At 37.5% G+C, this 446,223-nt stretch overlaps 27 protein-coding genes and 2 long non-coding RNA genes across 85 annotated transcripts; 17 read left to right on the top strand and 12 right to left on the bottom strand.

Moving 5' to 3' along the window:
- Positions 1-5,033: 5,033 nt before the first annotated feature.
- On the bottom strand, positions 5,034-16,171 carry LOC110831655 (heat shock 70 kDa protein 14). Its single transcript, XM_022067896.2, has 10 exons — positions 15,971-16,171; positions 14,649-14,729; positions 13,640-13,877; positions 11,286-11,484; positions 10,560-10,721; positions 9,206-9,464; positions 8,069-8,284; positions 6,017-6,178; positions 5,683-5,741; positions 5,034-5,177 (listed from the first exon to the last, which is right to left on the bottom strand). Exons 1-10 carry the CDS (start codon positions 16,028-16,030, stop codon positions 5,105-5,107), a joined length of 1,509 nt encoding a protein of 502 aa, XP_021923588.2. The 5' UTR covers positions 16,031-16,171; the 3' UTR covers positions 5,034-5,104.
- Papst2 (adenosine 3'-phospho 5'-phosphosulfate transporter 2) lies at positions 14,649-24,828 on the bottom strand. Of its 2 annotated transcripts, none has more exons than XM_087352526.1 (7): positions 24,407-24,828; positions 24,000-24,121; positions 23,042-23,304; positions 21,967-22,157; positions 21,077-21,258; positions 19,270-19,494; positions 14,649-14,729 (listed from the first exon to the last, which is right to left on the bottom strand). In XM_087352526.1, exons 1-6 carry the CDS (start codon positions 24,587-24,589, stop codon positions 19,314-19,316), a joined length of 1,122 nt encoding a protein of 373 aa, XP_087208652.1. In that variant the 5' UTR covers positions 24,590-24,828; the 3' UTR covers positions 14,649-14,729; positions 19,270-19,313. The 2 variants fall into 2 exon arrangements, with proteins under 2 accessions (XP_087208652.1, XP_021923595.1); XM_022067903.2 differs by lacking the exon at positions 14,649-14,729 and adding an exon at positions 16,558-17,934.
- Positions 24,829-24,872: 44 nt separating this feature from the next.
- On the top strand, positions 24,873-31,013 carry LOC147873193 (uncharacterized). The gene is made up of 2 exons (XR_015536125.1): positions 24,873-24,948; positions 30,012-31,013. It is a non-coding gene; the product is annotated as an uncharacterized LOC147873193 (long non-coding RNA).
- LOC110831657 (F-box only protein 32) lies at positions 26,554-42,841 on the bottom strand. 3 transcript variants are annotated; one of them, XM_022067899.2, is made up of 9 exons: positions 42,547-42,841; positions 39,112-39,165; positions 38,227-38,382; positions 33,163-33,242; positions 32,693-32,742; positions 31,460-31,646; positions 30,610-30,782; positions 30,004-30,257; positions 26,554-29,180 (listed from the first exon to the last, which is right to left on the bottom strand). In XM_022067899.2, exons 1-9 carry the CDS (start codon positions 42,681-42,683, stop codon positions 28,982-28,984), a joined length of 1,290 nt encoding a protein of 429 aa, XP_021923591.2. In that variant the 5' UTR covers positions 42,684-42,841; the 3' UTR covers positions 26,554-28,981. The 3 variants fall into 3 exon arrangements, with proteins under 3 accessions (XP_021923591.2, XP_087208650.1, XP_021923592.1); XM_087352524.1 differs by lacking the exon at positions 42,547-42,841 and adding an exon at positions 42,164-42,513; XM_022067900.2 differs by lacking the exon at positions 38,227-38,382 and having other exon boundaries at positions 42,547-42,840.
- Positions 42,842-42,934: 93 nt separating this feature from the next.
- Ccdc56 (Coiled-coil domain containing 56) lies at positions 42,935-43,911 on the top strand. Of its 4 annotated transcripts, none has more exons than XM_087352529.1 (2): positions 42,935-43,076; positions 43,640-43,911. In XM_087352529.1, exon 2 carries the CDS (start codon positions 43,648-43,650, stop codon positions 43,909-43,911), a length of 264 nt encoding a protein of 87 aa, XP_087208655.1. In that variant the 5' UTR covers positions 42,935-43,076; positions 43,640-43,647. The 4 variants fall into 4 exon arrangements, with proteins under 4 accessions (XP_087208655.1, XP_087208656.1, XP_087208654.1 ...); XM_087352530.1 differs by having other exon boundaries at positions 42,943-43,158; XM_087352528.1 differs by lacking the exon at positions 42,935-43,076 and adding an exon at positions 43,202-43,344.
- Positions 43,912-43,970: 59 nt separating this feature from the next.
- Positions 43,971-48,127, top strand: mtTFB1 (mitochondrial transcription factor B1). The gene is made up of 5 exons (XM_022067904.2): positions 43,971-44,258; positions 44,799-44,995; positions 45,940-46,097; positions 46,516-46,669; positions 47,602-48,127. Exons 1-5 carry the CDS (start codon positions 43,971-43,973, stop codon positions 47,861-47,863), a joined length of 1,059 nt encoding a protein of 352 aa, XP_021923596.1. The 3' UTR covers positions 47,864-48,127.
- On the bottom strand, positions 46,855-110,693 carry LOC110831654 (tRNA dimethylallyltransferase). Of its 2 annotated transcripts, none has more exons than XM_022067894.2 (7): positions 110,519-110,693; positions 92,870-93,007; positions 91,341-92,425; positions 58,928-59,066; positions 54,623-54,738; positions 50,047-50,257; positions 46,855-48,940 (listed from the first exon to the last, which is right to left on the bottom strand). In XM_022067894.2, the coding sequence occupies exons 1-7, from the start codon at positions 110,660-110,662 to the stop codon at positions 48,662-48,664; spliced, it is 2,112 nt and encodes a 703-aa protein (XP_021923586.1). In that variant the 5' UTR covers positions 110,663-110,693; the 3' UTR covers positions 46,855-48,661. The 2 variants fall into 2 exon arrangements, with proteins under 2 accessions (XP_021923586.1, XP_021923587.1); XM_022067895.2 differs by having other exon boundaries at positions 54,623-54,735.
- Positions 110,694-112,800: 2,107 nt separating this feature from the next.
- Positions 112,801-127,234, bottom strand: Myc (bHLH transcription factor Myc). 6 transcript variants are annotated; one of them, XM_022067872.2, is made up of 6 exons: positions 127,045-127,233; positions 126,412-126,967; positions 122,475-122,660; positions 121,436-121,540; positions 117,541-118,075; positions 112,801-115,774 (listed from the first exon to the last, which is right to left on the bottom strand). In XM_022067872.2, the coding sequence occupies exons 2-6, from the start codon at positions 126,965-126,967 to the stop codon at positions 115,618-115,620; spliced, it is 1,539 nt and encodes a 512-aa protein (XP_021923564.2). In that variant the 5' UTR covers positions 127,045-127,233; the 3' UTR covers positions 112,801-115,617. The 6 variants fall into 6 exon arrangements, 5 of the variants coding, with proteins under 5 accessions (XP_021923564.2, XP_021923567.2, XP_021923565.2 ...); XM_022067875.2 differs by having other exon boundaries at positions 121,436-121,537; XM_022067873.2 differs by having other exon boundaries at positions 122,475-122,657.
- A 53,042-nt stretch (positions 127,235-180,276) lies between these two features.
- LOC110831622 (CYFIP-related Rac1 interactor B) lies at positions 180,277-203,506 on the top strand. Of its 4 annotated transcripts, XM_022067827.2 has the most exons (10): positions 180,277-180,481; positions 190,703-190,825; positions 193,163-193,284; positions 193,921-194,023; positions 194,619-194,755; positions 195,783-195,986; positions 197,771-197,850; positions 198,199-198,325; positions 199,324-199,394; positions 200,658-203,506. In XM_022067827.2, exons 2-10 carry the CDS (start codon positions 190,741-190,743, stop codon positions 200,722-200,724), a joined length of 996 nt encoding a protein of 331 aa, XP_021923519.1. In that variant the 5' UTR covers positions 180,277-180,481; positions 190,703-190,740; the 3' UTR covers positions 200,725-203,506. The 4 variants fall into 4 exon arrangements, with proteins under 4 accessions (XP_021923519.1, XP_087208457.1, XP_087208458.1 ...); XM_087352331.1 differs by lacking the exon at positions 180,277-180,481 and having other exon boundaries at positions 190,090-190,825; XM_087352332.1 differs by lacking the exons at positions 180,277-180,481; positions 190,703-190,825 and adding an exon at positions 192,318-192,443.
- Positions 203,507-204,157: 651 nt separating this feature from the next.
- Positions 204,158-206,372, bottom strand: Cnep1r2 (CTD nuclear envelope phosphatase 1 regulatory subunit 2). Of its 2 annotated transcripts, none has more exons than XM_022067843.2 (4): positions 206,204-206,372; positions 205,915-205,986; positions 205,179-205,313; positions 204,158-204,480 (listed from the first exon to the last, which is right to left on the bottom strand). In XM_022067843.2, exons 1-4 carry the CDS (start codon positions 206,229-206,231, stop codon positions 204,335-204,337), a joined length of 381 nt encoding a protein of 126 aa, XP_021923535.1. In that variant the 5' UTR covers positions 206,232-206,372; the 3' UTR covers positions 204,158-204,334. The 2 variants fall into 2 exon arrangements, with proteins under 2 accessions (XP_021923535.1, XP_021923536.1); XM_022067844.2 differs by having other exon boundaries at positions 206,103-206,227.
- A 131-nt stretch (positions 206,373-206,503) lies between these two features.
- Nhe1 (Na[+]/H[+] hydrogen exchanger 1) lies at positions 206,504-218,894 on the top strand. Of its 6 annotated transcripts, none has more exons than XR_015536062.1 (8): positions 206,504-208,085; positions 209,036-209,347; positions 210,132-210,274; positions 211,289-211,369; positions 212,627-212,770; positions 215,593-215,724; positions 215,917-215,996; positions 218,487-218,894. XR_015536062.1 is itself a non-coding variant. In XM_022067826.2 (7 exons), exons 1-6 carry the CDS (start codon positions 206,795-206,797, stop codon positions 215,701-215,703), a joined length of 2,082 nt encoding a protein of 693 aa, XP_021923518.2. In that variant the 5' UTR covers positions 206,504-206,794; the 3' UTR covers positions 215,704-215,724; positions 215,917-218,894. The 6 variants fall into 6 exon arrangements, 2 of the variants coding, with proteins under 2 accessions (XP_021923518.2, XP_087208450.1); XR_015536061.1 differs by having other exon boundaries at positions 218,114-218,894; XR_015536064.1 differs by lacking the exon at positions 215,593-215,724.
- LOC110831625 (uncharacterized) lies at positions 214,847-222,104 on the bottom strand. 3 transcript variants are annotated; one of them, XM_022067838.2, is made up of 3 exons: positions 221,772-222,104; positions 219,101-219,595; positions 214,847-215,746 (listed from the first exon to the last, which is right to left on the bottom strand). In XM_022067838.2, the coding sequence occupies exons 1-3, from the start codon at positions 221,893-221,895 to the stop codon at positions 215,742-215,744; spliced, it is 624 nt and encodes a 207-aa protein (XP_021923530.1). In that variant the 5' UTR covers positions 221,896-222,104; the 3' UTR covers positions 214,847-215,741. The 3 variants fall into 3 exon arrangements, with proteins under 3 accessions (XP_021923530.1, XP_021923529.1, XP_087208463.1); XM_022067837.2 differs by having other exon boundaries at positions 214,847-219,595; XM_087352337.1 differs by lacking the exon at positions 221,772-222,104 and adding an exon at positions 221,453-221,697 and having other exon boundaries at positions 214,847-219,595.
- A 293-nt stretch (positions 222,105-222,397) lies between these two features.
- On the top strand, positions 222,398-245,990 carry LOC110831623 (methionine adenosyltransferase 2 subunit beta). 9 transcript variants are annotated; one of them, XM_022067834.2, is made up of 7 exons: positions 222,398-222,521; positions 224,105-224,243; positions 232,812-232,977; positions 235,130-235,317; positions 238,171-238,323; positions 239,540-239,733; positions 240,564-242,622. In XM_022067834.2, exons 3-7 carry the CDS (start codon positions 232,877-232,879, stop codon positions 240,825-240,827), a joined length of 900 nt encoding a protein of 299 aa, XP_021923526.1. In that variant the 5' UTR covers positions 222,398-222,521; positions 224,105-224,243; positions 232,812-232,876; the 3' UTR covers positions 240,828-242,622. The 9 variants fall into 9 exon arrangements, 8 of the variants coding, with proteins under 8 accessions (XP_021923526.1, XP_021923528.1, XP_087208461.1 ...); XR_002543648.2 differs by lacking the exons at positions 222,398-222,521; positions 224,105-224,243; positions 232,812-232,977 and adding exons at positions 234,375-234,704; positions 244,960-245,018; positions 245,432-245,990 and having other exon boundaries at positions 240,564-240,834; XM_022067832.2 differs by lacking the exons at positions 222,398-222,521; positions 224,105-224,243; positions 232,812-232,977 and adding exons at positions 234,375-234,704; positions 244,960-245,990 and having other exon boundaries at positions 240,564-240,834.
- Positions 225,481-233,739, bottom strand: Vamp7 (Vesicle-associated membrane protein 7). 2 transcript variants are annotated; one of them, XM_022067841.2, is made up of 7 exons: positions 233,373-233,739; positions 232,992-233,212; positions 231,380-231,517; positions 230,162-230,252; positions 229,644-229,711; positions 229,006-229,098; positions 225,481-228,083 (listed from the first exon to the last, which is right to left on the bottom strand). In XM_022067841.2, the coding sequence occupies exons 2-7, from the start codon at positions 233,193-233,195 to the stop codon at positions 228,015-228,017; spliced, it is 663 nt and encodes a 220-aa protein (XP_021923533.1). In that variant the 5' UTR covers positions 233,196-233,212; positions 233,373-233,739; the 3' UTR covers positions 225,481-228,014. The 2 variants fall into 2 exon arrangements, with proteins under 2 accessions (XP_021923533.1, XP_021923531.1); XM_022067839.2 differs by having other exon boundaries at positions 233,444-233,705.
- Positions 240,862-249,076, bottom strand: waw (Translation factor waclaw). Its single transcript, XM_022067821.2, has 9 exons — positions 248,310-249,076; positions 247,800-248,068; positions 246,872-247,111; positions 246,403-246,530; positions 245,164-245,301; positions 244,294-244,508; positions 243,387-243,515; positions 242,670-242,753; positions 240,862-242,006 (listed from the first exon to the last, which is right to left on the bottom strand). Exons 1-9 carry the CDS (start codon positions 248,973-248,975, stop codon positions 241,881-241,883), a joined length of 1,995 nt encoding a protein of 664 aa, XP_021923513.1. The 5' UTR covers positions 248,976-249,076; the 3' UTR covers positions 240,862-241,880.
- Positions 249,077-249,085: 9 nt separating this feature from the next.
- Hip14 (palmitoyltransferase Hip14) lies at positions 249,086-268,340 on the top strand. 4 transcript variants are annotated; one of them, XM_022067824.2, is made up of 13 exons: positions 249,086-249,104; positions 249,570-249,634; positions 251,128-251,256; positions 252,316-252,515; positions 252,715-252,924; positions 253,742-253,904; positions 254,694-254,825; positions 257,658-257,858; positions 258,944-259,105; positions 260,282-260,438; positions 260,894-261,025; positions 261,700-261,806; positions 262,696-268,340. In XM_022067824.2, the coding sequence occupies exons 2-13, from the start codon at positions 249,581-249,583 to the stop codon at positions 262,963-262,965; spliced, it is 1,917 nt and encodes a 638-aa protein (XP_021923516.1). In that variant the 5' UTR covers positions 249,086-249,104; positions 249,570-249,580; the 3' UTR covers positions 262,966-268,340. The 4 variants fall into 4 exon arrangements, with proteins under 4 accessions (XP_021923516.1, XP_021923514.1, XP_021923517.1 ...); XM_022067822.2 differs by lacking the exon at positions 249,086-249,104 and adding an exon at positions 249,159-249,344; XM_022067823.2 differs by lacking the exon at positions 249,086-249,104 and adding an exon at positions 249,384-249,402.
- Positions 268,341-270,411: 2,071 nt separating this feature from the next.
- Positions 270,412-278,839, top strand: Tcs3 (Probable tRNA N6-adenosine threonylcarbamoyltransferase Tcs3). Of its 5 annotated transcripts, none has more exons than XM_022067885.2 (7): positions 270,412-270,573; positions 271,405-271,529; positions 272,762-272,983; positions 273,299-273,518; positions 274,229-274,407; positions 274,711-274,942; positions 277,523-278,839. In XM_022067885.2, the coding sequence occupies exons 2-7, from the start codon at positions 271,415-271,417 to the stop codon at positions 277,557-277,559; spliced, it is 1,005 nt and encodes a 334-aa protein (XP_021923577.2). In that variant the 5' UTR covers positions 270,412-270,573; positions 271,405-271,414; the 3' UTR covers positions 277,560-278,839. The 5 variants fall into 5 exon arrangements, 4 of the variants coding, with proteins under 4 accessions (XP_021923577.2, XP_021923578.2, XP_021923580.2 ...); XM_022067886.2 differs by having other exon boundaries at positions 270,415-270,663; XM_022067888.2 differs by lacking the exon at positions 270,412-270,573 and adding an exon at positions 270,890-270,913.
- Positions 278,840-279,703: 864 nt separating this feature from the next.
- On the top strand, positions 279,704-295,986 carry LOC110831648 (uncharacterized). Of its 3 annotated transcripts, none has more exons than XM_087352320.1 (13): positions 279,704-279,876; positions 280,476-281,386; positions 283,905-284,037; positions 284,404-284,490; positions 284,570-284,718; positions 285,657-285,980; positions 286,666-286,824; positions 288,453-288,706; positions 289,969-290,340; positions 293,142-293,233; positions 293,314-293,440; positions 294,555-294,767; positions 295,351-295,986. In XM_087352320.1, the coding sequence occupies exons 2-12, from the start codon at positions 280,494-280,496 to the stop codon at positions 294,749-294,751; spliced, it is 2,787 nt and encodes a 928-aa protein (XP_087208446.1). In that variant the 5' UTR covers positions 279,704-279,876; positions 280,476-280,493; the 3' UTR covers positions 294,752-294,767; positions 295,351-295,986. The 3 variants fall into 3 exon arrangements, with proteins under 3 accessions (XP_087208446.1, XP_087208444.1, XP_087208445.1); XM_087352318.1 differs by having other exon boundaries at positions 284,570-284,724; XM_087352319.1 differs by having other exon boundaries at positions 279,704-280,203; positions 284,570-284,724.
- Positions 295,987-296,516: 530 nt separating this feature from the next.
- Positions 296,517-302,461, bottom strand: LOC110831614 (RNA-binding region-containing protein 3). Of its 5 annotated transcripts, none has more exons than XM_022067813.2 (6): positions 302,330-302,461; positions 301,551-301,708; positions 300,940-301,071; positions 299,171-299,952; positions 298,028-298,193; positions 296,517-296,745 (listed from the first exon to the last, which is right to left on the bottom strand). In XM_022067813.2, the coding sequence occupies exons 2-6, from the start codon at positions 301,694-301,696 to the stop codon at positions 296,583-296,585; spliced, it is 1,389 nt and encodes a 462-aa protein (XP_021923505.1). In that variant the 5' UTR covers positions 301,697-301,708; positions 302,330-302,461; the 3' UTR covers positions 296,517-296,582. The 5 variants fall into 5 exon arrangements, with proteins under 5 accessions (XP_021923505.1, XP_021923504.1, XP_021923506.1 ...); XM_022067812.2 differs by lacking the exon at positions 302,330-302,461 and adding an exon at positions 301,971-302,285; XM_022067814.2 differs by lacking the exon at positions 302,330-302,461 and adding an exon at positions 302,010-302,285.
- Positions 302,462-302,478: 17 nt separating this feature from the next.
- Positions 302,479-314,571, top strand: LOC110831613 (uncharacterized). 3 transcript variants are annotated; one of them, XM_022067810.2, is made up of 13 exons: positions 302,479-302,578; positions 303,800-303,837; positions 304,200-304,421; positions 305,354-305,479; positions 306,253-306,364; positions 306,959-307,147; positions 307,756-307,935; positions 308,223-308,395; positions 309,022-309,132; positions 309,627-309,688; positions 309,855-309,914; positions 312,412-312,657; positions 313,365-314,571. In XM_022067810.2, coding segments are annotated over exons 2-13 (2,052 nt in total). In that variant the 5' UTR covers positions 302,479-302,578; positions 303,800-303,835; the 3' UTR covers positions 313,934-314,571. The 3 variants fall into 3 exon arrangements, with proteins under 3 accessions (XP_021923502.1, XP_021923501.1, XP_021923499.1); XM_022067809.2 differs by lacking the exon at positions 302,479-302,578 and adding an exon at positions 302,631-303,438; XM_022067807.2 differs by lacking the exon at positions 302,479-302,578 and adding an exon at positions 303,451-303,679.
- Positions 314,572-317,343: 2,772 nt separating this feature from the next.
- LOC110831617 (uncharacterized) lies at positions 317,344-334,296 on the top strand. Its single transcript, XM_087352323.1, has 13 exons — positions 317,344-317,399; positions 317,539-317,629; positions 317,938-318,168; positions 318,275-318,400; positions 318,482-318,593; positions 320,364-320,552; positions 320,633-320,812; positions 321,355-321,527; positions 323,091-323,201; positions 324,241-324,302; positions 325,292-325,351; positions 330,690-330,932; positions 332,199-334,296. Coding segments are annotated over exons 2-13 (2,145 nt in total). The 5' UTR covers positions 317,344-317,399; positions 317,539-317,627; the 3' UTR covers positions 332,855-334,296.
- A 2,184-nt stretch (positions 334,297-336,480) lies between these two features.
- Positions 336,481-338,127, bottom strand: ATPsynD (ATP synthase, subunit D). The gene is made up of 4 exons (XM_022067819.2): positions 337,906-338,127; positions 337,653-337,821; positions 337,436-337,573; positions 336,481-336,667 (listed from the first exon to the last, which is right to left on the bottom strand). Exons 1-4 carry the CDS (start codon positions 338,025-338,027, stop codon positions 336,566-336,568), a joined length of 531 nt encoding a protein of 176 aa, XP_021923511.1. The 5' UTR covers positions 338,028-338,127; the 3' UTR covers positions 336,481-336,565.
- Positions 338,128-338,263: 136 nt separating this feature from the next.
- LOC110831615 (uncharacterized) lies at positions 338,264-363,490 on the top strand. Its single transcript, XM_022067816.2, has 11 exons — positions 338,264-338,599; positions 342,293-342,394; positions 344,004-344,293; positions 346,060-346,390; positions 347,634-348,378; positions 350,850-351,081; positions 351,712-351,920; positions 352,791-352,938; positions 353,919-354,123; positions 355,685-355,995; positions 357,191-363,490. The coding sequence occupies exons 1-11, from the start codon at positions 338,382-338,384 to the stop codon at positions 358,633-358,635; spliced, it is 4,236 nt and encodes a 1,411-aa protein (XP_021923508.1). The 5' UTR covers positions 338,264-338,381; the 3' UTR covers positions 358,636-363,490.
- On the bottom strand, positions 361,874-364,944 carry LOC110831641 (uncharacterized). Its single transcript, XR_015536066.1, has 3 exons — positions 364,813-364,944; positions 364,613-364,708; positions 361,874-362,838 (listed from the first exon to the last, which is right to left on the bottom strand). It is a non-coding gene; the product is annotated as an uncharacterized LOC110831641 (long non-coding RNA).
- Positions 364,945-365,207: 263 nt separating this feature from the next.
- LOC110831640 (putative ATP-dependent RNA helicase DDX17) lies at positions 365,208-381,317 on the top strand. Of its 3 annotated transcripts, none has more exons than XM_087352326.1 (12): positions 365,208-365,387; positions 366,320-366,604; positions 369,364-369,705; positions 370,187-370,298; positions 370,857-371,225; positions 372,565-372,737; positions 373,411-373,521; positions 374,338-374,399; positions 375,352-375,411; positions 379,818-380,054; positions 380,280-380,522; positions 381,056-381,317. In XM_087352326.1, the coding sequence occupies exons 2-12, from the start codon at positions 366,519-366,521 to the stop codon at positions 381,058-381,060; spliced, it is 1,800 nt and encodes a 599-aa protein (XP_087208452.1). In that variant the 5' UTR covers positions 365,208-365,387; positions 366,320-366,518; the 3' UTR covers positions 381,061-381,317. The 3 variants fall into 3 exon arrangements, with proteins under 3 accessions (XP_087208452.1, XP_087208451.1, XP_087208453.1); XM_087352325.1 differs by lacking the exon at positions 381,056-381,317 and adding an exon at positions 380,813-380,999 and having other exon boundaries at positions 365,210-365,387; XM_087352327.1 differs by lacking the exons at positions 366,320-366,604; positions 381,056-381,317 and adding an exon at positions 380,813-380,999 and having other exon boundaries at positions 365,212-365,387.
- Positions 381,318-383,151: 1,834 nt separating this feature from the next.
- LOC110831644 (uncharacterized) lies at positions 383,152-393,807 on the top strand. 5 transcript variants are annotated; one of them, XM_087352321.1, is made up of 12 exons: positions 383,152-383,296; positions 383,465-383,549; positions 383,831-384,019; positions 384,098-384,223; positions 384,308-384,419; positions 384,507-384,695; positions 386,898-387,077; positions 387,587-387,759; positions 389,367-389,477; positions 390,731-390,852; positions 391,058-391,297; positions 391,538-393,807. In XM_087352321.1, the coding sequence occupies exons 2-12, from the start codon at positions 383,521-383,523 to the stop codon at positions 392,221-392,223; spliced, it is 2,157 nt and encodes a 718-aa protein (XP_087208447.1). In that variant the 5' UTR covers positions 383,152-383,296; positions 383,465-383,520; the 3' UTR covers positions 392,224-393,807. The 5 variants fall into 5 exon arrangements, with proteins under 5 accessions (XP_087208447.1, XP_021923563.1, XP_021923561.1 ...); XM_022067871.2 differs by having other exon boundaries at positions 383,825-384,019; positions 391,058-391,291; XM_022067869.2 differs by having other exon boundaries at positions 383,825-384,019.
- A 1,474-nt stretch (positions 393,808-395,281) lies between these two features.
- Positions 395,282-410,013, top strand: LOC110831646 (ATP-dependent RNA helicase p62). 2 transcript variants are annotated; one of them, XM_022067879.2, is made up of 14 exons: positions 395,282-395,418; positions 395,594-395,681; positions 396,484-396,696; positions 398,305-398,427; positions 400,327-400,438; positions 400,979-401,167; positions 402,801-402,980; positions 403,790-403,962; positions 404,734-404,844; positions 406,940-407,001; positions 408,012-408,071; positions 408,448-408,687; positions 409,289-409,390; positions 409,759-410,013. In XM_022067879.2, coding segments are annotated over exons 2-14 (1,578 nt in total). In that variant the 5' UTR covers positions 395,282-395,418; positions 395,594-395,679; the 3' UTR covers positions 409,770-410,013. The 2 variants fall into 2 exon arrangements, with proteins under 2 accessions (XP_021923571.1, XP_021923570.1); XM_022067878.2 differs by having other exon boundaries at positions 395,327-395,450.
- A 2,405-nt stretch (positions 410,014-412,418) lies between these two features.
- LOC110831642 (tonsoku-like protein) lies at positions 412,419-439,711 on the top strand. 2 transcript variants are annotated; one of them, XM_087352317.1, is made up of 24 exons: positions 412,419-412,690; positions 413,172-413,299; positions 413,525-413,654; positions 414,305-414,473; positions 415,248-415,365; positions 417,436-417,543; positions 418,122-418,236; positions 418,431-418,582; positions 418,782-418,928; positions 419,795-419,981; positions 420,270-420,392; positions 421,289-421,443; positions 423,336-423,572; positions 424,582-424,702; positions 425,214-425,545; positions 428,704-428,849; positions 430,386-430,490; positions 430,846-431,130; positions 431,869-432,044; positions 433,079-433,257; positions 435,641-435,769; positions 437,020-437,179; positions 437,501-437,747; positions 438,667-439,711. In XM_087352317.1, exons 1-24 carry the CDS (start codon positions 412,678-412,680, stop codon positions 438,995-438,997), a joined length of 3,993 nt encoding a protein of 1,330 aa, XP_087208443.1. In that variant the 5' UTR covers positions 412,419-412,677; the 3' UTR covers positions 438,998-439,711. The 2 variants fall into 2 exon arrangements, with proteins under 2 accessions (XP_087208443.1, XP_021923559.1); XM_022067867.2 differs by having other exon boundaries at positions 417,352-417,543.
- Positions 439,712-440,447: 736 nt separating this feature from the next.
- On the top strand, positions 440,448-445,905 carry EMC8-9 (ER membrane protein complex subunit 8/9). 2 transcript variants are annotated; one of them, XR_002543656.2, is made up of 6 exons: positions 440,448-441,010; positions 441,208-441,284; positions 441,412-441,481; positions 442,259-442,353; positions 443,121-443,362; positions 443,905-445,905. XR_002543656.2 is itself a non-coding variant. In XM_022067868.2 (5 exons), the coding sequence occupies exons 1-5, from the start codon at positions 440,798-440,800 to the stop codon at positions 443,284-443,286; spliced, it is 621 nt and encodes a 206-aa protein (XP_021923560.1). In that variant the 5' UTR covers positions 440,448-440,797; the 3' UTR covers positions 443,287-445,905. The 2 variants fall into 2 exon arrangements, 1 of the variants encoding a protein (XP_021923560.1); XM_022067868.2 differs by having other exon boundaries at positions 443,121-445,905.
- The last annotated feature ends 318 nt before the right edge of the window (positions 445,906-446,223 follow it).

The raw sequence follows: 446,223 nt of genomic DNA, 5'->3' as shown, positions 1-446,223 counted from the left end.
AGTGAATTCCTATACGAAATGATGGTGTCTGCCAACTGAAAAAAGTGAACAATGAGCACTTCAAATTTTCCTTGGAGAAATACATGACTGATGCCTGTTATGAAAAGAATTACATGTACTGTGGGCGAAAATAAGATTTGGGTTTCAGTTGATGAAACAACGGATGTCTGCGGCAGAATCTAGCAAATGTCGTTATTGGCACACTCTTTGCTAATCGCCCTGGTGACTTATTCTTTCTTGATACAGTAAACCACTCCTCTTTCGCTGTAATTTTCGATAACGCCATGAAATATTTGTGATGTCTCAAGTTACAAGACCATATTGTGCGACAATCTAAGATTTTCATATGAGATCTTGAAAATGCAAATCGTTATATATTGTAATGATGCCATAAAGGAGAATGAAGAAAGGTACTTAATATTTTCAATTTTGTTTATTTATTTATTCATTTGTAATTAATGAATTTGAAATGCATGAAAGGCACTTTCTTAAAATTTATCTTATTTTTATAGGAGCACGTATACTCAACATCTGATGCTGATCCAAAATGAGACATTTACAACTTAAAGAGTCTGAGGTTTTTGATTAAAATTGCAAGGAAATCAAGTAATGTAATAGTTGTACATGTATATGTAAATAAATAGCATGAATGAAATACAAAACGTTTTTTTTAAATTTTAGCGAATATTTTTTCATAACAAATTAGGTCATATTTTGCCTTTTTTGGGTCATATTTCGCTATTTTGGGGGGCATATTTTCATGCATATTTCTCGGGTTTTTTAGGTCATGAACATCCAAACCCTAGTTATCACTGCCAAACTAAACGGTAAATACAAATTTAGCACGGCTGGCATGTTCTTGTTTCACATTCTACAAAAAAAAAGAACACAAAACTGTAATTTTTCAAAGATCTGTTACCATGCACAATTTCTGAGTCCAGTATTAACGAAGTTCTGTTGATATCAAATCCACCCCTGCTGTGTTCTTATTAGACTAGTGAATGTAGTAAATCAAAAAATACTAGGTTGGGGTGGCAGCACAAAATTTCATAAAAATCTCCAAATGTTTCAAAAGTTGAAAGGGAACACACACACGCACGCAAACAGCATGGTGAACTTCTTTTTAAAGTAAAGGAAAGTACGCTAAACACTACCTCAACAATAAAGCTTTTGGGGTAGTCCATGAAATTCAGTCTAGTATATGTCCTTTTCAGGCAGGAGTCCACAAAAACAGTCTGATAGGACCTAAATTATTCAACATTTACAAGTGGCCTATATTATACACTAAATGACAACGAGATTTATAAATGGCGACAAATGATTGAAATTTCAAGCCAGTTTATTTAAAGAGATTCGCATATTCCTCAGAGGTGTCTTTTTCATTGTTGAGTTGCTATTTTTTATTAATTATTTGCTTAAAATTAAATACTGTCACTGTTCGATCAAGTAGCGTACAAGTGGCTGCAAGAAAATTAAAGTCAGTCAGAATATGACTAAAGAGAAAAACCCATCTCTGACTGTTAAAAGAAAAAACTTGTCATTTAATCCACAAGCAGTTACTAAGCTGGCTAAATAACTATCTGGTAGTACAACCTAAAAGATGAACGTAGTTGCTATTGGATATGATATTGGAAACAAGTTTAATCCAGTTCATACCGTCGTCCCTCAATCCTCAATCTCATGGCTACTTGTTAAGGAGTTTCCCCACCAGAATTCTTTATGCAGATTGGGTTTGTACCTGAGTACTGGCTGTCATGGGAACATTGCATGATTGACAATCACTCCTATGAAGGATGTATTAATTACACTCAATGGTTGTGTAATTTGTAGCAACATGATTCTAATCACAGCAATGCTAAAGGATACTTCCTACTGTTTATCTGAACTTTCTGTTAAACCAGTGGAAATATTTCAAGGTAATTTTCAATCATACATAGTAACAATGTGGTTGCAGATTTCCTCTTTCAGCATTCTTAGCATAAACCACACAAAATATACACATAAACTCAGATTCACGCATTAAGATTTAAGAGTTCATTTTACATTTTTGGTATGATGTACATGTACAAAGGAAAATAATGTGAGTATATGCAAGTGTAGTATGATAAGCTTTGCAACAATAAGTTTATATTTGCAGCAAATAAAAATCAAGGTGAATCTTCTTCCTTAGAGATTTATGCTTTACATGGGCTATCTGATCATGGTGAATGAGGAATGAAAATCCGCAAAGAACACAATTGGAAAATTTGGATACAGTTTCCCACTTATTTATTTTTATAAGTCCTCAGAACCGTGAGCACAATGCTGAAGAGTTCAATACACATGACGATTGCAGAGTTCTTTATACTATGAAAATCATCCACCACGAGAAAGTCTGTAACATTCTTGCCTCCCCCACTCCTGGACCAGAACTTGATCTTAATGGACCTAGTTGGGGGACAGATCAACTTTTACATTTAATTGATGTTCATAATCAGTCTACTTATAACAAACTTCAAATAGCAGAGTTCTCCATGAGAAACTCAATTGTGACCCTGCTAGTTCAGTAATTCCTTGCCTTATGAAACCAAAAGGTTCACTACCACATAAAAAGAGCTAGCAAGTGAATCAAAGAACCCAGTCCATATTGTCACTCATATTACCTTAAGATCCATCTTAATATTATCCTCCCCTCTATATCTAGTTCTCCCAAAAGTCTCTTCCTTTCAGGTTTTCACTTGACAATTCTTAATACATTTCTCATCTCTCCCATGTATGCTACATACATCAATCTACTCAGTGTAACATCTCTATTGTTTATTAGATTTGTGAATGATATAAATAGCATTTACGCAAGTTTCTCTGCTGTTAATTAGCTGTCAGTATCAGACCTTTATGTGCAACAAATGAATATTGAGACAAATGTGGATGTAAAACAGAAAAGTTGCTTTTGGAAATTCTCAGTACATCTTAATTAGTGGCATAACTGGGTTGACAGGAAGGCCCCAGTTGGTGCTAATCGGCAGACAATTAGTTGGACACCACAAAAACACCAGCCTCGCTAAATAAGTAGTCAGGAGTCACTTCTGCAACTCATACTAATTGATGGACAAGATAAACATTCCATTATATCACTAGTGAAACTAACTGCCCCACTGGCATTTTCCACCTGATAACATGCAAGAGTATGATTATGAAATGTGGTCATGAAGGCATAACTTCAGCACTAGATGGACATCAGCAGTTAGGATCATTCTCCAGCCAGCTCACCCAAGATTTAACATCATGTCAGGAAGACATACAGCAGGCCTGAAGGCAAAGCTCCACAAGTTCTTTCTTTGGTATTATACAATGATGAGCGGTTAGCTTTTTTTATACTTTGCCACCTATTCCGGTGGGGAAGAACCCTTGGTAATGACTGGATAGGTAGATCTATCTTAGATGTGACGAAAAAGAGATCAAGTTAGGAAATACATACACATCCTAACAATCCTGCCAGAATCTGACGATCATGAACAGCACCACTGATATCAGATGTCTAAAGTCAAGTAACTATGGCAGATCGGGAGCAGAGTGTATGGCACCATCTGGATGAATGATGTCATAAAGGAGAACTCCCTACATGGTTGTGCAGTGTGCAGTCATTTTTACTCAAAAATACATGTAGGCCATCAACCAAGCTTTGTTGTCTCTTTTTAATCAAAACTGGAATAAGCTGACAAATATTAGTAAGTCAAAGTATCAGGTTTCATGAAAATCCATTCAGTGGTTCTCAAGTTACCACAAGTGGACAGACAGAAAGAAAGACACTAAAAAGTGCATTTTTGCAACCTTCAGTTGTGAGCATGTCATTCCAATATCCATAGCCGGCATCAAACTCTGGTCATCCATGTCAAACCTCATTGCTGCATCATGGTTTGCACTATTAACACATTCAGTAATTTGCAGCTAGTTGATAAACTGATAAACATAAATGTGGAGAGTAGGAGCTGGACAACCAGGGTTAGACTTTCGAGAAGAAATCTTCATTCCAGGGGCGCAGCATTCATGTTAACCATATTACCCTGGCTTACACTTTAAAAAATAAAGTCTTATCTTGCTTACATGGTTCAGAGATACTCCAAACACCAGAACACAGCAGAACTAACCACAACCTTGTCAGCTGAGCCAACACGGTTAACATGAATGTTCTGCCCTGCTTCACTGTATACACAGCAGCTGTCTGTCAGCCTCATCCAGCCTCTTTTCAGTGGGTAATGTGGTTTCTTTTTCTGGAAGCAGCAGCATAAAAATGACCACTCACTTGAATACGTTATAATTGCAGTTGAAACTTTTTGAATATAGAACTGGAAAGGAAGTTCAGACACAAAGCTACAAGGGCACAAGTGATTAAAATTTTGCACACTTCACTGACCTTGACAGCCATACATTTCAAACACAAATCTATTGCTGCAAAGCTGATCACATTACACATACAACACTCAAAAGTGGAAAATAATTATGTTCTTTCTATCCTATTAAATATTCGCCATGTCAAAAAATGTATAAATAAAAGTTATAGGCTTTGATGAGACCTATACTTTATGAAAAGAAATATTATTTTAAATGATGAACCATTCGAGAAATTTAATAAAGTTAAATTAAAGAATAAAGTACACATCACAATTAAATTCATATGGTAACTAACGATGTTGATTCCTAATACCAAAATCCACTGAAATCTCTCCAGCAGTTATGGAGTAAAAAATGTAGACTAATGCAACCAAGCTGTTATGCACTCTTTTTGTAAAAATAATATACAAAAACTTGATTAAAACTTCATTCATATGTTGGTTAGACGCATTTCCTCCACACCATGTCTAATGCTACTTACATCACTAAGACTGTATCCTCTTCTATTGGGAATATTTATCTTTCAATAAATATGCAACATATGACATTTTACCCACCCTATTTACTTCAAGCCCTATTATGTATACGTTGATAATATCACAGACTCTGCAGGATCCAGCCATCTCAAAGCAACAGACTCCCAATCTCATAACTGCTAACCATATGTAAAAAAATTATTTATTGCTTACAACCAACAACACAATTACATACATGCAACCTAAAGCTCATACCATCACACCTCCAGCTTCCATGTTTGTTTCTTCTGGCTCTTGTGATCCGTGACTATAACATGCATCCCACCAACACTGCAACAAAAGAGCCAATATCTCTAAGCAAGACGAATGGATTGGGATTAGCTCATTCTAACGGATCCCACGGAGCAGGTGCTCCCTTCACTATAACTGAGGACAAGGACAGATCAAGTTCTCAAAATGTGTTTTATAACATCACACGATGGGCAAGGTCCAAAAACCTGACAATTCAAGACAAATTGTGTGTAGCATGGAAAAGTGTTGGAGGCGTTGAAATGTTTTATTATAAATTGCATTAAACCATTAATCAAATCTTCTTGGGCCAGCAGCCATGTCACTTGGTTAAACTCTGCCAAAATTTCAAGGGCCTTCAGCCTTGAAAATGAGACCGAGATGGCAATACAAAATTGATTGAGAAACTACAAATTTTAATTTACAGTATTTCAAATAATCCAATATCAAATTAAAGATGCATCACCCTAGATCAAATCTATATTTATTTTCCATCAGATCAGCAAACAAGCTACCATATTTATGCTGAGATGTCAATAAAACTTACCTGTTTAGGCTCACCTCTATACTGATCTTTGTTGGCCCTACAATATCAAACAAATGGACCTGAAATAGGAAACAAAATATTACGTTGCAAAGAAATTTAGATTATCACACATAATTCATCTGCATCTGAAAAGTCTCCCAAATATGAAGCAAGTGTGCTTCACACCAGGATTCCAGAAACAGTTGCACCCTCACCAGGTGCATTAACAGTGAATAGTAATAAGTACAAAAATATCTGTATGAAGCATACTGAAAGATAATGGGAGAGTGGAATTCCATAAGGGGCTAGCAGATTTAAGTTGTATGTCTATAGGTATCACAATAGCAATGGTCACCTTGCCAAACAGAAGTGGCGCTCCACAAGAGTTCCCGTCAGTCTCATACAGTTCCACTGTAACATCTGACTGCTCTGATGTGATGGTGTGTGTCTGTATGCGCTTTACTGGGACAGGCGTCAGCGCTGGAATAATGCACTTGAGTCCTATTTCTTCAGACACCTAAAATTAAACCAACACCATAAAATACATTATTTACTAGTATCTTTTGATTTATTGTTATGTAATTTGATGGCAATGTTTCACCTGCAAGGGTTAAATAGCAATGAATGTGATTCAAAGATAAGCGTGGATTGTGTGCAGGTGAGGACTTGGAAAAAGACAGTCTGCATATTTGAAGGTAAAAGTAAAGTAAAGTTTGTCCCACTATACACCATGTAGGCGTTTGGGGTGAGTGGAGGTATAGCTCCTCTCTTCCTTGACCTCGGCACTAGATGGGGGTGAGTGGTCAGCATCACGCCCCAGCCGGCTTTACCCCCAGGAAAGGACCCCGGTACCCATTGTAGAGGAGGCTGGGTGGGCCCCAGAGCCGGTCTGGACGCAGAGGCTAGAGGAAAAATCCTCTGCCCCCGTCGGGGATCGAACCCCGGTCGTCCAGCCCGTAGCTAGTTACTATACTGACTGAGCTATCCCGGCTCATGCATATTTGAAGGTACTCTTAAGAATTGCATTGAGAGTGAGGAAAATTACAAGGAAACTTAAGCCAGGATAGTCAACAGATTGCCCAAGATATGATTCAGGTACTTCCCAAATAGATGTCAATGTGTGCTGCCACAGCAATCTGCTTGGTTAGTCCCATCTGTGTTACTTATCATAAAAAACTGAAGGAAACGTTTTAAGCACCATCAGTTTTCAAATGCTTTCATTAAATACAAACCATGTTTAAAACTCTCAAATAAAATTAATAAATCTTAATAAAATTATTTCTGTGTTCTATATCACTGTATCTAATTCAATATTAAGCCATCATACACAATTTTCATTACCTACACCTGAAATTTTAATGTTTCAGTCTGTAAAGGCCATCTTCAGAGACCACTTTAATCTCCACAGCAAGCCACAGAATCCACATAAAACTTGTTACACATACTACTTTCTAAAGTATTGTATTTTTTTTATAAAAGTTATAGAATCAAATTCTATACCTTCTATGCCATCACCTTTTTCATACTAGATCGTTAACCCTTCAAAGCAGAAGCCTACCGAAATAACTTAAAAATTCCGTTTTTACTACAAGAAAACAATGCATCTCTATTACAAATACCAAATGGTTAATGCTGTTTAAGAAAATAACTGTTGTCAGTTTTGGAGAATCAGTGAGTTATTGTATGGTACAGTATGTGGTACACATAGTTATCACTGGACTTTATTTATTATAAAACTTAATAATAATTCTTCTATTACATGTTCAGTAGTTTTCACTCCAAAACTTGAAAGAAATTTTTTGGAACAGTACATGAATTGGGAAAATCTATAGCTATTCCTTACCACTGTTCATAAAATTTGCCCTCATACTGAAAAGAATTCTCATTTAACATTATCTGTTGAACTTGTAATATTTCTAACATATTCTGCTGTTCCCTTTATTTTGTTTTATCATTTCCCTAGTCATTTTTATACTGTTCACAAGTATGCCTTACATACAGATCCTTTATGTCCAATAATACATTTTGTGTTCTGGCCCTAACGTTTTGAGAAATGTTAATTGTTCTTACCTGAATATAAGACAGTTCTCATTCTCAAAACTTGAATTCATGTAAAAGTAAATTCCTTCCCTGTTTTAATACCGAGTCAAATTAGTTATGATAAATATGATGATTTGATCTGTGTTTCGCAGAAATTAAGGGTTACAGCAAACAAACAAGGAACAAATTGAAATCACCTTACAGCTTCTCATGTTGACCCTCAAATATCAGAATTCATCAAACTCTGTTGAGTTTAAAGAAAAAATAAGAAGAACAGCCAACATGATCAAGAGATATACTCTCATTTTATATATCTCCTGCAAAGAAGTTTTAATGCAAATATGACAGCTTCCATGTTCAGGCTTACCTTAACACATATAGGCTTGGAAACAGCAGGAACTTCTATGGCAAGATGTTCACAGTCTGGATCAAACGGACGTGCAAGGTAGCTGCCCTGCCTGGCTGCACCTGTTGCAATCACTTCATCAGGAGAGATCCCACTCAATACCTCAGACTCAGGGAAGAGATCCCCCACTGCCTGCTGCAGCTTGGGCATCTTCATGGCTCCACCACTCAGAATCAACTGCACACATTTCACAACAGAAAATTCAGTATCAACGACAAAGGAATAATTAATGGGTTTATCTTCAGCTCAGCTGCATCAGTTCTTCATGACTGTCAGCACCTTAAATAATTCAAAATCCAACTTAAACTATCTTTGTAGGATTTGATGTTCTTATGGTGGCAAGTATGAAGAAGGCTGTCTTCTGGGTTGTAGTGCCGTGTAGTCTGGTAAAAGTTTACAGATGTTTCAGAGGTACTTTCTGTCTTCAGGATGATTGTCCCGATGATGGAGGCAGCAAGTACCTCTGAAATGTTGGTAATCCTATACCAGGCTACACAGTGCTACAACCCATAAAACAGCCATCTTTAAATTATCCTGTCTGTGGCATCTCCACACACAAGACTTAATTTTAACATGACCATGAACGCACCCTGGATCTCGTTTGTGAGAAAAGAATGCTCGACATGAAGGATGATTTGCATTAATGTAGGGTATTTAAACTGCACTACACTGGAACTTCCTGGACAAAAAATAGTCACCCTTTGGAAAGGCCACTAAGAGAAATTGTGATAAAAAGTGTTTTAAGATATTTACACTACAAAATGCTGCCTTTGTCATCATCATGGGTATCACCATCTTTAACTTTTGTGCCACTGGTATATTGGTTAGCATTCTAGCTTAATATTCACGAGGTCCTCAGCTGATCGCAAACAATCGCCACTAATATTAAAATAAAAGAGTAATAAATTTGTCAGAATAAAGACAACCAAATATCTGAAGAGAAGAAAAAATGTATCTAAGACAACAATGTTCAACATAAAACACATAAAACCTTCGATTTTGATAAAATTTTCTTAATTAAAATAAGACACAAAGAAGAAATGTAGTTAGTATAATGAACACCTGCTTCAAACCTTCTACACTTAGACTGTCACCTACCTTGGTAATAAGTTTGCTACTAAGTCCAGACTTCTTTAACACTTCATGTACTGGCTGCATGTACTCAGAAAGATGGGATGTGATAAGGTTCTCAAAGCGAGCCCGTGTAATGTTGTAACTGAAGTCAACACCTTCACAAAGTGATTCCACAAAGCAATGTGCAGTGCTCACTGTTGAAAGTATATGTTTGCAGGTCTCAGCAGTACTACGCAGTTTCACCATTGAGCGACGACTCTCCTGTGGATCCAACTTCCAACGACTGCAGATGACAATAGAAAATGTACCAACTCTTTCCTGAATCCTGCAAACTCATGGTATTTCATATTTCTACATGCAACTGATTAATTCTTGTGATATTTCATGACACTTCTTCGAACTGCATAAGGTTATACATAAACTAATGGTAGGTTTATTGTAAGGGATGATTTGGAAAGGACATCAAAGAAAGATGTCATGGCCTATTATGAGGCATTATTCCTGGTAAACTTTGAAAAATCTGTCAGCAGATCTGCAACTGACCAAAGCAAATTTAGTGAACACATGTACACATGCATAATCCTAAGAAGTCTTAGAGAAATAATGGAAAGACAGGACAGAAAATCCCCCCCCCCCAATTTTGGGTTCATCCTTAATTACAAATACATTTAAGACTCTGACTTCCTCTCACAAAACGATTCTTCTTTTGCCTACAAATAATGTCATTGTGCAAGGTTATCTTACCTGAACCTTGATATGTTAACTGAACCATTAAGATACAGTAAAGAGGAAACCAAAACCTGCCTGCCAAAAAATGTTTCTGGCCCCATGTCTATGGGCCCAACCAATAAGAATGTGTTTAACACATATCAGGAAATAAACTACAAATATGGAAAACAGACAGTATGAATATTTATTATTTTCTGTTACTTGGAAAAGACATTTCTTTCAAAAATAAAAAAATAATTAAACCCAACTTACAAAAGAATATGTGCAGAATAGCAGAATGGATTATATGAGCAAGAAAATGCTGGGAAAGAAAGAAGAAAAGGAAGAAAATAAGAAAGACAACTAAAAACATGTGCTGCCCAGTAATAGTATATTGTATATTCTCATCATGAATTCTTGACTTTTAATTGTATCATAAATACATGTGCTATGTACTGTGCAATATGTTTCTCTGAAATCAAACATCCATGTTAAGAAAAACTGTTAAAAATTTAAATATGTTCTTGTCCCTTGGTATTTTATAACAAGTAAGTTTTACTGCACTTCTAATATTGTGACAAAATAACGGGTAAAATGTAGCCTAACATAATTAATATTACATTATTTCAAACAAACACAACTTTATACTAGACCAGTAATGCTTCCTTACTGTCTGAATTCGCCTGCAAGATAGTCAGCAAGTATCCTCGTGAATGTGTTGCCTCCCAGGTTTGATTTGTGCACAGTCCCAGATATGGTGTACATGCCAGCACTGACCTGAACCACCGTCACATCCAGTGTCTCACCACCCAGCCGGTACACCAGGCAATGACTGCAACCAAAATTTTCACAGCATATGCCATCTTGTCTACTCAGACACAAGACAACATTGACGTTTAAAACATATCTAATGCAGGACTGCATTCAACGTAATACGTATACTGGCTCACAAACATTCTCAAGAAACTCACGGAGACTGTGACTAGATAAATTCCTAGCAAAGATTCTGAAATTATATTTTAAATTGAAATAAACGAGGAACCTAATTAGTTTTATGGACATGCTGTATTTGTACGTCATTTAAACTATGCAGCTGTATATTATTCAACTATGTTTCAAAATGTTTAATAACATGAAATGTAAATTAATAACAGACTGATATGTTTTCGCTATCAAACAGCACCTCAATATATATGGTGCTACCTTCTTGCAGTTCTTAAATTATTATTTCAGACACATTAACCTGAATATCCTGACCATTACTTTTAACACTGGAAATCTGTTACTTCCCCTGGAATCACTCTGGTACAGTAACTAGAAAAAAGTTTTGTTATAAGATATCACTCAGACACCAATGTATTAACTAACAGAGAAACTGTATATGCTGATCACATACTGTTCCTCATCCAAGTTGGACAACCCCACTCCATAAGCAAGGACAGCAGCCGATGGTTCACTGATCACTTGCAGAACCTCAAAGCCCGCCTCCTCAGCTGACCGCATCACTGTCTGACGACTGTTCTGCTGGAAGTGCAAGGGGATTGCCAGCACTGCTCGCAAATCTGCCTCTGAGCGTACAGCACTGCTTGCAATATCTAAAACATAACTTTGCTTTAACAATAAAAATAAAATGACAGAGGTTTACTAAATCCTACTGTTGCATTAACATATACTGTGAAATTTGGAAATAGTTCACATGAAAGAATAAATATCTCCAGCTGCTGTGTCAATCACCTTTACTCCCTGAGCTGTAAAAATACATTCTTGTTGGTTTGTGTAGTGTTACCCTCCAATATGAATAATCTGAAGTTACATGTAATTTTTTTTTTTTTTATATCTTAATTGCGTCATGCTTGTGTTCTTCAATATAATAATTTTATTCACCGTCTTTACACAAGCTTATAGATTGTTAAAATCACATAAAATTATAACATTTCTTCATTTGATATTGTTACATTTTAAAATGACGACATGTTTCGATGTTCATCCCATCATCGTCAGGTCTATCAATTAAAATCTAAAATCTGTTGCACTTGCTGCCCTGCGTATACTGATTTGTTCTACCCATTAGATTTTATTTGTTTAACCTTCAGGCTTCTTCCATTAAATTTGGAGGCTGCGTCTAGATGCCTTAAATCTGCAAAATCAATTTTAATTTTCATATCGTGATTCGGGATAATGACATAGGAAATGGAATAATTTTAAAGAATTATTACGCAATATATCGTAATACAAGCAAAAGAAAAGTAATCACAAAATATTTAAAGTATTATAACATACCGGGTTGTGTGTGATGTGCGTGTCCGATATTACGGAACGGTAGACTGCAACTAAGCTGTGTGTATCGTGTGTGGCTATATATATATATACATAGAGACACCATAGAAAAATATCATATACAAAGAACACATAAACAAAATCTTGCATTAAACGACAGTAACATCTACACAAACAATCCGATCTTTAATATTCTACAGTCCATCGACCCAACCCCCTGAACAACTTTCACTTAATATATATAGCCACACACGATACACACAGCTTAGTTGCAGTCTACCGTTCCGTAATATCGGACACGCACATCACACACAACCCGGTATGTTATAATACTTTAAATATTTTGTGATTACTTTTCTTTTGCTTGTATTACGATATATTGCGTAATAATTCTTTAAAATTATTCCATTTCCTATGTCATTATCCCGAATCACGATATGAAAATTAAAATTGATTTTGCAGATTTAAGGCATCTAGACGCAGCCTCCAAATTTAATGGAAGAAGCCTGAAGGTTAAACAAATAAAATCTAATGGGTAGAACAAATCAGTATACGCAGGGCAGCAAGTGCAACAGATTTTAGATTTTAATTGATAGACCTGACGATGATGGGATGAACATCGAAACATGTCGTCATTTTAAAATGTAACAATATCAAATGAAGAAATGTTATAATTTTATGTGATTTTAACAATCTATAAGCTTGTGTAAAGACGGTGAATAAAATTATTATATTACATGTAAATGTCACATGACTGCCATGCCATTGAAAGATTCATGTATTGGGCACATAAGCTGTTAGAAAATTGTAAAAAATGTCTTGTAAATATAATACTGAGTTCCTAACCTTGACATTTAAGAATCTAATGATGTGGGAACAATATTTTGTTTTTGTTAAAAATTATGAACATGGCACCACTGTGGAATTAGCATTCCTATCATAATACACTCACATTACAAATCTGTATCAACTGTAACTGCAACTTCAGTTATGGATTACAGATTTGTACTACAGTTCACATCAAACAATCTAAAAAACACAACTCCACATTACTTGAACATCAGGTGGTATAACCACCCACATGGTAAAATCTATTCTTACATCAAGAACTGCAACAATCTATCACACACTCCCATGACCATGGTTGTAAGATCACACAGTGAAGATAACTATACAAGTTGTGAAACAGAGCGACTTGCAACAAATTTAAACAGTGACAGACTACAGGCGGTACAAGAATGCAGTGATTCAGAAACACTTACGGGTTACAGCTACTTAAAGATGTTGTGAGATACAGAAAAGCAAAAAATTCATGACAGTAATGCAGTTAGTTTTTGTCCTGCACTTCTTTCAAATCATGATTGCACTAATAAGTCTTCCAGCATCTTGGTAAACAGACAATACTGGTACAATCTGCGGGCTCAAAGCATTAAAGGAAAGGTAACGCCATATTATTCTGAAGATGCTACTTACCATACATTTTCTTAAAGATGCAGACGGCCACATCTTCGGGCGTAAAACTGCACAGCTTGTCCCCCCTCTTTATCTCATATCTCACAGATCCTTCTTCATGCTTCATCTTACATGCACTTGCATTCACCATCTCCTCAAGTTCAGTCTCTTCTATTTTCTCATTCAGTAGCTTCTTGTTGTGTATTACAGTTGAGGGTCCATTCCTTGCAAGGCCAGACTTTGCAGCCAACCCAACAATCTGCAAATTACACAATTAGGACATCTGAAACATTGCCATGCTCATATAACTGTCCTGTACTATTTTTAGAAACTTAAAGATCATGATACATAACACCACAATTTTACCTCCTATTTAAAATGAGTCTGAAACTTAGTTCCTCATTCTGATAGGAGAAAAGCAGTTGAGCATGTCTGAGAAAAAATTCTGAACAATATATTACACAAAAAGAATGATCATAGAAAAGAGCATTAAAGCAAAACTTAGAAAAGGGACAAAACTAAAATGTTATAAAGTGGCATTTATGACACTGGACATGAAACCTGAGTACATAAGAACAAAAATGTTAGTAGAATTCAAAAATTACATCCTTATGAATATTCAAAGGATGTACCATCAAGAGCAACAACAACAATAAAGACAGGTGGAAGAAACTAAATACTTATTCACTACATGGAACATCGCAAAGGAAGAACATTAACTACCTGAACATAATTAACAATAAACAAACTCCCAACATTTTATCTTTAATACAAACCAAAATGATGTAGAAATTTAGTAACACCATTTTAAAGATGGCATTAAGTTCAAACTTGCTTCAGCCAAATCATCAGAGGATAAAGATTTATGTAGGTCCACATACACTTTTCACACTTCAGAACATGAATTTTCTGGGCTCCTTATGCACAGGGGAAGGTTGAAGCCTGACGGACAATTGCTTCCTGTGGCTGCATTTTACCATAATACTGGTACATCAAATTCTGTGCAGAGCAGCACAAACATCAGACTTACCATTTCTGATTCATTAAATGCCACCACTGCAGGCGTCACTCGGTCTCCAGAATCATTTGCAATCACCTCAATTTTAGAATCCTACACAGAAAATAATAAAAATTTTAGAAGGTTTAATTATTATTAGTACATTCAAACCACTTCAGTTCACCAGGAAGATATGTTTGTAAACTTCATAAATGCTGGACTGAAGCTGGTACAGGCTGTCTTTCAAAGGCAGTAGAATATTTTAGTATCACATACAATTATCTCAGAACACCCTCTTGGTGAGAAGTTGCACAGATCAAATACCAGGGTTGGCTGTCCTGATATAATATTTTACAGCTTCACAAAACTATACATCACAATGACCAAGCAGCTAAACCTCTTTAGCATGCACCCACATGATGTAACTATCATACTTGTCTTATATTTTTGTTCAACATTCACCAGATCCATTATAAATTAAATGTAAAGAACAGTACTTTGAAGTAAACTACAGTGACATAACGTAATCCAACTTACCACAAAATTAAAGTGTACTGAAGAAATACAAAACTACTAATACATCAACGAACAAGAAAATAACATGTTTATTTGAACTTCAAAACTACAAGTGCGGAAATAAACCTGCAGGTAAAAGATTTTTAATAACTGGTCTCATACTGTAAAAATCTATTGGTTTTCTTTAATCGCTCCAAGACAATGTTGAAAAAATAAGTAAGGCTGACTATTTCAAAACCATACTAAAATCACAACCATGGTAGATGTAAATTCCATGTCAAGAGATATGAGTTCTGTATTTTTTAAAACACAAAACTCTTTATGTGTTCTTTTCTGATTCAACTAGTGAATTATGTTTTAGCATTGTCCATCTTTGTACTACAAATTTCTGCATTTGCCTGCATACTAAACCAGTTCAAATCAATTAGCACATTAATATAGTTGACATTCATACACAGCGCATACTCAAGTCTTTCCAACCGATATACTTAATCTCCTGCAAAGAAACGTTTAACATTCTCTAAACATAAATACATTGTCACTCGGCACAGCAGAAAAATCTAGAAAGTGGCCACAATGGATAAATAAGTAAACTACGCCGCAAACCAACTAGGATACGAACAAAAATAATATTGAGGCTACCAATGATACAAAATATTTTATTAACCATAAACCTCGTACTGAATGTCGTGTGACACAACAAATATAACCTACAAATAGACAAGAACAATTTTGTCCCATCTGAACTGACACAACAACTTCAAAAATACTCCAAAGTATTATTTAATCCATTATTAATTACTCCCACTAATAAATTACGTCATTAAACAAATAAAAACCTTAAATAATGCCAGGCATGCTGACGTGTTCCCAATGTGAATTCCAAATACAGCCGCCATTTTTTGTGGTCACTGGACACTTCTATCAAGAAAAATTGCATAAACAAGACATTTGACCGGGAAAACACCAACCACCAGAGAGTATGGCATTAGGTCGGCAGGTGCATTTTCGTAATTCTTGTCATTATGAAACTAAATAATGCCTGCCTTTAAAATAACACAGCTTCTATTTTTAAGCCCCACATTAAAAACTGCAATAATGGCAGCCTTTGGTGTCTAAACCTGTTAATTAGTTCCGAACTTAAATACTCTTATAATTGCAGTTCGTTACAGAAGTGTCAAATTCTTGCAAACATAATATACACACACGACATAACAAGATCTCTGTATGCTAATCTTACTAGGTATCATAAAGATACTTCAGTGCTCTTCCATCTAGCAATCAAAGCTTAAGTCATGCCAATCAATTCAAGCCAGCATTGAAAGAATCTCTCTTATCTCACTCCATCCATTCTGTACAATAATTTTCTTCAATTGGAAATCATTAAATATTGTAATTATGTAAAGAGCTGTAACAACTACATACATATATTTGAATTTATATTTTATTTGTAGTAAGTGTTGGTATTCATATTATGACATGTTTCACACATTTGGCTTGAATTATGACGTCTCATAGTCACTGATGACATACAGTATAACCTGTGTGAAACAGAACATGGATTAAAGAGAAATTTGCTTTTATTGGAGAATTTGTCTGGTCCTATGAGTATGCAGTAAAAACCAATATCAAGTTACATATTATGAATACAAAGCAATTAATACACAAGTCATAATGGGGAATTAATGTACAATGGAAAATATTTGCCTATGATATTGTTTCTGTTCATGTAATTTTATTATGTACTGTTTTATAAAATCATTTGAGAATGTCCATTCATCACAAACTGAAAAGCATTAAGCACAACAATCTGCAAAATGTGCATAATACTTAATTCACTAAAAGAAATGAAACTTATGTACTTCTCAGTAAGTGTAGAGTACATAATTTCTGACATGTAATATACATCGCACAAAAGACATTCAATATGTACTGTGCTACAGTACCTGTTAAATGCAAATCTCTTTGAAAGATGAATACTTAAGTCCCTTAGAATTCCATTATAAGTAAATTTTGTACTGTACATTCCTGCTTAGTTACACTTAAAAATAAACAAGTATTGGTGAGAATCCAAGATAAACTTTCCTTCGTACACTTCCACATAAAATAGCATTGTGAGATATGAGGGTCATATGGCAGTAAAGACATCACTGCAGTTTTGTGGGTTCTGTTGTTGTAAGGACTTGGAAGTGGATACAGATGTTTCAGGAAAAATACTGAACCCCTAAAGATAGAGAGAGTATGTTTCTCTGAAATGATGATATACAAGTCCACACAGCATCACAAACCCAAATAACACTTACAAGGCAAACACTGTTATTTATATGAGGTGTTAATGTGGTGTGAACTCAGATTTTGGTCTACATGGCAACAGTACCACAACTAAGAAGACCAAAATCTGAATTGTACAATATTTATTCACAGAAGAGTATTATCTCAAATTTCACACAAGTGCAGGTGGAGAAGTGATATTAAGTTAAACTAAGTTAAAATTAATAGTAAAATTATTTTACAAGATGAATCACACAACCTACAGTCAAATTTGAAATAATGGATAGATGAGTTTGGCCCCATATGAGTTGTGATTCCTTCTTTGTGCCCAGTTACTTGATGCAGGAAGCTGTGTAGATATAATTTGCCTTGCAAACATACAGTTTCCTCTTGTTTTTCTGATAAACAGCAGTTATGCCTCCTTATAATAATAATAATAATAATATAGGGGCAACAGGAACTGTCTCCAGGTCGCTCAGGAAATATTTGGCCAACATCCCAGGCGAACACGACGTCAGGGAACTTCAGAAAACTGCAATTTTGGGAACGTCATACATCATTCGAAAGACGCCGTCGTAAAATAAAATAATATAATACATGTAATACATATTAAAAACAAAATGTATCCCAGAAATAGCTGCTGCCCTATGTACCTTAGGGACAAGGTCTGTCTCGGGTACATAGAAGTACATACCCCATAAAGTGGTGAAGAGATGGGATAATAATAATAATTGCGTGAACAACCTGTGTCCAAATCCTCCACTTTTCTTGTTGCCTGGTATTCTGTTCTGCTTGACATCTGCATTGTTATGTCATATTATGAACAACATCCACTACAAAGCTACTATAATTTCATCCAAACACACACACAAACATTGCTTTTTTGGGATGTACTACCAAAATACAATACAGTTTCATGCAGTGGTAATATGTTGGATATTCTTGAGGTATATGAAAGCATATATACTTCCCAAAACCTCTAATTAGCCATACTTGTCCTGTTGGGTGGTTCATGTTCTATTTAATGCTGAATAGGGAAATTTTTGAGTGATGCATTGGCAAGGATGTATAAGGAAGTGATAGTGGCCTCATTTAAGGTAATGTCCAAGTGTTTGCCTGGGATGACTAAGGAACACAAAAAGAATTCTCAGTGAAGATATCCATCCTCCGGGTAGATTTTAACCTCAGACCTCCAGAATACCAAGCAGGAGTGATAACATCTCTACTACAAAGTCAATAAATTATTTTTTGAAAAGTTTGTCTGTAAACAGTCAAAAAATTGTAAAATGGTGAAACACTTCATTTGATGTAACATGTGGCATGAGGTACACACCATTGTTTAAGGTACTATAAAAAACTTACAGAATTATTACATCCCTGCTTTCAGTTTTCCTATCACATGATGCTTTCTTTACTAAAACAATATTATCATTATTTTCATAGTTCTTCCATGTGAGTGTCAGGATAGTACTTCAGACCACACAACCACATCTTACCCCCTTCCTTTCCTGTTCACTAAACAAAATTATTGTGTCATCTCATTTGATGCTAAATAACTCTGCAGATAATATACCAATCAACCATTGTTATCTGACCCACTTCTGACTTACTGCATATCATAATAAACTTTCACTCTCACTCAGTTCAGAGATGCTGAAACAGCTTGAGAGCTTCAAACAGGCCATCACCACTTCCTTCTCAATCCTTTCCACCAAAATCCACAATCACCTACTAATCTCATTTAATGCAGACACAGATCTGCAGTCATCAAAGAAATGCAAAGCAAACCTACGAAGAATTCATTAACAGTTTTTTGTCTCTACATGCTGTTAAATCCTACAGTATCTAATACTTTTCTCACACTTACAATCCCACCAATGGAATGTTGATCAAGCAATGTGTGTGTGCTTCCTAGACATTAGAAAGCATATTTTTATCCACAGTGTAACTCGGAACTTTAATCTTCAGTAGAGTCCGTTGAACAAATCTGTGGAACTTGTTAATAAAACTTTGCAAATCCATCTTACTCTGATTCTTGCTATAAATGTTCAGATAAATACCAGCCACAATGATCAAACCAGACCATAAATACCTGCAACATAACAACAATTTGTTACGGCTTTAACTAGCAGAAAACACTGCCACACTCTTTTATGTGCCAATAAACCAATTAAGCTGATGAATTAGATCCTGCTATGCCTGCTAAATTCCAATCTGTTTGAAACTTAGAGATCAGTTTTGTATTGTGCGTAATATACATGTATTTTAACAGATCACAGAACCATGTGAAACACTTTATTTTCAACACTCTTGAGCACAAAGGTATATCCTATATTATTCAGGAAAAAAGGTAACCAATAAATTGAGCAACAAAAGGATTAATAAAATGGATTCTCTGCAAATATAAAACTCTTTGGAGTAGATTTCTAGTATACTTACACTAATTAATTGTCACTGTAGAATTATACCATAATACCACCATATACCACTGAAAGACATTAAATAACATCACTCTTTATTATGCTACCCAGAACCAAACTAATATTTGCATCATACAATGTCCCAACCCAAACTCTCTTTTGCACAACCCCACCACTTCTGTATGCCAACTGAATTGCATTCTACCATTTACTTCACTCTAATCCATGACATAAACCAGTAACTCACAAGTGTGGACACCACTTGTTTTCATAAATAATAAAGATAAATCAGATGAAAGCACACTCAAGATATTATCAACTTTCATTACAATCTTGGGATTTTTTCTGAATACCCTGAATAAACTCAGTACCTAAATGTCTTCACACTTGCAATGACTGACCCTCCACATATATGTGGAAGCATCAGCAACAAAAAGTTATTTAAAACTGAATGCAATACTGGTTGTTTTTATGAGTATACAAGATTTAAGTTGTTATAAAATGTTGGGACTTTTCATTATTCAAATGTTTCTACAAAACCACTGACTGAAGATCCTTACATATTATGAAATAGTCTCATCACAATGTTATTTAAAACTGAATGAAACAATCAGCTGCTTTTGCAAATAATAGTCAGACCAGATCCAAAGGGTTTTTAAGTATTATTCTAACACTGGTATTTCCCTTTTTCTACACACCATGAAGGAATTCCATCAACAATGCCCCAATTTTAATATTCTGTCTCTTAGCAGTTTTATATGAAACTTAACACTATATAATTCCACTCTATCCTACTCCCTACTGCACTATCATATATCAACAACCATCCTATTTGACTAACTGCACCATACTCTAAACCCTAACTAACTAACTAGATGGCTTACAGAACCCGAAGGTTCATCACCAAATTAACCAAAGCCCTCAACTGGTCCTTGTTTAAACTCTAAACTTCATAAATCTCACATTTTCAATCCAAATATGTACCAACAGTGTCGACAGTAAATGTGTTGATACCTTCCATGCTACATACAAGACAGCTCACTTAAAAGTGATGGCCTTTGTGATCTGAATTAATTAGTGTTTGAAAGTTCATTAATGCAAGCAAGTCACAGATCTTTCATCAGTTAAAGCTAAATATCAATGGATTTTAAATCATAAAAAATATACCTTACCATAGAAATACATAACAATACAAAGTTTCTTTAAATAAACTCGACATGGAAAGTTAATGAAAGTATTCAGGCTCAAACTTACTGGAATGTAAAAGGCTTGGAGAAGAACATGAAGGAGATGATGATAGAGACAGCTTTGCGACACGTGGTGACTGTTGCAGCTGTGAAGGCCCCACAGGTCTTCACAAGAGTCAAAACAATTTGTATCCCTAGGTACCCTGACACTGAAAAGATCAGTCCGTACCCGTAAGTCTCCAACAAATGCTGCAAACCAGATTGTAAACTCAACTAATAAATTGGTCATAATCAATAATCTGCTCATGGTGCAACACATTCACACACAAGCATTCTAATGTTCACTTTCAATTCAATCATGTGTCAATCAAAACATACAGATTATAATCCAATTTGTTATTTTTATCTGTATTGGGATTATTAACATTCAGTTCATAATCATTTATCTTCCCATTTCCTATCCAAAACTTTAAAGACTACAATATTAAAAATTATAACTTTACCTACTATTTTATATGATTGTCAAACTTGATTTCTCTCTCTAAGGAAACAACAAAAATGGAGGGTGCTTGGGAATAAAGTGTTGAGGAAAATATTTTTACCTAAAGAGTAAATAACACAAGGATAGAGAAATAATAAGGCACTTCATAATTTGAACTCTTCACATAACACTAGCCTTTATTCCTATCACTCTTTTCCAGAGCATAGGGTCCCCTTTTGGTGGTTTCCTTGGTATTTTGATGTGTGCGTTTGTGAGTAGTGAGTGACCAGCCCACTGACTACACACAATTTCTACTCAATCCTGATTTTTTACTGCCAAAGCTATCTAGTAGTAAATCAGGAGAGACTTGGATGAGAAATGGCCACTGAATCAAAAAGTAATGTTACAATGCTCAATGCCATACTATAAACATTACCAACTTATCACCGCAGCAACGTCGTGTTGGCTAAACCCACCATGGAGCAGAATGCCATTCCTCTGCCAAGGTCACCAGTGACAAACATGATGAGGAACAGATACACAAATCCAATGGAGTACGAGTACAGGACAACCTCAGTGTTCGTTGCTTTGTATGCTTTCATCGACTTCTCCTGAACATTGCCGATTGCTGCATCACACAGCAATGCACTTGAAATCATCATTACACCTGCAAACACACAAATTACTGGATTCATTACTGCAATATACTTAGATCTTATACACAGGTATCCCCAAAAGACGTACGCCCACGCGCGCGCACACACACACCCAGCTGTAATCTGTTGACTGACTTACTGTATATATGTCCAGCTCAGACAAGTCTGGTTCACATCCTCTCATGTTGGAACCCCATGCTATATTCAGAGTGGGTTTACTACCCCAAAGTCTCAAATTTCTGTCAAATCATCAACAGATTTGTAACTAGCAAACTTCATGGCTTAGGGTTCAGTCTGTCAAGAAATTTCCTGGTTTTAAGGAACTCAAAGGCTCATTACAAGTACCAAGTTTACAATGGCCAACCATTCTACATTTCCCTGAGCTAATTCAAGCTAGTCCATGCCTTCACACCCTATTTCTCTAACAACCATTTTTATATTACCCCCTTACTCATATATTGGACTCTCACGTGGCCTATTCCCTTCAGGTTTCTTGGCCAATATTTTATATGCATTTCTCATTTCCTCAACCCCTTATTAATCATCTTTTTTTAGTTAATCTTCCTAACAATAATACATGAAAGGTATAAATCATGTAGCTCTTCAATACACAATTCTGTCTATCCTCCTATTATATCCAAATATTCTTCTCAGTACTAAGTTCTCAGACAATTTGTGTTCTTCCCTTAAAGTGATGGACCAAATCAAAAGGATTTTACCTGTACAATTACTTTTAAATTAGGTATTAATTACTGATGCAACAAATATTTATATGAACAGCATAGTTGATTTCTAACCTAAGATTTTATTTTTTTAAAAATACATGCTGAAATTAAATCCCAGATTATCAGCTGGTTAGAACACTCAAAAAACAAAGGAAGTGGGGATGACATACCTATTGTACTGAAGTTTGGTGACACATGACTGTCAGCAAGAGTGAAGAGGGTCAGTCCCAGACACATGCAGCCCGCAGCCAGGAAATCAAGCCTGCCATAATGCTTCTGCTGTATCAGGATGCCCCCTACAAGCACTGGAATGAGTTTGCAGCACTTGAAGATCACCTGTGTGGGGTAATTAAGATGACCCAGTGAAGAGTTGGAGAATCCCATAGTGCCAAGCGTCAAGAGAGCTAGCAGCAGATAGGTTTTCAAAGGAATCCTGCACACACAAAACAAATTATTAAGTCCTAGATCAACAATGCCATTTCAACAACAGAGGTCACATGGCATTGATTAAGATGAAAAAATATTATGAATGGTGAGTAAGAATTTGGAAGGAGGCAATCATGGTCCACTTCAAGGTATGATCTTGGCATTTTATTTATAAACTGGGTAAAATCATAGATAACCTCAATCAGGATAGCTGGTAACCCATGAAAGGTACATACTTAGTAAAAATGTAGATCACTTCAATAACAATACAGTTATGTGGTAAATGTTATCCAATTACATGCTGCAATTCAATTTCTGAACTGCATCTCAAATTAGATCTACTGCTATCTTGACTTATCTAATATACTAGAAACTAGTATTCCTACTATAATAGCATATCTACGTAAAGTTTAGATGGCTAAACTCCAAATAAAAATAAAAAGTAAAAAAACTACAAAACACTGACTAGCTATTAATACTTAGTTCTTGTCCTGCCAGATTGGGTTAGGTTAATTTTAGTTTATGTTATGGTTGTGTCAGGACTACAAAGCATAACTTAAAAACACATTTTCTAAGAAGTTTGGTGGTAGATAATGTAATATGGGTATATGCTACAGAAACTCAATTACATGGTAAAGTCATTTCCAATTTGCTACTGTTCATAAGATTTTCTACATCAGTGACTGAATCAATGCAACTTACATTCTTGATGATACCTTCTTTCCCATCATCTCAACATATCCAAACAACGAATAGTATGCAAACTGGACCAGTGTTAGATACCATCCAAATGGCTTGAACCCCTCAAGAGTAAAAATTAATTCCTGTTAAGAAAATCAATATTCAATTACTAAATTAGACTTAAATCACAAGAGTTGGAAGACACATTAATTTGCTGGTTCCTCAACAGTCCTAATATTTATATCTCCCATTACACCAACCCCAAGTGGCAACTTAGTAGTTTTCAGAATATCTGTATTCCTCTTAAACATATCATAATGAGTTATTCCATTATATAATATTATATAATACTAGTTGAATATTATCTCACACAATGTCTAATACAACAATGCAGAGAACTGAAAGCCCCCTAGAGATAATTACTGTACCTGCATATAGCCATACATCAAGTAAAACACAAAAACGCCAGTGCTGCATATTAGAAATTGAGGTACTGGTCTAAAATCGCTGATATCGTAAAATAATATTTTAACTTCCGAATTTATTTTCTCGTTCTTATCGATATTTGCATCCCCAACGTGTACCTTCACATCCAAATTATTAAGATTCATTTCCTTAATTTGTCTAACATACACTTAAAACCCGTAATTCTAAGAATTTGACAAGTCAATTAATAACATAGGCATTATCACCGCCACATCAACCTCATGTTTTGATCATGAAACCTTCTAATGCCAACACAACACTAATAACACATCATCATGTTCCTGGGCAAAGATTAAAACAGAGACATCTATCAATCCTACTATACAGCACGTAAAACCATACGTATCCTAATAGTATAATAATATAAGTTCTTGTAGTAGTAGTTATTGTAAATCGTGATAAGATGTCTCCACGTATGTTACCAACTTTCCCTATATGAGGTAAAACAGAGTTGTCCAGATTCACCTACGAAAACAGCACACAGGTAATACCAGCAACAGATGATCTAGGTTGGTATTAACCAACACATGACCTGCTATAAATACATGTGAATACACTTGATTTCATAGCTGACTACAGGCAGTATCATAGTTTGTTTTAACAAACTCTGTACAGTCACTTACAGCAAAAGTCAAAAACATTTGCATAAAGTTTGTAAAAACCCACTCTATCTTAAGTATAATGTGAAGCTTTCATGGCAGATGTCATTAATAAAATCTCATGCTATCAGATGTCAAATAGTTAAAACTTGTCAACATATCAAAGACTGTCTCTGTCCTCATCCTCAGGGCTATTCATGATGAACAGATCTGCAGATGAGGATAGAGATGGTAAGTTTTAACCATTTGACTTGGCTGATAGCCAAAGAAGATTTTATTAATATATACATTATATGCAATTTTATCTCTCCATTAATAGTTGATCCATAATATTTACCTGGAAATTCCTTGCATCCTGTTGAATGACGAGCAGATCATACTTCCTCTAGAGCATAAACATGTGCGTTTTCCTTACTGTCAAAGAATGTGCTGCATTCAGCACGGCATGAACAACACATTCATACTGCAGTGCCAATGTACCTTCAGGGTTGTGGAAAAAAAAAATTGAACCCTTGATTCCTTAAACTGGAAAATAACTTCATGTCTCAAGAGCAAAGAGTTGAAAGATTATTTTAAGTTATAGTGATAATGTTGGTTGGAAAATTACTTTTAAATGCAAGAAATGGTTAATTACAACAGAAATCAGTTATAGGATGATTGTAACTACAAATTCATCCTGCAACAGAGTGAGAGGTAAATGGGATAGACAAAATAAATACTTAAGTATGAAACAGTAATGATGATACCACATTAAGGCAGGCTATGTGTTGTTGAACTGTATGTTTGTTAATGACAGGCTCCTGCTCAACAAACTATATCAGCATTAAATTAGCTAGCAATTTTGTTATGTAATTTACATACAGATCAGGACTTTTCAGTGTAAGTGCTTATAAAGTTGGCAAATTTGCTTTGAAAATACATATATCATATTCATAAAAAACATACATGTCAGCTCTAGATGCCAGAGTGCTCAATATGCAATTCAAAGTCAGCCAATGATGGTGCATAAAGATCATACTTATATGAGATTTCAGTTTCTCACAGCAAGGAGTATGCTGATGGCTGTCTTCTGGGATGTTGAACTAGGAAATCTGGTAGATATTAACCATTGTTTCAGAAGAGCTTGCTGCCTCCATCATCAGTGTTAAAATGTAAGCAGCAAGCTCCTTTGAAACATCTGTTAATTTTTACCAGACAACACAGTGCAACATCATAGATGATAGCCATCTTCATATTTTTCCCTTGCTATATCACTAATCAAATAAAGGTGACATACTAAACTTCTATTTTACTCCATTCTTTATTATAATTTAAAGGCCACTTAAAATTTAGGCTCCTTGCCTAATCTTCATATAATGGATGCATGGATTGATAGACAAACAAACAAAAGAATGGTTGAGCAGTGCTTAAAAAAAGAAATCACAAAAATATTGGAAAAGGATGGGACTTTGATTTGTACAGGAGCCTAGAAATTTTACAAGCATCCCATATAAAGGGCAAAGCTTCTATTTATATAAAAACAGTACAGTAACAGCAAACAAAATTCTTAAATCACAATATAAAATCACATATGATGGTTCATTTATTTCATTCATACCATGTAAAGGACAAAGTTTCTATTTATAGAAAAGTCAATATAGTAACAGCAAACAAAATTTTTAAATTACAATAGCAAATTACGTATGATGATTCATTTGTTTCACTCATAACTGTACATGTTGTGCTTCATATCTCCTGGGTTCAAAAACACAATAAATTAACATAAAAAAGAGCTGCCAACTTTACTAACTGACTAGCACAACACAGATGACACTCAACCTAACCAGTAAGTTTTTTTGTTAAAGTTAAAAGCCAACAGCATATCCTTATGTAAGTAAAATGCTTCACAGAAAGAAGTCTTCACATGTACACAATTGAACATATGCACTAACCTTAAGATAATGACTGATCCACATTACCTGCAACACATATCACGTGTCACCCACTTAACCAGGAAACAGAAACATAGTTTTTAACCATTGATGCATATGATTTCATAATGACTGGCAATGGTTCCCAGCTTTTTGTAAGTCCTGACATCTATATTCAGAATTTCAGATTTCTGAGACACATGGATATAAATATACAAGGGGAACAAATATAACTTTGGAAACGTTTATGACACCCAAATTGGGAGTTGCTGCCCTAGATAATAAGGTTTTCTTACAGTCTCATAATTTTAATAAACATGATCAAATCTAGTCCACAAAACATCTGACAATTCATGGCATTCACTGTCTTCATCATATGATTTGTAATTGGTAAAAATGTCATAATGATTTAATCAGTAGTAGCATTCTCAGTTTCCTTCACAATGTTGTTGCAATGGCTCACTTTGTTTATTTGTTTCATAAACAGAAAATCTGAAGTGCATAAAACCTCAGTTTATTTCTGTGCAATAACCAAAGAAAGAGACACTTAGCGGGTGTTCCACTCTCATTCACACAAAAAAATTATGTAAATAAGTACCTATCAAACATAAAATGGAGTACATTCCTAAAAATGCATCAACATACCTTACAGACTAATTAGCAAACACCATGGAACAGGGCCTCTCTTGAGAAGCTAACAGTTGCTCAGCTAGTTGAGAATTCCCTGTGTTTTGTGAAATTCAAAGGTTCATTACAATATGCATGACAGCTTGCTACCTGTCCCTATCCTGAATCAGATGTATCCTATCCACATAATCCCACCCTGTTTTCAATATATTTTGTAATATTATCATCCCATCTATACCTTGGTCTCCCAAGTGGTCTTTTCTCTTGAGGCTTTCTAACCAATAAGTACTATTTACCCTGTTCATCTCATCTTCCTTTATTTGGTAAAGCATACACATTAAGAAGCTCCACATTATGCAATTTTCTCCTGCCTCCTCTCACTTCCTCCCTCTTAAATTCAAATATTTTCCTCAGCACTGTTCTCACACAGCCTCAATCTACGTTCTTCCCTCAATGAGACAGATCAAATTTCACATCCATACAAGACAATAAGTAAAAATTATAGTTTGTTACATTTTAATCTTTAGAGTTCTAGGTAAAAGATGGGAAGTTACTAGTTTCTCAGTGGATCCTGGAATCCACCTGTACCTGAAACTTCATCACAGGCATCACAGAAATGACCTGTTTATCATATCATCACAGGAAATGGAAAAAGAGGCAAGAGCTGTTCATAAGTTTGTGATTCCAGAGTTAAGAATGTAAAGAAGCCAACTGTGTTGATCATAATAACTATCAGGATACTGTCCGCTGAATAATCAAACAAGACATACATTTCAGACACTGGTTCTGGCTCATTTCTCAGGTGGAAGGATTAGGTCCCAACTTTGGGGGTCCATTAAAAAAAAGGTAGTCCTTATTAGCAGACTTTGACATTTCATAAGTTTGGCCTCTGTAAATAAACCAACAAAGAAAGGCACAGGTCCTTAAAAATAAACAGGGCATGCAAGAAATCAGGATTAAAGGTAAGAAAAGTAGACAAACAAACAAAGAGCAGGGGATAAAAAGGGGAAAAAAGAAACAAATATGGGGAAAAAATGCCTGCTGCAAAATTTTCTGTCACAGAGAGTATAAACCCCTTCCTTTAACATGGTAAAAGATATAAAGCAGTAACCTTTTCTTACACTTGTATTCAAACAAAGGCCAGCTGTAACCTTCAACATAAGAGCACTGAACTGTGTAGCTATTAAGAATGGTGAAGTCGCATACAACAAATTCTGTTGAATAAATACTTTTGCTTCTCCCAAATAACCATTTACCTTCATTAGATGTTCTTCTCTATGTCAACATCTGTGACATAAAATACCTTACAACCTCTTTAACAAAAGTATTCTAGCATATTGCCAGAAAGAGCACATAATGGTGTACAACATAAAAATACCTGTCACAGAGAGAAGAACTTTAGGAAGGCTTGTGGCGGTATGGGCACATGCAGCGAGCTCTTGTCCACATTTTCCAGCTTCTCCTGGAACTCTGGATCTTGATCTGCAATGCAAGGGTGTCCAATGGATTTCCAAAATAGGCAGCGACAGTTGCGGCATAGTTGGATCATCTCTGCATATTCTTCACGCAGACCAAATGACCTGTGGACCATGTAGGTCTTTAGAACTTGACCTGTATGCAACAGTCATGTCTGACACCTTCAGTACCTTCTGAACCACTGCAATAATTTCATAAAACCCAGTGTAAGAGTCATCTCCTAAAAGTCACCCATATACTTTGTACTTTAAATGTTTCTTTGTACATCCAATGATAGTGATTTTTGAGTATGACCACCAGATGATTCTATGAATTATATGAGGGATCAGAGGTAACAAGATTTAAGGTGTTTTCAAGTTTGGTTTTGAAACTGCTGACCTACCTCATCCCACCTACGTTCCAATTTCCTAAGCACTTTGTAATTATCATTAATGTTCCTCTTGAAGTAAGACGCCATGTTTAAGACACACATAAAACAACTGGCAAATTTTTGTTTTGTGTCACCTACCTTTAGTATTTTAAAAATCAATTGGCATAATAATTTTTTAAATGAATAATAACAGCATTTGGAAATGCTTCTTCTCCTTATTTCTTTATAAGACCTGATTCTATATGTCTGAACTGTTGTCAGGTATTTAAGTTTTTAAACATTTTTGAAAGAATGATTACATATAATTTTATTATATGGTACTGTTAAGTTAAGTTTTGTGACAAGATAATACATTTAGTTTCATCTAAATCTATTTTTAGACAAATTCCTTTGCTGGCCTGTAAGAGAATTTCTGCATTATTATCTTATAATATTTATATTCTCCCTTACAAATCAGCACAATCAAGTACCTACAAATATTAATATTGTGAGGCAAGTTTGTGTATAAATTCTTTGAGATTGAAGATATACATCATAAATACAAATGGTTTCCTCACTTGCGCAGTTTGTGGTAGATACGCTGCCAGTCTATCTGTGGTGAGCAGGACTGTAGCACAAAGTCAATCTGCTGAGGTGTGAAGTGGAAGCGGCACAGCTCCCGCCAAATGCGCTGTTCATCAACAAGATGTCGCATCACACTGTATGCCTTCCCACTGCTCTCAAGATCCTTGTGATCAGCAAGGCGGAGCAGAACCTCACGCACACACTCTTCAGGTAGGTTCTGAAGCTTTGGGAACACATCATCTCCTGGCTGCAACACATCAGCCACAATAACATTCAGGAGACAAAAGATTAACTTTTATAATGTAAACTTTTAATTGTACCTGAAGGAGACAGTTGCAGTGACAATTGAGTGTGACAAAATTATTACAGCTCCATGCTGTTCAAATTTAAAATAACATTTAATGTCATTCCTGTCCAAAATGACATCATTGTGGCAATAAGTGCAATTGACAAGTGAATTATTTGTTATTTTGATATACATTGCCATTTGAGGTCTGTTTTATTCACTCCCTTTATTACATTTGTCTAACTATAAACGAAAGTAATTCAGTTTCTGTTTGACAAAATGAAATGTTGGTAAAATTTAAAATGTCTTTTACCTCTCTAATCTGTATGTGATTTGCTATGGACAGTATGCGATTGATAGTGCGTAGATGCTGCTCCCATAGAAGGGTGCTGCCTAAAGGACGACCCCAACAGGCACAGTCGACCATGACACGCAGCTGGTGAAGTAGCTTGTTCAACATGTGAATGTTCTGCTGACTAGCTGACACTGCAAACAAATGCAACAGTAACTGTTAAACGTTTTCAGAACCCAAACACAGAACTTTACCAGTCTGGGCATTATTTATTCTTTACATATTAATACCCAGATGTTTAAATTCTACATTTCACTGACATGTATGTGTGTAAGTTATCTACTTCAGTTTGCATTTCTGTCATGAGAAGATGCTGGAGATGAAAAATATATATGAGGATGAAATATAAATTTATTTTAACTGATTATATTTCAATCATTTATGAAACCATAATTTCCTACAATTTACAATTCCTGATTAGCTGGGTCTTAAAGGGTTAATACTTCTATATTTAACACTTCTCTGTGTTCTACATAAACTATAAGTTTGCATTTTTAAGGCATATGATAAAATCTCATGATGTTCATGTATGTACAAAATTCACTTTGACAGATTAATTTATTAAATTCATTTAATACAAGAGTTTCCTTTTCCAATTGAAAATACCTGTGTAATTCTCTTTAGATGGTTGTTTGGCCCACAGGTTTAACATTCCTTTTAAACATCTAACAGAAAATTTGTTTAAGTAAAGGAGTGAAGAAGTGAAACGCTTGCAGTACGGTGTAAAGCATTAAATCCACTGACTGTTAAACATGGAGGAACATCCAGTAGAAATGCAAAGTAGAGTATCTGCTGCACAATATAACCAAACCTTGGTATGCAACTTCCTCCAGCATGTTGAAGAGCACTTTCTGAGCACATCCTGACAGCATTGTCAGCTTCTGTGTGATAAGGAGATCTAGCAGCTTGCAGATGTAGTTAAATCGACGTACATCATGCACAGCACTTCGGAAGTCAAGGCGCTTAAACGCATCACTTAAGCCATTGAACCCTGCAATCTGCAGACATACAAAAGATACAGGTAAAGAAATTATAAAGTAAACTTTCTGTAGGGCATGCAGGATTACTGAAAGAAGTCCTAAGCTTTCCTTACTTAAAATCAGATTAATATAACGAGCAATATTTGACAGTTAGATATTCATGTCAGGTTAGTATTTTGTTTTTGTACATTTCCATTAAAATTCCAGCTTATAAAATTCACTTAGCATTTACAGATAAAAACTGATCAAAAACATGTCAACCTTATGGTCTAGGGGTAAAATGCTGATCTCCCATCTAAGGACTGAATCAAGTGCAGTCTGTGTGTGTGTAAAGAAAAGAAATAACAAAACATGATTTCAACCTTTCAGGATCATATATTTTTTAACACATGACAGCTCAAAAGGTTCAGTTTGTTTCATTACATTTCAATAACTGAAACTTGATTGGAACATAACTTCCAGATTGCTGGGGCACATATGACAAATAAATCCATTTTACTGTCCATTTGTTTCATAAATAATTAACAACCAAGAGTCATGTAAATTATATTAAGATTTTAGGGACTGTTTGCTTCAGCCCAACATTCAGCCTGGAAGGATTAATATTAACAAATTCCCTTAAGCTTCACAAAACTAGCTCTCTGATAAAGGGTCTTCTTTGAAGAGCTTATAGTTACACATCTAGTGAATAAATTCCATATGAGGCAAGGAATTTCTATACAAGCTGAGTGGCTATCAGTTTTTCAAGAAGGGCTATACTCCATGGAGTCAGCCAATCCGTGAGACAGTCAATTAGCAAGTTAAATAGTCAGTCAAGTGAGATTTATAAGTGAAGTTTAAACTATTTTTAACTGTCTATGTTACAAACTAAAGCCATATTTTGGCATTTCTGCCACACAAGCATTACAATGAAACAAAATAATTATCATTAATATCATAATTTGTAAAAGTCTTCAAATTCTGAGAATCTTTCATTTTCTGTTTCACTGGTTAAGTTCTAATCACTACTGAACTTATTACAATTGTGGGAACACTAATGCCGAAATGACGAGTGATGCTCTCACCTCTCGTGTACACTTGATAGTGATGTGACAATGTGGCTGCACTGCACCATCTGGAACAGCATTAACATGATTCAGACACAAAAATAAAGATTTTCCAGGATAGCCAAGCAAACCAAACAATGCTCTAATTGCTCGTGCAGATGAAAACTCGCACTTCCAGAATAGAGTTAATTTAGATTAAATGTAATATCAGATACATCTTGAGTGTGTCTGTAGATTTTGTGGGTTTGTGCAGGTGCATGCACAAGTGTGCGTGTATTAAACTTTACAATTATGTTTTGTATCTCATTTGTGGACCAAAAGAGGATTAACAAATACTCTTTCGAAAAGTCCAATACAAAAATTAGAAGGCATAATAAATATGTCATTTAAACTTCACTACATGAATAGGAAACGATGAGTGCACAATAATACTCCTTCGAAAATTACAGCACAAAAACAAGTCGGCCTACTACGTCGTTTGGACTTACCTGCGCCTGTTTTCTTGCTGTGGAACGCTTGCAATCCCAGGTTGTCCGACATCAAGTTCTCTCTGTCTTCCTCATCAAGCCTGCGATATAATAATGAACATGATATATCAAGGTGGTTTGCTCCAGCTGAGAAATCTCTAAATACGTTCTTTGTTATTTCCTAATATTCACTTATGCTCATTCATTACAAATACACATCTTTCTCTGCACACTAGAAAATTACCCGTCAATAATGACGGGAAAATCTAAAGCAGTACTAAAAAAACAGCAAGGAAAACGCAATATACTACTGAGACAGTTTTCAAGCACGATGGATGGGTTGAAAACATCAGGTTTATTAGCAACCTCTAAATATTTTTTGCTTCTTACATGACTTTCGAATCCTTCAACTGAAAACAATCACCAATCACACCACACATATTTAAACATTGTATTTATTCATAAGTTTGCAATACAAAATCAAGGTCCTCTGAACATACACTGTTCTTGCAACAAACATTTTACAAAAGAAGTGGATCAGTAGAAAAGAATGAAACAATTTTTAAAACGCATTCGCTTGTTTGTTAATGAGGAGATTAGTAAGAAGATGAGTTGGAAAGAGTCAATTACGAATCTAATGTTGAAAAGATAAGCTTATGTTTTTGCGTTGCCTGCAGTCTAATAATGATTTAAAATTGGTTACCAACCACACTTGTTTATTATATAGATAGATAATCAACAATACAAAACAACACACTGTGTAGTAAATGGGTAAACATTTATTTTTACATGTAGGCTGGATGGAAAGTATTTTGGAGTGACAGCAGGCTGGAAAACTTCGAGAGTAAAATTCCGTAGTTAAAAACTGTTGTATTTACACTGACAGGACATATTTAAACACACGCCAAATGCATAAAACCGCGCTATTATTAGTGTTATCAAGAAATACGAGTCTGCTAGTTCGACTTCGTTTAGTCAAAGTAATTTCTGCAGTAACTGTTTACTTCTAAACAATAGAAAGTCACATTAATAATAAAATCTCTGGTAATGATAAGCAAAGCCGTTATCAGCACATACATTAACACCTACTGAGTGCTTACTTCTCTCGGCTCCAGTTTTTTCCTAAACTATGCACAGTTTGCTGTGTGGGTCTCCTAGTACCCCTCAAAACAATTTGTTCCATGGACGGATTTGACGTCTCATTGTCAGGATAGGGCAAAACAAATTAAAATTCATCGCTCTGATGGTGGACTCAGTACGTACCTCCGAAACGTCGGTAAACCTCTACGACACTTCACGGTGCATTAACCCAGAAGGTTGTCATCTTCATACAAGGGCTGTCATTGTGTCCAAGCACCATGCTATTAAAGATAATAGAGAGAGAGTGGAGACAAAGCTCCGTGTATTCTTAACGATGGCATGAGCTGAGTGGTCTGCTTCAAGGTCCAGAAACTTTTTCATCGGTTAACGAGTTTTTGATGGACCGTGAATATAGGGATGAGTGATCCACAACATTGGTATGGCAACAGCGGTGTCTCTGTCGGGAATCGAACGCCAGCTGTCCAACCCATACTTTACTCAGATGGACCCTTCGGTGCTCTTTTATATTTGATCGATACACACCAAAATAATCCCTCAACACCAAATTCCATTGAAATCTGTTAAATAGTTTTCGACATGAGATAACGCGGACGGGCAAACATGATCTCTGTCAATGATTCGTTCATTTCAAACACATAGTGTAAATTGCACATGCAGATGATACCAGGTACAAATATGCAAATTAGGCTCCGAAACAAAACACAGACCGAAATAGCGGTTGGGCGACGGGTGAACGACCGAAGGGAGACGTGAGAGGGGCAGACATAATTCACACTGTGCATCGCCTCTGGCGTGTGTTCCGGGTTCCGTCTGCATACCAACGACACGTGAATTGCAGGCGGTCCCCGCTTTTACGGCGCAAATGTTCCTGCAAAATCAATCGCAAATTAGGCCCTCTTTCGCTGGTGCCAGGACAAAGTCTTTTCAAGAAGTCCTCACAAATCAGGTTAACTGATTTCTTTAAAATATCTACGCAGATTATTTTATTTAGTGTTCTGTCTGACGACAGGTCCATATGAACAGGATCCTTCCATCCTTTTCTCGGACTGGGACCTGTTCATATACGTTCTTGGCAGATGATCCAGAAGTGGTTTGCCATTGCCTTCTTCTGTGTGTGAATGGAGTAATTGTTGGGATGCCACGGAGAAACCGGGGAAGCCCCCGGAGGAAAACTCCGAGTTTCCTAGACCATGGCCTTGCCCAACACAAGTTATAAATTCGGGCACCGCCGGGAATCGAACCCGAGACCCCAGGATTACAAGGCCAGGAATTTTTATTTTGTTAAATTACAGATGCCACAAAATATGCCCTAAAACTACAATCATATTGCAATCGTGATTTTTGGACCAACACCCCTTCACTCTGACACAGCGAGTTTTCCAATAGAAGTCTGATGTTTTTGGTTACAAGACAGGATCCTTTTTTTTACAAATGAGAGTGGAAATGAGATATTCGATCAAACACAACATACACACGCACAATTCCATTGTGCTATAAACTAGTGAGACAGACGTTTAAATTCAGTTAGGTACTTCAGAAATTTAGAAATTCCTTAAAACCGACAAAACATTTCTATATCGATATTCTTAATGTTTCCGATATCGATACGGAATTCCATATCGACTTATATCACTATAATATACGACTACGTACTATGCAGCAAGGCTAGTGATTTCCATTGCAGTTCCAAGTTGAAAACAATGGGAAATAAACATGGTAAGAAAGAGAGAAAATAGGAAAAGGATAAAGATATTAAAAAATCAGGACTTCGTATTTCAATTGGACTCTTCCACTCGTAAGCATGTAAAACGAAGAGAAAGTAGTACAAAGGAAACATTAAAATCAGGATTTTTAGGCCAGTACTTCGAAATAGAACATGAATGGTCGGAAATTGCTGAAATTGTGTATGGACATCGTGTCAAACGTAAGTAATAAAAATTCATACTCTTTCGTGTCACAACATTTGTAATAAATTCACACGAAAGCATCAAAGTCGCGAGATGCAAGAAACGCGCACAGAATTCATTATACGTAAATAAAGGTGTTACAATTGAATCCAAACATATTCAAGTGACGCATATTAACAAAGACAACAATTAAATATGCAATATGAAATGCAAAGATCAAAAACGTTTTCGAAAATTATGAAACTGTCCGTAAGCATTGAATGTAGCATACAGATGGCAGCATGTGTACCAAGACTTTCCGAACTGGAATGGTGATGGCGTGCTTTGGTAGTGACTCGAAAATAAGATTGTTCTATAATGTAATAACATTGAAATATCTGAGTGTTTAATTTCCCGCAATCGATAATATAACAAATAAGATGCCTAAACATAGATAATTTGCGTCACGTCACTGCGCATCAACTTCTGCGCAGATGCCCCCTTAACTTAACCTAAGTAACCCAACTCAACCCAACAGGTGTATTAAGCGTCACCTCAACATGGCGACCTGCGCACGAAATTTCGAAATAGACCATCGATAGTCGGAAATTGCTGAAATTTTGTATGCACGTCGTGCCAAAGGTAAGTAATAAAAATTCATACTCTTTCGTGTCACAACACTTTTAATAAATTCACACGAAGGCATCAAAGTCGCGAGGTGGAAGAAACGCGTAACCGGCCACCATCACTAATATCCGACTTTGCCAACAAGGTGTTACGCACTCGATATATTTTAAAATAAAATTTGAACATGTGTATTAATAATACTTAAGCGTAAGCAGACCACATATGCAATTCAACAACTACAATTGCGTAAAATCATCCATACGTGACGTGTGCCAATTGTGTTGTGAGGTCCACAAGTAGGTAACCAATGTGAAAACTTTGAAGTATATAGCTATGGTAGTGCTCAAACACAAGATTGTTCTATACTTTAAGAACATTCAAATATTTGAGTGTTTAATTTCCCACAATTCATAATAGAACTCATACGATGCCTTAACATAGACAATTTGCATCACGTCTCTGCGCATCATCTTCTGCGCAGATGCCCCATTAACCTAACCTAACCCAACAAGGGTATTCTGCGTCAGCTGAACATGGCGACCTGAGCACGAATTTTAGAAACAGACCATGCATTGTCGGAAATTCTTGAAATTTTGTTTGGACGTCGTGCCACAGGTAAACAATAAAAATAAATACTCTTTTCTATCACAACACTTGTAATAAATTCACACGACGGCATCAAAGTCGTGAAGTGGAACAAACGCGAAATCGGCCACGATCACCAACATCCGACTTTATCAACAAGGAATTATGCACAAAGACGTTTGTTTATATTTTCTATCTGGTGCCTATACGTGTAAAGATAAGTCACAGCACTACCAAAGTCACAAAATGAGTTCAGAAACATGTTTATGGCGAAGAAACAGATAGTGACTACGGTTATGTAAGCGCGATGTAGCTTCATACGAAAGGATTCGCGCACAGAATTCATCATACGTAAATAAAGGTGATGCAATTGAATCCAAACACATTGAAGTGACGGAAATTATAAAAAATAACAAATAAATATGCAATATGGCTTGCTGTTTCGGTCAGGTAAATTAATAACCCGTAACGTAAAGACATGCACAAGTGACGTGAGCAATTGTCTTTCGAGGTCAACAAGAAGGTAACCAATGTAATATCTTTGAAGTGTAAATTCATGGTATTGACTCGAACACGATTTTTTCTATATTGTAAGAACATTGAAATATTTTAGTGTTTAGTTTCCCGCAATCGATAATAGAACTCGTACGATGCCTTAACATAGACAATTTGCATCACGTCACTGCGCATCACTTTCTGAGCAGAGGAACATCTTCTTCTTCTTCTTCTTCTTCTTCTTCTTCTTCTCTCTCTCTCTTTTTACCAAATCACTTGATCTGTAATTACACGCAAACCATTGTAATACTCATACATAGTTCAATTCCGCCTGTTGGCTACCGCCCCTCTCAGCGCGGATACTCTCCTTTAGATCTTTATATATCCTGACCTGTTCATATGTCCCGTCGCTCTGCTTTGTATCATGCTGCGAGGAGAACACGCATGTTTCGCGTGCTTTCTTTCTGTTATTTTGGCATGAACGCTACGGATGCTACATTGCACGTTGGTGGAAATACATCGGTTCTGGATATCATGGAATATTAACCTACCGAAAAATATTTCAAATAATGAGATTTTTATGTCAATTCACGTGCCAGGCTCTGTTGTGACCGATATGGACCGCTCAATACAAAACTGTCTAAATTCCTCCCAATTATGTTCATTTTAACATATTCTTCAGGTATTTTTGTTCTAAATATAGATTTTCAACTTGATCTCATAGTCATTAGCTAGAACTCAAGCTATTTAAACCTACATCTGAAACAGACCTGAGTACGATCAACAGCATTTAATATTGCTGCAGTGCATTTTCTTTAAAGAATTAGAATAGAATAAAACAGGGCAGAACAGAATAGAATATAGCCAAATAAGTAATTAAGTGGATACTGTAAAACTGTAACACATAAAGGGAGAAAATTATGGCACAGGAAAATTCACAAAGTGATGAAAAGAAATGATTTCAAGGAACGAGAGTGAAATTATAAGCAGTTATCAGACTTTCTAGATGCAGTGGAGAAGAATATGGAGCGGCAAAAAGTAAAAGGAGCAGGAAAGAGAGGTAATGAGGCGGAGAAGAAGATAAAATGAGGAAATGGACAAAGATGATTTAATGCAGAAATAGCGTGAATGCTTAATTGCATCACAGACCCCAGCTTTACTATTACTGATTACCCAGGGAAAATGTTATCGCTGGCGATGCGTACAGCAATGCAACCCTTAGCCCCACACTCTTGCATCTTCTTCACATGCGGTAATACACCAGGCCTCTACTTACCATCTGCCACTGAAGCTGATTTGCTCTGTACTGAAGCTGCCAAGAGAACTGCATCTGAAACAGAAACACGAAGGACTTACTCGGAAACAAGAGCTGGTAGATATGTTATAAAGGAAACGCAACAATACATACACAATTCTGAGTAGCAACATAAGATAAACGGATTTGAGGTTTTCACGGCGGTGAATCTGAAGATGGCTGTCTTCTGGGTTGTTAATGCGCCGTGTAGTCTGATAGAAGTTTGCCGACTTTTTCAGAAGTCCTTTCTGCCTCCATCACGATGCGATGATCGCCTTGATGATGGAGGCAGCAAGGACCTCTAAAACGTCGGTAAACTTCTATCAGACTACACGGCGCATTAACAACCCAGAAGACAGCCATCTTCATAAGACAAACGACTTCCAAGACCTAAGCGTAGAAACCGGACAATATTAGAAAAAAAATATTTAGAGAAACAGTTTGTGAAGATGACTGAAATGGTTGAATAGACCCGGAACAGGATCTAGCGGTGAGCTCGTATATACTTCAAAATTAATCATTCAAAACTATTCTGTATTTAAACGCTATGAAACGAATGCACTTAATAACTTTCTGTTTTAATTGATCAAAGAAGACAATGTATAGACCTGGTAGTTTTGATTTTCTCACAAGGTATCCCAAACAAATTTTTTTATTCATTATCCGATTTCTCAATATGTGCTGCCTGTCCCAAATGTGGTATCCTCCATGTAGCAATGCTAACAATATCAGACCAAGGCGAAGAAAAGTTATGAACGCCGTTTACTTTTCGTTTACCTACATCTCTCGGTAACACTAGAGTCCCTCGATTCTCATTTGTCTGCCCTCGATTTTAGCTATCTCAGGTGGATCGATGGCGCTGCCATAGCAACGTGAGAAACAAAGTCAACTCGCGGATAAACAGAAGCTACGAGGTTCGATCTGATGACCTGTCTGAACTCCCAAAGTTTTGAAGCAACAGGGTCAAATAGCTTACACGATCGTTACAAGAAAGTAACACCTTGCCTAGCTACTGAGTCGATTGAAATGCATGGTTACTTATGACGAACAACACATTCAACAAACGAAACCCCACTTGAAAACTATCTTCAACTCCTCTGGTTTGCAGAAGCATTTTCCTCCTGGTTATACAGAGGGAAGTATCACTCTGTCACTCATATATTCAAACATGAAATTCTTGTACACAGGTTACGGGAAATTACAGGATAAACTTTTAATAACTGTCAAGAACATAATTTCAGTGCAAAAAGGACCTTTTATTTGTGGGCCTCGGAGTGAATCTCCCGTAGCTGGTATGGAAAAAACTAAATAAATTATTTTAAACAAAACAAAGAATCAACTCTATGCGGAACATGTAATTTGCATAGGATCAAGGAACAACGTACGTATTCAAAACTTCATTAGGAGAAACTCGAGAAAAGAGACCACTTGGAAGAAGTAGAGATAGATGGAAGTGCAATATTGACATGGATCTTTTAGAATTTGACTAAGCACTCGACCACAACGTTCAGTGTATCTTTGAGAAATATGGTGTTAAATGTGAACTGAACTGAACTCGTTCAGGAGTACGGTCCAGTGGCTACCTTCTGTGAACACAGTGATGAATATTCGTGTTCATAACAACAGTAAATGTACTGACCACCTGCTTTACCATCAACTGATCCAGTGTAATCAGGCCATGTGCCATGCAGTCAGTGAATATATAACTCCAGAACTTCATGTAGCCTAGAAAAAATGCAAGTAAGTCCTTTGAACATACAGAGTGTTCCAAATAGATATATACACACATTCAACAAATGAAATAAAGACATTTTAATAAACCAAAACATTACATACGTCAGTTATGGTACTTGGTAAATAAGCAAATCTAGTGTAGGTGTTCAAAATGACCACTTTCACCTCCGCGATGCTGAGACAACAATGTAATAATAATCCATTGTTCTCTCTATTAAGTCAGATAAGCAGATTTCTCATTCAGTATACGAAGAATGAAGGACACAACAGTTCAACCGAACCAAGAGACCCCTTCAGTCAGCATATTTTACTTTTACTCTTTTGCTTTTTGTAAAATGACGCCGTATTTTTATTTGTGTTTCTTAGACGTTTGTTTTGAGAACTACAGTGCAATGACATTTTAGTTAGAGAATGCAGTGTGAAAGAACGCAGAAGCAAGAATCGTGATTCTTAAAGGTCCTATTACATATTTGCCTGAAATAACAGAGTAAAATTACTTTTAAAAAACATTGGTCCATGTGGCCAACTTCTAGGTCAGATTTTGAACTGGATACATCTAGAATAAGAAGCATAATTATAACCACTTGATCATCTGTCTAGCTGGGGTCTGTACATAAGCTACTTATAGAGCATTTTATAGAATGTAACTTCAGTGTGTTTGGTTTTCCAGCAGTAACATTTTTTGTATTTGTCATTTTTTCTACGACACACCTTTGGATGAAACAGAGTGGGGCGGACAGGTGCAAAGTTTTTGGGTACCACTTTGTCAAATTTTCGAAACAGAAAACATCATTAATTTCTCCGGCGTTTTCTCGTCAAGAGGAACTTCTTTTCTTTTTAAGCTATTTCCGTTTAAGACGCGCCTTTTGGAAGGACGATAGTGGGACGTCTGGATTTTGGCTATTGTATATTAATATATTTGCCGCAGGAAGTTAGTAGCATTTTTGAATAAACTGCCACGGCGTTTTGATAAATCGTCACCATTTCTAGAGGCCGGCCCTGGATTCGATAAGAATGAGTGAATGTGGTCCCTCGTCTTTAATGTTGAGGACCCCCCCGATTTAAATTCGAAGCCCGCTTCAAATGCTGGTCTGTGTAAAGTCAGTCTTTCGTTTTCGGAATTTATCTAATAAGTTGTACGTAAACAATTCTAATCAACCTATTTAAATGATCGCGGCTCGCCGAGACAAAGGGATTACTCTCGCAGACTATTGGTCTGTCGTTGTGACGTCACTTCCCAGCTGAAGGTCGCCCTTAGACCCGAGGTCACAACAAAATCGCCTCACTTCCTATTACTTACGTATAAGATTCAATATCGAGAGACATGTTATGAATTCTTGCTCCACAAACACAAATCCTTTTTCATGCAGCCTGGAATTCACGCTATATACTACCAACGCATTTGAAACTATACAAAACTGCATCCCACACCTCTTTAAAAACAATTCACAACTGGTATATTTCAATAATAGTTTACCTGGTACAGGGGTCAATAAATTCAAACAACTTCAAGGTCAATGCAAACAGAATACTACATACTCTTAAAATAGATGTACTTCCTTTCTCCTAATTTAGTTTTATCTGAGTATGAAGAAAATTCAAAAGTTATTTTCTTGATAAACACCATTTTGACTTGGAAAGAACACATTATATCGATTCAATCAGCTGAGATAGTAAACAAACCTCGTAGTCGTCGTATCCATGTTCTCTTGCTGTATCCCTTGACGACCACATTCTAGGATCTTCTTCTTTTCCCAACCTTCTTCTGTTTTTACCCATTCTTCTCCTGGTGAACGCCAATCTTTTGATATGAAAGGCATAGTCTTGTGTTTTGCTAATTAAGAAGTCACCAGGAACACAACGTACTTTAGACACATCAAATGTAAAACTGTACTACCAAAACATTAAAGCGCATGGCTTTGTTGTCTGGTTTGACGTCTTCCAATCAGCTGACAGAATCATATGTTCGCATCACCGTCCATTTTCACAACAAATTTCTCCTTTTGCTATTGTTGCTACATCTACTGAGAGAAGTGAAAATATTTGCAACGCATGTCCCGTCACCTAGTGGCTAACGGAGGAATTATACCTTCTGGTACTTGTGGACAACAAAGAGGAAGTATATCTGGAGTGAATTCTGTTCTACGTAACACACAAATACTAACTGAAAGTTGAAACACCTGATCACGCATATTGATTTCATCATAAAATATGTAAGACTAACTAATTTCATGAAACTCTCATGCAACGTATTATGAATTGTGCACACGGATTTGGCATCGCTACGACATATTGGTTGGTGCAATCAGGTCATTGATTAACTACAATGAAGAAGACTAAATGTCTCATTGTGTGATATTTATTTTTCCTAATCCCTGACCAATTTTACAATTATCACGAGAGATATTAGTAATCTATGTCGTCTGTGTAATGTTGGTGTTTGTTCTAAGCAATAATATTCGTGAATATTCTTATTATTTGGTAGGTTGAATATCTGTTTCAAGAGCACGACCTCAAAAAAAACCGAAGTGAATTACGTATTCATTGTTTCAAACACATATTTTTTTCCTAAGGTAAAAGAAAGTAGTGTAGCTTGAATGTACGTTTAGTAACTTGCAAATTATTTGTAAACATGGTAAAACTTAGTTTTTGGAATTTTTTATTATTCATTCTGCCAAGTAAATCATATGTGCATTACAAATTGTTATTGTGTGACCGGACTACTGAAGAATTATAACCTGTGCCAAAGCTGATAAGTATTTCTATGCCTCTTCAGGTCATACAATGGGAGTAAATGAGCAGATGAAAAAGGTTGATCTTATGAAGGATAAAGCCAATATTTCTCGTACCACAATTGACTACATGAAAGTTGTCGAAAAGGAAAACCTGCGTAGAGTTCAAGCACTACAAAAGCTGAGGCAAAGAAACATAGGAACTGGTTTGATGCTGGGTGCTGGTGTACTTGGAATATACTTTTACACCATTTTCGCCGTTAGGCAAGAAAAGTTCCTTGACGATTTTGACGAACCAGCCACAACAAGCAACTAGTTCCCGAAAAAATCTTAATTCTCTAACTGTAGATATAATCACTCAGAATTATTTTAAAAATGACTATAGCACGCAGTGTGCAGGAGACCATGAGGCTTCCACCATTACCTACAATTAGAGATATATTAAAGCTTTATCGCTTGCAAGCCTTACGGCAGTTGTCACAGAATTTTCTGCTGGACCAACGGCTGACAGACAAAATAGTGAAGGCAGCTGGAAACATTAGCAACAGTGAAGTATGTGAAGTTGGACCTGGCCCTGGTGGAATAACTCGCTCCATCCTTAACAAAGGACCAAGTAAACTTATTGTCATAGAGAAGGACAAACGCTTTGCACCTGCATTAGATGTGAGTTCAAACCAGTGTCATTAGAGGGATTTGGGGTTAAATTTTACAACTTAAATTACTACATATCTTAACAGAAATGTAATCAGTATTATTCCTCTCTTGTCTTAATAGTATTTTCAGATTATTGTTCTATTTGTTGACTAACATCTGAAGTTATACTGGCAAAGTAATTTATTATATTTCTCTAACAAATAGACTTCTTGATATTAAGTTTATTTTTCATTGTGTTTTTGTTTATACAAAGCATAAATTGTGAATTGTAAGTTGATGGTAGATGACTTCAGGTGGGTGAATGCTAGACAGATATGATCACCAGAATATGGAGTTTTTCCAAATTATACATCTACCTGTCTAACCTTTCAAACCTGTCATTGAATTTGTTTTTGTAATAAAGGTTAATTACAAAAGAAAACTGTCAGTTGTATAATTTAACATGTATATCAGCAGCACATCTGAAATGTAAATATGGCAATAAAATGTAGGTCCTTTCTGCCATTACTGTTAGAATTAACTTTGCTCAAAATGTCACCTTCTGTTCAGCTCTTGGTTGAGTCATCTCACCAGCGCATGCAGGTTATCCTGGGTGACGTAATGAACTTTGACATGAGCAAAATGTTTTCTGAGGACAAGAGGAGGGATTGGGAGGATCGTCCACCACACATACACATCATTGGTAATCTTCCATTTAGTGTCTCAACACCACTTATCATCCGCTGGCTCCAAGCAATGTCTGAGAGGTATGTCATGAATTTCATACTGCTGTATGTCAGTGTACAAATTCTTGAGATAGATACAGGATCTACTTTGAGCAGTTCATAGCTATTTAGTTGGTATAGAAATCTCATGCTTTAGAGCAGGGGTGGCCAACCCGCGGGCCGCATGTGGCCCGCCTTGAACATTTTTCCGGCCCGCGAGATTCATCACACTTTTACAAAATATATTTATTTTATAATGGCCAAAGTAGTGAAAACCAATGTATTAAAAAAATACATTATTTGTGCATCTTTACAATGTACGCTTAGTATCATTATTATTATATTATCTATGTTTACATGTAAGAATAATAGTAAACACAATAATAATAACTCATTATGTTTCAATTTTTCACTCCAAAAAAATGTCTATAGTGTATCTAAATCTAATATGGGGATATATAATTTTATATGTGGCCCGCAGAGTTATGATGCATTTCCAAAGTGGCCCGAAAGATCATTTGGGTTGGCCACCCCTGCTTTAGAGGAAACCAACATTCTGTTACTAAATTTACAAAACTGAATCCTATCCGAAGCAAGTTGAATGCTATCCACAAAAATATATCAATTGTCTCATAAATACTTCTCAGATACAACATAAAATAAAATATGCAAATGTTGAACCATATTTTGTTTGTTGAATATTTAGTTATATTAAAGGAAACATGAATCATGAATGCATTGTAAAAGCTTTGCAACAAATCAATAATAGTTGTTGAAGCTTTTTTTTAAATGCTTTTAGAAATATATGTACATGCTAGTCATCCCTTGCAGTTTCCTAAACAAAATCTTATGTGGTTTACACAAATCATTGATTCACTGTTATGTTACAAGGTTAAAAAAATCACTTAATAATGAGCTGACTATAGAACTCAACCTTGTACTTACTAGCACATGTTTCAAGTCAGATTTTTTTTTCCTCCTTCCAGACAAAATGCTTGGTCATACGGTCGTACTCGGCTTACATTAACATTTCAGAAGGAAGTGGGAGAAAGAATGGTTGCTGACATCATGTCAGAGCAGCGCTGTCGACTATCTGTCATGTGCCAGAATTGGTGCACAGTGAAGCATAAATTCATTATACCTGGTAAGTTGTACCAATATCCAAACATGTAAGAATTAACAAACAAATACTGAGGAACTGGTCATATTGATTTCACTGTAGGATTTGTCATTTATACAGTGAAGAATATTCGCATGGAAGATTACTCTAAAAGTGATCCTTGTATTCAGGAGGTAACTAATTCAAATCTGTGAGGTTAACAGCTATCCTGACTGATATATTCATGGTTTTCCTCAGTCTTCACACAGATTTTGAAATTGAATCTTTAAACAGGTCAGAATCAGCTCCTTCCAAATTCTTATCTATTCACTCTTATGTATCATTTTTCCATGCTGTGTGACTTCTACAGTTGAAACTTTGTTGCTAGATAATCTAAGAATCAACAGGCTGCTATAATTTGAATCATGTATACAGTTCTTAGCAGTGTACCGTGATGTTCCAGGAAAGGCTTTTGTTCCAAAACCAGAAGTGGATGTTAGTGTTGTACACTTCACACCACGGATTCAACCACAGATTCCTCTGCCATTCAAACTGATTGAGAAAGTTGTGCGCAACATATTTGGTTTCCGTCAGAAGTACAGCATTCGAGGGGCAGAGTGAGTGCATGTACTGAAAAATATAAAGAATCTTTAGATTGAAGCATACACATGGTCATCTTCTGTATTCTGGTATCAACACATGAAGATTTAATTTCTTTCTGCATGTATAGACAACATCCATACTACACCACATACAACATTTGGTAACATCTATTGGTCTTAAGGAAGAATGTTGCTCCATATCATGGGATAATGCAGGCTTCTTAAAATGGCCATGTTTTAATTTCTTAAGATGTTACAGTACAGCAAAATGTATGTTGAACATTTATGAATGCAATATTTGGTTATGTTACCACGGAGCTGGTCAAACACCAAAACAATCAGAAAGAAACATAAAATAAGCAAACAAACAAACTATTAACACTATAAAAAAGACACTAGTGCCAAACGCGTTTTGACCTCAAGAGATCATCAGTGGCAACAGGTAAATTAATTCATTTGATCAAAATGGTTTAAAATTGGTTTATAAAACAAATCATGAAGTGGAATATTTTACAAAAGCTGCTATTATCAAAAAATGTAAACCTGGACCATACTTTATTAGTGGGCTGGGGTACATTGACATTGGGTTTAGGTGTTTTATTAGGTTATAGGATCTTGAGATATCATTAAAGTTGTAACCGTTGTTGTATCCTATTTCTTGGATGAGTTTAGTTTCTTTATCAAATTCTTCTTTGGAGAGTGGTATTTTGTGCAATCTGTTCGATCACAAAGAAAGGAAGAAGACATTAGTAGTGTTCAAAATAAAATGTTTAGTTTCTAAGAGTAAACAAGAAACAAAATAAGTTTCTGGTTGTGAAATAATGTTTTATCTTTGATAAAATAATAAAGCTTATAGAATAGGCATAAAACAAGCTGTGCAATTGAGAAACACTGCTTTGTGTTGTCCTTACACTGTTTGAATTAAATATAAAATTACATTGCTGCAGGAAGTTGTTCCCAGTCCCAGTACGACAAAAACTTGGCACGGAGATGTACCATCTTGCAGAAATTGATCCCACAACACGACCATTTCAGCTCACTGTTGAAGAGTTTGGGAGACTGTGTCATGCATACTGCAAGATATGTGACCAGGATCCTAGGCTTCATAAGTACAACCATCGAGCAGCCAGAGAAGAACGTGAAGACTTTGACAGCTTGTACGAAGAAGAACAAGCCTTATTGGAAACTGTATCACAGACAAATATGTGATGGACACTAAATTAGTGATTGTAGAAAAATTTTCTGAATACCTTGTGTCACCTTGAATGTCAAGTACTTGGGTTTCAGAATTTGTGAGTCTGTGATTGATGAAATTTTGTTTCTTCGTACAGATATCACATAAAAAATTAGGATACTAAATGCATAGTGGAGTCTCTGTTCATCCACTTGGTCATTACATTGTTTTTATGGAATCAAAATTGTCATTGCTGTATTTATTCACAAAAGCCTGCTAATAAACACTGTTAAACTGAATTCACTCCAATTCACAGTTTCAAAACCAATTTCCCTATGATCTGTTTTAATGACAAAATCCCATACCCTTGCCAGGAATTCAATATCAGTGAGCCACTACAGTGGCTGAGCTATCCAACTCAGAATGAAAGTCTTTAAATTTTAAATTGTAGACTGTTCATATTAACCCTTCTGTGTAAAGGAATTTTCATCATGCTGCAGGAGTAGTTTCCACAGGCAGTACATCCAATCTACTAATCCACACCATTCAATTGTCATTTACTCAGCAAAAAATTGATTATCTTGTGGATACATTACAGAATTTGTGTAAGTAGGATTTGAGGTTTGCATAGTGGTGAGTCTGAAGATGGCTGTCTTGTGGGTTGTAGCACCATGTAGTCTGGTAGATATTTGTCAATGTATCAGTGGTCCTTGCTGCCTCCATCATCAGGAGTAGTATATGGCAGCAGCATAATGTGCATTGCACAACACTGCTCTGAAGGGAGGTGTGTATGCGTGGAAAAATAAATCTGCCTCGAACAAATAACTGTAACATCAGTCTTTATGTAGTTGCTTGCGTTGTAACATTCTGCGATGCTTCTTGGAGTGCAAGTGATCATTCCACTGTATGTCTCCGATAAACATTCTATCACACACATCACAATGGTGGATTTTCAAGTCATTCTTAACAGATCGCTCAGTGACAGGCAGAGGGTCAATCCCAGCAGGTGCCCAACCTTTCAGATAGCTTTCAACTATCTGCAGTGCAGGCCCCAGTACATGTTCATTCCAGAGGTTTGGATCAGTAGCATCAAGTCCATACACAGGTGGAACCTGAGTGAAAAGAAATGGAATCTGAAGTAGTTGATAATACAACAGTGACTCTAGAAAGGTTTGCTCTGATTGACTACATGTATTTTCAATTAATTATTGGCCTTGGTGGTCTGAATTTATTGTATTGTAAATAAACAACCCTTTCAGTACATGCTTGGTCTCCCACAATTGGAATTGAATTTATTGATTTGTAATCTTTCAGGCATTAAACAATTATATTTTCCACTAATGTTAACAATGTTTTACCTCTATCATAGGACAGTGGCTAATAGCAATATAGAATGGCATACATGCCAGTTATGGACGACTATGGTTCATGCACTTAATGAATTGTCAAGATTCTACCTGTGAGTTTAAAAATTACCAAAGCAATGTGTACAACTCCTTGTCTGCTAAGTCATCATTCTTCATACATTTATACATTTAGAAAACTGCAGTTAATATTAGTAGGATGTTTATAAATTCTTTCCTGATATATAAGTAAGTAGTATATGGAAGTTACAGTTTTGAAAGATCTCTTCATTTTCATCATTTCTACGTTCATGAATTAGGCCCCCAGGCCTATTCCAAAAGTGACTCAGACATGAGGTAGGACACTGGATGAGAAATGCAGCCCATTACAAGTTGCACAGAACAACAAAGAATAAAAGTGAACAAAGATCCAAGTGCCCAGTGCAATTTGAACTCCCATGTACCTGTGGCCAAAAACTATATGCACCAGAAACCACGCTCCCAACAGTAATTTAGCAAGTTGTATTCTGTATTGCAGTATTTACTTTAATCTCCAGAACGTAAAGTCCATTCCATAAATAAATTCCATTTCACTGTAACAATTGTATCACTGACAACAGAATACACAAATCTCAAGTCTCCTTCCGTCTCTAGATATTTAATACATGTATACTCAACTTTCGAAACATTTTGTATTGCTGCTAACAGCTGTCCTGTGGTTATGGTGAAAACAGTGTACAACAAAACTGGCTACTTCTGGCAGAACATTTGTAACAACAGAAGAGACAGAGTTTTGCAGTTGGAAAAGAAAAGTAAATATTGTATTGTTCAATATAGCTGCATGATCTGTCAACCATAACAGTCACCATCTTCACCTGTCGACTGGGCCTGCACAGGAAACGGTTAGTGATCCAGCGCAGCTGGCGTCGTGCATATCGTCTGGTAACAAGTTTCAGTGCATCCACTCCCACATGGAACAATTTGGAACCCTTTTCAGAGTCACGGTCCTCTTCACTGAGTACCAGGTACTCATGGAACTCCTTGAATCCTATTGACTGGAATATACCCTTCGTGTAGTCTGCCTCACTGCGGGCAAAATGGCTTCATTTTACTCTATTTGGAATTACCCAATTTGAACAAGTCATTGATATTCAAACTGTGTTCAAGGGTTCCACAGATAAGCTTCTCTAACAGCTGTTTAATAATGAATGTTATTTCATTCTTAAAACTCAGAGTCTTGTTATAATATTTTATGCTTTAAGACAAGCATAAAAATGTGAGAATTTTGAATGCTTTCCAACTGGATAATTTTACATGTAAAAAAAATACTGAACCTATCATGACACCTATACTTCTGACATTACTCCCAGTATACTGGGAATTTATAGAAACATTCCTTTTATAAATCACTGCACTAGAAAAACTACTTAAATCTACCAGCTACTAAATGAAACAAAATCCAGTCATCACATAACCTCATTCAAGCAAGCAAAAGCATTTCTGTTGTCCGTTTACTACCTGTTGCACAACTCTCTGCAACACATCAGAAATAGTTTTCAGCTGGTTAAGAAAATCTTTGTTCCTTGGCATAAACATATTTTCCAAATGAGTTCTTTGCAACCTGGCATCCTTAAATAATTTTGATGTTAATTTATTACATATATAAATTTATAATTGATAAAGAGCTGAACTGTGTAGATACTACCTACACTGACCTGAGTCATAAATGTTACAGTTGATAAATATAATCAAAATTACAGACATTACACTACCCTTAAAGAAAATTGCTGAATTTATACATTGTTAAAATAAAACATGTTTCAAATAAAAGTTTTAAATCTTTATTTTATGTCATGAGCCAATGAATGTCCTTTTATTTACAAAACTTGATGAGTTCTAATTGTGGTTCATGCAACACTGGACTACTGTGTATCAAAACTATGTCTGCCCTTCAGAAATCAATGCAGACACCCAGCACCAAATTTCGTATTTTCCACAGACATATTTCGAACATGAATGGAATGGCAATCACATGCCTCCCCATTATGCGTTCATTTATGCTCATCTCAGAACAACAGGTGCCTCTACAACACTACTATCTCAGCCTTCCGGCTTGCTAATGGTATACTGCATTCCAGCGTTTTTGGCCGCTGAACTTTGTGAATTAGAACCTCGGAGTGAGTCACTTACCAGAAGTTTGCTGGAAGGGATGGCAGCAGGTCGCGTACAGTACACTCCAAATAAAATATCACCACGTTATGTAACACAGGAAAGGCGATTTCATTACACTACACATCACTAGAAAATTAACACTGCAGAGTGTAGTAGATAATTTTATCTTCTTCACAACGCTTCGGTCCCCTTACAATTCTTCCACTCCTCACAGTCATTCGCCTTCTTACATATCACTCCATTCAACACTACCGCTTCTACTGTTCACTCCATTATCTTCAATTTTAATACGTTCAATAGCGTCTTCGAATATGCCTTCTTGCTCATAATAAATTTTGTTCTAATTTTTCCACATGCTGACATACATTATCCCATTCCTCTTGCCAAATTTCTTCGAATCTCTGATGACACAGATCCTCGACGTCCTTAACTTTAAATGTTGTGTTCTTGCTTGCAAACCATTGTTTTCAACTGCTCAAATAAGTTCAATGGGGTTTAAATCGGGATGTTACGGCGGAAGTACGTTCTTTGTCTGCTAAAATCTGATCACATAATATTTGTGCTTTGACTTATTTAATTTGATTAAATCGTACAGTTCAGCTTTCAACACGTCACAAAATCGGTTGTTTATTTCCAGTAGCCAGGCTTTCATTTCGTCCTTCTTTGACTAAGACGTCGGTGGTTTGTCTGCCTGAGTGTTGTGATACGAGGCATTATCAATGACCAGAAAGGAGATTGCAACGAACAGGTGGCATGTTGTTAACACAGCACAGTCACAAGGCAACAGTTATCAGGCTTCCACACTGCTGCACTGACACAGACTGTACTGACCGACGGAAACTCCTTCCTTCCTTCATTGCGCGGTCCGCATACTGAGCTCTCCCTACAAGGTCAGCGGCCATAATCGGTGGATCCAGTTCTACCGAGGACGTTGGGGTATGAGTCTGATGGTGTCAATAACGGTGGTGCTTCTCAAGGCCGTGAGGGTACAGGTGCAGGCGATCATTGCCGCCAACATTTGCATCAGAAAGAGGGCAGCACATGACAGAGTGCATAAAAAAGGACACGAAGGGGATAAAAACAGCTAGAAAGAATAAGGGGCAGAAATAATGCAAGAAACAAAGAAAAAGAGTAAAACAAAGGAAAACGGAATGAAGGAAAGAGAATATTTGTATGTACAAAATCCCTTGACGAAAAAGGGAATGACTGAACAATGACAGATATGGAATGAAAGTAAAGACGGAGGGAGTTAGCGGAGGAAAGAAACAATCTGCCACTGGTCAGTTCACTCCAGTGCCAATGCGTTTGAAACCAGTTTAATATTCTACATCCACGTCCTGTGATCTGTTCAGCTTAAGTCTGTCAATCAAGACCGGGAAAGCACCCCCCACCCACGTGTGCTCCATGTCACGCTGATCTCATTTCTTTTCTTTTTTTCTGAAAGCTTGCTGAAAGTTAACAAAGAAATTTGTTCGTATCTTCAACCCTCATCCAATCTTTCCTATCACCCCTGTCGTATCTTTGTAGCCATTCTCTGATGCTCAGTTTGGTGTGTTCTAAGACGTCAGGAAAAAGAATGTACATGGTATTGCTATCTCCTGGAATATAATGAAATTACATAGTGCTCACTGGCAGTGCAAGCTAGCAACGAAACAAACAAACAAACAAACAAAAAAACATGGCTTTCTTTTTACACGTAAAGTCTAGATTCATTAGTTTCACGCAATTAACTGTTGTCCTATCCCTGTTACTACAAATACATTGTTTCTGTAGTGGAGTCGATCATGTTGTGAGCTTGTTTGCATTTACAGAGAAAATGGGAGGGAGGTTATGCAGTAACAGTCGGTTTGGCAATCGGCAGAGATATTACGCAACCTGCAATTTGAGGTATATACAATATTGTGCAATGTACGTGAAATCTGGATTGAACTTGACGGTTTGGTTCGTGCATTATTTAAATAATGCAATGAATTGCAGGCGTTACTTCACGTTGATGAGTCGCAGGTTTAACTATGCCGGTTCAACTGCTGTGGTTACATCTTTAGTTCTCGGCAAGAAGAACGTAAATGAATACAATTACGTGTGACTTAGCCCACAAAAAATTCAAAGCACCCGGTAACCTTGCGGAGCTTCGAACAGTGCCTCACGAATATGTCCAAGCAGGTGTTCTAAGAAAGAGGCCACAGTCACATATCCTTAACGTCTTGTGGGCTATCGTATTATACAATTTTAAGGAACTTTATGAGAATTTCCTAAAAATCTTCCAAGGGCACTGTCGCTGATTCTAATAATACTCGTACTCAACACTTTTCTTTAAAAATGTGTCGACCTGTTATTCTGATTAATTATTCAATTAACATTATGTATTTAATTCAGAAAGTAACGTTTTTTCAAGAAGCAGTGAGATTTCCTATTACAGACATTTACGCTTACGCTAGCCGCCAAAACAACGACAAGCCGAGGATTGGGCACCCCTGCACTACAACTGCTCGGTTCATTATTACTGTACAGACAGCAGTTAATGGAATTCGTGCCACTCTGGATGGGCTTCATCACATGTCGTTCTCAGCAAATGCACACGGGTGACTCACACCGCAGGAAAGTCTTAACTGTAAGTTAATTTACGCCACTCGTACCATATTTTCAAACACATTTTCCGATATACAGTATAACGCGCGCACTATTGTGATGCCATTCAAGCACAGGGATGGTAGGTTCAAAGTCTACTTCCGGCATGGGTTTTTCAGTATCTCACTGTGTCATCCTGTGATGACTGAGGGTGGCGAAGGTCTTACCCCCTGCGTACATAAATAAATGTTTCGATTGTTGCGCTACAGGGATAAGACGAAGAGACACTTACTAACGGAGAAAATGGAATACAGAAAGAATTAATATGGAGGCGAAGAAGGCGAATAAGAAGGAACAAAAACATTGCAAAACTAATATGGATGAATAAAGTGACGAAGACGCCTTTACGTATTTAAAATTTACAGTGGGAAATGTCATCCTGGTAGTGTTAAAATTTTGTTGCATTTGACCTGATAAAAGACCAAGGAAGGAAAATTGGTAGCCCACACTTGTTGGATGAAGTTATATAAACATACATAACCCAGTCTTATCCAGCCCACTGCAGTACAATGGGTACCAATTCGACTGTGTATCTGAGTATGACCTACCTAGTTCTAAGCAAAAATGCAGTTGTTTACGTTTCTTCCGACGTCCCATTTAGCTGATAATGTACATGTGAACACATCCGAACCAGGTACCTGGTCTACTTACGTGCTTGTAGCAAGCCGCTCCTTGTTATAGCGACGATGAAAATCCAGCAGCTCCTGCACCAATCCCTGCTCCAACATGGTGTCCACGCGCACGTCTAAGCGTTCGTCAAGAACCTTCTGCAACGAACAATTAATTCTAAGAAACAACTTAACGCCATTTTGATGATCACGTTCTTGATCACTAGATTTTGTGGGATCTCTGTACAATTCTTTTATCTCATTTCACTGGCAAATCACTCAAATGTTCGTTGAAATGTTTAACAAGAAGTCCAAACAGAAAACTGGAAGATGAACAAATTTGTGTAAAGTTTAAAAAACAGGTTTTCGTGTAAAAATTTTCAAATATTTAAGAGCCTAATTTTCTCTCCTCTTTAAATTGGCTTTACCACAAGAATGTTGCAATAAGACATAACATCGTTGTTATACTTTCATTCTAGGCCTGTTGCCCTCACGCAGAAAGTGCACCGTAAGGCATGGTGAAAGCAGAGACACTTTCTGCAGCTTAAGTAACTGATATTTAAATTCAGGTGAGACCGCAGAGTTTAGAGGCTTGGGCCCTGTATCGAGGAATGAGGTGGCAAGATATCATAAATTGTGAATTATAAAGTCTTGGAGTGAACTGGTCATGCCCTATTTCAAAATAACCTACTATTCTTATATCTGCTTCGTTTGACTTAGGAAAGCCAAAAATCCTCAGACAATATTCGAACCAGGTGCCTCTACAGTGCTGTCTCTCCCCCAATGCCAAAGATGGCTCAAAACTCCTTGTGTTTCGCGACTCATCGCCCTGATTACGGAGGCAGCAAGCACCTCTGGAACGTCTGCGAACTTCTACCAGACTACACGGCACAACAACCCAGACGACAGCCATCTTCAGACTCACCGCCGTGAAAAACCTCAAATCCTGCAATTACGCTGATCACGTATCAACTTAGTCAATTAATAACATTAGGTCTACACACTTTCACTAAGCGTTGCAATATCAGAGACCACAACTGGGTACTTAAGGGTTAAAGTGTATTCATACTGGTTCATGGGACATTTATCGACGCTGTATTAGCTGCACATCGAATAGAGAATCGGTAGTGGCCAATTTGAAAGCAGTTCCGAGACTCAGTGATAAGTGTTTCGGTCGAGATTAGGCCGCTGCTCTGCAGGTTGGTTCGAAATGATCATGTAATTTTATAATTCTCTTGTAAGCTTATTTATTCATAACCGGTTCATAAACATGCACTTTCATGAATGGAAACTGGTATTCTCCCATGGAAATAAGCAATGACTTGTAGTTTTGATATGACACAGCATGTTAACCGTCGCATTAAGAAATTGCAAATGGCGCTGCCGCTGGTTTAGTTTCCTGAATGCTAAAAGAATGGCGACGGGACGCATGTGAGGCGTGTACAACAACTGTGACCACAATAAAAATTTCGCTACGTACATTTTTATGGTTTATACATCTTATTCGCCCTATTTGTTTAATTGTTTTTCTTTTTAACCCTTCTATTTTCTGTGTTCTTATCCGAGCCTCTCTTCCTCTACATTTTTATTTTTTATTTCCATACCATTACGTTATTCTGCACATATTTTGTCAACTGTCGTTCTTCTCTCAGATATGTCTCCGTAATTTTTCTTCTCCAGAAAACACGGTATATTCAGGTGAACAGTCGTGATTATTGCTACTAAAAGATACTCTCGCAGCGTGGATTCATTAATAAAGTACTCGTTCTAATCACATTTTACTGTAAATATGGATAGCCAGCAAAGTAAACCCAAGTTCTACGTCTTGCAGATAGAAGCCAGAGACTGAGGTTTTGAAGATGCCCGGGTATTTCGAGCCGGAAGCAGACAGTAGCGTCACCATGTTGCCTGGTGTCAAGACCGCGCTGCTGATGGAATCCTGGCAAAGCCGTAACTAAATATGTCTCTCGGCGCCGTCACACGCCTTCTCATGTTCAGGGCTGCTATAGTTATGGTTATCTTATTAGGTTAATTACTTGATCGATCAGACAATAGACAAGTAGACAAAAGTCAATTGTGAGGTTACCGGTATGTGTAAACAACACGCAATGTAGTCGTTTACGGGTTTGGAGGTAAAGTTTCATATATTACAGACCTAAGCTTTTGTTGAGACGTGAGTAGCCAGTTTCACGCTTTACTGTTGAGAAAAGAGAGAGCATTGGTGACCCCCGGGCCAAAATGGACGAGACAGAAAAAGAAATTTCGTGCTCCCGTCTGAAAATTGAACCCCGGGCATGCAGCCAGTCAGTTACAATGGTGACTGTACCGAATTCCAGGAGACATAACCCATTAACGGACTGCTGTTAGTGTAGGAATGTTGGTAGGTTCTGTTCGCAGAAAAGTTTTCCTCGTCTGGACTGAGTTCCAGGAAAAGAACGTTCCGTAGGCGTGTTCTTAAATTGACTCTGAGCATTCTGAAATATGGAGCGCTAGCGGGCATATAAGACAGAGAAGTCTACGCTTTCTGATCGGCACACGATTTCTCCTCCCCCAGGGCTTGCGGCTGTTTGATTGATCAATGGGCTCCATTACATGCTTATACTTGAATGTCACCATAAACAATTCAAATCCTTAACAACAGTTGAAAGATCTGAATCTGCTTTCTTTACAACTTTGCAATCAATGGCCTTGCTGTTCATTTGTTGGAAAAAATTACGTTACGAAACAAATGAGACCACATTTACTCCGAGACCAGCCAAGTGTAGGTCAGACACAAAGCCCCAAAGTTGAGACCGAGGTTATGATTATACGCTGCTTGGTCAGCTCTATCGCATACCACATGGGGCCGTAACAAATGTCTACTGAGCAACGGTGAAATGATGACGAGAAGGGGAAGGCCGAGGCACTCGCAGCAAAACCTGTTCCAGTGCCACTTCGTCCGCCACGAACCTCACTTGGACTGAACCCGGATACCCACGGTGAAGCACCACCATCTAGCCACCAGAGCTATGGCACAGCCAGTCACACTTGGCCTCCACTGGTATATATTCAAATGAATATTCATAACTCGAAAATTTTTAAAATAAATTCCATCTTCAAATGATCTTGCCTGCTATATGTCGTGTACAAATTTTTGTACGATACGCAGTTTATGACAATACAGTTAACTTGTTCAGTGTGCGGAATTCGAACTGGGTACTTCCATAACGCGAGTCAGACAAGTCACCGTCTCGTTGACCTACTCAGTGGCTGGAATTCCCACCGATAACTCCCTTTCGAATTAGAGTCAGACCACGGCTATGCCAAATCTGTGGTCTGTCCTGAGATTCGAAACTATCGTTTCAATTCCTGCCCTGCTTCCTGCAAGGCAAAAGAGTAAAAACGCGCAGAGAGCTCTGGGTTTCCCAGGTCTCGGAGACACGCCGGCCGTACCGCTCCATTTGTCTACATGTAGCCTTGGACAATAGCACTGCCGCTGTCTTCATGACCAGCTCTAACGGCATTGTAAACTATGAAGCATTACCGGACACCACAAAATAGCAGAATAAAGGAATGCATATACATTTTGAGAAAGCAGCCTTTGGTCTGTACACCAAATTGGGCATGCTGAGTTTATTTCATCCTTAAACGAAAAGAAAATCCAAAGTGATTCATCTGTGGTTCGAATAACTGAATCTGGCATTAGACAAACGATAAATACAACAAACGTAGGACAATCGTGTGGCAAAGTAAGGTACAGTCGTCCCTGGTACTTGTTAGCACCGCGCCATGAAGACGTAGGGGCAGTAGAGGTATAACCACCCTCTTTCTTGATCATGGCACTAGAGAGAAGTGAGTTGAGTTTTGTATCCTGACCAAAACGTCCTCATACACAAGCGGCAGACCCACTGTAAATAAATCTGACCATCGGAAAGACTAACTGTTTTTTCCTTCCCCGTAATCAGGGTTCCAGCGGCAAAACGTCTTCTTTGGAACTAGCGAACTGTCTGTCCCCTGACTAAGCTAATATATGAAAACGATGAGCCCAATGTAAGGGAATTTGACTAGATCTAAAAACAGGTTCACTGTAAGAAAAGTGGAGCATATTAACAATTAAAAGCCAGGTGGTAACTATGTGTAACACCTACGTTAATAATCAAGTCTGCATTTAGGCTACAGATACATTCTTAACCTGGATACTGAAAGCATTTAAATAGTCTTCATGCTTCGGCCGCCTTATCCCCCCCCCCCCCCCAGTATCCACAGATATGATGAGTAACTGATAAAGCAATGCAGCCCAAGTTAATTTATATGGCAGCATTTACAAACAAGCAATCCGGCTGAACCTCATGAACCACAAAATCCACACCTGATCGCACTGCAACCATAGTATGCATGAGTGCGGGAAACGTAGGGGGCCACCCAGCTCACTACCGCCATCTGCCGATCGCTGCTCCCGCAAGATGGAGCTGTGCGTGCGGCCAGTCTGTGCATACACCTGCAGTGACCTGTGAAAATGGGAGAACCATTTCAAAAGTGTGTAAAAGAAAACGCCTTTTGTCTAATGGAAAATAAAATAATTTAATTTTAAATCATGAATTATTACAAAGATGTGAAAGTGTACGCTTCCTTTACGATTCTGTATGTATCATTAGCCTTGATTTTCATTTACGCAGACAAAAATCTTATGTTGAAACATAATGCAGAGTCAGAAATTACTCTTATTTATACTTTAGAAAATCCATAACACTTAAATATGTTTAAAATAAAATTGTGAACCTTAATAAGACGTATTTTATTTTATGTGCCGAATTATTTTACGATAAACCACATTTCTAAAAGACTAATGCGTTCAGTTTGAGCTTTAAAAAAGCATGTTCTATACCGGACCAAACAAACTAAAATTACTTTCGGGGAACACATTTTAGTGTAAACGCCCAATACCAAGTTTCTTCGAAAATCCATTGTCTTTTTTATATGAAACATAATGGATAAGCCAAAAAATCCCGTTTTTGTGCACAGAACAAAATTTCAACGATGAGCTCAACACATAACCGGCGTGGGGAAAACACACTCGGAAGATCAATGAGATGTTAGCATAATTTTGAAACGAATATTCCAGAAATACAGGCCTATTCTGAAAACGGGAACTGGATAAAACTGTCTTAGGACTAAATCCCATGGCAAACCAATACGATCCGCCACTGACATACTCTGTAATGAAGGACACCACAAAGAAATGTGAATGCATTTTTCCACCCACACAGAGTAGCAATTAAGTAGGAGTGTCTGGGAAAAACTGCTTCGAGTACCATATGGCGCCATTAATTGTGCAATGACTTTCACTTGGCACACGTCCCGACATCGAACTTGGTTCGTCGTGAATCACGGCGAAGTTAAAATTCTCAGTATACAGCATACGAGGTGCGATCAGAAAGTTTCAAGACTGTGTCAATAGAGGGCGAACCGGATGTAGTACGAGCTTATGCCTTTAGGGGGTGCGGCCTACATTCATAGTGAATCAGTGTGCCAGCCGGCATCATCGAATTAGCATTTGTTTCTTAGTTACGGGCGTTTTGGTAGTGCATTACACCGACCCTCCTGCGATTTCGGAATGGCGTGTGCATCAAATTTTGCCAAAGACTCGCCAAAACGGCTACGGAAACCTATGAAATGCTAAAGCAAGAATTTGGGGAGTCCGCAATGGGTCGTGCACAAACTTTTGTGTGGCATTCACGTTTTAAAAATGGCCGAAGCCCTGTCGATGATGACGAGCGTTCTGGACGACCATCTTCGAGCACAACGCCCGAAAATGTTACGAAGATTCGGCAGGCCATTCACGAAGATCGACGTCGTACCATCAACGACTTGTGCGACATTGTTGGGATAGGCTACGGGACCTGTCAGCTGATTCTAAAGGAAGAACTCCACATGCGACGCATCCTGTCTGAGGACCAGAAGCAGAATCGATTTCTCGTTTGTCAGGAGCTCAAAGATCTTGCAAGAACCGACCCCAACTTCCTTTCTAAGCTCCGTGTGACTTCTTCCTCTTCCCAAAGATGAAAATTCAGCTAAAGGGAAGGAGATTTGAGACGATAGAAGAGATTCAGGCAGAATCGCAGATGGTGCTTGACAGGCTGACAAAGAAAGATTTCCAGGGATGCTTCCAGGCTTGGCAGCGGCGCTGGGATCGTTGTGTTCACTCCCAGGGGAACTACTTCGAGGGTGATGGATGAATTTAATACCTGAGATAAGTGTACGGGTTTTTATACGCGCAGTCTTGAAACCTTTCGATCCCACCTCGTACAGCGGCGGTTCGTCACTTCAGTCCAGCCAAAGTGACAGGACTTAAAAAAGTGCCCACAGTATGCACATAGTTTATTACTATTACTGCCTACCAAATGAAGTGGAATGGCTGGAAAGAGGGCCAGAAAGTGCGTCTCTCTTCAGTGTCAATAAATATCGAAACAAGTGACAGATCATTCATGGGCTCGTCTTATTTGCTGTCATAATAGATCTAAACAGTGTGTGTTGTTATTTATGTTCTCATTTGTAACTGACTGCATATCTTATTTACACTTACGTATGCCACTTGGTCATAGATTTCGAAGCCTCAAGAGCAAATCAGAAGTCAGTCAATCACTCAGACTACGTAGCATAATTGTTTAATTTGTAGTTCTAAGCGTTACTACCCCTTGCACTCTTTTTAAAAAGGCTTTATGTATAAAAACCTTCAGTTATATCTGTAACTATGAATTCCAGTACTTTTAAAGTAAATCTCAGCCCGCAGGCCGGCTGGCTACCTTGACTAAGGATTTTCGTTGTGCCCTCAGACCTTCCAGGCAAATAGTATCTTAAATTAAGCCACAACCGCTTCCTTTCACATCCTTTCCAATTCATTAATCACCCTACCACTTTATGCTGTACAGTTTCAGCCACTGACATCGTCCCTAAATAAAATAGACCGGCATCACAGACTATCTGGCTCATTTAACTACGTTTTTTCAACTACACAGATTATTAGCATCAAATGGTAGCATGAAGATGACTGTCTTCTGATTTGTAGCGTCGTGTAGACAGGTAAACGTTTACCGACGTTTCAGAGGTACATGCTGCCTCGATCAACAGGGCAATGATGAGGAAGCAAGGACTTTTGAAATGTCGGTATGAGCTTCTACCAGACTACATGGCGCTGCAACCCAGAAGACAGCAGCAATTTTCATACTCGCCCCCGTGAGAACCTCAAATACTATTCTGTAAAATTGTAACATGTTTATGTGATTGGTAAATAAGCAGACATGGGGAACGAAGCAGACGTGACCTCTTTTTAAGTTTATGTACTATAACAGTTATATTCCTACATATCTAAGTGATGTATTGCCCCGAAAACAAAATCAAAACGTGCATAAATTACCGGACTTCTGCACAGGCGGGTCTGGGCTGTCAAATAAGCTGACAGAACGATGACTCGAAGGATAAATCCACCAGCTGCAGTGCCACTTTATTCACTGGACTACGCTGGAATGAATCCCCTATCTCCTGCCTGAGACGGTACAGCCTAAACACCTGAGCTATGGGGCAATCTGCCATTTATGCATACTAACAAAAGCCCGCTCCAAACACTTGTGTGGTCCATAAGACAAGCAATGTTCCACAGACTTCTCGAACATAACGTCACATGACGTGGCTACAAGCCAAGTCATTGGGACACACCTACAGATGTGAACGTTTCCCTCATTCTTTACGCGAAGTGCATCAAAATGCAGAAACGTGGACACCAAGTCCCTACTGACATATTTTATCCCTCAAATTGCGTAACGGACTTCGATTAAATCTGACGTACTAGGGATTCCACACTAAATGCTGGAGCGCGAACTTAATTTTGGTCTCTATCCGTCTAGCATGAACCACAGATTAGGGGCGGAACGATCATGTTAACCGCGTTAGCCCGGCAAACAATTTTAAAAACAAAAAACAAAAATTAAACGTCTGTCTAACTTCGTGGTTCAGTGGCACGCCGCGAGTGTAAGCCTCAATTAGCTGGCTAACAACGCCAGGCTGCCTGAAGCTGGCTAACGGTGCATTTTATCTGATCGGTTCTGCTGTGTTACAGTGTACGGAGTACCAATGAACCTCGAAAGTAAGACGGAAGACTACTTTACTATTCGTTTTTCAAAGTGTTAGCCGGGCTAACACGGTTATCAAATCCTTTGCATGAAATAAAAATCCACCTTTCATATGTGTATTTATAAAAATCTGTCCAATACAAAATTCGGATCTCAATGAAGATACTCAACATTTTCCGGGCCACTTTTGATATAATGTATGAACAAACTCCGATACAGCGCCCCTCGTAATGAGCCCAAGAAACCCGTTGGACAGAAATTCCTTTTGTAATTTAGAATGGAATCACCCGGTAAAGCGCCATCGAGTGAAGTCCGATACACCGTAATACCATTTTGTTTCCACCTGCAACTCCATGGTAAATTCAGTTGTAAAAATTCTGCACACCAATGTCTGCCTTAACAAATTAAATCAACCCAGGCAAGAGGAGGACAATGGACTTTATTTGGGGTCAGAGGTGTAAATGGCGACATTCCAAATCCAGGCAGTTACTGCAAATGAACCTGCTACTAGGACTGGCGTCAATCTGAAAATGGAACAGCAACAGATAATTCAAACACTTCAGTTTGAATGCAACGGTCGGGCTAGCCAAGTGTAATGACGTTAGGTAAACACACCTAGAGGTGCGTTTTATAGCAATCAGATGTATTTGTGACGCGTAGGATAAGCGATTAATGTTGCTGAGAGAAAGACATGTACGCGCCTTCATTATTCTGGTGCAGAGCAGTAAAATGTTGCCAGCTATTTCGCCCATTTATGGGGTAAACTAATAATTCGGCGTTGTGTTGGAGATACTTTAGGCGTAAAAAAAGAAATGGGGGAAAAGGAGACATGTGAAAGTTTGAAACAGCTGAAGGATTCTAAAGTTGAAGATCTTAGGGTTTCGTTAGTTATTTGGATTGGGCAAGCGCATAAAATATTGAAACAGAAAGTGATAAAAATATTGAGGAACAAACAAAATTTCTTGAACATCAAATTAGTGACAAATTTTGAACACAAAACTTTTGTTTTGCCCCAAAAACTTAAATGAAGATAAACAGGCCTGCTGAAAAGTTGGTAATATTACAAAGTACAGACTCTTTCTCTTTTCCAGTTCCAAACTCAGAATTTCGCACACCATATGAAACTTAAATACATTAATTTATAAAAATAACCCCCCCCCCCAAAAAAAAAAGCTTTTTTCTGCTACCCCCGCTTTAACGCTCGCCAGTATTGTTTGTGGACAGTGAGGATCTGTGACGGGCTTTCACACCTAAGCGTTACGATTTAGAAACAAGGCTTCACTTTCTTGAGAAGAAACTGACTTTGCCACAGCAACACTCAAGGTTACAAACACATTTCGTAATCTCGATGTCATTCCCTGCAACATGGCGCTACGCGGCTAGTCGGAGGAGGAAAACGGGTTCGGTCTAGCTGTGGCAGTGGGTGACGTTACTCATGAACAGAAGTGGAAAGCAAACGGAAGATTCGAGTAGCTTATTTCCTCGCTGTGCGTACCGTATCAAAAACATTTCGCCATTTATGCTGTGACATACAACTGAAAATTGAAAATTATAAGTCCTCAACGAAAGTTCACCGGTTTCATTAGCTGCATTAACGAACTAAAAGAAAACTCGTCTATGCTATTACGACTGAACATCTTAAAGAGCGTTATCGGCCATGAGCATTTATAAACTTGCAACGGGATGAACGCAGAATTTCGGAGCTTAACGTCGTAATGTCACAAACTAACCCAGCAGGAGACTGTCTGTTAACTAAATAACGAACTATATAACTAAACGCCTAAGGCACTGACTTGCCTAGTAACTGAATATTTCATTGACTACAACAATTATTAAACTAGACAAATGACCAATTCACAAAGTAATTAATTATACGGCTAAGTAACTGCATGAATACCTGATGATGTGACTTCACAGTACAATGTATTCCTTCAACAGTTAATTAATTCCCCGCTTTTACAGAACTCATAGGTTAATAACTATGCTCACAAAAGCCTGACAATGGACCTTACCCCGAATCAGTTAAATATAGTTCACAATTTCACAGCCTCCCACTTTTCACTGCTGCGATACAGAGAGGCTATATAACTGTGAACTAAACTGCTAACGGAAAGACCGCCCCAGTGCCACTTTTCCCACCACAAATCCCTAGGTGCGAACCAGGGCCGTTGAGGTGAGAAGCCGGCGACTAACCGCCAGAGTTATGGAACGGCCTACTACGATCTTCCCCAACCAAGCCACGAGTTAAGACTGTGACGCAGGTCCCGAGACACGTGGCAGGTAAAAATATCGCGACCGAATTAAGGTGTCTGCTGGGTCAGCGGGTCACTTCCAGTCACGTGGATTAAATGATGCGTGGGGCGGGGTACACGAATTAAATGACCTCCCACGAAAAGTTGATAGTCGCCCAGCAAGATATTTCCTGCTTTTTGGGAACTCAAATGTACACAAACGTCTGCCAATAGACCTCATCGTGAGACAGATTAATGTGATATTGGAGGTTCTCGTGGCGGCGTCAAAACCAGGAAGACCATAATCGACAGATTAATCTAGTTCTGTTTCTCTAGGATCAATTTTAATATACAGATCTGCCAAGGTGGCCTCTTTCTTTCTTATGGAAATCTGACCAACATGTACGTCTCATCTCGCATATGCGAACTACACGTTTCGTGAAAATTCCCGATTGTTAGTTTATTCGCAGAAATAATGGTGTTTTCCAGAAAGTCTTGAATGGTATCACTCGATGGGTGAATTCTGAGAAATGCTACAGCAGCACCACTATAGTATCTGTCAATAAAAACTCTTCTGCTTACGTAAGCATATTTAACTCGTTTGTCATGTACGAAGAAAACACACATCAAGCCAGGGCAGAGGCTGGGAATGCACGAGTCTTGGCTCTGCTTCCCTGTACACCATTCATGTCGTAGCCCTGAGCCATAGGCAAATTCACCTCGAATTTCTGTGATACAGGATCGTTACTTCGACAGCTGAACTTCTGCAAATTTAAAATATACCTGAAGTCAGGATGGATTTAACTTATAACGTAACATGTTCGAACGCAATTCTTTGTGATTTTGCATAATTAATTTGCCTACATTGTTGCAAAGTCAATCACTCTAAAAACTGAAATATTATATTAATATAAATTATTTGAAAAAGTTTAAATCAAAAGTTACAGATATTAAGAAAATTATATTTCATGTCAAGGGCGCTTTTGTGAAGAGTTTGTTTATAGTTTCATGCATAGCATGGGTAATAATGAGCCGATACTGACAAAATTAAATTCTCCAAAACAAATTTTAAAATATACAACTGCTTTTTCACATTTCGTCCGGTACGTGGCCATCGGAATCTCTAAGAAATTTTGCTGTTCAAATATGTGAGAATAAATGGACATAAACTCTCTTATTAACAAACTAACAGAGTGAGATCTGAGGTTCTCACGGCGGCGAGTGCGAAGATGACAGCCTTCTGGAATACCGCGCTGTGTAGTTTCACTCATCGCCCTGATGATGGACACAGTATGCACATCTGAAACGTCGGTAAACTTCTAAGAGACTACACGGCGCAATATCCCAGGAGGCTGTCATCTTCAGCATACAGTTCTGATGGAACAGACGTCCGGACCACTCTTTACTACAATGTCTGGGACAGTACCCGCCCACAGGTTGGGGTCCTTCAGCTCTGGCGTTCAGTCTCGTAATTTATGACTTGATAAAAATACATTACATTAAAACGGAGGATATCAGAATATCGGCACTGCAAGTAGCTACTAGGCAGTCCCATGCACATTTTATTGTGCTGGCGCTCGTCCGACTCCATTTTCAACTAAACAAAGCCGTCTGCTGCTCCCGGGAACTCGGCCATGCTATTATTATTCTCCTGGAAATAGTTACATACAGCGGTACTAATATGGTGTAGGGCCGGGTTCGAGGCCAGTCATTTCCAGCATCTGCCTCCAAACCTGTGTCCCACGGACATATCCATTCTTTCATGGTTTCCTGGGTCATTCAACGACACAAACGCATATTTTGAATCAACAGGGACCAAAATGAAAGCACCATGACAATTTTAGAATAAAACCACAATGAATTTCATCCATATTTCACCAGTAGTCATGGGAGAGGAAACGTGGATGGACATGCCTTCCTTACCTTCAGGTCCAAAGAACGCAGAGAAATTTTACTCTACGCACAGCACATTTTATTATCCACAAATACACAATTGACCTTTTAATGGTAATAAACGTTATATCGGCGCATAAAACAAACATAAAACCAGAGGCTGCAACAACCTACTTTCCTTTCATAAGGTAATAATACAGAGTACAAACCTGTCGTGCTTTGATTTCCACTGCACAAACCATGAGGACGAAAGAGAGGAATAAATAAATAAATAAATAAATTGAAGTTAGACAAAATATGGAGGTGACCGACAAAACAGACAATAATATAAATACACGTGTATAATACAGTGTGTACTGGACGCACGCTAAGTTGATCAGCTCCAGATGCTTCGTCAATGCAACTGTCATGAATGCATTTATCGGCGGCGTTATATAAGCGTCGTAAATTCGGACTGTCGTAAAGTGAACATTCGTAAATTTCAAAGAAGAAAATGTAATGGGAAGAAGCGGGAGTATAAGAAAAATCTAGATTCGAAAATTGCTCTATGAAACAAATATAAATCGGAGATATGTTAGCACTATGACTACAGAATGGCAACGAGCAATGTCCGGTCTCGAACCCAGGATGGCTCCTTTAATGACGGTACCTCAAGCAAAACGGCTAGACCAATTTCACAGCGCTAAGTCATTTAATAACTCAAATTAGATAATATAAAGTTTCTTAATTAAGAGAGGAGTAAAACGCATATCCTTCCTGCGGTGAGTCGAAAAATTTACCTCCAAATAGTAAAGTTAAGTCGTACTGCCATATTGCCTTATCTCAATTCAGCCTGCATCTTCCATGTACAGACTACTAAAAACTTACACATGATTAGGCACTGAACGTTAAAACTAGAAATTGTTCTCAGGATTTCACCACAATCTCCAGTTTACATGAAACTCAAAACGTTGTTCATCGACCAAAACGTCCCGCAATATAAAAAATGATATGTGACATACACAACAACTCAATGAGGTCTATAAACATTATTTGAATCATTTTCCACTACCGTGTATAACGAGATAAGAGGACAAACATTTTACGACTATGCAGAGTAGAACAGCCGGGCATGTAGCGCGCATGGATTGGACAAGAGGTGTGCACCGGGTACTGGTTGGGAAACCTGAAGGGAAGAGACCGCTGGGGAGACCTAGACGTAGATGAAAGGATAATCTGAGGCGGGATCTATGGGAGATAGGAGGTGAAGGAGACTGGATTTTGTTGGCCCAGGACAGGGTCCGGTGGAGGGCTTTGGTTAATTCGGTGATGAACCTTCGGGTTCGGTAAGCCATCTAGTTAGTTAACACAAACGAGAACCTAGGCTAATGTGTATTTACAGAGAATCAGACACGTGTGTACTGTATAATTGCAGTTCACGCATAGTATAGATTGATATGGCCGATATGAAGTTCGCTGGATAACTTTTGGTGTCGAGCACCAACACCAATTTCAATCGAATCCGTTGTTCGGTTTCACAGGTAAAACAAGCGGAAAGTAATACTGAAAACTGAATAGTACTGGAGACACATGAAAGATTAGTCTGTTCAAAAAGCGAACTGTAATAGACGGTGGGGTGAACCACGAAGTCTGTATAAGTTCAACGAACCGGCAGTGTGCGCAATACTACTGAATTTTCTGTGCGGTCCGCACAACCAGCAGGTTTGTTGTTCTGATGAGCTGCAAGGTGAGCTCGTGAAGTATGGGACCTTATCAGAAGAGGCATGAGAACCTTGGCATCGGTAGCTGGAAATAAAAAGTCTGTGAAGAATGGAACAGTCTAGCAACGACGGAGGGCTGAACAGCCAATAAGAGCCCAAAACTGCGTCAGTAAACAAATGACAGGGCCACAGTCTGCTTATCGCGCGTATTTGCGACTGTTCGCAGTTTGATTAAAGGGCGTACTATCGCGTGAGTCAACATACAGCGGCTCCCTGACGCCAAGCTACTCGAGATAAGACAACTGGGACTCGAACCCGGGTCTCTTAACAATAGCTACATAGAACGCAACAAACCTTCAATTTGACTGAATGAAAACCCTCCCGAACATGTGGGCAAAGACGTGGACAATCCGTAAACAGGGCTGGATGGCGTCAATTGGATTCATCTGATTTAGGATACTGGCCTGTGGCGGACTCATGGGGACAAGGTACACCACGTTCATACCGGTGCAGTTTTTGCGCAAATGGCGCGAGCAGCGGCCTAGTAACAACGGAAACCTTGACTCAATTGTCACGGGGGAGGTTGGGTAAGAGTATAACACGGGGTGGACCTGCTTCTAATTTCATTTTTGTACCACAGTACGTGATCGTTGTTGGGTTGCATTTTAAATGGTACAATCTGTACTTCGAGATCTTATGAGGAAGCGATTGGATTCTTCGTAACACGACGCGTTACATAACTGCATACCTTTCCAGGTAAATGCATTATGAGCACAAACAACACATCGAGTCCGGCCTTCAAAGACCGTGAGAGGGTGCACAGAGATCAACATAATGCTGTCAACGGCGTTTCTCAGTCGTTGGTACGCGCAGCGAAACTTGAACGTTGGTCCACAAAGTGTTGTTAGCGGAATGTTAAATATTTTACCAAGGCTGAATGAACACTTTTCATTTCATTTCAGATGACTGTCGAGTGTTTGTTCAATTCTCTACGGAGTCTCACCACGAACACTTTCTTTCCGTTGTTAGGGGTCTGACAATACGAAAAAAATCAAACATTTGTGACAACATATATTACTGGTCAATAACGTTGTGTTGGTCTAGCGGTTAGAACGCTGGCCTTGTAATCCTGGGGTGTCGGGTTCGATTCCCGGCGGTGCCCGAATTTACAATTTGTGTTGGGCAAGGCCGTGGACTAGGCAACACGGAGTTTTCCTCCGGGGGCTTCCCCGGTTTCTCCGTGGCATCCCAACAATTACTCCATTCACACACAGAAGAAGGCAATGGCAAACCACTTCTGGATCATCTGTCAAGAACGTATTTGAACAGGTCCCAGTCCGAGAAAAGGATGGAAGGATCCTGTTCATATGGACCTGTCGTCAGACAGAACACTAAATAAAAAATAACGTTGTGACAATGTTACGAACATACATTCCTGTTCAACAATGTTCTATTGTCTAACAAATATATAACCGTTTTTCCAAAAGAAAATAAGTATCCCTACACTGTAGGGTTACCGAAATAATACCCATTAAATAAAAGTATTTTGAAAATAGGATGTCATGCAATCTACGTACATAACAATCAAGTATTGGTTTGTGGTCACTGGGAATTAAGGAATTTCGGGCCTTGTGAGAATATTTATGAATATGTGTGTTATTATAACCTTTGCCATGGTAACACTGTAAAGGGATTTTGGGCCTTGTGGGATAATATCAACTGCGTGTTTATAAATTTAGATATTCCATAATTCTTGACGGGCAATTTACTGGTAGTTTTTACCTGCAAATGTTCGAAGTAAGTGATAGTGACATCTTAGATTTTAATAGCATGTAAATAATGTTATTTCTATATATACAATAAATATGTTTCGAAGCGACAGTAATGGACCTACTGTCTGCATTTAGATACAGACTAAACTGTTACTTGTTCTGCACATGAGACAGAAAAGTAGCTGCTATTTAGCCGGTTAGTAAATCCACAACCAATATTGTAACAGATGCAGTAGTTATACACATTAAACATTTATTTTTAAAGAAACTACTGCTCCTCTAAAGTACAAAATTATAATCGAACGTTGCGATTACAACTCTCATTTCAAGAGATCCCGGTACATACAGACACGCTCCGACCGGTTTCTGGTTTTTCGTGTTTTCTCCGTCCCTCCAGTCAGACAAATAAGCCACGACCGAATCCTTCCACATCATTTCATAACCATTCTTTCATTTCATTGTTACTGTTGCAATGGGGTGAGAATGTGTCCCTGTGGAACTGGACTTCTAGTGAATATGGAGCAGCGGGAGAATTATGACTTGTAAAAGACAAAGAAGTCGGAGGAAAACTTCCCAGTGTCATTATGTCCACCAAATATCCCACAGGCACCACCCAGGGTGAGACCCGGGTCTCCGAAGCGACTTAACGCCTAAGATACAACACGGCTCCTTCTGTTTTAACACGATATAGATAATGCACTTGAATAAGGAAAGAATCAATCATATAAAGTTGTCATAGTTAAGACACTCCACAACCAGGTGTCGCTCAGAGGATTACGAGGTGCGATCGGAAAGTTTCCAGGCTGCGCGTATTATAATAAAAAAAACCCGTACACTTATCTCAGGTATTAAATTCATCCATCACCCTCGAAGTAGTTCCCCTGGGAGTGAACACAACGATCCCAGCGCCGCTGCCAAGCCTGGAAGCATCCCTGGAAATCTTTCTTTGTCAGCCTGTCAAGCACCATCTGCGATTCTGCCTGAATCTCTTCTATCGTCTCAAATCTCCTTCCCTTTAGCTGAATTTTCATCTTTGGGAAGAGGAAGAAGTCACACGGAGCTTAGAAAGGAAGTTGGGGTCGGTTCTTGCAAGATCTTTGAGCTCCTGACAAACGAGAAGTCCTCAGACAGGATGCGTCGCATGTGGAGTTCTTCCTTTGGAATCAGCTGACAGGTCCCATAGCCTATCCCAACAATGTCGCACAAGTCGTTGATGGTACGACGTCGATCTTCGTGAATGGCCTGCCGAATCTTCGTAACATTTGCGGGCGTTGTGCTCGAAGATGGTCGTCCAGAACGCTCGTCATCATCGACCGAGGTTCGGCCATTTTTAAAACGTGAATGCCACACAAAAGTTTGTGCACGACCCATTGCGGACTCCCCAAATGCTTGCTTTAGCATTTCATAGGTTTCCGTAGCCGTTTTGGCGAGTCTTTGGCAAAATTTGATGCACACGCCATTCCGAAATCGCAGGAGGGTCGGTGTAATGCACTACCAAAACGCCCGTAACTAAGAAACAAATGCTAATTCGATGATGCCGGCTGGCACACTGATTCACTATGAATGTAGGCCGCACCCCCTAGCGGCAGAAGCTCGTACTACATCCGGTTCGCCCTCTATTGACACAGTCTTGAAACTTTCCGATCGCACCTCGTATAAACATTGCATAACGCGCGACCAAAACAGATAATTATTATCACATGTTTATTTTCGTGCAATGAGTCCCGGAAGCCTATTTTCTCAGAGATGTTTTATCTTCCAACAGTGGGTGCATCACTACACAACTGAGCAGATAAAGAAAACGCCATCAGTGGGCTAATACGATGGACTACTGTTGTCTTCTATGGGGTTGGAGGGGATGATACTGGTACCAGTTTTAAGAACAAGGATGCAACTTACTTAACATAAGTAATGACTTATTTTATCGTCTTTCTGTATTCTTTTCCTTTGTACCTTCCTCCCCTTTGTCTTTCATTCTCTCCTCCTTTCTTCCTCCTGTTTTGCTTTGCATCGGCTTTCCTTTCACTTTTCCTTCCTTCTTTCTGCAATACACAGACTCCAAACCCGTTGTTCGCGAAATTTTAATCCTCACTATATTCATGTTTATTTATCACAGATGTAAATATAACCTGTAACTGACATAACAAGCTGACTGAGAAGCCTCAAACGGTCATAAATCCTTATATCAAAGCTAATTAAGAAGAGATGTTACACTTTTTTGAGACATAACAATTATTTTACATGTAATTCCCGAAACATACTGAATGTTGTACGCAGGTCTATTAATTACGTCTTTGAAGTAGTTCTGAAATTAAAGCCTCATCAGGGCGTATATGAGCTATATTTCATGCACTGGCAAACACAGGTACTAAAAACCTTCATAATTTGAAATCTGAATTTCAGGTCTCTTAAAAAGGAGAAGTCTTTGTATGAGAATATTGTCGTGTTCATAATACACGATTAGCCTACGCGTTTGAAATAAATACTGCGTCCACTGCAAAAGAGCGCGTGCTGACTTACTCTGAGACCAGGGGTAGCCTACGTCAACTTAAAAAGGCCCCGAAACGCTGACAAATAAAAGTGTGTAAATCGTATCGGGTAACTTCATTACAAACCCCTCCCACCTGAATATAAAATTTCATCGAAGTACTTCGAGTAGTTTCAGAAGTGAAACATAAGTTTGGATACACTGAAATACCTTTCCATTATGGGTTAATTTTATGAGCTTTGTGTAAGTTCCTCACAGAAGAATGCATCACGATTCTCAACTGTCACGCGATAACTAGGAACAGATAATTCGGAACGCCATCCCTGATGGAGAAATGTTAGAGCTGTAATTTTATTTACGAAAGAACGATGATAGATCAAGTGATGAGATTTTATAGCATCTAATTTGATATGGTGATATGAATAACTGATTGGGAGAGAACCAGAAGGATGCGGAAATGGATTGGGTGGACTCAAGAAAACTTCCAATAAATCTTTCAAAAAATGGCGATGTTCGAATCCGATACTTCCGGAATAAGAGTCAAAAGAAGATTGGTGGCTGCGGAAAACTGGTCGATGTGAAAATATATATTCGCTCGATGGAACCGACACGTCAGAGAGCCACTGGGCAATGAAAAGATAACATGACTCGGCACACAAACATCCTCAAAACAACTCACTCACACGTGAAATTTCGCATCATAAATAATGTCACACGCCACATTTAGCAGCCCCAACTCTACACGACCACTAGAGCTCACGCGCAATAGGAAGATGCTATTTTGTATGGTTGTTGTCGTGGCCCTGAGAAGGCCAGCACAGTGGAACCTGCTTCTTTGCCCATGAAGCCTGACTCTGAATTAATTCTGTGACAACCTTTCGGACATACGGTAGGAGCCAGAGGGCCTATGTCTTGCAAAAGATGGGATCGTGAGTTCCAATCCCATTCTGGGCACGACCATTTATCTTCCGTCTTGTGACATTAGAGGTCTTGCGATGGGTTTATCATACATACTACAAGGTCCCCTACATCATGACTCAAGAGGCTGCATACTATAAGAATTAATTCCGAGGTTGAACGAGTCATGTAGACAAGATTGGAAGACAATAATCAAGAAATAGACGAGAATGAGCAGGATAAGAACAAGAGAATTAAACGCAGAGGAAGAGAAGGATGGAAGGAAGAATTACAAGGGAATAAGGATAAGAAGTGGAAGAAAGAACAGGACAAAAATAGAAAGAAAATAGGAGTAGGAAATTACGGAAAAGGACACACAAACATTGTGAAAGTATGTAGGCTCAATTTTGCAACTTTGTTGCAAATGCGCCTAATAACATCAAAGGGAGAACAAAATAGTCGGATTAAAACAAGAATTAGAAGAATAGTAAAATTAGAAAAGTACACAGAAGAAAGAGAATATGGAAAGTGTAAGAATAACAAGAAGAAGAATGAGAATTAAAAGAAATTGGAGGAGAATACAAAATAAATATATTAAAAGGTACCTTGAATTTTAAATACGTGAAGGAGTTCCATAATTATGTAAGTCAAGATTTGTGAAAGATTTCTAACAGAATGAAACACCTTTGCAAAGTTCGCGCATAGGCGACACTACAAGTCCGACATCTCCTTGAACTTAATGGATTTGAAGGCCTTCAGTTTCTGCTTACAACAGTTTCACTTAACAAAGATTAAGTAAGTGGTAAATGACACATATTACGTAATGAAAAACTTCATGACTTACGCAGCTCACTAGGTACAGGCATTATCAAAGTTAAGATGGGGCGAACATTTAGCTCGGATGGGAGACAAATTAAATAGCTACGGAACATGGAATTTTGAAGGGGACGCCTTTCTCAAAGCGGTAACCGAGAAGACCTAGAATGGCAGGATAGCAAAACATTCCGGGAGCGCCAATCGGTGTGAAGATTTGTTGGCAACTACTGCAACACTGAAAATAGATTCCCAAAGTTAAATACAGCTACTACCGAAGTGCGCTATTGGGTGTGATCCTGAGTAACATATATTTAATTACCCCTAACTCACGCATGACACCTGCTGCCTATATTGCGTGTGTATTTATTTTTTTATGCGTGCTCTATGGCCTGCATGTCTCCTTCATTTTGAATTAATCAGCCTAAAATGCTATTGTGAACAACTCAAGCTGAGAAGTTTTTGTTATAATACTAACATAAAAGTCCGCCACTGAACACGTTCTACTTCTTACCTGCTGCATATTTGCGTTGAATTCCGTTTTCATCTTATTCTCAAAACCGAGTCTCGGTATTTCAAGTGATCGCTTCGTGTGTTATTCCCGTTTCTCTAAAACGAACTACATGTCCCACTGTAACCTTAATTTCAATAACTTCGCAATACTAAGTGACCTACATAAAACACAAAGATCTTCGTTACATAAGTTCAGAGTCCTGAATTATTTTTTATTTCAATTTTACATTTCTGAAATCAGGGTGCGTCTTGCATTTTATGGTGTCTTTAAAAATCGAGAAAATACGGTATTTGTACCAAGGTGTAAAGAGGGTGAATTTCTTATACTACTTCAAAGACTGCAAAGATTCCATGAAACACGAGCGTTATTTCAGCATCGCAAACTGCGATTACAACGACGAGGGCGAGGGCACGCATGGGGCATAGGGCAAAGGTTGCCTTCTTGAGTGACCCAAGATTTTCTGCCCTAGACCTGACCGGGACACGTCCTCCCCATAGGATTCCTATCGAAAGAACAGTTTTTATATTTCATCCACAGTGACCTGACTGCGACCTGACCAATGAGGTGCCCCACAGCATGAGCCACCTTAATTATACGAATGAAATGAATGTCCCATACGTGCAAGCCATAGTAAAACTTTTGTCTTCTGGGCTGTACCGCCGTGTGGTCTGGAAAAATTTACTAACGTTTCAGAGGTCCTTGCTGCCTCTATCAGGACGATAAGCTGTTGTCTGTCTGCAGACACAGATGCATTAAGCAAAGAAGGCCCTAGGTTCTTCCTTTACAGATTGTTCCATAACTAGTATATTTGACCCAGTCATGGCGTTATAACGATCACATCTGGTCTAGAAAAAAATGTCACTGCCCGATAAAAAAAAAGAAACAAGTCAACGTACTATAACCGCTGCTGATCGCCCCAGAAAATTGTATTTCATTCAATCGGCATGAAAGCTTCAAAGCAAACATAACTTATCATTAAACCTAAATTGGGAAAGACGTAGTTGTAAGATACTGTGTCGTGTTTCAAGGATCACAGTAATCGACTGGAAGGGCCGAGGAAAATTACCACAAACCTTAAGATAGCGGTTCTCGGAGTACACATACAGTAAAGTATCAAGTGACTTTTATTTGACAAGACAAAGTTCAAACTTGGCTCTTAGTGTGTCCCAACTCTAAATATATATGGTGTAGATTAATGACTGAGCAGAGGGCAATTCTGTATCACACATCTGCAATGTCAACAGTCTGAAAGTACCCTTTGACACTTAGACTGCTGACTGTGCAAGAGAAGAGTTCAAGGATGAATTTCATTCACAATAAGACAGAATCGGTTGCTTGAATGTAGGTCCCACACTTGTGGCCGTTATCTAGCAAGGTGACAAAACAGTCCCATAACTTATTTCCGTTTTCTTCTGAAAAATAATGAAAAGAATATACAACGTTGTGTTTATTTTAAATACTTCCGTTTATACAGACAGATCCATATCATAACAGCAGACCTGAAATATCCCAAAGTTGCTTATATTTGTGGGAAATATGACTGAAAATGTCTTGAACCGGGATTTTGCACTCTGTTTTTACTAGTGCTACGTTTTGACCTTTATTTTCTTATTTCGTAATGAAAATCAAGAAAAAGGGATGATTATGTCCATGTGTCATCTTTGTATATGTCCCATCATAATTTTCTTTTAAACCCAACATCGCGGTTGGATGGATGGTACTTTTCGTATTCGGGAAGTCTTGCATTCATATCTGGAGGTTTAAGGAAAACCACAAAATCCTCAGTCAGGATAACCGGCAATAGAGACGATTAGGTTAATGCTCTTATAGTGCCTTATAATAGGCCACCAACGCCTCCTTCCACTTCGCATCATGTTACGATTTGACTCATCATTAAGTAAAACAGGAGTCAACAAATTACTGATTTTCATGACATTCCGCTGTAGACTACCGGCGAATGTGCTCGGGTAAGAGCGTCACTAGCGCCATTGTGTGTTTCATAGCGCAAATTATTATTATTATTATTATCCCATCTCTTCACCACTTTATGGGGTATTTACTTCCATGTACCCGAGACAGACCTTGTCCCTAAGGTACATAGGGCAGCAGCTATTTCCGGGATCCATATTGTTTTTAGCAAGTGCCATATGTATTATATAATTTTATTTTATGAAAGCGTCTTCCGAATGATGTATGAAGTTCCCAAAATGGCGGTCTTCTGCAGTTCCCTGATGTTATTATTATTATTATTTTATATAATGCTTTAATTAGGTCAAAGCTTGAGTATGCCTCGGTCGTTTGGAATAATCTTACACAGACAGATTCTAATAAATTAGAAAATATTCAAAGAAAATTTGTCAGTTTGTGCAATTACCGATTTTTTCAGTTTAATATCCCACGCAAATATGAATTGATCCTATCTACTTTAAATTTTAGAACACTTTATTCCAGACGACGACATCTCGATGCGTTATTTCTTGTTAATAAATTGCCATTCCATTATGGACGCTGTTGGTTTACGTGTGCCGGCGAGGCAAATAAGAGAATTTTCTACTTTTAGTGTGAGCAGTGCACTAAGGCATAGTCCTTCAGCCAGGTGCGTCATCGCTGCAAATGACGTATGTAAATTTTTGGACGTATTTAGCATAAACATTGTCTCCCTTGAGACCACGTTCTCAATAAGGGAAATGATCTAGATAGGTTGTCTTGATAGATGATCTAGCTTCGTTATCTGTTTTTTATATCTCTTTAACGTTTTACAATTATATTAGTGTTCCCTAGGTGGATTACTTGTTTTTATTTATATTTCTTCATTTATTTTGCTTTGTGTATAATACTGTTTCTTTTTTGGGCTTGCTTGTATTTGGCTGTTATATTTAATATTGTACATGTATAAGTTTAGTTAATCTGTTTGTGTACTATTTTTCATTATTATTTCACTATTATTGTATGTATTATCAGTGTTTGCCTGTTATTGGCTTCTTGCTGTTGGCAAACACGTAAATAAATTAATTGAATTGAACTGAATTATAACTCTCTATTTTATAACTTCCAGTAATGTTTACATGAAATTAGAACAAGCACGACATATTTCGATGTGCTAGTAGTGCAACATGTTACTTCCCTGGCCGCATACGTCACAGGGACTCGCGTACAATACCTCAGTAGTGTAGTGTATTGTGTAAATATGCAGGGGTTGACGTATGCTTTGTGGTAGCCGTTCATGATCACACCACTCCCTGGAGGACTTCCCGTGGCGCGAAATCATTAATCCTTTCGCGCAGGTCCCCTTGCCTTGAAAGTCATCATACAGGCCCCTGCGCCTAGGTACCATTCCAGTAACGGAACATAAAGAGATAAAGAACCAAGCATCCAGTGGCTCGTCTCTTTACAGACCGCTTTAGACCCAAACGAGGACTGGGGAAGAATCACTATACCGCCGGTATCTGAACCAAGATCGCCCACTAAATAAGCTATTACAGTTCATAAACAGTGGTAGAATGAAACATCTGGATTAGGATCTATGTCACTACTTGATCACCATGATTCTGGTATTCGATACCAGTACCAACACGAACTGAAGCAGGCATGCAAGATACGTGCTTTACGCAGCATAATTAACAGTTTAGGTTTCCCAAGAAACGTAGGTTGATTCACGAAGTGTCAATGATTAACACTTTACAGCGCAGTCGTAAATAATTGTATTCTATCCTTTACAAACAAAAGTCAGTTTATGGTTTTCAGAATAAACGGCCATGGTTCTTTAAACATTAACCGACTAATCTTTGTAACAGAGATGTGGTGTGTGTCCTTGGAGGTAGGAACCTAGCTTTCGGCCTACATTCCTTTTTTTAAAGAAAGAAGAGGTTTATGGGTATTAAAATGATATGTCAGCGTTTATCGCAAACTGTAAAATAGGTCCCCCCCCCCAAAAAAAAAGGTTGGTAGTGCCTACATTCCAAAAGATACGTGGCCATTTCCTCAATATCTGTCACATTATCCGAAACCTTGCAGAAAATGTCACCTGTAGACCTTGCAAGAGAGGTCATTGAGCGTTCTCTTATTGCCATCGTGACAGGTTCCGTCAGCGATACAGTATTCAATACCTCCACCTCACCCGAATTTTTCTGTAAGGCTACGACCGAACGATACGGTGTAGTGTTTCAAATTCTTGAGGTCAAGGTTCGTTTCTCGACTACAAATGCCGAGAGCTTTTGTTTTATCTTATAAATCCTAGAATGTTTTCTTAAAATAACCCGTCCAGAGGCAAGCCATCAGGAAAAGAGAATTTCGCAAATGACAGTTTTCTAAACCCGTGTTTTCCAAGTGGCAGTCTTGGCCCCTTTAGGGCCGAGAAATCTTTCCAGGAGGGGCGCCGAAAAATGGACTTAATTTGAATCTTAAATAAACAATAAATCAATAACAATTACATTATATTAAATTACAAACACCAATGAAGAATGAAAACCTTCCAGGATCGTCGGTATATTTTATATGGCGAATCACATTTTAAGGCATTTTGGAGGTTTCAGGGCGAGGGACCTCAAACGTTTTGCACAGGCTAAAAGTGTTTTGAAACCACTGTTCTGAACAATATTGGTATGAGGGTGACGGAAACAATGGCGTTTAATCTTATTCTAGTTTTTATCCTCCTTCTGCATGCTCTTCCTATCTTTCAACCCCTTCTCTACTTTCCCTTCTTTCTAATAAAGCTAAGTAGGGTCTACATAATTTAGTGAGAAAGGCAAGGATATAAGTCACTCAGAAAACAGAGATGGATTTGGGAGGACAACATTAAGATGTATCTTGCGGACGGAACTGGCTCAGGGTCGTGTCCAGTGGCTTAAGTACTAGTAGCGCTAAACAATTCGGGTTACATTACTATTAATTACGTAGACAGTTAGCTAACTGGTTCTTTTATTAGTGGTTATGTAGCACTGAACGCGATAAGAAATTATTATACCTGCATACTGTGAGATTTCAAGGTAAATATTCCGGCACTCCTCTGGACTGACCGGTTTAAACAACGAAGACTTCAGTCACGTATCCAATGTGTCAGCCGAATCATGAAAAAAGTTTCTTCCGGACAGAAATCGGAAACGCGACTTAATCTTATCCGTCGTTTTTCCTCGGTTATTATCGCGTCTTGTGCCTTGTTCCTCTGGAGGATATCCAGCGGAGGGAGGTACTGGAAGCGTGTCCACCACCTTCCTGGTCACGCTATTATCTTTCCAGACTTCTTGATTATCACATGGCCTTTTCATAATTGTCCGGATATTCAGGGTCGTGAAGATTGGGGGAACCGGATAGGTCTCATTCTATCTGAATTTCGTTGGCAACTCCAGCATCCTTTGGTGGGTAATTCCAGTAACGAACACAGTGGCGCGGTGAGACGCACGTTCAAATTCTCGAGGTCTTCAGATCGGATCTCGGTCTCGAGACAGGTTATTCTCATTCAGGTCTATCTGAGATTATCCTGAATTAGTTCCATCTATTTCACATCCCCACATCTTAATTTATTAAGGTCGGCTGTAATAGTATCATCTCATTCATGTTTACGTCTTTCAGTGGGCTTTTCCCTCATACTACGATCTCCCTACGGATAGGCCGCATTCGTGTACTGGACTTCTTGCCACTAGAAACAACCCCAACTTTGTATTATTTTTTCAGTTTCATAACACCATAAATATAAGCATGACGACCGTGCGAACTTGTGAGTTGGCAGCAACACTAGCACCATTTAGTACAGGATCCTGAAATTTTTTATAGTGATATTAGAAAAAAAAATCAGTTTTTGTTTAAGGCAACTCCTTTTCTTAGAATGTAAAAGCATCGACATGACGGCCAAATTAGCCCTGAATATAATATCTATTTTTCTTCAGGTTTTATAATACCAACTAGTAAAGAATTGGAGGCAGACATGTGAAATTTTGTTTGGAATTAGAGCGTTTATATACCTAAACACTCTGTATGAATATTTTTATGCGTTAACAGTACTATTGGAAGCGCAGTGGTGGGAAGACTTTGATAAATTTAACATGGTTTAAATTTTATGTAAGATTTGAGGTTTTCACAGCAATGAGTATGAAGATTTCTGTCTTCTGGGTTATTGCGCTGTGTAGTCTGGTCGATGTTTACCAACGTTTCAGAGGTCATACTGCCTCCGTCATCAGGGCGATGAGTATGAAGATTTCTGTCTTCTGGGATCTTGTGCTGTGTAGTATGGTAGATGTTAACCAACGTGTCAGAGGTCATACTGCCTCCGTCATCAGGGCGATGAGTATGAAGATTTCTGTCTTCTGGGTTGTTGCGCCGTGTAGTCTGGTCGATGTTTACCAACGTTTCAGAGGTCATACTGCCTCCATCATCAGAGTATGAAGATTTCTGTATTCTGGCTTGTTGCGCTGTGTAGTCTGGTCGATGTTAACCAACGTTTCAGAGGTCATACTGCCTCCGTCATCAGGGCGATGAATTAGTATGAAGATTTCTGTCTTCTGGGTTGTTGCGCTGTGTGGTCTGGTCCATGTTAACCAACGTTTCAGAGGTCATACTGCCTCCGTCATCAGGGCGATGAATTAGTATGAAGATTTCTGTCTTCTGGGTTGTTGCGCTGTGTAGTCTGGTCGATGTCAACCAACGTTTCAGAGGTCATACTGCCTCCGTCATCAGGGCGATGATATGATGTTGGTTGACATCGACCAGACTACACAGCGCAACAACCCAGAAGACAGAAATCTTCATGGTTTAAATTGGTACAAATGCAGATAATGCGCTTATATTTCACACTTTCTTAACCTCGGCACTAACTGGAGGTGAGTGGTTAGGTTCACCCCCTCATTTCTTTATTCCCGAGGAAAGAATCCCGGTATCCAGAGTGAGCTCCAGAACCCGTATGGACGTTGTGGTGAATTCCATAGCCTAGTCACTGCCTGTGGACATGTAGGATGCAGAATTTTTCTGATATTTGTTGTTTGCCTCACTCTATAGCCTACAGCAGACTGAAGCATCTAAAAGACAGTTAACATCACAATCACCACAAACATTTGCATTTTATCAGAACCTTCGTCTAAATACGGACCTGTGTCAGCCATGTTCCATATTCTGGGATTGCGATCAACGGAACCACACGTCTGTCTGTCTGAAGATGGAAGCAGGGAGAATGGACTTAAAATAGACCACGATCAAACCAAGCACTGCCGCCAATACCACGCGAGGTTCTCCATTACAATAAATCGACGTGACACTGCCAAATGCCATCAGCCTTGGCACTAGTTGGACCGTGGCCACACACGTGGTGTGATGGCGGCAAGTCCACTGGCTTGTCCCGTACATCACAGTGGGTCTCGTTTGAACGCGCGTGCAACACGACAATAACACTAACAAGTCTCCTGTTTCTAAAAAATGTTTTTTTCCAAAATGTTCCCCCAAACAAAATTATGTACGCATTACTTGTTTCGCCATCCCAACTGTAACACCGAAAGTGAGAATGAAAACTCTCATATGACACTAATTCTATGTTCACACATTCAAGTAAAAATAATAAGAGGCAGAAGTATTAGTGGCACTTGCCGCAATTATGGCTCACGTAGTGTAACACGTGCTTAAATATGAATCTCGATAAGATTACAGCAATTTCAACATCTGTGCATGATTGGAGACGTGCAGCTTTGCGCACTTGGTAATATCTTTGTGGCATTATTAAACTATAATCACGACACCGCCTTGATACGTAACACCAGATGCCTCCGAACTTCCAAACAACTGTGCGTCTTGAACAATAAATTCTAAATGTTGGCGGACTGGACTACAAGGCCAGAAAATTCTTTTGAAAACAGCGTCCAATATAAAAACCTAGGCTATGTTCGCATGCCCACTTGTGCGTACTGCACCCCCTGCGAACACTCCCTAGTAATTCCCCAGAACCCTAGTCCCAACTGGAATTTTTTACTTAGCGGGTTGCTTTACAACCCAGGCCCTTCCCAAGATGCTTGGTTCGTTAGGGCCTCGCCCGTGCCCTTACTGTTTCTAGAGCTCTGCCCCAAGGCTTTCTATTCTGTGCCTAGTCCACCGGGGATGAAACCATTTTCTGCCCTCCCAGGGCTTCGACCACAATGGATTGGAGCGCCACCGGTCCCCAGAAGCCTTTGGCCCTTCCGAGCAGCCTCAATTTCGTGCTATGCACTCAGGGCTTGCCCTCAGTGGCACTGCCTCGATGGCCTTTCCTTCGCTGTTCTGAACACCCCTGGGTCTCTGTCATCTCAAGTTAGATCATCCAGGCCTCAGAAGGATCTGAAATGCCCCCAAAGGAATTTGCCACCAGGGCGGCTTGGCCATTTCAGGGGATTACGCCTAGGTAATGCACCCAACAAATACATTAAACAAGAATTAGTTAAACCTGGGGCTTTGCCCCACAGGCCGCCTTTCATTGCCTCACCCACCAGACCTGGATACCCCTGTGATTCCACCATCTTGGTTACAATATCACAGTGAGAATGACCGAAGGTCATTGTTGGACCACACTATTGCCCAACAATGGCCTTGGATCACATTAGTACAAAAATGAACTACGTGATAAGGAAAACAGTTTTGAAATGTCAGCTTCTCCAAAGAGTAAACTTATTCGCTCTTATTTTTTTTCCAATGTGCATTAATCCTAATCAGACATAAATAGAAAACAACAATTTTCATAAACTTTTCTCTGTAATGGAAAGCGACTACGAAACGCATTTAAAACGACCTGTGATAAAAGTTCTTTGTCAGCAACATTTTAATCGCAACCCAAAATTTCGTATTCCTTATAATCAGAATCTACTGTAAATGTTCATGTGATTCCCGAACGCCTTGATTTTAATATTCAGCAAAATATCGAATAAAATGTTAAAACTTGGTGCAATCTTGCAGACCTGGTTAATTAGCTCTGCGGGCCATAATTTGCAGAGTCCTGCGTAAGATAACTAATTCTGGTTCATGACTGACAGTCAGAATATACGAGTCTCAAGAAACAGACAGCTTCCACATTCTTTCACGCCACTTTCACTTCTCTGCACTGCCATTGTACCGCCAGTTTGCTAATAGCGAGGCGTTCGGCGTAATAACAGACACTCATCTGCAAATGGGCATCAGATATACTGCAAAAATAATTTGTATCATTTAAAAAAAAAGAATTATTTTGCTTATAAAGAAAAATACAAAAATTGTAACTGAGGGAAAGAAACAAAGTAAATAAATACACAAAAAGTAATGAAAGAATGAATCTAAGAAAGACACTAACAAAGAAGAGAAGAATCGGCCTTTCAAGGTTATAAATTAAAGGTAAAGAAAGTAGTCCCTATGATGAATTAAGTACCACGCCATGCAGGAGCGAAAGTACAGCTCAACGCATTCATAACTTCGTACTAAGTGGGGGTGAGTGGTAAGTTTCACAACCTGACCGCTTTGCTCCTGGGGAATCAGCTTCCGGTATCCACTGGGTGGGTGGCCTTAGCCTAGGGTGAAAATTGTTCTCAGATCAAGAATTTGTGTAATTCATAATTTAACATTTCTACTAGCCTCTATTTTCAAATTCAAGTATATAAAAGGACAGTGGCCTCATATTCTCCCCAGAACTTCTTGTTCCTCGTTATTAGACCAGAAAACCATTCAACAGAATGTATTCACAATGGAAATTTTACTCCGCCTGTCCTTTGACTATTATCAGTCCAAATAACAAATGACAGCTTCAGTTGGCAGACGCCCCGTCGGCTATTGTAGGATGTCTGCATATTCAACTGACACCAGGCCCGGAGCGCACTTTCACCAGCCCGCGCCACGCCCATATGCAATGTTCAAGCACACGTCATGTCCCACAACTTTGCTACAATGTTTCTGGATACAATGATGAGTATTATGAACTGTGAAAAATGACGGTACAGTTGAGCCGGTCAGTGACTACTGAATTCAAATCCTGTTGTGTTTAGACACGTTGTTTTCAACTTTCTTCCACTGTCGGCATCCTGAACACACATTCCATACTCTGTAACATCCACATCACATTGCCTATCATTGCAAATTTCTCAAGAAAACACAACACTTGACAGTCCTGAACTGATATAAATAAATCACAGCAGTGAAATGAGTAATATGGAGAGAGCCGAGTAAATCAAAAACATAATTAATCCCAATAAAAACAATTATTATTTATTAGTGTTCTGTCTGACGACAGGTCCATATGAACAGGGTCCTTCCATCCTTTTCTCGGACTGGGACCTGTTCATATACGTTCTTGGCAGATGATCTAGACGTGGTTTGCCATTGCCTTCTTCTGTGTGTGAATGGAGTAATTGTTGGGATGCCACGGAGAAACCGGGGAAGCCCCCGGAGGAAAACTCCGAGTTGCCTAGACCACGGCCTTGGCCAACACAAGTTATAAATTCGGGCACCGCCGGGAATCGAACCCGAGACCCCAGGATTACAAGGCCAGCGTTCTAACCGCTAGACCACCGTGGCGGTCTAATAAAAACAATTAGGTATTTAAATTTCTGAGGCTTCCTTTGAAGGTGTCTACGGCAGCCCTGGATTTCACGGCACATCTGTTAGCAACCACTGGTCTAGACCAACCCTGGGCCGCCCTCAAATTTCTATAAAATTGACATTGCCTGTTTCCTGGGAGGTGAAATGGCCGAAGCGTGATAAGGCATGTAAGAAACCTAACTCCGCTTTATAATTGGGATTCCATACTTTTCTCACAGAAACCTATAACCTGCTTACTTCTCTTTTTAAAGAAACGCAGGCTTAATGGCACGTTGTGCCCGCGTGTCCTCTTGATAATTATTTTAATAAAGCGGCAGATTTTCATGAAAAATAGTGTGCATGTCGTGAATGCTATCCGGAGAAGTCGGGCATGTCTGTCTGTCTGTCTGTCAGCTTCTAGATTGCCGAATTTACGTAAGAACTGATGAAATGGTGTATAAGACGAAAGCCTACTCTAAAAGTTGTCGAGTGACTTTCGTTTTGAACCGTATCGGTCCAACATAACCTTAAAATCACATAAAGTACAACTTGACCTTTATCAGTTTTCTAAAAACTGCTGTCTTATCATACAAGAATTAGAGCACGAAAAAAAATAATAGATTTTACGAGGCTCTGCAACTTTTGCCTGAGACATTTTACGAAGCAACGTATATTAAAAGAAATTTTATAAATACACACGAAATCTTTGCCTGAATGCGATTGCTATTTATTGGCTTTACAAAAACGCCTCGAAATGTGAATACAAACGACGTACTGAAGGATAGCATTTGGGAAACGTACGTATACAGTACTGAAGTACAGCTCATACTTCGTTTTGTGCTATAAGTCGCTTAAAACTAGTATCTACTGTGTGTATAGCCCGATTTGATACTTACTTAGCATAAATTAGTGATTGTTATGGACCGACAGAGAATAGAAACTAGGTATGTTTGACAAATTTTAGTTCAGACACTCTCCCACACTAAACACTCACAGCCTTCAACCTTACATCCCTTAAGTGATTTTGAAGATGGGGCATAACGAAAACTCGAAAAGGAGGTTCTGAACAAAGGTATATTTCATAAATGCCAACCGATAATCTTCAGTCTGTGGGCAAGCACAACAGAAGTATACAACTTGTAAACTCGAAAATGTCAGCTGTTTATACCATGCTTCGTAGTCATACTCATGAGATCAATAAGATGCAGATCTACATTCCGCAGAGCGTACTTCGAGTCCTGGCGAGGACAAAATGCGCTGTTTTCCCTTCCACAGATCGAAGTTACACAAAACGTAACTGTGGATGGCAGTTTTGTATCCAGGGCCACTTAACTAACATATACAGCCCTCTGCCTCGTAATTCGCTGTAAGTTGTATCTCGTAGAAGACATGATAATTAAGAAAGCGTAGAAGGTTGGAGTGTAAACTATCCGGCCGTTATTATCTCTCATAAATAACGGCCTGAAGCTCGTCTGAGGAAGTGTCCAACCCTGCTTGGATTCGAAACGAGCACTACCTAATTCGGAGAGAGGGTGGTATATTTGTTTGCTTCTGTGCTTATTCAGCGTTGCCTGCCTTTAAACGTCCATTAGTAACTGTCACACGACGGAAAACTAAATACGCAGAAAAATACGTACAAATAACTGCACAATTCTGCACGGCCACAAACTTTTCTTTCCTAAACAGCAACAAACGTTGCGTATTTCTTGAATACATACTGTTTCAAGACCAAATCCAGGTAAACTTAAATCGGTACAGTAGTAATATCACGTCATTCGTTTTGGGCCGCCCGGTAAATAAACTAGATTAATGGATGCTCTATGAAAGTCATTTAAAACAATTAAAAATTGCACGCACTGTTTATTCCATGACCTTTGTACGCTTTTCCTTTTCATTTGGAAGGAAGGTCGAAAAGGTTCGACCAGCTATGACAACGCCGGCCGGCTCCGCACGATTCATTGACGTGCTAGTGGCCTTGCAGTGGGCCTCGCCCCCGTGACATTTCCCCACACGTGTGTCACATCACGAAGTGCGCAAGGTTTCTCCTGACGACAAAGAATACTGATCATGTCCTTCACGCAAAACCGATAGCGGTCCGAATTGAAGACCTTGAGAGAGAGACAACGGCAACAGTTTTTGTCATATTTCCTACGCCTAATCGATTCAATGGGACAGAGTCCTTCTTCAGAAACTAGAAGTCGCTCTGATAATCAAGAAATTACGAAGTGAGATTTCAGGTTCTCAGGGCGGAGTATGAAAAAGGCTGTCTTATGGGTTGTTGTGCCGTGTACTCTGGTAAAAGTTTACCGACGTTTCAGACAGGCTTTTTGCAGGCCACGGAGTCACAACAAAGACTACCATTAAATCTTCACCGCCGTGATAACCTCAAATTTCACGTAGTAACACAGGTAATTAGGATGTAAGTTTTCTAATTAGAGGTCAGCTTTTTAAGTTAGCCTAGGTTGTGTGTCAGTTACTTAGTAAGTTACTCAGTTACAAAGTCCGTTACTTAGTAAGACATTCAGTTACCTACCAATGTTACTGAGACTGTTATATAATCAGGGGCGTAAGGGGCGAACAAACCCGAGTTTCAATATAACAAAGAACACTTTGTGCTGATATTTTCAGGTGTGCTGAGGGCCAAGTCATTAACCCGACCCAATTCCTGAGCCTTATCGGCAGTCATACTGATACGATTCGGCACACCTTGTAGTGATAAAGAAATGGCCTGCGAACAGCTTTTCCGGAAATTCTGTGATAACGAAGTGTACACCCTCACGTCCTGAGTTCATGATCAGGGACGATATAAGATACAAAATCCTACACCACGTGTACTTAAAGTGTGTACTCCTCTTTGTTTCAGGTTCTTCCAAAAGGTCGCTTTCGAGATCGTTACAGTTATAAAGATATTCTCCTGGACAGCATCATACCATAAAGACGTGGAGGGTGAAAACATGCCATCGCAACAAACAGAAATCGAACTCAAGCTAAACAGTCTACACCCAGAGGTAACAAGTTACATAAAGTTTGATACACCGAAGGCATTTAAAATATTTAACTTCTTCAACGAGCTCATCCATGTAACACGCATGGGGAAATTGAAAATTCCACACAAAATTTTGGGCGGAACATTTCATATGAGGGAAAAAAGACTAGTGCACTTGGCGACCTAGGCCCAGATACATTAACCTTCACCCCTGAAGATGGAGGCAATATGTTCCCCCGAAACGTTGGAAACAATATATGAAATTACAGGCCGTCACAACCCAGAAGACTAAAATCGACGTCTTCATCAACGTGAAAATCTCCAATCTTTGATGAACCACTATCAAACCGGGTAATTATTTGACCAGATAAATGGATCTCACATGATTAAGGCAGATACTGCAGCATAGAAGTCGATGTTATTCTGAGTGGTAACGACATCTATTCTTGCAGGTAGGCAGCCAGCAACGTTTCGGGGAAGCATACTATATCCACCTTCAGATCTCATTGTATCACGGAGTAGAGTCACTTTTCCTCATCAAAGCGCTGTGCCTGAATTCCAACGGCCGCACTTTGGTCACACGTGCCTGAAGATGACCTTCCTTTAATCAGACTGATAGCAACAAGTTACATAAATCCGCTTGAGTTTGGATACGATACTCCCTCCAAGGACCGATACTCCAAACTGTTTGCTATTTAAATTCACGTCAGAGAGAACTGGGACAGGTCAATGAATCTCCTTTGAAGACGCACACATAACCACAAGACGTTATTTAACAATTGTATTTCAACTGCATGAGTCAGTTTTTTATATACTTCGACAGAGAAACATAAATCACAAACATTTGAAAACAAAGCGTTTAGGAAAATGTTTGGGCCAAAGAGGGCAATTTATGATCCCGCATTACAAAGCTAAACATCATGGCCGAGTAGTGAACACTTCTGTTTCGTATCCAGGTTCAAATCTTGACCCAGAGATCGGCTATCCTGACTGAAGTTTTCGTGGCGGTGAGTTTGAAGATGGCTGTCTTCTGGGTTGTTGCGCCGTGTAGTCTGGTAGAAGTTTACCAACGTTTCAGAGGTTCTTGCTGCCTCCATCTTCAAGGCGGTGAGTTTGAAACCTCAAACCCTACACAGCAGGTTTTTTTCTAAGTTGCACGACTATAGCTAAGCTAAGAACTCTGCAGTGCTTTGTGTCGATACACGAACACAGCTGGTCTGTTCAGCTGCCGAGTTCCCTCTTTTGCAGAGGAGATGCGGTGTTTATTGGCGCACATTCGTTCACACCTCGTACATGAACCAGGAAGTCGGACAAGAAATGGTTTCGAGATCCACGGCCAGTCAATCGTAGCGATTCTCTACTGAAATCTCGGGATCTAAAACAACGCGGACAAGCTTACAGGTTACACTTCTTGGTGCCCGCGTGAGGACGTCAGTTCGCCTTTAACTCCTGCAAGTGATGGCTTGTCTTGCAATACAGCCCATTTTGTCTTTCGCTGGATAATGGCGTGAGAGCCTGGAAGTTAGTTTCAATCCCCATGCGAGACCCGCACGTTTTTCCCGTTCAGTCACTGCGGTCGAAGCCGGGCGGACAGATTTGCAGTCAGCAAAGCATTTGTTAGTCTTCAAATTTACTGATATAAAATACTATTTGAGAAGTTTCTTATATTATGGAATCAACTAATTCGACAATTTGATGAAATGTAAGAAACGCGTCGAAACTCAAAAGTAATATCATTAAGTGCACCTTCGGCGTGTGTAATGGTGCAGGAGGAAACGTTAAACAAAAGTAAACACTATGTACAGTGTGCATGAAGACTGTGGCCTCAGAAGTCCAACCCCCGTGTAACAATTTCCTAAACTCTTTCCCATGACAGAAAATTTCCATACAGGAAGCTTTCACATCAAACAGCCGAAACGTCCGAAACCTAGCTGTGATAGTGTGTACCATTTACGGAGACTCATCAGAATCAGTGTCGTTAACATCTGAACAATTAAAAACAAGTGGGACTTTGTGTACCAACCGACTTTCTCAATTAATATCAAGTCAAACTGGACTATGAAAGGTACACATTAGTGCTAACGGTAAAAGAAGAAAGGTAATGTGTTACCTGCACAATGATCAAGTCGGCCTAATTGCTCGTAACACAGAGAACCTTGCACAGGAAGAGAGAACTGAGTCTGCTGAAAGCACAGCATGAAGGCGACGGCGACTGTATGTTCTTAAGATTCCGAAAGAAAATAGTTACTGAAGGTGCAATTTACGCTACTGAAGTTATTAGTGACAGAAATGGCGTTTCCGTTCGTGTTCGAAGTGTGATAATTCCATGAGCTCCATGTCAATGACGGATTAATGATTACTGAAGAACAGACGAATCCTACAGCACGAGGACTAGGCCCTATATTACTGAAGTAGCGACGTATATTAATAAAAGTAATGAATGTACGTAGTAAAATATTTATATTCGGTTCGAATCCCACTCAAGACATGGATGTTTGTCCGCGTCTTTGTGTGTAGAGGCCTTGCGACGAGCTGATCACTCGACCAAGGAGTCCTACCAAATGTCCCATAGATCAAGCAGACCCTGCCAAAGCGGGACAAATTCTAAAGAGGAAAAAAAATATATTGGACACGCGTCTGGCAGCACGCTTTGCTGGCCCGAATGATGAAACGTATTCTTAAGCAAAAGACGCATCAGTGGGTGACAGTAATACCAGTTACCATTCAGTCAAAAATCTTTTGTCTTTAAGTCTCCCACCCAAAAGTGTAAGAATTATCTAAAGTGCAGGCTATATATTACCAAACGATTTGAATGATTCTGTACAGCAAACTGGACCAGACTGGAGAGGAAGACTGTTGACTGATTCTACTCACCTTATGATCTTGCGTTTATTGTTGGGATGAAGACTTTGTGCCATGTCAGGGTCCACCGCTTGTAGCCTCTCATACAGCTGCGGACTTGGCAAATGTTCCAGGGCGGCCTCATCCATCAAATCCACAGTAACACCCTGCACTCTCAACTTCTTACTTTCTGTGTTCTCGTCATTCAGTGCCTCCAGCATCCTCTTCCTGTCACGCTCATACACTAGCTCAGTATCTACCTCAATTTCTGGATTCTTGTTATGCAAGCTTACTACCTGCTCATTAGTGACACTTTCCACTTCCTCCATAACTTCAGTTTTACAGCACACTTTTACGTTGGTACGCATACTACTTAATTCTGCACTACCCACCGGGCAGCCGTCGAGACTTTTCTCTCTGAGCATACTTCTGCTTTCATCAACATGGTCTCTACCAACATTTCCACTATGCGACTGGCTCTGTATGACTGGCTTTGGCATATCACCACCACGGTCTATGCCTTCCTCAATGTTCTCGTTTCGAGTAAGCTCTATATCATTCTTTTCACAGAATACTGAATTCTGGGTTTCGGTAGAGTCAGAACTACGACAGTCCACTTCTTTATGACACTCGGTACTCTTCAGATTTGGCCCCTCTAAAACACAGTTCACTTCTTGCCCATCTTGTGCCTGCCTCTCTTCACTGTGCACTTTTATTTGACATCCAGTATCAAAGGGTTTCAACCCCACGCCACATGCTTGACACTTGATATTTTGGACCTCGTCACCACAATCCAAAGCTCTCTTTCCACACTTCGAAACAAAACTACGTTTATCAAGATCCTCATTTTGACAGGTGACATCCTGGAGCTTATCACCACAGCTATTACCATCAAGCACTATCTGCTTTACAGACAATGACTCAGTATTGTCAGCGACATGTTCTTTCAGTGTTCCACCATCACTTGAACCATCACTGTGTGTTTCCTCATCGTCACCGGGCAACTTCATCTGTTTTACTGGATTCTCCACTAGAACTTTCCACAACAGTGACTCGATATAATAATTGGTGCCTCCCACAATCACTGGTAATTTACCATCCTGCATCAACTTCTCTATCTATTTTTTTTAGTTAAGAACAATAATGCAAGACGAAACCAATGAAAAACTTCTCATCAATACATTTGCATCCCACAGACGTACAATTTGACGCAAAACAGTTTAGTGATTGTCTACCGACTGCAACGAGCAAAAGCAGGGATTTTTCTGTTCGAAATCACTGTGTGTAGACTGAACAGGGAAAATATTACTAAGAAGTAAGATGACGTAGAAAGCCTCAGGAGGGTCACTAGTCCCATATGTAGATAAGGGAAGACAGAAACAGAGGTGGTAATAAAAAAGAGACACGCAAACAGTCGCAACAGATTCATTCCATAACCTTACCAAATTATATTCGTACAAATCTTATTTATCATTATATGCAACATAATCTCTACAGTTAATATGTATTTACAAATTAAAGATTACGTGTTAGTGGTGTATGTACTTGAACAATAAGGATACTACAGGCAGAGCTCTGTTCCGGAAATCTACTACGGTGAAACGTTGCAGCGGCTCCACGATGTCCAACAAATGATGTGGCGCCAGAAGTCGTTCTTCGGCCGTCACTTTATTCGTAATTATATCCAGCCCTTTGTACACCTACAAAGCAAACACAAATGCACAGTTATTAAGTGTTTTGCAGAACAGTGTGCATGGCCCAGGGGAGGAAACTGATTTTCAGAACTAGGTAGACGTCCTAGATCAGTAAAAAAAGCTCGAGGAACTGACCAACATAAATAATAACAGGAATTACTAAATTGCTGGTTCGGGAAATGGCCTTCGTTAAAAAAGTGCTAAGGAGATAAACAGACCGTGCCTGCCAGCACCTACGCCCATTCCACATTCCAAGTCATGTGTTGTTAACATTATACAAATGAATCTGACCATTTGTGATACAATTTCCAACCTAATCGATTGGTTAAACAAAGTATATAGGCTGAAGGAAATCCAATTGTCGGCTGTCAGCTACAGCAAAATTAACATTTCCAAATGTAATTATCCACTTTGTGACCAATTATTTTCTCAAACAGACCACTATCATAAACATATGACTGCCTCGCGAACAGACGGAATTTTATAGAGCCGGGCTCATATCTATCCAAAGACGAATTCATCTTAACAGGATCCAAACAAAACTGAAGATAGAAGACACTTGAGTACGAAACAGCACGCTCGTCCCCAACCATTAAAAACAAAGCAATGCCACCTGTTTTAACATTCAGTCATTCTGCGTTCTGCACACAGAGTGTATTTATAGGTTTCCTGTTTCTAAGAATACACAGTGACTCCTTATCTGATTAGCATTAACCAAATTATTTTGTGATGAAAACTTTTTCTTCTGTGAAGTAAAATATAGATTAGACAAAATTAAATAAGCCTTGTGATTTAAACTGCTAAGAATTAATATACTGCGCTATATTCCATAACTGCTGGTTGATTCCTCCATCCCAACAATATGAGCAGTGCCACTGTAATAATACGACCCTCTTAACAAGAAAGGGGCTCCAACAACAAACTTTTAACTGCAGTCATACAGCAGAAACGGAAGCTTCGACGCTCCTACTAATTAAAGCCACCATTGAAAACTGAATCACTTCAATCAAGGCGATATTTAAAACACAACCATTTCAATACTATCCTCTCCTTCCTGGTCTTCCAAGGGATCATTTTCAAGTGGTCTCCACAACAAAACTCTACGCGAACTTATTTCCCCCATTAAAGCTACACCAAAATTACAAACATTTGTATTTCCTTTCTTTTATCAATACTTATAGAAACAAAACCATAGTTCGTGATTGAAAAATTCCTTCATCTCATGGTTTTTCTCATTCCATTCACTTGCATACCGCATCTGAACAGTAGGCAACATTTATTTCGCCTACATGATGATGCGATAAGCAGTTCAAAAAGTCTTCTTGACGGGAAACATTCGTACAACCCCTGTGCAACACACAAGTCATAATGAACAAGAAGTCCGGTAATGGAAGTCACTGAAGTGTGACGGTGAATGCGATCTTCGTTCCCGAGAATGTGGATTCGAACTCGAGCAGAACATAATGGTTTCTTTCCGTCGTCGTCTCAGACACCGTTAAATGTTCTGACAAGCATCAAGACTCGCCGAGATGAAGATGGGGCGACTATGTAAAAGATTATATACGAGAAGCATCATAAATGAACGAAAGAAGCAAGTTAGGAGATGGGAGTACAGTAATAAAATACATACAAAGATGCGAAGTTCCGGGAAAATTCGGTATGGAGGCCAATGGCGGTAATGAACAATCGAATTTTATCAGGTAATTATTGCCTACTTACGGAAAACCCTGCACCATGCAGATAGTAAGGTTAACATTAGAGAGCTCTGCATATGGAGAATGTGGTAGCGACATGTCTCCATCGCAGTATCCGGTGCCAAACCAGACCACGAAGGAGATATGCAGATAGGCAGTTTTCGTGGTATTCTTCGTTATCTCCAGGCAAATTTCAGAGCAATGCTTTAGAGCAGGCCAAGACCACTTCCTACACACACACGCCTTACGATTCAGAATTCAGAATTAAATTACTACAATTCAAAGAACCCGCTGGAATGTCCCAAGCAAAACCATGAAGTTTCTCAGTCAAGGTAACCAGTAGGCCTTGCTATGGCCAAGACTGGAACGATGTACTTCCTAAACGTGTTACTCTTGTGTCAACCTTCTAGATTAGATAACTGAAGAGACGGGTCGATTCTGAAAGCATTCCCTAAATAATGAGACCTTCAAAGTTTAAATAGTCCCTAAAATGCTAATCCTACCAGACAAGCCGTGTTTCTCCAACATGCTTCCCGAAACAGCAAATAACATCTTTCGTATTCGAATACAAATAGTGTTGTAAGTTGATACATACTAATAAAATAATCAAATAAATTATACTTAATGACAGAGAGCAACGATCTGATTTGGTCCAGGCTTAATAATTAATTTCACACTAAGAAACTGGACACTGAAGTTCATGACTCGTGCTTTGGACTCGATCCCTGGACTTGTGTGAATAATTGGGCAGTCGATGAACTGACCAGAGCGGGTTCAAGGCGGACCACCACAACAAACACTGCTGCAGTCCCTTATGCAGGAACAGTTAACGATGGGCCCTGTCCTAATCCAGCTGTGCCCACTTCACATACATAAAACACAATTTTAAGATCGGTCTCAATTCCAGTAGGTTCCTCCCTTGACATGTGCCACCACTTCTTGTCGATGTTGGTCGACGTCTTCACCGCCAAGAGAACCTCAAATTCGTTAACTACTGTTTAGCAAATATAACATTCAACGAATTGTACACAAAAGGGAACGCGCCCACAGTTTCGGCGTTCACCGACAGACCTGTATGAGGGACTCACACCAGGAATCGAAGACCAAGCTCAAAAATTGGGGGAAAAAATCTATTATACTGTTTTCACGTTTTAGATCACGGGTCCTCGCCGTCTCTCGTCTGACACAACTCCTCGGCTCTTCCAAACTTCCAACGCTACTGTCCCATCCCCAGAACAATTCCTTTTATGTTTCTTAAAAAAATAATATCAGTAATTTCTACTTCATCTATTTATTCATTTATTTCTTTATTTCAACAAGCTCAATGTTATAATTTACACTGAAAACATTATATTTCATAGGTCTATGCATAATAAATATAAACAAAACACTAAAACAAATATTATATACAACTTAAACCAATGCAGAATAGTATCAAGCAAAATAAAGAAAAAATCTAACTTGATTATTATTATAATTATCACAAACAGCGTGATAAACAATATTATTATTTTTAATTGTTAATATGAGGGTTTCCACTGCTCTTTTACTACCAACTGTGGCCCAAAATGTTTCGCTCCACCCTTCAAATGTACAAAAGCCAATGAAAGGAGAAGGATGAGGGAAAAAAGATAAGTAAAACAGTTTAATAATCAGGGATGAAACCCACTGAAACGCTCTGAGAAATCAAAACTTAAATTTCCTTCCATTAAAGGCAAAGACAAAGTTGACTCCGTGCCTCCATTGGTACAACGGACAGTGATAGAGATGAGGGGTTTAGCTTCATGTTCAGACAGCATTAACTCGAGGAAAAGTGTCTCATTACCCACGAGATAGGAGATTGGCTGGATCCCACAGTAGTGGCGAAGACAAAAAATCCTCCTTTCACGGGAATCCATTGTCGATCGTCCAGCCTAAAGGTACTCAACAACAAACAAATCTCTCTCAACAGACCCCGAAGTTTGAACACAACCGATCCTGGATAGTTTCATCCAGTTTAGCGATATCCTGCCGCACTAACATCCTGGATATTTAACTACAAAACTCTTCTCATATGGGCTAAGTACTCTCATCATACTATTGACAGTCACACATCAGACGATTCTGAAAGAACCGCATTACATCCTCCTGCAGTGGAATTTCCCCATACCTGTGCCACGTCTGCAAGAACTACCTGTTACTGACCACACGAAATTCTGACTGGGCTCGACTCCCGACTGCGGATATTCTGTCACTGACTGACAAATTTCAACGGGACAGTCGGACACAAGGAAATAATTGCTAATAAACTTATTTATAATTCTGTGTTATTTAATTTGAATGTTCATCAACATCGTCAGAGAAATGTACCCCTGAGACGAATGATCTAGTTCAGACAATTAAAACCTATTTCTTTACCGTTAATTTTAATATTGTTTTTCCATCTATGTTGTTTGTGCACTATAGAGTTTGCTGTCATTGTCATTAACAGAGCGAGAATAGAAGTCAATAAAATTCTCCTTTTCCACCTTTTTTACCCGTCCTTGCTACCACATCCCCATCTTAAAATTATTCTCGTAAATAGGTCTACCTGCTGGATTTAAACTACTTTCTAAATTATAAACGTAATATTTAACGGTGTCAGTAAAAACTAGCACAGCATTTCGTATCATAAATCTAATTTCTTTTAAATAAATATCGCTCAAAACATCTCATTATAGAATAAAAATATAATTCAGGCTACGTCTTGCGTAATTTTAACAGTTTCCCCGAGGTCTGTATTCTTTCGTATCTTCACAGTGAGCGCAAGCAACCCGGAATTGGCCTTTACACAACAAAGATTTTCAATGCAGGACCTGCATTTTACAAATGTAAGGAACAGAAGGAACTTATAAGGACGACCCCTCATCCAAATGAGATTTCTGATGTTTACGATTCATTGCTTCGGTTTAGTTACCGTACCGCCCATGGGCAGGGCATTTCCATAACGTTGCCTTGGAAATTTTTTATTCGATTTAAAGTTTAAAGCGTAAATAAATATAGGGATCAGTCTGACAACTTATCAGATATTTAATAACCCGGATTCTATTGGCCGTCCAAGAATGTTTCCGGCTGCTAGGAACCGCTGAAGCAACAGACACGCTTATTTGGAGCTCTTGCGACTGAATACTACTGACTACTGAAACTTCTCCTCATTCAGGAAACAGAGGCTGGCTGACTGACTGACTGTTATTTTACTTGGTTTAAATTACTTCTGAAGTTATGTAGGTTTATCATCGAATAACAAAGGTGGGTTGGTTGTAAATTACAAACTGAAAGTTGTAGGACGAAGTGATCGTAGCCTGTTTTAAGACAGGCTGACTCCAAAATTTATCCAGGTGGTTTGAGCAGCACTTTTTCATCTCCTTTGGTCAGATATTTGATAGTCAATTAAGGGCAGTGGTCATGGCGTATGTTACGATACCACAGTTGTACGAACTGAAGAAAACCACGCGTTTCCTACGATTGGTTTGGTACAACGGTAACACCCTACTAGACTTTTATTCTGTTTGTATGACGATCAAATCTCGTCGGACCTACCGACTAGCATCACTGAAGAGTTTTTGTTTTGTTTTTTTCTCCAGCGTCTATTACCAAATATCTGAAAAGTACTTTCAACCTAGTCACAACTATCCCCTTCCAATTCCTTACCTACACAACGTTTATGATAACTAAAAAGTGACAAATCTGAGGCTCATTGAATTGTTATAAGCCGGGATTCGAATCAGGGCCCTTGTATATGGGAATAGAGACGCCGAACAGATGTAGAAATGAGATCACAAATCTGCCCGCTTCGGCGCTACAGTGTTTTCGTACATCGATCTAGGTTAGCTGACAATCCAGTCTAGACTGGTTTGCCCATTCATGGGAGATCCTGGTTTTCGTCAGCCCATTGTTACTTTGTTTCTTTAGCTGTTACGTTAATCGCTTTTACTATCAAGCTTATGGTGACTTTGATGGATACTCTGAAGATTACAAGTTGAACAGGAAACAACAGGGAGCTCAGCAAGAAAATGTTTCCTGGCTTCAATGCATGCTGTTTCCCAACTTCTAGGTAACTTTCTATCAACTTCGTGTATTTTACCACACCAAGAAAAATTACTAAATAACTAGCGACATTTTCAAAATTCTAGAACAGCCGGTTTACAGGCTCAGAGTTGAACGCGGGGGTTCCCAAATACAAAGCAGGAGTGCTAACCACTCGGCCGTGACATTTGGTAAATCGATACACATCAATTAGGTGCAAAAATCACGAGGCATAAGACAGACGGAACATGCAGCACGCATAAGAGAGATAAGAAATGCATTTAACATTTTAGTTGGAAAAACCTGACGGAAAGCAACTACACGGAAGACCAAAGCGTGAGAGGACAATATTAAAATTAATGTTAAAGAAACAGAGTATGAGGTTAGAGAGTGAATTCAAGTGGCTCTAGACAGAGTCCAGCGACAGACTCTTGTAAACACGGTAATGGAGCTTCGAGTTCCACAGAAAAATGGGAGTGCCTACAAAATGAATATAATGAAAAATATTGTCCCAATTATACGTGGAATCCATGGAAGCAGCTTCTCAAGAAATGTTTTATACCTGTTCCAAGGAATGAGTATATGATTTGCTTTTAGCATTATTAGACTGTTTGCCCAGTAAGATGACGTAGGTACATAACGATGCGATTAGTTATCTTTCTTAAAAGCCAATATCGATATAACAACATAAATTCTTTCATACGCCCTTGAGGATCAATTTGAATGGTTAATGTCCAATATCGGTGAGTGTGACTTCTCTTCGATGTGTATACCACACAGAAACGTTAATTTTTATAATGTAAAAAAAGTTTGCTTGTAGTTAGCCTAGAAACAGAACAAATTAGATTCTTAATTTATTTGACGTATACTGTAAATGTGATACAGATAGGGAGGGTACCGGTCAGTCCTCGGAGAAGCCGCTGATGTTTTATCTGTACATGTTCACAAAGGTCGACAACCGCAAAGTAACCGCGGTTGTACCGCCCGAGACGGCCAAGGTCCTGCGCCACATCTGTGTCCAGACTTTCAGGAGTCCACCCAGGCGGGGACTCTTTCCAAGACAGCAAAGCGATTGACCGAGCAGGCTGGCAGAGCCTTGTATTCCGGAGGTATCTGCTTCAAATCTAGACCCGTCCGTCTGTGCTGAACTTTTTTCTGATTTATCTCAGTCCATTAAACCAAATGGTGGGATAGTACATTTAATTCGGCCATTGCTGCTTATTTCTAGATCTTTCCAATTAGGATATATAATTGAGCATTACATTGTGAGAAATGAATTAGGCATGACCAAAACGGTTAAATTGTTAATGTCACATTCTATTATAATGTCAGTCTTATAGTACTGCCAAACTTATAATGCCATAATCCGTTTACAGCATTTAATTGATTTAAACCTACCGTCTGAAACTAGGTTACGAGTCATTTCAGTCCACAATTCTGTTTCTGTTTTACATCTATCATTACTGCGGAGTTATATGCTATAAAAATGTGTTAATTCTTAAAATTATTAATAAAATACTTGTTGCTAACATAACATTATACGACACTAGTTATATATGTTGTGATGTTTATTACAGCGAATTCGTCACTAGGTGAAGTTCAGCACGAAATAAATACAGACTTTTCAAATGATATCTAAGCAATTACGTGCTAGGCCTAATAAACGTAAAACTAACTTTGCTACTGAAGCAAAGAGAAATATACCATAAAGGTTAAATTACCGAGTGTACAATTCGTGACACTTGGTTTTCCAAATCTTTGCACCTGCACGCAAGTGCTGAAAATGGCGTCTCAATTTGATAAGGCCAGGTGTCTGCTACGATTTATCAAGACTTTGTCGTTCATTACGGTACAATGGAGATTTCATTCGGCTTTCAGGAAGGAACCACCTTCAAGAACTCAATTTATAAATTATATATTTCTGTGTGGAGAGTGGCCGCATTTGCAGAGAAAAATTACTGATATTCAGGCGGATGCAGTCCGAGCGGTTTTCGTTCGCAGTACAAGCAAATCAGTCCTGTATTTCTGTCAGTAACTGGTGAACACAATCAACTCCACGCTGCAAGGTTTTGGGCAATGACATTCAACTGTAAATGACCTTTTCTCTTACGGAATCCGAAGGTTCCGCCGTGGCAAAGGAATAAAATCCAGCGCAACCTATCTTCAACAAAACCAACACATTTCACATAACTGCGACGTATTTATCAAATAACAATTTTAATATTAGCCTTATACAGTAGGGCCCCGCTTTACGGCGCTCCGCTTTACGGCGATTCGCTAATACGGCGCTCAACAGCTGAGTCAGAGAAGTGCGTCCGGCGCCATTTTCTCGTCGCTGATTCAGTCTGTTTACAGCTTTTGTGCGCTCCGCGTCTCTCTGTATTTCTGGCAATTTTTTTAGTTATTACAAACTGTATATTTATATAATATTTTTGTGTTACTACAGTGTAATTACAATGGCGTCAAAGGGTAGTAGCGATAAAAAGAGGAGTCGTAAGCCTCTTACTTTAAATGCCACGTTAGAGATGATTAAACTTCGTGAACAAGGCATGTCTATGGCTTCCAAACCATCACCAAAATGAATAAGATTCGTTGAAGAGTCAGATGATGAAGATGCGCCATCTCCTTCATCCTTCCTACTATAAGCATATCAATTTTCAAATTTATATTCACCAATCACTATAAGCTGAGGACAATGTGTGTATTACTGATATTCATTTAACTTTCATATCATTTTCTTAGGCCTAGCGCTATTGTGCACTTACTATATGATAGTGTAACATCTTATTAGGCTTTGATATGCATTTGCAAGTGAAATAAGGCAAAGATCCGCTTTTCGGCGATTTTCGCTTTACGGCGGGGGTCTGGTCCCTAACCCGCCGTATAAGCGGTGCCCTACTGTATATAAGCCTGGAGTTCCCCGATCTTATGCAACCTGGAGTGAATTTCCGCGTTCACAAAAGATTGCCATGTTAATCCAATCCTCACTTTCATACCCCATTTTAATACAGATTTAATATTATCCCCTCGTCTATACCTTTGACTCCGGTCTCTAAAATTCTCTTCCTTCGAGATTTGCCAACCAGAATTTGTGCGTATTTCTTATGTGTCTCATGTGCGGTACATGTTCCGACCATCTACGCGATCTTCCCCTATCAATACAGAGCACATCTTATAGAACTCCTCATTTTGCAATCCTACCAAATCCTTTGTTACCGAATACACCTCAGGGACGAAATACTTCTGTCAGGAATCTGTTCACAAACCCATCAGTAACTTCCGAATGATTAACTGAATTGTTTAGAAAATGAAGATAATCGGAATTGGTAAATCAAGGTAACTCATATAAACTGAAAATTTCTATAACTTTTCGAATATAATCCAGGTAAATTTGGCGTTATTACCAACAATTTCTGAATTGGCGCAGGAACCGGTAACAAAAACAACGCTCACAAAAAGAATACTCGAAAAAGGTCCCTCGGTACCCATTATTCAACCTCCCCCACCCCACCCAAAGAACAACAGATATGCTACTATTTCGACAGTAAATCAAACTTTGTCTTTGCACTGGAGCATAAAATTCAAAACAACCTCTTCTACAAGTACTGAAACTGTCTCCTGCAATACGGCTAAATCTGTTACAAACTTTTTTAAACGCCGTGTAACATCGGAATTCCCAAATTGTCTTCCACCCAAAAATATAAAAACACATTTAAAATAGCGTGGCGAAACTTAAGATCAGAAGGGAGACAGAAATAGAAATGGACCAGCGGGGATGAAACGGCTGGACCGAATTCACTGTCAAGAAGTCGATGTCGGCAATCGTATCGTTCCACTGAACCGAAAAAGAACTGGAATGCGTGCAACGAAAGAAGAATGGAAACGCGTACTCTTTGGAGTACTTTGATATTCTAAGCAGGTTGTTTCGTTGATAACCACAACTCAAAGTAACTGAGGAGTTACAGCCCTCTTACTCGAATTAAATGACAAATTAAATAACGGTTTGCAATGTAATTGTTGCGATAATGTAATCCGAGGTAATTACGGAGAGCCAACAATTATCTCTGTTCCAATTCTGCAACAATGCGTCCCAACAGTAGCCCAAGTTCCCACTAATGCAACAATGTGTTCCCACAATGATACCGGGCCATGCCTAGTTCCTAGGAAAAATGTGACGGACATGGGCGGATCCATGAAGTGTTCTTGGCTCACGCTCCAACCACGCTGACACTGACAGAACTAATATCACGAACTAGAGAGCAATGACGCAACGAGCTGGATCTGGCATTGCAAGCATTTCAAGACAAAGTGGAAAGGACCTATTTCAGTTCGGTTGATTGATTCTTGCGTTACAAACTCCATGGTTCTTGCGAAGCTAACAGTACGTTCAGCAAATTAGAAGTTCCCAGCCTTTTGTAGAAATAGAAGGTTCACTGCCAACAACCAGCCACCAATCCCTATCCTGAGCCAAATGAATCCAATCCGCATCCTGTCAATCCATTTCCTTAAGATCCATTTTATTATCCCTTACCTAGACCTAGGCAACACGGAGTTTTCCTCCGGGGCTTACCCGGTTTCTCCGTGGCATCCCAACAATTACTCCATTCACACACAGAAAAAGGCAATGGCAAACCACTTCTGGATCATCTGCCAAGAACGTATATGAACAGGTCCCAGTCCGAGAAAAGGATGGAAGGATCCTGTTCATATGGACCTGTCGTCAGACAGAACACTAAATAAATAAACCTAGACCTAGGTCTTCCGAGCGGTCTCGCCTTCCGGATATAGGCATTTGATACGACACCGTAGCTGGAAGATCGGTCTGTCAGAGGGTACTACATACACAAGGTAACAAAGAAACGCGTGCGTCCATGCCCTAACCGGGATTCAAACCTGTACCCCCAGTACTCGAGCTTCCAAGAAGACTGCATGCCTTTGTTACTTCATCCGGTAATTCTCAGAATCTTTCCAGGATAACCACAATATTTACAGTCGTATTATGGCCGATACACTCAGTAAAACTTTGTTCTAAGTTCTAGTTCTGGTCTACTTGACGGCCCAGTTCTCAAAAAATACATGCGACCTTCGTGATTCGCTTATTCAATCCATGCAGGATACGTATCACAGTACAGTGCAGCTGACATGACCGTTTTGACACGTGGGCCCGGTTTAACCAGTTCCTTAGCATTTCACGGCCGAGACAGTTTTCTCGCGTGACAGTAGCCGATAGTGTTTCTAATTGGCCGTTATCTCTCAGATCGCAGCACGATGCAACCTGCATCCGGTGTTCAACATCCTGCTCATTAACGTCCCGTGGTAACTCTGATCATTATTATTCATAAGATTACCAAGATGTGATTGTTTAGGTTCAATACGAACTGTCTGCCCGAAGACTCTCATCAACACCCACCGCTGGATATGATCCTGGGTCAGTTTCACCGATTTCACACCCTATTACCTAACGTCCATCTTCAAATGATCTCATCTGTGATTTATTACAGAGTTAATGACTAACTAGATAATTAATCTCTCTTCTAATAGACTTCGCCAGTGCGTTCATTGATAAAGTTGAACGAAACTGTTACTTTCCAGCTCCCGGCTGAAACTGCATAACACCGCCAAGCGCTACAAAGTTTTCCATCTTCGTGGAGTAGGGCGAAGTGTTTCGAAGGAAGATTTCCTCCTAAACTGTATAATCTAGTTTCGCATCTGTCCGTCTTCTGTACCATAATTCAATATAAGAGACGGAACTTAAGTGCTAACTACTTAACTGAGACGTTCGGTACAATCCAGGATGGGTAGTCAGTTCTGTACAAAATCCCACAATCATTAGTAAATTCGTTCGCTGAAGAATTCACACAAAGCGGTTGCAGTACTTGTGAATGTTCACCATTAGCGATAAGTTGTTAAGAGGCGAGGATCGGACGGGAATTTATGGGAACTGCGGGCCCCCTTGCCGCAGCCCCGCTGTTCCTACAGCTGGCCGTCACTGACCGAACCAAGGCCATGTGTCGCGTCGGTTTAATATAGCCTGGCCACTGATCGCACCAAGGCTGCATGGACGACCGGGACACGAACCTAAACTCATCATGCAAGCCCCATGTACTGAAAACCAGGGATGTTTGGAACGATACTTCCCTGATCCCCGTCCCATCTTGACGAATGAAACATACGGTACACTAAATCTTCTCGTCTATCAAGGCCAATTGCTTAGCTACTCCGCTCAAATCTCAAAAGACAAACTTATCAACTTTACTAAAATACAGATTAACAGCCCACAGCCTTCACTTGGCTGGGTTGGACACAACTTCTAGATTTGAATCCCTATTCAGTCCATACAGTTCTAATCACGTTCATCCCCTTTCATTCCAAGAATAAGGCACTGAGTAAAATCCATTACATTACAACAATAAATTAATTCACCAAGTCGACAGAATAAAAACAAGGAAACACTTCAGAATAGAATGAAGTACAGAACCAAGGGTGATCCCTGGGTAACTGAATACACTACAGATTTTGTGAACCGATACGAACCAAAATGAAATCTTCGATATAGAACAGAATATAATGTATTTACATTCCACAGATCCTTCATAGGCCTAAGCCAAGGAAGCAGAACACATCACAGCACAAATAAAATATTTGATTCTAATCCAAATATAAATTACAGAGTTATGACATTGACTTAGTCAACTACAGCATTACCGCAAAAAATAATTACACAAGAAAGCAAATCTACTACTGCTTACATATATTTATTCCAGCTGAGAATTTTTAGTCGATGTAAATTCCACTATGGAGTAGGAGTTAGATGGGAGATAATCTTTTGGTGCTGGCTTGAACTTATTTATATAGTGATTGAAACTTTTTATAATGGGTAAGATTAATAAACAGCTTAATTCCAGTACTTAAAACTCCTTTTCAATATTTACTGAGGTTAGTGTCTGGGACATGAAGGTTATATTTGTATCTCGTACTTATTCTGAGGATATCTGAGTTTGTTTGAAATTTTTCTATGTTGTCCACTAAAAATTATAATAATGAGAGCAAAAATTCACTGGCTAGTGGAAGAATATTAAAATTCTTGAACAATTCCCCACAAAGGCTATGATTTGGTGCATGCCATTCTTCTAATGATTTCCTTTTGAATGTAAAACACGTTTTGCTGTCTACTGAGTTTCCCCAGAAAATAATTACATATGATATGATCGAATGGAGGTAAGCAAAGTAGACTAATGTTAAAGTGTCTGTTTTCATGATTATCGAATATGTTTTTTATAATAAAATCCAGTGTGAATCCCGCGTATGCATTGTAATAAAATTCAGCAGGCATCCAAGGCGTTTGCTCGAACGCCACAATCTTAATGATGAGCAGCTCGAAGTGTCATCGAACCTCTAAGCAAAGACCAGCCTGCAATGTCGTCATCTGCGACTAGCCCAGCTCTGGAAACCTACTGACTGAACAAAGCGGCATTTAAATGCTAAATAGCTGAAAAGCTCTCGCCCAATAAAAACATAATGGAATATAGAAGAAGAGCACGTCCCAGACACTTTACGACGTATATAAGCAGCTGGGCTACCAGTCATACATACTAGCCTCTCCATTAACCCTTGAAGGTAACGGTGAAGATGCTCCTATATTTAATTAAGTTCTACATTTTAAAGATGCCGAGGGGATGGAGGGAAAACTACATTTTTTTTAAAATCCGTACTAGATGGAGATGAGTTGTCACCTTCAAGCCAAAGTAGAGGGAAGTGTCACCGATGGGTAGGCTGCCACAGCTGACCGGGTCGCGGTGGCGAACCCTTCAAAGACGGGATTTCTTACATTCTTTAGCGCATGCCACTTCATATGCAAAAGAGGATCCCAAGACGGGTGCCATTAATACATTTCGACAATGAGGATGAATCTTTATATTTTTTAGGCCTCGTCTCTCAGTACTGGCTTTAAATTTAAGTGCCCATATACCAGTCATTCTTTAAATTATTAAAACAGTAATGAAGACAGCAGAAGAGACGAACAGACATATCGGTTAGACACAGAGACACGGTGGCGGATGGATGACTAGAACTAAAAACACGTGCTCCTTCCGAATACTTAAAAAAACACCGTATTCGACTATAATATGAGATGGTTCGGTTCTTGCTTTCTGTTTACTTCAATGATCTCATCGCCCTGAAGATGGAGGCAGCTAGGACCTCTGAAACGTTGGTAAACTTCTACCAGACTACACGGCGCTACAACCTAATAGACAGCCATCTTCGTACTCAGCGCCGTGAGAACCTCGAATCCTATCGACTGCTCTTCGTAACGTTGATTTCTTGTTGAATGGGTGGCAGAAACAGAATCCTTAAATATTATTTACACGACCTTCGACCGTTAAACATGTAACAATTATACTTATAAAATGCGATGTTTTAACAGCGACAATGTAGACTTGTCGGCCCTTACGTAGCTATGAGAAGTTTACGATCCCTTCATACGACCATTGAATTCGTAGTTATATCACAATAATTTCTTTTGACCCTTTGAAGCCGGAGTTCGTCTAAATAACATATAAGAATGAAGTCCATATCGCAAAGAAAACACTACACTTCGCTATTACAAAGATAAACGTTGTTTAAGAAATTATCGCTGTCTACAGTGAGAATCATACGAAACGCAACACAAAATGAAGAGTTATTGATTGCTGAATCAGGTGGGACATACAGTTACCACTGGGCTTAAAAGAGTTAATGTACATTTCTTTCTTATCTAATCTCAGTTCGACAACGCGATCAGTGGGGAAGGTTCCGGTCTGGCTAGAATTTCCCAGCCAGACCACTAAAACTGGAGAAACACAAGCGTTTTACTACATAACACAACTGAGACAAAAATTATTAAAATATCGTAGCATCGTGGTGCGATAGTTGGGGGGGGGGGGGGTGTTAATAACGCTGCATTTCCGTACGACCAGACCTCTAGACTGAGTGTGATCCAGTAGACCTAACCGAATGAATCTATTACCATTTGCCGTTCGTGAATACAAACGAAATACACTCTAACAGCACTTCTGCTACCCAGGATCGGCAAGCTATGCCAGAATTAGATTGATTTTTATTGCATACACACCGCCGACTAACTGCAAAGATCATGTGACGTCGAATAGAAATAGGAAAATACCACGAATGGTGAGTAGGTAAGTCTGTGCATCCTGATGAAAATCATGGACAACCTGAGTTGGGATACACGAGAGACCAACCGATAATTCGAACTGGAAACTCCCACACACAATTCGGACGCCTTCCCAACTCATTTGGTATGGTGATAATGACAAATGTTGCCCCTACACCATATCACGTCAACATCTCTGAAACAAGTTGAAAGTAATGAGCCTCACGCTCCGACCATTTATACCAGAGTGGAAGTAATAATGTAACCTTCCTTTCTCGGGAGGGAGTGCGCTCGGGCACTGCATGCGCAGTTTGGCAAGTGTCTCGGCAGCCTTGAGCGCGCGGTTAAAGACCGGGACGAAAAAAATCCTCAAGGTAATAGCAAAGTCAATGACAGACATGTCGACATGCAGGGCATGTCACACCAACACACAACGCGATGGGAGGAAGTGCGTGGAGCTTGACTTAGCGCCCCCTCTACACCCTCATGCCATGACGTTTAGGTACACATAAATTACCGGACCTTGCTTATGTAAAATTCGCAGTAAGGTTCGAGACAGAAACACAACGAACTTCAACGTGAAAAAGTTTAAGCACTTGGAAGGCCAATGTAATTAACTGAATTATGCATATTAATAACTGGAGGAAAATAAATCACTTATTCCATTTATATCAAACTCCAATAAAATGAAAAGGCAAAGCAGTCTCTGTGCTTCAATAAGCACTATGCAATCAATGTAAAGGTATGAAAGAGTGGAGACATAGCTCCATGCTTGACAACAATCACTTCAGAATCATTTATAACTCAGTACTGTATCTAAAGATGAAAATATCAACAACCAAACATGTATTATGTTAAATTCTCCATACAGAAAACTCTAACACTAGGTTTTGCAGTCCATAGCAGATCCAACTATAAAACTACATTCATAATGCTGCTTTACAAATGTCTGAAACTCAGTCTCTCAATCTAACAAGTACCAACAGAAACTGGAAGTGGGCCAGAATTAAGTATTGGCTAAGACATCTTGACTCAATCATATAGTAACAAAGAAATGGGGAAAAATACACAATAAAGAGCTTCAATAATATTTACCTTCACATAATGCTATTAAGGCCATTAAATCCAGTGGGATGAGATGTGGAAAATGAGAAATGCAAACTCTACTGAGACAATCTGGAGGGAAACTTAGGCAACTTCCACACAGATAGAAGACAAAATAAAAACTGATCTGTATAAGAGAGAATGATGTTGTGAATTACATTGCACTGGTTCAGGATTGGATCAAATGGTAAGTTTTTATAAACATAATGAACCTATGTTAGACTATGTTCTTCAGGTTTTTAATGCTATGTAGACTTATCAATGTTTCAAAGAAACATACTATTTCCATCTTCAGCCCTGTTTCTCTGAAACACTGTTGTCTACCTGCAAGTCTATATAATATCAAAGCCCAGAAGAACAACATCAAACTGCAAGCTACCTCAAAATTATGAATTTCTTGACTACATAAATAAATATGAACTGTCCAAGGAGATTCTGTACCCAGGAGTGGGTCAACATATGAAATAATTTAAATGTAATTTAATGCATAAAATTAATTGATATTTTGAAGCAGTGTTTCTATACACATCTTTTAAAACATACTGGCATGTATCTGCAAATAAGTAACAACTTTGTAAGGAAACAAAGAGAACAAAATGTTCTAAGCAAAATTATTAACTATTCATGAGCAGAATTTTTCTTGAGCTCATTTTGTAGCATATATGCTACAATCTTCACTAAATTCCTCAAGTTGATCATATACTGAGAGGGTTCGCTTTATTTCATATCTTCACATAGTATTTTTCTGTTACATAACATCCTCTTGAGGATATGTTTGTATCCACTTCTGCATCTTTATAAGTTTACAAACCAACACTTTGTAACATAATATTTTTCAAGCCAACACATTTCAAGTTCAATCACATTTCTTGAATAAATAAATATATACACATACTTCTTTTATTTCTAGTTTGCAACTGGGAAAAGTTTTATATACTACTTGTCACATACAGCATCAAATATGTGAACACTAGAACCAAAAGCACAAATAATTTAATTTTCTGGCTCTATGATGACCCCACATTACATGTCTTACTCATCATTAATCAGTGTGCATGCACATGCTACCTGCTATCTCAATACAGGCCCAGTTTTCTACCTCTCTTCGGTCCCCATGCAGTCTGCACAGCATTATGTATGTACAAGAATTCACTGACCTCCTCAATAAAGTATTTTAATAGAAAGGTCTTGCATTTTATTATATATCAAACCTGAATCAAGAATAGTAAATGAACTGTTTACTAGCTACTTATAATGCATAATTCAGACTAATACAGCAGGCCTGAATAAAAATGTCTGTACTTGGTAGTTGCAACTATGTATTTAAAACAACATTCCTCGATGCGTGACCACAAAATGTAACACACGAAAACCTAGTATCCATCACTAAACTTGTTGCTAATTAAAATATAACGATACACATTACAATACGAACACAGCGTTTTTCACTTTGTACTTAACTTCACCAGCTTCAATGTACTCCGAAGACTATACCTATAAAATCAATATGCATGCACTGACCTGCATTGAATCTGCACTCAGAATTTCTCCTGCAAATTTCCTTGCAATTTCGATTCCTAACTTTGATTTTCCAGATCCCGTAGCACCCAGAATAACGATAACAGGGATACGAGAACGCATTTCTCCTTCACTAAAGGCTGCCATATTGCATTTGTCGTGTATGAGAAATTTCAGGCAACCTATTCGTAGCGCGACGTATGAAAAATCCATGATGCAAACGATTGTATAAAAAGCCAACAAGGCCGGCATAGAAATTTTACGTATGGAAAGTCATACTTTCTTGGAGATTGTAGATAATTCCCAATAGTATAACCGGAAATAAATGTGCTAGAAATCTCGTTTAATAAAGTTATGAGTTTAGGTGCTTAATTATAGTAACTAATAATTTGAATCTGATGCAAGAATTGGAGGCAACACGGAACCAACAAACCATGCGTAATAATTTAATGATCTAGAATCTAATTGCTGTTACCATCATTTTCGTAATCCACAGGTGCGTTGTCCATAGATGTCTTTAAAATCAAGAACCAATGCTTATATTTCCATACCATAGCCACCGAAACAGAAAACTTTGTAATTTTTCTAATCTGTGACATCACCATCTGCAGCCACGGAAATTGTGGAATAAATAACAATCTTAATGGAATTTGTAAGCTTATAATTTTTCTTAATGGTTTTAGGATGTTAAACAGGATTGAAATGGAGATGGCTGTCTTCTGGGTTGTTGCGCCATGTTCAGACTCACCGCCGATGAAACCTCTAATCCTATTAGGATTGAAATGGTTTGATTCTTGTTCTTAGGTTTTCGCGGGTGGTGTTGCACAGCTTCGGCTTTTGGGGATGAGCGGGTGGAACGTTAGAAGATTATTCAGTGTTTCGTCAAACACTGCAGTTGCCATTTTCTGGGTGTTTACGTGGGTGAATATACGGGTGAAGACCTTATATAGGGCAGGTAGTAATAGATGGCGAGTTGATTTGATGGTGCTGGTAGGTGGAGCGGACTGCAGTGTGTGCTGAAACGTTGGATAATTTTCAGCAATCGACACGGCTCATCCTCGAAAGACGAAGTTGTGCACTGATTTACAATGTCCAAAGGCGATTTTGGGATTATCGGTGTTTAACCATAAGAATGGTATACTTCCATACTGGTACACAGCAATGTAAATACGCGAATAAAGGCGTCAGTTGAATAGGAAGAAAACGTCTTACCTAACTTTAGTCAATATGAACACAGTGGGCCACAATTTGCCAAGTGCGTGAGAAGTTGGATCTTAGCCCAGCTCATTCAACTGAATGATTTGCAAGTAGCGTTCTTGAAATTAGCCTCACAACATTCAGTCAGCCGTATTAATAGCTTTCAATGACACGGGTGTTCCACAGAGCGAGCAGTGCCCTCCGAAGAGGCTGGGCATCAAGTTGCATTTCTCCCAGCATGGCAACGAGTCTTACGTAGTTCTGGAAATATCTGTGCTAATGCTTTCATGGTTCAATGTCAAATGGAGTAATAGCTCTAAAATATTTGCCCGCTCAGTGGCCAAGGACTAAATGACTGGAATTATATTCCTGGCCGGAAAACTTTTTTAAAGCCATGTCGGGCAATGATGATAAAACCATTGTGTAACAGATCACATAACATTTTAATGCCGTTGTCGTGTATTTAGGCCACTTATATTTCCTCACATTAATACTTTCATCCAACCCGCTCTAACACCACATGACCCACCTTCAAGAGTACAGTACCAACTGACGCCAGCTAGTGTTAACTCTCCTTGGTTGGCAGTCAATGCTGCGTGATATCTTCCAACAGGTTTCTAACGTAGTGCTGAAGTCTAGAATCCGTCGAACGTCACCTGCATATACTCGTGGTGTTCCCCACACTTCTATAGGTTTTGTCTAACTACAATACAGGTAACACTAACATGAGGAAACAGTTCAGTCCATGGATCTTCTGTTCTAGGAATGCCCAGATTAGATCCCAGAAGTAAAGTGGCAGCAGCTATAAAATGTACGCACAAAAATCGGTCAGTTGAGGGCAAGGTGTCTTTAACATTTTTAAGCTGTTGTCATTCTGATACAATCCTGAAAACTACGATTTCACGGGATAATTATGAATCACTGAAATAGAAAAGGGCTGAGGTGGAATCACAATTCTGGATCATTAAAATTATAGTTGTAGCAGGCATGAAAAAGTTCATGTTACTTGCGAAAGAATTAATGCTAACAAGCAGAAGTGTGACTCCCCTAACTACGAGGATGGATGATATAATAAAAACAACAACCAGTGTTCATTAATCGTGTATTGATGCAGGAACTAAACCAATGAAACTAACTTACAGTAATACTTCACTCTCCTATGCAGGCCACTACTATAAAAAGTGCCTTTGTCAGTTGTCACAAAATTAGCATATCTTTCATTATTACTTATGTTTAGTTTCAGAAAAGTTTATAAATATGCAGAAATGTGCCCAACATGATTTACCTTTTAAAATTATAAAAGAACATATAATTTTCAAACTTTCTTAAAACTAAAATGTTTTTAATAAACAAAACTGCATCTGACCACAAAATGAAGAAGACAGGCAATACAATCCAAATCACGATGTTGGTCTTCAATTACTTGGTACATCAGATTGGTGAGATTCAGGAATAATATGCTAGACAAGAGTTACCACCTACTAAAAATAGTATTCAATATTAATGCTCATGAAACACTCTAGAATTATGTGGGTCAATTCTAAAATGTTTTAAAATAAATGATGATGCAAGTGTACATAACAATAAAAGTGGAAAGCCAGTGGAAGACTTGCATGAATTAATTTATAAACCAGTAAAATGTACTCATACAAAATTCCTTGCATATATTTCTTTCTTAAGAGGCCTCAATAATAAATTTCTTCCAGAGCCTCGTGGTTGGCTCAAACACCACCAATGAAAAGCAGCATCCAACAACATGAAAGTCATTTTGTTTCCACATGACTAACAACACCAAAGGCAGCACAAGGTACTGCAATGCTCGTATTTCCCTGTGAATAATGTGGATCAATAGTATGACTCCTTCAGCTGCTCTACATATATTAAAACAAGTTCTTTTCCTTTTGCTTCAAGCAACACTGGATACTTAAGCAGGAAAGGTGGCAACCCTGAACCATTAAGATACTCCATTCCACCTGTCTTTTTCTCTAGAAGTCACAAAGCTGCAAGGCACATTTCACTCACAAACATATCAAAATTTGTACATACATTAATAAGTTACAATTTCTGTAGTGCGATGCAAACCCTAATTTAATATGCAATCTGCAGAAAACAAAATAATATACAGTGGACACTCCCTTAACTGGTACTCTCTTAAAAAGCTCTTCAGGTTAAGATTTTTCCTATGGGAGTCCTCAGTTACAATAAAAACAATAATGAAGCCGACAGTCAGGCTTTTCTTCTATCCATACAGATGGATAAGAAATGGAGGGACCGTATGCAGAAAAAAAGGCTCTTTACTTAATTATACACATTTATATACCCGAGAATTGCCAGTGACGATTTTTCAGTACGTGCGTATGTGAATAAATGACAGATTATCAATTTTTTTATTAACCTCTCCACCATGCAGATCCATCTATATACCAATTAAACAGGAGTCCACCGTACGCTTAAATTAGAAACAAGCATACTTATATAATGGGCTGTGTTGGAGTTGCCATGGCGATAGAAACCATCACTGATACCTGTACAGAAAGTTAAACCTAAACAAGTAACTCCCCAGTGTAATTAAAAGTTACTTTTATCAAAAAGTACAAAATACTGTGAACATGAACACAAGCAATCAAATAATTCCCCAATCTACCTTAACATTCACAGTAAATATAAAATCTGTACACAGGACACAAGGTAACATAAATAGTATATTTCGTATAATTATTTTTATACATATATAAAAGAAAACTAGCATTTAATAGACTATACAAGGTTCAAACAAAACGTATGCTGTCGCTTTCAACAAATGACATATTTGCCAACTATGGAAAGTGATAAGATATAATAAGCCATGTGTGAAATTGAAAAAGATGATAAAAAGACAACTGTTAACATACCTCAATCCTTGCACTGCTTGTCGCAGTTGGATATAAATGCATGTAGAAGCTGTGGTGCTCACTACATAGTGTGTTAAATCGCCTACAATTTGCTAACATACTTTGGCATCTAGCATGTTGACTAAAGTTACGTGTCCCCACTACACTTACTTATTCCCAACACTTTTATCAAAGCAAAATTTTGCTGGGCAAATTTGTGACAGATCAGTTTGTCATACAAAATTTCTCAATAGGAAAGTAACCCACTGGACAAGACAAAGATGGCTCTCACCAATGTAAGAAAGTAACGCAAGCAATGCCTAATTTGATGCCAAAATATGTACAGATTTATAAGATAATCTAATCTGAATTTGGTACATAAAACTTTCAAAACACTCAAAACCAAACTTTAAAAAAAACTTATAAAATAAAAATGTCACTTTATTTCAAATCGCATAAAATGACATGTTACTACAATAAAGTAAATTTTCCCTTCATTTGTTCTGACATCTTGATTAATGATATAAAACTAAAGTGGGGGACATTTTCAAAATTAGCAACAAATAACCTGCTGATGTACCTAATTTGCAATTTCAAACCAAATACACCTCTTGTCAGTTCTAGGACTGCCCAACAGGCATTCTAGATTTGAGTCACAAAACTTCAGAATAAATTACACATGAACTGCTTTTATTTATTTCTACCTATTATTAAATTCTCATGCTGCTTTTCCTTAAAAGCTGAGCAATGTCTGATTAACCATCCTCAATGTTGGGCAGTCCCAGATTATATCACAAGCAAGATAAATATTTATTTACATTCGCGTTATCGCGTGCTGCTCCGAGATTTAAAATGTGTTAATATTACGCATACGACTGCTCTACTGATTATGGGAAGGGAGGAACGATGTTGTACTATCAAAATACACTTTCCTTAGTATTACTGTGGAATGTATCAATATTACGATGCACATGCATTCCTACACAGGGGAATGCGTCTCTGTATGGGAATTCTGCACCTCTCGCTTACTGTACGCTACCTTGGTTTTGAACAGAACCTCTGGTTATTTCTGTGTTCTAAAGCAAATTTCTCATTCTTTCTGCATTCTAAAGCCAATTTCTGTCTCTTTCTGCGTGCTGCGAACATCCACTGTGTTGCAGCCAGTCTTCGCTGGTGTGTTGCAGTTCTGGATCTGAAAGTTGGGACAATACTCATGGTAGCCAATCAACCCAAGGAAAACACCCAGTACTGCCACTCTACAGTTAATCCCCTTGACTTCGTGACAAGTAACAATTATTTTGATGGTTTTACATACCAATTTCTTGAAGGTGTTTGTTCAACGATAATTTTAGAACTTCTAGATATGCGACACTGTCATGTTTTGTGCCGTGCAGCGACAATTTGTTCAAACTATCAGATATTTAGTACAAACCTTGTGGAATTGGCATTAATATGCTGGGAATAATCAGCCGGTACATTAGTAAATCACAACAATTTTCCATTTCCAGGAAAGTCACTGGTACTCTTATATTACTTAAAGGCATAAATGAAGTCAGAAACGACGGCTGCACAGAACTGATGTATCGCATCATGCGACAACTTTTACTGAACAAATCTCATGCAATCCTATCTAGAGCCATGTTATGTCAGAAACCTTGGTTCTGATTCTAGAATTATGATGAAGTTATCAATTCAATCCTTTTCACTGCTACATTTTCCAAGCACTGTAAAAACCAACCATACACGTTTTTGTGCAAATACTTTCGATTTGGGCAGGGAAGCATTTGCAGAATTCAGAACTTCGTACACATATGAACATATTAAAGAGACTGATGAGAGGAACAAAATTTAACAAATTCAAAACTGTTACTTATCTGGGGTTGGCATACCAACATCCTAAGTAGACAATGAGGTTATTAACGTGAGAAATGAAAGAATTACTCTGCACTAATCCATTTTGTACTATTATATGTAAACAATATTGGCATAAAGGGCACTAAATTGTTGAAAGAGACAAGACACGGCGTATAATGAGGGAAAACTTCAGAATGCACCAAGAACAAACTAAAGGTGTAGTCATTTTAATGTCCAAGCCAGACAGCACTAAGAGGCAACCCTTAGCGTGACCATTGCCAGTAGGTTTAGATGATTCGACCAGTTATTAATACCTTCGCTTAATTCTGATTTGAACAGATATTGAAACTTCATTTAACTTTACTGTGTGAACTGAACGATTTTGGGTCGATTATTATGTGTACATTATCAAGTACTAAACACATTTACATGACTATTAGCAATCCTCACCTATTTCACATTAACCCATTCACACTGGGTTGCAGTTCTTGTGTGTTGCTGTATCGGGGGGGGGGGGGGGGGGATTTTTTTATGAAAACTGTGTATACTACCTGGAAAACTTTCTGATACTCCCTTCAGGGCCACTTGCAACAGCTACAACTTGCATAAAGACTGAAAGTGTACAGACAACTTTTTCAATTGGACAGAACTAGGGAAACATAGTTATTTCAAGGCATACTGTGACCCATGGGCAATACCCACATGTTAGGATCTTACCAATGAATCAGGGGCTGAACATCTGAATGACTTTTCAAACACACAGACTCAACAAAACAAAGGCTTCTCTAATGTCCTTCCCAATATTACCACAGGGGATGTTTTGAGTTAGTCTAGCCTGAGCTGTGACTGAGCACAGTTCTTTCAGTGCCTTCTCCACACATAGTGTAGTCCCCTAACTTCTCCCACCATATGTAAGACATAACCCAACAGGCATGACTAAACAGCAAGACTATACCAACTTCATACACAACTCAGTCACTGGTTATAACTAACAAATGGGACTACATGACAATAATCGTGACAATAACTAATGCCTGTATCTCACGTACCCAGGCACGAAATTCCCAGATTAAGAGTAACGTCTCGGAACAACACTCCCATTACCTGCTGCCCATGCGTTTCTTGCGAGGTGATTTCTCCACATTGCCTCTCATCTTGGCATTCTGAAAGCGCAGTTCCTTGAGGTGCGCTGACAGCTCCCTCTGGCGTCTATACAGTTCCTCGCTCAAACGCGACACGCGCTCGCCCTCTGTGCCCAGCTGTCGGCAGTACGCAGCGGCCTCATTCAATATCAGCACCTTAGCTGCGCGTTCGTTATCAGCAACGGCGGGCACCAACGAGCGCAGCACCGATATGGCGTCGCGCATGTCCACCCTGCGCTTTCTCTCCATGTCGTTGTGCTGGTTGCGTCTGTCGCTGGAATCTTCTTCTTCTTCTTCTTCATCTTTACGCGATCGTCGCCGTTTGTAAGTACGTTTCTCGTGATCAGGGGCGCATCGTTTGTGGCCACGCGACGCTCCATGGTGAATGGCGGACGCCACAGTGCGTTGCAGGTGCTGCCGGTCCCTGGCGCTGGGGTTAGTGGGCAGACCGGCAAGCCTATCTCGGTCTGCCACAGACACAACGTCAATCTCTTCCTCTGCAACACACACACACACGATACTACATATGCAACTGCAACCCTGAGAGAGATACAAATAAAATAAACAAACAAGAAAGTAATAAAATGGAAGGTGAAATGACTACTAGCAAAACCATCGACATGACGTCCATAAATGATTAATACAGACAAGGGATGCTAATATATTCACATATATAACCTAAATTCCTTAGACGCTTTTCAGTATCGCCGGGTTGCGTTCAATAGCAAAAAAGAGTACATAATATTCCAAACAGTAATGTTTTTGGTTATCTCAATGGCACTGGAATTATTTATTTCAATTGTAAATCTGCTATTGCAAACCTAATCAACGGCCCGAAATATTACCACGCACAGAATCGCGAATTTTATAAAACATAAATTACATCCAAATATGTTTCAAATAAATGTTTCACAATCATCAACGAAAGTACAAAAAATTCTGCAAAGAACCTCAGTATGACAACACAACCAATTCCCAGAGGAAGAAAGCAGTCGACCCAAGATAAGAGAATAACGGAACTACAGTGCAGTTAATTAACGAGTAAGAACAAAATCTTTACGAGATCCATCAACACATATCTAAGAAACAAGTCATTTATAAACACGAATTTCCGCCATTTAAAAACAAATGTGTACCCTATATGTGACTTATTCTAAAGTTTTGTAACAAAATACACTTCATTAAATTTTCAAAAGCGTCTGAAAGGCAAATCACAAAAGTGTGTTCAGGAAAACACTAAAGCAGGAAGAACGCTTGTATTACATGACTGGATGTACGTTAATTATGCTTTATTGTTGCCAAAGATAATCCAAGACCACAGATACAGTACATATGTTTTGTTTATATGCCCGTAAATACATACAATACCAAAAAATGTTTCAAACCCATATAGAAACACGAGTCGCTTCTGAGGAATTTGCTGCAACTGGATAAAGTTGCTGTTGTATTGGATCAGTAAGGACCGAAATTAAAGTCGCCCAATAACTCGTAGTGCAGATTCCCAATTCCAAAACCAATTAGAAATCTGGAAGGTAGTTTCAGACAAAACTTTGGGCGGTAATAAATTCCACATATACTCTCGTTTCATGCACTTCCGGCATATGGGCCAACGATATAACCATCGTAATTCATATTGTGTACTGAAGGCACGCAATGGCAAGCATGTCTGCTCCAAGACCGGAATGGGAGCAAGGTTACTAGTCGGGAGGGTGTGGTCGCACTATGCGGCAGGAGACGAGATCGATACAGTCGCGGGTCGACGAACCATGGCATTGAACTTCAGGCATCAATCGTGGCCTACTGCAATCGCAAATAAAAGACATTCCCACAAAACACGCGAGCTTGCACACAACTGTTAAAAATATAACCAGTATCGTCAGAAACAAATATACAGTTTGACTTAACTTTCTTTCAGTAATAAAATAATTAACAAACTATATGGCTTACAGAACCCGAAGGTTCATCACCGAATTCACCAATGCCCTCCACCGGACCCTGTCCTAGGCCAACAAAATCCATCTCCTTCAACTCTTATCTTCCATAAATCCCGACTGAGATTATCCTCCCGTCTACGTCTAGGTCTCCCCAGCTGTCACCGGATGCTTCAAGGTCACAACAAAATCATGCCCGAACACGAAAAACGCAGCCCAGGCGAATATGACAGTTTAGAACTAACCGCGTAGCAAAGCTACTATTACTTGCACCTGCGCTGAAGAACGGTGAAGCGCTTTTCTGGTTTTAAAGCACGCAATTTTATAATGAATACCATAATTCAAGCTACTGAAAAGGCGAGAGTAGCATGTTGCAACAGACATGTCTTACATGTGGGGAAGACAAGGGAAGATGACGTTCCAGAATAGGCTACAGCCAGATCAAGAACTACAACACCGCCTGTAGTTAACGAAGCAATGCTTTGAAAATCTTCTAAATCAAATACAAAACCTACTAATCACTCTGAATTCCCTTAGAAGCTTCACTGTTCCTTTATTTTGTTTATGTTATCTGTTCTTTAGCTTCTCAGCATGTATCTGCCTACGTTAAACTGCAATATTGCTATTCAATTTCCAATCTGTAACTGACTACCATTATAATGTTTTTATTATTATTTAATAATTAGGAGTGGTTTCCATTTACCATAATAAATTTCCTATTTATCTTTACTTATTAAATACAATAGGAATTTAAAATCGGGGAACAAAAACCGTAATATGGGTCGCAGTTAAATATGGTTACGAACCACAGAGTTAGAGAGTTTGGACAGGATTAAACTGGCTCACCTAAGTTTCAGTGGTGGGCTCTTGTGAACACGGTAATAAACTTTCCAGTCATATAGAAAGGTGGGTAACGTGTTGACAGCCTGAACGACTATCAGCTTCTGAAGATCTCCGGTCTGTACAGAATTACCCAAGTACAAGAAAATATTTTCTTAACCAAATTTTTTTATACATTCCCGTGTCCCGCCCACCCCATGAATTCATTTTTGTAAAATTTTCAGTCTTCCAAGCAAAAGGTTCAAATTCATTGGCTGCCAGTGCAGCAGCCTGCCTGCCCGCCGGCCGGGTCGACGCCCTAGCTTCACGGCCCCATCGATCCAGACGCTCGTCGTTATGACGTCACGTCCTGCGGAACACTGCGCCGCCTCACAATCTCTTCCTCAGGCTCTCCCGCTACGGGCACCGCCAAAATTAGTAGAGGAGACCATGCGTGTTTTCATATTGTCTATCTCCCATTTATTTTTAAGTTCAGGCACAAAAGTACTGTTGACAATGTTTATCCAAATATTGCATTACGAATTGTTACGAACTCTGGTGTCCACAAGGTCACATTATAATTGGCAGAGGCATGCAATGTTTCTTACATCGAACAATGTTTAAGAGAAAATGTTACAAATCTTAATAAAGTCTAAACAAAGGGACGAACCAGTTGTTTATATAAAAAAGTTTTTGAGAAAAATACCATGTGAAGAAAGGGTTATGCTGGACCGACAGTCTGCAACTCTGAACTTCCTGGTCTAAATCCCTGTATAAATGTTTATTGAAATTGGTTCAGTGGCTTCCTTTTGGGTACGAAACACACGCATTATGCGTTCAACTCATGCACTTTGATCAAACATATCAAAACAATGGCTACACCCCTTACTACGAACTGAGCACAACTCTCAACCCGAACTCAAAATACTAAAAACATGCAGTCATGCCATGTACAATACTTCCCACCGAATTAAGAACTGGAACCAGCCAATAGCTGATTTCCACTCCACACAAACTTACTGACCGTTTAACGACGCTTTCCAACCTTCCTACAACCCCTGAAAACGAATTTACTACGCATGCGTGTAAATCATGAGTGCGACAAACCTTCGTCATCACACACTTCCAGAATCGGAGGAGACTGATTGTAGTAAGGGGTCTGACACTCAACTTCGACGGGGTTCTCCGGCTTTCTTCCGCTAGGATTTCCTGCTGCAGAGAAATCAGAGTATCTCAAGTGAAGAATCGAAGGGCCTGAGATATGTCTCCTCCGGAGGACGCACTAGGGACAGAGGGTGAGCGAGCAAGAAATCATGAAAGGTAAACGAAGGAAAAAAAGAGAAAGCGCAGAGATACAAAAGAACAAACTTCATGGAACCGGGGCCTTCCTCAGACGCTGATAATCCCTCAGCTAGTGAAGAAATACCCCAGCTTTCACGGAACCCAAAGATCCATTACTATGTTCACAACAGTGACGCTCACCCAGTCCATTCACCCTATTTAAAATCAATTTTCTATTATCCTGCCCTCTACACCCAGGTCTTCCAACTAGTCTCTTCCATTCAAACTGCCTGACCAGAGTGTACAAATCTCTTCTCTCCCATGCGTGCTACATCATCCGCCTATTTCATACTCCTTGATTTGATCACCTTAATAGAATTAAGTATGATTTATTAAGCTCCTAATTAAGAATTTTCTCCAACCTCGTGTTATTTCCTCTTAAATCCAAATATCAGCAATGTGACCTAAAACGCCTTCAATCTATGTTCCTCCATTAGTGTGACAGATGAAGTTCCGCACCTCACAAAAGGCAAAGGAGTGATGGATAAAACTAAAGAAGAAGAACTGTGTAAATATTTTCTTGATTGTTCTGCTATGAAGCAAAACATGCTTTGAGCGGGAGTTGACAGGAGGCAACCTCGTAAACACATGGCGTCATGACAGCATCTGCCGCTGAACAAAATTGAACACAGGACAGAAACTCAAAACCGAAACGACCTCGAGCCAAATAATTAATTATTTTCTCTAACGAAACCACTTATAAAAAGTCCATATACAACTTCACATGTAATTCTGTCCAACTCGGAAGAGACATATCGTTCTAATCGTTTCAAGGTCACGTGACAGGAGGAACGAATCTACAAACCTTTCGGCTTCTTTCTCTCGTTTCTGCCATGGGGTCGCGTAGATCCATCGCAAGCCAAAGAATCATAGAAGCTACGGGTCTTTCTTCTTCTGGTCGAAGCCCTGCGCTCTTCAAATTCCCAAGAAACGGGACTGTCAGGGTAAGTGAACTCGGGATCCTTGCTGCTGCCCCACCTACCCTTCCCTGCTACAGACAAGCATGCGCGCCTGAGTAAAACACTGCCGGGCCTTAAACCAGATTAAAGTAACAAATAAATACAGTAGCTAATAGTATATTTGTAGTCTAGTCGTCAGGGCTCCAGAAATACAAATAGTGTCAATATTAATTACAACGAAGACTAAAAATTGCATCGATTACACGGACAGTCAATATTACATGTAACTACCACTTCAAATAATTTTATGCAAATTCCCCTCACAGCACAGCGAGGGCGGGAATTTGTGCCAGTGCTGGAGGGGGAATATAAATCACGGCTGAAGATTACAGAGCAATAATAATTTAAGCATCTATTTAAAGACTGCGAAATTATTATAATCATTTCGTAGTCTTCAAATAGACGCTTAAAATCAACTCTTCCGTAATCGTAAGTAGTCTTAAGTGAATATGTTATATTCGACACCAGTCGCCGGTAACTCGAACATGACGAATGGGCAGATTATTTCTGGAGCACTGATTGTTACAGTAAAGGTATAGCTCTCCGTGTGCCTAACCAGCACACCACGGGAAGTGGAGATAATGATCCACGCATTCCTAACCTTGGCACGGCCAGCTACTCGCTCCTGCTGCTTAATCCCCGAGGTAGACAAGTGGCTGGTTGGACCTCAGAGCCCGTCAGGAAGCAGTAACGGCGACAACGAATTCGGCCATCCAGAATTGGAAAGGTCACGGAACAAAGCGGACGTGTACAAATTTAATGTATTATCCCAGAATTACCTGAAGGAACTCCGGAAAACCACAAACCTTACACCATATCTGGTCTCCTAACAGAGATCTGAACCGGTGCCTCCCGAACAGGAATATCTCGACCGCGACGTTCGGTCTTACGTTTCATGGAAACACGTACACTGGTTCAAAAATTATTGACGGGCACAAACACGAACCCCCACTAAAGAGAGTAGGAAAATTGCAGGCTGATTTCTAACATTTTTAATTAATATAATAAAATTTACAAACAAAATTAAACGCAATAAATATATACATGTATAATAATACTGCTACTAAAATAGCATTAAAAATAACAGCTTTCAACCAGTTCATTATGTGTTCGACAAAATCAAGAAAGCCAATTAAGCAAACTTTAAATTGATGAAAGACTCTCGGGTTACAAGCCGCGTCAGGTGGCCGAATGTTGAATAAACCATATCCTCTGCCACGTTTCGAGAGAAATCTCTGCTCTCATCCTCAGGGCTTCGCTTTAAACTTTAAATTTACTAAAAACATAAGATTCCTGACCATCACTACAACGGAAATGAATGGACCTGTACCATAAAAACAATACACGAATGCACATAAAATGACCGACCTTGCGGCGTAGGTGCTGAACAGGAAAACATAGAAATAATAAATTGGCAACAATGTGTGTTGTATATTCGGAAGAAACAATGGCCGGTCTCCATTTTACTACTCGCGTAGAAGTAACTTGCAACAATCTGAAGTGAATCTGTAAAACCAGTTTGGTTGCAAGCCGGAATTTCCTGTACTTGTTCCGCATCGAACCTAATATTGGGTTCGAATCCCAGTCATTGCCCTCTCACGTGTTACGTAGTTTCAAGGATAGGGCAGCGCTTAGCGACAGTTACGCTAATGCAAAATGACCATGACTCGCGGTGACCCTATTTCGTCAAGTTATCCGTGACGTTCGTGCTTAACCGCGCAACCTCAGGGCTCGGTTGTAACATACTCTAACACTAAAAATAATTTCTTTCTTCAGTCAAAGTGTGTTGTGTTTGGTTTTCACAATCTAAGACATTAATTTACGTTATGGTAACGACAGATCTTTTCACTTAAATCCTTGATCCACAGCACGAGGGCTGGCCAGCGGAATTGGTCAGCATTTAACATAACCACGGCCTCGCAGATAAAACAATTGGGTGTCGGTAGACCGACTGCACGTGTTCTATGGGTTGCCTAACCTCCTGGGGACGCAAGGAGTTGGGACTTTTGGTCGTACACAATATCCACGCTACTTCAAGAATTATTTAAAATCAACTGATTTATTTTATTAGACTGAATGTTTGTGATTTCAATAATGAAAGAGATCAATAGATTGGGAGCGGGGTGTCGTTAACGTGGCCCAGGTTCTCGGCAGCCTCGAGGACCAAAGTGTTACTTTATAAGGCAAGCAGCAAAATTAAATGTTAATTAAAGGGTATTTTAATATTACAGCATCTCTCCGTCCCTTGATTTCCCAATTTGTGTGCCTGGGGCTGTTTATGAGTAACTCAGCCATTGGGAGGTCGAAGATCTCCCAAATGATATTTAAAAATAGGTCCCTACCTCCAAGAAAATGCACCGCCAGTTACAAAGATCAGTCAATTAAAATGCAGAACAGTTGTTTATTGTGATAACTAATTCAAATGAGTACATACTTTGTGGCTGAACTGCAGTTATTTAACGCTAAAGCAGATGGTACAGTTACCGGTGGGCAGTAGTTACATGCTTGTTCTTAACGGGTAAACAATTGCAGATCACATCCGTATCAAATGAAAGGAAAATTAGCGGTATCTGGAGGTCTGCGATTTAGGCTACCAGGTCATCAGACAACTCGCAATTCGTGTGACAGCACAAAGATGAATGATTGAGAAAAACAAGCTGCCCAAGAGACAAGACGGTGTCCTAGAAAGTACTGCACTGGTATGAAAGTTACCCCCAGGGGGTATCAAATGTCAGCAGAACGAATGTGGAATTCGATCAGCAAACCGCAATGAGGCAACCCTTGAAAACCATAGTGAACACGTGATAGGGATGTAACTTCTCTGAAAATACCAAATGAATGGAAACGTCGATGAAACGGCTGTCTCATCGATGACATGCCAGAGGGGATTTAAATACATCTGTCATGGCAAACAAGCCCTCAGTCGCAACAGATTAATTGTGAACTAAACTAGTAGCACTACCGACTTTGCTCCACGCCAGACGTGATGTTGAAACTGTGCAATTATATATAGAGTAAAAGCTGACATGAAGAAACTTCGCAGTCACTTTTAATATTGCAATATCTTGTCGATATTGGAAACTACGTCAGTAGGAAATTAACATAAATTAACAGCACCTTAAATCTCGTAACTTCTGTCATTCTTTATATTCCCTATTCATTAATAATTACTGGTTGCAATTACTGATAATAGTTAAAAAATTTCTCAGAAATTATTAACAGTATGGAAAACTTAGTGAAGGTGTTTCTTTTTCATTTGTTAAATAAATTCCAGTTCATCAAGCATTCATACTGGATCAAGTATTCCATTATGCAACGGTGATTAACAACAAATATTTTCGCAGAATATACATTCCCAATCGATAACTTTCTTTTGGAGTAATCCACATCATGCATATCGAAACGAACCCAAGTACTGCAACATTGAATTCGGTTACAATTTTATATCATCCTGTGATCAGACATAACTATTTCAATAAAACAACCCGTTTTAAATGCCACCAGATGTTTAAATGCCACGACGTATGTGTGATACGTGGCGGTATAAAGGCCGGCCCCGAATGAGCGTAACGACTTTCCCGCGCTTTATACTCTTTCGCACGCAGACGTTGTCTAGGAAACGGACAGGGGCGTGGTGACGCAATACTGTAACATTTTTTGCCAAGAAGTTAATTACGTCTAACCCGTAGGTAAATTAGTGCTGTGGAATGACTATTAAATTAAATCTGCATGTTCTATCTGCGTTACATGCACTATTATTACCGCAATTACAGTGGTACTCACCCGAATCAGAAGGTGTCTGGACGCCCAAGCGATCCAACATCACGGGACTCTTGCTTATGTGATAGCTGTGATCCGTATAGAATGCGGGGACTGGGGAAGGCGGAGGTGAAAGGGTCTTAAATTCACTCCTAGTCCTCATGACCTGTCCGGTGACCTCAGACACAGACACGGCTACAGATAGGTCCTCGTTATCACATACAGTACCACACACAGGGGATTCATCTTCCTCAGATTCCGAGGGAGTTTCTGGGCGAGGGGACGTGGTTGGAGCCTTTGCACGGTTAGTCCTCAAAAGGCTGCGGCTAGATTTAACAGGGCGCACAGTTACTGTGACAGCAACCACAGGCTCTATCACGTAGCACTGCTTCTGGTGCTTCCCGCTGCTACAGGTGCCGGACCACATGCAGTCGTGCCGGCCAGCCATCACGTGACTGGGCACCACCTGAGGACGCTCCATCATGCCGGCGACAGCAAACACCGTATGAGACCAGGAATAGGCATTAGGAATGCCAAATTTGTCCCATATTTCGTCTGACGGGTACAGCTTGTCACACATCTGTAACACGCCACGTATAAGATGCCACGTAACGACAACCATGACAGCTATATCTCGAGGAAAAAGCTGGTACTTACCTCGGTATCACCCTTGACACTAATAACGCACTAATAAGTACACTACTTTTCTCCAAGTGGCTAACAAGAACGTAGATAACAAACAACTGCAACTATACGACGAACAGACAGAACGGTTGCAAGACATATTCCTGAGACACAACACGCGCGCAACCAAGCTCACTGCGAACCACCGACTGAAGAGCTAGCTTGCCGGTAAGCTGACGTACCCGCGCGCCATTCCAATGTATCCCTCCACGTACGACGCCCTGTCACCGGCCTATGATGTAGGTCATCGTCTGGTGACTAAACCGTTCCATACCCTATTTACAATACTATAATCCGTCCCAATAATGCTATTCACCAATTTGAAACATTAATTCTTGGCTGTCGATGTGTACTTGTAACACAAATATGATGGATAACCGGCGAACTACTTTTTTATTGCTGCACGCTGTGTAGCTCGGCCATAGTAGTAGGAGGAGGCCCTGGAGCGAGCCTTAGCGTAGGGATGGCCATGAACGACTCGTCAGTTGTGGCATCTTGGAATTTGCTGCTTCCGCACGGAATACCCAAGGTCAATGCGGAGCTATTTCGCCCGTCGAGGCGCCTTGGGGAGGGGTTGAAGTCAGACTGTTGAGAAACTTAAATCTTCAGTGTCCACGTCAATCGATTATTACTCTACTGCAGCGGTCTTTCTCCCCTTCTTTCTTTCTACCTATCTTTCTTCCGTACATTTATACCTTTTATGTTTTTCTTTCGTTATGAGGTTAGTGAGAAACAAGCCTGTGGGGGGGGGGGGGATATTTTGTATCAATATTCTTTATCTATGGTTGTGGCATGATAACATTTAGTTTCTAGTTTTGAGGGTGGTAGAGAACATCTTCACCGAAGAAAGTTTTATCTAGAAGGTTATGAGATAACTGTATAATGAGATGATATTTTTCAAAATTCTAGCCAAAAACCTTAAACGAAATCGGCAACTTGAGAGATGAGACGGTAATATTAAAATTGTTATTTAAATAAATGCAACTTCTGGGTTTGACTGTATCATGCTGGCGCTGGATACGATCTGCTATAAACATTTGTAGGTGGAAATCAGTTCCGAAATGTAGAAGTACATGTGATGATATTATTAAAATGGTTTTAAAAGAAGGTATTCAAAGAGCTAGTGATGAACCTTCATTTCTCATTACAGTGTATTTCTTAATAGCCAGACATAGATATATAACTGTCAGCTTTATCACCGTCGAGTTAAATGTATCGTCTGTTGTAAAACGTAAGTCTAGTCGCGCGCATATCTCACGGACCTATGTTTACACCAAAAATTACTATTTTCTTTCGTTGGTCTCTCGCTCAGCACCATATATTGACAAATTTCACAAACGTGGGAAAGTGTGATTTTAGGTTCTCAAGGCAAGTATGAAGATGTCTGTCTTCTGGAATATTGCGCAGTGTAGTTTCGTAGAAATTAACCGATGTTTTAGAGGTGTGTATCACCCTAATGACAGAGGAAGCACACTTCTGAAACGTCGGTCAGCTTCTACGAGACTTCACTATGTTATATTCTAGATGAAGGGCTTGAAAGGTTTATACAAGATGGAATCAAATAGAGTAAGGTATCTCACCCTTTTTCGCTGGCGTAACACTAATTCTAATTTAGCACACTAAATGTACCACTGACCAAATGCGTTCAGAGAAACCTTATTTATGACTATTATCTTCTGATGTTCTTGTTAGTTTGCGTACCACCAAAGATAGGCGTTCCATAGGTTGAGAAACGCTGAACTAGAGGGCATCACACCACAAAATGACTGATTACTAAATTTTTACGCTTATGTGCTTTGACAAATGTGTTCATACACCCTAGACAGAAAGCCCAGTTGGCCCCACAGCCGGTCTGGACGCGATATTGAATTATTGGGTTATTTCGACTCGTAGTCAGTCATTCGGTTTGTTAGTCAGCCTATTAGTTCGTTGTTTAGTTAACTATTCAGTTATTTGGGTAGGTAGAACTGAAATTATTCAGATTCCAAATTAATTTCTTGTTTGGCATTTAAAAGACAATAAGTCATTTTGTTGCATAACATGTAATTAGTCTGTGCAACAGTTGTGTAGATAGTTTGTCTATCGGATAGTTATGAAGTTAGTTAAACACTCATATCTTATTATACAATAAGAACTCAGTTGCGTAATATTGTATTAATACGAATGAATGTAATGAGTATTAAGTTCCTTATTCATATCGATATTATCGCTTTTGCGTCGTGATGCATCATTATCTTATGCAAGATATTTCTGGTATATGACTTTTTCTAGGCTATATAGCTCTCTGTGCGAGTCTAACAAATTTTCTCTTATTGTGCTGTGACCAGACCTGCTCTGGGGCCCGAAAATGCAAATCTGTATTATTTTGGGGGGCGTAATGCGGCCGGGGCATCAAGCCCACAACTCATCTTCATCTCGTGACGAAAAAAAAACGTTGAGTACATTTTCCGCTTCAACCCCCCCCCCCCACCAAGGACTGCATGTGCTCACGTTTTGATAAGCATCTGGGACATCTTTACCTTTACCCTTTACCTCACTTCACCAATTGTCCCAGTACCTAGAATTGTAGGATTTGATTCTCTTTCTCATTTAGCTATAAGATCTACTACTCAAATGCTGCTTTTTACATGGAAACCTTCCGTTTTAGCTAAGTGGGTCCCTTGTCAAGCAGAAGCGAATAAATAGAAGCCAGTGGTGGACAACGAACACTACTTAGTCCTTCATTTGGTCCCGAACTTAACGCTGCATTCATATCGGACTGTTGAACCCATGAAAAATAATTTCCTTCAGCTGAGAAACAGAATCGGAAATAACTGAAAGACACGACTCATGGACTTTCAACCCTCTGGCGAAGTCACTTCTAATACAAATATAATTTCTGAACGGTACCTACCCTTCTTTGTGAGTCATAGACACTTGTAGCAAAATATTACTGACATGAAAATTTCTCTCAAATAATCACAAAGTCCATACCAGTTCTGTAAAACTGATTACTGTGAATGACTTGCAAATATTATTTGCTGCAAACGAAGAATCCCCAACACTTAAATCACAAAGATTAAAAGCAAGCTATTTTGATGAGAAAATTGCAGCGATTGGTGTGTACGTAACTTAGGCTACAGAAAAAGAACGTCTTAGACAATTTCAATCATATCCCGACATTTAGGAAAGCCGTAATCCAGCCTAGATAAAAATTTCATACAATTCTCCAGTACCTGGTCGATATTGCATCAACGGTCTTCCTAGGCTGTGCGGCAATAGATTAAAGATATAAGAGAATAGTCACGTATTGACACGCGGTGCTGCCATATTGCTGATGACCTCACACGTGTCGTATGACCCTGAACGAGATTTAGTTGGCGGGAAACTGCCACACTTCCGGCAGGGCTGTACAAAAGAGAGTCTTCACGTAGCCCTCCGGTTTATGAATATTATAGGACACCGCCGGATCCAGAGTTCGACGAAATCCGTTATCCTCTAAGGACCGCGATGATCAGAAAAAAGTGCAGTTTGAAGGAGAGGCGAACAACAGGAACCTTTGAAATAACGTAAAGATGAAGTTTAAAACTTTGTGATGATAGTGTGACTATGTATACAATTATTCCGTTATTTCTCCTTCAGACTTCAGGTGTTTCTTGAATTTGTCCGCTGTCTGTAATTCCTAACAAAATGCGACGTTTCCGAAACTGAATCTCTTTCCACCCTTCCACACATAAAAAGGTTGGTAGTACCTACCCTGTTGGACCCGTTAGAAATAACTAATTTCAGTAACTGGACAACCTTGGTCGGTCACCTGAAGCAGGTATATACCTTTACGATCAGGTTTCGTCAACTGAAGATATCTTCCGCTTGGGCACTGTTTAGATGCCAGGCGATGTATAAAGTCCAAGAACCCAGAAATACTAATTGAATTGTGGCATTAAAGTGACTTTTGTTGTAGCTTTACTTGATTGCAACAACGTTCAAAATAAATAAGAGTGTCACACTGCATGCAGTGTCTTTGTGTCTTTGAGTAGATGAAAGCTGTTCTTAGGAATTAACCTGTTACGGAAACCAACTAATCAGTAGGTCTAAGTCTTGTCACATTTATAATACTGCCAAGTTGCGGACCCGCCGTCTTACACTGGTCTAAATTATATTTCTTCACGTACAAAACAATTGTTTCTAAATATATATTAAATCTTGTCCGTCTAATCACAATAAATTCTTATTAAATATTAAAATATTACAATAATTAACATTTAAAATATTTAAAATATTAAATGATGTTCTTTATCGAAATATACATGTACATATACAGAACAACATCGAATATGTTATTAAAATGGAATAAAATCTGGAAAAGAACATCGTTTCATATCTGATAAACATCTGATAAAAATGTATGCTAAAATAATATATAGAAATTGTATTTAAAAAATTGTATTTAAGTTATTATTGATTTGAATCTTTATATAATTATATACACCTGAAGATAGTTATTTTAAGAACTGAAACATGTCGTGAAAAATGATGATCTAATGTAAATAGAATATTTCGATAAAGAACATCATTTAATATTTTAAATATTTTAAATGTTAATTATTGTAATATTTTAATATTTAATAAGAATTTATTGTGATTAGACGGACAAGATTTAATATATATTTATTATATCACAATATGACGCAACTTTACCATCTTAATTGTTTCTAAGTTTAATGAACAGAGTGGACACTACATTTTATATACAATAAACTATATCGTAAACATAGCTCATAGTTATATGCATTGTGTCGAGGTAGTTTTCCTTCTAATTCTTAATCCGAATGTTCTGTTATTTAAGTTCACCTGTTTTCTTTTTTCTACAACGAAACGAAACAGGCGCTTATATGACTTACGGGAGACAATGAATTTTAACTGGCAGTTGAGGTTCAGGTTCAGGACCGATGGTTTATGTAATGACTGCACATTTTGTGTATCTTTAATTATAATTGATCTAATAATTATTAGATGTTGATGAATGGTGTAACGGAAGGGTTATGAAAGGAAGCTATCATGACCTATTTTAAAGTACTATTCGAGCATTTGTCTTGACGAAATAAAGAATATTGCAGAAATATAACAGGCACATCCGGTTTATAATCTAAAATTCGATCCGAGGATCAACCGACTGCGTTCTGCGAGATTTAGTTCATAAGGAAACAATAGGGTAAAGGGAGCTTGGAAAAGAACGGACATTATTGTCACATTAAAAAGCAATTATTTAACTCAATACTATTACTCTGTATATATGTTGTAAACAATTATAAGCATAGAAGGTTCTATTAACTACATTTGCTGTAGACGTAAAGGGCAAACCGGAGACCGATTTACCGTAACTGAAGTTTTCGTGGTTTTTCTCAGTCCCTCTAGACAAATGTCGGGATAGTGCCTTAATGTAAGCCACGATTGTTTCCCTTCCAATTAATTATCCTCTCATTCGTTGCTATGTGGTCTGAGATACTGAAAATGTCGTTAAATATTATATAAATAAATACATTAAACAAGCAAATGCTGACAATTGGAGAAACAGAAGTGGGCATGAGAAAAAATCTTGATCCTGCTACTTGATGAGACGATCTGTCGCCAATGCAAATCGCGCATAAGCAATTTGTTTCCAGTTCGGAGATCTAGGTGTAGATAAAAATGAATCCGAATGTAGAGAAACTGGACGACGAGATATGTACCGGCTTTAACTGGATCAGGGCAGGGAGAAGTAAACCATCGTCTTCCTTGCTATTGCCGTCTCATGCTCATAAGCATCCTGTGCCATTATGATGGCAGCCCTGCACCTGGCTTTTTACCATTGTTGCGTGGAACACCTGCGTCATAACTGTAACACCACAAGATGTTGGCAAACTGAAGCCACTACAACGCAAGCAACAAGTAGCAGTTCAAACATTACTGCAATGTGGTCAACGGTTAACTCTTTAGTTATTAGCCAGTAGGAGAGTTTTCCAGGTACAGATCCAAGATTTGTGATCGCAGATCAGTCATCTCCTTCAACAACAATCTGAGACATTTTAATAGAGCTCTCATCTTCACAAGCCAGAATTCATGTTTCATGATTTGTTACAGAATTAATGGCTAACTAATTCAATTCTACACGCATACCTGAAAGCAAAACACTATTGTTAAAGAAACCTAATTAGAATATAACCATGAGACAAATTAATCAGTTTTGAAATTAAGTCCGAAAAATTTAACGTAGTCAAAATTCGTACTTAAGTACCTAATAACTTCTCAAGAACAAGGTATCGATCTTATGCCCATTTGAACACGAGTCCAAAACGGTAACTCCTGAACTGAAATGTATTTCATCATTCACCTTTATCTGAATGCAGTGTTAACAACACGCGATTTCTAAGATTTCAATTGTTAGTTATTTGTTTCTTTAACATCATAAACGTTTTGTTTTATGAATAAACTTCTCTTAAATTTATAGCTTACGAGATACGCCGACATATCTATTTAATATATTGCATGCATTAAATACTTTGTAAAATGAATATATAGGAATCTGTTTTAAAATTTGCTATCGTCTCATCACTCAATTTCTGATAAAAGTGTCAGAGTAGAAAGTAGTTAACCTTAAATGCGATCAAAGTTACTCGGAACAGCAGGAATGAATTCACATGTACGGTGGACGTATATGGAAAAGGTGCTCTTTGGTAATGTTTGCACCTTTCCATTCCTATTTTCGAGGGTGCAACTTGGCCTCTCACTTTGAGGGATGTACCAATCGTTACTCAGGAGAAGGGCTTTGACCTTGGCAGAGTGGACCCACGCGAAAGTCCGATGACAGTAAAACCGTGGCTAGAAATGTAATCAGTTGAAACGTCTTTATTAAAACACTGTTATGCAGATTGTTAATTTGTTCATCACCACAATATTCATCTACACTGTCACAGGTTATTTGAGAACGAGGTGCTCAGAGGAATATTTGTGGGTGAGAGATACGAAATATATTTACCCCAGGGATGAAGAAAAAAAAACTTTTTAATCTCCATAATTTTTATTCATCATGTAATATTTTTAGGATGAGATAAAAATGACATACAGCATGCATTAAAGTAGACGTAGAGCAAATATTCTGTGTAAAATCTGACGGGAAGAAACAGTTTGGGAAAAACAGACGTTCCAAAATATGTCAGCATTGTATTAATACAGAGTATGAGTGTGTGTGTACTGGATTCAATTGGCACAACGCAGAGATCAGTTGTGGATCCTTAGGAACACTGTGATGCACCTCGCATTTTCGTTACAACAAGGAATTTCTTAAAGAGCAGAAAAAATAACAGTCACTTAAGAGATATCCTATACCATTTACATACTGTACGCCTGCGTACTTAACGCGAAGTTAGCTTTGACTTTTACCTAATATGCAATTTAACTACTGCCCAAAAATAAATTACGTCAAGAATGAAATGCAGTTTTAAAAGACTGCTTCAAATACTCACAATTAATTAGGTGTACACGACTATTGAAATTTATAATGTGGAAAATAAGTGGAACTGTATCCATGGGCTAGATTTTCTTTAAGTTAAAGACTGCAGCTGTATTCATGCAAAAACGAATAATAGAAACAGCTGATTTTATTGTAAAGTCGTTATTTGCAAGCTTTCAAGAAGTTTTGGTTTGTAGCCATTGTCAATATTATAACAATTCTGTCATTAATATAACAGTTGTTATGTTAAATGCCATATGGTTTGAACAATATACCTTTGCACAATAACGCCATGTTAATGTTATAACCTTATGTCTACAACACTTTTTTCTTGTTGTAATTTGTTGTCTTTATGTTTTGATAATGTGAACAAGTTTATATCGATGTTCCTCAGTAGAAGAAAATTTTAGCATTTCAAGTCGCATACGCAATGGGCTAGGAACATAGACCTCGATTAATTGTAAGGAACGATCATTAAGGACTCTGTAGAATTGGTTAATACAGCATAATCTATTCACATTTTGAATATAATTTAATGGTACACAGAATTCTGTTAGCTTTAATTACATTGTTACATACTGTCATTTGTCGTTTGGGGGTGAAATAGGAATCATTAAAGCAGCATTAACTTCCACGTAGAATACATGAAAAATACACAAAACATTGAAAGATAACTTGAATAATAATTCGCTCGTAATTCTTTTTTGATGGAGCATTTTAATACTTTCTGAGAGCACGGTTTTTCATTCTTTTGAGTTAGTTTTTGTGTTTAGGTTCATAAAAAAATACATCGCTTGGGTTGTCTTCCAGAATATTTGGTGGGTTTTGTGCAAGAAAGATGTAACTAAATGCTTGTTAACATACTAGAAACAAGTATAAACTGAGTAATTTAAGTAGCTGTAAGTTAGAATTGCATCCACAGTTATATTATAAGACCGATTTTAACTTCTTTTTCCAAAAAGATGATCAGAATAAATACTGTATCCAACACGATCGAAAGAAACTTGCTTGCCATTTTCTTGTAGATACCCCCCTTTTGTACGAAACGGCAAAATTGAGTGTAAGCTTGCAGTGAAAAGCGAACGCTGCTGAAAAACAGGTTTAGTTCATATTGTAAAGGACACAAAATCCTTGACTGAAAACAACCGTCGTTTTGCCAGATGGTCATATCATACAGGTGGTCGCAAGCAGAGGGTGAATTTGATACAGCCCATTCTGTTATCACAAAACGAAATCATTAAATCATTGTCAGTTTACTAAAAAATATTAATTCATATTTCTTGCGATTTGTGAACATTTTTGTTGCAGTACGAAGATCTTGGTGATGTTATTAAGTCAGTATTGTTAGAGTGGGAGAATGAAATTAAATCATGTTGCTCCTACAGGGAGACAAGGCCGTCTCTTGAAAGACAAAAAGGAGGAACATTATCATTACACGCTTTATTTCACGACACTATCAGTAGCTCAGATTATATTGCATCGAATAATAGATTAATAATTAGTTAGCGTGGTTGTGGCTGGAAGTAGTTGTGATCTGATGTAATCACTATCTTGGCATTTGACTGGAGGGACCAAGGAAACACGGAAATCTTCACTCAAGGTAACCGGTTTCCGAGCCGAGATTTGAAATCGGGACGCCCCCAATTCGACGAAAGAATTCTAACCACTCTGTCGAACTTTCAGTGTAAATAACAGAACACTAATACAGAGCGTTCCAGTTGAAACGTAACCCTAACTACAGCAGTATTTGTGTGACGTCAGTATAAAGTTATTATTTAGCCTTTATTTGTTAGGAAGAAATTTCAGATGCATATTTATAGCAGATACTGAAAGTACTCACCATATTCTCGAAGACAGTCATCCAGCACTCCTCTTAATGTTTCCTGCGAAGTTTTTCTGGGACTATATTTTTAACAGTCTGTTCAGTATTGTTTTTTCATGAATAGCAGAGAACGATTGTGATGGAAAGTAACGTTAATGAGTGAACACACTCTGTTCTTGAATTAATTTGTCGTATCCCTGGCAAGGAATCGATGGATCCTTGACTCCCCGCGTCAGGATACGAACTGTAGATTAGCCGAGCGGTTGCTATCTTGATCAGGTGGCCTGCCTCGAAGCTACTGAGTAAGGCAGCGTTTAAGGGTGAGCCCAAGAACAATCTTCAGTCGAATATATACAGATTCCTTTATTATGAATTATTAAAATTAAGATGGTTATACAGAATTACTTATGCTGAGACTCCTGGATCCTTGATTACCAAATCTTGAAGACCCGCTGCAGCGTAACTGCCTCCGATAAAGTACGAAAGCTTGTCCCACGATACTAATTTTCGAAGGGTGTATAAAGGCCTCCCAAAACGGACCTCCCATGACTTAATTACTAAAGAGTTCCCGGTTTCGTTGTTTGCTGCTTCAAAGATCCACCGTCTAACACTTACAATATCATTGCAGAATCTTCTGGGTTGTGTTTAAATTAATCGTGTTGTTGTTTAGCGATTGACTGGTTATCTAAATACAGTCATAGCAGTAAATAGCCATAAACGTCTCCCAATGGATGGCAGCGTTGACACACATTGCCCTGGTTCCTTATTGAAATAATCTCCCAAGAGATTCTCAATAAGTGGTCCGCTGTTCGGACGCGACAAATTATATTTTCACCTGCACAGCTTTTGTGCATCTGACGTGAGCAGCGGCCTAGCAACAAGGTATGACCTTGACTCGATCACCAGGAGGAAAATTGGGAGAGTTTATTACACAGGGGTGGACTTCATACTAATTTCATTTTTGATCGCAGTACGTGATTGGTGTAGGGTTGCTTTATTCTATATTAAACTGATTTGTATACTGTGAAGATGAGACTTAGACGCAGTTATTTACAATACTCAACATCCAAGTTCTGCTGTCAGAGAATTACACCTACATAGTTGGTTAACTATTTAGTTACATTGACAGATACGTATTTGGTTCGAGAATCAGCTTAACTGGATAATTGTTACTGGGTTAAAGAACTAATAATTTAATTAGTAACCCAGTCCATCTACGTATTATCTAGATTTTTGTGATATTTGGTCAAGTTTCAGTACCACTTCACGAAAAAGCAGGAGCTATGTTGGCCTGGTACTAACTACATGAAGCAGAGGACATTTTTGAAACCTGATAGTCTTTCAACCAGTCAAGAAATTTCTCGTATTTTGTGCTACCCCAACGTTTATTACCGTGTTCACAAGAGCCCGCCACAGGTTCCCATCTTGAGCCAGATGAATCCAGTGCACAACCTGATACCTTAAGATCCGTTATAAAATTATCCTCCCATAAACTCCTAGATATTCTGAAATGTGCCTTTCATTCAGACTTTCTAACCAGAACGTACGTGTTTCTCATCTCCCCCATGTATGCTGCATGTTTCTCCATGTATCATACTTCTTGATCATCATAATTGCTAATAATGTTTGGTGAAGATTCCAAATTTTGGATCTGTAGTGACCAAAATTAAATGACACGTGAGGCGACTTTCTCTCTGTACGTTAATTTTATGCGCTTGGTACAAAAAACGCATAAAACAATTTCTGGCCCTGTATTAATATGAGCGGTGAATAACATCCAAAATTACTGTTCTCAAAAGTAAAAGCTACAAAATCCTACAACAGCCACAATTTTGACAATCTTGACAGTTCTGTATGTTCTTTGCACCCCAACAAGCAGAATCTTTGTACGCATGTCTGTGTATCTGTTCTTTCGTACCCAAGCAACGGAAGCCTGAGGGGTGGAACTTTCTTTCAACCCAACAATAAACCATGTGCATTGAATATTCTTTCAGTTTCTGAATGCGTACTGCATCGTCAAATGAATAGTGAGGCTTGAAGTTTAGGTCTTGTGGAGTATAGTCAATGAGAACTTCTTTACAAATTATAATTTTTTTTAAAGTAGACATAGAAGTAATTACGGGAAAAAGAACGAATAATGGAATAAAGAATTAAATAACAAAATAATAGGGTTATGATGATGTGGGATGGATTCATCTGGCTCAAAACCAATGGCAGGTTCATATGACCATGGTAATGAACCTTTGGGTTACATAAAATTAGGTGAATATCTTGACTAGTTGAGAGACTATTAGCTTCTCATTAAGTACTGTGTTCCTTGGGGAAATAAAAAGATTGAGTTGAAATTATACAGAGTTTTGTCACAAGGGAAAACAATTCTAAGTGAATGGCTTAAGTCTTTGAGAAAATTACTGAAGCGTTCTCATTACTCGTGACTACAAACAGAATGCGCTCAGTAATGGCGGATGTTAGTTGTTCCATAGTTTAACGACCTGATGACGATTTAACTAAATATCAGTAGGGTATTCATTTTAATTTTAACAGACTTGTGGATTGTCAGATGGGCACATGGTTTAGGTGAACAGAGTCTATTTATGCGGTTCTGTTTGCGAAACTGGGTTTCTTTAGAGGGACTTTGTATTAGTGTTGCGGGTGCTTAACAGACCCCTTGATTTTTTTTGCCTCGCTTTTCGCAAAATCAGTACAGTAAGATAATAAAAAGAAGGAACCACCAGAGGAAACAACTACCTGCAAAGCTTCTTGCCAATAGGGCCTCTGCCTCACTTTAGACCTGATCTTTTCTTCATGTTTAATTATATTGTATCAAATGCATAATAGAGTCAGACTCAGTAATCGAAAAAGCAAATTCCAAGCATTGGATTGCATTTCGTAAACAACGTGTGGCCGAGTAGTTTCATACCACTGTTGTTATTGGAATAATAATCCGAATACTTTCATCCGATTGCTGCAATTCGAATAGAAATCCCGAATGAAAACAATCTAATGACTTATTCGATTATTTCATTCTTCTCTCCAATAAACAAATATTCGATAGTACGTACGAATCATTTGATTGTACCCATCCCTATCAACAAGTCGATATACACTATGGCCGACAGTTACAAGTTTATCAATATTCCATTCTATTTTGTCGAGACGTTTCTTTTGTCATTCGTGTCAATCGTAACATTGTGCATGGCTCTTTCCCACATAGCCTGTGCTTCTTGAGACATGATTTGTTCCGAAATACTTTAAAATCTGAAAACGGAAATATTACTCTATCTATAACCTAAATTGAAAACACCCTGTTGGTAGCGCTAAGTCGTAACCCGACTACTATTCTGAACTAACTCTAAACAGTCTACTAGCGCAGGCCGCAGTGCTGTAATTCAACTTGTTGCCGTTGGCGCATTAGTTATTAATGTGATAGGACTGAACGTTGTTTCAACGCGGAAGTGAAAATTTTGCTGGAATTTTATAATTTGACGTGCGGTGTGTGATTATTTTCTGTTCCTGCTTTTGAATTACAACCCATACTCATCAATGTAAGTTGTCATTTTTCGTATTTCAATGTTGCTGTAGCCATTTGGACATGTCTCTGCCTGCCAAAACCTAAAACTGGTGCCAACAGTTCTCCCTACTATGATTCCTTCAGTTCTTTCCCTTCAGGAAATTATTACCCTAAACATTTTCTATTTATGTGAGCCGTGTTTGGCCTATTCTGCTTTTAGGAAACGCAAATATCCCTTTATATGGGTTTCTTTTTATATATAAAGACAATCGACTTGGTACAAAACTTTATGTATGATACTGACATATGTCGTTATACATTGAATGAATAATTCAGATATATTCAGACAGCTAACAGGATTGATTGAGTACAGAAATTTTTAGGCCTAATTGTTAAGAAAAGTGTAATGGAAACCTAACCAAAAATTCTTGCTCATGGGTAACATGAGAGGGATAGACGACATGGCAGACCTAATCACAGGTTCAAAGATGATATTGAAATTGATCTTGCAGGAGTGGGTTGTGGGTAGGGTCCAATATTAGGATTCTGTGAATATGAAGTCGAACCTTTTGGTTCTGTTTTCAAACTTTTGAAAGCTATAATTTATCTGTTGATATATGTGTAAGACCTAGTTTCACACTCATAACGCCGTTCGACTGTGTGGGTTGTGGAACCCCTAATTGCTGTGCCAGTGCATGGCTTCCTCAGACACTTCATTCATGGCGTGTGATGACGTCACGTGAACAGCCATGACCCTCGTCTCAAGGTTCCGGTTATGCAACTCGGTTCAGTATGTCGCAGCGACATTTGGAGGATAATTCGTGTGAAGCGCAGAGAATTTGTGGTACGAATGTTTCATGCATCGATCTCAGCGGGGTTTTTTTATAAGTCAAGAGCAGGAGACGTCACAGAAATGTACTGAATGCTAATATGTCAAAGGTTTTTACTGCTTTGACCAGATGTATGATGATTCGATGGGATACCCGGTTCTTGATACATGTTTTTTACTCATGAATTTCTCTTGGAGTGAAAGATCAGATTTTACATTCATACAAAATAAATGGTGACGTGATTTTGATTTAATCTCCTTGTGAACAATAGGTAGACTAAGAATTTTTTACGAAATATTAAAATTCTCTTTTCAATACTGTACTTTTCTATTACAGACCATTAACTCAACTGACTGCTGAAAGCATAAAATATTCTAATTCACCCGCACTATGTTTCGGCACAATGCATCGTCATCTGGCCGAACTCTGTCTTAAATAGTAGAATGCGCCAACATTTAGAATTTACCTTAAAATTTAAGTCGAATGGATCTATTTACATGCAACAACAATTATTTGTATTTAAGGATCTTTATTTTGTAATTCGCCTACTAGATAGAGGCATGAAGACCAGTGAACATACTGAAACTACGAAAAAGACCATTTTATGGACACCTTGATTTACAAAAACAGAAGAAAAAAAAATGGAGAGATCCTGAATGACATATGAAAAATGTAAATCCCATTTTTAAAATTGTTTACAACAACTTTAAAAAATAAATCGTGATCAACTATCTACAAGTGACCTACCTCAACCTAACATTACTCTACTAAATTGCAAAATATATAATGGCTTTTAAAATATCAGGAATATAATTACATAAATATCACATACCTGACATGTAATACCACCGGTTAAATAACAGACATCATTTGCATCGACATATGCCAGCATAAGGACACATAATAGTCACAATAATAGTACAACCTTCACATACTTAATATTGAAAGTGAAAAATATAGACTTTCGTATAAAAGTTACACATATTTTAAAGATTTTGTCCATATATTACAGGTTGTTTCAAAAATATGTATAAACATATACTACGGAATATCAGTTGCTCGCTGCTGCCACCTGTGCCGCGAAGCTAACGGTGGTCATTTGAATACCTACACTAAATTCAGAAATTCACTAAGTGTCCACGTACGTAATGGTTTAGTTTATTGAAATATATTTATTTCATGCGTTGAATGTGTGTATACATCCTTCTCGGACACTTGTACATGGTGCAATGTAACAAATAGACCTTACGTGATGAAAATCCATAGACGTACTAAAATTGAAGATCGTGTTTTGCTTACTGAGGTCAGTCAGCTTTTTAAACAATAATCATGGTTTTTTATTGTTTACTTAGTATGACATTTTATTGTGTATGTTTTTTGTCCAATATTAAACTGTTTTTAGTATAATTATTATTTTACTTATCTATAACATTTAGTTTTTTACTTATGAGTTATTTTGCAGTAAATCAATATTGTACAGTTATGTTTTCAGTTCTTTGTTTGTTTGCTTTTGTATTGTAATGTCTGTATTGTTGTTAGTGCTCGGCTGTTATTGGCCTTTTTGGCTGTTGTCAAGCACTTTAATAAATGAATTGAATTGAATTATGACTGCACATAATTAGATCCATTCGACTTAAGTTGTAAGATTCGAATTTTCCGATTAATATAGATGTTGGCCTCAAGATAATAGCATTATGTGTGAAACATGCTGTCAGTGAATTAGAATAATCTGTGGTTTTAACAGTTAGTTTTGTTGGTGGTATATAATAGAAAAATCAACATATGAGCCTCCTTAGTCTTTGTCGTTTATTCTCTCAGCTCTTTATTGTCATACTTTTTCAATTAAAATGAATCGGGATATCTTATTAGCACAGTGATGTCGGAACGTCTTCAGGCTTGTGTTTACTTATTATATGCTTTTGACTTTTTTTCCCGGACGACCGAAGTACATTTTTCTATTTGATGGAAACTGAGGCTTTTTCTCTGGTGGTAAATCTGTCGGGGCTTGAAGCCGACAACTCATTCCCAGCTATTTCCGAAGTTAAAAGAGTTCACTTCTTCACTTCTGCATACGTTTTCACAGCATGATGCTTAATTAAGCACAGAGACAACTTTTTGCTTTGCTCCTTCAATGAGAACGCTGCAAAGAAAATCTAAAGCTTTACATGCCCGGCCGGTACTTTTGTTTCGGAACAGCTGGTTCACGGTTCAGTGGTTGTGAACAGTGTGAGTTACCCATCCTGTAAGAGGGTACAAGAGCTCTGTCGTAAAACCCCTGCCGCTTGAAGGCGCCAGGGGCCTTCAATACCTTTGCTTTAAGGACAGTTAGATTTTGAAAACTTGGAAAACCCACTTGTTTGTCTACTTGTATAATACATGCTTCCAAGGTTTGTGCAGTTTCACTGTTTCTGCTGTCGGTCTTACAAGGTTTAAGGAATTTAAGAAATGGTATGGTGAATTTAAAGGTTCTTAAGGGATTAGTTTATTTCTTTTAACATAAACACAAATAGCAGTAAGCACATATATTTAACCATCTCTTGGTTTTTTGTAACACCAGTGTTTTCATAACATTAATTTTAAGATATAAATTAATTTTAAAATACCTACTTTTAACAGTTCTGTTATCACACAAAACATTGAAATGGAATATTCCAGCATCATATTCTGGAGATGACACGACTGCTTTCTTCCACATTCTTGCCATATTTTTTTCATAATCATCCCTGCATTTCTAACAACTGGAGACAGCTGGAAGTGTCTATGAAACATAATTTGTACAGTAACAAACGTGGTGAAAGCGTTTGAAATAAAGAGTGTGTGCGCCTTGAATACTTTCCATATGTTTACGGTACCAAGGCTCGACACTATCCTGAGCCAGCTCTATCCATCTCGCATTCTCAATCTTATGTTCGTGTCTATTTTAATTATATTTTCCCATCTTTTTTGGTCATCCAAGTAGTCCGTTCCCAATGACTCTCTTTCTGTATGCATTTATCTTTCTTCATCCTTGCTTCATGCCCAACCTACCGCTACCTCCTAGAAGTTATTGCCCCAAAATTACTAGGTCTTCTTATTTTTCTGAACATGTTTACAAACCCGTGTATTATTGGTATTTAGGTCTATATTGTTATTCCCGCAGAGTACGAAATAACGTTTCTATCCATACAAAGAATGTAAAGTTCCAGGCTTCGGTTTCTCCACATCGTATTATGAGATTTTACACTTGAATAATTAATGATCGTGCACACGACTTAAGTGTTATGAGAGTCACGTTGAGCCAGAACTTTGGTTTTATAAGTGAGCAGAGTGCAGGTGTGGACTGGACCTGCTGATTGTAAGCTCTTGTATATATTTGAACGACCAGCTGTAGGCAGCCTCATTTTTTGTACCAAGCAGTATTTGTTCATTTTAAATACGCCACGCCGCCATTGGTGCCGAAATACCCTTCAATCGCCTTATATTGACCATATTCATGAGACATGAGAAATAATACAATGTTCTGTGGTTCACGCGCTGCACAACATGACGTGTCTTCGGGATTTGGGTAGGGGAGACGTTTTCCAAATATGAAGGGCAGAAGCTAAATTGAATACGTAGGCGTCCATGGCCCTGAAGGGTTGGTTCTAGGGATGCGGTGATGGGCGATGAGCTAGCATTTTCACCGTAAAATAAGTATTTTGTTTACCATCATCCTTCTGAACTTCAAAGTATTTGATTCCAGCCTTGAGATTTAGGAATTACTCCTCGTTATTAGGCACTGCAACAAATGCCTGGGACTTTGACAGTCTCTTTAGCACGAATTAGGAAATGAACCAGAACATAAATTGTGGTTCCAACAGTTTGATGGTTAAAATTTGTTACCCCTAAAGACAGAGCCAACCCATAGTATCATACTACCTTTTTTTATATAAAGAAATAAAAAAACTGTATGTAGAGATTGCGAAGATGTGAGGTTTAATTGGCTCAGAATAAGTTGAATATGCTGGTTTTTTAAACTCATCATCGCAGTAAACAATGTAAAAATATTCACCATATTTTTAAATGCGTAGTTAGCCATTTTTCATAGCAAACTAGTGTTAATATCCGTTTACTGGAGATACCAATCTTGTTATTACAAGGGTTAATCTTCTTATATCGTTTTAGAAATTATTTCTTGTGGTGTTACTTACACATTCGTTGTACATTTTAAATAGTTCAGACGCATTTGTAGAAAGGAAATGTTCTGCAGATTTGTTAACATTTTGGAAGTCTATAATTTTTTTCTTCTCAAAGGTGATGAACTGTGTTTTGTGCCCCACGCAAATTAAGGCCTTTACTGGGCCGTTACGAACCAAAATCTATATGATAACATAACATTTAGTGTAGGTCCTCACTACCTTACTAACGAAGCAACTATTTCAGACTCCGCGATGCAGGTATTTATTGAGAACTGTGTAGTTGTTAAGGTGGTCAAGAAATTCCTCCTCATACTGAAGTTAAATCTTCATTACTGTGTTCATAAGAGCCAGTGTTTGGGCTCTGTTCTGCCCCAGTTGAATGTTATCTGTTTTTTCACACCTTATTTTCTTATGATCCAGTTTAATATTATTGTCCTATCAACGCGTAGGTCCACCAAGTTGTCCCTACCTTTGGGGATTTTCGTTAAAAATGTGTGTATTTTTAATTTCCGCTATTCGTGCTACTGGTTCCACTAATACTAGTTTTCTCTTTGTTTATTTGGAATTGGCAGTAGAATTGCGTATGCAAATAGAAAGTACAATTGTAGTTAGATATTATATTTGGTTGACAGTACAAATTATGTATTCCGTCGTTGTGTTTTTAACCTCCTGTTATACAATTTCTCTGTTATGTCCTTTTTTCCACTAAGCCCTCATGTGATCCGTTCAGTAGAATTAGAGATAAATAAAACATGATAACACAGGGACGTGTCGCCATTAGCCCGAGCATTTATTTTACGCATTTCCTGCAAAGAACGCATACAAAAGCTGCATGATTAATTTATTATAACACGCATTAATATACGATATAGTTTTATGGTTACGTTTCCTGTATGATTTGGCCTGCAGTGACAGGTGCTTTATTTATTGTGGCTGAATTCAAGAGGCGTGATGATGAGTGAATTCGAAAGAATCCCGTGCTTTTAAAGTGTTATAACTTTTGAGGGGCCTGTAAAAAAGTGAAAGTACTGTTGTTACACTGTCTCTGACTATGTTGTGCCTTCTCTCTCTCTCCAAAATAAAGGGCAGGAACTCCTGCTGCGCTGCTTTTCCCTTGTTAAAGAATCATCCCTTGTTATTATACGGGCTGCGTTTGTAGTCTGATGAATTAAGAGCGGGCTCTGTGATTCATTCATGTTTCTCCCTCCCCAAAGAGCCAAGATGATGAGAATATGTTTAAAATCTGCGAAAATCAGCGGAAAAGCGCTATGCGGGTCCATAGAAAATCATCGAATCGTGGTGGTGGAGCGACCAGCCTTTGAAGTTTGTGTTCTGTAGATTTCGACTCCTGTTCTGGACCCGGGAAGCGACGCGTTCCTGACTGACATTTTTTCTCTTCCGTTTAATAGGTCACAGGCGCTTTCTAGTTCTTTCCATGTTCAGTATTACGAGTCATCCCACAATTACAAGCTTTGAAGATTTCATAAATATCGCTTACACTATACATAATTCAGTTGCCGAATACATATGCAATACTGCATCCTTCGGTGTGGTTTTATTCATAAGCGCTAGCTTAATAATCAACTTCACTACTATCTTCTGTATCACTGATCGTCATCGTTGCATGGTTAGCAATCCTGCTTCGGGTTCGGAAGGTCCCGCTTTCAAATCTCTGTTCGGAGACCGACTATCCCAACTGAGGATTATCGTGGCTTTCCTCAGCCCTTTCTTAAATTATAATACTACCGTTTCCTTTCACATCGTTTCCAATTCATTAGTAATTAATTATCTGGCCATTCGACGCTATTCACGTTATTGATAGAGTCGTTAAAACCGTAAATGAGCAAATTTGTATGTAAGATTTATCTGACGGAAATCACAGAACAGATAGCATCTGTGTTTACGTTGAAGACAGAGAACCAGAGTTGATGTCACTTCGGCTTGGGGAATGAACCGCGTCGAAGGGCAAGAACCAAACAGCTTTGTCCAAAGGTTATAGAAACCCTTTCCTTTTACATGAGGACGATACCTGAGCCAACCTCTCTCATGAGTGGGGCTAGTGAGAAGTTCTCATAACAGTGCCAGATTTCGAAACATCATACATACGCCATTTTTATCCAGAAAATGTACAAAGTCCAAAGGAAATATTCTTCTGCCTCTACTAAATTGTTTGTTATAATTGATTTGGTAATCTGGACAATTCACTTACATCTTCGACAAATATACAATTTAGTAAAGTGATGGTCTACAGGTTATAAGACGCGAGGTTCGAGAGGTTTCGATCCATTCGATCCACTGACCAGTGGTATCGTGCTTTCGTTACCCACACATAAATCAACATTTATTTGTAACTAACGTTTACCGATATAATTTTCATGCCATAAGGCTGATGGGTTGGTTAAACCACAAAGAAAAATAAAACGTTTATTTCTTCAAGAGAAAGTGTAGTTGCTTAACTGGTCAAGCAATAGACTACGTGGTCTTTTATGGATACCGACGACTCATGACCGTCTTCACAAAAGCATCAAACTTCACTTTATACATATGAGGAGTCAGTTGAATACATTCCCCACCTACAACCTCAACTGCACAAAGATTTAGGTTGTGGTCTTCTGAGTTATAATGCCACGTAGCTTTATCGGCAGTTGTCATCATTTAAGAGGTTTCTTTCGCCACAATCCTGAAGATGGGACGATAGGTTCCTCCGAAACATTGTTAACCATCTGCATGACAAAACGGCACCATGACCCAGAAAACCACAATCAAAAATTTATCGCCATGGGATTTTCTGTCCATTTTGCAGACCTCTGCATGCGACAGTCAGTTTTCTTGATTTCTTAATCTTAGCAAATTATGAAGCTCCACAATATATATTTCTTCCATATTCCGGTGCTGACTCGTAACCGGCCACGGCTCGTTTTGAAGCTGTCGCCATTGTGAGAACCCTTCATCCCCATGCCGTGAGAACTAGAAGACGCGGGGCACTGCAGGTCCTCCCTCCTGCCCTGCCAGCGAAGGGTGCATTGTGCGTGTGGGAACACGTGCGTGTAAAACCGGCCACTTGCAACTCTTGAAGCGTCTGTCTCCACAGGCAGCACGGAGGGAAACGACTTGGATGCCTCAACTGTTTCGGTGCTAAGAATGGGATGTCTCGTTAAGAAACGCCGTCCAGTTCTTCTCTGAACTAAATTTCACAAATCTAAAAAGGTGTACGCCAACTGGGAGCGCGCATATTTTTCTAAATTAGTTTATTGAGTTTTTACGTTATATCAATTTTGCATTCTTTAAAACTAATATAGATATGTAACGGGAAAACCACTCTTTTTTTCCATTATATTGAATTAGTTAGGCCTGAATTATATTAATCTTTCTGATGGAAAAATGAAAAGATATCTCTCTGAAGTTGGTTACACACCTCTGCTTCACAAGTCCCTACTGTCATTCAAACGTTGTAATATTTACACTAAATGAATATTGCATAGTTGCTGAACAATCACGTCTTTTCAGTAAACCTTACTTAAGTGCTCAAAATAACTGATTAGTAGGCGCGTTTGCAGGTTCAGGTTGCAAAAATACGCTTATTAGTTCGGCCATTTTTGTCTATTTGTCTGTCCGTCTTTAACTCCGCGTTCAATAAACCGAGAACCGTTTAATGAATTTTTAATTGTAGTTTTACTACAATAAAACTGGACAAATATAATGGGTACTTTACATGAAAACAAAAATATGTCTGCGCACAAAAGTGACTGGATGGGGAGTCCCCAGCCAACCGCGAAGTCATGTGGCAAATGTATTTTCTTTCAAGCCACACAAAGAAAATCAAATGCATGCCAGAATTTAGCTCCGTTACGTCAGCGCATAAAATACAATATTGTAAAGCAATTCACACAAACGCCCAACAAATATTTTACTTGTACTGTGATAAATATTCGTAACATCGGAAAACTGCCCCAAAAAGGGGCTTAAAGTATTTTATACGGAACTCCTATGCCTTTAATTAAAACTCTCCCCCAAGCGCCTACATGGCGTATAGTGGGACAGCTTTACTGTACCTAACTAACCAATTCTTACATCGAAGAAACACATCCCTCTGAAGTGGTGCTGTAAGAACAGGCGGGATGCTGAACAGGAAGAACGCCATAAACTGAATGGTTCCTCTGCTCACTGTGAAGGTTTTACAACAAAAGACACCGAAAAGCTGCGAGTCAGGGAACGTAAATTTACCCTGACTAGGGAAAGCGACTAGCAGTCAACGTTTTGTCGAAGAGAAGGACAATACTTCGACAAAAGTTGGCTTCCAATTATTCGCCTTCTCTTGCTCAATCCCCTCACTCTTCAAAATGACTTATTTTCCTCATCCTTTAGTATTCTCCTTCTCTTTTCTCCTGCTTGCTTCTTGTACTTAATTTTCTTTCTGCTCGTTTCTATCCTTATTATGCGTCTTGTTATTTGTTTTATTTTATTCTTTTTATTAATCTTTCTTTTCTTTTCGTCCGTTATTTTTTCTTATACTTTTACTTTTCTCTTTTAGGTTCTTTTCTCTTACATTCGAATCTCTATATTTCTTCTTCTTCTTGCCTTCAGTCTTATCCATTTTCTTCTTTCTTCCCATTAGTGTTCATATTCTTCCTTTCCTCTGCGGTTTCCACATCAAGGTGGAGTTTCCTGACGATTTAAGATAACTATCAAATATGGCCCTAACCGAACTAAACCATATGAAGGTTCGAACCAACGTCACACCGCAACATACTCATTTGCTCTGTAAAACGTATACAACAATAATATAAATATCTGTTATCCCAGGACGCGGAACTCCGGACAGTAGACACGCTTGCCGCAAATAACCCAGCTTTGATCGGCCAGTCACCTGTCTGAACCAAAACCCAAGTGCGACGAACCCTCGAACTAAAACAAAACAGTGCAGACCCGTCGAAATGTTACGTTATATTGTTTTTCTGATTGGCTGAGAACATTTAATTGTTTCAGGCTCTCTTTGTAGCTGCTTTTGAACGTTGTGAAAGCCGGCATCTCAGTCAGAGGGATTTTAAGATCGAAGTGCTGTAGAAAATATTTGGACCTCGGAGAGACACTCTATTCATACAAAAATTTCTATCAAATCATCTGTTTAGAGACCTAAACTTAAATCGGAAGTTAAAACTGAATGGATCTTGGAGAAACTAAATGTGGAGGAATAGACTGGATCAGGATAATATCTGATGGTTGGCTTCTGCGAACACGTTAGAACCTTCATGCCATTATGAATTAGGTTTTCAAAATGTTTGTTGTGATAAATGTCTTCAGTCTCAGGACTCTTTGTTTACTGTGAACTAAATTTGACAATTACTGCACTGATGTCTTGTATGTATGTGTTTTATGCGATGTTACGATCCCTTCAATCAGCGCTCAGCCTCGAAACAGCATAGACATGATAGCCAGACGCATTGCTGTTGTTCTGTTTTGCCAGTGAATCCCACGATGGTTCGTTCTTCCGGTAGTCTACTGGAAGGAACACCACAAGCTTGCGACTCCAGGCTTTCACGTTTAGAATTTAAATGAATAGCTGAAAAGTAAGCTACATTTTCCCGCCCGACCTGGGGCCTTCTACGTTAAATGCAGACGGGGCCAGGTGTCATTAAATCGCGAAGCTACAATATGTTGAGCTCGAAGATGGAAGACAGAAATAGCGGCAGCTGTTCTCTGTCCGCCTACACCAGGTGATGTCTGGCAGCCTTCCTGTTGGCCGGGTAGGCAGGGCAAGACTTTCTTGTGATTTAAGTATGGAGGACAGAGACTGACAGGACATACAGAAAATGAGAGAAAACTTGAAATATTTACATTTTATAAAAAAATCTAATGGGATGAGAGTTTGCGAGGGGTTAGGGACAGATTGGAGGTCAATACGGATCTAATGGAAATAGGTCGCAAAGATATGAATTGGAATATAAGGGGTCAAGGTAAAATGAAAAGGCGACTGGATGAAAAACTTACGGATTCCTTAACAGAGTTGAACGTATTCCAGATACTGTGAAGATAAGGTGTTAATTCAGTCTCTTGGGGAGAGGAGACCTTGCGATTCAGCGGCAAGTGCGAATAGGAGGCAAGTCCACAGAATGAGCTAAACGAGAAGATAGACTAATTGGAAAATAAAAAAAACTATACACTCATTCTCACGAGGTTTGAAAAACCACAAACCACATCAGAACGATACTTTGCCTGTAATTAGATCTAGTTATTCAGAAAACATCCGAGGGAATTCCGATGTAGGGCTCATGTTGTCTTTTTTTAGATGTTTCACAATACAACCTTTGTACGTGAAAAATACATTTTATTATATGTTAGTGGAAAAGTCATGTTAAGATTTAACGCTTTCAACAATTTTCCCTGTGTCCAAGAAACTTGTCATGAACGTTTTTGCCATTGGAGACCACAACAACAGCCTGGACGAATGGGGTGCAATTCCTTTCAGTGCAGGATTTTTTTTCCTACAACGTATAGACAGGTTAATGTCAAAATCTGCCACCCATCCAATAGGTACCGGCGTTACTTCTTGGTGGTTAAAGCGGCTGGAAGCTCCAGCCGCTTTACTCCACTCCCCGCACTTAAGTCGACTTAAAGTGGTGAATATTTGACCACACTCGAGAAAAATAAAACAGAGGAGATTAAACTCCAGCATCCGGAATAATTTTTCATGACATACTTAATATCTTTCTAGTATTTGTCATGGAAATATAAGTGCATGATCAGAATTGTTCTTCTCATAATTCGAAGGTAATATATTTAAATCGATGTTTGTGACGTACCCATTGGGTTGCCTAATTTTGAGCATTTCCAAACGATTGTCAGTTGTTCGGCCACGGTCTTGAGTACTCCCTTTCCGCGTTGTCATTTCAACGCTTTGTCGCAGAGTGTTGTGAGATGTCCTTGTCCCAGTCACCATGGGAAACAGATTATGTACACACATACGTGTTGACCTAATTGTACCACGTTTGTCATTACTTGGCGGTACAAGATGGTTCTTATTTTCGGACTGAAGAGATCAGGAATAACTTAACGTAAGTTCTCAGGCAGGTATGGTTTCCTGAACAAAAACAACATGGAAAAGACATAAAAATATTACAGTTGTTTTTGTTCCCCATTTTCTTGTTATTTTTCTCTTTTCCCTTTTCGTCAACTTATTGTCACTTCCTCATTTTTTCTCATCTTCCTCTCATTATTTTTAACCTCTTTGTTCTTTATTCTGTCCCTTTTTCCTTTCCCCTCCTCCGCCTCCAATTTCTTCTGCTCAGTTTCACACACCTCCATTTTCTCCTACTTTTTAATCTCTTCCATCATCATCATCGACAACTTTTCTTCTTCTGATCTTTATTCTTCTCCAGCCTTTGGTGCATTTTATGCCAGATATAATCCCTAAAAAGAAAAACGGACAGGTGCAACATTGGGGTGGCGCTTAATTTTGTTTCTGCTGTCTAGGTGTATGGAATGCGCTTATGTTAAAGTCATTAGCTTCACGGCAAGGCGACATCAGAAGATTGGAAAATTTTAGCGGCGCACGCATAATAGGTAAGTTACTGTATCAGTGATCTCGAAATTAATTACATTTATGTTGATATGATACAGAGTCATATAATTCTGAGATACTTGAGGTTTTCACGGCGATGAAATTGTCAGTTCTGACCTTCTGGTTGTGGTGCTGTGTAGGCTTGTTCCGCAACGTTTTTGCACCCGCGGCACATCCTAATTTATCAAAGACACATGACTCCATACCATAAAATTTTGCCCCCCCAAAGGGGGGTTTTAACTATACAGGCTACAAATATGTATTATCAGAGCGATGATGGAGGCAGTAAGCACCTCTGAAACGCTGGTAAACTTCTATCAGACTACACGGTTCTATAACCCAGAAGACATCCATCTTCGGACTGGCCGCCGCGAGAACCTCAAATTCTATTGGATGCAGTTTAGGAAAGCAGCTTCCCAACTTAAGAACCTAAACAAACAACACTGTTAATACGAAAGCTGACCTGTGAAGAAATCCTGAGCTTGTTTAATTCATTCACACACTAGATACGATTTTCCTAGGATTCGTTTTAATATTGTCATCCCGCTGTTCAGTCAGTGTCACCAGTTAACAACTGCAGTGATATATTACTATAAAGTCAAGGTCAGTCGTGCTGAGTGTGTGACCGATACGCTAGAGATCCAGGTGACATCCCTTGTGTCGTAACTTCGAGCAATTTTGTGGAGTTGTGCAATTCATCGCAATACAACCATCGGGCCAGTTTGTGTTCACCCAACTGGCGGTTTGCAGCAAGAAGTAGGGTCTATATAGGCCTGTAGGATTTTATTTGGAAGGGGCTGTTCCAGCTGAAGGTACTTCCCTTGGGCCTAACACATATTCATGTAACGTCACACAAATTTTGCCCCAGTTTCACAAAATATCTCTTTTAAAAATTAATTTTACAAAGACAATTATGCTTATGCCGTACACGATATTTCATATGACTTACGTTCCAATTCCATATCCCACAAAATTATTAATTTTCCTTAACTGTAAGAAAGAGTGCAAATCATAATAGCACCAGAAGGAACTGTCCACTAGACATCATCGATGACCATTTCATGACCCTGCAATACAGCGCGGTGAGGAATTCGTATAACACGATCTGGTAGTTATTAAAAGGGCCTATAATAAATTATGCAGGACGAAAATCTGTAATCCATTTTGGTGTCTGAATTTTGCAAGCCAAAAATAAACTGCATCCATGTACAATTTAAGTCTGTCCATATCGTAACTTTACTTCTAGGTTGCTTCAAGTGTAAAATTATCCTTTAACATAGTACACACGAGATATGTCTCTTAGATGCAATACCCCTTCAAGCTTAAATTTATTTTGTCTCTAAAAACAGTTAAACTTAACTATTATAAAATAGAACAGCATGTAAAGGCATTGAAAGTCCTGAAAAATTGGTTGTGAGTTTGTAGCCTAATAGTTTTGGAACGCGGAAGATTGAGAAATTCGTAGGGAAAGAGTAGCCAGTAACCCGGCAGATATTTTCGAACCAGGTGCTATTCGAATGCAAGTAGTCGGTTTGTGCCAGGGCAACTTCAAGGATTTCGTCTTCCCTTTCAGCAGTTTGTAGGAGGGAAAAGAGAGAGAGCAAATTCTATAATTTTCCACAAAATAACCAAACTTTAGCTTTCTCGTTTGCTACGCAGCTCGTAGTCAGTCACACACTGCACATTCAATTACTTTTCAATTTATGGATATTTACTTACAATGGTCATCGTTATCATCTGCACCCTGGACGGCTGCCTCACTCTGCGTTCTAGTTAACTCTTCTGAGGCATTACAAGGCGTTGTGAAATATGGTCTTATTACCTCTTTAGACTTACGTCCCCTTACACATAAGTACTTACTGTCTGTTGAAGGCGATTATATGTAACACCTAAATGATCCTTTACTAAAGTATCGCGCTGTGAAGTTATGGAGATATCGCCTTATGCATATTTTACCTGCCGCTGTGTGAAGGCAAGCAGCCAGCCTCATGTTCCGACCACTCTACCTCTAGGAATGAACTCCCGGAACCCGTTGGGTAGGAAATTGGGGCTCGTCTTAGTTCTGCTCTGGTGCGCTACAAATGGAATATTATTTCCCTTGCTAGGAATCAAACCCCGTTAATTAATATGAAGCTAGTCACTGCTCGGCTGTCGTGACCTTTTCTTAAAGTCTCCAAGCCTGATTCTCAGACCCAGTTGCATGTGAGGCGCTACAGGCTGAAACATTGATATTGTTTCCTAAGAATGAAGTGTTCTGTAGCCTGTCCTTCGTGACAGAGCACTTCAGTGCAACATGGATTCACTCTCATTAAGAGACTAATTTTCTAATTTTCTGAACATGCCTCTCAGTTGAAATGCGCGGGAAGACAGACGGTCAGACATGGCCTTCACGAACTTCATACAAAATTTAGATTTTATTAAGTTCTGCGATTTTTAATTTAAACCCGTGACCGAGGTCCTAGGATTATGGTTTGTATACCAGTGAATTGTAAGGTGTATTATTATCGTCTGTATGTCCAACTTTTGGTGCAAGCTATTTAGTTGGTATTTATAACTTATATAAAACAGACTTCCTTCTCACGGTCTAATAAATATATTTTGTTCAGACACCCGCGCATCGTTATGTTTTTTCACCCATAATTTCCTGTCCATTTGTGGTGAATTGTAAAGCCGTGTTTGAGTTCTGCCAATACGTTTACCCTAATGTCCCTCAAAATCGCATTTCCATCAACAGCGTTAGGCGTTTCTGCTTCACATTTCTCACAGATTATTTGTATTGGATATCCGGAGGTTGTTAAATAATTCTGGTACATGACTCCTATTATAATAGGAGTCATGTACCAGAATTTGTCAGCCGCAGGACCTGATTCCGAGGTCTAGAATCCATGGAGCTTTACCTCTAGGTTCCTTACACACCTTTGTGTTTGGTGCTAACGCAACTGGATTTTAGTCTGCGTACCTTCCAGTTTTGCTTTTTTGTTAGCGTAACTGGGTTCTGTTGATATTTACGCATGGTATAATAAGATATATGAACTGCCACAGCGCAGGAGGCAGTCCTTGGGAATGGTCATAAAATGGCTACACGTGTGAGTACACCTCACACACATTTCCTTGTGCTAATAATACGCACCTGTCATAACGAAGTTCATTAGGAAAGTGAGTCTTCAAAACAATATCTAGCTCCACAAACACTTCCGGCTGTAGTGTCACAGTTTTCCTCTGCGTGCCACGAAATGTTTTCTCTTTCGTCAGTTCTTTCTTTATTCCTCTTTTATTTTATTTTTTGTTTATTTTTGTTATCTCTCTCTCAGCTGCGGCTCTGGGATTCACCCAATATTCTTTCGAAACGGCCGACACTGTAACACACCGCTCGATCCCAGGGCTCGTGAACCCGTCAGCATTTACGGAGACACACGAGAAGGAACGCGAGTAGCGAGTACTAGCCAAATTTCTATTACTCTGGAAGCCCCTTTGACGAAAGTTCTTTAGTCGGAAGGAAATGCGACCAGAGCAGGAAGTTTGTAGCAAACGCTGTCGATTGAAGATGCGTAAGTTCTCCCACCTAAACGCCTTCGTCTCGAACCTTAGTACAGGATTGGCGAATTGCTTTTACCAAAGTTACCCAGATTCGCTTACCTAGAGATGTTTACAACAATCCGAATCATAGTTGGATTGTGCGTGGGTGCAAGTGCCATATGCACAAATGTACGCTCCCCAATTTTTACCAGCTAAGCAAACAACAGACTTTTGTCGGCCACAGAGCCATAAATTGCATTAATTTACATAGTGGAAAAACACTGTCAGTGTAGGCAGATGGCATGAGGCAAGCAGGTGACGCGCTAGTGTTATATTTGGGAGGTACCGTGTTTGGTTTTCGGCCCGATTACCCTGGCACCCTAGAATAAACTTGATATGATAATGCTGAAGATGAATGTGGTTCTCAGTAGAGGGGGAAAATGTTAAAATGGGATCTGAGCCACTGGTGCACGTCAGATGGTTGAAAATTCGCACTTGGTCCAACCGGTCACGAACCTGAGATCTACTGTGCAATAGGCCTGCGCATTAAAAGAGCACAAGATTCCTTCATAGACAAGTGTGGTTTAAAGTAAGTGTGGTGCTTGGTTTCATCCATGTGTTCCTCTTGGGATGGAGCGGAGAGTGACAAATTAGGCCTTGTACGTAGTTCCCAGTGGTCGCGGTACACACTACCGATGTTCCTATAACCGAAAAGTGAGCCACTGATGCAGTGATTTGTGAAAGACGTGGTGACAGTACATTAAAGCCGATGCAAGCCGTCAAAACACACTTGGAGTCTGGAGAATGTTGCGCGTTCTACAAGAGTGAAGTAGCGTACTCCTGTTTCGTCCAAACGTATTTTTTTGTGGTTTTTATATCTCATTGGTCTTACTGTTCATTCATTGCAAACAAAAATATGTCTGCAAAGTTAGTTACACCCAGCACACAGGATCATAAATTATGTTTCCTTACATTTTATTAAATATTCATCGTACAAAGAATCCTTTCGCAGATTCGATACGAAATTAAAAATTAATTTATTTTAGTACATGTTTTGACAAAATAACCACACATTAGTCAGGCGTATTATTTTAACGTAATCGCCCTGTATTTCTTTGCATTTGACCCACAATTTTCTTGATTCCATCAGAGTAAAATATTTTTCGCTATGATTTCAGCCATTCTTCCACTCTTGTTTCCATGGCTGATGTTCATTTCGATGTAATTACCATTAATATTGAGACAGGATTAGTTAAATGATTTTCTTTAGCTCTAAATGAATCCAGACAAGACGGGCGTAATACTTTCAAACAAGAAGTCTAATTCTTAGGACGAAAAGGGTTAAAATAAATTACAGTCGGTTCCTTCCATACCCCTCCCAGTTTGTAAGTCACAGTCATACTCCCATTTTCTCTAATGTCTGCTACTGGGAGAGAGGATCTTTGTAGGCACATGAAAGGTTTCCACACATTGTACAGTCTGCTCCAATAATAATGTGTCAAGGGCTAGACCACGCCCTCCCAAGTCATCGACCTGTGACACAGGTTCCTCTGACTATCGAGATTTTCCCTGCGAAAACCGGCCCACTGATCTGGAGCGCTTCGGTTTGAACTGAGCAGCGCTAAAATCTCCTGGGTCGCACTCCAACTCAGTCACATGTTTGGGATTTCATTTCGATAGATGTCTGAAAAACAAACCGAAAGCAATTGCAACTACATTTAGGTTCTATTTGTCTTATTTTAGTCGCATTATTCATATACGAGCTCCAGTTGTAGTTCGGTATACAGGTAACGTATAATTTAGCTGTTGCCATGTGCGCTTCAACGAATCTTGGGAAAATGTACTTGTAGCTTCCGATATTCGATGTTGGTGCTGATTGATGGAGCGGCAACACCATCAAATCCAAATCTCCACCTACTGCCTGCCCTATATACGGTTTCCAAAAGCGCCCAAAGACCGCAATTACTTCCTGAAGATATAAATTGCAATGTTTGCCGAAATGGTGCATAATTTTGAGCATTTGACGCTGTTCATCATCGAAAGCCGAAGTTGTACATTAAATTACTATTCAAATGTAAAAGGAGGACGAGAAATTGATTCTCATTTACCTATAGATTTATCGAAAACTGGGCATTCTGCGATGACCGCATGACGTTATCGAAATACGTGCGCCCACCAATCGAGCTGGGACATGATGACAGCACGCAGGCTAATATAAGTTGTGTCCAAGCTTGATTATTTACAGTTCTTCACAAATACATTTTGAAAAATGAAATCGGTAGATGACTACAATTTATGGTCGCGTCGAATAGATCTGTATTAAGAAATATTTCTGTTCGTGAGAGTGAGTACCCTGATTTTAAATTATACAACATGTGGGAGCTAGATTGGTTTTTATTAAGTGTTTGTAACAAGATTTATTTAGCGTTATAACTTATCATTAGACCTGTCCCAAAATTTAAATGTTTTAATTATCTTCTGTTTGTGGTAATTTAACACATAATAATTTATTTTTATAATTCAATTTAATTCATTTATTCCCAATAATGGTAGTGTTTTCTATGCTTCATAACAGAAATTACTTGTATACTTTGATCATGGTACAGAGCATTCTTTGAGCAATTGATCGCCGGTCCAGAAATTTCCTCAGAATGTGTGCCTAGAGTTTAACATTGTTGGCTGCTCACAGTCTCCCGTTATTGAACGATCTTGAATCATGTAGTTTTTTCTACTTTTTGCTAGTTGCATGGCAAATGTACCATAACAGGCCAAGATCATGGCCAATTCTGAATTAGAAAAAAATTGTGTGAAGATATGAGCATATATTGTTCAATGAGCAACTGTCAGGAAATCGGACTGATTAAGAATCGTAATGTGCAATGCAGTTGCAGTTGACATAAGTGTTTATTAAATGACATAAATGAGCAGTTTATTACTTCTTGTTATAATAATCACTGAGCGTTTTTTGCTGATAAGTGTGTTATTGCTGTTTACTCTTATAATCAACGCGAGAGCATTTCATAGATTAAGTAAGTGAGTAGTGTAAGGTATTTCATGACGGAGAGCTTAGTGATTTATGCAAGTCATAGCTGTGCATGGGAGATATCTGGGGAAACATCTGGAAAGCAACCATTCGGAAGACCAAGGAAGAGACGGAAGGATAATATTAAGTGGCATCATAGGGAAATAATTGGTGATGACAGGAAATGGATATATGTTTTCAGGATCGTCTTCAGTGGTAAGCTTAAGTATCGGCGGTGTTGAACCTTTGAGTTATTCCACTAAAGACAGTTAATAAGATGTAAATATAGCTAAATGGTTTTATCAGAGTGATTTTTACAGGATCTCCAGTGTTTGCTCAAACTATATCCGTAAATCATGATTTAGTAGTACTGTGATTATCGAGCCGGTTGGTGTAGACTGGCATTCGGACGTAGCGGGTTCGAATCTCGGCCGTGTTGCCGACCATCCTTTTTTCCCCTTAGGTTTTGCAGTCTCGCCAGTGAAACTTCGGACAAGAACTATCAATTAAACCGTGGCTACCCACTTAAATTCTACTACCCAATACGTGTCATTTATGATCGTATGTCTGTCTCATTCGACGCTGTATGAATATTGCACGGTTGAGAAAACCTTCGTTAAAGTAACTTAGAATCAGACACTTAACGCCTGTGTTGTTGAGTAGGACAACTGACGGTGCTGAGAAACACACATCCTTGTGCCTAGAAGAGATTCGAACCCTCAGTATGGGCGTTCGCGTGGCGCTTTAACCTTTATAAGACTAAACTCGTATAAACAAGTTAAGACTGTTGTTCTCATTTCCAAGAGAACGCGCCACGTTACCGATACAGATTTTAGTATTTTAATTATCTTACGAAAAGTGTTGCTGTTTATTCTGAAAATTATACAGAACCAATAAATGGCATATAAAGGGTTAAATCGCTCAGTTGTTTGGTTCAACTTCTGATACGAAACAGGTTGTAGGCGAGAAGTTGCTGGTGATGTGGCCGATAAGCGAGGAGAGAAATCTTTAATTTACAAGTAGGATTGAGGGCAGAATAGGCCTAGAGAATTGACATATAATCCATTTTGTCTCTGTTATATATACAGCTTTCATAAGACTGCTTTGGACGGAGAAAGTGGCGGTAGCATTTTATACTCAGAGAAAAAATGCAAAAGACAGGCTCACGTAATTACAGGCTTGTTGCAGTCTGGAATTAGTTTCAGGTTATTTTTATTTGTGGTTTATTTAACGACGCTGTTAGTGGCTCTTACTATATAGCGTCGAGTGATAGGATTAAAATTAAAGGAATAGAATGTAGTGATCGTGGCCTAATTTAAGGCGCTATCTTGTTATGTGCCTGTATGAAGTAAGAAAAACCACGAAATATCTTATATGAAGCGGGGATGCTGAACACTCGGCAGTGACGTTTAGTAATTACTGGTCTATTACGAAAACTGCAGTCCTTGGATTTGTAAGGTATTTTTGTTTGTGTGTCAAGAACAATCTTCGTGTGGTAAGAATATAATTTACTCTAATCTTCTGTGAAATATTTCTTTGAGTGGAGATAGAACAGTTCAAGGCGAAATGTTCTTTTCTCTTCTGTACCATACCTACTGCAAATAAGGATGTCCGGAAACGCCTGCACTGCCCCGTGCAAACATTTAAATTTCATTGACTTTATTTAGATTGTCAAGCATGTTGTTGAAGGATCGCCGAATAGAAGAATGTTTCAAATGAAAGTTGCTCATTTTATGTGATACAATGCAGATATTAGGACATGGTCACCCCATTATGCTTTCACTTTGTGTATAAAATCGAGTATGAAGGGTCAACATGACTCCGTATGCCTCAAATTAAGTGCTGGTTTAATTCTAATTCTTAACCTGGAGAGAAGATTGATTGGAAGATACTTGTTGCGAACTCAAACTGGTCTTTCGGAAGTTACGAAGCCGGCTGGCTGGAAGTATCACGCGGAGAGGTCCGGATCCAGTCACGAACTTACAATCACAGTGCTCGGACTCCGAGGATGACCCGATCACTCCTGTCTCGCCGACAACTTTCTTATTTATTCCATTTTTCTCTTTTATCTTTTCCCCACCAGAAATTACAAGAAAATTTTTATGTACGTTTCTTAAAAACATTTTTGAATATCCACGACTACATATTTAAAAATATGAAAATTTTTAATCGTCGTCGCCATGTTTGCAGTTTTTCAACGAAAACTAAACACGCTGAAAATTTTGTTTCTAATTATTTGTCTCCGAATTGAAAGTATTATCTCCATCCACAGTTGCTGTACAAGTTCAAATGGGCTATGTCGCTGAACACACACAGGCCTCTCCAATAACAACCGTCAGCTTGCTAATGGAATTTCCCCTCCAACGCAGTCATTCAAAACGTTTATAAGATTTCAATTTATGGATTCATTAATCTGTTCATTCCTGCACTTACTCAGTCAATCGTGAGTAGATCACTCACATACTCATTCGTTCAGTCAATAATTTACTTATTCATTAATTCACAGTTAGTCAGTCATTTGCTTCGTCGATATGAATGACAGAGTGGCAGGAATAAGAAAGTACTCAGCAAGTATAGAAACAATTTATTGTTGTAAAAAACGATAGTATAGCGGCTTTAACAAGGCTAGTTCGATCGCATATTTTTTATTTTATTTAGTGTTCTGTCTGAGGACAGGTCCATATGAACAGGATCCTTCCATCCTTTTCTCGGACTGGGACCTGTTCATATACGTTCTTGGCAGATGATCCAGAAGTGGTTTGCCATTGCCTTCTTCTGTGTGTGAATGGAGTAATTGTTGGGATGCCACGGAGAAACCGGGGAAGCCCCCGGAGGAAAACTCCGTGTTGCCTAGACCACGGCCTTGCCCAACACAAGTTATAAATTCGGGCACCGCCGGGAATCGAACCCGGGACCCCAGGATTACAAGGCCAGCGTTCTAACCGCTAGACCACCGTGGCGTTATTCAATCGCATACAAAACATAATATTTATGTATAACAAATAATTAAGCAACAGTTGAAACTAACGAGAGAGGGAAGAGAAAGACACAAAGTTTACAACACAGAGACATTCTACAGCTTCGTATCACTGAAGATCACTTTTATGAGGTAATATGTACAGAAGGGCAGCACGACGAAGTCTCAGAATAGAAAGGACAGAACAGAAAATATCTCCAACAATTTTACAGAAAATCTGTATACGTAAACAGTTATGAGCACCTTACTTACATAGGTATTGTAAATAAGAACATACTCGTATCTCCATTATTTTGGCCATGAACATCTCTACTCACTTTCGGAAGGAAATCGAGCAGGCGCCTGTCCAGTCCAGCCGGTGCAGTTCTTCTTCACATTTGCTGACACCGCTACATCGTCATCATTTCTCTAAGGTCCCCTGCGCTGTACCGACACTTTAATTACAAACTGCGAGACGTTTCGAAAATAAGCGTGCAATAATTATAATCATTAACAGACATAAAAACCAGTTTTTGCACGTGCATCTCATAAACCGCACTGAGAGCAAAATATGCGTGCGAAATTTCCACTTGTCTTACACCTATTATGATTAAGTCCGATTAACCAGCCACCAAATATTCCTCATCATTCAACACGCAACTCAAAAAAGCATCATATTCTTAGCACTGCTTTCTGTGCTAATTATTTAATAATACAGTGCTTATAAGTATGATGATGAAATACGACATGTTTCGACCTTATTTCGCCATCTTCAGGTGAATAACTTGAATATTAACTAAACTACAACAACAATATTATCTTTCCTTGTTCAGTTTTTCTTAAGCTCCTTCTTATTTTAATTTCTAAGTAAACGATAGGCGAATCAACTGGCAATCGAGCGCCCCTACCCCAATGAATCCGTCACTCATTGTCAGTTTATGAGTGTTGACAACCCTCACCGCATTTCACACGGCAATTAATGAAGGTGCAGAGCGTGACCTTTCCCACTGCATCTCTGGTTGAGGGCTGATCCACCCGCATACCAGCACGTGGCACCCCCAGCTGTTGAATCATGACGTCACCAAAGGGGAGAGTGACTTTACGCGTGCTGATATCGCAACCCCCATGATGTTACTGGGGTTGGTTCTAGTGACGCAGGGTGTTATTCAATTGAATGACTTCAGGTGGCATTATTCACGGTCATTTTCAGCATTTATAGCTCCAAATGGGGAAATAAAGAATGTAGATTAGTAGTTTTGAAAGGAAAGTGACAAGAATAAAATGGACCTATGAGAGAAGAATTAAAAGGAGGTTGGTGGAAATTGCGACATGTGGTGCACTGTTTACCAAGGTCGTCAGATCGATTAAATCGATGAGGGTTGCGTGGTCAGGACATGCAGCACTAATGTGGGAATGAGAGCTGCTTTCGCAACATTTATGGGAAGACTTCAAGGATAGGAAACCACTTCTGTAAGAGATTTTGACGCAGATGTAAGAATACTATAAAACTGGATGTTAATGCGGTGTTATGTGAAGGTGGAACTAGATTCATTTTGCCCAGTGAACTATAAGGTCTACTCGGTTAAGGAAGACTCTTCCATTAATTTCTGTAACATCATCTAGTTAGTTCGTAAGCGTAATGACTCGGGACATGTCAGTCAATAAAATGCCTACCTTTAGGTTGGACGTTTTGGGGCCGGGGAGTCCGTTACTGATATGGGCAATAGTTTCGGTTTGCCATCTCTGTATCTAGACCGCCAGCGGTCTCGGGGGTAAAGTGGCTGGAGCGTGACATCAATCACTCACCTCCGAGATCTAAAACTACGTAAAAATTTGCACTAGTCCCGTCTGAGTCCTTGTGGCATTTTGCATAGGGTACTGTCAGGAGGAAAATAAGTATAGCCTGATGTCAGCATAGCACAGGGCATCTCACCAAGCCTCGTTTGTCTTAGGCCAACCTCACCTTCACTCAGTGCACCCCATTTTCACAAACGAGGCAATAACGACCTAGTCATGTCGGGATAATCATCATGTTTGAATATGAGGTAATTGCACTGCAATCAACAAACTCAAATGACAGTAATTCAAATTGAATTTATTATAGGGGTAGAGTCGTATGTACCCAGTGCAGTTGAGTGGGATGTAACCCAATTGGAAACCTAGTGTCTTTCAAGCAATGAGCCGTGAAGTGTTTCTACGTTTGTCGACATGTTTTAACCGAAATTCTTTCTCCCATTTTAGCAACAACAGTAAAATATATTTCGCTCCTGTTTTGACATTTGATTGGCCTGTTGTGCATGTTGCACTGCATAATACAAATAAGTTAATTATTAAATAAAAAACACACAAACAATTACAAAGAACAGATTTAGCGTATGTATTCGTATATACTTAAATTAGCAGCATTTTATCATGGATTTCGTGAGATGTAAAATTATATTTTAGTTTGCCTTCATATGCAAGTGGTTTGAGCAACTGTGAAGCAACAGATTCGTTTCAAATGAACAATAACTTCATCCGCATTTTGAACATGGTCGTATGGACGCTACAATAGAACGACGGACGGGCAAACTTCTGAATGGAATTGACTCAGTGGATGCTGTTTTGTCACTTCCGGTCTCTCTCTCCGGCTTCTGTAGCGATGAATTGGCGAGAAACTCGTCACATGTCCCTGCGACATACCAGACTGCTTATTGCTCTCGTATTGCACACTGACCTTCATTCAGCGAGTAGCTAAGAAACAGCGATGTTCAGCACTCCTGCTTCTTGATTTTAAGGTCCCGTGTTACAATCTCGGCTCATAGGCCGGTTATCCTGACTGAGTATTTTGTTCTCAAAGTTACTCCCTTCGGTATGCATTTCGATTCTAGGTCTCCAGATCCAATGGTGCGACATTCTTTTCCATGTGTGAAGCGTCAAACATTGAAACAGGTCTTATGGGATGGTTTAGCTTCCAGTTGTTGTTACACGACGTCTCACTGCTTCGTGGGATCGTCCCGCACCGGAAATGTCGGCGAGCATTCATGGAGTCGCGTTACATGCCGATCCAACCCTTTCCGTGCGATTTATTGTTTAAAGAAACATCTGTTAGTATGCTTCTATGGTAACTTAATAGTTTCTTTTGTGACATCTGAGGTTCTCACAGCGGTGAAGATGTTGGAATATATACTTTTCCTTGCCGGTATTTTAGTGGATACCATCGTTTCAGTCTTCGTCTTAATGTTGTCACTGACCTCAAATATCAAATAAATTCACACTAGAATGACCAATAATATCAATAGCAATATCACCTGAGCAACATGGAAAGAGTCAAGAACTTAAATATAAGCATCTTACTCCCTCTGAATTATTCTCTAAATATGTTTGGCATCGCAATTGCCCGAGATGATTTTGAGGTTTTCACGGCGCTGGGTGAAGATGGCTGTCTTCTGTTCAAGATGACACACTGTTTTAGAATTACACTGAATATAGTTTATTTTCTGAAGTCTATATAGTAGCCTACCTGTAGTAGCAATCAACGCTAGTATTCAAAGGATTTTGAGTTTGAATAGCAGTGTTGTCACTAATCATGAAAATAAAGTTAACAGACGCATGGATTTCCTTCATCTCGCCAGTGGATACTAGGGTAGTACCAGACATAGGCCACGACCACTTCATTCCGCATACATTCTAGTTTATTTTACGTAACCATCCCACCATGCATGACCTATGCAGTTGAGAAAGCGTCGTTAAATAACCAAAGGACGAACCGAAACAAGACGATGAGAATGGAAGCTTCAAACAAGAAGTCCCTTAGCAGAGTATTGCCCTCAGATACTCCAGTTGGCTGATGCTCACAAGATGGAGGCAGATGGCCAACACTATTAGACATCTGTGGGGTACATTGCCCTTGCGTCTTAGCTGACTCCTCCATTGTTCGAGATTTCGGGTTATTTTCCCTCATGTACTTTGTCTTTTTGAGGACGGAGAATTTTTTTTTTTTTTGCGTTTTGTGTTTTGCATTTCTGGTTGGTTTCGATGTTCATTTATCGGTGATACAATTTTTTGTTCTTGTTGATAAAGCTAATGAACAGCACTCGACTAACGTCAACTGCAGAAATGTATCATCGGAAGAGAGACAATGTTTCGTATTTCGTGATTGTTGTTCCCCAGTTGCGATGTCATGTGTGTTTACTGCCTGCTTCCTGTATCCCTTTATCGGGTGGTACTTAGGCACAAGGACACTTTATTTGTACTCGTACTATCAGAAGCCTAGGAGTGGAAATATTAATTCGGCAGTTCAAGCCACTTCTACATTCGTTTATAATTTATTTTAGTATTACCATCTGTTTGGGTCACAGAACGGTAAATTTTAGAGGATTTCCTACATATATTTTCTGAGCATTTCTTGTCTCTTCCAAGCGTCCTAAACGTTACGCTTGTCTCTACCTTTTCTTAATTAAATCATCCAAATAAAATTATAAGTGGTGTTCATTGTGAATTCTTCTCTGCACCATCCCTCGTAACGAAGTCTTATGGTGAAGGCTGTCTTCTGGGTTGTAGCGATCGCCCTGATCGTGCAGGCAGTGAGGACCTCTGAGACGTCGGTAAACTTCTACCAGATTAAATGGCGTTACAACCCATATGACAGCCATCTTTGTACTTACCACCGTGAGAACCTCAAATCAAGTTTTATGATGATTAGTGTGGGCGGAGGACCATGCCTGTTTATAACATACCAAAAATGTACCACATATGGGCAATCTAAAATCGAGTTATAATTGTGCGGCTCAGTTAATTATATAGCGCTTTATAATTTATTTAAAAAATAACTATCATAGTCGGTGTCCGTAAAAGCTAAATCCATATTCATATTTGCTGGGAGGCTCACTTGCTGTCACGGCCATTCTGTGTGTCCATGTGTCATTGTGATCTCATCTGTGGGTTCCTCAGTGTTGAAAATGATACACTAGGTTATATTGGTTATACAATAAAAACAATACAGTTTATTAAACTAATTAAGATATCTTTTTAATTTTAAACAATATTTATATAATTGTGTGTTCCATTCATACTCGTAGTTTATAACTAATTAGTTTATAACTACGTTAAATTTATTTTATATGTGCCAAAGCTTCGCCATGCCGTTATATTTGTAATTGTCAAATCAATTCAATTCATCTGTTTATGTGCTTGACAGCAGCCAAACAAGGCCAGTTGCAGGCATACAGAAAATACTGGAGCAGAATTCGCATTCATTGACAAACGAGAATGAAATATAGGTTTTGCGCTATAATCATGTTGTTTTTCATTCTAAAAAGTTAGCAAGAGTTGCTTATTTATGGAATGTGTAGGTCTGTTGGGTCTGGAAAAATTTCAGGACGCTACATGAAGTGATATAGTGTTGTTCCCACCTAACAAAGTTAAGACGGTCGTCATATTGGAAACAAATGAAGAACGTACAAAGGTGGATTGGCCTCTGTCTAGCAGCATGATCGTAAAAAGAAACTTCATTGGTTCTGACGATTTCCGTGGAAAAACGCACATATGAGTGTGATTGTACTGTGTTATGAAATAATAAAATCCGAATAATAATGCAATAGGCATGTATGTTTGTAATGGCAACAAAATGTTGACAACTATTGTCCGAAACTTATTATATTACGGTTTATTTAACGATGCTGTCAGTAGTTCGGATTATATAGCGTCAACTGATGGCATGATTCATTAACATTGAATTGGAGAGGACGTGGAAAGAAGTGGTTGTGGCCTAATTGAAGGCATTGTCGTAGCATTTGCCTGGAGGGACTGAAGAAAATCACAGAAAACTTCAGCCGATCTCCGGGCGATATTTGATCTTGAGATACCCTTTTTATGAAGAAGTAATTCTAGCACATTTTCATTTTTATTTTATTTTAGACTGTGATATTCCTTTTCGACGAAGTTTTCATATGAGAGTTATCCGTTCTAAATACGACTATGCTGGGGCCACAATAGCTAGTAACTTGTAATAATGGATACTCGCCTTCAGGCCTTCGTGTTTGTCTTGCACAAGTTCTCCGCATATCGGTGGCACGTGGACATTTTACGAAAGACAGCTGCTACCTACAGTAATGATCACAAACCGGAGATTATCAGCATACAATGATAACAGCAACATCTGGAGGACGATATATTTACTACGTCCGTCATTAAAACAGTTCTCATGTCCTCAATATTACATTGTTCATTGTTTTCAAGAACTGAGGTTAAATTATAAAAAGGAAACTTAAGAAAACACAGGGGTGGAAAGGTGTGCACGAGTTTCCAAACTCGTTCTTTGCGGTTTCTCATCCATTATTGGTCTTCTTGTTTCTTTATTTCCGATAGTATTGTTGGCAGACATAACCTACAGTACAGATATTACTCTGAATTATTCTCTGTGTTGTTGACAAATAAATGCATAGTAACCTATCAAAAAGCTATAAACAGTATTTTAAGTAAAGTATGTACCAGAAGTACAAATTTTGAAGTTTTTCATTACACAGTTTTCTCCAGGCTCAAGCTCGTGTCACTTTCTCCGTCTTCGGGTGAAATATTTTCCTTGGCATCTTCTTCCTGTTCCCAAATGTCCTTAGCCTATGTTCTTCCCCTAACATAAGAGACCTAAGTTCTACTCCCATATCAATCAACAACTAATTATAGATTTGTATATTTAAACAATATTATCAGAACCTTTTCTACCACAGTCTTTCCCAGGACGATTTGTAACTCAGTTTTTTTTACGATAATTCCTAACAAGTTCTGGAATCAAATGTCATCTATGGTAGATATGTCGTTAATGTTGTCTCGTTGTTGATAACGCTTCTTGAATTTATATTTCTTCTAGTCATTCATATCTGAAAAACACCAGCATCATAATTGCGTCTAGACGTGTCCCATTCTAATAAAATCACAAATTACGGCCTATAGACACCATTACTAGGGTTTTCAAGGCTGTGTGGGAGAGTATTGAGACAATGTATGACCTCCAAATCCTCGGTCGACCATATGACGCACGCGGTAGGATAGGCCACAACAGCACGGCCTTCTTGACTACACAATTATCTGTGCTTGGCCTGGAGTCAAGACGGGGTTGAGTGAGGAAGGGTTGAATGTTCGTTCCTCAAACTTTAGCTGCTGAGTTTACGGACCTCGTGATCATCACTGTCTATGCCTAACCACTATGCCATGAAAGCAGAAGTGATAAGTGCTTCTGCTTCGTTTTCAGAAGGTCCCGATCTTTTGACACCAACGACACTTAATGGAGGGTCCTGAAATGTTGATTGATCGAAGATCTTCCAGAAATGTCAGACTTTTTTTGAGGGTGTAGTTTTTAGAAAGTAAATCAACAACATGGCTATCGCACGAAATTTGAAAGGGTTATATTTTTTTCTGGTAACAGTGACTAGTACAACGTTTGTCATTCAGCCTTTCCCATGAAGCTGTTCTGAAATGTAAATCTGTCTTCAGTACGTCACATCCAGTGTGTATGTATGTATAGAGCATCAGATCTTGTAAAGCCAAGCGTGTGCAAGTATGCATACACGCTTAGCTTGTATGTATGTATGTAACGGTTCTCAGAAAACACAGGAATGAGTATTAAATGACGAGAGCAAGAGTGCAATATAATATTAAAATGTAGCTATTCTTGAAACACCAATCAATAACTATTATGGAAAATGGAAAATAATGAATATGTAGCTACATTCTGAAACGCGTATCGTCGCTAATGTTTACTTGTGTCTTCAAGCAGAATGTACGTGACTGAGTCAAAGGACAGACTATATGGACAGTCACACACAATTCTCTAAAACTCTTCCAATCAAGGATGTGAAGCGATAACATGCAGCGTGCCCAGGTAATAAGCTCAGTTCCTTGGAATGAAATGCTTTCTGAGTTACAGTCACTTCTTTATGTGTCCATATTATGTAGCTTGAACAGCTGGAGAAATACACGTAAACGTAAATGAAAACTGTGGTTTGAGATTGGGCAGTTTGGGTGACTTTCCCACAGGCCCAGGCGGCTAGACGAACTGTCGAAAGGAAGGTGCTGAACGGAGCAAAAAAGTGAGATCTGCAGCTGCTGCACCTTGTTCGGCTACCGGGTGTATGAAAACCTGAATCATATCACGTCGGTCAGACTACACGGCGTAACATCGTGAAAACCTCAAATCCTACTTGACATCGACACACGCATTTATGCTTTTGAGGGAAAATGGTTCCACAGACAACGCTAATGGTCAACGCTAAATTATCAAATCAGGCGGATAAACAATCAGGAAGGTGAAAGAGGAGCCATACTGGCTGGATCAAGAGACTACAGACTAAATATGTTTTCTCTTTGCCACCACCCTAGCACAACCCCTGTCCTGGGGGATGGTGGTCCCCAATCGAGTCTGTACATGATGAAAAATAGATCTGCACCTTCTGGGAAACGAACCCAGTCGCTCTTCCTCATGGCTGGTCAGTAGCTGTTTCCCTGGCAGAGCGACTACGTCTTGATCGTCGCATGGTCGAAATTATGGGCCTAAATATCTCCCATCTTTAAGGGGCCAGTCGTGTGAGTTCAGTAGTTGCTGCTGCCCGTCACGTGACGTGGAACATCTGCATGGCGAGCACGTGTCCAACACATAATCTCACGGATTCGAGTCCCAAGGACACAGCGCCAAAAGTTCCCGCGCCAGTGACACAAAAACTCAGTGCCGTCGACTGTTACGTATGCAAGCTGCAAGACAAGTGAAATTGGTGTTGAGGAGTCGAGTGTCGTTTCCCTGTGGGAGAGGAACATTTCCTCCAGAAACTCGACAATTTAAGGCGTACTCCACACGCAGACTTGACACTAGCTTTGTTACGATTTCAGTGCCGCCTAATTAAGAGAGGAATAATCAATATGAAACTTGGTATAAAAAGTTGTTATCTTGAAGAAGAACATAGTATAAACTCTATTTGACGCTAGTATATGATCACGTCAGAATGCAGATCAAAATTGCGATTTAAATACATTAATAAATGTATCAAAGTTGAATTATTTTAGAATTGACAGTACATTCACAAAGAAGTTAACAGCCAGAGACAGAGATCGAGGAATGATTTTGCTATTCAAATGGCAAGCGACTCGGTCTGTCGCCCTGCCTAAAGCGACCCCTACACGGTCAATATTATTGTGCAATATTCAGTTTTGTACAATAATATTGATCGTCTATGTTACGAATTGAAAGGTTGTGCAATATATTGTGTCAATCAAAAATGGTTTGATATTTATTGCACAATGTGGAAAAGGTTGTATCATCTGTAGGCAGTATTGCGCAATATCGTTCAGTTCTGTCCCAGACGTAGTTGCGTGAACGTCGATGCGGTCTAAAGTGAAAGATGACGAACGAAAGTTCATTTTGGAATTTATAGAGGTTTATCACTCGTTGTCGGCTTTGTAGAATGTTAAGAGTAAGGAGTACAGCAACCGAAACAAAAAAATGAACAATACGACCTACTCGTTGAAAAATACAAAGAAAGACGTCCGGAAGCTGAAAAACAAGAAGTGATTAAAAAAATCAATTCTTTGCGCACTAATTTGCGCAATAACGTAGTGTAATAGATAAACGCTGACTTGGAGAGATAGCATCTCGCAAGGTAGTATTTCTTTTCTGAATTCGAGAGGTAATCATTCTTAGCAGTTCATCAAAAGATTCACCATCTAGACGCAGAAAGTTCCGAAAGTCGCCTGGTTCACTCACTCTTAGGTCATTTAATAAGTTCTCATGAGTGTACTCATCTCTTTTTTTGAACCATTCCTTCATCCATCTTCGCTTTCTCCTTCTTCTTCAGACACACAGCCACAGCGATGGCTTCTGTGTCACTTAACATGTTGACTGCACAACAATCAAATGTACACTGAAAATCGGCAGCTAAAATATTGGACAATAATATTGTACGGTCTGGAGCACCTCGCAATATTATTGTGCAATAATATTGATCGTCTAGGGGCCGCTTAAGGGAAGCTGATAAATTGAGGGTGCTTAATAACATGCTAAGTAGAATATGGCGCTAACAAAGAGGAAGTGGAAGGAGGATGGAAAAAATTACTCAACAAAGATTTCCATGATTTTTAACGCCCTGCAAATATTTTAGAGATCGAATGAAAGAAAATGAGACCTACAGAACTTGCAACAATCATGGGGAAACAGAAACCTGAGGGGATGAGACTGTTTTCGACACCTGAACACACAAAGATTACGTTATGAGAAGATGAACTGCATTCAGCTGGCTCAGAAAGGGGTCCAGAGACGATCTTGTGAACACTGAGTTGCATAAGAGGCGGGGGAATTTCTTGACCAACTGAGCGACTACTAGCTTAACAAGAACTGTCATGCATCGTGGAGTCAGTAAAAAAGCAATAGAATTTGGAAGAAGGATGTCTTACTTACGAAGAGGTGCCACTGGAGTCTGAAAACCAGGAGTCAGGGGTACCAAAGTTGATGAACATTGGCTTCACTGTACCGTGATCTTGATGTGGTTATTTTCTGAATTTATCTGTATAATTAATAGCTTATAAAATGTTGCGTAATGCGAATGGTAAGAAAGCAAGTGCGCCATGTTCTTCTCCACGTGTTCTTTCACGAACTTGAAAGTGTGTCACTGGGATGGTTGCATCACTTCCGTCTTCCGACTCCTGTTTTTGCAGAATGTAGCCAGCGAACATTATGTAGACAAGTTCGTGGCGTGGGGGACAAAGCTTCAGGCTGAGCATATTTAACGGGGTGACGGAGAGCGTAATTAGAATGAATGTGGTCTTGAACAATTCAACATAAATACTTTTCATCCCCACAATACTTCCTGAAGTTCCATCCTGATGGTGTGCACCCATTTTAGAATTCCGATTTTGGCGAGAGGCGGATGTTTTAGAACGTTATTAAAAATAATTTGTAGCATATACTTTCAAAAATTCGCCCATTTATGCCCAAATCTTTTTTTCCCTAATCAAATTCTGTCTGAGAAGTGTTTTTTTTCATGTCGTCTCAAACATTGTATGGGAGGGGGAGAGACGTCGAACCAGTGAATTCACAGTTTAATGATATCTTCTTCAGAACAGACGAAATAATTCGACGAAAGTAGCCATTTGGAAGACAGAGAAGGATAAAGGCTGGTAGGTTTAAGATGTGTCTTGAGAAATTGAGCTGTGATGCTAGAAGTTCGATAGAAGTGACTCAGGATCATGTCTTTGGTGTCTGGCAGGTTAGATATTTAATTTCTGTGTTTTTATTACAGTACATTGCCTGTAACCCCCGGCATATCTTCAGTCATAACACGGAAAACCCACAACAGGATCCACACCGGCCATGGTGTATGCTCAGACGTCCTTAACAAATGGGGAAATATACAAACAGCCAACTGTGACTGTGGTGCGAGTCATCAGACCATCAAACATATTGTACAGGAATGTCACCTGAGGGCATATCCAGGGGAATAATCGGATTTCCTCCTGGCCTCTCCACCAGCGCTTGAATGGATTGCCAATCTTGACCTAAAATTATAGTATTGTATTCTAGTATATTATATTTGTAATGTCCATCGTATTCTTATATTTCATGTGTTGTAATATAGCCATAAGATAAAAAAATCTTCAGTCCTAACGGTAATATGCATGTGTGTGCATAAAATATTTCAGTTGCATGTAGGATATATATTTCTAAACACAGCATGCTGCACGAACCCCCTGAGGTACGAGAAACTATAATTTTATTAATTGTTTTGTGAATTGTCTTGGTTGTACTTTTTGTGTTTAACATATGTCAAGTCGTAAACCATCTGGCGGATATTCCAAGAATTATCTAACACAAAGCAATTGTTAACCAATCACGTCAGTGACGTGTTATGTATGACTGGCGGGAAATTGTGGTTCGGCTATTAACTTTCCAAGCAAAACAAGGTGCATACACCTCTTTATATTTCTTTCTTTCGATCCCTGGACGAGACTGTATAATCTCTTTGTATATTTGTCCGTCTATATCGATGTATCTACAGATTTTAGTCCGAAAGTAGTTAACAGTATCACCTACATTGCATGGATCTGAAACGAAACGTAAAGCAAGGATTATAAAAAATGAAGGTAACAAAACATAATTCTCGTTAAGAAATGCATAAGAAAATATCTATGTTTTTAAGAGATTTTTTACTGTTTGCGAAAAGGCATAAAGTGCGTTTTAAAATCTGTACTCTTGCTTCGCTGCCAACAATAATTTTTCTTCTGTGCCCTCTAAACAAAGAAAGGAAAGAGAGCTAGACGTAGCAATACGTTCGCGCGGGAATGTATTGTTGAATGCATCTGCTGTGGCACGTGCGGTTGGCAGGTGAGTGACTAGGGAGCCATCTGGTGTGCAAGCTATGCAAGAACGACACAAGTCCACAACAGTCCTAAACAACGTACGAATACACACACTTCAGTTGACATTTTTGCAAACAATCGAACTCAATTTCTTACATCCTGACGAAACACGTTTTTCAGCTACATTGGTTGTACACTGACGAACAAAAGATTATTATGAAATTAATAGCAATTAAAGTACGGTGCCACGAGGGCTTACAGAGGCATGCAGGTGAAGTTTACGCATTCTTAATCTCGGAATTTGACTTTAGGTCGTTGTCCATTTCACGCTTCAGCCTTTGTATTAACCAACGTAACACGTATTTTATAATCCTCAGGCCTGATCTCTTGCTATGAGGGAAGAACACACATGAAAACAAATTTCATTATGGTCTAAACCAAGGAAGGCGGAGAAGGAGGTAGGATAACAGTAAGATGGATAAGGTAGTATATTTGCATCATATTGTGAATTAGGTTAATATTTTAATATTTTCCGTCAAATCACAATTTTAATAAGATAATAAAATATAAAATATTTAAAATATCATTTCACGTTCCGCATCGATGCGGAACGTGAAATGATATTTTAAATATTTTATATTTTATTATCTTATTAAAATTGTGATTTGACGGAAAATATTAAAATATTAAATAGTAAGATGGATGTTAGGGAAATAGGTTGTAATGACTGGAGGAGATTCGAACTGGCTCAGGATGCTGCTCAATATTGGGCTTTGATGTTGAAGTTGGTGACTGGGTTTTTGCTACCTGACATCTGGGTACTTCCTCCCACATAATGGTGTGTTGTGTGTGTTGCAATTTGAAAATCTGGCTACTGTTTTAATGAAGAAACAACAACTAAAACGATAATAAATCCATGGTGCAAAGGCTTTCTGTAAAAAATTATAGTTATTCAACTGGTCAAAAATTGCATTCTTTGAGGGGAACCTAAAGTTTATTAGCGTGTTCCCAGAAGTCTACTACTGGACCATGTCTTGCGCCGGTTGTGTGTAGTTCTCGCCCGCGACTTTGTTTCCGTAATATCTACTTTAATATTTTACACCCGTCTACGGCTCCCCCCCCCCCCCAAATGACATATTCTGATTAAACGTCTCGACCAAAAACGTATATACTTTTTATTTCCCAGTGTGTGCATCACTTTTCTCGAGTCTCAACGTCCTTAATGATAATAAACAATATGGAGATCTGTGCACCCCTGGCGCGTTTTAATTATCTCGTATTAGGCCAGTTGAGTGTCCACTGCTTCCTCCAAGCTCTGTTGGCGGGATTTCCAAACACCTGCTCCTTGTAGAAATCTAAAACAACATCCTATTCTTTGTCGTGCAAGGACAGCCTTATTTCCATAACAGTCATCAGCGTGGCCAACGTTTTGCAATTTTTGAAATCGCCGCGAAAGCTTCAAATGTAGCATTTTCTACCCATTTATGAATACTTATGCTCGTGTAGGCTTCTCCACTAAACGTATGAACTGAATTGCATTTACTCCGAGACCAGCCAGCTGCCGGGTCAGAGATGAAGCTGCTGACATAGGGCAGAGACTGTGATAATGTGCTGTTTAATCAGGGCTATCTTACACTCATGGGGCAGTGGCAGATGAATATGAAGATGGCCGTCTTCTGGGTTGTTGCGCCGTATAGTCTGGTAGAAGTTTACCGACGTCTGAGAGGTCTTTGCTGCTTCAATCATCAGATCGATGATTCAGAGGTCCATACTGCTATGAGTGATCGCCATGATGATGGAGGCAGAAGGGTCCTCTGAAACGTCGGTAAACGTCTACCAGACTACACGGCGCAACAACCCAGAAGACCTTCAGGCCCGCAGCCATGAAAACCTAAAATCATATACAGATGAATATGAAATAATGGTGGAATGATGATAAGAGAGGAAAACCGAAGAAGTCGGAGATAATTCTGCTTCAGCGACATTTCGTCCGCACGACCCCCACCGCTTGAAGTCATTCGTGACTGAATGTGGGTCTCCGTAGTCGGAAGCTGGACTAGTGAATGGAAACGAGAATACTTAGTTATATAGTCCTACTGCAGGTTGACATTCTGGTGAATATCTATTGTTCTTGTGAGATCAGATTTTCATGGCGGGGAGTTTGAAGATGGTTGTCTTCTAAGTAGTTGCGCCGCGCAGTTTGATAGAAGTTTGCCGACGCTTCAGAGGTATTTTCTGTCTCCAGGGCGACCATCGCCCTGATGATTGAGGTTGCACGCACCTTATGAAAGGTCGAAAACTTCTGCCAGACTACACAACAGCTAACTTCATAACATCTTTGCTTTCTGATACGAAAAACAAGTTGCACTCTAAATATTTCTTCTGTCGTGATACGATACGAATACAATGTAATTTGATAAATTACAATTTATTTTGAACTACAACCGGTTCGCAGATTCAAAGACATGTGAGTATGGTGTATTGTTAAATGAACAGAATTACAAAAAAGACGTTTCGAAGGCTTGAATCTTTCGAGACAGGGACTAACTCTGCCTTCTATCATCTGGCCCCAACTAAGCACGTATCACCAGAGGACAAAGACAGATTTCAGTTTCCGAGGAGTCGTTCAAATTAAATTAGGGCGATGGATAATGTCCAAGAAGTTTATTTTAAATCCGAAACAATATGTCCGTGACAATTGTCCTGTCTCAGACATGAGATATTCGCGCTTGAAGGATCGAGGCGATTTCTCAGAAGCCGAAATTAAAATGTCATCAATCACAGAAATCATCCCGAAAAATGACCCTGTAAGGATAAAACTCTCAGTCAGAATAGCCGGTCTTCAAGCCGAGAATTGAACCCCAGAACGCCCAGAATTCGAAACAGGAGTGCCACACTCAACCGCGACTTTCGGTTCTCTGTATTTCCATGATTTGCCACTGCCGAAATGGCATCTCCCCTTGAATACCAAACTTACTCCTTCGCTAAAACTCTGAAGGTTCTTAGGGTTTATCCGTGTCTAAGAATAGAACCGACGCTTACGGTACTTTTAAAGCCTCTCACGTTAAAGAAGAATTCAGTTTGCCTTTTAGGCCTATGTCGGAGCCCATAAGTGGTTATAACAGTGAGACTGCCAGAGTTGCTTTACTAATACAAAAGAGTCGATCCCTTTTGTTCTGAAAAATACCGTAGCCATAAGAACTAAACATGGAACTAATATAATCTGAAAAGTTTTAAAGTAAATGTGGAAAGGATTTGAGGTTTTCACAATGGTTAGTCCGAAGATACCTGTGTTCTAGGTTGTAGCACCGTGATGGTGGAGGCAGCAAGGACCTTTTGTGTCTTATTGTGTTTGTGTCTTATTATTTTGTTCTTATTGTATAAACCTATTTACAGTTAATAATAAATAAATAAATAAACACTGGTAAACTGCTGCCACACTACACGACGTTACAACCCAGAAGACATCCATCTTCTAAATATGGAAAGTTTGTGAAGAAAGGCTGGTTCAAACTGAACGTATCCAGTAGTAGATGGTAGATGGTATAAAGTGTAGATCTCATCAGGATCTGCAGCTTTTGAGTTGTTGTTTTTAAAGGACTTCACGACGTGAGAATTCAGAATGCCTTCACTCTTATGGCAGGAACGTCTGACAATTCACTACAAAACTGACTACTCAGTGTCACAACCTAGAAGCCCACAATCTGAACGGATGTTTCGAGATGTAGCATATTGTACGAAATTAAAGGAAAATACGAACAACAAGAAACATTTTCAAACAAAAACCACTTTTGACGACGTTAACAGAATTGTCAACACTGAACCGTATTATATCTACTGTTGAATAGTTTTGTTAGCAGTTTTGCAGCGTAGAAGCTACGCTTTGGTTAGCTCTGTCAGCAGGAAGGTTGTGTCCAAAACAAATGATGATCAAGACGAAAAATCGAAGTAGCGCTTAAGGAAGGTCTGCACTGGAGACAGACATGCTGCTGCAAAGGGCAGGAGATAGTCTCCGTGGGGCGCATTTCACGCCTACAGAGAGGATAGGGTTCCAGTCTCTCCCACATCGCGTCATCAATCATGCGACCTGCACCTGTCGCCTGGCAGCCTTGTGGAGGCCAACGACCCGCGCGCACTGCCCTATTTCGGGAGACAGTTGACCCACAAACACTACCACCCGGCTAATATCACTCTGGGAAACGTTACAGGTGCACTGGGAAATTTTAAATTGTTTTTGTTGTTGACAGGTCAGTCATTTGGTGACTAAAGACTGGCTGAACAACCAACCACGGTTGGATTTCTGGCAGGGGCAAGGGTTTTTCCCTTTTCTGTCCCGACAAGACCTGCTCATGAGCCCACCCAACTCCATTAGCATTGGGACCAGGGTTCTGTCCTCGACGATAAAGCGGCCGGGTTGTGAAACTATTCTTACTCGTCTTCGTCTAGTGCCGAAGGTGATGCGTGAGGCCAAACCTCCACTCTCGCATAAATCTGCATGGCGTGTTGCTTAGAACCAGGGATGACATAACCTTTTATACTGAATTGAAATCTTTGCATTAAGTACATTTATTAAAAATTATTGTTATCTTCGTTATTTGCTATGCACAGGGCAGTCTCCCGGCGGCGAGCAGAAGTCTATAATAGTTATTCCTATTAATGGATTTTGATTCAGTTGTGTTTCGCTGTCAAACTGATGACAATATGGAGGTTTTCACGGCGATGATTCTGAAGATGGCCGTCTTCTGGATTGTTGCGTCGTGTAGTCTGGTGGAAGTTTACCGATGATGGAGGCAGCAAGGATCTCTGAAACGTCGGTAAATTTCTACACGACTACACCGCGCAACAACCCATAAGACAGACATCATATTATATATTAATTTTTGTCTCATGGCGACCAGTTTGTCAGTAATGAATGATGTTAACGAAGTTTTAAGTCAGTTTCTGGGCATCAATACTGATGTTGAATTTTTAGCTAATTCTAACAGTTAATAGCTTACTTCGATATTATATGGGCATTTTTGACACACGCACCTACAAAGAAATTTAATTTATATAATAAATAGTGTAAGAATTGTAATTCTCGTGGTGAAGTAAATGTTTGGTTACGTGAAACGCGTGTTCTGTCTTCGCACTAGTGACAATCAACATTCTTTTTCTGATGCACAGATTACCTAGTGGAAGTGGTTCGTCATAAATATGCCTGTTCCTTGGCGATCGGATTCCGTGTTCTTGCAACCGGTTCATCAGAGTGCTGGAAAAATCAATGGCTATAATCCCCTCGGTAATTCGGTTGATGTTGTTACTTATTGCATACGAGCATCTATTGGCAAGATTCTTGGTTTTTCTGCCCATCACTTTTCACACACTCTGGGGCAGACGAACAAAAAAACCAAGAACCCAACATAACACACTGGGATGCTAGACTACAGGCATTGGCAAGACATATTAAGAAAGGTGGACAACGTGATGAAGGACGTCTTCGATGCATTGCAAGTATCGACCAAGAACACCCAAGTCATTCCTGTTATCCACAACAATATATGCCGGTCGAAGGGCTGCTGTGAGCTTTGTGATCTACAATGCGTAGAGAACCATCACTGACCGCGTACGAATGACTACGTAACTGACCGCATATACAGAAGAAAACTAATGCTGATCGGAAACAGCCACTTTGCCGGATCTATGTGAGGACGTGTCTTCCTGTACAGATGGCGAAAGGAGATCCGTTCCTCGAAACGTGATTTTAGAGACATTTTGAAAGAAATGTCAACAGATGATGGACAAAAAGGCTTTCAATAGACGGTGACAAAGTGCGAAATAAAGACGTAACTATTATAATACTATTGCAAAGTCATTCAGACACCAACAAATTGTGCACACCTAAAACTTTATTTCTCTTCTAACAGATGTCGCTAGTTGCCAAGTCCAGTGGCTGGTCGAAAGTAATGCAGCTTTGTTTTCATCCGACAGGTGGCAGGGGTTATAACAACGCTAGTATTATCTATGATCTAATCTGTTAGTGGGAAGTTCAAACACCATAACACATTGCAGTTATGATCAATTTCAGTTCAGTGTAGTGTCGCATGTGAAGCAAAGTTCTCGTACCAGAACGTTGTTTTCAAGTGTGATGCAAAGTGACAGTGTTCTTGTATGTGAGATATGAATTATTTGTTGTTTTATTTAACACGCATTAAGGAGAAAGTCAGAACTTCAAACAGATAAAGTAACAGGGAACTGACAACGTACCTATAAGTAAGTAGCTTCACAAGTTATGCCTATCACTTAATATTAGGGCGATAAAGTTAAGTTTAACAATATATGTATGTGTTATGACCAAAGCGAATAAATCGGGTATATGAATAATGACCAGTGAGTGAGTATACGACACCAGCTGGGAATTACACGTAATTTCAGTTAGTACTCACAGTTGCCAATTATCGTAACATATACACCATTTAGGTTAAAAAATCTAAAGAGAAGAGACGGCTTGGGGGGGGAGGCCTAGTGGTGGATAGACGACATTAAAATGGCTGCAGGAGAAACAGATATGTGAACTGGGTCTATACAGAGTCTAATGAGGAATGTTTAATTATCTGCGTGACTCTCAGCTGACAAAGGAAAACTCCGTACTGTGACCTACGGCAAATTTATATTGGGAACGTTTACTGGAAGCAGATGCTTGAAGCCACTAAACTCTCGCAGAGTAATTTTGTTAACTTGCTACTGTGTAGGATTTGAGATTTTCACGGCGGTGAGTTTGAAGATGGCTGTCTTCTGGATTGTTGCGCCATGTAGTCTGGTAGAAGTTTACCGACGTTTTAGAGGTCCTTGCTGCCTCCATCATCAGGGCGCCCTGATGATGGAGGCAGTTGCTGGCCTTCAAGTTGAAAGCTAAGTCGGAGAACAGTGTTCCCTTTTTTTTCACGTGACCGACAAACTTAGCAAAAACTGTCTGATAGAAGCTCCATGAAGTGCGTGTAAATGTTTAAAGAAAGTTTTATGTACTTAGGGCTTTCTTTAAACTTTCTTTAAAAGAAAGTTTAATGTACTTAGGGAGAAGAATGAGATGGGTTGGGCATGTAGCGCGCATGGATGGGACAAGAGGTGTGCACCGGGTACTGGTTGGGAAACCTGAAGGGAGGAGACCGCTGGGGAGACCTAGACGTAGATGGGAGGATAATCTCAGGCGGGATCTATGGGAGATAGGAGGTGAAGGAGACTGGATTTTGTTGGCCCAGGACAGGGTCCGGTGGAGGGCTTTGGTTAATTCGGTGATGAACCTCCGGGTTCGGTAAGCCATCTAGTTAGTTAGTTAATTATGTACTTAGGTTCCAGAAATATAATGTATTTTCTTTTTTTCCTGATGGTTAATTTATTATAGAAATTTATGAATTTTGTCTCATGATAATGAATCTAAAACTTTTTGAGATGGTGAAGAGTCATTTAAATAAAAATTTCCTTGGATATTATCCATCGTCTAGTAAAATATAAAACGACGTTTCGGAGATGGGACTCTATCTCCGAAACGTCGTTTTACGTTTTATATTTTATATTTTACTAGACGATGGATAATTTGTCTCATGATAATGAAATGCTAATGTTTTCCAGCAGGTCTGTAGTTACCCTGCCACAATCTCTCCTCTTACTATCGTTGTTGTTTCACTTTCCCTCCAATATTCTTATCTGCCTTCCATTTCCTTCTCCGCTTGCGTTGGCCAAGGCTCATCATAATGAACCAGTAATCATAGATAAACTACCGGTACCTATCTGGCAGTTGAATCAAACTGTTCAACTACTAAAGCCCACCAACTACAACTAACTTCACCAGCCTATCGAAATCTCAATTTCACTCTCCAAATAAGAGCAGGTGACCCATATAGTCACGGAGCTAGATTCTTGTTACGTAACAGGCCACTCCGAAATTTCTCATTGACTTCATCCCTTTAATTCTAAAAATGTTTCAAGTTATATGTTCGAGCCTATTGACGTTTATGAATGAGAAGCCAATTGTTAAAGCTAAAGTATACAGTTGTTTCGCTGAAATACATTATGTTACTCTCGCTACGGGTTCCAGACTTTCGGCAGTAAAGCCATCATGTGCAGTTTTCGAGCTTATTAAAACATTTCAACACGTTCTGTATGTATTTCAATAAGGATGTGGGAGAGCGTTCTGAATTTTGGGTGATATTGCTTATATTTCCAGTACCTCTGCCCCTTCTGTTTTAATTTTCTTTGCTCCCTGTAGACACAAGGCGTACCATGGCATTTTGTGTGTTCTTTACAATCATCTCATAAAACGAGCCCATAATTAGATTATGTGTGTTTGTCTGCCTGCAAGTTTTATCTTCAGAAGAACACTTAATGGTTTATTGGATGTGGAGAAATCAGCGTCGTCAGACAAATTTAATTTTAGTTCGTATTGATCTGATAATACGCCATGCTACCGGTACATGAAACTTAAATAGAATGCTTTCATATTTACCAATCACAATAAGCGGTACAGCAGTTTAATTACGCTGAATCCTTCGTCTTTTGTATTATATTTAAAATTGTGAAATATTAAAATATACAGAGCTGTAATGAAGAAACGATACTACTTCGGAGATGTAGGCGTAGATGGGAGTATAATATTAAAATGGATCTTAAATATGGTGTAAGGCAGTGGACTGCATTATCTAGCCTATGGCAGGTTCCAGTGATGGGCTTAATTTACGACAAACTGTAAACGATACAGTTTATTGTAATTGTGGACTATTTTAAAGCAACATTCTTTTATTTTTGTAGGAACTGAGGGGAGGAAAAAAATCATCATAGATAAAATCTGCATAATAACTTTTTTAAACGGATTTTTAGAACACGTCCTTCCCTGAAATTCGTTCTTAGATACACAGCTGATGTCAACACGAACCAGGATCTCTTGCATTAAACGGCAGTTTTAACATTAATAAAATCCGCGCTATGGATACAGAACGGAACTGACTCAGTTATTTTTATTGCAGCCACGACGTCTCAGAACGCGATGACATCATTCGTGGCATAGAACTTGCAGTCTGGTGCCCTTTATTATTATTATGAGTGGTTATTAATTTTTTTTCTAAGCAAATTACCTTCTTCATTGTTACGATGTACTACATCTCCGCGGAACTACGGTCCTTATCGGGCCAATTGTCCGGCCCGATACGATACACGCGTGAATATGGATCAGCGGTGAAATGATGTTGACAGGGGTAAAGAGTAGACCTCAGATAAAATCGTGCCCCAGTGTCACTATTCCATAAAAATGCCATATAGATTGCTCTGAGTGTGAACCCGGGCCTCCGCGGTGACAAGTCGGCAACTAACTACCTCTGCTGTAATACGGCTTGCCTAAGGTCGGGAAACATTTCAAGAAGGCACTGGAAAACTACTTTCTGTTGAACTAGTTATGTTGGAGGACGCTGTGTCGAAATACGATTGTATTCGGGATGGCCTGCCTTCGAATCCTGGCACGGTAACTGGCCAGTCTAAGACTTTCTGTGCTTTGACTTTGTCTGGGCGAATGCTGAGCTGTGCCTTATAATAGGCCACGTGCGCTTCCTTGTCTATCCATTCCAATTCATTTCATCTGTCATTCAATGCTATGTAACTACAGAGCTGTTACAGCGTCTTTAGATGGCTAAAGCAAGAGAAACTGTATAGAAAAGTGAGCGAATAAATAATAAATTCATAATCCTAAACGCACTATTATATTGATGTTTGTAAAATAAATCAACAGTAGGAAGGTCATATTTGTTTGGTCACGGGCATACTTCATTTCCTGAATGATTTCGATTAAGTTGTGTGAAGGGTGTACACTTTAAGCTTTTAAGCCAGGCTTAGTTTTCTGATATGTCTAAAGTTATTTCTGATAGATTTTATGCAGTGCAAATCAAAACCAGTGAAAACTGGGAACAGAAATAGATCACTAATTTGTGTAATTACTGATGTATAGATAATTCCTGCTAGCCTTACTGTGTAAATGGAAGTATTTTAAGGAAGTGGATGTCATCATTTCTTTCCGGAACGTCTGTAGTGAGTCGACGCCATCATCGTAAGATTCTTCATAAAACATATGATCACTAAGATAAACTTTCTCAGGGAAATCCCAACGACATTATTCTCCAAGTTAGCGCCGTGCAACTGATGGCCCGCGGGCCGAATCACTTTTAATCCTGATCGTGAAATTATTTGTTAATTTATTACTAGTTACTACAACTCCATTTATTTATTTTATTACGAAAGATTAAAAAATAATTACTTTTATGTTGTCCGCTGCCTTACGTACAAGTGCCACATATGGTATTTACTCTATGACTACCGTAAAATGCAAGTTTTCCGGGTAAAATTGTGTCAGATACAAGCTGTTGCAGGAGCAGATTTAAAATATTATGTAACATTATGGTAATTTGTGTAGCTGCATTTCAGTAAAATTTATATTTGATCATACACTGTGGTAATTTGTCATTTCTGGATAAGTAATGTCACGATGTTTGTATAAATAACGAATATTAGCTATTAGTTTAAAAGAAATTGTGCTAAGAGGGGTTTCGTGGACCTTGGATCAACGGAAAAACTATTTATGGCCCGAGAGAAGAAAAAGTAGGACCAGTCTACTCTAAATAAATCTGTTTGGTCCACTCAATAATGATGAGGGGAGAGGACTCACAAGAAATGTTTGTAAACAATAAGCACCGAACATCGCTTCTTAATTGGAAGGTCCTGATTCCGATCCTCAGTCTGTTCTCGGGCGTTGTCAACAGTGCTCAAAACGGAGACCTCTTTACCACTTTCCTAGTTTCGTCCGGGAAGTGACGTCACACAATTTCCGTTCTGTTAACACAGTCCTCCATTTCACACATCATCTGACTAGTTAACACCATCATTCATTCCCTGGAGCTTCCTCTTCACTGACTACCTGACTGTCAATGGCTTGTGAACTGGCGACACTTAGTTACAGTCACCAATTACACACACATAAAAAAGTCCAGAATAATCAGATTTAAGGCGTTATTGAGTTTTGTTCCGATTCTGGGATTTTTTTTTCTGTGTACCCCGAATAAACTGTTCTTAAATATGTTGACGTATCCAAAGACGGAAGCTCCTTTCTTCATATTATGGAACAATCACATCAAAATGTTATTTAAAACTGAATGTCACCACCAGCTGCTTTTACGAGTAATATGAAAGTCAAAAGTAATCACACTATTTAAAGTGTCATTAAGTTTGTTTGCATTTTTTCTGATTAAACTCATGCTAAAATGACTGACGTACAGTGACTGAAAGATGATGTTACGTTTTAGCTTGGTGAAGTCTCTTCAAAAATGAGAGAACGAGAACATGAGACATTCTGGGAGACAGTGTTTTAGTTTTTCAAAAAAGGCAAAGGTAGGGAGATGAAGTGTCGAGTGGAATCCACGGCTCGTACAGCCCACAGATCCCACTCCCACTGGTCATTTTCTGCATTGCATGTAATTAATGACCCCTCTGTTTTTATTTTCCTTTCCTATGTCTGCTCTTAATCTCTGGCACTTTCTGTTCTTATGCGAACCGAGGTATTGTTCCAGCACTTCTTTCTGTCTGAACTGAGGCATATTCTCCAATAAATCAGGCTACATACCTCATTGGTCCTGAAGTTCGTTTGTTGCAGCGCCTTTCAAGTCCACTGAATGCGAAGATCTTTCCTGTTATCACTGGACGCTAAATGACCTTTGAAGACTGAGAAATGTTTGATGTAAAGTATTTGCCTGCATGAGACCCACAGCGCATCTCATGCAGCCATGTTCTGTACGGCCACCCATCTGTGATAAAATTTTATTAGCATGTTGAAATTAAGGATGGTGGGCTGGGCAGGGTGTGTAGCACGCATGGGGAAAGATAGATGCATATACAATTTTGATTCGGAAATCTGTAGGGAAGAGAAGTAAACATAGATGAGAGGACAGATCTGAGATCTGTTTAGGATGGGAGGGTGTGAATTGGATTCATCTCTCTCAGGATAGGGAAATTTGGCGGGTTCCTGTGAAAAGTGTAATGAACTTCTGGTTTTGTAAAAAGCGAATGACTTCGTAACTAGTTGAGTGAATATAAGCTGTTGAGAACTCCGCTCCATGGAGTTAGTCGAGCCGTTTCTGATACATTTTAGAAATTTTGTTTTGGGATTTTTCACTAATACGAAACAAAATTAAATTCGTTCAGTGGTTTTGGAGGTGAAGCAAGCGGATAGGCTGGCGGACATGATCTCATGTACTCTGTAAAGTACGAGAGCTGCTGGCAATCCGAGCATTCGTGGGTTGTGAAACTCCCTTGAACCCACTGACGAGCAATGAACCGAAGTTTATTTTCGGAGTTTAGACGCTGTTTGAGATCAAAAATCTGCTTAGAACTGGGCACATGCCGTGTTTCAACTACACACCGTGTCGTTTTTAAGACATGGTTTCTGAAACTACGCTCCATAGAATGGATTGTGGGTACATTGCTTGCTCATTGAATAAGTTAAATTTGTTTGAATTACAATAAATAAAATGACATCGTCAGAAGTATGGAAACTCAGAATCGCAAATATTTTTATCACAATGTTACCAGTTGTAATACATCACAGACAATGAACAGTGTTCAGTGTAACAAATCTTTATTCTTGGTGCATTTAACGACGTTTTGTCAACTGATTAGATCATGCGGCGTCTTATGATAGGACGATGGTGAATGATGAATTGGAATAGAAGCAATCATGGCCTATTTTGGCGCATTATTCCGTCATATGCCTTTAAGGACTGAGGAAAGCTACGAAAGGCCTTCGGGCACAGATTTGAACCTGTTAATTAATTTCAGACGCTCGTTATGTAGTAGCCTGCAATGGCACGAAGCTTTCCAAGATATTTCATATTATAAATAAAGTGTACTATATAATAATATTTTCCTTACAAATATATTTCTTGGTTTACATAACCACGGCGTGATCACTTGCTTTGAATGTAATACGTTCATAAGGCTTTTCTCCGGAGGCTTCTCCATTCAATGAAAGCATCTAAATGAATAAACGATTCCTGCAACAACAACAATGCAGTCTTTGCATTTTCTATCATTCATTTGCCTTCATCTTCATATATTACAACTGTAAATATATTTCTCATAAAGCTAATTAACAACTCTTAATGAATTCACATATCAATTTTAGGTCGAATAAATGAAGTTGCGTGAACAGTTCCTTCAGACATAATTTTTATTTTCATTACAACCTCACAACTGGCATTTTAATGATTCTTGCCTGCATTTCGTTAAAAAATATATTTCAAACAAGTTACAGATCTCAACGAGTTTTGTACGTTGTTTCACGTGCCGTTCCACGTTGCACAGTAAGCGACCTGTGTGTGATTGGTCCTGTGAACAAGACTTTTTTTCTCCAGTCCCTACCCAAAAATGTGTGGCTACTGACATGTGGTCAGATTTTAGGGTTACCTGTAACACCTATTTCGGAGTTCTTAACATCAGTGGGTGGTTTACAGCTTCTAGTCTCAAAATGTTTGGGACAGCATGGACATGACGGAACGTAGTATTGTAGTGGTTAGCGTTTAGTTTGTGTTTGGGAGGTCCCGATTTGATGTGTCTGCCCCGCAGGCTATTTGATACAGGTATTTTGTGACCTTTCTCTATACCTATAGGATAACAATAGTATTAAAATATATTAAAATTGTCCGTCAATCACAATAAAGTAATATAAGATAATTAGATGGTTAAAATATTATCTTTTGTTCCGTATCGAGTACTCGATTTACATATGGAACATTCTCGACATGTTTCGGCTTTCATAGAGCCGTCATCAGGTGTATGTTATAAACTCTTAATTCAATTACTAATATTTAATTTTCTTATCATTTCTTCATTTTTCACATTGTATCAACATTTGTTGTTGTATTATATATCATTGATACAATCGTATTGTCGGAGTGATGTTAATGCTGCGTATATTGGTCTGTGAATTAAAGGATTCAAACCATTAATGGAATTGAATATAGAAAACAAAATAAATAATGAAAGTAAACGTATAAACTTACCAGAGAAGTAATATCGAAGTTGTAAGAGGAGAGATCAGAAGTACATCGTATCGGAGCGAGGTTGGTTATTGACTGCTTATATTACTTTATTGTGATTGACGGACAATTTTAATATATTTTAATACTATTTTTAAATAAAATCACAATATGACGCACCTACAATATCCTATAGGATAACGTTGAAATAATATGTTAAAAGGGGCCACGGCTGTGTACTTCCACATCCTTCCTTATTTAGTACACAATCATCATCCCATTCGACGCTGTGTAACACATACAGTTGAGAAAAGCCTATAAATAAATGAACGGACATACTTCTGTTGTTCTTGTCCTTAGGTTTTCGCGGCTGAAATTCAATGTACAACTTCGTCTTTTCGTGATTAACGGCGTCGAATGTTGAAAATTATCCGACGTTTCGGCAAATATTGTGTATTTACCCCGAAGTTGGCAATTGCAATGTTTGCCGAAACGGATAATTTTCAAGACTGCACATACTTCATTGTTGTATTTATTATGTCCCTGGTTTGTACAGCAGTGTGTACTGTACTTTCTGTCAGCTCTCTATGCAGTCTTCCCGACATTTATTGGATAATTGCTGTCGACAGGATGTTGGTGGGAGAACAGGCATTCATACGCTCTGTCTCTCTTACTCAGACTTCTGAAATCTGAATCTTACTCGTTCTACAACTTCGGTTTCCGTAGATTATTTAATGACAATCTTTCATTTGCAGAAAAATGTGACGGTGATGAGCCCTATTCGTTTGTTTCTTGCTAGGCCTATATAAAATCGCACATTTTTAACTGTGCTGAAAGATGATCGTGAATTGGTAAAGATGTGGAAGGAAGCTATCGTCGTTTATTTTAAGGTACTTTTTAGATTATGCCTTGAGAGCCTGAAGAATATCACACAGTCAATCAGGATAGCGGGCCTTCCAGTTGAGAATCAAACCTGGGTGTCCGTAAATGGTTAGTAAGGGTGCTAACCACTAAAACATGACGTTCAGAATTATGAGGAAGGTATCTATCGCTGCTTAAATGAAGATAATTCAATGCAATTGTGAACGAACTGAACAGTATTACACTGCCGTGATTTGTTCAAAGCTTTTCCCAAACTTTACTAGGAAAGAGAGTAATGACGAAAAATCTCAAGCAATACAGATTTGAGCCGTATGCGAGTTAGACCTGTGTGCAAACACATTCTAATTGATTGAGTGTTCGCTTATTTTACAATATGATATCTGCTGTTGATATTATTTAGTAACTTATCGACAGGATGTTTACAAATAATGAAGCACGATGATTGTGGAAAAATGTCATGTCCTGTGTCAATATTTTATTGGATGTACTGAGAAGACCCACGAGTAAACCTCATACGCCAGTAGTAGTAGAGAGCAGCAGGATATGTCTCCCGCGTGAACCAACGGTCTCAGTGCCAACTCTGCGCGCTGCGGGAGTCCGCAGTATGCTTCTGAAATATTCATCCGTAACGACTGCCATGTTTTGATATTACATTTAATATCAGGTTTTTGTGATGTTTATGACTCTTCGGTTCCCATATCAAGGACTTCTCTGTCAGATTGATCAAGGACGTCCATACCATACAGTTAGTGTTACTCACAGATGAGACCCCGCACTACACATGGTGGGGAAGGCCCGTTGAAATTCAACAGGGAATTAATTCTTTTGTTTCTTCATACCTTATCATATTATGTTTTCATTTATCTCTTTCGTACCTTTATTTCCTTCAGACATACATCTAAAAATACTTCTAAAATCTGTCTAATGGTAACATACCATCTAGTACCATTACTGAGAACATTGTTATAACACACAATGTTAAGTGCACAATCAATCATGAACAATCATAAACCATATCCTATGTGTCTTTGTCTTGTGTGTGTGTGTAAATGCGTGCGTAATTAAGCCTGTTTCAGCTTTTACATTCGAATTGTCCGCCGTTTCTCCGTAGATGGCAACAGCATAGAGGTAGGGAGAAACAAAAACGTCCCCACAAAGCGCGGTGCAAGACACTAGCAGCAGACGAAGTTGGAGGGTTGAAGAGTTTTGTGTGAAAGGGGTGCTTTCTTATTCACGAATATGAACGTGTTTTTGTAAACAAGTATTGGTAGTTGTAGCGATTAGTACAGGATCGAAGGAGTCCTATATGAGGATCAGTGTTGAGAGCACTTAGGAAGCATGAATTTGACAGATTAAGGAAAGTCGGTGGGCGTGTTATCTTATCAGCCACACTGAAACCCGTTTGTGGAATAAATTATTCAGACGCAACACTTACTGCATCTATTACTAATAGATAACGTAACAATTCTTTACGGCTATATATTACATTGACATAGTTTGGAAATGTTCTGATTTGAAGTGCCTGCGTGTGTAAAACTATTTACAGATATGAGAATGATGGAACAGTAGACCAGTGAGGTGACCATGGGCAAGTTGTTGAGCCTTCTGGCTCGCGATGATTCCAATTGCTGCTCTCCTCAGAAGTACGACGTGTTTCTGGACTTTGAAAGTGAGTGGGTAGTATGGATTCTTGTTTTGAAAAGTGAGAACTAAGTCAGTAATAGTTATTACGGGATTTGGTTGTGCAAAAGGCTTATGTGTGGCCTAACCTAACCACAAAGAAACTGATAAACACCAGTCCCTTCTATGCCGTAAGACATTATGTTGCGGACAAGTGGTTGTCACTTCGTATATCGATGATCACAGGTTCAAATCCCGGTCCGGACACCACCTGTCCTGATCTTAAGTTTTTCATAGTTTTACTCAGTGCCTTCACAAGAAAGGTGGAGGCAGTACCTTGAATCAGACCATAACTACTTCCTTCCATATCTGTTCTGATTCATTAATGTCATTCAGCATTGTGTGGTCTGAGTTACTGTCATCATCGTTAAATAAACTGCAAACATATTTTGAGAGTAGACTTGCAATAGTCTGTGTCTGATGCATACGCCTGCTGTATCTAAATAGTAATATTAAAATCTTAAGTGGCAATAAATTGCATGCTTGGTTCTTATTCGGAAGGGCCCAGGTTCAGATCTCAGGCTAGAGACTGCCTATACTGACTTGAGTCTTTTTTTGTGGTTTTCTTCAGTCCCTATAAGCAGATGCAAGGATAGTACCATAAATTAGGCTGTGACCACTGCCTTCCATATCCTTTCTCATTTGTTATTCATTGATCATCTTATTATTTAATGCTGTATAAAGCACATAATTAAATAGACCACAAGTAAATAAATAAATATGCTCTTCTGTTCTGACATTGATATGCTATTTGCTGATAGATATTTGTAGCTATTTTTGTGAAAAGGTAAATCAGATGTCATTAATTGTGTTTGGGGATATACTTATATTTTTCAACAAATCTGAATACATTGACAGATAATGTTGTTGTGTGTAAGTTTAGTTCAAGTAATGTTATATCTGTGTGATTAGTAAACACAGATTTTACTGCAAGTTTGGCAGTAGATAGAGTCATACAGGCTCACTCTAAAGGGATTTTAGCTTATGGTCATTCTGTTGTAAAGTTTTTCCTGTTTTTGTTATAAACTGTGATAATGTACAGAAGTCAAACATGATATTTTAGCCTGCCAAACCCACAATACCACTCTAGGTTATGAGCCTGTTTTTGTGCTTCATGTACAGTAGTTAGCTGTTTAGATCAGAATATTAAATAACAATAACATAAAATTTCAAATGTAGACTATACTGTACCTAATTAAGATTGTATTTTTAACAAATCTTGTAGCATGATAAAAATCAAAATTGTGTTTATATTTTATGTGACCACTATCTAGGCCTTATGTTCATTCTGTCATAATGTGACTTCATTACCAATATAGTGAGACAGGTCTGTTAAGTTATGAATTCCTATACAGATTTAAACCAATTATTATGTGACTAAATTATTGGAAAGGCACTGCAAGCTTGTAAAAAGAAGTCATAGCAATTTAAAAAAAGAGCACCATTAATATAAGTGACTGTTGTCAATTTTTGCTTGCCAGGTTGCAAAATCATCTTGTTTGGGACAGACTGCTGTATTTTTCAAGCCCTGGACATTAGGTTAATTGACACTGTTTAACTGAATAGGTTATACAGCATCGATTGAGATGGGAAGAAAATCATGCATGGTGAGTAGATAAGAATTAACAAGGTGGCAGCTATGGCATATTTCATGGTACTGTACTGGCATTCATATGTATTGACTGAGGAAAACCAGGATGTCCATAACCTAGCTGAGATTCAGATATCCGACAAGATTATTGCTGCTGCACCATTTTGATCTGTTTGATATCAATATTGTCAATAATGGCAGTCAGTAATGATTTCGTTTTAGGCAGTTGGGTTTTGTTAAGTCATGACTTCATTGTCATACTGTTGCAAATGTTGGATCCTTCTTCATCATATCTTTTTAACTAAATTTTTGTTCAAAAAGAATTTTTTTTTCATGTTATATCAAACATTTGATGGGGATTAGGACTTGTTTATTTATTTTCCAACATCTTATAGAGGGTTCTTGGTTCATCTCTTAGCCAGGATACTGATTTTCCTGACTGAGGCTTCATGGGCTTCCTCAGTCCTTCTAAGGAAATATCAGTATAGCATCTTAAAATAGGCTTTGGCCAGATCTTTTCCATCTCACATCAGTTTCTCATTTCACATTCAATGCTATATAACCTATGAGTTGATTCAACAGCTTTAAATAACAGTAAAAAGTAAGCAGATAGTGTGCTCTGATCAGTCTTTATTAAGTTTATGAACAAAATGAAAATGAATCAAGTGTGACTATTTGGGACCAGAATTTGTTATACAGCATTAGCAAGAAGCTGGATTGTGTTACTGTCGTTAGATGCCCAACCAACAGACGGGGAGCAGGAGACATTTGAGGAAGTACAGCGTGTGCTGAGAAACTCAGAGCCAATTCTGGAGGAGATACAGTGCTACAAAGGAGCAGGGAGAGAGATCCGAGAAGTGAGTATCACAGGCACAGCTGATTTTGGCTGGAAAACTTTGTGAATGAAAAGCTAAAAGCAAGTTACTAGTCATAGCATTGGTGGTCCATATAAAGTCACTACAGATGAAAGATGAGGGTCACAGCTGTGGTGGTAATGTTGCACAGAGAAAGTTTTCTATTCTGTTTTTGTACCTGTAGAATAGAATTTCAGTTGGTAAATTGGCCATGGTACTTCAACTATGTCTTACAAATATACTTCCACTGCTAATGAGCCTACTCTTTCACTGTTTTCAGTACATTTGTCACTACTATTGCTACTTCTGTTAATGCCATTATCCTGAATTATTGTTTATGAACATTGGGCCAACCTTCCATGCAGTACTTCCAGGGTGCAGTCAAATATGATATGTGCAAAGACTATATAGGTTATGTCTTTTTCTTAGTACTTCCTTGTTTTTCTCATTCACAGCTGAGGCTCTGAACAACTTTTCTCAGCCTTAAGCAACTTGCTTTAAAATAGGTACTGTTTTTTAGTTTCACATGCATCTTGGTAATTGCTGGGACAATACTCTCCTGATCGTAGAAAGTATATGTGTCTCACACTTGATACAGTGTCATTAAATAAGAAATTAATCGTGCTTTTTTCCCCTTAGGCAATCTCCACTCCAACAGAGGAGTTCCAGAAGAAGGCTTGGCAGGCTGTGATGCCGCTTGTCTCCAGGTTGAAGCGATTTTATGAATTCTCTACTGAGCTAGGTGAAACTTCTGTTTTTAATCCAATTCATAACTGAATGTAACCCCACACTTTTGTGATGCTGTTTAATAAACAGTTATTTTATTTTACTTAATGTGAAGACAGTAACTTGGATGTGTAGCCAATATGTGAAGTGATTAGTACCATTGCCCTCTTACATCATGCAGTCTACTGAAACTATATTCTGTAACAGATGCCACTAGAAAGTAGGAAGAAAACAAATACTTTTGGTCTCAGAGGCTGGGAACAACAATTTACATATTTGTGTCCTTAAGTATTTAGGCCAGGAGAGGGTTAAAGCTGGAACTTTTTTTCTACAGAAAATTTTGACTTCCATGATAGGTATTTTGCTATGGGCCAGTGTGCCCTACTTGTAATATCTTCACGATTTTTTATTTTTCTGTTTTTTTTTATTCTTTTGGCTAAAGGTTGTGATTTTTAATTCATTTATGTTCAGTCCTTCATATAAAATGGGTAATGTTAGTGCTTCATGGATCATTTGGAATTTGTCATGGCAGAATAGGCTCCTGGTCCCCCCCCCCCCCCCCCCCCCCCCTCCGGATGTTCTACTTACATGTTCTGTACATCTGTTTGCAGAGGTGGTAGTTCCCAAAATTCTGTTCCAGCTATGTTCTGGACCCATGACACCCACACAGCATCTTGAAACTCAACAGGCCCTTGTTAAACAGTTTGCTGAGATTCTTGAATTTGTACTAAAATTTGATGAATACAAGGTATGTTCTTCATTGATATATGACTGTAAATTGTAATAATAAACATTTTTAACTTTGAAGTTTCAGTTTTGATATTCTGGTACTTCTTTCTTGTATACATTCATATTATCAGATTGTTTTCACATTTTTATTTATCTTTGTACTTGAGTGATAATAATGATGACATGTGAAGATAGGTACTGTGTAGAGCCAGACATTATTTTTTCTTATATTTAGTTAAATATCCAACATGAGCTTTCATTTATGTTATTTAATAATCCTTTTGTACAGTGAATTATTTCTCAGAAAAATTTCTTGATTTCAGATTCATGTAGAGATTATATTGGACTGACACAGTGCAAATTACATTAAATCGTAAACTTTTAGTATAAATTCTCATTGCCATACTTTATTGTATCTGTTGAATTCTCACAAAATTTTATTAAGATTATAAAGTCAAAGAGGATGAAATTGGCAGGGTATTTAGCACCAATGTGAGAAAAGGGAAATGCATACAATTTTTTTTTTGGAAGACCTCGGCCTAGATAGGAGGGTAATATTGAAATGAATCCTAAGGAACTGTGGTGGGAGTGTGTGAACTTGATTTATCTGATGCAGGGTAAGGACCAGTAGTAGACTTTTGTGAATATGGTAATGAACTTCTGGGTTCCATAAAAGGTGGAAAATATCTTGAATAGCTGAGCAACTATTAGCTCCTCAAGAAGGACTCTGTTCCATGTAGTTTATTGTTGAGCACAGTGGTTTCTGACAATATGTGATACTAGCACATTAATTTTGCATGCTCTTTGCAAATAACTCACATTAATGTATATGATAATTTGCAAGATATATGTTCAAAATATGATCTCAGTCTCAGTGCTGTCCAAAAGTCCTTGTATTTTAATTCTTTGCCCCAATATGTTCCTAGAGTGACTGAGAAAGGCCATGCAGGTCTTCAATCAGAATGGTCATATGTTGTCTGAGTTTTGGACTTTGTGAATTTGAAGTAGGTGTGCTTCTTTGAGAGATGAACTGTTTGTTTCTGCAGATGAAGACACCAGCTATTCAGAATGACTTTAGCTACTATAGACGCACCATTACAAGGCAACGCATGTCAAGCTACAATGGTTTTGAACACCATGACACAAGAGAAGTGACCAATGAGCTGGCTAACCGCATGTCCCTCTTCTATGCACATGCTACTCCAATGCTGAAAGTTCTCAGTGAGGCCACATCCATGTTTGTCAAAGAGGCAAGTGCAGACTGACATTGCATTCACTGCTGTAACCATATAATGAGTATTGTTATATGATTGTGTTGGTGTTGCTTTACCCTCACTCATATTGGTTGGCAAGCTGATGCAAGGGATGTAAGTTACTTAAGTGTTATAATAAATGACCTAAGAAAGATAAAGTACACTGTGAATGCAGAACATAACAAGCAACTTAATGTTTTATACCTCATACATATTGATGAAAGACTCTCATGTTATGAGCTGTGTCAGGTGACTGAATGGTGAATACACCATATCTTCTGCAGAAGTTGCCGTGAAAGCTTCACCTCACACATATTGTTAGGGTAATCATATGGTGGAGATTAAGAGTGATATGTAGCTCAGATGTGGGAAGGAATATATGCTTATAGAAATTTGGTGGGGAGACCTCTTTGAGAGTGTCAATATAATGAAACTGAGAAGGAAATTGGGAGAAGATATGTTGTGAAGGGTAGCACTAGATTGAATTAGCTCAGGGTCGTGTCCATTAGCATACATTGTTATTAGCAGTATTGAACCTTTGGGTTCTGTTACCAGAGTGTTATTAAATAGTCATCATTTGGATTGTTGGATACCTGTAGGTAGTTTGGGTCATTAGTTATGCATCAGTTGGGATATTGGTTGGTTACTTATTTTTTCACATGGTGGTTAGTAAGAAATTAATTTGTTATTTAGTTACTGGTTCAGTTTGATTCAGCAGTCAGTTAGATGGTCAACTAGTTTCCCAGGCAGTTGGGTTGTTGACATTTATGCCATTACTTGCATCTTTCAGCCCACTCCCAGTACAATGCTGTTCAATAGTCATAAGTTTAAATATTTGCTGTGAAGGAAAGGGCAGAATTGCTGATAAGGTACTATCTATTTATTTGATAACGGATGGTATATACCTGTACAAGGGTTTGTAGAGATTCATGCACAACACTTCTTCAGTAGATGATATTTCTTGCATTGTATTTGCATTCTCTACCATATTTTAATGCTGCTGAAATAGGAAAGTAGACAATTTCCAATAAATTTTGAACCTGATTGCTCATTCAGCAGACCTCAACATTTGAGCATCATTAAATAACTTAATCTCACTTTATGTTATCTTATTCTAAATATACAAAAGATTTCTTTCTAAATGCTTTTGGCTGCTCTGTATCCCATGTTAAAAAAATAGTGATAGTGGAAAATGTTAGTAATGAATTTCAGAGTGAATATAACTTTAATAAGAGGGTACATAAAACCCATTCAGTAGACCACTTGAATTCTGCAATATATATTTGCACAGACATAATTATTATAAGGTGTATTGTTTTTAGCAAACAGTTTAAATACTATGGATTAACATAATTAAAATTCCTTTAAACAGAAGAAACATAGTTCTGACTGGTGACTGATTGATGGTGTTGCTTTTATTTAAATGCATACACTTGAATAGAAATTAGACAAAAATTATAATGCTACATTTCACAAGAATCTGTTTCATTGTTGAAAAGTTATTAGAATAATATGCTTACAGACCTATTCATACCATAAACTTATCTTTGCTTGTCGTATAAAGGAAGTAGAATGAAAACTGGCATTGCTAAGTATTACTTATGGTATCATAAGGACATATGCTATATGGTGGTGAAACATTTCAAAAAATACCTAAATAATATAGAGACATACCTATAAAACCTAAAGTGTGATCACCATATATGTCCACAGTATAAATTAAATGGAATATAGCTTCACTTCTAACTTGGCTGTTTTTTTTTTGTTTTTTTTACCTCCAGAATTCAGACATTCCAATTGAAAATACAACAGAGACTCTAAGTACAATGGCCAAAGTTTGCTTGCGCATGCTGGAGAGTCCGTAAGTAGAATGTGTTTTTTTCATAAGAAACTTATTGAAAAGTCACACAACCCACAAGAAAAATGATGTGATTTTGTTAACTTATTTACTCTGCTTTTTTTGCAACATTGGAATATGATTTATACACAATCACAGAAGATGGTGGAAGTTACATTCCATTCAAGTTTTACAATATAAACTCAGTACTGATCAATTCTTAGCAGCTGTTTCCATCTCATGAAGATGAGTGATGAAGTGCAGTAAAACTTGTTTTAAGACTAGTTCCTGAGTAAGATTTGCATGACATTTTGGTCACCCTATGTTATTCTCTGTGGTACTTTGTATATAATATTTGAAACACTTTTCCAGAAACTTGATTGCTCAGTTCCAGCGAGAGGAAACACAGCTATTTGTACTTCGAGTTATGGTTGGGTTGGTCATCCTGTATGATCACGTTCATCCACAAGGAGCATTTGTTAAGGCTTCCAATGTAGATGTAAGTATACATGTATGATACAGTCTTTGCACTGCTTTATTTTTAAGATGATTCCTTTCTTCTGGAGGTTGTATATTTCAGTCAGCAAAGTGACTGGCTGAATGACCAGGACCAATTACCAGCAGGAGCATGGCACTCTCTTTTCATACAACATTTGGACACTCTTTGGTCCACCCTGGGGGTAAAGAGAATGTATGTTGAATCTTGCATCCATGCCCCTCCACAAGGAAAACTTTACCTTTCTAGGTGTTCCTTACAGTTGTTTATTTTTATGGCTTAATTCCAGGAGAAACAACAAGAAGATTTTTAAATTGAAGTTATGTATGAATTTGATATCAATAATTACAAGTGATAATTGACTGAAGTGGCTGAATTATCTGGTAACAGAACCTGAAGTTCAGCTAGTTATACTAGTGTGAAGGTGATTTGTTCTCTTATGACAGTTTAGCATCCAAAATTTCGCTCTTGTGATTTAAGTGAAACAGGCAATGGCATTTATTGTAACTATTGACATTACTTCATTCCTTTCATTTATGTAAGTTTGGGATTCCTAATGCTAATCCAGTGTCTGAAAACGGTGTAAACTATATTAATTTTTTTAAAATAAGTAGAGTTCAGGTCTAAAACAAGAGTCATCAGAATACACATATTTTCCAAATATGTTCACTGTGGTTTTTGTCTTTGTGTTCCTTTATTGGAGACCCAAATCTGTTTTTCCCAAGTTAATATATATACCATTAAAGAAAATATATTGCTTTCAGATTATCATTTTTGTAACACTTTTGTATTTAATGTCTAATGTTATTCTGTGTTTAGCAAAGGAATGACCAGTTTGGTTAGGTTTTGTTGAGTGTTGATAGCAGCTTGTTCCCCTGAACTTCCAATGTCTCTTATTACCTTGGTCTTGCCAACTGTTGAATTTTTTGAGAAATGTAATCCTGTAATTGACAATGAACTGCTGTATACAGCTGTTTCAGTTTTTGGTTTTCTGGTGACAGGTGAAGGGATGTGTGAAGCTACTAAAGGAACAACCAGCTTCCAGATCTGAAGGACTCCTGAATGCATTGAGGTGAGTTTCTGACATGTCAGTTAGAGAATACTGGTACAAAGTGAAATCATGCAAAACACTGCATCATTTTCATCATCCATTTAATTTTTCAATGAGGGAGAGTCATTTTATGACAAACAAAGCCTTCAATATTATTGTGTCCTCCCATAACCACATCTGTTGTACTTGTACTGTCTTTTCTCTCATTTTTATATCTATCTGTTCCTTACCCTTGATTTTCTTAATGGTGTTTTATCTTGTATCTACATTTTCCAAACTCTCAACAGAACATTATTATTGTCCATTATTATAGCACTGGCATTAATTTGAAAATGGAAACATTACCGAGTTGAAGCTGCTTACAGTAACATGATATTCCAAGAAGTCTTCTAGAACAGTTACAGATCCACCCCTCATTATGCTGTTTTACAAGGTAGTGGACTTTCCTGTAATGAAAGTCTTTTCCACACACTTTGAGTCACTAACATACAGTGTGCAAAAACACTTCAGTTTGAAAACAGTTGCTAGTCTGGTCATGGTAAGGAAGTTAAGTACAACGCAGATACGAGTTTGTACTGCATAGTCACAATCAGTTTAATTTGTCTGACATGGCAAAAAGGGCAGTGTGAAGTGGTGCGTGGAGGGGGGGGGGAGACGTGCCTACAATTACAATATCGTGGTGCAAGCAAGCAAAATATTGCCATCGATTTCTTCCTTTTATGGGGTAAACCCATCAGTTGGCACTGTGTTGATGTGAAACGAAAAGCACCTCTGCTTTAATACCAGTATTGGTGGTAGACAAAATGTGGTGCTATAACAGGGTTTGATTGATGTAACTTTTATTAAGGATTTCTTTTTTGTTCTTTGTAAAACAACATGGAACCTGTACAGAGTCTATATTTTGCATTCAGTGTGATGATGATGGCTTATGAACCATTACAGATATGAAATTTTGTGTGGAGAACATAATTTATGTACAAATTCTAATTGAACTGTTGTTTATGTTAATGGTGTGAAAGTCTGAAATTATATTTGAAAAATATCACATAGTCACAATCTGTAATTGTGGAAATTAAGCACAGAAAATGATCACCAAATATTATAATCATTCATTCATAGTTCTTGCTGTCTTCATCATATAGTCTGAAACATTGATTTGAATAGGCTATCATAAATTCCTCCCAGAACTAATTTCTTAATACTTGGCACTTTTTACGTAGTTTGAGACAGGCACTGAATTGGCTAATTTTATACTGTTGAAATGTTACTGAATGTTTCTTTCAGGTATACAACGAAACATTTGAATGAAGAAGCAACTCCAAAGAATATCAAGAACCTGCTGGCTGCATGAGAGGGGTGTATGTAGGTAGAACAATTTGATGTGGGCTTCAGAAGCCTTGGATCACGTGACACAAAGTGTTTTAATGTTGAGACACATCACTGCCTTAGCGCACGTTTTGTACAGATTATACAAAAGTAGAAAATTGGCAGTTGCAGCAACACAATATTATATTGGCCATTTTTAACAAAAGTAGGCAGTGAGGATAAATGGATAAACCACTATGTTCCATTATAGCTGGCTCAGTTATGAACATGCCCATTATGTAAGCATGTCTAGTATAACATTACCAGTCATTTGTGATGGTGTTTGTTCCTTGATGGATTTATTGGTACAATATTTACATCTATGTCATAAGAAATGAAAATAACAAAAATAATATTCTTGTTGCTGCATTTCCATTTTGTCATCTTTTGCTCACGGACATGTATACTGGCTTTAAAGCACTGTCATATCGTAACTTTAGAGATAAATAATTTATTTGAAATCAGTTTGTTAACTTAAGGATGCTCCAGTTCATTGCCATTGGAATTCTGCATGCATTGCCTTATGTGAGGCATACAAAAGCTGTTGGTATCTTGGAGTAGCAAATAAGTGTTGAAAAATGCAATGATGAAGTAAACATATTGTCAGATATATGTACAGTTACACCAAAGAAATTTATGAAATTTCACATTTTAAGTTCTGTGTTGGACTCTTCATAACAGTTTGGAAATTATAGCCTGTCTCAGTTGAAAATTGCAATTTTAGAATTAAATGAAAAATTGATATTGTCCTGAAGCATGTTAAAATAAAAATAACATGAAGTTGAACCTTAGTCACTCCTTAGTTCAGAAAGTCACATTCCAGTCTAACTTTGGACTGAATCTGACAGTTTTAAAATTTGGATGAAATAAACTGGACTTGATGGGATAAGTAAAAATTAATGACCTCAAAGGATAAAATCTTTACTGATATGTCTTGCAGTTCCAGTAGCTGTAAGAATTAAAGAGTGAAGGTTAAACTGTGATAAAGTTTACAGTTGGTATTTATCAGTGTATACAAGTTCAGTAAAAGGAAAATATGAGTATGTTTAGTCAGTTTAAGGATATCACAAATGCAAAAAATGGGAGAACAACAAAATATCTGACAATGTCTATCCACTTCTGCATTCCTGTTGAAGTTTCAAGAAATAATTTTGGTTTACTGATAAACCACCAGCTACAACTTTTTTGTGTAAACATTAAATGTTGATTTTTGCTATAAATGTTTTGGTTTTCATAGGCTATCTTCAGGGGCCCTACACATACCTTCAATCAGGCATGAAGTTCACATAAATTATAAATTATTAATCTAGTATAGTAATCAATAATTTATGTAAGTGCCATGGCCACTTGACGGTATTGTGAAGTCCCTGAAGATAGCATATTATGGCCAAAACATGTATGGTGATAAGCAGCATTTAATGTTTATTTAACAAAGTTGTCGTATCTCATGGTTTAGTAACCTAGGGGGTCAGTATAAAAATGGAGAAAGTGTAGGAAGTAAAATGTTTTGCATTGTGATACCATCCCTTATCATTAAACATGAATTAATGGAACAGAAAAGTTTCATCTGAGCATTAGCCAGGTCAGATCCTGGCAGGCCTATCAGTATATTCATTATTTGCTCAGTAAAGTCACTAGCAGGAAAAGGTAAAGGTTAAATGTAATAAAATGAAAATAAGGACAAGTTAACTAAAATGAAGAATATCAGAAGAGATCAACACATATCAATATAAAAGGTTCATAATAAACTCATAAATGAACAGTTAATTTGTAATGTGTATGTAATATAAAGATTGATATTTTGGGCTTCAGTATTCATAAATTATATTTTACAAATATAATAAATTCTTCTTGGGCTATCAGCCGTGTAAGGTGGCTTAATGAGAACCGTCTTTGTCCTCAGGACATGAAAGCTTCAGATCATATATTTTACAAAATAACTAACAAAACTTTATGACGGTTTAAGGAAAATGACCAGAATGGAAACAGATTAAGATGGGGACAGCAGTTTAGAAAATATTTTGCAGATACTGAAGGAGGACTACTGTGAGAAATTGAGGAGGAAGAGTTGTGGCAAGGCTGAGATAGATTGAGAGGTCCATTCAAGATGAAGATGTCTTTCAAAGAAGATTAACAACATTATGGTTAATATAATTTATTCCATAGTTACACTCCATCAGTCAACAGACCTGTGTTGTGAAAACTAGGCCAGTATGATTACGAGTACTATTCGTACAATAGTATTTTATAGTACATGCATAATATTCGTGCATATTTGATTGCATGTTGCTATCATGAGTAAGTTCTTGACCTTAAATGAAATTGGCCCTGCCCTAGGGATGGAGAGCAATGTGCTGGAGCATCGTACAGTGTTACTGAGGTGTTACTGTTGAACCAGACATTATTTTGTAGCTGGTATAACTATAATTGTATGCTTTCTTAATTTTCTAGATTTTATATAATAATGGATTGTTCTTTCATCTAGATTTTATTTGCAATTAGAATGACAATATCGACTGTTTTTTGTTGCAAGACTAAGTCATAAATGAATGAAAAGAAAGTATCTTGTCACCTAATATTTTGATGAAATGTTGAACATTTCAATTTTAAAATTTTGTAATATTTGTAGTTTTTAAACTAAAAAAGTGGAGATATTGCAGTGACATATCTGATTAACAACATGTTTTTGTATGAGTGGTGATTCTTTCATTTCTGTAATGATGTGTAGAAGTGTACAACTAGACATACAGTAAAGCCACTTCAGTGTATTTCAGCCACCAGCCCATTGCAAAGCCTTTGACCTATTTATGACTGCATAATACAAAAAAATGTGGACACGCCGAGTGGAATTCAAACCACAACCAAGTGATCAAAGACCATGCACCTTAGATTATTGTGAAACTATCCTACCAATTATGCCTAGGTTTCTCCAGTAAGCATTCTGTATGCATTTCTTATTTATCCCATTAATGCCGTATGCCTAGCCTATCTCATCGATTTAATTACAAATTATGAAGTTTGTAGTCCTTTTTACTTCCTTGTGAACTAGCCGTGCATGTTCTTCCTTCAGATTAACATACCAAATTTCTGATAGCAATCTGGCAAAACCTTACTTTTGGCTTAATAAGACCACAAAAGAACCATTTTATATGAAAGCTTAAAACAGTTAAATTGTTACATACCTGATTTATAGCCATATAGAGTGGATCAAATTAGGTTTATTCTGGAATAATGCTTTATCAGTTATATAGGTTATACACATTCACAATCAGATGGAAAATGATGGGATAAATCTGAGTTATGTATTGAGGATGTGGAAGAAAGCATTTGCCGGGGAAATATAGAAAACCTCAGTTAGGACTGAGATCTGTCTGGATCGTCCCCAAATAAATATCAGGAAAGACAACATACTCATGACAGAAGTTCCTTCACTACTGTTTAATACATTAAAATTTACTGTACATGTGATTAATTTATAAAGTATTTACAATGTATTGGGAGTATGCACTGTAGCAGTCCATTATTGTCATCAGCAAATCATGGTGTAAGATGAACAATTTCAGTTTAAATAGATGAAGTGATTGGTAAAACTAATTTTAAGTGGTGGTAGGCCGAGGTTTGAGGATCAGTTTCCCTGTGTCATCACATGACATATTGAAGTCCCCTAGTACAGTTCTTGTTCGTGCTGTGATGATGGATGGAGCTATAACCCGCTTGTGAACTCCGAGGATAAACAGCACCACTGAAACAGAGCATCCCCTAAACTTTTTTAATCTGTGGCACTCTTTTGGCTTTTGAAGCATTCCATAGAACACAAAACCAAAAATAAAAGTTGAAGTGAAAAATAGGATCACTGATTATGAATATTTCGGCTTCTCTTATCACAGATAATTTGTATACAGGAATCAATCTAGTGTACCTGATCATGATAAACTCCTTCTTTTTCCGGTTTAACAATGTTTATACATTTTCTGGTACCCTTTTACGGGTCCTCAACTTATTTAGTTGGCTTATCTATAGACATTTTTGTAGGACTCCTTGGACGAGGGATTGGCCCATCGCAAGACCTCTACCTGTACACAGGATAGCACAACACAGAAAAATGCAGACAAACATCCATGGCTTGAGTGGGATTCGAACCCACGGTCCCAGCGACTGAGCAGCACAAGGCCCACGCCTCAGACCGCATGGCCACTGAGGACCCCGATAAACTCCTTCTAAAAACATTAATCAATTTGCCAGTTAATGTAAGCCAAATTGTTTAGGAAGGATGAGGATATAAAATAACAAGATGGTAAGAAGAAACTGTTATTACAGAAAATAGTGAAAATGTGTTTTTCCAGCATAACAAGAGTCAATAAATCACTATGACTTTGAATAATACAACTGCTGCATGAGCCTCTAACTCTTGTAATACTGTAATCTCAATTGTTGAATTACCAAGGCAAATGCTAGCAATGGCAAAGAATGGATGGTTCCAGAGAGACTGCATGAAAGACACTGCTGATGTGTGTGGATCAGTCAGCCAGTGCCATGCCCCTACAGCTGTACACACTGATATTACGGCAAGAAGAACTGTAACACAAAGAAGACAACTTGCATGGCATATCAAGGCAATCAACTGATATGATGAATTTATTAATCATATGGTATTTAAATCTGTTGGCCATGTCCTAAGCAAGTGTTGGTATCTTGATTAATGACCATTTATTGTTATGGGATTTCTACCTTACATTTTACCATTATAGAATAGATGTGAATATGAAGACAAAAAGTCTGGAAAACCACAATTTTTTTGGATAACTGGCATGCAGACTGATAATAACCTGAACACTCCTGAATATGAAGCACGGGTTCCAACTACTGCACTGCATTATACAATGATTACCTGCTTGATTATAATGATAATTGATTTAAAACTTCAGACCAGGTACAATGAATCATCTACTTAAGAGTTTTTGTGGCACATAGAACAAATATTCAACCTGGATAAAAGTTCAATTTAAAATACCAACACATTTGATTATGATTTACTTTTTATGTGATTAAACTGATGCAATAAAATGAAATTACAGTTAATTGTGATCATAGTATTATTAATTCATACTGAGGTCTTGGACTGCTCCCTTCTCAGCCTTCTATGTCAACATAATAACCACTTATACTTTCATCTTACTTCTCCATCTATTTGTAGAAGGTTGTAGACACCCTATAACTTCTGTAAGACGTCGTTCGAACGCCTTTAAGTCTAAAAAGAAGAAATTTATAAGAAACATTAATAGTGACTGGGAAGGACAATTAGTGAATTAAAAATATGGGATGCATTGTTTACATTCAGTAACTATTTCAAAAGTGAACACACACTCAAAACATGCATAATCCAAAATCTGTAACCATATAATTCTCAGAGGCCAAACTTCGATTGTTCACAACTAAATGCATATTCGTCACAGATCAATCCTAACCTTCACACGCAGTTTGCTCCAATGACATACTGAATTTCACAGCTCTAGTGTATATTTTTAGAGCCTAACAATTATTTTAAATATAAAAATTAATATATGTTTTATCTCGTCAGCAATCTAACGTCATTTTTCTTATATCTAAGAAAACTAGCATTGAGCTCAATACACTTCATACCGACTTTTATAACCAAAGATGGTACATGCACAGATGTATTAAGTGTTTATGCTCTCGCGAATTTCTTGCACGTTATTCTCTGCTTCTGAAGCTGAAAATGAAAATTTAATCTTTATTTTTCCAGTTAGAATTAACATCTTTGTGAACAGAACTGTTGTACTTTCGTAACACTTCTGAGCTAATGCAATTTTGTTGTAATACTTTTCCTTTTTTCACGTATGGTTTTAGGCAATCACGTGGTTCTGATATAGATTATAGATTAAATCTATGGATTAAATTGTCCGTTTCATATGCGTTATATACGTGAATAACGTATGCCTGATTATTTTATTGTCACAGTTTTATTTTGTAAATAATAATTAGTGCTGTGAAGTGTTTTCATATTTTAGAAGTAAAAATTTATTTCATATTATAAAATGAAAATGTGTGTGAAAAACTCGTTTCCATTTTATAGCAGCCTTTATTTATGTTGCGTATGTTTAGTTTTCGTAATTTATTTTGCAAGTTCTTTGTCTCGTGCATCTGATTACCTTCCTCGAAAGGTACTAAAATGTCATGGACATTGGGTCGAGTCTCAGGATGAGAAAATAGGCGAAGGACTCGTTGAGAGTTCATTTCCATATGAACCATATGCAGGTCACAGTGTTATAATAAGTAAACGGTCTAGTGAAAAAATTGACACTAATAGTACGAAAAATAAAAGGATACAGAAAAATGAACGGATATCCAAGGCTGACGATGATAATAGAATCAACGGTTCAGCAGTACCATCAGTGTATGTTGATCCAAGCAACAGTTCCATCAGTTCTGTTGTTTCATCAACCATTTCTGAACAGTCAACAGCAGATATGACAAACACGACGTCAACAACAACTTCTCCCGGGGAGCCTGTGCTACCAGACAAGGGTTCTGCTGAAGATGAACACAACAGTTCAATGTCTATCTTCTTTGTGCTTTGTGTGTTGGCATTAGGCATCATGCTTATCCACTTCATGCTGCAAAAGAACTTTCAGTATTTGCCAGAAAGTATTGCAATTGTTTTTCTGGGCGGTCTCATAGGTCTCATACTTAATCTTATGTCAAATCAGAATATTGCAAATTGGAGGAAGGAAGAGGCCTTCTCTCCAACAGCTTTCTTCTTGGTTCTTCTTCCTCCAATTATATTTGAGTCAGGCTATAACTTGCATAAGGGCAATTTCTTTCAGAATATAGGTTCTATCTTAGTATTTGCAATTTTGGGCACAACTGTCTCAGCCTTGGTCATTGGTGCTGGTATCTATGTGTTGGGATTGGCAAAAGTTGCTTATCAGTTGAGCTTTGTTGAGAGTTTTGCATTTGGGTCATTGATATCAGCTGTAGATCCTGTTGCCACTGTTGCCATATTTCATGCTATGAATGTGGATCCAGTACTCAACATGCTTGTGTTTGGTGAGAGCATTCTAAATGATGCTGTTGCAATTGTGCTGACAACTTCTATTCTTGAGTCTAGTAGCCCAACAATGACATCCTCAGAGGCACTGATCACAGGCTTTAACAGGTTCTGCCTCATGTTCTTTGCATCTGCTGGAATTGGGGTTATGTTTGCATTGTCAAGTGCACTGCTGTTGAAACATGTGGACCTGAGAAAGAATCCTTCACTGGAGTTTGGGATGATGCTGGTTTTCACATATGCACCCTATGCTCTTGCTGAAGGCATTCATTTGTCAGGTGAGTATTATCATATTTTGATAGCTGTTTATTTGATTTCTCACAAATGTAGGAATCAACTTTAACATCTAGTAACTCACATGACTTCCATCTCCCAAAAGGAAAGGTTTTTTTTGACTTAACACTAACCTAAATGAAATGAAAGTAACTAAACCAATCTGTCTTAACCTGTTTCCAGATTTATGCTTGTGGGAGGAATATAAAAATATGTCCAAATGCTTGCATAAAATTGTTATGTCTTAAACATAATGGTATTGCAAACAGCTTTGGACTCATTCTATCATATTTCTTTTTCTCTCATTATATTCTATCCTTGTTTCTGAGACTTCTCATAATTTTGGAAGTATTTTTACTGTCAGCTTGCTAGGCCTGTCACAGCTTCATCAGAGCCCCATGAGACTTTGTTTTGAGGGTTACTTTTGGACCCTCTTAGCTTCCATGGTTGTGGTGTGTATCACCTCAACAAGCAGTCCCCTGTTTGATGTAAATCCTCCCACAGCACAGACATGGAGGTTAGTCACTTGGAGGCCTGCCAAGAAACTGAAAAGAAAGACTGTGGGAAGCTAGAATAGCTTGGAGGTACATATTACATTGATTCATGTAGAATGGAAAGGATGCTAGAAGAAGAAAAATAAGAATGTTGTTTTGAATAACCTCTTCCCAGGCCTGTCTGACTCCATCTGAGTCTTCTTTTATGTTGTCTTGCATACCAAACTTGGCATATTTTCCATTTCCCATCTGTATACATGTACAACAATTGATCTGAGATATTGGTTCTACACTGTCTATCATAGTGGTTTAATGTATCTAAATATGCATAAAAGAAATCTATCTTCTGTAGTACTAGTGTGAATTCCTTAGTGAATTTGGCACTTATGATAAATATCATGTGTAACTGGTCACCATACTGTAAAAGTGTACTGTAATCACACCAGTTTATGTTGTTACAGGCATTATGGCAATTCTGTTCTGTGGAATTGTCATGTCACATTACACTCACTTCAACCTCTCCACAGTAACCCAGATCACCATGCAACAGACGATGCGTACTTTGGCATTTATTGCAGAGACATGTGTCTTTGCATATCTTGGATTGGCATTGTTCAGTTTCCAGCACCGTGTGGAGCCAGCATTGGTTGTGTGGAGTATTGTGCTATGTCTTATTGGCCGGGCTTGCAATATCTTTCCACTTGCTGTCCTGTGTAACCACTTTCGAGAACACCAGATCACCCGTAAGATGATGTTCATCATGTGGTTCAGTGGTAAGTGAAGCTGAAGGAGTGGTTCATGGTTTTTTCTGTCCTTTTGGATGAATATTTAGGTACAGTAAACTTTGGTTATTTCCTGTCTCCTCTCTAAAATCCTAAAGATTAAAATATAATTTGGGAATGCAGTTTCATGACAGTAGTACCAGTTGTTTTATGTGGATGTGAAACTTGTTGTAAAGAAAATAAAGGGCTAGTACAAAATTAATGGCAACACTGGTATTAAATTAAAAATATTTTTGTCCAAAGCCAACACTTACAAGCCTTTAGTAAAGTTTCCTACCTTGTCACAGATGCACTGCCACACATTTGGAAGATGTCTGAAGCCATTTACAGGCACCTTTTTCATTATGTCCATGATTACCTGCCCTACCATTATTAAAATTGTGATGGGGAAAGTAAATTCAGGCCAAATGGAGCTGAAAGTTGTCATGGTGATCAAACACAATGACAACTATCAGTTCTAAGAACTGAGAAAAGTACAGTCAAAGTACACTTGGTGTGGCATGTCTACATGGCCACTGAGAGGCAGGTAAATATAAGCTGGTGTGTATTATTCTGTGCACCTGTGCAAGAACTGCAATGTACAAATATTTCACAAATAAGCAAAACTGTGATGAGCAAACCTGTGAGTGAGGCAGGTCAAAAATCAGTTATGCAACCATTGTTTGAAGGTATTTGAGAGAAGCTCAGAAAAATTGTTTATGCCTTTATTATAACAGCATTAAAATACAAGGGTCAAGTTCACGCATAGAGCTTATGTCTCTAATCACTGTTGCAGGGTTGCGAGGTGCCATCGCTTATGCACTGTCTCTTCACCTGCAGTTCAGTGATGAAACGCGACATGTGATTGTGACTACAACACTCATTATTGTGCTCTTCACGACTTTGGTGTTTGGTGGATCTACCATGCCTATAATGAAGGTGAGCACTGTATTATGTAAGATATGTATGTGAAGTTCAATTTTAATCAGTCTGCATGTTTTTGGTCTTCCATTCCAACGGCCCTGATTTTGAGATTAGTTGAATCATTCACAGTTTTTCTGCATCCTTTACCCAGAATCAACTTGGAAGATTTAATAACTTCATAAAAGGAGGTCTTCAGGTTGAGGGATAAGGAATTGGTCTCTTATGTTAAAGGTTCTGGTTCAAGACTGGCCTGATACAGTACAAAGTTGTCCCATCCTTCACCTTTGACTGAGTAAAAATTTTATGAATGTGGGGAATACCGCCATGGTTCAGGACTTCCTTTTTGCTCTTTTGAATGCTTCCATATGCACACACAGTCGAGCAGATATTACAAACTTAATAATCTATTTCTGTGCACAATTTATACTGTATTAGTATATATTCTACTACCTGATTCTTGTTGAAATGTTAACATCACAGATCTAACCTATTTAGGTTATAACAATGCTAACACCATAACCTGAAAATGTCATTAACTTCAAGAAAGCAAGATGCTTTATACTATTATTTTATATTTCAACTTATGTCATTTTAATCTTAATCACTATAAAAAACAATCTGCACAAGTTGAAATTACATATCTCAATCAAAATAGTTCTCCTGTGATAAACATGTTAGTTTTTGTGAAACCCAGGCAGTGGATCTATATTGTCAGTCAGTACACCATTAAATGTGTGAATGTATGTGGATATATATGTATATGTGTAGTAGGTCATTCTTATATGTGGAATTTTAACATGTAGTGGTTCCTATCTGAAGAGGAGCTGGTGTGGTTGAAACATGTCACAGAGAAAACTTTCTGAATATAGTTGTATAGACAGTTTATTATTAATAGTTTTGTATGTTCTCAAAAATGAATGGATTACACTTTTACACTAATTTTAGTGTCATATTGATGATAAGGATTGTGCTGATGTTATGAGGTGATGAAACACAGCAGCTGTTCAGATGTGACATTTTTTTTCACAGCTGCTCCTAGCAGACAAGAAGGGATGCAGTCATCGGAGGAGACGAGAGAAGGAGATAACTCTCAGCAAGACCAAGGAATGGGTAAAATGCGATAAACTAATCAGATCTGTGCAGTCTTTTCTTGAATAGTTGAGAGTCACTCAGCCAGCTAGTCAGAAATTCCTCTGTTTTCATGGAACCCAAAGCTTCATTACTATGTTCATATAATCCTACCATTGGATCCTATTCTGAATCTAGTTCACACCATAACACTGTACTTCTTTAAGGTCCATTTTAATATTATCCTCTAATTTACCATTATTTCTTCAGTGGTGCCTTCCATTGATTACAGTGAGTTAATCAGGGTCTGCCTTGTTAACACACAACAGAATAGATTGCTGTCTTCTGGGTTGTTGCGCTGTGTAGTCTGGTAGATGTCTGCAACAACCCAGAAGACAGCAATTTTCAGACTCACCACTGTGAAAACCTCAAATCTTACACAACAGAATAGTCAGCAGATTACTCAAAATCACAAGGTCTGCTTCATTTGACAAACTACAGAACTAAGAATTTTAGAAATCATGAAGGCCATGATAAAAGTGAAGTTAAGAAACCACATTTTGAGTGAGATCATCCATAGTACAAGATTTCTGTTTTACCCCAGTGATTGGAGAATATTGAAGGTAAAGATATTGGCTAGCAGGAGATATGTATGGCTTAATGTGGTAGCTGCACTAAGGCAGGGGTCTGGCATTCCTTGCACCCACAAAGTTTTGACTGTCACAGGTTAGGGAATGGGTAGGCATTAGGAAAAATCTTTATCTGACTAATCCAAAAACTGTTACCTTCTGCATGGAAGGCCAGCCACTTACCAAGGTTGCGAAAAATATGCTCTGCAGCAATACATAGATGATGAAAATATATCACTTTCTCAGTTTTTACTTTTTTACATGATATAAAGTATTTTAATAAAAGAGAAGTGCAAAAATGTGATGAAAATGCAAGTTTTGGGGTCTGCAGACAAAGTGTTTATTACTTTCATATCCAGTACTGACATGTGGTAACAGTGAGTGACCAAAGTGTAATGTCACTTTGATGCATGCCTTAGCATTTTCAGAAAACCAATAATAGTTTAGGATGTTTTGTCCAGATTAATTATTAATAATGCTAGTTTGTCTTGGATATATCTATAAAGTATGTTCAGTTACTGAACGTAATTTATACACTATGTATGTATCATACTATTTCTGAAGTGTAGAATTTTTCTGACATTTTGTGGATAGATACTGAGTAAAAATAATCACATATTCTCAGGTTAAATCATGTGTTTCTTTGCTACAGAATGTGTTCATGTTGCAGGGTCAAGCAATAGATTCAGAACATTTGTCAGAGTATACAGAAGAAGAGATGGAGGTGAATTTCATCCAGTCTCACATCAAGGGTTTTGCAAAATATGACCTCAAATACTTCATTCCTTTCTTCACACGGAGGTTCACACAGCAGGTAGGAGAACTTATTGTTTACATGCAAACTATCTTTACTTGAGAGTTGTCCTCTTTTTCAAGTTCTCAGCTTAGGACATGATTCTTAACCTGTGGCCCTCTATATCTTTTGTGTGACCCACATGCACTTTTATAATATCATGTATGACTAAAGATATTTATCTGATATCAGAAAACATGGCTTCTGAATGTTGTAAGTATTTGGCAGTACTTAATACTTTTAAGTGAACAGTTGTTTAAAGTTTAAACAACTGTTCAGCTTAAAGGAGAAAGCCAAACAATTAACTAGGACTGAAAGAAATTTGGAGTGATGCATGCAAATTGCAACACAGAAATTGATGTTGAAAAATTACTGAAGCAGAGAAGCAGCAAATGTCTCACCAACAACTGATTTTGTTAAAGTTAATGAGTACCATATGATCTTGTTTGTTGTAGTAGGCCTAATTTCTCAGTAACTGGAAGTTTTGAACATAACAACAAAAAAACCCATTCCTTTGCTATGTCTATTTACAACATATAAAAATTTTGCATGCAACATTGTAGGTATGTTTATGATCTGTCTCCATACCTGAATACTTGAAAAGGTTGGTGAAGCAACACATGTTGTAGTGTGAAGTCTCTAAATTAATGTAATAATATATCTGGCAAACTTTGTTAAAATCTTTAGTACCCATCTTGTAACATGTTTAGTAGTACTTGAGAGAAAGTTGGATATCCTTTAAAACTCTTCTCTCTGCAAGGAAACTTTGGTTGCTGGGCTACCATAATGCTTAGAAAGGTGAAGCAGTTTTTGCATCTGTTAAATTGCCATTTCTTTTATTAGTGTTCCAGATGTGTGTCCAAATATTTTCTTTGGCACTTGGTTTTAAGATACTTGTAATTTCTTCATGAACCTCATTCCAATTTGTTATTATTTAATCTTGAAGTACTTTCAAATTACTTGTTGCATATAGCTACACATTTCCTTTCAAAAATAAAGAAGGCATTTTTGGGGTTCTGTAGTGATAGGATTTTATTGTTTATGCAGCTATGAAATATTTGAGGAACACTTTCTGCTATGCAATTAAGCATCTTTTGTTTTCCTGGTTGTTATCTAAAAACACATGTAAGGATTAACATTTTAAAAAATATAATTTTATCGTTTGTTTGATATGGGTGTGAAAATTCATCCAAAACATAAAGATAAGAAAACAAATTGAAAGAATCTGAAAAGAAGGATATTTGGACCAAAGTGGTTTCAATGATGGAAGAATGGAGAAAATTGCATAGTGATGAGCTTTACCAAATATTAGGATGTAAATTAAGGAAAATGAGGACAGGCATGTAGCATGTAAGGGATAGATAAGAAATACATACAAAATGTTGGTTGGGAAGCCTTATGGGATGAGACAACTCAAAATATCTAAGCATACATGGAAGTAAAGTATTAAACTAGATCCGACGGACAAAGGGTGGGAAGGTGTGGACTGGATTCATTTGACTCAGGATAGGGATTGGTGCTAGTTTATTTCTAAGTATAAACAACAATTATTTTTCAAAATATTATTGATCAACTGATTTTTGTAACAGTGTGTTCATTTGCATATAGAAAATGTTTAAATATTGTGTAAACAAGCTTTATGCTTTGAAGGAATTAATATATTAATAGATTTGTCTGCATTTCTTGCTTGACCTTATGTGTATTATATGTCTAGCCCACCACAGGCAATATGATGGTGGTTCCAAATTTTACCTGGAATTCTGATCGTAACTTCTCTATAAATTATCTTGCCTGTTTCATATTAGGCAGTCTTCTGAAAGTCAGAAAAGTAGACTGCAAAAATGACATTAATTCATAATGTGTTCAAGAAACAGAAAATTCTGGGTTAGATTTGAGCCCCTACATATCTATTAAATGTAAACAAAGAGTTTGAGGCAGGACTCATAAAGCCTACTTTTATACTCTACAGACTTCCAGTACTGTAAATGTTTTGTTTAGATAATTCTATAAACTTACGTTAATTCAACAATATAGTACAGTGTAGGTCAAGAGTTGAATGCTGGGTTCGTGCATAGCTGGTCGTAAGATTGAATGCTATTCATGTATGACTTTTTATTACTTGAAGTTGTAATTATGTTACATATTGTGTTAGTTTTATGAATAACTTATTACTTATGTAGGCCTACAGATTCTACCTACATTAAATTTATCAAATATAACTTCAATGTTTGTACAATCATCACATTTGCAATTGATCATAAACAATATTTTATTCATTGTTTGTAGGAATATTTATAATCTAGCTTCATACAGCATTTTACTCTCCATTGGTCCATTAAGCTAAAAGAACATTTTTGTATGTCATACTATTGTTTTATTACATTCTACAAAATAATTAACATAACAGGCTACACAATATTTTGAAGACCTATTATGATATGTCATTTCAGGACCCTGTATTAAGAGGTGCTAGTGCTGTTTCCATCTCATGAATTTGAGTGTCCTCCATATTGTTATTGCTGATGGCAGGAAATTAAAATGAGGTTGGGGTGGCCTCCAGTGGCATTATGTTCATACAGTATTTCATGAATGTCTGTAATCTAGTCCAGACATTCAAAGGAAGCTTAACAGCCCATTCTAAGGGTCAGAAATTTATAAAAATATCTTCCATCTGTAGACAGTTCTTCCAAGATTTATTCTTACTCTTGTATGTCATATAAGGAATCCTGTTTACAATTTATCCAATAATTTTATATTCTAATACTGTGCCAGTTACTTAGTGAATTTCACTTTTTCAGTTGCCACTCATGATGTTGCAGTATTGCCAGTTCTTTTGATTGTAGGAACTGAAGGACTGCAAGAGCCAGATGACTGACCTGACAAATCAGTGGTACCAGGCCATCCGTATCTCTCCGACAGAAACGGATGAAGAAGCTAACACTTCATTGCCCTGATGTTGCTACTATTGCTGTCAGGTGGCCTATTGCAGTTTTTACTCTGTAACATGATGTGATATTTATAAGCTTGCAAATGCTGTTCATTGATGTGATATTCATGTTTTCTGTCTCAGAGATTTACGAGTGTAATATACCAGACAGTATTTTATAGGGTGTAAAATATATACCCTTCAACTTATACCCTTTGTTTGATGCTTTCATTGCTGCTAGGGGTGGAGGTCACAGTGACAGAAGAAGATGGGTACTCTGTGTTATGAAAGCCTAGAGTGATGGGAGAGAGGGACATGAAGGTAAGGTTGTCCTTGCAACTAATCACCATACATGGAGGTGTGTAGGGAGCATTGAGGTAAAACACTGCATATTTTAGACCTTAGCATCACACTCATTTTAACCCCTGTGAAAGATGCTGGATCAGTAACCACTGGAAAGAAGGGTGAATGATCCCCAAAACTAGACTTGACATAATTATGAAGAGAAAAATCTCTGCCTCTGTCAATAATTGAAGCCCACTCACCTGTCCCTTTGCCACTCGCCAGGAAGGTAGTGATAAATGGTATTTACAAAGTGGTTTAATAACAACTATATGATACACAAGTCTTCAAGCAGTTGATAGTTATTCTGCTGATCAAGAAATTTCAGTAACAACAGAGTCCATCATTGGGCCCTATCCAGTTCACAGTATTATATTCTGTTTCTCTAAGATGCATTTTTATACTATGCTCCTAAATGGCCTCTTACCATGAGGGTCTTCTACCACAACTTTCTTGTTTCCTCATGCAATGCTGCACTTTCCAATCATATTTCTTAATGAAATCACTTTAAAAATTCAGTGAAAAGTATAAACTGTAAAGCTCCTCACTATATAGGTGAGATTGAGTCTGTGGAATGCATAGGGTTCACAGATTGTTAATGCTTTGTACCAAGAAATTTATAATCCCAGAAAACATTTGTACTGTATATGGCATTTATTTCTAGTTTCTCACCAGGATCAGTATCCTGAGATTTATATTTTCCTTATTTTCTCAAGGTAGGTACTTCTTTCTAAATTTTTCATAATCATCCACTTGTTTGATGCTTTACAACCTTTGCATTTGAAAGTGTGTTGTTAGTTAAAATAATAAACAAATAGAAACTATGTATCTTTAAGGTACACTTTATCTGGCATCTCAAGTTTGCATATTTTAAAAGCACAGAAAGTGAAGTTAAACTGAAAGAGAAATCTATAATTAGAGATTGGGAAACTATGTGGCCATAATGGAGGATGCCAATTTTTGTGATTAGTTTGAGCCAAAATGCACTGTTATCTAACAAAAGTACCTGCCTGCGTTTCATTGTCATTGCCATAATCCAGGCACATCTGTGAGCTAATCAGGGGCTGTAATTTTTCCTTCTCTGATCTAGAGTAAGTGGATACAATGTTAGTTCATTAGAATATTAGCGGGGAAACCTCATGGAAGGGGGCCTCTTGGACTACTGAGAAGATGGAATGATAATATCGAGATTGATGTTGGCTTATAAATAAATATAGGTTGTGAGGCTGGAAAATGGATGCAACAAGCTTAGGATATGTTCATTAGTAGGCACTGAAGCTATTAACAGAAGGTTAATAAAATATTAAATTAAGCTTAACCTATGGTCTCATACCTTGAAGGAAAAATGTTGATTACAAATGTTTGAAAACAAGGTGCTCAGGAAGATATTTAGACCTAGGAAGGATGAAATAAGTGGGGAATTTAGAATATTGCATAATGAGGAGCTGCATGAATTGTACAGGTCACCTAGCATAGTGAGGATAGTGAAATCTAGGAGGCTCTGATGGGCTGGACATATAGCAAGGGAGGAGGCAAGGGGTGCATACAGAATTTTGGTAGGGAATCCTGGAAAATGACCACTGGGCAGACCAAGGAGGAGATGGGAGGATAACATCAAGATGGATCTTAGGGAGGTGGGCTGTGAGGATGGCAAATGGATGGAGTTGGCTCAGGATCGTGGCAGGTTTTGTTGTTGTCAGTGTTGAACCTGTGGGTTCTGCTACCAGGGAGTTAGTTTGACCTACGTTCACTGATAATGCCTTCAAAATAAGTACACAACATGTTATGGTTGATTGTTACCACTGCCTGCTTTGTATTCTGGAGGTCGTGTGATTTGAGTTTGTGTGGAGACCAGCTATATGCACTGAAAATTTTTGTGGTTTTTTTCTATCCTTCCAGTCTCATAGTACATTAAAACAGGCCACAATCACTGCTTTCTAAATATTTTCTATTCATCATCCACAAATAATCCTACCATTCAATGCCACATAACTTGTAGAGTTGAAAAAGTATGTTAAATAAATCCATCAAAACATGGATGGCATTTTTGATTGATGGCAGAACATTCAGATTTCATTATAGCTGAAATTTCAAAGTTTCAGTCCATGCTACAGACAGTGACTCCAACAGAAACAAATGTCACAGCATACTTGCATCTGTACCCACTCAAAATAATCACCAGAATTAAGACATATTTCCCATTAAGATGGGATATCACATGCAGTGATGTCATACTCCATCATGAACAGGACCGTACTGTGATTCTACAGTACTAACATAAATTCCTGGAGCATCATCATCCACATCTATTGTGACAAAGGTGACCACATGCTTCCATAGGTCATATAGCATAGAAATGCATGTGCCCTTGTGGCTGACAGTATGAGACTTGGCATGGTGGAAGTTGGAGACTCTTGAAGGTCCACCATATTTCCTTGACATGTGATTTTGATCTCTTTACAAACACAGAAGAATCTATTCAAGTGAAGTAGTTTCATTCAAGAGAAGACATTCATCAAGTAGCAGTTATCTCATGTGAGCATGAAGATAAGTCAGTCTGTTAATGACATCAGTTGCCTTTTGTGAGTTTTCAAAAACATTAAACAAATGGGTGAGTAATCTATTGAAGGGTTTTATAATTTCCCTTGGATGCTAATAAAACTAAGTCATGTACCACCAAGGCATGACAGCAAAATTTCAATGACATCCACAAAGGTGGCACTCATTTGTTATTGCTACAAATAAATTTCCAAAGAATATGAATATTTTATATTGAAACAAAATATTAACATTTGTTGAATGTAAAAATTAATTCAAACAGTTTGTTGTGTATATTGGACATGACTTTGTAGAGAAATAAACTAGTGTTGATAACCATTTCTAATGCAATGGACAGAGAAAAACAAACTTATGTAAAAGAGTATAATGTGTGAAAAACAAGTATAATACCTAGTAATTTTGTGGTGATGAGTTAGACCAACTGTCATTAACATGAGCATTAATTTTAGCCTAATTAACCTGTCTCCCCTTGCTTTTGACCTCAACAGTGCAACTTACAGTTTGAGACAGTTGTGTGATATTACCTTGAAAAACATCTATACATTTCTCAATATCATTCAGTGTTGTGTATCTGTGTAGTCCCTTGTTCAGTGGGCCACAAGTAGTGGTGGCAAGTTTGCAACCAGACAGGTTACCATAGTACAGATTCAATGAGATGACATCTCCAGTACCAATGGTTTGACTCCCAACATCTTGTCTCTTTTGTAAGCCTTCTAACAATTCCCCAGTCAAAACTGTCTGGCATTCAACATCTTGTGTGTTCTGAAATTCATCTGACATTCTAACATGTGGCTTGACTGATGGTGGACTGGCAGTTTCTGTGATATCAGACTTTATTTTCCCATTGCTGACTTTCTTCAAAACATCTGATGCTGAATGCTGAATGTGAACGCAACTTTCCCATGCAGAGTTCATGTTTTGTAATTCAGATGTATCCATTTCTTCACTTGACACAACTTTACCAATATTATTGGCTTTGTTTCTAGTTGAATAAGTTGGATTTTGGGAACCATGACCTCCTGCAGAAGAAACATAGCAATAGGTAATTTATTACCATACAGGGACTGATAAGAGAAGATGAATATCAGCTGTAACATATCATGAGATAGCAGTTTACACCAGTGTTTCTCAACATTATTACATGACAGTAAAGCACAGACCATACGGACAGATGATAAAAATGTTTAATATAACTTTAAACATGTTTCATGAGACAGGAGTAATTATAATGTTTGACCACAAAGAAGTGAATATGTAATAAATTTCACCAATAAGAGACTATACATAACATTATAAAAGAAATTGGACAGATAGAAAGGAGAGAGAGGAAGAAATAAAAGGATAAGCAACAATTCAATTAGAAACTCCATCAGCTGATTTTGTATACAATACAGAAGGAAACTAGAAAGCACACAAGGTTTGAATGAAGTTCTCATGGCTGTAAAGAATGTTGGCTGTGGTCTTCTGGGTTGTGATGCGACATAGTCTTGTACGTGGTTACCATTTTGGAGGAACATACTGCCTCCATTTTGTATGCTGAATACAGAGACAATATGTTTCTCTAAAACACTGCCAACCACCTACAGGACTACATGGTATCACAACACAGACCTCAATCAACAAAGGAAAGAATATGTTGAAGCAATGATTTGTGATAGGTTCAGACAAAAATTAAAGAGATGTGAAGGATTTGTCTTTCTATAATTATGTTCCGTATGAGGGTTATAGAGACAATATATGGTTGCCTCTTATGTAATTTAATAACATTAAACTGCTAGTGTGAGATTTCTTGGCTTTGAATGAGATGAGATGATTATGTAAAATGACTACTTACAAAACAGTTGTGGCCTGCTTAAAGGGACTAATTTTGACAGCCATCTGAAAGGGTGTTATAATACACTTTGATGCTAGTTATCACTAGCATTATGTAACAGATAATGAGATGAAAAGACTGGTGAGACTGCTGCCAGATCCTGTCCCTAAATCAGTGCTTTTACCAAGGATAAAAATACATGATTACTTACAAATTCTGACTGTTAATGAAACTTGGACATGTGATGGTACAGACAGGATGAAGATAAAGGAACAATACCTTCTTTACAGGAGATGCAGGAAATGTATAACATTGGATCAGATACATTCCCAAAACTTCCTAAACAGATTCTGGCTCATATGCAAGATATTTGAAACTCGTGAAGTGAATGAATGTTTGAGTGAAACTCCAGTTCTAACTTTCTTCTACTCTAACAAGTATGTTTTGGTTTCTTGTCTATTAACACACCACTTATTCTTACTGTATTGACAAGAATCTGAATAATGTTTCTGTAATGAACTCAAACCCTGAGTGATCATGCACAGTGGAAAGGCTGTACCCCAGCATAGCAGGCAAATACTCTTGCAGTACTAGCATTCAAGAGTTCCTGGACTTCAAAAGTCTGCCCATTTACTCATATTTTCAGTTTTGTTGGGAATTTGCACTATATTAAAACACTCAGGTGGGTATTTTCCATATCTTTTGAGTTATGAACCATAATGCCACTTCTATGGCAACTCTTGCTCATGGAGATGTGGGTGCAGAGTATTTGTCACACTGCACTGCTGGGGGATGAATGGCTATAATGACCATTTTGTTAAAGCATAAGTCATCTGATAAACAAACATTAAAAGTCTATGTGTCACCTGGGGTCAGAAGTACAGTATATTTTCACTAGCTGTAACAAATTAAATTAAATTTGAGACTGCATTATGTTCCTAAATGCTGCAAAACAAAGGAGTCCATGGGTAAAGGCTATAACACGTGTGTGGTAACATACAAAACCCACTAGAAAAAAGTAATAAATATTAATAACCTACTTCAAAATGTCTAGTAATCTAACCTATTATTAGAAACAACACAGTAAAACAATTATCATCAGTCACAACAGTATCTTTGGGAGAGATGCCCTTTGATTTCTCAATCATTGTGTTCTCATAAGCTCTGGCAATTACTGTCTATAACACAGACATGTCCATAACTGAATCAGAAGACAAGCTAGATGGCCACATAACTCGGTAACAATTCCAAAGAAGCGAAAATCAAAATAATTCTCAGCATGAGTACAGAACAGGGCTGTAACAGCGTAGTGACCCAGTATTACGAAACATTACGTTCCTTCATAAATGTCTGAGATATTTACATTCTAAGAAAAAAATTACCTGGGCTTTGGATGTCAATTACTTGCACAGATGTTCTCTCCTGTTTCCAAGACGGAGGTTTTAAATTATATAAATAAAGTTCCTCGTCACCTGATGACGAAGAAGTTTCAATATCTGTCGCCATGCTTTACGTGTTCTCTCTTCAGATACGTTAGATAATAAGTGATAAAAATCCTAGCTTTACTAGCACGGATCACAGTTTTTCATAAGATTGTAAACACACCAGTGTATATGTATATTGTATGAAATGACATGTTCTATATCCTTTGGTTGAGTCCTAAGAAGGATTTATGGAATGTAAATAAACTCTACTCTACACCCTCAGAAACCTTTCACCAGCCTCGGATTTTGGAAGTCTAGTCATATATAGAATATTTTTTTGTGCTTGGGCTGTTTTTATCCATCCTTTGATACAACAGCCAGCGTCATAGAACCTTTGGGACAGATAAGATCGTGATATGATTGGCTAAGAGAAAATCATGTATTCACGCACGCAGATACACAAATTGAATACTGGAGCGACAGTAGCATTGTAGATTTGAGGTCTTCACAGCGGTGAGTATGAAGATTTCTGTCTTCTGGGTTGTTGCGCTGTGTAGTCTGGTAGATGTTTACCAACATTTCTGAGGTCATACTGCCTCCGTCATCAGGGCAACAGTAGCATTGTTATGAAACGTATTCTGTGTGTTATATTTTAGCGAAGTTTATGGGAAATATGGTCCCACCCATAATCCTGTGGTGTTTCTGAAGGTAAATATGTGTTACGTGTTAAATGTAGTTAATGATAATTATGCCTTAAACGTATATGGGTGTGATGATTTTATCTGTAAGTTGAAGCCGTTAATCAGGACAAGAGGAAAAATGTCTAGCTGTGGTGATTTAATTAATGTGCACGAGTGGGCAGTTTTTTAGCCGTGCAGTATTACTAGAAATGTTCTCGATTTCGGAGCTGTGAACTGGTCCCACGTTATATGTAATGAACTGTGTTATTTGTCATGCTAACAGCTGAGATTGGATGAGGTAAATCTGACGTTTTGGATCCCGTGATACAGACTTTGAAGTAGAGAGGTTAGCACTCCTATTTCATATTCAAGAGGTCTCATGATATCTAGATCCAGAGGACTGACAGTTTTTGTTATGTTCCTTAGTTGCTCCAGGGAAACATGCCCACTTTCCAATACATCATTCAGAAATTTCCCAGTTTAACACTGCATAAAAAATAATGAAAATCCCACCGACAGGATGAATATGGACAATGAGAGGTTGTGGGAGTTCAGAAAGATTTTTTGAGTACCTCAGAAATGCCCAACCCACATTTTACCACGCTGTACCAAATTTAGCTGTGTATTTTGTATTTAATTTTTGGCAAACACATCCCCACCTTCAAAAAAAAAAACCGTGGGAACTTCAAATCAGGTGATATATATGCTTAATATGAAATGCTAGTTTGCATGCAGAAGCAGGGTTCAGAATAGTGCTGTATGTGTCAAATAGAGCAGAACACCAGGTTACAAAGAAAAGTGGAGGCCTTGAAGACAGGTTATTTAAACATATTTTTAATCACCTTAGCTGTTTTAATTTACATAAAAATGAAAATAATTGTTTACCATACTTCTGGTCACAGTAGAAATGTTTTGGCCAAAGATACTGTGTTTGCAAGGCAAATTTATCTGCACAGCCTTACATCGTGTAACTATGATTAAGGCGGAGTAACTCATGTGGCAACAAACTCACCCATACGTAATTTCAAATACGACTTGTAGAATGTCTGATTCATATGAAGTGTAAAAAATCATTCTTCTCAAGTTACAACCACCGAAGGATGTGACTGTAAAGTCATGACAGCTTCTTTTTTCCCTCTTAAGTTGCAACCTTTGAAGAGAGAACTTCACATACACATGGGATATGCGTACTGTACATGTATAGAATTGGGTAAAGTTATGTGAGAGATGTGCATCAATCATCCGGTAGGAGAGACACATTTTTACATAAAGATGAGCATGCAGGGCACATGAATTCTTGAGGTTACTATTAAAGAACAGGAAGGATCTAACTGTTAATTGAAAATAAGCCACAATGGTCAACTGTCAGTGATGTTGAGGGAGGATCTCCAAGTTGATATTGTAATTGTAATGTTATAATGGCCACCTGTCTGTAAGAATTCTCAAATCTGTATATAAGTTGTGCTTAGTTTTGTGAATTGCAAAACAGGAAGGTACATAAATCATTATTTGGAAGAATACAGTAAATCAATATTAAAGCCAATATTTTTTGTAATCAATAAACTGGAATAACAATCTTGACTAAAAAACTGTTTCATTATTTTCTTACAGTTGTCATATTTCCTCTTCCAGTATTTTGACACATTTGAAATTTTTCTTCAGTACCATCCATAACTGCTTTGACCACAGCTTCATTAACTTCAAAGTTATTCATAAGGGCAGAAGAAAACTACAAGAAACTTCAACTCAGGTGAGCTATGAGTGGTAGCTGATATACTAATCATTTCACTCTCATTTTTTTAAAATTTTTGTCCAGTAAAATATGAATGCACTATTTATTTATGATGGACATGACCAATCTATACAGGGTGATTCAAAAAGGACTTTACAACTTTGAAAGTGTATAGAAATTTATTCAGAAGGCTTACAGAATCGGTTGAGGTGTCATTTTATAGCAAAACAAATCAAGTTTTACCTCAAACAGTCATTTTGGTTCGATGTGATTGCCATTGGTGATACTGCAGACATCCCACCTGAAATCAATTTCTTGCCAAACACGATCCAGCATATCCGGTGTCACTTCTGCAACTGCGGCGGTGATTCGAGCTTTGAGCTCAGTGAGATTGGCAGGTAAGGGTGGAACATACACATGATCTTAATGAAACCCCATAAGAAAAAATCGAGAGGTGTCAAATCTGGAGAACGAGGTGGCCATGCTATCGACCCTGTTCGACCAATCCACCGACCTGGGAAACGGTTATTGAGGAAATCCCGGACTTCTGTGAGGTGGTGCGCCGTCTTGCTGGAAGTGAATGCGTCCTTTTTGGTCATCTTCGTCTAACTGTGGTTTGAGAAAACTTTCGAGCTATTTTCAAACGCACTGCCGCTTGCGCTCGCAGTGACGGAATTGGGTACTACAGCACAACGTGAGTCAAACTTGATTTGTTTTGCTACAAAATGACACCTCAACCGATTCTGTAAGCCTTCTGAATAAATTTCTATACACTTTCAAAGTTGTAAAGTCCTTTTTGAATCACCTGGTATAAGTTGGATCTTGACATTGAGTGAAAGAGGATGTTGGTCTGAAATGGGAAGTGTTAAGTAAAAGTAAAGCTGTCCCACTATTTGCCATGTAGGCACTTGGGGGGGAGAGGAAGTATAGCTTCTACTCATTCTTGGCTTTGGCACTAGATGGGGGTGAGTGGTCAGCACCACACCCTAGCCATGTTTTACCGATGGGAAAGGACCCTGGTACCCATTGGATGGGCTCCAGAACTGGTCTGGGTGCCGAGGCCAGAGGGAAAATCATCTGCCCCATCAGGGATTGAACCCTGGTCATTCAGTCCATAGCCAGTCACTATACTGACTGAGCTACAGTAAAACAAAATGTAAATTTACATTTGACATTCCTATTCTCCTCCAAATTTAGCTGGAAAGTGCAATGTGGATGCATAAGTGAACTTGTGTAATACAAGAGAACAGTCACAAAACATATTATTCATTTATTTGCTTTTTTAAATCACTTAAAATATTTCTAAGACAAATTCAAAACCCATCTCGTAACAGTTTTACTCTGCATTACATATATAATATTACAGTGCATAAAATAACATTTTTAATCTATTATGCCATATTATAATTGCTGTTCATAACATAATTCATTAATATAACAAGCATTTCTAATATCCCATTTACTGAGTGGAAGAAATGGGCTATACAATGCAATGGTATTTATATGTGGAGATTAGGGGCATATTGTTGACTGTCATAAAGCTGCTGAATCCTTGGCATGCTAATAATGCAGTGGAAATCCCAAGATTCTTTGTTATGTGGACCCTTTATTGGGTGGTTCCTATTTGAAACTAAGTACAAATGTGTAGTTTGCCCTTGTTTTCATCGACCTGCTGAATGAAGCCATCAGAAAACAGCCCAGTCACACAAGACATTAGTCACTCCAGCATTATTTCAGTGTTTTGTTGATTAAAACAAATTTCTGAGCTGCTGCTGCTGCTACTACTACTACTACTATACACATCACGCTTTAGACTTTGTGTAAGATGTGAGGTTTCCACTGCAGTCTACATACAGAGTAGCCTTCTGGGTTCTAACAAAGCAGTACTGGAAGAAGCATAATTTGTTTCAAATTGTTTGCATCTCCAGGGAACATTTCAACTTTCATTACTTTCTTCTTAGTATGTTCAAAGTACTCTTTTCCCAGTTTGGTGTTGGTTACCTGTAGGTTTTCTTTTTATCACATTTGTAGAGTATCTATTATTTTCCATTTTATACCATTCCCACTTGTCTTCTTTCTTGTTGTCTTGCTGATTATACTTTCTGAAGGTTATTTACACATTCTGCCTTTTCCTGTCAGTACATTTTTAATATTCTTCACCAAGGTTCGTTTGGTTGTATCTTTAGATCCTTTTTCTTTCTTTCTTGCTTTCACTCAGTATGTTCTTAATAAATGCTGCCAAGGTTTGTGTGGTTTTGCTCTAGTTTCTTCCTATGTATTCTTTTAAGGCATCATTTATTTTATGTCTTATACCACTTCCTCTGTTGAGAAATGTATACAAAATATTGGCTGGAACATCCTGAAGCAAAGAACACACTCAGAATACCTAAGCAGAGCAGGTGTTAAGATAAAAATGGATGAAAAGGAAATAAGTGGGTGTGGACTTGATTCATTTAGCTCAGGACAGACACTAGTGACAGGTTTTTGTGCACATGGAAATTAACCTTTGGGTTCGGAAAATGTGGGAAAATTCTTGACTAGATGAGTGACATCATCAGCTTCTCAGCTTTGTCTGGGTGTCACCCTGTCTTCTTGTCTTGAATGCCATACTTATGTCTTTGTATGAATAATTCATTTTCTATTCTCTTTTTTCTCTCTCACTGTGTTCTAAATATCCTCTTTCCAGGCTTCTCTGTCTCCCCCTCTAGGTCTCTATTCCATGTTGTCTTTCTTACTGTATTTTTACACAGAACCTAAAACAATACATTTTACCCAGAAGATTACATTGCATTACATAATTTCTGCTTTTACAATTCTTGATTGTTTATGTTGTTCCTACACAGAAAACTTGAAGCTCATATTCGTTTTTACCATAAATATTCCACTTAAGGGTGAGATTAGCATTTCCTGTACAGAAATGTAGACCACCTACCAACAGTCTGACTACTACCCAGGAAAGGAAGCATTTGCTGCACAAGGGAAAACATGTAAAAACTCATTATTTATTTCAAAACTACATTCACTGGCACTCACATATTCTTTATCAAAACATTCAACAGAATCTGAATGGTATAAAACATTTGCTAGCTTTCTTAAGAGAGATCTCCCCCTCAAACCAAATCAAGTCGGTTCTCAAGTATGCTGCAAGGAAATACTGCAGAACTGCCAGTGAAGAAAATTATTACTTGCATTAGTACCAACAGTCTTGTGTATCATAACTGTCACTCTCTTGCTGTCAGTATTTTCCTGACTGCACAGTTGCCAATAATTATTTGGAATGAAATATACAGTAAGTAACATATGAACTTTGAAATTGTATCTCAAAGGCCAAATAATCACGCTTTATTTGCACCATTTCAATTTAAACACAGAACACATATAATCTGAGTTATGTAGTGATATGTCATTGCATTCTCTCACTTACACTGCCTCTAACAATTTTACTTCTGATGGTGATTCTGAAAGATGAAAATACAAAACTTCAAAGCAGGCACATTTTTTGCCACACAAACTACAACTCTGATACAATCCAATGATATTGGTCATATTACTTAAAGAGTTGTATGATAAGTAAAGGGGCAGGGTAATGTAAAGATGCAAAGCAAGAAGCAACCAGTTTGTAAAAATCCAGTTAAGTTGCCACTCAGTGATCAGTGCAAAACAACAGAACAGAAGACTACAGCAACCGATACTTCAATGCCTGACTGTAACATGGTGATGACAAATGAGAACTGAGACTTCACAGAAACTCAGGAACCCATCTTCATGCCACTTGGTAAAATATCTTGTTTAGTTCCCAATACAGCTCTGCCAAGCAAGGCCTCCACATGTCATGGAAACAATGAAGTAGATAATCAACTGTAACAAAACAATGGTAAAACTGCAGGACTGGTACTCCACGTACTACAAATGTGCCACTGTTCCTGTACCAACTTACAAGTGAATAATGCAACTGTTCTCATAAACCTAGTGAGAGAATATTATTCCATACTGTGTGCCCATAGGGATGTCAAGATGAACAAGTACAACATGATTTTAACAGGTTTCAAATAGACTGCAGAAAGTGAGTTTCACAACATGCATGAAATGAACAAATCTAACCCATGTCATTATTCTTGTGCAGGGGACAATTAAATAACAATATAGTTGCCATGTGATAATGAATAATGTACTACATTGTGAACGAAGAGGATTTGATTGTGTGTAAGGAGATTACTAGACTTGACATTCATCTAATAGAATTCTGCCTTGTTATGTCCAATAATTGCATACAATATGACACAGTCTAACAGGTATGTAACTGACTGTAATGCTACTAATAGACAAGATTTTAAGAAAGAACTGAAACATTATGTGTTCTTTGGATGATGTGCATGAAATTAGTGCATATGGGACTGGTGATGTATGTAACACCATTTGAATATGGAAGATACTTCCCTATTGCACAGATTTCATCCTACATATCTCATGTTGTTATGACTTATTTGGAAAATATACACTTATTATACAACAGTAAAATGCACATCAAGTAGAAATGTTTAAAGAAGAAAAATAGGAAGCATAAAATGTAGTTTAAATAAAATACAGTTTAACTTGTGGGTCAGTGTACTGGTCTTGTGCCTTGAAGGTCAAAGGACTGTAAGAATATTTGTTATAATTATTCCAATTTTTGTTCACTGAAAACATCTGCATTCCAGATAGAGTTGTGTTTCTTTCATGAAAGAAAATAAAGGGAAGAGGATATTCACAACTGGTATAAAACATCAGACAATGTACTTACTGCGATTACTACTCCAATAATGACGTACAACTTCACGTTCTTCCAGAACATGGAGCGTGCCAGATTGCGGCTTGTCTTACGGAAAGTTACAGACTATAACACAAATTAGTCACACCTAGAAATGTGTTTTTGAGTGAATACATACTTATGCAGATTATCTGCATATGTTTACAATAAGAAATTATAGACATTTTTCTGTGATCCTACCAACTAATAATATGATTAGGTTACTATTGCAAATCTTTCCATTTATTTTTAGTAAAGTGATAAAAGTCACTCTACCTAAGCATCACACATGAAGGCAAATAAGGGGGAGTGCAGGAAAACTGCTATATATTAACTTCAGCACCTGGTGGAGGTGAACGGTCAGCTTCATTCCTCAGAAAAAAGCCACATGACACTTATTACATGGGATCCTACATGGGCCCCAGTGGCAAAGAAAAAAATCCCTACCTCTAGCCAGTCACTTCACTAAGTGAATTATTCTAGCCCATATTAAAATTACAGTTTTTATGTGGAATCATTTATACTGATTGCATCAATTTATCTCTGTTCTAATGTTCAAACCAAATAAGGGAAATTCATTATTTGAGAAAATTAGGTCACTGCTTTTATACCATACAAGGGAAAATACTCACGCTGGCACTAAGATTCTCTGTTTTGTTCACCAACAGCTCCAGCCTCTCTCCTCGCATAGCCACATTATCTGCAAATTACAAAGTTCATAAATTATTATATTTAAACTGACAACTGTTTGCTTTGTTACAAGCAACATAAATTTCATATCCACTGATTTCTGAACATATGTAACATCAACAAGCTATTACATGGTGGCCATGCATATCCTTCCCATAACTACAGACTGAGCAATTTATACAGATGCAGAGAATTCAAGAAACAACAAAGTCTTTAAATAAACCCTACCATTGTTTCATGTGACAGTTTCTCTGCCCTTAATTGTGGTTCTGGTAAAAATTTGAGTGGTCATCGTTTAATGACTCTCATTCAGTTTATGCCCAATAAGGGATTGTCCCAGTTGACCATTCAGCCCTGGTCTCAAAAGGAACTGCAGTAAGTGGTGTAATAACAGTACCATCTTTTGTACAGCCAAAAAACATAAAATTATGATTATTGTAACATTCTGTAACTAACTCACCTATGTTTTTAACCATGATGTTCTTCAGCTCATCCAATTCCCCATGAACTCGGGAGATGGTGTCAATCTCTTGTGACTCTGAATAATGTTTCTGAAATGGATATATAACAGAAACCAGTTTATAAGAACTGCACATGAAAACTGTCAGAGATGCAGTTTCCTGTCCTTCTTATCATAAGACATCCCCTCACCATTAACATCACAATTTTCACATTCTGTTTGGGGCTTTAAAGCTGGGGCCCTAACAGTAAATAGTGTAACTGTCAAAAACATTATGTGAGCAAAAGCAAAATCAACAGATAGCCATGTTGCAAGTATATGCATGGTATCCAAGCATTCTTTCTTGGACATCCATCATAATAGTACCTGCATATGTGTACTAAATTATTAGTATCAAATAAGTTTAAGGTAGATACAGTTAGATCCATTTGATAAGCAGTCCCCTGCTGATTAGCTAACTGCCTCTATATGTAGTTGGTCCCAATATGCAACTGTCATTCTACTTTCACTAGCTTGTCTCTCCCCATACTTCAACTTGCAAGGGTTCAGAGGCCAGACCCAACAGTACTGACAGAAGTCTGTAGATGTACTATTAAAGGTGAAATGAATACTCCTTGTAAGAAAACATTCTTATATATTTCATCAACAAATCAAAATTTGGTAACATGTTAGATTAGTTAAAGATTTCTGTCTTCTGGGTTATTGCGCTGTGTAGTCTGGTCGATGTTAACCAACGTTTCAGAGGTCATACTGCCTCCGTCATCAGGGCGATGACGGAGGCAGTATGACCTCTGAAACGTTGGTTAACATCGACCAGACTACACAGCGCAATAACCCAGAAGACAGAAATCTTCATACTCACCGCTGTGAGAACCTCAAGTCTTACTTAGATTAGTTAGTTTAATCTAATTCATGTTATGTTGGAACTGATCCTAGTAAGAATAAAACATGAATTCTGACTTGCAAAAGCAGCAAAAAATGTATTGTTACTATTAGTTAGTTAGTTATTTCCTGTTACTCCTAGTGGATCATAGGGCAGCATTGTTACTATGCAGTAAAGTAATTCTGAATTTTAAAGTTTGTATATTAATCTGCAAGAAATGAACACCCAAGTTACAAACTTGCTCAAAAATTCTGAGAAATATTCTTACTGATTAAAATAAATTTCTGCAATTTAAGATGGCAAACTGACTCAAATACCACTCCTAGAAGACTTACCATTTCATTGGCTAAAACTTGAGAGAATTCTGTGTGCATTGCATATGCTAAAGCTGTATCTGCTCTGGACCCATAAGCTGTTTGGAACCTCTGCTTGATTTCATTCAGAAACAGAAAAGCCCTTGAACGCTCAAATTCCTACAGAAAATCAAAAAATGGAATTTACACTGTATTGCAGTACTTGCAGTGAAAATGTGAAACATCAATCAAAACCTCTTGCAAGCAAATATGAATGTCCTGTAACTGTTTCATTAAACATTAGCACTTAAGAGAGAATAGACTCAAATTACACCCAAGCACCAGCAAATAAATTATAAATATAACAAGAGGGACAGTACTAGCCATGAAATTGTGAACTGTTGCTGGCTACTGGCAAAGAAATTATAAATACCAATTACACCTTCAACAGCAGGCAGGTTCTAAGCACAGAAATTAATGACAGGTCAGGTCTTCAAGGGTACAGGGATGCTAACACAGAAATTGTGAGTAGTGGTTCCCTAGTAGCTCAATCATTGTATTTACTCAAATAGTAGTTGGGTCTTGAATACAAACTCTAAATGATAGTCAGATGTCAAACAGCAGATGGGTATAACACAGAACTCATAAATACTGGCTACAATCCTAAATAGTAGCTAGGTACTAACATAGAGTATGTGAACAGTGTCCGGGCCTCAAACAGTAGCTCAGTATGAGTGCAAAAATTGTAATAAAATAGAATTTATTTACATTCCATAGATCCTTCATATGCCTGTTTGGCATATGAAGATTATATCTGTATCTTGTAATTATATTGTGGATATCTGAGTTTGTTTGAAAATCTTCTATGTTGTCCACTACAAATGATGATAATGAGAAGAATTTGCTGGCTAGTGGAAGAATATTAAATTTCTTAAAGAATTCCCTATATGAAGCTCTCCCTTTAGTGGGTGCTGTTATTCGAATGATTTTCTTTTAGGTGTAAAATACTTTTTGCTGTCTGTTGAGTTTCCATATACAATAATTCTGTATGACATGATAAAGTGGAAGTAAGTAAAACAGACTAAAACATCTGTAGTTAGATATGCAAGACTGTTCACCTTTGTTATATACAGGTTTAACTTTTGAATATTTAAGTAATTCTGGAGAAACTCCTACTGCCAGTGATTGATTGCAAAGATAACTTAAATAAACAATAACACTGTCTGCACAACTTTTGAGTAAAGTTTTACTTTACTTTACTTTTAACTGCACTGACTGTTGTGAACATAAGATTTATGCGGTCACTTCTGTAGAATATTTCCATTTCCTTGTTAAATTTTCCAGACTGATTTTATTTTACTATTTGACTCTAGTATCAGTTTACTGTAATGCATTTGTTTAGCCTCTTTAATGACTTATCTTGCAATATATCCTTGTATTACACTTTATTAAAGTTTCATGTCATTGTTACCAGATTAAATATTGTGATGGTCCAACAGCAGCTGGATACTAGCAAGAAATTATAAATGGTTACCAGGTATGAAGCAGGTTCTCAGTACAGTAGAACATGGGGCCCAACAGAAGGGAGATACTGGTAAAGAATTTGTAAATACAGGAGAAAAGGAAAAAAAAACTGGAAGGTTATTATACTCACATCATCTGTAATACACATGTATATTATTCTGTTCTCACATATATAATGGAAAAGATAGCTGCCATGGGAATATGTCAGCTTGGCATTTTCAGAAGGGATTTTAGCTATGATTTGTTGTGTGACTTCTGTGAAGTTCCCGGCACACGATGCATGTTTTGTGAGGACTACCGTGCCTCTCGTAATAACACTGTAGAGGATACGCATGGTCAATTATTGACAAGCTGAAACAGTAACAAACACAAGCACGACAATAATCCTCCAACTTTCATTATCCACGCTACACACATAACACCACTACATGAAAACAAAACGAAATAATAATGCAGACTGAGAACGCTGTATAGTTTAAGCAAGCTATGGCAAAAACATGATAAAACTAACAAAAATATTTTCTTCCGATACGTTTTCATATTCTAATGATGGTGAGTGTATATAAACTACATTATATGTACCACTAGGACAAGAGGAAAATTCCAAAGGTAAAATAATCCCACTAAAAGTTGACGAGAAAGTACACAGAAATTTGTTTTTGAGTCAGATATGGTTACACAAACACTTCCAATATCAAACCGTACGTCACTATACTCAACATCGGCTACAGATATAAAACAAACAAAAGACTCAGAAGCACATGACCGAGCGTGCGCAATTGTCATCAAAACAAAGTATTTCGAAGGGTGTAAAACTGCTATATTGAGAAATCTTTATTTCTGATCACTATTGGAGATTTGTATTATCTTTTTAAGCTTAATTAATAATTAGAGACTCCCATGTAAACAAGATTTTAAGTGAATAGTACTGAAAGTGCATCACGCATTACTTATGAAGATTGTAATTTGGTTTGGTACCGCACGATGGCATGAAAACAGATAAAAAATTTAACGTTTGTAAATATACAGATATTTAAGTTTACGTTCCACCCTGAAAGTAAAGCCCTTTTCATGGCATTGGTCAAAGAGTTAAATATAAGTTCATAGAGTATAATGGAAACCGCATATCGAAAGTATTTTAAATGTCCTGTGTCTACAGTCTACGACTGTAATCTTTTGACTTGCTAGGAGAGGAAGGGGGAAAGATACGGACTTCCTCCATTCCTTTCAAGACTCAAAATTACAGTCGTGGACTGTAATGTCGGGTGTTTATATTAAGAATGGTTTATTAAACGATTCTGTTATTAGTTCACCGAATGATAAGGTAATTGGTGGGAAAAGGTCGTGAAAGGAAGCGGTCATGGCACAATTGAATATACTAATTTGCTTGGATGGACATAAAAACACGAAAAATTTCAGGATAACCGGGTTATGGACCGAGTTATGAAATCAGGATCTCCCGAATCAAGGTACCTACACTGGACCGCGTCATTCGGTCGTACGGCAGGTGGGCATCTGTATAAACAATAGACAAAAATGGAATTTTCGACAGTGTGATACATTTTAGTTGACTGAATTTCTGGCAATGGGCTACAATTGTTATTATGTTGGTATTAAAGTATGATTCTTATAGTAGACTGCAAGAGAAGATTTTTGCACGCAGAGTAGGAGGTTATGGGATCAGTAGAGCTGATCGCGAAGCCTTCGAACTTTATTAATTAATTAAGATGGAAACAATACATAAACGTTTGTTTCTCACGGGTGCATCGGGTCTGTTAGGAAGAGCAGTATATAAACGATTCGCTAATGAAGGTTGGACAGTTTACGGTACAGCATATTCCAGGTAGGAAACAAACGTCAAGTGTTTAAGAAATAGTCGTGTTATTCTTTATCTGACGGAGTAACACGTCTACTTTAAATGTTATGGCGTAATTCGACTTCGCCTTGAATTTAAATAGCACAGCAGGTAGTTAATCCTCCCTTGATTTGCAGAAACAATTCCTAGGGCTTGTGTCGTAGGAATGCATCTACATTCGTCTCAGAAGGGTCTGTCAGTATAGAAAGACCTGACTGAATGGAACCTATATGAAGTGGAAACACGCACTTATTTTAAATTTTCTGTGTGTGTGTAAGAATAACAGAGTGAAAACCAATGTTAAATTATCCCTAGTAAATATAAATATGGAAATGAAACAAAATAATGTATAGGCTCCTTATAAATGACTTTATTACCTGGGTTTTCTGTACATAACATTACTTTTCTTCCAGGGTTGTTGAGGGCTTACATAAATTGGACTTAACAGATGATACTGAAGTTAAGAAGTCAGTCACAAAATTTAAACCAAGCTTTTTAATACACTGTGCAGCACAGCGGTTCCCAGATAAAGTTGATTTGGACCCAGTGGGTGCTGCTAAGATCAATGTTGATTCTTCAAGACATCTTGCACATATTGCTGGTATGAATGCATAGTTTATTACTTAAATAAGTTTCCAAAGAATATTTTCATGCTTGTTGCTTCAGTTATTCCTGGATTTAATTCTTGGCTTAATTAATGATGCTTTTTAACTGTGATTGTTGTATACCATCAGGTGATAGGATGATGTGAATGATTAATTGGAAAAGATGTAGAAGGTAGTTGGCATGACAACCTGTTTTACACTATCAGTTCAGTGTTATGTGTAGAGGCTGATCAAAACCACAAAGAGCATTAGTCAGAATTACCAACTTCTGAGTGTAACTCATATCTAGAACATTAGTGCATAGCAGTGCCATGAAGCATGTGTAAATTATTTTGTTTAGTGTAATGTGGATAGGTTAGAGAGGAAATAAAACATGGAGAAAATTTCATGAGGGAATTTACATCTTGTGCTCTTAACCTAATACTGTTGTGGGAATTAAATTAAGAAGAATGGAGTTGACAACATGTAAGATACATGGGGAAATTAAGAAACATTCAGAATTTTGTTGGAAAATATCTAGAAAAGAAATCACTTGAAAAAATTGGATATTATTTATCTTTACTGTACAGGGGATTCAAACTCCTGTATTACAGGGCTGCTGGCTATAATGTAACTTCAACATTAAAGGTTTAGTTGTATGCTAGTGCAATGCGTGGTGAGGTGGGCTGTATATGAACCATGACACAATGGTAGTGAAGGTTAAAATGCATTTTAGAGGAATGGATTGTGAGGATGTGAACTGGTTCAGGATTGTGTACAGTGCACAGTGGGATAGATAGCGATTCTAGCCGGAAAAAAATAATTTTTCTCGCATTTAAATATGTTAGAATTTTTGCTTGGATATTGTTAATAAAGACCCCTTCTATAAGAAAATGGCAAGAATACGTGTTTTAAACAAGTGTTTTAAACAAGACTAGCGCACCCTAGCTTCTCTTATCTGTTAGTGTTGAAGGAGGAAGAGATGTTTATGTTAGTAGTCATGTTCCAGACAGCTTGGATGCAAGACCCTTGTAGCAGCAGACGAAGGGAAAATCTTTTGATATTTTAAATGGAAGTTATTGAGGAAGGTATGTAGTATATTTTGTAATAGGTTTTGTATAAATATCTGTATTCTTTTTATACATATGGCACGCTAACTTAATTATGGTGCTTTTACTGATCACTTTTCATCTTTCCAATGTTCACATAGAATTTTAGTTGCTAGAGTCATCGAGAGTCACGACCAAATTCACGTGAAAATATAGATTAGAGTATGCACTTTAAGATGAGACCTGTTTCGTTTGCTAGTTTTTGCTAATGTGAGTGTCGTGAATTTTTTCCTTAATTAGGAGCACCTCCGCCAATCTCGTACCGAGAAACATTTCCGTTGTTGTGCAAAAGGAATACAGATTGTGATGAACTTTATGTTTATATTCTTAAAAGATTAGATATTGTAGAATGTTCTTCCGAAAATAGAAACCATTTAAGAGTGATTTTGAAGAATCTGCCTAGCAATTTTAATAAAAAGTGGGTACAGTGACTCCGCAATAAGAATTTATTTTTAGATAAGAATTCTAACTGGTTAGATGTGAATCCAAATTTGCCAGAAACATTAGTAGAGCAGATAAAACAAAGTAACAGGGATGAGCCATCGACAAGTGGGGTCAGGGGTAGGCGAAAAAAACTTTTTCAAGAATGTAGTGATAGAGGAAAACGGAAAAAATTCAGCCTTTAGTGGAAAATCATGAAGTATCGGCGAATATTTCTGGAATTAATGAAGATCTTATTCGTTCATTTTCTATAATATTGTGCATCTTGTCCTGTGGATACACAGTGAATGTTGAGGCATTTGATAAATATGCCATGGAAACAGCAAATTTATAAGTTAATTTATATCCATGGTACTACATGCCTGCAAGTGTCGACAAGATACTGTTTCATGGCGGAAAAATTATAGAATCTGCCATTCTGCCTATCGGATTGTTATCTGAAGATGCCCAGGAGGGCACGCACAAAGATGTGCGAAGATACAGACTCGATAACGCCAGGAAATGTTCGTGCGAATGAAATTTAGAAGATGTCCTGCACATGTTACTAGTTTCTTCTGATCCTTTAATATCGCAGATTAAACAGGCCTCGAGAGCAAGGAAGCCACATTTACCTTCTGAGGTACTCAAATTATTGAAGGAACTGGATATTGATACTGATTAGCAACAACATGAGGACGAGGAAGGATACAGCTCTTCGGATGCTTTGGATGTCTCTTCCGATGAAGAATAATGACATGAATAATGCTCTGAGTTAAATATTTATGTATTAATGTTGTGTATTCGAAAGTAGAGTAGCTTTTATAATTATATTTGTATTGTAGTGATATTTGCTTCTACTAACTTGACTTGCATGCATTATTTTTCCGTATTTAGAGGCGTATTTCGCCCTTTTTACATATAAAAGTACATAATATTTATTATAAACTAATGTATCACACTTTTTTCTGTCAGAATTTTCATTTTCAATATTCAGATTAAAAAAATCAAGTTTCGATTTTTTCCGGCTAGAATCACAATCTATCCCACTGTGCAGTGGCGAGCTTCTGTATTGCTATAGTCTTTTTATTTAACAGTGCTATCAGTAACTCAGACTATAATATAATCAAATCATAGGATGATTAATGAATTGTAAATGATATGGAAGGAAGCAGTCATGGCCAAATTTAAGATATTGTCATGAAGGGACTGAGGAAGACCACAAAGATTAGCTAGGTTTACTAAGCACTTTGCTGTGATACTTTGTTCCTGTTTTTTGTGGTTTTGAACCTTTGGCAGTCAGAAATGTACAGACCTGTGATGAATTTTCTTGAAATATTGCAGATTTTTTACAAGTCCCGATGCTACACATCAGCACAGACTATGTGTTTGATGGCAAGTCCCCACCATATGCTGTGAATGCAGTGCCCAGTCCTCTCAACCTATATGGGAAAACCAAGTTGAATGGGGAAAAGGCCACACTGGCAGTTGGAAAAGGTAATATAACATCCATTTTTTTTAGGACAGATATGAAACACAGAACACAACGAAATTCTCTGGTCAGTTAGATTCATGCTAGCTGAATTAACCAATAAATAACAAGACTGGAAAGGAATTACCCAATGGAATGCACTAAATTTCTGTGAATTTGCATTTTTGTGTTAATTTATTGCACATACAAATACATTTCTGTACTTCTTTAATCACAGAACATCTTGTACTAAACTTTTGTGACTTGCTGAAAGTTTGTAACGTACAGCAACATACATCTGTATTGCTGACAGCAAATTAGGAATAAATGAATACATTTATCTTCCTTTCTGTTTTATTAAGAATTTTAGACCCTGGACATCAGGATACGGAAATTTTTATTTATTTATTTATTTATAGTTCATTTAACGATGCTTTTTCAGTAGCTCAGATTGTATAGCATCGAATGAGAGTATGATAGTGAATAATGGGTTGGAAAGGATGTGGAAGGAAGCAGTTGTGGTTTAATTCAAGGTACTGCCTGGCATTTACCTGAAGGGCAGGGGAAAACCACTAAATACCACAGTCAGGATAGCCAGTCTCTGGACTAAGATTTGAAATCAGGACCTCTTGAATACAAAGCAGAAGTGTTGACCACTTGACCATGACGTTCGGTAGGAAACTTTAGAGAGCTGTGACATAATTTTTATTTATTTTTGTATTCATCATGTGTCACGTTTCTTGTAGTAAGAGGTGCTAAAAACTGCTGAAGTACAGAGATTCAGAATTCTTCCATGTATTTCCTTAAATATGTCACATTAAAAAAAATTGTAAAATTAAAGTTGTAGATCTTGATGAGATGTGTGCTAGGAATGACAATAAATACTCAGCAAAGACTTTATTTGTAAAATTCATTGAGCAATAGAAATAAGAATACTGTAGAAGCAGCAGTTCAAGAGACTTGTGAGGTTTTAATACAAGATACAGTACTTCATTAAATTTTTAGTTTTCAGCATCAGGAAATGGTGTGCCAAGAACTAATAAATTGATTAGCATTTAAATCACAACAGTAACATGAAATAAATTCTTAGAGGTGAGTACCTTATAGTCAAATCACTAATATCTGTGTGAAAATAATTTCTGCTATCTGCATCACAAAATAACTTCTGCCATCTGAGGTGTAAGTAATCGATGAAATTACAAGCATGTCTGTGGTGTCCTTCATTGGCTTTGCTTGTTTCAGGTAACCTTGTGTTACGTGTGCCAGTCCTGTATGGTCCAGTAGAATACTTGGCTGAAAGTGCAGTAACTGTTCTCTTAAACAACCTCATTCATAGAGACAAACCATGCAAGATTTCTAACTATGAACGACGCTGCCCATCCCATGTTGATGATATTGCTGATATATGTCTGCAGTTGGCAGTGAAGAGACTTGAGGTGTATATAATTTAATTTCCCATCCTTTCCTTTCTTGATTGTGAACTTTCTTCACATTTTAACAAGTAATGTGACAGATACTTGCATAGTGCATACTACTGGAAATTATCCTGAGCTAGTTCAGTCCAGTTCCCATCCTCAGAACCTTAAAGATCCTAATGTTTCATTGTTCCAAGAGGTGAATTTTGTGATCAAAATTCTGTATGTATATCTTGTATCATCCTAGCTACATGTCCAGCTCATTGTAACCTCCTCCATTTCACTGTTATAACAACAAAAAGTGAAGCTATATAAGTCACAAAGTTCCTTAATGTGTAGCATCTTCCATTCCTCACTTCATCCTTCTTAGGTGCAAATATTTTTTTAGAACTTTGCTTCTAGACATGATTTATGTTTTCCTCTAAAAGTAAAATATAACATTTTTGACCTGATAGCTTTCTGTTCTGTCCATTTCACAATAGCTGAATCACTGAGTTGATAAAGGGAATTATTCTAATGAATCTCAATGTATGAAAAATTCACAAAAACAAAAACTGTTTACTGCTCTTGCTTTTGTTTTGTCATTAGTATTCATATTTGGGAATTATTGGAAATTAATGCAATGAACATTCCCATTGTTATTTTTTAATTTTATTAAATTATATGTGAGTTGTGTGAATTAATTTCATGGAAAAATATGAAAGACTGGAATGATTCCATTTTCCCACATAGCAGTTCAACTGTATTACCTATTATTATCTCCAAAAGCCTCTTAGTAGATCCATGTGAAAATGAGTTTGACATGTTTTGCATATTATCTCAGAGTTAAATGTCTGTAGTATATTTTTCAGGATGAAAACATTTGCGGCATTTTCCACTGGTGCGGCAAAGAGATATTCACCAAGTATGACATGTTGGTGCAGATTGCCAGCGTGTTCCATCTGCCGTATGATTCCCATGTGATTCCAGACTCTAACCCGCCCAGTGCCACCACAACCACACATCGGCCATATGATACAACTCTGGATACCTCACGACTTGAACAGCTGGGTATTGGACATCACACACCATTTGATATTGGAATTAAGTCTGCACTGCAGCCATGGGTCAGGTAACACACAGGTAAAACTGAATAATTAGTTGACTATGTTATGTAAGTTATATATTTATTTCAGGTATTGTATTAAGGGGAAATAAAAGAACGGAAATTAAGTACCAGTATTCAGAGAGGGCAGATCGTGGACTTGATATTACAGCACCAACTGGTCAATCATTTAACATGCTCATACTTGGTTACCTACTCTTGGTTATTCTGTAACTGTACATATGAAGTATAACAATTAAAGAGACTGAGTTTACTCTAGGTTCACAATGAATAATAGGCTGGATGGTCCAATCAGCATTACACAGAGGTGAGGCTTCACTTTCTGGCCAACTGTATTCCAGTGCATACTGAATAGGAGGCTGGTTAACCCCCTTCATGATTTAGCAGCCAAACAGTCATCAGGATTCAGTTTGTTCAATTGGAAATTTTTTGTTTGTTATCATAAGTGTTGGTGATAAACTCTTGGAACAAAAAACTTAACTAATTCCATGGAGCTCAGCAATGGAACATTCACTGAAGAAGATAAAATATTTGACTAGGCCAGTGAATTTTGCACCATGATAGTGCTCCTTCCCATACAGCATTTTTGGTAAACTTTGATGTATTCTTTTGTCTTCATATTCATGACAGATCAGAAAGTTATTTCGTCACTTTAATCCTGTAGCCTATTAAGGGATAAAACACCCAGATATAAGGCATAAGATGTTTTGCTCTTCAATGCGCTATATGTTGTTCTGTTCTGTATTGTGAAAGAACTATTTCCACAGGTTTTAATTTTATATGCCCTTACAATGACAATATACACTGAAGTGTCGGTCAATGCTGTTCATCACTTCCAAAAGTTGCAGAAAATTTTGTTCTGAAATAAAGTGTAATATCACCATTGTACCTCATTACTGAATCAGAAGAAGCTATAATCCCAACATTGTCAGAATAATTCTTGGTCCTTAAAAAGGCATACTAGTGATGTTTCACTGTATTCTGTTGGTAACCCTTTTTTGATGCAGTCTGTGGCTGAACAATGTGATGGTAAGCTATAGTGAATCGTATGATTTTTGAAGCTCTATCGTTTCAACACATCGATGAATGTCTCTCTTGGCAGCCTAATGTTGGCCACCAACTTCATACTTTTCTTGCCCTCTGCCTGTCTGTTTAGCAGTTTCATTCTCCTGGTCACATCTCCTCCATACTGTAGAAAAAAAGAATAGCATGTCAGTAACGATATAACAAAGGTTCTCTACTGTAGATTGGTTTACAGATAATATAACTGATTGGGGGCATATGAGAATGAAGTGTTGAAGAAATGCTTTAGACTAAATAACAGGCAAATGCAGATAATCATAATTTTTAAACTTTTACTGGAGTATTCTCATTTATCATCATTGCTTTTCTATGTACACAACATTGTATATTGTGGCTACATGTTCTGTCATACTCATAAAATCAAGTCAAAAAGTTCCTTCATGGGTAAAGTGGCTGAAGCTTGCATTTGATCACTTCCCTATATATCGTCATGGTTAGATAGATGCTAAGTAAGTAAAATTTTCTTTGATATTTAGGTTATTGGCATGCCTAAAAATACTATGGTTAATCTGAAAATTACATAATCTGCTTGCTGATAAGTGAGAACCTTCTGTACAAGAAAAAGTAATTTATGATTCTATACAGTGTAATTAATTTTGTAACAGTAGACTTGTATCTGTAGTAAGGGAACATCAGAGCCAGTGAGGTGTAAATAGTAGCAAACAAGACATTTGAAATGTATGTATACTCTACTGAAATACATCTTTCAACTTTTGTTGGAATTATAGTTTAAATGTAACATAAGTAAGAGTTCTAAATCTATACTCACCAACTTTGCTGTCACATCCTTGCGATATGCTTTCAGAGTTTCTCTTGCAACAATTTTGCCTCCAACTGCAGCTTGAATAGCAATCTAGGAACAAGGATATAACACTTCACATTCTTTCTTTTAATTGCTTTATAAATTCTTGTACCCAGTGAATATTTAGTCTTTTTGTTCCACCTTTCCAAACTGGATTCCAGTGAATTTTATCATTGGTTTTCTCCCCTTTCTACATGTTCATATCATCACAAAATCTTCTTCCTATCTTCTGTACAATGCTTTCTTTTATGTCCAGTGTTTCTTTGTTTCATTTCATGCGCAGCTACATTTCCAAAAATTACATACTTTCAGCCTATTATATAAAACTCCATACAGCATCTTTTTTGCTAAATAGATTGTTCCCTCCATGGTTCCCAGGGCAGTCCATTTACAATTTCGGGTGGACAAAATGGGACTGGCGCAGGTTTTGTTTTCTTTGAGTATTTTCCTTTTCCCCTAATTTATCATTTCCCCACTGTGGTATATTCATACTTTACCATCACTATCGTTAGGAAATGGATGGCACAATAGACACATCTAAGGCTGCAGTACTAAATGACTCTCACCTCACTCCTATAATTTTTAAGAATAAAAAAACAGTTTTGTATGCAACTAGTGGAAAATGGAACTAGACCAATAGATGAGCTCACATAAATAGTGACAGAATAAGAAACATAGCTGTACCTCAATCATTTGTCGTGGTATAATTTCCTTAAGTTTGAGACATACTCTGCGTCCCACACCAGATGCCTTGGAGGCATGCACCACCATGCTGAGTTCCTCAACAGCAATCCCATTCAGCAGAATGTTCAACTGCAACAGTAGAGGAACATTTCACAGCAGTTACAGATTAGGTTTGCACTACAAGGTAACTTACTTTTTGGGGAGGAGACTCAGTGGTATGAGGGTAAGGGACTGGAAATGCCATGTTTAGATCAACCACACGTTTCAAAAATGTTCTGCATGGGTTTCCCTTCCCTCATCAGTTACAAACAAAATTTTATGAATGTGAAGAATATCAGACTTCATTATAATTCAGAGTGCCCACTAAGCTATGTATCACTGTACCAGCCAATGATAGCAGTGTCTGCCTCATGGGTGCACCCACCTCAGAAATTGAATCCTTTACCTTTGCCAAGAAAGGAAGACTCCAAAAGAGTCGTTAAGACTTAACTAGAGACATTAGCCAAGACAAGATTTTCAGAGTGCTCAAAAATGAGGTATGTATAGTACAGTGTTCCACAGAGGAAAGTTATAGATAACCCTATGTTACAGAGATACAGCTTCACACCTAGTACTTGGTAGTAGATGGAGTAGAGGTTAACTTCACACTGCTTAACTCTTGTGGAAAGGGGCTGAAGTTATTGCACAGGAGGTTGGGTTGGTCCTAGAGCTGGTCTGGATGTTGTCATGAAGAAAATGTGGGATAATCCACTCCATAGCCACTTGATTTATTGACATATCTGGCAGGTGGTTGCAATATTAAGCCCTTCACTTTGGTTTACTCATTACAAAATGTGTAATTGAATGTGGAATCTTTCCAGCATTTCCTAATGACAAATTCTCCATCCTAATAATGAAAGGTACTCACCTTTACAAGTCTGGAAGGAACAAATCCATATTCTTCATAGTCAAAACTGGCATAACCTGAAGAAATGGACTTTAGGTGGTCATGGAAATCCACAACAATCTCATTTAGTGGTAACAAAATATGCATAATCACATGATGGTTATCAATGTTGGTAGAACTTTGCTGAGTACCTCGTCGCTCCATGCAGAGAGACAAGATGGGACCCAGATATGTGTCTGCAGTAAAAACCAAATGCTATAATGCATTGCTAGACAAAGTCTATTCTGCAAATGGAAGTGGAATTTGCTGAATGCCGTTAAGAGAAGAAGGCATTCTTTAATTCTTAGCAGTAAAAGTTACTCTGAAAACTTCTTATATCTCTGACAAAAGGAAGTAGGCCAACAGAAAGAAAAAAAGGTGCACTTTGAAGATTCTAATTTCATCCCTCATATTTAGAAGAGCTTCCCTTGTTTCTAAGTACCTCTCACCTCTAGCCTCTGCTGCTAGTGACAACTGTCACTTTGCAATTACACTGTTAATGAAGTGATGCTAGTGTTAATTTAATACTATACATCTGCTAGTAGTGTGTAAACATCCTGTATAATAATTTTGCAATACATAGTAAGGGTCAAATTGATAATGTGAGTTCAATTTCTCAACTCTGCTTACACCTCTCTTCCTTTTCAGTGAGGGGTGGGGGAAATGTACAGTGCACTAAGAAAGTGAACACATTGCTCTGGTTTCTGGTGAGTAGTTTAATTTTGTTTGTCATAAAGGATCTGGGAGTTGATTTAAAAAATTTGATTTATAAGGTTCCTTGTCATGTGGTGGCCCTCTTTCACAATTTACCATCTCTGTGCACCACAACAGTCATTTGTGAACAGCTCCTACCTGGAGTTATGATTGTTCCCATCACCATAGGTTCCAGGAATTCAGTAACAATACATGGATCAGGAAAATGTGCTGGATTTGTAATGGTAATTTCTGATCCACCGTATCGTTTAACATTCTTCTCTCCAAATATCCTAGCTGTAAAGGAAAAGAAGGTTTTAAGTAGACCATAAACAGTTTAAATATATTTTATGAATCTTTAGGTGAATTTACAGAAGTTGTCTGAACTGACCCAAGTTAGGACCTAATAATGCTTTTGTTTTTCCAGTGAAAGAGTTGTAGTTTGTAACTGTTAAGGCCACCTTTTTTTGATGATCTGGTCTGTAACCATTTTGGTACTGGAAGAAGCTTCTGACAGGCTGGAAGATCCTGATGCCTCCATTATCAGTGCAGAAGGGACAATACTAGGAATGAAGGTGGATATCTAGGAAGATGAAGGGAATGTATTCTGTACTAGATGGATAGACTAGAGCGCATGGGTTGAAAGAAAACAGGAAGGGAGAAATGCATTCTAGGGAGCAGCAATAAAAATGTGAATTTTATTAGCACTTCCTATGGTACATACTGGAAGTAGTAAGTAGTGTTTTTGTGCTGTTGTGTCTGAATCAGTTATCTTTGTGCAGATATTATGTAAGACATAATGTGTATATTTTATGGATATGTACAACCTTTTGATTTCACTCAGTTGAATACTTACTGAGATACAACCAGAAATTAATTTAGGCTTTTAAGTAAAATAACTTACACATGATAATACTTATAAGCAGAAGTGCCAGAAATCAAGTTTAATTAAATCAAATGAATAAAAAGATATGCATTAAAGTTGATTCAAATCTTTAAGTAAAGTGGGTTTTAAAATGCATAACATTTTCAAATGTCAAGTTAAAATGACTGACTCATCAGTTATTATCACATCGAAATGCCCTATTTTGATATCATCATGTTATTTTCACGGAAATGATATCCTATTAAAAGCTGCATACTTTTAAAAGAACTATCGATTCCCATACAGTACTTTGGGCACTATATTGAATGACAGTGTAATTACCACCTCACATGTTTACAAAACCACCATGTGGCGATTGTTGTTGATAGAAAGTTTAAAAAGAAGATGGGGAGGTATCTAGTGGCATGATGTTCATACTACAGTTCTTAGACATCAGACAATTAGTGTCAAAAAGTGATGTCTAGGAGACATACATGCAGCTTTCTAACAGTGTTCTTATTAATAGTGCTAACCTTTGTATGTGACACTTGGTGCTGTGATGACAGCTTGAGTATCATACTCCTGTTCAAGACGCTGGTTAAACACTTCCATGTGCAGCAAACCAAGGAAACCTAACCTCCAGCCCTGCCCCAGTGCTGGACTGAACACATGAGTATCAAGAAAATGATCAAAATTCCATCAACTTCCCAAATATTAAGTAAAATAAGATTATCCTGAGCCTACTTCAAGGAATATTAGGTATTTTAAGCAAAGAAAATTGCTGTTTCAAGATATTACTGAACAAATTAGTGTAGTTCTAGTTCTTAGTTTGTTGTCTATTTACATTCTTTGTGCTATAAATAGTTTCTTATATATCATAACTACATGTTTAGACTACCATATTGCACAAACTGTTGCCCCAACTATATAAAAGTGATTTTTTCATTATTCATAATTTAGGACTTAGCACAATAGAGAAAGTTTGTTTTTGTCTTTTCTTACCTGGAATCAGTTGCAACAGTTACAGCTGAATCATTAAGCACCAGCTTCTCAATGGCACTTCGTAGGACGACATGTTGTGATTGGTCCATGGGGTATACACCAGCAAATACCATAGGGTTTGCAGGTTTAAAGTCTGGTAACATAGTCACAGACTGATTTCTGTGGTGCAATGTATCACCAATATGTGCTTCTTTGGTGGAACGCATGTTGCAAGTCAAGTATCCCACTTGTCCTGCTACCCTGTATACATTCACTTATTATAAACAATATAAATCATCTTTATACTTATTTGGTTTTGTCTGTACATAAAACACAGTTCTAGTGATTACAACCCAGTTGACTAATTGACATGAAATGCATACTGGGTTGAAAGGTATACTCCAGTTTGGAGAACAACATATTTCCCAAATTTGTTCTTTAACATTTTATAGCCCTTAATGGTTATGATGTCCATTTAATGATGATACAAGGCAGTTGTTGACGTAGCCAGTCAGCTGTAAAGAGGCATAAATTGTCTTTTATTAAAACACTAAATAAGTCCATGGAGCAGAGGCATTCATGAGAAGATGACAGTTGCTCATTTGGTCAAGAAATTCTGCATCTTTTCATCTTTCTCCACAACCATGTTTACAAGAGCCCAACATTAGATTTTATTCTGAGTCAGGTGAATTGAAGGTGTCAAGCTCATACTCTCACTATATTGATTTAAGACCTGCTTTAATATTGTTCTCCCCTATACTTCTGATACTCCAAAGTGGCCTTTTATCCCCTTCTGGTTTTCCAGCTAATTTTGTACATAGAAATAAGTCAAAATATGCAATGAGGAATTTGGGCATAAATAATATCATCATACTGTAACAGTATATAAGAATATACTCTACTGCACTGTTACATACATAACTTGTAATGTGGGTTAAATAGTACTCACAGTTTATTTGTTGGTTCTTCATGAGGCCGTAACAATCCAGTACTTTTAATTTCATAATTCTTGCCTGAGTGCATTGCAACAATCTCATCTCCTATTTTTACTGAACCATCTGTAACATAGACTACTACCACAGCCCCTTGATATCTGTCATACCAACTATCAAAAAGTAGGGCGCGGAATGGAGTTTCGCGATTCACTGGGGGAGGTGGCAATCTGTCTACTACAGCTTTCAATACATCTTCAACACCTGTGCCTAATTTGGCAGATACCTGAAAAGTAAGATATCCAAGCTAGTCATGTTTCATGGACCTTTCTTGTATATATATATATATATGCATGGACAACTAATTACTTAGGTATGGGACTTATCTACAGAGTATTAAGGTCTGCACATATCTTTTTATTCGGATGTGTTGTTAAATGTACTGTATTGTGAAAGGTATTTACGTCTTTCACATTCTGAATATCAGGATCCAAACAAGAGTGATACCTGTATTCATAACAACTTACCTTCAATATATCATTTTCACTGATATCAAACAGTGTCCTCAACTGGCCTGATACTTTCTCTGGATCAGCATTTTTTAAATCAATTTTGTTTAGAACTGGAATTATAACGAGTTCTTTACCAAATGCCATATAAAAATTAGCCACTGTTTGAGCTTGAACGCCCTGATTTGCATCTACTAACAATATAACTCCTTGACAGGCTGCCAAAGAACGTGAAACTTCAGTTGAAAAGTCAACATGACCTGGTGTATCAATGAGGTTTAACAAGTAATTATGATTATTTAAAGTGTAGTTTAATGAGGCTGTCTGTGCTTTAACCGTAATACCACGTTCACGTTCAACCTGTAATCTATCCAATACTTGACTTCGCCCACTGTTTTTCATAATTGCACCAGTCATCTCCAAAAGTCGATCTGCCAATGTACTCTTTCCATGATCCACATGTGCAATAATACTAAAATTTCTAATATTTTCAACTGGTATATCTTCACACTTTTGTTTTTTCTCATCTGCTTTGTTGTTCTTTACTGTCGTAGAACTACAGATAGTATTACTTCTGGGAAAACCTTGAAGAAGACGAGAAGAACATTTTATAGCCGCAAAAATATCCTTTGACAATGCAAACATCTGTGGTGCTACAGTTCTTGCACGTATGTTCTTGAACATTTAATGAACATGCACACGAATGCTGTCAGTTACACTCAATACACCATGGGTCACACATTACTACTACGAAACGACAGCCATATTGTTTGCATTTGTTGCCATGGTTACGGTCAGGTGTATAAACAGGAGGTAATGAACGAATACGTATCTTGTTCAAACTTTAAAATACTGTTTATCTGTAGGCTCACAGTTTGTGGTGATTTTTATCACTTCGTTCACAGTAAAAAAATTATAAATTTTGGTATTGTGTATAATGTACTTAAAACTACATTCTATTCTATTCATATCTTACGTAGCAATTTTTATCAGAACATACCCCACCAATGAGTATGTTGGTGTTAGTGCTGTTAGTGTGATATAGGAATAAAGGTACGAGACATATCGATAGATTGAAGTTATACATGCAATGCACGGATTAGTTATGTTGGTAATGTTTGTTGTGTAATGTAGTGATTGTATTGTTGATGTAATGAATGAACATGAGTTTTGTATGGCACTGTGATCGATATTATTATATGTAGAAGAGCCCACAAATTACTGAGACATGGATACTTCATGTATCTGAATTGTACAGATTGTTTTCTCAATCCTAAGGTCACTTTGCAATGATTGCTGGAGAGGTGGATGCTTCTTGCAACCCTGTGCATTTTGTAACACAAGTAAGTTGTTTTGTGTCTTGTATGACAAAGTAATGAATTGTAATTTTTTTTCAATTCTTCCCCTTCTTTCTTTAGTGGAAACTTTATACAATAATGAATTGTCATGATTATCAGTAATAAGGTTTTAGTCAGTTTTTCTTACAGTTTACAGTGGTAAAGAACACATTCACATATGACGTGTGGAAATGTCGCTGTTGGTGCATAAATTTCCCACCAGTTTTGACTGGAGTTAATACCCATACAACCTATTCAGGATTTGTATTGTCCCTTGTTGGTTCACTTTACTTCAGGGATTCTGTAACATACATATTTTGTTCTATTTTTTTGTGGGGGGTGGAGAGTTGTTGATGCCAGTGGAAACTTTCCTTCAAAGTTAAGAAAACTTCATTCTTGATGTAGATTTAATGACACTGTTGCTTATCCCGCATCATCTTAAAAACTTGTATACTGTGCAGTGTATTGACATATACAAATTATGCATACAAATAAAACTGTTTACACATTAAATGACACTTTGTGCCAAATGAATTTTGACCTCAAAAGGTCATCACCAGTGGCAAAAACATTAATTCTTTAGTCTGTCTACTAAAATCATACAATTCATGAAACGATAGTTTGTTATAAAGCTCTGTAAAAGGTCACACTTTATAAAATCATACTTCATGTAATACCACACTGAAATTTTAATTCCACATGAGTTAGTGTGTTATCTAAATTGAGTTACTCAGGTTAATGTCCACTGGTCCAAGTTTTACTTGGGGTTTCTGTTGTTGGTCTACGGTAAGCCGTGGTTGCCTTATCTGTGCCTGGATTGTGAACTTCAGCATTGCGTGGATTTTGAAAAGTCTGCCATATCTTGCTTTCTCAGCTGTATTATGGTGGGAGACAATTAGGTCCAAAACATTTATGTATCCAGAAATGTACAAGGGCAGGAAGTGACAACATTATTGAATGTCTGGGTCTGTTCCTCTAACCACTTTTTAGATATGATACTACATATTGAGTTATTGAAATTTGTTGTTAGGGAATCTACACCAGAGTTGTGTGGTGAATTTGATTTTGGTATATTGGTCCAGTGTACTTCTGTGAAACATATACTAAGTTTATAAATAATCTTAGAATGGTTCCTCATATAAAAGATTGTTACATTATTATAATATAGATTTCAGTAAGGTCTAAACTTTTATTTGGAAGTCTTTTATTGAAATACTACGGATAAATGGATTTGCTCTCTTATATTTTAAATTTTACTTCAACATCATGCAGTCTGATAGTGTAAAATGTTAATTCAATCATTTGTATCTGTGTTTGTAATTTGGATACAAATTTGCATCAGTTACTCAGGCCACCCTCCCCCCAAAGTAAACATATTGAGATACTGACAGAAACCTTCACTTTAATTTTAATTTTGGTAATGAGAAGTGATTGGCTAAATTATGGATGAAATAAAAGGAGAGATGATCTGCAAACTTTATTTGCATTCTCTCTTTAAGGATGGTTGCAAACCTGGTTCTGGTTACCATGGAGATAAGGGCAGTGAAACAAACACAATATTTCAGGAGCCAGTCACAACTTCTTCTGAGCATGACTGCAGTGGTTTTGATATCGTGAAAGCTACACAGGTAATATTGATACATCTTTGACAGAGTTCTTGAGTGCTGTATTATGTTTGTGTAATAAGGTCTAACCCTTTCCCTGCATGTGAATCAATTGAGCCAAAAACGCAGGTACTGCTACATGTCATTATCTAATCCAGCACATGCATAGAACCTGGTTTCTTTTACATTATTTGTCCACTGTTTTGCTAAAAGAATGTAATTTTAAGGTATAAATCTGAAGTTATTAAGGGGACCAGGTTATGTATATATGTAAGTAATTAAAAGTCACAAAATTACCAACATTTTAATCAAATACTCATTATATTTAGAGAACACATTTTTGTAATATTGTAGTTGTTTAACATTGATAAATATGTCCTCAAGTGTGAAAATTATGCTTGTAACATGAAACTTTCAGCAGCATGGCAGTGTTATGCTGTTTATGTACAACTTCAAATACTTCAAGGTAGGTGGTAGAACTATGCAGATCAGCAGTGTATTTTTACAGCTTGGAGAGTAAAGATAAATGTTGCAGTTATAGAAGAATATTATTCTTGGATGTGGACTATAGTGACATTTTTCAATTTAGTCAGTTGACTGAACTTGAATGTTACAGCATAAAAGTTAAATAAGCAATTTGCGCTAGTTTGGAAACCAAACCAGTGTTTATAAAATTGTGTCTATGGGAAATGTAGTTCTGAACAAAATGAAAGAACAGTCTTTTGGAATGCAAACATTATTCATTTACTTTCTCAGGACCAGTGAACTTTCCTGATGAACTCAGGTTTCTTCTTAATGCAAGTCCTGTTTGAGGCAAGTTTTATTGTACTTGTATATGTTAAGAGTTGTCAAATATTTGATTTTTCATAACTGTTTTCTCTTGGGCGCAATGATACCTCAATTTTTAATTTGTTAATAAGTTTTTATGAACACCTTGATAATTCTTTCCTTGCCAGAAGCAATAGGCTTGATCATGTGGGGCTTGAATAGACAAGATACCAGATAAAGACAGTTGTAATGTTATTTGCTGTTTAACATACAGAATGTGACAAAACTGATACATTAAAAAGATTCTTGTTTCAGTATGGGTCCCTTACACGCTGTCAAGAACTGATAGAAGCAGGGTTTGATGTAAACCAGCCAGACAGTGAGACAGTCACACTCCTTCACTGGGCAGCCATCAATAACCGCTGTGAGATTATCCGTTACTACATCAGCAAGGGAGCAGTTGTTGATGCAGTTGGGGGTGAACTTTTGGCGACACCATTACACTGGGCGACCAGGTGAGACACCATATATTTAGTTTGTATGAAGAAAGTTGTATATTAATTATGTGTCATATTATAAATCTTGTGGTGGGTTCTTTTCTATATAGAAATGAACGTTCAGTTTTCATAAAAGACAGAACTATTTTAACCAGCTGAGAAAACATTAGCTTCTCAAGAAGGACTATGATCCATGTAACTGTACTGATATGTTAAGGCAGGGGCATCTGGGCACTGTGACACTGCTCATGCAACATGGGGCAGATCCTTCTTTGCGGGATGGTGAAGGCTGTTCCTGCATTCACCTAGCAGCACAATTTGGTCACACTGCTATTGTAGCATACTTTGTTGCAAAGGGAGTCAACATGAACATGCAAGACCGCAATGGCATGACACCACTCATGTGGAGTTCCTACAAAGTTACAAGGTAAGTTTATAGACCAGTAGACACATTATCTGCTTTATCTTTGTCTCTGTGTGTGGCACTGTTGGAATTTAGTATTGGCTGTTGAAGTTAAAATAAACCTGTCAGAGCTTGTTTCATTTCTAAAAGTGCTGAATAGTGTTCTTTGATATTGGAATCTACACTGAAAGTTTTCAAGAAAATTTAAGTTTGTTCTGTATCTGTCCAGTACTTTACTTGAAGGTCAAATTCAATTTTATTTTTCTCAGAACTAACTCAGTGTTCAGAAAATTAGCACACATGTTGAGTACTTGATATTTCATCTTGTTTGACTTGATGCATAATACTGCATGTTGTCAGCAGATGGTGCAGGCAGCTTTTTTAGTTTTAGAATTATCTACATATGATGGTATCAGAAATAAAATGCTGAAATGACTGTTGTGTGAGCTTTGATGAACATTGTAAATGAGAAGGGTAAAGTATGTTTAAAAAGAAACTTCATGTTTCATGGTAGGATCTAGAGTAAATTATTTTATGAAATTATGAGGTTTATCTTTGACCACAAAGTGTATTTCCAGTCTTAAGGTTTTTTGGTGGTTTGTTTAAGACTTGGAATTTAATTTTTTTTGTGTTACTCTGTTAATGGAGAGCTGATTTGTCAGCATTTCAGAGGAATTGGTAGTCACCATCTTCTTGTTGATGCGACTGACAGTAAATGTAGTTCTCTTATTTAGAGTACTGACACATTCATACATTGTGATTGGTGGTTCAATATAATGTTGAAAACCTTCTTTGAAGTTATTGAGAGATTTAAATGTTTTAAATATAATTTTTGTTGTAGTCTTGATCCAACACGTCTCCTCTTAACATTTGGTGCTTGCACAACAACACAAGATAAGCTGCATGGTAATACAGCATTACACTGGGCAATCCTTGCTCAGAACCATACTGCCGTCTCCACTCTTGTCATGCAAGGGGCAAGCCTTGATATTACCAATGTACAGGTCAGTATTTTTATCTCTTAGGTGTTCTGAGTGTTCAGTCATTTTTCTCAATTCTTATAAATCCTGTTATGGCTGGTAAGAGCAACTTTTGTCTAAGAAAATAAAACTCAAAGCATTTTCAACTTCCATTTGTTTATTTAATATGTAATAAACTGTGTGAATTACAAGAGTGAAAAATGAAAAACATAACCATTATAACAGGAATTAAATAGTTTGGTGCATGCATAACAATTGTAAAATGCTCCTGCTTTGCTTATCATTACTAATATTTAACTAGCAAATTGCCTGTTAAGATTGACAGGAAAATACAGTGTAATACTGAAAGAAACATATTTTTATTGAAAAGTCTAAAAAAGTAGCATATAAAGTTAAAATCTATAGTAATCTTTGCTGAATGAAAGATTATAATATAGTGAAACATCTGTTTTGTTTCATTGTGTAGAAGTACATGTACTTATTAGGCCATGGATGTATGAACAGTCTTTTGTTACAATGCACTGTTTCCACAAAGAAGCATATAAAAATTATAATCACCACTTATCTTTACATTTTAATGTTGTTCAAATAGTGATGTTGCAATAATAACATCAGAAGAGACACCTAATAATTAATTATTGCATTTCCATTGATATGTGTGCATTAGTGTGTGTATGTGTTCGTACTACAGAATGATCACCAACCAACTAATATTGCTTATTATATGGAGAAAATATACAAACTCTTTCCTTACACTAACAATGAATTCAAAACTTTGATTGCGTTCAAGATTAATTATGTGTCTACCTGCAGGGTGAGTCTCCATATAGTCTTCTTCAGTCTCATAAAAATGAAGCATGGATGGGGAAGAAGGTGCATGATAAGATCCAGGAAATGTCTGGATCAAAACGCCGCAACCCATGCTACCGGATCACTCGGGATAAGGTAAATGAATCCAGACCTGTGTTTCATGGCACTGGGCCATACTCACTCTTCTGATGTTGTCTTGAAGTATGCTTTGGCAGAAACATGCAGTACAAACAGAAAGTAGCTTTATAGTATTTAAAAAATTTAAAGTTTTGATGTCCTTTTTTGGCTGTGACTAATACTTCTGTCTAGACTATTACATTATATTCCAATACATCTTTACTGTATACTCTTTCAGAAAACATTACACTTTAAGAAGTGATTTGCATGCATCTCTCCATGCTTTCAAGTGAACTATATGATGGCTCTAGCAAATGGGGGGGGGGGGGGGGGCAGCCAGCCTCCAAAACGTCGTGGATTTAACCTGTTGACGCGGAAGTTTAAATACCCAGCATATACCGCTGTTGTGCTGTTCCGGCGGTAGTATTTTTTAAATGCCCGTTTAAATTTTGCTGTAAAATACGTTTTTTTCCATAACTTTTGAACTATATGAGATATAATTATGAATTTTTCACTGAAATCCTCTTAAAAGATGGTTTTGTAATCTTACCTTATAAGATGAGCACTCTGTGTGTGACCAATGGGAGCAAGTGGATCAGAAGTTGATTTTTGTGTGGTAGTCCTTGAAACAGCCATCCATACACAACCCTGCCTCACACTCACTACACCAATAAGTCAAATCTTTCCTTCTCCCGCGTTTCCTGCACACCACACATCTTCTTTGAGGTGTTGCCTTCCTTCCGGTGGCAGGAATACGCTCCGGAAAATGTCTTTCTATCAGTCTTTTAGGTGGCGGCTCAATTGTCGGACGGCCGTGTACAGGACGAGGAACACCAGGACCGTGTTTTTCTATGAGGCCTTGGGCTAATGAAAGTCTGAATTTCAAGGTGTCTAAGGTTTTGGTATGTGGAACAGACCGGTACATGACCATTGCGTTATGTATCGATACATTCAGCAGTCTCTTGAACAATGTCATGTACCACTTCGTTCCTCGTTTTCGTTCCAGCAAGTACGGCTGGAGCATCTGATCTTTCAGATCAACTCCCAGCATGTGTTTATTGTAGTCAAGAACTACCAGAGGCTTTTTCTCTTCTCGCTTGGCTCTGTTGACAGTCACACACATATCATCCTTGTGGTATGTAGAAATCATCGTGACTCTCTTCTTATCTTGCCACGCGAGAACTGACATATCGCTAGAGTGTTGACCACAGCGCTCTCCTTTCTTCAATTTCATATTCTTCACTGAAGGAGGGACATTCTTCCTGTTGGCACGTAAAGTTCCAACACAGTCTGTTCTTTTGGACTTTATAAAACGTGCCAAATCCGGTGAATTATAAAAATTGTCCATCCACACTGTGTGTCCACGACCAAGAAGAGGTTCTAGCAGTTTGACTACAATTGCTGCAGTTTTGTTTGTTTCTGCAGTCACAAATTGATTCGACAGTTCCATGTCTTTTCCAGTATAAACCAGAAAAGACCACACATAGCCAGAGCTAGACTCGCATAGTTCAAACGTTTTGATTCCAAATTTTGCAGCCTTGAGGGGTATGTATTGTCTGAAGGACAAACGACCTTTCCATAGAGTCAAGGACTCGTCTATCAAAATGTTCTGGGATGGAAGATACAAATTTTGAAACTTGTTATTCAGGTGCTGAATGACTGGATAAATTTTGAAAAGTTTGGGAGGTCCTTGATATTCATTTTGCTTACTGTTATCTGCAAAATGTAGAAATTTGGTAATTATCTCTAGTCTTTCCAGAGGTAAAGTTTCAGGAAAAAACGGAGTGTACAGCAACCGGTTCTTTGCATAATAAGATCTGATTGTAGGCTTTTGAACAATGCCCATCAACATAAATAGAGCCAAAACCACGTAAATTTCGTCTACTGTGACATCTTGCCACTTCCTAATCCTAGATCGAAATGTGAGAGGATGGGCACTTTTAGAAATTTCTTGCTTAGCATATCTGTTGGTTTCATCTACAATGAGCTGCACAAGAGCTGTATCGAAAATGTTTTCGAATGAACTCACGACATCTAGTTCAGCCGTGTCGAACCGAGGACCATATACATTACAAAATGCTTCTCTTGAAGCAGGAAATGAGTCTATATTTTCCCACAAATACTTGCCGGAAACAATACCTGAATTTGCTTCTACAATTTCTTCCTGGCTTTCGCCACCACCATTGTCACTCTCATTATCACTAATCGCTAACGTTCCCGGTGTCACCAACTGTGTATAGTCAAAGTCTACACTCTCAGTGTCCGAGCTACTATAATTGTCAATTTCGTCGTCTAATAATTCGTCTAGAAGTGATATTTGTTCAGCATCAGATAACACACGACTGCTTGAAGGGTTCTCCATTGTAAAACTGAGGCCAGTCGTTTATTTTTAGACTCCCAGGTAGTCACCCAAAAGATACTGTACAGGGTTGCCGGATCTTCACACACAGAAAACTTTCCACAACAGAATACTACAAACCTCATTGCGCTGGCATTAATCGTTACAAAGTTATGAGCTGAAGAAATTAGGCTTAAAGCCGGGCGTAATATTACGCCCAGCTGCAATCCCCAGCATTTAAAGGCCGGGCGTAATTTTACGCCTCTCGGCGGTGAGGAGTTAAATAACAAACGATGGAAAAAATCCTGACAATGAATAATTTTAAGTGTAAACTACCGTCGTCAAAATCCTTTAGAATTGAATTTCCATGTAAAGAGTAAAAAAGGTTTGTTCTTTAAGATTTGTCCCAAATAAATGGCTGCCCTGATTAACTGATGGCCCAATTAACTGGAATCTACTGTATTCAGTTGAGGTCTGTTGACTGTGATCTAACTCCGACTGTTTTTTTCCAGAGGCTGCGTTTCTGGTGCATGGTGTCAACACCATTCTTGGCATTCTATGTAGTGGGCATCATCCTGCAATCTAGTCAGAACTATCTAGTCAAGATGGGACTCCTTATAACCTGCTATATTGTTTTGTACATGGCAAGCCAGGTCATGTTTGATGACAGGCTCATGAACTTACTGCCAATGTCTATATATTTAGCTACTAAGGTACTTTAATGTCTACAGCTCTTTCAAATATTCTCAGTAACACATGCTACAGATTTTTGTTTAGTTTTAATGGCAAATCAGATTTTTACACTTAGCCACTAGTTAATATGATTAATACATGATAACTTACTTTGTTGTGTTGATAATATTATCTTTAATATGCATCAGTACATTCATGTATAATCAACATTTGCATTTACAATTGCATGTTTTCATCAAACTTATATAACAAGTAAACATTAATGCTGTTCAGTATGGGATTAATCTTCAGGCAAAAATGGATGACTGATTCTTGTTTTATTAACAATGTTTTTCAGTTGCATTGGTTGTCTTATGTCAAAATGGTAGGGTGATTGTAATTAATGAAATTGAAATGATGGAAGTGACTATGAATTATTTTAGGGCACTATCCAAGGGGTCTGGCATGATGACAGGAAATTCATGAATATCCTGTCAGGATAGTCAATCTCTGGTCTGAGTTTCCAGCCTAGAACCTCCTGAATACAAAGTATAATTCATAATTCAACTGCAACATTTGGTAGGGAAGATTTTTTTTTCTAGTGTTCTGTCTGACGACAGGTCCATATATTATGAACAGGATCCTTCCAACCTCTTCAGGTTGTCAGGGACCTGCTCATACATATATACATTCTTGGCAGAGTTGATCAGAAGTGGTTTGCCATTGCCTTATTCTGTGTGTGAGTGGAGTAATTGTTGGGATGCCATGGAGAAACCGGGGAAGCCCCCGGAGGAAAACTCCGTGATGCCTAGACCACGGCCTTGCCCAACACAAGTTATAAATTTGAGCACCACCGGGAATTGAACCCGGTACCCCAGGCTTACAAGGCTAGTGTTCTGACCGCTAGACCACCGTGGCGGTGGTAGGGAAGATACAGAAGAATATCTATAATGTTTTATGTTATGGCCTCCATATCTCTGGAAAAAGCATGTCTAATTTAATTTGAATACTAGTTTTAAATACAACTTTGTAAAAATAAATGTGACACAGCATTATCTCCAAGGAGACACAAATATGGCTTGTATGCTGAAGTGTTGATGTATTTTGTCTTGATGTTGCATTTCAGTTTTGGATGTATGTGACATGGTTTGTGTGGGTCTCTCCACATGTGGACCTGTGGCTGTCAGTGGTCTTTGTGTTATGCTCTGGTGTGTTATGGTACAACTTCGGGTGTGCATGGCGGGGTGACCCAGGTGTGCTGTGCAGCACTCAGGAACAGAAATACAGGGTCTGTATCCACTTTGTACCTTTGCAGTATAACTTCTTGTAAGAAATTCTTAATTACTGAAAAGATGTCTAGACGTAATTTTAGTTACAGTTGAAAATTATTTAATGTAGTATAAAATAAAAAATATGATACATTTTTCTTGTTAAAAGCACTGATCACACATGGCAAAAAGTTTTTCAGTTTGTTCATTGTTAAAGTGTTTTTCAGTAGAATTGGTGGCTGAGTTAGTTCTAATCTTTGCAAGTGACCATTCAGTGCAAGAGAAGTCTGCTGATAAACAGCAGGAACTCCGTGTGTTCAGAAGCCATGATAGAAGGATTGGCAGCTGAACTGTTTCGTTGCAAGTTTACACCTATTTCTTCCATATTGTTTAAACTTGTTTTCTGTTGTAGAAGAAAGGCATGGATATATAGCTAAGCTCACAAATTAGTATACAGTTTTCATGAATACTTGATTCTTTAATGCAAGTACATTTAACAGAACAGTTTGCATTCAGTGAAAAACCAATGTTCCACAATGATACTTTTGGCATGACTGTAAGTTTTGTGTTTCCTTGCTGCCTCCCTCCTCCTCTTTACTTCCTTCCAAGCCACAGTACTTGAGATTGGTGCATGCCCCACATGCCAGTTGTAGTGACAAATTTTATAACAGTGGTGGAAAAGGATATTCAAATGGAGCGGATATTTTTTCCAAATTAATATCTTCCTTCTTTTGAACACTTATTGACCTTGATGTGTATTTGTTGTAAAGTACATGTATCACACTGCATAGAGTCAGAAATTGTTTTTCTTTGTAATTTATGAAATACGCATTATATTAGAAAGTGTACCAGTTCCAGTTTTCTAAATTTTAATAAGATTTACATTTTATGTCCTGTATTAACACTTTGCATTGTGAGCCATTTATCATGAAATCAGTAAAGTTTTATTTGAGCTATAAAGTGGGGCTTAATAGGACTTACATGAATAAAAATTAAATTCTGCCAACAGTTTTTATTATAGGCCTTCAATATCAAATTTCATCAGAATTCATTTGCTAGTTTCATGGATAAACTTGTGGATGAATGCCTGTACACTGTCTGCATTGTGCAAGGAACACAAAACAAGTGGAGTGACAGGATATTCTTGTTAATGTGTTACACTAACATATTTCTTTGTTGTAATTATGTATTTACAGACAATAATAGAGCTGGCAGAACGTGGTGGATTTGAACCTCAGTGGTTCTGTAGTTCATGTCTGGTGCGACGCCCTATTCGCTCGAAGCATTGCTCTGTATGTAACCGCTGTGTTGCCAAGTTTGATCATCACTGTCCATGGGTTGGCAACTGCATTGGTTTGTAATTTTAGCCATTGTAGTTTTGGATTCTGTAACTGTATTGGTAATACCATAATATAATATAACAATGAATTTCTAATGACTCAACTTTTATTGTCTCATATTTAAATTTCCTTGAATTAAAATGTTTAACATCCCATAGGAAAACATTATATGTGGTTTCATTGAATGGAGTGGAATGACTGCATGCATGAAACTGCCCAAGAAGATTTTATTGAGTTGTCAGCTTCTTGATGTTGGTCTTCTGGATAGTAAGAGTATACAGACTTGTAGGTAGATAAATAAGGTTTTGAAAGAACATTCTGTCTACATCTCCGGGGTTCATCAGCTAATCATGAAAGCCATTATATCATGAAGTTAGTTTGGTTAGCACCATGCATATGTTAGGTTTATTTGGTGCAGTGGTTTTATCTACAAATGAGTCGTGATTTCACACATATCAATGTTTGCAGGTGCTAAGAACCATCGGTTCTTCATGGGATATCTCATAATGCTGCTGGCCATGTGCATCTTCATGCTCTATGGATGTGTGCTGTTCTGGCAAACCATGTGTGGCACCTCACTAGGAAAAGGTTTCTGGAGAGGTGAGGCTTAATGTTACATCACTTTGAAAATTAACAGAAATATATTATTTAACTGTTCTAGTTATTTATCTGAGCTTTATTAACATATTGATCTGTAAAGTTTCCATTGCTTTTAATACCATCAGTCACTTGGATAAATCATGTTAATTTCTTATTCCTCTTCTGACAATTTTTTATACTAAGCAGTATGTTGGTGGATGTAAAGCGTTCAACAGTTACATCTGTTGAATTTTTTTTATTTTTACCTTAGCCTGTACCTTTTCTATACTTTTCATTTCTTGTAAGCCATTTTGATTAAGGTTGTCCTTTGGTTTTTGGTGTTTCACCTGTAATTTATTAGCTCCTCTATTGTATTTTAAAGCATGTTAAAATATATTAATTTCACTGTAATACCAGAACAGAGATACAAATGCACTCTTTAATTAATGTACAACTTGATGCCAGTAATATTAAATTTAGAGGTTACTGGTTTTATCTTTTGTACAGATTTAAAGGAGTGGCCTCACATAGAATGCTTCACCCTGGGTCCTGCATGTCTCTAGGGACAGCTCTGGGTATAATGTTTAGGAACAGGGGCACCTTTACCTTTTTAAAATACCTGACCATTGTATGTTAAATATGAAGGTAGAAGTGCCCTCTCAAATTTGAAGGTGTTTCTTGTGCACTACTTGCAGGGTTATCTGACGTTGCAGTGTGTGATGCTTGGGTGGCTTGGGTAGCAGCAAATGCTCTACTGCATGCTGCATGGGTAGCCACTCTATTCACATGCCAGATGTATCAGGTAAGTCTCACTGTCTCATAATGAAGCCCACTGCGTGTCTTTATAGTTAGTTCCAGCTCACCTGTTTCATAACTTGCCTCCTTGTGTAAATTCAGAATAATGTGTATCATTTCATATATCATTTTTATCCCTTCACTTTTTAAAAAGTTTTAGAATGAGTTGTATGTAACTCATTTTACCACTTGTTTTGTGTGGTTCTAAAATGTGATATCTTAACATGAGCTGCAAGTATTTGAAAAACTAAAGTAAATCAGCCATGTAGGTTGTAGGGAGAGGAAGTATAGCTCCTACTCATTCTTGACCTCGGCACTAGATGGGGATAAGTGGCCAGTATCATGCCCTAGCCACATTTTACCCCTGGGAAAGGACCCCAGTACCAATTGGATAGGAGGCTGGGTGGGCCTCAGACCCTGTCTGGATGCAGAGGCTAGAGTTAAAATCCTGTGCCCTGTGGGGGATCGAACCCCAGTTGTCCAGCCCATAGCTAGTCACTATACTGACTAAGCTATCCTGGCTCTAATTGAAAACTAAGTATCTTATAATTTATACAATTTGCCTGGTATTGTTAGGATAGTCAAATAAAGTCTGAACATAAAGGTTTGATGTGGAAACCCAAGTCATATACACATAAGTTTGGTAGGAAAACCACATTGAAAGCTGAGAAGGAGATGGGATGAAAATATTGAACTGAATTTTAGTGCAATGGAATATGAGGATGTGAATAGGATTGAACTGGCTGAAATTTGTATCTGGCGGCTTACTTTAGCATTAGTGGTATTGAATCTTTGGGTTTGATTACCAAAGTGTTGGTTAGCTAGGTTGTGTTTGACTTCCTTATTAAAGCTTTAAATGATATTAATGTATTAGATAGGTTTGTAATGTTCATTAGCCATTTCAGATCATGTGTTTGGGCATGACAACCAATGAGCGAATGAACAGCGGACGATATAAACACTTCCACAATTCTGGTCGGCTGAGCGGAGTAACTCATAGTCCATTCCACCGTGGACTTTGCCAGAACCTGATAGACTTTACTCAGGTACGATGTTTTGGCCTGTTGAAACCTGATGATACGGACTGGCTGACACGTTATGATATTAAACAGTCAGTGGAGCAGGTTCCGCTGCTCTCTGCTAAGGAAAACTACCAATATGTGTAACAGAGTGACAGTAGTGACACATAATGGCCAGGCTATTGTAAGAACTTGGTTTGGTTCTCTTTTGTCCTCCATCTTCCCTCTCTTCTTTATATTGTCATTCTCATCATCAACACCACTGTACAATACTGCAAGAACTGTTCAAAAAGTAATAAGATTCTGAACAGGAGAAGCTAATTTAGAAGAGAGAAATGGTGATATGGCAGTTTGTGTGTAGATGGCATTAAGCTGTCATATGATACAGCCTCAGCCATTGTTGGTGCAATCATCAATGAGAGGCAAACACACTGAATTGCACTAATCTAAGGACAGATAAAATCAATTGTGAAACAACATTGTTTATCAGGTTTCATATATGATTGAGAAAAATACCAAAGAAACATTCCATATGACGCAGGATGCTTATGGTGAGAACATAGTGATGTGCTAGTGTCAGGGAGTCTCTAGTGGACAATCAGACATTAAACAATTGGCCTTCAGCCTCCCAAAACAAAGATTTAGTGATCACAGCTACAGTTTTTGTTCAAGAAAAACTGCTGCATTATTGTTCATGACCTTGTCAATATGTTATTAGTTTAAGTTGGTAATGCATATTAAATATACACTGTGTCCGTAAAATAATGGTGGGGTAACAAACAGTTACAGTTTTGGAACAAAGCACGATACAGACATGAAATAAACTTCAAAATAAAGAGAAACTCTCCAAGCTGTTCACTAAATTTCGATATGCGCTCATTTAGTTGCCCTGCAGACATCAAGACGATATTCAAGCTCTTGCAATACACGACCAAGAACATCCGACGTGTTAGATGAAACAGCTTCAGTGATCCATTCTTTCAAATGGCCAAAATTTATTATTTGGACAGAGAACACTTGTTTCTTCACATAACCCCACAAATAGAAATCCATAGGGGTAAGATCTGGAGAGCGTGGAGGCCAGGCTATCCACCCTCCTCGTCCGACCCATCGCTGAGGAAATGTTTGGTTTAGGTAATCCCGCATGAATGTGGAAAAATGTGGAGTTCCATCTAACTGGAGAATGAAATTCTCCGGTATATGGGGCACTGCATACCCTTCTAACATATCCAGGAAGTTCTTTCCCATCACAGTTTCTTCAGCAAAAAAAGAAGGGGCCAATAACTCTGTCTCGTCCAATTGCGCACCACACATTAACTTTTGGGCTATCACGTTGATGTTCCATAATGACATGGAGGTTCATTACCCCATATTCTAACATTATGCTGATGGACTCATCCCGAAACATGAAACGTAGCCTCATCACTGAACATAAACTTGTCTAAAAATTCCCCATCATAATCTAACCTATCCAGAATGTCCGTAGCAAATTCAAATTGTTTAATTTTGTCCTGTGGATAAATTTTATGTAACACCTGAATTGCAGTCTTGATGTCTTCAGGGCAACTAAAGGAGCGCATATCAAAATCTAGTGAACAGGTAAAATTCTTGGAGAGTTTCTCTTTATTTTTAAGTTTATTTCATGTCTCTATCATGCTTTGTTCCAAAACTATGACTGTTTGTTACCCTACCATTATTTTACGGACACACTGTACATACTGACTTATGGATGAAACAGCTGTGTTGATACTAATTCCCAGATTAATAATGCCCAGTGAAGTGATGTATCAGGTCACTGTGTTTTAAGAACTAAAGAGTTTTGAAAAACTTGATTTGCATTTATTCACATTACTGTTGACAAATTGTATTTTATTAACGGAACTGTATCACATCCTATTGCCCAAACTTGGCATCTTGTAATTTTTCATTCTTTACAGAATTGAAGAAAGATCTTAGGGGCATACAATTTCCTTCGATTGAGGACTTGATTAATGATATGTAGGCAAAATTAAAGGTATTGACAGAATGTTTTTGACCACATATTCCAATCGTAGGTCAGGCAATGGGATATGTATATTGCTTTTTAAGGTGCTGCATGCTTTGAAAAGGAATATTTAAATGTTGATTTAATCTGAGAACTTTTGTGGTTTTATAGTTCATCCTTGGTTTTATTGTTGCTGATCTGCAGCCATTGAAGCATCTTCCTGAAAAGATGGGGTTGAAAATTATATTTCTGATCAGACTGACCTTTCATTTTTTAAAGTTTGAACCCAACTACATATTCAGGCTATGTCTGCACTGCCAAGTCTTTTGACAGTATTGTACACATATGCCGTCTATCATACTCTTTCTACTGTTACTTATTTTTTATTAGTATGTAATTAGCTGTGATGAATGTAACTATATTGATAGGCATTCAGTTTATTGTTTTAAAAATATTTCTAAACTAAACACTGGTACTGCTATGATGGAATAATTCTTGCCTGGATACAGAATGCATCAAAATGTCTCTCACATTTTACTGACTGTACTCTACAGTGCTTCTACTTTACATAAAGTGTACCTGTGATCTAATAAGCAATAAAAGTAAAAGTTAGCCAGTAATGACAAGTCAACATGGCTTAGTTGCTACTGCTGTTTTGAGTCAGTTGTATCCCACCAACAATATGTCACTATCACTGGTACAATTCAGGGGTATGTGTCATTTGGCTGATAACTGTGTGTGAGGTAGGCCAAGTTTCAAGATCGTGGTGAAGAGACATTAACACACATAAAGACATCAGTTTGTAGTTTGCCACCAATATAAAGGAAAATGAATACATTTTAAATATAAAACTGTAGCATTCATAAGTCCAGTGGAATGGTGGTAAGAATCCTGCATAATATACTATATCAGTACTATGTCTCATGCTAATGATAGATTAATGGTTTTGATCAGCTCTTTGACTTCTTTGCATATGCCTGTCATCTTAACTACCAACATAGTAGCTTATTTCACTTTTCTCCCATTTGTTCTGATCTTTTTTCCGTTCTCCTTCATGGAGGAAGTGAAGGGCATAATGCAGCAGTTTGTCTATTGGAACAAATTACAACACAGATTGTTGGTTGCTAAATTAAATATTTTTCTTTCTCCAGAATCACACCTTTCCCTGCGCGTGCATCCACACACACACACCACCAATCACATCCAATAAATTATGTTTATTTTGACTTTTTCATTTGGTTTTACTCTTTGCATATGTCCACCCTACAATATGAAATTAATATACTCATTCTCTTTAACTGATTGATATTTAACCATGGATTTACTTTCATTCTGCTACTACTGGCCCACTCATGAGAAAAGGAGCATTGGATGAGATACCTGGCATTCTCTTCTTCATGTGGCATGTTTTTTGTCACAAATTATATTTTGATAGTTAATATAACAGACCTCTTAAGTTTGTTGTTGTAGAAAGTTTTGAGAGCCTTATATTCATGGAGAAAGAAAATAACAGAGCACTAGACAAGCATTGGAAGTTATGATTGTACTATCCAGCAGCATGACAGCCGAGGTGTTATTTATAACTGCAGTCGATATATCTCGATATGAATATTGTCATAACTTTGACAAGAGAGAATATATTACTGCCACACTATTCAGATATGTTTGTTCCATGGTTCACAATATGTGTTTCAGTGCTGTAGAATATACGAATATACAAATGTTACAAATTTAAATAAAATAATGCTGTATAAATGGTAATATGAAAGAAATTTGATTATTTGCTATTTATTTTGCATGTTTTTTAATTTTCTGTTGATCCCAGATCTGTTATGTTGTTCCATATTAAACTGGTGTAGAAATCTTATGCTATTTATATGATCTGTTTTAATTCTGGTGACAATTTTTACCTTTTCATATGTTTAATTGCATATATCTACTATTTGTTATGTCACGTTCTCCAAATGTTGTGAACTCACATAATAACAGACTTATGCTGTATCTCATTTCATACCTAATTTGAATGTGTAACATTGGATAATATAAAAATAATTGTACAATGAAAGTAATTATAGAGAATTGTATTCATATAATTTATGGCTGAGTGGCAGTTCTGTGGTTGAAAATGTTTTGAATGCTACAAGCTTCAGTGTTCTTATTCTGTCATTCATAACATTCCAATAAGGCTGCCAATCATTATCACATGTTTTAAAGACTGACCCCTCTTGCTATAGTGATTCTTCCCCAGGGTACAGACATTGTTATTATGCAGCAATAATGTAAAATTGATTTATCATCTCCCAGTTTGCATTAGTGATGTGTTACAACTGATTTATTTGGTTCATCTGTTATACTGAGCCCATATAACTACAAAGGATGGCATCTGAGGAGGTATTTTTAACTCTTTCCATGCCTGTTGATCTCTCAATGTGATTTCTGCTAAGCCCACAAGCATGACATATGACAGGTTTAGAGGCTGGTTTTCTTTTAACTCATACATATATCTGTTATGAGATTGCAAAATCATGCACAGTATTTGATCGTCAGGATTTCTTGCTATTTATTTTGAGGCCACAATTCTCTCATTTATACATATTACATAGTGTATATCTGGGGCAAAGATATCTTGGCAGCTTGTGTAGTTTGTAGAACCAATATGAAGAGGACCCATACTAAAGCTTGTCTTTTGCTGTTATGATGAAATTCATGAATCATTCTATCTTCAAGCGTTGCATTTGTATAGTGACATGTTACAGACCCATTTACTGGTATTGAAACCCGTACACCTTAAAAACCTAAGATGCATTATGCCACTGGTAAATGCTTTTAATGCTTATTCATTGAGGTTGTGCTGTTTTATAACATTGGTGGTTTAAGATTCGGAGGTAATGGCAATAAATAAAGTACATGGGCAGGGTTTAGTTTACTGGTGAGATTGATGCTTCCTGTGGTAACTCTCATGTCATTTGAAACATGATATTAACTTGTATGATTTGAGGTTTTCAAGATAGCTGTCTTCTGGTAAACTTTTGCCAGACTACACAGCACAAGCCACAATACAGCCATCTTCATGATATCAAGTTTTCCATGCACAGTTTTAAATGCAAAAGAATTTTATTTGTATGGAAACTTTTCATTTCCCACATATGTTCAGTGTAAATTTCCAAAAATTGGAAACATTTAATTTCACTGACAAATAACAATATATTCAAAGCTAAAACCAATTGCATATCTAAATAGGATACATAGTTTTTCATATGTAAGATGTTAATAATAGCAAAGTAATAATGAATGGCCATGACAAGTTAGAAAGTTATTTTATTTGTACATAAGTATGTGTATTTATATTGATTTAGAATAATATGAGAACCTCAGCAAAGGAAATGTTTCTGATTTGTTATAATTTACAAGGTGTGATGCCATCAATAAAATGTTCCTTATACTTTAAAGTCCACAGGTGAATATTTTGCAGTTTAAATGTGTATGTTACTCTCAACTGTTTGTGAATGTATGAAGAAATACACAATAATTTAAATGATCCATTTGTGGAAAAGTTATTTTATTTCTTTTTCTTTGAGACCTCCATTTAATATCCTATACACTATGGTGTTCCTGAAGTCAAAAACAAATTACCAGTTACACCTGTTTTATCAAAGCTTGCAAATATTTTGTAGTATGGCATAAGATCAGTACAGTAGCCAATTGGTGGAGAAGACATTTGTAATTTTATTGCCAACTGAAAACATATTTTTTCGTGTATTTGAGCATACCTGTACAGGTTCCATTTACATAACAAATCTGAATTCTGTATCAGGTTAGGTTCATTTAATTTGTTGTTTTTGATCTGATAAACATAAGTAAAATACAAATTCAGAAAGAACATTTGGCAGTAGTTGCTTTGAGATTCTGGTGATCTTAATAAAAATGGCCTGCATATAAGATGTAGTGGCCACCTCAGTTGGTTTTTTCCATTGCAGATGTGATTTCCGTCTGGAGCATAATGCTTAGTTGATGTCTGCTGTATTGTAGTCATTCTCACCGAAGGTCTTACAATACATACATCTTTATTATATTCCATGGATCCATAAGATAGTTAGATGACAATAAGATGTGGAAAAAGTCATAATAATAATACAATACATATAAAGTTGCATATCCCCCCATTCAGCCTTTCTGAGTCACATGTGGTCTTCACACAGCAAGTAAGTGTGGGGAGAACAGCATGTTTATGTGATTGTGAAAACTCAATGCAGATAGAGATCTGTATGTGTGGGTGTGTAGACTGCTCCAGCAAGCTGTTGGGTTTTCTCTTTATCAGCACATCCACTTTAATTAACATGGATCCAGGCTACAAAATTTTCACTGACATACTTGTATCAGTAAAGCAGCATCTGTGGAACTGTATTTAGTGTCAGTTGCTTGTGCTTCATGTATAGATTGGCCACAATTGCACAATCCATCTGGTATCAGAATTTCCCACTGTTCTTACAATTTCTCATCTCAGCTTATTTGAGGTTGTGAATTTGTAAGAACCGATCTATTTTACTGGCCTCAAAATATTGCCCCAGTAGTTTTGTATTCATCAATGGAGCCTTTGTGAATAAGATCACATCAAAACTGACCTGGATGGCAGTATTCTGCAATTTCTGGATGAAGACCACTGAATTTTTGGGTATATACTCAAATAATATGTTGGTGAACTGATGTAGTATCGTAAATCTACTCTACTCTACTCTACTCTACAGGCGAACATAATAGAACGTTCTCATTATGCACCTTGGGTAGTCTTGTTTTGTTTTGCTGATGAGGGTGGAGTAGAGTAGAGTAGAGAGTAGAGTTTATTTACATTCCATAGATCCTTCTTAGGACTCAACCAAAGGATGTAGAACATGTCATTTCATACAATATACATACACTTCACAACTTTCAACACAAGTACAAGAACGTATTTCCCATATCAATGTACATAAATTTCCGATTCTGCAATACAAGTATGAAAAATAATTTTACAAATTAAAAACATAAACCTCAGAATTTTAAATATAAATACAAAACTTGCTTTACATATACGTAGATTATGGATATAAAGCTTAAACATTTTCAGCAGAGATGAAATCATCTACAGAATAGAAGGAGTGAGTAAAGAGGTAATCTTTCAATGCAGGCTTGAATACCTTTATATCATAATTTAGACTTTTAATTGTTGGTGGAAGATTATTATATTGGTGTATATTATTATATTGGTTTATAGTTATTTCCTCTGCAGTGCATGATTCATAAATCCTAGGATTTATGAAGACATGTGTGGATGCTCTCCCAGAACAAACTTCATCTTTATCCGACAGTGGTTATGACGACAGCATTATTTTTATTTACCAATTTATTATTTTATTTGTGCCACCAAGGAGACTAGTAATGGCAGACAATGGTAGTGTGCCCATTTGGCCTTAGAAGCGGCAAGTTTCTTGCCATATTTCTTCCGCTGAAATATGAATCATCTCAGTAGAAAAAGAAGCACTCCTAAATCTTTACTAACCTACATACAGAATAAGCAACACATTCGCTCTGCTATAGTTACACTGTCATCTGTGCTTTATGCGTAAGTAATTCAGGCATTCGTTCACAGATGTCGAATGTGACGTCTTTAAGGCGCACAGCAGTGGTGATGGATATTTTGTAGCATACAAGAGTAAACAGGATTTATATGTTATGTATTGTGCAAGTATGCGACACGTTAAAACAAATATACTTATTTAATTCAGTTTGTGTAGGTAAGTCGTAGTCTTGGGATCAGGTAGATTGTGGTTTCTCATGGGCGTGTGTTACGTGTACTTCACGTTTTCACGGCGGCGAGTTTGAAGGTGACTGTCTTGGGATGTTGCATTTGCAGTGTGATCCACCCTTCTCCCATTGGCTTCCTTGCTGTCAGCCTCTTTCCCACTGGTCTGGCCAAGGTTTTGCCTTGTCTAGCTGGTTCCTATATCAAACCAATTTATCACCCAGCTTATTCATCGCCCTCTGAAACGTCGGTAAACTTAGAGCAGACCACAAGGCACAGTATCGCGGAAGTCAGTCGTGTGTTATGTCTTGCATTCAACTTTAAAGTCCCAAGTACAAAGTTTTGTCCACTTATTGGAATTAGAGGATATTTATAAAAATAAAACTGATTTCTTGACATACCTGTGTTGTGTTAAGTGTATTCAGGGTAGGAATAGAATGGACTGTTCCTCCAATAACACACTTGGCTTTTCAGTTTTCATGGCCACAGCTGTCCTGTATTGGATTCCTTTTCCGGTTCATAGTACCCCCTTTTCATCCTGTTATCCAGCTTTGGTTGGAGAGGTGTTTTTAAATAAATGTTTACATTGGTGATAGTTATTAGATTACATTGCTGATTTGCCCATTTGATTTAAACTTGTCACTTGATATGTCACTGCACTGTTTCTCAGACATTTTATATTACTTTCATTGCTTTTCACTTCCAAAGTACATTTTATTATTAAGTTAATGTTTCTGGACTGTGTGTATTAAAATTAATTACTTTTGGTATGGGGCAGGGAAATGTAGGTAGATTTAGTTTTATGTTTGTTCTTACTTTGCAGCTCATTCTTGATGGTAATTGCAATAGGATTTGAAGGTAGTGCCAACAAACTTGGTATTGGTATCGTGCATAATGGAGTGGTCTTGTCCAATTGCAGGCGGACATACATCACTCCACCTGAAGAAGGTAATGCTCATATAGCATAAGGCTCGCTGTGTGAATCATAATTTGTGGCAAACCATATTTATCTGTTTTTAGCTTTGGGTGTCAGATAGTAAGATACTTCCAGATGTATCTCCCAAGAAACATTACCACTTGTTTTTCAAGAAATGATAACATGATACTTCAGCAAAACTGTATTCTGTGTGTCAGTTGCTAATGCTGATTGAAATATCATAAGTAGTTCGTTAATTATGTAAAATAATATCTATAAAACATATCTGTCATAAATTTGCAGTGGCTGAATTGAAAAACAAAAGAATTTTGTGTTCATAAATATACTGTAATGTGTGAAACATTAAGTTAATGACCATGAACTATTTGCTGCATCATTTAAATTCATTGTATCTTTATGCTATTAAGCCAGTTAATTTAAATGCTCCTTGTATACAATATATGAATACATTAAGAGCAGCAGGGGATATTTCATTTTACTGAATTCTTTATTAGGTACATCATAGTGTTTAGCAGGTTGTGTGCACTGTTACCACTGCATTATCGACCTTATCATTTTCCATCTGAGTACCTAACCATGTTATGTACAGGTTGTGTACACTGTTACTAAAGCATTTATACCACATTTTAATCATCTCTGAGTTAGACAAAGTGTGTTTTCAGGCTGTCCAACAATTATTCTGATGCCTAATTTAGGGACATGGTTGTGTGCATATTCCAGCTATTACACACCATTATAATTAGGACAAGTTGTTATTTACAGTGCTCCTTACTTATATGTAGCTGTAGCAGTAATTGATCTTGGCATGAATCAGTTTATGTCCATATGACACTGTGCAACTGAATAGGTTGGGTGATTAATGCTCTGTACTTGTATTTCTAGGAGGTTTCTAATTTGAACATAAACTATAATGTTATGATAGTATGCACATAATTTTGTTGGAATAAAATGCTAAAAGGTTTAAAGGCCTGAGTTTTTTTATTAATTATCCTGCATAGTTTGCATAGTGTGGAAGAGGTAATAAATGGTGAATTTGGAAAGAAATGGTCCTGCTGTGTTGTAAGGTACTGTCCCAGCATTTTCCTGGAGGGACTAGGAAAACAATTGGAAACATAAGTCAGAATATGGCCAAGAATCAAACTGGAGATCTCCTGAGTATGAATCAGGAGTGATAACCACTACACCATATTATTCTGTTAAAGGTTAAAGATGTGTGCTGTTGATTTGGAATAAATGTGTGTAGGTTTTTTGCCAAGGGAGACAGCCCAGCATCACCGGTCTCTTGTACTTGCTGTGCTGTCACAAGCGTTGCGGGAAGCTGCAGTTACACCAGAACAGATTGATGTAGTTTGTTACACCAAAGGTCCTGGCATGGCACCATCACTCCAGACAGTGGCAATAGTGGCAAGAACAATTGCTCAGCTTTGGAACAAACCAATAATTGGTGTTAATCACTGCATTGGACGTATCCTTCAGTAAACTAATTCCTGACACTTTTTTTCAGTCTAGTTTTCTGTCTACAGAAAGGAGGTGTATATGTGTCTCTGTGTATGTTAGTCACTTGCTAATAACTTATAAACCAATTAACAATTGTGTTTTTTTAAATGTTATATGCCATTGGAAGCTACTCATTTTTGTATTACTTATTTCCCCAACATGGCAGCTACATGGATGCTACCTGTTTTGTCCATCTCATCCCCATGATTTGGACATAATCATGATCATCCAAATAACATTTACAGAGGACATGATACCAACACAGATCCTTAACATTTGGCAGACATAGAAATGGGAAGGATGATAACTGGAAGTGATAACCCAATAGTGCTGTATGTCAGTGGTGGCAACACACAAGTGATTGCCTATTCTAGAAACAGATACAGAGTCTTTGGGGAAACAATTGACATAGCCATAGGCAACTGCCTGGACAGGTTTGCAAGGGTGCTGAAACTGTCCAATGATCCCAGCCCAGGATACAATATTGAACAGCTGGCAAAGAAGTTAGTACTTCATATTACTGCTGTCATTGTTTGTCAGACGAAATTCATTGGTTTATTTCCTCTCAGTTGGTCACTTATGGAATTTGAAGTTGTGGCTTTCTTATTATACCATCTTCATCACCATTATGTAGTCACTGAACATATTTTAAACAATATATATATGTTATCATCATGTATGTCATGTAAGATTTAAATGATTGCCAGTACATTCATATTTTAAATATCTCTGTTTTTTCTGATAGTGATCTGTCAGTTCACTATTTTGCTGTATCATGTTGTGTATTCATGTGTTACTTAATTATAACATTTTGTGTACTGTTGCTTGTTTATAACCTATTAAGTATGTGCAGTTTTGCAGACCTTTGATAAAGTTTGTGTTGTGTTAATCAGCCCTAAAACATGTTTAGTGACTGCAAAGAATGTTGACCAAATTGATGAATTAAAAAATTGGTGGTTATTTATAAGTTCTAGTTTTGTGTATTCAAAGGAATCCACTAAGAGTCCTTGGTGTGTTATTTTGATGTGCGCTGAGAAGTTTTGAGTATCTTATATGATTTTCATTCCACTTTCAAGTCTATTCCATGCAGTGTGCAGCACTTTTTCACTTACTAAAGTAGCCTCATTACAATGTGATAATACTGTGAACTTCTGTTTGTTTGTTTTTTCTTCTAGCTACTATTGGATATTAATGTTTGTTTTTCACTCTCCAGAGGCAAGAAGTTTTTATCACTGCCATATGTCGTAAAGGGGATGGATGTATCTTTCTCTGGAATTCTCTCATACATTGAGAAACAAAGTTATCAACTTTTAAAGAGTGGGGAATACGCTCCAGAAGACCTGTGTTTTTCTCTCCAAGAAGTACTATTTGCAATGCTGGTAGAGACCACAGGTAGGTTGCTTTTAAATCTGAGGGACGCAGTGTTTGTTAGTTCAGGAAGATTTTGTCTAATTACATTAGATGAGGGTATCATGTGGAGCTGTAAAACATAGGACCCATTTTATGCAGGTTCTCATACCTTTTTCAGACTTATGTTTTCATGGTTTTCCATAACATTGTGGATAGCGCTTCCATTCTCTTGCAACTGTCACCATCTGTCTGCCATAAGAAGTATGCACATTAAAATTGTCTGATAACTATTTCTATCATCAAACCACTACTGTGACATTGTGTTGTTGTCCTTTGATATTGCAGAACGAGCAATGGCTCACTGTGGCTCTCAAGAAGTTCTCATTGTTGGTGGTGTTGGTTGTAATTTGCGTCTGCAGGAAATGATGGAGACTATGTGTCATGAGAGGGGAGCAAAGCTGTTTGCAACAGATGAGAGATTTTGCATTGATAATGGAGTGATGATTGCCCAGGCTGGTTTTGAAATGTTCAGGACTGGTAACTTGACGAAGTGGGATGAAACAACAGTTACCCAGAGGTGAGAACTTTGGTACAGCATAGGACTGTAGTGAGTAGTGGCATTGCATAAAGTCTCTCCTAACTTATGATCAAACACTACTTCATGCATTGCATTACATGCTTACAGATGAGATTGCTGACTGATCCATGATGATATAACTGTGTCTGTATTGGAGGTAATGCATTACCTAATTGTAGATTATGTAATCATGGTTGTGTAACCATTACATTTGGTGTGGTGGAAATGCCACTGTCTATTTACAGAAGTCTAGTGGTGATGTTATATCTTGCGCAGAGTGCAACTATTCCTCCTTGTCTTGAAAGTGGCTTGCACTTTTTCTTCTGAAACCTTGCTTTGGCAACAAGGAGGGGATGAAATTCTCTGTTCTATAGCTCTGTCTAATATTAGGAGAGAATATAGATGTTCTTGGGAGCATATCTGAGCAGGGGAATGTGGCAGAGGGTGAGAATCTAGAAGAATGAAAGCTGGATATTTGATTAGGGCTGCACTTCTAGGAAATTGACTGAATGCTCTGAGGACTACTTTTATTCATACACATTAATGAGCACTAACACTCTGTTTGTCTCTTACTAGTATTAATATATTACACTCGAATACTACCGGGTCTACAATTTATGAGACTCGGGGCGTGCTTGCATTGCGTGGTCAGCCGACGCTCTGTTGATGTGGGCGGGACTTGTGCACGTTCTTCCCATGAGTCACAGGCGAATCAGTTTCAGTGCCGCTAGTAACAGCGAACTACGAATATTTCTCGTCACTGATACATGTTATTACATTAATTGTTCTTACCTTGAATCACAAAAGATGTTCAAAGTGACTTCCTTGTGCTTGCAGGCAACCTTCAAATCTCGTTAACATGTGAGATTTGAAGTTGCCTGCTAGCACAAGTAAGTCACTTTGAACGTCTTTTGTGATTTAAGGTAAGAACAATTAATGTAATAACATATATTAGTGACGAGAAATATTCATAGTTTGCTGTTACTAGCGGCACTGAAACTGATTCAGTGTTCACCCACTGGAAGAACGCGCACAACTCCCGCCCACATCAACAGAGCGCCGGTCGACCATGCAATACAAGCACACCCCGTGTCTCATAAATTGTAGATCCGGTACTTATAAAATGTTCACTCTTTTAAACTTAAATTATCATTTCACTTTATAATTAGGCAGCTGTGGTTAAGAAGGATTTTGAATACGAGGCGTGTCCACAAAGTAAGTTTCCCACTCGTCCCACAGCTAGCAAACCTTATATTGCGCGAAGCGACTGTGCGTACGTGATAGAGCAATGACGTAGCATGGCGCATGCACTAACGGTACTTCCCGCGTTCTCACAGTAGCATCGTTGCAGCTGTTGAAGATGGAGGTTCTTATTCCAGCTCCCGCCGACTGTGAAGTGCGGTCAGTGATAACGCTAGGCCGCACACGGCTCGACGGACAGCAAGTCTCCTGCAGGAGTTCAGCTGGGAGGTGTTTAATCATTCACCCTACAGCCCGGACCTCGCTCCCAGTGATTTCCATCTTTTCCTACACCTCAAGAAATTCCTGTCCGGTCAGCGTCAGCGTTTTGAGAATGACAGAGAGGCGGAGATGGTTGTCACACAGTGGTTCCAATCCCAGGCGGCAGACTTCTACAACACAGGTATTCAAAAGTTGGTCCCACGGTATGACAAATGTCTCAATTCCGGTGGCGAATATGTTGAAAAATAGCTGGACACTTGCTGTATCTGTTGCAATAAATATTTCCATGAAATTGTGTTTTGTTTCTGTAAACGGCCCCAGGGAAACTTACTTTGTGGACGAGCCTCGTATGTCTGTTTCTTCATACCTGCCTAGAGAGAGTGTAATAAGAGCAACTCAGAACACATCTGTTTGGAAGTGCATAGAGAAAATTCCCAAGAATACATTTATGGAAAATAATTGCTTGCTCTTTTCCCCACATAGAAGCAGTTTATGGAGAAACCCATCCATTTAGGTTCTTCCAAATCCTATGTAACTGTTATTTTCAACGTTGTTGAAGTACATTATATAGATGACATTGAGAGGTAAGCCAGAAATACTGTACTGTGGGAGAGAAGTTGTTGGAATATCGCATAGTTGCTAAATTCCTTCTCCTGGGCTATTAAGATAAAACGATATCTAAAAACTAATGATCTGGTGTGTATAAAATATGTATTATATATTATTTATATTATGTACAGAAGGAAATTCACTAGCTAATTCTGTAAGTTCAGACCATATGTTAATAGCCATTACATCTGGTCTGCAGAAAATGCTACTAAGAAGACAGAGTAATGGCAATTTAAACATTGTATGTTTTCTGTAGTAAGTGCAACTATCTACTTCAAGAATATTGAGTTAAGTTGACATAACCTTTTTGGCTAGTGTGGAGGAAATGCCACTACCAAAATTCCATTAGACCAGGTTATGGCAGTATAACTTTTACATCAAATGAAGAGAAAACTAAGCTACTTGAATAAGAATCCGAGTTATGTTGGTATTGGTATAGCCATTACACGTTTTGGGAATAAATGCCATAAGGTAGTCTAATTAATCTGAATGCAATTGTACTTGTTCCAGGTATCGCACAGATGCTGTGGAGGTTACCTGGAGATGATAAATCAGCTGTTACATATTGTCAGACATTTGTATTAATTAATGTAAAAACATGTTTTACTCTTAAGAATGTTCTGTCATCACATGTGGTCTTGTTGGATGTTGAAGTACGCAGCCATTATATCAAAATGTAAAGATTAATATGTTGAGGATACAGGAGTCTCTTGTGTTTAGGAAAGAAATTGGTCTTACAGCATGCTTTGCTTGTATGCCCCTCATATTTCCTTTCCTTATGTTTCTTAGATCACTTACTATAGTTGTAGGAAATATTTTGACATTTCAAATGCCTGGACAGCCTTGTCGTTAATTATTTTTGATAATCAGTATACCTCACTAGGTGTAACAGGCTAAAAGTTCTTGTTGGTTTCAGGATATTTTTAAATTATGGGAAGTTACTGTTGTTCAGAGTTAGCATTTGACTGAGATATTGTAATCCTTGCATGATTATGTAATGTGATATAAACTCAGTTCTCATATTTTTGATCTATGTCAAAACAAACATTTTGTGTTAAAGTCTATTTTGTTATAGAGTAAATTTTATTTGTTATTACAAGTGTCTGTTATTCTGTAGGCTTTTGATTATTTTTTTAAGAATGAAAAAATGAAATTTTAATATGAATAGACAAGTACAAATTATGTGCAATCTATGGAAATTAATTTTGATTAGATGGTAGTTGAAAATTTGACAGATGACATTGAAACACCTCAGCGTTATTTATAATCAGTATTGAAATCTACCTTAGAAATGTTCACAATCAACATTTTTACTATTGTTTAGCTTTGGCATTGAATGTTGAATGTTGAAGTTGTTCCTATCTTTCAGCAAACATTGAAGTTGCCATCAAACCATTAAGGTATATTATTTAAACATTGCATCACATGTTTTGGCATATGGTGAAAATCAAATTTTAATTTTTAATTATCAAATTTGTTTTGAAGTTTATTGCAGTGCATAATTAAGTGGTAAAGTTTAATATTAGATTACATCAGATAAAAAATGTATATAGAATATAACTTTTATTTAGGAGTAAATTAGGAATAACATTTTCAAGTGTAATTCACATATTTGCTATTGTTGTAAGGAGTTCATGCTAGTGTGCTTGTAAGTCTGTTGAAGATTTGTTGGAGGCTCCTATGGAATATATGAAGAAATATGAGGTATAAAACTAAAATTGGATATACAGATGTCTTCCACAAGATTATATGGTATAAGGGGATATATGGTTTGACAGCTTGATATGTACAGACCCTCTAATAGAATATAGAATGAGTATTATGAGATTGAAGTATAATAATAGTATATGTGTCTAACTGTTAATTGAAGAGATTGATTAGAAAAATATTGTGTGGACTGGTGGAGTTGAGAAACCATGATGGAATTAACTGGGTAAATTACAGAAGATAAATGATTACTTATGTGGCAGTTTAATCAGAACAGAGGCTTTAATAGTGTTTATCAGGTATGGTACAATAGCCAGATTATTTTTAAGCTGCAGAAATCAGTCAATATTAATTTCATTAGCTTTTGTGGGAGAACAGGAAGTGGTGTTTCTGAGCTACCCAGTATGTGGGGGTATAGGCAGTCACCTAGCCCCTGGGGGGGATATAAATTCAGGGGACTGGTTCTCCAGGTTGGGGGTTGGGCAATAAGCTGACAACCTATCCCTGAAAAAGAAACATTTTTTTTAAAACTGCAGAAAATAGCGGAAGCCAAGAACTGATCTGGGTAGTAGAGCACTTGATTATGGTTATGATTGTGGGAATATTTGTGCTCATTTACTAGCGTGTGATTTATATTATCTGAAATTTCTTATGATAATTGAAGTATTAGCAGAGTAGAGTAGAGTTTATTTACATTCCATAGATCCTTCTTAGGACTCAACCAAAGGATGTAGAACATGTCATTTCATACAATATACATACACTTCAGAACTTTCAACACAAGTACAAGAACGTATTTCACATATCAATGTACATACGTTATATTGCGTTCTTCATTCTTGTTTAATTTTGAATTGCATTTTGCGCTTCATTATGAATTTAGAACATTTCGTTTTCTAATTTTCCGCCATTTATTGAACAAATTTGTTATTAGGTTGGTCATACTGTCAGTTTCAACTATTTATATTACTATGCATGCTGGTTCAATGGAGCCAACCAATTGGAGAACATAAAAGGGAAGCCAATAATCGAGGTGTTTCTGCAAGGCATTATCCTTCTGTGTTAAAATAATTGAAAATACGTTAATTTTTCCTTTTATTGAAGTTTGTACAAGTACTCAAGGTGAAATTGATTGTGGCTACGTGGTGTAGGATAAGGTAAGGTCAGTTACAAGTTCACAATTGAACTTCGAAGAGAAGTGCATCTTTCTCGCCGGGGTTGGCCTTTCAGTATTCGTGTGCTAAAGAGGTCATGTCTTTGTACTACTAGTATTATTTTCAGAAATGTGAAGACTCCAGTTTTATTAATTTTGTGTTGTGTTGAAAGTTTACACGTAACGACTTAGTTAACAGTCCATCGGAAGTTACGAAAATGGTAAACAATGAAGATAGTAGGAAACTGTCTAGTGTTTCTGCATTATCAATGTGGAAAGCTGGTAACCACATTATGCCAGTCCACTATGGAGCTTATGCCTCTAGCACAAGGTAAGAAAGCGTTCATCTGATAATTGATCAGAAGAAGAGACCAGAATTCAACTGTCAAACTTCGTTCCAGTAAATTTAATATTCGACTCGCAGGGATTATGACCGAAGTCTTTGTTGTCCAATTTTCTCATCTTGTTTATTTTGTCAGATTATATTAAACACTCACCACTTTCTACATCACTGCTATATATTGATACATGATTAGTTATGAATGCTCAAAGTGTAATGGTGTTAGTTTGCTACTTGTCCTTATAAAACAATTGTGATTTCAGGCAGTTCTGCAATTCATTATGGATTCTGACAGCTCCTTGGATGGAGATTTTGAGACTAAACACGAGGTAGCTGCTCGGTCTAGGAGAGATGATGATGATGATGCATCAGCAGCCATGTCTGCTAAGTCAGAAATGGGAGATGGGAGTGGAGACGAAAGTGGCGAGTCTGTTGATGGTGATAGGGACTCTAGTTCTATAAGGTCTCTACCTCCCACAGATAGGGATTCTAGTCCTGTAAGATATTCACCCCCACTTGACAGGGACTCTAGTCCTATCCAGTCCCCACCTCCTGCAGAGAAGGGTGAATTATCCCCTAAGTCCAGCAATGAGTTGTCTGGTAGTGAAAGTGACAGTATATCTTCAGCTTCTTCAATTGCATCCAATGGGCATCCAATTTACCCTCCTGTGGCTCCTGGCCAAGAAGATGAAATTTCAGTTGTGGAAGAGAGGGAAAAGGAAGAAAATGGACCAAGTTCTCCAGTGGAGGTTGAGAAAATATCTGATAAGGTAGTAAAGAAAGATGAGATTCCAGGCCATGGGGAGGATCTGTCTGATGTGTCAGACTTAGACAGTAATGATGGTCGGGATAGTCTGGATGCAGTTTCAGATGAAGAGAGGGAGAAGAAGAAGTTACCTCAGGGGGAATGGAAGGGGGGTGTGAGTACTGCAGCAGTAGAGGAGATGGAACAACTAGACTTTGAGGCAGAAGAGCAGGTAGACAAAGATGAGAAGGAGGAAGGGGAGTGTGAGGGGGGAGGGGACAAGAGTGAGGATGATGGGGAACTTAAAGGTGATGATCTTGAAGAGGGGGAACTAACAGATGAGGAGGAGAACCGGCCTGAAGAGACTGAACCACGACCTGTGTGCCGTTTCTACAACCGTGGGCAGTGCACATGGGGTTCCAGCTGTAGGTGAGTATGCATCAGAGACAACTACTCACAATGCCATATCCTAACCCATCATCGAAGCTGTCCAATATAACCACCATCATAAACAAATTCACATTCTGTGTAATGGCTGCCACTTTATGGAATATAATAATGGATTAATTAACATCACTCAGGAGAGATTGTGTTTGGGTTTGTTGTAGGAATGGAAATCTATTAATTTTAACATGGTTTAATAAAGTGCTTAATTATTATGATGGTGAAAGGGATATATCTTTGCATGGCATGGCATGAAATTATAATGGACCATATTGTCTAATACCGGATACTGATATAAAGAAAGAGGGACTTCTGGTATCACCATACCCATGTAGCTGTCCCCTTTTAATAACTTTTGATCTAGCTGAATTATTTTCATGAAATTTGATGAATTTTATGCCACTGCACTTAGTACTTTTTAATTTTCTACCAACAGTTGCAATGTGAGAAAGTAGCACCATTTAATTTGGTGTCTTGAAATGTTATGTAGAAACAATTTTTTTTAAAAAAAAAATGAAATTGTGTCTGAAGGTCATATTCTGTATGATTTGAAATAACCTGATGCCCACATAAAATTCTTGTTTGGTCTTCAATTTGGTTTTAAGGAGTTATTGGTGTTAAGCATGTAACATGTTATACAGATGTCATAAATGTACTCACCAATTTTGTGTGAAATAGATCTTCATGAATTCCTCGTTGGATTATGACATACACTGAAGCTATTGAAAGAAAGTAGACATCAGGAGATATTTCCATAATTTTTTGATGGATTATGACATATACTGAAAATACTGAAAGAAAGTAATCTTCATAATATATTCCCAATATTTTGTATTGAGTTATGACATATACGAGGTGCGATCGGAAAGTTTCAAGACTGCGCCTATAAAAACCCGTACACTTATCTCAGGTATTAAATTCATCCATCACCCTCGAAGTAGTTTCCCTGGGAGTGAACACAACGATCCCAGCGCCGCTGCCAAGTCTGGAAGCATCCCTGGAAATCTTTCTTTGTCAGCCTGTCAAGCACCATCTGCGATTCTGCCTGAATCTCTTCTATCTTCTCAAATCTCCTTCCCTTTAGCTGAATTTTCATCTTTGGGAAGAGGAAGAAGTCACACGGCGAATAAGGAGGGTGCGGGATGACGGCCATGGTGTTTGGGGCCAAAAACTGGCGAACTTTGAGGGCGGTGTGCGCTGGCGCGTTGTCATGATGCGTCGCATGTGGAGTTCTTCCTTTAGAATCAGCTGACAGGTCCCATAGCCTATCCCAACAATGTCGCACAAGTCGTTGATGGTACGACGTCGATCTTCGTGAATGGCCTTCCGAATCTTCGTAACATTTTCGGGCGTTGTGCTCGAAGATGGTCGTCCAGAACGCTCGTCATCATCGACAGAGGTTCGGCCATTTTTAAAACGTGAATGCCACACAAAAGTTTGTGCACGACCCATTGCGGACTCCCCAAATGCTTGCTTTAGCATTTCATAGGTTTCCGTAGCCGTTTTGGCGAGTCTTTGGCAAAATTTGATTTGTTCATGAAAATCCGCCATTCCGAAATAGCAGGAGGGTCGGTGTAATGCACTACCAAAACGCCCGTGACTAAGAAACAAATGCTAATTCGATGATGCCGGCTGGCACACTGGTTCACTATGAATGTAGGCCGCACCCCTAGCGGCAGAAGCTCGTACTACATCCGGTTCGCCCTCTATTGACAGTCTTGAAACTTTCCGATCGCACCTCGTATAGTTTGCCAAAATTTTGGACAGGCCAGCTCACACAGCATTCTGTCATCAGCCAGAAGTGAATACTTCCTGACCCTGAAGATACCACAGTGAATTCTGCATCAGCTTTGTCAGTAGACACCATAGGGGGTGCTTGCTAAGAAGGCTCAGTGCATGGTCACTGCACTGCATATTTGTTTCATGATTGGTTTCTAAGAGTGTCACTACTGTCGTCTTATTTTTAAGATAAGATTTAAGTGTGCAGCATGTAGTATGCCCAAAAATGAAACAGGAAGGTGAAAGTATTACATCAAGAGGCACAGCTTTTGAAAATGAAAAATTCAGGGATATTACAAAGTTATAACAAATGTATGTTGTAAAGAACATGACACTGACTTGTTTAAAGAAACGATTCAAGTATTAAGATCATCTGGTTGTCAAGGGGCAGGTAAGTGAAGAAGGCGAAAATTGTGCACCAGAGAAGCAAAAATTGTATCATAATGTAGTCAACTCTTATTCTCTCTGAGAAATACTTTTCTTATGTGAATAGAAACATTTCAGAAAAAGTGAGTGTGCTGTTTAGAATAAAGTTATTATTGAGTGTAAACTTAATTAATATAAATTGCATTCTCAACATAAAATAGCTTTATAGTTTATTGTTATAGCATATTATATAATACAAGGTGCCTTTCCATCATACCATGAAGGTACGTGCTGAAGCTAAGCATTTCTGATGCATAATCCTTCTGCAGGTTAACATGCAAATGTTATAATATTCTAGGTTTGTGCATCCTGGGGTCACAGATAAAGGCAACTATACAATGTTTGACATGGTGAGGCCCCTTGTTCCAGTCAATGGACCTCCGATGTATCAACCAGTGGACTACCGCTCTTCTTATGAAAAACCTGTCCCTGTAAGTATGAATTGTCCAGATTTCTGTCTGCACTGTTGTCAAGCTGGCACATTTTTGTCAATCAGTTCTGTTCTCTTGTGTGCTGCTTTTTACATAGATCTGGAGCTAACTTTAATTTTAGCTATGCCATCTGTTGATTAGTTCACATTTGTATGGTTGTTATGGGGTTTAGATTGGAAATGACAGTAGCAAATTATAATTATTTGTTATTTGTTAGTTGTTTCAAATATGTCAAAGACAGATGTGACTTACCTGTAATGTACCTATTTCATGCAATGAATAGATGAAAGTTGAAATGATTGTTTTGTAGTACCTGTAACTGGTCAGCTATGTCTAATATTTGGATGGTGCATGCCTGTTTTATAGGTAGGGGTGTCATACCAGGGACCCAGAAAAGAGGAGACACCTGTGTTTGAGTCAGCATGGGAACGAGGACTGAGGCAAGCAAAGGAGGCAAGTATATTTTTTGATGTTTAATGGGTAAGTAGCCTGAAACAATACCAAGCAATACTGATGCCAAGTTTTCTTGCAGATGATGCGGAAATCCACAAAGCGGAAAGAGACAGACATGGACTTTGAGGAGAAGAAAATGAATCTGAGTCTTGGGCAGGAGGAGCTGGACAAAGAGAATGATTACTACACACGGCCAGCCAGCCCCATTTTGAAGGATGAGCCTGAAAGGTGGGGGTAAGTGCATAGTGATACACTGATAATTTGTCAACATTTTCATATTGTATGTTCTTAATCTGTAGAGTATGCAAATGGGTATCATATAAGCAATGTTTATTAGCTGTGGTTGAATTTATGCCAGTCTTCAGATTCTAGTTAGTGGTATTTGTATTTTTTTTATGCCATTTAGAAAAATTTCTCTTGTACTGTTTTTCTTCCTTTTTGTTACAAAATAATTAGGGTTGATCAGTAGTCTTTTGTCCCCTCCTGTTGTAGTATTTAGTAGTACTGTTAGCTAAGGACCTGGTGATCTTATGGTAAGTCTTTCATTCAGATGTTTCTGAGTTTGGTCCTGTCAGGTGTGTGTGGATTTTTTTTCTCCTCACAGATTTGAACCTAGGACATCCTGAATATGAAGCAGGAATGCTAACCAGTCAGCTGCTATATTTGGTACCATATATCACAGAACTGTAAGGAAACAGTTCAGTGTGTTCATGGCAGCATACACTTCTTACTGTTGTTTTGTATGCTGATGAAGAGGGTTTTGCAAACTTAGTATACATATTTTTGAAACACATTCTCTGCAATTTTGAATATCTTTGGCCTTGTTAATTTACTGCATATAGAAATATTGTTTGACAGCTGATAAATAATAAAGATAGATGCATGAACTATTTTGCTTGTGTTTGGTGAAGTGAACAATCTTTCAAATTTGTTTGCATCATGAGATATTTTTGGGATAAAATATTGCTTGATTCTCATGCATAGGGTTTACAGTGTATTGTTGCAGGAGAAAATGAAATTCATGTTAATTTTAGTGTAGATCCCAGTGCTAAATTTAATTGAATTCTGCGAAGTATTGGAAATGAAACACAAGAGACAGATAGATGTGACCTCCCCAGTGTGCACTTGTTATGTACACTTTGTGCAGAGAAATTGTTTTGTGTTAGGTCGAAGCTACTGGAATCTGAGGGAAAGTATCACCATGAGGATAGCCTTCTTGCTGATCGTTATGATGATTTCCCTGAATCTCCATCTGCATACTACCATCAATCTTCAAGAGGAGGAGGTGACTACTGGCGCCGAGTCCACTATGAACCAGGAGATTCGCGAGCCATGAGGATTGAGACTGACTATGCAAGCAACACTCGAAAATACCATTCACATCAGCACAGGGCTCCACCAGCTGAATATTATGAGAAGAAGAAGAAGTCATCGCATCCAGTCAGGGAAGTTATTATGCAGCGCACTGAGAAGCCATGGAAGGATGAGAGGTATATGAATCTGATAAGACTATGTGCAATTTGGTCTTTGTTACCTAAAGATTTGTTATTTGCTTCTCACTCAGAATCATTGTGCATTCAACAAGGTGTTGTACAGCATTAATTTATTTCAAAATTAAACTTTTCAGAACTCTTTGTAAAAGAACATGCACGCAAAGACACACATTTCTCTGCAGTAAGAAGTTGTTCCACTTTATTAAACCTATTTTTACACATTTTTTATGTGGGTATGAAACTTGTTCTGTCATTCTGAGGGAAGAACTTAGATTGATGGTATTTGAGACTTTAGTGCTGAAGAACACACTTTAATGCAAGAAGAATTAATTAACAGTGGAGTGGAAACTCAAAGTTACTACTCTTTGCTCTTTATCTAATGTTGTTAGAGTGATCAATTAGAGAAGAATGAGATATTTCTGACATGGGAAATTCCACACAACATTTTTGTTTTAAAACCTCAAGCAAAGAGACCACTTTGAAGTGTGGCATAAATGGGAGAGTAATATTAAATGAATCTAAGAAAAATAGGTTGTGAAGATGTGTGAATGCATTGAACTGGCTAAGGATAGGGTGTGGTGGTGGGCTTTTGTGAACATAGTAATGATCCTTCAGGTTTCATAACCGTGGGAAATTTTTGATCAGCGGTACCACAGTAATTTTGCCTTTGTGTCATGTTCAGATATTCTGAGGTGTCTGTGCCAAGTCACAGAGGCCGTGGTGATGAGTGGGCTGACCCGTGGATGCGGTCTAAGTCTCCATCTGGACGGAAAACAGGCTCTGGATCGCGTCCTTCACGACGCCAGTCCTACTCATCTGGCTCATCATATTCGACATCCAGGTCAGTTAGTCAGCAAATAATACCATCAGTACATAGAGGATTTGAGACTTTCGCGGTGAGTACAATCAATAAAATCTTCTCGGGCAATCAGCTTAGTTAGCTGGTTACCGTAGTAAACCGACGTTTCGGGAACAAACTCTGTCCCCATCTTCCGAGGATCCAGTCACATCAGAACCCTGAAGAATGGGGACAGAGTTTGTTCCCGAAACGTCGGTTTACTACGGTAACCAGCTAATGTGGCTGATTGCCCGAGAAGATTTTATTGACCACCAGTACATCTTTTTATACAATTTCTGTTTTGTGTTCCATTCTGTCCTTCAGGACTGTAACTTTACAAATTCTTACCGTTTTGGAAAGTGAGGAAGCTGGTGTAGCTGTTAATCTTGCTACAAAAAACATTCTGCTAAAATCATATCTTGAGTGCCTAGGTAGTTCTTTTTTAATTTGCCTTAAAATAATATATTGGAATCCCTGTTTAATGTTTCATAATTTAAGATTTAATTACTATAGTCCCATCTTGATTTTCTTGGTGTCAGTGTCCCTCCGTTTAATGATTTCCTTATAAGCCTAATTTCTTGTCTTAAGCATAAAGGAGTAGGTTTATGAGAATGGGATGCTGTTGACGTGTGACATGTGAACCGACTGACCAGTTCTCATGAAACTTGGTATGAATGTTATGCTATTGACAGACACACCATCTTCATAGTTTTTAATTTCCTACAATCAGCAATATCAGCATGGTGGTTGCACGTACTGCTGATATGGGAGTGATGCCTAATACTGTATCTGGTAATATATGTTCAAACAATATGTATTCTCTGTTCTATTCGAATAAATATGGCTTTTATTTCGCCAATTTATCATGTATACTTTAGATAATATTAAAGTTTTCCATAGAGCGTGCACAAAAGTTTAAAAACCTACAAAAAAACTCCATAGGGCTGCTACCACTTTGCCATTTAAATCCCCGGCTATAAAGGTTAACATTCAGTTTGGTGGTGATAACTGATGTAGCCTTGTATCTAAGTATATAAAGTTTTATATGGAAGTAAATAATAATTTATACTGGTTACTCTTGAATATATTTATAAGCCAACAGTTACAATCAGAACATTGAAGTAAAACTTGGTTTTGTCCAGCAACTGTAATGTTGATAGAATTTGTATTACGTGCTTCTCAAAAATGAATAATTACGATGATTATGTAACATATTTACAGTTGTATAAACCATGAAATAATTGTGAGTTGAATATGAGTCATTTCTGTGACTATCTACACGCAAGCACAGTATGTTAATACATAGCTACATTCTGTTATTGGGTTACTTAAAAATTTAGCATTAACAACACAGATTTGTGGGATTGAGGTCTGTACAGTAGGAAAGTAGACTTTAAGAATTTTTCCAGGAAATCTTCGTTTTGATATTGAAATCCACTGTGCCTCAGAGGAATACTAAGTGGGTATTAACGAATTTGGCATACACAAAGCCCACAGTTATATATTTTATCTTCTTTATGCTCTGAAGTATTTTATATCGTCTCAAAATTGCTGAGTTAGATTCATTGTAAAGTTGGGTGGAGAATGAGATTTATTCTCTATGTATCTTGAATGGTTGAACTTATTTCCAGCTCAAGTCGCAGCTCTAGCCAATCCAGCTACAGTTCTTACAGTCATGACTCACGCTCTAGGTCCCGTTCCAAATCCCTGTCCCATTCCCGTTCACGCTCCAGTTCACGCACTCCCTTAACACGATCACGTCGAAAGATGAATCGGCCTCTTGTCCCCACTGCCAGAGCTGCAGATGCATTGTCACCTAGCTTCCAGCCTGTGTCACCTCGCAAGATCATTAAGCAGCCGGTTGATACACGTGCTTTTTCTAAAGGTAATATACAATATGCATTTGTACTAATGTATGGGATCTTTGTCTTAGACAGCTGACAAGCAACTTTTTGTTGGTTCTAAAAATATTTACCTTTCCCTTCCCCACTTTGTAACATGGATTCCTGTGTTGGTACTCTAAACATGTGTCTGTCTTTAATGGCTCACCAGATACTGTATTGATGAATTTTTTAAAAGAATTGGAGATGCATAAACTTGGCTAATCATGATTTCCTAATTATTTAATTATACTGATAGGTATAAGTGATGTGTTTTCTGTTAGTATAACATTGAAACTGGACGGGGTTGTAATGGAATTTAACTTATGTAACTATAAATTTTTTCGATACTTTTTTAATTCTAGTGAAAAATTGTATCATAAGTTAAAGTGGGCTGCTGTATTTAAGAGTAAACAAATGTATTAATAAATTAAATGTTTACTAAGACAAAATTGAGAATTAATAAAGAAGGATTAGGATGAGGCAGACGTTGAAAGTTTTTCGGAATGGATCATGCTTCCGCTTTTTATTCTTGAGATGTGATGATCCTTCTGCAACTTTAAGAAAGAATGGTCATAATGGGTAGTAACCATTGCAGTACAGTATGGTGTGACAAATTGAACTGTTGTGCAAAGTTCAGAAAATGGTTTGAAAGTGCAAATTGTGCAATGAATTCACTAACTAAACCAAATTTATGTAGGCAGTACACATGAAATTGTCAGGTATTTTATGAAATGTGGTGGAGACACCAGAGCTTCACTAATAATATTCTGCACTGTATATGCTATGGAGGGAAGCCAAGTAGAAACATTTCTGTCATTTGTAACATTTTCTTAATGAACCTTACAAAGCCACATTAACTTTATCTCTATAAAAGGGGACAAACCTTATTAATTTATTTTATTGTGTCCCTTTGAAGTAGGAGGCGAAAGTGACTAATTTTTATAAGAAATTTGATGTTTGATAACATCATATAAAAATTTGATATAATATTCTTCTAACAGCATTAAATCCATTTGTTGATGAAACTAGTGATCATCAGAAGGTATAATTTATGTATTGTAGTATCTCTGCTGTTGATTAGTTGTGTTAAGTATAGATTTCTATCTGCAGTAAATGAATGTCAGGACTGTGAGGGACGGGAAAACACAAATAATGCATTTACAAGTAAATGTTTCAAATTTGAGTACATTTCTGTTTGGTTCCTTGAATTATAGATTTTAGTTGGATGTAGAGCTGTCCTTAGACATGTGTTTTATCTTTGCAGCCAGTTTGATTCAGTCAGAGAAGAAAGCAGCCAGTGAACGAGCACTTCTCATGAATCCACCAGCTCCCAGTCCACGCAAACAGAAAGAAATTCGACCCCCATCTCCTGGAATGATGAGAAAGTCTGCACAGAATCCACCACCACCACCACCACCACCACCTCCACCTCCTCCTTCAAATTCAAGGGCGAAACTGAACCTAGAACGTTCTAAAGCTGCTGTAATGGCTGCAGCTCTGTCTGCCAAGGTGAAGCTTCGGTCCCAGTCCAAGTCATCACGGTCATCATCAGGGTCTGACTCTAGTGGTTCCAGTAGCGACTCTTCAGAATCAACTTATACGTCCTCTTCCAGCAGTCGGGAACCATCACCTAAAGGTATATGTTTATATATTTATACCCTTTGGTCCTCTCAGAGTTAAATCCAAATTGTGCTGGAGTGAAAATTGTTTCTGTGGCTTCAGTGAAGTTTCTTCTCATTTCTGTTTCAGTAGACTTTTCAGCTGTGCATGAATGTCTTTATGAAACTATACATTTTAATTGATCCCTTTTCAACTGCCATTATGGTGTAAGAAGTCAGATTTATTATTTCTTCATTGAAAAGTTGTGCATTATTGCCAAAATATTTTGTTACACTTCATATCTGGTGTTGTAAGAACCTTTCAGCATTTCTCCTTTTTAGAATATCCATAAGAGTGATTGAGAAGTCATGCAACCATTACCAAATTAATTATAAATTAAAATTTGTTTAAAAATCTGAATCACAGATATATATCAGAATTAGTTATTGTTCATAATCTCATATAGGTTCTAACTTTTTTAATTGTCTATAACTACTACTACTACTACTACTATGGCGTAACAGCCCAAAATCGAGCCCTAGCCTCCTCTATCTTCTTCCTCCAATCCTCTCTATCCAAAGCTATCCTTCTCCAAGCTGCTGTTCCAAGGAGATTTCTGGAGTCAGTCATCACTGCATCCAGCCATCTACCTTTAGGTCTTCCCACTGGCCTTCTCCCATATATTGTTCCTTCCAATATTTTTTTGGGTATCCTATACTCTTCCATCCTGTAGACATGTCCAGCCCATTCCAACCTTCTCAGTTTAATGTGAGTTACTATATAATCACTTTTATATAGTCTGTATAGCTCATGATTGTAGCGTATCCTCCACTTTAAGTTTTCCTGTACTGGTCCAAAGATTCTTCTCAAAATCTTCCTTTCAAGTGCGCCCAGCATCATTTCTGTTTTCTTTGTCAGTGTCCAGAGCTCACTTGCATAGCAGAGGATGCTCCTGATGGTCTTATACAGTGAAACCTCGATGCATCGTTTTCGGCGGGGGTGGGAAATAAAAACGATGAATGCGGGAAAACTTGCTGCACATTCATCATTATACCATTCATTCCTTGGTGTCCTTTCCTCATATCCGATATTTTCTTCCGTTGCTCTCTTAATCACTGCTTTCAACTCTTTCCAACAAGTCTCAACTCCTTCCTCCATTTTCTCTTTCCGGTCTTCAAATTCTCTTACAATGGATTGTTGGTAGTTAAATTTAATTTCTTGTTCTTCCAGAGCCACCACCTTTATTTTAGGATTTTTTTCCAAATTCTGTCTTGGTGTCCTGGTTATCTTACACAGGTATCTTGCTCTAACAAGGTAGTGATCTGTATCTCCGTCAGCCCCTCTAAATGACCTCACATCTTGTATTCCCGAAGCTCTTCTCTTATCTATTAATACAAGATCTATTTGATTAAACACTTGGCCATTTGGTGACCTCCATGTCTGCTTATGTATGTTCTTATGTGTGAACTGTGTTGAACTTCCTACCATATTCTTACTCTCAGCAAAGTCTATCAGTCTTCTCCCATTATCATTGGAGATATCATGTAAGCTGTTTCTCCCAATGATGCTTCTAAATTCCTCTTCCTTTCCTATCTTGGCGTTAAAGTCGCCTAAAATTATTTTAACATCATTGGATGGTAAAGCATCTAACACCCTTTCCAGTTTATGGTAGAATTCGTCTTTCTCATTCGACTGTCTCTTCTGTTGGAGCATATATATTAATCATTGCTACATTGTAGAATTTCATCTTAAGTCTCATCACACACATTCTCTCATTGATGGGTTGATAATCTAAAATGTTATTCTTAAATCTTGGTCCTACGATAAATGCTACTCCATATTCATGTCCACCTTCGTTCTTCCCACTATATAGCACAGTGTGCTTCTTCATATCACTAATTCCACTCCCATGCCACCTGGTTTCTTGGACAGCTGTTACTGATATATTATATTTCTGTATTTGTGAGATAACTGATAGTAGGGCTCCAGTTTTATAAAGGGTTCTGACGTTCCAAGTGCCAAATTCGAAAGCCATATTCCGTCGCCAAGGTCATTGCCGTACATTCTTTTTCCCATTCATCCGAGGCTTCAGTAGAGGCTTCTCAACATATATAATTTTTTACAGATGTAGGGGTGTTGGCCCTACGATCCAACCCCCAACCTGGAGGACCAGGGTATTTCTCTTAGTCTGGTCCCTACCCTTGACCTGTCCGGCTTGGGAGGCCCTACCGGTAGCAAAGTTACCGCCGGCATAGCTCTCGGGATTATCGGGACACACAAGCCCCCCCACCACGCCAAGGTGGAAATACCTGCGGGGGAGAATTGTCTATAAAGCTTCATGCTATTGTGTGTGTGTGGTATGCATGAACTGAAGCTACCTGGCCAAGACAGTGATTTATACTTGGAGTTGTAATTTTATTATGCAAATGAAACTGTGGGCATTGTAGTTTTGATGTTTTCATACAGCTACAACTTTGTGCATGACTGTTCAATCATTCTGTGTAGTGTTATATAGGAAGAAATGCAGTTCAGTATGACTTTCCTTCATTCTTGAATTTTATAAGATCGGATATTTAGGAAATTTACATTTTTTTCATACACACACACTCATTCATGCACAAATTTGAAATTAAACATGGATTAAATGGAAATATTTTTTATTGGAAGTCTCTGGTCTTGAGAAACACGACAATCCTGTCTTCCATATTAAAAGTTTGATAAATACGAAGTGATACTAATGCTGTAAATTTAATCTTGAAAACAATTTGGCTAGTTTCCTACATGAAATGATATAAAAACTGTACTGAAACTTGAAATAATATTGTCTTGTTTTTTTAGCTGTGCGACCTCCTAAAAGAATAGTAATAGATGAGAGGGAAAGATTAGCACTAGCACAGTCCTTAAAGGTGAAGGCAATGGATGCACTGAAGGTATGTAAGTGTGTAATCAGATTGAGACAGTTGCTTGATACTTCTGAGGCTTGCATTTAACGTGGTTTGATTTCTTGCAGCTCTCTGGACAGAAGCAGCAGATCAAGTTGACACTGAAAGCACCAGGTTCCACTGTGGTCCCTCTCAGTAATAAGCGGCAAGTCACTGGGTTACCAGAATTGCCAGAACTGAATCTTGTAAGGAGAGGTATGTTTCTTAAAATTGTTGCTCATTGATCAATGTTTCTAAGACTGTATCATTCCTTGAACCTCTTATGTAAAAAATGGCAATGTATATGAACCATAATATAAAATTGTAGTGATTAAGAAAATTGTACATACTTTAATGCCTTATGTTGGAATATTGAAGTGGATAACATTTAAATAGGCTTGTGACCAGTTTTAAGCTATGTCGTGAACAATGTTGTTGCAACTTCAATTGCATGTTTATATCTCCATCTTCTTTGCATGTGTATTATTTTAAAAGCAACTAGGTTGCTCAAGAGGTCAGACAAATTTTTTGTTATGTCATCTTGTGCTGCCTGATGGGTAATAGTTTCCTGACAATGCACAGCCATTTCTTTGTACAGTAACACCATTTGTTATGAACATAAATTACAAGCTTTTATTTATATCTATTTTATATGGATTTGGGATGATTCAAGTCAGTAGAGTGACTCAGCCTATGGTCTGGATGACCAGGATTCAGTTCCCAGTAGGGTAGGATTTTTCTCTTTTCCACAATATCCAGCTTCCTATGCAGTGGATATGATGGATCTTTTCTCCAAAGTGCTTGGGGTATAAAGCTAACCATTCATCTGTCTTGTTCTGAGTTTAAGATTATGTGGAGTTATATACCTCATCTCCAGAAAATGTGACATAATGTCCAAAGTATGAAAATGGAGTCAGGCAAGAACAGCTGTGAAACTTTGAATGAAGGATGAAAAACATTTAGGCATTATATTTCCTGTTACTTAGGAAGTGTCTTTCTGTGGTATAGTTCAAAGATTACAGACAGATGATAGTAATTAAGGGTACTTTTGAAACATTTTTCACTTTGATTTACATTGTCCTAAAATAAGGTATAACAGATCCAAAACTTTGTATGGTACACATGTTTGTGGCATCTTGTACCAAATGTTTTGAAAGTAGTAATTTTTTTGAAAAGTACTTGCTACATTAAACATATTTCTGTGCATCCTTTCTTCCTGTTGCATATTATTTAGAGATACAAGGTGAGACATAGGCTTTTTTGTAACAGAATCTCATGCTTTTTTCACCTAATATTACTACTTTAATCCATTTGTTATGTCATGTTTCAGAACGCATAGCACCACCTGTAGTTTTGGGCAAGAAAAGACCAGCTGAAGATCCCCCACCTTTGGAGCCCTTGTTGGCTAACAAGGTAGCTGCTATGACAAAGCCAGTGGCAAAGAAAGCAACATCAAGGAGGGAAGAACTGTTGAAACAACTGAAAGCTGTAGAAGATGCAATTGCACGCAAGAGGTCTAAGATATAACGGTGCTTCTCCTAAAGCAAGTGTTTTCATTAATGCATAATTTTACAGTCTCTGCTGTATATCAAATGTAATTTCTTTCAGCTACCTTCCCTTCCAGCCACATCCATACCTTTGCAGTTGTAACCATTTCACTATTATACTTGGTTGATTCTTGAGTTATAAAAAGTTGAATGTTAAGATGATATAATGAACTGGAAGGGTTGATGAAAGAAGCATTTATGGTCTCTGTGCAGCCAAGACTTGAACCTATGTTTTGTTCTGCTATCTTCAAATATGTTTAACCTTTTATTAGTATACTTTCTTAGGAAAGTGGAAACATGGCAATCCAAGAAATATTTTGATGTGATAGAAACTGTTGGATCATTGCAATAATAAAATTACAAGGTGTAATCCTTCACAACCTTAACATGTGCCAAAACTTGACTGGTACTTTTAATACATTTGTTGCCAAACATGTGACAGTACATTGGTAAGTTCATGGTCATTATCACTATAACCATGCATGATGTTCCTACATAGTTGCTCTTTTAATCCCTGAAGCTGATCATGAAGAGGTTAAATCTGCACAGCAGTGAGCTAATAAGCTTATTTCTTTTCAGGAATTATACTGTTACAAGAGAAATGCAGTCAGTGAGATGAAACAAAGGACAGCAACTTTCAGTATTTTTATGTACACATACTTCATTCCAGAACAGACACAGTGTGGACAGCACATTTTGAGTTTTGTAGTTATTGAATATGATAGTCTGTATATTGTAGAAATGCTGAGTTAATTACATTAGCAAGTGAGTGACATGTCCCAGAGCATGTTCAGTTCTTTTAGTTTTTATTGTCCCATTGTGTAGCCAGGAAGTTCGTACAGGCTACTTTATTATGAGATGATAAACTGTATCGCGTAACACAGGCTTGGGTTGGGAGGGTAGGGACTAAAGAATCTAAAACCCAGCTATGGCAAAAAAACAAAAACAAAACAAAAAAAAACATTGTGCAGATAAATGTGCTATGTAGAAACATACCATTTTTCTGTTTACCACATTTGAAACTATCCAGTGTATGAGAATCAATAATATGGCATAACAACCATCATGTTATGAAACAATTTTGTTACTTAAAATAATTGTTTTATTTTATGAGTGGTAAATTATAATGTAATACATTTTGTGTTGCATAATGGTATGCTGTAAGATACATTCATACCAGTACATGTGTTCTTTGAATCATCGAAATAACTTTTACTATGTGTTGTAATTTCCACTTTTACCTTTATTCCATGGCATTTCACAGGTGAGTGGGTGATGTAATCAGGTTCTTATATCTAAATGGAGGTATGGGTTGATGGTAAAAAAGAAAATGTTGAATTTAAGAAAGATTGGTTGCTGTAGAGCATACTTGGAACTAAGATCAGATTACAAGCAAAATAGATTAAATTTTTACAGAGAAGGAATGAACAAGGGGTGAATCTGAAATTAGGGCATCACAAAAATCTAAGAGTATAAACACTACAAGAAAAGTTTGTGAAATTAAATGTATAGTGATTAGATATGCTGCATATGGATGACATGGATTTCAGTTCCAGAAATCATGTTTAATAAATTACCAATGGGGAAAATGAAGTAGGAGGTGGTAATATAAATGGAGTAATGGAAGCAGATGCAAGAGAAGTTTTGAAAGTTAGAAAACAATGGAGAAGACTGCTGCAGGATCACCCACACTGGAAGAAATTTAATGGATGGTGATCACCATCATTCTGACTGAAGAATGTGTATCATTTTTAATCAAGTTTTTACTGTAGCAACCGTTACAGGTCAGTGAATGGTATAAGTCCTCAAATTCATTTTGTTTTAGCAGATCTTGCAAACTGAACAACTAATGGTTTGTTCTTTAGGATATATCCATTTGTTTCTTTACGTGCTGCTTCAGCTTGCTTCATGCTCTGCAGTGTGATGAAAGCCTGCCCTTTCATTCTCCCTTCTGTCATCAGCCGCACATCAAACCTGTGTCATGAAAGAAATCACAAATGAAGATCATTATATTAAAGTAGATGGATGAGTTGATACTTGACCCAAAGACCAACTACTGTGGTTTTCTCAGTCCCTCCAGCCAAATGCCAGGACAGTACCTTAAACTAGGCCACAATAACTTCTACATCCTTTTCAATTCATTCATTACTCATTCTATCATTTGATGCTATATAGTTTGAACTACTGACAGTGTAGCTAAATACACAATATATAAGAGTAATAAGCTCAAACACACAGTAAACCACCAAATTTGTTACCTCTACCTTATAATTTTTGTATGGATTTTTACTGACCCTCTGTCTCCAATAGCACTATAGCTACTGATATTGTCAGAATGACAGTTTCTTGTCCTTGATTCATATAGAACAAATTTAGTGCTGGATGAGAAAATGGTAGAATAATATTAAGCAAGTGGATGTGGAATAGTTTAACGCTGTCTCAGTTTATAATTTGTCATGTATAACTGATTTTTGTTATTTCCACACAGCGTACAATGCATATATGGGAGGTCATGATTATCTGTCCACATGTTTCAATCTCCAAAACTATTACTGGATTTTGATAGGAAAATTAGGTATTATGTATTCTGGGGATAATAATAAAAATAATAGTTGTGCAAGCATTTTTGTTCATTAGTTTAAGAAAAACTTTGTTTCACACAGTGTTCAAATTTAACTTCATCAGTTTTTTCTCATACAAAATGCTGGTAAATATACCACAACTTCTGTTTTAAACACCCCCCCCCCCCCATTTCATGTGATCAAATATCTATTTGACAAAAAGTAACAATGCCTTATTCTGTGCAGTACAATACCTGTTGAGATAGCTTTGCAACAGTTGATTTGTCTCTCTTAAATACATGAAAATTAAGATAAGTGATGTAAGGAAAATAGCATAAACATATCTGGAGCATACTGCATTCCACTGGAATACTCCTTTGCACTTGTGTTTCTTTTTTGTGTAAAACATGCATGCTGTCGATAGTATTCATCAAAAACAAGAATGACTTGTCCTGTCAGAGCTAGTATACACAGTTCACATCTCAAAACTGAAGCATAAATGTGCCAAGTACATATAAATGTGCATGTTCAATAAATTTCTAAAAAATGACCAACTGTTCTTGGTATTACAATTTGTTCACAAGAAAACAAGTTGTTGAATTTAATAAATGGAGAAATCATAAACAGCTATCCTTTACAAAGAAATGTCTTCTTTATATTAATGATATCACAGAGTAAATTCTATTATTACTTACATATTGCCTTGCTCATCATTGTTGGGTATAAGGTAGCGTCGATATATGTAGTGGAGATCACGCTCTGTAACTTGCTTTGACAAGTTCTTTATGTACAGTCGGCATGAGGGGATGCCAGGTTGATAATTTCTGAATACTGGGTGATGTTTCTGGTCTGTAACAAAGACTTCCAGGCAGAACTCATAAAGCCTACTTTCCAACTGCATAGGTTTCCAGTACTTACGCATATATAATCACAGGATCAAAGCTTGCTAAGGACAGTTACTTTTATTATGTGCAGTTGTATGTTAGATTATTATTATTTCCATTCTGTGAACAATTAAACCAAAGTTACATACTCTGTGAGGATCTATTACCATTCATAATTTTATGCCTATAAAGTTCAATTAACATTACTCCTATCTCATAAGTACATGTGTCTGCCATGTTACTACAGAGCGTAAGAAATGAAAAAGAATGAAGTTGAGGTGACCTTCAATGGCTTAATGTTCACACCAAATTTAGTAGTAAATCAGCTGGTTAAAATGTGTAAAGGCAGAGAACACAGCATGGTGATGTTACAAATGTTTCTTTCTGTAAGAAAGGATGTAGGCTAAAAAAATTGTTACATTCATTGCTGAACTGAACTCATAATGGAAGGCAAGATGAAATACATGAAAGAGAGAAAAACACATTAAACAGAAATTACAGCTACTCTGGATCTGCATACTTGTACATTCCATAATATACTTTTTCAGCAGTCCCAAAAGAAACTCAAATGGGGTTCTGCCAGTCTATGGACTGTCAAAACATTTTGAATTAATGGATAGATTCAGTGCATTTCTTTTGATATGTCTTTTCCTACCCTCACTTCTGGCAAAGGTAAAATTTTCTGACTGCTCTAATCATGGTCTGAAGCCCCATTATAACATGCAGGCCCTCTGCTGGCCATTCCTATTTCCTGTAGAGTAGCAGTGTCAACCTTGTGACTTTTTCTACATTAGAAGTTGACTCCACCAGTGTCATCACAGGGAAAGATGCATCAGTGATCATTCATTTATTTGAGACAACCCTCCCATTTCCCCCTTCCAATGTCAATCTTAACTTAACACTTGGTCTTCAAGTTGCCTCAAAAATCAAATGAAAACAAAACATTACACTTGCCTCTAGAAGATATGCGGTTGGCCTCTAGTTCCTCTGCTGTGATGGTGGTCCCTCTTGATGCCTCTTCCTCTGTTATGCCTATGTTCTCATCTGATTTTGCTTTATCAGCATTCTTTGTTACAGGAAACATAAGACCAAAACCACCAGAAGAGCAACTACCCTGTTCATTCACCTTCTCAACATCTCCTACTGCAATTGAAAATTTGACCTCTATTTTGTGCTGAATTGGCTCACAAACAACTTTTTCAAATACTTCTTCTGGCTTTGAAATTTTCACAGCTGGGGTAGTTGCTACATGAACAGGCTTGATGAATTTTGGACGTTTCACTTGTTTTGGTTTGTGGAGCAGAGGCCGTTTGGCAGGAATTATGTCTGTTGGTAAATGCTGCCTTTCTTCATCACTTTCAAGTTCTGATTCCTCTTCTTCAGATGATTCCACTGTCTGAATTGGTTCTGGTGGTACATTATCACTCTCTTCTACCATGTCTGCATGCACAGAGCTAGACAACATCTCTGATTTAGGGAATGGTATAGGCTGGAATGGACATGGTAAATTCATCTTGTTCATGAGATGCAGAACTTGGGTGTAAAATTTTGGAACAGATGCCAAGGTACAAGATATGTTATGAAGAACGGTCATTGTTGGGGGTGGGTACTGGTACTTCAGATGAGAAGGTGGAGGGTTTGTAAAATTCCATGTGGAATTCCAAGCATTCAGCTTTTGCAGAAATGCTTGCAAATGTTTTTGGCTGTTCTCCTTTTCCTCTGTTCTCTCATGGAAACTGCAACATTTTCAATGATTGTCTGTGATTACATTTTAGAGCAGAGGTAAGGTTCTGGATTTGTGTGTCAAGATTTGTCAGAATGACTGCACATTTTTCTACATGCCTTTGTCTACCATTGATGCTATAACTATGGTTCACCAACTGCCACTGTACCTCATCTTGAACCAGATGTATTTAGTCCACATTTTAATATAGGGTAATTTCATGTCTCCCACCTAATGGCAAGGGCTCCACAGTGGAATCTCATTAAAATCTTCAATTTATGTTAAAAGTGAGAGACCAAGATTTACATTTTTAAACAGGAGATGGGAAGAAAAGATTCTGATCTGAATGGAGGCAATCTCTCTGAAAGTAATTTTGACTTGTCATTCTAAAATATTTTATAGCTTTGCTACATTTTCAAAGGATTATGAGTTTGTGGAGAACTACAGTGTGATTTTGAATTTATCTTGGCACTGAGGATAACTCCACGAACAGTTTGTATGATTATTGATAGATGACTGAATCGATAGTAAACGGGTCATAGCTCAATAGGATATAAAGTTCCCACAGTGATGAGAGTGAAGATGTCTTCTGTGTTGTTACGCCATGTAATCTGGTAGAAGTTTAGTGGCATTTCAGAAGTCCTTGCTGCCTCCATCATCAGGGCGCAACCCAGAAGACATCCATCTTCAGACTCTGCTGTGAAAACCTCAAGTCCTACTACTCTTTTCTATGACTAGTCTTCCTAGTTCCTAACCCTTATGGGTTTCCCAGATGGTAGGCAGCAAACCATTATTTTCAACCAATTCAGCCAAACCCATATACAAACAAGATTCAAGTACAAACTCAAATTTTAAAGTAGTACAGAACCAAGGAATCTCCTTGATGTTTCTGCAATATAAACATTGCCTGCTGTCTCCAAACCTAAGGCCTGATAAATTCTACAGAAATATATCAACATACACTGGACTAGATAGGCTATGAAGCTAAAAATAAACTCACTCTAGCTTCTGTACCAGGCTATAATCATGCTCAGCCACTCCTCTGGCATACTCAACACTAAGTGGATACCCCAGAATGTCAAGCTGGTGCAGCCTATGAAGGGCTGCAGTGGCTGCTGCCTCAGATTCAAATCTGAAATATAATAATAAAAGGTAAACTTCCCTGTAAAGCAACAAGTAAGGACCTCCTTTCAAACTATTTCCAAATATACAGGTTGTATATAACATTTATTAAGTCTCAATATATCAACAATTTTTATGAGAAAGATTGACATTCACTTCTGTGAGGTTAATAAAATAAATGAAGGGCTAGGTTTGGATATAAAAGTGTAACAGGAGCCCAAATGTCCCTTATTTAAGAACTTTAAGCTTTTCTGTAGGGAAGTTCTGAAAGAGCATTTGATTGCCCCTTTTCTGATCACTTTAGAAACAATAAAATATAATTATCATTGTTAGTACTGATACTACTACTACAACTACTACTTTTATAACAGGTTCAAAACAAATACTTTTAACTAGTGCAGTAAATTTTTACAACACATTTTTCCAGCAGTCTGTTGGATTACAAAGAAGCATACATGGTATTCTAAATAATAAATTGCCTGGTGTCACCTTGCAAATAAGATGTTACTCTTTTTGATCTTAGACGACAATATTTTAACCTGAACGGCCCCAAAATGCTTTAGAAGTTCTTCTTTCTCATCACTTGTTAAATCTGGAGGCAAATGTCGGACAAGCAATGTAGATGTAGGTTTCATCTTTCTTGTATACTACAAACAAACCACAAATAAGTTATGTCATAATAAAACCAGAGTATTGTAAACTAAGATTACACTATAAAAGTAATTTTCATGAGTTGCTTGTTTCTTTGCGAAATATGACAAGGATTCTGTAGTGCTTTTAAAATTGGGTAAGTTATATTTATTATTTGGAAGGTCGTTTAAATAAAACGTACTTCTTTTTCACTCTGGTTAAATTTGTTATAGGATCATTCCATTCCACTTTTTATACCACAAACTATAGAAAACACACCAGCAGTTCAACACCTACGTCAAAGACCTCATGGCCTACCTCTCCCCTAGGTCTTTACGGGTCTTACACATTGTTTTCTACAGCGAAAACATACTGTGAGCAATGTAACCCTTGCCAAGCAAGCCAGGAAAGGTTTGGAATACATTACACTGAAGTTCCTAACGTGTTCTTTATACGTATTTAAAAGTAGAGAAATATAACGATTACTATTAACAAAACAGTCGATTCAATTGTAAGTTTTGCTTAATCATGAACATTGGCCAAAATTAAACTTTCGCATGATCATAGTTTGCCAACATTCCTATCACAGACATGATTGTGCTACCATCTACGTAGACAAATCACTGAGGTTTACTCACGAATAGTTCGTATGACTATTGATAGATGACAGAACCGATATCATACTGGTCATAGTTCAGTATAAATGAAGTTTCCATGGCGGTGAGTGCAAGATATCTGCTGGGTTAAAGCGCCTTGTAGTCTGGTAGAAGTTAACCAGCGTTTCAGACGTCGTTGCTGCCTCCATCATCAGGGCAATTATGCTTACAGAAGAACATCACGGGAGATGACAAGAACGATGGCGCCTTTACATTTGATAACGTCATCACGTATGCACTGAGAATCATGACATTATTTACAACGACGTTGGTGTTTGCTTTCGAAAGATGTTATAAAGTATGATCTTTGGCAAGACACCAATGGAATAATGTCCACATTTAATTGATTGAAAATCCATTCCGTCATGTTGGTGTTCTTGCATAAAGACCACGATAGTGGCAATGTGATCATATCTCCGCTCATACATGAAAATCATGGATTATGACATTTTTAGCTGCATCTCGTGATTTTGGTTATGCGTCACTTGGTATGACCAAGTGTTGGAAATTGTAAATTATAAGTTTGCAGTTGTTTCTAATGACATAACATGCATACCAAATTTCATGGAAAACCATCCAACCAATCTGAGTTATTAAATGCGTTCCGATAGACAAAATCGTGATGATGTCCCCACCAGCTTCATGCACAGAGGTCATGGGTTATGGCGTTACTATCGGCACACCTCATGACTTCAAAATGTACTATGAACTATAACAAATCAAGGATCATGAGGTTGGAATGGAGAACCTCCATGCTAAATTGTATGAAAAATCCTATAATTTGCGATTCTCACGACCACTGGTATATGGGTGCATGATCTAGACTGACAGACATGGAGATGCAGATATTAACATGTTTTTATTTGAAGCTTAAGCTCAAGAAACGCATAAAAGGAAATTTGTGAAGAAAGGATCTTTTTAAGTGTTTATTTTCTTAACATATGGACGTTTCACGATACAATTACAAAATGTACAAACAGAACACACACCAACATTGCTTCGCTCAAATAAATCTTCTTCATATTCAAGCATCGTGTAACACGTACCTTTACCTTCAGATCGTCTGCTTCATGGTTACTTACATTTAGTAGGTAATAACTGTCAACTGTCAATAAAACTACTTACAAAAGTTACAGAGTATTGACGACATCGATGTTCCTATTTTCCTAATTGGGTACTATCTCTGCACTTTCAACAACTTTGTTCGCGAATTTGGTGCGGTCATCTTATTTCTTAGCTTTCGCCATTGAACCTGTGCCGGCGAGTTCAGTCATACAGGACGTCGTTTGCCGGCTTATTTTGCAAACAGCACAGTCGTGAAATACTTAGAATGTTAGTATCATGACGGAACGAAATAATTCTTAATTAGTTCAGAAACATTAATGTTTAGTCAGATCTGTAGCATTTCCGAACCGTATAATATTGATTCTTTCAATTTGCCTTGACTTTCAGATCCCCGGGTCCTCTTGGAAATACTGGGGTCAGAAAATGTAAGTATGAATTTACTTTTCAGCAAGTGTTCAATTATGCCATGAAAGTGGCATTTATAAGCGTATTTATTAATTTGTTGTATAGGAAGAGTTAATGTGAATGTAAATATAAACTTCAACAATCTACCATTTTGCACGAAACGTCAGTATTTGCATACAGTTCAGCAGAACAAAATTCTGCATGCCCCATAATATCTGTGTCTATTGAGCAACCTTATTATCCATATGTGAATGTAAATATAAACTTCAACAATTTACCATTATGCACGAAACGTCAGTATTTGCATGCAGTTCAGCAGAATAAAATTCTACATGCCCCATAATATCTGTGTCTATTGAGCAACCTTATTATTAATTTACAGGTTCCGTGATCGTGATCAAAATCGTGAACGCAGAGGCAGTTTCCGGGATGACAGACGGGGTAGATTTGGTAGAGGAGGTGGATTTGGCGGTGGCGGCGGCGGAGGGAGTACTTTGAAAGGAAGACAACCTGGGGGACAGCTTCGTAAACCACGATGGGATCTTGGTTCACTGAAACCATTTTCAAAAAACTTCTATATTCCACATCCAGATGTATCAAACAGGTATGTGTTTATAATGAATTCTTCTCAGGCTACCAGCTGTGTAAGGTGACTTATAAAGAAAACGTTCACAGGACGAGGATGGAGAAGGTTCTCGAAACGTTGGTGATTTCTTTATTAAGTCACCTTACACGGCTGGTAGCCCAAGAAGAGTTTTTGCAATTTGTCACCATGAAAGCTTCAGATCATACAAATATGTAATTGTCCAGGTTATGGATGTTTTATGTGTCTAAATGTAAAAGAGTGGAGTTTGTAAAACAGGAATATTCTGGTGAAGAAGTGTCGCTTGTATTAATTCATTCACACTTGTGGATGGTTTCCAGATGTCCTTTATCATTTATAGGAATGATTTGTTGAAGAGGTTTTGGTGTGACAAATAGAGGCCTGCAGCATGACATTGCAATTACAGCAGGTTGCAGCATCATTCATTCACTGATTAAGTTTAAGAGTTTCTTTTTGTTTGCTTAACATATTTAAAATTTATATTTTAGAAAGTTACATATAATAATAATCATTCCTTACAATTCTTCATTACCATTCACCATTGATTTTGATGTTTATTTATTGCAGATGAAAATCTCTTATTGACAGAGATAATTAGTAGTACAGATATTGCATTTCTTGAAGGTATAAATTGATTTCCCATGTTTCACTAAACGTGTTTCAAGTAACATATGTAGATCTCAATAAGAAAAGACTAATTATATGTATGATGATTATTTAGAAATATGATATAGTTATGTTTAAGTTTAATTTAAAACAGGTGTTATATTCGTCTGATAAGGATGAAAATGAAGGTTGTCCATCAACTTCAGTTTGGAGATGGAAGACAAATTTTTTTAATCTTTGACTAATTTTGTAGACAGTTGCAAATGACTTGTCTATAGTATCTTTATTCTATGGACTTTGTGCATATGATGTGTTTTATTTCTCAGGTCCCTGCAAGAGGTAGCAGAGTATAGGTCCAGCATGGAGGTAACAGTAAAAGGAAAAGACATTCCATACCCAATTCAGTATTTTGAGGAGGGCAACTTTCCTGCGTATGTTTTGGATGGCATTCGGTAAGTCAGTGATGAAAAGTTATGTTTTCATGATCTTTGAATGTGAATAAAGTAATATAGGAGTGTCATTTTTTCAGAACAGTTTATAGCACAAGGAAATGTTCTCCATATAAACAGCTTCGTTATTATGCTGACTTAGCTTAGGCTTTGCTTAGATTTTTATATGGTGTGGGAGACATGAAGTCTTCACTTCGACCTATTGTCAAACTTGTATGTCAACAGGAAGGTCTCATTCTGAGCCTGTAATTTTTTCTTCTGAGATAGAGGTCACTGGAGGACTCAGAAATGTCTTTCACTTCACTATTGAAACTATCAGAGCCACTTTAGTTTTCCATAAACACAAAAAACATAATAATTGAAAATAATAACAAGCCAGTACTACATAATATGTATAATCCACAGATATTTGTTGAATCATACTAGATGAAAGTACATTATAGAAGCACTGCAGTGAATAAACGCAGATAACTATAAAAGAAAGAAACCTGCTAGAGGTAGTATCTATCAGGAAACTATTGGGCAATGGTGCTTTCTAGCAAAAAGGGGCTCATTTTATTACTAAGAATGAAAGAAACTGGGATGATAGATCTGTAGCCACAAAATTCTTACTCAACAAAATCTTCTCAGGCATCAAGCCATGTCAGTTGTCAATAAAAGCCAAACATAGCCAACACAGGGTAGTGTATTTACAATAAAATTTTTACCTTTAGTTAATACAGGATTATAAGGGAAATGGTTGACATTTTCTATACTAGAACAAGTTGTAATTTCAGAAAGCAAGGCTTCTCAGCTCCCACTGCCATCCAGGCACAGGGCTGGCCAATAGCTCTTAGTGGGAAAGATATGGTTGGGATAGCACAGACAGGATCTGGGAAGACACTTGCTGTAAGTACACACATACCATGTAAAATATGAAGTTTTCATGGTGACTGAATGATGTGTTCTTGAGAATTTAAATGTGTTGATACTTATATACTTTTGTGAGTCCTTGTTCTTACTTGAGCCTTTGGCATTTCACTCGTTAAACTATTTGATCTTCAACAATTTCCTATTTTATTCAATTACTCTCATTGTCAGTTTTTTGGCTTCTTAGTTTGCTGGACTTTGGTTTTACATTACTTCCATCATAGGTGCCTAACTTTTATATTTGTTTTATACTTGTTTGGAAAATATTTTTCTTTTTACGTCCCACGGATGTATGTTGTGGTGATTGGCTTATATTCTGGGACTTTCACTTTTTGCCTTGTCCGGAAATAGGGATTAGCTCTATCGATTGGGCCCAAAGAGTCGGTATACCTGAAGACGGAGATAAAGCCCCATCTCTGAAACGTCATTCAATTTCATCATTTTATTAGACGATGGAAAACTTCCAAAAAACTTTTTATTTAAATAACACACCATTGTCACAAACTTTTAGATTTGTTGATACTATATAAAACTTTGACGTGATGCATATTGAATCATAGCTTTGCTCTACAGTACATCTTACCTGCAATTGTGCACATCAACAATCAGCCCCCTCTGGCGAATGGAGATGGTCCTATTACACTGATCCTTGCTCCGACCAGGGAGCTAGCACAGCAGATACAACAAGTTGCCACTGACTTTGGGGCATCCTCATCTGTCAGAAACACATGCGTCTTTGGAGGAGCTCCAAAAGGACCACAGGTAACTTTATTTTAAACTATATACACTGTGTATGAAGGTTTTAGTTTTTATGTTTGGGGTAAAATTGAATATGCAACTTAACATTCTCAGCATTTATACCGTCTTTTAAAGAAATATACCTTCACATATCCTCAAAGTTTTTGTTGTCAGATAAGCATGCAAGTCTACCGGTATCAAAAATAAGTTCATAAAATAGTGTGTGAATCTGTGTAAAGAGATGCCTCTGTCATTCTTGTTGATGAATTGTCATAATCATTATACTTCTCAGTATTGTGCTGAGTTGTTCTGTTACAGATATTACAGAACACCTTTATAGAGATTTTCCTAAGCACCTTCTTTATAATAATTTCTTGTATGGTGCTGGAATCTGTGAGTCGGATTACCAAGATTCAGTTCTTCCTGATGAGTCAGGAGTATTTCTCTTCACCACAGCCACTTCCCCAATGGATACCTGGGGTCTTTAGCTGGGAATAAAGTGGCCAGATCATGAAAGTGACCATACATATCTCCACATAATGCTGAGGTTATGAGTGTTTGTGCTTAAGCACAGGTACTACTTTATTTTCCTTTTCTGTGGTCTCAATCTGCATCTGTTTTTGTATTTGAAGGCACGAGATTTGGAGCGAGGCGTGGAGATATGTATTGCAACCCCAGGCCGTCTGATTGACTTTTTAGAGAGAGGAACAACAAACTTGAAGCGTTGTACTTACCTTGTCCTAGATGAAGCAGACAGGATGCTTGACATGGGTTTTGAACCACAGATACGCAAGATCATTGAGCAGATTAGGGTAAGTGTCTTTGCAGTGCAGTCATGGCTTCAGGAAGCTTGATTATTAACATAATAACTGCTGGAAAGCAACTGTCTAGACAGATTTTTATGAATTTTTTCAGTCCTAGATAAAGGCTTTAGTACTGCATTGAAATATGCTTTAACTGCATCCTTCCCATAATCTTTATTCCATACAGTACTTAATAAACTGTGTACTGGACAGAGCTTTAAATGAACTAAGAGTAAAGAAGAAATCACGTTCATGTGTTTTTATATAATGTGATGTACATGTGCTGGATGTTACAGCCTGATCGACAGGTGCTGATGTGGTCTGCCACATGGCCTAAGGAAGTACAGAGTCTAGCAGAGGATTTCTTGACAGACTATGTACAACTGAATATTGGCTCTTTGACTCTCGCAGCCAATCACAACATCTTGCAGATTGTGGATGTGTGTCAGGAGCATGAGAAGGAGATGAAGTGAGTCATCAGTTTTGTAAACTTTATTGCTGTTTCATACTTCATTGCTATCTATTTACATAATGTGCACTGTTTTATGTATTACGTAATTCCTCTCTGATACTTTCACACTGTCTCTGATCTTAAAATGTAACTTCTGTAACTTTGATGATAATTATTTTAACAGCTTCAGTTAATCTTTTTTCATTTGTTTTATTGTACAAAATTCAAATTTGCAATGGAAGAACAGACCTTGCCATTGTTATGAATTAAAAACATCAAATTCTTATTTTGTTAAATTCTTCTGATCGGTTAGTGTGCTCATCAAGTGTGTTCTGAATAGGTCAGTCTGAACATGAAATTTGTATATAAAATATTATGGGAACATCAAACAAAAATAACAGTTAATAGATATGTGTGATAACCTTTGGGAAAGTCAAGGCATTTGAATTATTAAGAGGTTCATATATAGTTGAGTGGTCAGCTTCATGCTCCAGCTGCTTTACTTCTTGAGAAAGATCCCATTGTACCCATTGAATAGGAGACTGGTTGGGACATTGAGCAATCTGGCTTATAACAGTTTTGTTAGTTCCACCTTTTTGGCTTGTGATGACCTTGTATGGTGGCATCTGTGTTTGTGTTTACAGACTCCGACGTTTGCTACAGGAGATTGGCTCAGAGAAAGAGAACAAGACTATTATATTTGTAGAGACAAAGAGGAAGGTGGATGAAATCACCAGGAACATTCGTCGTGATGGGTTTGTATTATGATAATTTGTGATGTTAGTAGGATTTGAGGTTCTCACAGCGATGAGTACAAAGATGGCTGTCTTCTGGGTTGCAACACTGTGTAATCTGGTAGAAGTTTACTGGTGTTTTAGAGGTCTTTGCTTCCTCCATAATTTGCCCTGTTGATGGAGGCAGCAGGGATTTCTGAAATGTTGGTAAACTTTTACCAGATTATGCAGCATTACAACACAGAAGACAGTTATCTTGTGATAGTAGCATTATACTAGTACAGGGGCATTTTGCTTCTGTTTCTCTGTAAAGAGTTTTGGAGGTCCTTGGGTTTGAGATTGCTTGTTTAATGAGGTCCATTTTCATTGTCAGTCATATGTGTTAGAACATAATTTTTACATTTATATTAATTGCTGATGGTGTTTAGAAAGTATTCTTGGAGAGAGAAAGAGGTGAAATGGGGAAATAATGGGGAATTATTATGTGTAAGGGGTTCCTTAAATGTGTGTTTCAGATGGTCTGCAATGAGCATACATGGGGACAAGACCCAACAAGAACGAGATCACGTGTTGCAAGGTACATACTAGAACACTTATTGTCTAGATTTATTGCATCAAATATTATGGTATTGTGCTGGAAGTTAACAGTTCATATCATGTACAGACAATTGGCTAGTGGTTGTTTCCATCAAAATAGTTCTCTTAATGCATTTGAAGATTGTAATTTTATTTATTCTTTTTAGAATTCCGATCAGGCAGAGCTCCAATTTTGGTTGCAACTGATGTGGCTGCTCGAGGTTTGGGTGAGTTCTTTAACATAAATGTTGCATTTGTTGGAAACTGGCAGGTGTCCCACATGACAGGTTCTATCCAGACTGAATGACAGACAGTGTCAGTCAGGTCCACATATTTTTAAAATATTAGGCAGCTTTAGTATTCATAAAATTGTCATCACAATCCATTGGAGTAAACAAGAGATTATGTTTTGCTTTCAACTTTAAAGATTGTGTTTTGATTTTACTTTAGTGTATTGAGGAATTCAAATATATTGGATTGGCTATAAGATTGTTAGTGCTCACTCTCTTATAATATAAAAACACATGTACTTTCACAATACTGCATCGTAACTTACTGATGATGGTGTGTCAGTCATGGGTAGGAGGGGGAAAATTCAATCTTTACTTCTCTTGTAATATGCCACATTTCCCAACCACAAATCATATTTGTATAAAGTGAAGCTTTCATGATGACCGAAGTTGATGAATGGTGAATCAACCATATCTTCCGCAGAAGATATGGTTTTTTCACCATTCAGTAACATGACGTGGTTTGTAACCCAAGAGTTTTCATCAGCAAATCATATTGTATGGGGGATGCCATGAGAAACAGACTGGTAGAGACTGCATATATGAAGGAGGGCTGTGCTTCTTGTTCATGTGACAGTGTTTAGTTTTACAAACTTTTCAACAAAGTACTGCCACTTTCACATAATAGTCACAATTCTTGTCATTTCTCTAAAATTCTGTACCTTTCAAACCAGTTTGTTGTGTCATTGATGAATTACTTGTTTTGACAACACCAGCAACCTGGTTTAAAAAAGTACAGCAGTGTAATGAAGTGACATTAACTGTGAATTTGTTGTGCGAAAGTCACAGTATTGTGATGAAAAGTTGATTAAAAACATAATAGGATACTCCATTACAGAATTTGGTTTGGAAGGTTTTTCAGTAACAAGTAAGACATAGATTGTGCAGAAATAATTCACTAAAGTGAATAATATACTCTTGTATAATCCAATAAATAATGGAGATTAATATTAAGAACAGTTTTAGAATTCCTCCTGAATGCCCTTTATGTTATGTACCTTGTATGTTCCAAGTGGGAAAGTGCAAAGTGTGTTGCAAGGCTGCTTCTGTAATGCTGTATTTGGTTATATTACCAGCATTCCCATAAAATGCTACTTAAAATCTGTATGCATGAAAGTATAACATATTTTTTCTAAAAGTTTCCTCCTAAGATCTGGATGCATCTTCATGTGCATTCAAATATGTATCTCTCCATTTCTGATTAACTTAATCAGTGTTAGATTCATATATAAATATTAAAACTGTGCATATTGTTGAAAGATAACAAAGAATTCATTTGGAAACTGTATATGAAATGGAATACAGTAACAGTTTGGCATGTCTGCAAGAATTTGCCTTTTGTGAATGGCACCAGTGATGTCACAATTGGGGTCACTGAACTCTTCATGTGTGGGGGTTAGGATTATCATGGAGGATTCTCCCATATGATTGTGCTGCTGGCTGCATATTCCCAATGTAACCATGGTGACCAAGGTATTGTCTAAATTGTGTAAATCCAGATTACATGCAGTCATGAGAAGTATGCTTTGTTTTAGTCCAGTTGTTTAGTTTCATTTATTTATGTCAAGTTTAAAGATGCATAAGACAAGTCGGAGTTGTTCAGTGTGTTTTGAATATTCATAAATGTGGTACAGGGGTTGTCATATCAGTATTATTCCATAATGCAGCCTTAAGGCACTGCAATGTGCAGTTGGCAGCCCTGATCTTATGTGTGTACCTTGTCTTTCCCTGCATGTTAATTGATCAGTCTGGTTCTTCTCTTTTTTTCAGAGGCACATGCGAGATAAAATAAACGTGCAACAAGCATTGCATGTCTGGCATTGCCTCTGATTTGGTTCCGTTTGTCCGGCGCTTGCTTTGAAGCCTGGAGAACGTAGGTCGCCCCAAAATCGCCCGGGCCTTTTGGGTGTGAGCCTGTTTCCTGTCGTGGGAAGCCTTACTGCCTCTTTCCAGATGTTTAGAAGAGACTTATCTGATAACCCTAACAAATTATGTTAATGATAGTAGTTTTAGCCTGCTGTGCCATTTCATGTAAGGTGGGTGCCATGTTATCTTTGTTTGGAAACGCTCCCCTCAAAAACAAACTTGCATGTGGAGGAAATCTAACACTTCCTTTACTTCTGCCAACTGATTAGACATTTTAATTCTGGGATAATTTTTTACCACATTCGATTTATCATCACAAAATTTACATTATTTTTTAATATACACAAGAAGCAGAACAAAATTATGGAAAATAACTTTCTGTCAAGGTAGATGCCAAAGTAATCATATGAAATATATTCTGTTTAGTCAGATGACTCCCAGAAGTAAAGGAATGGTTAATTTGAATTCCATTCTGAAGTAATTTAGTAACAGAGTTTTCGTATATTATATTTTAATAATTAATGTGAATGTGTAACCACTTCCATGGTACCAAGCATTTTAATTGCAGACGTGGAAGATGTGAAGTTTGTGATCAACTTTGATTATCCTTCATCTTCTGAGGATTACATTCATCGCATTGGACGTACGGGGCGCAGCCACCAGACAGGAACAGCTTATGCATTTTTCACACCACATAACATGAAGCATGCCAATGACTTGATTTTAGTTCTGCGAGAAGCAAATCAAGTAGTGAATCCAAAACTGAGTGAGATGGCAGAAATGGCAAAATCTGGTGCCTTTGGTGGCAGGGGAGGTAAGTGCATGTTAGTGTTTTGTTAAAAATCTCGGATCCAGAGACTCCTATTTATACATTGATCATCTCTTGGAAACCTCAATCCCCCAAGAGATTCACACGGACTTTCATGTCCTCAAGCTGATTGATATTCTATTAATATAATGAGTCTTTATACGATAAAATTGGTGTGGAACTTGGTCTCTCAATTTGAAAGAAGAACATGGAAGTAACTATTGTTAACATTATTATGCGGATAAACTGAAGGAGAATGAGGTATGTTGAACCTATAGTACACATGGGTGAAATGAGAGATGTATACATAATATTGGTTGGAAAACTAAAAGGTAAGAAACCAGTAAAAACTATTTCTTAGAATTTAAAATCTTTTGAGGTGTGTAGGATATATTCTTGGTCCTTTTCTATTACAATGATAGTTCGCAGTTCTGGCTTGTTTCTCAAATACTTGCTCCTACTGCAGTGCACATACTTCTGTATCCACCAATTAGAATATAAAAGTTTTCTACAGCATCAAAATTTAGTACTGTAAATGTGAGACCCGTTTCAATTGTACATCAGTTTCAATGAAAATGGTGACTGTCAGTTTCTCCTAAATGTAAGCATACTGGCCCACCATAACACAGTGATATCGCTTGAAGCGTAGATCTTGAAAACACAGTGAATACATAAGATTTCAATGTATAGTGCAGAGATACTTTATGTTACAGGGGGACGCAGCCGTTGGGGTGGCAGCAACAGTGGTGGGGGTAGTGGTGCAAGTCATGGTGGTGGTGGTGGTAGTCATGGCAGTAATAGTGGTGGAGGTGGTCGAGGTGGTGCAGGCAGTCATGGTAATTTGGGTGGAAGGGGTGGTCGAGGAGGTGATAGGGATCGTGGAAGTAGAAGTGGCACCCGTTGGATTCAGGGCTCTGGGGGGAAGTCTTCAGGAAACTCACGTTTCTCTGGCCAACCTTCACGCAATTTTAGTACTCAAGGAGGTTCTTCAGTGGGAGGATATGGAGTTGGATATGGACAGATGTCCTCTGGTTACAGCAGCGCTGCTGGCAAAGGCAGCATTACTTCAATTGGTGGCACAAAGCCAGGACCACCTCCACTACTAGGTGGGAACAATAAGTATTTCCAACCACCAATGCCGCCACAAGTCACAGCTCCTCGTTTTAGTTCGCAGCCACCCCCACCCCCTCCTTATAATGATGGTTACCAGTACCAGCAGCAGCAGCAACCTTCCCTGATGGGTGGGAACTATGGCTTCAATCATGTGACAGCTAAGAACTAAAGAAGATTGTTTTATTTATTGTTAGTTAGTTAGAAGTGCTCTGGATGAATTTACATTTTATTTATAAGACAGAAGTTGCACATTTCCGTATCAGTATTCTGTTTGTTTTGTTGTTTCTCACCAGGTGAGGAATTTATTGCATAGTTCCTTATTATTCTGTGCTTTGTAGAGATGTCTTCTGTGATATGACAAGTCCAGGTTGGACAGTAAGCACTCTTAAGGCTGTGGTGGAGAGGAAGAATTTCTGTGATATGGGAAGAATGTAAGGGCAGGTGGTTTCCCAAGTAATAGTATGGCTATTTTATAATGCAACAGCATTTGTTTCTCTAGTATATTCACATATTTTCTCATAGGGTTTCTGGAGATTTCATTGAGTCTCACATTGTCTGTGATTTACTGTATTTAGTTTATATATTTTGCTTTGTTGGAAATGATAATTATTGCTCTCTTCAATTTTATTTAGAATCCAAAGGAAGATGATGTTCTGTTTTATGTAAAGTACATGTGATATGTGACCTTTTCTTTATGTATGTAATGATGCTGCATACCCTGCAGCTTGATACGCAAACTGCACCCATATGCTGTGTAGCTAGCTGTAAAGTAACAGTATTATATTAAAGGATTTACCAAAACTATAATTAGTTTTGTCAACTAAGACCCAACCCGGAGGATATTGAAATGGATTATACGAGGCGCATCCTCAAAGTAAGTTTCCCTGGGGCCGTTTACAGAAACAAAACACAATTTCATGGAAATATTTATTGCAACAGATACAGCAAGTGTCCAGCTATTTTTCAACATATTCGCCACCAGAATTGAGACATTGGTCATACCGTGGGACCAACTTTTGAATACCTGTGTCGTAGAAGTCTGCCGCCTGGGATTGGAACCACTGTGTGACAACCATCTCCGCCTCTCTGTCATTCTCAAAACGCTGACGCTGACCGGACAGGAATTTCTTGAGGTGTAGGAAAAGATGGAAATCACTGGGAGCGAGGTCCGGGCTGTAGGGTGAATGATTAAACACCTCCCAGCTGAACTCCTGCAGGAGACTTGCTGTCCGTCGAGCTGTGTGCGGCCTAGCGTTATCACTGACCGCACTTCACAGTCGGCGGGAGCTGGAATAAGAACCTCCATCTTCAACAGCTGCAACGATGCTACTGTGAGAACGCGGGAGGTGCCATTAGTGCATGCGCCATGCTACGTCATTGCTCTATCACGTACGCACAGTCGCTTCGCGCAATATAAGGTTTGCTAGCTGTGGGACGAGTGGGAAACTTACTTTGAGGACGCGCCTCGTAGTATATGAATCACACACAACAATAATATTACAAATCAGCTATGTACAAATTCCACTGTAGATTGATTAGAATGATACATTGGCTACATGTTTCAACTTTGTATTGCCGTCTTGAGACTCACAGTATTGTCACATATATAATGTAAGCTGAAACATAAAAAATACTATGTCCATCTTTCATTGGAGTAGTATATCATATTAATACAAAATAAAATCCTTGTCAGTGCATGGAGTGCAAAAATACATAAAATAGGGACAGCATATACACACATTCTGTTAGATGCTATTTTAGTACATTACACACATTGTAATGGCACACCTACTTCCATTGATGTGATTTAATGCAGGGTATGATAACAGTTTTGTAATGTTTGTTGTGTAGAAAAGATATTACACAGTTCAGATATGCTGAGCATGAAATGAGACTTTCTGCCAGCATCTAAACAATTAAAACAAGTTATTTTTATACATGGTATTTATTAATGTTTGTATCAGACATAACTAATACAGAACAACAATGAAGATTCTAACAAAATGGAAGGTTAGAAGAACACAATTTTTTTTATTAAAAATTACACTGATAGTGAGACTACACTGCTTTTATACCATAAGTTTCTCACACAGAAAGGCTGGTTTCCAGTATGATACAAGAGAATTGGTAAAGTAGAATTTGATTCCTGGTACTGAAATGTGAGCCTGTTATTGATCACAGATAATACCAACTTCTGGACACATTCAGCCTCTTTCAAATTGAGTTCTTTTTTTTTCCATGTAGGATATTGATCCGTGCATGAAATAATGACATATTTTAAGTACAGGTAACCCTCGATTTGCGCCGATTCAGAATAACGCCGATTTTGAAACCAGCAAGTCAAAAAGTGAAAAAAATATATATTACCATTATTTATAACGTTTTACAATGTGTCGCGTACTGATTCTTGTACTAAATCGTAATTTTTACATCGCTGATTTTGAATAAAAATTATAAATACATTCATCTCTGCAATTACGTATGTTTCGTTAACGCGAATTTGCTCCAATGAGATCGATGAATCGGTAAAAGCTGTTTGTGAAATGTAAACTTTTGCATATGCGAGTTTGCTCTTATGCAATTTCATTTCTGGCTCTATAAACTTTCAAAGGACTAATTTAATCTCTGCAGAGGTACCGGGGTTATATTTACTACGATTTTCTATAGGTCGGCGTCTTACATGAATGCAAGTATCGCATAACAGCAGAGATGACTGTACACATCAACCACATTAAAGGATCCCAGTCAATCGCGGGGACCAATGAATTGCCGATTGTAAGTGTATAAAATATATTTTATAAATTCCCTTTATTTTATTTACGTTATTTCAGAGCTTTAAATGTAATGCCATTATATTACTCGTCAATGTTTGGCTGCTGGGAACGTATGTCATTGACTTCCATTGATTTACATTATAAAAGAGTTTCAATTTACGCCGATTCCGTTTACGCCGGTTCGTCCAGGAAAGCATCCCGGGCGTAAATCGAGAGCTACCTGTATATTTAAGGCCTATATGCAAGCTTTTGGTAACTCGGTTGGTGAACAGATTCCGTCTTTTATTTGTGTAAGCCACATAAATACGCTATACATCATATTTGTGGATGGACACCTCCATATCATTTTCTGCGATGACGTTTGTATTCCTGAGAATCTGTTTGTGAGGTAGAGAGCTACAATTTTCTAAACAGCCATCATTGTAGCTCCAATTTTCGAATGCGTAAAGGAAGTGATTAAATCATTACGACATTGGTACAGTTAGATTATGGACAGCATCGATCAACGGAATACAAGAGTCTGACTGTCTATGTAAAAAAAGTTATTATTTTTAATAGATGGAATAATTATATACATTTTTTCACAATCTTTCTGGTAAGATGTCGTCGATTACTTTCGAAGTGATATCCGGTTCCGTCGAAAAGTAGTACTTTATATTTTATTGCTTTCTATTTATTTATGTTTATTTAAAGGTAATATTATGAAGTCCTTCTTTGAAGGGAAAATATGTGCTTTATTTTAATGCATATTTATGTATTTTACATGCTGGAGAAAAACATTTTGCACACTAAATATTTTATCCACTTTTGACCGAAAGTAGATCCTAGTTTAGTGATCTGTGGGTTGTGCTTGCTGACTTGGTGTGTGAAAATATTACTGTAATAATATTTTGTAACAATTTGTTGCATCTTAGCTGTTACTAAGGAAGATCTATTATTGCGGATTTATATTTGCATGCTGGAGAAATTATGTAATTAACAGTTGTTGCTATTTTTTTAGGAGCAGGTATCGAAATTTCTAATATTCTGTATGCTGTCGTTGAATCGCGGGTAAAGCACTCAACAGCATTTACACCAGTATTGAATACCATGTGAGTACTTATCCATTATACATACGAAATATGTTATTGATTGCAGGTAGCATGAAGACGAGTTGTATTGTACAAATAGGCTATTGTATTTCGTGGTTCGCATATCCAACTCAAAGTTCATTTGGTAAGTTCGACGGGATAGGGTATGCCTATTTGTCATTAACGATGAGCTATGTCAAAATAATTTTAAGTGAGTAATGAAGATGCTATTCTTAATTGCAATCAATTATTCGCATTCTCCACGTGAAGGATGTTACAGTATATTCATGAAGTTTCGTTTTTCGACTTGTATTCCTTTGTTTGTATAGGTATCGCGATCGTAACCGTGACAGAGGCCGTTCAGGAGAAGGGCGGCGTGGAGGATTTGGTGGAGGTGGTGCAGGTGGTTTTGGCGGAGGAAGAGGATTTGGAGGAGGTGGAGGGAATAGTCTCAAGGGTAAACAGCCAGGTGAAAGGCTAAGGAAACCAAGATGGGATATGAGCAGCCTACAACCTTTCCGAAAAGATTTTTACGTACCACATCCAAATGTTGTCAGCCGGTAAAGCAATGAGTTACAGTACTTTTGATAATGTAAGACATTTTCTGCAGGGATTCAAGTATTATACCAGGATGTGATGTAATTTTGCTGTTGAATATCATTTCAGGCCCATGCATGAAGTAATCAAATACAGATCTTGTAAGGAAATAACAGTGAAAGGAAACAATGTTCCACATCCCAACCTTGGTTTTGATGAGGGCAACTTCCCAGACTATGTCATGAGTGAGATCAGGTAATGATCACAGAGGTGGATAATTTTATTGCCAAATAGTTTATATTTGGTATTTGTGCTGAACATCAGCTTATTTTGCAGGAGACAAGGTTTTGAAGAGCCCACAGCCATTCAGGCCCAAGGCTGGCCAATTGCCTTGAGTGGCAGGGATATGGTTGGAATAGCCCAAACTGGCTCCGGGAAAACATTGGCTGTAAGTAAAGTATACCATAAAGGAGTGCACTGTTAGTAAAGTAAGGTTATTTTACCATAAGGAATCAGAGGAATTGATGCTTTTATTCTTTCATCATTTTCCCTGCCATATTTTAAAACCACATGCAAGTCTTGGTCAGTTTTAGAAGGGAAGATTATACTGTACATCCAAGTTTATGTTAAAATGGTGATGCAGTTCAAAGATTCATGAATCATATGTAGTACATGTATTTGATGATTGTGTGAAGAATAACACGAATGCATTTTCATGACTTGTAAATATATGATTTAAAATTTAAGGCTGATATAAACTGTGAATATTACAGAGAATTTATTAAATGTGCATAGTAACAGGAAGTATGAGTTTGTTAACATCAGACAATGGCTACTTTACATTACTTTTTTCCCAGAAGCTTAACACAGTTGAACATTCTAATCTGTTATCATAGGATGAGTTGGAGCTCCAACAAATTATTATTGAAATAATTTATTGGTGAGTTTGCCCCTACATGAGTGTGATTCCTTTATTGTACACACAATTACCCAATGCATGGGTTTGTGCTGATACAATTTCCTTATAAACATAAGTTCTCTTGACTTTCCAGCAAACAGCATTTGTGCCTGTTGTGTAGATTAAAAAAAATGAAGATGGTAATAAGTAATTGTATCCATGAATAGCTTGTGTTCAAGGCCATATAGTTTTGTTATCCATGCTACAGTTTTATTTCAAATATATTTTGCTTTTTTTTTTTTGATGTACTGCTGACAAACTATAATTTATGACCAGATATTTTTGTAGGATGGCAAGATATGGATTGATTGTTCATTTTTTAAACTCTTATTCTCTTCCACAACCTGTCATAATTTATACTCATTTTCTTGGCTGGATTTTTATTGTTTTCTATATAGTGTTGAATTAAGAAATACGTGAATGATGTATTGGAAATTGAATAATTATGTATTTTTCCTCAGACCTTCCAGGTAGCTACCAAGATAGTACATACTTCAGATTAGGCCATGACCACTTGTTCCAAATCTTTTCCAATTCATTATTCATTTAGCATCTCATCTGATTAAAAGTTTTGGCTACTGTGACAGTATTATTAACTATAACACAAATGAATAAGCCTAAATACATGTGTTGTTGGGGCAAGTTCCATTTTCCATAATTTTTTCTTATGTTGTGCTTTGAATATCCTTTTGCTGTGTTTGTCTTTGTCTCTTTCTCTTCTGTAAGTTTTATTCTTTGCTGTCATGCCTGCCATTCCATCATGTGTTCATGTGATACTTCTCAACTCTATGTTCCGAGTAATCTTGATTCAAATTTCATGATCTTACTGTTTGAACTGTATATATTGTATATATTTCTGAACTAATCCACGACCTTTCACATTTTGTAAATAGTTTGGTTATGTGGGTTAATATTTTGCCACGATGTACTGTAAAAAAGTGTTCATATCTGCTGTCTGATTTTATCAATCTGTTTCTTGTACATCAATACCATGATAAATAAGCAGTCTCTTGTAAGTAGAGATATTTTAGATTTCTCGAGAAAGTGGATTTGTCTGTCAGTTTTAGTGACATTTGGTTAATCTGTTTTTGTAAATGATACTGAAGTAGTTATAAGGAAAGCATGAATATACTGCTAAAAGAACTACTAGAATTCTTGATATGGTCTAGAGAGGTAGCCTTGCTTTACAACCTACATTTCATGTGTATTACATTTGATGGACTGTACAAGAGCAACAAAACCAATTTCATTTTCTTCCAGTACATTCTTCCAGCAATCGTACACATAAACAGCCAACCTCGTTTGCTCAGAGGTGATGGCCCCATTGCATTAGTGTTGGCTCCAACCAGAGAATTGGCTCAGCAAATCCAACAAGTAGCACAGGAGTTTGGAGCGTCATCACATGTCCGTAACACCTGTGTTTTTGGAGGTGCGCCAAAAGGTCCACAGGTAATACATGGCAGTACAAAAAATTATATGGTGTTACTGACTCAGGGCAGGGGATATTGACCATTTCTTTGCTCATATAGGCACGAGACTTGGAACGAGGAGTGGAGATATGCATTGCCACTCCAGGCCGTCTGATTGACTTTCTGGAGAGGGGAACTACCAATCTGAAGCGCTGTACTTACCTTGTTCTGGATGAGGCAGACAGAATGCTTGATATGGGATTTGAACCACAAATACGCAAGATCATTGAGCAGATTCGGGTAAGATGATTAAAGTAGCAAAAGGCACAAATTCTTTGATTCATCATTTGTTCTTCAGTAAACTTGATAAATATGGTAAGAATTTCAGTAACTGCCTTTCCTTCTTGATTCTGTGCGGCAGCAGATATTAATGATCCTGGTAGCTTTATTTCATGCCTGGAAAATCAGAATGTAAAGTGTGTAATTACTTTTAACCAATAACCAATGATGTTAGCATATGATTGTTTGAAAATCAAGCAAGGTATGTGTTGTATAGTATGAACAAAATGGAACTATGAGGATGTGTGTGTTTGGCCACGCTTATCAGAGAGATAAACACTTATGATTAGTTGACAGGGAATAGGCAGTGGAATGAATGTTAAAGCTGTTATTTGTGAAACACTAGCATCATACTAGGCATATTCATTGACAAAGGTATGTGAATTTGGTTTTGTGTTATGCATAAATTTAGTTTTATCCATGTTTATTTTAAACTGTCAAACCAGGGTACAGGATTTGACTGCAGATACTGTAATGTAAACAAAGATGTTATTGTGTTGTAGCCTGATCGTCAGGTGCTAATGTGGTCTGCTACATGGCCCAAGGAAGTGCGTAACTTGGCAGAGGAGTTCCTCAATGACTACATTCAGATTAACATTGGTTCACTTCAACTTGCAGCTAACCACAATATTCTTCAGATCATTGATGTGTGTCAGGAATATGAGAAGGAAACAAAGTAAGAAATTGTTATGAAAATGTGGCATAGTTCTGTTCAACCTACTCTGTGCTCTTTATTCGCAGCCAAATGTTAAAGAATTGTGTCTTTTTCTAGCAAAAGATGGGAAGATGATTATTTAATTTTAAGGTTTTCTTCCATGTATGAGTGGAATTTCTGAAGTTTCTTATGTATTTGTAGCATGTGTTACTGACAACAAATCAGTATAAATTATATAGCAGAACATTTGTCCCACGTTCAACATAAACACCTCCAAGGCCTCTTACTTCTCTCACCATTGAGGCACATGATCAGTCGCAATGATATAATTCTGTTGTGACAGTTTTGACGACATCTGAAGATAGTAACTGCTGTCCCTGATGTGGATTCTTCATCTGAACAAAAAAGTAATCACTTGTCTACCATAAAAAATGCAATCAAGGAATGTGTCTCTCTTGCTTTATCAATCTGTGGAAGTGAGTTTAGGTGACATCATGTTGATCATAATTCAATGTATACGGATCCAATTTTCTGTGCTACACCACCCATGTGTAGTGTAAAGGTGCAAGCACACTACAATATTTTCACTGTTACTTGATGGCTGCATGTAAAATGTATGTGTGTTTAAACACTTCAAGCATGTCCTTATGTTTAGTAAGTATATATCTGTAGGGGAAGTCTTTATGTTTTCCCCACTTGGTATTTATCATCCTTTGAAGAGTTTCATAAGGTGGAGTGTGGGCCTATAACCTTCCTTCAACAGGTATGGCACACTCATTTTACTTTTCCCAGCAATACATGGAATCCGATCACCATCATCGCATCTGTATTCATGTAACGTGGCTTGCACTCTTTATGTGTCCTTAATCTCAGCCCTGTGTTGGCACATGCAATTCCTCACATCCAGTATACTAATATGCAGATAATAATAATAATGCTACTCTTAAAGGTGTCCACTTGCATAAAGCATTCTCTCTAGCTGTATCATATATGAAACTTCAGAGTTCCCTTGTAACATTCAATTTTTGTTGCCTTGACCACTAACTTCCAGGTTTTACTGAGTTTGGCAACCAAATCCATTGTCTCATAGGGAACCATTAAATATGGATTTCCAAGAATGCCTGCTGGGTAATCACACTTTCACCTCATTTGATCATTGTAGTTATGTATCAGTAATGAACAAACAAAACAGAACTGAAATGTCTTGTAGCATAATTTCCAATAAGGAGTGAATTTGATGATGAGAACCTTCCATGAATTGTTTTTCATCCCACATTTTTTGTCTCCTCAGTTTATACTTGTAATTTTTGGCTGAGTAATGCTATCACTTCGTTGGGTAAGTCAAATTTTGTAGCCTTAGTATACCACTTACATTGAAATGTGCCAAGACTGTAGTAAACTTCAGATTCAGCTGCATTGATTCTCCTGGGGACTTTATATTACATCTTTGGGATGAAAATTCAAAGGTAAAATATCACTATATCATGATCTGGGATATTTAGGAATTCATTTTTCTTATAATAATAAATATACCAACACACATCTTACCTGAAACTATTCTTATGCCACTAATAAACTTTTTAGGTTACTGAAGCTTCTGGAGGAGATATCACAAGAAGAGGAGAGTAAGACTATCATATTTGTTGAAACTAAGAGGAAGGTTGATGATATTACACGAAGCATTGGCAGATACGGGTGAGTGTTTATGAAGTGAATAAAATTATGGGGATTTGTCTTTCCATATACATCTCATCTCAAAAACCATTAAATGGATTTTGATGGAATTTGATATTGCAAATGCTAAGAATTGTTGAGAATCTATAATTTGGTATGATTTGGTTCAGTATTTTCTCTGCTTTACGTGGTACTTCGATTGAACTTATCAGTTTTCTCTTACATTTCCTAAAGAGAATTATATGGTATAGACTGGAGATATTCAGTTCTGCAACTTGTATTTGAAAAATGTTTCAAAACTGAGCATTTAATAAAAATCAGTGCAAGAAAATAAATGCAGGTTGTATGCAGTGTGAAATCTATAGTGAAATTAATTTATGATTGGTGGACTTGTACGTACATTAATGTATGTCACAGCCAGTTAAGTGTACAGAATTTCAAAAAGGCACATTTGAAAACTATTTACTCCATTGAGGACAACTTTGAATTTTTATATTTGTGTTATGGTTAATAAAATCCTTGGCCATCAGTCATGTCACTTGGTTAAAAACGTTTCAGGTACCGGCTCTGTTTGCAACATCAGGGCTATAATAAAATGCCAGGATAGTATTTTAAATTAGGCCATGACCTCTTTCTTCCACATCCTTTCTATTTTAGTATTTGCTGTATAATCTGAGCTACTGAAAAAGCGCTAAATAAACCACAAATAAATAAGGATGGAGATGCTACTGCAGTTGTACCATGGCTCAAATTTGTGCTGTGTCACAGTGGACTTCTCTGGCTGGTTCATCCATATGTATCTCACATGTTCTGTTTTCATGGATCTGCCAATCTGTTTAAAACAGATGGTGGTGTTACTGAGTATGAATTACCATAATAAAGTGCAAGCAATATTGAGTGAACTTGTCTGCAGGAAGCTTACTCTAGATCTGTCTTTGAAAGTAGAGAGACAGATGTCTTCCTTTAAAAAAGTATAACACGTTTATGGGTCTGTTTCACCCTCTATTCAGATAATGGAGCACTGTATCATCAGTCATTCAATGTCTTTAATTGTTGACAGGTGGCCTGCAAAGAGCATTCATGGTGACAAGTCTCAGCAGGAACGGGATTATGTGTTAACAGGTATGAAATTTCTCACTTGTTTATATATTTAGTCACCATCTTGCCTGAAGCAGGTTGATATTAGTTGCTTGTGAGCTGAATTTAAAAATATTTATTTATGTTCATAGTATCATAAGCCTAATTATTCTGTAGGATGTGAGACTGAAGAAACTAACTGCACATATAAAAAGAACAGGTGTATGTTTTATTTTTTTACAGTTTTATTGTAAGAAGTTAACACCACCACCACCACCACCACCACCCCCACCCCCACCCCCACCCCTCCAAACATCCCAGGCCTGTTTTCTGTGTTAGTTCCATTACTGTTCTTTCACCTAATTTTTATAAATAGTTTTGTTTTATAAAAAAATCATTGATGAAAATATGTTTGCCTTTTTTAAAATATTGATAATTTTAAGAAATACATGTCTTATACTCCTGCTCCTTTCCAGTGCTAAAAGTCATTGTTTCATGGTTAGAGCTGCTTTAAAATAATTTTATTAGTGCTAGGTATAATGTTATTGCTGTGGTTCTTGGCTATAGTTGAATGTCTGCATTACTATTTTCTGTGAAATTTAACTATAGTCTGCATCACAAAATTTCTCTATTTTCAAAGTTTGATTTAGCTCCCTGAGAAAGTAGTTTTGTGCATAGTGTTGCCATGTACTATGTAAAATATGAAGTTTAATGTAAATATCATATGGCTGTTCTGCTGTTGAAAGTTGTGTTAAAAGTGTGATTTTGTTACATATGGTGAAATTTCGTAATTTTAAGCAAGTATATAGTAAAATAGGGTTTTGTAAATGTACAGGATGGCTCATAAATTGTTAACTAATATGTAATGTTGGTTAAGACTGAACTATTAATGAAAGTTAACATTTTGTGACAGTCTAGTAATTCTTGTAGAGGGCAGTAAGGATCACAGCTGACTTGCAGTGCACTACTTTTTATATGCTGCTACGAATAGGCAGAGAGGTTGATCATCTTTCAACGATTCTATTCTTTTTCAGAGTTTCGAAGTGGGAAGGTAGCTATCCTGGTAGCAACAGATGTAGCAGCACGTGGTTTAGGTAAGTATCGACTTACAGCACAGGGGTTGAATTATGTTGTTCTGGCCACATGTGGCCAAGTAAGGTCCCCTGTTGCCATTACACATGATTTGTGTTTTATTATATGTTATACAGCATATTAGCTTCTTATCAAGTGATACTTTGCTTTTAATAATGCAGTGTGACTGTTTTCCTATAACATTACTGAGTTTCACATGAATTCCCAGGCTTTATCAAGTTTGGAAATGTTGATAAATTTAACCCTTCAGTGAATGATTGATATTTTGTGCATATTTACCTGCTATGAAACTATAAATTTTTTAGTATAACACCAGAACACTTGAAGTTTAATGATCTTGGTATTTGATTGATAGTTTATTGTTACCTGGGTTTTCATGACTTGTCAGGTGTATTTTTTGTTCACATGGTTAAAAATGTAGCTACTTTAGAGCACCATAAAGCAGAGACTGCAATATGCTTGTAGAATATTTCTATCCATGCTGAAGGTTTGAATACTTTTTAGGCCCATTCACTTGTAGAGTGCCTGTTAAAATCACTGCTTTTGCAAGTTTCTGTACACATGAAAAAACATGAGGATCACTGAACAGATTTTTATTAAATTTGATATCAGGAAGTTTTACTAAAATTTGGACAACAATAATGGGCACTTTACATAAAGACGTACATGTTGCTGTCCTCTTGTGATGGGTCACAGAATCTGCAGTCTACTTTGGTTACCATAATTACTGTGGTTACCTTCTTGTCCTTTGGTTTTCAATGCTGGAGTTCAGAAAAAATTCTGCTCTCATGGATGAGTTGCATCCAGTACTGTAGGTTTTTTAGTGTTTCTGCAAATATTATGGTTTCCATCTTCAGGGTGAGTGTATGTTGGGGGTTTTAGGAACTTTTATGTAGAGCAGGCAGGAGGTGGTGAGTGGGATTTGAGGGCCCAGATGGTAGAAAAAAGGAGCAAGCTGCTATTCAATCAGTTACAAGTACGTGGTTAAGGAAAAGAAGTGTTAAAAACAGTTTTGATGATTCCATGAATTGAGAAAGGAGGTGGTGAAGTAGTGTATCAAAACTTATTTCATCATCATGTGGTCCTAAAAAAACTTGTCAAAACTTCATTTGCTAATGATTGGATAGTTTCCTTCTCCTTTGATCCATCAGTCAGGTCATTCACATGTTGCTTACTGCTTACTACCTATTGCCTGCTCTGCACAAGGCTTTCTAGAACTCCCGATGCATATCACCTTTAAGGTGGCAACTGCATTGTATGCAGAAACATTAGAATACCTACAGCATTTGACATGGTTTATACCTGAAAGATGAAGTTATATGTGTGGCTACCGTGGTTAAAAGGCAAAAGTCAAATTCTAAAGACTGAGCCAGAGCTCTTATGCTGTGTGTACAGTTCATACTTTTTTCTGTTACATTGTTATATACCAGAGAGGAAAAAACATCTTGTTTGGAGCTGTTCTTAGCAAGATGACACAGAGTGATCAATTCAGAAAAATGTGAATGTGTAAGGTTGAAGAATATGTTTTCTGTGATCATTTGACTCTGCAAACTGAGTATTGTGCTGTGTCACAAGCTTTATTACCTACAGAACCCATCAGCACACAGTAATACTTATTGTAGTTGACTGACCCAGATATATTGACCTGGAAGACAAGTCTTGCCACTGTAACCACCCCTCTTAGTGACATTAAGAATACCTGAAATATTTGTCCACAAATTAATATTTTCTGAATTAGTATTTGTCGAGCAATGCTTATCTAATTTTTGTATACAATTCATATCAGGGCATTTCTCATTAATGATACTGTGATGCAGCGAAGATACGAACCTACTGGGCATACCTGTAGTTGAGTCAGTTCTCCAGTGTCTGGTCAGCATAAACTTGTTTTAAAGCGAATATTGTCAGCGTATGGTGTTGCAGACACTCTGAGGTCTGATACAGTTATAACTTCAGCAATTAACATTGTTTTATCTTTTTATGTTACCTTCTATTCAACTATTAGTTATTAGTTATTAATTTTAAAATTGGAAGTTACATTTTTGTCTCTTTACTTTCAGCCCTTTAGAACTGTGTCATATTTTGAAATGAAATGTGGCAAGTCTGAAATGTTAATCATATTTTGCATACATTAGCCCTGTAATTGCCAGCTGTTGAATCAGGTTTACATTTAATGAAATGCTCATAAAACAAAATTTTGTGTCCAAACTGTACTATGACATGTATTTTAACCTCTCTTCTTGAATTGGGATTTTGAGTGAAAATGTGAGAATCAAATAATTTGTTTAACAAACAGAGTTAAAAATGTTATTGCCATCTTCCATTGATGTTTCTGCCAAGGTGGGTCTTTTTATGATGGTCTTCATTCTTTCTTGTCTTCTGATAAACAGTTCGCTTGTATGTGTGTCCACTTTGTCTATCATGTCTTTGGTTTCTCTGGTGGTCATTTATTGACTGTTTTTATTCTTGATCCTCTAAAAGGAATCCTGTTGTCATCCATACTTAACACAATTGTATCCTTGGAGCACCATTTCTCATAGATTTCTACTTTCAGTTCTTTAACATATACTGTAACCCCTCATGCATGTGCTAGTATGTCATAAATTTAACGTAAGACTTAAAGTTGCCCTAAGTAGTTTTAAGAGTCCATGAAGTTGATATTAAAAAGAAAGGTTTGTTGCTTTTTTCATTGTTGAGATGTTATTGTTTTGTGGACTGTATCCAGGTATTGAGGTAACTTGATTTAATTTTCCTTTTACTCATAATTTGGCCTGCCTTGACAGAAGTTATGAAATAGGTACTTTCATTGAATGATCTCTGCATATATGAAGCAATTCTTTTTTATTTTTAATGTGGAAGATTGCTTATACATTTGCATTATGTATTATGTTCTTGCTTTTTCATCAGTTGGCAGTTCTAGAGTTGGTGTATGTGAAATTAGGTGATACGTAATTGTTTGTTGTTTCAGGGTTCTGTATATTGCCTAATTCTCATTACCTGGTGAAGCAAATTGTTCATTATTAAATGCCAGTGCCTCCCTTTCTTTTTGTTTTTGTTTTGAAGACAGTAAATGTGGTGGTGGTGGTGGTGATGTTTTGAAAATAATCATACTGCACTGAGAAAAATTATATTCAGCTTCAGCAACAGTTTGTGTAACTTATGGCATGTTTATTGTAACAGTATAACCAAAATTTAAAAAAAAAGTCTGAGCTGCATTGTGCTATCACAGAAAGTGTGCAGAAGAAGAGTTGAGTTGGGGTATGGAGGTGAACAATGTGTATAAGATATTGTGGCAGCGGTGGCCAGACTGGTTGACAAAATAGGAAAAGCTGATGCCCGATGCTGTCAGGTCTCACTGGAAGGAAAGATGAGAAGTGTGAAGACTGGATCACTATGTGACAAGTTGAAGATTTCTTGAGTTAACCTATTCCCTTACTATTGTCCGACTGCTGGACATAACCTCCGTGCTTTGTAGACTTCATAGAGGAAAAATTTAATGCTTTTATGTTGGTAAAATAAGTGGATGGGTTAACACTGTCACTGAAATTTCAGTATCTTCACTGAGGGTTCAGACAGCTCTCGACACAAGTCTTTCCTTGATGTGGTTGTGTGAGTTGTGATAGTATGCATGTTATTCTCCCTTGTAGCATCTGTTTGGATGCTGCTGTTATTCACATCAGTATTGTTTGTCAGTGTAAGGTTGCTGTTATTCTCCTTTGGGCATCAATTTTATATTTGTCAACTAATCAGTCTGGTTTGTTTCTATTTCAGAGGCACATGCAAGATAAAATTAAACGTGATTCTATATACGTCTGGCAGTGCCTCTGATCGGTTGGTTACTCCTCAAGGGCATCGCCCGTACTATTGGAAGCCCGCGGGAGAGTTAGCCAGCCACAAGCCATTTAATCATGCCACGATTGTCCGCACGTTTCCTCCTTCTACCCCCCAATATGTTAAACCTGTGAGCAGTAGGTAGGGACTTTCAGTACAGTGCTAGAGGTTATGATGTGCTCCATGTATTGGATGATTTGAAGGTAACTATTGCATTAGTAACATAAATGTAACCGGGAGGTGAACAAGATGACTTCATTGATTGTGCTTTCATGAAATTACATTGACAGTGAGACTTAATGTCCAAGGCAGTATTGAGCAGAAGGCTGTATTTGTTACTTGGGCTCATAAATTTGCAAACATTAACTTAACACCTCAGTCATTAAATTATTTATTCTAAAGTAGATTTGAGCAAGATACAGTATTTCAATAAAGTGATGGGCTGGCTAGTAAAGTGATTGGCTGTAGGCTGGACAGTCAGTTCAGTTCCTGGCAGGGGAAGAATGTTTTTCTTTGTCACCAAGTTCACATCTGTTGTAGAGCCCACTCAGATACCTATCCATGTGTACTGGTGGCTTGTTCATGGAGAGTAAAGTTGTTGGAAGTTTGAGAATGACCACTAGTCTCCACCTAGTGCCAAGGTTAAGAATGTGTGTAGGATTTGACACTTAATGTTTTGTTTCTTTATGTGAGCTGTTAAGATTGGCTATTTCACTGTTGCATTCTGCAAGGAGGAAAATGACATTAATTTCTGGAGCATAGTCTTTATTGAGAAGGTAACATGAAATTCTGAGGTCCTCTGTAAACATTTTGTAACATGATTTCACCTCACCCTACTCCCCAAGCTGGAGGACTGCCCCTTCCTGGCTTTACATGCCTTATACTCTATATATTTTAGCCCCACACTGTTGGAGACTCTTTCATACATCCACAACCTGAGGATGTGCCTTGCTATGGCAAGAAGAGATACTTTTAATGTCGTCATTTCAGATTAAAGAAATGAATATAAATTATTTAATTGGATTGGAATACACATACACATTGTAATTTTAACTTTATTTGCTTTGAAAGTTTTATGATGTGTCTTTGTATGTACTGTTAAGTCATTCTAAAAATGGCAGATTTGTGTCTGCAATAAATGAACATAAGGAAAATATTGTGTACTACAAATTGGAATACACCTTTTCACTCACTGTTTAATCTCGTTCTGTACCTCATCTGCGGTTTTGTTAACAATAGGCAGAAGTATCTTGTTCACCTTCCTGCTATTTGATTAAACTATGAATTAGGTACTGTGAGTATGTTGAATATGGTGATGTGTAAATTCTTCTGATTATCAGTTTTGTTTTCAATTCAGATTACTTTTTGCATGTGTGTAATCACTTCACATTAGTTTTTACTTGCATTATGTAACCTATAACAACAGTTCTGTTTTATTCAGATGAAGCTAGTGATATTTTAATATTTCACATAGTATAAACGTACTCATAGGAGGTTCATTTTATTCAGATGTTGAGGATGTGAAGTTCGTCATCAACTTTGACTACCCACAAAGTTCTGAAGATTATGTCCATCGTATTGGACGTACAGGTCGTTCGCAGCGTACGGGCACAGCATACGCATTCTTCACACCTAGCAATGCAAAGCAGGCAAATGACTTGATTGCTGTTCTGCAAGAAGCCAACCAGGTCATCAACCCCAAACTTCATGAGATGGCACAGATGGCACGGTCTGGTGCATTTGGAGGAAGGAGTGAGTGAAACCCTACATTGGACACATTTGAATTTTGTGAATAATTTTATGTCTTTCTGTTACCTATTCCTGTTTAAACGTGTATGGTCACTTAATTCGCAGCGACAAGCTTCAGTGTTCAGGAAATTGCAGTTTTAACAGATGTGTGCCTAATAATAAAAATATTTGAAGCACAGTGGAACCCCAGTAGATTTGCAATGCTAAATATTCACATATTATAACAGCACTTTGTTCATACTTAAACAGAACATTGTATATATTGAAAGAAACATGGTGTCTAGTCAGAGCATTCACAACAATAAACAATTGAAACTTCCAGTTATTGTTTGATTATTGTTTATTGCTTAATTGTTGAGTACTATTCAAGTCATCACTTTAATTGAAAATTAGAAATTGCATTCTTCACTGACCAACTACTTTTGATGTGTGAGATTTCAGTCAGAGGTTCCAGTTTTCTGGTTTTAAGATTCAACTGAAGTGACTTGTGTATTCTTGATATCCTTCAGAACTCTTCATTGTTATGTACATATACTGAGCTGGTGAACTTAACTGTGTACTACTAACATATAGAAGCTCCTGACTTTGAGTATCAGATCATTGGCTAACTGTCTTGAGATTTTTCATTTTTCTCAGTCCCTAAACACAAGGCAGGAATATTTCCATAAAACTTAACATGACTGTGTCCACATCCTGCCAATCTATCGTCCTCATAATTGAAGTTGTGTAATATTAGAATTCACATTTTAGTACATTAAGAAACAAAGTCCTACTTCAGTACATTTGAGGTTTCCTTGTTAATACTGCATTGTCATTTGAATAAAAATTTCCTTGGATATTATCCATCGTCTAGTAAAATATAAAATATAAAAAAAATTATATTTTACTAGACGATGGATAATATCCAAGGAAATTTTTATTCAAAAGACTTCACCATCGTCAAGAAGTTTTAGATTTGAAATACTGCATTGTATTCTATTCATCATATAGAAGGAAGTAGGTAACCAATAAACCTTAGTTGTTCCCCTATTTGACATAGCAGCACCAATCCTCATAGTCCTTTTGGTACTAAAGTGGTGAAGAGGTAAAAATTACTAAGTGAAGTTGAAGGTTGAAGCAATTTCATTTAAAATGTAAGCAATTCTCATTATTTTGACATGTGTGGTACCCAGAAGACTTTGGAATGAATACATACTGCCTTGGAAACTTCATGTTTATAATAGTACACCTAGGTTGGGAATGTGGCGTTACATTACATGTTTGTTCCAGGTCGGAGTCGCTGGGGCAAAGGTGGTGGTAATGATAGAGGGCCACGTGGCAGTGCCAGTGACAGAGGACCTCGAGGTCGGGGTGATGATAGGGGACCTCGTGGAAGGGCAGGAGATGACAGAGGTCCTCGAGGTGGTGGTGACCGTGGAGAGCGTGTAGATCGTGGAGGTGACCGAGGTGGTCCACGAGGAGGTGGTGACCGTGGTCCAAGGGGAGGAGGTGCAAACAGAGACAGGGGTGGGAGATCTAGTCGCTGGGGAGACAAGAGCCAAGACCGTGGAAGCAGGTTCTCAAACAATAATGAACCACACAGTGCAAACTTCCAACCATTGGGAAATCCCTCCTCAGGCAGCAGGGGAGGGTTAGGACAAAACAATGTTTCTCAGATGGGTGGGCGAAGTGGTTTAGGGCAGAATCCACCTTCACTGTTGAGTTTGCCACAGCAGCCCCCACCCCCTCCCCCACCACAGGCAGGAAACATGAACCATTACCAACATAACAGTAACAAGAACTCTGCCCCTACTCCATACTATCAGCCCAACAACCCTCCACCCAATATGACTGGCAACAATGTGGGATATACAGGGTATGGCCAGTACCAGCAGATGAATGGCTATGCCTACAGTCAACCCCCACCACCACTTCCCAAAAATTAGGGCAAGATATGTGTTGTGACTACTGTGTCAGAGCTTGTCACTAGTGGCAGCACATTCCAGTCACCAAGGCCTTTTTATTATATTATTTCAAGGGCATATACTTGCTATATAACATTTTAAAAATGGTTTCATTTTTAGAGCAGATTGCAGTCATACTGCTCATGAGATGGCCTGTGTACAGCAGTCAGAACTGACTGATGATTAAGGGACTGTTTTTTGTTCCATTGCACATACACAGCAAAATATACTTACAACTAAATCCCAGGGGACCTGACAGTCTTTCTTCTTTAGATATTTTTTCATTCAACACTTTAAAATGCCATTGCACATTCTACATTACCACTGTGTTATGATGGTTGTTCAAATGAAGAGGCCATAAAAATTGTCTGTATGGGGATTGAGGTAGGCATCCTGTTGATGCAGCAGTTAATGGATTCTCTCCACATAGAACAACCTGGGCTGCTTCTGGAACTATTGCACCACTGAGGGCCTTGATATCTTTGTCTGACTCAAATCTGTGGTCCTTTAGAATATTCTTGAAGGGGCTGTAGGCATGGGAAATCATATGGTGACAGGTCTGTACTGAATGGGGGATGGTCTAACACCTTCCAGTGCATACAACAGCATGTCCTGGATAGTTCAGGCCATATGCCAGGATATTTTTCCTTTATGGCAGTCCAGAGATCTCGATTCCACAACAGTGCCTTGCATTGTAGGTGATGTCAAGGTCCTTGATTCAGTTTGGATGAAGACATGAAGGCCATGGTGGTGCAGTGGTTCCAGCTACAGCTCAAGGAATTCTTTTGCAGAGGGGATTCATCAGCTGCTGTGTGGATGGAATGCCTGTCTGAGTTCACTTGGAGAGAAATTTTCCTATGAAGACATATGTTTCTGTTTAATCAAGATTTCAATTTAAGATGGGTTTCACTGTGCTTTTTGTAATGTATGTATTTTAATGTACAAACTCTATTATACCCCCCCCCCCCCAAAAAAAAAAAAAAAAAAAAGTTGACGCTAGACTAACTCCTTTCTCTTCAGTCCAATTTTACTGTTATATTATTTGTGTATGGGAAAATTTGGTAAACTGGCCATTCCATGAGTACATATGGCAGTTCTAGCACACCTTGTTGTATTGACACGGACACAAAATTATTATTGTAATTTCGTATGGCTGCTGGGGGTCACAGGAGCTTACCTTAGTTTTGCTAGGGATGAATTATGAATAAACTGTTATTTTTGTCTTCTTTTCAAAATTGTGCTTTGTCAGTATTTCCTGCACCGTAGTGGCAGCCTCCTTCTGCGCAATATGTAATGTGATAGTGTCTTGATTTCATCTGTCATGTAATCTCAGTCTTGCAGTTGTTGACTGTAACAGCATCATGTATTTCACCCAGTCTGTAGTGTAGGTATTTTATAAATTGGAAATAAAATATACAGTAATATTGTGCTCTATATTTTATCAGACAATGCCACTGATTCCACTTTTGCCCTCTTCTCATCTTACTAATGTAAGTACAATCTGCAGTGATGCAAGGTTTTGCTTAAGTAATTGTTAATATTGGCTAATGTTAAGAAGTTATTCAGCTATGGTATGGCTAAACTAAATGGTTCAAGGCCTTCCTCTAGCAAATAATATTCATCCAGAAAGTACTCTGATATTATGGATTCTGAGACTTCATCACTACCACAAAGCTTGAAAATTGCTACATATCATGTGCTGTTTGATTCTGCTTCATAGTGTATTTCTTGTGAGATACAGTTTGTATAATCCTTTTATCTGAATCAAGTTATCTCAAACGATCTCTTGAGGTTTACCAACAAAACTTCTGTATCCATTTTCCTCTCTCCAATGCATACTTTATCTCCATCCTATCCTTGGTTCATTTAACACTACTTTTAGTAGTTCAGATTATATTGTGTGGAATGATGGGATGAACTGTATTGGCAGAAGATTGCAAGTATGAAGTTGTGCAATTTTCTTGTTCTAAGTTACTTCAGCTCTCATAGATTCAGATATCCATCATAGTGCTTCATTGTTGCCCTCACTCTGTTCTCGTAGAGGGGGGCTAAATGAAACAGGTACATTTATTGATTTGTTAATATTGAGGCTATTTTGGAGGGGAGGTCAAAGATAAAATTAACCTGTACTGAATCATGGCAAGCATTTTTTTAATATAACATCTTTATTTTTATGTTTTAGGTTCATGTCAAATTGTTAGTTGTGTACCACTATCTTCATGTCTAATATAGTGGATAAATTCACATTTTTGTGTGCTTGTGGGGAAACAGTAAATTAAAAATGATCTTATACTAGACTGGAACAGTGCAGTGACTGACTATGGAATGGATAACAGGTTTGAGCCCTGATGGGGGCAGAAGATTTTTCTTATAGCATCAGTGTCCAGACCAGCTGGGACTGACCCAGAGTTGTATCCAATGGGTTGTGGTCCTTTCCTGGGGGTAAAGCGCAGCTGGGGCGTGATGCTGACCATTCACCCCCATCTAGTGCTGAGGTTAAGAATGAGTTTGAACTGTACATCCTCTCCCCCAGGTGCCTACATGGCATATAGTGGGACAGCTTTACTTGACTATAATTAGTAGAAGTAGGCAGTTTTGATTTTCTTCACCCCTGTGGCCCCTGGAAGTCACCTCTTTTACAAATATAACTTTGCAGGCATAGAGTTTGATGTGCCCATTTTACATAATCTTTCTTTGACCCCAATAATCTTCCATGTCAAGTGTATTTTATTCCACTGATCAACTTTTCAGCAGTTGCATTGTCCTGCAGAAAGATGTCTTCTCTACCAGACAAATCCTAACACTGATGTAATAGTTTACACAAATGCAGAAACTATTCTTTGTAATGAATCAGCCAGATTTTAAACATTGTTTTCTTAGTTCTGTATTGATTATAAAACATAGATTCAGAGGGCCTTGACTTTGTATCAGAAAACTGATCATTGAATGCAGTGTATAGTCTATGATAAATGTTGAAATATATGTTGGTTTACCATTTTTTAAAATCATTTATAGTGGGACAGCTTTACTTTATTGTCAGTTACAAACATATGAAAGGGTCTGTTTTCATGAGACTTATGGAAAGATGTTAGGTTCTGAAGGTGTTAAGATGGGAGAGATGATGGTACCATAAGCCTACACTCCCTATGTGGAATGTAGGATAATTTATGAAGGAACATCTGCTTTCTGCTGCAGGCTGTATTTTTTCCCACACTAGTCATAGGGTTTTAGGTTATGCAATGCCTTAAAAATTCTTTACAACTTAAAGCAGTGGTTTTCAATGTCTTGTTTCAGTTGTCCTAAATTAGTTATAAATATAGCATCTAAACCTTTGGGATAAATGTTTGCCATTTATATAACTGGGAAACTCATGACAGCATCTCTAGCATCACCATTCAACATCACATGCATTCAAGGTATTCTGGATATGGGTTCTAATTCCATTTCAAGTATAACGTAGATGACGGCTATCTTCTGGGCTGTTGCACCATGTAGTCTGGACCTCTGAAACGGTGAACTTCTACCAGGCTACATGGTACAACCCAGAAGACAGCCATCTTCAGACTCACTGCTGTGAAAACCTCGAACCCTACTAAGTGTAACACTACTGTTTCATAAGAGATTTATTTGCATTTAACATGTAACATGGCTATTATACATTATATGAAAAACTAAGATGACTATCAATTGTTTTTAGTGGTGTACTTCCTCTTGGGGTACCTTTGAATCATTGAAATCTATCTGTTCTTCAGGAGTATGAGGCCAGAATGTGGGTTTGTTCAGTGGATCTAATGCCTGCAACAGGAGATACAGATCATAATATTATCTTCAGATGTCTTGGCCATCGTGTTTCGAGGAATTTTCATTTGCCCTGGATGACAAGAGATAAAGAGGATGGCCAGCAAAACCTTAAACATAAACATGGAATTTAAACAGCCATGGTGGGGGCAAGTTATATCACACTCAGATCGTACTCTCAAGAGTACCACACTTCACCTGACTGAGTGTAGATTTCTTACCTCGAGTTCCATTCAAAATGATATAAAACATTAGCAACACAATTCATAATTCAATTGTATGAAAGTTTGGATGTAAACACTTTGCAAGAGAACTATTTTAGAAATTTAATGTACTTCCCCATACACATTCTTACTCATCACTCTTGGTTGTTGTGAGCACAAGTTTCAAACAACTTCTAACATATAGCACAAACACAATGCATACACATGATATCCATATGCTGAATGCTAACCTCATTAGTTATCAGAAAGGTGCTTACTATGAAGGAATCAAATTACTCAGTACTCTTCCAGTTAGCATTAAAGATTATGACACGATACAGATGTATTTAAGCCAGCACTGAAAGATTACCTCACTCCTACTCGATAGAATTTGCTCCAATTGAAAATGTTAAATACTGTAAATATTTATGTAAACATCTGTAACAACTACTTATTTATAGTTATACTGGTACTGTATTCATATTATGATAAACCACAACCTTGGATTGCACTATGGTTTATAATGTAAATAATTATTCTAATGTACTCTATTCTAACCCACCAGGTCTGGGTATGCATCCTTAAAGTCTTCCATTGTCATCTGTTCAAATGGGAGTAGGCTCTTCAAACGGGCAATTTCTGCTTCATAACCAGCAATTCGGGCATCGGACTGCTTCACGAATTCTTGTACCTCCTTCAGCTGAAAGCATAATTTGGATCAATAAACAAATATCGTAACAAATTTCAATAGCGATTTTAAATGTGTAACAATTACTAACCGCCTCTTTCTCCTGCTGGTCAATCTGGGGTGTTACATTATCAGATGGGTAAGGAATATTCAGAGCCTCGTATTTCTTTCGGAAATCATCAACCATGCCTTGTATCGGTACATGGGTCGTGTAATAACCCCAGTTAATTTTGGGCGCGGCTTCCGGATATGCCATCATTCTGAAAAATCAAAAATTTCAGTTGGCTGTTCATTTCATTCCTACAGAGCAGTTTTTCAGTCACTAACAGCTATTGTTAAATTACCTTCGTAGATACCCATCAGATTTCGCTTTGAACGCTGTAAAATACACCTTCTGGTTTTCAGGCACTCTTTCTGCTAATGCTGTCCAATTTATGGACGACTGTGTTATACGTCGAGCTGCCATTATTTAATTATTTTTGGCACAACTGCAGTCCTCAGCACTATGAAACCAAGATGGCCGAGCAGATATACGACATCGCACTACGTTACGATAACTTTCACTGATAGCTACCGAATACAACCGAAAGGGGGAAGAAATATCTGCTTTCGCTGTCCCGCCATTTGTTGCCGACTACTAACGAAAATTCACGGACGTCAAATTTCCCGCCCTTTTAGATGTAAATAGAATCGTCTGCTACTTGTCGCTCATTCGCCATGTTGCAGATCGATAAGTACGGAGGGCAGGACATAAAGAGGATAGGATATTATAGCAGATTATAAAGTTTTTGTGCGAGATTGGATACATTAGAATGTAGTGATGCCCAAAAAAAGTACAAGAGACAGCAGATCCATAGGAAGAACTGGATGGAAACCAAAGACAGTTAAACGAAACTCGAATGATAAGCGAATCTTCAACAATATATATATTGGTGCTTGTAACGCTAGGAGGTGGATTATATTGAAGAAGAGATTAGACTACCATAGTGATGTGGATTTTGTTGCGTATTTATTGGATCTTGCAGAGCCTCAGTCGGTGTAAGGAAAATAGCATAAGTTGCTTATTTATCCCGAAACCATTGTTGAATGGAATAATAATTTTGGGCTAGGGTTGTACAGCGGAGGGTTGGGGGTGTGGTTTAGGGATTAGAGCTATTGGGATGCTGCAAGTAGACATTAACGATCAATAGATTTCCCGCCATTTTCTGCTGTACATCAATACTGTCGTCTGCTAGAAATGTTTATAAAACATTTGATTAAAATTATTTACTAAACTATATAAGATCATGCATACAAACGAATCTGTTTACAGTGTAAACAGTTTTGTTTGTATGCATGATTTTATATACTTTAGATAAATATTCAACACTGCACGGTATGCAAGATTTTAAGATTATTTACCAACATTTTGTTGATGTTATTCTCAGTTTGCTTGCGGTCGATTTGTGATTATTTTTTATTGACACCTGATTTACCCAGGCGTATTTTCATCAACTTTCTGTGCGAAATTTGGACGTAAACTATAATGGAGCATTCAGCTGTTCATGTTTTTTATTACACTATCTTAAGAAAGTTTGACTTGCCGTGTTATCCAATTACACATATTCTAGGCGTTCAGAAGTTTTGTACCGGACTTCGCGATGGAATAGTTGGCATTACTGCTTAGTACTCTGAAGGGTTGAGGTTCATATCTCGGCTGGAGATGGGTTGTCATGATGGATTTTTTGTGGTTTTTCTCAGTCCATCCAAGAAAATGCCATGATAGCACCTACCTTAAATCAGGCCACGACCATTTCCTTTCACACCCTTTCGAATTTGTTATTACTTAATCATCCATCACTATATAGTCTGAGTTACTAACATGATAAATAAATAAATTAATTTTTTCTTCAATTATCAGTTAATGTATTGCTTATTTATCTCATTGCTTTATAAATAAAATGCATCACTTGATATATATTTATAACAATTTAAAATGTGTTTAAATGCCATGTCATTGTAATGTTGTATTTAGAATTTTTTTTGTAGACATTTATGTAATCTGGGTTTCAAGAGGGTTTTGAAGAACATGTTCTAGTTATTGAAAATAAATATGCTGTCATGTATCCACAGCCATAGCTTTCCAGGTCCATAGAATATCTTACTAGCCAATAGTGAAAGCTTTCTGACTGGTACTTGATATTTATACCTGTAATTTCTTAGTTTTTATTATGATTGTTTCATATTTACTGGAAATTATGCCACTATTTGAATCTGAAGGCAGACAAACTTAAAACCTGTGATAAATTTATCGACTTTGCTTCTTTCAATGTTTTTAGCATTTTAACATACTTTTAATTTTAGTTCTGCCAAATTGAAAACAATTATACTATTAAAGTGTGACCCTAACTACAACAATGCTTGTAAGCTTTTGGTGACATCTAAGTATAACAGAGCAAATGAGATATTTAGATTCTATTTGTTAGAAAGAACTTACAGGACATCTGTACAGCATATGCTGAAAATGTCTGTCACCTTCTTGAAGACAAGCGTCCACTTGAAATTTTGTTACCAGCTGGTATATTGTTGTCTAATTCTGTGCTTCTGTGTCAGGATACAATTGCTAAATGCTTCATGAGCAAACAATTTCTGTATAAAGTAACATTCCTAAACGAAGACACATTATACTTACGAAAAACACATGAATGTTCACAGCTTTTGCACAGCTGGCTTGATCAGCAGCCTAGGAACCAGGATGACCTTGATTTTAGTGTCACTGGAGGTTGGGATAGTCCATTACATGGGGTTGGGCCTGCTTCTGATTTCATTTCTGTAGTGTAGTATGTGATTGTTAGGTTGCAACGTAAATGGCTCATTCTGTATTCTGTGAGTTTGCCCAACAGCTAACCTTGTAGTTTTATTCCATTGTTTGTTAATAGGCCAAATTGTGGACCCATCAGTGGTCTGTGTGCCTGGGGTGATTGAAGTTGTCTGCCCTAGATCAGTACCAGTAATATGCCAGGTAGTCCGCTTTAGCAAAAGCATTTTGTATTTCAGCTTGAATGCATAATAGTCATGTCACCTGTCTAGGTGTACTTGATTGTTTGTTAGAAAAAAGAGAAACAAACTTTTTTCTGCCTAATTTTTTTTTTCAATGGAGTTTTGCATTAAGAAATAATTGTCAAGCAAGTGTTATTTCTAGCAGTTTACTGAGTACTTATGTAAGGGTGATAGTTCACAATTTTCACTGAATTGGAGCTTCTTCCCATTTTGTTGTCACTGTGCAAGATTCGCTTACCATGACATTTCTAAACTACAGGATATATCAAGAAGTACACAGAATATGGACCTTAAAGTCACTTGTTTGAGAGTAAAATTTAAAGAATAAATATTTGCAATGATGATGTTGTTTTTCTGGGTTATGGCACCATGTAGGTGCATCAATAGCTGCTAACATTGGAAAAACATGCTCTCTCAATCTTCAGGGCTGAAGTCACAATGTTCCATTTTCCAGCATCACCACTTCAGTCTTAAAAATGCAGACAGTATGTTTCACCAAAGATTGTATCTGTGTTTATGTCAGCATTGTTAACCCTTGCATATTAGCAAAATATACTGATAATTTAGAACCACCTGATACTTGGAAAAATTAAGGTATATCATGTACATTGGTACAAGGAAAATTTCTGGATTTACAGCTGATGTTTCAGTCTGTCGCCTAGGACAGGGTCTGGTGGAGGTCTTTGGCTAATTCGGTGATGAACCTTCGGATTCAGTAAGCCATCTAGTTAGTTAGTTACAGTCTGTCTCAGTAGGTGGGTAGTAAATAACTAAGCAGTCAGATGGTTTGAAACACTGTTAACTGACTGTTTCAATTTAAATTGTTAGTGTTGATTTAATCCAGTGACTGTTAGTGATAGTCATATTTTATCCATAGTTGATTTAGAAAGAATCCTTGTAACTTATTTACTTATAATTAATTCCATGGAGCAGTATCCTTTTTGAGAGCTAGTAGTCACTCATCTAGTTACAGAAACTCCCTGACTAATGGAACACACTGGACCAAGACAAATTCAGTCTGCATCCTCACACACAATTTCTTCAAGATACATTTTAATTTTTCTTTCTGATCTACTGATTTAAGAGTAATTACAGAAAATATGAATATGATATCTGTTTCATCTATGAGCTGTTTCATTTGTAATTATTGAATCTTTCTGATTATTATGTTTCAATACATTCATTTGACCTATCTAAATGACTGTACTCTTTTCACCTCTCACCACTTTAAGCATTTTTAAATTCCTCTCAATTTCATTTATAAATCTGTTTCTTTTTCTCTGGTGTACATCTTAAAAGTTTCATATTCATCTCTTATAGTTTGCTTTTATTCTGTTTGATTTCTCGTTTCAGCTCCATAAATGAACATTTGTTTGAAGTACATCTTATATATGTTACTGTGAGTTGGAATAGTTCAGTCAGTAAAATGACTGACTGTGGGTTGGGTCACCAGAGTTCAATTCACAGCAGGAACAGAGATTCTTCTCTTTTTCACCATGTTCAGACCTGTTTTGGGTCTACCCAGTCTCCTGTCCAGTGGGTACTGAGGGCTATTTCTTCAGGAATAAAGGAGATAACTTGCTGTACTTGTACATAATGTTTCAAGACATTATAGGTATAAGATTGGTATCTTTATCCTGGGACAATTTTATGTGTCATAAGGAGTATGAGAATGCTTTACTATATTTGCAGAAAGGGTACAGTGCTCCCAAAGTCTGATGATGCAGATAAGAAAGATGACGACAAGGATGATAGTGCACCAGTGAGGGAGTTTGAAGAGGACACAAATGACAGGTATAGTGAATAAGTGAACAATGAATATACTTTGTTTGCAAATATACTTCAGGCACTGAAGTTCCCACCGCAGTGGTTCTCATGTGACTGTGTTTTCTTCAGTCTTCTCTGGCCTCTTTGTATCTGTGTCCACTACTTCCCTTCTCTCTTTCATATCTTGTACCCACATTCACATTGTTGTTACTACCTTGTGACTCCCTAGTGGAAGTAATGATGAATTTTATTGCATTAAACTAAAAATGAATTTGTTCACTGTAGGTTAATTGTGTAAGATTAATTTAAAAATTATTAGTTCAGTTATACCTGTCTTCTAAGCAGTCTCATTCATTAAAATTTTCTAACAATTTTTTTCTTTTCACTCACATATATCATTATACAGTAAAATCTCTCTAAGCTGGACACTTGGGGTTCCACGAATGTGTCGAACTTACAGAGGTGTCCAAGATAGAGGGAAAGAGAAAAATCAGATTGTGGTCTAATGACAATATAATCTATTTACTTACATACACTAATTACTATAGGCTTACTTGAATTAAGAATTAATGACAATAGTATTAATAATAATCTTTTGTAGCCCACTCCCATGCATTGCACATTACACCCCAGTCTCAATAACATTTTCTAAAGTTAATTCCACCAATTTTCGCTTCCCCATTGCAAAAAGAAAAATTCCATTTCTGTTAACACAGTCTGAACTCAACTGCAAACACAGTACTGATGGAGTTAAAACTGTGTCTTCTGCAAAACTGTAGTCCAGTAAAGGGTTCAGCAAAAGAATAGTGAAACACTTGCAATGCATTCCAATAATGGGTTCAATGTCCATAAGACAATCCTCAAGAGAGGAGGCATTCATCAGTCAGAAATTCAAAATAACAAAATATGTAACTGAAAATGTTTCCCTGAAAGCATTGAAGCTAAGTGCATGAACCTGTCCAACTTACAACGAAAGGGGTGTTCAAGTTCCAGGATAAAGGGGTGTCCAAGATATAGGGTATTATGGACATGTAAAATTATAGGATATTTGCCAGTTCCAGTTAAAAGTGTCCAATATAAAGGGGTGTCAAGGATATAGGGATGTCCAACTTGAGGGGTTCTATTGTATATACTTATTCAGAATAGGTCCATATGTTACAAGTTAATATTTGTACTATTTGGTACATGTTTATATGTAGTATAGAATTTTAATGTAGTTTTAGGAACTCAAAATGCATATAATCAAGAATACAATTATGTACCAGATAGCAAAAATTTTAACAGAATAAGCACATGATCGGCTATGTTTATAAATATAAAATAATATTGAGTAACAAATATAAGAAGTTTTACATTTATAATGAAATTGTGTTGATGAAACTGATATGAAGTTGAGCAATATAAAATACGGTCAGAATGCTTCAATATAACAAATTATGAAGCCTCTCCTTTTGTGTCACTTTATGTCCCTTAGGTCCAAATATTCTCTTCAGCAATGTGTTATGAAAGGCAGAGGTTTACAAGCATATAAAAAATTTAATTTTCATATATTTCAATTATTAGGTTTTTACAATGTGGTGATGCTTGTTTGGAAATTATACGTTTTCATTCGGGACTTATCACATTTGTGTTGCAGCACGAGCTCAGTGCAGCATGAAATCAGCGATGATGGGGAATGGCGACCATCTGGCACAGCAGCAGATGGCCCATTGCGTCGCAGTCCTCGCAAACAAAATATTCCTGTGCGAATCCATGTCCGTCGAAGTGCACGCAACATGGTTACAGAACGAAAGCAATTTAAGAAAGACGAGAACTCAAAAGGACAGGCACTCATCACGGTAACAGATAGCAGTATTGTCATTGAGGAAGTGGATGCTGCAGGCATCATCACTACGGATGAGCATTTAAAGACCGAGGTGGTGCCAGGTTGGTCATTTGCTTTGTGTTTAATTGGTGAATATGCAGACATGTTTCTTGGAAATTTTGAGGAAATATGAATCATCTTAGAATTAGTTATAACTACATGGAGGTACAGTAGTTAAAAGCTTCACACGCATATTTAAATGTATTTATTTTAGAACCACCAAGTTTCCCACTTCCATCTTTCAGTTATTTTCTTAATCACAGATATATTACAATTTATGTCCTGTTTAAAATTCCATCTTTGGAAAATAGTCACTTCATGTTGTTTACAGGTTTATGTTTCTTTGTTAAATTTGCATTAAATAAATTTAAAATCTACAGGTTTTGTCTATTTTCATTCTCATCAGCACTAGAGTAATAAATCCAAATGTCATTGTATAGTGGCTGGCATTTCTACTTTATAACAGTGATTGAAAAGTCACACAACCCACATTAATTTTTTTATGGTTGCAGTTCAGCACTGTTCTATTGGATTAATGAAAACAAAATATCACTGTGACTATACAAGAGCCCATGCAGGTCACCTCATGTTGTAACCTGCTTGTGCCAGTCTGTCAGTTGTCTTTCAACAGTCAAAGTACAAGGATGTCTTTTTCTCAAGTGGAATGAATTCTTATTGTCGAACATAACTGGCATAGTTAGGCCTGTCACACACAATGGGGGCAGTAATAGACAAGCATGGAGCATTGGTGGAATGATTGGGAAACCTGAAGTACTCAGAAAATACTGTGCCTCTTTGTGCATCTGACTGACTGACTATGGCACAACAGCCCGAAGCTGAGCCTTGGTCTCCTCCCATGTGGGAGGTTTCTTTGTCTTGGAAGTGTGCATTTATGAGTAGTGAGTGACAAGTTCACTGCTTCTGCACAATTTCTACTCAATCCTTATTTGTCTGTTAGAGCCATCTAGTAGTGAATCAGGAGAGAATTGGATGAGAAGTGGCTGCTGAATTTTGCTTATGAAACATCTTTTTTATGCTCTTAAGGTTCTTTTACATGCCATAAATATATTATACGGGACTGCCGGCTTTACTTCCCCTCTGAAGGAAGTTGTGCTATGGATTCTTATCACCCTTAAAAATGCATCGACCTCAGCCAGGTTTGAACCCACAAACCTTGAGTCTAGTGGCGAGCACGCGTCCTCTTTGTGCATCACAAGATCCCATATAGACTACCCTGTTATTGAACCCATGTGTATATGGTGAGAAACTATTGCCTTAAACCTTTGTGTCTGTGCTAATAGAACTTTAACATTATCCTCAGAAATTAAAAAATTAATAGGATTTGAGGTTCTTACAGCAGTTTAAACAAAGATGGCTGTCTTTTGGATTGTAGTACCAGGTAGTGTGGTAAACGTTTACCATTGTTTCAGAGATCCTTGCTGCCTCCATCATCAGGGTAATTGCCTGATGATGGCAGTGGTGAGGATCTCTGAAATGTTGGTAAACATCTACCTGACTGCATGGTACTACATCCCAGAAGTTTGCCATTTTAAAAATTAATTACCGTTCAGACAGTTGCTACATGACATAAAATTGTGTCTCTTAAGGAGTGTTATATATTTTTGTTGTTGATTAGCACTATCTTGAGTAAATGAGCATCTAAGTGAGTGATGTATGCAAAATTGTAAAGGAACATATTTGGAAAGTATGTCTATTTCATTGACATATTCCTTTTCTCTCTTGTTAAACACATTACAGACAATGTAACTTGGATAATTGAGAGTTTACTGTGCATAGGCTGGAGACATTATGTAACCTGGTGCTGTAGGTGAGGAAGAGAAAGAACCTGTAAGTGAGGAGGTCCCAGTGGAGCATCCCCCTGTCGAAAAACAGAAGGAGGAGCCGGTAGATGAGGACGTTGGTGACCCCAAGAAGTCATCTGTTAAAGTAGACTGCTGTGATGAGGCTGTCGTAGTGGCAGGCCTGGAAAGTGTGGGCATGTCCCTGGAGCAGGTGCACATCGAGGTTGGGGAGCGTGTCAAGCTCAAGAGACGCAAGAAGAAGAGAAGTCACAATGCTCAGGAGCCAAGCATAGATGTCAGAAGTAGCACAAAACACAAGCGGAAGAAGCACAAACGTGGGGAACATAGTACAAAGAAGTGAGTCCCTGTAACGTTAGTCTTTTTTCCCCTTCATCTGTGGATTTTAATTGTTTCCCAATTCTTGTAATGTATAACGGATAAGTATTCCAAATTTTATTCTTCTGTTGTGTTGTGACTTTTTCATATTAAATCATTTTTGGTGTTTCCTTTTTGCTGTCCTCATGTTTTCAAGTAGATTAATTATTTTGGCAATCTGTGTTCTCCCATTCATTTTGTGTATCCATATCATTACATCATTTAACTTTTTTCTTTTTCTTTTACTTTCCTCATGCATGTTGTTCTGCATGTTCCATCCATCACATTCTTTCTGATGTTGTCACACTAACAATTTTATGCATAGCATACAAATTATGAAGCTGCTCATTATGGAATGCTTCTCATCCCCTTGTTGCTTTATTTGGTCAAGGAACTCTCATCATTAGCTGCCTTGACAGAAATCTTATATGCATTTCTCATCTGTCTTATATTGCTTGCTGAGTGTCCTGCCTGTATAAATCACATTGATCTAATCACCATAATGTTTCTGCTTTTACTTGTATAGTTCGTTTCTAGATTTTCTTACAGTTCTTCCCTTGGAATATGAAGTGGGCATATAAGTATGAATTAAATCTATTGATAATGGAATTTTAAAATATATAGTGTTCATTTTTGGAATACATACATCTCATGTGTCATGCAATTACTATATTTACTTAATATCAATGTCATAATTTCACTGTCTGCAAATGTATCTTTCTTACGTGTGTAAATGTGTATTGCACAACTTATGCTGTCCTTTTTATGAATGTTTTTTCTTCAACTGATGCTGACACACCTGTGCAACATGTTATGATATTGTTGCCTTGATAATAAATGCTTTTCTTCTACTCCATTATCATATTCTAAAGATAGCTTTTGTGAGTTGTAAGTACTTCACATTTGAGCATTGACATTTTTATTATTTAGATCTAAGTATTGTCCTTGGAAATTTCTTCTCTCAGTTTGTGTTTTTCCCTCAAGATGATAGATCAAGTTTTGCATCCATTGAATGAAATGAAATATATATAATTTTTTGTCTGATATCTGTGTCGTATTGATGGTCTGTAGAGTATATCCATCTACTCTTGTTGTGGATTATCACAAATAGGCAGTGCAGCTGACATGCCTGTAAATCACAGTACTGATGGATCATATGCCTGGCCTCAAATTCAGAGTCTTCCTGCATTCAGTTCTGAACCTATAAAATGTAACATTGTTTCAGAAAACACCATGATATCCGCAAGGCACCACAAGACGGGATCCCACAGGATGAGTCCAAAGAGGTGATGCCAGAGACAGAGAGCAGAGAGCAGGCTGATGTGTCATCAGGGGATCAGGGACCAAATTGCAGTGATGAGCTGCAGCTTCCCCAGCCACAACAGCGAGTTGCCATCCGTATTAAGCTGTGTTGTGACTGCAATTTGAGACATGTACAGGATGCGTGTCCACTCCGTAATCCTGCGATAATCATTGGTGATGCTGTGATATTTGGACAGTGGCAGAGTGAAAAGAAACAGGTTCGGACTAAGCCACTAAGTTGTGATGGGGAAGGGACCCCAGAAAAACATTCAAATGCTCAGAGTGACTCAACGAATGGTGTGATTTCTGTAAACAGTGGGGAAATTGGTGGATTGAACAAGTATGATGACAGAACATTCTTGGAAGAGACACAAGGTGATAGCATTCCAGACTTAGGTCATTCTAACTTAAAGGGAGACAGCACCGACAGCTCAGAGTGCACCACTGATGTGAAGCTGTTCTCAATGGGCACATCTGAACAGAGGCTTTGTTTTGCTGAGGCATCACTGCCTGTAGGTCTGGAATTACAGGTGTGTGATCCAGCCCATGGGCTCAGTGTTGTGACACGCTGCCATCTGAGGCAGTACACACAGTTTGGGCCACTTGTGGGGCAGCCAATCAAGGAGATGGACATTCCTGATGACTTTAACATGAAGGACATATGGGAGGTGAGCCTGCGGAGCATTTTAAGTCCTACAGGGTTATCCAGAATATTTTTAAAGTGTAAAGATATATTCATGTAAAGAACAAGTATGTTTTTGCCATGCTCATTTTAGAGATGTTTTGGCAAGTATGAGTCTTTTCTTTTTCCTATACTTTAGATTTAAAACTAGGTTTTTGTACATTTATGTAACTACGTATTTAACTATCTGGTAATACAACTCAGTAATTTGACACTTTTAATAGCACCTCCTGCAAATTACATAATTTTGAGGCAATTCATTTGAAGTTATATATTTTTGATCTGTTTATCTTCTCCTTCTTGGGCTTCCAAGTAGCTACTTTCTAAGATGGTTTCCCATTGAAGTAATATGTGTATACCTGTCTACCCATTTTAGCTACATGTCCAACTCATTGTAATCTCTTTAATGTACGAGGTGCGATCGGAAAGTTTCAAGACTGTGTCAATGGAGGGCGAACCGGATGTAGTACGAGCTTCTGCCGCTAGGGGGTGCGGCCTACATTCATAGTGAATCAGTGTGCCAGCCGGCAACATCGAATTAGCATTTGTTTCTTAGTTACGGGCGTTTTGGTAGTGCATTACACCGACCCTCCTGCTATTTCGGAATGGCAGATTTTCATGAACAAATCAAATTTTGCCAAAGACTCGCCAAAACGGCTACGGAAACCTATGAAATGCTAAAGCAAGCATTTGGGGAGTCCGCAATGGGTCGTGCACAAACTTTTGTGTGGCATTTACGTTTTAAAAATGGCCGAACCTCTGTCGATGATGACGAGCGTTCTGGATGACCATCTTCGAGCACAACGCCCGAAAATATTACGAAGATTCGGCAGGCCATTCACGAAGATCGACGTCGTACCATCAACGACTTGTGCGACATTGTTGGGATAGGCTGTGGGACCTGTCAGCTGATTCTAAAGGAAGAACTCCACATGCGACGCATCCTGTCTGAGGACCAGAAGCAGAATCGACTTCTCGTTTGTCAGGAGCTCAAAGATCTTGCAAGAACCGACCCCAACTTCCTTTCTAAGCTCCGTGTGACTTCTTCCTCTTCCCAAAGATGAAAATTCAGCTAAAGGGAAGGAGATTTGAGACGATAGAAGAGATTCAGGCAGAATCGCAGATGGTGCTTGACAGGCTGACAAAGAAAGATTTCCAGGGATGCTTCCAGGCTTGGCAGCGGCGCTGGGATCGTTGTGTTCACTCCCAGGGGAACTACTTCGAGGGTGATGGATGAATTTAATACCTGAGATAAGTGTACGGGTTTTTATACGCGCAGTCTGGAAACCTTTTGATCGCACCTCGTACGATATTTACCTAATTATATGATGATATCTTCTTAATATAGCATCTGAGAAAAGGAGATTTTGTCGTATAAATGCGAACAAATAAAATACTTCATTAAAGTAAATGTTTATGTTACTTATATTACAGAGTAGTAGTGTTTATAGTAAAAGTATCATTCTTATCCATAGTCAGGCAGGAGTAGGTGAAAGTAAAAAGTAAAGTAAAACAGTCCCACTACACCATGTAGGTCGCTCGGGGGGAGAGGAGGTATAGATCCTACTGATTCTTGACCTCGGCACTAGATGGGGGTTAGTGGTTAGCATCACGCCCTGGCCGCTCTTTACCCCTGGGAAAGGACTCTGGTACCCATTGGATAGGAGGCTGGGTGGGCCCCATAGCCAGTCTGGACACAGGCTGGAGGAAAAATCCCCTACCCCTGTCTGGGAACGAGCCCCAGTCATCCAGCCTGTAATGTCATTTCAGATTCATTAAAACTAGAGAAAATTTGTTTTATATGACTGTAACCTTTAGAGGGGGATCATCTTATATTTCAGTAAATGAGCTGCATAAATCACAGAGGAAATTCAGCAGAACTTAATTTCAGTCTGTATTGGACTGTATATTCTGATCACTTTTTTAAGTCCAAGTCATGCTTAATAAAATCATTCTCCATACAAAAATGAACTCACTATAAAAAATCTAGATCTCTTGAAGATATGTAACTTTTTATTATTTTATGATTTTTATATGGTGTATATTTCATGAAGCTCTAGGAAAAATAAGTTATTATCTGGTTTAATAGAGCATTATGTAAATTTAATTACATATAATGTAATTTATTGGAACTTTTACATTTACTTTGTTAATTTATGAAATAATTTTTCTAATTTAAAATATTTAAATTTACCCTAGCAATAACAAACATGGAAAGGGACTGCAAGACCAACAAACAACATTTTTGATCTTTTGTTTTGAAATTATATCCCTAAGAATTATTAAAACTTTATTGTTATTTTCATAAGTACTGATAAAAAAAGTTTATATTTTCTGGTGTCTAAGAGTGACACAGCCTGCAGCTGCATTTTTCAGGCCTGTTCTGTGAACTCTCTTACTCCTACTAATTTGCTCTGTTTTATGGAGAGAAGTGCATAAGTCTTCATGTGTGTGCAGGTTTTTACTGACAAGGATCGGCAGTACCTGAGCACATTTGATCCTGATGGTTCCAACTGGTTACGGTATGTTCGGCCTGCCCCAGCACGGGAGCAGCGTAACCTGGCACCTGTTGTGCGGCATGGAGAGCTGTATTTTGTGACTGTCACAGAAATTATAGAGGGAGAAGAGCTGCTGTATTGGTCAGATGATACAGCCACCAGTTGGTCTAAGAAGAAGATGGAGAAGACAAGTAGGTCACTAGAACTTTCTGACCAACTCTGCCAGTTGTTTTATGCTTCCGTTTGTCATTGCCATGTCTGGTGCCCCAGCCTATGCTTTAAAAGAAGTTAAGTATTTTGGTAATCTGTTAGTGAGTTTTTTAGTAAAAGTAATTAGTTATTCGAGTAATCTGTCATTTGAATATTGTATTCAGTTAGTTAAGTGGCTAGTAGGGAGGCTGATTGGTAGGCCACAAAGATATTTATCATATTTATGTTCAGATCCATGGTGGTACAATATATGTAACTATGTCCCACTGCCCAGAACCATAACATATTTTAATATTTTGACGTAAATATGTCTATATTGAAGGGTCATTCCGCAAAAAAGTGTTACGAAAAAGTGACAGGAAAATGTGTAAGATGTAACTTTTTTGCTTGTACCAGCAGAGGTGTATTGCTGTCAGAAATTTAATTATGAATTTGAAGAACTGTTGTAGTCTTTGCAAAATGGATCACCACTTAGTTGATTGTTTGGTAGGTCAGTTAGATGCTCAAATTAATAAGTCAGTCAGTTACTCATTTGGTAGATCAGTCAGTCATCAGTCATTTGATTACTGCAGTGTCACTGAGCAAGACTTAGAGTACTGCACCTGTTTCAGACTGTGGGGGTTGCAATCTACGTTTTTCACACCCACTATACTATCGCATGCACTGCACTGTGTTCCACGATCCCAACTTCAGCCTCACAATTCGCAAGTACCACTGCAAGGTTTGTGGCACGGCTGTTCTGGGCAAGGAGAATATCATGAAACATGCAGCTGAGCTGCATGATGGCAAGGGTGCATACCAGTGCCAGTACTGCAAAAAGGTTAGTTTAATATCTGTGTGTTCTGTAGGGACATACCAGTGTCATTTCAGCAATTTAAGCTCTGTTATGTGAGATAAAAATTACCCTTTCCTCCTAACAGGAGTATTTAAGTCACTTATTTGATTCTGACAGTACAAATAAAAAAGTTGTTTGCTTTAAACTATTTATTAAAGGGAATCTTTGTATTTTGTGGGAATATACATTATGTGACATATATGTCTGGAAGAAATGTGTAAGGGTGAATTCTAAAACAATTAAAAAAGTGTTATGAACATGAGTCGGGAAAAGCTTCCTTATTGAGTTACAGCCTTCCCTTTCTTCCCAAAATTGCCAACATGGTGGAATACGTTTGTTCCTTCACATCCATGTTTAGAGTGGAAATTTAATAGTAGGTGTTCGCATTGTCACACAAAATTTGGACTCCTTTTTGTTTCCATTCCCATTTCCTTAAAAGACATGTATATTTGATATTTCTTGGAATGAATAAACTTTAGTTTTCACCATGCTTCCTCTCTTCCTTGTCCAGCATTTCCCCTAGCATGGAGGAGAAGCAATGAAAGTATGAAAATGTGTCAATAATTTTGAGAAGAAAAGAAGGCTGTCATTTGAAAAGGAGGTTTTTCTGAGCCCATGTTCATATGAACTTTTTGCATTGTTTTGGCATGTTAAACTCTTCTTTATATTTATGTCACTGTATAGATTAGACAAGATAAAGGATCACTGGATTTTGTTAAGTAGCGTGTGGAATTAAGTTTATGTATGAAAAACTGACTAATACATTGAATTACCATTGTTGACTGTTAGGAATCAGTGTTGAACTGTGTACCTTACTTTATGCCATGAGCTGTAATGCTCTTTTTGCCTGCCCAGTTCTTCCTGCGTCTTAACTACCTGGAGATGCATCGTACATATGGCTGTGCATCAAATCCACAGCGTACACGACCGCTATGTGATTTCTGTGGGAGAAAGTTTTGTCAACCTCAGAAACTAAAAGTCCACATCAAACGCATGCATAGTGGTAAGTCCTATCCTTACATCTAAAATAACTGCATAAAACATAGAAGGGCCTGTTTTTGTAATAGTGTTCAGACTGAATAACAGAGAAAGAGACGAGCTTATTATGAGCAAAAACACCAATAGGAAAGCAGGGCAACACAGCACGAGCACTTGACTCTGCCCACCAGCTCTGATTGGCTAGGGTCCAGCCATGAGGATTAGTCCCAGGCAGGTATATATTGGAAACGACTGTGGATGGGGATGGTGTTGGTTCCTGAAACGTTGGTTGCTTCATGTAACCAGTTGATGCACCTGATTGCCCAAGAAGATTTTATTGAGATCTTTGGAAAATACGCATGTTAAAATAAGTTTTTATAGAATGAAAAACCAATTGCAATTATGCAACATTTTCAAAAAAAATTCAGTTTTACAACAGTAATTAATGAACCACAGAAGCTAGAAATATGAAATGTTGTATGAAGATAGATTATAACTATTCTTACAAATTATGTATGGAATAATGTTTATATCTGTACAGTTACAAACATAGCAACAAATTTAATTCATATAAAATCTCTAGAACTAAATTCTTCTCACAGATAACATACTATTACTGCTACCACTAATAATGTTATAGTAATAATGACAGCAACATACAACATTATCACTTATGCGTAACATACTAACTTATGAGTTATTTTCTATTTTATTGTTGGATTATAAACATTGCTTTACCTATAACATTAACAAGATTTCTGGGACTTGAAGTCTGTGCAGAAGGAAAGTAGGCTTTATGAGTTATGCAAGAATTCTTTGTTTGGTGTTTTATTTCTAATACAAATATGTGGCAGGAGCTTTAGGAGAACACATCAAAGTTAATTTTAATACTTAATAGGTCATCACCATCTATTCATTGTTCATGAAACTGTCATTCCCTAAACATAGTCTTGTTTTTGCTTACTTGGGTCTGATACAGCAGGAAGGTGTTGTTTTGTTTGTCAGACATGGCAGAGGTTCTTCGAGAGTTCCAGTGCAAGATTTGTCTCAAGCTTCTTGGTTCTCGAGCTGCCTTGCAGCGCCACATGAAGGAGGTGCATCACAAGGATATTGTGGGAGCCTGCACCTGTGATCGCTGTGGCAAGATGTTCCAAAATAAGTCAAATCTTAAGATACACATGTTGACACATTCCGGCGTCAAGCCTTTCAAGTGAGTGCAACATTGTAACTAAGTCCGTGTTTAGGGCAGTTAGTAGCTAAACAACGTTCCATTATGGAACCATGCCTGCTACTGGAATCTCAACTGCACTATTTCAGGTCACTTCACATCCCTATGCACTGTTTCCTCTATATTAAGTTAAATATTGTCCTACTGAGGGTACTCAATGTTACAGTTGAGTGGCTGGCACTTATGTCATTTAGAAGTTCAGATTTTGTTTGTTGAATTGGAAACCAACTATCCTGACTGAGGTTTGTTGTGATTTTCCCCATTTTCTCCAAGGAAATGCTAGTGTAATCATTTAAAATAGTCTCTCACCGCTTCCTTTCAATCAATAGCCTTTCCAGCCTATCATTCACTGTATAATCTATGAAATGCAGTTGAAAAGCATCATTAAATAAACTAAGAACATTGTTGGCATTTAACAGCCTGTTGTTATTCATACGGTAGCCATTTAATTGTGCAGTGACTTTGTTTTTGTGACATTGTATGTTTTAATTGATGATGTGAAATGGAAAATATTTATACACAATTGCTTCAAAATGTAGATAATAAGATTCTCCATATGACAAATTAAACTAACTCCATGAACTATAGTCCTTCTTCAGAAGTTGACATTATATTCAGCTACTCAAGGAACTCCCTACCTTTGAGAAGGTTCATTACCATGTTCATAAGCATTCATCACAAGTGCCTAAGCATAAGCCAGATGTATTCAGTCCATTTCTTCCCACTATATTTCCCTAAGATCCATTTATAATTGTCCTCCCATCTACGTTAATGTCTTCTCTTCAGGCTTTCAAACCAAAATTTTTCATGCGTGGCAGAAGGGAATAACAATGGTTCTGAACTCCATGTTAAGAAGCATTCCCTGAAATTAATGTATTCTTGGTTTCTTCATGAATGCCATTTTGATTTGTTATAGTTTTTCCTGAATGTTCGAACTTTGGCACATTTTCAAAGGATGTATTACCTACCATTATATATAATAATTCCATTCTTTATGCTGGTGACAAGACATGGATTTGTATCTAGTTTCTTCTGTGTTTACTTTGAAGCTAACGTGCTTTGTAGCATGCAGTAGATACCATAAATCTAAAGTGGTGATGTTGATGCTGATCTTCTGTGTTTTAATGCCATGTGGACTTCTAGGTAGATACCAGTGTTGAGAAACTTACTGTCTTTCAACATTATTGCATCTATGAGAATCTCAGCTCTCATGAGTAGTGATTAGTTAACCTTGATGGCTATAATGGATATATCTTGTCTTACAAGTCAGGCTTCATATTCCAACACAAATGATTTGTAGTGAATGATGTAGTGAGAAGAATGTGGAAGCAAACAGTCATGTCCTGTTTTAAAGTACTATCCCTGTAGTTACTTGGAGGGACTGAGGAAGCCTTGAAAAGCCACATTCAAGATAGTTAGCCACTCAGCCTTATGATCTTGTTATAAGGAGAGGGGTTAATATAATTTGTAAGATTTTCTTTGTGGAGGTTTTGTTATAATGTAACTGTAGAAAAAAAGTATGATAAGAGTTAATTTATTACAGATGTAAGGAGAATGGGTGTGTGGCAGCATTCACGACCAAACAGTGCCTCCAGTTCCACTATAAGAAGGTGCACAGTTTCTCTGAAGAGACGATGCCTGTTATTGAACGTTCAGTCGCTTACACATTTGATGCTTATTCTGGTGGTATTGTTGAAGAACCTGGACGTGGGAAGACACCGCGGTTTGACAAGGAGAGACGTAACTCAACAGACAACAACAGCAGCAGTTTGCTATCACTGGATGAGAGTAGTTCAGCATCCAGTGTTAAAGCTGATGTCTCAGGCACCAGCTCCACAACTGAATGCAACAGTGGTCAGTAGGGGTAGTATACAACATTTATACAGTTCGTTGATAGTATCCTTCTCCTCCATTTTTACCCCCTCCACATTTTATTCTCTCTTGCCTTCTCTCCTCTTACTTTTTCTATTCTTATCCCTCTCATTCTTCTTTAATTATTATTGCCTTCTTGTTCCCTTCCTGCTCCTCCTTATCATTCTCAGCCTCTGTGGTTTCTTCTTTCTTCTGCACTGGATCCTACTTCGTGAATGCTTAAACAATTACACTATGACTGAACACTGTTTGTCATTAATTTAAATCTGTGTAACTTCTAAACTACCAATTGAATTGAAATGGGACTTAGAACAAAATATACCTGTCATTTTGCTGTATTTCTTCTTTTTTAAATTGTCTGTATTATTTGCAAAATGAAAATTTATTTCAAAAATTCCATCAAAAGTGTGACAAGGTCTCACAGTAGGATCATAATGTAATTTATGGAGAACATGCAACACAAACAAGCTTGCACTTAAGGTTTTAAACTGTTTAGCATTTCATTTGAATGCAAGAATGTTTATATGGATTGAAGATTTCTGTCTTCTGGGTTGTTGCGCAGTGTAGTCTGGTCGATGTTAACCAACATTTCAGAGGTTATACTGCCTCATCGCCCTGATGATGGAGGCAGTATGACCTCTGAAACGTTGGTTAACATCGACCAGACTACACAGCGCAACAACCCAGAAGACAGAAATCTTCATACTCACCGCTGTGAAAACCTCAAATTTTATATGGATTGTTCAAGTATCTGATGTTCCTCATTCTTTAGGGTATAGTTTATGCCTCAAGTGATGACATTTTGTGTCCAAAACCAAGTAACTTATTTTTCTGGATTCATTTTAATGTCATCTTCCCATCACCTTCAAAATTGTCAGTACAGTGTTTTTCACCTGACTTTTGTATACACTTTTTGTCTTCCTCATAACTGCACTTGTAATTTATGTTCTTCTGGTGTAAGATCACTCATTACAGCCATACCATGCAGTCATTGTTCTATATATTCTAATCTTTATTGTAGTAAATGGAATGTCCATATTTTTGTTCTTTTTTTGCTTTATATTTTCAAATTATTACTTTCCCACATAACATCTGTCAGTGTAATTTATTCGTTGTACAGTTTCTGAACTGTATAGTGTAAACCCTCAATGTGACACATTTTGATGTATCATTTCAGGTCAAGATGATAACAGGGGTGTGAAAGATGATCCTCCCCAGCTAACACCACCTCCTCCACCTCAACCCAATGAACACACAGGGCAGCAGCCCCCGACATTGGAAGCTTACATCACACCACCCCCTGGAAAGGTAGTGATGAGCAAGGGTAGTAAGAAGTGGTTGGGAGATCCCACACCCTTGGAAGCCCCCAGACCATTGCCTGAGAAGAGCCCTCTGTATGAACTGGATGGGGGGAAGGGACCAGATGAGGATGTAACTATGAGTGTAGCAGAGCCAGAATGCCGAAAGACACCTCCACCTATATACCGACGGCCTGAGTCATCATCTAATGCAAGTTTGTTAGTGGAGGCAGCCCTAGATGCAGCTGAACGTGACATAGATATGTCAGGGGTTGTGACTTCTCCCACAGTGATTACAGCAAATGACAAACAGAACAGTGAGCCCTTGTACCCACATCACTTAGTGAATGGGCATCTGGCACCCTCACCATCTCCTTCCACTGACCACATGGACAGTTACACACTGCAGTCTCCTGCTACAACCCCTGACCCACAGGAGGGTTCCCCTTCAGGACACTTGCAACACCTGGAGGGCTATACATCGCCACCACGCATGCATTACAGCATGCATCATCAGGAGGACCTTATCTCCCCAGCTGAGACACCTCATCCCACTGGTTACATGCATCACTCTGAGGAGATGTCACCTGACAATCAGCGAGGTGGTCACATGGAGGGCTACAGTCCTCATTATGAGCTGCACCATCAGGTGCCCACAGACAACCTGTCTAGTGATGAAGGGGAAGGGGCACAGAACCTAAGTTTGGGTCTCAAGGAGAAGGCAGGGTTAACACTTGACCTGGCATACAAGCAATATGAGGTGTTGGAAGAACTTCGTCCAGGTTTTGAGCCAATCCTGGTGGGCTCCACAGAGCTGCAGGGCCTTGATATGTCTGCACGCAGTTATCACCATGGGAACTTTGGTTCTCAAACCGTTTCACGCTACCATCACACAAGTGTGCTGTATGATATGGCAGCAGGAGGTCCAGAGCGACAGAGTGTTGACCTCAGCATGACTGGTCGGGCTGGTAATGGATACACTTCTCCCCCACCTCCTCCCCCCTACTCACACTCTGAGGTGCTGCGTGTTGTGAGCCTGGACCTGTCACGTCATCACCCTCATCACCCCCATCATCAGCTGCCTGCGCCCCGTGCCATGACCCCTTCCCCTGCCCCACCAGGCACACCCAACCATGTTGTCCCAGAGATGAATCGAATGTCCACAGTCAATAACCAGGGACTGGTGGACCCAGGCCGTATATTGTCTCCTCCTCCTCATCCCAGCTATCAGACCTACCCTCTGTCACCTTCTCCATACCATCGAACATCCCACATAGCCTCTACATCTCCCTCTGCATACCATCACTACTCAGGGTACTACTAAGGCAGCTGGAACTACTCATGTTCATATTGATCATTAATTAAAATTTTTAACATTTCTTGCATATGGAATTTAAATTTAATAACTGATGACAAGTTTGCATTAAGTGTGGCATAAATGTTTTTAAAAGAGTGCATTCATTATTAATGTTATTGGACATGCTTCCATACTGTTATGTGTTCATCATCAGACAGATTGTTGCTGTTTCTTAATTTTAAGTATTACCATTACCATCACCATTACTGCTGCTACCACCACCCTTATCATTATCATCATCGTCATTATTACTTGTGTAATGTTTTAATGTTATAGTGTAAGTATTCCTCATCTACAAATTAATGCCAAAGAATTGTAGTGATGTCAGTATTTGTCCTGGAACATTGCAAGCTTTACAGGAATGCCTTTGTCTTGCTTCTGTCTAAGGAACAGATGTAGCCCAAATTCTGCACATACCACTGTCTGGACGGTACACTGAATGCTTCTTTAATAGCAAAAGTATTGTTCTTATATTACAAGTTTGTATGGGTTGAATTTTGGAATTATTTATAACAGAGTGTTAAAAAGAATGAAGATGGGATATTCTCTAATATGATGACCTTCACACTGAATTTCTTGAAAATTGGTCAGTCACTGTCTGTAGCGTTCATGTCTGTAATAGTATCAGGACTGAAGAAGGACCTCTGTTCCTTCCAAACCCTACAATGATACATCTGCTTCCTTCCTAGTCCTTGGCACCACTGTACATTGTTCCAGGATTTTAAAGTGGGTACTGTGCCATTTCAGGTGTTGCAGTTGTTTTTGCATCAGAGAAACTTAATTCATGGAAGCAACATTAAATGTATGTCAAATATGTAGATTTTGATACTGTATTAATATATATTTGTTAAAGTTAAAAATATATTCAAAATTGTTGGTGTCTGAGTTGGCTAGATGAATTAACTTTTGCAAGTTCAGTAACAGCCATGTCCGTTCTGGAACTTTAAAGTAACCTTTACTTTAAATGACCTCTTTTATACTGAAGTTTTCTTTTGAATTTTTGGTTTAGTATTGATCCAAATACTGTAATTTAACTGACTCATCTTGTCATTAATACATATTACACACTTAGTTCTTATAGTTTGTTTATAGTTATGAATGTTATCTAGTTCCACAGGCTTCTGAGTTACATCAAATTGTTCCATGTTTGTTCCTAGTGAAACTGTGACAAACGAAGAGTGGAGTGACGGAACTCCAATTGAGTAGTTATATTTTCAAAATGTATCTGTGAATGTTCTGCATACCTCATTGGTGCTGATGTTTAATTGTTACAAGAATAATTTTGTTGTTGCAGAGTGAATCACCCGACATAACAAACTACACAAGTCAGTAATTATATTTCCTCATACTTCATTAAATATTTGCCATATTCAAAAATGTTTCAAACAGAAGTTGTAAATATTTATGATGTCTGTATTTTATGTCATGGTCCAGTTTTTTGTACAGTGAGTCACTTTGTGAGAAAATGAGTAACTTCAATTTGAGCATTGTGTGAAGTAGCAGTTATATTGGTATGATATTGAGAAAAATTAAAATTACATGACTGCCATTAGCATGGATCTCCCCAGTGCCAAATTCCATTCAGTAATTTCAGAGATGAAACATGGATGGACAGATGAGCATGGCTTCCTCTGTACATATTCACTTATGAAAAGAACACTTAAAAATATTAATAATATTTTTGCTTGTAACATTGAAAGGAAATCCTACAAACTTTTAAAACTTATAAAACAATGTGTATTTCATAACCATGCCAGAAAGTTAATAAAACAGAACTAAATTAATCAGCCACACAAAGCACATTTTTAATATAGAGCAAGCAGTTAGCTAACTGTAAAAAACATCTGGTCTACACTAAAAGTTGTGAAATTAATATAATTATTTTTCATATTGTTCAAATAAAAAGGCTACTTTATATTAAACTCAGACTGATTTTCTCAGAAATGACTCTTTGTACTGACAATTTACACATGACATCAAATATATATCTGATGTTTAAAACTTTTATTTGAAACTTTTTCAATATGTTGAATATTTGACGATATATAAGGAAAAAATCGTGACTTTATATGGTGTTAATCACTTTGAAGTAGTGCATTTATATTTGCTGTTTAATTAAGCAGATTTCAAGATTTGAAAATTAACCTTTTTTGTCTTTGTACTGTGTCCTATATGAAGTCCACATGGTTGTGTGTTACAGTAGCATACTGCTAAACTGTTGACCATGGAGTTAAAATCTGACCAGCAACCCTATAATACAGGGGTTTAAGTCATCTTTTCTTGTGTGATAAAGATTGATATGATACACATACAAGATTAATTTAAGATATAATTTTACATTGTATGAATGATGGTAGGACATAGTACCCAAAAGAGAGTTTTGAAGTACAGTAAATGGCCTATCAAATAATTAAACCAGTGGGATTACACATTTAATTATGGATATTGAATTTTAATTTTCTGACTGCAACATTTACATCAGCAATAAATAAACTTCAAGGCCAGTGAGATATGAAAAATCACAAGTGTGCATTTGGGAAATCATAAACCTTCAGTTAGTTTCATTGTAGCCTGTGAGTTCATGAAAAGTTGAAGAATTGTTCCGTGACTGCAAAGACACTGCAATCTCAACACATGATGCTAATTGTATATTCATTATTCATACTTATTTTACACCAAAACTACTGAATTAAAACTGTCCCCTTCCCCCTCTTTTTGTGACAGGTATTTCTGTTTTCACTCAGCACTTCAAACAATATGGTACTCACTGTCTATTGATAGTCATTAAAAACCAAAAGTTTTTCCATATTCCAGTAAATATTTTTATTTTTATTCTTTACTCTAATGTCATCAGGATATTTGCATATGTACAACATGCTTGTGTGCCAAAAAGTATTTAATGCTTAACTTTTTTGCAGATATTGTATAAATGAAGTTGTTAGTGAGGTATATTTTATGTTCTTTTGTTCATACAAGTTTTCATGCATATTATTATCTAGCTGTGACATTTTAATACAATAGTTATCAGATATTACACATATATTTAAATATATATTATGAGTGTCAAGACTAACTAAACTGTTGGAACATGATCATGCAGCCCAACTATAAGTTATGAATATTTTTAAAACAGAATAGCTCCATCTTCATTAGATGCCAGCGGTAATAATAATAAGCTGTAAATCAGGAATTTGAAAACAGTATATACTTGTGAACAATCAATTTGAAATGTTTATCTGTTTTTAATTTCCAGGTGTTTCATTGTTACAATAATATTGTATACACTTTTTTATACATAAACCAGCTATATGTAAGTGAATTACATTTGAAGGAAAGAAGAGCATGCCAGTATCTTTTATAAACAAGTATAAAGTGAATAATTTGTACAAATTTTTGTTAAAACCACATTTGAAGATGCTATGTAAGACTGAATTCATGTAAATTTTGTTCCATTTGTTTGTTGAATGAACCAGCAACAAAATGTTTTATTTACATTATAGTTTTCATGGATTTACAACTTTCTTGTGCCATACTTTTCAGTTTTCATATATTATATATAGGAGAAAAGGACCTTGCATACTTACAGAAAAATGAGTTTGTACAGTCATCTTTGTTTTTGCCATCTTGTTCATACATTAGCATATCATATCTGCAGATCAACACGGAAATTCTCTATTTGTTTAATAATTTGTTGTACAAACATTAATAATAGGGTGAAACATGTTAGGTATGTACACTTTAAACTTAGAAGTGGTAGTATAAATTCCTGAAACAGCAGATCCTAATAGGATATTCTTTTTCATGTACTAGAGCTCATATTACTCAGGTAAAAAAAATGATTCTTGCAGTTACAGAATAGTGTCACTTGTTGAAAAATTGTTAGCTTCTGTTTTAGTAGTTGAAAGAAGAATAACAACGATTATTACACAAAACCTACTAGCTTCTTTTGCTTGGAATGATAATATGCGTTATTGTACAAGTAGAAATGTTTAAAAATTGTGAACTAGTTTAGTCATTCAGTAATATAGCTGGTTACAGGCTGGATGACTGGAATACAGTTCCCAGCAGATAGACTTTTCTTGACACAACTTATAGACCAGACAGAATTTTTAAAAAATTCATCACATTTTTTGCTGCAGACCTTCCCCAGATTACTGTTGGAACCACAAACTGAAAGATACAAAAAAGAACAAATTATGGATGATGTGCAAAATATAAAGAGAAAGGAAATAAAATTGAAGAAATTTTCCAGATTTTATTGAGTTCAGTTGCCATGAAAGCTTCAAGTTTTGTTTCATGTTTTCCAAGTGTGTGAAGTGATGCATGTGAGAATAGACAATATTATGTCTTTCAAATATGTAATTTTAATGGAAAACCTGACCTTAGAGACTTGTATCTCTGGAATATTTTGGGAATCACTGTTCTAATGCTTTAAGTTCACATTTGTAGAAGTTAATGCAAGGGCTACAGGATCATGATCAGACAGTTGAGTGTCAAAATGCAGAGTGAAGTCATGTTCTTGAAATTTGGTTGCATGAAGTGACTTGAGAAGTCAATGCCTTCTACTGGCAATGACTTATGTGAGCATTTCATGCTGCAGTGTGTGCTTAAAGGGTACTTGTATGGACAGCCCTTCTTCAGCATAATTGTCTTCAGTACAAATCACAATAGCTAGAAAATTCTTCCAAGTGAACTACCTGTGATATGTGCCCTTTAAGCCACACTGTGTATGTTGTGATAATCTTTCTTTCTATATATTTTTGAGATTACAAACTGTAGGTGCTATAGTAATACTATAAATAAATTATTGTGTTATGCAGAATATTTTGTGATTGTGATTTTGTTACCCAGAATGCTTTAATACACAATATAAATTGTGTAAAGGTAAACATGTTAGGTTTATATTAAAAAATGTTGGCTGGAAGTGAATACTTGCTGAAATTAAGTGTTCAAAGATATCGAATATCTAAGTGGTTACAAAATAATCACTCCCTAACTACTAAACTGACTGCTTGAGGGTGTACCATAGAGCACAGTCACTTGCTTTGCGTCATTGAGACCCAGGTTCAATCCCAGGCAGTCCATGATAATTTGTAGTAAGCCAAGTGGAATTGGGCAGGTTTTTCAATGAGAACTTTGGTCTTCCCTACCACGCATAATTCCATCAATATTTCATACTCATCTGTCACCACCCTCATCACCAGCATGTTGAGGCTGCAGTGTGAAGGAATTTGTTCTCATGACTCCTACCATTTAATACCTTAACTAACATTAAGTAACCATCTACCTAAATAAATATGTGCCAGTTAAGAAAGAAACTAGTAATTTAAGTAACATATCATAGAGAATCTGCCTGCAGCAGTTGATGTTAATTGTGGTTATTGAGGAGTTCTGGGATCCAAAGGTTATTACTCTGCTCATAAAAGCTGAATTGAAATCCATTTCCATCCTTACAACCTATTTCCCTTAGCTCCAATATTACATTGTCCTAACATTTATGCCATAGTCTTCCAACCAAAAGTTTATATTCATTTCCTGTCCCAATGTGAATTCAGATTCCTCCCATTTGGGAGAGAAAAACAATTTGTTGTAGAGCTGGAGAAATGTCCAAAGTTCTTATAGCATTGATAAAAGTCATAAAGGTGGCATCATATGCCAAATTTTAAACACTCAAACACCAAGGGTGGGACCTTTCAACTAACACCTTTGTCATAAAGTAATTTGATACTATATTGTCTGAGATACTGAAAGTGTCATTAAACTGTAAATGAAATAAATTCATACAGTAATATTTCCCAAACTTTTTTGTTGTATGGGCCTGTTTGGTGTAAAAGAAGCATAGAACAAGTTAGCTCTTCTTAAGTTTCTTATATTTGGATGTGAGGGCAGCACGAAAGTATATTCTTAGTATCTAAAAAGGCTGCATGACAACTTTTGTACATACTGCCATTGTAAAACTCCTCAAGACTGCTAGTTCAGGATCAAGCAATATTACTGGAGTGGCTAGAGCCATGGAGTCTTGCTGGCGCCCATTTGTATGCTAAAGAACCAAATAAGATTGCTTTAGTAATATGTATATTTTTTCCCACTTCTAAAATACATGAGGACATTAATTATACATTAAATTAAAACAATAATTGTTACGGAGCAGTCTCTTTTCATTCTAAAGTCGATCATTACTGAAAGCCTATACTGTAAACACAGCCTTCCACGGAGAACAAATTGAAAGTAATTCTGTATTTAGTCACAGGTTTTTTATTCTCAGTGATTGTTTATCTTTGCGTGGAAGTCAATTCAGGGGGTGGCAGCATGTATTGATTGCCGACGTTATGCTGTCCAACCAATCAGATTCTTAATGCTCGTACCGTATGAAAAGTAGTGCGTTGCGGGAGATATTCATAATAAGAAATATGACAGGAATTTAAATTAGAAAGATGGAAAAAATATTCGTTACAACCTGTATTCTTAATCGATGCAGTTATAACTGGTGTAATAGTGATTTCTTTATGTGCTGAGCGTAGGAATATTGAGAAATCGTAGAAAGTAGTACAAATTTCTTTTTCCTGCCATTGTGGTATGGAGTGGTTGTATGTCGAGTTATGTGTGCTTAACGACTTGTAGCATACATATGTATTTACCGTAATATTTAAATACTCATCAGCATTCATACGGGTGTTTTCTGCTACGAAGAATAGTATGGGGCGATCCGAACGAAGAAGGTAAGCATAATTCTTTTATAGTCGCCGGCTGTTGATTGCTATTGGAGCAGGAGAAATATGCCCAATATATATAACCGGTTAATGATAGTATGGATTATTGGGTCCATTAAGAGATAACTTTTGTATATGTTGTTTGTACCACATAACAAATGAACTTCAGTTTACTTATTACCCTATGTTACCTGTGTGCTGTGCAGGTCTATTCGGAAGTAGTCGAAAGAAGGTTAAAAAGTACAGGTTATCAACAACTTTTTGCATTCCTTCATAGAGTTTGTTTCATATTAAACGTTTAGTATATGTTTACGACTATAGAAATTAGATAGGTCTAGCAATTGATCGAAATTATAGGTTGTTGGTGAACAAGTTAATGCTGTATGATACTTTTGATGTTCGTGACATTGAATGTGGATTATGGACGCCTGGGGTATAACACCACGTAGTCCAGTAATATTAACACAATCTGCGGTTTGTGCTCTGGCTGCCTGTCAGTAAATGCTGTGTATGAATTTGGACCCTCACGACTGCAAAAACAGTTTATTTAATTTTTATTGAAAAATCACTTTCTTCTGTATTTTTATTTCGTTTCTATTGAAAAGTCACTTTCTTCCTTATTTTGACCCATTTTACGTAATCCTACTTGAATTAAATGCAATGTTTTGCATGAACTGGATAGGATACATTTACCTCATAAAAAGAATTCTGCTTTAAACATGACAGAAACCATCCAAATCCTGGGTCGCAAGTGCCATGTTGCTTTAACTCCTGTAGCTGTTCTTGACCTGTGCTGCAGTTATTCAGTCAGTTATGTTATTTTCTGTGTTGAAATTCCAAATGTGAGATACATATTAAAACAGTGAATGTCCATATGCAATACTTATGTGAAAATTGGATGTACAAGAAAAGTAAGGAGAAGATTCTGGCATAAATTTCAGGATGTTACAGTTCTACTCAGAAGAACTATTCATAGAATTGTAAATAAATAAAGACAGTTTTTACTGGACAAAAAACCTGAACTGAAATGCTGAGTACTCATTGGAAAAGAAATTGGATGAATTGCTGCAGGCTTGAACATGTTCATCACCAGTCCCTCAAGTGCATTGCACAGGAGACTGGGGTTTCAAAATCACCAGCATGAGCTGCTCTGAAGCTCATGAAACTGAGGTGCCAGAAATTGTGTGGAAGGACAGAGAGCATTTCCAGCAACAGCTGTACTTAGGGTAAGTTTTTCAGTGTGTTCTGGCTATAAGTTTTTTTGGTTCCACTAGCAGGCCATGCAGTGGAAGGAGCCCCAGACTATTCTACCTGAGACATTCAGCAATTAGCAGGACACTTGAAAATATCTCACTGTATATTTAGTAAATAGTTTTGATATACCATACTTTTGTTTTGTAGATGTATTTTACTTTTTTTAATTCCCCAGATATATGATCATTATATTTTTAATTGAATGCCTTAGATATATTACAGTTATTTTTGTGACATTTCCTACATGAATTGTATGGTGTTCTACAAAGTGAATAAATAATAATAATAATGTTCTTGTACTGTTCAATATTTTAAATTGCCTGAATGTATATTCCTTTATCCCATTTGATGCATCTTGCTAAGAGTATTGTGTAGAGAGATATCACAAAATATTTCACCATTTGGCCCAGGTTAAAATCTCAGCATGGAGGTCTCATATCCTAAGGTTTTTTGTGTTTTCCCTCAGTTACTCGAGATGAATGCTGTATTAAACCTTAAATGAGACCAAGACTGCTTCCTTCCACAGCCTATCCCATTTGTTTCAGATTAATTGCCCTATCTTTAGACACTGTATAATCTGAGATGAATACAGTCTTATTAAACACAAGAAATGTTGAACATAAATGTGTAAGTACTTGCACCATTGTGCTTCCCATACTCGCTTGAAGCACTGTTTATGAAGGTAATGAAATCGATTAAACCTTACTACAGAAGGATATTGCACAAATGTAGGGGCAAGTTATACAAATATCAAGTTTTTGCCTCATGATACTCCTTGTCATTTGGCACTAGGTATAATCATACCTTTTCACTTTCTTCTCCTGTGTTTAAGAATTATAATTTTATTTCCTTAATACAGGAGAATTCTAATACACATTAAAGTGTGTGTGACTGAAGCATACCATACTGTTGTGTTCTGTGCATCGTATGTAGCTCTGAAATATATTGGAAGTATACAAACACTATATTCATCTAATTTATTTAAACACTCTTGTACATAAGAAAGTGTAATGGAACCTGAAATGATCCAACTGTAACTTATCTAACCTGTTATTCCCAAGCATAAGACATTGTTATGGGGGCATATCACATATTCATGACTACTTGTTGCAATCTAGAAAGCATTTCTGTAACTGGTAATGCTCATCCAAGACTGGTATTCCTGAATTCTTACTCTCTCACAAAGGCCATATCTTTTGACGTGTATGGAAAGAGGAATACTCTATTTGCAGGATACATTTGTACTTGGTTGGACAGGATTGGAAGCAGGAACATTTTGCTTTAGATATTCTAGTGGTGTCCTGTTTTTTGGAAATCTCAGTTCAAGATACAAGTGGCATGCTGTGTGAACAAGGATTTCCTTTTCACTGAAATTTTCAGCTGTTGGTGCCAGATACTAATTTTTATTTAGTTTTGTGATTGTGCAGTAGCCGCTCCCAAGTAATACTGGTTTTTCATTAATCATTTATATATTGCATTGATACTTCTTTAATATTCATTTTGCCTATTCCATTCTTGTTAAAACAGTCTTTAAATGACTTAGTTTGAGTTGCCCAAAGGGAAGGTACTACTTTGAATGCCTAGGTGTAAATAGGTATGTAATATTGGAAGACTGGAAAAGTGTACTCTTTTGGTTACATTGCAATTTCAAAGGTGTCCTTCACACACCACCGTGATGTCAACAGGACGCTTAGTTGATAACCATAACACAAAGGAATTGGACTTGTGGCACTCTTGCTTGAAGGAAATTAATGACACTGGTGTCCAAGGTTATTTTAACAATGACCTTATTTCCCATAATGCAACAGTCTGTTCTAACAGTGGCCTTAGTTCCCACTGTTACTTTTTCAGCAATGACTAAAATTCCCATTGTTGCAACAGTGTGATCTATGGCCCTGGGTCATGCGAGTTGCCTAGTTCCTCTTAGAGAAAATGAGAGGCATGAATGGGCCCATAAGGTGTTCTTTGCTAATGCTTACCTGAAAGAAGATTATTAGGAAATTTGGTGGGAGGGTGGGGGGCTGAATTCATGTGGCTGAGGGTTGGAACTACTGAACACAATTATCCTTCAGGTACCATAAAAGATGCAAGTTTTTGGATGAGCTACTGTAGCCTCTCAAGAAGGAATGTGCATCATGGAGTTGGTAGAGATTTGAATTGTTTTAAGTTTCACTACCATAAATAAGTTACTTACGTTTGTAGTAAGTGAACTGAAGAGTAATAATGTATTTACAACCAAACTTCTAAACACCTTGCACACAAAAACTTGGTAGGACTTAGCTATGTAGCAAGTTCTGTTTGTAGTGTGCTAGAGCAATTGGGAGATTTAATTAACTTCATTTATATGGTGGATGAAGTCAGTCACCTCACCTACAAATGAAACTTGGTAACACAGAATGTTTCATGTAAAATGCAACTGTAACCATTACACATGATTTCATGCACGAGAGGATAACCTAATAGCATTATTAAATTATTGGACTGTTTTTTGTGCAACTGGTGTGACCTTGACTTACTGTGTTGAATCAGAAACAGATGTATCAGTTAAGGAGAGGGTCTACCAGTTTTAACATATATTGTAACAAAATTATTAATATTGTTGGTATTTTATTATGTTGTGAAGTCAGGTTGTGTTTTAAAAATAAACATTCTGTATTCTGGTTTATATGTTACTGATGCTTTATTTCCAATTATGGTTTCATAGTTCTGATTTTGCTCTAATATGTTTCAGTGATCGTGACAGGGACAGTTACAGAGACCGAGACAGGAGAAGAGACCGAAGTCGCAGCAGGGACCATTACCGTGATGATCGCAGAGGTGGTGGCAGTGGCCGAAGTATGAAAGGGCGACAACCAGGTGGTACTCTTAGGAAACCACATTGGGATTTGAGTCGCTTACAGCCATTTTTAAAAGATTTCTATGTTCCACATCCGGATGTTGCCAACAAACCACAGCACGAAGTGGAGGAATACAGGAGCTCGAAAGAAATTACTCTCAAAGGACGCAGTATTCCTAATCCTGTTTGGACATTTGATGAAGCTGGTTTTCCAGATTATGTTATGAAGGAGATCAGGTATTTCTAGTGGTTGTTGTACCTAAGTTGTTTTTCTTGAATTTTACACTCCAAAACTTGGGAGGGATTCACAGACAAATGGTCATTGTCACGTGCGGAAGAATGCATCATTAACCTCTTCTACTTTAAAATCATAATGGAACATTTCTCGTGTAGGAAAAGATAAAGTAGGCAGGGGTATCGGACACTGTAATGTTTATTGTGTGTTAACTTCAGAGCAGTGCAATTAAAATGTTAACATGTTAAAAAGAATTAGCCTTAGTGGAAAAGGAAATATGTTGCAGTGTTGATAAAAATGTATAAATTAGTGTAATACCAAATTCACAAACCACTTCTAATTTCTTTATTAAAATTACATTTAAAACTGTCCAAAGTTTATTATACTTCTTCTGTATGCTGAATATTGGTAATGGAAAGTGTTTTCATAATAGTCTCTTTCAGTAATAATGATACAATTTTGCTGAACTGTCTGTTTCTGTAGGAAACTGGGATTCAAGGAACCTACAGCTATCCAAGCACAAGGTTGGCCAATTGCACTCAGTGGTAGAGATATGGTTGGCATTGCACAGACTGGTTCTGGAAAGACTTTGTCTGTGAGTATCTTGAGGATCAATAAATTTCATTATCAATTTAAATATTTGATTTTTAGTTTTATGAAATGTACCAAGCAGTAGTGCCAATCAAATACTCATTGAGTTAAAAGTTTACATTTCTGTTACTTTTTATGAAATGTTATATAATTCTGTGAACCTTATTCTTGAATACATTTATGGAAATAAAAATGTCATGGAAATTTATTTTTGTAAGGGCCGCCAGTTTGGTGGACATGTCTCTGTAAGGCATTTCTGTCCACTTATTATAGAATAAAATATGGCATACCAGCAGCATTTTAATCAGAATGGGTGTTGCAGCTTGGATATTGAAATATTTTCACATGTAGTTGGAGCATTAATGTTTTGTGTATGGATTGAATGTTGTTCTTACACAGATTTTCAGTCATATAAGCAGTGATGACAAATGTTATAATGAAATACAATATGTATGTCTTATACGCTATGCTGAGCTTATGGCCCAAGTTGTGTCATGAATGGCTGTTTTGTGCTTTTTTAATGACTGGTGTGTATCCCCCCTTTATTTTCTTTTGCACCCAGTACACACTCCCAGCTATTGTACACATCAATAACCAGTCTCACCTGGTTCGAGGAGATGGCCCCATTGCTTTGATTCTTGCTCCAACACGTGAGTTGGCACAGCAGATACAACAGGTTGCAAATGACTTTGGTGCATCATCTCAAATCAAAAACACATGTGTTTTTGGAGGAGCTCCTAAAGGTCCACAGGCTCGGGATTTGGAACGGGGTGTGGAAATAGTCATAGCAACACCAGGGAGACTCATTGACTTCCTTGAGAGTGGTAAAACGAATCTCAAGAGATGCACATACCTTGTTTTGGATGAGGCAGACAGGATGTTGGACATGGGCTTTGAACCCCAGATTCGGAAGATTATTGAACAAATTCGGGTTAGTATTCTGTGATGTTTTGAAAGCTATCTTTTATAATACCATATTCTTTTCTAATAAGTACTCTTATACAAAGAAATTCAGTTATTTCCAGTAGATTGATTCTAAATCTCGTCATATCATCTGAAAATAAGTTTTGAGAAGAAGAATCTGCTTAAGATTGACAATTAGGCTGAGACTTGTAATAGTAGTGGGATACAAAATATTGTTTTGAGTGTTATCACAGTTAAGTGAGGCAGTTTTTCTGATATATACAAGACATAAATTCACAAAGTTATTTTCAGATGAATAAAATTACTGAAGAAGCTTTTAAAACCATCTTTACAAAGAATTCCAACACATCAGTAAAAAGACAGTATTTTGATTTAAAGCTACAATGTGATATTTATTAACTTCAATTTATAGAATAATTGAACTTCAAACTCTTTGTTAGATTTGGGGCAGTGGTGAAGATGTCAGTGGCCTTCTGGAGTGTGATGATGTCATATGCTCTTGTAGGTAGTTGTGAGTCATCCTGAAGATGGATGTAATACATTCCTTCAGAATGTTGGTATAAGACCATCAGCAGCATTTTAGCTCTATTTTTAAAGCCTCCTGAGTTATATTGACCATTTACTTCTTTTGTTGAGAATTCTGAGATTGAGTTTCTTGTTTTCTTTGTTGGGGCTGTGTCTCAGCAGTTTCTGCTTTCTGTTGTATCTTGTCATACTTGAAGTAACTAATGAAGCCAATTATCTGTTGGTGATACCTTGAAATAATTTATCATGTAGGACATGGTCCACAGTTTTTAGGAACTAAATCCTTATGTATTTTCCATATTCTGTTATTGCTTGTGAAGGACAAACATTTTGTTACCAGAGTCTGAAAAGTGTAGCAGCAGGTATAAGTTTAAAGCATGAGTGAGTGAGAGAAAACATTGTATTCAGAGTAATTCTGCAAGAATCTTTTTCTGTTACCCTATATGTGATCTGCATAAACTTGTGCAAAGCAACAGATGAGACACTTACCCATGCCAGAGATATAAAGATGTGTGTATTTGATTATTCTTTTATATGGTTTGAACAGCACTTTGGAAAATGTTGTGGAATGTAGTAAAGTTTACAAAATATGTGCAGGCTTTAAATAAAAAAGTTTTAACTTAGTAGTTCCATGCAGGGTTTTGTCATTTTTGTAGTGCTTAGCCCATTTCCTTGAAAAATGGAAAAAAAAAGTATCTGAAATTTTAAAAAAGATTGTATGAATTATGTAATGAAATACATTATACAATGATGCTGTTCTGTATTCTGTTCATATTATTGTGAGAGTTAGGAATACTATGCGTTTGTGCTCAACATTTCAGCCAGATCGACAGACACTGATGTGGTCTGCCACATGGCCAAAAGAGGTACGCAACCTGGCGGAAGAGTTCCTGAAAGATTACATCCAGATCAATGTGGGGTCACTGCAACTTTCTGCAAATCACAATATTCTTCAGATCATTGATGTATGTCAGGAATATGAGAAGGAACAAAAGTGAGTTGGTTAAATTTTAACAGTATATGCTGAATATTCAGTTTACTGTGAAGTGTTACATATTGATCAGTGAGAACTTTCTGAATTTTATCTTTGTAAATTCAGAGAAACACTGGGTGTATGAGGCCATGATTCTCATTTTGAAACCAATTTATAATTTAATTGTAATTTCATAGTAGTAATACAGTGAAATCCTCTTTTAAGAGATTTCTTTATAGGACATAAATGGAGTAACGCCTTGTGGAATCTAACACACTAGACTATATCTAAAATAAAATGGCTCCTGTTATGCATATATGCTGCAGTCCATTTGTGGAGACATTTGGTGAAAACTGAAGCATGTGAGCAGTCATGTAGTTATGCACATATCAGTTATGTGATCATAGGGTTGAAGTGCCAGTGGTATCATAACATGGATCAAGTATACTTTGGACATCATATTTTTCAAATCCAAGGATTTTTAAGGTTTTTTCAAACTATTGTGGCATGCCTCTGCTGTATTTCTCCATGGAGCATTAATGTTGGTGGGAAGTACATGAAAGAGGTGAACATAATGCCTTCAGTTCTGTCTATTCAGTGTGGGTTCCACCCTCATTGTAAAGAATTTCTTTTAAATGAAATTTTGAATTTTGCTTTGTGATATAAGTACATTCTTGTTTACATTTAATTGCAGGCTTAGCACATTGTTGAAAGAAATAATGGCAGAGAAAGAGAACAAGAGCATTGTGTTTATTGAGACAAAAAGGAGAGTGGATGAAATCACCCGAAAAATGCGCAGGGATGGGTAAGAGCCTGATGATGAGTGATAATCATTTCCATTTTTCCTTCTTTCAGTCATCTTCCTTTGCTTCTTGTCTCCTCCCCCCATCTACAGAGCAGGATGGTGTAGAGATAATGCTGTAGATTCTTATATTTGGTCAGGTTACTAGATGCAATGACATAATTTTGTTGCACTCATTCCTACAGGTGAATGTGAGGATAAAGGTCTATTATATTCAGTCCATGTAAAAACCATCTGTGCACTGTACAAAGATGATATGCTTTTTTCAGGGCTGTATCAATGCTGTTACTGAGGATTGAGTCAAAACTGTGTGATAGTGGCTATATAGTATGAACATGACTGACTGCACTTCCTGTTGAATAATTGGCTATTATTGCTTTGCTTCTAGATGAACAGGAAGCTAATAAGCACAGATGCAAATGGGTTTGTTGTTATTTTAACAATTTTTTTAAAACCTGGTATTGATGCTGAAGCCAACTAGAAATCACAGATCTGGATATGTGTAAACATTAGCATTTATACTCTGAGAATATTAAATTGTTAAACACTTCCTAGACAGCCCTGACACTAACTGGGAATGTGTAAATGGACTGTAATGCTTTTAAATAAGCTTCAGATGTCTTCTTCCAAATACTTGATTAGTTACAATATTCCCATCTCATTTGGTGCTGTATAAGCTGTTTGAAATGGCATAATTAATCAGGTCTTTTATATTTGTTTTTTACGCTTAATTTGTGATTATTGTTACATGGATAATGATTATTCACAGTGAAGCTTTATAACTTTCTGGAAAACCCAGTTAATGCACTTTTTCTACAGGTGGCCAGCTGCCTGCATCCACGGAGACAAATCTCAGCCAGAAAGAGATTGGGTTTTGCAAGGTAAGTACTCAAGTATTGTTTTTATCTTTGTCAGAAGCTTTGCAGTAGATGTAATAATTTTGACACTAAGTTAATGGAAATAGGGTTGGCCTGCAAGATGCTGTGGGCATATGTAAAGACTGTGCGTCCTCCATCTTGGTGTGGCTCATAATAACTTTATTCTGAGTCACTGTGGTTGTGGGAGGTATACAAATGTTGAGGGGCTCCTCAGAACTGAGATCCCTTGTACAGCTATGCATTTAAGTCTTCTCAAAAGCCAGTAAAAGTATGTGTGTAGTATAACTTGTCATCAGAATATATAAGAAATAAACTGTACTGAAAATAATCCTTGAAATATGGCAAAATTGTGTAGTGGTATTATGGACATTTCTTACAAGAGTGATGTTTGTAGCTGATTTGTTCCATTCTTCTTCTTTGAGTCTGCAAATCTAATAATACATCCATTTTATTTGCTGTGGATGTGAACACTTTCAATGTTCTTGTGCTTAAAAACATTAACCCTTGCAGATTAGATTTATTTGGTGTTTCTGGAGATTAGCAAAGTAAGCATCCTTCTGTCTCTTACCACTGAACATGGCCTCTTAGCAGTAGAAGTTACAAATTACCATGAGAATAGCTGATGTGAAAGGTGTCTTTAAACAATTGCAGCATTCTGTTTGAGCTGTTATATATATTGGTATTATTTCTGTCTGTAAGTTTACATATATAGTTTGCTTCAAACTAATGTAGACTCATTTGATTCTATAGCACACTGCATCAAAATAGTCTCATAATAAGAGTTTGATTACATCATTTACACCAACTTAAACTTATTTTTTTGTAATTATAAGGGAAGAATGACATATATCACTAATTCTTTGTTACTCATTAAGGGTCAGTGGAAAATGCAGAGTAATTTTCTTTCCTTTTTTGTGCTTCATGAACTACAAAAATGTGTAATGTTTTGTTGCAGAATTTCGATCAGGCAAGTCCCCAATTCTTGTGGCAACAGATGTTGCTGCACGTGGTCTAGGTAGGTTTGTGTCATTCAGTTATGAGACATTGTATTTGCTTGTATAATACATAAAAGTATACCAGATAATTGTGTATGAACAATCTAAAAGGGACAGTGGATGGTGAACACTGAACTGACAGAAAACTTTAAATGGAAGGAATTTAAATCTGAAGTTACTAAATGTGTGCTTATGCTATACATATAGAATATAGCTGTCACAAAAATTTGTTTCTGGTTTTCATATTTGACATAAGTGGGATTTGGAAAGGCTTATTGAAACCTTTTGGTAGTAAACTTGAAGTAGTTGAATGCATCAAGTATGGCCTATGATGAGTTTCAACAAAAATGTTTTATGCGTTGTCAATTCTAATTTTGTTAAGCATACTGGTATTCTTCAGCTTTAATAATAGGACTTCATTTGAGTCAGATGAGTGCTGCTACTAACAGCATTTTTGTGTCGGCTTATGGATGGAAGGAGAAGTAAAATGTCATGAAATGTCTCAGTACATATGCTCTTGTCTTTTCCCCGTGGAAGTGTGTGGCTTGAATTTGCACCATTTGGCTTTGTGTAGGTCCAACTCTGGCTGTTCCACACCCTCTACCAAACCAGTTACTACTTTTCAAATGAACATGACTTTGTATTATGCATGCCATTTTATTTCTCACATGAATAGTTATAGCTGTAGTTTGTGAGTAGATTAGCTCCTGGCACATGCAGACTTGGTCTTAATGGTGGGGTGTTATGCACAGAGTGTAGCATGATGGTTTCCATTTCAAGATTTGTATTGCTGGTCAGCAGCATAAATTCTCATTTGGTCCTGAATAAAATTGCACTTCATTGTCAAACCTCAGTTCTATGTTTGTTGGGTGGTTAGTACCAAATAGATGATTATTTCTACTTTTGTTCTTGGTGTTGGAAGAATATTTGATGTTACTAAAACTCGTGACATTTTTCTGTGTGTATGAAGTTAAGATTTGGCAATGTGATTAACACATAGTTTAAGTGGAAGATAGCAACTTATTACCTTAAAAACTCATGCAGTTACAAAGAGATAATCATACACATTCACTGTTCAGTTTTTTAAGTGATTTACATGTTTGAGGCTGTAAACTTGCTACAATGATTATTTGTTATAAGTCAATTTTTCTTTCCATTAGAGTCTTCATCTACAATAAATTCAAGATGAAAATAAACAATTCATCCTGTTCTTAGACTTTCCTTATGATTATTGTATATTTTTTATGATGTGACATTACATCACACTGATACAAGTTGCATATGTTGCCATAATGTTTAAAGTCTTTGTTGTTCATTTCCAGTGGTTAAAGTTTGCTTTCTTTTGCTTATGATTAAAATTTCAGATTTGGATGTTCCTCACCTAAGATTTCTTTCCAGTTTAGGGTTCATATATAACTGTCAAAGTAATCTTAATGCTGCTAACTTAAAAGTGAAATTCCTCTAGTGTTGTGGTTTCAGTTGTCTTTCTAACCCTGCTGTCTTGAAAACCGTTTAAGTTTACAAGTGACATCAGCATGACTTCAGGATTACCCCCTTTATTTGGTTATTTGCAATGTTGTACTGTGAATAAACTGTTAAAGAAAACAACTCTGGGACTGAACAACTATTTATGCAGCAGAGTTAAATTATTGTAATATTCCTTTCACAGGTGAGTCAGGTTTTATGGTTTATTTTGAAAAAATCACTGACCTCAAATATACAAGTAATAACATTGCATCATATAAAGATAATAAAAAACAATGCTCATTGCATTTCCTGTTTGAATCTAGCTTTGAGAAAGCTGAAAGAGTCTGTGTTTGAAATTCAATTCAATGTTCTTATCATTTTAAAAGTGAAATACAGAAATTTGATTCAGAAATGTTACAGGTATGTGAATTTTTAATATTTAAGATATATTGTCCATTCCTAATAAACAAATTTGTTTATTTTTTCTTTTCCATGTTTATAAAAGAAATTATCTTTGTTGGTGGACGGGGATTATCTAATTTGTTAATTTTAATTTTTGCAAACATCTTCAAATAAATAAATAATATAATAATAAAATAATAATAAAAAATAATAAATACTTTGCTTTCAAAATGGGGACCAAAAATTATGTATTCATTCCATAAGCAAATATGCACATTGCATATGTGTCACCAGTGTGACTGCACACGTAACATTGTTTAATAATGTGTGTGAGAAAGATTGAAGTGTCTGTGTCTTTTTAGGTAGCAAATGTGGTTTGATTTGTTCATGTGAATCCAAGATGTAACATCAGCATTTTTTATGGTATTACTGTTAACCTTCATGATCATATTCTGCTGTGTCATATCTTGATCAAGAAGTTCTGAAATTCTGATGCAGTAGGTATGATTTTACTTGTTGAACAATACAAAATGTAATGTGCTTATCATCTAACAGCAGAATCTGCTAACCTGAATTTATTGCTAAATGAATGATTAGTTATTACCCTGCTAGCACCTGTCTTTTGATTTGTCTTTTTTAAATTCTCTGTTCATTTATCTCATTTTTGTCTGATCCTGTAATTTGTCTATCAGTAAAAATAAATTGTCTCCAAAATAACTTACAAAATATGTTCCACCTTTCATTCTCTCTAACAATATTTCTTTTTCTTATTACTGTTATAACACCCTATTCAACATCTGTTCTCAAAATAAACCATGTGCAATGTCTGACAGTTATAACTGGACTGTTTCTGTAAAATCAATCTATAGTGAGTGTGGTTGCCTTTTAAAAATAATTACCATCTAATTTGATACACATTCTGTATTTGTCACCCATGTAAATACCACTGTAAATTATTTTCTAGGCGCCCTTTTAATACTGTTATAACTGAACATCTTCAAGGGACTCAAAATGTGGGGGGCCTTTCAAAAAGATTTTTGGTTGTGGAAATATGAACGCAAATATGGTAATTATGATGGATGTTCTCTTGAGTCAGAAAGTGCAATCATGCAAAATCAGTTTGTCTTATATGTTTTATTGTTTATGGGCAGATGTGCTGGAGAAATTTTCAAAATTTATTATTGGAAAATGTGGTCAACAGTTTTGGAAGAAGAGGTTTGTAATGGATATTTTCTGTCTTATCAGAAAGACAAATTTTTTTTTAAGACTGCTTTTGTCTGTTGAAGTTGATCTTTGTTTCTGGGCTGTACTGGAAGACCCAGTACTCATCACTAGTCATATTTTTCTCTCTCTCTCCCCCCCCCCCAAAAAAAAAAAAAAAAACTGAGCCAGGGGTATTTCCTTGCCTCCATCTGCCAAGCCCCCATGATATTTGAGTGTCATTTTGCAAAGACGTACATGTTCTTCAGTGATCTCTCTGTCCTAAATGTTTTTGTAGTCATGTGATCTAATACCAGCTCAGTATAATATTTCACTTGCTGCATAAGAACATCAGTATGTTATACTTCATATTTTTCCCAATATACAATGACTATGAAACACCAGTCACCAGTGTTATCAAATGCTGCACAATGTCAGTCCAGTTATTTGTTATACATTGTATTTTTCACTCTACTAAGCTTCATATGAAAGAAAACAAATTGAGCACTTAGAATTCTGTTTCTTTCTTCAGATTGAAAACTGCTTCTTGGGCTTGGATTCACATGAAATGTGTTTCAGGAAAGAAATATGTCATGTTTGAAGTGAGATGACTGGAGCAGAAGTTATCACACCTATTAACAAGCCCGATTCTTTTCTTTTTCTTACAGAGGCACATGCGAGATAATGCAAAAGGTGGTTTGCATTGTCGTTCAGGCTGTGCCTCTCTGCGAATGGTTGGTTACTCTCCGGTAGGCCGGTGAGAGTTAGCCACATGTGTCGGGATTTCGGGTGCGGTGACGGTGGGGGCCCGACTGGACCTAACCGCTTGCCCACCCGGGGGCCCGTCTGTCGGCTGTTCTCCGCCGTGTCTCGGGCCCACCGGGTCAGTAGCGTGCTCCGCCTGTGTGCTGGGCGATTGGCACGCATATGAAGGCTGTGTGGAACGTGTTGGGGATGGCCAGGTGCATGCTCTGAACGTGAGTTGCGGCATCCGTTTGGAATTTAGATGGATAGGAGGGAAATTCCTCGTAGGGCAATTGGGAAATTTGCAAGGTTTGCGTGGAGTGTGCACCTGAGACCTGCCTCACTGACTGTTCCTAGATGTGTTAGTCAGGTAATGCCAACTGTTGTTAGGACTGTACTTAACTTGACATTTTCTATTACAGGGCTTTAAGTTTCATGCTGACGTTTTTATTTAGTGAAATACAATTTGAGTTTTTCATTAATGTTGACAATTAAATTTTTAGTTTTGTAGGTAGTCTTTAAACTGATTATTTTATTAATAACCTTGTGAAATTAAATTTTATGTTCTTAGTGTGTACTCTTTTCTTTTAATTTGAGGGATGAACTGTTGCAGATGTGGAAGATGTCAAATTTGTCATAAACTTTGACTACCCATCAAGTTCAGAGGATTATGTGCACCGTATTGGACGTACTGGTCGCTCTCAACGTACTGGTACAGCCTACACATTCTTCACACCTGGCAATGCCAGGCAAGCCTCTGACCTAGTTGCTGTTCTTCGAGAGGCAAACCAAGTTATAAATCCCAAGTTGTATGAGATGGCAGAAGTTTCTAAAGGGCTTGGTGGGAGAGGTAATGCATGACACAGAGATCTTGTCATTCTTCTTAAACAGATTTTAGTGCAAAAACATGTGCCTGCTCACAAAGTTTAAATGTCATGCTACTAGTTTACTTTGTGTACTGATAATTAACTGGAAGGTATTTTTTGCCATTGCTGAATAGATGACCATTTGCCATAATTGTTAGGTGGTTGCAGTCATTTTTACAGTATTATTTTGAGCTCATGGCTGGTTGCAGGGAGAAACAGATGGAGAGGCAGGGATCGAGACAGGGAGAGGGACCGTGACAGGGATAGAGATCGAGGAGCACGAGGATTTGGGGGTCGCAGTCGTTCCCGTAGCCACAGCAGAAGTAGAAGCCATTCACGCAGTCGGAGTCGTGGGGGCCGTGACAGGAGTCGCAGCAGAAGTCGTAGCAGGGAACGGCGTAGGGAAAGGACTAGGAGTCGCAGTCCACGAGACCGACGTGATGATCGATCAGGCAAGTTGGATAATGAAACAGGCACCACCTAAGCAGCTGGTGTTAGAATCCACAGCCATATCCTTGCCACCTCCTCCAGCTACAGATTCTCCTGGTGCTCTTCTCCCTTTTCCACAGAGAAATATCATGTCCTGCTACTAAGTAAAAGCACTGCCCAATTTTTATGGGTGTCACAAAGGTTTGTGTTTCACTAAAGGACACCAATAGGATGATGTGAGGCTAATTTGTGATTAGATGCACTGTTGCTCTACATTTGTACCTTGAACGTTTGGTTATGTTGCTTGTTTTAGATGAATATGTGATCGGCAATAGCTACTGGAGCTCGGCGACAGGGGAGAGGTGATGCATCGGCTACTTGAAATTTGCATAACAAAGTGAAGTCTCTCATATTTCTCCCAGCCTTACCATTCCCTGAATAGGAGGAGGTGGCCATGATGATGTACAGTATTTAAGTTCACAATAAATCTTTGTTTCTTCTGTTGCGTATTATTACCTTGAATCACTCATGTCCTCGATGTTCGGTTCTGTTTTAGCATGAGGCATTCCAGTGGCCAGGCCCTGCCATTGCCCCTCCCACGTACTAAATCATGGAAGAAGAAGAGTGATTCTGTTTCATGTCATTTTATACATAATTGAACTGCCATTCCAGAACTATAATTTTTATTAAACCCTAATGTCAGTATTTTCCACAGATCCAGTGTTTTATGTGTCATGTATGTCACCATAATCTATTCTTTCATGTACTGTACTAGTTATAAACTATTTACAGAAATATATATGTAAGATATATACTTATGAAGTGAATTGTTTTCCTGACATCCTTGTATGCAGTATTCTTGCATCTTAAAACCTTACATACTGTGTGGTGTATTGTTATATAAAATCATGCATACAAACAAAACTGTTTACACTTTGAAAAGACACTTCGTGCCAAACACGTTTTGACCTCAAGAGGTCATCATCAGTGACAAATTCATATTAAATCATACAATTCATAAGATGATGGTTTGTTATAAAGCATACTTTATGTAATACCACACAGGACATTAATTGCACAAGAGTTGGTGTATTATCTAAATTGAGTTACTTAGCTTTGTGTCTACTGGCCTAAGATGATGTTTCCTTTGTTGGTCTACGGTGAGCCGTGGTTGCGTTGTCTGTGCCTGTGAACTTCAATGTTGCATGAGTAATACCCAACTCTATGTTTGGTTCGATTTCCGTTCTCAGAATCTACTTTAGTGCAGTACGCTACTCACGAAGAGCGTAGCCCTCATACCAGTGCGGAAATCCCCGCAAGCCCGAGGGCCTACGGGAGCTCACAAGTTTTCGGGACAAATGTATAGTGATCTGAATGGTTACCGATGGCGGCTGGAGAGCAGATTCTGCTACACCGCTGCCTTAGTTAATGGGGCATGTCTTATGCTGCGGGTGCATGTGACATGAGCTTTATGTTTTTCCTCCAATCTCTTATTCGAAATGACGACAATATCCCGTTAACAATGTGATCGACGAAACATAGCTTGAATATTGGGATAGCATGTTTGGACGATTACGAGACCGTGGACAACAACCTCGTGACTGCCGAAATGCCGACAGATGAGGGTATTCTCGAAGCTGTTAAAGAAAAGGAGGCTTTCGAAAATGAAGGCGATGAATTAGAGGGTGGTGAGTCTAGTTAATGTGTCGAGCGCAGAGGCACAAACTGCTTTGAAAAATCTTCCTTTGTTTTATGAAACCGATTACATCGATCCCGAATTTCGATTTATCTTAGTAAGCTGGAAGATATTGCTCATAAATTTCACATAAAAGAAATTTGAAACGATATTGGAAGACTTCTTTAAAACATAAAAATAGTGTATTCCATCAATACTTTTTTAATAATAAAATTGTTTGTCGTGTAAATTTTTTGTAGTGCATAAATATATATAATAAATTGTTAATCGTGTAATCGTAAGATATATTTATTCATTGTTGTTTCAATCCATTTTACATAAGCATATATCAGTGTATGTGTGTGATAAAAGTAATAACAGCAAAAGTAACATATAGCTACGGATACAACGAGTAACGATTATAATGGGCACGTTTCCTCGGTCCCTTGGATCTCGTTATAACCGAGTTTTACTGTATATTCCTTTATCTACTTTCTACAATAAATAGAATACATTCACAACTTCAATATATACCTTAAGCCAATTTGTTCTTAGAACAAAATAAATAGGTAATTTAGAGGTGAAACCGCACGTGCGTCACGTCACAAAGTTGTGTATTGGTCTAAAATGTATTCCCAGCCAAAAGCTCCTAGCCTCATTGCATCCAATTATTGTCTGAATACTCTTGGTATCTGTATTTTATCCACCTTGATATATCGGAATTTAAGTGCTGTCGAACAATTCCTAGTCTGCGAGAAAACTAGTACTGAATAGTCTTCATTGAAGGATTTAAATTTGTCAGTAAACCTGTTATTTCACAAGTTGAGGCTATTAGAAACAGATCTGATACAAATGATGTAATTGTATTGGTATACCTGTAATTCTTTTGTCTACGTACACCGTGGTACATCCACCACAATTTTCTTTGGGGACCCATGCCGAAAGTGGACTCAGCTGATTTTTTGTCCAGAGCCATCTGGTGGCTGCAATGCAACGGGGAACTAACCCAAGTTATTGGTTGTTTTTTGTCCAATAGAAGGTCTGGTTGAAAGCGCAAGTATTCCGCTCTGTTGTGTCTTTCTTCCCGTGCTGTCAGCCATTATCGTTTTGTTTGCCGGGTGGGTAAGTAAGGTGTTTGTGGAGAATTTCAATGTTTTAATAATAAAAACGTAAAAAAGGAAATTGACCATATGTTGTACAACATATTTTTACAAACTGTGTTATTGCCCCATGAAATTATTAGTTTGCTCTATGTCCGCAACCACATAATAAATTTGGCTTTTGTTTCAGGTGTGATTGGTGGCAAGTGACATTTGATCGTACTGAAACTTGATTGATGCTGTATCATGTACAGCAACGGGTTCTCGAATAACATGTATGAAATTTGACTCTATTGTTGTTTCTAATTTAGTGTAGTTATGGTAATCCATTTTTATATTGTGTTTGGTGACCTTATTTCTGCCATTTTAAAAGTTCATCCATCATTTTGTCACGTTCGGAAAATGTATTGCATTTTGCACAATTACTGTTTAAAGAAGAATACAGGCTTTCTAGCCAGGTTTATTACTGTAATACAGATCGTTATGTTGATTTCACTGCATTTTGTTGTTAAATTGTACCCAAGTCATCACTCTGAGCCTTATGTCTTAGGTACAGAGGAGACAGAGATCAGTTGAAGAGTCGGTATTGGGCAAATCAGCAGAGCACTCAAAACGGACAAACTGAAAAGACAAATGTAAAAGGAAAGCAGCCTGGTGAGAACCTGAAGAAACCTCAGTGGGACTTGAATAATCTGCAGCCTTTTTTGAAAGATTTTTATGTTCCTCATTCAGATGTTGCAAACAGGTGTGTGTACTAGATACTTTTTTTGGTATGGGAAAAACATGTATGCACATGGTTGAAATATTTTGTTTTCTATTACAGATCTCTCGATGATGTAAGGAAGTACAGGGATGGTAAAGCTATCACTGTGAAAGGAAATAATGTCCCACATCCAAGCCAGTATTTTGAAGAAGGAAATTTTCCAGATTATGTCATGCGAGAAATCCTGTATGTCAGATTTCATCAGTGTATTTTTTTTATTCTCTTGTGTTCCTTCAAATACCAAATTTTCATGACTTATATATGTTTCAGAAAACAAGGTTTTGCTGAGCCTACAGCAATTCAGGCCCAAGGCTGGCCAATTGCTTTAAGTGGAAGGGACATGGTCGGAATTGCTCAGACTGGATCTGGAAAGACCCTTGCTGTGAGTCTCCTTCTCTTGCTATGAATGCAAATAATGTTTTCATGGTCTGTTTTTTTAATGTTTATTTATTTATTTATATCATTGCAGTATATGTTGCCTGCAACAGTTCATATTAACCACCAACAGCGTCTCAATCGTGGTGATGGTCCCATTGTTTTAATTCTTGCACCAACACGTGAGCTTGCACAGCAGATCCAGACTGTCGCTAGAGACTTTGGGACTTCGTCTCTTATTCGAAACACATGCATTTTTGGAGGTGCTCCTAAAGGGCCCCAGGTATGAAGCAAGATTACTTATTGATATAAACTCCTTTTTTTAATATGGACCCTGAACTATAGGTTTGACTGTTTCATCTTTATTGAAAATAAATCATATTCACAGTATGCTTATCAAATACTGCTCAGAATTTGTTTTATTTACTGTTGCTACCCATAATATAATTCTGACCTCAAAATCTGTTTATGGTTGCTATTATTAACTCAGTTTTAACAGTAAGATTAAGCCTAGCTGTAGAGACAAACTTATAGTCCCTGCAGAGTGCTGGTGACTGTGTACTTGGGTTTTACTATCCTTCACATCAGTTTGATTAAAAATAATACAGCTGATTATCTTATAAAAGTATGCTACATAATTTTGGTGTTTGTGCAGTTAAGGTGTGTACAAATTTGTTGAAAACCAGTATCGTCACTGGGTTTGGACCATGTGAAATTTTATTGTGGCCTCTCCAAGTTTCTTACAGACTTATTGTCACTTCTATATAAACTGATGCTCTGTAAATGGCTCTCATGTCTGGAGCTTCTTTTGCAGTCCACCATATAGTTTTCTTAGAATTGTTACTTTTTTTGTGGTTGCATATTCAAACAGATTTCTTTTTGCTTGTAAGTAGATGTTTTTTGCTAAGCAAGCATTAGCACAAAATATTTTGGAACATTCTGTTTGCTTCAGTGAGAAACTGTTGTGAAGGTTTTCAGCAAGCTATGATAATCTGAAACGAACAGTATATAATCATTAAAGTATGTAACTGCAGGGTGTCATTTGAAACATAGACCACCAAGAGTCATGTACTATGGTGCAAATATGAAATCAGAAACAGACTTTACCAAACTCCAATATGACACTCAGATCAAGGTCTCTCTGGTTGCTAGGCTTTTTCTCAACACCAGTTAGATGAAAGCTGTGCAGGAGCAAACATCCACAGGCAGAATATGTATTACATGACTTTGAATCAAAATAATTTCCTGCTGCTTGTGAATCATTCAGCAATGCACATCCTTGCAAGGATGTATCGAATAGGACAATACAGAGACTGGTGACATTTCGGGATGTGAAGTGTTTGTAACAAGTGGTCATCAAGTAACAAAACAACTGAAATTATGACTGCACTGATTTAAAGCAGGACTAGGATATAGCTGCAGGAATTCAGTATTGCCATTGGTGTAATTTTATGTTTGAGGGGTGGGGACCATGTGTAGTAGCTAGGACTGGGTTTTAATTAATGAAATGCCATATACTGTGCAGTCTATTGTGACAGTGGAAATTTTGACACAGTAAATGTGGCATAATTTTAAGTAAAAGTATTCAACATGTATCTTTAAACATAGATGGGCTGATGTCACATAGGAAAATAGTGGCTTGTGAGCTCAAGTGAAGAAATAGTTTAAGTTCTTGAGATTTATACAGGTCGCTTGTTATTGTTAGAATAGTAAAAGATTTTATGGTGGTCTGTACCTACATTGTTGACAGGGATGACATGTAAAAAGATTGTTGTGTAAACAAGTTAAGTGGCCAGTAGAATTTTGAGATTTGATGGTGGCAAGTCTGAAGATGGCTGCCTTCTGGGTTGATGAGTATTCATTGCCCTGATAATGAAGGCAGCAAGGACCTTTGAAATGTCGGTAAACTTCTACCAGACTGCATGGTGCAAGAACCCAGAAGATAACCGTCTTCTACTGGGTAGCCACATAGTAGATTGAGAATAAGATGGGGGGGGGGGGGGGGGTGTGTTTACTCAGGGTGTGTGGAACAGCAGAAGTGCTGAGAGGCACGGTTCATTAACACTGGCAATGAAGTATATAATGTGCTATACAGTTAATGTCATCTGAGGGTTTAGAGTTTTTACTTTCTTGTTGTCCTGCTATCTGTTTGCAACAAAAGTTAATTTATTTATTCAAATTACATACCCAACTCTACTCCCACACATGACTGCTGTGAGTTTTACTACAGGAGAATCTGTATTCAATATAGTATTTTCCATGTGGAGTTTTTAAGCCTCATACCTCATTAATCTAGCCACCATGTTCAGTAAAATAATTTAGTTCGTCTAATTTTATTAAATATTAGTCAAAATCTGTTAAGTGATAAGTGGGCCATTTGTAAGTGTTTGTTGATGCAGGTATTTGAAACTCAGTAGACTGAAATCTAGGTATGTTTTTAATAATTATCTATTAAGTTTACCAAACTGTTCTTACAAATTGCTAGGCTCGAGATTTGGAACGTGGTGTAGAAATTGTTATTGCCACTCCGGGCCGCCTGATTGATTTCCTGGAGAGAGGAACTACCAACCTGAAGCGCTGTACTTACCTTGTCCTGGATGAGGCAGACAGGATGCTTGACATGGGATTTGAACCACAGATACGCAAGATCATTGAGCAGATTCGGGTGAGTTAATGTAAATAATGCAAAAACGACTGATGTGAAGCTTGATGAAGTTAATGTAATGTTGGGTTTAGTCTATAGTTGACTCGTATTTTCTCAAATAAAAGTGGCTGTATGCAGTTAATTTGAAGAATTTATAATTTCTTCAAAAATATATACAGTTTTGGATTCTTTGGACGAATTGGGGCTCAGGATGGAGTTTATTTGTAACTGTTGTTAATATGATAACATTAATGAATTTTTGGGCTGAATGAAATGCAGGATATTTCTTGACAAGCTGAGTGATTGCTAGCTTGTGAAGATTAACTTGTTTTCATGGAACTGGTTACCTATTAAACTTTAACTGCATTTACCCTGATCCATAAGGAAACTATGACAAGAGGTGGTTAACCTTACTGCTCTGTGTGATGGAGTTCGCCCACATGGTGTAAATTCTGTATTTTAAGATCAGATGTCCATTAGATAGGTTGCTCACATCAATGGATAAGAATTGTGTATTAAACTGGTTTCAGCCTGATCGACAAGTTTTGATGTGGTCTGCAACATGGCCCAAGGAAGTTCAGACTTTAGCTGAGGATTTCTTGAATGATTACATCCAGGTGAATATTGGGTCACTACAACTTGCTGCCAATCACAACATAATGCAGATTGTGGAGGTGTGTCAAGAGCAAGAGAAGGAAATGAAGTAAGCTTACTTAAATAACACCGACTGTTTTGTTGGTCGCTTGTGTAATAATGGGAAGATATTTTAATTTAAGGAGGATGAAGTCAGGAAATGTAGGATGTTATATTCAGGTCATACAGAATTGTTAGTAAAGTGAAGTCTAGGATGCTGTGATTGGCTGGGCATGTTGCTAGAACTGCAGAGACAATGAATTCACATAGAATTTTGACAGGGTAATCTCTTGGAAAATGGCCATTTGGAAGCTTCAAAAAATTGTGTGTTGATAATATTAATAGAAACTGGCACAGTGGAAGAGAGTTGGGTTTTAGTTATGTAATAAGTAGATGGCATACAGTATAATGACCTGTTATTTGCTGCTGTCATAGGGAAGTATGTTTTCATAGGAAATATCTTATTTTTCAGATTGTGGGAAGAAAATTTTGCTGGCTTTTTTCTTGCCATCTTTTAGCGATAGCCATGGTCCAAAACTAATTAACAGGTGTTTCCAGTAAAAATGGGCAACTGAATACTGGAATTAATTGAGTGTGATTATTTGTTATGACTTGAAATTCAGTGGGAAAAGTTCTTGTTCAGGTAGTGAATTTATCTTAATTCCTTGTACACTAGCTTGATCACCTTATATGAGGAACTGTCATTAGCAGTTTTAAATTTTATTTTTGTTAATTGTATGCAGTGCCATTGTTGGGTTGTCATCCATTATAAGCAAATGGCAATAGTGAGGAGCCTGTGCACCTTTACAAACAAAGATTTGTGCAGTGATAACTTTCAGATAGGTAGATTGATTCTTTGGTATGACGTTTCCACTCCAAGTATATAGGGGAAGCTACAAAATTATGTTGCATCAGATATTGAGGAAAAAAAGTGCTGTAACTTGAACAGAAGTCTTTCCTGGTTGAAGCATATTGTGATCTATTTAAGTGCTTTAGTGTGTGGAACTGATCCTTACATTTGTCCATGGCCTTTATGTTGCACATAGTATTTGTAAGTAGCCATTTATCTTCTGAAAACAAGTGTTAAAGAGTGTGCTATTGTGCATAAATTAGTGGCAATGTGTTTGTTCTTGCCTGTATTTTTATGACTGATGTGGAGGGGCAGTTAATGTGATTTCATGGTCTCAGAATACAGGTCGTGCTTATATATATATATATTTTGTAGAAATACAAAGTTCTAAAAATGTATGCATCTGGTTTTCATGTATGATAAAGTATGTTGTGGAGAGGGGAGGTCTGTGGGACAGGCCAGCTTCAATATTCATGTTAAAAAATCAGGTCTTGCTTCCAGAGTATTCATTGTTTTAAAAGAATATGCAGCTGTTGTCAGGCAGAATGCAAAGTGAATTATAAAACACTGAAGTTATGTGAAATACATGTTAGCTCATATAGTAGAAATTACCAGACTAGAATATTGCTGAATTGTAATCTCTGATAAAACTCATTTTTATTCATGAAAGTATTTTAAGGGAAGTAAGCTTTATTTGTACAATTTGTATTTATACTTACGAAATTTTTCTACTTCCTTCCCTTATAAATGCTGATTGCTGACTAAAGCTGGTTTTTGTAAGAGTTTGTTGTTTATTTGTTGGTAAGTATTATGTTTTGTATGTTAAGGCTATCCAAGCTGCTGAGAGAAATTGGTGTGGAAAGGGGAAATAAAACGATAATCTTTGTTGAAACCAAGAAGAAGGTTGATGACATTACAAAAGCCATTCGACGAGAAGGGTAGGTATTCTGTTTTGACTGTTTCCATATGAAATACATACCTGGAGATGTTCAAAAATGAAATTTGTTATGCATGTATAAACTAATTCTACCACTTGCTGTAGATGGGTGTGATTCATTTTGAGGGAAAGAAGTAATTTAGGGAGCTTGAGAAAGAATTACTGAGTAAACTATATGAAATGTATAAAATTGTTTAAATATAAGACTTAGCTTTAATTATTTGCCTAGTATTGTCATTAATCAAGAACTCTTAAGATGGGTGAACGGACATGAATAAAAGTGAGATTTCTTCTCACAGTGTTCAAGATATCGTTGTTGATCTTATGGATTGTAATTCCTTGTAGACTTGTAGGTAGATGCAAGTGTTTCGGACAGACATGCTGTTTGCATCTTCAGGGCAGATAGTATGCGTAGGTTACCCTTGGGATACTTGGAGGATGGGATATCAATATAATAGGGAGTTCTGGGTAGAATTCTTAAAGTCTATTAAACATAGTTCTTTCATTGTTTGTTTTATTTTGGTAATTGGTTCGCATGCCCGGCGTTTACACAAATTGTGAAGCAGTAACATGCTGCTCTAGTCAGTTGCAGATATGTTTATTTGAGAAGTAGTACTTTGAGAGCTTTTGTGAGCAAGATGATTAATCTTTGGGTTCCATAACGAGAAATAATTTCTTGTCCAACCAAATAAGTGTTGGTGCATTGAGGAAGGTCCTGTGGCATGTACCTAGTTAGTAATAATACATGATCCAGGCTTTTTCAGTTAAATGAAATATGGCAGGTGGTGGGCTGGTCAGTTTTCTTTTGTCTTATTTTTGTTATGGTTTAATATCCAGCTTCTGTTAATTAAATATTTCACCTACTTCATCTATACGATTGTATGCATTTTTTGTGCAAGGTGGATAATAACACCTAGTAGGGAATTATTTATGCCTGTCCATCTGTATATTTTTATCTGGAATTACTGAATGGACTGATTCAATTGTTTGGAGTTTGCTTTAAAGTGTGTTAAAATTAGTCTGTTTTAGACCAATATAGACCCTGTTTCAACTTCAAGTTTAGTTTAAATTCAAACCAGCAGATGCTGGATAGATATTGATTTGCCTACAATAAACAAAATTGACTTTAGAGGACTGCAGATTCACAATGAACATGTGCATCAAAATATTACAATATGTAATTCAGTAAAGTATGTGAAACACATTGTATGTAATTATATTATCTCAAGATACATTCCTTTTTCTTTTTATCAGCTGGCCAGCTATTAGTATTCATGGGGACAAGTCACAACCAGAGAGAGATTATGTCTTAACAGAGTTCCGCAATGGAAAATCACCCATTTTGGTTGCAACAGATGTGGCTGCTCGAGGGTTAGGTATGTATACTGTGTAGATGTGTGCTAGAATTGTGGGCGTTGAATATTCCTCTGATGGAAAATGAAATTATGTTTTTAATTTGTTTTCCGTGCAGTCCAGTATTTGTTCATCCTGTCTTATCTACTGTTCATGTTATATTTTAGACTGCAAAACGTTTCACTGTCCATCAAACTATTGAGGCTGAATATTGTTTTATTGTTACAGATGTTGAAGATGTGAAGTATGTCATCAATTTTGATTATCCCAACACATCAGAAGACTACATCCACCGCATTGGACGCACAGGGCGCTGCAACTTGAGTGGTACTGCATATGCATTCTTCACTCCAAACAATGCACGCCAAGCAAAGGAACTCATAGCAGTACTGGAAGAGGCAAACCAAACCATCAACCCAAAATTGGCTGAATTAGCAAATGTCGCTAGGTCCACGTTTGGAGGTAAAGGTAGTTACACATGGTTTTATTACTTTGTGTTGCGCAGTTGTATATTTGGGTTGTTTTCAGTGTGTTCAGTTAACAGTTTAGTCACAAGTTTTCACTTCATTTCACTGACATTCACATGGGACTAGTCCATCTTTCTGAGGGTGTTTGTTGTATGCATGAAGTCTTTTTGTATCCCATTCTTTGATGAGTTTTGTGTAATATGTATGTTATAAATATATGATAATGTTCCTTTCCCACAAGGACGAAATCGCTGGAACAACCGTAACAAGGACAGTGGAAATTCTGTGTCAAGTCAGAATGGTACGAGAAACACTGGATCTGTTTGGAACCATGAGCGTTCTCAGAATGGCAACACTCAGGAGTACCGGCAGTCAGGATTATCTAGGTTTTCAAGTGGAAATAGCAGCAGTACAAGGAGTGGTTCTGAGAGCTACAGGAGCAGTGGATACAGCCCACAACAGAATTGCTATGGCCAACAGAATGGTTACTCTCAGCAGAATGGGTATACCCAGCAAAATGGGTATGGGCAACAGAATGGTTACAGTCAGCAAAATGGGTACAACCAACAGAATCCATACAGTCAACAGAATGGATGTTCAGGTGCACGCTCATATGGAGGCCAGGGTCCACGAGGAGGATATCAAGGCCAGAGGTTCAACAACCGCACTCAGAATTATAATGGAGCCCAGGCATCAGCCCCATCACCCCACCAAGGGATGTACTCAGTACCTCCCCCCTTCATGCTGCCGAATAACACAGATGCCAACATGCAGAGCATTCTGAGCAACAAGTTCTTCCAGTCAACCCGCCCACCTCCCCAGGCTAACCCCTGTGCCTACCAGAGCATGGCTGCCAGTGCATTCAGTCAGTATCAACCCATGCCATATGCATATGGCTATGGACAGCCAGCTGCCGTACAACAATAAGCCCCCAACCCATCCACCTAGGATGATCTGCTTGGTTTATATTCATTATCGCTTTTTGAGATGCATAACTTCATACTTTTTTTTGTTCAATATATTTCACTGTAGGAAGAATTCCAGTTATCTTAAATATCTAATAATCTTAATATTATCGGTGTGTGGGAAGTAAATTTCCTTTTTATTTCAGTATTTGCTGTTTTGAGAAAATTGAATGGCCACATTCCACTTTGATTTTGTTTTCTGTCACTGTAACTGTTTGTAGAGTTCCATAATATTTCTGTATGCTGTGGAGATGCACGAAACATTCAGAAGGGGGGTGGGTTGGGGGCAAAGATTTTATTTTATGTAATAATAAGCCATGTCATGGTTCTGGCAAAGAGCACAGATAGTGTATAAACAATGTATATAAGAGCCTAAATGTGGCAGATATTTATCTACGTTGTCAGATAGTGCGATGGATCCATGCAGTCCTTCGTAGTAAAGTTCTCTTGTATGCGTATCAGATCAAGTGCTCTGCGTTCTTTCCAGTGCCAATCTCATTATTTATTGTAACTTCCTATCAAAGCATCGGAAATGATACGGATGAGTAACAATATTTATTTGCGGCAAGACGCCGTAAAGCACAGTGTGTGTCAATGCTTTGTCTTTGTTGACTTTTGTGTTTTTGACTGTTTTCACTGAAAGGTTGTTTGTCAGATTTAAATGTTCCTTAACCCCCTCAAGATCTGTCCACCCTCAAGGGTCGTGTACATAGTAGTCTAAAGAGTTCAAATATTGTGTAAATTATGTGTAAGTTAAGCCACTGATTGTGGTATGTAACTCAATTACACTTTGTACTGTGATATGTAAGATGTAGCAGGTAATTTTAAACTTAAGCTGCAAGTCCAAGAGAAAGGTCGGTAGAACCACACGCAACAACGATGCACAGCAGTATTTTGATAAGGGAACATAATCTTTTTTAAGTGTAGTTTATATAGTATGTGATATTTTCCTCAAAGACTGATAACTCTGAAAGGAATATATTTTAAATCACTTCTATCTTAAGATTTTACAAAACTAAGTTGGAGCTACAGCTTTTCAACAAGTGTTTTGTATGGACTTTGTTTTTTCTACCAAATTACATTGATACCTTGTGATTTGTTTTACCTTGCTCATGTTATGATTTATGTTTCACAAGGTGGACTTAAACTAGGTAATGAAAGTAGTTAGTGAAGTACGAGAGTGAGTGAATGGTTCATGGTGAACTGGGGAAGTCTTTCTCCGCCAACCTTTCTCATTGGAAGAGACGAGCAAAATGTTTGAGAGAGTGCAGTCTATTAGATTGTGCAAGTGTTAACATTTGTCTATACTCACTGTACTTTTGGATATCATGTTGTTGTATGGGAAGCTTGTAAAATTAGCAGTTGCTGCTGCTGGTTTTTGACCATGACAAAGTAATATATACATATTATAGTGCGACCCTTGTGCACGTGATAGATATATCTTCCTGGGAGTCAAGGAAGTAGCCAACTCTTCTGTAGGTTTCCTTAAAAGTGCATTTCTTGTATGTAATACAGTATTATGTTAGTAAAGTAATTAATTACAGTATGAAGTGTTTTGATTTGTATCCTTCTGGTAAGGAGTTGACCTTAACCTTGCCAAGGTGTGAATTAGCATGATTTGAAAAGTATGAGAACTGGTGGTAGACCAGTGCAACTTGTAGTTTGAAATTATAGTCACATTGGCAGTACTTTCAAAAATGATTTGTTTTATTGTTGGTTTTATTGAATTTGTTTCTGTGAATGTTTGAGGTTGTTAATTTGTCCATGCACAATAAATATATATGCATATAAGGGTAATGAGCATTATTTTACAGATTTTCAATAGCAAATGTTTGATTTCTGAATGGTTCAATTATAACAAACTGATATGCTGTTTTAACTTTGCATTCATGACATGTTGACCTGCATAAAGTAAATGAAGATTTCTGTCTTCTGGGTTGTTGCGCTGTGTAGTCTGGTCGATGTTAACAAACTTTCCAGAAGTCATATGCCTCCGTCATCAGGGCGATGAATATGTCTGGTCGTTGTTAACCAATGTTTCAGAGGTCATACTGCCTCCATGTCATCGCCCTGATGACAGGCACTATGACCTCAGAAACGTTGGTTAACATCGACCAGACTACACAGCGTAACAACCCAAAAGACAGAAATCTTCATACTCACTGCTGTGAAAACCTCAAATCTTACATAAAGTAAATGCATATTAGGAAGGAGGCTGGAATGATTTGTCTAAGGGGGGGGGGGGCAGTAGAGGCAGGCAGGCCATTACATCACACTGATCAATTGGGGAAAGCTACCATCCACCTCCAGTGTGTTGCATAGTTTTAATACTGAGCAGTTTATGATTAGAATATCCTTTTATGGCACTTCGTCTGTAAGTGTGAAACCTGCTGCTGGACCTTACACTAAGTCAACCCAGGAGCTATACCATATCTGCAGTCATTCCTTCAGACTTGACAACAATCTTAATTTCTGCTTCTAGAACCTCTATCCAGAATTTGTCCTTTCAATAGCTCATAAAATGTCTGTCTCCATTCCTGTTTTAAGGTTTAAATATTCCCAGAAACTTTCTCAAGCAGCCTTGATCTATAAGAGATGAAGTTTTACATCCATATAAAACAACAGGTAAAATTTTAAGTTTCATGTATTTTAATGTTCACACAAGAGTAGAAGCATAAACTTGCAGAATACTTGGAGTGCAAATCACTTGGTTCCGTCGTTCGGTTTGAAGTAGCTGCGCAGAAACAAACTGGGATGGCATATAAGAGATAACATAGCTCATGTTCACATGAGCTCTTTTCCATTTCAAATGGCTAATATGACGTTCCTCTTTCCGTCATTTTCACTGGGAAACTGAAGGAGTGTTACACACACCTTTGAATTAACATAGTATTATGTTTTTATCACAAACCTAACACCTACGAGTGTAAAACACCCCCCCTTTCAGCGACAGGAAATCGTCATAGGCCACCAACGTAACCATTGCAGACATTGGCCTCAATCACCGGACATGCGTACGAGAGAACCCGGTGAGAGAGCAGAGTCACCTCGTGGTTGCAATGAACTTGAACAATTTCCTTAGCGGTTGTTTGTCTCTGCCTAAGTAGTGCTTTCACGGATTTCCGTTTTGTGTTCTTTGCCGTTGTAGAAGGAAGAGGTAAGGAAGGACCATGTGGTCGGTGATTAAATGTGAGCAGATTTTGTTTAAATATTCAGCATACTGTAAGAATTGAAACATGTGTGTGTGGATATGTTATCAATAAAGTGATCTGTAATAAAATTGTCGCATTCGCAGCCGGACACGTGGTTTAAAGACGTTTTGTTTTGTTCAGGTTGCCGGTCGGCAGTGTTCCAATCAAAATTAATTCGAATTTCAGCTACCTTAAACAACAGTAACAGCACCCAGATTTGTCCAGACATGTGAGTAAAAACGTCATCATTCAGTTTATCATGCATATACTGTAAGGGACGCTTATAGTTAACATTCGTGAGGAAATTAACCTCTTCATTAGGTCCCTGATGGCTGGGCTCTAGTCCAGAAGTGTAACAGTTCTAAAACCACCGAGTAACGAAAAGAAATTACTTGTGTTAAAGTTAAATTCTTGTGTAGGGAACCATAGCAACGATAATTACGCAGCAGCAGATAATCCGATAACAGTAGGTGCCAGCTGCATTTATGCTAGTTTTAGCTAATGTACCAGATTTAGGTCGGTGGACACCGGCGGAATTCGGTGCTGCAAGCCTCTGCAAACTAGAATTTTTACCAATTATGGTATTTCTTATTTAACTGAAATACTTTCCGTAGCTCTGTTTTGGACTAGTGTCTGTGAATATTGTGGTCAGCCATTGATTACAGTATTACTTGAGGTATTAATTACTTATCTGTTTGAATTTTATCTTAGGATTGTTACTTCAAGATATTAACACATGAAAGGGCAGAAATATTTATGGCAATTGCTTTGCTCTTCAAAATAATCTGTAATTGATGATGATAGTCCTCAGGGATGTTGCACGATATAGTCTGATAGACAGTTACTGGTATTTAATAGATGCTTACTGCCTTCATCATCAGGACATTGAGGGCATCTGCCTGATGATGTAGGCAGTTGGCACCTCTGAAATGTTTGTTAACTTCTACCGGGCTATGTGAAATAACATCCCAGAAAGCTATCATCTTCATACTTGCTGCTGTGAGAACCTGAAATTTAATCTGTAATTGCAGGACATTTAAAGGTGGAAACAGTCATTTTGGAAGTTACAGAAGAAGAGGTGGAACTGAAACTGGCAACAGTTGGAGAGGCAATGAAAGAAATATAAAAGGCTATGATGCAAAGAAGGAACCAGGAGGAAATCTGTATAAGCAAAAATGGGACCTATCAAAGTTGCGTCCATTTACCAAGGACTTGTACCAGCCTGATGCAGCTGTAGAAAACAGGTAAGTTGCAGCATGTGGGTACAAGGACATGAAATAGTGAATTGGATATTTACTTATCATGAGATAATGAAAGTGGGAAATGTATGAAGTGCAGGTTTCCAACATATTCACTGCCAGATATTTAAAAGCAGATGGTAATTAAGTACCAAAGCTTAAATACCAAGCTATAAAGAGTGGTGTTTTAAGTTGAGGTTTTACAGCACTGACAGTTTTAAAGCATATTCAATAAAATAAACACTCCTGTTTTGGCAGTGAACGTGTTAAGACAGTATTTGCCCTAATATCCTTGTAGTATGAGTAATTGATGTAGATATTGATAATAAGTAGCAGATCTTTTGGACACTTTAATTTAGTCCTGGAATGTAAAGGATCAAGGATTGTTGTGTGTTTGAATACAGATGTTACTGCATGTGCATTGTTGGACACATGTCTACCCTCTATTCACATGTCACCAAAATGGAATATTCAGCAGAGGAGTTATTATCATGATGACCAATGACATGAAACAACTACAACTTCCCTCACAATGAACTCCTTTTGGGCTTGTCCATATCTGTCTTTGTCACATTTTTCTGGGAAGTGGTCACCTCACATCACCAGAGTCATTGTTAGAATTTATTTTCATGCAAAATTAGGGACTGGGCTGTTGTTGGAATTGATTATTGCAATCATGGAACAAAGGTAATTGTTAGAGAAATTTTTACGAAAGGTTCTTGTTGGCTCACAATAGTGACCTAGATTACATTGCAACAATGATCTTGCCTTTGTTGTTCCGTTTGAATATGAATGATATAAGTCTGCAGTTCCGAGCCATGGTCATCAACAAAGCAACCTGCTGACAATATGAACCATGATGTGGTTTGAAGAATATCTTTGGAATTTTAGTGTACTGCTTCAGAGTATGGTAACTGGTTTCTATGCATTTCTTGTCTGCACAGTTTATTTCTTATTTATAAAGTTAAGTAACAAATGTCTAGTTGTAGTAATAGTCAGTGTTTTATTATGTTGTGTGTTCTATAACAATTTGGAGTAGTTTGGTTTCTTTTTGTTAAAATGTTTTCTCATTATGCTTGTGTTGGGTCTAGCAATCAGAAATGAAATGTGAATTCTGAATAACATCGCTGTTAGATTTGTTCTAAAAGAAGTAGTAGTGTATAGTTTTACATTGTATGACCAGAGTGTATGGGTTGATTTTTACAAATTCTAAATAATGATAGGTAAGGGGAGAAGGCTGAAGTATATGTAATCTCTGAAGTATAACCACTGCTGGAGGAACTTGGCTAATTGACAGTACGTCTTTGAGTGTTCTGAACTTGTAATTTTATGGTTTTGTATTTAGAATTAAGAAAACCATCCATTACAGGATGACAGAGCTTGAAAAGAACAAGAATGTACTTGAGCCTGAGCTTTTGTTTGTGGTTAGGATAGAATGACCAAACATAATGGACTTGCAGGATTACATGACATGAAGCTGTGTTGTTAAGTGAATCCTTTGATGTTATAGGCACATTAGTGTATTGGAATTTGGCACCAAATTTTTGCGTGATCAATTTATATGAGATTAAAATTAGTGATTTTTTTGTGACAGTTGATTGGTAATTTTTGCAGACCTAAGGTTGAAGTTGAGGAATTCAGAGCTACACACCAAATTACAGTGAAGGGAGATGCACCAAATCCTATTCAATGCTTTGAGGAAGTAAACTTCCCTGAATATGTGGTAGATGAAATCAGGTAAGAAGTTGTGATACATAAAAAATAAGAGGATATGTTTGTATGGCCAGGACCACAACTTTAATAGCCTGAGTCACCATATAACGACCAAATTTCTTTGTTTTGGATCTAGCCAAAAATGAAGTGAAGCTCAGACAGAACAGTGGTTGGGATTAGGTTGTAATGTTATGTCTGTGTAGGTCAGTTATATTGGAATTTAAGCCATATGTGGCACTTCATACCTTTTTAAGTTTTCAGTAGCAATTTCAGCCTCAACAAAATTGGGCTTAGTTCCCACTACTGACTGCTGTATGTATTTCAGTCTGTCTGATGTTGGTAATAAATGGAACTAGTTTTTCTGCTTGTTCAAAATACTGTGGAAATATATAAGTAGATTCCCATTCTAACCTTGTACCAAGTTAGTCGTAGGTAAATGGCCCTTATATTTATGCATGTCTTTATAAAAATGTATTTTATTTTTAATAATTTTTAGCTGCTTATTTTAAGCTTGTTGTGTCTTTTGGGTATATCCTTTTTCCCCTCTGAAATTTCTACTAGTTTCATATCTTAAATTACTCAGATTGTCTACATTAATTTTGATCCATATTCTGCAACCATTGCAATGCATTCTGTTTCCTTTGATCTAATGGCATTGAGCACTATGGTTTAAACCATGATTTATTGGTTTATAAGCACTGTTAATTTTTTATTTATTTATTTTTAGTTTACTAATGACAGTATCCTCAGACTCTATAGCATTGAATGAGACCATGATGGTGAATAATTAATCGGAAAAGATGTGGAAGGAAGTGGTCATGGCCTAATTTAAGGTATTACCCCAGCATTTGCCTGGAGGGACTGTGGAAAATGACAGTAAAACCCCAGTCAGGATAGTCTGTCTCTGCACAGAGATTTGAACTGAGGCCCTCCCGAATATGAAGTAGGAGTGTTAACCACTCCACCATTATGCTTGGTAGTACTGTTGATGTCAGCATTTTCATCAAAGGTTTCCATACCCACAAACTTAGTTGAGACATAACCTGATATTTTGCTTAGGTAATACCATGGAATCTGTAAGAGTCTGATGACTGTTGTGATGTTTGATTATATGTTTGTCTTTTTTGTAGGAAGGTGTCGTTAGCACTGTTCTCAGGCTCAAAGTAGGCAGTGTATATCATGCATGTCCTAGACCACACAGTACCTAGAATATGAGTTTCAGATCAATATGTGAATTTCTGAATCCCATACTTGGACATATATTATTGTGAAAAAAATTTGTTTAAGTGAATGCAGTAGGAAGGTATGAACAGATACAACACTTGCAAAAGCAAAGGACTGAATATCATAGCCAAGTGGTTTGGTTGACATTCCTGCTTTGTATTCAGGAGATACTGAGTTCAAATCTCAGACATGAGAGTGGTTATCCTGATGGGTTTTCCTGACTTTCCTCAGACCCTCCATGCAGTGCCAATATAGACATTAAATTAGGCCATAACTCCTTCATTTCTTATCTTTTCCACTTCCTTATTTATTGATCATTCTATCATTCAGTGCCATAGTCTGACCTAATGACAGCATTGTTAAATAAACAAGTTCACAGCAGAATCCAACTAAGCAAAGATATTTCATTCATCCTTCATAATTTTCATCTTCTGTGTATTGAACAATTTTGTTAACACCTTGACAGTGTGGTGACCATGTACTTGGGGGCCTATTTAGTAGGCATCTCCACATTATCTGTCAAACTTCTCACAGAATTTGTTCATTTCAAACATACTGTGATAGTAAATAACTGGCTTTGTCAAATCATGTTTGATGCAAAAGAGGCATAAATAATTTGGTCATCATATTGCAGAGGTGGAGATAAATAAAGATATATACAACTGATGGGAATACACATTCTTATATACATTTTTACAGAAAGTCTGGATTTGAAACACCTACAGCTATCCAGTGTCAGGGCTGGCCAATTGCCATGAGTGGTCATGATATGGTGGGAATAGCTCAGACTGGCTCAGGGAAGACATTGGCTGTAAGTACAACATAGCCAGTTGATGGTGAAACCTTTTCAGAGGATATTCCTTTTGTAATATTGGCATAGTTTGCCTTGACTGTATGTAACTTCTTCAGACTAAACCCTGGAAAAAATTCCATGCTGTGTTATACAACATGAAAGAGTGTTTATTGTTTTGACCTTCTGTGATTGAAATTTTATATCTTTGTACACACTTTCCCAAACTCTGTAATAGAAGAAACATGAAATAAGATTGTATTTCTCAGATTCTTCATACATTATTAGTAGTGCATTAATTACTTGATTAGTAGATGTTGATCAAATCAGTTCATATATATCAACATTGTTTTCTAGTAAAAACTTTAAAATAAAATGTGCAACTTTCACATGGGCCATTAAGGAATGTTCGAATATGTAATGTTGCTTCCAGTTTATAAATACATATGTGCCTCTTTTTCCATTTCTTTCACTTTCTTGTTTGTCAAATATTCTGTAGAAAATAGAATGGAAAAGTTAACATACTTTAGCCAAATTAATAATTTGTTTCTTATATTTCAGTACATATTGCCAGCCACTGTTCATATCAACAATCAGGAGCAGCTGTCGAGAGGAGATGGTCCCATTGCACTGGTCCTAGCTCCAACCCGGGAGCTTGCCCAGCAGATTCAGACAATTACCCAAGCGTTTGGCTCTTCATCATACATTCGAAACACATGCATCTTTGGAGGAGCCCCCAAAGGACCACAGGTTGGTTTATACAACGGAAACCTTGTTTTGTTTCGTATTACAGGCATCTAAAAACAGTTTTTCACGAAATATATTTAATTAACATGTATAACATTAACCATTTAAAATTCTATAATTCCACCAACCAACCAACCAAAAAGCTAACTGAGGGCGGAGGCCTGCGCAAGCGCAAGCATCGTCCCTACCTAGGTGACACCATTCCTGCGCTCAAGGCGCATTGCTGGAAATGGTAAACGGTCTTAATATAAAAAACGGAAATTTTGCTGACGCTAACTGGGTTACGCCGTGGCTGGAGCCTCGACCATTCAAACTGGGATCTGTTGCTGCTGATGGGAGGTTATCCCGTCAGGCAAGTTGTCCAAAGGAATTTGGTTGGTTGGATCTCTGGGGTTTGAACCCAGAGAGGGAGGGGCCGTTTCGGCTGAAGGCCTCTGCGGCATGGGGGGAAGATCGCTTCAGCTGATGGCCTCCATGATCGGGGGGGGGGTGGGCCGTGCCCCTATTAAGTTATACCCTGGCATTCGCCTTACAACTGAGGAAAAGCACGGAAAACCTCAGTCAGGGTAGCCGAGTAGTCTAACCACTCGTTGTGCCGACTTGGCCGTCTTTTGGGGACGGCCTCGGCTGGCCTGCTGAACATCGGTTGCCCTTGGGCGACCTCTGGCAGCCCTCGTTCGGCACGAGTGCCTACCGAGTTGCCGGACTAAGGGATTCCCCACACCAGCTAACCTCGAGTCAAATCTCTCAGTCAGTGCTCTGGTGTGGTCGGCAAAGAAAGGGACCCCCAGATCCTCATGTATTTGCCTGTTACTAACGTACCAGGGCGCGTTAGTAACAAAGCGAAGACACTTGGATTGCAGGACTTGCAGCTTCCGGACGTGGGTGCGGGCAGCTGACCTCCAAATCGGGCATGCGTAATCCATCATGGGACGGATGAGCTGCTTAATTCTATAATTCACAGGGCACGGGTGTTAAGTATACTGTACATAGGCAACACACGTATACCACAGTTGATAACAAGTAGTACTGCTATTGAATTTGCTTTTGATTGCCAGTTTACTTATTTTGTATTTTTTATGTTAGTTTTTAGCTAGAAAATGCATTATGCTGTCATTTTTATTCTCTTGACAGTCCCAAATATCTTATGCCTTTTGCACAAAGGAAGTGATCATAGAAGGGTTTGGAAAAGTTTAACTGTGGGAAAATTCCCAACTAATTTGTGCAGTATGATCCCAATTTAACTTCCTCAGTTAAGATGTTTCCTAATTTAGAATCGAGTGAATATGTGTATTGGTTAGAATTTCAAGTGTGGTATCCACATTCTGTATTAATAAAATTTCCTCCATTTGAGATTTGCCTGTTAAAGTGTCCATAACCCTTCACCCCCTTTCATCTCTCCATTACTTGAAGTAAACCTTACACAGAAATTTCATGTTGTTGCTGATATTATTTTTTTGTTATTTTGCTCTGTTTTAATTAATGAATTATAACTCTTATTGTCATTATTATTGGCATTGTAGTTTTTATTAGTGGCTGAGATCATTCAGGTGACTGCCTTCCATCAAATTATTCTCAGGGTGGAGTAAACGTTGAAGGGTCAGTATTCATAACAAGATTCATGCAATTGTTGCAGGCACGAGATTTGGAGCGTGGAGTAGAGATATGTATTGCAACTCCAGGTCGCTTGATTGACTTTCTGGAGAGAGGAACAACCAACCTGAAGCGCTGTACTTATTTGGTTGTTGATGAGGCGGACAGGATGCTTGACATGGGGTTTGAACCACAGATACGGAAAATTATTGAACAAATACGGGTGAGTGAAGATTATGTAGCTATGCAGATTCTGTGGATCCGTAGTTCCAAATTCTGGATGCTGTTGCTGTGATTTGCAGGCTGGTGTGTACCTTTCTTAGAAGTTTAAATATTACAACACTGGGTGCATCTTTAAATGATCAAGGTAACTAGAAATTACTGTTCACATCTGCATCAGCTGACATTGATGTCAATCACATGTGCATTGGATATTGTGTTTTGTGGTAAGCCATTTGGCAAAAAGAAGTTGCTCTTTTATACTGTAATAGGAATCTGTGCTGCTTCTAGTTTTAAATAGAAATGTTACTGACATTCTTTTTCCTCCTATCTTGGCATGCCTCTGCCGTGTTTGTCCGTGGAGCATGAATGCTTGTGGGAGGTACATAAAATATGTGAATGTAATGCCTTCGGTGTCCACCCAAAAAAAGTGGGTGGATCCCATCCTCATCATTCTCAACAAATTTTATATGCTTAAATTATCTTGCTGGATGGAATGGAGAGATAGATTTTATGTTATATATGTGTCTTTTATGTAATGAACTTTGTAAGTTTCATGGGCTCCAAGAGCTAACAGAATTATTTCTTAGTGTCTTTTACAGAGGTGCGTCTTGGTATCAGAAACTGATTTTCTTTCTGTATTGAGATATTGAAGTTTTAGACTCTTTCATTCAAACGGGCCCTTCGTATTGGGTTCTCTTCTTTAATACAAAATGAGAGCAGTTTTCTCAAATGTTGTATGCAGTTAAAACAGAGGTGATGAATAAAGTCTAGAGAAATTATAACTAATAGTCCCAGAATTTTTTCTTGCAGCCAGATCGGCAGACACTGATGTGGTCAGCCACATGGCCAAAGGAAGTGCGCAATCTAGCAGAGGAGTTTCTCAACAACTATGTGCAAGTGAATGTTGGGTCCTTGCAGTTAGCAGCCAACCACAACATAATGCAGATTGTGGATGTTTGTGAGGAGCACGAGAAAGAGCAGAAGTGAGTGAATGTCTTAAATTGTCTAAGAAAGACACACCTGTTAGCAAGCTTCTTGTGTCTGTCAGACCATCTGATTCAGCTAATTTTATAGACATTGTATCACATGACATGACACTTCTTATTTTGAGTTGCAGTGTGACAAAGTATAGAAAAACCAACAACAAAATGTGCAGCCAAATTCAGAATTGTGTCCAACAAATCATGCAGTTCAGTTTGCAGATGTACCTATACACAATAGCGTGCTGCACAATCTTATTGAATGTGATTCAATACCAGAGACTGCAGTACATTGCATGGACTGAATATGAATAAGCCACCCTGCACATTATAATTCTTGGATGAGGCACATCTCTACCTGACAGAGTAGTGATCAAACAGAATGTGTGTTTGTACTGTGGAAAGTCTGTATTGTAATTGGCAAACAACTTGGTGTGTGGGTGACGTCATAATTCTAAAAAAAATTTATAGCAGTTCTACTAGTAATTGAAAACTCGTTGGAATGTGTACTAAACTGCACAACTCAAACTGCTGTTCAGAACTGAAACCTGAGTTGAATTCTTTCAGTGAGGTGTAACCTAGACTTCCAACACGACTGTTATGAGCTGCCTGTAATGGTCCCTCACACATCAAGTAGTTTGCTCATAGTTATTCATATTCACCAAGAAAGTGCATTGTGTGGTGTCATAACCTAAAAAACCGTAATCACAATCCCCTTACCACCATTACGGAAACTTTAAGCTCACAGTTCTAATTGCATTGCTATGTTACTAGATTGGCCACACTGCTAGATGAAATTGCGTCAGAAGAAGAAAACAAGACCATCATATTTGTTGAGACGAAGAAGAAAGTTGAAAACATTACTAGGAGCATTCGGCGTTATGGGTGAGTTGTTTCTTGTTGTGTAATTGTATGAAGTCTGGACAGCAGAAAGTAGCCAACTTAAGTATTATGATGTCTGTCAGATTCATAGCAAACAGTGTGTTGGGGATATTTCTACAATCTGTTGTTGAGGGATACAGCTACTTTGAACCTTTCGTGGTCCCCATTATACCATGTTTTACTTACAGTGTCAATAACAAGTAATTGGTCTTGCACATACTATTCAGTATTAATGAATGGAACTAACAGAGTGAGGGTGTTACACATTGAAAGTTTAAGAAAATTTAATTCATCTTGCTGTAAGCTGAAATAGGCCACTTTATGAATGCTGACATGTTATAACCTTCTGAACAGTTCAACAGATGAATGTGTACTTTCTGTTTGCTGCTGTCTTATTATAACCAGCATCACCCCTCTTTTAGTACATAATTCTGCCCATTACCATAGAATATGTCATATCTGCAAAACTGTTCTGTGGATTATGTTTAGTTTTGAGAGTCTGTGCTAAAAGTTTAATAATTTAGTTTAGTAATTTAAGTCTTTTGTTGCACAATGTTTGTTCAGAATGTGTTGGCTTCATAAATATTTTTTGTAAATCTTCTAGTATTTACCATCCTGACATTCGCTCTAAGATTAAAACTACAAATAATAGGTTATTAATGTCATCTGCTTTTTGTGTATATTTAAAAGAAGCTATGGCTACCACTTCACAACATGAGAACACTACCTCCAAGTTGGTACAACTCAATGAGACTGAATAGGTATACAGTGAAACCTCTATCCATCATTCTCCGAACTATCGTTTTCCTGGATGCATCGTCCGTTTTGTTCGGTCCCGGATACATCCCATATAAAATAATGTTACATTTTCCCACTTCTATCGTTCCTCGAACTATCGTTTTATCGCATCAGTCGTTCAAAAATCTTAGTCCTGGCCCACAATTTTTCCGCAATGATCGTTTCTGAGAAATTATAACGAAATTTACGCGATGTTTTTAGAATTTAAAATGCTGGGTTTTGAGATAAATTAATACTGAAAGACGCACAATGTTTTTGGAATACGCAGTAGCGGTGACCTGTTATGTCGCCCAACCAGCACAGATTCTTTTGGAATGAGGGGTCAGCAGTGCAGGGGTGATGGTTGGAGTGAATGGCGGTGCTCATTTTCAGAAATTTTATGAGTTTAATTAGGGTGCACTCATTTCATTCCAGTGATGCTAGATGGCATGTGCAGTGTGAATTTCTTCACAAATGCTTTTATTATAAGTACAAAGGAAAGGCGGGTGACACTTTTCATTCTTCGGGTTCATCTCGTTTCCAGTGGTTCAGTGTCTTCTACGGCTACGTTTCGTTGAGTTCGGCAGTAATAGTATTTCCATTCCTGTTATTCGCGAAGGGGGTGGGAGTGGTGTGGAAGAGGAAGACGACGAATGTGAGCCTGAAGCTGTGCCCAGTTTTGCCGAAGCACATGCTGCATTGGCAAAAGTGAAGGCGTTCTTTTATGCGCGTAATATTAGTGAACGTGACGAGGAAAACATTTTGAACGTGGAAATAGCTCTGTTTGGCCTAAAACGTAAAGTTTTGACAAACCAGTTGTCCATTAAAGACTTTGTTGGTAAAAAGAAGTAACTTTGAAAGAGAAACATTCAGTTTTTTTAAAATTTTAATATTTTAATGCTTTCCCGCAACTGTTGTTTTCCCGTATTCATCGTTTTTATTTCCCACCCCCGCCAAAAACGATGCATCGAGGTTTTACTGTACTCTTTCGAGTACACTGACATTCTAGAGGAGCTTGTCATGTGACATCACATAGGTCATCGTTCAATAATGTGATCAAAGGACTTTGTGTTGCCTTATTCCAGTATGGCACATGCTTTAGTTTGAGAACAAATACTGTAATTTATTACTGTTGTAGAGTGATAGGGTTTCCGACAATATTTTTGTGATTGCAGTAAATGAAAGTCGTTAGGGTATATAAAATTTCAGGTGAAGTGCTTACAAAATATTTTGTAATCTGCCTACACCTTTCCAGACTTGCCTATTCTTTTAATATTTTACTGTTGAAGTTTGAAGATCTGTGGTCACATTTTATTGACAGGTACCCAGCAGTGTGTATGCATGGTGACAAGTCACAGCACGAGAGGGACTATGTTCTCAGAGGTATGCACAATTTTATTTCTTTATTGAAGGAGCGTTTGGAAATTAGGATGAGTTTTTCTGCCCTGTATTCATAGAAATAATTGTTCTCTACTTTCAGTTGCTGTTTCAATGTTGGCAGATCATGATCAATTTCGGTTTTGCAAATGTTGCTCATCACTAAAAACTAAAGGAATATGTTTGAGTTCAGGGGTCTGATACTTATAACTGATAACATTGGAACAGCAATGAAGCAAAGGTTGAAATATCTCAGCCTGCATGGAGACTACATAGAAAAAATTATTTACATGTCAGTATGATGAAATATCCATAATGAAGAAGCATTAAAAGATGACTCTCTTCTGGGTTGTAGCACAATATAGTCTGGTAGAAGTTTACCAATGTTTAGGAGATTTTGCTGTCTCTATCAGGGTCATGAGAATTACGTATCCACCTTTCATGACATGACACTAATCTAGAACTGCTCCCAATCACACAGTTCACTTTTGTGCTATATCAAGCACAATGGCATGAATGGTCCCTCTTTCAGTGGTTAGCCTGTCATGTCCCAACCCTCTGAGTTGTCCGAACCAAAGCCTGATGTTCCTGTGTCACCTGTTGGAGGTCTATCAATTGATATGATTTAGGGAAAGTTCTAGATTTGCCCTCATTTACAAGATTCTATCTCATATGTCACATGCTGTGGAGTCTACTTGATAATTTCTAGTTACTCAGATGTTTCTATTCAGAGGACTTTAATATATTATTAATTAACCACATAAAAGCATACAGAATTTTATTTTCAGGGATTGGGAATTAGATGTTAAATAAGCATTGTTTTGAGTTAACTGACATTGAATTAAGGTTTTGTGGTATTAGTGATAAGCAACTCATGTTCATGGTTCTCTCTCTGATCTCCAAAATTAAGGAAGACTTATTTTTAGAATTCTTTACCCTTCCCCTAAAGTTTACCACCTTTCAGCTGGTATTATTCACCTTGGTGACAAAATGATCATTTTTCTATTTCTTTGCAGAGTTCAGAAATGGGAAGTCCCCTATCCTGGTTGCAACAGATGTAGCAGCACGAGGTCTAGGTCAGTTCATTGTTCTTATGTTGGTATGACCAGACCAATAGATATATTTGTACACAGTTGTGGGAAACTTCCCAGCTTTGCATGCAGGAAAAATAATTATTGGTAAAATAATCCACATTACTATGCAATTACTGAAATGTGAAAACAAATTAAGATGACACAAGAATGTTGGATTTTGTTTCTGTTAGGCAACAGAATGTCTTACAATAGAGGCTCACCAGTCTTTAGATTGTTATTAGTCTGGTGTGTTTTGTTTCAGAGGCACATGCAAGATGTTTGCCGTTGCAGTCTTGTAACATGTAGCAATGTCTCAGGCGGATGGGTGATTCACCTTATTCATATTGTTTCAAACATTTTCATGTTGTTTAATACCCAGATGTGGATGGGATCAAGTATGTGATCAACTTTGATTACCCGAACTCGTCTGAAGATTACATCCACCGCATCGGTCGCACTGGCCGCCGCAATACAACTGGGACTTCTTATGCGTTCTTTACCCCAAATAACAGTAGGCAAGCCAAGGATCTGGTTTCAGTGCTTCGAGAGGCAAATCAGGAGGTTAACCCTAAACTGGATGAGCTGGCCAGGCAAGGCGGTGGAGGATATGGAAAAAGAAGTAAGTCTTATGTTTTTGGCAGTATTTACTTTCTGGAAAGAAGTGAAAAGAAGAGAAACGTAAGTCTGAATCCATGAACCAAACATTTTTTACTAGTCTGCTCTCACCAAAAATAATTTTTCCCATAGAGCATAAGGATGATTTCATAAATTGTGAACTGACATCATTGTGACCAAGCAGAATGTTTTAGTGTCAGAAGTCGACCTTATAGACCTTGAAGATGCCTGTGTTCTAGGTTGTAATGACGTGTAGTATGGTAGCAGTATACCGACATTTCAGAGGTATTTGCTGCCCTCTTTCATCCTTGATGCAGGCAGCAAGCACCCCAAAAAGTCAGTAAACTTGTACAAGACTGCATGATTAAGTTTAAGGCCATTTTCATACTCACTGCTGTGAGAATCTCGAATCCTATTTCTGTTGACCTTTGTTGCAGTGTTGAAACTTTGGGGGGCATCCATTGAGAATAGCTTAACTTTTTAAGAGAGAGGAAGAAATGTGTTACTCTTCTCAGTTGTAGTTGTAATATTAACACTGGTATCCTCTAATCACTAAGTATGTTGATATGCTTTGTATAGCTTATAATGTCAATGTAATTTTGCAGGTGGTGGACGTTGGGGGTATGGAAGCTATGGTCGTGGTCGAGAGAATTACAGTGGTGGAATGAAGAACGCACACAAAAGGTTTGACAGCAGCAGCTACTCAGGTAAGTAAAATATGTGATGAATGACACTTAAAATTAGATGTCTGATATTTGTAACAGTGATTGTGAAGCATTAGATTCTTTATACAGTGTTATCCTGATACATTTTTTGACATACACATGAAAACCTTAAAGGTAAAAGTAGGACATGACATGTAAATGGTATATTTTTTTGGTGAAGTAATCAGTTTTTATTGCAGCTCATTCAGATATGTTGTGCATTATGGTTTATCACATAGAAAAGCTGCAAATAATTTAGTAGTATTAAATATATAAACAGTTGTTTTGCAGAAGAATGAATGGATGAATGCATTTGCTTGAAATTATTGCATATAAAATAATGTTATGAATGTCCGTGTTTATCTTTTCAGTTCGCAGTTGATGCAGATTAGTGATCTTATTCGAAGAAGAAATGGGTCCAGTAACTAATTTATTAATATCATCTGCTAGATCCTAGAAATGCATTTGACTGCTGTCACAAATAATTAATGTCCCTTTCTTGACAGTATTACTTTCACTATCAAGGTCTGGTTTATTGGCCAGTGACACAGTTCACTACAGTGGCATTTTCTATCATTCCAATGTATTATGAAAGAGTGCATTAAAAACATTTGTAAACTGAAAAACTGTTGACTTTGTTTTTCCTGATTCTTGTGTCCTCAGTTAAATGTTTGTCCAGAAACTAATATTAATGGTGACACTAGTCTTTCAGATGAGCCGGGATAGCTCAGTCAGTATAGTGACTAGCTACGGGCTGGACGACTGGGGTTCAATCCCCGACGGGGGCAGAGGATTTTTCCTCTAGCCTCTGCGTCCAGACCGGCTCTGGGGCTCACCCAGCCTCCTCTACAATGGGTACCAGGGTCCTTTCCCGGGGGTAAAGCCGGCCGGGGCGTAATGGTGACGACTTGCCCCCATCTAGTGCCGAGGTCAAGGAAGAGAGGAGCTATACCTCCACTCACCCCAAATGCCTACATGGCATATAGTGGGACAAACTTTACTCTTACTAGTCTTTCAGTGTTTGATGTCACCCTCAAATGTCCTCAGTCTTCCAAGTGACTGCTTTGTAATAGGTTTCTTTTCTTCACCAAAATTTTATATTAATTTATTGTTCTCTTCTGTATCTGTGCCCCCCCTACATTTCTTGGTCATGTGGGAGATGAATAAGAGATAAAGAGTTAGTCGAGATACAGCTATATTATGCAACTGTGCTTCTGTCTCCCTCTGGGGGCAAAAGTAAAGTTAGTGAGACAAAAACTGGTAAGTACCATCATTCATCCCAATGTGACAAAATTGCACCTTACTGCTTGCATCCCCAGCAGTCTGCCCTCTATGACAACTGAGAGAATGGGAAATCAACAGAATTATCTTAAATCTCCCTGAAGTTATCATCAATGATTTATGCATTATGATTTGTCTGGAAACATTCTGTTACACATGGTTCAATGATAAGATTTTGCAAGTTATGAGGTAATTTTATAGTTGGGTAAGAAGCCTTAATGTGTCTCAGTCAAGAAGAGTTAATAATAAATGTGTAACATCCATTATGAAGCTTCTTAGTCTGAGACTACTGAAACTTTGTAATGTAAGAATTTCTGGAATGGACATTACACGACTAAATGAAAACTGGCTTAAATTTCTTGTAAACAAGGTGCCAAATACATACACAGTTATATTTGGGATTAAGAAATGTGATATGTCCATCCTGAAAGATTTATTTACACTTGGAATCAGAGTCTTTGTAAAGTTAAGAGCAAACAGGCAAAACTCCTAATGATATTTTATAGTTTTTTTATTAAATCATGAAATGCTTGCAAAAATTCCAAACCATGCAGAAAAGTCAGTCCAATCAGAGGAAACTTCTGAAATCATATCCAATATTCTGTCAGCTGTGTGGTTGTATTGAAAGATATCTTAATGGATGAAGAGAGAGAGAAAACAGTTGAAAAGGAATGAAAGAAGCATTTTCTATTTTAAAAACTAATCAGTGTACAATATTATAAATTTAGATAAGTAAAATGATTTTAATTTTGACATCAATAACACAACATAAAAAAATGAAGGAAGAAAGATCTTCCTTATCAACCTGAATATCCTAAGATTTAAGACATCAAACAAAAATGATAATCTTTAGGAAAACATCTAACATAGAGTAACAAGGCTGGATGACAGGTGTTCTATTCCAGGCTGATACAGTGTTTACTCTTTGCTACCACTACAGAATGAGTCAGAAGTATGTTTACAAACTTTGTGTGCGTGTTATTTACAATAACCAAGAACATTTTCAAACTAATTCTGGTATACACAGTGTCAACACAAGGAATAAAAATCAGCTTCATAGACCAATTGCCAATCTCTCATATGTTCAGAAGAGTGCATATTATGCAGGGATCAAAATTTTCAACAGTCTACCATCAAATCTCACAAGTCTTGTAAATAAAAAGGCACAATTTAAACTAGCATTAAAAAGATACTTAATTACACACTCCTTTTACTCTGTCGATGAATTTCTAATGTTTACAAGTAATTCATAATTTATCTATTGTATATAATGGGTGGATTTATTTGTAACTTATCTCTACTTTATGTGAACCCTTTGTTTGTATTTTGTGACATTTATATAATAGTATGACTTGTATTTGTATAACATGTATTGTATTATTATGACTTATTCTACATCTTATTGTCATCTGACCAACTTATGGATCCATGGAGTGTAATAAAGATGTATTTATGATGTATAACATGTATTGTATTATTATGACTTATTCTACATCCTATTGTCATCTGACCAACTTATGGATCCATGGAATGTAATAAAGATGTATGTATGATGTATAACATGTATTGTATTATTATGACTTATTCTACATTCTATTGTCATCTGACCAACTTATGGATCCATGCTATGTAATAAAGATGTATGTATGTATGTTCCAGGATCAAAAATAAAAAAAAATTGCTATGAACAACCCACAAAATACAGCCATCTTTATCAGTGCCATTATATCACAGAATAGGTTTTCTGCAGTGTTTCTCGTATTGGATGCAAAACGTGATTATTCTATAATGCCAAACTTCGATATGAACGGCGGGAAATTGTAAAGTGAGGTTATGATGTTGTGTTTGTATCCTATATTTGTGGTATTTCCCATCAACAGAACATGTCTGTTTTTGTTTGGAGGAAGGAATTTTTAACTTACAATATGATCGCTTAAACTATTTATAACGTTTTGTTAGAGTGGCGCGCTTTCTTTTTGTTTTGTTATTGCGTGTTGCAAATGTGAAAGATGGAAGAGCAGAGTAAGTGTGATTGCATTCTTAACATTGAGCAATTTATATGCTTTGTTGGCCGGAAAGATTAGTGTAGAGGTTACTTACACACACAGATACATATTGACATTTGGTATGGATCATATTTGTCAACTTGCACCACATCCTGATTACTAGGATTTATGGACTGCATTCGCATTTGCATGTTATTTTCCGGCAAATTTGATTGTGTATGACATGTACAAAACCAATATTTGTAGTTCTGGATTCTTAATCTAACACTGATTATTGATGTAAATAATGGTCGTTTTGATTGTTTACCTTTGTCTCTTCATATATTTGTAGGTTGCAACAACCCTCAGCCACCTTTTGTAACATTTTCATATGAGGGAAATTTTCTTATGAAATGAAAGACTGGAAGAATTGACTGTGGATTGTTACAAAATTATTCCTTTACATTTATTTGAATTATTGCTTGCATGATGTAGTTATTCTGTACAAATACTTGCAGAATGGATTCGACGGAAGACAAAAGCAAAGAATGAAGAAAATCTTGATCACCTCGCACATGCTTGTAATAAGCTGGGGGAGCTGCATTTCAAACATAATCGATATGAGGATGCTTTGAAAGAGTATAAGGTATGCTAGATGGTTATGTGAGTAACATTGTGCCTTTGTGACTGGGAGTGTGCTAATCCTTCTGGTTACAAAGAAAATATTGGTGTATGGTACAGGTTTAGTAGGACAATAGGGAGTTTATTCCACATATTATGGGATTTTTCCTCCCAAGCATCATATGTACTATCCCTGTTTTATTCTTGGCTTTGCCTTGTAATCTCTAAAGCATTTTTTTTCATATTGCAGGAAGAGTCCACAGTGTGTGAAGCATTGGGAAGTGTTATCAGGCTTGCAGTAGCACACCGGATGATTGGAGAGGTATACACCAGCATGGGCCAGTATGCCAAGGCTTTGAAACATCAAATTAAGCACTTGGGTATGACATTTGCATTCTGACAGTTGTAATGAGTGTTTCCTTAGTCCCTCCTCTTGTATAATTGCCATGTAGCATATTTTTAAAAATTCTAAGTGCAAGAAGTCATACAAAATTACTAATTGGTAAATCTGAAGTGAAGAGAGCACAAGAGAGACCTAGACATAGATGGGAGAAAAATATTAAAATGGATTTTGGAGAAATAGGTTAAAGTTTAATATCCTGCTTGATTTGCTTAATTTCTTTACAGTTTCACAAAACCAGTCAATTAAGCCGGTTTTAAATCTATTTATCTGTCATTTTTCCAGTCTTACATGTTTGTATCTGCATCCTGGTATGTCTTTACATTATGTGACCTGTTATGTCCTTCTTGGACAGTGTTTTGATGTAGTTGCACTATTTTCTGTCAGCACTGGTGCTGGTGAAGATAAAACCAATAATTTTTTGCTTGTGTGTGATGTACATACATGTTTTTCAAACAGATCAAAATTTATTTAATATATGTTGTATTTGTGTTGGGTTTTATGAGATGTGTGGTGTTGGAAGATTGTGGGTAAGTACTTCAGAGGCAGAAGTGCATGGAAAGCATATTATACAGCTTCACCATTTCTTATATATTTGTTAAGGGACACTAAGAGATTTTTATATTGTAGAATTGGCAAGAGCAGAGGCCAATCAAATAGAAGAGCAGAGAGCTCTTGCAACAATTGGCCGCACATACTTCTGTGAGGCAGAGAGCATTGTGAATGATGATGTATCATACCAGTCTGCACTCTCAAATGCTAAGAATGCATACAAGAAAAGTTTGGATCTGTGTGAGAGGTAGGTTGCTATTTATTAACACTCTTGTTAACACACTTGAAAAATTAACACTTAATTTTCGATATACAGTGATTTTTGCTGTAGCAAAGAATTTCAAAGCTAAATCTCAGCCATCACCTTCTACCACTGAGTGAATTTTTATCCATTGATGCTGAATAGCACTGCTTTATATATCCTTTTTAATTTGTTGTTCCCTTTTCCCTGTGTACTGTATGTATGTTAATGCTAATACCATATTAATACTACTAATTTCTAAATAGTAATACTATCAATTTTTGAATGGTTTGTGCTTGTCGTAATAAATAAATACATCTGTTTGTACTGCAAGTTTACATCTTTACTCTTATATTTTTAGATTGCTGGAGTCCAAATGTTTTCCTCTGAATAAATCAAAAATTAATTTTGATTTAACTGATGTTGCTTAATTAATTACAGTACTTTAAAGGAATGCTTCCCTTTTGTAGTAGAATAAGGAGTCAGTGTATATTGCTTTACCAAACATCACATTGTAGTGGTTAACACCCGTATTTCATATTTGGGCTATACTTGTTTTTAATCATGAAACAATTTATTCTGAGTAAAGTTTCAATGGCTTTCCTTAGTCCCTCCATGCAAATTGTGGAACAATACCTTAGGATATGCTCTTACTACTTTCTTTCATGTACTTCCCAATTTATAATTTTTGTAACTTTTCATTTGACACTGTTTAATCAAAGCAGCTGATAAATACTTTAAATAAACTAGTGAATAGGAGGCTTTAATATTTTACTACAGGTTAAAAGGAATTGGCAAGTGGGAGCATATGGAGATGAGGGCACGGCTTCTGTTGAACATAGGCCTGGTGCTGGAATGTCAGCATGATCTACAAAAAGCCATTGACAACATCCACAAGGTTTGTCAAGTCTCTCTTAACAGAACCCAAAGGGTTAGCTCTGCTAATATTAATACTTTACATGAACATACTGATGGGACCAGATTACTTGTGAGTTCTTTGGGTGGGAATAAAGACAAAGGTGATGCACACTGTGCATGCACATCCACATTTTCTATCCTTTTCAAAAAACATTTCTTTGTTCATGGCTAACTTCTGGGTTGTTTTACCACGTGGTCTGAAAGAAGTTTACTGATATTTTACAGGTGCTTGTTGCCTGAATTATTTGGACGCTCATTACCCTTATAATTGGTAATAAGAGTGACAATATAGTCACTTTTTATAAACAGCTGTCATGTTACCGGGCTCTTCCATGTACAGCACTGGAGAACTCTGCTAGCATGTAATCAGGACCAAGTAGTAAGCTAATTCAATCCAGTCAAATTGATGGAAAACATCAAAAACATAAAATGGGGAGAATGTATACTTGTATGATATTCATATATGCATGCTATGATGATCTTATTCCATGATGAAAGGCTTTTCTTGAAAAGTTTGTAGTTGCTAGTTGGTCAGTAAATTCCCCACTTTTATATACCAAAAGGCTCATTACTATGTTCAAAGAAGTTCACAATTTCAATACAGTGTCACTATATTTTAAGATCCATTTAAATTTTATCCTCCCACCTGCACCAAAGTCTCGTAATCTCTCTATTCTCTTCAGGTTTTAAGACCAACACTTTCTGAACCATGTTGCATAAATGTCTGAATTCTGACAGGCTAGTTAAAAATTGTGTAATTTTCAGCCAGAATATTTGTTTTTCTTTTGCTGTCAGTTGAAAAAGTGGAAATAATCTGAACTGCCTCCCCATTTATGTATGCAAGGAGCCATATAAGCTTTGTGCATTTATACCATAATATATATATAAAATTAATGCATTATGGGGAAGTTTTGTATATATTTACCTGTACAGTCAAACCTCGGTTCACGAACTTAATTCGTTCCTGAAGGCCGTTCGTAAACCGAAACTATTTTCTCCATAGGAATTAATGTAAAATGGATTAATCCATTCCTGGACCCCAGATGATTGCTTATTTAAAATTTTACAACAGTACTTTGTGCACAAGTTCTTAACACAAAATCAATGGAAACCATTAAATCTATCACAAAGAAGATAAACATAACACTAAGCAGATCAAGTATAGACAAAAACTTAATTTAGTTTTACCGTACCTGTATGGAGGAGAGTTGAGGGCATAAGTGGAAGGTGGTGAGGAAGTGAAATGTTATTGTTTGGAAGGGGATTCTTTTTCTTTTTTCTGTCTCTTGGCACCACTCGACTCTGCATCAGACTCACTGGGCCTCTGTCTCACTAAAAAGTTGTCCAGAGTGATTTGTTTTTGTCTACGTTTTAAAATGTTTCTAAATTGACACATGGCATTATCACTGAAAATGTTTATGCTGCGGCTTGCTACTGCTTTATTGGGGTGATAACGTTCCACGAAACTTTGCACCTCACCCCATTTTGCACAAATTTCACGGATCAAAGGAGTAGGAAGATCAGAGACACAAACACCATTTTCATGTTTGGCTATGATTTCTTTCGTAACATCTATCATGATATTGGTATTTTTTCTTTTCACTTTGCTGCTATCATTGTCTTTCTTTGGCCCCATGCTGGATCATTCTTCTACAAATACTGCCGATGCTGATACTCCCAGCTTATTGCTCCACGATGTTGACGGCTTGCGTGTTCGTAACTCGAGACACAGTACGTCATTCGAGACGCTTTGTGTTCGGAAAATTTGTTCGTAAACTGAATTGTTTGTGATCCGAGGCGTTCGTGAACCGAGGTTTGACTGTATTTTGTTACATCTTCATTGTATTTGGAAAATATTGTACTTCATATTGGAGGAAGTATATTTACTCCATTTCCATGCATTTGCCTGTAATTGTTATGGCAGTGTTTTTTTACTAATTTGCTGATGTGAATAAATCATATGTAGGCTGTACAAATCTGCAAAGAGCACGATCTGTTTGAAGATATGTTCCGATGTTACTCCTCTCTTGGCATGTTATACCATCGTCAGCATAATAGCAGTAAGGCACTGAACATGCTTGGACTAGCGCTGGATGTAGCTGGCAGACTTGAAGACAAAATACAGCTGTCTTGTGAGGTCTTCATTAACAAGGCTGAGGTATGTCATATTATAAGACTGAATTGAAAAGGGAAGAGCCTGAACACGAAGACATGAAAGGAATTTCTGTTGCTTCTGTCTACAGAGAGAGGCTAGCAGAATAAAGTGGTAATTATTAGTGACCTATTTATGTGCATAATGTGCAGTAGTTCTGTATTAAAATTGTCATATAAACAGGTATGCCAAAAGACGTATACACTCAAAGTTAATATTCTGTAATATAATGTGATAATGTGTACACAGCCAGATCCACTGAGAAAGGGAAAACTTTGTAAATATAATGGTGTACTGAATAGCAGTCCCTCATTATGATTCATAGCATACATTAAGTTTAGTCTTCTCTTGTTGGTCATTATTATTAGGGATAGTGGGGTCCACCACATAGGTGATCCCAACTGAGAAAGAAACTCCACTGTTGCCAAAACAGAGATTAGGAAGACTGGTAAGACCACAAAAATAACTATCTGGAGTAGGAATATCTATGTTTGATTTTCATGAATCCTTAAAGATATAATGTTAATCATTTTAACATAATATATGTTGACTGATGACTCAGATACAGTTAATATGTTATGCAGGTTCTTTTCAGCCTACCAGACTTCCATGGAGCAAAGCAAGAATTGCGTCATGCATACAAGCTCAACACTCCTATAGAATCTGACCAGAAGACAATATCAAAGAACTTGAAACTTGGTAAGAATAGACTTATTGATGACATTGATGTAGACCAAGAGAAGTAATTCTTGCAGTTACAAAATTGTTGTGGTAGCGTAGCTCACTTAGTAAAGTGACTTACTGGTTGTGGGCTTGACGTTGCTCATTTGATTCTTGCCACTCTCAACATATTTTTTCTTGGAGATAGTGAAGTGTTGTTTGTCATGTTGCAGCTATTGTAATGTGTGATACTGAAGACCAGCTGCTTAATGTACCAGACACAGACTTTATCACTAAGAAGAAACTGTATGAGACTATGGGAGATGGGTGTGCTGCTGTGAAGAACTATGCAAAGGCTCTGGAGTATTATCGAAAGATGCTGGAGGTGTATCATTCAAGTTTTTATTGTGCAGTGCATGTTCATGATATTGTTAATGCTTTGGTAGCCTGTATGGGTCTGTCTTGTTTCAGTATCACATATAATATTTAGTCACTCCCAGGAGTTTTAATGAATTAACTTCTTTAAAAATTTTGTACCTCAGATTTACTTTTTAAAATATTTTTATATTTAAATTTGTTTTCAGTGTACAGAGGCCCTGGGAGAAAGTGGGCAGCAGTTAACAGCAGTGTATGTGTCACTCTCACAAACCTATAAAGACAATGAGCAATATAACCTCGCATTGGAGTTTTTTTACAAGGAACTGGAACTGTGGGAGAACAACCCTGCAGAGGTCAGCTTGTCCATTTGCCATTTGTTTCACTATTTGAATTCCCCATGTACTCAATATATGAGAATAGGTAATTTATGTGCCCCTTTATGCAGTATGTTTCAGCATGGTAAGTGTAGAAAGGAACATTAACTTTTCTGTGTTCTATTGTGCTAGACCCTGCAAGTGATTCAGAGCTATGTGAACTGCGTAGGCTATATAGTATCGACAGGATAATCAGGAACAGTGTGCGATGAATTGGTTTGGCTTATTTTAACATCTGTCTAGAGGAACTGAGTATGCCTTTCCCCTGAATAATGAGCAGCAGTGCTGTCATATATACTGTGCTTCTGTACAGAGTATTTGAATATAAAACTACAATATTTAGTGAAAAGTAATTGAAATAAATTATATTCATGAAGAAGTAAAGAGAGCAGATTAAATTTGGGTAATGCATGCTACCATTCTGTTCAGAACCTTATGCATATAATTCATTCTTGAAACATGAAGCAATACACAATACAACATTCCCTTCTATGCAGTAAAGTAGAAAGCATGCTAAACTAAACATTTCCATTTCTTTATACTTTTCAGACCTTATAAGAAATATAAAACTTATCAGTGAAAAATATATGTGCTTAAGGTGGTATTTTGCATTTTATGTTGTGCAGAGGAGCAGGAATTTTTTTTATTCTCAACCAGCAAATATATATGTTTTAGAAGCATGATCAGCTTTCATTAAAAAATGTGTCTATAAGTGATAATTATATATTTTATATCCATATTTTGAATTTGTATTTCTGTCTGTATAGTTTTGTTTAGTGGACCACAGTCAGAAACATAAGTTGTGCTGCACACAGCTCAGTACTGCCAACCTTATTTCTCTGCAGGCTTGCAAAACAACACTTAGTATTGGTGAGGTGTTAGAACTGCAAGGCAGATGTTACGAGGAACTGGAGGAAACGTATTACAAAGCTCGAAAGTTTGCTCAACAGGCTTCCAACCTGAAATTGGAGGCCACAGTGTTGCGTGAACTGCTAGGTGTTCAGAAGCTCAGGGGTCGTGATGAATTGGCATGTGAGTATTCCCAGATGTGCATATCATTGAGCTGCTATACAAGTGCAGTTATCTTCGTATGAAAGTACATACTTAGCAATCAGTGCATATCTGACCTTTTGCTATTAATCCAAATATTTGTGTGTCTATAATACATTATTTTTATGTTCTTTGTTACCAAATTTTCTAAAATAACTCATTGTAGCTATGACAAATTTATGTGACAAAATATCCTATCATGGTTAATAGAATCCAGTCCAAACAGGAGCATAATTCTAGCCTCCTCAAAAGGATATCTGTGTGTTTCAGTTGAGACTCAGAGGGAGTTGCAACTGATGGAGAAAAACGTCAAGGATGAGATGAGTAGCTCCTCTGAGGATGAAGAAGCTTCACCTGACATTGGGCATGACATCTGTCTGGAGACTTACTCAGGTTTATTTATTGTATATCAGAACATGCCATCTGCTCATCTATGTGCTTTCATTGCATTACATGTATGAAATGAATACATGGAGGGAAAGTCTCTTCTGTCTGTCCATATGTTTTATTTACGAAACTAGTGAAGAGATTTTATTAGTATAATTGTAATCTCCACTTTCCATGAAGATGAAGTTGAACTTGCCAGTTTTCTGTTGGATGATTCAATGTACAAAAAGTTGGTACATGACATTGCATAAAATATACACATTCCATTTGAAATGTTTTCAGGTGGTGAATATTTTAAGAAATGTTTGTAAAAATAGTCTATGATACCTGAAGTGTAGTAGCTGCATAATTAACAGTATATTTGTATCAGCAGTAAATGAACACCAAGGCCAATGAAGTATGAAAATAGTAAATAACCACTTGTTTGATTTTGGCTAGACCAATCCTTTCTGGTAGTTCTATTCACTTTATCAGGGTTTCTAGTTCTCACTCTTAAAAACTGTATTTTAACCTTTGGAAAACTGCTGAATGAAGTTGAATTTAATTGGTATCTTCTTAGAAAATTTTGTGTCAGCACTAAATTGTAAGATTAGGTTCATATAATTGCTATATAATTTATGTGTACAGAATGTGAAGGTAAAAAACAATAAAAAGTATATGAGAGCCTTTGTACAAAAGTTTTGCATCCAAAGGCCAGTGCCTTGGTGCCCTCAGATTTCAGTTAGCAAGGTTGAAACAGTAACAAATCGTTGGCTGAATATGGATGTTCAAATAGATTTTCCAGTGTGGAAGGAAATTTGATTTTTATTGTATAATTTCACTTGCTTTTCCAGTGGATGCAGGGGGTAGGATGTAGAGTATGTAACACTTTGCTTTCATTGCTGCATTCTTATTTGATACAGACTCGGAAAATGAAAATGAGGAGTTTGATCGGCCAAATCAGCCTCGCAGACAACCTGCACGTCTCAGAGTTCGGAAGAATGAGAAAGGAGAAACACAGCTGCATTTGTCTTGTATGAATGGCAACCTGACACTCGTCAAGAAGCTGATAGAGCAAGTGGGTCACATTGAGAGTCAGGAAACTGTATTTACTCCATCTGACAATTAACCCTCTGACGTGGTGATTTAAATACCCCGCATATACCGCTGTTGTGCTGTTCCGGCGGTAGTATTTTTTAAATGCCCGTTTACATTTTTCTCTAAAATACTTTATTTATCATAACGTTTGAACTATATGAGATACAATTATGAATTTTTCACTGCAATCCTCTTTAAAGATGGTTTTATAATCTTACCTTATAAGATGAGCACCATGTGTGTGATCAATGGAAGCAAGTGGATTAGAAGTTGAGTTTTGTATGGTAGTTCTTGAAACATCATCAAAACACAACACTACACCAATAAATAGATTCTATCCTTTTCCTGCGTTTCTGGCACTCCACACAATGTATCTGAGGCCTTCACTTGTTTACTTTAGCAGAAATATGAGCCATGAAATGTCCCCCCTCCACGTGACTATCAGTTGGCTGGGAACTGTAGCCCCTACTATATACATCATCATAAGAGTTATAACCGTCTCTTTCTAACAAGGCTTCTAATTATAGATTTCTGAGTATATGGGTGATAAAATTTTGTTATTTCTAACATACCCATACATGACCATTCCACTTGTATTCCCAACTTGAATAACCTTTTGTCTGCTTTAGATATGACCTTTTTTCCTCAGTCTTTCAACTCTGTTCCCCTCTCTTTATTTCCAGGATTTGTGGCTGTCATTTTAACCTTTTTGAGACCCTAAATTCCATTCACAACAAGCACCACATGTATGAGGGCTAGCCTTGAAAACTTGTATATCAGGCATTTATACTTAGGAATGGCCAGCACAGTTACAAGAAATACACACACTGTTGCCACATCATCAGAAGGAGGATTCCTTTCACAGCAGACCAGTCCAAAGTTCATAAAGCAGTCGTTATTCATACCATACTTATGGGTTGTAGAAATTAGACTTAGAGCCTTGCGTATATGCACGTAGAACCAGAGGCAGTCAAATTTAAATGCCCGCGTATATACACGTAAAAACATGTCAGAGGGTTAAGTAACTAGATTAATATTTTTATGCAGCAACTGAAAACACTGATAAGTGGGAACATTTTGGATCACAGAACTGCATGATTCAGCACATTTTTGTCAATCAATTGTTAGGATTCTGTTTGTTTTGTGGTTTCATTAAATGTTTTATTGGCAAAGTTTTTCTTTCTGTCTTTCTTTCTTTCTTTCTTTTCTTTCTTTCTTTCTTTCTCTTTTTTTCCCTCTCTCTTGGGTGGTAAGTTGTTAGAACAGAGAATCAGAGGAATTCCAGTGTTGGAACATCCACTGTACTCAGCCTGATTTAGTACTGTGTGACTTTCTCATGTTCCTGAAAGAAACGAGTATCATTTTAAATCAGTTGATGGAGAAATGTGACAGTGGTACTGAAGACTTTCAGAAAATGATTTCCTATGATGTTTTCAGGCATGGCAAAGATGTGTGTGTTGTCAGTAGAGTGATTAAACTTGATGAAGGTTAATCACTGTATTTCTTTTGGGGAATCAGGCCAGTTACTTTATTGTAATACATCATAAAACATACTGTTCTTCATCTTCTTAGACTGATTCCCTGTAATTTCCAGAATTCAAGTTGCTCATTTCTCAGGACTCCTTTGTTTAGTGTATGTATTTCTTGGTATTCTGGCAGCTAATTTACCATGCTTGATTGTTCAATCAATTTGTTCATGTAAATTAGTTTGGTGTAGTAGTTTAGGTTTCAGAACACTTTTGTTGTAATAGGTGAACTTACTTTTATGCTCAGAAGAAATATGTATTTCTTTGAAGTATACATTAATTTTCTGGTTTGTTGCAGTTCTTTGATTTTATGTCCCTAAATTCACAAAAGTTTTGCATTACTTAGGGTCATCCTGTAAACATTCGTGATCACTGTGGCTGGTTGCCACTGCATGAAGCCTGTAATCATGGTCACCGTGATGTCGTGGAGTTCCTGTTAGATAAGGGAGCAGCAATCAATGACCGTGGAGGCTCCCAGTGTGGTGGAGTGACACCACTTCATGATGCAGCATCTTGTGGACACTTGGATGTTATGGAGCTGCTGCTGGACCGTGGGGCATCTGGTTTGTCTCGTACCAATGAAGTATGTTGCACTTGGACCTTGATATAATAATGTAACAAACATCTAACTATACACGATATGCATTATACTGTATTATTTCCCATACTTTGTTTGTTATAAGATAACTTTGTATCAGATACAACTAGCATCCAGGTAACTTACTTTAAAGGATCAGCACCACTAATGCAAAAGCCCACCATTAGACATGATCCTGAGCTAGGTGAAGCCAGTTCACATTTTTTAATCCTATGTACTTAAAATCAGTTTCAACTCATATCAGATTTTTCAAGTAGCCATTTTTCATGACTTGCCACCAAGCTACATGTTTCACCCATGTAACATCTTTTATTTCACTGCTGTTAACAATATCTGTATGAGTCATGAAGCTTCTTATATAATAGAATCCATTCTCCACTTACTTTGTGTCTTGTAGGTTTAAATATTTTCCTGAGTGATTTGTTTACACAAGGGGTCGTCAACCTTTTTATACCTACCACCCACTTTTGTATCTTTGTTGATGGTAAAATTTCCTTACCGCCCACCAGTGCCGCACGTACTGCCCACCACCATGAAAGAGGTACAGCTCAAAGACTGAGTGATGGCCGGTAGTAAGCCCCGCCCTCGTTATGCCCACTAAACTCGTGCCTTTGGCTATGGAACTCATTCGTTGCTCCCTCGTCCACGAGTATACTTCGACAAGTGTCCGGTGAATTATTATCTATATTCAAAGTTTAGAAATGGAATTCAAAAGTAAAATGCAAAAGCATATTTTAAAAAGTCAAACTCGCGAAGTTGTTAGCAGTGTATTTGATATATGGAGGAAGAACAAAATTTGTAACAACGGACAAAAAACCCCACCACCCACCATGAAAGCTTGAATCGCCCACTAGTGGGCGGTAGGGACCAGGTTGTCGACCCCTGGTTTACACACATCTGTAATTCATATTCTTCCCTCACAGTAAGAGTGCAGGTTTCACAACCATTTCCAACAACTTTGGTGTTAATTGTTGTATTACATTGTTTGTTATAGGGTCAAACTCCACTTGACTGTCTGTTGAAGTGGTATCAGCGCACAGACATGAGATTTGGTCCAGTAGAGCAAACATTCTTTGAAGAAATTCAGATGCGTCTAAGAACTGTGCTTGAGAAGGGTTTGTTTTTTAGCTTAATATCTGAGATGTTCCAATTTTAAATCTTGGCCAGGTGGATTTGTGGTCAGTAGAAAATATTTGATAATTAGTGTAACATAATTATTGTTAGAAATATGAAAAGTATAAAGAATCACCATAAATGTAAATGTGAAGCTGTTCCTGGCCATGACCCCAGCACATTGAATGTGTATTGAAAACATAGATGTGAAGATCGATGCTTTGTAAACTTTGTTTCTAGATGAAGGTTGTGATCAGCTTGCATACCAGCTGTTTTTCTATTTGTTGTAAAAGTTTGTGATATTTGCTGGGCAGACCTCAAATCCAATGTGTAAAAACAAATTTGCCTCTCGCAGCAATTGAACCCTGGTAATCTAGTCCGTAATCACTCTGTTATTGGAACTATACTGGCCAACATATAATTGAAAAGAGCAGAAAAAATTCCTTTGGCCATCTGATTGAGTGCATTGTGTTTTGGTATATGCCCATTCCTCATGTATTTGCATTGTTACAGCTGGTCACTGTGTGGATGACCTTACAACTTCAACCACAAATGGAAACTGTACTTCTCGATCACATAACAAGAAAAGATCCAGACCAACTGCGACTCTGCGTAGAATGCTGGAAGATGTGACTTCAGAGGATGAAAGCCCAGCATCAGGATGGCACCAGACCAGTCCAGGGAGCAATGTGACATCTAGTGATGATCTGCCTCCAGGACATCACCAGGATGTAGATGCTGATGTTGATGATGGGTGGGTTGGTTCTGGACAGGAGTTGCAAAATGCTGCTGAGGAGTATCGCAATGTGATGACAATGCTGCGAAACAAGGAACAAGCAAATAAGGTACCAGCATCATCATCATCTACACTGCTTGTACAAAAACTCTAAGCATGGTAACCACTACAGCATGTTGTGCATATCCATGAAGTTGATACTATCCATATGTACTGCCTGTTTGTCCCATTACTATTGTAGAACAAAAACATTTTATTACAAGTGTGATAAGGATTGTGACTTGTGAGTGGTTTAATGTACTTTTGCATGAAAATTATTCAAACTGATGGTAATTATTTTGTTTATAGTAAGTCAAAATATTTTAGTGAATTGTGTAGTAGCTTCAGGTAAGAGGTAATGTTTTAGCTCATTTTATAAACTTGCCCTGTGACAGAACCAACGTTTCTAACTATACTGTTGCCACTACAAATATATTGTCTCTCTCGTGTGATATTTTCAGCTTTAGGCCCAGTTTTCCTGTTAGGGGTATTACAAAACAGAATCTTTCCTTTTCAGAAGTGATTCTAAGAATCTTCTTTCTGTAGGTTTATGCTTAAAAAATTATATGAGCATATCTTATTAGAACTCATTCTTACAGTGTCTTTCAGAGTGCAATGTGAAGTGTATTATTGGTGAAAAATTTAATTCTGTCACTGTTTTCTCAATTCTCCCTGCAGTCTATCTTAGAAAACACATTTTAGCTACTGTTAATCTTTATTCAGTAGTCTACATGGGATATATGGCTCAAAGAGGTCTATATTGTATTTATTCAGTAGTACTAGTAGTAGTACAGTGAAACCTCTATCCATCGTTCCCGGAACTATCGTTTTCCCGGATGCATCGTCCGTTTTGTTCGGTCCCGAATACATCCCATATAAAATAATGTTACATTTTCCCGCTTCTATCGTTCCTCGAACTATCGTTTTATCGCATCGATCGTTCAAAAATCTTAGTCCCGGCCAACAATTTTCCCGCAATGATCGTTTCTGAGAAATTAAAATGCTGGGTTTTGAGATAAATTAATACCGAAAGACGCACAATGATTTTGGAATACACAGTAGGGGTAACCTGTTATGTCGCCCAACCAGCACAGATCCTTTTGGAATGAGGGGTCAGTGGTGCAGGGGTGATAGTTGGAGTGAATGGCGGTGCTCATTGTCAGAAATTTTACGATTTTAATTAGGGTGCACTCATATTTCGTTCCAGCGATGCCAAATGGCATGTGCACTGTGAATTTCTTCACAAATGCTTTTATTACAAGTACAAAGGAAAGGCTGGCGGCACTTTTCATTCTTCTGGTTCGTCTCATTTCCAGTGGTTCAGTGTCTTCTACGGCTACGTTTCGTCGTGTTCGGCAGTAATAGTATTTCCATTCTACCTGTTATTGTTCCAGTCTATACTTTTGTTGTTGTTCCCGTAAATATTTTGTTATTCCTCTTACTCCTGTTAATTATTTTGTTATTATTCCTGTACCATGTCTCGCCCACTAAAGCAAGTCAGAACTCTTCAAGAAAGATTAAAAATCATAGAAGAAGTGGAGAAGAATCCATTTGAAAAAAGAATCGACATTGCTAAACGCCTTGGATTAGCACCATCTACTTTAAATTCAATAGTTGCAAAGAAGAAAGAAATCCGAAAACAAACTGACAAGTGCGGTAATTCATGCAAAAAAAGGAAATCCGGAAGAAAATCAACTTTCAGTGAGCTAGAAAGTGTCCTCTTCACTTGGTACCAGCAATCGCGGGCCTCAGGAATTCCTGTTGATTGCAAGACCTTGCGGGAAAAAGCCAAGACGATAGCCGCAAGACTGAATATTGAAAATTTTGCAGCGTCGAATGGCTGGATTAGTAGGTTTAAAGAACGACATGGTATGGTCTACAAGAAGTTAGCCGGCGAAAGTGCTGCTGTGGATGTGGAAGTAACGGAGCTGTGGCTCGAGAGACTGCCAACACTGCTGGAGGGATATGAGCCGCGGGACATTTATAATGCGGATGAGACCGGACTTTTCTACAACGCCCTCCCGGATAGGACTCTGGCATTGAAAGGTGAATCTTGCCACGGGGGAATACGTGCAAAACACCGAATTACTGTTCTTCTGTGTGTTAACAGTGACGGTAGTGACAAACGGGTTCCGATTGTAGTTGGAAAATCACTAAAAAACATGAAAAAACTTCCGGTGAAATATCACGCCAACAAAAAGGCTTGGGTGACAACAGACATCTTTACGGCGTTTTTAAGTTCTCTGGATGCCTCCATGGGCGCACAAGGCAGAAAGATTTTGCTGTTTGTTGATAATTGTGCCGCTCATCCGAAGGACACGACATTTCTACGAAATGTGAAAGTCGTGCAGTATCCAGCAAATTGCACGAGCGTCTTGCAACCGCTTGATTTGGGCATCATAAAATCTTTCAAGCAGTTGTATAGAAAGCGCCTTGTGCAAACAGCTGTATGTGTAATGGATGCTGGGAAGGATGTCAACATGAAAATTGACGTGCTACAAGCAATTCATTTCACAGTGGCAGCTTGGCGGCATGTCTCCCAACCAACTGTTCTGAATTGTTTTCACAGAGGTGGCTACGGGTGTGAACTTCGCGCAGAAGCAGACTCTAACGTCAGTGTGGATGAGCATGATGGCTTTCACGAAGACTGGAATAGATTTGGCGCCGTGAAAGACGTGGTTAAATTTGGTGACTACGCGGCAGTAGACAGCGAGCTTGCTACATGCGGAGTCGACACGATTGATGAGTTGTGTGACGATCGCGAAGGGGGTGGGAGCGGTGAGGAAGACGACGAATGCGAGCCCGAAGCTGTGCCGAGTTTTGCCGAAGCACACGCTGCATTGGCAAAAGTGAAGTCGTTCTTTTATGCCCATAATATTAGCGAACGTGACGAGGAAAACATTTTGAACGTGGAAAGTACTCTGTTTGGTCTAAAACGTAAAGTTTCGACAAACCAGTTGTCCATTAAAGACTTTTTTGGTAAAAAGAAGTAACTTTGAAAGAGAAACATTGTTTTTTTTTAAATTTTTAATGCTTTCCCGCATCTATCGTTTTTATTTCCCACCCCCGCCGAAAACGATGCATCGAGGTTTCACTGTAGTATGATGTCATGTAGCAGGTTAGCTTAGTTTACTTTGTAACAGACATGGTTGACAGAATTCTTAAAACCAACTTAATCAATCATCTCCCTTGCCTTTTTTATATTGCTGTTGCTTCATTTACCTGCAGGAACCAAGTTTACACATTGAGGTGAAAGATATGCGGGGGTTTCTTGCAGAAGATGATGTTGGAGAGAACTGGTTGGAGGATGATATGGCTTCCACCTCAAGACCAAACAAGAAGAGACGCCTTGCAAGTCCCATTGAAAAGCACAGGTGTGTGGGTGCTGAAACTGATCTACAGCATGCTGGAAAGATAAGCATATTGTGTTTCATATTATCACCTCTTGAATCAGAAGGGCATGCATAGAAAAATAAGTTATTTCTTTGTGCAGGATGTTCATTGAGTAATTGGTAGCTGTTCAGCTGGTGAAAAAATTTACTGTTATGGAATCTAAAGTTCATTGTCATGTTCACGAAACACTGTGAATGTACTTTATTCTGAACGTGTTGAATCCAGTACTGACTTTCATACCATATTTTTTTAAGATCAGTTGAGATTATGTTATATTCCCATCTGTAGTATGTCCCACTCGATGATGAGGGCTGAATTAAAAGCTTGAAGACAGAGTGTAGTCTGATATAACAGAACCATATACACATAAAAATAAAAGCTGCACATTTTTCAGCTTGACATATTTATAAACATGATAGGAAAACACATTATTCTTGTTTATTGTAAAAATGGCAAGTTGTGTGTTAAATAGAATATTTAAAGGGCAGAAACTAAACGGTGAATTAATTGCTACGCATTAATTTCCATTTGAGCATTCCTCTGATGTTTGTTCATTACCATTGAATTTCATTCATATTGATACCAAGAGTTGTACCCCTATAAAGCAACTGGCAGAATTGTAGTTTTGTCTATTTTAATATTTAGGGTTTTTGGTTAGGAGATAGGACAGTAAGAATCTGAACTGAATGGTAACACACATCCATAGAATTCAGTCTGCTTATAACTTCAAGAAAATATAATTTTGATTTGTTGCTGTTGTTCCTAAATATTTCACGTTTCTTGAATTTTTAATATTTCCTTGCTAATTTTATACATATTATGATAGTGTCCTGCATTCTGGTAATGACATATGGATATGTAATTAATTTTCTTGGCACTTTTTCTAGACTAACCTCCATACTGGAATTAATAGAATCCTGCATTTTCCTTTATGCTCTTAAAGAATTTACAGTGTAAATTAACATCAGCATAGACCTGTAACTGAAGTGTTTCATTCATTTTCAATCCCTTCTGGCTTCTTTGACCTTCCTAATAGCATATACTAAACCAGCTGGAAAGCAGTGGTGATGGAGTGGCATGTTTCAAATTATTATGAATAGGAAATGCATCAGACTATTGCTTACCTATACACATTTTGATTAGGCTGACTAGTTTTATTGGGGTACTAAATTCAGTGATAATATTGTACAGTGTTTCTGCCCTGAGTCGTAGACTTCCTTGAAATCTAGATCATGTCCTGTCCTGTTTCTGGAAGGTCCATTTTAATGCTACTGTCACATCTTCACCTAGGTCTCCCAAGTGGTGTCTAATGTTGAATTTTGCAACTCGCATTATGTACACATTGTGTCATTGTGTTAACTGCAAAAACAGTTTAGAGTGGTTCCTGCGTTCTGTAAAGAGAACAAAGTCTTTTGGGGCAGCGAGCTTCAAATGGAACATAACACAGACCTGCAAAAGGTGCAGTACACCTGCAGTTCCATGGTTCCTTCTGTTGAAGTTATGATATTTTTGTGCAGATTGGAATTAATGACTGGCTCAAGTAGGAGACGCAGTGCTATGGAGATGGGTGTTGAGGGCGAGGATTTGCAGACAGAGGTAATTTTGACACCAGAGGATAACAGGTACTTGGAAAATTCTTATGTTACTGTTTCTTGCCATCTCCCAGTCCTTCACGTTCTTGCAGTTTAAATAAATGTAATAAGTGGTTCAGTGACTGAGTTAGTTAAATGCTTAGTAAGTGTGTGATGTAGTCATTTGGTCACTCAATTTTTTAGATAGACTATTATTTGGTGGGTACAGTAGTTACTTAACCAAATAGGTAGTTGGTTATTTAATCAGACTGCTAGTTAATGTGTAGTTCATCAATTAGGTAGGTAGTATATAAGTTATTTAGTTATTTGGTCAACCAGTAAATAATAGATAGGACATTTTAAAACTGTCAGCATTCATCAGCCTTGAGTATTTTAACTTTTGCAGACTACATCTAAATGTAATCAAAGTTCCGCATAAGAGTAGATCTCTTGGAATGTTGAATGTTCCACGACAGACACTCCCAGATACAGGGTTTGTCACCACAGCAACTCCTCAGACTACTAACTCTGTTGAGATGGCAGCTTTACAAGCCAACAAACCTGTTGAGTTGGCTGCATCGCTGTCAGTGCGGGTGCGTGTTGAAAACAAATTGCTTCTGGTGCCAGTACCATTACCAGAACAACTGACCATTGGGTGGCTGGCACATGAGGCTGCAAAAAGATATTTCAGGTAGGTTCCTATGCCAATAAATTATTGCATAGCGTGAAGTTCTAAGAGTATTTTTCATGCCTAATTTCTTTCATTACCGATATGGTTAGCTTAGCATAATCTATAATAACAACAAAAAATTGTATGGTAGCAGAATGTTCAGATTTATCATTAAACACTACTAATACTAAAGCTTACCATTTGGTACAATACTGAGATTGTTTTGTCCATTCCCCATCCTCAGCCTCTTTCTAAGATCTATCTTAATTATTTTCCTCCCACATCCTTCTTGGTCCTAGAAGTGGATGTTTTCCAAGAGATTTTCTGGTAAAAATTATGCGTGCATTTTGTTTCCATCTTAACAACATGCTGAGCCCATCTTAGCCTCTTAGAATTTTCTACCACAACAACACCAATAATGATGATGATGATGATGACAACAACAACAACAGCAACAATAACAACAATAATAATACTAAGTGATCTATTTTATGTGATGCAGAAGTACATCTTTCAATTATGTTAAAGTTGTACTGTCATGGTGTTTGTATTGATATTATATAAAAAGGTTTCTTATACAATATATCATAATGTTTATAATCTAACTTCATACAGAATTTCACATGACAGGTTGTCTTTCATTGTAATATTATTTTGCTGCAATTCATTGTCACAATACCAAGGTACAAGATGATTTCCCTTGCCCCTCTGAAATGTTTGGACAGTCATCTAGGGAGAGATGTCACACCTTTCTTGCAGTATTGAAGGCTTGCAGCCTTCTCTTAGCCTTGTCACAAGAGATGGTGCACTCCTGTCAGATGATGACCCAGTCTTACTTGTTATGGGCAGTGAAGAAGTCCTGTCTACTGTAACGTCCTGGAACATTCCACCATTGACAGATCGCTACATGGAGGCCTGCCGATCCTTGCGCTCAGGTATTTGCTACATTAATCACTGAACAGCTGTTCTCTTCATCTGTAGAATGAAGGCAGATGTGTTGTGGTACAGGTTCTTCCATGAGCATTTCATAAAGTTGTTATTCAATCAATTAGGATATTGCCTGTCGTGAAACTCAGAGATTCATGTTTTTTAACATAAAAGCCTGCCATTGAACCCTGTCTTGACTCACTTGATTTCAGTCCACTCTTTCACACCATTTGTAAATACCTCATGTTAATACTGTCCTCCCAACTGTGGCTACATCTGCATTGATGGTTTTCAATTAATCATTTATGTACACTTTTAATTATATCTTGTATGCTACATGGCCACCCATATGCCTTTTTATTTAATCAGTTGAATGATATACATTTAAAAGCAGGATTTGTGGAGGATGGTCATGTAATTTTCTCTATTTAATCTCTTGTAGATCCAGTTTTACTACTCTGCATTTTCTCTTAAATACCCTGAATCTTCAATCTCTACTCCCCTCCAAGTTTCAATATATATACATATATAACAGCAGGCAAAATTACAGTTCCTATATGTGTTTATGGAGCCCTAAGTTCACTGCCATGTTTGCCTTGTGAGTGGACCTTATCCTGAGGCAGTTGAATTAATTCAGCACTCTCACACCTTATTTCTTCAAGATCCTTTTTTATATTATTATTCTAGCTACCCTTAAGTCTCCGAAGCGGTCTCTTCCTTTGAGATTTTCTAATTGAAATGTATGAATTCTCATCTCAAAGACAGTTGGACAAGGATATTAATGTATTGCTCTAAATAGCCATCAGGGCAGTGGAATCCCATTATAAATAGCATTTAAAAGTAAAGTGTCATTAGATCTGTAAGCATAATCCAGTTCAAAGTATTTTGTGTGGGGACCTGATGATCTGAGTATAAGGGACTGGACTTTTGTACCAAAGGTCCCAGGTTTGAGAAAAAGTCAATGTAGTTTGAATATTTTGAAATGTCTTTTATATGCCTATATCATGGGTCTAATGTTTGATATGTTGATTCTGTGTTGTAGCACCAGATACACATATCAGTTCTTCTCTGGAAGCCAGTCAGGCCACTCAAAGATTGCAGTTGTCAGACCTGGCACTCCCTGCAGCAGAGTTGGCACCACTGTTTCGTGCACTTAATCGTCAGCATACACTTCAGCAGCTTTATCTTTCAGGAAATTGCTTTGGCGATGAAGGAGTCAAGGTAGGGGACACAAAGCAAAATAAACCAGCCAGAAAGAAAGGATAGTAGCAAACACCTCTGTCTTCAAGAGCTTCTTGATAGTTATTTACCTGTTAAAGAAATTTAATCTTGCTCTTACAGAACATTGATGTGTTCGATGTTGGATATGTAGAGTTTTTCTTTTGTGTTTTCATTGTTCCTTATTGAGTGCACAAATATAAATAAAACTGAAATGCACACAGCAGGATCAGCTAATTAGATTAAATAATAAGAAAACTAGAAAGGTCTGATCTATACTAGAATACACAGTGTCCACATGTGTTCTTTACAAATTGTGAACTTGAATGTTTTTCACTGTTTTAAAAAGTTACCATATTATGTATATACTCTGTAAGCATTGCTATCAGTATCATTTACTTAACCCTAGTAATAGATTTCATGTGACATAAAAACATAAGGTTTATTTATTGACTCTTGCTTGGTTGTACTTTTTTCTTATTAACAAAAGAAATGAGTGAATTATGATGTAATGTACGAGGTGCGATCGGAAAGTTTCCAGACTGCGCGTATAAAAACCCGTACACTTATCTCAGATATTAAATTCATCCATCACCCTCGAAGTAGTTCCCCTGGGAGTGAACACAACGATCTCAGCGCCGCTGCCAAGCCTGGAAGCATCCCTGGAAATCTTTCTTTGTCAGCCTGTCAAGCACCATCTGCGATTCTGCCTGAATCTCTTCTATCGTCTCAAATCTCCTTCCCTTTAGCTGAATTTTTATCTTTGGGAAGAGGAAGAAGTCACACGGAGCTTAGAAAGGAAGTTGGGGTCGGTTCTTGCAAGATCTTTGACCTCCTGACAAATGAGAAGTCGATTCTGCTTCTGGTCCTCAGACAGGATGCGTCACATGTGGAGTTCTTCCTTTAGAATCAGCTGACAGGTCCCATAGCCTATCCCAACAATGTCGCACAAGTCGTTGATGGTACGACGTCGATCTTCGTGAATGGCCTGCCGAATCTTCGTAACATTTTCGGGCGTTGTGCTCGAAGATGGTCGTCCAGAACGCTCGTCATCGACAGAGGTTCGGCCATTTTTAAAATGTGAATGCCACACAAAAGTTTGTGCACGACCCATTGCGGACTCCCCAAATGCTTGCTTTAGCATTTCATAGGTTTCCGTAGCCGTTTTGGCGAGTCTTTGGCAAAATTTGATGCACACTCTTTGTTCATGAAAATCCGCCATTCCGAAATCGCAGGAGGGTCGGTGTAATGCACTACCAAAACGCCCGTAACTAAGAAACAAATGCTAATTCGATGATGCCGGCTGGCACATTGATTCACTATGAATGTAGGCCGCACCCCCTAGCGGCAGAAGCTCGTACTACATCCGGTTTGCCCTCTATTGACACAGTCTTGAAACTTTCCGATCACACCTCGTATTCCATAATTTTCACTAAATTCATGAACATAAGTTTTTTCCCTTCTCTACTGTTTCAGTTGTTTGGAAACTGGGTTTTGAGAGATTACATGTTCTGATGGGCCTGATTTTATATTACAGACTGGTAAATAAATATAATGTATAGCCTGTGATACATGTTAATCTATAAATTCTGAAGAAAAAGTATTATTGAAAGACTGTTAGTTAGCTTGGACAAATTCAGTTTCTGACTATACATATCCTGTGTTATTAATGTCTTCTTCATGTACTGTGTATCAGTAATGACATAACAGTGTGGGTTAGTTTTTGTGATAGTGTACTGGACTTGTATGCATGTAGTTATGGTATCAAATTCAGTTCAGGTCTTTTGTTGTTTTTATTTGTTTGCTGGTTTCATGCAGATGCCATTTTGGTTTGCATTATACAAAGAAAAGCTATATTGAAGTCATGAACTTTTCAAAACTCTGTTATCGTACATCAATGTATGACCCTATTGTAAGTGTTGCAGGTGTTAATCCCACCTCATAAGTTTGTTCATCTGCTGTTAGTATTACCGATTGTTGGAAAGTAAAATGTATGATTTTAAGTTGGACCGCAGTGGCATAATGTCCATACCAGATTTCATCACATGACTTGAACAGAAATGGCTGCAGTCCAGTATATGCCTGAAGAGATTCACAAACCTTCACCAGGATATCCAATATCCACGTTGAAATTTAAAGAACTGCTTTATTTTGGTCATTTACAGTTATTCTTAGTGTTCTTTAATGTTATTCAGTTACTGCATAGGCTATGAAGCACTACGACAAGATAATTGTGAGTGATTAATTGATGTCTTTGCCTGTTTTAAGGTACTGTCTTAGAATTTTCATAGAAGGAAAACCACAGGAACCTCATCACTGTATCCAGTTTTGGCTGAGAGATTCACATCACATTTCTTATCAGAGTATGGTGTTTGTATGTTACCAGTTGCTGGTTGCAGGCTTGCCAACTTTATCTCAGCTGCAGGAGCTGGACCTTAGCTGCAACAACATTTCGGCTGATGGTGTCCTTCATCTTAGCACTGTTTTTTCAAACGTCACAGCACCAGTACTTCAGGTAAGTGTCAAAGATGACTGTAATGTGACATACAAGTGATGTTAAGACTTCCGATCCATTACGTTTTAGTCATGTTCAAAACAGAATTGCAGTCCTAATGATTATTAAGCTGCTGCTTTAGGGCTAATGAGTTGGACTTCTGTTGCAAAGGTCTGAGGTTCCAGACTAGCCAGATAATGAGCTGATTTTTCTTTGTCTTTCTTTTCCTGACCTCTGACAGGGTTAAAACTTTGTGACTGTGTAGTATTCAAACTCCTTGTCATGGTTTGGAATCCATATCAGGCTGTAAATCCACTTTGACAGTCATCATCATCCTATCATAAGGGGTAGTGAAGCCTGCCTAAGTAGTGGCCTCCTTTGCCATTGATGAGGTATAACTGGTGCCTGTATTACAACACACTGTTCTTTCAGCTTTTCATGATAGTACTCACTTTCCTCATAATATCGAAGTGTCTAAATATTTCCATCATGTATTCTCACTCCTGAGAGGTATGTTAACTAATGACCTGGGAAGAGTATAATGGTTTTTATTTTGGGAGTGTAACACCATTATTCTATTAACATGTTTAGAATCAGGTTTAGGCATCCTCATACTGTTCCTAAAATGGTTTGGTTTAAGTATAACAATTTTTTTTTATTTTCTTTTATAAAGTTGGTTCAGTAAAAAGCACCTGATTACCAGAGATTAAGGTCTGCAACTGTGTTAGATTGATTCTTAAGACAAAGAAGTTTCTTCCAGAGCACATTCATTGTCAGAGTTACGGCAAGAGAAGTATTCTGATTCTGGTCAGATGTTACAGTCCATCAGGCTGTTTTTTACTAGTAGCCTGGAATTTCGAGAGAAAAGCACCCAACACTTGATGATCAACATATATCTTAATGATTTTGGTGATTTTGTGTGATTAATCTCTAGTAATCACCATTGTTTGTGTTTTTGTTGCACCTTCCTTGTGAATGTTTGTGTCTCTCTGTGCATCAGTATTTTGTAAACCAGATAACTGAATAGAGATATGTACCAAGTAATTCCCCGATTTCTTTTGAAGAAATTCATGCCAAAGAGGATAAGTACATTTCTTTTTACTTTAACTTAATGCTTCTTTCATATACCTTCTTGTTGTCATTTGTTTGGTATGGTATTTTAATTTGACATTAAATTTTAAGGCAAATATTAATACACACATTGATGAGATTGCATAGAAACATGTGTCTTACATAAATGGTAGTACTGAATATTTGTGTTATTTAAAAAGGCTCTGGCAAGACTGGACCTCAGTCACAACCCACTGGGTGATGGCGCTGTTAAACACTTGAACATCATACTACCTAAGCTTGTGTCCCTAACTGTGCTTCAGCTGCAAGGCTGCCATCTTACTGTCAACTGCTTCAAGTCAGCAGACATACTGCTGTGTTGTAAGTAAAGATCCTTGTAAAATTAATGGTCTGATAGAATGTGCTGATCAAAGTTTCTGCTTCATATTCAGAAGATTCAAAATCAAATAGCAGGTTATCATGACTCAGGTATTTGTAATTTTCTTTCTTCCAGATGAATGTTATAATGCTACCTTAAAATAGGTCATGACCACGTTCTTTTGACATTAAATAACCACTATTTGTAGTGATTCTATCATATTTTATTTGATGCTGTGATGTATATATAAGTGACACATCATCATTAATTAAACCATGGAATAACCAATTATCAAAAGTCTGGACATTTGTTTGTGCTTGCAGTGGATTCTGTTCATGTACTTGACGTGAGCTACAATTCCCTTGGTGGAAGCGGTTTGTTGGGTTTCCTAGGATGGGTATGTCCAGCCCAGATTGTCACCCTCAATCTTGGTGCTACCACAGCAAGTGGTGATTCATCTGTGGCACACGAGTTAATTCAAATGTTTACAGAGAAGGAGTTCAACAGACTGACAACTCTCAATCTGTCTGACTGCAAACTCAGGGATGAGGACATCTGGAGTTTGCTGAAGTATGTGACTCATGTTTTGTAACTAAAGTGATAACTCTTAGAATTTCATTTCACCACAAGACACATTACTTCTCCCAAATACATTATCATGTCCTACTAGGCCTGTGGAATTATATGTAACCTTATTTTAAGGCTGAATCAGAGAATTTCAGTATTTATAGACATACAGCATGCTGCTGGCTCATACTTGTGAGCTGCTTGGTGATTTTCTGCACTCTAGTGGCAGTTTATTCATTTGTTTATAGCCACTTAACATTATGTCTAAACAGAAACTAAAAACCCAATTCTCAAGGTGTGGATCAAGAAATACATAGATCTGGTTCTTGAAACCAACTGTAATACTGCATTCGTGCTTTACATTCTGGAGGCATAAAATTTTGTTTGCTGTGAATTTAACAGATTTTTGTGCCATCAACTGAGCATTCTGATGCAGCACATTGAAGAGCTAAGCAGAACAACAGTTTTTTATTAACACATTGTAAAAAATTAAACTTAGCAAGAAGAGAAATTTCCAGTTGTTACTGCCAGTGCATGGGTGAATGGAAAATCGTCTGATGTGGATATGCAGTGAAACAGATCCTGTATTATCCTTAATGAATAAATATGCTGTGTTCATCCAAAAAGACACCTATATCCTTTTCCATGCAGCTACATATTCATTGTTTTGTATTATACCATAAAATAGATTCCTTCCACACCCTTTCCAATTCATTCTCTGGTCTGTTAACCTATGAGGTTAAAAAACTATTTAAGAACAGACTTTATCAGAAACATTTCTTGTTTCTTACTGTCACATAATATCCATTATCCACTTCCTGCTGTTTATTACATGTCTTACACTTTGTTATGGTCTCAATTGTAATCTCATACATATCCTGTCAGCAATGCAGTCTCAATTAAATGTTGCATTCTGTTACAGAGTACTTCAGAAGGGTGGTACACTTGAAACACTGCAATTGGCTGGAAATACTGAATTGAGTTCTGTGTCACTACGCCGCCTTCTGCAGTATCAGCCTGCATTACACTCAGTTGACCTGTCCGGTTGCACCAATATTGCTACATACCTTGGGAATGCCTCCCCACAGCTCTGGATGGCACAAAAATGCTACAAGAAACTGGAATCACTGACATTAAACTCACAAGACTTTGGTAAAGAGGAAATGGAAGCATTATGGTGGGAAGCATGGGGGGCAAGGGCCCATGTACAGAGGGCCCCAGGAGGACTTCTTTGCTTGTCATTGAAGGAATAAATTGTGATGTTATGAAGTGGATATTACATTGACATGAAGGAAGGCTGATTGTATGAGAAGAAATTAACTTCCTGGTGGTAAATTATTGTCAGTACAAAATGTCTGGAATTATTTTCCATAGCAGAAAACCCACAGTGCATTTTTATAAAATATATCATAATTTAAATGTGTCTGTAAATAGTTGGTGACATTTCCAGATACTTTATTACATCATACTGTCAGTATGGTATTATCCTAAATATCCATGTGTTGATTATCTTTATGCTGATTATATTGACTGCACGAAAAGCATAAAATGGGTGTATAAGGGAGGTTATGTCTGCCCATCTGCATGTTTTATCTTCATACCTACTTGATAGATTTGAACAAAGTGTGTTATTTGGGGTTTACTCTAGGAATTGTCTGTAAATTTTAATTTTGGTTCACTTTGATCAGATCCATCGAGTCATGCACAACTGAAATATTGGTAGAAGAAGAAAAGTGGTCAAATATAACCAGTACTATGTGTGGCATTTCTTTTTCTGTCTGAAAAAGACTTTTCATACAAAATATTAGTACATAGTACAAGATCTGCAGTTGTTATTTGAATGCAGTGAATATTTAATAAAATACAAGAGAAAATAATTTCTGTCTACTGAGAATAACTGTGCAGCAATAGATTTGTATCTGAGACTGGTTTATTGTTAAATAACACAATTTCATCTTCGTGTTGAAGTTATTGTGAACATTTTTATTAAAACCCATTCATAATTCAATATCACGTGATTAATGTACCCACAAAGCCCTGAAAGATAAGTTGAAAATAAGATTTTAATTATTTGTGATTTTAATTAATCATCAAACTAGGATTTGAGGTTTTCACATAGGTGCATCCAAAGATGGCATTCTCATTCCCCTAATGATGGAGATAGTTCAGACCACTGAAACATTGGTAAACTTCTACCAGACTGTACTGTGCTACAACCCAGAAGACAGCCATCTTCTTAATTAATCATTGTCCTTTTCCTCTCAGCCATTAGCCCAAATGATTGATAGTACACTATGTTTGACTGTTGCTACTTCATCATTTATGCAGTTATTACATATCTGAGACATGAGCATTGACCATCAAACAGTTATTCAAGTGTGCAGTAAAGAAATTCAGAAGTGAAGAAGTGATTTTCACCAAATGTCAAATTATAGGTACTTTGGAAATTAGGATTTATGCAGACCACAGATTGGGTGGTTGTGTAACTTTGGAATTGAAATAAACCTTACAAGGAAGAGGTCAAAGTTATTCATAATTAAGAAAGGAAATATTGTGCATAATAAGTGTGAAATTTGATTAATCGTATGAATATTATCACCGTGACTAAAACATGTTTTGCTACTGCGTTACAGTAATGTTTGGAAGACGAACGTAGCGCCGTGTCCCTAAATAGGAATCTATAACCAGTCGATTTAGCACAGATGACCAAGTTATAACTCTTAGGAGTGGCGAGGTAGAAGGTGTTGGTGGACGTAATGTTTGCGTGGCTTTGGACGGGGGCACACCTCGAAGAAAGTGATCTATGATCGAATTTCACTCGATTGGCTATTTGTTCGTTTTGTCTGGTATGTTGTCCTGTGTAGGTAGAGTAGGCGTAGATATTCAACGTTAGAGGCCTTTCGTTGGACCTGTTCCCTTCCAAGGATCCTCACCATAGTTTTTAGGAAAGCATTGTTTTAAATGTTCATTTTGAATTGGAAAAGGTCAGAGGGTCTAATTCGCAGAATTAGAAGAAGAATAATCAGTTAGAGCAATTTGGTGACGTATTCAACATGGCAGATGTAAGGTTTTCTGCTCGTGCTTACTGTAAAATGATTCTTCACGCAACGAAATATCCTCATTGTGCAATAAATGGAATTTTGCTAGCGGAAGAGCAAAAATCTAAAGACGATGAGAAAGGAAGATGTTTATTTATCTGCGATGCAGTACCCTTGTTTCACATTTGCTTACACGTAACCCCTATGGCGGAGATTGCGCTTACTCAGGTTTGTAAATATTTATTACTTAACATTTTTATTGATATATTAGTTTTGTAACTAAAGCATAAAGCTATGTTGTTAGGATTATTAAGACAGGTTATTACATAGGTTGCAGATAAGTGGTTTGTATGTGCTTTAAATCTCACAGGTTAACACTGTAATTGTTATTGAAGGATTGGAATTCATTGTACTCTTTCACACAGATCGACCACATGGCTTCGACGTCAGGACTTGTACTGGCAGGATACTATTTAGCAAACGAAAATATAAAGGATCTGAGGTATGTACTACTTGGGTTTTGTTGCACAGCTGAAAGAGTACTGAAAGTAATCATTCCATTAAGTGAAACTTTCAACAGAACTTGAAAATAATTGCAAATATTTATATTTTAAATCTTTTTGTGACAGTTATGAGAAATGCGGTCAGCGAATAGCAGATAAAATAGCCGAGAACTTCAGTTCAGCATGCCTTGTTGTAGTAAGTACAGTTTTTTTCAGCATGGCTACTAAAAAGCCCAGTGTGTAATTGAACATGTATGGTGTATGTGTGAAAAGGTGTATAGGCTGAAATAAGCTTCTGGTTGTCATGGACCTAATCTTACAAAATCTTTTGAAAATGAGATTTTCACCTTTCAGCTCCATAAGTTACCATAAATTGGCTTTTGATTGTATGAACATTAAATATTGACTATGCACAATAGTGAATCCTTTACTGTGATACCAAAAAATGTAAAAACCATAACAGGAAATTAAATATTAAGAACCAAAGAATTCTTCTCTTTGCTTGTATAGCTTTCCAAATTAACGTGTGTAAACACTGCAACAAAACTGCTTATGAATGAACACTATTAGCACATTTTTCTTTTTGTGCATGATGTTTGTAAAGACTACTACAGTAGATGATAGTCAGTAGCTTGACACAGTGGGCTGTCATGCCGTCTTTTAAAATGAAAATACTTGTCATCTTGGTTATCATTACAATGGCAGGAACAAACAACTACCATAAGCGCTTACTAGTGGAAGGTATGTTTATAATGTGTATTTGATGAAATTTGGTATAGATGTGCGATTTGAGATTATCCTAAAATCATATATTTTTAATTTCTTTAGTAATGCCAACATGGCAGATGCAGAAACTTGTGGAGTGGGAGTGAGACACTAGCACCACTCATGTCTTAGTGGAACTGTGGCACCATTTTCTGCAGAGTAAGACAGTACTCTGTTGAATTGTTAATTGCAATTTTTATTTGCACAGATAGACAACAGGAGGTTGACATTGAACATGGAGAATGTGGCTCTATGTGTGTCTCAGTTTGTAGATGGAAGGTGGAAGTCTAAGGAAAAGTCCAGGTAAAATGATCTTCTCCCTACAAATAATGTGTGATTGCTTTATAGTTGCAGTAGGGATATTCAAGTTCTCTATTCTTTCTCTTCTGGTTCTGTTCCATATCTTTTCTTTCAATTCCTGTCCCTATGTCTGTTCATCTGATCAGTGAAATATATGTTGTCTTTGGTTTCCATGCCTGTCTTGAGTTACCAGTTCTTATTCTTAAAATCTGAGACAACCGTTGTTCCTGGACATACATCCGGTGGTAAATATTAGGTTCTAGAATTAATATTACTGGCTTTTTGGATTCTGTCACTAGTGTTATATTCTGAACAGAGCATCTCATTTCATATATTAAACCTGTTTCTGCCATAATATCCTGTTGGCATGGAGAAAATTTATAAACCTAGTACTACTGATTGTAATATTCTATTATCAGAATTTTTTATAATTGGTTATGGTTTAGTTTATTCTACATTTCATTCATTAATCTTATGTACATACCATATTATGCACAAACCATTATGCCATTGTACAATTGGAAACTTGTAGTTGGGCAGTTGCCCTAATGATGGAGGCAGCAAGCACTCTTAAATGTCAGTAAACTCCTACTAGTTTATTACAATCAAAAAGACAGCCATCTCTGCCTGTATGATAACCTGAAATATCACAAGTCATTAATTTTCTTTTAAAATTCTTATGATTTTAATCTACAGCTATAACAGGCTTCACAACTTAATTATTGTTGACAAGTTAATTCCTGAGACATGGTTATGTTGTGGTCTTTCAGCATAACCCTAGACAGCAAGGCACAGAGTGTAGCAGCTTCCCTGCTGCAGAAACGAGTCTATGAGCAGCTGGTAGACTTTGACAATCATTTAGATGATTTGAGTCAGGACTGGAGAAACCTGAATCTGAATCAAGAAGTGGAGGAGGAAATGGGAACAGTTGGGTAGCACCCAGAGTGACATGTGTGATTGTGGGACTCCTAACATGTGCAACATTTTGCACACACTAACAATAATCTAGCAGGTATCACAATGGATATTTACATAACAATATTTCATTGGTGTGTTTTCCAATCACCAGAATGTCTTGAATCACGCACAAGTGCTGTAGAAGAAGACTGCATCATTTCTAGCGTGTTTCATATAGTTTCTCCACAGCCATGACTTGTATACTATTTTCTTCACTGGAAAAGGGTTCTGCTGTTGGGTTGATCAAAGTTAGAATTCAGATTTCAGGATTGTAATGTTTTTAGTTGATGGCAAGTGAAGATCATAAATTGTTTGCTAACATAAAAGAATAAGTAGTGGTTAGCATTTTGAAGCTGAAAGTTCTTTATGTTTAAATTGGTACAGTTCTGTTGTGTCTTTGGATCTGTGTTCCATTGTACTTTTCAGTTTAGCAGTGTTTGAAAGGATAATAGTTTTATCTTTCTGTTATGGAATGGATCTATTGTTAATGTTACTGAAAAGATATGTAATCATTGATGAATTTAAAACTTATTTATCTGTTTGTTTATGATTAGTAAAGCAAAATAAATTTAATACTTTTATGATTTCTATTTCCAGGCAAGAATAGACAATTATCCAGGATAATGGAGAGAACAAGAATCATAATTACTTGAGTCACAGATAATAAAAAATTATCTTAATTTTTACTCATAAACATTTTAAATTACAAACTGTAATAAGCAAGGCAAGCAAATAGATGTTGAATAGCCTGCTATTTTCTTAGCAACTGTTGTTCTGCACATACACAAGCCTTTTGCTCCTAAATGAATACATTGCTTGTCAAGTGTCTACACATTCTCTCACTTTAAAATATGATGCAGTCAAAGATGATGTTTCTCACCTGCCAGTAATTCAAATTCCTGCAGTATTTCTGCTTTAGTATCTCCTGGTTTGCTTAATATGTTTATGTTTGGGTCAGGATTATGACGTGATTGTGAGCGCATTAGTAGCACTGGTGTCAAGTGTCAAGAAGTGTTTAGTTTAGTCTTAACCTCTCCTGTTTTAGCAAAAATATGCAGTAGAATGAGAAATGCGCCTTAAACAATAGACTGGTAGAAGCATGTGACTGGACACAAGTACCTACATAGTTTTGTATTCTTTACTAAACTAAACAAGTGGTGGAAAACAGAAAAAAAGTTATACACACAATCTACAAACAGAATAATCTGCATGTGGATAATGGGGAGTATATTTATTTCTAAAATTGAATTTGTGTCAGAAATTTACATGATTGTATTAAATTAGTTTTGTGTGTGCTGTCAGAATTTGTAATATGAAGGTTAATAATTCAGGCCTAAAAATGTTTATGATATTATATCCTAAATTTCTGCAACCGCAAAGTCCAGATTACTAGTTGGTTAACTTCTTTCTTCAATTATTTAATAATGCTTTTTCATCTGAGTTGAATAGCATTAAGTGGGAAGGTGGTTGTGAATGAGTTGAGAAGGATGAGGGATGAAGTGACTATGCCCTGTTGTAAGACACTGCCCTTGAATTTATCTGGTCTCTCAGCTGATATTCAAACCCAGGACTTTTTGAATACAAAGCATGTGCTGCTAACCACTACACTATGAAGTTGATCCAGATTACTAACATCACTTGAGTAAATGAAATAACTTTCAAGTTTGTCAAATTTTGATTGCTTGTATTTTCAGGAAAATGAAAGTAAGGTATTTTGTGAGATCTGTTCCATACATTCAGAGTTGTAAGATTATGAGATATTTTTAGGGAAATAAATATGGGAGGATGGAGTGGATTCAACTGGCTCTGGGTTGAGTTCATGTGTAGGTCTTTATGAACAGTGGTGCACCTTCATGTTCCATAATAACATAATTTCTTGACCAGTAGAGCATCTGCCTGTTCAAGGAAGACTCTGTTCTGTACAGTTAGTTATGTTTCATTGTTTCTTTATTTTTTGACAAAAAAAGTGTTACATGGATGAGAATGTTTGGGAATCATTGTTTATCTCTGATGCAGATTAAGACAATGAATGATATTTATATCCATTTATACTCTTTTGAAAACATTCCATGCTCTTTATGATTTTTACCAGCATATGAGGCTTGATCAAAATGTATTGGGACTGAACGTATGAAAACTAAGATTACTTTTGTGGATGGGAGGTTAATCATTTAGGTTTGGGGACAGAAAGAAGTCACACTGATCAGGTATTGTCTCATTTGTTGAATACTGTATCTAGCCAAACAGTACCTCACAGGGTGGGGTAAATGGTGGATTAAAGAAAATGCCCTTCATTTGGTAAGATTGGGTTGCAACAAAGAATGGTACTTCCACTGTAATGATTGCTGCTTACTGTTAGTGCCATAATCACAGAACCATGTTTCAGTGCCTATTATACTACGAGTGATTGCAGTAACATGCCAGGATAAGTTCATCACAATTGTGTCCTTCAACATTGCAATTTATCTGAGATATGTTTTCAGTCTTGATACTTTTGATCAGATCTCTTGTTTCACAGGTATATGACTACATAGTGTTTTGTGTTTATGTGAATGTTTTGTACAAATATTAGTTACATTATACAGTATATTTGCTGTTTTCAGAGAGTTTCTGTACTAAAAACAACCCTCTTGGCTGTGATCCTGCTATCCTGATTAAAAGACAATGTCTTTGGAAGAATCTAATGGTACTAAACAAGCATTTATGTGGAGGGACTGAGAAAACTGTGAGAACATTAATTTGTATAGCCAGTAACTCAGCCAAGATTTGAACAAAGTTCTCCCAAATACTTCTTATTTTTACTGCTATAGCACATGTTCTGTCAGGCTATTGATTCATAGAGGTTATTTAGCATCAAATAAGACAAAAGAATGATTATGTTTAATGAAATTTAAAAAAAATGGGAGAATGGTCATG

The sequence above is a fragment of the Zootermopsis nevadensis genome, unplaced genomic scaffold (genome assembly GCF_977971745.1).
Source record: "Zootermopsis nevadensis isolate Lab colony 2312 unplaced genomic scaffold, Znev_1.0 Znev_ptg000021l, whole genome shotgun sequence".
Taxonomy (NCBI): Eukaryota; Metazoa; Arthropoda; class Insecta; order Blattodea; family Termopsidae; genus Zootermopsis; species Zootermopsis nevadensis.
This window is presented reverse-complemented; position numbering and strand designations above follow the sequence as displayed.

Coding starts and splice junctions, on each gene's coding strand:
- LOC110831655 (XM_022067896.2), bottom strand. CDS start 16,030: ATGGCGGCTGTATTTGGAATTCACATTGGGAACACGTCAGCATGCCTG. Junction 10,722..11,285: donor TCCAACTTGGATGAGGAACA/GTATGTGATCAG, acceptor TTTTGGTTGCAG/TCATTGCCTGGTGTACCGGC. Junction 8,285..9,205: donor GTAGCAAACTTATTACCAAG/GTAGGTGACAGT, acceptor AAATGTGTGCAG/TTGATTCTGAGTGGTGGAGC.
- Papst2 (XM_087352526.1), bottom strand. CDS start 24,589: ATGAATCTTAATAATTTGGATGTGAAGGTACACGTTGGGGATGCAAAT. Junction 23,305..23,999: donor AAGAAGGTATCATCAAGAAT/GTAAGTTGCATT, acceptor TTGTGTGTGCAG/GATTCCTTTGAAAACCTATC. Junction 21,259..21,966: donor GAATGGCATTCTGCTCCATG/GTGGGTTTAGCC, acceptor TCTGGTTTGCAG/CATTTGTTGGAGACTTACGG.
- LOC110831657 (XM_022067899.2), bottom strand. CDS start 42,683: ATGCCTTTCATATCAAAAGATTGGCGTTCACCAGGAGAAGAATGGGTA. Junction 31,647..32,692: donor CTATCAAGTGTACACGAGAG/GTGAGAGCATCA, acceptor GTATGTCTGCAG/ATTGCAGGGTTCAATGGCTT. Junction 29,181..30,003: donor ATCTACCACAAACTGCGCAA/GTGAGGAAACCA, acceptor CATGGTCCACAG/GTCATTTGGTCTGCGTGAAG.
- Ccdc56 (XM_087352529.1), top strand. CDS start 43,648: ATGGGAGTAAATGAGCAGATGAAAAAGGTTGATCTTATGAAGGATAAA.
- mtTFB1 (XM_022067904.2), top strand. CDS start 43,971: ATGACTATAGCACGCAGTGTGCAGGAGACCATGAGGCTTCCACCATTA. Junction 44,259..44,798: donor GCTTTGCACCTGCATTAGAT/GTGAGTTCAAAC, acceptor CCTTCTGTTCAG/CTCTTGGTTGAGTCATCTCA. Junction 44,996..45,939: donor CTCCAAGCAATGTCTGAGAG/GTATGTCATGAA, acceptor TCCTCCTTCCAG/ACAAAATGCTTGGTCATACG.
- LOC110831654 (XM_022067894.2), bottom strand. CDS start 110,662: ATGGCAGCCTTTAGTGAAGGAGAAATGCGTTCTCGTATCCCTGTTATC. Junction 59,067..91,340: donor AATAAACGCAAGATCATAAG/GTGAGTAGAATC, acceptor CCATTTTCACAG/GTCACTGCAGGTGTATGCAC. Junction 48,941..50,046: donor TGTGCAGGCCCAGTCGACAG/GTGAAGATGGTG, acceptor CTTTTCACTCAG/GTTCCACCTGTGTATGGACT.
- Myc (XM_022067872.2), bottom strand. CDS start 126,967: ATGTGTGACAAGCTGTACCCGTCAGACGAAATATGGGACAAATTTGGC. Junction 122,661..126,411: donor CCAGACACCTTCTGATTCGG/GTGAGTACCACT, acceptor GCTTGTCTGTAG/CAGGGAAGGGTAGGTGGGGC. Junction 121,541..122,474: donor CGAGAGAAAGAAGCCGAAAG/GTTTGTAGATTC, acceptor ATTTCTCTGCAG/CAGGAAATCCTAGCGGAAGA.
- LOC110831622 (XM_022067827.2), top strand. CDS start 190,741: ATGGGCAAGTTGTTGAGCCTTCTGGCTCGCGATGATTCCAATTGCTGC. Junction 194,756..195,782: donor TAAAATTTGATGAATACAAG/GTATGTTCTTCA, acceptor TTGTTTCTGCAG/ATGAAGACACCAGCTATTCA. Junction 198,326..199,323: donor TTAAGGCTTCCAATGTAGAT/GTAAGTATACAT, acceptor TTCTGGTGACAG/GTGAAGGGATGTGTGAAGCT.
- Cnep1r2 (XM_022067843.2), bottom strand. CDS start 206,231: ATGTCATTGGAGCAAACTGCGTGTGAAG. Junction 205,314..205,914: donor TTCTACAAATAGATGGAGAA/GTAAGATGAAAG, acceptor TTTGTGTTACAG/TTCTTCTTGCCGTAATATCA. Junction 204,481..205,178: donor CATTGCTAGCATTTGCCTTG/GTAATTCAACAA, acceptor GCTCTGTTTCAG/TGGTGCTGTTTATCCTCGGA.
- Nhe1 (XM_022067826.2), top strand. CDS start 206,795: ATGAAAATGTGTGTGAAAAACTCGTTTCCATTTTATAGCAGCCTTTAT. Junction 209,348..210,131: donor GTTCATCATGTGGTTCAGTG/GTAAGTGAAGCT, acceptor TCACTGTTGCAG/GGTTGCGAGGTGCCATCGCT. Junction 211,370..212,626: donor TCAGCAAGACCAAGGAATGG/GTAAAATGCGAT, acceptor TTCATGTTGCAG/GGTCAAGCAATAGATTCAGA.
- LOC110831625 (XM_022067837.2), bottom strand. CDS start 221,895: ATGGCGACAGATATTGAAACTTCTTCGTCATCAGGTGACGAGGAACTT. Junction 219,596..221,771: donor AATTGACATCCAAAGCCCAG/GTAATTTTTTTC, acceptor TTTCTTCTGCAG/GAGGTCATGGTTCCCAAAAT.
- Vamp7 (XM_022067841.2), bottom strand. CDS start 233,195: ATGCGTATCCTCTACAGTGTTATTACGAGAGGCACGGTAGTCCTCACA. Junction 231,518..232,991: donor ACATGTGTATTACAGATGAT/GTGAGTATAATA, acceptor GATTTTCTGTAG/GAATTTGAGCGTTCAAGGGC. Junction 228,084..229,005: donor TTATTGGAGTAGTAATCGCA/GTAAGTACATTG, acceptor GTTTTGTTACAG/TTGATTATCTACTTCATTGT.
- LOC110831623 (XM_022067832.2), top strand. CDS start 234,589: ATGGAAACAATACATAAACGTTTGTTTCTCACGGGTGCATCGGGTCTG. Junction 234,705..235,129: donor TACGGTACAGCATATTCCAG/GTAGGAAACAAA, acceptor CTTTTCTTCCAG/GGTTGTTGAGGGCTTACATA. Junction 239,734..240,563: donor TGGCAGTGAAGAGACTTGAG/GTGTATATAATT, acceptor TATATTTTTCAG/GATGAAAACATTTGCGGCAT.
- waw (XM_022067821.2), bottom strand. CDS start 248,975: ATGTTCAAGAACATACGTGCAAGAACTGTAGCACCACAGATGTTTGCA. Junction 248,069..248,309: donor GTGAAAATGATATATTGAAG/GTAAGTTGTTAT, acceptor CTTACTTTTCAG/GTATCTGCCAAATTAGGCAC. Junction 246,531..246,871: donor ACTGTTGCAACTGATTCCAG/GTAAGAAAAGAC, acceptor TCATGTGTTCAG/TCCAGCACTGGGGCAGGGCT.
- Hip14 (XM_022067824.2), top strand. CDS start 249,581: ATGATTGCTGGAGAGGTGGATGCTTCTTGCAACCCTGTGCATTTTGTA. Junction 252,516..252,714: donor CCATTACACTGGGCGACCAG/GTGAGACACCAT, acceptor TGATATGTTAAG/GCAGGGGCATCTGGGCACTG. Junction 260,439..260,893: donor ATGGGTTGGCAACTGCATTG/GTTTGTAATTTT, acceptor CAATGTTTGCAG/GTGCTAAGAACCATCGGTTC.
- Tcs3 (XM_022067885.2), top strand. CDS start 271,415: ATGGTAATTGCAATAGGATTTGAAGGTAGTGCCAACAAACTTGGTATT. Junction 271,530..272,761: donor CATCACTCCACCTGAAGAAG/GTAATGCTCATA, acceptor AAATGTGTGTAG/GTTTTTTGCCAAGGGAGACA. Junction 274,408..274,710: donor AATGCTGGTAGAGACCACAG/GTAGGTTGCTTT, acceptor TTGATATTGCAG/AACGAGCAATGGCTCACTGT.
- LOC110831648 (XM_087352318.1), top strand. CDS start 280,494: ATGGATTCTGACAGCTCCTTGGATGGAGATTTTGAGACTAAACACGAG. Junction 284,725..285,656: donor GATGAGCCTGAAAGGTGGGG/GTAAGTGCATAG, acceptor GTTTTGTGTTAG/GTCGAAGCTACTGGAATCTG. Junction 286,825..288,452: donor TCATCATATTCGACATCCAG/GTCAGTTAGTCA, acceptor ACTTATTTCCAG/CTCAAGTCGCAGCTCTAGCC.
- LOC110831614 (XM_022067813.2), bottom strand. CDS start 301,696: ATGAAACCTACATCTACATTGCTTGTCCGACATTTGCCTCCAGATTTA. Junction 298,194..299,170: donor CAACCGCATATCTTCTAGAG/GCAAGTGTAATG, acceptor TCTGCCTGGAAG/TCTTTGTTACAGACCAGAAA. Junction 296,746..298,027: donor AATGATGAGCAAGGCAATAT/GTAAGTAATAAT, acceptor TTCATGACACAG/GTTTGATGTGCGGCTGATGA.
- LOC110831613 (XM_022067810.2), top strand. Junction 307,148..307,755: donor GAGCTCCAAAAGGACCACAG/GTAACTTTATTT, acceptor TTGTATTTGAAG/GCACGAGATTTGGAGCGAGG. Junction 312,658..313,364: donor TGCCTTTGGTGGCAGGGGAG/GTAAGTGCATGT, acceptor TTTATGTTACAG/GGGGACGCAGCCGTTGGGGT.
- LOC110831617 (XM_087352323.1), top strand. Junction 318,401..318,481: donor TATGTCATGAGTGAGATCAG/GTAATGATCACA, acceptor CTTATTTTGCAG/GAGACAAGGTTTTGAAGAGC. Junction 321,528..323,090: donor GAATATGAGAAGGAAACAAA/GTAAGAAATTGT, acceptor TAAACTTTTTAG/GTTACTGAAGCTTCTGGAGG.
- ATPsynD (XM_022067819.2), bottom strand. CDS start 338,027: ATGGCAGCTCGACGTATAACACAGTCGTCCATAAATTGGACAGCATTA. Junction 337,574..337,652: donor ACCAGCAGGAGAAAGAGGCG/GTTAGTAATTGT, acceptor TTATGCTTTCAG/CTGAAGGAGGTACAAGAATT. Junction 336,668..337,435: donor AGGATGCATACCCAGACCTG/GTGGGTTAGAAT, acceptor CTCCTGTTGCAG/GCATTAGATCCACTGAACAA.
- LOC110831615 (XM_022067816.2), top strand. CDS start 338,382: ATGCCCAAAAAAAGTACAAGAGACAGCAGATCCATAGGAAGAACTGGA. Junction 351,082..351,711: donor GAAGAAGATGGAGAAGACAA/GTAGGTCACTAG, acceptor CACCTGTTTCAG/ACTGTGGGGGTTGCAATCTA. Junction 354,124..355,684: donor TCCGGCGTCAAGCCTTTCAA/GTGAGTGCAACA, acceptor AATTTATTACAG/ATGTAAGGAGAATGGGTGTG.
- LOC110831640 (XM_087352325.1), top strand. CDS start 366,519: ATGAGCTGCTCTGAAGCTCATGAAACTGAGGTGCCAGAAATTGTGTGG. Junction 370,299..370,856: donor GTTCTGGAAAGACTTTGTCT/GTGAGTATCTTG, acceptor TTTTGCACCCAG/TACACACTCCCAGCTATTGT. Junction 371,226..372,564: donor AGATTATTGAACAAATTCGG/GTTAGTATTCTG, acceptor TCAACATTTCAG/CCAGATCGACAGACACTGAT.
- LOC110831644 (XM_022067869.2), top strand. CDS start 383,521: ATGTACAGCAACGGGTTCTCGAATAACAT. Junction 384,420..384,506: donor GATCTGGAAAGACCCTTGCT/GTGAGTCTCCTT, acceptor ATATCATTGCAG/TATATGTTGCCTGCAACAGT. Junction 389,478..390,730: donor AAAGCCATTCGACGAGAAGG/GTAGGTATTCTG, acceptor TCTTTTTATCAG/CTGGCCAGCTATTAGTATTC.
- LOC110831646 (XM_022067878.2), top strand. Junction 402,981..403,789: donor AAATTATTGAACAAATACGG/GTGAGTGAAGAT, acceptor TTTTTCTTGCAG/CCAGATCGGCAGACACTGAT. Junction 407,002..408,011: donor GAGGGACTATGTTCTCAGAG/GTATGCACAATT, acceptor ATTTCTTTGCAG/AGTTCAGAAATGGGAAGTCC.
- LOC110831642 (XM_022067867.2), top strand. Junction 415,366..417,351: donor CCATTGACAACATCCACAAG/GTTTGTCAAGTC, acceptor AATCATATGTAG/GCTGTACAAATCTGCAAAGA. Junction 437,180..437,500: donor AGCAGACATACTGCTGTGTT/GTAAGTAAAGAT, acceptor TTGTGCTTGCAG/TGGATTCTGTTCATGTACTT.
- EMC8-9 (XM_022067868.2), top strand. CDS start 440,798: ATGGCAGATGTAAGGTTTTCTGCTCGTGCTTACTGTAAAATGATTCTT. Junction 441,482..442,258: donor GTTCAGCATGCCTTGTTGTA/GTAAGTACAGTT, acceptor TTATTTGCACAG/ATAGACAACAGGAGGTTGAC. Junction 442,354..443,120: donor AAGTCTAAGGAAAAGTCCAG/GTAAAATGATCT, acceptor GTGGTCTTTCAG/CATAACCCTAGACAGCAAGG.